The 574,158-nt window shown below is 36.6% G+C and overlaps 46 protein-coding genes, 1 long non-coding RNA gene and 1 pseudogene across 87 annotated transcripts in view; 29 read left to right on the forward strand and 19 right to left on the reverse strand.

The window, feature by feature from the left end:
- The first annotated feature begins 54,703 nt into the window (after positions 1 to 54,703).
- LOC117565530 (pyruvate dehydrogenase E1 component subunit alpha, mitochondrial-like) lies at positions 54,704 to 56,153 on the forward strand. The gene has a single exon (XM_034244674.2). The coding sequence runs from the start codon at positions 54,803 to 54,805 to the stop codon at positions 56,108 to 56,110; it is 1,308 nt and encodes a 435-aa protein (XP_034100565.1). The 5' UTR covers positions 54,704 to 54,802; the 3' UTR covers positions 56,111 to 56,153.
- Positions 56,154 to 57,511: 1,358 nt separating this feature from the next.
- On the reverse strand, positions 57,512 to 58,279 carry LOC117565356 (40S ribosomal protein S26). Its single transcript, XM_034244416.2, has 2 exons — positions 58,120 to 58,279; positions 57,512 to 58,047 (listed from the first exon to the last, which is right to left on the reverse strand). The coding sequence occupies exon 2, from the start codon at positions 58,037 to 58,039 to the stop codon at positions 57,695 to 57,697; it is 345 nt and encodes a 114-aa protein (XP_034100307.1). The 5' UTR covers positions 58,040 to 58,047; positions 58,120 to 58,279; the 3' UTR covers positions 57,512 to 57,694.
- Positions 58,280 to 58,415: 136 nt separating this feature from the next.
- LOC117565337 (uncharacterized) lies at positions 58,416 to 60,762 on the forward strand. Its single transcript, XM_034244387.2, has one exon. The coding sequence runs from the start codon at positions 58,468 to 58,470 to the stop codon at positions 60,670 to 60,672; it is 2,205 nt and encodes a 734-aa protein (XP_034100278.1). The 5' UTR covers positions 58,416 to 58,467; the 3' UTR covers positions 60,673 to 60,762.
- A 350-nt stretch (positions 60,763 to 61,112) lies between these two features.
- Positions 61,113 to 65,599, reverse strand: LOC117565998 (pre-mRNA-splicing factor CWC22 homolog). Its single transcript, XM_034245416.2, has 3 exons — positions 64,986 to 65,599; positions 63,650 to 64,931; positions 61,113 to 63,482 (listed from the first exon to the last, which is right to left on the reverse strand). The coding sequence occupies exons 1-3, from the start codon at positions 65,475 to 65,477 to the stop codon at positions 61,225 to 61,227; spliced, it is 4,032 nt and encodes a 1,343-aa protein (XP_034101307.1). The 5' UTR covers positions 65,478 to 65,599; the 3' UTR covers positions 61,113 to 61,224.
- A 213-nt stretch (positions 65,600 to 65,812) lies between these two features.
- LOC117565999 (microtubule-associated protein RP/EB family member 1-like) lies at positions 65,813 to 66,767 on the forward strand. Its single transcript, XM_034245417.2, has 2 exons — positions 65,813 to 65,990; positions 66,059 to 66,767. The coding sequence occupies exon 2, from the start codon at positions 66,061 to 66,063 to the stop codon at positions 66,637 to 66,639; it is 579 nt and encodes a 192-aa protein (XP_034101308.1). The 5' UTR covers positions 65,813 to 65,990; positions 66,059 to 66,060; the 3' UTR covers positions 66,640 to 66,767.
- LOC117565997 (leucine-rich PPR motif-containing protein, mitochondrial) lies at positions 66,305 to 72,037 on the reverse strand. The gene is made up of 5 exons (XM_034245415.2): positions 71,802 to 72,037; positions 70,716 to 71,244; positions 69,342 to 70,659; positions 67,531 to 69,204; positions 66,305 to 67,471 (listed from the first exon to the last, which is right to left on the reverse strand). The coding sequence occupies exons 1-5, from the start codon at positions 71,939 to 71,941 to the stop codon at positions 66,930 to 66,932; spliced, it is 4,203 nt and encodes a 1,400-aa protein (XP_034101306.1). The 5' UTR covers positions 71,942 to 72,037; the 3' UTR covers positions 66,305 to 66,929.
- Positions 72,038 to 73,253: 1,216 nt separating this feature from the next.
- LOC127565100 (uncharacterized) lies at positions 73,254 to 93,286 on the forward strand. 5 transcript variants are annotated; one of them, XR_007954501.1, is made up of 3 exons: positions 73,254 to 74,552; positions 75,901 to 76,300; positions 92,717 to 93,286. XR_007954501.1 is itself a non-coding variant. In XM_052002215.1 (3 exons), the coding sequence occupies exons 1-3, from the start codon at positions 76,234 to 76,236 to the stop codon at positions 92,960 to 92,962; spliced, it is 240 nt and encodes a 79-aa protein (XP_051858175.1). In that variant the 5' UTR covers positions 75,471 to 76,233; the 3' UTR covers positions 92,963 to 93,286. The 5 variants fall into 5 exon arrangements, 2 of the variants coding, with proteins under 2 accessions (XP_051858175.1, XP_051858174.1); XR_007954502.1 differs by having other exon boundaries at positions 73,254 to 74,525; XM_052002215.1 differs by lacking the exon at positions 73,254 to 74,552 and having other exon boundaries at positions 75,471 to 76,300; positions 92,736 to 92,806; positions 92,861 to 93,286.
- Positions 93,287 to 95,291: 2,005 nt separating this feature from the next.
- Positions 95,292 to 113,393, reverse strand: LOC117564550 (uncharacterized). Of its 4 annotated transcripts, none has more exons than XM_034243375.2 (10): positions 112,560 to 113,392; positions 100,446 to 100,508; positions 100,238 to 100,376; positions 100,044 to 100,158; positions 98,580 to 98,849; positions 97,863 to 98,069; positions 96,592 to 96,711; positions 96,004 to 96,530; positions 95,827 to 95,938; positions 95,293 to 95,762 (listed from the first exon to the last, which is right to left on the reverse strand). In XM_034243375.2, exons 1-10 carry the CDS (start codon positions 112,633 to 112,635, stop codon positions 95,598 to 95,600), a joined length of 1,794 nt encoding a protein of 597 aa, XP_034099266.1. In that variant the 5' UTR covers positions 112,636 to 113,392; the 3' UTR covers positions 95,293 to 95,597. The 4 variants fall into 4 exon arrangements, with proteins under 4 accessions (XP_034099264.1, XP_034099266.1, XP_051858172.1 ...); XM_052002212.1 differs by having other exon boundaries at positions 98,439 to 98,849; XM_034243373.2 differs by having other exon boundaries at positions 95,292 to 95,762; positions 97,863 to 98,849; positions 112,560 to 113,393.
- Positions 113,394 to 114,787: 1,394 nt separating this feature from the next.
- Positions 114,788 to 117,286, forward strand: LOC117564030 (protein grindelwald). Its single transcript, XM_034242633.2, has 3 exons — positions 114,788 to 115,546; positions 116,554 to 116,847; positions 116,922 to 117,286. Exons 1-3 carry the CDS (start codon positions 115,291 to 115,293, stop codon positions 117,101 to 117,103), a joined length of 732 nt encoding a protein of 243 aa, XP_034098524.1. The 5' UTR covers positions 114,788 to 115,290; the 3' UTR covers positions 117,104 to 117,286.
- A 352-nt stretch (positions 117,287 to 117,638) lies between these two features.
- LOC117564029 (chondroitin sulfate proteoglycan 4) lies at positions 117,639 to 137,799 on the reverse strand. Of its 3 annotated transcripts, XM_034242632.2 has the most exons (12): positions 137,570 to 137,799; positions 134,190 to 134,904; positions 128,272 to 128,468; positions 127,951 to 128,181; positions 127,657 to 127,838; positions 126,219 to 126,807; positions 125,131 to 126,159; positions 122,595 to 124,003; positions 122,382 to 122,535; positions 121,292 to 121,955; positions 120,327 to 121,230; positions 117,639 to 119,735 (listed from the first exon to the last, which is right to left on the reverse strand). In XM_034242632.2, exons 2-12 carry the CDS (start codon positions 134,269 to 134,271, stop codon positions 117,995 to 117,997), a joined length of 7,182 nt encoding a protein of 2,393 aa, XP_034098523.2. In that variant the 5' UTR covers positions 134,272 to 134,904; positions 137,570 to 137,799; the 3' UTR covers positions 117,639 to 117,994. The 3 variants fall into 3 exon arrangements, with proteins under 3 accessions (XP_034098523.2, XP_051858170.1, XP_051858171.1); XM_052002210.1 differs by lacking the exon at positions 134,190 to 134,904 and having other exon boundaries at positions 137,570 to 137,664; XM_052002211.1 differs by lacking the exons at positions 125,131 to 126,159; positions 126,219 to 126,807; positions 127,657 to 127,838; ... (2 more) ...; positions 134,190 to 134,904; positions 137,570 to 137,799 and adding an exon at positions 124,126 to 124,140.
- Positions 137,800 to 145,486: 7,687 nt separating this feature from the next.
- On the forward strand, positions 145,487 to 149,232 carry LOC117565196 (UDP-glucosyltransferase 2). The gene is made up of 3 exons (XM_034244200.2): positions 145,487 to 145,683; positions 147,485 to 147,737; positions 147,806 to 149,232. Exons 2-3 carry the CDS (start codon positions 147,485 to 147,487, stop codon positions 149,140 to 149,142), a joined length of 1,590 nt encoding a protein of 529 aa, XP_034100091.1. The 5' UTR covers positions 145,487 to 145,683; the 3' UTR covers positions 149,143 to 149,232.
- A 6,026-nt stretch (positions 149,233 to 155,258) lies between these two features.
- LOC117564571 (peroxidasin homolog pxn-2) lies at positions 155,259 to 172,759 on the forward strand. The gene is made up of 9 exons (XM_034243406.2): positions 155,259 to 156,094; positions 167,332 to 167,903; positions 168,463 to 169,198; positions 169,259 to 169,534; positions 169,593 to 169,810; positions 169,874 to 171,415; positions 171,478 to 171,886; positions 171,955 to 172,108; positions 172,172 to 172,759. Exons 1-9 carry the CDS (start codon positions 156,057 to 156,059, stop codon positions 172,409 to 172,411), a joined length of 4,185 nt encoding a protein of 1,394 aa, XP_034099297.1. The 5' UTR covers positions 155,259 to 156,056; the 3' UTR covers positions 172,412 to 172,759.
- A 1,121-nt stretch (positions 172,760 to 173,880) lies between these two features.
- LOC117565525 (dual 3',5'-cyclic-AMP and -GMP phosphodiesterase 11) lies at positions 173,881 to 324,683 on the reverse strand. Of its 7 annotated transcripts, XM_052002684.1 has the most exons (18): positions 229,291 to 229,633; positions 228,488 to 228,528; positions 217,652 to 217,740; positions 186,769 to 187,300; positions 184,551 to 184,697; positions 184,056 to 184,479; positions 183,465 to 183,604; positions 182,309 to 182,459; positions 180,435 to 180,590; positions 179,594 to 180,115; positions 178,714 to 178,890; positions 177,166 to 177,252; positions 176,929 to 177,096; positions 176,754 to 176,863; positions 176,500 to 176,688; positions 176,217 to 176,433; positions 176,073 to 176,156; positions 173,881 to 176,014 (listed from the first exon to the last, which is right to left on the reverse strand). In XM_052002684.1, the coding sequence occupies exons 3-18, from the start codon at positions 217,710 to 217,712 to the stop codon at positions 174,902 to 174,904; spliced, it is 4,278 nt and encodes a 1,425-aa protein (XP_051858644.1). In that variant the 5' UTR covers positions 217,713 to 217,740; positions 228,488 to 228,528; positions 229,291 to 229,633; the 3' UTR covers positions 173,881 to 174,901. The 7 variants fall into 7 exon arrangements, with proteins under 7 accessions (XP_051858644.1, XP_051858646.1, XP_051858645.1 ...); XM_052002686.1 differs by lacking the exons at positions 228,488 to 228,528; positions 229,291 to 229,633 and adding an exon at positions 324,679 to 324,683 and having other exon boundaries at positions 217,652 to 217,738; XM_052002685.1 differs by lacking the exons at positions 228,488 to 228,528; positions 229,291 to 229,633 and adding an exon at positions 237,646 to 237,650 and having other exon boundaries at positions 217,652 to 217,738.
- On the forward strand, positions 259,498 to 262,978 carry LOC117565526 (trithorax group protein osa). The gene is made up of 8 exons (XM_034244671.2): positions 259,498 to 260,042; positions 260,108 to 260,234; positions 260,300 to 260,756; positions 260,817 to 260,981; positions 261,051 to 261,866; positions 261,928 to 262,084; positions 262,147 to 262,254; positions 262,337 to 262,978. The coding sequence occupies exons 1-8, from the start codon at positions 259,880 to 259,882 to the stop codon at positions 262,927 to 262,929; spliced, it is 2,586 nt and encodes an 861-aa protein (XP_034100562.1). The 5' UTR covers positions 259,498 to 259,879; the 3' UTR covers positions 262,930 to 262,978.
- On the reverse strand, positions 265,274 to 266,097 carry LOC117564979 (basic helix-loop-helix transcription factor amos). Its single transcript, XM_034243925.2, has 3 exons — positions 265,727 to 266,097; positions 265,580 to 265,640; positions 265,274 to 265,497 (listed from the first exon to the last, which is right to left on the reverse strand). Exons 1-3 carry the CDS (start codon positions 266,095 to 266,097, stop codon positions 265,288 to 265,290), a joined length of 642 nt encoding a protein of 213 aa, XP_034099816.1. The 3' UTR covers positions 265,274 to 265,287.
- On the reverse strand, positions 269,782 to 274,826 carry LOC117563232 (solute carrier family 12 member 9). The gene is made up of 8 exons (XM_034241435.2): positions 274,233 to 274,826; positions 274,025 to 274,159; positions 273,620 to 273,966; positions 271,861 to 272,745; positions 271,418 to 271,800; positions 271,172 to 271,363; positions 270,929 to 271,108; positions 269,782 to 270,870 (listed from the first exon to the last, which is right to left on the reverse strand). Exons 1-8 carry the CDS (start codon positions 274,489 to 274,491, stop codon positions 270,429 to 270,431), a joined length of 2,823 nt encoding a protein of 940 aa, XP_034097326.1. The 5' UTR covers positions 274,492 to 274,826; the 3' UTR covers positions 269,782 to 270,428.
- LOC117563233 (probable ATP-dependent RNA helicase DDX23) lies at positions 275,156 to 278,355 on the forward strand. Its single transcript, XM_034241436.2, has 2 exons — positions 275,156 to 275,480; positions 275,533 to 278,355. Exons 1-2 carry the CDS (start codon positions 275,266 to 275,268, stop codon positions 277,832 to 277,834), a joined length of 2,517 nt encoding a protein of 838 aa, XP_034097327.1. The 5' UTR covers positions 275,156 to 275,265; the 3' UTR covers positions 277,835 to 278,355.
- LOC117563234 (cysteine-rich protein 2-binding protein) lies at positions 277,886 to 280,659 on the reverse strand. Its single transcript, XM_034241437.2, has 5 exons — positions 280,211 to 280,659; positions 279,994 to 280,145; positions 279,720 to 279,906; positions 278,394 to 279,658; positions 277,886 to 278,323 (listed from the first exon to the last, which is right to left on the reverse strand). The coding sequence occupies exons 1-5, from the start codon at positions 280,576 to 280,578 to the stop codon at positions 277,968 to 277,970; spliced, it is 2,328 nt and encodes a 775-aa protein (XP_034097328.1). The 5' UTR covers positions 280,579 to 280,659; the 3' UTR covers positions 277,886 to 277,967.
- LOC117564770 (uncharacterized) lies at positions 311,883 to 314,099 on the reverse strand. Its single transcript, XM_034243670.2, has 2 exons — positions 313,678 to 314,099; positions 311,883 to 313,085 (listed from the first exon to the last, which is right to left on the reverse strand). The coding sequence occupies exons 1-2, from the start codon at positions 313,849 to 313,851 to the stop codon at positions 312,042 to 312,044; spliced, it is 1,218 nt and encodes a 405-aa protein (XP_034099561.1). The 5' UTR covers positions 313,852 to 314,099; the 3' UTR covers positions 311,883 to 312,041.
- LOC117563475 (uncharacterized) lies at positions 315,538 to 368,315 on the forward strand. Its single transcript, XM_034241832.2, has 4 exons — positions 315,538 to 316,259; positions 333,955 to 334,010; positions 351,684 to 351,724; positions 367,088 to 368,315. Exons 3-4 carry the CDS (start codon positions 351,722 to 351,724, stop codon positions 367,925 to 367,927), a joined length of 843 nt encoding a protein of 280 aa, XP_034097723.1. The 5' UTR covers positions 315,538 to 316,259; positions 333,955 to 334,010; positions 351,684 to 351,721; the 3' UTR covers positions 367,928 to 368,315.
- On the reverse strand, positions 353,239 to 356,069 carry LOC117563474 (probable cytochrome P450 310a1). Its single transcript, XM_034241830.2, has 6 exons — positions 355,299 to 356,069; positions 354,589 to 354,711; positions 354,204 to 354,385; positions 353,910 to 354,146; positions 353,581 to 353,838; positions 353,239 to 353,490 (listed from the first exon to the last, which is right to left on the reverse strand). Exons 1-6 carry the CDS (start codon positions 355,781 to 355,783, stop codon positions 353,285 to 353,287), a joined length of 1,491 nt encoding a protein of 496 aa, XP_034097721.1. The 5' UTR covers positions 355,784 to 356,069; the 3' UTR covers positions 353,239 to 353,284.
- An 8,298-nt stretch (positions 368,316 to 376,613) lies between the features above and the next one.
- LOC117565050 (coiled-coil domain-containing protein 170) lies at positions 376,614 to 381,957 on the reverse strand. 2 transcript variants are annotated; one of them, XM_034243994.1, is made up of 5 exons: positions 381,221 to 381,957; positions 379,978 to 380,103; positions 379,088 to 379,912; positions 377,240 to 378,112; positions 376,614 to 377,180 (listed from the first exon to the last, which is right to left on the reverse strand). In XM_034243994.1, exons 1-5 carry the CDS (start codon positions 381,452 to 381,454, stop codon positions 376,614 to 376,616), a joined length of 2,625 nt encoding a protein of 874 aa, XP_034099885.1. In that variant the 5' UTR covers positions 381,455 to 381,957. The 2 variants fall into 2 exon arrangements, with proteins under 2 accessions (XP_034099885.1, XP_051857932.1); XM_052001972.1 differs by lacking the exon at positions 381,221 to 381,957 and adding an exon at positions 381,107 to 381,132.
- A 2,389-nt stretch (positions 381,958 to 384,346) lies between these two features.
- On the reverse strand, positions 384,347 to 386,879 carry LOC117565052 (uncharacterized). The gene is made up of 3 exons (XM_034243995.2): positions 386,047 to 386,879; positions 384,592 to 385,168; positions 384,347 to 384,527 (listed from the first exon to the last, which is right to left on the reverse strand). The coding sequence occupies exons 1-3, from the start codon at positions 386,778 to 386,780 to the stop codon at positions 384,489 to 384,491; spliced, it is 1,350 nt and encodes a 449-aa protein (XP_034099886.1). The 5' UTR covers positions 386,781 to 386,879; the 3' UTR covers positions 384,347 to 384,488.
- A 36-nt stretch (positions 386,880 to 386,915) lies between these two features.
- On the forward strand, positions 386,916 to 387,900 carry LOC117565053 (uncharacterized). The gene is made up of 4 exons (XM_034243996.2): positions 386,916 to 387,042; positions 387,095 to 387,268; positions 387,319 to 387,455; positions 387,515 to 387,900. Exons 1-4 carry the CDS (start codon positions 386,992 to 386,994, stop codon positions 387,846 to 387,848), a joined length of 696 nt encoding a protein of 231 aa, XP_034099887.1. The 5' UTR covers positions 386,916 to 386,991; the 3' UTR covers positions 387,849 to 387,900.
- An 81-nt stretch (positions 387,901 to 387,981) lies between these two features.
- On the forward strand, positions 387,982 to 393,649 carry LOC117565049 (prominin-like protein). Of its 2 annotated transcripts, XM_034243993.2 has the most exons (11): positions 387,982 to 388,392; positions 388,448 to 388,598; positions 389,418 to 389,540; positions 389,601 to 389,788; positions 389,979 to 390,143; positions 390,206 to 390,330; positions 390,398 to 390,733; positions 391,793 to 391,872; positions 391,933 to 392,824; positions 393,228 to 393,361; positions 393,445 to 393,646. In XM_034243993.2, exons 1-11 carry the CDS (start codon positions 388,098 to 388,100, stop codon positions 393,563 to 393,565), a joined length of 2,610 nt encoding a protein of 869 aa, XP_034099884.1. In that variant the 5' UTR covers positions 387,982 to 388,097; the 3' UTR covers positions 393,566 to 393,646. The 2 variants fall into 2 exon arrangements, with proteins under 2 accessions (XP_034099884.1, XP_051857931.1); XM_052001971.1 differs by lacking the exons at positions 387,982 to 388,392; positions 388,448 to 388,598 and having other exon boundaries at positions 389,478 to 389,540; positions 389,618 to 389,788; positions 393,445 to 393,649.
- A 5,881-nt stretch (positions 393,650 to 399,530) lies between these two features.
- LOC117564027 (protein FAM107B) lies at positions 399,531 to 419,625 on the forward strand. Of its 2 annotated transcripts, XM_034242629.2 has the most exons (4): positions 399,531 to 399,922; positions 399,983 to 400,408; positions 417,794 to 417,998; positions 419,193 to 419,625. In XM_034242629.2, exons 3-4 carry the CDS (start codon positions 417,847 to 417,849, stop codon positions 419,470 to 419,472), a joined length of 432 nt encoding a protein of 143 aa, XP_034098520.1. In that variant the 5' UTR covers positions 399,531 to 399,922; positions 399,983 to 400,408; positions 417,794 to 417,846; the 3' UTR covers positions 419,473 to 419,625. The 2 variants fall into 2 exon arrangements, with proteins under 2 accessions (XP_034098520.1, XP_034098519.1); XM_034242628.2 differs by lacking the exons at positions 399,531 to 399,922; positions 399,983 to 400,408 and adding an exon at positions 413,124 to 413,455.
- A 314-nt stretch (positions 419,626 to 419,939) lies between these two features.
- LOC117564980 (uncharacterized) lies at positions 419,940 to 424,425 on the reverse strand. The gene is made up of 5 exons (XM_034243926.2): positions 423,499 to 424,425; positions 423,286 to 423,446; positions 423,133 to 423,221; positions 420,450 to 420,755; positions 419,940 to 420,385 (listed from the first exon to the last, which is right to left on the reverse strand). The coding sequence occupies exons 1-5, from the start codon at positions 424,248 to 424,250 to the stop codon at positions 420,320 to 420,322; spliced, it is 1,374 nt and encodes a 457-aa protein (XP_034099817.2). The 5' UTR covers positions 424,251 to 424,425; the 3' UTR covers positions 419,940 to 420,319.
- A 637-nt stretch (positions 424,426 to 425,062) lies between these two features.
- Positions 425,063 to 426,778, reverse strand: LOC117565228 (uncharacterized). Its single transcript, XM_034244234.2, has 5 exons — positions 425,970 to 426,778; positions 425,754 to 425,914; positions 425,608 to 425,696; positions 425,250 to 425,555; positions 425,063 to 425,193 (listed from the first exon to the last, which is right to left on the reverse strand). The coding sequence occupies exons 1-5, from the start codon at positions 426,680 to 426,682 to the stop codon at positions 425,131 to 425,133; spliced, it is 1,332 nt and encodes a 443-aa protein (XP_034100125.1). The 5' UTR covers positions 426,683 to 426,778; the 3' UTR covers positions 425,063 to 425,130.
- Positions 426,779 to 427,009: 231 nt separating this feature from the next.
- LOC117564981 (uncharacterized) lies at positions 427,010 to 427,958 on the forward strand. Of its 2 annotated transcripts, none has more exons than XM_034243927.2 (3): positions 427,010 to 427,209; positions 427,266 to 427,568; positions 427,631 to 427,958. In XM_034243927.2, the coding sequence occupies exons 1-3, from the start codon at positions 427,060 to 427,062 to the stop codon at positions 427,877 to 427,879; spliced, it is 702 nt and encodes a 233-aa protein (XP_034099818.1). In that variant the 5' UTR covers positions 427,010 to 427,059; the 3' UTR covers positions 427,880 to 427,958. The 2 variants fall into 2 exon arrangements, with proteins under 2 accessions (XP_034099818.1, XP_051857943.1); XM_052001983.1 differs by having other exon boundaries at positions 427,014 to 427,209; positions 427,625 to 427,958.
- Positions 427,959 to 431,179: 3,221 nt separating this feature from the next.
- On the forward strand, positions 431,180 to 434,717 carry LOC117564900 (glyoxylate reductase/hydroxypyruvate reductase-like). 3 transcript variants are annotated; one of them, XM_034243853.2, is made up of 5 exons: positions 431,180 to 431,335; positions 432,098 to 432,508; positions 432,571 to 432,908; positions 432,967 to 433,092; positions 434,475 to 434,717. In XM_034243853.2, exons 2-5 carry the CDS (start codon positions 432,114 to 432,116, stop codon positions 434,591 to 434,593), a joined length of 978 nt encoding a protein of 325 aa, XP_034099744.1. In that variant the 5' UTR covers positions 431,180 to 431,335; positions 432,098 to 432,113; the 3' UTR covers positions 434,594 to 434,717. The 3 variants fall into 3 exon arrangements, with proteins under 3 accessions (XP_034099744.1, XP_051857939.1, XP_034099743.1); XM_052001979.1 differs by lacking the exon at positions 431,180 to 431,335 and adding an exon at positions 431,882 to 431,969; XM_034243852.2 differs by lacking the exon at positions 431,180 to 431,335 and having other exon boundaries at positions 431,995 to 432,508.
- On the reverse strand, positions 434,701 to 435,393 carry LOC127565032 (uncharacterized). Its single transcript, XM_052001987.1, has 4 exons — positions 435,180 to 435,393; positions 435,001 to 435,110; positions 434,864 to 434,945; positions 434,701 to 434,806 (listed from the first exon to the last, which is right to left on the reverse strand). The coding sequence occupies exons 1-4, from the start codon at positions 435,289 to 435,291 to the stop codon at positions 434,751 to 434,753; spliced, it is 360 nt and encodes a 119-aa protein (XP_051857947.1). The 5' UTR covers positions 435,292 to 435,393; the 3' UTR covers positions 434,701 to 434,750.
- An 857-nt stretch (positions 435,394 to 436,250) lies between these two features.
- LOC117565438 (glyoxylate reductase/hydroxypyruvate reductase) lies at positions 436,251 to 438,142 on the forward strand. The gene is made up of 4 exons (XM_034244528.2): positions 436,251 to 436,786; positions 436,892 to 437,223; positions 437,679 to 437,804; positions 437,866 to 438,142. The coding sequence occupies exons 1-4, from the start codon at positions 436,314 to 436,316 to the stop codon at positions 437,982 to 437,984; spliced, it is 1,050 nt and encodes a 349-aa protein (XP_034100419.1). The 5' UTR covers positions 436,251 to 436,313; the 3' UTR covers positions 437,985 to 438,142.
- On the reverse strand, positions 436,975 to 437,541 carry LOC127565034 (uncharacterized). 2 transcript variants are annotated; one of them, XR_007954427.1, is made up of 2 exons: positions 437,435 to 437,541; positions 436,975 to 437,234 (listed from the first exon to the last, which is right to left on the reverse strand). It is a non-coding gene; the product is annotated as an uncharacterized LOC127565034 (long non-coding RNA). The 2 variants fall into 2 exon arrangements; XR_007954428.1 differs by having other exon boundaries at positions 436,975 to 437,249.
- A 139-nt stretch (positions 438,143 to 438,281) lies between the features above and the next one.
- LOC117565741 (intraflagellar transport protein 80 homolog) lies at positions 438,282 to 442,844 on the reverse strand. Its single transcript, XM_034244987.2, has 6 exons — positions 442,689 to 442,844; positions 442,163 to 442,619; positions 440,507 to 440,734; positions 440,067 to 440,446; positions 439,467 to 440,006; positions 438,282 to 438,928 (listed from the first exon to the last, which is right to left on the reverse strand). The coding sequence occupies exons 1-6, from the start codon at positions 442,823 to 442,825 to the stop codon at positions 438,331 to 438,333; spliced, it is 2,340 nt and encodes a 779-aa protein (XP_034100878.1). The 5' UTR covers positions 442,826 to 442,844; the 3' UTR covers positions 438,282 to 438,330.
- A 4,465-nt stretch (positions 442,845 to 447,309) lies between these two features.
- Positions 447,310 to 459,898, forward strand: LOC117565165 (uncharacterized). Its single transcript, XM_034244150.2, has 3 exons — positions 447,310 to 447,656; positions 453,796 to 453,981; positions 459,347 to 459,898. The coding sequence occupies exons 1-3, from the start codon at positions 447,590 to 447,592 to the stop codon at positions 459,562 to 459,564; spliced, it is 471 nt and encodes a 156-aa protein (XP_034100041.1). The 5' UTR covers positions 447,310 to 447,589; the 3' UTR covers positions 459,565 to 459,898.
- A 3,997-nt stretch (positions 459,899 to 463,895) lies between these two features.
- LOC117565549 (uncharacterized) lies at positions 463,896 to 469,223 on the forward strand. The gene is made up of 3 exons (XM_034244713.2): positions 463,896 to 464,233; positions 468,248 to 468,448; positions 468,515 to 469,223. Exons 1-3 carry the CDS (start codon positions 464,167 to 464,169, stop codon positions 468,715 to 468,717), a joined length of 471 nt encoding a protein of 156 aa, XP_034100604.1. The 5' UTR covers positions 463,896 to 464,166; the 3' UTR covers positions 468,718 to 469,223.
- Positions 469,224 to 470,665: 1,442 nt separating this feature from the next.
- On the forward strand, positions 470,666 to 472,391 carry LOC117565442 (uncharacterized). Its single transcript, XM_034244533.2, has 3 exons — positions 470,666 to 470,859; positions 470,967 to 471,143; positions 471,922 to 472,391. The coding sequence occupies exons 1-3, from the start codon at positions 470,799 to 470,801 to the stop codon at positions 472,128 to 472,130; spliced, it is 447 nt and encodes a 148-aa protein (XP_034100424.1). The 5' UTR covers positions 470,666 to 470,798; the 3' UTR covers positions 472,131 to 472,391.
- Positions 472,392 to 474,821: 2,430 nt separating this feature from the next.
- LOC117565172 (uncharacterized) lies at positions 474,822 to 476,495 on the forward strand. Its single transcript, XM_034244163.2, has 3 exons — positions 474,822 to 474,938; positions 475,000 to 475,158; positions 476,117 to 476,495. The coding sequence occupies exons 1-3, from the start codon at positions 474,878 to 474,880 to the stop codon at positions 476,329 to 476,331; spliced, it is 435 nt and encodes a 144-aa protein (XP_034100054.1). The 5' UTR covers positions 474,822 to 474,877; the 3' UTR covers positions 476,332 to 476,495.
- A 717-nt stretch (positions 476,496 to 477,212) lies between these two features.
- Positions 477,213 to 478,298, forward strand: LOC127565033 (uncharacterized). The gene is made up of 2 exons (XM_052001989.1): positions 477,213 to 477,373; positions 477,957 to 478,298. Exons 1-2 carry the CDS (start codon positions 477,238 to 477,240, stop codon positions 478,172 to 478,174), a joined length of 354 nt encoding a protein of 117 aa, XP_051857949.1. The 5' UTR covers positions 477,213 to 477,237; the 3' UTR covers positions 478,175 to 478,298.
- A 1,699-nt stretch (positions 478,299 to 479,997) lies between these two features.
- LOC117564982 (uncharacterized) lies at positions 479,998 to 480,982 on the forward strand. The gene is made up of 3 exons (XM_034243928.2): positions 479,998 to 480,089; positions 480,151 to 480,333; positions 480,741 to 480,982. The coding sequence occupies exons 1-3, from the start codon at positions 480,029 to 480,031 to the stop codon at positions 480,980 to 480,982; spliced, it is 486 nt and encodes a 161-aa protein (XP_034099819.1). The 5' UTR covers positions 479,998 to 480,028.
- An 804-nt stretch (positions 480,983 to 481,786) lies between these two features.
- Positions 481,787 to 483,297, forward strand: LOC117565085 (uncharacterized). The gene is made up of 3 exons (XM_034244035.2): positions 481,787 to 481,869; positions 481,931 to 482,089; positions 483,047 to 483,297. Exons 1-3 carry the CDS (start codon positions 481,812 to 481,814, stop codon positions 483,295 to 483,297), a joined length of 468 nt encoding a protein of 155 aa, XP_034099926.1. The 5' UTR covers positions 481,787 to 481,811.
- A 467-nt stretch (positions 483,298 to 483,764) lies between these two features.
- LOC117565088 (uncharacterized) lies at positions 483,765 to 484,865 on the forward strand. 3 transcript variants are annotated; one of them, XR_007954426.1, is made up of 4 exons: positions 483,765 to 483,795; positions 483,859 to 483,902; positions 483,964 to 484,140; positions 484,552 to 484,865. XR_007954426.1 is itself a non-coding variant. In XM_052001984.1 (3 exons), exons 1-3 carry the CDS (start codon positions 483,842 to 483,844, stop codon positions 484,559 to 484,561), a joined length of 258 nt encoding a protein of 85 aa, XP_051857944.1. In that variant the 5' UTR covers positions 483,773 to 483,841; the 3' UTR covers positions 484,562 to 484,865. The 3 variants fall into 3 exon arrangements, 2 of the variants coding, with proteins under 2 accessions (XP_051857944.1, XP_034099930.1); XM_052001984.1 differs by having other exon boundaries at positions 483,773 to 483,902; positions 484,542 to 484,865; XM_034244039.2 differs by having other exon boundaries at positions 483,776 to 483,902.
- A 762-nt stretch (positions 484,866 to 485,627) lies between these two features.
- LOC117564983 (uncharacterized) lies at positions 485,628 to 489,387 on the forward strand (annotated as a pseudogene).
- A 1,201-nt stretch (positions 489,388 to 490,588) lies between these two features.
- On the forward strand, positions 490,589 to 491,406 carry LOC127565213 (uncharacterized). Its single transcript, XM_052002740.1, has 3 exons — positions 490,589 to 490,649; positions 490,711 to 490,842; positions 491,210 to 491,406. The coding sequence occupies exons 1-3, from the start codon at positions 490,589 to 490,591 to the stop codon at positions 491,404 to 491,406; spliced, it is 390 nt and encodes a 129-aa protein (XP_051858700.1).
- A 12,084-nt stretch (positions 491,407 to 503,490) lies between these two features.
- LOC117565086 (uncharacterized) lies at positions 503,491 to 519,001 on the forward strand. 3 transcript variants are annotated; one of them, XM_034244037.2, is made up of 3 exons: positions 503,491 to 503,628; positions 517,275 to 517,451; positions 518,625 to 519,001. In XM_034244037.2, the coding sequence occupies exons 1-3, from the start codon at positions 503,568 to 503,570 to the stop codon at positions 518,828 to 518,830; spliced, it is 444 nt and encodes a 147-aa protein (XP_034099928.1). In that variant the 5' UTR covers positions 503,491 to 503,567; the 3' UTR covers positions 518,831 to 519,001. The 3 variants fall into 3 exon arrangements, with proteins under 3 accessions (XP_034099928.1, XP_034099927.1, XP_034099929.1); XM_034244036.2 differs by lacking the exon at positions 503,491 to 503,628 and adding an exon at positions 517,066 to 517,213; XM_034244038.2 differs by lacking the exon at positions 503,491 to 503,628 and adding an exon at positions 517,066 to 517,213 and having other exon boundaries at positions 517,275 to 517,448.
- Positions 519,002 to 519,677: 676 nt separating this feature from the next.
- LOC117565161 (uncharacterized) lies at positions 519,678 to 525,077 on the forward strand. Its single transcript, XM_034244145.2, has 3 exons — positions 519,678 to 520,775; positions 520,906 to 521,079; positions 524,253 to 525,077. Exons 1-3 carry the CDS (start codon positions 520,727 to 520,729, stop codon positions 524,483 to 524,485), a joined length of 456 nt encoding a protein of 151 aa, XP_034100036.1. The 5' UTR covers positions 519,678 to 520,726; the 3' UTR covers positions 524,486 to 525,077.
- A 56-nt stretch (positions 525,078 to 525,133) lies between these two features.
- Positions 525,134 to 526,203, forward strand: LOC117565162 (uncharacterized). Of its 2 annotated transcripts, none has more exons than XM_034244146.2 (3): positions 525,134 to 525,265; positions 525,335 to 525,511; positions 525,580 to 526,203. In XM_034244146.2, the coding sequence occupies exons 1-3, from the start codon at positions 525,208 to 525,210 to the stop codon at positions 525,783 to 525,785; spliced, it is 441 nt and encodes a 146-aa protein (XP_034100037.1). In that variant the 5' UTR covers positions 525,134 to 525,207; the 3' UTR covers positions 525,786 to 526,203. The 2 variants fall into 2 exon arrangements, with proteins under 2 accessions (XP_034100037.1, XP_051857946.1); XM_052001986.1 differs by having other exon boundaries at positions 525,187 to 525,265; positions 525,319 to 525,511.
- A 1,875-nt stretch (positions 526,204 to 528,078) lies between these two features.
- The window catches only part of LOC117565911 (GTPase-activating protein skywalker), a 55,681-nt gene continuing 9,601 nt past the window's right edge, over positions 528,079 to 574,158 (reverse strand). For 2 of the 14 annotated variants that reach the window (XM_034245267.2, XM_034245266.2), the window contains 11 exons: positions 561,106 to 561,632; positions 541,613 to 541,815; positions 541,348 to 541,552; positions 533,471 to 533,595; positions 533,081 to 533,409; positions 532,846 to 533,017; positions 532,293 to 532,322; positions 531,217 to 531,303; positions 529,417 to 529,575; positions 529,118 to 529,338; positions 528,079 to 528,904 (listed from right to left, as the gene is read on the reverse strand). In XM_034245267.2, the coding sequence (XP_034101158.1) occupies positions 528,763 to 528,904; positions 529,118 to 529,338; positions 529,417 to 529,575; positions 531,217 to 531,303; positions 532,293 to 532,322; positions 532,846 to 533,017; positions 533,081 to 533,409; positions 533,471 to 533,595; positions 541,348 to 541,552; positions 541,613 to 541,815; positions 561,106 to 561,253 (1,821 nt within the window). In that variant the 5' untranslated portion in view covers positions 561,254 to 561,632 and the 3' untranslated portion in view covers positions 528,079 to 528,762. Of the gene's footprint in view, positions 528,905 to 529,117; positions 529,339 to 529,416; positions 529,576 to 530,515; positions 530,573 to 531,216; positions 531,304 to 532,292; positions 532,323 to 532,845; positions 533,018 to 533,080; positions 533,410 to 533,470; positions 533,596 to 541,347; positions 541,553 to 541,612; positions 541,816 to 545,636; positions 546,439 to 552,969; positions 552,986 to 561,105; positions 561,633 to 574,158 lie in introns of those variants that run through there. The other 12 variants (XM_052001973.1, XM_034245270.2, XM_034245265.2 and 9 more) reach the window with 12 other exon arrangements.

The raw sequence follows: 574,158 nt of genomic DNA on the forward strand, positions 1-574,158 counted from the left end.
AAAAGTAAAGTATAATGTCTTAATTTAATGTCTGCTTGACACTCTTGAACTCGAGACAAAGCATTCACTTAATGAGTGCAAGAAAGAAGCTCAGACACTCACGCCACAACAACAGTCAAGAACCGACCGAGCTTCAGTTGCTCGCGGGCGTATACTTAATTTCAATTATATACCTTGTAAAGATGCCTACCTACAACATGACAATGAAACCCATGAACATTCATAGCAGTTACAGTTAAGGAGAGGATAAAGAGGGAAGCTGTGGAAGAGCATTTTATTTGTTTAATTAAAACTACAAATTTGATAGGACAACAATAGCTGCAGGTAGTAGAACGACAACAGCAACACAAACTACGAGAACTACAATATTATTTGAATTAGGCAATGCCAAATGCCAAATCTGGGTAAAAGTAAATTAAAATGGAAATCGAGTTTACCGCACAAACATGACAGGCTGGAGTGTCTGCACTAGTCACGTAATTGAATAAAACCACTTTTGAAATTTGAATTTGAATTCGAGCTTGAATTCGAGTTTGAATGGCATCGTCTTGTCGGGTTTCTGTGTCGAGTACATACTGTACATACAAACATACGTAGGAGTTAAAGGCAACGGCAAAGGCAAAGGCAGACGAAATGCAAATCCCCATGACAATGGCAATTACACAAAACTGTAGCATACTTATGAGCGTCGCACTCGTATGCTCCTAAGTTGCCGCCCCATTATTCATGGCCACAATCTCGTGATTTTTTTTAATGCCATGTTGGCTCCTCTGCTCAAAGGAAACATAAACTTTTGCCGTTGACTTGCCTCCCCCCTAAAAAAAAACGTAGAGCTCAACTGTGGATCTGCATCTGTATCAGTATCTGGAGCTGGCTGCTGGCTGATGGCTGCCGACTGTGAATTTGGCTGCCGTCGTGTCAGTCATGCGCTGGGCGCACTCAACTTTTTCTGACATTTCAATTTATAAAGCTCAAAATCTGCGCATTACCCCAAAGCATCGCGCGCGCTTTACATTAGACCAAAAAAACAAGAGAAACCAAAAAACATTCTTTAACCATCTCCTTTTTTTTTTGTTTTTGCTAGCCAACTGTGTCTGCTGCGACAGCGTAAAAGCAAAGTACACTCATTGCATTTTCATGCCGACGGCTATACATTGAATTTGACTTGCAGAAAATACAATGCGAATACTTCTGCAATGTACGACAGGTTTTTCAGGTGGTGTCTGTGGACGAGCACACGCCAATGTTTTGGGTTGACATTGCAACCTGAACTGAAAATGGATTGAGAGTGCCTGTTCTGCAATTACTCAGCAACAAGGTATAAATCAGAAAGTCTGTTCTTACTGTAGTATTAATACTATAATATTAAATAAAAGTATCTTTTAATTAATCGTAGAATTGTATTTCATTTAACATTACGCATTGAAGATAAGATAAATATTTAAAATAATTGGTAACTTTCAATTAAATCTGTTGATTTCTAAAGCGAGTCCAGATATTTTGCAAATATACTAAGCTCTTTTAAGTCATTTTTAAATTGTATATAGAGCAGTTCAATTGAAAAGACTGCAAGCTGTGAGGAGCTCGAATAGTTTGCCATAACTGCCTGCTAAGCCTTCGTAAGAAATGTGCGACAAGTTTTTGCAATTGCTTTGCTGGCAAGTTACCCATGGGAAATGCTGAGGAAAACACCTGGCCAACAAAACAGAAGAACACAACAGAGAGAGAGAGAGAGAGAGAGAGAGAGAGAGAGAGAGAGCAGAGCAGCAGCAACAAATGATGGACTGAAACTATAGTCGAAGCAAAAGCAGAAAAACTTTCTTTCTTGTTTTAGTACTTTGTTTATTTCTCACTCTTTTGACTCTGTCTCTACGTTTGCTGCTGCTACTGTAGTTTACCTTCAGTTGTTTCAGTTTACATGACTCTTGATTTTTGATTTTTGTTTGATTGTATTTGAGTTTTGCCGTTCAGCTGGTCCCCATCTGCAGTCCCTTTGCTGTCTTTCGGCTGTTTGTTTAATGAATCTTGTACTTCTTATGCCATAGTTTTTGTCTCTTCACTGTTGTTGTTGTTGTTGTTTTTTGTTATGCCAGTGACAAATGTATGTAGATTTGATGTAAGTGCAATTTGGCAAAGTAAACAAAGCAAAGTTTCCTTCATCCACTCAACAACGCACACACACATACAATTATTCAATCACCCAATCATTCACAGTTACATAGTTAGTTGGAGTACGTTAAAGTTACCTCTGCTTGGGTCACATAATTGAATCAATGAGCCCAGCTACATGTTGTTTATTAATTGGAAATTCGGATGAATATCATGTGAAATGAAATGCATACGCAACCTGCAAACTAATTGGAATGTAATTAATGTCGCATGCATTCTGCGCTGATTACGCAAACCACAAAGGCCATTCTGTAAAGACAAGTGATATCCGAAACGCGTCTTAGAAGTATTTCAATTTAATGTACAAAACTTTAAGTAAGTACGCAGAGACAACAAAAATCGTGATTCACGCTTGTTTCAACCTAAAAATCTTATTTCATGATTTTTATTATTTATTTGAAGATTGAAAAAATATTGATTTAAGATTTTTTAATCTTAAAAAGAACAATCATGATTTTTAGTTTCAAACAAGCGTAAATCACAATTTTTTGCTAAATGTGAATTTCAAGATTAAAATCCTGATTCATAGTGATATAACATATTCTCAGATTCCTTAAATATTATCATTCATTTTATAAATAGATCTAATTTTCATAAATTTTATAATTTCATTTATGTCTCTATGATATGAGTATGAGATTTGGCCTGAATGAGTTTTTCCTAAAAAGTTTTGTTGGGGTACTTTTTCGTTGTCTTGAAATAATTTCATTACTTGCTGATTGATATATTTCAACAACGATATTAATCGCTTTAAAGTTAATAAATTTAATCAATTTACTTTTTGCATTATTTTACAAAAATGATTTTTCAAATACCTCAAAATTTTCATCAAAAACCATATCAAAACATAATTCTGGAAGTCATATACTGTGTGTGTAAAAGTTCTCAATGCATATTCTTTGGCGAATTGATGAATGAAATTGAGAAGAGCTTCGAGCTACCTTTGATGAATTAAATTTGTATGCATATTTTTCTCCTCATAACCTATGACAATATTGAAAAGCTTTCGCTTTTTACAGCCCACCAGGTTCAATTGATTGGATGTTGTAGATTTTTGAGTTTAGCTTTGCTCTATCATCTCCTTTCTTCGACCTCCACAAATATTTGCATCATCAGTCAATAGAGGAATTCGATAAGCGCGCCTTGAAATTGTTTAAAAGCAACAAACGAAAAGCTCAGGACGAACAGCTGTTCCCCAGTAAACATCCACAATGTCTCTCGCTCTCTGCTGAATACAAAAGCACACATTGAGCTTAAGAGAGAACGCTCTTGTGGAACGTAAGCTCAACATGGATATTCTCTTAGCAAAGCTCTCTTAAATTGACGAGCTTTTAAGAGCACGCTTTCGTCTAACATAGACAAATGGCTTTTGTTTAGACATTGCATTTTAGCTGGCGGGTAAATGCTGGCATTATTTTTTGAAACTATTTCATCTGACCACCAACAGCGCCAGACTGACTAATTGATAAGCTCTTAAATAAGTGTAGGTGCATTTTTTAAGAGCAAGTGCTATTAAGACATTCTCAGCACAGCATATCACTGAGATTGAAATAGAACTTAGGCTGAGACACAATGGTAATTCATAAAGGAACTGTGCCACTTGAGCAGTCAACAAGCTTTTGCTTGTGTCCTTCATAATATGTGCTCTCTGTGCCTGCGTGTGTGTGTGTGTGTGACGTTTGTGTATGTGTGCCACTTATACGCTAGCATTTGAAGTAGCAACAGGTCTGAACACAAAATCTATTCCAAGAACTCTATATACACTCTTAACTCGGCAGATGTTATGTAAGCAATGATATATTTTATTCCGTGTTTTTCCACGATTCGTAACTCAAATTGAACTTGTTTTTCGTCGGCCTCATCAGCTGTAAAAAGAATGTTCGACTGGACCAGGTTGCAATTACGCTTGATTGCCACGAAAATGCGTAAATTAAAACTTGAAATGAAATACCAAAAATAAAGAAAACAACTCAGGAAAGGCACCAAAAATTCAGAAAAAAACGAAGTATCCGAAAACTTTACGCGCTGAGGGAGTTGCCTGGCTGAGCATCAGGAGCAGCAGCAGAGTAAAAGGCAACAGTGCGCATACTTAATTATATTTCCGTTGTTTATATTTCTCATCGCTGTTGTAGTTGCTGTTACTGTCGGTCTTGCTATTGGTGTTGGTGTTGCCACTTTTGCAGCCATATCCCACGCAAATTTCTTTTATAAAATTTGTGGTTTTAATAAGCGCCCGAGCATGGCAGAATATGCCAAAGCCAAAAGCATAAAAGGGACACAATTAATTACTCTTGAATTAAGAAGAAAAAAACATAACGAGAAACCAAAAGGAACAGCAAACTCTGAGCAACAAGTTCGACTTTTGTTTAACGGTTTGCCACGTGAAAATTGATATGTAAATAAAAAACGAATAAAAATTTTCAAGAAGTTTTCAATGGCACGTGGATTGTGTGTTGTAAGGGTTAAGACGCTCCCACGAACAAAGTTAAATAAGGGAGTTTTTTTCTATATTTTTCAGTATTTTAAATCTTTAACTTAATATTGCAATGAGTGTAAATATATAAATTTAAAGTAAGCGCACTCTAATGACCGAATTTTTAGGCTTCGCGATCTGTATTTTTGACCGACCAAAAAGTGTTGCCTACTTTTGAGCGCGGCCCAAAAACACATATTTTACGCTGCATTAAATATTCAGCCGAAAATGATGCCAACCATTTTTAGCGGTATTCTAGTTATTTTCGGACTTTTTCTATGAGGACAACTTTGTAAATTACATGTCAGAAAACGTGAAAATGTGTGTATATTTTATGTAAATATATTTAAAATAAGTGGAGAGCATGGAATTCAAGTGCACACACTATTGCTTTCAACGCCACGCGCTGGCCCATTATGAGAGCACAGATATTTATAATGAAGTACAGCTGCTCGTGTTGCAGCAGGTGCAGCTGCATGTTGCAAGTTTATGAACTGTCCCCATGCAGAACTAAATGTTTTACTAAAAATAATATGCGACCCACAAAACCACAAATCTAGCACAGTGCATTTAATGTCGAGAGGCCAAGTAGCAGCAAAAGCAACAGCAAAAGCAAAAGGCTGTTCTCCGAGTTGTGGTCCCGAATACTATATGTTATGTTGAGAGGCCGAGAGGGGATGGGGGGGGGGACAATTTCACTTTTCAAACAGTGACATTCAATTTTCAACTGAAATGCGTTGTGGCTGTGATGCGGAAATTGAAAATGTCGCAACAGCAAACAATTGAAATTTGCGGCGGGGCATTTTGTGAAATGAACTTTTCCAAATGCAATCATGATTTCAATGCATTTAATGTGATTATAATTAGAATCAAATTGTTGTCCGCATTCTATTTGTCCTTGAATTACGGCTCGGCATCTCAAGCGCGGCATGCCAAATGCAATTGTTGCGCTGCCATCGCATGAAAAGTGAAATGTTGCACAGTTTAACACCAAACAAGAAACAGGAGAAGAACAATAGTATCAGCATCAGCAGCAGCGGAATCGCTAACAAGTTGTTGCCTCTCCAACTGAATGACTGACTTGCCGCGTGCCTAGCTGAATGCCTCGCTGGCTGCCTCGCTCGATGCCTGGCTGCTGGCTGACTGCTTCTTCTTCTCGCGCACGCTGCTGTCAGCTGTCCTCGTCAGGACGTCAGTGTAGCATTTCAAGCAAAGTATTTAATTTCCAGAGCATACACACACTGTAGCCCCAGCAAACAATGAGCCACATGAAATGTGTGCCAAGGCGAAGGCTGTGAGCCTGCAGGGAAAAGTGAAAGGTAAACAAGACACGCACAAAACTATTTTCCCCCATTTTTTGTGTGCCGCTCATTTTGTTGAGTATCTACAGTCCAATAGTGTAACGACTACACAAACTTTACAAGTAATGTTTTTTAAAACAGGAATTTACAAAAAAAAGTAGGAATTTATACTAATAAATCCAAGTGCCTAATATAGAAAATATTTACTAGAAAAAGATCATTTAAGATTTGTATGTGAAAGTTTTTCATATACCTATCTTATTTTAAAATTCACAAGATTTTTAAAGATGTTGTAAATGTAATATTTTGTAATAATTGTAAATAAATAAATATATAATTATAAAAACATATTTTGTAATAATTGTAAATATAAAAATATGAGAATATTAAGAAATTTATTAACCTTTAAGTAAATTTCGGAGCTTAAGCTTTGCCATTGCATACTCAACTTTAACTTCATTACCTTTCCTTATTGCATTAATTTTGTCATACGTCGCACAAAACGAATAGAAGAAGCCAGAAAGAAAGAGGGAGAGAAAGAAAGAAATTCCGAAATAAACAAAAAGGTAGCCAAAGCGAAAAATATATTTGGGGCTGAAGCACTTTCACATAAATAAAAGTAAAAGCACAATAAAAGGAAATAAATAGCAAAATTTGACATTTGAGGCATAAAAGTGTTGTGGCGAATGAGCGAAAGTTTTGTGTTTTAGTTTTATGGCTTAAATCAATTTGCAGGCAAGGCCAAAAGTTAAAGCTGATTATATACTCGTAGAATATGGAATATTGTTGCGGTTCTTTGGCCAGGCTTTGACTGTGACTGTGACTGTGACTCTGGCTTTGACTGTGGCATTGTGGTTTCGGTTATAGTATGAATGCCGGAAGTTGAGGTTGACCCGCTGCCAAGTCAATAAATTCTCATTGCCTAAGCCATAAATCAGCATCATGGTGCGCTAAGTGTCATTTTTTGTGACGTCGAGATGGCTTTTTACCTGCCCACCAAAAAGCAACATAAACAACGAATGTTTCGATGGCTGAGGGTGGCTGGATGGCTGCATGTGGCAAGTGGCAGCTTCACAATGCGCGTTATAATTTACACCGTGCTGAGCGTCAGAAAACTACAACTGTCATTTGACCTTAGTCAGGCAGGATAAACCAGTTGGGGTGGGGGAGGTCACAGCCTGTCTGAGTATGAATAGAGATGGGGATAGTGTTGATGGCAGGAGTTGGAAGCTATGGAGAAACGTTATATATTTTACTGAAAATGGCAATTGCTTGATTTGAAAATTGGCTGTGATGGCTTTTCATTTTGAGTGACTGATGCGAAAGGGCAAGCGAAGAATGACAAAGAAAGGGGAAAGAGATGGGTTTAAGGTCGCCAAGGTATAATATAACAATGCAGTCATGTGATTGATGCTCAACTCTTGCCGTAGATTGCATTATAGTAAGTCAGCCAAGTGCAGAAGAATGAATTACGAACGGAAATGCAGTAAGAGAATAATCCAAGCTGCTTTTACTGGTTTAATTTCAGCTGCTTAATGATGAAACCCATCAATTGGACGACTAAGCGCAACAGGCTCTATCGTCACTATCTTTCACTCTCTGTTCTGTTGCTGTTGCGAGCCCAGCTGCTGTGATTGCCATAACAACTTTTGAAATTAAGTCGCTGCAAGTCGGCAAGCGAGCCATGGGCCAAGGGAAATGCAGAAGCAGAAGAGTGAGGAAGTGCGAGAGTATACAATTGATGCAATTGCAACGATACTTTGATTTTATTCCATTTGCAGGCGACGACGAATGCTGCCCCAACCAAGGACCACGCCACACATCAAGGATATCGGGGAGAGCGCGCGGGTGTCAGGCTGAAAGACTGGCAGTCGACGAAACAGTTGCCAATAAAAATTGCATTGAAAACGCTTAACCAGGCAGCGTGCATCAAATTGATTCCATTCGCAATTCACCATGCGCTGTTGCCTTCAATTCCTCTGCCCCAAAAAGTGTGCTACGCTTTTTTTTTGAGACCCACAAAAATATTGTCTTGCAATACAGAATTCCTCCTCGCATCGCCCCCCTGCGAAAACAAAGAGATGTAACGATAAAAACGGCACCGAAATGTAATTTTTGTATCGCAAAACGAAAAAATAATAAGTACAAATCATAACGCTAACAATGGCTCGACTTGCAGATACCCGAAACCAAAAGAAACAATTAAAATCATCAAACATTTTATACGCAACTTAAATTGGATATTGTTAGTTTCAGCTATTTCTGTATGGACCATTTTACTATACATTTATTTTATTATAAATGCATTTATTCGACTGCAATCAAAAACACACAATATCAGTTAAGCTAGACAATTTAAAATAATAAATTTTTGTAAGCCTCTTCAAAAAATTGCTAACACCATTCGTAAACGATTTATTATTTTGATGAATATTCAAATTTCGACAAAATTCACGTTTTTTACATTTTTAAAATGATTTTCAAATGTTTATTGAATTGAATAACATGTTTCTGCTAATGCCCAAAAATACTTACATGTATTTTCATAAATTAATCAGCAGCAGGAGCATGAAATACCCATGCATGAACAATGAGTGCGGGTAAATCCAGCAAATGGCAAAACGAAAAGCAAAAGTGACATGCGTGAAAATACGTGAAAATTGCTGTTATTGTGTGGGTGCATATGTGTGTCTGTGTGTGAGTGTTGTTGTAGTCTACGTGCTTGCGCTTGTTGTTGTGTTCGATTTCTGTGCTCAATCCCTCAATCAACACCAACAGCAACTGGAACTGGAACCAACGCGATTTTCACATGCCTTTAAACTTGTTATTTCGAGTATATCCGCGGCACAATTCGCAATTCGCACTCTTGCCAAAGTTCGATTCGGATGAAGGACATATTGATGGGTGGCTGGGGGAAAAACAGTCGCGGCTTTGGCAACAATTTCACTTGTTGTTGCCAGATTTCTTTATCTCTTATAAGCAGAGAAAACAAAGCCAAAAAAAACGCAAATCGAAAAGAAAAGCCACAGTCTCACTCACTCACAGAGCGTTGTGTGGTGTATGGACAAACTCTGGCGATAGATCTATTCAATTTGCAAAAGTTCTCAAGGGCTTGGCATGTTTAGCAGCAGCTCACTGAACAAAAACGAACAGCAACAGCAAACGCAGCAGTCTTAATTAAATGCATCCGTTAAGTTAATATCTTTTAATTAATTATGCACTTACCGAACGTGGACTTAACACTTAACAGTCGACTGCCATTGGGCCATAAAATTTCATGAATATGGCAAACACTTTGGCGCACAATGAGAAGAAAAGCTGCTTGAGACGCATTCCAAGTGCAATAAATGCCTCTCCATTAGGAGAGAAGAGCGAAATCGCATAAGTGGTAGAAGTGAGAAATGCGAGACAGGAATAAATCAGTAAAGTCATAAAATAAAAGTGTCACGAAGCAACAGCTTTATTTTGATGTAGGTATTACAAAATTGTTCACTATATTATTAAATTTAATTACTATAACGTAACTTGTATTGGCATCAAAAACAAGCTAATTCCTATGTATCGATTACAGGGCGTGGTCTCCTTTTTATGTCAGCTCTGCATTGTGACAGGTGGGCTGGGACAAACGCTTAATAACCCAGTCGAAGCGAGACATCAATCAAAAAGCCACAATCAGCCACACATAAGCCGTAACCCATCCGTAGCCTCTACTAAACCACTTGCTTTCACACTCGCTGCTGGTGGCATAACCTTCAAAAATGTGGCAGCCACAAATTGCCGCTGGAAATCGATGGCTAATAGGCGAGTTCATTTTTGTCTGTATTGGTATTCTATGTGTAGTCTGCGTCACTGTCAGTTGTTAGTTGATGTTGCAAAAGGCAGCGCAGCAATGCACGAAACATAACCCAATGCACAATGTTCGTAGAGGAGCGTAAAAAACATAGGTAGCATTGAATAAACTATGCAAACTGGAATAGTTAAAACATTGCTGTTGGCTAGCGATGTGTGTTGTTGATAGTTTATTATTGAAATGCTTTTTCTGTTTCGAGTTTTTTCGTAAACACATTTGAAGTAGTTAAATACAACATTATAAAATCAATATTTATAAATACAACTTGGATTTATTTTTTAGCACATTTTGATCCTTGATACTATCGCTATGAATATCGCATGCGATTCTTGGCTCGCTGGCTAGTGAAAACTGACAGCAGAAGTGTAGTTTTGTGGTGCCTCGAAATTTGATTTAAGGCCAAGCTGCCGTGCTATGCCTTGGCTTAGGTTGCCTGCAGTCAGCGAGACATTGGAAAAACGCGACAAGCGTGAAAAAATGAAACCCAACACACACTCTCACACTCTCTCGCTCACATGTACGGTGCCGTCAATGGCAGTGAAAGCAAAGGCAAAACCGTTAGTCAAGTTGAAAGATTGATTAGTTTTTAACAACTTGTGACTCGAACAGCGGCAATGGGGCAAAGGCTAAAAAAAGGTGTGAGGTAGGGAAATTCGAGGAAAGTTTTCAACACGTGCTGGGAATTAACAGTGAAACGAGAGGATGATGACGATACTCTTGAATGGCAGCAATTAGCAAAAGGCGGCAGCAACAAAAGCAACAGCAAACGCAGCAGCCACAGCAAAGTTGTCAAGCCATGCTGCTGCTTTTGCTGTTGCTGTTGCTGATGCCAACCCTGCCACAGGTTGTAGCTGCTGCACCTGATAAATTGTGTTGCAAGTTGCAAGTTTATGGTACAAGGCGAGCAGGCAGGCAGGCAAAACTTAAACTCACTTCTCGTAAAACAGTTTGACCCACCCAGCCAGAGGTAGCAATAACATAGCCAGGCAGCTAACCAAGCTAACGCCTAGCCATGCATGCTTTATGTGTGGTCGCCCCTGCTGAAAGAGCGACAGAGAGAATAAGAGGGGAGCGAGAGCGATAGAGAGAACTGGCATACAACTGCATAGAAAATCACATTTCATATTTGCATACGAAATGTATTTGCGCTCTGCGAAGCACAACAATAAACATTGTGAATATTTTTTATGTTCATGTTATTTCTTCTCTTCTTTTTCAGTCACACTCTCTCCCATGCAGTAGTCCTCTTTTTCTTACTCGTTGCGTTTGCTTTGCCCTCTTTTATTTCTGATGTTAGGTTTTATTACTATACAATATATTATTCAATTGCATTTTGTGTTCACATGCACCACTTTTACCTCCCCCTCTTCCACGCTTACCTGTGCGTTTCTTTTGTATGACCGTCAAATATTTGAAGTATTTAAATTGGATTTGGGCGCGAAGTGTAAAAAACATCCATGCAAATAATAAACATCGACTATCATAATCTCTGCAGAGCTTAACATTTTATACATATTAAATATTAAAGTCTTTAAAAATTGTAATCCATTTTTTAAATACGTACGTGCTGTCCACTTCTGTTTTTATCTGGTAGAAAATTTAAAATTATCGTCTATTGCAGCATGACATGCTTTAATCTTTTTTATTCTGCTTTATTGCATCCTAAAAGTATGCAATTAAACAATTTACGCAGCTTTAAGCCTAAATATACTTACATCCTAAAAGTATGCAATCAGAAACACGGCAGAGTCATAACATACCTAAGCATAGGTTCAATACTCTTCAAACTGTAATATTACAAATATTAAATAAACCATCCTAAAAGTATGCAAATAAATTTCCAATTATGAAACTCCACAGCAATTAAATTAATTTCCATATTAAAAGTAGGCAACGCATTTTGTCTTGCGCCTAGTTCATTTGCATATTTTGCTACCTAAAAGTATGCACTACTATTAAAAAAATAGTTGCATTACAGCAATGTATATGAATTAAAAAAAGGACATTACTCTCGAATATCCTAACGGATTTCGACGCAACTAAGCGCACTAAAGTCCTATGACAAAGGATTATCGATCCGCATTAAAAAATATGGGGTTATATAAGAGTTCTACACTTACAATTTTTTGGTCCGCGACTCAATAGAAAATGGTAAAAATTGCAAATTGCAGGATAACTCGAGAACCACAAGGACGATTTGAATGCCCTTTGGCAGGATGATAGGGCTCATCAAAATATTGTGTTTGACACAGGACTCGCAAGGATCAGGCAGGATGTGACCGAGATATACGCTTGTTTTTGTATTAAGAAATATCCTTGTAACTGGGCTGTTTGCAGGACATTCGTCCTTTGTAGTATGCCAATCATGTTATAGTGATGAGAGCTATCCTTGTGCCAAAGGACATCACGATCGTCCTTCAAATGGCTGAGATACAGAGGAATTTCTGACATTTTGCCATTTTTTATACTCTACCCCCTTGCAAAAATTTGAGGTTTCCTTTTTTTTAAGATCTTTAAAATCCTTGAGTCTTAACCGATAGTCCTACTCGTCCTGATTACAAAAAGGTGGATGCTGACGAGATCCCTAACAATTTGGCAAAAATATTGAAAAAAAAAATGAACTGAATAAAACCAAACAATTTTAAATTTTAACTGAATTTTTAAACTGATGCCGAAAAATTCAATTTTATGTAGCATACTTTAAGGATGCGACAAAGATAGCTTTTTGAAAATATGCTATATCTTGGGCATATTCTGTCGAATTTTCAAAGGATGCATATTGCTAGGATCGCGAGGACCAACTCTATTAATTGACATCAAAAAAATATGGGGTCATCTAAGGATCCAAGACTTGTCATATTTTCGTCCGAGGCTCAAGAGGAAAAGGTGAAATGTGTAGTATCTCGCGATTTAAATGTCTTTTAACAGGATCATAAGTCCCAACAAGAGATTTCCTTTGACACATGCCCCGTAGGGATCAGACAGGATACGGCCGAGATAGACGCTATTTTCTGTATTTGAAAAAGTCCTTGTAATTTAACTGTTTGCAGGACACTCGTCCTTTTTAGTATGTCAATCAGTTGGTATTGGTAAGATATATCCTTGTACCAAAGGACATCACGATCGTCTTTCAAACGGCCGAGATACAGCGGACTCTCTAATTTTTTGCCATTTTTTATGCCTACCCCTTAAAAAAATGTGTAAAATTTCAACGAATTTTTTGAGAATGTCGTGATGTCCTTGAATTCTAATCGATAGTAATATTTATCCTGATAACAAAAAAGTATGTCCTTGCCAGACTCTCAAGAATTTCGTAGGTATGTATGTCAAAAAAACAAATGTCCTTTCGCCTAAATTGAAAGCATTTACTTACTTTACTTACCTCCTTCAAAGAAAATTAGTTGATTTTAAGTGAGCAACTAAAACAATGTTTTCTTTCTAATTCGTTTATTGTATTACATTTGTTTTAATTATATACATTTTAAGCTTAATTAAATTGTACTTTAAAATTTGAAATGACAACTGAAAACTTATTATTATCTAATTATGGAGCAACAATAAATGCACCAGTAATTTCTGATTTACTGACTGATTAATAATCTAAAATATTAATTTACAAATACATATTTATAAATAAGTGTCACATGTGTAGAGAATTGTCGACTGTATCCATTCGAGTTGAAAGACATTAATTTATTACTCTTACAACGATGGCTTCTTTGTGTTTATCTACGACTGCGCTTGACCTTGACGAACATACATCCAATCGCTAATTAAATAATAAAAGGTTCAATTTCTTTTCGTCTTAATCGACCTATACTGATCAAGTTCTTAATATATAAGATAAATTGTAAAACTCTATCTTTATTCTTACAAATACATTTCAAGTGTTGGCAAATCGAAAGACCTTAAAAATGAAAGTCTAACCTTTTAGCAGAGGCTTAAAAGCAAGAGTTGATTTAACTAATTCGCTTTGCGAGACTGACATTTTAAGAAGCCCAACAACAGAAGCAGGAACAACAACAAAAACAATAGCAACAACAGTGACCCAGTGCTTCACGTGTTGCACTAGAGAATGTCGTCGGATAATTGGAAAAAGCCAGAGTGGGGAGGGAAGTGAGAGTGAGAGAGAAATAGATCCTGGCCAACAGATAGCCGACGATTCTAATTAAATTCATGCTCACACTTTCGTTTAAGCAAATTTACAGCAAAGGCGTCGCTTGCCAAAGGGCGTGGCAGCGGCAGCGGCAGGACAGGACAGGAACTGTTACAGTTCGCCGGCTAAGGGACAAAAGTTGAAGGCAACATTAATTGCAAATCCGCAGCGCCAACCCAGAGAGAAAGCGAGCGAGAGATAAAGAGGAGACAACAGTGAGTGGAGAGTGTGGATGCTGAAACAGGAGCCTCAGCCATGTCAGCCTGCAGTTGCTCGCTGTCCTCGTTGTGGCGCATATCCTTGACCCGTTTTGTTGCCCAACCGAGCCGCGCCGCGCCGCATCGCCGCAAAATTAAAACGGCTTTTTCTTAGTTCATTTCATTGCATTTCATGAACAATTTAAGCCAATTGCGAGCCTCGCTCGGCACTGTCCTTACGCCCAGAGCTTTATAAATTAATTTTAAATAACAGTTTACACTGCGGAGCAACAACAAGCAGCTGCAGATGCAAGTAGTAAACTAGTAGATACTCCAAATAAAAGTTTGCATTTTGCAAGCGAATAAAACGAAAAATTCATTTAAATAAACAAGAGCAAATCTCGCAGTCTCTAATTTACTGAAAGTGAAAATTTAATCATAATTCAAGAAACCTAATCAAAGCAAACTGAAGCACCCCATTGCTGTCTTAACCAATGGACGGAGTATTAAATAGCAACTTCTACTGTACTTAACTTCATCTTGCACTTTAGCTTGCAATATTTTTCCACTTAATTAAATTGTTTTGAGATATAAAAAATGTAAAAGTTTTTTGTAGTTCATAAATGGAAGTTGATTTGAAAACTTGACTCTCACTGCATTTGTTTGTCAAGTGCTTATTATATTAGTCAGTAAAAAAAAATGAAAACAGTGGATGTTAAACTTTAAAAAGGGCTGAGTTCGACTTGGCTGAAATATTAAAGGCATTTTTAATTAAAATCCTGCAGCTGCTCGCAAAAACTAACCTCAAAATCTTATTTGCACGCCTAACCACAATTTAATGTAGCATACATTTGGGCTTCCCCTGCGACAGACCTTTACGTCGCGTATACGACGCGTATAGCGGCAGTCAGAAAGCATTCAGAAGGCTCGCCCTTTTTATTTATGACTTCAATAACGCGACGTACGCCTTAGCTCAAGTGGGTGTGGCATGCCTCACAAAAGTTATTAAAATGCGCCAGCCTTCAGCGTTATTCTCAGTTATTTACTGACGACGCGTCGCAACCAAATCGCGACAGGTGGTTGCCACATGTGCGAGCGTATAAGTGTGTGTGTGTGTGTGTGTGTGCAAAGGCGTTTGTGTCTACGTGTGAAGTAATCTCATTAATAGGCAGGGGTGCGGCGTAGATTTGCCTTATTGAATCGTTAGAAGATGTGGCAAAGTCTTTAAGGAAAATAAATAATTATACAATTAAGAAGTCATCTTAGAAATGTATTTAAGTCTACAAAACATATAACAAGCTATGAATTTTAAATAAAAAAAAGCTTTTTCAAACTTGTTTTTTATTTAAATACTATAAAAACTAGCAAGAGCTTACCAATCTGCTTCAATTCCATCCTGTTTCATAGAAACAACAACACAATTAATAACAACTTAAAAGCTTTATTTAGCAGTTCATTCTATATTACCTTTAAGCTATACTTTCACAATGAAAAATCAACAGCAGCATGAATTAATTCAACAAAAATACCCCAAGTACAACTAAGCTCCATTTAAATGAGCTGAAATATGTCATGTGCAGTGACTGTGCAACCCCACCTAGCACAATGGCTGCCAAACTGTGGGCAAGGTAATTTCTGGAGTATTTCGTTTTCCGCTCGAATTGCGTTTGGGGCAATTTGAACAAACATTTTGCTGCTGGCCACACCGAGTGCATTTTGCGCACACATTTAAAAGTAATTTTTAATAGACTTGCAACACTTGGATAGCATAATACAAGTCAACTTTTTGGCCCAACAAAATATTATGCAACTTGAAAGTTGTATTTTGCCAGACTTGGGCAAAAGTTTTCATATTGCCTTTGCTGCACGGACCAGCACCAGCACACACTGTGCGTATACGTAACATTTACTTATTCGTATACGTATCGCATGTCCCATATTCGAAGCAGCCGCAGCAGGCCCTGAAGACTTCTGGCGCTCGGCCTTAACTTGTGCCAAATAAACAAATTTTCATTGAAAAAGATTTTTGTAGCACTCGGAAAATGCAGCTGAAGTTGCTGCCAAAATGCAAAAATGTTTATAAATATTCAAATTCTTTTCTTTTTTTGGCCACTGCCGTTTGCATTTGCCTTCTCGCTATATAAACTACTCGTATTTCAACTATTTTCTACAGGATTTCTGATGTTTGTTAATTCTCGCCTGCAACTCAAGAGTAAAAAATGAAAAAAAAAAAACATATCTAAGCCAAAAAAAGAACTTTAAGTCAACAAAAGAGAAACTTTAGGCAAAAGTTTTCTTGGCAATTGAAAGCAAAAATCTCATATGTGTGCTGTGTATGACTGCATATGTATGCAGGCTATTCTTCAGTTGAATTGGCATTTTTCTTTGTGTATAAATTATGCTGGTCAGCTTTGTTTGGAGGTCAAGATTGGCAAGGTGAGAAGCTCCATTTGAAATGCAAATAAATAGTTTGGTTCATATAGAAATAATAGAATTATTATATCTTATATAGTTGGGAAATATTTTAAAGTTTTTACGATGCACAAAACTGTGAGCAGCTATTTGAGTTTATACCCAAAACTGTCAACACAGCCATGAGCTTTGATTTTAGATAGTTTGTCTACAGCTCCAAAAGCAATCTATTAAATTTGTCTACAAATTGCATAGAAAAGTGTTTTGTTTTGGCTCTGTCGCCGTAAACACACAATAAAAAACAGTTTGTGCAACTTTACAATCCACTAAAAAAAACTATAAAAAGTAGATTGCGATGGAATAAAACTAATCCAGCAGGAAATAGAGCGTATGCGTGGCGGTACTTTCAATTAAATGCAACGCTTCGACTAAGCTGCAAAATAGTCGCCTGTCCCATCGGCAGACAAACAAAAACAAACAAGCAAACAGCAAGAGCAGAGAGGAGAGCCCAACAACCGAACAAACAGGCAAGCAAACAGCCCAACAAAGCAGCGCGTCAAAAAGCAACAAATGCGTTTAATCAAACATGCAACATAGGGAGACGAGTACGATGAGGCAAAGGCAGGACATGTGCCACATCACGAGAGGGGGCGTAGGGGGACATCAAAGGCTAACGGGAGTAGGAGGCGTGGCAACCTAGTTGTGCTAAGAGCTGGGCACAAAATGCAAAAAATTAAAACGAGAGAGCAGCAGCAAAATAAAACGAAAAAAAAAAATGGAAAGCAAGCGCAAATATTTGTCAACTGTAATGAACATTTCATATTTTCTTCTCAGGATTGTTGTTGTCGCCCGTACTGATTGTTGTTGTTGTTGTTGTAATGCTTTTCAGAGCCCATTTTCTTTTCACATGCAGCAAAGAGTCCAGGTCTCAATGAGAGTAGAAGCAGTTGCAGCACCAGATGAAGAGCTTCCATCATAAATAGAAATGTAACACACAACACATGTTGCTGCCCTGCAGTCAAATTCCGCAACTCCTCTTCCTCCTCGTGCTCCTGCTCCCCTTCTTGCTCGTATCCTGCGTGTGCTGTCAGCCATGTATATACACAAACACACACAAGTACGTGAATGTCTGTGCGTGTTGTGTGTTATCACTTAACAGCACAAATCGGTGCGAAATACGTAACCAGATTCTAATTTATTTTCAATTTAAAAAGGTAAATGCGTCAGCCCACAAGGGAGCGCTGAATAGAAATTGTATGCGTGTATGTGGGCGTGGCAGACAAGCAATTGCCCCGCAGCAAACTATTTGACAACAGCAACAGCAAAACGTATTTTTTACGATTTTAGAACAGCCTGCAAAAATGACACAAAGCAAATGTTTTGTTGTGCTAAAGCTAAGGCCTACAGCAATATCGAAAGCCTCAGGTGTAATATGGGCGGTGAGGCAATGCTTGGCAAATTGTAACTATGTAAAACACACACACAAAAAATTAAAATTCCTGCACAATTTAAATGCCAACTCGCAAAAGGGGAATTTCCATTGAAAAATGCCTAAAGTGCAGATTGCAGCTAACAAAATGCCTTTTCGTTAGAGACAAAACTATTTGGCAAAGCAAACAAAGCTGCATTCTAAGCACTTGAGGATTATATGTGAGAACGAATGTGCTATAAGTAAATAAAAGAAGCAAAGCAACTTGAAGCTATACAATACAAAAACGTCTACTTACTACGGGTCTTAGTTGCTTTGGCTGACAATCTAGTATATTTTGTACTTTATGTACAATTTTAAATGTAGTACTATATCAGTATACCAAATATGACAATTGGTATATTATAGTATTTTTGAAATATATGAATTGCGAATAATTTAAAAATGATATAGTGCAATATAAATATTTGGTATATTAATTTGGTATATTTAATATCATTTTTTAAATATACCAAATTAATAATAGTGAGGTATCATTCTTAAAATATACCAAATTAATATATGTATTTATTAAGAATGACACCGCAGTATATCATTCTTAAAATATACCAATTTATAAATATACCAATATTTGGTATAAATATTGAAATAGTATTTAATTTAAATTATACCATACATAGAGTACAAAATATACTAGACTGTCGGATTTGACTTTTATTCAAAAATCATTCTTAAAATATACCAAGTTATAAATATACCAATATTTGGTATAAATATTGATATAGTACTAAATTTTAAATTATACCATAAAGTACAAAATATACTAGATTGTCGGATTTTACTTTTATTCAAAATGCATAGAGGGTATCTAACAGTCGAGTACTCTCGACTGTAGCTTTCTTATTTTTTATCTCTGCTTCTGACGCAACTCAACTCAAGTTAAAATATGCGCTTGACTCTAATTACAATAACTTTCATAAAAATGTGCATTGCATTTGATACACTCATCAGCAATTAAGCAAAGTCTTGAAGTCTATAAATCGCAGACAGCGAACTCAGCTATCTGGTAGTCTAGTAGTCTGGTAGCCTGTCAGTGTCAGCTACATTTTTAATGTAATCGTCTTAAAGATACTTTCGCCTATTAGTCAGATTGCATACATTATAGCATAAACATGCCTGGCTGTTGTTTTACGCTCACCTGACGCAAAATGCTTTTACAAAAATTTAAAGCGAAAACAAAAGAGAGTGAGAGAAAGCAGTGAAATTTTAAGCACTGCGCTGACAGGCAGGAAAGAGACAGAAAGAAACTGACGAGCGGACAGCCGACAACAGCAGCAACAGGAATGTGGCGACCTAAACACGCGGTTCGCTTATCAGAGCAACAACAGCTGCAACACACACACACACAGTCCTAGAAGCTGTGTGAAAATTTCTATTGCATAAGCCAAGGCGCGCGACTCAAAAATTCCCGCAGCCATTTTATTATTATGTGCAAAGTTGTTTTTTACACACAGAGCGCAAGAAAAAATACGCGAAAAATAATAAAAACAAATTCAGCGAAAAGTGAAAAATGCTCGAAACGAAAAGAAGAGCGAAAGATGAGGAATAAAGGTAACTGAGGAGTTCAGGTGGAACAGCAGCAGTAGCTGCACATTTATAAGAGGAAGCGGAATGACAACGACACTTGATGCATGATGGCAGCAGGGTAATAATGACAACGACCAGAATGACTGCAATGAGGCACACAGACAGACAGACAGACAGACAGACGGACCGACTGGCAGACACAACAGAAGAAGCAGCAGCAGAACAAACAGCAGCTCAAAGAGTGGAGTCACGAGTCAAGTCGTGTCCTGCCACAGAGCCAGCAGCAAGTCGAGCTGCTGCTGCTGCTTCTTCTGTTGTCTCATTTGCAGCATTTCGCATGCAAATGCTTGCAACGTGCGATAAAATGGTGCAAGAATGCAATAAGCTGCAGGTAGCCAGCCACACACACACAAAGAAGAGCAGCAGCTTTCGTTTCGAGACGATTACGATGGTGATGATGATGAGTTAGCTGCAAACACCTGCAAACTATATTCATAAAACAGCAGTGTGTGTCTCTGCTATGCGTGCACGGGGAAAGTGATCCCAAAATTGGACAACAAAGTTGACGCGGATTCTATATAGCATTGAACTATTTAGCTTTCAAACGAACGCTTTTAGCCAAATACTGTTTGACATACTCGTACCTAGCGTTGAAAGGGATCTAAAAGTTGGCCTACAAAAATGTCGCGGATTCTCTATAGTATTGAAGTTAAACCATTTAGCTATCAAATTAAGGCGCCTAGCTAACATTTTTTTGATATATCCTACACGTTGAAATCGAAATTGTTGCGGATTTTGCATTGATGGATGCAAAACCATTTAGCTATCCAATGAGCGCGAAATGCCAAAAACTATTTGACATATCCTGCTTTTAGGGCCACGAAGTTGCAGTGCCTGTAAATAGAAGTAGAAGTTTCCACAACGTTGCCAGCACAAATTTAGATTGATCTCCACTGAAAGCTGCCTTATTAATTTGCGTCCTGTCACGACAGTTCAGAGAGAGATACCGAACAAGCGGCAGACGAGCAGCTGCCTGGCAAAAGTTTAACAACGACCATGAACAAGTTTTTGGGTAGCTAAAACGTTTAGCACCTTTGCCAGCAATACACACACACACACACACACACACACACTCAGCCATAACGACGTTCGCACTTCAATCACTTTAATTGAAACACGAAGTCTACTCATTTATCTACATCAGCTGCAAATATTGCTTTTACCCCTCTGCAACTTCCATCCTTCTAACCTCGCCTTCTTGGCCTTGCTCAGGTATGTGTGCCAAAGCTGATAATGATGAAAGCTGTCTCTCAGCTGCTTTTTGTGACTTAGTACGTGTGTGTTTGTGTGTGTGTATGTGTGTGTTGAGTGTCGTTTCTGTTGCTGAAGTTGCGTGAAAATACTTCAATTAGGCGAATTGTGAACAGCACCAGCAAAAAGGTCTAAAAACTCGGAATTCTTTGCTACGTAATCCATACATAATGTAGGGTAACCACAGTAGAGGCTGTTAAAATAATCAAAATAAAAGAAATACTTAATTCGATTCAATGTTAACTATTTACAAATATCTTATCTCAATTATCTTTTTGAAACTCTTTAAAAATATTGCATTGAATCATTTATGTATTTTAAGTAAACTAATCGTAATAAATTAAATTATTTCCCAGAAATTGAGTCTGAACACTATCACAGAGTATGTTGTAGTCAATGTTGTAACAATTTCCAAACATTTACACTCTCCAGGGGCATAAAGGAAATTGGCAAAATCTCTATCGGACGACAGACTCACAAAGTGAAGCTTTGGGTGCCAATAAAAAAGCAGGTTCAACAAGTATCAAACCTTTAGGCCTATCCGAAAAAATGCGATTGTTTAAATGAAAGAGAAACGAGAGCAGAGGCACATATTTCATTATATTGTGCCAAAGAGCAACAGGCAAAAGCGCAAACAAAAAAAAGGTTCAGACAACTGTTTAAATTTACAAAGTATTAGAAATTATATAAATATCAATTTAACATAAGTTAATTATGCAATTTCGCATAATAATCTAAATGGACAAAAACTAATATGTAATTGCATATTTTGTAATGGAAAACAAAGTAAAGTTATTATAGGAAAAAAAAAGTAAAATGTAAATGTAAATTTAATTAAATGCAATGCATCAACAGAGAACAACAAAGCATTAGCGAACTTAGTTCGAACAACAATAATAACGAATTTAGTCTGCTATTGAAATATGTAAAAATAATTTAATTAAATTCAATTAAATAAACACGCGTATTGTAAACAAGCTAATATATTAATTCCAAATACTCACATCTATTTATTTACTCAGCAAACACAACAATTAATGTTATTTTAACTAACTAATCGAGAGGAAGTGAGAAGAGATGTAAGCTAATTGGAAATTAATATGGATAATTCATAGAAAAAATTAAAATTCTTTGTTAGCTTAAACGATTACCCTATAAAAATACTCAAACTAATAGTTTGATATGTCATAATACTAAGAGCTTATCAACGTTGACTTTACGAGCTTGGTTGCAGTTATTTTAACAGTCGAACAACAGTTTCGGCTAAAGTTTATTCCTAAAGATCTACTGAATTAACAATGCTAAATCCTTCATTTCAGCTATCATTTCCTCATAACAAACCATTGTCATTTATGGCCGCCAAACGACTGAAGTCATAATTTAATGTGTTCTTTCCTTTGTAAGCTCCGCTCCGCGCTGCTTCATCATAATTTAATGTGTTTTGTGGGCGAAGAAGAAGAGCATTGTCCTTGGCCAATGGCCATGATAACCTGGCCAGTTGACGCCAATGACTTTGGCTTAATGTATGGAGTATACGTTGCCATAAATTGCCGTTATTAAAGACAGGACATTTTGCCGACATCAAGTGGTTGACCGAAACGCTGAAGAGAGGATTCTATAGCTAGCTAGGGAGGGTGTCAACTAATGGCCAATCAAATTAAATATCTTCCCAAACTCTGATTTAAAATGCCAATAATTTTTCAATGGCAAGACGATGGGCCAACGATCTGCAGCCCTGCAGCCCATTAGGCGGGTCACAAAACAACAAACAGCACAGATGCTGACTCATCAGACAGCTGCTGGCTCATTTGTTCCAGCTTCAGCCAATGTTGGGGACTATTTTTATCACTAATAGATGCCACTTTGTTGCTTGGCCCAAAGGCCAGAGAAAGAATCACAAGTTGCGCTGCCCCCAAAATTGTTGACAAATTTCAAGGCGCACCTGGAAGACAAATTATCGAAGCGAGAACGCACAGGCGGGGATGCGAACTTTCTGCAAGGTAATGAAATGATGACAAAGCGACCAAAGAGCGCTGATAGCCAACAGTGGCGACGGCAGCATCAAGGACACAGGACGACCTCGCTAGTCGTCTAGTCGTGGCCAAAACTTTTGTTTGTTTTCCTCACTTTGGTGGATGGCGATGTAAATTTCTTTGCTCTGCTTTCTTTTTCTGTGTTTTTGTGTTTTTTTTTTGCCACCGTCATTAATTACATGCTCAGAGTGTGAGAGCGGAAAACGATCAGGACGTGCAGAGGAAAAGCAGGACGACTATCACGAGACTTACGGCCGAGAAAAGCCAAGCTAGGCAAAGGCAAACGCAGACAACACACGGGGAAGGTTAAGTGAGGTTATGTACACACAGCCCAGCTAACAGCTATCTCGTATTTGTATTTGGTTAGATGTCGGCGATTTCAAACATCTCGAGAGCTTGTTTCTCTCCCTCTTCCTCCCCCCTATTCGCGCTGTCGTAAAAGCCAAGCCGAATGCTGGCCATTTAGTTGATTGCAAACACAATTAGCTACGGTTTATTTGATTTTCAAATCGCCGAGCCAGACGATGGTTTTGATTAGATTGAATTTAGGCGAGTTTGCTTCTAAAAGCTGCGAATTTATAATTCGCTTTGAACTAAATGCATCTAATGATAGAGAATATTATGGCGAAAATATTGTAGGAGTTGATGTCGTAAAATAAAGACACTAAAGTTCAGCTCTTAAACTATCTATAGCATAAAAACGATTCATTTCCTATATAAAATTATTTTATCCCTCTAAAAAAAATAAAAATAATAAACATTTAGTTGAGAATAAATGATTTTTATGATAGAGAATTTTATTTCTGAAATTTATATCCCAATATAAAAGTCGTACAATCCGGATCTCTGAATAAATATAACACAGGAATTCAATTTACAATCCAATTAATTTTTTTAAATCCTTTCTCAACAAATAAGAAAGCTACAGTTGAGTGTGCTCGACTGCGAGATACTCTCTACCCATTTTCAAGGAATGCAAAATAGTGAGGTTTTAAAATAACGTAATATACCGGAAAAATACTAAAATTATACAGAAGAATATATAGCACGACGTCCAAACTATATCACAAATACTCTCTGTATCAAAATTTGAGACTCTTGATTCAAAATTACGCTTCTTATTTAATTTTTATCAGACAGATAGAATACTTCTATGAAAAAACAATACCCAAATAATATTGTTCAAGCTGAACAAGGCAAAATAAAATAAAAAAGATTATAAGTTTACCTCTAAAAATCCTTTTAATTTAATTTAATAAATATCTTTGCAAGAAAATTTGAAGGTAATTGACTGGTAATCATGATGCGGACATATTTCGAAATTTATAAATATAGAATTATTATACTCATGTATCATAAATTGATACAATGACACAGTATCATATTTGGGGAATATTAAATCGTGTCCCTTACAGCTTTCAATGATTGAAAGCTTGATTTGCTTTATTGTGGCCTTGACAATCATTGTTAAGGCGCAGTCGAAGCAGCAAAACATTCTGTTGTTATGCTTTTCTTCAGCAATTTTCTTTTAGTCGCTCTCGCATAAATCAATCAAATGCCTGGCAATGCAATTGCCAATCAATAAACGAACGAAAAAGTGCCAAAAAGAAGAAGATGATACTGGCTTCGACGACTTGCGGCAAGTGCAATTTATCACTGCAAATAGGCAAATAGGCAAAAAAGGCGTTGGCAGCAGTTTCCTTTCCTTTGCCTTGCTTTTCAGCAGCATATCAATTTCAGGCGTCTGTTAGCTCATTTTTAATGCGCGACGACATCGCGCGCGCCTGCATAATTATCCATGATCCCCCCACTTCCCCACACTTCCAATCGAAAGTTGGCCAACGGCGGCATTTAAGCCACCAATCAGCGTCGGAGCCAGAGACCAGAGCGGAGGGAGTTAGCTAATGCCAACACGATGGCGCCTGTTTTGAATTTTGAAAAAGTACGCGAGGCGAAGCTAAGCGATGTCCCCCACCCCCGCCCCTCGCACTCCCCTCAATTGAGGCAGTGCAACACGGTAGCTGCCGTATTCCATATAGTCAGGCATAACTGCACCAAAGTATGGCAATCATTTTTGCTTTAAGCCAAGGCGTCGCGTTTGGTTGCGTTGCGTTGTGTCGCGACTGCTTGGCCCGGCTCGGAATGACCAACATTTTCAATTACAACAAAGGAATGCCGGTCATTATTTATTATGCCGACCGCATGGCCTCGAGTCATAGCTGTCGCCCCGCCACACCTCATCATCTCCTTCTCCCTGCTGCGATCTCGTCAGCGAACTCATTTCAAGCATTGAGCAGCACAACTTAAGCCTTCCACAGGACGATTGTCCGTTGGCTTTCTCTTGGCTTGGCTTCGCATTCATTCATCTAATATTCATGAAGAAAATGTTGTGCTGTACATATACATTTTGCACTCACTGTGTCTGTGTGTCTGTTCGCTCCGCCTTCATTTTTCACAAACAGGCTTCGCTCTGCTTCCTTCGCTCTCCTTCTCTTTACTCCTCCTCAGCTTGTTCCGCTGTCCATTCGTCTGGTTTTTCATAATTTTACGCTCGACTACAAGACGTGCAAGCTGCACTATTTTATCGTTTGGCCTCCCCAAACACTGGCGACTCCGTTCAGCTTCAGCGACTGTCAGTTTTATGTGTTTTATGAAATTTTTCACAGCATATTTTGTGTATATTGTATTACGCTTTTGCTTAATTTTGTGCGCCGCTTGTTGTAAAATGTTCTGGCGAAAAATGCTCTCATAAATCAAACACAGGCATTACCCATCCCCCACCCCCTCTTCCTCTCTTCTTCGTTCATTCAGTTTGCCTGCTTAACATAACCAAGCTCTCTGTGTGTGTGTTTGTGTGCCAAGTGGCGACGGGGCAAGTTCATTGGCTTGAGGTTTTCGGGTAGGCAAAATTTTAATTGCATTCTGGGAAAACTAAGTTGTAGTTTTCTATGCCAACTCGCTTCTCTCGCTCAATTCTACAAAAGGCCTTGTCTGCCTTCGCTGTCTTCGTTATCCTTTTTGGCCGTCGACGCCTCTTCCTTCTTTAAGGACAAAAGGTCAAACATATTTTAATATTCATGAGAGCTCGATTCCGACCAAAATGGCACGCGGCAAAACCTCAGCCAAAAACTCCGTCTGAGTTTAATAAAATTGACTAAAAACCAATAAATACGATTTAATTTCATTAAATGCACGCATTTTCATAAGCCAAATAGCATAGTTAAGCCACAATTATGGCACTTGAATTGGATTAGTTTTGTATTACACCAAAAACTTCATTGTTTACATTGAAATATTTATGTTAAACCCAAATTAATATCAAAATAAATTTACAATCGTTTAGCAGAGAATTTGTTTGAAATATGAAATTAAAGTAGTTTTGCTGCTGCAATTAAAAATGACTTACTTCCCTTCAATTTGTTCAATGCAATTTACAAAGCGAGAACTCACTTCGTGTGGCATTTAATTGCAACGCTGGCAAATGGGTCAATTAAAGCTCAATGTAGCAAATTATGATTGACAATCGGACTCAAGCACAACAAAGGCACAAGTACAACATTATTAGCATGACCCGGTTTTTTTTTGTTTTTTGTTTTCCGTTTTTTCATAATGAAGTTGCCAAAGAGACCTGAACAGAGGCTGGCCAAAAGGCAAATGAAAGCAACAATACGATGATGAGAATGATGACAAGCAAGAAAGAAAGAACGAACGAGAAAGAGAGAAAAAACAAGCAGGGAAGAATACAAGAAAATGCTACTAATTTGCTACTCTCGTATTCATAATGCCTCAACTGTGGTTGTTGTTGGCCAATGCCTAATTGTTGGCCAGCCCTGACACAGTGCCACAGAAAGCCAAACAATGGCAAACAAAAGTAAAGGCAAACCCTTTTTTTTGTGTGCACATAAAGCCGAAACAACAAATGAGTTCAGTCAAATGGGCAAATGCGGCGTATGCGTAATATTATTTGTGTTGTGCGGTCTCAGTGGCTTTCGATTTGATTATGTAACAAATAAGCCACACAAGTGGCTCACCAAACAGCAGCAACAGCAACAGAAGCAACAAATAAGTTGTACGTATTGCAAACAATAGAAATATATATAAATTTTTGATTTATTTGAGCGTATAAAGGACACACAGGAAATCCAAGAAGGAAAAACAGAAGCGCCACAAAGTTTTCGTAACAATTGTAGGCCAGGCCATCTGCCCCCCTGCCCTCCCTCTCTCCTGTTCCCGCTGCCATGGTGGCACAACGAAACACCTACAATAATCCTGTTAAAATTTTGTTTGTTTCCAGCGCACACACACAAAAAGAAAGTTCTGTTGTTGGTTGTTTTCGGGTTTTTATGGCTGCAACTTTGGCAGGTTAACCAAACTCAAATCGATTTAGGAGCAGCCAGCAGGAAATTGATTTCGTATGCCGTCTGCAAAGCGCAGTCCTTTCCTTTCGTCTCCTATTCGTCCTTCGTCCTGGCTCCTTCCTTACGTTCGTTCCTTCGTTCCTTCGTTCGTTCGCATGGCCCAAATGACCCAATAAAACACAAAGCTCGCTGCGGGAAAATGTTTCTTTGATTTGCCAGCGCAACGCTCAAATTAGCTGCTCCATAGTTTTCCCTTCTCTTTCCCAATTTCGTTTCATTTTGTATTTGTTCTGTTCTCTCTCTTTTTTTTATATCTGACTATAAAATGTTTTCACGCGAATTTTAATTTTGCTGCGTTTCCCTCTAACTTTCTCCCACTTCTCCACTTCTTCACTTTTCCCTTTCTGTTGCGTTGTAATTCACCCTAGAGCACATCGTTCAGTGTTTGCTTTTGTATTTGCTTGTAATTCATTTTAGCGTGAAACTTCATTTGCCAGTTTCCCCACCCCTCCCCCCAACAAGTGCTACCCATTTTACCTATTGTTTTTCTCCCCATTACCTGCCCCATCTCCCTAGCTCCTCCCTTTGGCTACAAATCGCCCCTAGTCAATTTGCAATCTGGTTGCTTCAAAATGCAATCGATGTGTTTCAATTTGTTTCGACATTATATTAGATTTATTAATTAATTTCACGTGCAATATCGGTTTGTAACCGACACAAAAAAACACAGAAACATAAAACTTTGACTATGCATAACTAAATACCAATTAAAATCCCACGAAATATGAAATTATATTTATTTTTACTAATCACAATTTAATATCAATCTATATATAAAGGAAGCATTAATAATTATTGTATATATCCAGCACGCAGATGAAGAAATTATGCATAGAGCAAAGAAAAAAGAAAACACATACAAAAATATTTAATAAATTGATTAAGAATAACATTGAAAATATCTTTATGAATAGCATTCATAAGAACATTTAATAAATTGATTCAAAGTAACATTCAAAAATTGCGTAAATTGAAGCAATCAACAAACTATTAATTATTATTATTCTAGGATTGTCGTAGACTTTGATTCAAAGCATATTTGAGAAGATGAATGAAATACAGTGAACTCAATTAGAATCTATTTGGCAAATATGTAATTATTCTGTGCCAAAATTGAGATAGAACATTTACTCAGTAGTTTGTAATTATTCTGGTAACTATTTTACAAGTGTAAGTGGGACCAACTTCATTTAAAAAAAAAAGTTGAAGAAATATTTGAAAAGGCAAGAAAAAAATAAATTTATTAAAAAAAATATTAAATAAATTGATTAAGAATAACTATATAACTTTCTTTTTAAACGGCTTAAATTAAATCAATCATTAATTCAAGGTATTTTTAATAGCATTATTCTCGGATTATCTTAGCCTTTGATTCAAAGCATATTTGAGAAGATGAAATACAGTAAACTCAATTAGAATCTATTTGACAAATATGTAATTATTGAGTGCCAAAATTGAAATAGAACATTTACACAGTAGTTTTGTAATTATTATGTTCATCATTTTACAACTGTAAATGTGACCAAATTCATTTCAAAACAAGAAGTTGAAGAACTATTTGAAAAATCAAAGATGAAAGCAAATTAATACAAAAATATGAAATAAATTGATAAGGAATAACATTATAACTTTCTTTTGAAATGGCTTAAATTAAATCAATCATTAATTCAAGGTAATTTTAATAGCATTATTATTGGATTATTTTAGACTTTGATTCAAAGTATATTTGAGTAGATAAATGAACTACAGTAAACTCCATTAGAATCTATTTGGCAAACATGTAATTATTGAGTGCCAAAATTAAAATAGAACATTTACCCAGTAGTTTGTAATTATTCTGTTCATCATTTTACAACTGTAATTATTGTGTGCCAAAATTGAAATAGAACATTTACTCAGTAGTTTGTAATTATTCTGTTCATCATTTTACAACTGTAAATATAACCAACGTGATTGCAAAGAGAAGTTCATTGAACTGAACTACAAACTGTTGCTACAGTTATATTATATTACGAAACACTCGACTAGGATTCTAATAGTTCACAAGTGAGTCTGAAACTATTTAACATCAAGTATTTAACTGTAGTTGTTTTAGTTATTTTGTGTGTGTGTGTTGTGATGTGTTTATGGCTGCTTGAAGTTGAAGTAACTTGCAACAAGTTAATAACTTTGGCACAAATGTGGCAGAAGTGTCTCAATTGTTGCCTGATGTTTATTAAATATTCCCCAACATCTATAATGAGGCAACTGGCAACTATTGCAACACATTTAACGGACAACCAAGAAGCAACAATTGCGTTGCTGCTACATGTGGCACTCGGCACACTAAACGACACGGCGTGGGAAAACTCCCTCGAGGGAAAACTCTCTCTTAGTAATTATGTAACGAGTGATGAAGCGTTTCTTCTTGCACTGTTAACAACTATTTGCGCTTATTAAAATGAAATTATACAGCTTAATATTGTGCATATTTCTTCTTCTGTCTACTGTTTCCTCAACTTCGTCTTCTTCTTGCTGCACACTGACACAAATTTATGTAAACGATAAGCAACAAATTATTTGCTGCTTACACGAAAATAACATGACAGATCATTGAAATTTATACAGACAAACTACGGATACTCTTTGAAGGGTTTACATTAAATAATCTATATTCAAGATCTATAATTTTAATTTTATTTAAGCTTATTATAGTTGAACAAGTCTTATTTAAATATTCATACTTTATTTTCTATAAAAACACACTCAACTAAACTTGAATAAATAATGAGTAAAATATGAAAAGAAATTACAATTAAGAAGCCCATTATATACATTTTAAGATTAATATTCGGAAGCACGTATTGTCTAACACTAAACATCACTGAATGTAAAAATTAATTAATCACAATTAATGAGAAATACACAAATTTCACAATGCAGTTGAAGCACCTCTTGTTAAGGGTATTGAAGCTTAAACCAAATTACTCGACATTGTAAAAGCTTCGCTCAACCATCAAGCGGAAGCGCATAAATTTGCCAAAAGTTCGTTTTGGGCATAGCATAGAGAGAGAGACAGAGAGTGAGAGAGAGAGGACGATAGAAAGAAAGAGGGAGAGTCGAAAAAAAGAGAGAAAGAGAAACTAATCAATCTTAATGTCACAACGAGCAACAAATTTTTGCTGTTGTTATGCCAAGTTGTTGTTACTCTTGCTGTTGCTGTTGCTGTTGCTGTTGCTGTTTTTGATGTCATTAGAAAATGTTGCAGGTGAATGGAATGCGAACGATCCATTTTCAGTTGAAGAGAAAAACTTTTGTCAGTTGCTCTTTGGGGAGAAGATGTGAAAAACAACAACAACAACAACAACGATGAAAAAATCATGAAAAGAACGAAAGAAAAATCGAAACGTTTAAACTTTAACGCTGCGATTTCTTTAGCATTTGGAGGCGTGGTTGGATTACTGTACGAGTATAAAAGTCTTCTATACTATACTCTAACAGCGTATAGGAAGTCGTGTCCTCTACTTGTGTGTGTGTGTGTGTGTGTGTGTGTGTGTGTGCACCCTGTATTCAACGAATTTGACAGTGCGTTGGACGCATGACAAACGTGCCGTCTGGTGATTGATGTCTCATCATTCAGCTGAAAGCACAGAATTCTTTTTTTAAAGCCGTTTTACAAATGTTTACAATGTTGCGTGATTTGCAATTGAATAAGAGAGTGCAACAGCAGTAACAGCAACAGTGCTTAGCCGAGGACAAGTCATGACATGAACAGAACTTGGACAGAGGAAGAAGAGAAAGCCATGGGTTAACTGAAAAGTTTTCATGATGACTGATAAGAGCTTAGCCATTAGGTCAGCCAAGGGACAGAAGTATCACATAAAGAGAATAATGAGACATTTTGCTTAGGAAACAAATGACAGCAGGCAAGAAGTCTGCAATTTTTGGAAAAAGAATGCAAATTAAAGTAAGCATAGAGAACGTCCAAGTTTTAAGTTTGGACATTGCTAGGCAATGGATTGAAAACACAATTGAAACTTAGAATACTGGCAAATAAAATAGTTTCCAACTTAAATTCAAGTTAATTATACGTAAAGGTATATGATGGGGAAATCCTGGATGAAAGTTTTAGGTGTTGTTTTAAACTAAATAAAAATAAAAACTTAAAAAAGAAGTAAGAAAAGAAAGAATAACATAACAAATGGAAAAATCTGAGAGGGTGTTAAAAGGATGAGAGTTGAAGTGAATAAAAAGTCAGCTTAAACATGAAATAGAAAAAAGATGCTGTCAGAAAAATAATCAAGAAAGCTAATATATGAATATTAGCTTACTGTTATTCAAAAATATTTCCCATAAAAATATTTTCTGCAATTTTTAATAGATAAATTCAACGAGCTCTCAACCTTGAAAACTCAACTTAATGCATTGATTTTAAAATGAACAACAGGCTTTTAATGGAAACACGAAACTTTTAACCGACTAAGACACAAGCAAGGCTGCTATTGAATTGAAAGTGAAGAAGCATTAAAAACTTATTAGTTGCTTAACTAGGAAAACTTCTTAGTCTGCCCAAGAAGTAGTCGATGCTCTGAATTTGGCAACCTTAAAACCCAAACACATTACCTGACACAGCAACAACAACAACAAGTTCTCGAGGATTACGTGCGATTGGAGAAACAAAGTTTACAGCGAAATTGCCAAAAAAAAAAAAAAAAAAAAAAAAAAAAAAGCTGAAAACGAAAGAACATTTAACCTTGAAAGGTGTAGAAAAATGATTCGCGTTTAAACTGGACTCGCAACTCGGTTGCACAGTGTTTCCATTTCCATTTCCATGTAAATTTACAGTTGCCCAACGGAAAACCCAAAAACTTCGCACACAAATCGCATAAATAGAAGCCGTAGACGCCGACGCCAAAATAAATTATCTGAATCGATGTTCAACCTCCATACGCACCATATCTCTACCCCCGTCCCCGCCCCGCTCTCCTCTTTCATTGTTTCTATTGGCATGCTGCAGCTGGCAACAACATCCACAAATACTGCAACAAAAATTGGCATGCAACATCCGGTGGCGGCTGCGCTTAGAATGGCAACAAACGCCAAAAGGCTAGAAAACAAATGTCGAATTGAATGTCAGAATATTATTTGAAGCCTGCAGCCATGCCGAAATAGTAGCAAGCTATATGCATACATAGCTATAGAAATGGTTGACTGCAGCACAACCAGAGGCGGAGGAGGAGGAGAAGAGAGGGAAGGAGGAGGCGAAGCGTACGCAGCTTTTGTGTGTAAGCCAAAATGCATGTCAATGAAAATATCTGGAGTGAGAGATATGCAAACATGTATTTTGTATGGGAAAACAGCCACAACAACTCGCAAAGAACGAGACAGCATGAAAAGTACACAGTGAGAAAGAGAGAGAGAACAGCACAGATAGAGAATATCGTAGTGTGGACTTTTGTTTATATGCCAAATATTATTACTATACTTTTGAAAGGTGCATATTGTGTCACATGCTGTTCAAAGCTTCACGTTCGCTGTTTGTTCATGTCTTTCACACAACCGAGTGGAACATTGAGATTAATAATAGAAGAGCAAATTAATAATTCCGAAAGTAAGTTGAAATCGAATTGAACAACATACAAATATTATATTACAATTCATTTGTATAAAGTTAAAGTATAAAGTTCTTAAAAATATTAGAAATATGAATACCAAAAAAGGGAAATAAAGTTTATTGATTATAAACTGACAATTTCTTCAAGATAATTAAAACTGCGCAGTTGATGTGCAATATATAAAATAAGTATGATAATTGACTAAACCTACTTGAAAAACAAGAAAGAAAAGTGCAGAGGAGCGCTATTATGGTATTCTTAATATACCGCAAAAATACTAAAATATACGAAATGCTATATGTGGCATATTTATAGTACATATATATCAATATACCACATATAGCATTTACATAGCATATCAATATACCACATATACAATTTGGTATATTTTAGTATCTTTGCGGTATGTTATGAATTATAGCGCTCATTTAAAACATACCTTAAAGCTCAAAATATACCAGATTGTCAGCCAAACTAAGGACACGATTTCTTTAATAACTTCAAAACTTTTTATCTGATCGCAACCAATTTTTAGGAATTCCAAATACTGCAGCTAATAATTAAAAGTAAAGTAACATTCAAAAAATAAAGAAAAATATATTTGACAAAGCAGAAAATATCGAACAAATACAAAATAATAACAGCGTAAAACTTATTGAAATGTAAATTACATTAAGTAATATAAAACAAACTAAATACTAGTTGTATGCTACATAATGTTGTTTCAAATCCAGTATAAACCAGACAAAAAATGCTTAATTGCGAATTCCGTTTGATTGGCAATACGTTGCGTTTGAATTTCGCTGGGCAACTCGTAACTTACGATCTTCGAGTGTCATGCAATTGTCCACACAAAATAGAATTCCGAAATGCGGACACAAGTAAAATCAGTGACATTGCTTAGAGCGAACATTCGATTGTGGCGAAGGAAGGAACGTAAGCTTTGAGTTTTATATGCTGACGCTTGATTATCGACACGCTTTTCTGCGCTTTTTGATCTCAGCTCTCAGTAAAAAGTGCAGCAATGTGACAGCAGCAGCAAAACCACAACAACAACAACAATGGCGACTCAACAAAAGCAAAGCACAGCAAAGCGAGTTTCTGCCACATAAAAAAACAGCCCGAAGATGCCAAACATTTTGTGCAGCTAAAATATATGTGTAATGTGAGTCGAAGACGTAGTCGAAGGCAGAATCTAAGGCTAAGGCTGAGGCTGTGGAAAGTGGAAAGTGGAGGCAAGCAGTGTAGACCAGGCTGTGGCCGCCTCTTTGCCGTTTGACAGTCATTTTCCAATAACTTCATTTTTCCGTTGTTGAGCAGAGATTGTGTTGCAGATTGCAGATTGGATGCAACAACAACAGCAGCAGCAGAGGCAGCAGCAGCAACGACGGCAGCTGGCAGCAGATAAGCACAGAGACCAAAAGCAGACCTCGTGCTGTGGCTGACTCAACAGCAACAACACCAACAACAACAACAGCAGAAGAAAATGCATTGCATTGATAAGTAAAATCAGGTCAGTGCGGTGCGGGGGCGTATACGTAATATAAAAAGTATACTCGTTTGTTTGTTGAGAACATTTTCATTCTTTTGTCTGATTTTATCTCTCTCGCTCTCTCTCTCTCTCTCTCTCATTCTTTATACATATTTCCTGAACTGCCAAAAATCGACTCCTTTTCAATTCAATTGCAATTCTATGTGCGAACAATCCTTTTGAAAGTTTTACATTATTTCTGTGCTAAATGCGCAAATGTTTTATTAAGTTATTTTGAATATTTTATGCACTTCCCCTTAAATCGATGACCATGATAATTTGCATGGCATTTGGGCACTCATCTTAATGCTGGTCAAGTTTAATAATGTTTAATTGATTTTAAACAAGATAAATATAAAGCATGGACAACAATATAAAGTAAATTAATGAATAATGAATAACATATTGAACAACGAGCGAGCAATTAACACACAATTTTCATTATTATCACAATGGGAGTATTATTTGTTTCGCTGCGATTCGAGGATTCCTCCATTTTTTTGTATTTACTTAAATACATATAAAATATGCATATATAGCTGTTAAGCATTTGAATAATTTGTATGTAGTTTTCAAAATGGCTCGGTCCATTAATAAGCAATTAATTGTGCTCTGTTCTGTTCTGTTTTTCTGTTTTTTTTTCCCCCAGCTTGTTATCTGTTTTCATTTCAATTTGTCACACTCGATATGAATGCCTTTTGTATTATGGATTGTGAGAGATCGTTGGACTAATTGAATCGTAAACATTTCAATGGCTTTCGATGCTTGCATTGCGTTTCGTCTGGCTGTGCAAATTGTTAATAAACAATACACGCGCGCGTGCCGCGCACAAAACGCATTAAATAATTATGCAACAAAAACGTTATGCCTTCCACCTGCCACCCAGCCACCCACTGCCACAGACTGCTGCTAAATTGCATTACATGCGTTAATCAAATGTCAACCAGCCAATATACCCAGAGGGGGTGAGGGTGAAGGGTAATGCAGCGAGATTGCTCGCTGGGATTGTGTGTGTTTAAAACTCCATCAATATTCAGATATTTAAATTAATAATGCGCACATTATCAGCGACAGTCGACAGAGAAAAAAAATCGGTTAAAACCTATACAATTAAAGCGTTACCTGCCACACGGCAGCAACAACCATTTTATTTTTTTGCCGCGACGCTGATTACACTTCCGCTTTGGGAATCGCGTCGTGTATCGCACACGGCGTTAGCACGCTGCATTAATGAATTAATTGTTCCACCGGATATTTCAAACATTTTAGATTTGTGGTTTTTAATTTCCTGCAACATAATCGCAAAACGATTTCAGCACTTTCAGAATGCAATATTAATTATAGGGTATGTTGCTTCTATCAATTCGTTTGCTGCACTCAATTTCATGTAGATTTTACAGTAGCATATTCCAAATTCGACTTGCAGACTGCTTTCGATTACTTCATCTTTTTGTCAACTAAAATTATATTTATATGTTAAACATTTTGTGGTTTTAGCTCTTTGGCAGCCTGACTTTAAATGCCAACAACAACGGCAGACAAACAAAAAAAGGAACGAAGGAAAAAAAAACTAACAGCAACTCAAACATTATGACAATGGCCCAGCTGCCAAATGACTGACATGTCACCTACTTTACTATGTACATACGAGTATGCATGTGAATTGTTTTAGTGGTTAAATTAGCCTAAGTGCATTTAATGTCAACGAAGTATGTTAGCTGCACATTTTTTGCAAATGGTATCGATAAATTCATAAAAACAAGTAAGAACGCTAAATAGCTGAAAGCTAAAAACTGAATAAAAGAAAAATATTGCTAAATTTTTTCAAATAATACTAAAAATTATATACCACAAAATACCAAAAATATACTAAATTGTATATTTGGTATATTGGTATGGTACTACACTCAATATGCACTACAAAGTGTAAAATATACCAGTTTGTCAGCCAAAGCAACAAAGACCCCTAGTAAATAGTCGTTTTTGCCCATACAAAAGTATTTATTTAAAAACTTCGACAATAATTATCTGATCGCAACCAAATTTTCAGGAATCACGAAGACTATAGTCATTATTGTATATAGTCAATTTGCGAGGGCGGAAGTGGGCGTGGGAAAATGTAAAACAAACATAACAAATGCTGTCGATAAAAAATCTCTTATATCTCAGAGATCTAGGTATTCATATGGACACACAGACACACAGACGAGCAGACGGACATGGCTAGATCGTCTCGGCTGTTGATGCTGATCAAAAATATATATACTTTATGGGGTCAGAGATGCCTCCTTCTACCTGTTACATACATTTCCTGCCGGCACAAAGTTATAATACCCTTCAACCCTATGCGTAGCGGGTATAAAAATAAAAAATAATGAGAGATTTAGAAAAAAAAAATTTGAAATAAATAGTTAAACGTGATATTTAAAAGTACAAATTGAAAATAGTATGTTATTTATTTATTTATTATATTAAATCTAGTATTTAATACTACATTTAAATAGAAAAGAGAGTACTGGCTGCTGGGGCCTTCGACTCGAAAAAATAGTATGTTAATATTATTATATTATATTAAAAAAAAAAATTGAAATTAAAAAATTTTGAATAACGAATGATTGAAAATCCATAAAAACATGAATAGTAAATATGTAAATATGCATATGTTATAGTACAATTTATACAAAGGCAAATATTCAAGAAATGCAATTTATTTCTGTAGTCAAAGAGATATCGAAAATTAATAACGCAAATTAAATTTAAATGTGTTAATACGTAAATAAAATTTGAAAATTTGTATACAATTCATGTTCTACAAATAATTACCTCTCAAAGCACAACTTAAAAACAAATTTATTGTATTTTGAGCAGAACAAAAGTCAAAAGTAAAAGAGGTATTTTAAATTTGAGTATTATAACAACATATAAAATAATTTGATAAAAAGTTTATAAAATTTGCAAAATTGTATTACTTCAGCTCAACTTAAAACCAAATTTATTTTACTTTAAGTTGCATCAATTTACAAATTGAAAGAGATATTTTGCAATGAAATATTACAAATTCAAATTAATGACTATAAAAGTGTTAATAAAATTAGCAAATAATTATACAATTCATGCTCTAAAATTAAAATCTTTCTGCAATGCAGAGCTAAATTCACATACTCTAAGCAATGAGTAAACTATTAAAAATTATCTTTTGCAGCAGTTGCAATTCATTGGGCTTATCTGACAGCTCATTTTCAATTGGTTTGCCAGCGAAATGAAGTCTTCCTTCTATGGCTATGTTTGGACAGTTTGTGTTGCTGCTGCTGGAGCTGTCATTGGCTCATGTGGACTATTTAAGGAGATAGTTACTTTAAGATCCTTAGCAGTCACTTGGCAACCACATGCTCAATGCTACATGCAACTAAACTAACGAATCTGCCCCTTGGCAACCTGCTTAAGTCTCTCCATCTCAGTTGTTTTTGTTGTTACTGTTGTTGGTGTTGTCTGTGCAGTGAGGCCACAAAACATATTTCCGTTTCATTTACTGGCCAAAAAAAAAAAGGAAAAAAGGAAAAGGTAAAGTGAAATAAGTGAAAAACGCAGGCGAAAACAACAACAAACTGATGATGGCCAAAAAAATACACACACACATACACACACACAGAAACACAAGCAACTCCATAAACAGGCGACCCAAGTAAAAATTGCTTGTAACCTATTTGGCAGCAATTTCATCGAAGCCCAGAAATTTGCTGGACCACAAAAATTTCGCCATCGCTGGAACTTTCCTTCTTTTTGGTGTTTTCTTCTTCTTCTTCTACTGTCAGGACTTTTGCATGTTGTCTCCACTTGGCTCTGCTTTGCTAGTTGGCCAAAAAATAGTAAAAAAAAAAACAAAAAAAAAAACAAAAAAGAAAATGTTAGCTAGCTTAAAATGCAAGCCGTGGCTACTTCATTTTCTGCTTTATATTTTGTAGTTTTCAGGCCTGGCAGCCGATGCAGAACGTAACCCACAAAGCAGCATAGTTTTTGGCACTGTCCAGACCATATCTCTGCCTCCCCTTACGTCTCAGCCCCCTCTTCGTTCGACAAGATAAACAGCATTTTAGGCAAAGGTCTCGCTGAGCTTTCTCTCTCTCTCTATCCCTCTCTCTCTCTCTCTCTCTCTCTATCCCTCTCTTTTTCTCGCTCAACACTGTGTTTGTGTGTTTGCAGACGACTCTACGACTATCCAAAAATTCCACACATACGCCAACTTCAATACCAAATTTGTTGTTGTTTCCCTACACTTGCTTTTATCGCGACTACTCTCAATCTCTTCTGCTTCTTCTTCTTCGCTGTTGTCATTCCCATTTCGCATATCGCTGCGGCCTCTTCCGTATAACGACTATATGTTCATTGACCGCAGTTCTAGAGTCCCATGCAAGCAAAATTTTCATTCGTTTTCATTCGCAATTTTTTTCGTGTTTTTATACCCTATAGGTAGCATAGGGTAGACGGTTTTATAACTTTGTGCTTACAAGAAATGTAACAAGCAGATGGAGTCATCTTCGACCCCATAAGGTATATATATTCCTGATCAGCCGAGACAATATAGCCACGTCCGTTTATTTGTCTGTTCGTCCGTATGGACACCCAAGTCTCAGGAACTATAAGAGATAAAGATATATTTGTTTGTTTAATGCCCCCACAACTCAAAAACAAAACGAATAGGAAGTGTATTTTTGAAGAAACAGTCACGATTTTTGGTATTTCTAATTCCTGAAAATATCTATCTATAACAATTGTAGAAGTCTTTTTAAAAAATACTTTTGTTTGGCAAGAAATGCCAATTGCAATTGGGTCTTAGTTGCTTTGGCAGAAAATTTGGTAAATTTTGTACTCTATGGTGTATTATTAATCAATATACCAATATACCACATGTCTATTTTAGTATTTTTCGATAATAATTTGGTATATCTGGTCAATTTTATACTCTATGATATATTATTAATCAATATACCAATATACCACATGTATCCCAGGTATATTTTAGTATTTTTCGATAATAATTTGATATATTTGATAAATAATACCGCACTGATTTGCTGTTATTCCAAAAAAAAGTATAGGGTATCTCACAGTCGAGCACACTCGACTGTAGCTTTCTTACTTGTTTTTTTTTTGTTGATTTTATCTCTTGCTAGTTGGTGAAGCATAAAAATGCATTGAAAGTATGGTTAGTATTATATGGATTATAGCTCGCGTTTAGTTCAATGAGTTTGTGGAACAACCGGATAGTTGCCAGCTATAGATATAGAAATGCTTTAATCGAATTTTGGCTTTCAATAGCATTATAATTGAGATATGCTGATTGTGTAAAATGCATTTAACAACGGTTGTTGGGATTTTTTAATGCAATCCGCAATATTTATTTACACATATTTCTGTAACAAAAATAACCATTTATTTTATGTAAATTTATTTTTTTAAATCAAAGTAATTCAATACAACAAATTGAACTACTCAATAATGAACACAGAATAATAATATTATTTACTATAATACGCTTTGCGCTTTAGCTGAGTTAAAAATCCGTTTGTTTTTGCTGTAAAAATGTAAATTTAATCAAAGTTTGAAATATGCTTTCACTTCAGAAAGCATTTTAATAATGCATTTAATAAAATTTGATTACAATGGCAACAAACAAAATATTTAAATGACTTGGCATTTTTAGACATTATTAATAGCTAAAAACTATCATAAGCAAACCACTTTAATGGCACCCTTTTAATTATATCGTATTATTTTGCTCACATTCTGCAAATTGTGAATAAATGTAATAGATTTACTCAATCTAATGGTCATTCCTGTTGAGGTTTTACGGCGCATTAATGAACTGCCAAAATGGGAAAACAGTGAAGGAAAGGGAAAGGGAACAACAACAAGTATACGACATGCTTGCCAAGCTGCTACAAAAGGCAATGCCACAAGTCGACTCGAAATCGTTTATCTTGCAAACGGAGCAGTAATAAATAACTTTGAAATGACCGCAACAGTTCATATATATTTTAGAGAGCAGAGCGTTTTCATAGATTTTTGCCTGGCGATCCATTTTTCTGGTCGCCGATTTTCCATGGAAGTCAGTTGAGTTGAGTTGCGTTGAGTTGAGCAAAATGAAAGATGGAAAATGAAAGAGAGAAGTCGCTTGAGTGCTGGAGGGGATTGCCCAAGTGTTAATAGCTCATAAATATTTGAAAATGTTTAGCATTTTCGAGAGAAGCTGTCTTCAAATCCCAGGCAAAAGCCTTTCCTTCGTGGTAGTTGTGTGTGTGTGTGTGCGGTCATAAATGGCGAGGACATCCCTTAAGTGTGACATAATATCTGAAATATTTTGTGCAAAGTTATACACAAAAGGCGGAAAAGCAAAGACTACACTAAGAGGGAGAGCAGAGCGTAGGAGCCACAGGAGCAGCCACATGTGCTTGCCTTGCATGCCATTTAATTTTGCAAAATGTTTGTTTGATGTCCTTAATAGGCTTAGAGACGCTCTCACGCTCCCTTGCTGTTTCCATCTCCCTCTCTCTCTCCTTACACTATCTGGCTCGCTTGCACTGCTGCGTTACCTTCATGGTTTGACAAAAATATTCTGAAATATTCAAAAGTTGGGCGTTTGGCCAAGTTTTCTGCCAGATTCTCAAGTCCTGGCTCTCAAGTCTCAGCATGGCTGGCTAAGAAAGCTGCAAGTCAAACACAAGTTTCACAATTTTTACATATTTCACTTGATAATGCCACCAGTCGCAGTAGCAGTCGCAATCGCAGTCGTACTCTCCAAGTTCTGTGTCCTTGCACAGTTCTCAGTTGCAAACACACATCCTTGATTTCTTTTTTTTTGCAGTTTTTGTGGGTGGGCTTCAATTGCATTTACCTTTGCCACAGCGCGCTGCTTAAAAATGTCATCGCTCTTGCTCTTTCAGCTCTGGTTATGCTTCGGAAACTTTGCACATTGAGGTTGTCGAAAGTTTGTCTATTCATTAACCTAAATACCAGCACATGCCAGGCAGGCAGGCACTGACGGGGTTAGGCTCAACGTCCACGTCCACGATTAAGTTTTAGAAGCTAATTTGCATATTTGAGTGACATAGACACTTAAATAGATGGAGAGAGAGAAAGAGAGGTAAAAAACATATGCTTGCACATCTTTTATGCCAATGACTTTCGCTTTTGTTTTCTCCTCTCGGCCAGGCCAAGTTATCATTGTCAGCTTTTAGTTTTGGCTCAATCTTCTTCAGCGCTTAGCAATTTGAGAGATGACAAGAATTAGAAACGGAACAACCAACTTAATGCTAATGCCTTTAGTTTAAGCTCTCGCCTGCTTCTCTCCTGCTTCATCCACAAAAGCAGCTCCAAAGTATTCTAAAACACGTCTTTGCAGTTTTAACAAACAAGCCCACTTGACTCCCAAAAGCATGCCAAACAAATTTCATACACAATCCCCTAAAGATCTCATCGTTTAGTGAGCGTATGCTCGGTGTGTTCTGCTTAAGTCCTGGCAGCTGCCCCTCACTTTAAATATTGCATTATTTGGGCAATGAAAGAAGAAACTCCCCAACCCCCAACTAAATACAAAGAAGCCGACAAACTGACAACATCATTGCAATGAGCTGTCTTAACAAGCCCCAAACAAAAAGTAGGTTGAGTACTTGTTTAAGTGGCAACACTATAATTTATTATTCAGCGTAATTTGTTGCTATGCTCAGTAGTCAAACTGATAGCTAAATATTCCCAGCTGATATTATTTGTGGGCTAAATTCAGCTCATGCTAAATTTAAGATTTAAGAAATTTAATAGCCAGAGTTAGAGAGCAACAATTTAATATTTATTTATTTATTTATTAAAGGCATAGACTATAAATTAATTTATAACCTAGCGTAAATTTACTAGAGCTGGCTGCTTTGGCCTTTGGCTAACAATTTAAAATAATTTTAAAATTATTTATGGAAAAGTATCAATGTCAAGCTGGTCTACATTAAAAGTGCTTTGCTCTTCCCTTTTGACTCTCTCATTCCTAATGTTTTATCGGCTTTGAATTTATAAGGTAAGTAAATATAAAACAACGATTTAATAGCTTAAAACAAACACACGAGAGCAATTATCAGCATTATTCCCTATACTATTTAAGAATCAAATCAATCAATCAACAAATGCATGACTAGACAACGATTTAACGTGGAAGTGACCACCTCAGTTTTTAAATAAATAATTTCGTTATAATCAACATTACTTTGTTAATTTAAAAATAGTAATGCAAATCGTTAATACTGGTTTAATAAATTATTTAACAAGTCACACAAAAATATTTAATAAAGCAAAATTTCAAAGTCATGAATGAATGAATATACATTTTTATTATAATAAAGCTAGACTTCAAAGTATTCTCTTCAATCAATATCAATATCAATTTAAGTTATTGTTAAACCAAATTTAAAGTCTTCCGCCTAGACATATTTATACACACATGTAGAAGGTAACATACATGAGTGTGTGTACGTGTGTGGAGTTTCCATTAGTAATCGTGGCATTATCTAATCAACTGTTATCGCCACATCATGCATGACTGTTGCCATTTGATGGCAGACAGCACCGCAAATCAAATACGCCCAATTAAACAGCGCTCATTTTAAAGGCAGTCAACATCGGGTTTTCTATGTATTCACGTTTTTCTCTATTCTTTTTATTTTCTAATTATTTTTACAGGCAGAAAGTGAAATGGAAAAATTGAAAGCACCCGGAAAATTCCCAAATAGATTGTGTGAAATCAGCGCTAACCAATTTCAAATCAATCACAAAATCGGCCCCAATACAAAAGCTTCTCTCTCGCTCTCGCTCTCACTTTCGTTTTCTCTGCGGTTTTTCTCTTGCCTGCCCTTTCATTCACTCGGCAAAGAAATCGAGCGTTTAATCGAGCGTAATGATTGCGTTTATCTGTGGTCCAAGTTTTGGTATTACATTTTCTTTTATATGTTTTATTTTTTCACTTGATTTTTTTTGTTTGTGTTACAACGTGTGCCTGAAAAATGTGTTAAATTAAGCGCTCATTATTTTAAGTGTGTGTATGAGTATGGGAAATAAAGCAATTGTATCTAATAGATGTGTCAACGTCAGTTCAAAAGTTGAGAAAAAAAAGCAGGACAAGAGTTAAAGCCAAATGACCAAAGAAACTTAAGTTTTTTGGCCAGAGTTTTTGGCCCATGGGCAAGGGACATTAATGAACACATGTTCACAAAACATTAAAATTAAATGTGGTGCTCATTAAAAATTAAAACATGTGCAAAGCACACAGGCCACAAAAACACGCTACAAAGCAAATGTTGCATGCCACATAGAGGGGGCACCCTTTCACTTCCCTCCCCTACAGGAAAAACAAAAAACAACATCATTCATTCGAGTATCCCAAGTTGCTGTCTGGGTTTGCGTCATACAACAATAATAATGAAGCATTTACGTTAAATGTCAAAAAGGGTTTTCATCAACGTTTTTCTGTGACCCATCGGGTCGATCTGTTTGGCCAACGGCTGCTGATAAAGCCAAAGTGTTTGGTCACTCAGTCAGTCAGTCGGTGAAGAGGAACAGGAAAAGGGACAGTTGAGGTATCTGTAAAACAAAAGCCGCCCATTGACTAAATAACTGACTGACAGACAGAGTGACAGAGCGGCTGACTAACGGCTGACATGAACATGGGCACAAGTTCAATTCAATTTTTGGGCCATGTTTTTGGCATTTCCATATATGCAAATGAATACCGTAAAATCAGACAGACAGACAGACAGACACATGGAGAGACAGAGAGTTTGGGTAAACACAAATACAGGAGGCCGAAATATGCCTCGATTGCGCAGCATGTTATAAACAGAAGAAACTTAAAAGTGATTAGGTGAAAATGATGAAAATTTGAACATTAATGAAACCTAGGGTTAAGCTAAAATTGATTTAAATATTTCACATCAATTGCAAAAGGTGAAAAATCGAAATGTATTTGGAATTAAATATTTGTAGCATACTTTTGCGGGCAGCTACCCGATGAATGCCGGATATGCGAAATAATCGAATAGTCATAGATTGATGGGCGTTGAATTTTAGGCAAACATTATCGCAGCTAAATGATATGCAGCTGATGAAAAGCTAAACAGGCTGCAACAGAGCTGTAGAGATAGAAAGAGTGCGATGGATAGATAGACAGATAGATCGAGAGAGAGAGGGAGTTAAAAGCAGCGGTCGGTAATACAAATGAGCATACGCAATGCGGCAAACAAAAGTCAACACACAGGATACACAGCCGCACACATAGAGGAGAGGAGAGGAGAGGAGTAGGAAGAGAAGGGAAGGACAAGGCACGCATAGAGTAGAAGGACATCCGGTCTTGCCACTAGCGACGACAAATGTCATCAAGCAGTCCAAATAATAATAAAATATACACTTAAGCCTCGTTTTGTGTGTGCTTTCGTCCGCTCGTCCGCTCCACTCACATGTGCGCTGTATCCGTCTGCGTGTGTCCGCCCCCCTCCCTTCCTTCCCTGCTCCTTCGTCTGTTGTCCCTATGCGTATGTGTGGATTTAAATAAAACGGAAATTTATTTCGACAAATGGCATTTACTTGCAACGGATGTGCCACCATTACACTGACACGGAAAGGCTACACTTGCCACTTGCCTCTATTTCAACTCAGTTTTAAGACTCAACGTCAACCGTGCGCAAATTTAAAATGAATATAGGTGAGGAGCTGAAGGCGTTTGTCATCAGCCAACATCAACGAATCAAGTGTTACTCTTACATAACCAAGTAATCGGTTTTCTAAACATAGTCTTTTCAATTGCAAATCAGTTATATTAAGCTAAACTAATTTTAACTGCTTACTGTTATTTAAATGCATTAAATATTTGTAGCAATTTATCAATAATCAACTGCGATTTAAATTTTCTAAGCCAATATTACTTTCAATTACAATCTACAATCTATATTTTAAATTAGTAATCTTTACTATTTGACAGCAATTACGAATATGAGGAATTTTGTATATAAATGTGACTTAAATGCAATCTACATTTTAATTAATTAAATTTATATTTTCTATACTATACCAAGATTTCTTTAATTTTTACTAGATCTACAAAATTCTAAATTAGAAATCAATGCTTTTAGCAATTACAAAGTTGAGTAATTTTTATACCCGCTTCCCATACACAAAACGAAACGTCTGAAAACGTCTGATGTCAAAATTGAACGAAGAAGGTTTATTGTTAAAACAAGATCGATATTCTGCAATAAATATCTAAATTGCCCAATCCTGAAATTCAAGATAATAATCCTGCTTTTTCAATTTATTACTAACAAAATAAATTACAGTTCAAGTGTAGTTTATTATTTTGTGAAATTGATTGTAATATTTGTAGTTAATTAGTAAGCTTCGATATCAATTTGTAGAAAGAATTTAAAAGTTTTCTTCTATACAACTTTAACTACAATTCTATTAAGTGTCATAAAGTTCACAACTTGTTTACTTTTGTTGCTTTAAGTTTGATCAATTTTCAACAACGAACCATTTTACATTGATTCCCATCAAAAGCTATTTAAATTGTTTAAGTACGAACAAAAAACAAGTGCGATTCAAATGAATGCAACATTTCTATTTATGGTATTTTCTATACTTTCAAGCTCTACACCTTTTTTTATATTGAAAAATTTATATCAATACTTTACATTTAATATTTTAAAACTGTTAAGTTTTCTAATCACGTGTTAAATATGTCGTTATTATATAAGTATAACCTCAATGTGTTTTCTCTAAAATATGTTGATATGGTACTATATTGCTGTACTGGTTCAACTATTTAATAAATTAAAATCTTGAACAAAATAGTAATGTGCTAGAAACAAATTTCAATTCAATATTAACAAACATCAACTGCACCTTCAATTCAATCGAAATTTTCATTCTTTTGTATATTCATTTTAGATCTTTCACCAAGATAACTTCAAGATAACTCACAAGCTCTACAGAATTCAGCATACTTTTATTAGTTAGAGAATGTTACATTGCTGATGCTGATGCTGATGGGACGCAGTAGCAATCCCAGCATGACGACTACTGGCTCGACTTACTGACTGTCTCACTGTCTGAGTGAATGCCTTCATCGTGAATAAGTGGGATAATGGGTCAGGCTAAGCCACAAGCATCCAAGTAGCTGTGATGTCCTCCCCCTGCCCCTCTCTCACATATACACCCTCCTGTCACTACTCTCTCCCTACGGAAACGGAAACCCTCACGCAGCGCACACACACACACGCAGACTCACACACACACACACAAAGGCTCGCGCGACAGTTGTGTTGTATGATAAATTGTATAAGATATTGCTGTAGATTTTTACATACGACTGCGAGTACGATTGTGAGTGCGATTGCCAGAGTGAGTGCGAGTGTGAGTATATTCAGAAAGGCACCGAATGGGGCCTTATTATGGCCGGGGCATTTAGCATTCATGAGATAATAAAAACGAACCCAAAAAGCCACTGGACAACAACAAATGATTTGGGCCAACGGCTGTCTCTCTTCTCTTTTGCACACTAAATGTGTTTCAGCGTGTGTTTTTAAAGCGCGCCACATTGCGTATACCCAATATTGTTGGGCAAGTGAAAGTCAGTGCATCGCCTCAAGCTGTTGATAATTTTGGGTTCCACATAAACACACACACATACACAGTCACTCACACACAGGCAGACATACGCACATGTTTATTATGATTTTTCGTAGGAATTTTCACTTTGATCCATTTGCCGAGCGTGCAGATTGTTTGTTCGCCTTTGGTTTTCTGATTTTTATTTTATTTTTATTAAAAACAAAATGTTTTATACGCATTCTCTCTGTCTCTCTCTCCCCCTTTTTATACTGACTTTAATGCGAGAACTCAGAAAAAAAGGGTTAGCTGCGATGTGTGTCCATGGTTTCTATTTCCTTGGCATGAAAAAAAACAACATAGATTGCTATCTAGAGAGAATTCCCCTTGCGAAAAGTCAATTGAGATACCCACAAAAAAAATTACAAATTTGGCAGGTAACAAAAGGCAACTGGTCTGCAGGTAATTATGATCCCCAATTAGGCACTAAATGCGGCATTTTCATTTAAAGTGAATTTAATATCTTTAATTTTCTTTTTGGTAAATATGCGGAAAAGTTAAACCAGTTCTATACTTAAGAGTGGGTAGGGAAAATTACAATGATTTTAAGAACATTTTTATTTAGAAATTAAATTTAGCTAGCACAGTAAAATAGCGAGTATTATTCGCTACCCATTTCGATTATGAGCAAAACAGTGCGGTATTATTTCTAAAATAAATTAATACACTACAAAAATACTAAAATATGCCGAAGACTGTATTCGATATACTTTTATATTTGTTCTCCTTAAAATATACCAAAACTATATACCACAAAAATAATGAAATATACCGAGTGTTGTATTTGGTATACTTTTATATTTATTCTTCTTAAAATATAGCGAATTAATATACCAAAAATACTGAAATATACCGAAGGCTGTATTTGGTATACTTTTATATTTATTCTTCTTAAAATATAGCGAATTAATATACCAACAATACTAAAATATAATTTGTAGATTAAGCGAAATCAATTTTTAATAAATAATTCATTTTTTATTAACTCACATATAAATGTTATATTTATTAACATACATGAATTTTTAGCAAACAATTAATTAACTATAAACTTACATTTAAATACTACTATACTATTATTAAGAAGCTTTACAATAATGTCGATATTTTCTATCACTTTTCATATTAAGTATACGACACCATTATTCAAATTGCTCCATAATTTCTCCCCGCACTTTAAAACTGCGACTCATTTGTGGAACAACGTCAGTGATAATTCAATTATGAAACATCATTATCAGCGGACCGTCTGTGTAGACCATAAACGCATTACCGAGGTGCTAATGAAGAGTTATGCAGATGGTTTCAGCCAAGACAGACTCTAGACTTCAATAATAAAAGTGGCGCCTATAAAAGTGATGTTGTTGTTGCTGCTGCTGCTGCTGCTGCTGCTTCTACTGGGCCATTAGCATAACCAAAGCGGACTTCAAACAAGCCGCGACTCCTTTTGCAGTCCATTAAAAAGTGCAGGGAGAACTCACATAGATGTGTGTGTGTGTGTGTGTTTATAGAGGAAACTGGTTTGAGTTGAATGTGGTCAAGGTAAAGAAGGCATTGAGGGACTTTGGAGTAACTGCAGCAACTTCTGCAATGAGTCGACTGAATTATTAATTAACCTCAAACAATTAAAAGTGAAATGCTTAAAAATTTTCGCATAATTACATGCGAGTTAAGAGAGAGCGAGACTTTGCACGCTGTGAGAAATGGGTAACTGGAACTGTTAACTGGGGACCGGTGAAATATTTAAAAGTGCTATTAAAGAGCATGAAATTAATTCGCTGGCCAAGGGATAAGGCTTGGCGAACATGGGCCCGCAGGATGGGCCGATAAACAATGTAGATTGTAATTAACTTGACCATTTTGCGCAGGTGGAAGGAGTTGGAATTGGAGTTGGAGTTGGAGTCGAAGTACGAGCTGAAGTTCTGGCTTAATTGCATGCACAAAATGCGCAAGCACAGGACATGGGCTATCCAGTAAAATGTACGAGCGAATGAACGAAAGAGTGCATGACTGAATGAATGAATGAATGACATTCATTTTCGTGCTCTCCACTGGGCTGTGCCTTTGCTTTTTGTTGCACTTCCGTTTGCCACAGCGGAAGAAGGTGCCCGATAAGAGCAGCAATGATGTGAGGAGGGGGAGGAGTGAGGAGTGGGGGCTAGGACAACACAGTTAACAACGAGAACGCAATTGGGGCGCACTCGAATTTCATAAAGCATTCGCAATGAAAATAATTAAAATGCGTCGAACGTTCAAAATCAAGCAGCATGGAAATTTAATTGTATTGATGGGGTGCAGAATCCTCTCCCCTTCTTCCTCCCCCTTCTTATCCATCAGCACAGCAAAGTAGTTGATAACGAATGGTTTACAATTGCATTGGGGCGATAAATGAGTTTTCTACCAGGTGACAAGCACTGAATGCAAACAAAATGCCTTAAATCGAATGCAATATGCAAACGTTGAATAATTGCAATGCAACACACAAGGCAAAAGACAGAAGACACAAGGGATCGATGAAAACAATTTCATCTTAAGAGGGTCACACTCACACATACCCAGGCCAAGTCTTTGAAGCACTACTAACCCAGTTAACAGTTGAGCGAACAGGTTAATGGAACACCTTCATTAATGTTAATCTATAGAAAAAACATCCAAGAAATTTCTTGGCATTTCAACAAAGAAATTCGCTTAGCGAATCAGCTGACATTCTATTTAAATATTCATTTAAGCAGAAGATATTTTTTTATTCTTTTTTTCGAAGTACAGAAAGCAAAGCAGCTTAGTATTTCCTCTTACAAATGTATTATATAAAACCTTAAAAAATGGTAAGTTATTTTATAATATTAATATATTTCAAAGGAAAAAGAAATGTAAATAAATCATTGATATGATATGTTGTGATGAAATGAATTTATTGATTAACCTTCTAGTTTTGTGTAAATTAATTATCTGAATTCGTCATTTTAATATATTTATCTATTATTTTAGAAAGAATATTAATTTGAAAACATGTTAACATGTTAAACTTAATTAATATTAGTCTTTAGGAAAATCTATAGAAAAATATCAGAGAAATTTCTTGGCATTTAAACAAAGAAAGTCACTGAGTTAATCAATTGGCATTTTATTTTTTAGCGTCATTTTAAATAAATGTTATTGTTTTATTTATATATGTTTTTTTATGAATGAATGGAATATATAGTATTAAGATTATTGGAACGAGTTTTATATCTTCTCTAAATTAATCTGAATATTTTCCTTGAATATATTTTTGTACAATTTTAAAAGTTAAATTTCTTTAAGATGGGAGTATTACTGGCACTTGGCACTTGACACTTAAGTTTTAATATCAATTTAAATACAATTTCTTAATATCTGCATTACATGAATTTTTGTATAATTTGAGAAAACGATTTATTTAAATTTTAATTTAGAAACTTGCAAAACACTTACAAGCATTCGACTCTTTAATATCAATCTTTGAGAAATATAGCAATGTAAAAAATAATATTAAATGTGCGAATCCTTGAGATTTTTTTCTCATTGAAGATATTGGCTTCAGGGATTTATGAGTGCAAGAGCTTCACTTAAAATCGCTTAGACTATTGTTAATATATAGTAAAAAAAAATATCACAGAAATTTGAAGAAAAAAATTTGCAATGAAAATTGGCAGGTATTTAATATAAATATAGTATACATTAAATATCGTGAACTTTTTTACACTTTAAAAAGTAATTTAACAGCTCGCGGCACTTTTAAGCGGCTGAGTATGACTTAAAATGAGTTGGAAAATTGTTGAATACATTTTTAATGTATTTTTCTTACTATTTCTTTCAGCTGATCTACTTGATTTCTTTTTTTTGCATATGTAAAATTTCCATAGTCAATGGGCGAGCATATAACCCAAGGCCACAGCAATTCCACTACAGTAAACACACACACACACGCAAACATACACACAAACATACACACACACACACACATATACACATTTAAGTACACCCACATATAAACACACACAGAGAGAGTGGAAACCCGCAGCTGTCATTGCCAATACAAAATAAGTATAAAAAGAAAAATACTGTAAAAAAAAAGTGAAATAAATAAGAATAATAATAATAAGAGGCGTGCACCTTTAACAAGACGACATGAGGCAACAACGCTGCGTTGTGGCAGCGACAATCAAACATTTATTTTTTATCAATCACAAAATAAACATTCAACTCGACTTTATGTGGCAGGTGTGAGGATGTGTGTGTGTGTGGGAGATGAGGTGGCATGTGGCATGTGGCAGCCACTGGGCGTGCCACAATGCTGGCATATTTTACACTTCTGCTTTCAATGCAAACAATTTTTTTATTACAATATTATTGCTGTAGGCATTACATATGTCTGAACCTACCCCTCCCCCTCCCCCTCCCCCTCCCCCTCCCCCTCCCCCTCGCTCCTCCTCTTCACTCACTTCTTTGTCAAAGGAAAATGTATAAAGTGGAAATGTTTGTACGCGAAAGAAAGAGAGAGCATGAAATGTATTCGTATTTTAATCTGCACCGCATTCAACGTAATTGAAATGAAAGCAACGCCATTTCACGTTTTGCTGTCTATAAAAATAAATAAATACAACATAGATTCTATTTTTATGATTTGTTTGACAAGCGCCATAAGAACAAGACCCAACAAGAATTTCCCCTCCACTTCCAGCTTTCTTCGTTCTTCGTTTTTCGTTCACCGCAACCGGAGTCCAAACAAATTTTTTCCCATCTTTTGCCATTTTTCACGACGCAAAATGGCGTTGACAAAAAGCACACAAAAGAAAATAAAAATGTAAGTAAATATATTGCTGGCAACATAAGCACAATAAATGAGCACAAAAATCAATTGACAATTTATTGTTTGAGGCATAAAAAATGAGCACAAGACTCGGGCAATGGAATGTCTGGCTGGCACCGGCCAAAAATCTATATTAAATTACGAGCAAGCTTACAAAATGGTCAAATAATAATCATAAAATACAAGCAACAATTTTCAAATTGGTCATCACAGACTAGCAGATGCTCTTAAGAAGAAGTTAATATTATTACCAATTAATATTAAACCAATTATATTGCTAATTTGAAAGTTTCAAATCGAATCCCCATAAATTCAAGTTGCATTCAAAAAATGTTGCATACTTTTGGGGGTCGAATTTATGCAAAATTTATTGCTTCCAAATACAAATAATTGGCTTCATTTGACACGACATAATTTACAATTTTTTGAGCAATTATTTGTTGTTATTAATTATGCTAATATTTGCACAATTGTTATGTCTTCTGCCTGCAGCAAATATTAATTGCATCGCTTTTAATGGCTGTAGAGTATAATGCAAAAGGAAATAACGCAATCTATGATATATAAGCAAACACATAAGTAGCATGTCCTTATATTTATATGTATATACACTGAAGAAAAGAGCAGTTTCTAAAATGAAGAACATTCGTTGATTCAAAACAAATTCTTAAAAGTAAGAACTTTTTTCTGAAAAATGTGAAACTTTCAAAATAAGATCAACATATTAGATTTACATAAGTTTAAATTTTCTGAAATCCATCGAATTTCTTATTTCTAGCCTTGAGCTAGTTGAGTTAGTCTTAGTTAAGTTGGTCGAACTGTCGCGAACCATTCCTAGGTGCAAAAGCATTGAAAATCAATGATACTAAAGAGTGATTATTTATTATAAATTACTATATTAAAAAGAAAAATGAAAATATATTGTAACTTTCTTTATCTAATATTAAGATTTTTGGTCCTAAAACTATACGATTTTTTTCAATTTATTAATGCGGACTTATATCGAAATGTTCTTAAAATCAAGTTGTGTTTTCCATCTTTAAAATATTCATGTTTTTGACGCACTTTTTAGATGAAAATTAATTATACTAAGTTCAAATTCTTGACTATTGACTATTTTCAGTGTACATATATGCAGTGATAAAAATATAGATGTTTCAGTATCGCTTTTGGCTTTTTTTGTGACCATTGTTGATGGTTGTTGTTGTTGTTGTGCTCAATTGCCTTTAAATTGTCCCGAGTGTTAAGTGGCGCACGTTAAAAAAACATTTAACGTTTTTATTTACGCTTAAAATGGGCAAAAAGCCTTCATCGAATACATCGAACGAGGGGCGAATCGACTGGCAAACGAAAGTGCTTTGTCCCGACCATGGCATAGATACAATACGAATAGCAACAACAACAAAAAAGTATAAAAAGCATATAAAAAAAAAAAGATATACGAATGCGTATCAGAAGCATAGGAAAGAACGGAAATTAAAGTAAAATATGACATACGAATTCGAAGTTTGATTGGGCAAAAGAATCAAAGAAAGCGAACGTGAGCGGAATAGAGGAAAAGAGGAAAAGCATAAAGCAAAATGAAAACACTAAAGGAAAAACTAGAATAATGAAACCTTAACATTTGAGCATTGAAACTTTCTGATGTAATATTCTTAAAAAAAATATTTTCGTAAGAAATGAAAACGCACAAAGTTGTTTTAAAATGAGAGCTAACAAAAATGATGCTTGAGGTATTTTGCCAGTTGTTATATGAAATCGAAAAAAGAGGCAAAATTCATGTTTTGAAGAAGAGCGAAATGTCAAGAAAGGTTTAAATATTGAAAATTTAGTTAAATAATACTAATTTATTCATTTTAAAATGGACAAATAATAAGCTTGTATGACTTTATTAAACAAATTAGGAATTTAGTTTATAGAGCCTAAGGCCTACAATTTATGAGGAATATTTTAATCATTCTAAAATACCTTTAATAAATTTAGAATAACATTTCTGGATCATTAACAAAACAAATGTCTCCAATATTAGTATGAAAAGAAATAATCTAAAAAGAAAACCATTTACTAATTAATCGATGTGTGGTACTAAACTAAATACTTTGATAATTTATTTCTACATTTTTGTTTAACAATTTAAAAAAAGTCATTCATTTTACTTTTAAATTATATAAACATATTTCTATTGAAAATCATAGAAAATTTTCTTCTTCACTAAAATGAATGTGAAACTTTCCTAAATCTTTGTGTTTTATAATTTTGCCTTCACTAAAATTAAAGTTTAACTTTCTCAAAAATTTCGTTTTCATAACTTTACCTTTTCTTTATAATTTATAATATTTTTACTATAAATGATAAATTTCTATTTAAATGTTTAATACAATAAAATGAAATTGTAACTTTCTTGAAAAATAGATTTTAATAACTTTACCTTTTCTTTATAATTTCTAGTCGATGGCCTTAGTAGCTAGCACTCTCTTCATTTAGTTATTATATTATTTTGTACAATAATTGAGCACGTAAATAAATAATAAATAAATATAATTTCTTATATGCTAAATTTCTATTTAAATTTCAAATGCAATTTTGTTCACTAAAATTAAAGTGTAACTTTCATAAAAAAGAGTTTTTTAATAACACCTTTTTTTGTATAATTTCTAATGACTGCCAAATGTCTTTTGTTAATTACTTACCAAGAGTGCGTTGTAGTTTGCATCAGTAATATGTTGAAATGCTGTCAGTCTGAATAAACTTGCATCTTTCGAATAGCCTCGTAACAAATTCAAATCAAAGTGAAAAGAAGAAAAGGAGAAGAACATGCTCAGCAGCATGCAACGTGGATTAATCTCAGGGATCTGTGATCTGATGCAGCAGACGACGATGCATCGTGCCGCGCACTCTACAACCGCCCAGCAGACACGCCCCCAATCCCAATCACAATCCCAGCCACAACCCAAAAAAGAGATACTGCCCGAAGATTCGTGTTTGGTGCATTTGCCAATCGACTTCAAGCTGCATCGCTTGGAACACGGACCCGACACGCTCGTCTCGCTCAAGCGGAAGGAGGCATCGCTCTACCTCCGTCAGCTGATGGCGCTGCGACGTCTGGAAGCGGCGGCAGCGCAGCTCTACAAGGAGCAGCTGGTGCGTGGCTTCTGTCATCTGTATACGGGACAGGAGGCGTGTGCGGTGGGCGTGTGTGCAGCGCTGCGGCCACAGGATAATCTAATTGCCGGCTATCGCATCCATGGCTGGGCCTACTTGCATGGCGGCCTCTCCGCTCAAGCTGTGCTCGCCGAGCTGACGGGCCGGGCGAGCGGTTGTGCTCGGGGCAAGGGCGGATCGATGCACATGTATGCTCGGCATTTCTATGGCGGCCATGGCATTGTGGGTGCCCAGATACCGCTTGGCGCTGGCATTGCGCTGGCCAGCAAATACCAACAGCTGGATGCCGTGTGTGTGGCGCTGTATGGCGACGGGGCTGCCAATCAGGGGCAGCTATTCGAGTCCTTCAACATGGCTCAGTTGTGGAAATTGCCCGTGGTGTTTGTCTGCGAGAACAACAACTATGGCATGGCCACCAGCAGTTGGCGTGCGTCCAGCAATACCAACAATTATACGCGTGGCGATTACCTGCCCGGCATTTGGGCTGATGGCCAGGATGTGCTCGCTGTGCGCAGCGCCATCGAGTTTGCCATCGACTATGCCCTGCAACGGGGTCCATTAATTGTCGAGCTCTGCACGTATCGTTATGCGGGCCACTCCATGTCCGACTGCGACTCGGTCTATCGCAGTCGCGACGAGGTGCAGGAGGTGCGACGTCGCCACGATGCCGTCGAACGTTTCCAGCGACTGTGCGTCGACCAGCAGCTGCTCAGTGCGGAGCACCTTCAGGAGATTGCTTTGGAGGTGCGTCGAGAAATGGAACTTGCCGTCAAGGCTGCGAAAAGCGATGAAGAGTTGCCCTTGACACATCTCTGGAGCGATGTCTATGCGGACAATGCGTTGCAGGGAAAGATTCGAGGTGTGCTTGGCCAGCAGTTGGAGCACTTGCGAACGACTCCGGGAAGAGAAAAGCCAACAAAATGTGTACTTCAAAAAGCGTCTCTTAACACATCAACTTGACAAAATTACGTGATTATTTTACAATGTGGACTAAAGTGATGAAGTATAGCAATAAAATACAATTGTAGAAGTCAACCTAATTAGTTGATTCTTTTAACAAGTGATTAAAGTGAAAGTGCCAAATATTGAAATACTCAAGTTTTTAAAACAACTTCAAAGACTTTTACACATACAAATAAAATAGTTGCGAAATGTATCTGTATATTTTATTAAGCGATTTAAGTAAAGCAAAAAGTATAAATACATTTTGACAGAATTGAATAAATTTAAGACTCAGTTTAAGCAGAAAACATTTCCATAAACTTCTTTAACGTATGAAACATATAAATGCATTAATTAGAATGAATTACACGTTTTTAAAGTAATCCATGGCAATGTACAACTGCAGTAAAGTGAGCAAAATAATAATACTTCTTGGAGTTGGAGGAGGTCACTAGTCATAACCTCCATTAGGATTCGCTTGCTGTGGCTCTGTTTTATTTATGCTAAATGATCAGCGGCAGCTGCTTATGTCTACGTTTTATTTGCCAAGCAAAACGAAAACAATAATTTAGCTTGGGGAAGTCGGAGTGGGGAGCTAAAGCACAAACTGCTGTGCAAGCACAAAAATATCATCAAGTGGGCGCAGAAAGCAACAGAAAAAAAAGGGGTAAACAGGAAACGGAAGTACGCACACACACACGCGCAGACATGGGGCCACTCACACACAGCCCCACACAAGCAAGTCTAGAAGAAGCCAAACCTCATTTGCCTTTGCGCTCACGTTTTCTGCAAATTTATGCCAAAAACCAGCATGCAATACATTTTTTTGTTTGTTTGGCAGACGCCGCCTGCAAGTATGCTACAGTCTTTTGGTTGCTACAGTTGCTCAACAAGCTACCGGCCGCTGGGTGGCGCTTTTTAAACAAAGATTACAAATCACAAGCAGCTCTCGTTCTCGTTCTGCCTGCCGCCTTTCTACTTGGCTTTAAGAGTGAGAGTGTGTAGATTGCAAAACACACATATTTGTTTTCTCTTGACATTTATGGGGCTTTTCCCATTTCTATTGATATTCAGCCATTTGGGTCAATCAAGCGAACGTACTTTTTTTTTTTGGTCCAAGAACTTACCTAACCTCAAAAATAAAATGTACGCCGGGCAAAAGCATGTTAAACACTGCAATTCCTTATGCACTCATGTGTGTGAGTGTGAGGTGTGTAAAAAACGGAATGAGAGTGTCCCGCTTAAGCCGGAAATAAGATATCACACACGACTAAATGCATAACGCATCCGGCTTCCAGTCTCACACCTGTCGTTGTTCCATGGAAAAGTAGAATGGCAATTTCCGTTTAACTGAAATCAATCCCAGCAACAATAATTTTGATGCTTGCCCATATAAATGATAAGGTGGCAAGTAGGCAGTTTGTTTGTTTTAAAAAACAGAATGCTTATATTTGCTAGGCCAGCGATCCATAGAAAATCGTACTTATTATGGGTAACAATAGTGTGTGTGGATTGTTGTTGTTGTTGTTGATGCTCTTATGAGTGAGGGTTATCATCATCATGATATAAGCAAGCCGCCTTTCATATTTTTTTTAAACGCATTTACTTCCTATTCTGGTTGTTGCGTGCCATGTCCTTGGGGAAGGAACGCACTGGCGGCGTACGGATGCGACGTGCCTCGCGTGAACGATTGCGCACCACCTTGGAGTGAATTGCGCACGAGACGCAGTAGTGGAGCTTCGCGTACAGTTTAGGCAGCACATAGGTGTCCCAAATGCTGGCCTCGCTGATGTCACGGACGGCGGCAGCCTCAACGATGTTGCGGATGACAAACTTCTTGATTGCCTTATCCTTAGGCACACAGCGGGCGCAGTTGGTGCAACGCACGGGCTTCACATGGCCACGGTTGTGCTTGTTACGTCCTCCATTACGGCGCTTCTTCGTCATTTTGGCAGCTGCATAATGTTGAATGATCAATTGTTAGCCATTGTGGCACTAGCTAGCAATTCGATGGCATTTATATTTACCTTATTTAATTATTAAAAATCCACGAAGCAAAATCCGCGTGTTCACGCCAGGCGAAACTTATGCGAAAAGGGTGTTACCAGCAGCAACTTTTTTACAGCTGCAACACTGTGTTGAGTCAGCGGCATTGCCAACGTATGCGAAACAAATTCAGAGTTGCTTTCTGCGCTGCGTTCGGCGTGCGCAACTGTTACAGAGCGGTGGCAAACACTTTTAATAAAATCCATTTAATAAATCAAATGCTAATTGTACCTTTGAAGTGCGATAACAATAAATTAAATAAAAATTTCTAGCATGCAGCAGTATCCTTTTTGTGGGCACTTTCATACATTTTTTATAAATGCAGTTGAATGTGGGAATGTTGGTCAAACATATGTTTATTGTTGTCGTGCGGCATGTGCTCCGATTTGTTGATATTGCCGTTAAACTTGCTAGATAATAGCGAATTGGAGCCACAACGATGTGTTGTACCTGCTCAATATGGACGGGAATTTCATAGCAGCTGGTGCAAGTGTTTGCTGCACGATGGCAGCTATGCCGTTTGCCGAGTGACTGCAAGGGATGCTCAAGAAACCTGTTGCTTCCTGGACGATGTAGTCACATCAAAGAATTTCACTGTGAATAATCAACGCCTCCGCAGCTTTGCGCCTTTAAAGCAGTTTACGGAAGTGTCAGAAGTCGGCTGCGTTGTTACAATCAACGAGCAGCTGCTAGAACGTCCAAACATTTCATTGGAGGAACTGCGCGACGATGTTCGCATCTTTCTGCGGCACCTTAAACTCATCTCAGGCTGTCATGTGCAACATCCACGCCTCCTGCAACTCGGCATCGTCAGCATTGAAGTCTGTTATGCCACTGGATTAGAAGACAATAGTTGCTTTGAACTACAACGCGAGACGCCTCTAAAGATTGTGGATGTGCGCTTGGCTACACCTGCCGCCTTGCCACGGCCTCCACACTATCACACCCAAGGCTTTGAGAATCCACTGGAGGCATTGGGTCAGCTGCTCATCAACGCTGCCAGGCAACAGCTGCATGGCCTGCCACTAAATGCGCTGCTCGTTGGTCCAGTGGGTTGTGGGAAGAGCACGTTGCTAGCTGAGTTGCTGCATGCCCACAACTGTAATGTCTTATACGTGACGGCGTCGCGGGTGCTACGCTCTTATCCCGGCGAGACGGAGCAGCAACTGCGTCGCATCTTCCACGCGGCGCACACTTTCAAACAGCGGCTGCAGCCTAAGCAACGAATTGTGCTAGTGCTCGAGGATCTGGAGCTGTTCTGTCCCGCGGAATCACAAGATCCTGCTGCGCTGCGCATTGCAGCACAGCTCTACAGGCTCATCGATGAGCTGCCGCAACGCAACAGTGGCATCTTGTGTCTGGCCACCAGCAGTGCTCCAGATGCCATCAATAACCAAGCACGACGCGCCGGTCGCTTTGGTCATGAGATTAGCATAGAGCTGCCCACGGTGCAAGAGCGTCGTTTGCTTTTTGCTGCACTCTGGCAGCGGCAATCAGATAAAGCGGAGCTGCTTACCGAAGCTGCGCAGGATTATGTGGCGCAACACACGCAAGGCTTTGCTATCGCCGATCTCGAGCTGCTCAAACGGCAGCTGCAACAAAAACTTATCAACCACTGTCCAACTGCGGCAGAGTTTGAACTCCTGTTGCAGCAGACGTTGCTGCAATGCAAGCCCAGCGCTTCACGTGCCAGCGATGTGCGAGTCCAGCACTTGACCCAGGGATTCGAAGTGATTGGCGGCATGGCGGCGTTGAAGCGCACGCTACAGGTGTCCATTTTGTCTGCACTCCAGCAGAGCGCCGCCCATGCACGCTTTGGCCTCAGCTTGCCACGTGGTGTGCTGCTCTACGGTCCGCCAGGCTGTGCCAAGACAAGCATAGCCAAATGCCTGGCCAAGGAGGCGCACATGAGCTTTATAGCCACCTCGGCGGCTGAGGTCTACTCCCCCTATGTGGGCTGTGCCGAGCGCTTTGTTGCCCAATTGTTTAACACGGCACGCAAGCATGCGCCTTGCCTCATCTTTCTGGACGAGATTGATGCCCTCGTCGGACGCCGGACGGTAGCCAATGGCACGGGAGGAGGTAGTGTACAGCTGCGCATTTTGTCCACGCTCCTCACCGAGATGGATGGCATTGTTAGTGTCGCTGGCCAGCAGCACATTCTTGTGGTGGCCGCCACAAATCGTCCAGATATGCTCGATGATGCGCTGCTGCGTCCGGGTCGCTTTGACAAGCTCATCCACGTTCCAGCACCGGATTTGGAGTCACGTCTAGCGCTGCTCCAGTTGCACAGCAAACGAATGCCCTTTGATAAACGTCTGCAGCTAGAGGAGATCGCGGCACGTACCGATCGCTTCTCGGGTGCGGATCTGTGCAATCTATGCAATGAAGCGGCGATTGAGGCATTCCAGCGGGACTTTGACTGTAGCAGCATTGAGCTGCAGGACTTTGAAACTGTGCTGAGCCGACTGAAATCTTCGCTAAGCCAAAGCCAGATCGAAAGTTACTACCAATTCCAGTCCAGCAGATTGTAATGGATTGGAAGGCAAATAAATCTGGGACTAAAATTATTATTGTAAATAAACAAATTGTAAAAATGAGAACTTGTTTTTTCGATTTAAAAAAAAAAATGTGGAAAATAATTATTTAATTTGTAAGTGATATTTAATTTTGATTAAAAAATTACTTATTTAATAAAAATCATGACTGACGCAATTATAATTTATATATAAATGGAAAGTTAACTTCTTTTTTAAATCAGAACCAACTTTTTTTACATCAAAACTAAGTTAATTTTTCATGTTTGTTAAGTTAAATATATATGGGAGATACAAATTTTTACTATCTTCAGGAAACTCGCTCCAAAAAAACTCAAGTCTAGAATTTCTCCATACTTCTGGCATTTCTTTGCCAAATATTCCTATGAGAGCCCTAGTCTCTTAATTGTAATCCCTTTAATAAGCTATAGAACACATTTGTGGTAGTTTTTATATATTTCGTTTCGTTTTGTTGTTTGTACATTTTTGTAATTGTTGCTGCAGGGCGAGAAATGCAAATGGAAGATTGCAGGAGGCGACACAGTTGCTTCAACCGCGCTCCTTGGATACGCTGCGTCGATGCTGACGTCGCGGTGAATCGCGTCGTTCGCGTTCACGACGCGAGTTGTGTTCCCGATTGTGCTCGCGATCTCTATCACGCTCCCGGTCTCTGTTCCGTTCCCTTTCTCTGTCTTTGCCCCGTTCTCTTTCCCGCTCCCGTTCCCTTTCTCTGTCGCGTTCTCGGTCTCGTCCTTTGTCACGTTCATTCTCCCGCTCCGTTTCTCGGCCACGTTTCCCACGTCCATCCTCATTGTCATCACGTCGGACTCGACGATCCTGCTCCCGTTCCCTATCTCTGTCCTGTTCCCGTTCTCGATCCTTTTTTCGTTCTCGTTCTCTTTCTCCATCCCTCCCCCTGTTCCGCTCGCGCTCTCGCTCCAGTTGTCTTTTATCTGGGGATGATGCTTCTCGTTTTCCATGACCATTATGCTGTTGTCGCGATGCTGATGGCGATCCGACAGGTCCATCCAGATTAAACTCATCGCTCTCTCTGATTTTGGTCGCTTTGTGGTTACCGTTGTCCTTCCGTTGAATCTTTGCTTGGGGTTCGTCACTGTCGCTGCTGTTGCTTGAGGATGTGTCGGAGGAGCTGCTGTCGCTGTCCTCAGCACTGCTGCCACTGCTGCTGGAGCTGCTGCTCTGCTCCCGTTCGCGCTTGCGATTTGTTTTTGATTTCTTCTCAGCAGACCTTCTCCTCTCCCTTTCTTTCTCCTCCTTCTCCTGCTGCTTTTTCTTTTCCTTTTCCCTTTCTATTTCCCTTTGCCTCTCCTTTTCTTTTTCTCTCTGTTTTTCCTCCTCTCTTCTCTTTTCACGCTCTTTTTCTTTCTCTCTCTCCCTCTCCTGTTCTTTCCTTCTTTCTTTATCCTTTTCCCTTTGTCTCTCCTTCTCCTTTTCTCTTTCTCTCTCCTTTTCCTTCTCCTTTTCTCTTTCCCTCTCCTTTTCCTTTTCCCTTAATTTCTCCTTTTCTCTCTCCCTTTCTTTCTCCTTCTCTTTCTCCCTTTCTTTCTCCTTCTCTCTTCGTCTATCCTTTTCCGAGCGCTTTTCCTTTTTATCCTTTTCTTTATCGGAGCGTTTCTCCTTTTTATCCTTCGACTTTTCTTTCTCTTTATCGGACCGCTTCTTCTCCTTCTTGGACTTTTTGGCCTTACTCTTCTTTTTGGACTTCTCCTTCTTTCGCTTGCTGTGTTTCTCCTTGTGCTTTCGCTTTCTCGACGCTTTTGAATCGGACTCAGACTCCGACTCGGAACTGGAACTGGACTCGCTATCGCTGTCCTCATCGCTACTCTCCTCCTCGCTGCTGGAACTGCTGCTTTCGCTACTTGAGGAGGACGATGACGAATTTTCTTCAGCCTCTGCAGCAGCCGAAGGATCCTTGAAGGGATTTCCACTGGCGAGAATCTCGGCATTAATCGCCGGCACCGACTTGGGTGCATTCTTGAGGAAACGTCGCAAATCATCCGTCAAACCACCCAAACCAATCGAGGTGAAAAAGTTAATGGAAAAGCGCGTATTCCGTGGATTATCTTTGGGAAACAGGCCGGCTAAGCTTTCTAGTAGTACCTCCTCCTTAAGCTTATTATTGAGCTTGCCCAATCCCATGTATTCGGCCAGTTCCTGGAACAAGATCTTGATAAAAATACGACTCGACGACGTCGTATCATCCTCGTTCAACTGAATGCACTCCAGCACATCCCAACTGATGGCATCCGTGAACAACAAGTGTGCAAAGAACTTGCTGACATTACGCAATCGATTCGTGTCGAGGCGATGGGTTGTCTGATACGTGTCCTTGAATATCTCCTCAAAAGGCGGTACATAAATCTTGTTGATGCTACAGAAACGCTGAGCCAACAGCCCATAGAACTTTTCGTAGGTTCGCTGCTCGGCACAACAGTCGAGAAACATGTGACACAGCTCCACCTCCTGGCCGGGCTTCAGTTGCATCTTCATCAGCTTGTGTGCGCACTCCTCATAGTCCAAACTCGAATTGATCGTCAAATAAATCGTACGGCGTAATGCAATTAAATTGGTTTCTGTGTTGTCAATAATATCGCCAGCCGTTGCTGCCTTCTCCCCATCTCCCTCTCCGCCTGAACCGGATTCGGCATCTGAATCGCTGTCGGAATCGGAGCCAGAACCAGAAGAGCCGCTGCCTGAGCCACTGGCATCGCTGCCCAATATTTCACTGCTCAGCGCCTTGTATTTTTCCTCGTTCTCTGCAAACTCCTCGTCGAATTTGAATACATCTGCGGAGGAAAAAATATAATGGATATTTAACTTAGTAAAATGATGAAATTGGTGTCATTGGATTATAATTTTAGTCGAAAACTGTAATAAAGAATCTCTGAAGTAGTCTTCTTTTCTAATCTAATCTTAAAATATGACTTGATTTAACTCTTTGTTTTGTACTCACTTAGTATGTCTTCAGTTTCGGTGGCCTCGTCCAACATCATGAGATGCGTGAACTGATCGTCCTCCTCTACGAGCTCTAGATCATCGACAATAGCCGGATGATCCTTGAAGCCATCCTTGCGCACCTGGAACAGCACCTCAATCATGTACTGCACTCGCTTATCCAGCTTGCCCTCGTGTAGAATGTTGCGCAGCATCTCAAAGATGGCGCCAATGCCCTTCGACGAGACCTCCGTCAATTTCATGCCGCATTCCTTTAAAAACGAAATGGCCACTTCTACCGAATCATCGGTGGGCGTCTCCACGAGCAGCGTCAACATCTCCAGTGCCAGGATCTCATGTGCCACACGTTGATTGACCAGATGGCCAATGAATCGCGTTGCTGACATGCAAACTAGTTTGTCATTGCGTCGAAAGGCGCGTCGAAATTGAATGACCAAACGCTTTAGCAGCAACTCCCCGATATTGGGGAACTTGGAATTGATAATTGCCACCAAAGCAGCATAGACATGTGTAAAAGTGGGCGACGCTGCCTGGGCTTGGATGATGCTACGACACAGCAATCCACGACCACGCACAATATTCTCGCGCAGCAACTCGCGTGTAATAATCGCAATATTCGTCACGTTCACTTTGTTGATGTAGCCGTGTATTGACTTCTTAAGCGCCTCCCATGCGATACGTTGATACGCTGCCGATGCCTTATCGGTGATCTCGGCCTGCATCATTCGCAGCTTCGCCGGTGGAATATAAGCGCCACCGGTGCGCGATGTTAACAAATCCACAGTGCGGCGCTGGCGTTCGCTAATCTTGGCCGTCGGTTCACTGACAGTCGCATTGTCCGCGTTCTCTGTGGGTTCTGACGGCTCTTTGCGACGTTGCTGGTGATGATTATGTCGCTTCTCACGCTCACGCGCTCGCTCCTCATCGCGCTTCGCCCGCTCCTCGTGGCGTTTCTCGCGCTCGGCGCGTCTACGCTCCAACGAACTGGAACGTCGACGCACCGGACTCAGGCTGCGACTACGTGGACTTCGTGTGCGACGTCGATTGCGGTTGCGATTGCGTGGTGAGCGACTGCGGCTCCGACTGCGAGTACGACGACGACGTTGTCGCTCCTCTGCATCGCGACTGGGGCTTCGTCTGCGCACCTCGCTGGCAATTTGCGGAGGCCTGCTGACGTTGGTCTGTTTTTCCTCCTCTTCCGACGCAGGCTTCAGCTCTGGTTGCTTGTCTGCAGCTTCGTCTCCTCCTCCTGTTGCTTCCTCAGCTGCCTCATCCTCTTTCTGCAACATAAAATCATTGAAAACCCCATTCATAAAGCTGCCTTTTATACTTACATCGGTTATTTCACCCTCCTCCACATTGCTGGGCGATTTGGCGACAGCTGCCTTGCCATTTGCGGTCACCGGCTCTGACTCCAGCTGTTGATTTTTCTCCTCTGTCGCTGTCACCGTTTCATTCTCTTTTTCTGCCGGTTTTTCAACAACTTTTGCTGCTTCGTCAGCAACGCTTGTTGCCACTTTGCTGTTGTTGTCAACAGTTTGCAGCTGTTCTTGTTCTTGTTGTTGTTCGTGTTCCACATCATTTGGCTTCGTTTCGGGTTCTTTCCCAGCTGTCATTTTATCAGTTGATTTGCTCTTCTTGCCTTCTCCTCGCTCTTCTCTCGACTCACCACGCTCCACAGCTGCTTCTTCTTTCTGTTGGCTGCCAGCATCACTGGCGGCGCTATTGGAGCTGCTTGTTGAGGCGCCGCTGCCGCTACTTTTGCTGCTATTACTGCTGCCAGCAGAGCTGTTGCTCGAGTCGCTATCGGCGTCACTGTCCGGCATCCTGGATGCACAATTAAACGCGCGAAATTATTGAAAACCAAACGTAAAAGTTGCTGGTGAAAATTTTTAAGAGCTAAACGTTGGCAAACGCGGCCGCTTGTTCAGCGGTTGTGGCTTTACAAAAAGCGGCAACCCTAATCGCACTTAATGTTGCATTTGGTAAATTGTTATCGAAATTTTCAAAAAACACTGTGGCGGCTTGCCGATAAAAACATCAGTAACGCGCTTAATATTCAAAATTTAGATTTTAATATTTTCATTTATGCAAAACAGGTCTGGCTCTGATTTATTGTAGAACAATTTTTCAATTTGTCTACATTCATTCTACACTTTAAGCTCATACAGTGCACATTAAAATAGGGCATTATTTTTTTTTTTGACAAGAAAAAAAAACAAACTCATTTTTTAAATATTTTTGAAATTTGGTTATTGTAAATTTGCAGAAAATATATTTACATACAAATTCTATACTTGTGCTAATACTAACAAACTTGAAAATTATTAACGCAGTTGGTAAGTTTCAAAAAATGAATAATACTTTTATAATTCCCAACTTAATATATAATATTTTGTCGATTTAGACATGTCGAATTCCAAGAAAGCAGTTAACGTTATATCGACCCATAAAAGTCGAAGACTTTGGTCACGTCAGTCCATGTTGGTATGGATCAATCAATGCTTAAAGAGCAACCTTTCAAAGATCGATCATCTGGGCACCGGCGCTGCCTATTGTTCCCTTATGGATATATTATTTCCCGATTCTGTCAATATGCGACGAGTAAAGTTTGCGAGTTTGCTCGAGAACGATTTCAAAAACAATTTTGCAATATTGCAACAAGCCTTCAATAAGCACGGCGTAGACAAGATAATACCGGTTAATGAACTGGTCAAGGGTAAATTCCAAGACAACTATGATTTTGTAATCTGGTTTCGTCTGTTCTATAATGCGAACTTTAAAAAAGTTGCCGAAGGCTATGATGTGGAGAAGCGCCGTAATGGCCAGTCCTTCATAATGGGAGCAGTACCCAAATGGCATCTTCGTAGCCGCACCACGTTGACGCTGATTAATGAAGATTCTAAGCCCAAAGGGGCCGGCGATTTTGTGTCTCCCAGGCAACTAGTCCGTAACGCATGTAACAGAGGTGTAACTTCCCAAGAATAAATTGTAATACAATTGGCAAAGCTCCAAGAACTAAATTGAAATGAAAGTAACCTGAATACCTAATTCATCGCAGGAGCTTAAAAGGCTCATATTATAAGATAATAATAAAAGTATAAATTTAAAGCATCCGTCTAATCATTTCAATTCAAAACAGCTTGCAATAAAAACAACTAATTATATTTTAGTTTAGTTGACAACAGCAAAGTAAATACTAAAGTAAGAAGTAGCATAATTACAGTAGATTAAACTAAAGAAAAACTTGTCCCCAACCGTTTTTGTTGAGCGCATTTTTAAGCATTTTCGGGTTTCTGTTTCACTGTCTCTGGCTTCTTTGGACTGACATCATCGTCGCTGCTGCTGCTGCCGCTCGAGGAGGAGCTGGAATCGCCCGCCTTGGTGCGTTTCTCTGGCACAGTGTATGGGAACTTTTGTGACTTCGCCTCAACAGCTTGTTTTAGACGCAACAACGCTGTGCGATTGATGTGCTCCAGGGAAACATCCTTGACGGCGTTTGCCAGGACATCCAATGCCTTGTCTGTGTTGCCCTTGGTCGTCTGTATGTCCAGCAGACAGGAGTAAGCATTGCCAATGGCACCCTCGGAGATTTTGCTGCTCCTCAGCTGGGAAATCACGGTGGAGGCGAGTTTCTCGTCCTGTTGCTCGCGAGCCGTTTGCAGCACACGCTGGAACATCAGGCGTGGTGCACTGGACAGATGCTTGTCCCAGATCTGTTTGGAGGCCACTTCCTGGCCGTTGGATATCAAATGCATCCACAGCACATTCATGGGACCCAGCTGATTGAGTGCTGCATATTTTTCCGCTAGAGCTTCATCTAAGATAAGGGAAATCTTTAAAACTGAAGCATAACAAATTTAAGATTGATTCACTTACATTGTGCCACCAGTTCGGGATGCTTGTCCAGGATGCCAACAGCGCCACCTCGTGGAAACTTCTCTGCCAACTTGGCGGCTTCCTCAGGTGTCTTGGCCGCCTCAATATTTGTGGTCAGCTGCTTGAGGAACTCTTCCACTTTACCGGCCACAATGTAGGCATGACAATAGCGATTGTCAAACGAAATCAAACGCTTCTGTTCATCGTTCAGCTGCTGGCCAATGCGTTCCAAGGTGGCCAAGTCACCGGCTGCAGCGACTTTGTTCAAGTAATACTTGAAGATCTTTGGCTGTGGATGCTGCTTATCAGCGAGCAGTTCGTCCACGTACTTGGTAGCTTCTGCGAGGCGATCGGAACGCACGAGCAACTCAATCAGACGCGAGATGTCCAGCACACCAATCTTCTCGCCGCTGATGATGCGATCGCGACACGCAATGGCGGCATCCACATCGTTGGCCTGAATTGCACGACGGAAGCTTGCCGAATTCGATGGCGCCTTGGGCGCCTGTACAACTTTTACCTCCGTCTTGGTCTCCACCTTAGTCTCCACCTTAGCCGCAGCTGCAGGTTTGCTGCGTTTAGTTTTGGGCGCCGCTGACTCGGGCACCACAAAAGGCACCTCGATGTTCTTGCGCTCCAGCAACTCGGCTAGGCGCAGCAGAAAAGCGTCGGTGGGTGCAACAGCCTCCTCTTGCATCTTGGTCCATAATCCCAGCGCCTTTTCGGCCTCATCCGCCTTGTCATAGCTCAGCAGCAGCGTGTAATAGATCTTGTTGCGATCAATGTGTCCCAGATCCTTGGTGGCTTCAATCAAACCCTCCAGAGGCTGCAACATGCCCTCGTTCTTATAACGATCGCAAGCGGAGTTGATGCGCTGAGGACGCGTGCGCAGTCCAGGTGTCTCCAAGATCTTGCGTGCCTGACGCACACGTCCGCATTCCACAAAGGAGAAGACCAGATCGTACAGACTGTTCACCTCACCGTGAATACTTGTGCTCAGGTCGGTCAGACGCTGCAAGTTGGCGGCGTCTTCCTTTTGTATCAGGCGACAGGCGAGCTCATTCTTCCAGGGCGTTGCCTTGTACTGCTGACAGATTTGTTCGAAGGCATTGATGGCACTCGCCAGATCATCCTTGACCATGTGCACCTTGATCAGCGGACCGAGCAGCACATTTGTGGGTACCACATAGTTGCTCTCCACCAACGCATCGAAGACACGCTTCAATTTGTCTGCATTGCCCGACTCTGCGATCAAATTGAGAATGCGCCACACGGTGCTCACATAGTTAAAGCTACCACCATCCGACTCGTTGTGCACCGACTCCTTGGCATTGCTTTTGAGCAGCTCCAGGGTCTCCTCGACGCGTTCCTCCTGCAGCAGCAGCTCCGCCAATCGCACCGTCTTCAGGTTGTCCAGTTTGAAGTTGGCATCCGCCTGACGCAATTTACTGCACTGAGCCAGCGCATCGGAGCTCCGTTTGTGATGTGTGTAGAGATCGACCAGTTGGGCATAGACGCCAATGGGTATCTGGAATTTCTCCTGATCTAGGCGCTCAATCACTTCGAGTGTCTTTTCGAGGTTGTGCGAACGGAAGCAGGCAGAAATCAGCTGTCGCTTGATGTTGTTAGCATTCTCGCCCTTGGCCTCCACATTTTTGATGAAGCGCTCGAGCTCTGAAAGAGGAGAGAGAGTTCGAAATGTAGTAAACTATTCAACAGTGGAAGGAATTGAATAACTAAGGAACTCTTCAAAAGGCGAGTGTCAAGTGGATAGATAATTAGATGGGTTAGCTTTTTAGACCTGAACTCACCATCAATGCTGAGCGTATCCAATGGCCGTTTGCCTTGGCTGGGCAATGGGACGGGTTCCAGTTCGCCAGAGCTAAGCTTGCCCAGCAACTCGGAGATCTTGGGCGTCATTTCGGCGCCAAGCAACTCAGATAGCGCCGTCGCCTTGTTGCTGCTAATGGATAGACCTTGATTGACGAGTCCCTTTAGTGTCTTTTCGAGCATGGCAACTCTTTCACGACGGAAGTAAATGGCCGCCTCGTGGACAATGCCACCCACGACATCGGGTACCGCACGTTCAGTGGCAGGCGCATCGACATCGCTATTGGCCTGTTCCGGTTCCTCAGTTGCTTCGCGACCAGCACGCAACTGCAAACCCTCATGGATCTGACGAATGCATCGTACAAAGGCGGCATAATCATTCGTGTTGCTCAGCGCCAGTATCAAGGGTTGACGGAACAGAATGGGCACATAGTAGGCACGGTTCTTCTCCATGATCTTGGCAGCATCGGCAATCTGATGTGTGGTCAATGCCGCATAGACAGCAGAGGTGACAGCCGTGGAGTTGGGAACGCCAGCATCACGCAGCACAGTCACCACACGCTCCCAGTTCTTCTCTTTCAGATTCGGTATGACATAATCGCGAATGGTTTCCGAGTTGGGATTTACGGCGAACTCTTGCTGCATGCGCCGCACAATGTCGAGCACCTGATTCGAGTTGACCGAACAGAAGAGTGGCCAGAAGTAATGCTGACGTATGGGCAAACCCAGATTCTTCATCTCCTGCAGCAGTGGCAACGCATTGTTCATGGCTCCGTGCGTCAAACCCGCCTCGGTGGCAATGGTCAGTGCCTTGGGATTCAAACCCTCCGCCTGGAGTGTGCGGCAAATGTTCAAAATGCTCTCAACGGGTCGATTGGCCTTGACCAGCTGTCGAATGTAGAAGGCGCCCACATCGACAGGTTCGCCATTAACTCGCACACCGCGTGGCATCAAACGCAACAGCTTCAGCGCCACATCCTCGTGACCCTTGTTCACAAGTCGCAATATAATATTGACAGCATCCTGATTAAAGCCGGGTGAAATGCGCAGCTTGGCCAACAAACCATCGACATGCTGGCCATGGCCATTGATGGTCAAGGTGTAGACAATGTCCAGCAGATCCTTGTCCAGCAAAATGATCTCCTTCGGCTCGCATTCAGCCAGCGTGCTGTTCAAGGCATCGATGTCGCCGTGACGCGCAAAGGCGCACAACAGCGTCGTATAGGTGTCAGCACTGGGCTCCAAGCCGGCCTGCTTCATTACGGCCAGAATGCCCTTGGCTGATTCGAGATCGTTGGCCTAGAATTAATAGATTCATCAGCAACGAAATTGGGTCATAAGGTAATTAACTTTACCTGCGAGTGTCCCAGAATCAGCGAGTTGAAAACATTCTCATTTACGGGCAAACTCTTGCCACGCATAAACTCCAGGATTCTGGTGGCGCCATCGATGTCGCCCTGCTGGCAATAGCGCGCTATAAGTCGCTGATAAGTCACCCGATTGGGTTCGATGCCTTTCGCCTCGATTTCAGCCAGGAAATCGGTGGGTGTAAATTGATGTTCGTTCTCCAAATAGACACGCAATAGTGCATTATAGTGTGATATGTCCATGGGCACATTGAGCGCATTCAGTGTCTTCCAGATCTCCTGGACCAGAGCTGTACGCACCTCGGGCAACTCCTCGGGCACCAGATTGCCACAGCAACGTATCACGAGCAGCGACTGCGAACTGGTTGCCGTTCGGTGTGTGCGAATCTCGTCGAGCACTTCCTCCAGATCACGACGCGAGATGCGTCCCATGCGTCGGGCATCCTGATCAAGTCGCTTGATCTGCCTGTCGAGACTTAGCTCAGCCTTGGTGGCTGCTGCGTTGCTAGCAAAGCCACTGGAAAAAAAAAAACAAATCAAATTACATTAATCACTCATATTTTAAAGCAGGGTAAATTAATTTCATGAGAATATAAATAAAAAAAATTAATAAATATACTCAATGTAATTTAATGAATTTCCATTTGTCAGGTGGTCTTTGTTTTAAAAAAGTTTTATAAAATAAAGTGATGTTTTAAATTTCGGTTTTTGGTTGTGTTTTTCAATACTTTAAAATTTGGAAAGTTGTGCATTTATATAATTCAAAATCGTTCTAGACCAATTGATATGATCACACGAACTGTTTAGGAATCCCAAGAAATCCCGACGAGTATTTAACCGTCGATTACACTCAACAGTCATTTTCTTGTTTTGGGGTTGAGGTTATGTAAAGTCAGTTGAACTTTTTCACAACTTTCTTAATGAAATCATCAGGCAATTAAAAGCTGATGACAGGGTCCACTAACATCTTGCCATTTTACAGAAATTACTATTGTTTAGCACACACATGGAGCTGAGACAAGCACATGCATTGCGTAATGCCGGGCGAGGTAGAAACTTCAAAATGAAACTTACTTCTGGAATTGTCCGCACATGCAGGGAGCGGATTGGAGGAGATTGTTGCTCTCGCAGTCGCGGACCGAATTGACGACGACATTGCGTGTGAAGCCGGCAAAGTAACGCAACAGTTTTCCCGTGCGTAGTATGGATGCCATTGTGCACTATTTACGTTATTCAAAAAAACAATATTACAAATTTAACACCAGCTAAATGCAGGGCCAGCGCACACCGCAGGGTGACCTAAAGTTGAATTCCGAATAATACCAAAAGGCTGAGATAAATATATAAAACATTGCTTGTATGGTCACACTACGAAATTACAAAACTGTACGGTTTTAAGACTACTCGCCAGGGCTGCAACAGCGTATACCAAGGCATAAATGTTCTAGATATCGTAGATACTTTTCATAGGCACAGAATAACGTTCTTTTTACGGTCGTTTAGAAATGTACAGGTAACAATTGTTCGGTACTTTTTATAGGCCTTCATAATTTCATAGTTCATAATTTTGAATAAGCTCACACTGTTGCACATGTATTAAATTAAAAAATTGTTTTTAGAAATTCTATTGAAACGAATTCTTAGATAATAAAATAATTTAACAAAACCAATTCAATAAAAATTAATTTTATTTTCGTTTATAAGTTCATTAAAGTACCTATGGATATGTATGTTTGTGTGCAAAAAATCTATATTTAAATTATTGTTCAAAAATATGAAGATGGTAAATTATAAATTATGGTAAAGTAATTGACCTCTTAATACAAAAAAACTTACATATATTTGAAATGGTAAATGGTTGCATATAAACAAGGAATCATTAGATTTCTTTAGATTTGAATATACTACGAGTATGTACGGTTTTATTCATTCAGCCAATTTTATAGAAAAGATTATTTGACAAATCTATTCATATATAGGTTTTCTGAATCAATACTAGTTAAATAAATTTGTATCTAAACCTTGCTGTAACTGAGAACGCACCGTTAGTTTGCTTGCACATTGAATGTGGTTTGCAAATGAATCCCATTTTGTGGATTTGAAAAGGGGCAATGCCAATGCAACCGCACACACACCCACACACACACACATGCAATGACACTCTTCGAAGAGAAACTGATTGTTTGCTCTCTTGCCATTTACAGCGACTTCAACAAAGAGCAGGTTGCTCGTTATTTTTTGCATGACGCGTCATTCCGTCACTGCAGCGCACACTGGTGCAAGAGGTAATTGAACTAAAACAAACTTAAGTGCAAACTAAATAAAATATGCTCGTATTTTGAACATTTAATATATAATATTATTAATAAAAAGCTGAGAGCAGTGAACACTGAACATAGGGTTGCTAAAATAACCCAATAAAATGAATATTCCCAATTGATGGCCATTTTGGCTGGTTTCTTGCCACTGTGCGGAGCTTTCTTTTGTTGCCAGCAGCGCTGGTTGCATTCATTTGCAAAAGAATCGTTGCACATCGCGGTCGCTTACGCTGTTGACAGCTCTGCTTGTTCTTCTTCGCATCGCATTTTTTGTCGTCGCATTTTACTTGTTCCTGTACTTGCGATTTGCATTGACACACGCATCCATACGAATGTATTTGTGTACTTGTGCTTGTATTTATTTCGTCTGTTAAAGTGTGCGCGAATAATTTCTTGTTTCACGGTTTTTGCGGTTTTCGCGTCGTCATTGCGCCTCCCCGCATCGCGTCGTCGTCCTCCGTTACATTGCCGTTGGGCCATTGTCCATTGTTGCCGTTTTGTTGTTGTTGTTGCCGTTGGCTTTGTTTTGGGGCTCGTTTTACGCTCTTCTTCAGTTCATCAATTTGCATTGCAGGTGCGTTGTACTTTTGCGATCAGTCCGCATGTGGGCGGCGTATTTTCCAGCACTGGTAAGCATCCCAAATGGCTCCTCTTGCCAACACAGTTCACTACCAGCAGATGATTAAATTCATTGCCTTCGATTACAACACTCACACACAAGCACACATACACACAAACACACACACACATTGAAACATGCAAAGGCACGCAGCAAAAGTTGACGGCAAGTGCGCGGCTGTATTTACAACAATTGCAATAGGTGACTGGGCGGGTGAGAGTGAGACGCCATGAGAGCCCAGGGAGAGCAGCGCACAAGTAAGGCGTGCAAGGCATGAGTGTGAGCAAACAGATGAGAATTGCAATACACACACACACACACATACACGCGCAAAGGCGGCCGGCACTTCCCCTATACGTAAACTTATTTTGCCGCTGCACTCGTCGTCGCAGCGCTGCGCTGCATATGCGTTTATGTATGTGTGTGTGTGTAAGAGAGAATGTAATTGTCTGATTGTTCCCTATGTAAGTGCATTTGTATATATATGTACGTATATGTACGTGTGTGGATCCCACTTGGAGCGGCGGCGATTTCATTTGCTTTTATTACCATTTTTGGTGGCTGTGCTGCCTGCGTTGGCGTCTCCTCCTCGTTTTGGGGTCTCCATTGTAGTGTAGTTTCTGCTTTTGCAAATACACGACGAGCCCGAACAACGAACGACGCCAAACGAAGCGTTGACTTTGATCGGCATCGGCTTTTTGTGCAGCCGAAGCGTTGACTTTGATCGGCTTTTTTTGTGCAGCGGCAAAAAAATAAAAAAAAAATATGGCAACGTTTGGAGAAAAAGTTCTCTACCCTTTTGTCAGTGTGGAGCGCGACTTTGAAATGTACGGCAATGTAAGCGGGAGCAACGGTAACACTGTAATACGGCAATTCAATGAGTCAATAGTAAATTAAAAAAAATATTATAAATACATATGAAATTATAAAGTAAAAACTTCAAGTGAAATACAAAAATTTAATGGAAAAAAAAACAAAACGAAAAGAACTAATTCTTCAATTGCAAACATTTAATGACAAAAAGCGTGACACATGAAATGTGTGTAAAAGGCATTAACAAAATGCAAAAATTGAAAAAACAACCCAAGACAAAACTCTCATGGCAGTAAAACGCATTTTTTTCCGCATTGACGATGACCTACGACAAAGGAAATGAAGTCATACCAATACACAGAAAGACGGCAAGCAGCGCAGCGCAACTCACTCACTCACACACACGCACAGGCACAGGCACACATTCAAGTGTAGCTAGGCAAAGCGAAAAAAAAATATGCGCTGCTTTCCTCGACCCTACCAACAAGATAGCGTCAGCAATGGAAAAGCAACGAGAACAACAACAAATGCAGTTGGCAGTCGGCGTCGACGTCAGCGTCGAAGTCTGTGTCGGCTTCAACATCGACGTTCACATCGTGTGCTTTCTTGCAGTGCGCATGCACATGCACACGCATACGGTTGCAATAGGCTCTCTCTCACACACACACGCAGCTAGTGCAGTATGCCTATTGCATTGGTGTTGGTGCGCTTTGTTCGTTTCGTCGGTGCAAAAAATAAATTAAATAGCGAAAAAATAAAATAAAAGGGGGAAAAACTTGGGAAATAATTCTAAAAATATGCTAAATAAATACGATCAGTTTAGATGTGCAAAATGAATAAGAATGCATATATAATATATATTTTATTAATATTCGCAAGCGTGTGTGTGTGTGTGTGTGTAAAAAAAATGGACAGACAGCGAGTGCTTTTGCATTTAATAATATAATTCAAATGTATATATAAAAATATGTATATGAAAAATCAGCGTATTTATATATATATATAACATTAATTTTTTGTATATACTTTTCAAAATGCGCGTCATGCTCAAACGACAGTTGAATGCACTCAAAGCTTTTGCTTCTGCTGATAATGAAAGAAAGTTAAATTATAAATTGTGTGCACATATTGTATAAAAAGATTAATCTACTGTTTAATAATGTTTTCCGCCTTTTCAATGCTGTAATTTATGCATTTATTTCTTCTGATAAAAAGCCCACAAGAACTCCATTGGGCATTTAGTTCCTTGAATTATGAGTCACTTTTAAATAACAAATTCCTGGCTTGCAAATGACCTTGAATTGCACTAATAGACAACAACTAACACACACACACACGCACGTATGAACAGTGGGAAATTGAACACGGGATACACATCAATTTAATAGCTTCCAATTACTCATCATCGCTTTTTGCTATAAAGTTATCAAATCCAACAACTGCCACACACACACTCACACACACATGAACAACAAATTACATAAACAATAAAACTAAAAAAAAAAATAAATAAGCAACAACGAAAAACTAGCTCGGAAATTTGAAACTGCGCACGCGTTGCAATTTTCAAGACCAAAAACCTCGCAGCAACAACAACATCAACAACCAAGTACAATAACAACAACAACAATTGCATAGTAAAAGCACAACAATAACAACGAAAAAATAAAGTCAAAGTGAACTGAAAGGCAGAAAGGGATAGCAGCTGTTTTGACTGCCGGCATCGTCTAAGGACAACGGTTCAAGTGCAAGGAGGATGCAGGACACCGACACCGACCGAAAGCTGCGGAGTGCAACAACTCCCGACGATGAAACAACGTGTGGTGAGTATGCCAAAGAGCCACAGTGAACACTCGCTAGCAGCGATAGCTCAGCTTGAAGATTGTTTTCGGATATTCTACTTTATTTGCGTCTAAGTTAAAACACTTAAAAAGTAGAAAATGTTTATGGAAGGAAAAAAAAAGATATTTTTGTATGAAACTGTTAGGAATTGAAGACTTTTAATTCTATTCTTATTCTATTTTAATTCTATTCTTATCATATTCGTATTTTATTCTTATTCTATTCTTATTTTCTTCATATTCTATTATTATTTTATTCTTATTCTATTCTATTCTTATTATATTCGTATTTTATTCTTATTATTTTCATATTCTATTATTGTTTTATTCTTATTATAGTCTTCTTCTATTCTTATTATTCTTATCTTTCTTTTTTTCTAATTCTTTTTCTTCCCATTCTATGAACATGTTCTTCTATATTCTTTTATTTTATTTTTTTTGGTAACCATGCATTGGAATGTTGTTCTTTCTTAATTTAAACTAAATATAAAGTATTTTATTTTTATTCTATTCTTATTTTATTCATATTCTATTATTATTTAATTCTTGATCTATTTTTATTATGTTTTCTATATTTATTATTCTACTCTTATTATATTCTTATTATTCTTATCCTTTTTTCTTTTTCTTCTTATTCTTCTCAATCTACAAACACGTTCTCCTGTATTCTTATATTTTTTAATTTTATTTTTTTTTTAATGTTGTTCCTTCTTAACTTAAACTAAATATAAAGTATTGTTTAATCTTTACTAGAAGCAGTTTTAATGCGCTTTCGCTCTCTTACTTATTCTCTCTGTCTCTCTCTCTCTCTCTCTCTTGCTATGGAACCCACACTGCATTGCGTATACGTCGTGTGGTGAATAAAACTCTTACGACTTTAAGCGTCACTTGAATCGGACTGCAACTATTTTTAGTCTACAGTTCGCCCTTGAACCAACGCATTTGGCTGTGTGGTGCAACAACCCACACTTGTGGCAAATATTATCCAGAGTCCGCTCTACGATTCCCAGACACCGTCGGAGACAGAGACATGGACACAGAGTAATCTCACAGCTGGAAACCAGTTGTTGTTGTTGTTGGTCGCTTGCTTGCTTGCTTAGTTGGTTGGTTCGCTTGGTTAGCTGCATATGTCAAAGCAGTCAAGCATTGATGCCTCACTCACGTCTCTCTCTTTCTCTCTCTCTGTCTCTTTCTCGCTGACATGTGTCCGAATGTCCTTGCTTAGTGAACTCTGCAGCTACATTGACATTGATTTTTATCAACCAGCCACTCTGATGGAGCGTGGGTGTCGTTTGTTATGTGGTTTCCAATTGCAGCTTTGCCTCAGCTGTCAGCTGCATTCACTCTTATGTCATGCAATTCGTCATTCTCTCTCTCTCTCTCACCAACAAGGGAAGCCGCCAACTTAATTGTTTACAATAATCTTGTATAAATAAACTGCAATATGATTATGAACTCACTTGAAAACTAGTTAAATTGAAAACGCTTTTCTCTGTCTCAAGTTTCTTTTCGACTTTAAAAGTTTTAACAAACGATTATTGCAAGCTATTATCATTTGTTGTAATTGAAACTACAATTAGGATTTCCAATTATTTTTGATTGTAAATTAAATGATATTAGCACAGTTAACTTTAAATGTATTTCGAATTTGCCGTCGGTAAAAATGCAAAGCGAGTAGAAAAGGTTTTTATGGTAGATATGTATGAATAAATCAACTATATCAAAGGAAGTGTTTAATACAATTTCATTTTGAAGTTCTAGACATGATCAAATATTCAAATCGAATTAAATCAAATTGGTTTTATATATTTCAACAGTTTAAAACTGCAATTAGTTCGGACAATTTTTGTGTGAATCATTTATTTTCTGCTACATTTCAAATTGAATAGAATACATTTTGATATGATCTCAATAGCAGTTAATAAAATGTGTGAATAATGCTGACATTGCAATAGATGTATGAGAAAATGAGTATAGAAAATAATTGTGAAATAATTAAAGATCTTTAAAATAGATTTCGTGAAGCGAAGTTCTAGGAAATCTTTCAAAATGCAAATGCAAATTATCGAATCGTAAATTGAGGCTCAACTGTTGTCACAACTGATGCGTAATAATAGCAAATTAATTGAAAAATTGCAAAGAAAGGTAACAATAGCTGTAATAATAATAACAGCAGCAACAATTGATAGTGAAGCAAACAAAAGACAACGCGAAATTGAATTGCAAGCGAGCGATGAGAGATGCGAGAAATGCGAATGCACAGCAGAGCAGAGCGAAGCAGAGACTGCAACTAAACAGATACAAAAATACAGATGCAGATACAGATACAGATACATCTACAGCTATATAGAGTTCTCTATCTGTATCTTGACTGTCTCTGTATTCGCATTTTTCTGTTTCATTCTATACCACATCCATTCGTCTGTCTAGTTGTGTTCTCTGTGTGTATCTATCGAATGCATTTTACGCTTTAAAAGGAATTTTGTAGTTTATGGATGCAGCGAGAGAGAGAGGCGATAAAAAGTGCCTCTACCTCTCTGTGTAGTTGTTCTCTGTAGAGTCGCTGTCTCGTTGTCTCTATGACTGTACTCGGAGAGAACATCATCAGTTGCTGGTTGCTGTTTGCTGTTGCTGTCGACATGGCAACGACGTCATCGTAGCCATTTGCTCAAGAATATCGTGAGCCAAAGGCAGAAGAAGACGATGGCGAAAAACTACAAAGAAAAAAGGCAGCAAAAGAAAACTTGCGGCAGCGACACAAACAATGCAGCCGCACAGAAGAGACGTTGCACGTAGCTAGATAGTGAGTCAAGTCGGTGACTTGGGCGCTTTGTTGTGTATCCCACAGATACGTTTTTTTTGCCTCCTCTTTTCTCTATTCTTTTCCTCATTCTCTGTGCTTTTAAATCTGGCTTCGCTTAAGCGTCTTATCGCACAATTCAAGCGATGATGGACAACAGGCAACATATTTCAATTAAAACTTGATTTTGCAACACACACACAGAAATTGCGTATACGCCACGTTATTAGCGATTAAATGCTATTGACATGAATGGTTTTATTTATATTTTCGAAATATGCCAGGCTCTATTCTCTCTCTTCTCTTCAATTAGTTGACCATAAATTGCGAGCACTTTGCAAATTGCGTATACGCCGTGTGTGTCTGTGTGTGTGCACTTTTCACATTTCCGGCTTGTCATCAATAAACCAGGCACACACATCATGCCCATCTACTGACCACTCAATGCCCATTAGCTGCACTTTGCACTCACTCGATGTCATCTGCTCTGGTCGGATATCTTTGTTCGCCTTTTTTTGGCCCCTACGACTTATGGCTCAGTGGTCACGTGGTCGCTTGACTGACTTCTGGACATGTGGATTTGGCAAAACTCGCTATTATCTCTGAGGCACCTGAGGCACAGATAACTGTAACTGTTCTTACTGGAGTACTGAAGAGGGAGAATTATGCAAAAAGAGGGCGAGGGAAACGCAGCGTTTTCAGAGCGTAACCGAAACGGGACGTTGTCTTAATGTTTGACTTTGTTGGGTCATGACTAAGCTTAGATATGCAAGCAAGCACACAGAAAAGAGAGGGCAGACAGAGAGAAAGAGAGAGAGAGTGCAGTTTTGCCCATAAATTTGCCGACTGCAAATGCATTGTAATGAATGTCATCCGTTCATTTAAATTATGTCATAGCGACATGCTGACTATATTCTGACACACATTCGCACACACACACACACACACATACACACACATTCTCAGCTAGACAGTCAGACATTTAGCTAAGCCAAGCAACAACTGCGCCTCATTAGTAATGGCAAACTGACCCCTTTGCATCATTCCCCTCTCTCTGTCTCTCTCTTTAACAAATCGCTCGCTTTGTTTCCGTTCTATTCAAATGCAACACCCTACAATAGCCGCACCCCTTTCCCTATTCCCCTTCACCCCCATCTACTTTGCCACCCGCACAAAGCCCAACTCTTGGCTGACCAATAAAAACCGAGAGATGTTTTGCTTGACAACTGTTTATAGCTATTTCTCGTTTTACTGCCAAGCCTTGTTGGTTATGGGCCTTGCTTATGATTTATGCCAAAGTCGGTGCCAAAGGCTAATGTTGGTTTAATTTATATTCTATTTAATCATGTGTAATTTATATTATTCACATTTATTTAAGACTGTTGTATTTTAATACAAACTCTCCATTCTAATTTCTCTGCTGTTTCACTTCATGTATTCATTATTATAGTTTTTTTTTATAATTTTATATTTTTGAAAATTAAATTTTAATTTTTTTTTTAAATTTACATTATGTATATATTTTTATTTTTTTGTTGTTTTTATTTTTATTTCTAAAATGGTAATTCTTTTTGAAATGTTAATTCTAATTGTTCCATCATTTAATTTTTATGTTTTGTAATTATAAAATATATTATTATTTTGTTGAAATCGTTTCTTTTCATTCTATTTTCTCTACATTTTCACTTTATGACTTTAGTTTTGTAATTTTGTACTTTAAAAATTAATTTTTTTCTCAAATTTTGGAATTTTCCGCTTTTTTACTTTATGTATTTATTTATATATATTTTGATTTTTTATTTTGTATTTATAAAAATTGTATTCTTATTTAAATGATCTTCTTAAATGACTTTGTTTAAAAGTATTCTACAAAAATAAAAAATAATCTTTTTATTTTTAATAACATTATTTATAAAAATTATAAAGTTTTTTTTTTATAAAAATTATGTTATTTTAGTATAGAATTCTTTTATAAAATAACATTTAAAAAAGAACTGAACTTTTTATTTTTGCATAAAAATAAAATGATGCATTATTATTTTTTATTTAAAAAAAATATATTCTTTCGGTATTCAATTCATTTCTGTATTTTCTATTTTCTTTATCGTAATGTTTTGCATTTATTATTTTTTTTTTCAAAGTTCAATTCTTTTCTCTACATAATTAATTTCTCTACACATTTATTTAAGTTTAATGTCAAGTTTTATTCTTTTAATTAAAGTTTATTAAAAATAACATTTAATAAAGAATAAAACTATTTATTTTTGAATTTTTTTTATTTAAAAGAATTATATTCTTTCGGTATTTTTCTTTATCGTAATTTGTTGCATTTATTATTATTTTTTTCAAAGTTCCATTCTTTTCTGTACATAATTACTTTCCCTACACATTTATTTAAGTTTAATGTCAAGTTTTATTATTTATTTTGCTATTCAATAATGGTTCGCACTTCCTTATTAATTTCACTATTTAATGACCCATTCAATACCTTTTAGCGAACTTCCACTGTACGTAATGTAGTTAATGTTAATGAAATAATTGAATTGGTTCTAGGAATTTGAGCGAATGAGAAAGTTGAAGTATCGCCAGATGTGGCAACCACATAAACAAGTTGTTCGCTTCGATCTCTTTCTATTGGTTGCTCTCTTCCTACCTCGTTCTCTCTCCCTCTCTCTTCGACATTGACGCTCTCTTCTTACTATTCTATTTCTTTCTTCTTATGCAAAATGGCCGTCGAATATTCGCCTCGCTCTGTGACACATAGTTAAATATTTGTTTCTACATTCTGTTGCTAAGGCAACGCAGCAGCTTTTTGTATTTTGCATTTGTGGTTGTTGTTGTTGTTGCTTTTATTGTTTTTCTCATTAATTTCAATTTGCTATTTAAATAGTTTGCCGCATATTGTGCGCCATTTTATTGTCTTCCCGTTTGTCAATTCTCGCCATTTGCCAGTTTGTCAATATACACATCTTTTTTGTTCTCTCTTATTACACTTGAAAAGTGTTGCCAGCTTTTTTCTATAATTGAAATTGTATCGCTGTGCTCATTAGATAGTCACCATTTTATAATTTATAGTTCCTAATTGCTGCAAAAAATAATAAAAAAAAATTGCAACAAGCTCGCAATTAAAATGCGGCATATAATAAAGACAATTTAGTGCTGCATATGGTTTGAGCTTTAAAGAGTTGTTTTTCATTTAATAATTGATGTCTGCAGCTAGTTTTATTATTCTGCCGGCCGGAAGTGAATGCTGTAAAAAATGTGCATTTTATAGAGGAACTCCTGCAGCTTTGAAAAAGTTGTAAATGGATTCTGAGCTTCACAAAAATAATCTTTGTTAAGTTTTTGCAGATGCTACTTTCTTCTTTTCGATTTAACTACATTATTACGATGGTAATCTATATTTGCTGCAATTAAAATTAAGACGGGAATTTACTATTTCTTGTACGAAAAAGGTGTAAAAACATTTGGTGGGTTAATTAAAATTAAAATTATACTCAAATTATATATTCTTGATCAGCGATCCATTTGCGAACCCTGGGTCTCAGAGACTATAAAAGATGGAGCAGCGATTTTTGAAACATAAAATAATAACTGCAGTATTTATGATTCCTTTGTTGCGATCAGCTAAATATTTTAGAACTTATTTAAGGAATACTTTTATATTGCAAATAATGCCTACTCAAATCGGGTCTTAATGGCTTCAGCTAACAATTTGGTATATTTTGACCTCTTTGGTATATTTTTAATGTGGTACAATATCGATATACCAAATATGGCATTCGGTAGTCGAGCTTACTCGACTTTAGCTTCCCTGTTTGTGTTGATTTGATTGAAATAATATAAAATATGAAAAACCTTATAATATATAATTTATGATTCCATTATTTATGTTGATCATTTGTGAATAATTAAAGCCCCCAACTGTAATTCTATACAGCATTAAAAGTACTCAATACTTTGGGGCTTATCTTAAGCTCGATATCCTTACCACCACAATAATGATTCAATTGGAATTTTGAGTTCTTTGGGGAAAGTATGCAATCCATATAATTATGTGCTATCAATTGCCAGAATTTCATTGCAAATTCGCAGCACGCATTCCGGATAAGTTGTCTTATAATAATCGTGCAACATAAGCCGCAATCATGCCACCACCATGCCACATCGGCAAATGCCATAAAAATCAACAGATTTTTGTCTTTAAATTGCACACAAATTATATGCCTTAAGGTTGCTGAAGCTTTTTGCTCCCTTCTTCTTTTGCCCTCTGCTGTTAGCTGCATAACGGTAAAGCTAATTTATGCCACGGGCAAACTAAGAGAGAGGTGAGGGAGACTTTTTCTCTATAGCACAAGGCGGAAGTTGCTGCTGTCCAAAAGAAGCCAATTGAATGCACCAACAACAACAATAAGAAGAAAAAGAAGAAGAAGAAGCGGGAGAGAGCATTGAACAAGTGGCAGGTTGCAAGTTGCAGTTTACAGGTTGCAACTTGCAAGTTGCAAGTTTTGTGTGGATTCCTCACGGTGAAAGGGGCAAGTAGCAAGTGGCTGGATGGCTGCCTGACTGACGAGGTTAACCGTTGGCTTTGTCCAATTTTCGGACTGCACTTGTTGGTCAGCATTTAAGCGCTTAAACAGCGCAACATGGCTAAAAAGGCCAGCTGCAGTTGGCAGCCTCGATGCCTGCGGCGAGTTGTGAATTGCTCTGCTCACTGTCGATGGGATAACCGGTTTCAGTTATTGCTTTCTTCTTGCTGTGTTCTTCTTTTATTTCGGGGTAACACGCGGCGTATGCGTAATTAGATTTGCATTTGCTTTCCATGCTCACTAATTGGACTAAGGCTGCAGCTCATTGCACTCGCGACAGGGCGAAGCTAAAATACTAGAGTTAGAGCTTAAGTTCTAGCAGAAGTGTTATCACTTAAAAATACCCTGTAAGCGAATGGAATGTGGAGAATGAAAGCCATAAAACAAATTTTGAACGAAACTAGATAATTGTGCAAGGTAGAAGGTTCATATTTTAATTATATTTTTCGAAATATTTCTTATACACTTGTTACTGAACATATAATACTAATTCTTCCAGATATATTATAATTATTATTTGGTGACATTTTTTTTTTAATGGCAATTAAAGGAAAGAAAGAATTAATCATCGACCTTAAATTTGATTTATTTACTTTTCTATGTCGTTCAAAGTTTTGATATACTATCGATAGTAAAAATACTTTTTCTGCATCGCTACCATTTTAAATTTTAATTAGCAGTGTATTGCACTAACAATATTAATAGAAATATTGATAATTTATTTTCCAGAGATATGCTCAGTTATCGCTTTAATAAGTCTAAAACAATACTTCAGATTGTTGCAATACTGTCGATAGTAAAATCGATAATTCTCCCTTCTTACCTCTCAAGTACCTTTCTTCTTTGAAACCACTATTTACGCAATGTGACTACAAAATTGTGTATTATTTTTCAAAAAAACATGATTGAAGAATATTCTGTTTCTTACGTCTAAGGAAATATTTAAATGAACTGCACTATCGATAGTAAAATAGTCGCTTTTCTATCTATTACTTTTATCCGTTTTTTTTACCTCTATTAATAATAAAGTGAGTTTCAAGTTAAGGCAAAACAGATTTTTTTGTCTATGAACAGGAATAGCGAATGACTTCGATGAAAGTACTTAAAAGAATTGCACTATCGATAGTAAAATCATTGCTTTTATATCGACACCTGTCTATTGCTTTCATTCGATATTTACAGGGTATAATTAGAAACCATAGAGTGAATTTCTTGTTGAGGCAACATAGAATTATTTGTCTATTAGCAGAAATCGTGAGGCACTTCAATGAAAGTACTTCGAAGAACTGCACTATCGATAGTAAAATCGTTGATTTTCTATCGATGACTTTCTATTTGTTTCATTTGTTTTAACCACTATTTACAGGGTATAATGAGAATGGACGGGAATTCCGTAGTACTGAAAAGAATTGTGCTATCGATAAATATAATTTATATAAAACCCTTGCTTTTCTATCGTTGCCTTTAATCCGTTTAAACCACTATTTACAGGGTATAATGAGCAATGATAAATTGTGTTTCGTGTTGAGGCAACACAGAATTATTTGTCTATGGACAGGAATCGCGAGACGCTTCGATAATGATGGAATTCTGGTTTAACAACAGCAGCGTTCAGTGATCCTCAAATGACATTGTCTGTCCGTCGGTTGCGTCTGCCGCATTTCGTGTTCGTGTTCGTGTTGCACTGCCCTGCAGGGGTGCCACAGAGAGTTCTTTTTTCTTGTTGTACTTCTGCTGCACGATGACGTTGCAGTTTTGTTACTGTTGCTGTTGATGTGTTTTTTTGCAACGTCAATAAACGAGTTTTGCGGCCTGTGCTTACGCCTTAAGCCTCAAGCCATGCGAACTGCCCAAGCCACGCTCTATTGGAGTCGCGAATGTGCAACTGAGGGGGTGTGTCAAGGGGGGAAAGGGGGTGTGTGTGTGTGTGTGTGTGCATCAAGTTTGAGTTTGGGTTCGACTTTGGTTCGTTCGTCTACCTTGTGTTTTGTTGTGTTTCGTCTCTTGCTTTCCTTTATTTAGCGTTGCCATGTTGCATAGGATTTTGAACCCGTTTTGTCGTCATGTCACCCCCTCCGCTTTCCCCCCTCTCACTCTCTCGTTAACGGTTGCACTCCATGTGGCGCGTCCATAACCTAACCTAACTTTTTTTTGTAGCCTCAAAGCCGGAGATGAAAATAGCGTGCGGCAAACGCTTTGTTAGTCGCTTTTTTGTTGTTCTTTCTGTTGCTGTTTCCCCTTTTTCTTGTTGGTGTTGCTGTTGCTGTGTTTTTTCTACTCCCTCTTTATTTTCTGGGATTTGTGTTCTTTTGTACTGCATATTAAACGTTTAATACTCTAACCCGTTTTAACGTTTCGTTCATTTCAGTTTGTTTATTTTATCCCTGACCTTTTTTGTAGCTATGAAAAGATAACACAAATCGCTGTTGTTGTTTTTTCAAGCTTTATTGTATTCACAATTAAGTGAGTGTTAATTGTTTAATTGGCCGGTATTTGCAATGAAAAAATCAACAATTTATCGCGCTTGTCATACAGAAGAAATTCTGTAATTTGATTTGCGTCATTTTAATTGCATTTGCTGTTAATTGAATTTCAAAAAAAAAATTAAAAATCGAACATAACTTTTTCTGCATTGAAATAAATGCATCAAGTGGTGAATCTACAATAATAATTTAAATAAATAAATAGAGGGAATTTCAATACGCGAAAATAACTTTTATTTATTTTAAAATTGTAAATAAATACATACAATATATTTATTTAATTATATTTTAGAATGTAAATAAGTTAACATTCATTTAGAATTTCAATCATGAAGCCTTGACTAATAAGAAAGAGATGACGATTTAGCGATGATGATTTACTAGCCACCATATTGTGTGAAAGCGAGACAACTATACTCCTATGCAGTTATAAATTAGCTGTTAAAATAGTCTGTTTTAATATCTACAAAACATTTTCATATATTTTAGAATTTCTATTAGAGGTAAAGCTTAAATTAGTCTGACAGAGATAACTATATATAAAGCATACTGTATCAGAGCGAGTCAGCTATACTCCTTGAGCAGTCATAAATTAGCTAGATAATAAGCGTCGAAAGTATTAAGAAATTGTTCGACTATGTCTTAAAGTTTGTTGGCAACAAACTCGTGCTTTTTATTAGCCAACTTTTCCCACAGTTGACGACAGTTCTCGCTGTCTTTTGAGTGAGGTATTCTCTCTCCTAATGGAAATAATTGCATATTTTTACATAATTTATGACTACGCACACACACACATGTGGAACACCCACACGCAGTCATAATTCACAGGGACAAGACGAGCCTCAAGAGCCTTGCAAGATGTACTTGCCTCTTGCGAGTTTGGCATGCCAAGTAATTTGTGGCACATGTGGGTGTCAGTCTCAGTATTTGAGCGAAGCCAGCGTAAAATGCAATCAACAACAATGAAAAATTACACACCGCAGCGGCTAAAAAGAGAGCTTGCGTATTTCCTGTGTGTGAATGAAAAGCAGCAACAACAACAACCAGCAACCAAAAACAAACGAGTGCAAAATTCAATTTGCAAATATTCTGCAGAATGCAAATGCAAAACACAAAGTGCAAAGAGACGACACTCGCACACTGTGCAGCTTGCCGAAGAGAGCGCAAGCTTAACGACCGCACAGGGGAAAGCTTTTTGGCGTTCTTTCGCTCGCTCTCTCTGTCGATTTGCGGTTGGCGCTCTTGATGCGACTCTCTTTGCGATGTCTGCTGCTAACGTCGCGTCGTCGCTGCACGTTGCGTGTCATTGACCTTTGAAATTGCATTGCATGTGGCTTCGCCGCTTATGTGTTGCTGTCGCTGCTTCTGTAGCCGTTGCCGTCGCCGTCGCTGCCATTTGTTCTGCTTTGCTTTTGCTACGTCATTCTACGTTATTTCGCATTGACTCCCCGCCCAGCCCCATACGCTGTCTGCGTCTGTGTCTGCCTTCCTTTTTGCTGTGACTTCGTCATCAAGCTCTTCTCCACTCCACTCTACACACACACACGCACTCGTGTGTTTGTTTGTGTGTGTGTGTGCTCGGCATAACATGAAATTATATTAAGGCAGCTAAAGTACAAAAACCAGCGCTGCTTATCTGCCGCCCTCCACCTCCCACTCCCCTTTCGATTGCTGCTGTGGCTGCTTCTCCATTGTGTCTTGCAAGTTATTTTAATATCTTCGTTGCTGCGCTTTCAATATCTTGCGATTTTTTTCACTGGTGCTTGTTGCTGCTATTGCTTTTGTTGTTCTTGTTGTTTGTTTGGCTGGCCCTTTCGATTAAATGAATCGACGTCGCCACTAATCGGCCGATAGAGGGCGCCGCCATAATACGGCAAGGCAATTGCATTGGACGGGCGGACGGATGGGCGACAACTCTGCTGGGCCTGAGATTCACAAAGTCGCATTGTCTGCAGAGCGCAACAGAAAACAGCAACGGCAACGGCAAAAAGCAAAAGCAATGCTGAAAGAAGTTCATTGAACGTCGCCCCGCAGACAGACATAAAGCAAACTCAATAAACGAACGCACAGCGCAAATAAACAGCAGCCAATAAGAAAACGAATGAGCAGATACAAATCGCAATCGGGCAAAAGATGCAAAGACAGAAACGCAACGCAAGTCGCAGCAGAAACAGAAACAGAAAGACAGACAACAGCAACAGACAGAAACAAAAGGCAGCAAAAAAGAAAAAAAAAACAAGAAGTAATTCTAGTAGTCTTAGTGTACTCACACACACACGCACACAAGCTTATATGATATTCCGATTGATAATCAGAGTTGTCGATGTGCCATTAAACCGATTCAATAAAACAGGTGTGCATAATAATTAAAAATGCATGTAAAACAAATCGATCAAACTATCGATATTGTGTATCGATCAAAATTGCGAACAATATGCATGCAGCTCGTTAGGATTTCAAAAGTACAATATTAACAACATAAAATACTTACACACAATGAAGTATAAAGAGATATTTTTGTGAGTTGGCTGTGCATTGTGATTTAATTGCATAAAAGGCCGGGGCGACAATATTGTGCAATTTGCGAGCAACAAAAGAGCAGTCACAACAAGGCAAGTGGACTGGTCACACTCGGACACAGACAACAGGCACGTAGAAGGGAGTGGGGGGTGCATAAAAAGGAGCAGTCGAATACGTTTGTGTGCTGAACAAAAGAACGAACGAGCGAAGAGAGTGGGGAAGCGAGCAAGCAGGCAAGCAAGCGTAGCCATGACGCGGCAACAACCATGACCCACACCAACAAGCAGGAAGCGAAACGACAAACGACAAAATAAACGCCAAAACAACTTTGCCAAAAAAACAGCACAAGCAGCAGCAGCAGCAACTGTAATAAAAATACATACATCGCAGCGCTGTCGCCGTCGCTGAGGTGGAGAGAGAGAGAGAGAGAGCAAGTTTGGTTGTGAGAGGGGACATGTGTGCGTGTGTGTGAGAGTGAGGTAGAGTGTAGCGTTTACTCGCTTCAACGCCAAATTTCAATTACAATTACCAACACTGTTGCGACGTCGACGACGACGATAAGAGTGCCGAAAGAGGCGAATGGACAGATTATAAAGCGGGGGTTGTGGAGGCGTGGCAATGCAGCTTAGCGTGAATGAAGCACAAACTACTTCGCACACTCCACACTACAAGCAGCAGAAGAAGTAGCCGAAAAAATGCGACACACACACACGTTAAGAGAGAATCATAAACATTTACATACATACATGTGAAAATACAAACATACACACACACATAGGTACATACATACACACATACTCATGACTATTAAAAATGGCTGCTAACATGGCTGCGAACATGAAGGCAGTGCAACAGACAGAGACGCAACACACACACACACACACACAGACACACATACACTTGCATATAGCTCCAGCATTTAAATCGGAGCAGCAACAGCAGCAGAAGTCGAAGCAGCGACAGAAGCAGCAGCAGCAGCAGCAGCTCCACGAATGAAGTTGCAAAGCAGAACGCGCAAAGGTTAATCAACTCTGCATTTGGCTTTGCCAACAAACTTCCCAACTTCGCCACTCGATTTTTCAAATGGCAGAAGAGTCGCCTCCGTCATCATCGTTGTCGTTGACGTCGTCGTCGTCGTGGTCTCTTCGTCGCACCGCTCAGCAGAGGCAGAGGCAGCAACAACAGCACCATGTTGTTGTCTGTGGCTCCACTAGCAAGAAAGGAGTTGGCAGCACACACACACACACACACAAACGAAAATCAAGAGCAACAGCAACCACAATAACAACAACTACGGCCAATGCCATCTAATTGAATTGCTTGCATGTGACGCTTATCTCACTGCATCTATGTATGTCTGTCTCTGTATGTGTGTGTGTGTTAGTGTGCAGCTCCCATGACAATGGCATTGAAAGAGCAGAGCGCAAGCAAATTGCAAAAACTTTACCAACAGAGTGCAGAATGCGAGTCGCAAGAGAGAGAACGAAAGAGAGCGAGAGCACCGACTGCAGACTGCAATTGGCTTAAGAGAGCGCAATTGCAAATGGCGTATTGCATAATTTTGTGCAGCAGAGCCTCGTGTAGGTGCCAGAGTCTGGCTATGTGAGTTTGAGAGTGTATGTGTGTTTGTGTGCTTGTGTTTGTGGCATTGGCTTTTTATGCGGAGGCGCTTTTGGCCTTGGCTCTTTTTTTTTTTGTTTTTTGGTGTTGAAGAACCAGAATATTTCTCGAGGGATTTAATACGTTGACACCTGAAAGCCAGAGGCAAGGCTACAAGCTCTGATATTTCATTGTTAAAGCTACGTTATAATTTAAATGAAATATTATAAACCTTTTTAAAACATTCTGAAACAGAAATATCTAATATGAATTAATTTAGTTGTTTATTTTGAAAGCAAAAAATATATATTTTTTATTATTAATTGAGTTGAACCTAAACTTTTTTCAAATTTGTTAGGGTTGAAATTTATTTTGTATTGTTTAAATTTTTTTTTTATAAATTAAACACATGTTTATGAAATTACAATCGTTTTACGATTACATATTTTAATTTTATTTCTATAAAAGTTGTCTAACTCTTTGGTTGTAGAAGAATATTATCAAATGAAATCCTCATGTTCGCCTTGAAAACATTTTGAGATTATAAATCTATAAAGATATATCAAAATTGCAATGCTTCCTGCTTTGTTATTTGCATTTAACATTTAATTGTCTGTTGTCGGCTTTAAAATTGAATGGCCTCAATCATGCAACACACAAAAAGCAGCTGTAAATACACGAATTAAGCAAACAACTTACATATTTAAATGGCCAACAGACAAGCACACCGACACAAAGAGACCAACACACACACACACACAGAGATGTGGTAAATATGAAAATTAATAGCCAAGAGTTTATTATGCATGCAAACATTTCCACATCATTGCGCACCCGCTGTCGAATGAAAATAATGGTTGATTAATGTGCAGTTAAATGAATTTCGATATTATTTGTGCACAACGCTGCGGATAAGTAATATTGCAAATCCCCCAAAAACGTAGAAAACAAAATTATAATTACACAGACAGACTGGAATATGCAAATGATACGCTGCTGCTCAGGCAAAAGACAAGAGATTGCTGCACCTGAGTGGAAAAGCCGGCTTACATGGCGTATGCTTAATGTGTAGTTTACATTTGCTTATTTTGTGTTTTGTTTTGTTTGGTTGTGGGTGGCCAGGAAAAGTCTTATCAAATGCTGGCCACAAATGAATACATTGTGAGAACTATGAGCAAAAGCACTCGACCAAAATCCGAAAATAATTGCAGCTTACCGAATGCAAAAGTTTTTAAGCTGCTGGCTCCGAAAATAAAACAAAAAGAAGTTCAATGCGGGCCACCAGCAAGAGCAAAACACAAACAAAAAGTAAACAAATGCAGGCGAAGAGCGCGAGCACGCAAAAGAGAGAGCGCACAATCGAAGTGAAGAGAGCGGCACTTAAAGAGAGCTTTGACTGCGGCTGCAGGGGAAATGGCAAAGCAAAGCTCTCGCTGTCGCTGCTGCAGTCGCAGTCGACGTCGGCTGAGCTGTTACCGGTTTTTTTTGCGCGACGTCAGCATAAGTAGGAAGGAAACCAGAAAGCACACACATGTGTTTGTGTGTGTGTGTGTGTGTGTGACGTCGCTGCCCGTTTTGTTGTCTGTGTGAAAATGTTGAGGCAGGTCCTGGCCAAAATAGGTACAGCCAACGAACTGCGCTCAGACAGACGTCGCGTGAGTGTGTGTGTGTTTGTGTGTGTGAGTGTGAGTGGTGCTACCACCAAAGAAACATGTGGCAGTGGCAGGCCAATGGGTGAAGACGCAGCCAGAGCATTTTGGCAGCGTCTCTCTGCCACTACAAATATGAGCAACATATAGCCAAAACATACGATAGATACACACACACACACACACACACACACACTAACATGCACTCAGCTGCAGCTGCAGCGACTGCGACTGCGACGCTGGCAGCGCGTCTGCGAGCAGCGACTGCGCTGCCGAGGGGCCGCTCAGTGGCATTTGAGTTTCAGTTTTGTTGTTTCGAGCATTTGCCGTTCAGGAAGCGCAACGCCAAGTTGCCCAAAGAAGCAAAACTAAAGCTAAAGGCTAAAGCTACCAATACATATACGTATATATAGGTACACACACACACACACACACTCTTATATAGTGACTATAACTATGTCTATAACCGTTAGTTTTTGCCATTTTTGTCGTGTCTGAAACGACGAGCAGATTTTCCATGTTTTCCTTTTTGTGTTGTTGTTCTTGTTGTTGTTTATGTTGGCTATGAATATGTAATGCACTTTTTTTTCGCTGCGTCTTTGTTGCAAATTGAATTGGAACTTGCAACAGCAGCAGCTTTTGTTTGCAAGCAGACAAATCTATTGAGGATTAAGGTGAAGGTAAACTAAATTCCCATAGATTTCGAGCACAGCTTCAAGCAATTCTAATTACCAAAAAACAAACTTAATTAAAAACAGTTTTCTATTTTCATTGCAGGTCGCAATTCACAATTCCATCTGACAGAGGAACATGCAATGGAAACTCAACAAAAGGATTGGATTTTATTTGCAAATTAAACTCGATAAATATCAGCACTAACATCATGCTTTTTCTATTCTCAGGAAACTCAAGGAATTTCACAACAATGCATAATCAAAAAACGAAAAGAAAAGGGGAAGGAAATGCTGCAAAGGACAAGGATACAAATCAATATGCAATTGTAATCCAATTAAAGAAATGGTGCATACTCACATATGGACCATTAACAGAAACCCGTAAATCCGAACTTGTGCTGTTTTATATCTGTTACAAGACCGGCATTATGGGAGTCTGTCAATGCAAACAACTGGTTTTTGGCAACAACACAAAGAGTTCTTAACTAAACAAATGCGACACAAGCTCAGACAAACTGAAGCTCAATGCAGTAACAATAATAAATATAAATGTGATAAACGAGAATTTAAATTCATCAGGAAACTCGGAAATAAAATAAAAATAATTAAACATTCATCTTCACAAAACATAAATAAAATTATACGCAAAAATAAAACACTACAACATTTAAAAGCAATTTTAAATGCATCGAAAATATAACATAATGACAAAATAATCTATAAATTCTATTAAAAAAGGAAATAAAGTCAATTACAAATAACCCGTATAAAAATATAAAATAATTGTTACAAACTATATAGAAAGTCATAATAAAACATTAAAATAAAAATCAAATAATACATTAAAGAAGATATACAATAACATATATAAGATAATAAAAAAGATTTAAGCCCACAAAAGTAAAGTATATGTTAAATAATATTCTAAAAGCTTTAAGATTTGTTAAAATAATCATCAACATGCCATACAAATGATGTTCAATAATAAAATGCTAATAATCATAAACATATTATATATTATGCATGCGTAATATAACGTAACGTAATATAACTAATATAACTGTTCAAAATTTATAAATATTACACAAAAAATGTTCAAAAATAAATCAAATAAATATAAACACAAAATAATATAATTTTCATATTAAATACAAATTAAGTTTCGTGAAATTTAAGTTCTATTTTATTTGATAACCAGTCTCTTGAAATATTTTTGTTGATAAACAAATAACATAATAATATATCAATTGCTTTTTTGTATCCAATCGAAAAATTGCTTCATAAAAATATAAACGTATTTCTTTTTTTTGTTGCTTTCAATGCTTTCTCATACTTTTATTTGCCCATCCCGAAAATCAAAACCAAACCCCACATAAGCATAAACCAAAACAGAAACCAAACAAAAGACAACCAGTTAAGCAAAAAGGACTACACCAAGGACCTTTTTCTCTCTGGCAAATTGAGGTAGTAGGTTGTATAGTAGTAACTATAGATCATACTATACAGCATGCTAGCTTTCTTTGCTTGACTATAAGCCACAAAGACAACCAAATTTCCCCCTCCAACAAAACAAAATACACACACACATACACACAATAGTTTCCATACAAGTTTCCCAGCCATACAATGTGTGTGTGTGTGTGTGTGAGAAAGTGCTTAAAAGAAAATATATGACTTGTTTACAAAATATATTAGATCTTTGTTTGATCTATGGATATTTGCTCCACATATATTGGTATTAGTGACATGTGCAAATGTTTGTATGGCTGATTCCCTGAGACCCTAACTTGTGACTTTTAATACCAGTTTCACAAGTTTTGATCTCCGGTATTGGACGCAGACTTGCTGATGTTAGCAAAAAAAAAAAACAAAACAAAAAACGAAGAACTCGGGATTAAAGATTGGATGAATACCAACAATGAAAGAGGAAAAGTTGGAAATTGGTAAAGTTTAAATGTTTTTAATAAATACTTTCCCTGAAAGAATGAATTGATTCAATTCCTGCGCGGAATTCTGAATAATGTCCGTATTGTAAGTATGTAATTAGTATAGAGAAATTAACAACTTTCTCTAAAAATATTTAAAAATGTTTTTTACTTATTTGCAGAGTGAAATGATGAGTTCGTTATTTACTGCATTTGGAAATTTCGCATTCCTTTAAGCGCACATCAAAACACTTCTTCACAATTTGAGAGAACTCATTTGTTTTTATGGATAAGCTTCTAAATTTAATACACATTTCCCTTATTAAACGATTATAAATAATATAATCACAAAAATTCACAAATACAAACAGAATTAACAACTTTTTCTGAAGTGTAAAAACTATAAATATATATATATAATATAATAAAATGAAACATTATCTTGCGATGCTATAAATATTAAGCTTTATTGGAATTTACAAAAAAGTTGTAAACATTTGTTTAAAATATTTCCATTTGTAATTTATGTAATAACTCAAAATAAATGTAAATGACAAACAAAACAATTTATAAACTGTTTTATTTTATGGATATCTATGACAAGAAAACTATGTCAAGGTGAAGAAAACTCTGTAAATTTCAAATGTAAACATTTTATAGGTCTATTTGATTGTTTGTTCATTCAATTGATCAATTTTTCATTGAATTGAATTGAATGTTCCAGTTAATTAATAAATAAAAGCAGGCACATTTGACTTATTGACAAAATATTTATTGTAAACCCAAAGCTGAGCTGTCTGTGGATCCGAGCAAACACAACATTAATATTATTACAATACAAATATAGCTAAAAAGTCTAAGCTACCATAACTAAGTACTACAAATTGGAGATGGTAAAGAGATGAGCAACAATTTCATTGTCATTTTGATGCAAGTTTAGATTAAATGTTGAGAGCGCATATCAACAAAATGTATTGAATATAAAATGTGGTTAAGTGATATACATAAGTAATAGTTGAGTAGTTGATATCTAGTATAATCTATGATAGATAATGATGTGCTGCTGCTTCTGCTGATGTTGATGTTGATGATTTATTGATGCGTGCACTTGTTGTCCTTGGATTTCTTTTTACGATCTTCACTTGAATTCGATCGGCGTGTACCCTGAATTGGCATGTAAGGCGGCGTGGGGCTGGCGCTTTGATCTATAAACACATGATAGAATTAATAACTAGAGTTACACTCTGCAGTTTTGCATCGTTTAAATACATATATACCAAAGTTGCCGCCAGACTTGGAGTACTTCATATGGGGCGAGACATCGTGACCGCTGGACAAAGTGCTGTCATGTGAGCCCGCCTCCGAGCCAAAGTGTTCCGAACTGGAATAGAACAAAAGAGAAATTGATGTTCTATTCAAAAATAGATGAGTTAATAATAAATTTACCGCGTCATCGAATTGTGCTGATGTTGTTGTTGTTGTTGCTGTTGCACTGTTTCCGCAGCCATGTGCAGTGAGATGGGTCGCTGGCCTTGGATGCCTAGACGACAGCTGTCCACAGGCAACGTGTAGATGTCATCATCGCCACGATTGAGACTATGTGCTGCAGCAGCTGCTTGTCGCTGTTGACGCTGCATCGAGCCTTGACTCGAGCTGCTGTCACGTGTCAAACTCCCATTGGTAAGCAGTCCATTTGGTTGGCGCTGTTGCTCCTGCGCTTGGCGACTGCTGTTGAGCACATCGATGGGATTCGAATAGGCCTCCACATCAATGTCGTGCTGCGCTTGTGACGTCGACGACGGCGCCGACATACAGTCCTGGGGCAGCGACAACAGTGGACCACAATGCGAGGCAAGTCCATTGGTGCCACACAGCAAGCTGCTGCTGCTGCTGTTGCCACCGTTGGCTGCTTCCTTCTGTTGTGACTTGCGCAGACGCGCCTTCTCCTTGGCCCGCTTCACTTTGGCTTTCTCCTAGATAAACAAATTCTTTATTAGTATTCGAGCTTTATATGTTATTTAATTTTGAACCTACGCGCTCTTGCAGCATCTTGGCCAGCTCTTTGTCCTGCGCCTCGATGGCCAGCATGCGATCTCGCTGCTCCTGTCGCATATTGTCCTTGCTCTCTATAGCTTGTAGACGACGAGCCAGTATCTAAAAAGTTAGATGATGAAATTAATAATGATTATGATAATGGTTAAACAAATGAGTTTGTCTTAGCTATATTTTTTAGTATTTAAAGATTAGTTCCTAAGCTTGTACATAATTTTCTGTATATACAACTAGCTCGTTATTGTTATTATCATTATATTCGTTAACTAAAATTGATAAGAAATAAATAAATTGGTTTACTTTTGCAAATTAGTTTAGTATTTAAGTACATAAACCTGTCTCAAATCTCATTTTATAAGTGCTTTTCATGTATACTTTTCCATTATTATTATGTTTCTTTAAATGAATTTCTTTGACATAGAATTCGAATATTATTATTTGATATTATTCTTATAAATTCAATTTTTGCATTTAATAAACAGTTTTTAAGTCAAAATTGATGCATTTTTTATATAAAGTTGTACAAAAAGTACAGTTTTTATGATTCCGGAAAACTTTGATGCGAACCGATAAAAATTGTTATTGTTATGTTTAGATCGCAATGGTATATTTTGAATGGAATTATTATTATTCTTGAAATATACCGAATTTATATACCGTAAAAAATATAAAAATATACCGATGCCTATATTTAGTATATTGATAAGTACTCAATTTCCATATTGATAAGTACTCAATATACCAAATATAGGCATTGGTATATTTTTTACGGTATATAAATTCGGTATATTTCAAGAATAATTCCTTATTGTTCTTTCATACGTGTTTTTGTCTTCTCAATATTATGTTAATTTAAATTAGTTTCTTAACATAAAAGTATGAGATTGTTATTGCTATAAATAATTGAGCAGATCGTCTAGTAGATTTTGTTTTATACAAATTTGTTTGAATAGATGATTCTTAGTAAATTATTTTAGTATTTAAGAATTGATTTCAAGCTCTTAATTTAATTGTTTTTTTTAGGTATTTTTTCTTTTCAATATTATGTTACTTTGAATTAATTTTTTAGCTTATATAAGATTGTAATTGTTACACATAAATGAGCAATAAATTTAGTAGAATTAGTTTTTACATATGTACATTTACATTTTAAATACATTTCATATTAAATCTTAACCAGACTTATAAGATAATTACATCAATTATGCAAAAGTATTATATGAATAAATAAATAATTGACTTTGCAAACCAACCTCATCCTTTTGCTCCTGCTTGAGCTTCTTGCTCATCTCCAGCGCCTCCTCGGCGGGCACTCCAATGTCCCTCAGGCTGCCGTACTCGCAGAGATCAACGTAGAGCTCAATGTCGTCGGCATGTTGTTGCATGTGCCGCTCAACAGCTTTGGCATTTGGGAGGGCAAAGTTGCCCACCATTTGATCGTACTTTTCCGGCGAGAGTTTCTGAAATTTGTGTTCGGTTCGAAGTAAGTTCTCATTGGAAGCGGAACGTTCGATGATTGCTGCATCTGCTGCTGCCGCCGATGTTGCTGACATGTTGCGTATGCTGTCAGCAACATCGGCATAATCCACCAGCTCATCGATGGAGTCGATGTCGGGTGAATGCGAAAGCGAATGCGATTGCGACTGATTGATAGCATTAGGTGTGTTGTTGTGCTGGGATGTAGTTGTGTTGTTATTGCTGCTGTTGCTGTTGATGCGACGTGCGGATTGATGTGACTGTGGTGCATGAGCGTGATGGAAGCGTGACTGTTGTTGTAGCTGTTGTTGTTGCTGCTGATGTGGCGCGTGCTCGACAGCAGCATCACTCACCAACAGCTGATTATTGTGTTGTTGTGTCTGTAACTGTGCGTGTGCTTGTTGTTGTGCTTGTCTACTTGGTGTTGTTGCTGCTGCTGCTGCTGCGGCTGCTGTTGGCATTTCTAGTATATTTGGTATGAGCGATAGTCCTACATAGTTGTCTGTTTGTGAAAAGTGTTGCTGCTGCAGCTGCAATGGTTGCTGCTGCTGCTGCTGTTGTTGCTGACTGAGATATCTAGCCTGCTGTGAGGTGCTGGGCTCAAGGCTGCCATTGGTCAATAGCTGATGTTGTTGTTGTTGCTGCTGCTGCTGCAACTGTTGCTGTTGCTGTTGATGTATACTTGCTTTGGCTGGCCGTGGCGGTGGACGACTTTTATCGCGTGTTGCTGGCGGCGGCACGGGCGGCAGATTCACATAGATCTCCTGCAGATAACAAACAGTTGTTGATTGCAATTAATTGAACGAATGATTACTTTAATGAATACTTCAGCGCAACCAATTAAACTGATTTTGTGCCGCTTTAATTCGTATAGATAATGAGTAGACTTTCAGTTCGCATTTGCCATTTGATTTACATATTATTTTTGTTTTGCTACTGTTACGAGTATTATCAATATTCACTTGATTTCTAAATAATTACATGCCTAATAATTTTAAAGTATAGTATGTAGTTTGAAAATTTAATAGAAATTATTGTATTTAAATAAATTAATCATTAGCTTAGGAAAAATGTAAATTACTCCAAAACTTTCTATGCAAAACTTTGAAATATTAAAGTGAAAATCCATGATAATATTTTCTTTTTCTCACTACTGTTGTTTAGACTTCTGTTTCTATTCCTAAATGAAATTTTTTGGTTGTTTAGTAAAGTTTGAAGTGTTGTTCTAATAACATAGTGTTAAGGGTATGTACAAATTATGAATTTGTTAACATAATGTTAAAGTTTTACAAAACAACACAAAAGTTAACACAATGAAAATATCTGAAAATATTCTGTTAACAGTTCGTTTACATTATGGCAATGTTATGTGAACTTTTGTTAAGCCAATGTTAAATTTATGTTAACTAAATGTTAGAGTTATGAAAAATAAAACGTAAGTTAATACAATGGCAAATAATTTTAAGGAATTTGAATATATTTTGTTAACAGCACATTTACATTTTGTTAATGTTATGATTGTTTGTTAAATTTATGTTATTAAACTTCTTTATATTCTGTTTACATTAAGATAATGTTATGTTAACTTTTGTACAACTAATGTTAAAATTATGAAAAAAAAAAATGTACACAGTGACAATTTATTTTAAGCAATCTGAATATATTCTGTTAACACTCCGATTACATTACGTTAGTGTTATGTTAACTCTTGTTAAATGAATGTTAAATTTATGTGACTGTTAACTTAACAGAATATTAAGTTACTATCATGCTTCAGTTATGTAATTGGTTAGATATTTCACATGGTCTTGTGATCAGTATCAACTACTAAGGTAATAAGAAAATTAGAGATCAAATAATCTGTTTTTAGTTTCTCATTACTACAAAATATGAAAATTTGATTTAAAAGCAATCACATCGATTGCCATCGCAATATGCGATAATAATTTGTTATTCACCTGCATTTTCTGTGCTATAAGTTCGCTCTGCTGCAGCTCCTTCTGCTGCTGTTCCTGAAGATCACGCTCCAGCTTGTCAGCGATTTCTTTGGCAACGCGTTTATCGTGCTCCTCCCTGATGTGAAGAGATAGAGATATGACAAGAGAGTTATGAGTTGAGCAAATTGAAGTAAAGTCATAAAATGTAGATTTACTGTTCAGTGAGGCGTCTTCGATAGGCTTCCACCTGGCGCTGGGCCTGCTCCGTTTCCTTAATTTGTTCATGCAGAGCCGTGGGGAAATCTTCCCGCACTACGGCATTCCGATAGCGATTGCCCTTATAAAAGTCGTTAACTACAACGAGAATAATCAGAGGGAAAAATGTGTATAAAGAAAAAATGCAATCGCTTGTTGGAAACATACTCTCCTGGGACTGCAACTTGTAGGCCAGAGCGCCGTCCTCACGCACGAGCCATTCCTTGCAAACTGCAATGAGAAAAGCGTAGAGAAATGAGATGAAGAATTGACTCAGAGAGAGAGGGAGAGTGAGAGGGGGGAGATGTGCTTAAGTTATTAAGGTTGCCTCTAATCACCTTTTGATGGGCAATAAACTGTCAGCTCTGGCCGAACTTGATTACATTTCATAAAGATACTTAACAGCCACAACACGCAGCCTATCAAATTACAAGCCGAATCTAATGAAGCCCCACACACACACTTAAGGATTGGAAACTCGATGAGTCACGTTCCAGTCTCCGACTCCGTCTCAGTTCCAGTCTCCCTGTTTGCTCTCAAATATTGGGGGCACTTCGAACAAAGAAATTCCACAGAAGATGCACATGTTTCGTTGTGTTTCACGGAAATGCATTTGATGTGGCAATAAAACAAAAGTGAAGAAGTGGAGCAGGGGAAGAGAACTGAGGGCGGACAGCGGATGTCAGCATTTTGATCGATTTGCCGGGCAGCGAGATCTTTGTTTGTTGATAAGGCGAAAGCGTGGTATAAAAATGTACTTTTAATTGTGTGACCGCGAGTTGTGTGTGTGTAAAGAAGAATTTTCATTTTGCTGTTGATTGTCAGCTTATAAAGAGGGGCGCAACTTCAAAACTTGGAGCTCTCTGTTTATGCCTCGCTGTCATTTATCATTAGTCGGAGAGCAGTTGGTAATTGGTTGCCTGCCTTAGGGGGGCAGCAACTAAAGACTTGCTCACAAAAATGGAAAGTGCCAGACGAAAGACGAAAGTGGCCGCAAAACATCTCAAGTGCGACTTCCACATCTGTTGGAAGGCAATCAAAGTGATTCTCACTTATTAAGCTGTTTATTGAGCCACGAACTTCTTCTCAAGAAGCCAGCAGCGAAATTTACTTTTCATTCTTTTGTTTGTATTTATTACAATCATTTCCAGTGCTTCCTCTAATTGCTTTTTTTTACGATTTGATATGTGATATGTGTGCAGAAAAAGTTAAGTGAAGTATTCCCTCTTCTATAATAAAGTTGAACATTAAGAGTTATCAACTTTCGCATTAAATTACAACTGAGAATATTTGCGAATACGATAAGCAGCAAAATTATTTCCGCATTTCTCTTTTTCAATAGTTTTTATATTTTTATTTATTTGAGAAAGTGCTAAAGTTTTTTCTTCTATTGTAATTCAATATTATTTTTGCTAACTGCAAAATATGCTATATAAGACATATTTTTTCTCAAGCAAAACCTGTTAAGTCAATCTTAAATCTCTTTAAGTTTCAGGTTTGTGCAAGCATTCTTAGTCATCAGCTGTCCTATATATGTTAATATAGGTAGACATTGGCTCTTTTAACTTTTCCAATTATCACATAATAATCATCACATTTGTTCTGTACACATGTATCTCTAAGATAGCAAATTTCTACTTAAAAACGAATTCATAAAACACATAAAGTTTTCATCAATAAAAAGATTTTAAACGCAAACTGATTTTTATAGATCTTTCTTGTCGTTTATGGCGCAATCAACAATTTTCTTTATTTCTACACTTAACTTTTAGTTCACTTTAAATATACATTTCTAAGATCGAAATCATTGACCTTTATTTTTTTCATATTCTCGTTAAAAATCATTCAATGGTTTTCCACTTAAGGATCGCCTTCGATTTTACAGTTTTTGTGGTGATAAATTCTTTAAGGCAATTGAAGTGAATAAAGTCTAAGATTATTTTTATGATAAGTTACTTTTTCAATATTTATAGTTTACCTTAGGCTTAATTTAATGTTGATTTATAATTCACTGTGCTACTTTAAAAGTAATATTAATTTTTTAAGGTTATCCATTTGAGAATTTTTTCATTATAAAACCACACGTCCTTTGTTAGTCGATAATATAATTTTTTTTTATCATTGTGCTACTTTAAAAGTAATGTTCATTTGAGGATATTTTTCATTATAAAACCACACGTCCTTTGTTAGTCGATAATATAATTTATTTTTAACATAAATGATGAATTTTAAGAACCTTAATTTAATGTTGATCTAGAAATCATTGTGCTACCTTAAAAGTAATATTCATTCTTTTTAGGTTATCCATTTGAGGATCTCTTTTATTATTAAACCACACGTCCCTCGTTGGTCGATAATATAATTGATTGTTACAGTATTCATTGAGTGTATTCACACTCGTAAGTTACTGCACTCATTAGCTGAACAGTTTTCAAAGAGAGAGAGAGAGAGAGAAAGAGGGAGACGTAGTCAATCATAAGTGCGTTATCTATGCGACACTTGAAGACAATCGCTTTAATTTAAAGGTTCTTTGACTTGGCAACTTTGAGTGCAGCAATTAGCTGAACTCTGACCGTAGTTGTGGGAAAACTGGTTTCCCTATTCGATGCATGTTGCAATTAGAGCAACTTTTGCCTCTAGTTGAATTATGTGGCATGACCCCTTCTTGCTCTTCTCCCCCGTTCTAATCTTCGACTGTTGCTTAATTAACTGCAATTTGCGGAACTGAAAGTGCAACTCGTTGCTTGTTGCTCGAGGGGGACACGAGAGAGAGAGCGAGGAAAGAAAGCAAGACTTGCAAACATAATCAATTTAGCTGTTTGCTTTTCCATTTGATTTCTGACTGACCAAAGCAACAACCTAAGTAGATTAAGTACACAAAGTATCTGAATGTCTGTCTCTCTGTCCGTCTGTCTGTCTGTGTGTATTTTGTGCCCCTGCATATGATTCCAACCAATTTTGTAGCTGCTGCTCTGCATAAACAACAGCCAATGTATCGTTTTTTTATTCTCTCGTTTCTGCTTCTTTTTTTTCGTGCTTTATTTGTGCCCGTTCGACGTGATTGCTCCGGTTGAACCTCTCGTCTTACACATCACTGCATTTTTTTTGCGCTGACTTCGACAACTCGCATATGTACTCTACGTATGTACATATTACCAGCTATATATGCTGCCTTCCCCTCCTTCCTCCGATCTTCTACCGTTGTGGCATATGTTTATTGTGCTTTCAGCATACATATTACTTACTAAGTCTTTTCTGTCTTCTGTTGTTCTTTCGTCTGCGCGCTTGGCTTTTGCTTTTTTGCTTAATAGTGCTACGCATACCCTGTAAGCCGTTGATTACAAAGGGTATGCTCATTTCGAGGGGCGGAAATCCGCTAAACTTAAGCGTAACAAAAGGCAGCATTCATTTTGATAATTGAAGTATATTTTAAAGGAAGTTTTCATGGATAACGATAATGGCAAATCTAGTTTTTTGATTAATAAGTTAAGAAAAACATCTACAGTATCAAAATCCTAAGGTTATTCTAATGAAAATATTTAATGGCAATGCTACAGAAAATGACAATGATATGTCAAGCGTAATGATAGTATTTTATTGAGTCCCATTTGTTCCAGCTTTTTTTTTTTGATAATGTTATACACATTCTAATAATAATGCCAATGTATATTTTAGGTGTAACAACAATAAGGATAATTACACGCAGAATGACATTCTTTTTTATTGGCTTTAAAGAGAAATTTCTGAGTTTAGATGAGTAGAAGGATTCCTATTATTAATCTAAAATGTAAAAGTTATGCTAATAACAATTTTAACAAGTAAGAAAGCTACAGTCGAGTGTACTCGACTGTGAGATACCCGCTACCCATTTTGAATAAAATAAATATAATTTGCGGTATTTTCTCAAAATATACCGAATATACTGCAAAAATACTAAAAATATACCAAATGGTATATTTGGTATATCGACATAGTACCGCATTCAAAATATACCATAGACGGCACAATATACCAGATTGTCAGCCAAAGCAACTAAGACCCCTAGTAAGTAGGCGTTTTTGCCCATACAAAAATATTTCTTTTATAACTTCGACAATTTTTATCTGATCGCAACCAAATTTTCAGAAATCATAACTACTATAGTAGTTATTATATATACCAAAATTCGGAACTCTAGCTTTAAAATTACGCTTGTTATTCGATTTTTTTGTTTTGCGGGGGCGGAAGTGGGCGTGGCAAAAATTTGAAACAAACTTGATCTGCGTGCAAACATAACAAATGTTGTCGAAAAAAAATTATAGCTCTATCTCTTATAGTCTCTGAGATCTAGGTGTTCATACGGACGGACGGACAGACACACAGACGGACAGACGGACAGACGGACAGACGGACATGGCTATATCGTCTCGGCTGTTGACGCTGATCAAGAATATATATACTTTATAGGGTCAGAGATGCCTCCTTCTACCTGTTACATACATTTCCTGCCGGCACAAAGTTATAATACCCTTCTACCCTATGGGTAGCGGGTATAATAATAATGAAAATGATAATGCCAAGCTTAACGGTAAGCCTTTTATTGATATGATTGATAATAAAGATTGATAATAATAATACTACTCATGATTATAATTAGCTAAATTAACTACTAATTAAATTCCTAGACATCAAGAACATATTAAACAACATATAAATTAACTGTCGAGTCGAAGGCCTTAGTAGCTAGCACTACCTTTTTTTTGTTATTATATTATTTTGTATTATAATTAACATGTAAATAATCATAATTAGCGTCATTTTTTATTTATTTTCCATTTTCATTATATTAAATTTAGTTAAATATTGTATTAAATACTAAGTCGAGTAAATAATAGTAAAATTAGTATTAAAAATACGTTTGTTTTAATGATGAATAAACAGAGAATTATTATTTAATTGCGCAAATAAGTCTAGAGCATTTTGCTAGTCTGTCATACCCAAGAGAAACCCTTCGAACTCGTTATTATGCACAACGTATGGCGAATAAAAATGGTAAAAATGAGTTAAACTTTGTCTCGCGAGCGGTCAGCAAATGTTGACGTTAACTTACTGTACATTTTACACCAGGCCGTTAAATAATTTCTCATTATTTATTGTTACTTTATTTGCTTTTCGTTATATGCATTACTATCATATTGTATTTAAAAGTCGCAGGAAATGGGCAAGGCCGTAAAAGTGTTGCAAATATGTCGATGCAGCTGCAAAATGACGAAAATGACGAAAATGCACTTGTCACACACGAAATTTGAAATTCTTTTGATTTCCTGTTGAACACACATACTTTGAGATACTAAGATACGCGGACTCATTGATAAGCCAAGCAAGTAACTCACGTAAAAAGAATGACAGCTGATTTATGAGTCGAAGTCGCAGTGGAGTTCTGTTTTTTTATTTCAGGGAAATTGTTTTTTTTTTTGTTAAATATGCGTATTTATCTTGCCCTGAAACGGGTTTCTTTTTGCGCCAAATAACAGTTGACCTCCTCTCTTTGGAAAGACAACAAAACAATTGACACACACACTGTGTGTGGTGCAATGTGGGTCGCCAGCAGTTTATTGACTTGACCAAAAAGAGAACCCCAACGGGTTGGGTTAGTAAGTCAGCAACGCAGTGGAGTCCGAATGCGTCATGCAGCGAGTTCAAAGGAATTCCAAAAGCTCGCTCAGCTGATCGCCAAAAAGTTGTTGGTTTACATTTTGATGGTGTTAATTGTTCGAATTCCGCAGAACAAAGATTTTTATACTTTTCAAAACGGGTTTCGAATTTATTAGATTCTTTATTATATGTAATTATTATGGATTATATATTTTAAACGTGTTTTGGATTTATGAATTTACATGTAATTATTATAAACTAATTATTTTAGTATAAATGTGATGTTTCATTCAACAAAAAAAAGTGCTGATGAAATGCATTGAACTGATTACTAACCGGTTCAAAAGCCAATTCATTGTTTGCATAATGATATAACTAAGACTGTGGCCAACAGGTTTAGCTCTTGTTCTGTTCTTTATTAAACCAGTTTATTGAAAAGAACAATGTTAATTTCATTCAGTAGCTGGTGGGAAGTGTGAGAAACATTTTAGATACATTTCGAAATGTTGCTAAATTAATTTTAAGGCACATTTAAAATAATTTCTTATTTAATACACAGAAATTTCATAAAGATGCTTTTATAAAATATGAAAAATTATTTATTTATAATATTTACTATAATTAATTCTTCCGATAGATGTGAAAGATCATTAAATTATTATAAAATAAATATTCTTTGAATATAAAATTTTGTATTCAATCTGAATTTCTTTGCAATTTTCAGAAATTTCCCTTTCTTTCTCTTTATTTTAATAGTAAATATTTTAAGCTTCTTACGAGAAATGTGAAAGAAAATTTAATTGTTATATAAAACATATTCTTTGAATATAAAGTTTTGAATTAAATTTCTTTGCAATTTACAGAAATTTCTCGTTCCAGAATATTCTATTCATTTGACAAAAACTTTTCTCAAAAATGTAACCTATTAATCCAAATAACATTACTTTTTAAAACCATTTTTTTTAAGGAAAATTTATCTGAAATTCTTTAAATGCAACTATGCGTGGAAAACGCTTTTATTTAACCCACATTCAAGAGCTGGCTTTTCTCCTGCTGAGTGTAAATTGAAGGCCACTAACTGAAGTGATTTTCCACAGCAATTTTCTCACTTTTGTTGGTCACATTCAAGAGAGAGAGAGAGAGAGAGCTGTGAGCAGAGACCTCAATTAACCTTCAGAGTGCATTCAATTTCAATTACAGTTCACAGCATTTTGCAACCGCCAACACTTTGGTGGCACTTGCAAAAACCTTTCTAGGGCTTCCATCAATGATTTTTCCCTTCTCCTCCGTTTTCCCACCTGTGCTTTTTCCATCTCTTCCATTCTCTCGACACCCACAGCAAGTTCAAATTGTGGTTTAAGCCTGAATGGTTCGAAGGGGAAGTTGAAGACAAAAAAAAAAGGCGATCGCGTGAAGAGTTACACAAGCCGCAAAAGAAATTGGAATATGTAAAAAAAGAGCATTTGATGCATATGATAAAGAGGAAAAGCAAAGCAATTATAAAGCAGAGCGGAAAACCAAATTGGAAAGTCGTTTTTGTTGACGACTGCTCAACGTGAAAATTTATGAGAGCCTACCAAAAAAAAAAAAAAAAAAAACCGAAGGAAAAAAAATAAAACAACACAAGCAGGAAAAATGGTTGTCGACTGCATTTCATTGCGATGCATTGCAATGCATTGATTAGCTGGCTGAAAGTGGAAAAACCTGACTCAAGGTTGTTGAACATGCCACCAAAGAGAGCCAAGAGACGACGACGACGAGGAGACCCAAACAAATATGTGGCTGCAACAGCGACGCCGACGCGACGGCGACTGCTGCAACGTGTGGCAGGCAAGGCGAGAGTTGACTATTTGAATGTGGCAGCTGATGGATACACACACAACACAACACAACAAATGCAGCCCTCGCAACACACACACACACACACAAGCAAGCATTGACCTTAGCCATGGCCATGATGATAATATAAATAATCATGCTGAAGAAGCTGCTGGGAAAATATCCAAGTTTTGTGGGTTTCAAATGCTGATTAGCCAACTGATCGATCGATCGATTGACTGACTAACTGATTGATTTGCTGTGTATGTATGTGTGTTATGGCCCAGAGCAATAAGAGAATGGGCCATAATTATGCATTCGGCAGTTTTCAGTTTTCAATGCTTGACTTTTGCCCATTTCAAATTAGCGTAATTTCAGTTTTGTTCAGCTCCGAAGCGTTTACAAAACTCATTACGCGCCAGCTTTCTCCCTCTCAACTATGAATATGAATATGAGTGTGAGTATTCGTATAAGTATGAGTATGAGTACTTGGTGTACTCTTTTGCAAAACAGCAATTGTGTGTTGCAGGTTAATCAACGCTACTAACAACTGCAACTAGTTTAATTTCGAGAAAATATCTCGAAAAACACATTTTTCGCTCTCATTTGTTGTGCAAGACAGCTTGACAAAGACCTGCTTTATTTATTTTCCCATCATTTCTAATAAAAATCTAGATTTAAACACAGTTTAAGTAGTTCATAAAACTTGAAAAGAAATTGCACAGATCAAAGTGATTCTTAAACCGTTTTACAATCTTGCCAACCAGTTTGTTAATTTCTAACGTTAACTACAGTTTAGTCAGCAATATTTTTGAGCTATAATTACTGCAATAATTTGCAGTCTAAGATGCAAATCATACTCTAATTAAGTAAACAGGTTGCAAAGAGTACGGTAAGATCAAGTTTAGCTGATAAAACATAGCGCGTCTTTTTGCAGTAAGTCAATCAATTGAATGCCATTCAGATAGAGTAGAAGGACACAAATTTAGTTGAATGCAAGTAAGAAAACTAGTTCGGGCACACTATTATTCTTTAAATATACCAGATTAATATACTAAAAAATACTAAAATATACTGAACTCTATTTTTGCTATATCGATATACTATATACTATACTACTGTATGTAGTATATCGATATACCAAAAATAGCATTTAGTAATAATAGCAGTTAACACTCCAAAGCACTATAAAGCACAAAATATACCAGATTGTAGGCATTTTTTGTCATATAAAATGATTCCTTATACATTTTTGATCATCTCGCAACCAAATTTTCAGATATCGTTGATGTGGATCAAGAATTTATATACTTTGCAGAGTTATAAGTTCTAATCTATGGATAACGGGTATAAAAATAGTTTCAAAAGTATGTGAAATCATTTGGCATTAAATCTTTTCTTTATCATTAAATAAAATGCATTTTATCTTGCATTAAGTCATGGTTATTCTTAAATCAAGCTGTCTTCTTATCTTTAGCTGAAACCTGTTTAAAATGTACTATATAATCAGCTTAGTTAAACTGCGTATTATATTGTGAATATTCACTGAATTAAATAGATTGCACTTCCGTCATCTTACTATCACAGCTAAACTGCTCTATAATAAATTTAAATGAATATATACTATTTAGGTAATTGAACTAAATTGAAACATTTGAATAAAGTTTGGAATTCATTAATAAAATCATAAAATTTGATTTTTTATTTTCTTGAATAGGTTTAAATTTAAGAAATTTAAACATAAACGTTTGCTTTGTGAAATATTAAGAATTTTATCAATTAACACTTCAAAAATTAGTAAAAATAACATGAGAAATTATTAATTTCTTATTCAACTATTTTTGGAATTAGTTCTAAGAAGTGCTGAATAAATATTTTAAAAATAACGTTCAATAGGAATATAATAATTATTGCAATTTTTATAATATTTCGCTGTTTAGTTTGTTGGAAATGCCATTAAAATTGATGAGAAATTGTTTAGTCATTTTTATGTTAACGAAAACTACGCTCAAATATCTTAGAATTTTTTTCATTTACAATTTTATAAAAATACCTAATACTATATACTAAATATATATACTAAATAAATATACTACTAATATATATACTAAACAAAAATAATATTCTTTAGGCATTTTATACTTATTGCACATCTGTTAATATATCGGTTTTATTCTGTCGTTAAAATTTATGAGAAATCATATAATATATTAAGATTTATGCTAATACTAAGCTAAAATATTTTGCAATTACTCATAAAAAGAATTTTATATGTTTATAAAATTTGCACAACTTGAAAGAGTTTTGCAGACGGCATTTTTCATAACTACTGCGCTAAATTCAAGACAATTGCGACTTTAAGTTCATTTTTGAAAAGAAACTTTTAAAATCTTTTGTATGCGAAAACAATTATGTAGGTAGTTGCTTTGCTGGCTTGGCTTTTAGGTGGCATCTCTAAGCTGCAACCAAGTGGAGACCTCTTTGTGGCACTTGCACATCCTGTCGCCGACAAGTGAATCATGCGAGGCATGCAACGAGGCAGGCAAAGGGAGGCGGAGGAATGCCACAGAAACTGCATTCAGAGTGAGGCAGTTCAGTTGAGGCATCTCGTCATGCAACTGTCGACTGTTTCATTCCATTTCCTTGGTCTGCCTCCTCTCTCCCTCTCTCCTTGGCAACATTCCCCCACTCTCTCACTCACTCAGTTAGTCAGTCAGGCAGTTTGTCAGTCAGAAAAAAAAGAGGCCAGCGGTTGAGTGCCGCAGCCTGGATGGATAGCTTCGACTGGGGACTATGTGGAGAAGTCTTTTGTCTTTAGTTCTGCGTGCTTGGGCGCAAATGAAGCGGCTGCCCGAAGGAGTCAGCTGTTGGCTATGCACGCGCATGTGTGTATCTTTAAGATACAAGATACTCGCACAATGAGTGGCAAGCTCTTTGCGCTTCTTACTTGATTTTTTCTGTTTTATTTTGTTGCTTTTTCTTTTGCATGTCTACTCACATCAAATGGAAAGTGCTCGCAGCACATTTTTGCACCTCATTTTCCCTTTCAAACTCTCGAACTAAAAACTGTTTGCATTTAGTTTTTGTTTATTATATTTTTTGTTTTTTGATGTTGTGTGTTTAATTTTGTCCGTCACTGACCCGCTGCTGACTGGCAGGTCATTGTTTTTGTTTATCGTTTCATGAAAAAAACTTTCAAAAAAACAAGTCCCAACTACAAATTGCCAGCAACCCCTTTTGCGACAGGTCGAGAAAGTTTCTCTCCGCATCTTTCGTTTGATTAGCATAACAAATATGATGACTAAAATTTGTTTTTATTTTTTTTTTCGCTTTGGTCTCTCGAAAAAACAGTTTTTTGTTTGTCTTGTCGCAGACTCTCGTAACGTGAACTTTTTTAATTGATCCCCAAGACTTGAGCTTCGATGCAGTCACAGTTTCAATTTCCCCCACGGCCACATTTCATTATTGAGCTTCCCCCTCTTAATTATAAATATGCTTGTGTGAAATGAAGTAACAAATTTCATGCCATTGTTTGTTGTTATGACTTCTATGGCTTGCCTCATCAAATATTTATGTAAATATTTATTATTTGTTATATAAGTTTTTCGTCTAATCAACGAGAAACGTGTCGAAGTCTAAGACCTCCAAAATGATTCATTTCTAGATATTTTTCGCTACAATTGGTAGCTTTCATATTTTATATATATTCTAGATATGGTTTCAATGCTCTTGGGGGATTTGTTTATGGGAAATCAACAATAACTGAAGTGGTAATAACATTATTAGAGATGTTTATTTATCTTAACTGATTTAACTATTTCATTAATTACAATAAATATGTTTTGAACAGTTGGCAAACAAAAAACTGAAGTTTAGTGAACAATGAACGTTCTTTCATTAAGTTATTTCACTGTGAAAATAATCTCCAGGGGTACTTTCATTATCATATTATATTTTTTATATTTATAAGAATCAAATAAGCGATAAAACACTGTTTTTTTTAAGATCTTCAATTGTTTTGAACTGAATGCTCTTTAAATTGTTGTTAATTCTATTAAAGTATTTCTTTTCAGAATAATATATATTTTTAATAAATCAATTTTTAGGAATTTCAATATTAAATATTAGCTATCTTGACTGCATTCCAATAAATATTATTCTATATTTCGTATAACAAAAAAAATGACATATACATAAATCACAAAATATTTGGTACTTTTCAAAAATTTCTTAAACATTCTGAACTATTACAAATATTTCAAGTTTTTTTTAATTCTCATAAACAGAAAAGTCATCAGGGAATTCTTAACTTTAAATGATGATCGAAAAGGAATGTAGCTTGAAGAATGCGAAAGGTATTCAGACCTATAAAAGTATTTAAAATTGCCGCTGAAATATTTTATTACAATCATTGACTATTTTTGATTTATGTTCTAGTTTAACTGTGTTTAAATTCTTTTAACTTTATTTAAAATTCTATTTCTTTATTTATCCACTTAATACGCTCTCTTCTAACTTCAACACATAAATTCTATCTACTAAGAAGTGGCAGCAATTAGAACTCGAATGTGCCACTTCCTGCACACTGTAATTAATGATTCTACTAAAAACAAAATTTGAAACAAAAACAACTACAAAGAGCGTAACATTTTGAAATTCACCCCAACAACTAATTGACAAGTCTCTTCCCCTCTCCACTCTTCCATTCTTCCATCACTTTCCATGCTCATCATACGCAACCAATTTGAAGTGATACGAAAATAATTTGTTCGCTGAGGCAAAAGAATCCAACGAGTCTTTGTTGTTATTGTTGTAGTTGTTGTTGCTTACCCTCATTAACATGTCCTGATCGTGGCAGTGATTCCTTTTTGGGCACAGCGGCCGTTGTTGTTGTGAAATTATTCATTATGGTGCGAGTGAGATGGACAGATGTACGAAATGCTCTCTTCTGTCTCTTCTCTTTCTCCTGTCGCCGTTGTTTCGCTTGAACAGGTGTTTAAATTACGAGCTCAAGGACGCTATATTGTTGTTGTTGTTGCTGTTTTATGCTAAGCAGCGTTTCAGTTTCAGTTTTGAGTTTGATGCTGCCGCGCCTTTCTTCCAGTTGAACGAATCGCGGCTGTCCAACTTGTTGTTGTTGTTGCTGCTGCTGCTGTTGAATGAGCGACACGGCGTCGCTTTCAATAGATAAACAATAGCAGAACTCGTAGCGAGAGTGAGATAGAGAGAGATAGGTAGATAAAGCAAAAACCTGACTTGATTTTTTAGAAATTTTTTCACTTAATTGCGTCGCTTTAGTTGCGCTCGTTTATTATACGCGATGCTCTTGAGACTGCTGCTGCTATGCAATGCGGCATCCACACGCACTTAGTTATGTTGCTTGCAAGTTGCAACGCATTTCACTTTCACGCCACGGGATTTATTTATAAATATTCACACCAACAACACGAACTCAAAAACATAACACAAAACACAAACACAAACAACGCGCGCGTCGATGGCAGCTGCAATTTTGTATCTGCCCCAAAGCCCAAGCAGCAAAAGTCAGAACTCGCTTCGTCCGTAACTAGCAATTGCTGCTTCTCAATTCGCAGTTGCCGTTGTCGTCGATGTTGCGTTGACGCGCTCGCAGCCCTGCAACAAGCGAAAGCCGCTCAAACGAATGCGGGCAAGAGGTTGGTTCGCTTGCAAAGTGACCGCAAGTAGTATTTTAAAATGCTCTAAACCAGAGCACAAAATATACCAAATATACCGATATCAATTGCAGCCAGCGATACATCGCCAGATTTCAAATGAAAATATATTTGTTAGTTTAATTAAATTAAATTATATAAATAGTTTCGTATTTTCATTGTTTTAACAATTAAAAATAAAATATAAATCAAATTACTTGTATTATAAATTGTTTAGATGCTATTGAGTAATGCGCGGCGAGAGATTTGAATTTACAAGTGCTGCCAATTTCATTCACAAAACGGTCACTTTGTTTTGACAGTGCAGTTTTGTAGATCAACGAATTAAACAAATTTACAATTAAAAAAGTTTTGTCTTGAATAAATTGTTGCACATTCTAGTTTTGTTTTTCTGATCTTTATATGAAATGCAATGCAACTTGTTTGCAATTTGTCTTGGTTTGTTTTGTAATAAATCCAGTCAGGTCTTAGCAGGGTTTCACACCATGCTTCAAACTGTACACAGTTGTCATCAAACTTTTTTAGCTGCACTCGGCAACAAGATACAAATAGCAAATAAAACGCGCTATGAGATTCTATAAGGTTATTGTTTATATTGTTGACACATAATATTAAGTGTTTGCACATTTTAAGTATATAACTATGAATAAGAAATGCGGAACACAAAGTCAGAAATAAGTTAACAAACAGATTGATAATTTTTACACTAATTAAAAGAAATGGCAAATAATCAAATTCAGATTTATATAATTTCGAATAAATTAACAGCAAGTTGACGTCAAAATCGCATATTGTTTATAATTAAATCTACGCCAGCCGCAGTTTTATTCATAAAAATGAACGAATCTCTCGTCTGCTCTGCGTGAGTCAACCAACATTTCAATTGCCTCTTGGCTTTATCAGGTGCTTTTTTTAGCAAAGTAAAAAAAAGTTGTAAATTTTTTGTTTTTATCACTTGATGCTGAATTCGAAGAAATTGAATTAAAATACCGGGTACAAAGTCAGCACTCAAAATATCGAAACAAAATAGAAATGAAATCTCAGTTACGAACTCACACACACACACATACACAGAGACAGCGATGCCTGACTACCTGTCTCATCTATAGCTGCAGATACACGTACTCACAGATACCAGATACTTTCGAGTAAACAAAAATAAACAAAAGTCAAGTCAACTCGTTGAGCACATTTTGCTAATGTTTCTCTGTGTATTGGTGAGTAACTTCGCTAGTGTATGTGTGTGTGTGAGTGTATCTATGTGTGTGTGAGTATCTGTGTGTGTGTGTGTGTGTGTGTGTGTGTGTGTGTGTGTGTATCGAGCTGTTGTTGGTAACACTTCGATGCGAGATCGTCGCTGTTGCCAGTTGTGACTTGAGTGTGGCTCAAAGCGAGTCGCCAGCGGCTGGCGTAGAAAATAAATTGCGTGTAAATTTCTAAAACAAATAAGCAATAAAAAAAAGTGCACAAATTATTCCAAAGCATTAATAAAATAATAGAAAGCAAAGTGCAGTTGCTGAAAAAACAAATAAACATTGTGCGATCGCCAAAAGCGTTAAAGTGCACGGAATTTGGCCAAGTTAAAAACAAGTTTTAAAGGCGGCACACACACACACACACACGCAGAGAGAAGAAGCGAAGCCGAAGCGAAGCCAGCAATTAAAGAAAGAAGTTCGTTGAGGGGCATAAAGTGAGGGGCGGGGCTGAGTTATGAATCATAGCCAAGTGGCTACAAAAGAAACAACAAAAAGTGCCAAAGAGCCACAAAAATATTTTGTTGGGGCTTGTTAACTGTATGTAAACAAGCGACATAAACAACGCTTAATTCGACACCAAAATCGTGGCAACTTCTTCTTCGTCTTCGCCTGATGCCTGCCAGGGAAATGCGTCCACTCAATCTCTCCATTGGAGCCTCGCTCCTGCCCAGCTTCTCGCTGGTCACTGCGGCAGCGGGCCAAGGAAACATTCGTGCCGCCGAAGCTAGCCGAGATTGCTTTGGCAAAGTCTGCCATGTGGTGGACGAATATTGCTCGCATTTTGCGGAGAGCTGCATGCCGTGTGCTGGGATTTGCAATGTGACTTCACACAATTATCAAGCGGATATGTGTGTCCAGGAATGCTCAGGTAAGTGCTGCAATTACATTGCATTCCCCATCGATTACATCACAATTGGTTTTCCAAGCACTTAATTGTGCTGTATTTTAACAATCGATTAGCTCATTGTTTGGGCTGAGTATGCAAATATCGCAAAGTCTGCTGAGGGAGTCGAGAGGTTGATAACTAGCTATTTTTGCGGTTTATAAGCTTCCATTGAAAAATAAATACAAGCGCTAAGTTTGTAGATTTTGTTGTTTATTTTAATAAAAAGCTGCCGAGTCAAAGATAAGTCGTGTAAGCACTTGCCGATAACACTGCAATTTCAGAGGTGCTGCATCATAGAGTAATAATTGCATTTATAATTAGTCTATTAAGCATCAGCGAACAGCTAATATTACAAACTGCTTTAAAGTATGAATTTCAAAAGTGCAGTTGATTGGCAGCACTGCAGCTTAGTCAGGCTAGTTACAATCTATGGGCAGCACTTAATACGCAAGCTAGGCTAGCTTCTTGCTCGACTTCAGATAGATTCCTTATGCGCTATCTCGCTCTCACAGCCGTCAGGCGCCATCTACTAATTATGGGCAGCACTTAATACGCAAGCTAGCTTCTTGCTATGCTTTCCTTCAGATAGACTCCTTATGCGCTATCTCGCTCTCACATTCGTCGGGCGCCATCTACTAATTATGGGCAGCACTTAATAGGCAAGCTGGTTTCTTGCTATGCTTGCCTTCAGATAGACTCCTTAATTATGGGCAGCACTTAATATGCAAGTTTGTTTCTTGCTATGCTTTCCTTCAGATAGACTCCTTAATTATGGGCAGCACTTAATACACAAGCTTGTTTCTTGCTATACTTTATTTTAACTAGACTCCTCAAGTTTAATATCGCTCTGGCTGCCGTTAAATTCGAAATTCACTTATTATTCAACGACATCACTCTAAAAATGTTTAAAGTAAAATCAATATTATAATTGCATTAAATATAAACCAACAACTTAATATTAATCGACTGCCCTTTGCAATCATTCACAGCCTTTAACAAGTATGAGCTGCTCAATTCCGAGTTGCACAGCATCAAGAGCACACAGAATTTGATTTTGCTGCTGCTGAGCATACTCCTCATAATGATTGCCATACGCTATCTCCTTAAGTGCCTGAGCTGGCTGCGCCACAAGCGTTGCATTCAAAAGTTACTTTCCCGTCTGCTCTCGAAGCCATATCAGAGCAATGCCAATGGCAAGGATCTCAATGCCACAACCATACAGAATTTCAATGCCATAAACCGTGACATTGAACGGGCGCCGTCTCAGATCTACAGTGTGGCAGGTAAGTGGCTAATTTATGACCATCTTCTACCTGAACATTCATTCTAATACAATTTCCCATTTTACAACCGACAGACGCTGAAGGATCTGTGGTGACCATGGCGACGCCAGTGAGCACGCGCTATCCGGCCGAGAATAGCACAACACCAACAACGGTAGTCACTGAAGTCGGCTATAACTATGGGTACGACAATCAGGCAATGGTTGTAACGCCAGTCGCTGAGAAACCTGGCACAAATGCACCACCAGCTTTCTAAATTTACTTGTATCATCATCATTTCACACAGCAGCTGCTAAAGCAAATGAAACAGTGTGCATCACATTGAAACTAGTGATATTTTATATTTGTATGACCATAAGCAATTGAAATCAGTTTGTAAAAATACACAATCTAAGTTACTTTAAGATTACCAGAGAAATAAACTTTTGAATTAAACGTTTCCGATAACCCACGACGATCGAGCCGCAGTTTCGATAAATGGTGGCGGCAAGTCGATGCTTATTCCATCATAGTGAGACCGTAGCGTGGCTTGGTATATTTCTGGCAGTCAAAATATATCATTGGAAATGTTGCCTGTGGTCACACCAGTACAAGAAAAAAGCTTAACGAAAAAACATGGCGCGCGCGTTAACGTTTACAAAAATATTGTTATTTAAATAATTTAAATGGTGTTACAGTTAAATAGAGTTACAGTGTTAAAAAATCATTGCATCGCCACCCGTATGCAGTGCCTATCTGCTCAGTTTAAAGCTATAAGCAGCCGCATCAAATAACACAAACAGCATCGTAGGTATGCTTAAAAAATATTGTCATTTATTTAAATATTTCGCAATCGTTGACTTAACTTGGCTAATATTGAAAGTTGGCAAATGTTATGGGCTAAAACGAGTGAATCTCCTACATATAAATATGTTTATATAGATATGGCTGCTGAATTAAATGGCGCAATTATTTTTCACGAAAATGCTCAATAAAAACTAACAAAGTCCATTTTGCTTACCAACTAGAGTGTGTGTGTTTGTGTATGTTTGTGTGTGTGCGAATCTCATAAATCAGCCTTAAATGTAAAAATACAACTAAGCCTAAATAAATATGTATTTGTATGTAAGCTAAAGACTAAAAACTGCCGTAATCTCGAATTTCTCCTTCAGACCCAATACTGATTTCGACGCAACAACGGATTCGTGGGCGGCGCCGAAGGTGGCGAACTCACTGAACCGGAAATGGAAATGCTCTGGGGCACCGAAGCATAGCCAGCAAAGTCGTTGGCCATGTCACAGGATGAGCTCCAGGCATCGTGATCCACGTGATAGGGATTATAGCGTTGCGGCAACATCATTTGCTGCGGATCACACTGATCGTCCGTCTCATCCTCATCAGGATCGTAGTCGGGATATTCGTGTTTATATGATTCCACGGGGATAATCTTGCAGTGCGGTATATTACTGAAACCCGGCAGCGGCGTCGAGTTGCCCGTCGCAGGCACTGAATCCGCTTCGGAACTGGCATAGTTATGGTGATGATGATGATGCAGATGCTGTGGACTGACCGACGTCAAGTCGGGCGGACAGGGCAAGGCAGGTGGCTGATCCTTCGAGATGTCTGCTTTGCGCTTGCGTAGGCCTCGCATCTTGAGCAGCAGCAGCACAATCAGCAGACAAATAAGCAGAATGAAGAGTGCACAACCAACGGCCAGATAATTGATGGATATCTGAGCATTGCCCAGATGCACCGTCTCCGTTTCCTGCACCTGCGAACGATACTCAATGTGCACAGTGCCCTGTGCTGGCTGCACCGTCTTGATGATGAGTTGATAATCAAAACTGTCGCTTTCCGCTGGCGTCTCATCCACGGACTCATTCGGCACAAAGTAGACGACGCCACTGCGCAGCTCCTTGTACGAGAAGATGTTGGTGGAGCGCTCATTCTGTGCATCACCGCCAGCAGCACTTGCCAACGTGTTGCTGCTGCTGCGTATTATCTTGCGCAGCTGTCCCGTCGCGGGCATGCGAGTGATGACAAATTTGGGATTGAATTTGTTCAGCTTCAGTGAGAGCGGATTGTCGTTGACCAGCGAGCTGCTTAGCTTCATCTTGCTGCCCGCTGCAGTCGAAGTGGATTCCACCTCACGCATGGCAATGTCATTGATCTTTATCACCGGCTCCACCACAACAAGCACATCCACTTGGGCCACATAATTGGTGCCTGGCACATAGGCGCTAATCTGAAACGTATCATTGGATCGGAGCGGTTCCGTCAGCATATACGTAATCTGTGCGGTCTCCAACATCTGTTGATTGAATCGCAGTGTGGGCTGATTCTTGTACAAGAGTATGCCATAAAGAGGTGAATTGGAAATATTGTAAGCCAATCGATCCAGCTTCACGTTTGTGTCGACTCCAATGTGCTCCAACCTCATAGCAGACCTGTCTGTGCCCTGTTGCAGCATCACTGGCGTCTGTGTGCTGGCTGGCAGCAGACTGATGGGCGCCACCTTGATGGTGAAGATCTCATAGGCCGGATTGAATTGACCATCGGTCACGGTGAAACAAAACGTTGTCGATTGTGGCTGGCCAAAGTGGACATAAATTATGCGATCATTGTTAATGTCCGCCTGCGTAAATTGATTGGAAAACACCAACAGATCCTCCGGCTGGCCATTGCTGTTGAGTTTCTTGAGCACACCGAGTGTGGGACCACTCATCACATCGTAGATAATCTCCTCGGGCGGCGTGTCCTTGTCCTCGGTGAGCAGTGCGTCGCGAGTGATGGTGCGATTCTCGCCTTCAACGACAGTCATTTGGGGTAAGTGCGTTTTCAATTGAAAAGGTTGATCGTTGATGGGGTTTATAGAGACGGGGATGGTCAGGTTGCAAAGGAATATGTTGCTGCAAGTGCAAAGAAAAAACAAGATTAATGTATGCTTAAAGTTGGCTCTAAATAATGCTGCTAATTTAGTTATTTTCATTTATTTATTTAATCTTATTTATGGCTCAACTTTTGATAGGCTTTATGAACTTTACATGATAAACAATGGAATTTTCATGGTATTTTGTATGTTGCAACTTTGATAAATTTTCTGTTCTGATTTTAGAATATTTTCCAGCTTATGCTGTTCGATAAAAAATTGAAAAATATTTTAAATGCTTTTCTTCTTTTGCTGAATTTTCTTTTATGTGTTTACAAGCTTTTTAAGTTTTCTCGCCTTTAAAAATTTTGCAGACTTTAAAAATATTTCATCGTAAAAAATTTGTATGTTCCCTTCTATTTGTATATTTTTAGATTTTTCTTCCTTAGAAAATATTTTGACATTCTTAAGAAGAAATCGTAAAAAAGTATATTCTTTCATTCTGTATTTTCTATCTTTTGAAATATTTTACTACTTTTTTATTGGTTGTACAATATATTTGGCTATTTTTTCCTTCACTTCTCACTAAATGCAGCTATATCTTATTGCTTAGGTATGTAATTTAACTCACCCCTGTGTTAGATAGACGCCCATCAGAATGGTGTCCTCCAGTGTGTCCGTGTGATCGTGAATGTAGTAAACTTTCTTGGTAAAGAAATCGCTGGGATGATATCGCTGCATTGTCTTGAACTCGTGTCCCAATCCAATGCTTCCATGCGTGGGCTTCTGCACCGCCTCAATGAACAGCTCGGGGTTGTTAATGCCCGCTCGGGTTTTCAAGTACTCTAAGATCTTGGAAAAGTCTAGCTTAATGGGCACTGAGCCGCCCTCATCCACATTTAATTTAGAAACTGGCAAAAATCGCAGTAATCCTCCCGATGATACAGAGATTTCAATATTGAACTTTTGATCCAACAAGCGATCGCTGCGCTCAGCGACCACATCGAAGAAGAAGGAATCGTTAATACGAAATTCCATGATGACAGCGGTGTGCTCATAGAAGATGTGTCCATTGTCCACATCGTTCTGTGTGAATTCGCTGATCTCTTTGGCATAACCATTGCCCAGATACTCGTTGACAATGCGTCCCAAGTTGGGTGGAACTGTGATGTTGTAGCGTATCTCACGCTCCTCATCCGAGCACTTGAAGTGCAGATGATCGCGGAGTATCTGCTTTTTGGTCAATGGGAAGACGTGTAAGTTCTCATTGTGGTCAGCTAGAATCTCGATGGGTTTAATCTCGATGTTAAGCAGCTGACTGCTGGTATTGAATAGTCCATCAGTGACCAAAAAAGAAAGTTCGTTTCTCTTTGAATTCGCATTGTGAATAAAGAGTATTTTCTCCGTGTTGATATCGGCTTGACTGAAGTGATCGATCTTGTGCAGAACCGAGGACTTTTCAGCCAAGTATCCGCCATAGATATAGTGCACAATGTAGGTGAGATTTTCCGGTGGCGTATCGTAATCCTGGGCGACTAAAGAGGAAGGAAATTGTCAGTGATTTAATAGGAAACATAGTGAGCGAATTATTCTTACGTAGATCTGTATTCTTGATGATATAGCGACCGCCGTTCCACACTTGCAGACCTGTGTTGGTCACCATCATGGGCTCCTCATCATTGACCGGCACAACGGAAATCTCCAGCTCGAATGGCACACTCTCCTTGTTCCTGGCCATGGCCACCATGGTCAGCGTATCTGTTGAATTCTCGCTGTCATTGTGCACATATTGAATGCTGCCTTGCTCGAGTTGTTTTTGTGTAAATCGCTTGACCTTCGAACTGCCGGCGAGTATGTGACCCGAACTGGGTGTGACGGTGACAATGTACTCCAAGATCTTGCCACGATAGTACTCCGAATAGGGTTGTATATCGCTGGCAGTTAGTTGCACCATCTTGCCCTCCACCACCGAAATGGTGTTTGTGTGCATGTAAAGCTTCTCGGGAATGATGACGATCTTGAGCATCAGCTGTCGCAGCCATGTGATCCCATTGGTCACATCGAAGACAAAGTAGTCAGAGGATTGATTAACACCCGCTTGTATGTAGAACATTTTCTCAGTGTTGACGGAAGACTGATCGAAGACCTTGCAGTTGTACTCGTCGTCAAACGACATGGACTGCATCTCCAGATAGCCGTGCATGGGCGAGGACGTGACCAAGAAGGTGATGTCGCCCGGCGAGATGTTGGGGTGCACAACCTGAGGCAGAATAAAAATCGAATTAGGACAACAACGCAAAAAGTTCCTATTCCTATTGTTTCAATTATGTCTTAAGAATAATTATTATCCAATCGTAAAGAAATTTGTAGGAACCATTTAAAATATGTTTATGAGCCAAGTTCTAGATTAAAATTATATTACAGTTTTAGATCGTGACAAAACTATGAATTAAATGTGAGGTGTATTGAAAGTACATGTAGTATAAGATTGGTAGTTCTATCACCCATCGCTTTGGAGATATAGCGTTTAATGTGTGCGGACAGAAAAACTGATGTATAAAGTGAAGCAAGGATAGCCCAATTATTTGTTTGGCCTGTGTTCAGCTTCAACTATTTTCTATTTTCTATTTTCTTTTCTTCCATATTTCTGACGCGTTTTGAGCAGTTAATGAAACCTTTGGCTTACCTCTAATATGTCTCTGGCGATGAGCACACTCGTGGACTCCTCCACGTATAGTGTGTGATTCTGCTTGACCTGCAAGGGTTCCCAATAAGCTGAGGGATAAATGCGAAAGATTACCTCGCCCTCAGCGGTAATGTTCTTGATGTGCACGCGATATCTGCGGAAGAAAGATTACTATTAGTGTCTTCAATGAGAAGTATTTCGTTGCACACTTACCTCACTTTATCCATCGAAGCAATCTCCGTGTTCCAATAGACCAAACGCTCCCGCTCAATGTCCAAGTGCGTAAAGTTGCCCAACGACGTAAAATTGGTGGCCTTGTGCATGATGCTGTTGTTGTCCCGCTCCTGGGCTCCTGGTTGTCCGCTGAGATACATGAGAATGCCATACGAAGGCGGCTTAATGACCTCGTAGTAGATCTCATCGAGCTTCATGTCCAAATTCGTTTCCAGCACAAAATCCTTGTTCTTGAGTATGACAAACTTGCCCTCCTGAACAATCGAGGCATTCGCCGGCAGCATGGAAACAAACGGATCCGAAGCACGTATCTCCAGCTGACCATTCACCTCGTGCTCGCGATCCGTTACAATGAAGGAAGCGGTGCCCACATCAGGTCCACTGTGCTGAAACAGAATGCGACGATTGGCAATGTCATCCTGGCTGAAGGTGTCGATAAAGTGTCCCGACTTGTAGAAGGCGCCAATGGTGCTCGACACATGGGTATAATGGATATCCGTGTGATTGGTGTTCACATCCGCATCCAGATACTGCAGCACGGTGGGATTAAGAGTGCGTATGCCATTGCGCACCACATGGAAGACACGCTCTACCGCACTGCGATAAGGTTCATTGTCGTTAACCAGCTTGATGTGCACTTCGATGTTCGACACAAACTGCAGATCAGTCTCATCGCCCGAGAGTATCAGCAGCTCGAAGCCATCGAGAGTGGACTCCGTATCATCGTGACAGTAATAGATGTCATTGCGAAACAGTTGCTCTAGCGTAAACAGCTCCACTGGCGTGGTCAGACCCGTTTGTTCATCGTATTTGCAGACCAGGCCATGAGCTGGCGGCACCGCAACATGGAACTGCAGACTCTCGTAGATGTTGAAGCGTATCTCAAAGTGATTCTTGGTAATCAAAGCGCGTTCTCCTTCTTGCACCTTGAGCACTTCGTACTTCTGAAAGTGCAACTTGTGGATGAGCTCTTCTTGTGGATTGAAAATGATCTGCAGCTTGCCCTGCACATCATCACATTCGGCCACCGAGACCACAAACTCCAGATGATCCGTGAAACTCGAGTAACAGTTGTGATGTGTCTTGTAGTAAATGCGTCGCTTATCGATGTCCTGTTGGGTAAAGGAATCCATTTGTTTGGCCGCCTTACGCGATCCTTCCACATAGATGCCGCCATATTTGGTTGGTTTAGTGATCTTGTAGATCACATTGCGGGGAAAGCTGCCAATGGGCACCGTCTCGTAGTTGAGGAGTTTGTTGGTCAGCAGAAATTCACGAGAGCCATTAATGGCTATCACACTGGGTGAAGTGCTCGCAATGCGCAGCCGGGTGAATGTGATACGAAAATCAAATGTTTGGGTCGTCACAAAGCCAAAGGAGGCAATAAACTGCGAGAGATGTGAGCGAAATGCCATTAGTCTAATGTTGGATGTGAGGTGGGAATATTCAAAGTGTCTGAAGTACGAGTGTGACTGAAGCAAAAGCTGTCTAATAAATTATTTGGAATTACCTTTAATGTTCTATTTACTTTACGATTTCTCTAGATATTTATGTAGCTTTTTATCGGGGTAATATTTTTATACTTTTCTGGCAAGTTACTCTTTTTATTTAAAGATGAATTTTCAAGTGTCAAATGTTTTCAATACTATGCACATTGTTGTTGCCTAGTTATTGTATTTCTCAATTACCTGCAACCTATTTAAACTGTTGTAATCATCGGAAAACACAGAACTATTTTAGTAATTGATGGCAATTTCATAAAGATATTACTGAGAGATATTTGGTCCAATAATTATTATTAATTAAGTCATTAGCACTATTTCCATTTTATTTATCTCTTTATATGGGAAGCACAATTTGTAGTTTGCGATTAACTGTTATTGTGCCTTTAGGCGGTATAAAGCTCATTGTCTAATAAATTAAATATTTCCATTTTCCTGGGATTTTTTTGACTAATTTTCACTATTTAATAAAAACAAACAAGTTGCTTCCGCTTTATGAGAATTTTGCAAAATCTTACATATTTCCATATTTGTTGAGTAATTAATTTCTTTTGTTTGATCTTATCGAAATTATTTTGTATATTGGTCGCTTCTGCTTAGTTCATAACTACATTGTTTGCATAATTTTCTTTGATAAAGGAACTAATGATTAATCATAGGAAAATCTATTTTATAGAATGTTTGCCTGTTGTAAAACACTGAAAATAAGTCACAAAGTTGCTTCTGCTTAGACTTTGCAAATATTTACATATTTTCCGCATTTGATGAATAATTTTCTTTGGATTTGTTTAAGCAACTTTAGCTTAAGCTGAATGAAGTGATGCTAATTCTTGACTATGTTAAAATATGTGATTTCCGTCGATCAGCTACTTTACGGAATTGTCTTGCGCAGTAATATAAACCATTATTCAGTGTTACTTTTGTGGACCTAAAGAGAGTGTTACACATGCTTAGGTAATTCCCAAGTGTTTTGGCTGCATGCCCGAATGTATTTAGTCATTGGAAATACGCACCTTGAATTCGTCTTGCCAAGGGAAATCGCTGTTGTGCAGATACCGAATGTGGCCCAGCAGCAGTTGGCTATCGGTGAACCATTCCACGTTCACCCAGGTGCCATCGATTTGTCGCAGACGCTGCACGATGCCGTGTTGCGGTGGCTTCACAATGTCGTAGCGTATGTCGATGTGCTCGTCCACAGCATTTGTGCCAATGGAAAGATTCGCAGGCGTCAAGAGCATCGAATTCTTGTGGATCATGATGAGACCCGTGTTGTTGACCACTCGCAGCTCCAGCGGATGCACCGATACCGGCAAGTAGACGGTATCGCTGGTCTCAATGCCATCGGAGACGTGCAGCAGCAGCTGATAGCTAAAGGATTCGGTTGTCGTCGAGTTATACAAATACGAGACTTTGCCATCATTGACATCGCCCTGCGAGAAGGTTTGCGTATGAATGCCGCCCACCAGAAAGCGACCAAAGGCCTCTTGGGACACCGTTGATGGCATTATGGTGTAGATCAAGTCACTGGGATCGCTGTCGGGATCCGCAATGTTGAACAGATCCACATCAAGTATACGCTCGATGCCCTCGATGACACGCAGTATCTTGTGGGAATGCAGTTGCAGCTGCGGAGGATCGTTGACAGCTGTGATATTCGCATGGAGCAGGAAACGATGCTTGCCGAGAATGTTTTCGGGTATCTTGTGGGCATCGCCAAAGATCTGCAGGTCCAGCGTGGCATGATCATTAAAGTTCTCCTGCCCGTTGTGCACATACTTTAACTTATCTGTGGCCAGATCAATCAGGTTGAAGGAGCGACAGGGCACAAAGTTCGACTTCTCAGCGGAGTACTGCAGTAGTTGTCCATATTTGGGCTGTTGTACCACATTAAACGCTATAGAGTGCTCATTGAGACTGGGATAGCGACGCGAGTCGAGGAGCACGTCAATGATGTGCGGCGAGAGAAAAGCGGTGCCGCCTTCTAGCAGCTGCAGAGGCGAAACATAGAGCAGCTCCAGCTCGGGACTCGTTTCCGTAAAGATCTGTAAAGTAAGAGATTTATGGAGAACACTTTCTCTTCGTGATTTCGTTAGCTATTTACCTTGAAAGGCCCCTGAAAATCCGCTTTGATGCAGTAGCTCTGATCGCAGTAGCAAATGAACTCATCCACGCCATGCTGACTGCAGATGCCGCTCTTCAAGCACGGACTATACTCCACACATGGATACTTCCACACACAGCCCAGCGCCAAGTGGCGCGAGATGGTCATCTCTCCAAAGCCCAGCGGCAGATTATTTACCAGAATGTTGCGAATGCAGCCTTTGAAGCTGAGCTCATTGATGCGCAGTCCCTTGTTGATGAGACGGCGACGCATTTCCTCCTGCACGCCACCAAAGAAGACGCTCTTCTCCAGACTGATGCTCGTCTTGGTTTCATTGGCATGCTGGCCATGATATGGCATGTGGACATCGTCCAGTAACAGTTGAGCCATCAGTGCATTGTAACGCAGCTGTACACTATGCCATTTGCCATCGGAGATGGATTCGTTTGTCCAGAACTGCACCAGGCTGCCCTCCTTGTTGAATGTCAGCTTTAGCTTCTGATCCTCAATTTCCAGCAGCATAAAATCGTAGCCACCATTGAAGAAGAGCGTGCCCGTCTCAGTCATGGTGCGAAATTGAAACGAGAGGCTGTAAGGGCAAAAATGATTTCATTTTAATTTGTTGAAACATTAATCTTTGAGATTCTACAGCTCAAGACATCGAAAGTAGGGTAAGCAAAGGTGTTAAAAAAGGTTAAGGTGGCACCATATCTTCTTATAATATGAGAGATTTTAATAGTATTCGACTCATTTATCTAATACTAAAAGATTCTTAGACATTTCTACATTTTTATTGGACAGATAGTATTCTACTCATTGGTACATTTATGAGTATAAGAATAGTAATACTTCTTCTTCTTACTATAATGTATAAATAGTATAATTCATCAATGTAGATGTAGAGTTTCTATAAAATAAATAATTTTAAATAAATTTTAATACTGAAACTATTCTACTTTTCATCTATTTAGATTCAACACAATTATACACTTTTCAGTATTAAAATTTATTTATTTTTTATTAAACTATATTCCATAGCTAACTGATGACAAAAGTGTAATCAGATAATATTCTTTTCTTTTCAATGTTGCTTAAATATTCTTATATTTTTCATATTCCTATAGGCCAGATAGTTTTCTACTCTTTAGTACATATTTTTATAATATTTAGATGTGGAGCATAGATTCGTATTCTTCTCTTTTCTACAATATAATTTTATGTAGTGTGGGTTTAACTCTTATGATGAACGCTTTTGTATTCCTTAAGTTTTATTAATTTTAAAATTAATGCTGTTACTAAAGGTCACTCCACATTTCGAATTATTTCGCCTAAGTATTCATTTTAAAGCATGAGAAATGACTTTGAAATAATTTAAAAGCTTTAAACCATAAACGATAAGACTTAACTAAGGAACTTTCACTTTCCGATTTAAACTTACATTTCGCCCTCGGCATGCGACTCCTTGAGCATGAGAGCAAAGGAATCGTTGCTCAGGAAACTGATGCTGTCCTGAGCTCCGCCATCGAACTCATTGCTGCAAGTCCAGGTGACGCCAGTGCTGATCGTGTGCCCTGTGCGATCTTTGGCACGCTTAATGATGTTGATGTTGTTGTAAAAGACCTGCGAAATGGTAAATTACAATAAATTACTTTACGCTCATCAATTTGCGGGCTTGTTAAGCCTTCAGCTGCTGCTGCTGCTGCCGCTGATGACGATGATGATGGCGACTCACATCGGAGATGCAGCCTCGAAAGCCAATGACATCGTCAAGGAATGCTGCCGTAAAATCTCCAACGCCGCCAAGGAAGGTGCCAAAATGTACATTGAGGGCGGCCAAATCGTCGGGCAGCTGTTTGCGCATTATGTGACCATCCACCTGCAGGGTAACATTATTCTCGAAACGTTGCACGGCCACATCGTGCCACTCCAAGTCGTTAAGCTTTTGCTTCTTGGGCGAACGCAGCTGCAACAACAACCGGAATGGTGGAGAATGGTTCAAGTTGAAAAATATGCAACAGGTTGAATGGGAATGGGAATGGGAATGAATGCTCACCTGGACCACATCCCGTTCAATTTTATAGCTGAAACTGATGAGGCCATTCTCGAGACGCAGCAGGCAGTAATCGGTGCGACCGGCGGCCAGAAAGAGGAATGCATCCTCCTGCTTTGTGCGAAACTTGACGCGTATGTTCGTTGACATTTTGGCCTCCTGCAGCGGCATCGACACGTAGCCATCGCCAAACAGCGAAACTGTAACAATGTAACATACGATATGATATTGAAATTGAAATGGACATCGCATCAGATACGACAGAATAACATATGAACAAGTATATTTTGAGTAATCGCACTACACCCATCTGGTATGTGGCATGCGGCATACGGCATGTTGCAACCGAGTTGATTGTTGATTGGCAATCGAGCTGCCCATTAGACGCACTCCGCACTACGTGAGTAACTCAGACACACACAAAATTTGTCCAGCTCTTTTGGCCAGCTGCCTGTCAGCTTGTCAGTCAATGTCTGTGCACTCTGTCAGTCAGTTTGTCTGTCTGTCTGTCCGTCTGTCCGACAGTCAATCTACGCGTATCTCTTATTTATCTATCTGCAGATCCATCTTGTACTTGATTTGCTTAATTACGAGTTTGCTGGGCGTCTTGTTTGCTTTGCTCTGCGCTGTTTTGCTCTGAAATATTTCATCTTGCCCTCATTCTGAGAGTGATCTACGCTTGTTAGAGTGTTCTCCTTGGAGTATAGCTATTTTATTGAGTGGTTTGTCAATAAGACAATGCAAAGCCATGCAAAGCGTGAATTTTTCAATTTTATATTATACATTTCATTATTTATTTATTATATCCGCTACCCATAGGGCAGAAAGATATTATATTGTATATTGTTGAAGTAGATATATTTAAGAAAATCTTTTATAACACAAATTACGCATACTGCAATGGGGTCCTAACTGATTTGACCAATAATCTGGTAAATTTTGATCTGTGTCGGTTGGTATATTTTACTGTTTGCAGTATATTTTATAAATAATCGGCACTGTGTTGCATTTTCTCAAAATGTGTAGCGGTTATTTCACTGTCGAGCACACTCGACTATAGCTTTCTTACTTGTCTTTCTTTATTCTTGGGTTAAACACTTTTGCTAAGGAGCCTTTCTTTCACAGTTGTATATATTTTGCCATGTGGAATAATATCTTTGTATATTTATTTGTTAACGTTCATTCTTAATCTTGCGAATTATGCATTCTTTATGTTTCGTTGAACTTTCTTTTAAAGCAAAGTGTATAAATTCTTCGTCTAATTTTTTGACTGCATTTACTTGGCTAATGATACTCTCGTTTCACGTCTGTTTTTCAAGGCAACAATATGATTTATGTGCTGTATTGTCTATAATATGCGACGCTTGTGCAATAAATTATATAGAAAATAAATTTGTCACATTTTGGGAGGGCTGCATTAAAAGTCTGAGCTATTTTTGTAATTTGTTTTTAACAACAGATTTCATATATGAATGGCAGTCCATGAGCTGCCGTCTGGTCTCAACTTTGACAGCAATTTGTTGGACAAACATTGGATGCCCAATCTCTATTATTGACCTAACCCACATAAAAGTATTTTAAATGTATTTTCGTGTGCCTGCTTAAACAAATAGAAGAAGAAGAAACAGTTGCACACAAATGTTGCAGCTAGCCAACAACTTGCAGACTGACAACCGTCAACAAGATAAACAAAGCAAAATGAGAAACAAATAATTTCTTTTATTGTTGTTGTTGTCTTTGTTGTTGCTGCTGTGGTCGGCGTCATCGAAGGCGTCGGCGTTGTCTGCGTTGGCAGAGTCATTTTGACGCCAATTAGCAGCAATCAGGCGTCAACCAAACAAAAAAAAAAAAAACAAAAAAAAGGAATGAATGAAAGAAAAAACTGGCGGAAAACCTAAAAAACACTTTCCCAAACGCATTGTGTTGACCCAGATTAGGCTATCGTTACGGTTTGTTATTGAATCAAAAATCAAATTGAATATAAAAAAAAAGATGCGCAGGCGTTGAATAAACAAAACTGCAACAACGGCAACAAAGGCAATTTGCATTCAGCAGTCAGCAATCAGCAGTCAACGGTCGAGAGTCGACAGTCGGCGGCAGCAACAAATGAGACATCATCAGGCAACACCAACGCACTGCCAGCTCATAACTTGTGTGTTGCAAAGAATTATGGCAACAGATGCGTTGCAGCTTGACATGGACCACACTCTCCGCACTCTCCACACTCGTTTGCTCCCTCGGTATCTACCAAATGTCAAATTTATGTTCATCTCTGCGAGCTTGCAACGTGCAACATGCAGCCGCATGCAACTTGGCTGCATGGATAAGGTAGCCACAGCAGCAGCAAGCGCATATTTATGTTATGGCCAATGTTTATTTTATTTGAGTTATATGTCGCGTTTAGTGTTTCCAGTTTTTGAGTTTTAGGTTCTCCTTTGATGGCCACACAGCAGCATTTCCACTTCCATTTCCACATTTCCCATTTTTCTTTCTTTTCGGGGAGCTTTTAATTGATGTTTCTTTTGGTGGCCTGCTGCAGCTATTCGTATTTCGATTGTATTTCATGTTTCATGGCATTCACTACACCATTTCTGCTGGCATTGACAATTTATAATTTGCCTCGCATTTCCCTTTAGCTAATTTCCCTAATAATGTCGCTGTTTATGTGATTTGTGAGCCAACTTCGTGCTTTTCAGCGAATGGCGCAACAAATTTATGAAGTTTCTTTCCACTTTTATGAACTCGAATTAATTGATAGTTTAGTTTCGACTAAAATGCATTTCTGAAAACATTTTATGGCCAGTTTTGAGTAGAAATATTTCTTTAAATAAAAGTTTGTTCCAATTTAGCATATTTTTATATCCAAGATTATTCTTTATCTTCTGGATTATTTTTCAGTTTCAACTTGGAATGCGACTGTTGCCAAAGTCAGCTTAATAACTTAGTTAATTATCATAGTTAGCACATGTTATTGCCACTATAATTTTTATTGCTTACTCTTACTTTCAATCATCGTTCATATCCAACTTGATCTTTACGGCAAGAGAGTTAAAGCACTTTCTCAGACAATATCATTGCTTTCCCCTCGGGGGAGAGCATTATGCCATAGATTTTATGGCTTCATTGTACGGCTTTAGAGATCAATTTAAATGAAATAAAACCGCCATGACCATACAGCAAGCACATTTGAGAACCCATTTGTGCCTTAGCATTGCATTTTATGAGCATACCAAGGCGCAGCAGATAAACATGCAACATGCATGTGTGGAATGCTGCATGGAGAGTCGCATCGCACCCTAATTAGACCCCGGGGCCATATAAAATTCAATTATGAGTATGCCTTTGACTTTTCTTCCTCCCATTTGCTATATTAGTTTGCCTATATCAATGACAATCGACAACTCATAAAGACACAATTCTCACATGACTCAATTCCGGTTGGCGTTGACAGTCCATGCAATGAGGTTGACAATGGACAACGGATGTCGCCAAAATAAATTTTGAGTGCTGTCAATGTAAAGTCTGCATGAGTTTTGCGAGCAGTTAGCTGACATGTGGTGTTATTTATTATCGGAAGCAAATGAAAGTGAAAGCTGAAAGTGACAAATACCCTTTAATATTTAAGAGGAAATCTTCTTCTAATTATTATTGAAACAATATGATTATCATTCTTGGTTATTGTCTTCGTAAATACGGAAGATATATCCTCGTGTTTTAAATACTAATACTATGTATATCTTTTCTAACCAAAAGTAAATGTAAACTATGCCAACGATGTTAGAAGATTTATTCAGAAATGCATACAATTATTTCTTTTAATCTTGCAAAATACTTTTTATGTATTTTCGATCATTATAAAGATAAAGCAAAGTTACTTCGTTACTTATATCTGAATTCTCTGTGCAAAAAGGACAAGAATTAAATTCTATAGACAAAAGCTGTTCTATGTCGAAATTGATAATTTTAAATACAACATGTCATTCAAAATTTATGATATTTTCATATTTAACATAGTTGGATTGAGTTGTTCACAATAACAAGTAAGAAAACTGCTTAAAAAATACTAAGAAAATCCAAAGGTAGTATATCGATATATTATTAAGTTGAATATATACCATAGAACACAAAAATGACTATCACTCAAACTTTGTCAATAAGTCAGCAACGTTTTCAAATTTAAATTAACTTTCAATCAGTGTGAATCTAAATACTCCTTGCTTGTGATTTTTCACCCAAAGGGTATTAAAATAATGAATAATCAAGAGAACAGGAGCATATGGCGCACCAGATACTCACACTCGATCAGCTACAGATACAGATACATTTGCATCTGCGCTTGTGTGTGTTTTAACAGTGTTAAAATTGGCACAATGCGTTGCGCGTGTAAATGATTTACATTTTATGCTGTATAAATAAAAGTTCTGTGAAAATTCAAATGAACCACAAAAAGCAAATAAAAAAAAAACGAGAAAATGAGGAGAACGTGAAAATTCGCAGCGAATGCGGCGAGAATTGGGATCGCGAATGAATCATGCGACGTTGTGTGTCTTCCAAAGTGACGTCACGTGCCAACTAAAAATATCATTAAAAATACATTTGCGCCCCAAGACCAAACAACCAAAAATACTCTTCATATATTCTACAATTTTAATATATGTATATATACATATAACATGTAGATATATAGTGCTGAGAATTAAGAGCATGGCAGGCAGCTTTCTTAGTGTGCATTTGTGTATTTGTGGCTTGCAACGTTTTTGTGGTGTGCCGCAGCGGCGGCAAGATGGCAACGAAGTGGAGACATCGACAACAACAATAACAACAACAACAAAAGTACGCCTCAAGTCAAATGTCAAGCGTGAAAAATGCGTTAAGTGCAGTGCGACGCCGCATTGTAGTTAAGTAGTTGGATTTTATGGCCAGACTGTGGATGCGACTGTGGTTACACTATGGATTGCTTGTGCTTGAGCTTGAGAAAGTTGCGCCCTAACTAACAAAATGCTACAAACTGGCACAAGACCAACCACAGCTGCAACAGTTGCACAATTTGGACACGGGCTTGGCCAGGAAATTGCCTAAAACTGAGCGGAAAATTGACCGAAAAATCCGCTCTATAACGAATTTTCAAACTATATTTTGAGGCAAGCAAATGATGAATAATATTAGCTATTATTTAAAAGCAGCAAACAATTTTAATTGAGTAGATAACAGAGAGCTTATATACGGAAATTAATCACAATTTCTATAGGCAAAATGTTTGTATTTAAATTTTGCCCAAAAATTAAGTGAGAACGCAGAATGATTTGTTTTAATAAAATTTGTTTAGTTTACTTAAATCCTCACATAAATTTATATATTTAAACTGTCGAATTAGTAAACTTTTCTAATAAAAGTTAATACAACTCGATTCTAAATACTCCTTTCCAGCCAAGTTGTTTTGGTATTAGAGAGCTTTCAAAAGCTGTCCTCTGAAAGGACCATTCAGCTTTGCGACAGCTTAACTGTGAGTCGTGTCCGTGTGAAAGCTTTGCTGGTAGTTGATTTTGCTACACTTGATGCACACTGTGCCAAGTATTTGGCATGTTGCTACCCACTGTGACTACACCATTTGCAACTCTTTATTTTGACTTTTATTTATTTGTTGGCAGCTAAGTAAATGCGATTTGGACATTGCCCACGTTGCTGGCAAACTCGGCAGCTTCTGCAGCTTCTGCTCGATTTGCTTTTGGGGTATATTGTGGCCAATTCGTGGCTGGCCATATTTGTAATGAGCATAAATCGTGCGTTGATCGTTTGCCATGATAAATCGCATGTTGTATGCCGGGTGCTCTCAGGTACTCGTATTAAGTTCTGTGTGTGTCGCACAGCTACTGTGACTGTGATTTCAAGAGCGTAACATTTAATTAACTGTCGCGACTTACCTTTCATAGACGTTGCCGTTTGGAGCAACTGCAGCATGGCCAGCAGCAGAAATCCATATCCAAATTTGCAGAGGCGCGACATTGCGCTGCAGCTGCTTTGAAGTTTTTGTTTTGTTTTCTTGTTTCTAGCGAAGATCACTTGGCTGCCCCAAACGAAAGAGTTGCACTAGCAGTCGATTCGTTTTTCGTCGTTGTTTCTTTTTTTTGGTTTTCGTCGTTTTTAATAATTCTGCGTGTTAATTGATTTTTCATGGGGCCACGCATCCGTCGTCGTCGTATACACAGTGTGAGTCTTTAAGTGTGCGTGTGTGTGTGTGCTCATAAAAATAGCAACAACTGAGACGCAGCAGCACGTCCTGGTCTACGGCAACATAGACAGATGCTGCATGTCATTTCGTTGACAGAACTCATGCGTTTGCACTAGGGGGCCACAGAAGCCGTAGACAGAGCGAAAGACAAGACAGACAGACCGAGAGACATCCAGACGGACAGACAAATCCAGTCAGCCGCACTTATTGAGGGACTCTACTCTGCCTTTGAAGCTCCTGGTGTCTATTGAGGCACTGCTTTCAATATCGCAATCTTTTGCTTGATTACGTTTCAATTTGCCTTTGCCGCATCTTTCACACTTTGAACACTTTATTTTTCTTTTCTGTATTTTTCGTAGTTTTCGTTTTGCTTTTCCAATTTTGTGTTGTTTATCTTTCTCTGGGCACTGTTGAAGAAAATCAACATATTTCTTTATTATTTAAAATGTTTATTTTATTTTGATTTATTCGGAATTTTATGACACTCGTGAGGCTCATTTAGTTTTCTTTTGGAAGCCACTTAATTCGTTTTTTATTATCATTTTTAAATGCACAATTAAATTATTTAATAACCACAACATTTAGCTCAGCTCAATTGTATGTTATTTTATTGGTTTTAGATTTTATAAACTTTAAAATGTTTAAAGTATTTTAGAAGATTCCAATTGAGCTGCGCTTGCATTTTTGTTGATTTATTATGCATTTTATGTTATATTTTTGACTGCAATCTGATTTATATTTTATGCCAAAGCATTTTGCTTGGCACATCCCAAAGCACAAACAGTTTGTTAAAAGACATACTCGAAGAGACACATACAATATATATCATTGATTAGCGTATCTGGATATTTTATGGACACTTAATTGAGTTGCTGCCACCGCCTGCCGCCTGCCGCTTGCCTCTTCTGCCTCATTTCTTTGCCGAACTGAGCTGCAACCACTTCAGTTGAAACTGCGCAGCGGCAGCGACGATGGCGCTGAGTAAAATTTATTATATTTTGGGCCAAGTGAGAGAGACGCCCATAAAAAAGTGGCCGCTTAAGTGGCATGCCACGCAGCTTAGCATTGTACAAAGTGTGGTAGATACATTTTTGATCAGTCAAATTGCCAGAGTGGAATTTCTAGTTCATGATTTATTTTTCGCAATGCAGTCAAAGTTCAATGCAGCCGCTGCCAGGCAATTTATAAATAAAAACTAAAAAAAAAACAACAGCAAAACAAAACATGATGAAAATATCAAAAGGCCAAATAGGGCGCAAAAACACTTTCAAGTTTAGATGCAAATCAACAGCAGCAGCCGAAGCGAACGCGCAAATCCCTTGGGTGAATATCCGAAAAGAAATACCCTTGGGAATGGAGATGAGATCCACGAAACGAAGAGGAAACATTTCCCCATTTCCCTATTGCTGCGACTTGGCGTCATTTTGCTGCCTCTTTCGGCGATGGCGACGGCGACGAACTTCAACAACTGTGACTGGAAAATGAATTATTTACGCTCTCGGGCAGCTAAAAATACAAACGGGACGACGGCATTATTATGAGTACTATTCCCTATATGGCGGATAGGGCGATAAAATGAAAGAGAGAGAGTGAGAGAGAGGGAAGTATACGAATGCAACGCCAGGTTCGACATCCTGATGAGGGGGGGTCAATTGCAGTCTAGGTTTTCCATTTCCATTTCCATTTTTATTTCAAGTCTTGGGCTTGTTAATTTTTACATGTGCCGCACACGGCACAAGTTGTTTGTCATTAGTTTTATAGTCCCGTTTGGGGGCAGTCAAAATACAATTTGAAAGATGCTTGGCCAACGAAATGTGACAATCGCTGGCGGAATTTTATGACGGGCGCGTGTTCTCAACATGCTGCGAGCATTTCCATAAAAATTCATAAACATAAATGTATCTGTCAGATGCAGCGCCGCCGTTGCCAGAGATCACCTAAGGCTAAAACATGTGCAGCTGCATTTTTGAGAAAGTTCTACAAATTCTCAGATATTTTAGCCAGATACGCATACAATATTTTATGGTAATTAAAATTAGTGGCAGGCCAGACAAAACGCCATCTCATTTGGTAGTCCAATATCTCCATATTCCAATTTGATAAGTCAAAACTGTTTTAAACCTTTTTGTTTGGTAGGCGTTAGATAGTCCCCTGCCCACAACGATTTTCGACACTTTCCTAAATGCTTCTCTTTTCAATTCAAGAGCTTAGTGCTGTATCGTTTTTTGATTTATGATTGAATAATGCAAGATGAATATATTTCGATTTTATGAGTGTTGCTCATTTATGTGGGGGATATATATCCGGAAATTTAAACTCTGTAGAAAATCCATAGTGTTATGCAAATGAAGTCGCTTTACAATGTTTATATTGAAAATGTTGATCATTTATTTAGCATAATATGCTTAATTTGATCATAATACTGGACATTTCAAACATTCGATATTATTATATTATATTCATTATTGTTTCACTTTTCTCATTCATAATTTCTTGACATTTTAAATTTTGCTTAATATCTTCCATTTTTTAAACACATTATAAATACATTTTCTTTGTTTATTTTTATTTCACATTTCCACACAATTTTCTTTAGTCGCTTTTTTCTGAAACACTTTCTTCACAATTTATTTCCGTTCTCTGGCGTTTTACAAAATATTTTGTTTCGCATCTCACATGTGGGGCCGACAGCCAGATCTATATCTAACATGTATCTACCACAAGCCCCCTTAGAACAACAAACAGCATCCAAATTCATGGTCAATTTGCACTGAGCAGAGGGACTTTGTATGTGTGTTGGAGTATCTTATGCACATTGTTACACATACTCATGCATGTGTATTTCTCTTGAGACAACAACAAACGCTGTCATTCAGCATTTCCTTTATATCCAGAATTCTCGATAAAAAGAAGCGGCTAAAAAAGGCCGCCACACTGAAGCAAAATAAATAACTTAAAAATAAATTAAATTTTTTAACTGTGCGGTGGATGGCTCAGCGCGCTTTTCCACTTACTGCACACACACACACTTCACATAAACTCTCGTATATGTATTTTTGTGGATACACTCACATTGAGGGTGCGCAGAGTTTTCCGCGACGTTCGCCGCCACCCGCACCCGCAATAAACCGAATGTGTTCGATAAGTCAAAAGGCCGCAAAGGCACAACTCTCTAGCGAAGTGAAGTGAACAACCAACCGAACCGAAGAACCGCAGCAAACTGAACGCGAAACGCCGAAAAAATACAAAATGAAGACAACCAAACAGCCCGACGTTTTCTCACAGACTGACGGCACCGAAAAACCGAAACGAACTCGAAAAAGAAAATTCCGCACGCAGTGCTCCGCGCAATGCGCAGTGAGACTGAGACTGTGACTGAGACTGAGACACACAGAGGCAGGCAGAGACCCCGGCTGGTCGGATGGTTGGTTGCTTGCTTGCCTCTATGGATGGATGGTTGGTCGGTCGGTCGGTCGCCGGGCCAAAGGCGCACCCGCGAGTCACTTTTACGCGGTTCACTCCGCTCCACTCGCACTCACAAGTCGCAGTCGCAAACTCGGTGCGCTCAATCCAATAAGTATGAATGTATCTAGATAGATGCTTGCGCACTGCCAGTGATGAGCTCTGTGTTCCCTTAGCTGGCATTTCCTTGAACTATATTATGTTTTTGCAATTGCAATTATCGATGATTCACAATGCATATACTTTTTGCTTAATATTGAGCTGAGTGGTATGTCATTAGTATGGCATGTTTAACTTGTTCTATATATTTTAATAAACCCTTAAAAGTCTTCGATTTGTGCCGATAAACAGAGGCAATGAACTCAAGGTTGTACATAAATTTCTTTTGGAGAAACTCGGAAATTATACGAATAATAAATATTCTACAGGATAACCTCTAAAATTGTATGTTTTTTAAAAGTTTATAAATTTGTAAGCACTTATTGGGAAATTTATCAGTAAATCCTTCAAATTTTGTGAACAAACATTAATCTCTAATTTATTAAGATTATCTTTATTCCTATCCTGATTAACTACGATATTTTATGTATTCGAATGTTTTTTAGACTTTTTAAAAATTTAAAAAATTCCACGTAATATAGAAATGCTATTCCCTCCAGGTTGTGAACAAAATTTCTTTCGTAGGGATCTCTTAAATTGTTTCCTAATCAAAAACGAAGTATTCTCAAGGATAAACTTTCAGATTTTATACTCTTACAGTTTATATGAGCATTTGTATAATGTTCTTAATAATGCTTTAAACACTTATTGGGAAGATCATTAGTAGCTTCTTGATTTTTTTAGAACTACAATTTATCTGTAAGTGATTAAGATTTTGTTTCCGTTTATGCGGTTTATTAATTATGATCTTTTATATACGAGTATAGAAATTCCTTTTAGACTTTTTGCTAATTTACCCAATGTTCTATAGTGTTCAAACCCATGAAACGAACAATACAAAATCATTCTCTAATTATTTCAATTCCTACAGAATGATTAATATTTCTAATTAAATAAATGAGTATCTATTGGAATATTCACCCCGTTCTGTTGAGCTTCTTGCGCATCTCTAGCAGCAATGAGGGCTGATTTTCGTTGAGCCTCTGTACTTTAGCTGTGTGTGCAACATTGTCGTCATCAGCAACTTCATTATGATCGTCAACTGTTGTTGTTGTTGTTGTCGTTACTGTTGCTGTTGGTGCTGCCCATCCCTTCCTTCCTTCCCTTTTGAGCGGAGAGCGCACGCGAAAATGCGGCGATTGAGCAATTGCGAGCGCCAAGAGGCTGAGGACTTGAAATTTTTCAATTTGTTTAGCGGTGTCTGCCTCAGTTGTTGCCCCTGCTGCTGACACCGCCGACTGTCGTCGTTGCAGTCGTTGCTGTTGTTGTTGTCGTTGTTGCCCCGTTTGCTGCATCTGTTGATGATAATGATGATGCTCAGCATTGTGGGGCGAGTGCGACGCGTCGCACACACATGTGGATACAATTTGGCTGGGCCATTGCCACATGTTGTTTGCCTTTGCAACGTCGCAGTCGTCAACTCCTTTGCCAGAGAAAGAGAGAGACGCGATGTGTGTGTGTGTGTTTTGGTGGTGTGGGCATGTTTAGTGATAAAAATCTAGTGGCTATTTCTTTTTTTTTTCTGCTGTTGTGGCAGCCTATTAAGTTACATAAGTCACACGGAGACGCGCATCGTGTGAATATCCTTTTGGCGTGCTAATGAACCCTTTGACACTAAGAAAGAAGACAGCCTTACCCACTGCTGTCTGTCGCTGCCTCTGCCTCTGCCGCTGCTCACGACATGCATCACAGACACAAATGCCACTGACAGCACATGCCCCATAAATCAGTGGCCAAAAAGGCATTCGCGCTCAGCTCATTAATAAATTAAATGCAGCAAAATCTGAAATACACCTAGAAAAGGCAGTCGAAGAAGCTTCAACTCTCTCCCCTTAACTGTTTGTCTGTTTGTTGTCATTGGTGTCGGTTACACGCCCCCACACACATTTCGAAGGCTCAGCTGTGCAACCCTTAGAGGTTACGGGTGTGATAACGTGGCAGCAACGACTTTCCGACACGCACAATTTGAGTTGCAGTTCGTCAGAAGGAGAGGCCCGAGCTGCCCCCAGAGGGCGACCACTTGAATACTATGCATATAGCATATCCAAATACCATATTCATATGTATATAGGTTAGGCCACACAGCTGTGTGCCTCTTGCCTCTTGCCTCTTGCCGCTTGCCTGTGGCACACATAACATACTCAAACTCAAACTCAAAACTCGTATGCAGCATATAAAATAAACACATAAAACTGCACTTTTCCTAATTGCTTGCTCGAGGGAGACAACGTTGCCTCCTTTTACTTCGCCTGCTGCTGCTGCTGTTGCTGTTGCTGCATGCAACACGCAGTATTCGATAACAAATCGGCGATAAAGCCACAAGCATATAGTATAATTTAAAGTCAGGGGAAAACTAAACAAGCGAATGCACACGTGCGATACGAATTGAAGTTGCCTGCAGAGTTGTCGAGCTCTGCCTCGCCGTGTGCTGTTATCTATGCCATGACATTGAAATATGTCCATAAATTTGTCTGTTTATAATGCAACAAATGCATATTCGATGAGAGCTGACAACCCTAGCAAGACTCTCTCATATCTCGAAAGGAAATGATAAGTACTTGCACTTACCTTCAAACTATTCCATTCAATATTCTGGGGTGCATCCTTTTACGCATCAACAGTTTTCCGTTGTTGTCTTGGGATGGGGGCGTTTTCTCCTGCGTGTTCGACAAGAATCACAATTTTAGGGCGTGTATTGCGTGTAATTTACGAGGAATTCGAATTAGAAATTTATGCGCAAATACCATGTAATTTGCTCATTAACAAATTGTTATAGGCTTAACTGCAACTGCATAGAAGTCGAGGTCATTGTCATGCTTAATATGTTGTGTAGCAGCAGTATCTTATCCGCCACAATTTGTGGCATCCTATTCACATCCTTGCAGCACCACTTGAGTTTTTTTTTCCCATCCTGCTTTACAACTTTATTTGTGCGGTACGCGTCTCATGTGTCCCATTAGAACTCGTATTTTAAATTGCCTGCCGAGCATCATTTTATTTTTGACATATTAAATTAATATTGACACATTGACAGCCTGCCTGGCTGCTCGTCATATTTGCTGACACGGCTGCCAAAACAAACCCCCCGCTTCCCGCCCCGTTTGCAACTCTAATAACCCATTACAGAACTATCAACAGTCATGTTGCAAGTCTCGTTCAGCCTCTCTCTCATATTCTGTCTAGCAGCGTCGACCACCCGCTGACTCAATGCTCAGTGCTCCGATCCGCCAATGCGGGCGTCGATCGACATTCCTGCTGCAGTAGTTAATGTTGGTCGACGGGCAAATACCCTCTGATAGGTTTGAAGTGTCTGTTTATTGGAGAAATACTTCAACTTTATGATTACATTTTATTAGATAAATGTAATATAATAAATACAATTGCAAAACTAATTTTTTTCAATCTGTCATCTTCCCTCATATTATATTAGAAAGACATTGGCGTCTGTTGATCTACAAAAAAACATAAGAATTTCAATATAGTACTGAAGATTTATTAACTTTTCGTATGTTAAATACATTATATTAACTAGAGATTATCCTAGAATTTTTTGATAGAGATCTTTGTACGAATTACAAAGACATTGGAGTCTGTTGATATGCAATAAAACAAGAGTATTTCAATAGAGTACTGAAGATTTATTAAGTTTTCATACACTGAATTTATCCATTAAGTTAAATACATTATATTAACTAGAGATTATCCTAGAGCTTTATGATACTGATCTTATTTTTTTTTTATTTTTTCTGCTTTTACTATTAAATTCTTACGAATACGAATTACAAAGACATATCTGAATTTATGCATTCATGTACTGAATTTATCCATTAAGTATATAATGTATTTAACTAGAGAACTTATTGATAGTGATCTGCTTTTTCTTTTTTTCTGATTTTACTATTAAATTCTTATGAATGTCTATCTGCAATAAAACAAGAGTATTTTAATGACTGAGTACTGAAGATTTATTAAGTTTTCATATACTGAATTATTCATTAATGTACCTTTGTCAATTTCTACAGGGTATTTCTTGAAAAAATTCGCTTTTCAAATTCGTGCACTAATCATGCGCAACCGTTCGATTTTGGTGAAATTTTTAATTGCCGCTTGAAACGCCATGGAACAAATAGATTCCGTTGAATTCAGCAGTGTCATCATTTGGACTTGGGCTTGTGTTCTCTTAGGGTGGGTGCATGTGTGTGTATGCTTCTACGTTTATGTGTGTGTGTGTGCTAGTGCGTGGTGTTCTCCCCGCTTTATCTAAAACGCGCCTGGGAAAACGCGAGCTGCTTTAATTGATAGATAGAAGCGAACAAATAAGTGCAGCTATACAAATGGCATACGGTCGACACAGAGTATCTCAGACAAAGGTTTTCCCAGTTCTAATAGATCGCCCAACGCACAAACGTTTTCGTTTTAGGTATCTGTATTTGATTTGCCCAAATTGGTCGATGGGCTTGAAGTGCAAAGTAAACATTAAATTGGCGCAAACTAACAAATTGTTTGCTTTTGTTCGGGTGGCCATCATTTGGCTTTAGATTTGGGTTGGGCTCAACGGGATGTCAAGCCAAATGATGATCACAGTGCGTGGGCACAAATCAAGCATCAATTGATGTCATCTGCTTTTGGGCAATTTATAGTTTGCACCTCGTAAAAGATTGAACATTCTGTTCATGGATTGCTTTAAAATGTTTTCAATGATATTATTAATATTTGATGAGTGTGTCGGCAATTTTGAGAGGAAGTTATTGACAAATTTACTGCGTAAAAATCGAACTAAATGGATGACATTAGAATTATTGCATTGCATTTTATAATATTTCTTTATAATTTGTGTTCTTAAAAGGAAGAAATTGTTAAAGGAAATTACTGACAAATTTAACTCTGAGGCGATTGAAATTATGGCTTCGAAATGTTGCCAATAAATTTGTCACTTTGTTGAGCTCTGAAACGGAACTAAGCTTTGAAATGTGGCATTTAGGTCAATATAAGCATTGACATTTCTTTTTTAAGTATCTAAACGAACTTGTGTTTCTCAAAGGAATAAATTGTTAAAGGAAGTTACTGACAAATTCCTTGAGATGATAATAATTTGAAGCACGAAATGACAGCACATTTCTCGAAGAGATTTTCTGAATCCAGTTTCACTTACTGATCAACTGCTGGCATAGATAACGTCTCCTTTTTTTCTTTGGAAACTTAATTTATTTGCTGATTAAATCTTTTAGAATTTGTTGCGAGCTGGACTTGATGCTCGCTGGCATCTGTAGGCTAATTTATCTTGGCTACAAAGTATCTTTATGCCACCGTTTGACGCGTTGCCTCTGCGTGCGGCAGTCATACTCGAACTCTCTTTCCCTCTCTGTCTTTGCGACTCGTTCGACACATTTCGCTACACGCAATTCAATTTCATTGCACCGTAGCCACATTTTGTGCCTTTGCTGCTTGTGAATGAACTCGCCGCATGCATCAAAAGTGCCGTTTCTTGGCCAGCCAAAGACGAAGCTACTCTGGTCGGGAGTGAGTGAGTGAGTGACTGACTTGCTTGGCCTGGGTTGGGCAGTTCATCATCGCCCACGCCCTGCCGCCACTCCGACGTCTCCCTGAGTTGCTGCTGATGTTTCCTTGTGGCTCGCTTCAGTGAAGCGTGCCAATTGTCATTGAAATGTTTCGGTTTCTTTTCGGGTTTTGTCTGACATTTCCTTTACATTTTTATTAATTTGTGGCACATTTAATCATATTTTTCGGGCAGTCGTCGTCTGTGTTTGCTCGCAATTAAATTCACAACATTTTGATTATGTCTAAGTCTTTTGTCTTGGTGCCATTAGCCTCAGTTGATAAGCTCATAAGCTTTGAAGACTTTCTTTCTTATCAGCAGACTGCAGACGTAGTTAAAATTGCGCATTAAAACTGATAAAAAAAAAGTATACGAAATTATTCGGATTCTATTAAAAGAATATATATATAATTTAATTGACGTTCATTGCTGGTGCACGATTTTCTCAACGAACGTTAGATTTATTCAATTGTTTGAATCAAACGGATTTATTATCGATTTCTCGTGAAAAGGAAATGCTTGAGGGTTTTCTATTAGGAAATCCCAAGTCCGATAAATTTAAATGCGTCTCTATTATTCGGACACTAATTGCCGTCTTACATAAAAGTATTGTTTTTAAATTTATTTATAAGCAAAGCCTTGTCATTGATTTAATCCCTAATTCGTCATTTTGGTTGCTTTTTTTTAAGAAAGAAAGATTTGATTTATTTACAGACCGGTTTTATTAGCAAGGTTTTTATTTTGAATTCATAAAGATTTGGTAATAATAGCCTTAAGAGTTTAGAACACTCTATAAATGCTTAACAAAAATTAATATAGAATAATGATGACAAATTTACAAATATAAACAAATAATTTATTGAACAAAGAGTATATTCTAAGCCGATGCACGCGACTTAAGCAAAGTATTCCAGAAATTCGCCAATTTGCCAAATAAATTAAGGAGCGGATCAAGTTGATTCGGGTTTGTTGATAGGTTCAATGACATGAGAACGACAACACAAACTGGTTGGCAAAACAAAATTAATTATTTATGCATCTTTGTCAAAATGATTGCTTTTACTTTTTAATGCAGTTAACGGATCTGTGAATTGGTTGTTGAACTTGTTGATCGACACTAGAATCTAGATCTAATTGCCATCTATCACGTGCATCAGTCACATGTGAGACACGTATGAATCGAATCGATTCAATTCAAATCGTATTGATCAATTGAGATCTGTTCTACTGCAATTATTTTGGCAACATCTCCCCAATGATTTCTCGGGTGTGTGGCAATCAAGTGAACACACAAAACAAAAACACACTTCTGAATCGCACATATAATTACGAATCCGACAAGCAGTCGATAGCCACAGCAATAATACAAAAAAATGGTTGATAATTGAAAGTGCTGAACTGAAAGATACCCTACAATAAAGATTAAAAGAAATTCAGACTACATATACAAAGGATATTATTAGAAATGTTGAATAGCTGCTCTATTTTGAAAGGTTGTCTGGTTTTATAGGGTATCTTGCATAACATTCTAATATATTCGCGACAATTTTGCATTGTTTTTGCACGTCTCAATGCCAGGGCTGAATTGAAATTCTTGCCGGTTGACGAAAACACAAACAAAAGCAAATATATATGCTCACGTCTGTATGTAGTTAATCATTCTATTTGTATTTGCTTTTGACTTTGCGCCTAAATTGTCTTTGATTGTAGCTTACTCAAATCGTTGCAGTCGCCGTCGCCGTCGCAGTCGCAGTTGACTTCGTTGCCAATGCAGCTGCTGGCGTCTCAGTCTCAATCTCAGTCGGTCTGTGATTAAGCAAGAAAGTTAAGGTGTTCGCGTTGTGTTTGGATCACTCAGTGATAACTGAAACTCGTTGCACAGCGGACGTGTTTCGCAAAGTGAATAACTTGTGCATTTGTGCACAAAAAAAAAAAACAACTCAATTATATCTACATAATCAACACGCAACACAGTTTAAATTACCAGCAAAATCTGAAAGGAAACAAAGTAAATGCAAAAAAATAAGGAAGTGTTGGAAATGGAATATAAATCGTTGCTGCAAATATATAGAAAATATATTTGATCAAATAAGTTAAGCAGACGCAAATAGAATTTTAAATCAACAAAGTAGAAATACTCTTAAAACCCAATTTAATTGTTGAGAAACTTTAACCGAAATTGAATAGATTCTTAAAAATAATTGCTATAATAAATATAGAAAAAAAATATAAATATAAAATGAAGTGCACTTTACAATATATAAAAATTTTTATTTGTATACTTGGCAAGAATAAATTCGCACATAAAAGTAAACAAATTCCCATAAATTTAAATGTGGCTTTGTTCACCTCAACCACTAAACATTTGTTAAAGTCCGTCCACAAGCAAATCATCACTAATTTGCCAATTAGACGCAAAAATATTATATTACAGGCAATTATGTTTATAGTTGCAGTCTCGTTAGAATCGTTAGATGAGAACCTTGGCACTTAGAACTCAGTATAGAGCAGGTGCATTGAAGCAACTCCACAATCAACTCAAACTAAAATGCAGCTATTTAATATAACAGTAAAACGGGAAGGAAAATAAACACGAAATTTAATAGGAAAAGTGTACTGCAATCGAAATAAATATATATAATCGCACACATATTACTTATGTACTATATGTGACATTCAATGCCGAATAGCGTTCATTTAATTTGCGCTTTTTTTTTTTTGTTATATAGAACGACAGCTAAATAAACAGTGAATTGTAAATTAAATAATTATACGTGTGTGACAATACGGTGATAAAAGTCAAAGTTGCAGCTTTAAAGAATTTGAAAATTGTGTAGACAATCCAAATGACATATATTACTTGCTGCGAGTTGTTGCAGAATCAAATTAGTTAAACAATTCTCTCTATGTATTAATTAGGTGAAACACACGCCCAATTAAAGGCGAACCATATAAGTGGTTAAAAGAATGCAGTCCAATCTACTTTTTATGCGCAATTCATAAATGAAGTGAATAATTTATTAATTTATTAATGATGAAATTTTATTTACCTGTTGCATTTCAATCAAACATTCAGATCAAGAAATGCAGATCAAAGTATTCAAATCTATAATTTGTATGTTGGACTTTAAATACCCTTTCAATTGTTATTTTCATCGATTGTTTATTATCAAATATTTATTAGCTATTTATTGTTGACATTCAATCGATTATTTCGGTGACAGATTAATGATATTTTCATGCGAATTTATGTTAAGTTTGACCCAGACTATGTGTTGATAACACATTTATAATATACATTGAATTGTCGTATCGTCTTTGTTGGCAAAATAAATAATTGTGCTGATAACAATTGTAGAAACGAGACCAACGAAGCTTTTGACACCTTGTTTGCATTGAGTTTTCTAAAGACTCATCAATCGACTTGACTATAGACAACCTTATTTTTAAATGCTAGACAGATAATTATTTAACTAGTCGTCCTCATCGAGATCTATCCATCAATGCGTTAAGTGCTTCCTGATATTGTTTTACTGCCCACAGCAAAGCTGTAAACAAAATCAGTGTAACTCGTAAAGTTAATCCCAAGACATGCAATCCGTAAAAAGACAACGAATAATAAGGAAGTATATTCTATCGTGTTGATAATTCTACGTCTGCTTAAAGATCAAACAGCTTTAATTCCATTTGGCAATTTAACTCGTTTATGCAAATAAAGATAACGATGTTAAAGCTATTGCGAATCTGTCTAAACTGTATGATAATCTGACAAAGTAATGTTGACTGACATATTAAAATGCTAATTGTAGATGCAGCTGCAGTTGAGATCTTTAATAGGGATCTGTTTGCTGACGATGTGTGGACTCAGCTGCAATGCGGCTCGCATACTGTTTATGGGTCCATTTCCAGCTCCAAGTCACTGGATGTGGCTGGAGCACTTTCAGCGCGATCTGCTAAAGCGTGGACATCATGTGACCAGTGTCAACAATCATCCTACTAAAACGCCACACGAGAATCTAACTGAAATCATAATTAGTCCGTCATTTGATATACCCAAGCACTGTGAGTAAATGCTTTAAACAAAATCATTTTTGTTGCTTAAACTAATCTATCGATGGATGCTCCTTTAGTTCCCAAGAAGAACATCTTCAACATGCAGTTTGCCAGCGACTTTCAGAATTTGCAAATGTGGTGGCAAATTGGGCTGATGACGACAGAACATGCGCTGCAGGATGCGCAGCTGAAACGTCTCATCGACAGCAAGGACGAGCAATTTGATCTGGTTATTTTGGAGCAGTTCTTCCATGAGGCGTTCCTCATGTTTGGCAAGAAATTTTCGTGTCCTGTGGCGACCATTGGCACCATGGGCTATGCGGATAACATGGATCATGCCATGGGCTTGGTGACACCTTGGTCATTCATACCTCACTTGTTGCTGTCACACACGGATAAGATGACATTCTCGCAGCGTGTTTACAACACATATCTATCGCTATACGATGCCATCATGAGGCGTTGGTATTATCTACCCAAGATGCAGCAGCTGGCCGAGAAATATTTTGGAGAAGTCATGAACGGAGTGTTGCCGCATGTGCATGACTTGGAGCGCAACATTTCGCTGATGCTGATCAACAGTCATCGCAGCGTGGACTTGCCGCGTCCCAGCATGCCAGGTCTTATCAATGTGGGCGGAGCGCATATTCAGCCAGCCAAAAAGTTGCCAACGGACATGCAAAACTTTCTGGATAATGCCACACATGGCGTGGTATACTTCAGCTTGGGTTCGTACATGAAAAGCACGGATATGCCGCCCGAGAAGACGGCTCAGATACTGCAGGCTTTTGGCAAACTGAAGCAGAAGGTATTGTGGAAATACGAAAATGCTTCGATTGGTCAATTGCCCTCGAATGTTATGATAAGCAAGTGGATGCCACAGAATGACATCCTGGCACATCCGAATGTCAAACTCTTCATTACGCACGGCGGCATCTTTGGCACACAGGAAGGCATCTACTGGGGTGTGCCAATGTTGTGTATTCCGCTGTACGGAGATCAGCATAGGAATACCATTAAGTCAGTGCGTGAGGGTTACGCTCGTTCCTTGGTCTTCTCCAAGTTTACTGTGGACGAAATGGTGCAGAACATCGAGACTCTCATCTATGAGCCGCAATACAAACGCAGCGCTCTGGAGGTTTCTCAGCGTTTCCGTGACAATGCGATACATCCGTTGGATGAGGCCAGTTTCTGGATCGAATATATCATCAGACATCGCGGAGCGAAACATCTGAAATCACAGGGAGCCTTTATGCCACTTTATCAGTATTTGCTACTCGACGTCTTGGGCTGCGCATTGTTGGTCTTGCTTTTGACGGTTTATCTGCCCTGGCGCATGTTGCGGAAGGTTCATAAAATGTGGACAGCAAATGCAGCCACTGCCCAGGCCCAAAGAGCTAAGAAGCAATTGTAAATAGTCTTCCAAATTATAATGTTGTCTTAGTTATTAGTATGTTGTATTCGCAACAAATATAAGGTGATATAATTTTAGAAAAGTAAGAAATGCGTTTTAATGTGGGATGGTAATATTTTTAAGATATGGTACTAAATTTAAATCTAGTAAATTTTACATTTGAAATGTTATTTTAAGGTTCAAGGTAATCCGTGCTTCTCTATGCATATTTTCATCTCCATGCTTTATTTTATAACTTACATTATCAGACAATTTAGATCAAATTTAGCACAGCTGCCGTCTAACACAATATTCATTGCCTACTTTTGGGCTGCATTCAAAATTGTTTGATAATGCAATGGAAAATAAATAAGAATGTATTGCATATTTTAGGGTGATTTAATTTAATACTTTCATGCCTTAGACCATCAATAAAATTTCACTTAACGGTCACGTTATATTGAATTTTAAAGTTCACATAAGTTCTACTGTTTAAAATTCACATGAACTGCATTTCTTATTATTCCCAGTTATACTATAAACTAAAAAACTATTGCTTGCCAATAACGATGAACTTATAACATTAGAATTACAGAATAGTTCCTCTGTCGATAGAGTGTCTTCTCTATTTTAAAGCATTTGTAGCTACCTCAACACGTGAAGGCGGCTGCCATTTGGCTGTTGTTGCCCAGTTTTATCTAGTATATATTTATTTTCCATGAATAATTTATGTCCCAATTAATTAAATCGAAATAGGCAAATAGAAAAACTTGAAAAGTGAAAAAATACAAATAAATATTAAAATCACATGGCATATTTTGTGCTGAGTGTTTTGCCTGTTGGCTGTTGGCTGGCAACAATCACGAACTGGCAGACACAATTCAAAGATCATAAAACGCCCACACAATGCACGTTCTTTTGTTGGCCAAAGTCTGTGTAGCGAATTGTCGCTTAGCATATTGAAAATCTATAGACACTACGTATGCTGTCTATCAATGGCAGAACAAAAGTGGCCGACAATCGAGAGGCGTGTTAGCCAACTGGCTAAAGGGCTGATTGTCGATGCAGATATTTAAAAACTACTGTTGAAAATTGGGAATAGAAAGTCACGGTGAGCCTAATATTATATTATTTAAGTTGTCCTCAATACCGCAACAAATTTTGTTTGGTTTTCACTTGAAGTTACTTCAAAATTTGCTCTGAATTGTGTCCTTGAAAGTGCATGAAGTGGAAAGTTTTTTTTGGGGTTAATTGTCATATTGTCTTTAAAGATCTTGCAAGCTCACTCTCTGACCGTTGTGTATCAGTCTTTCGATTGGTACGAGACTTTCTCTGCTTCATCCGAGCTCCATTCGACAATCTATCAATCATTTCAATAGCTATTTGTATTCAGATTATTCGCCATGCTCTCAGACATATTATAATTTATTGTTTAGACATAGTACTGATCTAGTCATGTGATATAACTGATTCTACAAGTTTCGCTTCCGTCTGCCAACATCATCTCTGTTTTTCTCTAAATGTCTTGAGCTGCTGCTCTGCCATTTATTCCTCATTTGGACCATTCACAAAATTCGCATTGTCGCCTGGTTTATGTCACATGCATCGCATACTTTCACTGTGCGGTCACCTTGTGAAGGTTCAAGTGCGTCTCCATTGTTAATAACCAACGCTGTTGCTGTTGCTGCTGCGGTGGCTGTGGTTGCTGTTGTTGTTGTTGTTGTTGTTGTTGTTGTTGCTGTTGGCTGCTGTTACGATCAGTCAGTCAGTCATATGTCTGATGCCCTGTACCCGTTCGTACCGGTTGAGCCAAGTGGTGAAGAAAAAAAAAGAGACTGTACGCATATTTGGCGCATCTTTTGTTATTGTTATTGTTTTAATTTGATGCCTCTTATGTTGTTCGATAATAAATTGAAATTTTAATGATACATATATTAATTGACCTCTATGATGTCTCTTGGCTGCCGCCGCCAATGCAAATAGATGTAAAGTGGTAAGCCCTACATACAACAAAATGAACAACACTTGACTGACTTTTCGGAGGCAACTTTGTATGTGTTTTTTCCTCTTCTTCTTCTTTTTGTTATTTGCATTTTTTTGAATTTTTGTGTTAGGTTAACGGTACTTAATCACCTGTTATTTTATAAGGTAAATGTCGTGCATTTTTGCGTTAAATATCATTAAAATAAGATTTGAATTTCTTTACGTAATTAAGAAACCGAAACCGGACCTATACCTAAGCACACATATCAGTGCGATCGAGTACTACGAACTTGGGGCCCCCTTTAAAGAAGACGGACACCACTCATCATCACACTCGGAATGTGAGATGAGTGATGGAATTAGTGCCTGGCACGCGAAATCGAAATAGAATACTTTATGGGCCACTTCACAGTTACGAAGAATTGGACACAAAATCCAAAATCCAAAAAAATATCATCAAATAAACGAAAAATAAAAAAGAACCGCCATCAAGTTCAAATTATATAATCAGAGGCGCCATGCCAACTATAAGTGGAAACCGGCTTTATGATTCTAGCCAAAAATTTACATAAAAGCTATGACGAAGCTGTTGTTAGCCGCGGCTGATGCCAATGTGGATATGACAAACTATTTTAGCACTCACCGTAAAAGCGAATGCAATAAAAGATGTTTGAAGGATTTTTTGGAGTGCGAAAGATCAGACAAATTGACATCTGTAAAAGCTGACGCGACGTTGCTGCTGCTGCTGACCGAGAGGTGAGAGACGCCTTCACACATCCGTATTGAAAATTAGCAAGTACGCCAAAAATATTAACTTATGGCATTTCGTATTGCAGTCGAATTATTTACGTCGATGAATTTGAAATTAAAACAAGTCACATGAGTACAATAAAATCGAAAATCGAAAAGACAACAACAAAAAAACAAAATACCGCAAAGCCAATAACAAAAAACAAATGACAAACCAAACCAACAACTTTTGTGTATTTCTTCTTAAGACTGTCGCTTTTTTTCTACTACCAAATCTGTGCTTGGGTTCCTGCTGCCGCTAATGTCGCGAGTTGGCCAAAAAACAGAGAAAAAAGACCGTCAAAAGTCAAATGAAGACGACGATCGTTGAGAGCACGTGATGCGATGCCACAGCTCATGGTTGATATTTATTTCAGTCTTTTTTTCCTACTCATTTTGTTAAATATTTCGTGTTTTTTTTTTTTAATATTTTAATAAATGTTTATGCATTTCGTTGTTGGTACGTGGTTGTAACTATGTACGTCTTTGTAATTAAGCGAGTGGCAGAAATGCTCATTTAAATGTAATTTGAAATCTTTTTTTTTCCTCGCTATTTTTTTTTTGTAGTTTGTTTTGTTTTTTGGTCAGCTGAGGTGACAAATTAAAGCCCCGGCAAGGTCATGTGAGGGGCGTCCATTAGCCATGAAGCTAAAGCCAAGCCGAGTCGAGCCGAGCCAAGTCAAGAGGCAGGCGCCTGACTCTTCGACTCTTTATTGTACAACTTGTGGCATTTTGTGTGTCGTTTTAAACAGTTTGTTTATTTGCCTGCGCTTCGATTGGAAAGTTAAGGCTTTTGTGTTGTGCATTTGTTGTTGCAGATTTCTGATTTCGACTACGGTTGTGTTTGTGTTTGTGTGTGGATTGTGGATTACCGATTTCCACTATTGCAAATGATGCAAAACATAATGTGAACATAATGCGCTGCCATTATGCAAATCAAACAACGCATCGTAAATACGTTGACCTGCATTAACACAAAATACTTAATTTTTGTTATCAAAATGTATGCGATTGTATATCAATAACAACTTTATTGGGCTTGCAGAAATATCGCCAAAATAGCATTCAGTTCATATTAGGTTGTATATGAAATGTAATAACAAATATGTGTAGATATATTCGTGTTTGTTATATATATACAATTATTACTATCAATAGAGATGACCTCAATCCGAGTTTTGACATATATTTATCCTGACGATAAAACTATTATTATTATTATTTTGTTGAAATAACGAATACATCATCCAGATGAGCCAGAGCCATTAATATCTTCAGACTTGAAGCTAAAATACTTGTGAATTGATAAATTATCTATTTCTATCTCTAATACAATACAACTAATTCGTTGGTTGCTCTCAAAAGACCTAAAAGAATATGTTTCTAAATAACTCTGTCAATTTAAGTAATTTTCATCATACTAAGCAGATTCACACCCTCGCATTTAATGGTATTAAGCAAAATGAAAAATACTAATTGATTTGAAAGGTGTGCATTGTTGCACCTCTTTTCGTTGTTAGAAAATGGAATTGAAGAAACATTTTAATGAGATTTCAACAGCGCACATAAAATTCTTTTAATTTCAACGTTTTAAATGGTACTTTTCGTCGGCTAAACAATTATTCATTTTCTGCTTAAATTTCCTTATTTAAAATCAAACTATGTCAATGCTATTTTTGCAACTTTTTTATTATGCATAACATTTATTTTGTTTTCTATATTTATAAGACATTCTCTGTGCTTATCTAAGCTTATTTAAATATGCAATTTGAATTAATTGAGTGGCTTCCAAGTTGATTTCTAAGTGCGAATTCATACTTGTTTGTTGATTCAATTAGATGAGCTGATTCTTTATGATAATTTTGATGGCAAAAGTAAACGAAGCAGGTGTGAAGGGCTTCCAGACTCAGATCAGATTTGATGCTGTAATCGATGAAGTGACGTCCGGTGTCTGTAACGCACATTTTGTAAACCACAAAAACACGTCAACACAACTCTAAATGATTTTGGCTGATTTTAATTAGCAGCAACATAAGCAACCACATCATTTTGGGGTTTTATGGCGTTTCTAAGTTGACAATTGCGATGGCATCTCTGCAATTGATGAGACACCTGCCGCCCCTTATTGGCCCAACGAATTAGCGTTCGCATACTAAGCGAAATGTTTGAGATGCATATTAACAATGACTATGGGCGTACTTTCAACAACTCTTCACTTTACCACACATCACACAAGCTCAACTCTCTAGCTTTCCCATTGTCCCCACTGTCGGTCCGGCTTGTCTGCACCTTGGGGATGCCCATCAAAAAGATTTAGATGTTATTCACAATCTGAATTCAAATTCATGCTACGCCCACCAGCAAGCCCCGCAGACGCTATTAACTGAACTGAACCGAAAAAAAAAGTAGGAAAAAAAAAAAATAACGAAGCATAGTAGATTGAAGTATGCATTGCCCAACAGCGGCGAGACCTTTGCTAGAGCTTACATCACACAGCAGGAGTCGTTGGCAGACCCAAGACCCAGTCCAATTCAGTTGTTGTTATTTTTGTTGCTTTTTTTTGTTTTTGGAGAGGAGAGACTTCAGCTCCCAGCTTCAGTCGAATAACTTGTTTGCAGCGATGCCTCGCGTCGCGTCTCGACGTTGCTTCGACAGCAATAAATATTTGCCTCTTCACTCAGGTTATTTTTTTTTTCTTCAGCTTTTCGGCGTTGTGTTTTTTTTTTCTTGTGCAAATTACAAAAATAATAATAAGCGACACAAAGCGCGTGACTCCTTTCACAAGGCACAAAAGCCGAGCTGCACACAAAAGGTGTTAAAAATATATATTGTAGAGACGTGTATCAGATTATATGCAATATATACGCATATGGTAGATATCGGATGGAAAATGTGCCAACAATGCGGCTTAAATGACTTCAAATTGGCCGAAATTGTCTGACCGCAAAAGTGAGTCTGCTGCCATGTGAATATCTGTGAATTGGCCTGATTTTGCTTTCGTTTGGCCCGCATGCTGTGTTGTCGAGTGTACGGCAACGGCAGCTCATCATTTTTACTTTCTCCCACAGCGCACACACACACATACAAGTGTTGGGTGCACTTTTGAGTGTGTGCGTGAGAGTTGGCGCTGAGCCGGCAAAAAGCTTTTTTTTGTTGTTGTTGTTTTTCTTGTGGTTTTTGTTTTTGTTGCTCGCTCAATCGTCGTCGATCGTCGTCGTCATAGCGTCGTCGATCGTCATAGCCATCGTCGTCGTCGTCTACCGGTTTATGTGTTTTGTGTGTTTGAAGCTTACAGCGGATCCGTTTTGGTGCTGTGCTTTGCCTTTTAAGCCCGACCACCAGCGCTCCCAGCTTTCAGATACGTTTTTGCTGCGCCAGCGTGCAATTGTTCGCTCGTCGTTGGCTCCGTTGTTGGCTCCCGGCTCTGACAACGTTTCTTTGTGTGGTATAAACACCAAAACAACCAGCTCTGACTTCAATCGACTTTAAAGAAAATAAAAGTTGTGCATACGGTAAACGGTTTTTTCTGCGGTATCGGTTAACAGTTCACTCGGCGCGTTCGCAAAGAGCTTAACGAGTGGTGAAGGAGATTGCCAACTGTTCAACTCAACTCAACATAACTCAGTCGATTCGTTTGTGGCCAAAATAGGCTCGTTATCGTCTTGGTTCTCAATTCAATGTTGTGCTTTTTATCGCCTGCGTTATGCTAATTACCGAAAGGATTCAAATCGTTGCGTACATTATCGGTTACAATCTCTTTGGCAAGACGACATCTAACGTTCTTTGATTTCCAATCCAATCAAATCAAATCGTAATACAAAATCCAAATTATCCTCAGCGCAAAAAGTGTTATAATCAACAACAACAACAAATAAAAAAATCATTCACACGAAACGCACACAACAAAAAATAGAAATATTTATTTTATCAATTTGTAAACGTGCCAAATATAATTTAATAACCCTAATCTATTTATTCTGATTAACAACGAGCTAATAAGTTTTAACTATAAATTATTAAGTCGTAATTTTAAATACAAACAACACACTCAAAAGCCAACGCGTCGTCGCGTATATATCTAACTAGAAATAATAATCAACACACACAAAAAGAGAGATAGAGAGAGAGACACACAAGGAGAGACGCCTAGAGTTTGCTTCAAAATGAACAAGCAACGACTTCTACTTAGTTTAATATTATGGTGAGTCTAAATTGAATATTTTATTTGTGTGCAGAGTGCAAGTGATACAACCTTTGATCCGAAGTCAACAACATAACAACTTCCTCAGCAAGTTCTGACTTCAACCAAGTTATTTCCTAATCTCGTTTATCATAGTAATTGAATACTTTGTGACTGCAGCTCAACACCAATGTTGAATTCATTGTTTGCTATAATCGCATACTTCAAGTGAAGATCAAGTGGAACATTTGTCTTTTGCAATCGCTGTCGCTGTTTGAAATTCGAGCCCAACATTGGCATTCCATTTGGTAGCAGCCTCAGTTATCTTCAATGGAAACTGCACTGTGGACTGATTTACCTTGTGTGGCATTCCATGGCTTTAACAATTCAGTAAGCAGTGAGCGAGTGCGAGTGCAAGCCCACAAAATGCTAAACACTGGAGCAAATCTTGTTCTGGCCTTGTTTCCAGTTGCGTCGTCAAGTTCGTTGCCTAAGTCTTTCGTTTTGCTCCTACGCAAATGCTCCAATTATGCTAGCCAGACGATTTTGCGTATAATTTCGCATGCCAAACTATTTAACGCACATCTGTGCACCGGCTGAGCCTTGACAAAGTCAATAAACAAATGTCAAACGTTGGTTGCTTTGTTGTTGCTTTTTCGGCTGTAAAAACACTCGATGAAACTTTTAGCAAGAATTCTACGGCATCACGCCGAAGTAAGTGACTTAAGTGTGTCAACTAGACAATGTCAGTGGCGTCGCAGTCGCCGTCGCTGTCGACGTCGCAGTTGGCAGCACTACTTGTGCTTAATTTGCCAGCGCATTAAAGTTGCTTGGCTGCATTCTGAGAGCGATTGGATGACTAAGCCAAAGAAGTTACAGCCACAAAACTACAGCTGGCCTGGCCTGACTTGGCACGGTCGGCCAAGGCTGCCAACCCCTCCCCTCTCCCCTCTTGGCAGCAGTGTTGCCTATTTATTTACCCACTTGGTGGATATCTATTTATCAGTGAGGTGTATCGCTTGCATAATAACCATAAGCATGCAAATTGATCATCGATTTGCATAGATATAACTCTGATTAACGGCCAGTTGCGAAAAAGAAAACTTTCCAAAACTCTGACATCGGACTGTAAATTGGAGTTCACATCCTCAACTGTATATGGGGATCGATATAAAAACGGGGGAGCTGTTAATTAAATGTAGGCCGAAGATCTATAAATTAGCTGTAATCTGTGCGCGAAATTATGTAAAGCAAGGCAGCGAAATTATGTCAATGTGGTTTTTTGTCCGTTAACATTAACACAAAAAAAAAATGAAGAGAAAAAGGCACCAACAACACCAACAACAACCACAACAAAAACAGAAAGAAAACAAAAGTGAAATAAAAAATCAAGTCATGATTAGGTAATCGTTCCAAAAACCACCTGGCACGACACACAAACATCAATAAGCTCAAGCACAAGTACAACAACTACAACTACAACAATATCCACATCAACATAAACCTCAAAAACTAAAAGAAAAAAAGGTCTTTCGTTGTTAACAACTTTTTCTCTTTCGTCTCTCTCGATACTCGCAACTCGCCACGCGATTCGAGGGCCATCTTCATGTGAATGCGTGAAGCGAGAAACGAAACGAAAGTGAAACTATTTTCTTTCTTCGCATTTTGAAGATGCTCGAAATTGATTTTAGAGCTGCAAACAAATTTGATAGCTGCAAAATTAACATAGCCATTAACACTCGCTTGCAGCACAGAAGCCAAGCGCATTAATATGAATACATTTTGAGATTGGCTTTGTCATAATGCAAATTCTAATGCTTAGCATAATTATGCAGTCTGTCAAGGACCATGCCGCAAAGGGGAAGTTGCTGAGTTTGAGTGTCTGATAAGCGTTTGATCTGATGTTAAGTCTACGGAACTACGCTTCCGTAGGCACGTCTACAACATCAGCGAGAAATGTGGAAAAAAAAAATATGATTAATGATGATCTTTGCTATGACTATTTCAAATTCCATATGAAAATGCCGAGACATCAGCAGCAGCAGCAGATGAAACGCACTTGAAACTGAGACTGAGATTGAGATTGAGCCTGACAAATGTGCGTGTAAGGTCAATTATAAATGCGATGAGGAATTCAAGCTATAAAAACCAATTATATCACAATGATATTTTAATTTGAACACACACACAGCCGAAAGAAGGCCTAAATTAAATGAGCAGCTTGAACAATTTTTAATTAGTTTCTCAAATGACACAGATCTGATGATGAAATGTTCGTATGAAATATGTTTATGAATCCAGTTTTAAGTATTTTCGTATGCAAGCACACACAACAGAACTGCATAACAAACAAACAAACAAAATAAAAAAAAGCCAGTCAGATTAATCGTGGCGAGTAGTAGAAGAATTCCATTGGATTTATGAGATTTTTGAGATTATATCATTTGCTTGTCGACAGCATTAAGCAGCGCTTGTTGCAATTTATAATCTATCTTTGGCATGTCTTCCTGAGTCTTCAGCTGTCATTTCGCTATATCTTAGATAATACTGAATTGAATTCCAAATGTATTCATTCATTAGCAAAAACAAAAACAATCATCGAATGCCAATGGACGATAGGCATTCGCCTCTATAACAAATAAAACCCGAAATAACCGATTAAATTAAAGCAAGAACTGCTTAAAAATCAATTTGCCATACGAATAAATAAGTAATTAACCGAATGAAGCGGGCGAGTTCAAGGTTAAATACCTAAACCTTATTTCTAGAAAAGAAGTTGCGGGGTTTGCGTTATCTTTTGAAAGTGACTCGAAAAAGATATAAAACTGGAGGAGCAGGGCAGCTTTGTAGCTCAGTCTTTATTTATGTTGTTGTTTCTTTTGTTGTTGTTGTTGTTTGATAATTATACTTGGTAATTTAATTTGCAGCTTTGCTCGTTTTTCGATCGTCATCCATTTATCATTTTTGTGACTCGTTTTTGTTATGTGCTTTCTGATAGATGCGGTTTGTATTTCTACTCTAATGTCTGTGGTAATTAATCTTCGTTTCGTTTCGTTTTCTTGTTGCCATTTGAGAATTTGCGAGCCTTTTGTTTGACTGCTTTGTTGAAAGGTTGAATGCACTTTGCATAGGCGATCAGAGTGAAATAAAAAAAAAACTGGAAAACTTGCAAGTAAATGGGAAAACTTTTTGGCATCCCAAATGCGTTTCCTGGTGCAAAGTGAAAGGCAATACACATATGTTGATATGTACATAAATACATACACATATGTGCAGTAGCTGACCCTGAGCAGAGATCTTTAGAGTAGCATATATGGGTAAATAAATCAAGAAGCCAACGCGTTCGTTGCCTAAGTCTTTCGTTTAAAAAGTTCGCAACCAGTTTGCCAAGTCAATCGTACGCAGAATATATGTTATTATCGTTCGATTCAATGCAAAAAAAAAAAAGAAACAGAAATAAATAAAAACAAACACATTGATAAATGTGCATATAGATCTACCTCTTGTCTGACCAGTATTCAGTCAACGAGTTAACCCAAATAGCACAATATATGCAGCCCAACAACAACAGCAACAACAACAAGAGTAACAGTAACTGTAACTGAAACAGAAACAGGCCGCAGTGTGTTGACGCCCCAAAACATTGTCTTGCACCGTGTTGTGTTGCGCTGTGTTCAACGGTGTTCGATGCTGATCTCTCGCTACATGCAGTTTAGAGTGTTTGCATGGCACTTGGACTGGGTCTCTGACACAATCAGCCACCCGACAAAATACTACGAACAACTCAGAAACGAAAAAAAAAACAGAAATAAACCACCGAAATTTTATCGAGACACAAAAATCTTGTTTCGCCCAACTGGCAACTGGTTTATTTGGGTTAAAAAGAAATTTAACAGCCAGCCGCGAAACAACTGATGCGACTTTGCCGCGAGAGGGAAACAGCGAACGCTGCGAGCGAGTGAGATGGGAGTAAAGATAACGGTACCAGGCATCTGTAAAGACGAAAGTGAAATTTTTTCGCTGTTTAGTAAAACAAAACAGAAACAACAAACGAAATAAACACAAAATATGGCAGCAACAGCATCGGCATCGGCATCAACAGCAGCGACAAAGACGTAATCAACTTCAGGATGAAGTGGCCCCCCCAACAGGCTTGACTGGGCATTTTTTTTTGGTTATTTTTTCCCCTCTTCTGGTGTGCGGTTGTTAAACAACAGGCAACGGCAAATGGTGGCAAAGGTTTGCCTAGCTCTTCATGCGGCGAGTTGACTTTTTTTCTGCGCCTCATTTTTTTTATTTCTATTTTTATTAATTTCTGTATTTCTTTGCGTCGATTTTGTAGTGGTGCTTTGTGGGTTTTGGCAGCCGATGTAGAGAGGCTTCCGTCATTTCCACGCCAAGCAAAGCAAAATCAACCAACCACCTTGGACTGTCGTTTATTTTTCATTTTACAAAACTGTCGACTGAAGATGCCAGGCTGCGGGAAGTGCAATCGCTTTGACTTGCGGTCTTAAGTGGAATTTTGTCATATTTACTTAGTGTTTTTTGCTTTTTGCGCGTAAATTAAGAGTTTTCGAATGGTTGAGCAAAGGTGACAAAATTTAATAAGAAATTGAGCAGAGTGCAACAAAACAACAAACAACAAAAAAAGCAGCTAATGAAGCTCGGCTTAATTCTTTAATCTTGTTGTTCACCGAGTTCATAGAACTTTATGCTGTTTATTGTTTTTAAATGAGATTCTCAAGGCAGTCAAGCCGCTAGCTAAATTTCTTTAAAATTAATTATTGATTTCTACTTAAAAATCAATTGCACACATCGCAATTCCATTCTTTAGAATTGTTGAATATTTTTTGTGCTTCTGTCTACAAAACAAGTATTCAAATTCTTCTAATTGTTGATTATTTAATTAACAGCAATATTAATAGCTGGATTAGTCTGCACACAAAAAAATTTATTTATGACCGCAATTAATAATAAAAGTGTCAAAGTGATTATAATTTATATATAGCATATATAATATGTTTCTTTGTAGAAAGCTGAGCTTAATTATTATAATCTAGCATCAGTCGATTTGTTGTTAGCAGCTCTCTTTTCACTTTTTTTGCGCTGAAATTTACTTAAATTGCTGCCGGCTGAGGCTTAAGTTTTCACAAAAGGTGCGTCAACAATTTTTTAGAGACCATTTATCTGTTTGCTGTTGAGCGATTATTAAGTATTTAACGTTGTCACTTGAAATATGCCAAACTTTTTTTTTTTGGGGCAGCATTTTGAATGGTGCTGCTGCTGCGCCTGCCACTCGAGTGGTGCCAAAGATGGAGCCCAAACGGCAATTGCACAATCAAATTGCTGAAGAGGCACACAACGACACGACAACGACCTTGATGCCACAAATAATATTCAACATCCATGTTAAATGAGAAACGAACGAAACGTTTGGCATATTAAGCATACTCATATCTATCGAATCATATAAGAAATATGCGTGGCATTAGCATGCAGCTGAGTGCTTGCTTGGGCCAGAAAAATAACAGAAACAGGCCAACAAAGTGGACACACCAAGTTGAGAAGAGCGAACGAGCGAGCGAGCGATCGTTGGCTACCAATATCAAGTTGTATGCACTTTCGCAATGAAAACGAAAGTTACGCCCCGCATACGAGTTTCATACATACGAGTTTCTTGTCGATATAGCATTGCGCGTGACTCTGCCAACATTTACACTTTCTGGCCATATATTATATACAAACATACAAACATATATCGCACAGAGAATTATGATCTTCACGCCTGTTTGGTTTGCTTTGCATACGTTCACCAATAACAACTGGCAAACTGGCAACATTGCAATGTCTTGGCAATGTAACAAATATTTTGAAGCCACTCAAATTGCATCATTTGCTTTCGATAATAATAATGATGTTAACCCGCATGCAGGCCACTGTCATCGCAACTGCACTTGAAACTCTGCTTTAATTGTGGCTGTTTTGGCCAAGTTGCTGCGTTTCCTTAGAAGCCAAGTCACAAGACCATAAACAGTGTCAGTTGCATCTGCACCCATTGTTGTTGTTGTTGTTGCTGCTGCTGTTGTTGTTGCGTAAGAAACTCACTTGTAACACAAAACAATAAAGTAATAACAGCAAGAGTCATGAAAAGAGTCTTGTGACTCGCTTTAACTGTTTCTCTGTTTCTTTTATGCTTTTGAAGAAAACATGTTTGTCATGTGGTTGTTGTTTGTTGGCCGCAATGTGCATCTGTATGTGTGTGTGAGTGTATGTGAGAGTGTGTTGGTGGTAGGAAATCATGTGCAAAGTCATATGACGTTGAGGCTACGTGCTTTTGAGTAATTGCAGCGAGTCAACGATGCCAATGAGAGAGTGTATGCCATGGGTGTGCACAACAAGTTGCTGTTGCTGTTGCCGTTGCTGTGGCTGTCGCTGTGGCTGATGCAAGCGCATGCCTGCATATTTGGCCAGACAGCATTTGTTGTTGATAATGAAAAAAGCAAAAAACACAAAGCAACTAAATGACGACGCCTGATAGTTAGCTAGCTAGCTAGTTTGTTAGCCTGGCTGCATGCTATGCATGCTCCTCCATCATCAACAACTGCAACTGCTGCAACTGCGACTCACAAACAATTCGCATGACTAATGCACATACCGAGCAAACACACAACTCACTCACAGACCCAGACAGTCAGAGTGGGTGCTGCTTCCGCCAACACCAAATTGCCGCATATTTTACGAATTTCCCTAAATACCAAAAGGGTTTCCCCATAGACGGAAGTAGAGCTGCAGAGATGAGTCATCATCAGGATGATGTGCTTCTGAATTGGTTGCAAATTTTATCAGTGATTTTTGTAATTGGAATCGTAAATATATTATATTTGTTGTTGACAAGTAAAGCACCAATTTCTGATAACGTCCTTATGATATGAGTATAAGGTTTGGCTTGAATAAGTTTTCCCTAAAATCTATTGTTATAGTACTTGTACTTTCTACTACTTTATAAATTTGAAATCTTATGACTAATTTCTAATTAAACTTGTGTGTCAAAATTCTTCAATGAGTATCTTTAATGCTTCCTCATGGAGAAATTCCTCTCGTGTCCACAAAAACTATCTGCACACTTAACTTACAATCTCAACACTTGATTGTTTATGTTTTTTTTACTGTATTACATTGCTGCATTTATGACTGTTTCTGTTGTTGCCACTGTAACCCATTTTTACGCATTTGAAAAAGTTTAGGTCACGCCCCTAAAATGGTTTGTAAGGGTTTTTGTGTGTGTGTGGAATTTTTGCGTAGTTTTACGCCTAGTTGATTGTTGTTAAAAAGTATCGTTGCCATTTGTTATTTGTTAGTGTTATTGTTATTGTTGCTCTGTTGCTGTTGCATGATTTGCCAACTGGCGCCAAGTTTGTTGCCTAAGTCTTTTGTGTATGTATGGATGGGAATTGCGCAAAAGGTTCGGCAAGCATGCGCTTAACCGTGCAGGGGAAACGAATGGAGAACTGTTAGCTGTTGAATGGGCTTGCAGACAGCGGCGACGATATGGAAGTTCCGTTGTTCCTTATGCAATTGCTCATAAATTGTAGTCAGTCGACAATTGGCAACAAAATCGTGAGTGCTTCGTTGTGGATGGAAGTGGATGGAAATGATTGAAGTGGCAGCAGCAGCTACTGAACTATCAACACTTGCAAATGAAGCATAAAAATAAGCATGTGATGTGCTTGTTTTTATTATTATCATTTAATTAATGATTTATGCAAATTGCTAACATAATTGGCCACACAATCGCGAGATTGCACAACATTTTTATTAATAATGCAATTAGTCGTGCTATATTATTAACTCAATCTAAACAAATGATGATGCTACTAACTCTCCATCTCCATCTCTATTTGTCTTTGTTTATGTAATTGACTCGCATTGTTCAGGTAGCCGAGTGCAATTAATATCACTTTGGTTTGAGCACTCACAAAGAGTGAGCTGCTCATAGCAGCCCGGCACGCGTTCAATCTGAGCAAACTATTATATATATACTATGTATATAGTGAATTCACACAAATATGAGCTCAAGTATTTGGCGGTGTAATCTTCTCTGAAGGTGGCAGAAGCTGAATCAGTTGACTTGTTTAACTCGTTACATGTGCCATTTGGTATTTAAGACTCTCTCACGTGTTTTATAATTGCCAAGCAACTGAGCGACTGACTGACTGACTAACTGAGGCAATGAGAGGCTGAACTTTGCAAAATGCAAAAAATAAATAAAAAATAAGATATGCAAATGCCGACTGACTGGAATTGAAATATAAATATTATTGCAAGATAAAAACCATTATACATACATGCTTATTATCTATATTAATTTAAGAACTGTGCAATAAGTCAGTGTTTTTATAACATTTGTCACATCATTAAATCCACCCGAAAAAAAAACATTGAACTGAGTTCACTTGTCTCCACCACGTGATGCCACCCATCACTTATCTGAAGTCGTATCACAATTCTCTGCAAAAACACATTTCAATTAAAATGTTTAAATATATACACATGAATCCGGTTACATGATTTAGCGATCAATTCGAATATTTTAAATTTTTATGGTGCATAAAAAGTGAATATATAATGCACATTAAAAGTCGATTGTAGTTCAAAATAAGTTCAGCCGCTTGCTCCGGCTACGCGTGTCGGCGATGTTGAAATTCTAATCCGCTCCCCATAAAACTTAATTATTGCTCGCTTACTTATTACTAATATTGATAACTTTGCTGTTGATTGCAAAACGAAATGAATACAACAAATCAAAAATGAAAAAATCAAAACTTTCGTTTTCTGTTAGCATTTATTTTATGGCTGGCGCTTGATTTATTTAATTATCAAACAAATTGTGCTCACAATTTATACAACAAGTCGATCGATGTCATAAGCTCCTCGATCAAGCGAATTGTGTTAAATAACGCATACGCCGCGTGTGATGCGCATTTCTATTTGTGGCATTAACACAGCTGTTTTTCTTTATTTGTTGTTCGTTGTTTTTGCTGTCGTTATCGTCGTAGTTGTCGTTGTCGTTGCTGCAGTTGATTGGTGCCATCAAAGTCAGGTGTGACACAGTTTTTGGCATTCGCCTTACGATGAATGCCGCGTGCGACACACTTTAATTCCCGATTCCCCCGCTTCTCTTAAGAAAAAAAAACAAAAAAAAAACTATAAACAAACAAATGTAAATTGGCCAACTGCTGTTCACTCACATGACTCTCTGTCTGTTTGATTGTCTCTCTGGGTAGCTTTCGCTTTCAGGTAAATGCGACGTGACTGCCGCAACGTTGTTATCCATTTTGCCTGTTCATGTTCTGCGCGAATGCGGCAAGAAAACATATATGTATACATATGTTAAAGTAAATAAAGAAATAAATAAATAAAATGTATTTCGTGCGCGCCGCAACATTTTGTGGCATTTGCCGACTGGCCAATTGCATGGTTGTGGAATTGCCTCAACCTGACGTACAAATTGCCCCAAAGCAAAATATACTAGTATACGTAGCAAATTGTTCAATACTCACATTTCTTTCGGCAAGAATTGTTTAGTGAATACCTGCAACACAAGCAACAACAAGCAACAACAACAAAACCTGTTGAAATGCCAATTGCAATTAGCGATAGTTACGCGAGCGAGCGAGGAGGCGCATCAATAATCTTAGAAATGCTAGTTGATTCATACTGAACGATAACAAGCACAACCAGTTCATCACGAAAATTCCCAGAAATATTCAAATTTCTGAAATGTTTAGAACGTAGATAAACCGTATATTATTTAAATAATCAAGTGTTATTGTTTTTAGCAATTTAAGCATTTAAAAAAATGAAATACGATTATTTGGCGTAATTATTTCGAGTGCTGCAAAACAAAAGACTTAGGAAACAAACTGGCTCGACTGTATAAACACTTCATAATCAACAAGGCGCTTAGCTCAAAGAAACCAACCTTGAATAAATACCACAAAAAACAAATAAAATATACAGAAGACGAAAAAAAAAGCAGAAATATAAATCTAATTAAAGTGCACGAAATTGTGTTGTGAGGAAAAACCAGAAAAGCAAGCACAAATCGCATACAATAATTATAACAAAAAGACTACTAATTATATAGAGGCGCATATTGAAGTGGTAAACGTCATAATCCATGCGCTCTCATGATCCACTCATGACTACAATTCGCTTTATTCAAATTCGATTGCGAGTCGAGGAAGTGCGTCATTTAACCATAGCTGAGCATATTAATGGGTCTCATTAGGCGTATCGATTGACAGCTATCTCTATCTCTGTAGATCTCTTTCTCTCTTTCGGATTGTTGTACACCCACAATAAGTTGCAATTGTTGCACAATTTAACGCATAAATGCTTGCTCAAGCGTGTCAAATGGCCAAATTGAAGTTTGTCATAACAAAAGATACCACACGAAAAAAAAGAAGAAATAACAACAAGAGCTTTAAGACTTATTAATGTCAAAGACAACAAAAGAAACCTCATCACGTGAGCTAGCCAAGCTCCATTCAGAAGAACATAATGATACATACGACAGCAACAATAACAATAACAATAACAACAACAACAACCGCAATAACAACAACAGCCGTAATAATAAGCCACTCTGTCAGCCAGTCAATCGACAAGCCTTTTGGGGGCAGTCGAACACTCGAATACAGTCTGAAATTGAACCTCGTCATTGTTCATAATTTGAAATTGATTAGTTTGGAGACGCCAGTTTTATATCCGGTTGGTTTAAGATACTTAAAGCTCAACTTATTCACTTCATGCATGCTGCGCGTCTCTAATTAGCTATGTGAAAATCGCAGCACAATTAAAAGCTGGAAAATGCCCGCCTAGCGACATGAATGCATCACAAAATGAAAGTAGGCGGAAATTATAAGAACGTGTGCTGAGATTGGGGAAAACAAAAACAAGGTGGATGACATTTAGATAAAAGTGGGGAAAATACCAAAAATATAATTCATACTGAAATTTTTGTAAAAACGTTGGTTCTAATCACAAATTACAATGAATGATCTAACTTAGGAGTACCTAAACTTAAAATGCTGATCAAAAAAATCTATATAAGATTGGATATTTCATTAAGTAGTTTACATTTTTAATGGACGTCGGAATAAGTTTTATAATAGATTTCTTTATAAATATATAAACTACTCTACAACTATTCCGAAATGTAACTAATTTTTATAATTTTTCTTTATCTCTTTTAGGTGCCTTTGCGCTCCCAATTTCTCGCTACGCATACCTGAGGACCTCGAGAACAGCGCCATCAATGCGCTGCGCTCGGAACGCGCTCGCTCTGTGACGCCCTGCGGCCAGGGTGAGGCCAGCGCTGTGGATGACTACGATGTGTGCCCGCCGAGCAAATACCGTCAGCCGACTGCCGAGTGCAACAATGTGTCGCATCGCAAGTGGGGTGCCCGCGGTGATGTCTTCCAGCGTCTGCTGCAGGCCGACTATGCCGATGGCGTTAGTCAGCCACGCACCTCGAGCGGCACCCACGCTCTGCCCGATGCGGAGCTGGTGATTGAGCAGCTGCAGCGTCATCTGGAGAGCGAATTGCGTCACGATCACATCACTGCCATGTTGCCCGCCTGGGGACAGTTGTTGGCCAACGATCTGTACGAGGTTGGACAGCTCCCCATCAGCGGCAAGTGCTGCCAGCGTGAGGCGAATGTCAAGGATCCCAGCGAGTTGCAGCAATGCTTTGTGCGTGCTGGCCCCGATTGCAAGGAGTACAAGCGCTCCGCTCCAGGCTACGACAACGATGTTTGCCAGAAACGTAAGTGAGATTTACTTGACTAATAAATAATAATATTTTAACGGCAATTTACTATTATGGATACTAAGTAGAACTTAAAACTCAATATGAATAAAAAAGCTAGAAATTCAATTTTATTCATTTACGGCACATACATTAAATATGAGTTACTTATTTGATTAGTGCATTCAGTTTTTCTGATTAGCATTAAATAGAATCCATTCATTTGTTTGATGGTTGTGTTACAGCTTTTGAATATCGCTGAGCAACGAAATATACCACGACAAAACAGCTGCTCTCTTATCGAATAATGTATCGATATGCTGGGCAGTAGCGCTGCGCTTTGTATCGATATCTTAACCAATTTGCATGCGATGAAATTAGTGTTGATCAACGATCAATTGCAATTTTCCTATTGAGCAAATTTGCATATCGCATTAGTTGAATTTCTGCAATGAACATAGAAAAGTACCTTAGTCATTTTAAGCTTAATAGCGAGACAAGCTTTAAAATGTAATAATAGTGCAATTTGTTAATATAACTTATGTCCTTGTGCTAATCCACTCCATATTTTTCTCAGATGTGCGCGAACAGATGAACGTGGGCTCTGCCTACATTGATGGCTCCGGTTTGTATGGCGGCACACGCCATGAGTTCGATCAGCTTCGTACATATTTGAGTGGCGGTGTGAAGGTTGAGTCCTGCCGTTATTGTCAGGTGGCTGGTGCCACGGGTGCACTGCATCGTGCCCTGCTGCAGCAGCACAACAATATTGGTGAGCAGTTGGCACACATTAACCCCGAGTGGTCCGAGGAGGATGTCTTTTTGGAGGCTAGACGCATCATTACTGCCACTATTCAGCACATCACCTACAACGAATTCTTGCCATTGGTGCTGGGTCAGGAGACGACAGCCAAGGAGGGCCTAAGACTAACCGCCGAGAAGCATTCGACCAACTATTCCAGCTCCATTCGCGCTGGCATCTACAACGAGTTCGCTACCAGCGCCATGCCCGCCTTCTGGACAATGTATCCACCGGAGATGCTCGCCCAAAAGAGCTCTGCTCACGAACTGCTCTCAATTGCCGCACTGCAGAAGTCTCTGGTGCCTAGCCAGAAGAATGCCGAGGGCTGGTCCGAGCTGGCGTTGGCCGTTCATCGAGGCCGTGATCATGGTATTGCCTCCTATGTGCATGCCTTGGACATTTGCGAGCGTCGGTTTGGCCAAAGTGGCGCAACTAATGTGACCTTTGATAATCTCGCCCAACTGACAAAAATTCCCGAAGAGCATGTGACCAATTTGCGTGACATCTACCAGTAAGTTAGCCACTGAATTGCCAAGTGGAATTCTTGAGCTAATCTTTCGTTATCTTCTAGGAACGCTGAGGACATTGATTTACTGGTCGGCGCTTTAATGGAGGATCCTGTTGTGGGTGCTGTGTTTGGCCCCACCATCAGCTGCCTGTTGACCCAGCAGTTTGAGCTGCTCAAGCAAACTGACCGCTTCTGGTATGAGAACGAGATTCCACCCTCCTCCTTCAGTCTCGACCAACTGAAGAGCATTCGCCAGACGACGCTTTCCGGACTGCTCTGCGGCTCCAACCAAGTGGAGACTGCTCAGTCCAAGGCCTTTATACGCGAGGACAACTATCTGTAAGTTGTCTATAATAATCTTTTCGCTGTCATCTTACTAACTGCTTGCCTCATTTAGGAACTCCGTTTTGGACTGCGCTCAGCTGCCTAAGTTTGATCTGCGCCCCTGGCAAATCAATAGCGAGGAGGAGATTCACTTGGAACACGTCGAAGTCGAGCCCGATACCAAGGAGGCTATCAAGGAACTGAGCCCCGAGTTGATTGAAGCTGCCGTTGAGCGTGCAAAGCAGGAACTCGAGGAGCGCAAACGTTTTGAATACGAGGTGTGGCGTGCACGTAAGTATAAATTCACCAATTCTCTCTAGCACTTCCTCTAAATACGTCTGTATTCTTTTGCAGAGGGTGGTATTAGCGCACGCTCTCCTGATGGCACCGCCGCCTCCTTCAGCAAGGCCAACGTTGCCGCCTTGAGTCTGGCTAATTCCTCGTTGATCTTCGAGCTGGCTTCCAATGAGATTGTCAAGTCTCTGAACAGCATCACACGTCGCAAGCGTCAGATCTTTAATCCCAATCAGAACGCCTTCAATCGCAACGAATTGACAGATACGCTGCAAACCGTGGACATTAGCTCTTTGATTGGTGGCACTCAGCAACCATTGGAAACATGCCCAGAACCCTCTCAGCAGTGTGATACCAATACGCCTTTCCGTACACTTTCCGGCCGTTGCAACAATCTGCGCAATCCCAATTGGGGCAAATCTCTGACCACTTTCTCTCGCCTGCTGCCAGCACAGTACGAAGATGGCATCTCTGCTCCTCGTGTGACTGGTGTCACTGGAACTCCACTGCCAAATCCACGTACCATCTCCACAACCATTCATCCGGATATTTCTAATTTGCACACACGCTACTCTCTCATGGTCATGCAGTTCGCCCAGTTTGTGGATCACGATCTGACACTAACGCCCATTCACAAAGGTTTCCACGAGTCCATCCCCAGCTGTCGTCGTTGCAACTCTCGCCAGACTGTGCACCCTGAATGCAATCCCTTCCCCGTGCCCACAGGCGATTTCTTTTACCCCGAAGTGAATGTTACCAGTGGTGAACGGCTGTGCTTCCCATCGATGAGATCGCTGCCTGGTCAACAGACATTGGGTCCCCGTGATCAGGTGAATCAGAACACTCATTTCCTGGATGCCTCTATGATCTACGGTGAGGACGTTTGCCTGGGTAATAAGCTGCGTGGTTTCTCTGGCCGCTTGAACAGCACTGTGCATCCCATTCGCGGCAAGGAACTGCTGCCTCAGACTGCCACTCATCCCGAGTGCAAATCCCGCAACGGACTCTGCTTCTATGCTGGCGATGATCGTGCTTCTGAGCAGCCAGGTCTTACTGCCATCCACACCAACTTCTTGCGTGAACACAATCGTCTGGTCGAGGGTCTGCGTGGCGTTAATCCCCACTGGAATGGCGAGCAATTGTACCATCATGCACGTCGTATTGTCAGCGCCCAGGTGCAACACACTGTCTTCAATGAGTTCCTGCCCCGTATTCTCAGCTGGAATGCCGTCAATCTGTATGGCTTGAAGCTATTGCCTCAGGGCTACTACAAGGACTACAATCCATCCTGCAGTCCCATTGTGTTCAATGAGTTTGCTGCTGCCGCTTTCCGTATTGGTCACTCGCTTCTCCGTCCACACATTCCTCGCCTCAGCGTTCAACACCAGCCTGTGGATCCTCCACTGCTGCTCCGTGATGGCTTCTTCCGCATGGATGCTCTGTTGCAGCCCGGCATTGTCGATGAAATTCTGCGTGGTCTAGTTGCCACTCCCATGGAGACTTTGGATCAGTTCATTACTGGAGAAGTGACAAACCATTTGTTTGAGGATCGCAAGATTCCCTTCTCTGGCATCGATTTGATTGCTCTCAACATTCAGCGTGGTAAGTTGACTAATATTATTTTCATCAAGAATACCTTTTTAATCGAACTCTTTTGTTTTCAGCTCGTGATCATGGCATTCCTTCATACAACAACTATCGTGCTCTCTGCAACCTAAAGCGTGCAACCACATGGAGCGATCTGAGCCGCGAAATTCCCACAGAAGTCATCAACCGTTTCCAGAAGGTTTACGCTAGCGTGGATGACATTGATCTATTCCCTGGTGCCATGACAGAACGTCCACTGCAAGGTGGTCTTGTTGGTCCCACTCTCGCTTGCATCATTGGAATTCAGTTCCGTCAGCTGCGTAAGTGCGATCGCTTCTGGTATGAGAACCAGAATCCCGAAGTCAAGTTTACCGAGGCTCAGCTGGCTGAGATTCGCAAGGTCACACTGGCGAAGATTGTGTGCGAGAATCTAGAACAACCCGGCGACATGCAGCGTGCCGCCTTCGACTTGCCCAGCAACTTCCTGTAAGTCTAAGATGATAGTTTTAAATCTCTTCTGATTTAACTAATCGCATTTTTTATTTGCTTGATAGGAATCCACGTGTGCCCTGCCAGTCCATGCCTCAGATCGACTTGAATGCCTGGCGCGAGAATGTTCAGGGATGCCAGATCGGTAGCCGCAATGTGCGCGTTGGCGAATCTGCTTTCCCCTCACCATGCACCAGCTGTGTCTGCTCCGCCGAAGGCGTAAGTACTCCGAAGATTATATATCAGCTTATATCAACTAATTCGATTCCTTCATCTTAACAGGCCCAATGTGCTTCGCTGCGTATCACCGACTGCGGTCAACTGATCCGCCAGTGGCCCAAGGAGGCTATTCTCCGTGATGAGGTTTGCAACTCACAGTGCGGCATCTATTTGACTGGCCAGCAGGCTACAGGATTCAGTCCCCAGCAACGACAGGGTCATGCCCAGTCACGTGTCACCCGGTCCCGCAATCAGAACCTGTTCAAGTTCCCCGACTTGACACCGTTCATTGCATCCTTGTAAACCGCAAAAGAGATGAAAGAGAAAGCAGGCTTTCGTATCGTAAACACAATGTTGTAAATAACTTGTACGTTCTTTACATTAGTTTTCTACTTATTTTGTTCGCTTACCTGAAGACTAATTCAATGCATCTAAAACTGTTCGAAACAAACACAACCCCGAATCAAATTGTCCTCGTTCTTGTTTGGACTTTACTCAAAATTATGATGTAATGCGATCGTTAGTTAAGCGACAACTTATTACTTAATTAGCATTTTTATCGATATTTGTATTGTATGTAATGTATTTTTTTACTTAAACCATATAAATGTACAATAAATACATGTCAATTATATGTACCTAATAAATAAATAATTATACAGAAAATCAAAATGCATTATTTTTTATAATTTTGTTTTTAGCTACTAAAGTTCTCAAGGATTTTGCTAGGACGCATTTGCAATCAGGGGATGCAGTACAATCATTTGGCACTCAGAGATTTAAAAAATGTTCTCAAAAATATGGCCGCAAAATTTTGTAAGGGGGTAGCATAGAAAATTTGTCAAAAATCCAAAAATTCGCCGTATCTCGGCCATTTGCAGGACGATTAGGATGTCCTTTGGCACATAGATAGTGCTTATAAATTGAAACTGATTTATGCGACAAAAAGGACGAATATCCTTCAGATAGCCAAGTTACAAGGACTTTTTTGTAAACAGAAAATAGCGCATATCTCAGCCGTATCCTGTCTGATCCTTGCGATCCTTATGTCAATCAAAAGATTTTGATGAGACCTATCATCCTAGCAAAAATCATTCAAATCGTCCTTGCGGTTCTCGAGTTATCCTGGAATTTGTGATTTTGGTCTGTTTTCCTTGGCCCTCAGACTGAAAATTTACAAGTGTTGGATTCTTAGATGACCCCATATTTTTTTGATGCCGATCGATAGAATTAGAGTATATTATACGATTACATATAGTCCCGATGAAATCTGCCAGGATTTACGGAAGTTATGTCCTTTTTTCATTTCAAATATGTTGCTTTATTGCAACTTGTTAAAATTTCAGTGCATACTTTTAGGCGCAAGTATTAAAGCGCAGATGAGCCAAATGTATTTAAGAATTTCCTGAACTTTTAAGATAATTTTAGAAAAAAAAAACAAGTTTAAAGTTTAAATATCTGTTTGCTTTATTTAGTTTTGCTCTTTGAACGTTGTTCCATTACAGCAAATAATTTGTGTGATTTAGATAAGATCTCTATAATGCTGACAATAAATAACAAAACTCACAAAGTACGATTAGATCTAAAGAAGGTTTGCTTTACTGTCCATACACACATATTAATATATATATATATTTGATATATGTATGTACATATGTGTATAGATTAAATAAATACACGTGCATTAAATACAGACCGTTAGACGTGCTTGTCGTTTAACGCATGTGCTTTAATGTGATATTAACAAAAACTTGAAGATATTACAATTAAACTTTTGAATTTACTTTGTTGTCTTCAACATGTATTTTTTGTTTCTTTGTTTTTTTTTTTCTTTTTTGAATCTCTCAACTGAGCTGGGCATTTGCATAGGGCCAAGCCCAACGACAGAGCAGACGAGAGATTGAATAGATACATATGTTACATACATATATTTTTGTGGTATATATTGTATATATAGTTATTATCGCATATGTTTTATAATAGTTTATAATAATTATAATTATTTAAATTCGAATAGAGCGCAGCAGACAAAAATACATACAAAGCGCTTAGTATAGTGTATTTTATATAGTATGCATAGAGTTAATTGTTATTTAAGCTGTTGTGCTACCCACAGATAATTCAACTAAACTGCCGCAGTGCATATTACAAATACTACTCGTACTATCGTATTGTACACTATATGTTCGAGTAGTATTATCAAGTGTAGCAGGAATACAATACTTTTTATGTGTTCTTCTTGTTTTGTTTTTTTGTATCTCAATTTTGGTACATTTTGTGCTTAATTTGCTAAAGAATTTGACTTTGCTTTCGTTTGTTTTTTTAATTTTGGGTTTGGGGTTTGCAATGAATTTATATATACTCGTATAGATTATCATTATATAGCGTAGAAGATATTTGGAACTAAACTAAAATTGAAGTTACACACACAGCATATTGTGTCATTATATAATTACAAATAGGTTTGCACACTGATAAATATACACGTGTGTAGTATATATACTATATAGGAATCTTTCTATTTAGTTTGTAATCAAATTGCAGTGTCACAATTTGTTTATGGTATGTTTTATATACGATTATCAAATTTATGATTTAATTATTTAGTTTTACTGCACTGCGCGATACGGCGACCTCTCGATACTGATACAAAATTATATACAAAATGTGTGCGTGAGAAATATATGTACAATAATATCTACTATACTATATATTATTATTATATATATATAGTATTTCTTGAATGACAGTCCAAGGGAGGTTGACTTAAGCTATCAACTGGCTGCCGTCGCCTCACTTATCAGCCGCCAATCCATTGCTGTTGTTCGTCTCCGAGTGGCGACGTGCCAGCAAATGATGATGATGTTGCTGCAGTTGCTGCTGTGGATAGTTGAATGGCAGACCGTGGCCATTGGTAAAGGTCAGACCATCGAGGTTTCCCAGTTTACCCACAATTTTTGGTATTTTATCACTTTCCGCGCCGAGGCCAATGAGGCCGCTGCCGCCAATGCTGGCGCTGCCAATGCCGCCACCAATGATGTGGTTCTGATTGTGTTGCGAATGCGTATGCGAGTGGTGATGATGATGATGATGATTATTGTGATGATTATGATGGTTGTGGTTGTGGTTGTGATTATGCTGATGGTTTATGGCTGGAGTGCTTTTGCAGAGCGCAACATCTTTTTTATGATTGCCAGCACAGCCATTTAACTCTTGGGTCCCCTTTAAGGAACTCGTCTTGCGCACCTGCATGCGTGTCTGATCGCAGTTCTTGCAACGAGGCTTTGCCACAACTGTCGCTTTGCCCTGCGACAATGCATTGAGATTAGCGGCTACCAATTTGGCCTGCAGAGTCTTTGAGGGAGAAACGGGTGTGCTGTCGTCTTCGCCAGTTGGCGGTGGCGTTGAGAGGCGACTGGAAACGGTGGACGAACTGCTTGAGGACATGCAGCTGCTATTGCTGCTGTTGCTGGCATGTCCATTCTCCAGCTGGGCCACCATATGAGTGTCGACATCGACAACTTCACCATCATCATCATCATCTACATCATTAACATCATCATCATCATCACTGGTTGGCTGGTTGCTGCTGGGACGAGAAGCGATGGCAATGTTGTTAGTAGTTGCGTTGCTTTTGTCAACACTCAAGCCATTTACGCATGCATCAGCTTCTGCTGCAGCCTCGGACTCAGCTCCATCAGCCGCATCAACCACATTGTCCACCATACTATCATCACTTGTCGCCTGTTTGCTGTCACCATTCGCTATCACAATTTGCTGCGCCTTGGGCTGCTGATCCTGACTAGTTTTGGTTTTTACATCGTCGGCCATATCAATCCAATGACCACGATTATCCCGCACGCCATCCACGAGCGGTTCCAGTTTATCCGAGAGCACGGCGAATGCCTAGAAAGAGAAAAAGGTATTAATAACAGTTTCACTTAGAGAAGACAATCGGACGCACCTCATAGATGGGCAGGCAAATGGAATCTATGAAATTGACCTGCATCATGGGCAGCTCATCCTCCTTCTCACGATTCATTATATCCTGTAGAGAACAAATATTTACTTTAATATAAATTCTTCGTATTTCATTTACTATACTTACAATTGGAGTTATGTTTAGCTCCTGTTTCTCCATGTCGCCCTGCTCAAAGAACTCGGAGCTAACCAAATCGGCCACGCGCTTCTCAATCTCCCACGGCTTTGTTATGGCCGACAAATCACAGACAGTCATGCTCATCGCACGCAACAAGGCGCGCGGCTCCTCGGTCGCCCAATAGTTCAGCGGCTCCTGCACGCTCTCCAAGAACGGACCACGTTTTCTAGTAGTCGTAAATAAATGAACTTAGTTAGGTACAACAAATAATTGAAGTTCAAGCGATACTCACTTAAAGTAAACAGCGAGATCCGTGGATAGTATGGCATCCTCAAGCACGCGTATGACGCGACAATAGTCATCTGAGGACAGATTGGCCAATATTTGATTGCCGGGACTATTGAGGATCATCAAGCACTGATCAAAGTGATGATGCTCCATGGTGGATGTGGAATACAGTTGCGCCAACGGCGAGGATGCTCTAAATAGCAAACACAATTAAATTAGCAAATGATTTCAACAAAAATCCCTTTCAATGCTACTCACTTAATCTGGAAGGAGTTGTTGGTCCCCCGATGATCGAGATCGTGGCACAAACATCCAATGATTAGAGCCAAGCATTCAATTTCACCAAAGATCTTCCACCATTGTGTGGTCTAAAGGAATAACGAAATAAAGGAGTATTAAGAGGTGATTTATAATAATTTCAAATCGCACTTACAGTTAGTATGGCGAACATCATTTGGGCCACATTGAAGGCATGACGCCAGTTGTGATAGGTAACATTGCGATAGTTTTTCTTGACGCTCAGCAGCCAACGGCAAAGCACCTCGTAATCAATATGAAAACGTTCCACGAAATCGAGATCCAAGAACATGCGCAAACAAGCCTGCAAAGGTGAAGAGGAAATACTTAGCATATTGTTTGAGAAGTATATATTACCAGCTGACGAACTTACCTTCAGCGTATCATCATCTTCAAAGTGGATGTCATCGAACTTAAAGTCGTGCAGGTGAAAATGTACAGCTGAGGGAACTCGTAAACGCTGTAAAGTAAACAAATTAAATCCAATTAATAAACAAAAATGTTTATTTCATTATTCGAAGATGCTCCAAAAGATGAATTCGATATTCCCAAATAATAAAATTTTGAATTCCGTTACAAACTTTTAGTACATGCCAACTAATTTTGTTTTTATCTAATAAATTTCACTCCAAGAAGTGCATTTAAGTGCAAACACTATAAAAAGGTGTTAGACCCTGTACTAAGTGTCAGTCGCATAAACTTCCAGGCAGTTAGTACTCTAGTTGATCATTTTTTATGGCTACTCCTTTGGATGCTATCAATCGCTTTATTTCTCTATTATTTATTAGCTGCGTTTGCTCAACTTTATTATGCTGACTTTCATTAAGAGAGCGCGCGCACGAGCCGCACATCCCAGTGGATGCTCAAATGGATATAAATAACGTAGAGCATCATCCTGACTACAGCAGGAGAGCAGCACCAAACAGCAGCTGTCAGGGAATGCAAATTGATGCCCATGAGCCGCAGAGCGAACAGCTCATCAGCATGATGTACTCTCTCTCTCTCTCTACTATCCCCCTTTTCCCCACTTCTCTCGCTACTCCCATGGCTACTACTAGAATTTCTACTCCGGCTCTAGTCTTCCTTAGTCAAATAGCCTGACAGTTCAGTTCAGTTTACTGTTGCACAGTGAGAACTTGCAAAAAGGGTTTTATATTCTTTGCGTGTTTGTTTTTATATCTTCTTGTTTTTTTTTGTTGTGCCTCGCTTGATGGCATAATCGCTGTGGCTCTAGTAAGAGAAAGGCAGAAAGACGGGTGAGCATAGAATGGCATAATTTTAATTAAAATTAATAACCCAGTAACGTGGACAGCTGACAGGGGACAAGAGGCGGTCGGTCATAATTTTAGCCAGCATAATTACGAAAAGTGTCGGACGCCAGGAGCCAAGAGAACCAAACAGACAGCGCACAAAAGACAAACAGAGAGACAGATGTGAAAAACTTGAAGCAGACTAGGGCCAAAGACAGGCAGGCAGGCAGAGGAGGGGGCAGTGAGTAGCCCCAACAACACTTCTTAACCAGTGTGCGAAAGTTTCTTTTTGTCATACTTGTGCGAACAAACTAATTACAACTGTCAACACGTTGGGCCCGGCCCGAGACGAGGATTGAGAGCTGTGGAAGGCATTGCTACTGTCACGCAAAAATAATAAAAACATGCTAGCTAAAACAGAGCACTTTATGGAGTGGCATCAACACAAATGAGACACGAGTCCAAGTCCAAGTCCAAGTACGAGTCCGAGTCCGTGTTGAAGTCCAGTCTGTCATTTGGCGACCTTTTCACATACAAATTAAGCATTTAAATGCAGTACAGTTGATGCTCTCTCTCTCTCTCTCTCGATATTCTCTGTCATTTGTATTATAAGCTACGACACCCATGGGTGCCATTTGGCATTTAGCATTTGGCATTTAGCTGAAACTTACGCGCAACCGATGAGCCTCATCCATGGTGGCGGATGCATGATAGCTGAGCACCTCCAGGGTGACGCTCTGCTTGGCCATCGCCACAATTGCCTTCTCGTACATGTGCGTGTTGTGGATTCCCATGCCGCAAAAGATGGCGAATGCCTCCACAAAGTTCTCATCGTTTTTGGTAAAGTCCTGCAAAAGAAATTGCACATCAAATTGATTTACAAATTTAGCTTAATATGGAATATAGAGTGGAAGTATTATACAATTTATAAGTAAAAGAAGTAGCCAAAATATAATAAGAGATTACATAATTTCAAACAAATTAAATTGGTTTACTCTTTGTAAGAAAAATCATCTTTGTAGTGTTTCAAATAAACAAAAATATATTGGAATAAAGCTCAAAAGTTACTGCAAAAGACTTATCAACTTATTGTTAGCAATAGTTGAGAGGCTTGGCTTTATATGCGATTCTTTAGACAACTGAGAAGTGAATGTTAAGAATTTAATTGGAATTATATAGTATATTCGCTAAATGCAATGAATGTTAATTCAATTTAAATTCTGGCATAATTGAAAGGCGACTTTTAAACAAAATGTTTTGAATAAGATTCTAATTCTAATGACGAGACAAAACTTGATAGAAAATTCTGAAGTTTTGTCTCACAAATATATCTTAGTTATTAAATAATAAAAATGGAAATGTGTTCCAATAATAATAATAAAAAAACAACAAATTGGCATTTATAGTAAATAGCCTTGTATTTAAAGATTTCATTCGTTCCTTGAATGTTGGCTTTTCTCACTCAATCTTAAAGTCTAAATACTTGCTAAATCTCTTATCTGGTCTCCATTCTTCTCACTTAATCATAAAATCTAAATATAGTACACTTACCAGTTCGTTGAACTTGTTAATCAGCTGTATAACACCAATGATCTGACCCAGCGAATTCTTGATGGCCATGCAGAGAATGGAGCGATGCTTGAAGCTGGAGTTATCATCGACACTCGCATCGAAGCGATCGTCTTCGTAGGCATTGGGCACGTTCACCGTCTCTCCGGTGGTGGCCACATGTCCGGTGATGCCAATGTTGATGGGGAAACGCGACTCATATGGGCTGGTGCGGGAATTGGCCTCATCCTCGCTGAGATCGTTGGCCTCGAAGTCGAAGACACGCGAAAAGCTGCCCTTGTCCGCCTCGTGGACGAGCAGGATCTGGACACGCTGACACTGGATGAGACTCTGCATGTGGGTGAGAATGCGGAAGACCATGTGCTCGATGGTGCTCTGCTCCTCGAATATCATGCGAGCCAGGTCGAGCAGCACCTGATTGCGTTTAATCTCCAGCTGGGATTTCTCAAACAGCTGTGCGTTGCGTAATCCGATGCCGCAGAACTGCAGATACGAGGCAAATACCTAAGAAAGAAGCGGCGGCAACGGATTATTATTATGGCAGTTGTCAAGCGGATTATGCGGAAATGCATAAAGAAAAAGCATTTCCATTTGCTGCATCCACGATGGTGTAATCCCCAATGTTCTGCCGACTACGATGACGATGACGACAACGAGTCTGTTAAGCTTTTCGCCTTTGTTAAATAATGAATGCAATTTGCATGTGTGTGTGCGAGGCACTTAACTCTTGGCTGTGGCAAACAAAGGATGCTGCTGCAACTGGCAATTGGCACATGCCACACAGACAGAGATGCAAGATTAAGATCGAGAGCAGAGCACTTACCTTCTCATCGATTTCCGAGAAGCATTCGCCATTCATTTTATTGATGACCTGCGCCACGCCAATCACATCCCCGCCCGAATCCTTGATGGGCATGCAGAGCAGCGCTTTGGTTCGATATCCGGTCAACGAATCAATTTCACAATTGAACCGCTCATCCTGCAAGAGATAGAATGAAAAACAAAAGAACTCTTTGTTATTTATCGACCCTAAAGAAAGCAAATTTGTTAGGCAGACTTAGCTAGCTCGCAATTTTATTTATTATGGCATTAGATTATTGATTACTTATTACAGTACTCTTTTTATGTTTAGGGAATTTATCTTATTGACTTGAATTTCTTCAAGAAAATTTCATTTAAATGTTACAGATCAAAGTGCTACTCCAACTATGATTTTTTCATTGATCAACCTTAAGTGAACTCAATATTTTTTCTCTCAGTTTACAAGTCGCAAACATAAATTGCCTTTTCACTTCTCAAATATTTGAAAGATGATTAAAATATGAGTGTATATTGATTTTTGATTCCTTGTTAATATGCCACATGGTTAATACTCAGCAGCTAATATATTGTTGCAATCTATCTAGCTGCAAATCAATTTAATTCTATGTTATAATTCCACAAAGTTACTCTCTATATGTACTTCACACCTAAAGAGTTACGAGTTTTCACACCCTTCGATTGTTCCGCAAATCGATGCTAGTTATATGTCGAGCAATATGTAGAGAAAACATGTCGCAGTTTTTATAGACATATCGTAGGCTAAATATAGTTTTGTTTTTTTTTTTGTGGTTTTAAGCTCAAAGAGTCTAGACAGTTGGTCTATTGTCTAGCTGAAGCCAAATACTTGTATTCATGCTTGTAGACACACTTATGCCTTTTCTTCTTCTTCTTCCACTTCGTCTCATGGTTTCTTTTTACACCAATTTGGAGCTGTTAATTCCGCTATTTGTGTAGGTCATCATGTTTTGGCCATGTTGGCTCTACGAAGTTGCCTGACTTGCAATAATTCTTATTTTTTTTTTCCTCTCTTGGCTGTTGGACAGGCGCGTTGTTTTTTTGTTGTTGTTTTTGTGTCTTGCGTCGTATAATTTGTGTCAGCCAAAGTCCAAATAAATAAATAACTCGTGCTAACCGTTCCTTAAGTCAGTTACCAAGAGTGGAAGAGAGATGAAGATAGAAGACTCGCACCTCATCACAATCACATTCACAGCCAAAAATTGTTTAGAGTTATCTGTCTGGACTTCAGTTAATTGTGCTAAAATGTTGTGATAAAAGAGCCAACACCCAGTTGGCCAAACGCAAAAAAAAGGGAAGCAAAATGCGTCACATTTGCTGCATTTGTATGTGTAAACAACAATTGTTGGCCATGTCTTAAGTTGGCTTAGACAACAAGATAAAAGACACGCGCCAAATGGCCCATAGACTTTAAGACCTTTAAGAGGCGCTCAGTTGAGCAAAAAGAGCTAACATAACATGGCCTAAACACATAACTGGCGTAACTTTTTTTTCTTTCTTCGTTCTTGTTGTCTTTCTTTTTGGCCACAAGATTAATTACGGCCCAATTGGCTGGCTGAGCAAGCTTTGAATTCACTGAGCAATATTTGAAACTTGAAAAGCAATTTCGAGCATTTTCCAGCTTCCACTTTAGAGCGCTGAGTGTGTGTCAATGTGAATGTGAATGTGAGTATCAAAGTGAATAGCAATGCTATCTGTCTGTCTGCTTGCATCATAAATCTTAGCGCGTCTCGAATTTGCCACTGTCGAAAGTTTGCCCCGTTTTAGGGTCATTTGATTTATGGTCATCCATAGGAAATCGCATTCAAATTTGTCAATTGATTTGCTGCTGCTGCAGCTGCTGTAAAACTTTCCACTGACCTGGTAAGCGTCCGGTATGTTGACGGGCTCGCCGCTCTCTGCCACATGTCCGGCAATCCCGGTGCCCCATGCAACGCGCACTTCCTCCTGCTGTTCCATTTCCTCGACGGTGCTGCGTGGGCAAACATCGAACAGCTTCGACACGAGGCATCTGCAAAATGTTGAAGCAAGTTAAAGCAAATGTTTAAGCATTATCTTCAATGGATTTATACAGTAAATATATTCAAGCATTCCACAATTAGTTTTTCCCCTTTTTCGCTTTGCAAAATCGTCCCCTGAGGGCACACATTCTTACTCTCTCTCGCTCGACTCGCTGCCAAAAAGTGCATTTGAGAAATCATAAAATGCCAAAAATAAATGCCATCAGCAAAAAAAATGTTGCACGGACAAAGTTAAAGCCACTGTGTTGCAACTGTGCTGCGCAAAAAGTTTCGCAACCAAATGGCTTTGGGCCAATGAAGTCATCGCCGCTTTGGCAACATACTCTCTCCGACTCTCCGAGAGCACCGAAAGCACTTGCCTGATTACAAAATTCAATTTTGCACAGTTATTAGTGTTAAATTCTGGTTGCCTCCTCTTCTATGGAATGCAATAAGCAAGAGATTGCCTCAAGCCACCAAGAAGAAGGTAGCACAAAACTTTTTATAGCTTCATCTTTCGAAAGTGCTTCAGTTCTCTTATGCATATTTGCAAATGCTTATGATAGCAAATTGGCTGGCTAAAGGTAGCAAAAAGTGCCACAAAACTGACAATCTGACAATAACACTTCAAAGATATTTTCGGCAAGCAGCAAAGTGCTTTTAATTATTGTGATAAGCTACCAAAATGTCGAGTTATTTTTGTCCTATCTATTTATTTATAAACAAGCTGCGAGTTGATGAATGGAATGTATTGAAGAGCATCGCATTTGAGTTGAAAGCAAGTGTTTGGCTGTGCACAACAACTCGACAATCTCTAAACAGTCGTTATGCAAATTGACTCTATCAATTGATAAGAGATTCCAAGAAGTGACAAAGCAAATAGACACTCGCATTCTTTAGCTAATCAGCGAGAGATATCGCAGCAAGAATCTGTCAAATGTGATAAAAATTGATTTACTATAATTCTGTAGTTTACAATCTACTTAGTTTTATTTTCAATAAATCTTCGTACTTACTTTTTAAGTCCATCGGCGCCATTGCAGCGTCCTTGCACCAAAAACAATGAACCGCGATCCGCATTCAACAGTATCGAGACATTCTGCAAGATCTTGTGACACAATGTGCGCACCTCCAGCTCATTACAAATGTCCTTTACCTGGAAAGAGATGAAAAACCCCAAATGATAAGAGTGTGCCGTAAAAAGTCACAGTTACAGTTCGGAAAATAAATAGAGCAATTCGACATGCACTTAGTTACTAATGTGGGCTGAATTTCTAGTTAAGCAAACAAGGCAATCAGCTAAAAATAATAGTGACAAACAAACGAAACGTCTGAGTGACGTCTGTGACAATGTTGTTTGCAGTTCGCTATGCTGGCCAGGCCTCTTAGCTGTTTGCTGATAACAACGTCAGTAGGCTAAAGTGGGCAAATATGCCGTTTGTTATTGAATGTGTGTGTGTAAAATCAATTTAGAAATCAAATTGACAAGCGGCAAGAATTCTGTGGAAAATGCAAGCCATAAAGCAAATTTCCAGCAAAATGTAATTGAAGAATTCAAAACGGAAATGTGAATCAGAATGAATGAAATGTTATACATATAGTATTACCAGCTCAAAGATCAGCTCCTTTTCGTCGAGTTGCTTCAGCTCGTTGCGGGACAAACGCTGTGGCCGCTGATGACAGTGATAGGGATACGTATACGACATGTGTGCCGCATTGTTGTGCGTTGCATTGTGTGCGTTGTTCGCATTGCTGCTGTTCGAGCCACTCGCAGTGCTGCTGCCAACAGCGCCGCCAGCCTGATAGTGACTGTGCTGATAATGCGGATGATTGTGATGATAGTGATGATGATGCTGCGGCTGATACTGATATTGGCCAGCAACGACGCCGCCAACATTCTGCAGATTGCTGCAACTGCCACTCGAATTGTCCAGCTGCGGACCAATACTCAAGAATGTTGGTGTGCCATCGATCGTGTTCACAATGGGCTTCAAGAGGCCGCCACGCTCGAATTCATGTGCTGAGATTTTGCTGTTTAAGAGAGAGATTGAAACTCATTAAGTTGTCAGTTGATTAAAGAAGCAATCACAATCACAACTTACCGCACTGGAGTTGTGGCACCGGAGCCGCCACGTGAGCTGCATGTCTGGCCATTGGGATGTGTGGGCGAATTGCTGCTGATGACATCGTTGCCAGCGGTTGTGGCATGCGACACCAGCCAAGCATCCACAGTTTGACGCGTTGCCTTTCTACAAAAAAAAAACACACGCACATGAGATTGAGTTTCAGTTCAAACACATATTAAAATACTATTAAAAATTAAGCGTGTTTGGACAGAGGACGCGACTTTTGCATGCATGCGCCAGCGCCACCAAATGAAATTGTCTAATAAAATGTCAGCTCATAAATATTCAGCAAGCGAATAATTTTGCGTCATGCTGCATGCCACCATCAACCAGCCATCAGCCATTTGGCCTGTCTGCCCCACATGTGTCCTTATGGCCACACGCGCGCGAGGCATAAAAATTCAGCAATCACAGCGAGCAACTCTTTTGAAGAGAGAGTGAGAGAGAGCAAGTGTGGCAAGCTGACTGTCAGCTAGTCACAGAATCCGGGGCGACCCAATGTCCAACAGAGTGCGAGACTCAGCCTCAGTCTGATGCTGATGCTGTTGTGGCCATGCGCCTGACATATTCTTATGCAAAGTACACAAAATGAAGCCTTTTTTCTGGCTCGTTTAATGTGCCCAACACGCCCAGCGGCAAACCGAAACAGAGCAGCAACAAACAACCACTAGAACAACTACAACTACAACTACAACAACAACACAAAAGGGGAAAAGAGCAACAACAAACTATTTGAGCCAAAGGGCCGACATCGTCTGTTGGCCATGAAAATAAAGCCCAATTTATGTTTTTAGTTGTTAGTGATTTTTATTATGTGTCATAGCCAAAGGCCAACGCAAAGCGAATGTCCCAAGCAGACACACATATACATACATAACTATCCCTATCCCTGTCTGTATATATGTATGTATCCGTGTGCTGGGAAGCCAATTTCCGGCTTACGGCGGAAACGGGCAAGCAGCCACATGGCTGCCCATAAATATGCTAGAAACTATGGCGAATGGCATCAAAAGCCTTTGGCGCATGCCATTGCAATTTAAACAGGCTTCATAACTTCACATATTCTATTACTTGGCCACCAGCTTTATAATTTATCGATTAAAATGGCACATTAACTACTAAATATTACGCTACAATAAACGGCAGCTTAGCACTTGGCTTTTAAGTATTCAATTTCCTTGAATCGTTAGCAACTTCTGTATATGATTTACAATTATTAAATGCCAGTTATGTTACTATGTTATCCATGAAAAGCTTTACATTAACAACTTTATAGACATTTTTCTACGTTAATTATTAACAACTTGTACTTAAATTGAGAGTAGTAAAAAACCTTTATAGCTATGTTTCAGGTATCTTAAATCATTCGCATTAACAAGTTTTATTCAAATTGCAAACTTTTAAGAAACTGTTGGAGCAATTAAACATAATTGCAAATTATAAACAACTTCAAATTAAATTGATGATCATAAACAAACTTTACTTTTTGTAATTAATTAAAAACTATTTAACTATTTTTGAAGAGATGTCTATGAAGTAGCAGCTTCCACAAATATCAAATTCCACAATAATCAAAAATACTTTGCATAAAACTCTTTATAAAAACATTATAAATATATGTTTTTATTGCTAAAAAGTTTTGAATGGATAACAATCGAAGATATAATTGATATGATTTTAATCAAATTGTAAATAAAACTGACAACTGTAAAAACTTTTAGGACCAAGTATTGATCATTAACAATAATTGGAAACTTAAAAAACATTTTCAAGTGAATTGTAGAGAAATTCTGTATCAAAAATGAAAATTTTCAAAAAATTTCTATAGTTATGTTTCTTAGGATTTTGTTTAAACACTCGAGTGCTGTGTTTCAGAGTGATAACAACCTCTATTTAAATGTCAATTTGGCTAAAACTCGATCGTTATCTTTCTCTATAAATCGATTAAAACTTGTATTCAGATTGTTAACTATTAGAAACTCTACTGATATGTTTCTTGGTTGGTGACAACTTCTATGTAAAATGTCATTTCACAAAAAGTCAATTGATATTATTCTTCGTAAATTGATAACAACTTGTATTTAAATGAGTAACTATTAAAATATCTTCATTGCTATGTTTCTTAATGAATTGCTAGCAACTTCTGAGCAACATTTACCAATTTTTAAATGAATTTTCAGCACTGTTAACTTACCTTATGAAATAGTCCTGTACAAACTCCTGATTCTCATCCATCCACGCTTCCATGCGCGCATGCTCTGGATCATAGGGTCGACTGTGTTGTGGCGATGCTGCCTGATGATATTGATGGGAATAACCCTGATATTGATGTTGCAGATGCTGCTGCTGTTGCTGCTGCAACTGATGGTGGTACAACAAATGCGGCGACTGTTGCTGCTGCTGCTGTTGTTGTTGTTGCTGTGAATGTTGCTGATAGGCAGCAGCTGTGGTGGCAACATAACCACCTCCAGTTGTTGCTGTGTGATTGCTGCCACCGTTAATGTTGTTGCTGCTGTTGCCATTGATGTTGCTGCTGCTGTTGTTGTACTGATAGTGGGCGGGTGATTGCTGTTGCTGGGATAGCGGCAGGGGGACACTGGTGCGTGTGGCAATCAGCAAGCTATGCTCGCTCATACCGTACCCTGTGCCCCCCTGCTCCGCAGGCATTCTAGCCGCTAGCTGCAGCGGCGTTGACGCTGGCTCCTCGATGCTACGCAAATGCAGGCCTGCAATAAAAACCAGAGAGAGTGGAAAATCAAGCATAAATATTTGGTGTTCAAATTGAAATTATTTCGCTGCTTGGTTTTTTCGCACTTCAACAGCGCGACAGCTGCTGACAGCAGTTTTTACTTTTTATGTTATGTTGTGTGTGCTCCCAATTCGATTGCACGACTCGAAGAAACGCGACGCGACGCGAACAACATTTGCATTGCAAATGGCCAACATATCCTTTAAGCGTGCTGCAAAGTCACGCGCCACCTCTGCTCCCCTACCCCCTCTTATGGACATATGCAAATTGCTGTATAATCATAAAATATATAAGGAGAAATAAATGGCACACTCTCTTTAAATTTTTAATTTTAGCACAGAAAAACCATTTCACATACTTATACATATCTATATATTATATTTATTTGCAACTGTGTCGTACAATAAATTCAACTAAATTGCTTTTCCAGCTCATCAATTTGGGGAGCCACACACAACCACACACACAAACACATCTGTGCGACAATTAAGACCATTTAAAGCGCGTTGAGCATTGTCTCGCCTCACACGTAATGTCATAAATAAGTTGCCACCTCTGTTTGCAAACTCTTCGAGACGCTGTGTTGTGCCAGCGTCAACATAACATTAACCGGAAATATTGGCAATTTCCGTGAAATATTGAAACGCCAAACCTCCTTCAATTCCACCCCCTTCGACCCTCTCCCCCTTTTTTGGCTTGTCTGGCTTCTCTAATGGCGCCCATTGAGCAACTGATTAAGTGCTAAAAATAGAAAGAAATACTCGTGTATCCCGGGCAATGGGTGATGGTGATGGATATCTAAGGATATCAGCGCAGGAGTTTGTCATTCAACTCTAAATCACCAGTCTGTGTGTGTGCGTGTATAAATTTGATTTATGATCAACTTTTTGATGTACAAAATAAGCCAAAGAACTCGCAAATTCACCCCAAACATACACCCACAAACACAGAACTTGCTGTGCTCCTGTCAACTGACAATTTGACTTTCCTGGGATAAGCTGAAGCATTCACAAATTGATGGCGCCTGTTGTGTAAACTTGACAAAATTTATGAGCTTGGTTCGTACAACTTTGGTAAGCAAATGAATGCAGCAAAATGTTTATTCGCCAAAATATGCATTGCAAGTTAGTTATTTCGGTAGATAAAATAGTCTAAGGAAATAAATGCATCGAAATATTGAAGCTTTGAAAATACTTATTATAGTTTAACAAATATTACTCGACTGTGACTTTCTTACTTGTTTTAACAATGTTTTTCAATGCAATATTTAAGTTGAAAATTGCACAAAATAAAAAAGGAAAAGAATTTTCGATGCGTAAAAACATAGCTTTTTATTTCAGTAATTGAATTTGTCTAATGTTCAAACAAAGTCTATACAAATATTAAAGCTTTATTATAGTTTTGCAATAATTGAATTTTTAATATTCGAAAAATGTTTTCAATGTTGTTTATGTTAATAAATTGCTCTAAAGGAATCATAAATCATAAATCACAAATGCATTTTAGATTGAAATTAACACAACATTTTTGCAACTCTCAAAATTCAACTGAATCACATTTTCAATCAAAATATTTTGTTACTTATTATTGTTTTGTTTTCCCCCCCAATAACAAAGCCGAATGCTGTTGACTTTCAGCTAGACAACAAAACAAAGTTATGCCAAATATTTGACTCTGGTGAAATAAATTATTTGTCAATTGCCTCTTTGTTTATGAAATTGGCTGCAATTTATGATTTTCGTATTTGTATTTTTCTCGCTCTTTGTGTGCAGTGTCAACAAATCTAAATGTGGAATGCGAAACATAAATTTTGAGTTGATTACAGAGACTCGAATTTTTGGTTTGACATTTCGCAAGAGGATTTTGCACTGCATTTTATATACTACCATATTTATAAATACTCATATGTATTGCGATCATTTGTTGGCATTATATTTGTTGGGCATGTGGACATTTTGGTTTGGGTTTGCTTTCTTTTTGGCTTTTGGTCGTCTTAGCGCTTAAGCTACCAATAGCAGCTTAAAGTCGGCTACTTAATGTTGAGAAATTTATGAGCAAACTCGAGGGAGACGGCAGTGAGAGGAAGGAAATTGACTGGAAGAGTGACACGAGCTGCACTTACATGCCTTTCTCCCACTCTCTCTCTCTTCCTCTCTCTCGTGTGGCACACTTAATCTTTTAAGCTGCATTTGCCTTGCACGGGCAACATGCAACATGCTTAAGCTGCTGCAACACATTCGGCAGCACTTTCCTCCATTCCCCCTGTGGCACATATATATTCTACATCCTCCCCCTTCACACACCTCTCTACGCTCTCTACACGTACGACGTTGTACCTCTTTTTGCCCACTCGAAAGTCAAATGACAGAGCGTCATGGCTGAGTGGGCGCAACCACGCCCCCTTTCCACCAATGGCATTGGCACTCGGCTGCTGCCTTCGCTGCTGTGTGGTTTGATGATGCGTCAGCTTTATATAAGACATCCAGCCCCCAGGCCGACAGCCTTACACACAGCATTGCAATGGTATTTTACTTTTAGTAACAGCAGAAAAGATGAGAAAAAAAAAATAAATAAATAAACTGTGAGACAGGCGATTCATACTTTATGAAGAAGTTCAACGACTAGCAGATATGCTAGGAAGCTGAGAAAGTGCATTAATTAGTCCATCAATCAATCATTGCCCCAATAACTTGGGCTCATTAATTAAATTACGCCAATTGGATGACATTGATGGGCTATTCTCTAAAATGAAGCATCTAAAATATTGCTATATTTTATTTATATGTTATTATATGTCACAAGCTTGAGCTTTTGTTTTCCATAATAAACTGTTTTAGTTAAATGTGGTCAACCATTGTGTGATTATTTTAATTAAAATTCATGCGTTCCAAATATTCTTGTATAGTTTTAATGTATGCAAAACATTAAATTTGATTAAATTTGCCTAGTTAAATGTTGTTTGAATTATAGATGTAATTTTGAGAAGATAGCATTTTAATGCTTGAATCTCAAAAACTATTTTATATAAAAGTTGTAATTTATTCAACAATTTGAATTTAATGTTAAATGTATCTGCAAGCTACAAGACTGCTTTGATACCCTAAATATCTTCTTTATTTTGAGTAGTTGTGGCTTTAGGGTATGTAAAATGCACACATGCAAATATGCACATAATGTTTTATGTTGTTTGTTGGTTTTGTTGGTGGATGCCAAATGCAAATTGAATGTTGGCAAATGTGCAAAAGGAGAGAACAATGTTTTACCATTAGACTCTCTTGATATTGGATCGATGTGAAAGTGTTTACATATATTTATCTATATATATATATATATACTAGTTGCTGTTGTTGTTGTTGCACGTGTGACAAAATATTTGTGCAATTTGTTGAACTTGCAACTTGCTTCCAATTCTCTGGTATCTTTCGTGTGTTTTCTCACCTGTTGTTGCTGTTGTCTCCGTTGCCTGCAAACTATGCGTTGGTGTTTGTTGCTGTTGTTGTTGTTGCTGTTGTTGCTGCTGCTGATGTTTGCTGTTCTTGTTCTTGTTTTTGTAGCGACAACCACGAAATCGACACATACTTGCCGCTTGGCCCATGGGGCCCGCCAGCAATGCGAATGTTAAACCCTCCGTTTTAATGAATTTAATTTTGTCAACTTTAAGCAGCGCTGCCGCGTAACGAATACTATATTTATTGCTGTTATTATTTGTTGCTGTTGCGGCAATCGTTGTTCTAGTTGAGGACGCAATTTTGTTGACTTTGCCGCCGCCAAATGGCCGCAAATGTTCGCAAACTTTTTATTAATATTTTGTTCACTTTGGTTGAGTTTCTTTTGTTGTTGTTGTTTTGTATGTTGCTTTGGCCTTGCAGCACTTTGTTGCAGTTGCATAATCGCAAATTTATTATTGTTGTTTGTTTATATAACTTGTATGCTTTGTTATTTCAATTATGTTTACCGAGTTTTTCTTTTCTTCTCTGAGCTACTCACGTGGCACTCTCACTTCACCATTGAAAACCTGTTGAGATTATTTTGATTGTTTTGTTTTATGAGCATCACTTTTCGTTATGAAAATGTTTGTCGACAGGTACAACAACATCAACAACAAGAAAAAGAAAAACTCTTTTTGCATATCCATTTTTATCATCGTTTGTTTATTTGGTGTAGTAACTTTAAGCTCGGCGGCTTTGACGTTGGTAATTCAATTAACACTTAAGCCGCAGCCCAAATGCAATTGCAGACAGACGCCAATTGATGTGCAAACAAAACCCGAAAAGGTCCTTTACACAGAGAGTGAGGTAAGGGGAGGGGAGGAGCTTGTGGCAAGTGTGGTGTGGGCGTAGCACACGACGACAAGCAAAGCAGAGCAGAGCAGAGCAGACAATGCAGCACACGTAGGCAGCGGGCACTGAAATGTCAGTTAAATAAAATCAACATGGCCAACAAGCTGCTCCGGACCATTGGGCCAACCAAACACAGCTTGAAAGCTAAAAGCAAACACAGCACGGCAACGGGACTAAAAGCAAGAATACCCTTCAATTTGAGTGTAAAAAGGGTATGTGTAAAGGTAAGGGTAAATTTGATGCAAGTAAAAAGTAACTTTGAAAAGATAACTTAAAAGCTCAATTCATTTTATTCCATAAATTAGTTTAAAGCAGAAATAAATTCTTATGATGAAATGATGGAAATAGTGCTTCAAAAGCTTAAGAATTTATATCCCAGAAATAAGTTTTAGAACCACATAATTTCTTCGAAATTATTGAATTACTGCTTCAAAAGCTAAAGAATTTATATCCCATTAAAAGTGTCAGAAATGAGTTGTAAAAGAGATAGAACTTCCATTGAAAATGGTATGGAAATCTGGCTCAAAAGCTTTTTGATTTGTATTCTACAAATGTGCTTAAAACCCGAGAGAATTTCTGTTGAAACAGTGATGGAAAACTTCTTCAAGATTTAAATCCTAGAATAAGTAAATGCTTTATGAAAAGGTGATTGAAAAACGGATTTAAAGACCTATTCATTTATTTCCTAGAAATGTGTTTTAAAGCCAAAGAATTTCGTATAAAGAAATGATTGAAGACGTTGCTCAAAACTTTAATATATTATATCATAGAAAGAAATTTTAAGCAAAAAGAATTTCTTATGAAAATGTGATTGAAATCTAAATGTAAATACTACAAAATAAGTTTGAAATCTGAAAAATTTCATATGAAAAAACTTTTTAAAATTTAAGCTGAATTATTTATCTGTCAGAAATATTTAAAACTTAAAATATAATTCTTTCAGATTTGTCATTTTACAGCCACTCGAAAGCGGAAATGTTTTGCTGTTGTGAATTATTTAAATATTTATACTCGTTACCATTTGTTATTTGGAAAACAAATTAACTCTTTAGGTAAGCAAAAGTATCCATAAGATATACTTAAGTGCAATTCGGTTTGGTTGGGTTTGCATTGGATTGGTTTGGTTCGGTTTGTCAACGCTTCAACACAGTTCTGTTTGCAGTTGACATGCAAAAAAACAAAAAAAAAAAAAACAAAAAATGGAAACCAGATAAAAGGAAAACAGACAGACGGAAACCACAGCAGCTACTCTTGGCCTTAGTGGCACTTGTGCAGTGAGTTTTGTGTGAGTGAGTGAGTCAATACTCGTGGTCATATTGACAATTGGGTATAGAATTAACGTCGTCCATTGGCTAGCACTTGAAGTAGTGAGAGGAGACGGGAAGAAGAGCAGAGAAGCATAAGAGAGAGATCTTCAGTGATTTAATTTGAGTTTGCCAGCTGTTGCATCACTTCTTGGCAGCGACTCTTGACAGCGGAAATGATTTAATTTCCGTTCTGCAACAGTCGTGAGTCGAACAATAGAAATCATCATCGTGAGCGTGGCAAATGGCGTGTGGCAAGTAGCATGCGACGGCATGTGGCAGTCAACAGGATTTGCAACTGCAGTTTCGCCCATTGTTAAAGCCCAAATGTGTTGATGCGTTTGCCTGCTGTCTTCTGGCTGCTGCTGTTGCCATTTGTAATCGAGTTGATTGCCAAAGCGTTTTGTGAATCCGTGAATTGGAAATGTTTGCGCAAATTTTCTGACAGCAGCAGGAGGAGGACGAAGCTTGGAGTGCGAAATGCACTTAATGAAACTTGGCTTAAATGAACAGCTGTTTGGCATTTGCCTAACAGCTAAAAGCAATCAAGGAACAAGATATAAAAAAAACAACATAACGAGTAGTCAAATAGTGGAAACGAATTCAACAAGAAAGAGAGAGATCAACTTCAAATGGGAATAGTAAAGTGACCTTATATAAAATTAAATAAATATTTAATTTCATTTTGAAAACAAGCTCGTTAAAGTAACGAGTGTTCAACGAGTGAGACAATAAAAATTGTAAACTTAAATCCAACATTACGAATTCAGCCATTAAAGGACTTTCGTTGCGCAGCTAAAGTCATAACACTTTGGAAAATTTGCAAAATTGATTATATACACGCTGTTAAACAGACTGAAAACACGCTTCGAAAGTCAAGAAACTTTTGCAAATAACTTTTCATGTCTCAATAACTATAAAAAACGAAAAACGAGAAAACGCAAACTCTTTTTTGCTTCGCCTCTGGTCAAAAGGGGTGCGAATGCGTTTAAAATGGGGAAGTTTTATTTTGCTGCTTCAGTTTCAATTAGTGAATTCCCGCATCGCTCGAGAATGTTGCCAGTTAAATGTGCATAGCTCATACGCACTGTTGCCGCAACTATTGAAAACGAAACGAGACGATTTGCAAGCTATTTTTGCTATCTGTTCTTGGTACTCGCATTCACATTCACACACTTGTTTCTACCCCTAGCAACCGGTGGCTAACCACATCACCACCAACAACAAAGCCAACAAAAACGATCAAAATAAAAAAAAAAGAAAAAATACAAAAAGAAACACAGCCACAAAAACTATTTTTATGCCAATGGCGACAACCGCAAACACCGCACAGACATAGAAATACATAAAGTTACTCACACACACACACACACACACACACACACACACTTGGACATACTTAGACTGTGGCAGTTGATGGTTAGCGGTCGCTTACATTATGTCAATAGCATAGGTAAAAGTAATAGAACGGTTTAAGGTTTGAGGGGGAAGCCAAGTGGAGAAGGGAAGAGAGAGAGAGAGAGAGAGAGAGAGTATATTGTTCGCCCGGCCATGTCTGGCCAAGCAAACGATGTTCATTAATGGCGCACGCCAGAGTTTTGCGAGCGGCAAGTTAAGATAACAGATAACAAATGCTGCACTGCGAGAATTCTTCATGGAAATTGAAATTAGGGTCAATTTAAATGATACTTTTGTAAGGTACCATAAATTAAGAATAAGAGTTTATTTTAAATGTATAAACGCCCAACAACTGATATCATAACATAGCATAGGCAACAGCAAATTAATGTATAGTAAACATACATACATTGTACATATAATATTTTTAATGATTTAAATGTTTTATAAAGGAACCCACAAGAAATAAAAGACTTTAATTAAAATGTTTAAGTATAATTCTTTGGTTAAAGTCGTATATTCAGTATTTTCAATTGAGTAGGTTACATTTTTATGCAATTATCCTTAAGTGAGAAGAACAATAAAATGTCCTCTATAGGAAATACAAATGGAAACAAGTTTGTTAAGAAGAAATATATGCGCTGCCCGTTTGAATAAAAGCAAAACAATGCGGTATTATTCGTAAAGTATACTAAATACATATTAAATTATACCAAGGACCATATTTGGTATATCGATATAGTATCATAATACATTCCAAATATACTACATAGGTCAAAATTTATCAGATTGTCACCCAAAGCAGTTAAGACCAGATTGAAGTAGGCGTGTTTCGCCATGCCGAAGTATTTCACAATCACAATCAAATTCATTTCAATGCAAATGAAGACTAATTGAGTCCAGCTTGTTATTATAAATTTGGTAGTTCTTCTATCATAGGGAAGACATGTTTTTCCACTTTTAGTAGAATGCTTAGTTTATGAAATAGTTCTTTAATTAAGTAGTAAAATGATCATACTATATATTAAGAAAATCAACAGTTTCAATTTCTCTCAGTGGATTATAGTAACTAGAATTTGTGCATGCTATTCAATGGGTCGACCTTTTCATTTTCTTTATTCATTCTATCGTGTATTTTTTTCTTCTTTTCGTGGCAATGCAAACAGACAACAATGTCTACACACACACACACACACAAAGTGAGAGGAGCGGGATAAGAGGGAAATAAAAATTGGTGTGAGTGGGCGTAACTGGCATTAGGCGGCGGCGACGGCGTCGACGGCGGCAAACGCGTCACGAACTTGAGCATCGATTAGTGAAGGACGACGGACAGCAAGCAGCAGGCGGCAAGCAAATGGGGAATATGGCAACTAGAAATTGGGAGCGGGCAACGAAGAAGACATCAAAGCAGCAGCAGCAAAAGCATTTCCATTCAAATGTTTCAAGTACTTTTCTTTTTTTGTGGATCAATAACCTGTTGCTGTGACTTTGTACAGTTTTATTTGTGGCAAAAACTACGCGAACAAGTTTTCGTTTTTCGTTGTTACTGCCTGTGTGCGGGCAGGCAACGCGGCGTATGCGTGATATGGAACGCATTCAATTCGTTGATTTTAGCGCCAACTTGTGAATTATCATTATGAACAGACAATAAAATGAAAAGAGTTGCCAATCGAAAAAGAAGAAAAGAAAAAGACGATGGCGAATTGGTAAAACGAACGAATCCAACGATGCACGCGTGGCCGGCGCTTTGTGCTCATGTAACACATTCCAGATTCCACATTCGAAATGAAATGAAATCAAATGTCGAAAGCGACAGACAGCGAGGCATGCTTAAGCTAAGAAGCCAGCCAGCCAGCCAGGCGAACAGATTTGAGCCGAATTGAGCTGGCTTTAATAATTGAGTAAATAAACAATAAATCTCATTATCACATGCCAGCTCGTGCATTCAATTATTATCACAAACAAGACGCGAGCGAACGCGTCGCAAAACAGATTCACAATCATGCACAAAAAAGCTGTCTGCCTGCCTGGCCTGTGACGAAGTATTGATATTAATATAAATATACATTAATAAAATACTATTACTAAGCGGCTCCATAAAATTGCGGCTCTTATCAAAGTTACTGGGTTTTTTTGTATTTTTTTGCTCTGTTTCGATTGCAACTTTTATTATTACGACTAGACTGTAGGTGTAATTTTTTGCACTTCCATAACGCGCCTTAAGCGTATTCGTATTCGTATTCGAATTCAGTTAACAGCAGCATTTGGTTGGCTTTAAATGTGCAATTTAATGAGCTGCACACACTTCAAATGGCGCTCGGGAAATGGAAGTGGGCAACTACAGCTTTATGGTAGCCATAAAACGAGATACCGACGGACCTACAACAGATAGACAGAGCGAGCGAAAGAGAGAGAGAGAGAGAGGGAAGAGTGCGCGTGTCTGACGTCGTTGACTGTAAATGGAGCTAATGCCGGCAGCTTTGACATTTAACTATCAAAACTTAAATAAGTTTATACACACACATATTTATATACTACAAGTATTTAAGTAGTTTATATTTCTTTTTTTTTATTGTTATACCGTTGGCAATTCAAATATATTTTATATGCAAACAAGTGAAGGTCACCAAAAAATTGTTAAAGCCAAATGGCAACTCATAAACGTTTTGTAATTTGCCTGGCCATTAAGAAACGTGCAAAAGAATTCAACATATGATGCGAATAATAAACAAGGAAAAACTGACACTTAATTATTAAAATGAATATGCATAAAGTCATTAGAAACTAAATGAATTTTCATAAACTACCAGGAATAATAAAATAAAATAAAAACCCAGAGCAATTAGCAGCCAATTCTAGAAAATTGTTTGGCACTTAAAATTTTGCAAAATGTATTCGCACATCTTTTAACAGGCTGGCATTAAAATAATCTCTAAAACGAAAAATTACCAAGAAAATGCCAAGAAAAGAGATTTCGCATTAAGTTGAGCTTAGCATAAAATAAAATTATATTCCATATAGCTTCCCGCATTGCTCATTTCACGTCAGCAGACACACACACACACACACACACATACATCGACTGCCTTTTCAGTGCCCGCATGTGCCGCATAAACACACGCTGCGTATGAGTAATATCGCATACGGCAAAGACGCACACAAAAAACAGCAAAACACATCAAAAAAAGCAAAATCTAATTGCTGTTTTCATGCGAACGACTTTAATTATAGCTAATTTTAATGACTTGTATGGCAAATGTTTATGGGAGACCCCCACAACGGGGCGTTAAATTCGTGCGGACCACGCGCCGTATGTGCAATATTTCTTTATATTTCATTTAACGCGAGAAATTGGTCGATTGAACAAACAAAACAACTTTCTTTCAGCCGCACAACGCTGTTAAAGTTTCTTTCCCGTTCGCTTCTAGTTCGCATTTCCAATTTAATCTTGGCGCGCTGTCAGGCTACTCGACTAAGATTTTCAATTTATACCCGCGTTGCTGTTGTTGTTGCTTCAGCTTCTTACCAGATGAAGAAATATTGAAATTGTATGCCAAGCGTCGCCAGCTAGTAGTTTCTTATCATAAATCTTATTGTCGCAAACTTATTTCCCGCCTCAGCTACAGTTACTCTCAGTTCTCTCTCTCTCTCTCTTCAGCTGCCTCGCTTCGTTGCGCAAAAAAAGAATAAAGCAGCAAACAGAAGAAAGAAAAAAAAGGTAAAGCCTGAAAATATATTTAATAAATAAGCATGTACTTCAAAAGATTCTTTTTCCAGAGAACTTTCCACTCGGTTCTCTTTAAAGCAGCATGTACATGCAAATGTTTGGTTGCCTCCAGATTTAATAACTGCAGCACATTTATCATTGCGTATATTCTCTAGCCTAGTACAACATCATTTTGCTTGGCTAAGCCAAAAAGCTGAGACCTCCAGTCACATGTCCTGACTGCTTCTACTTTGGCTGCTGATGTTGCTGTTGCTGCTGTGTTTGAGTTATCATTATGACATGCTCAAAATTACCAATGACAGACGTGCTTTGACTTTCAAACACACACACACACACACACACGCACACACAACTTGGTATATTCAGCGAGTTGAGGTCAACATTCAAGTGTGGGCGTGGCATGCCGCACTGATTGCGCCCTCAACAACTCGACGTTTTGGCCAAGTTTGTTGGCCAACAACGCTTCATTTTGCCTCTGTCCGACTCCCCGCTTAGCTAAACATGTCTGCCAGCTAGCAAAATTAGTTTGTTTGTCTAACGCTGCTCTCTCCTCTCTCTCTCTCTCTCTCTCTCTCTCGCTCTTTGTGTTGCTCTCTATTGAACTCGAGTCCATGGGCGTGGCACAGGAAGCTTTCCGTCTCTTGCTAAGAATTTAAATGGCACATTTAAGATTTTGATTAAATAATTTTATGTGGCAACACCACAGGCCACAACAGCTTGCGGGAATGCATGGAAAACACTCTCGCATTAAGCATACGCCATGTGGACAGCCGAGAGCAGACAGCGCACATTAGCCAAACGAACTTACATTCAATACCTTGCCAATATATGACAATTATTGCCAGCTGCTGGCCACTTTAGCATGCTTATTATTAAATCCCTTTCGGAGTAGGTCAAGTTGCGTTGTGTGCTTTAAGAACGATTCAAGAAGAAGCGTAGAAGGATCTTTTGTTGTACTAAGGATAAAGCAAACATCATTGAATATTGTAAAGTTGATATTAACATGAAAGAAAACTACAAACGAGTGCGCTCGACTGTGAGATACCCAAGCAAAATAGCGCGGTATTATTATAACTAAAATATACCAAATTAATATACCACAAAAAATACTAAAATGTACTGAAAACCATATTTGGTATATTGATATAAAAGCAAAATATCACGGTATTAATATTCCTAAAATATACCAAATATACCAAATATATCGCAAAAAATACTAAAATGTACTGAATACCATATTTGGTATATTGACATAAAAGCAAAATATCACGGTATTATTATTAATAAAAATATACCAAATTAATATATCGCAAAAAATACTAAAATGTACTGAAGACCATTTTTGGTATATTGATATAAAAGCAAAATAGCGCGGTATTATTATTCCTTAAATATACCAAATTAAAATACCCCAAAAATACTAAAATGTACTGAAGACCATATTTGGTATATTGATATAAATGCAAAATAGCACGATATTATTATTCTTGAAATATACTAAATTAAAATACCGCAAAATACTAAAAACATTTGGTATATTCATATAAGAACATATGTTATTTTTTTAAAATATACAAAAATAATATACCGCTTAAATACTAAAATATACCAAAAACTATATTTGGTATATTGTTAATAATACATTCAATATATACCATCGAGTTAGTAAAAACAGCTAAGATAAGCTATTCTCAAGAATACAAAATACTTTACGGGGTCAAAGATGAATCCTTCTGAACAGGCACAAAGTTTTAATACCCTACTATCGTATGCCTATGGGGTATAAAAACAAGTAATAAATCCAATGAAATGCTGTTAATGCTTCAACAGTTTCAAACATAAGTTTTATTGTCTAAAAGTAGTCTTCACTTCATTTTAATTATGTTAAGCATATTGTTCGTATCTACATTCAACCTTAACGCTCATGAAAAGCCTTAAAGCCAATAAAATATGGAAATCAATTCAGTTACAATCTGTTGCGCACTAAAAACACATTTTAGCTACAGTTTGACAATGTTTTATTGCTGTTGCTGTGCCATAAAAATTGTGTTTATGATTTGCCCACTGTAAAGTTCAATACACAAATCATTAATTAAATTATGTGACAATAAAAAATTGACTGCGCGAAACGTGCGCCGCCGGCCGTCGTAAACATTTGATAAATCAGCCCACGCACCTTGCAAAATATAATAATAACAATCATAATAATTATTATTAATTAATTAGCGCCGTGGCGTTTAATGATTGCCAAAGGAATCCCCTTGAAAGAGGCTCAAGTCGCGGCAGTATTTTTAAGCCACCTTAATGGAGAGCTGCACAACGTGGAGATTATATAAAGACGTATATATATTTGTCCGAGGATTATATGCCATTTAAATGGAAAGGTTTTATTTTTAGTGCGTGGCATTCTAAGAAGTCGCAAGCGGTCGCAATTATTTGACAAAGGAAGAATTATTTTTGTCTTCTGTTTCTGTGCGCTCTTTTTGTGAACACTTTTTGTATACGAATGTTTTGTATTTTTATGTTTTTTGTTGCGTGCTAAAATTAGCAAGGAAGAAGGAAAAAGCCAAGTGACCGCAAATGACTTGCACTTGGCCGTGACGTCAAAGCGCCAGCTCCGCAAAACTAATGAAGACAAAGTACTTATTTATTTAACGGCAAAACTAACCCCGAACCCAAAAGGGATAAACAACATGTGTGTGTGTGTGTGTTGTCGGTGGCATTCAAGGTTGCTGTTGCAAGCACTTGTAGCTGGGCTTTTAGCCATAGCCAGGCCATAGCACACACAAGTGGCAGGCACTTTGGTGCAGGCTCAAGCAAATACGTTGCATACTTTGTGGCACACAGAGCAATAGCAATAGCTAGAAGAGCCACTTGCACCTGCCTCCAGGTGGCTGCTGGCACTTGAGAGCTGCAGCTTAAAGCCGACAGCATAGTTGAGCAATTAAAAGCGAGAAATGTTTCACAGTATTCACACTGGCCACACTCACATTCACACTCGCATTCACAGTCAGACATGAAAATCAACAACAGTCAATGAACCCTCGATCAACAACAAAACAGAAAAATGAAATGAAATGAAACTAAACGTAGCAATGAAAAAAAAAGAAAAGACAAGACAAGTAAAAGAGTCCACAACTTGTTGTTGTTGTTTGATTATCGTGTCATTGCTTTTACGTATTCATTCATTCATTTGTTCATTCATTCAGTTGATAAGTCAGTCAGTCATTCAGTCAGTCTAAGACCAAGACAATAACAAGAAAATGATACGAGTTTCAGCTGGTGTCGTTGTGGCACTTGCAACGTCGTCTCCAACATATAATTGTCCAGCTAAGTACAGCAACAACAACAACAACTAAAAGAGAAGTGACGCCGCTTTGCTGGCGTCGAGTGCAGCAATTTCTGTGAATGGCTCGACTGCTCTCCTTCACCTTCACCATCACCTCCTTGCCTTCCCCGTAGCGCAATAACGCCCACCCGAGTCCGACATCAAGGAGCCAACGCGGCAACTTCGAAATACCCTGCCATACCCTGGGCACAATCAAAAGTGTTTGCAGCGAGTAGAAAGAGAATATATTATATATATTATATATATATATATGGAATATAATTAATATTTACTACAAATTGCGGACAAAAAGTATTTGACATATTTAGATTTGTATGAAACATTGTATAATAAAATAATGAATATAACAGAGAGAGAAAGACAGACAATTGTTAGAACAACGTTCCAAATATTGTATTTTAAATATGATTTTAAGTTTACGAACATTTAATTATTCAAAAAATATATAACATAATAACAAAAAAATTACAAAAACGTAGCTTTTGTTTTTAGATTGCTGAATAAATTATTAGATTTAGGCAATATAATTTAAAAACACGCAATGTATATATTTGATTTTAGTGACGTCTATTCAAGAACATAAAAAGAACTAATTAATATGTTTCCTCACAATTTCATAAAGACAAGCCCACATATTCTTGCTACTCATACATCTTGCTACAAATACATATCATATGTATTTCCATATTAGTAAAAAGTTGTATATTTAAAATGAAAATTTTATATGTTTCCAGTAATTTGCTTTAACCGTGTAAACAACACTTAGATGTCAAATAAATTTTATGAACATACTTTAAATCAAATACAGAAATAAATGTTAAGCATAAACTATAAAATGCAAACTCTAAAATATATTTTAAAATATAATTACTAAACCAACTTTCAATTTAAAAAATACCCAACTTTAATATGACAAATCATTTTCGATTTTCTACAGCATATCTTTGTAGTTGTCACTTATCATCTTCGCAGCTGGTGAGTGGCCAGCAAATGAATGAGTAGCGACTAGTGAGTAGCGAGTAGCGAGTGGTGAGTAGAGTGAATAGTGAGGTCAAGGCTGAGCAAAATCGCTTGCGAGAGCGTTCGCTGGGTGCAGTTCAATTAACCGGCTGATTGCGTACACACTCCCTGACCAATCTGCTTGGGGACATCTTCCCACACCCACAACAACAACAACAACTGCCGTCTCTTGCCATATTGAAGCGAATGTGTGACTCACTGACGGTTTAAGATTTTAATTAATATGTCATGTTAATTGCAAACGTTTGCAATATGAATGCGAACACACGCAATTTTAATCCGAATAAACCAATTAACAAACAAATGCCATAAATAATAAGGTGACGTTTAATGAAATATGCAAAAAATGCATTTCAAATGATGCGCCAATTAAATGGCATTAACATACAATAAAAAAGTGTAATACGTGTCGTATGCACAATATGCTAATTGCTGTAAAATGGAGGATTTAAATATGAATATGAAAAGGGGAGAGCTTGCAACATTAAGTTGCACTCGAAAGGATTACCTTCACTCTGTGTGTGCGACCTTTTCAATGTGAATTCGTTTTAGAAAATGTTTCCTTGAAATGTTGAACCGTGACCAACAATTTCATGACATTTCCCCATGTCCTTTTTCGACTTTAAAGCGTGCAATCAACTCAAGCATAGCCAAATCGAAGCAAAAAACAACAAAAAGAAAAACTGTCAATAAAAATCTGTCACACATTGGTCAGTTCAAAGGAAACTGAAACTGTTTGCAACATATACGAAAATTGCGAAAACACAAAAAAAAGAAAAATCCCATTCCACTAGCATATTACTCATACGACACCGACACAGAGACCGACAGCGAACGAAGTGTGGAAATTTCTGCCACTTGACAAATGAGAAATTCAAATTGTGAACGAGAATTTCTATTACACTTTTTTTTGTTTTTTGGTTTTTCAAATTCCACAGCAATGAATGAATGAAACGAAATGAACTTAGCGGGTGGGGAAATTCCATCGGTGATTAGTTCAAGGCAACACTTTTGCATACTGTGTGTTTTTTTTATCATCAATAAGAATTTCCGCCCTGAGCAATTCGAACCTAAGCCAACATTTTGCCATTTTTCTCAGCTCACTTGGAAGTGACGTCAAGTTCAGAGAGAGAGAGAGAGAGAGAGAACTTGAACAAATTTAATAATTAGCGCTACGTAAAAATGCTCGCAACACTTTTTTTGCGATGTGTGAAAATCTAATCAACAATCTCACACACATCATCAACAACAACAAGAAACATTTATCATGCCAAAAAAAAAGAAGAGAAGAGAAGAAAAACAATAATAATAAAGTCGCAATAAATGCAGCAAATCTAAATTGAAAAACTTTGCTGCAAAAATGTTTTTGCCCGACGCTTTTTATCTGCAAAGTAATTAAAAATTTGTTGAAATGAAAATTTTTGGCATTTATTTATTTAGGCGCATTTAGGAAAACATTTGAACACTTGCCAGCTGGCTGGCTGGCTAGATGGACTAAAGATTATTGCGTGGGTAAGGTAAGTGCTATGGACTTTGCCATCTACTATTATAATCAATAAAAAAAAGGAAAGGAAAGATTACAAAACAGCTGACAGATTGCCTTCAGAAAAATGTTCATTACAATCTAAAGTTAAGCAGCCAACTCTCGCTGTGGAATTCTTCAAGTTTTATCGAGAATAAAATTGAATCACTTCGCTTATTTGCTGAGATGGTCACGTCTCGGTTTATGCGAATTTTTCCATTGTGATTAAATGGCAAATTGTTGTTTGCTTCACACTCATGATAAAAGTAAACCACTTGAATGAGATATGTGTGTGTGGAATTGAGGGGCGATAAAGATGAAATAGTTTTGTTTGCGGCATGTGATGTCCTTTTGATTGCCCATCAAAGATACATTTTGTATCTATTCAAGTGTGGAAATACGAAATAGTTTTCGTTGAGGATACTTTGGCAGATAAGTTGCTCCACTTTATAATCGATTTAATCAGCACTCTCTCTATCATAACGTGATTAATCATTGTCTTGTTTGCCCAGTTATCGCTAGAAGCATATTTATCACATCATAACTTATCAGTTCTTAGAAAAATGTAAGTTAGTTTTTATCATCACCATCATATCTACTTATTTGTCGAACCCTTACCTATCCCTCTGAGCAACTCAATTAGCCGACTTAAAAGCCGCTAACAAGTCGAATGCGTGGCCAACTGATCGACTGATTCAATCGATCAACAACTGCTTACCACGAGCTTCTATTTTCGCTTTGTTTCCAACTTGGGAGGCAACAAAAAAAAAAACAGCAAAATTTGTATTTTGTATTTCATTAGTTAATCTCACGAGTCTCGTGTTAATCAAGTGTTAATTAGCTGTTGATGAGTTGAACTCACGGAGACGTTACGTAGCGTCTACGACAATATTATTTGTTTTGTTTACGTCGTCTCGGCCTCGACGTATTTGACAAAAAATGATCTCAAATTTCCATGTGAAGTGTCTAAGATGTGACAGACCTACGTGATATATATATAAAAATAAATAAATATCAACAAAATATAAATATAAACATAAACAAGAATAAATATATCAATCCAAAAAGTGCCGCACGGAAACTTTTTTACATGGGAATTTCGTTTTGCGAATCGCAAATGTCATTGAAGATAATCAAGAGAATTATCTATATAAATAAATAACAAGAAATTCGAATTTGAATTTGAAATCATCCATTATATGAGCGCATTACCATGGCAAAATGAAAGAAAACAAAATCAAGTGCGCAAATAACACCGCAAATACACCTCCAGCAATAATAATCATAATAATATTGTATATATATCGTATCTATCTTAGCGTATTATTTTTTGTTTACTTATGCATACACTTATAGTATTTGGATATGTTGACTATGCAAACCCCCTTCAGTGTGTGTGTTTATGGAGAATTTTGAGATTGGAAAAATTTGTACTTTTCACTTGGCACTTGTAATTGCTTTGTTTGTTTATTCGTTGGCAGTGCTGTGAACTCATAAGCCAAAATACTCGGGGAGACCATAAGGAAATGGGTCAGCTAACTTTAACGAATGCGGGTTCTTGAACTGTGGTCAATCTATAGTGGAAAAGTGGCACGTGAGAATAGAGGAAAATTTAGAGATCATTAAATAGATGGAAACAAGAAGTAGGGTGTGTACGACTATGAGATATCCGCTACCCATTTTTAATGTAATCCAAAAAGTGCGACATTCATTTTTAATATACTAACAAAATACTAAAAATATACTAAATATTATATTTGGTATCATTTTTAATGAAATCCAAGAAGTGCGACATTCATTTTTAAATATACTAACAAAATACTAAAAATATACTAAATATTATATTTGGTATCATTTTTAATGAAATCCAAAAAATGTGACATTCATTTTAAAATATACTAACAATATACTAAAAATATACTAAATATTATATTTGGTATAATTTTTAATGAAATTCAAAAAGATGCGACATTCATTTTTAAATATACTAACAATATACTAAAAATATACTAAATATTATATTTGATATAATTTTTAATGAATTCCAAAAGGTGCGACATTCATTTTTAAATATACCAAATATTTTCATTCAATAGTAAAAAATTGTCTATTGCCAAGCATCCTAATAAAATTTAGTGAATTAATGCGTATGTATATTTATTTTATTTGCTTTGAATAATCAAATTAAACATTTAACATTTGTACAGAAACCAAATATAATTATTCATTTAAAGGCCAAATAAAATAAAACTTGTTTATATTGTTCAACATCTCAATGAAATTTTGCAGAATTAATGCAGATATTTACTTGGATTGCTATGCATAATAATCTACTTAAACATTTAACACTTCTATAGGAAAACAAATACATTATAATAAAGCATTATGAAGCGAAATAAATTCCCCTAACAAATTTCCACTTCACAGCCAAGTTCAATCTGCATATGTTCAATGTAAAAAGGTTCCAGCGAAATGTATATTTAATTTAATTTCACAGAACAAAAAAAAAAAAAAGATGTTTCCCTTTCTTTTGTTCGGCTTATGGCTTATGGCATGCGTCGTCTTTTTCGACTGAATAAACATGAGGACCAAATGTTTATTTTGTATATTAATTCCATTTTTTTCATTCCAAAGGCAAAACAGAACCGAATACACACACACACACACACACACATATATGTGGTTCTGAGTCTGATTCTGGGTTTGGTATTTGGTGTCGAGCCCAGCATAAATTGTAAGACGATGCCTCGAGGGCGGTCTCCAGAATGTTTACAATAATCAAAATATTGCACAACGTTGCACATTAATAAGCACAAATTAAAAAAAGGCTTCGAGCAACGTTGAAATGAACGTTGCGTTTTCTGCGAAATTGAAATTTGAAACGCGTTTTCGGGTTCGCAGCAACTGTAAAAAAAAGAACACAATGTAAACAAGGCCAAGAGCCCAAGTTTACATTGGCATCGACTCTTTTTTGACGAAATGTAAGTAAAGAGAATTTCGTATTTTTTTAAACAAGTTTTTTTACAGCACAAATATTAATTTCAAATGAAAAAAGATAAAGAAAAAAACACACGACTTTATCGGAACTTTTATTTTTTACTGTGAAGAAACATTTAACAAACTGTGGGTATTAGCGATAAAGTATATTTCACTGAAATAAAGGGATATTCCCAAGATTTGCATATGAAGCAAGTTTAGAACCAATTAACTAATTAAAAAAATAGACAAGTTTCCGCATTGTTAAGAATTTGTTATTATTTTATGACTTTCAACTTGTTGCATTTTGAAATTTAAGGGTCACTGTAATTGCGAACAGCATTTCCCAGTATTTCCCCCTATTCTCGAGCTCACGTTTTAAGCATGGGGCCACAGGGCAATTAGCTAATACAATAAAAACTGCACTTTGTCTAGAACAAACTGAATACAAAAACAAAAACAACAACAACAACAACAATGCAGGCGCCACAGCGCAGCTTCGAGAGAGTGATGTGGTGAGAGGGGGGAAGGAGGGAGGGAGGGAGCCAAGTCGTTGGGATTTAAGCATCAATTTTAATTCTATATTCTTTTGTATTAAGCACTGGAAAATTTTCCACCAGCTGTGCACGCAAGCGAGAACGAAATCGAAACAGCGACAGCAACAGAATCCGAAAGCAAAGCGGAAAGAGAAACAGAACCGGAGACGCAGTGTAATAGGAATAGAGGGAAGCAAGGAAAGGCGCAATGGCACAGCCTCAAAGAAAGTGCATAACAAAAGGCAAAGGGAAAAACATAAATAAACAGAGGCTACTCAAATAAACGAGTAAGAGTGAGAGAGATAGAGAGAGGGAGAGCACATTGTCACATTGCTGATAATGAATGTGTGGGGGCTTAGTCTATGTATGTGTGTGTGTGTATGTTTATACCAACACATTCATCACTCGCAGTCTATAGCAAATAAGTGTAGCCAGTTGTAATTAATGAAATTTGTTTGCATGGCTGCCAAAAAAATGTTTAGATATATTGCAACAAGTATGTTTCATTAATGCAGATTTATTAATGTGAACTTTGCTTTTGGCACGGTGCGAGCAGTGCAGCATGCGACCATATGTGTGTGCATGTGTGTGTGTGAGTGAGCGCGCGACTGCCGAGGGCAACCCACGCTGCCTGATAAGCAGCAACAGCAACAACTAACTGCGCGCGTCACTTGCGGCGAATTCAAAGTTGCGGCGAGAGAGCCGAGCACAATTGAGCGAACGCAGCTATGACGACAGCAGCAGCAGCAGCGACTGACGCAGAGGCAGAGCGACTGCGACAGCGGCCCCAAAAAAAAAGCAGCGTGCGGGCGTCAGCGTCAACGTTAACGTCGCGTTGCTTACCGTCGCTTTGGTTTGTCGCGTGGGCAGCGCCATTTCCTTCATTCATTGCATGCACAGAGGCACAGAGGCGATCCGCTCTGTTTAATACCCTGTAACCAATTAACACAGAGTTTATGTGCGCAAGGCAGTTCAATTTTATACAAACTGAATTAATTTTTAAAACACCAGTACAAGCAAATTATACAAATAAAAAAAAATAAAAATTATTAAGATAAATATTAGTAATTTGTAGATGAATATTATACAAATCAAATAAAAACAAATTATTAAGATAAATATTAATAATTTGTAGAATATCAGTGGAAGAATATTATACAAATCAAAAAAAAAAATATTAAGATGTAGAAATAATAATTTGTAGAAGAATATAATCCAAATAATAAAACAAATTATTCAGAGAAATATTAAATATTAATTATTTTTTAGAATATCGGTGAAAGAATAAAAAAAAAAAAAAAGTATAATCGCACACAGAATTTTATTCTAATAAATGAATAGAATTCATTTTAAATATTCGACTTTACAGGGCATGTCGCTATTCAGCTTTTGTGAGCACACAAAAATTATACTGATTACTCTTGTTGTTGTATTTTATATTTCATTTGGCACACATTTTGTTGTAGTTCGATTTATGACGCAAGTTTCACTCTGCCTCCAACAAGAAATGCCTTTCAACTGATTCACATTCGGAGCACCCCGCACAAAACCGATTTCAGTCGTTCTACAATTTAAAATTAACAATAAATTGCAAACGAAAAATAATAGATTGGTTGGTAGGGGTCAAAAATATAGAGACAAATGGCAGAGGTAAAGAAATAAATACAGAAATAAATATATATTAAAATTCTACATATGTTTACATATGTTTTTATGGTAGTTGTTTATTTTACTGGGCAACCTTGGGCCATCGAACTGTCTATCCACATGCATATTCATATTGTATGGATGTATATATGTATGTGAATACATTCCGATTATAGTATATTTGTGTATATATGCTGGTAAGACGAAAAGTCGGGCAATATTTTATTCATTTTATGGCAGTTCCCCATAATTGTGTAAGAGAGAGAAACAAATGCTATGCGTTGAATCTTTGCCAGAAACAAGGGGAGTCCGTTCAATAATCATAAGGATTGTATCATCAGAATGTTTCTTTTATAGTCGTTTTACTTATAAATTAGTATTTCTCAGATTTACTCGATTATCGCTAATTTGTTAGCAATATTCATTTGCTGACGTCTGAACGGCATAAATCTTGATAACCAAAATTTCATAACTCGTCTTTCAGGAGTTCAGAAGTTTTATCGTTTGCTAATTTGTGACCTCGATCTATATACAAAATTTAAGAACCTGTCTTGACATCGATCTTAATAGTTAACGAGTTCCAGGATCGTTAAATTACGTTTTGAACATTTGTTTTACCTCAAAAATTGTTTTTCTACGAAGGATTATTTAATATTTTTAATATTGAAAATTTCGCAAATGCAGTTTAGATGTTTAATGTTGTGATTATTATCGTTATTAGTCTTTGTTGGAAGCACATGACTTGGGAACGAGTTTGGGCACTGAGAATGTTGAAATTCATCTCTCGTTTACCCAACTCTGGCTGTTTGATCAGTTCTTCAACATCAACGAGATGCAAATTAATAGCGTTCACAATCGTTAAGCGAATACAACTAAATAAATGACACGTGCCGGACAAAATAAAAAACCGATAACAACAGCTGTTTAAAGTAAAGTATTACGAAAACGGAGATCAAAGAAAAAAGAACAAAAAACAAAACAAAACAACAAAAAAAGGTGTTAAGCAATAAAAACAAAAGTAATAAAGTTAAGTAAAGTTCAGAGATTTGTGAGTGAACTTATTTGCATAGATCATAGCTACGCATTTAAATACTAAACTCATTAATAATAATAATAAGAGTAATAAATAAAACAATGTTCAGTTATCTCATGATGAGACCCCCCCGCAAAACCGCTTCTTAGCATTTTGCATAATCATGAACAAAAAAAGTGCTGAAATTCCGCAACGTTTGACGTCAAAGAAATTAAGCATAAATTAAACAAGAGCTTTGCAAAATGGCAACAAATATATTAGAAGAAAGATAGAGAATTGGAGAGAAGCGAATTGAACTTTTCTTTATTTTTATTTGTTATCTTTTTTTCGTTTGTTTGGAATGTGTCCAAGAACTGTTAACCCACATAAACGGGCTAAACAAGTTGGCTAAGTCGCAATAGCCACACTCTCAAAATGCGCATCGAAACAGGAAGAAAACATCCAAAGTCCACTCTCTAGTGCAAAACAACTGTAATTACCATATAAGTAAGTTGTCAGGCAATATTCCATATATCTTTCCATTTCCCACACATTTAAGGTGTGATCCGAAATGGTCCGAACGCGTCAGGTCGAGTTGGAGCATGTTTGGCCCCATTGTTGGCCATGAAGTTGAAATTGAGGCCAACGATCAGAGAGGTTAACAGAACCAAAGATTATACGAGGGAAAGATGCACACAAAGAGCACGATCTACTCGGAACCTTGGAATGGCACGGGATTTAATGGGGTTTTCTTTCAGAAGCCTTGACACTTAAGCGAATTGGCACAGTTCTCAAGAAATTCAAAAGAAGTGGAAAAATACTGTGCGCTGCAATTTACAAAAAAAAATCAGAGAAGTCCATTAAAAAACCATAAACAAACGGAAAATTTCTCAAAGCGAAAAAATGAAAAAAAAAAACATTTATTACCCCTTAAAACATGTACTGAGATCTCAAAAGATAAGCAACTGAAAGCTTTTATAAATCTTTTGAGAAACTTTCCCAAATCCTTAGTAGTTCTAGTTCAATAAACTTCAGAGAAATCTTCATAAGAACTTTTATTACTTCCTAAAAACACCTGGCTGATTGTTCTTTCCCCCATTGATAGAGGGAAATCCATAATCTTGAATCAAATCAGCGAGTGGTCAATGGTTATTTTGGCCATCTGACGGCATTAAAAATTTTGCTGACTGATATGATTGGTGCGTGTCATATGCCAAAATTGAAAAGAAATGCGAAATGCGGTTATAGAGTAGAATATTTATTATTCTTATTTATTATATGTATGTATAGTATAATATATGCTGATAAGTAGCGTCCATAGCGTGAGTAATGACTAGATTTAGCTGGATAACAATGGTAATTCCTCGCGATAATGACAATCATAAACAGCCGAGTCGTGTGCACGCTCACCGCAGAGATAAAGCGAAAGAGGGAGATGGCAAGAGTGAGTGGGTGAGAGATAGAGATGAAGTGCGGGAGATTCGAGCTTATCATTATATGTATGGGGACTACTTGAAGGTGCGTCCGGGTTGATTGAGGTTCATAAGTCTATGTGTATGTTTGTGTGGGTGTCAAAAGTGTCGACTAACCTGATAATTATTTATTATAATTGTTTACATAAGGTAAATACGTAATATTTCTTGTTAAAACAAGACGCTATAAAAGAAGTTATTGCCATAACAATTATCCGATTTTAAAGAGAAGCCTTTTAACTGAATACTCAAAAAATAACACAAGTGCGAGCGAGAGAGTGAGGTAGAAAGAAGTTAAAGAGCAAACAAAATGCGACAAAATCATTTCCGCTACAATAGCAACAACAACAATGTCTCATGTAAAAACACTTAATGACTAAACTTGCTCTCACACGCACACAGCCACTACAACAGTGTGTTAGTGCGTATGTCTGCTGCTCTTTTATCTAGAGAGCGACGCGACGCGACAAAGCCAAAGTGAACAACACACCGAGCGACCGCACACCTGTCTGCAAGCTTTTGTGCAAAGAGAGTGGGAGAGAGTGTAAGAGGAACAGGGAGGGCAGCTGTGCGTTGGCTGCTGCTCAGGCAGCTTATCGGTTGGCACATTGCGCACTCTCTCCCACCCTCTCAAGCTTCCGTTGGCACAACGGCGATTCTCTCTCAATCTCGCTCTTCTACTCTCTCGCAATTGTCAACGTTGCTGCGCTCTCCCTCAGTCGTATGCACACAAAAGTGGAAAAAGACCTAATAACAAAAGCATAATAACAAACGACGCACTTCATACAAAAATTATGATATGCTCTGCACAATAAATAATCATAAATAACAACAATTATTGTCACACCAGCACAATTGTATTGTTGTACTTTTTTTGCAAGCCAGCCGCATACATAAAACACACACTCACACCGATAATAATAACAAATACAAATGGGGGGAGATAAGTCAGAAAGTCACCAACGCAGTCGCTGCAGAAGAAAATAGCAACAAGCTGGCAACACTGTGCAACCCAACGTGGATGCCAAAGAGGAGAGGGAGCAAGGGGAAACAATGGCTAAACAACTTGGCAGCTGCTGATCAGCTGTGTAAAAGAAAAAGAACGTAGAGTTGAGCTTTTTTCTTCATCTTCCAAAGCTCTCGCTCTATGTTGCACTCCAACTTTAACTCACAAATGCAGTTTTATTTGCTGGACACTCGTTTTCATCATTTATTTCACTTGCTCACTTTTTCTTGTTGTTGTACGTTGAATTTGTTGCTGTGCTATTTACATTTATTTTTAGCGGTTTGCCGAAATTATTTCATTTGATTTCTTCTTTTTTTTTGAGGCGTTGTGCATAATTTTGCGCCTATTATTTGATTAAAATTTTTTGTATTTCTCTTGCTAGCATTTGCTAGATTTTAACACCTCTTTGCACACACAAACACACACACTCACATTCACAGCAAGATCAAGCTGAAGAAGAAGCAGCACACGCGACTGTTGATCGCGTTACGTTTACGTTACGTATTTTTTTTTTGTAGTTATTTTTTTTTAATTCGCAGACCAAAATGAAAACGACGCGCGCATCTTGCAGTTGTGTTCTTTCTCTGTTGTTGTTGTTGTTCTTTCTTTTTAATGCATTCCTCCGTCGCACACACACGTAGATACATCTATAAATCGACACACACACTCGCGCGCACTTACAAAACTCTGCCCGAAAAAAAAATTATATTTATTTTAGTTGCGTTTTCAAGTGTTGATTTTTCTTTTTTTATTTTTTATGTCAAACAATTTTTTTCTTTCTCGGGCCGCTTTTGCCGTCGCGACAACCATACACGTCGAATATCTGAGGGATACTAAAAACGAGTTGCGCTCAAAAATTGCCTGGCCAGCAAAAGCGACACAGCAACGACGACGACAACGACAACGGCGACAGCGACGCCGACAACTCGCGGCGAATTCGCCTAAAATAAACAAAGCAAAAACACTCAAATATGTGCGAGCAACGTGAGCGCAAAAGAACATTGAGCTTTTGTTTTCGTTGCTTTTCATTTTTTTTTTTTGCTTTTTGCTTTGCTTTGCGTATTATTTACATTTTGTCGAGCGGCGATTAATGAACTTCAGCTGGCGCTCGCTCACAGCTCAACGTTCGTCCCACTCGCACTCACTAGCTCTCTGGCGGACTTGTCTCTCTCTCTCATTGTGTTAATCGCTTGTCTTATTTGTTTGTGTAGTAGATATGTGTAGTTTGTTGGCTTTTCTAGTTTTGTTATTCTTGTTGTTCTTCTTTCAATTGCATTTGCACTCCTTCGCTCTCGCTCTCTCCCTCTCTCTCTCTCTGGCACTAACAACACACTAACATTATCATGCGATTGTTGATAGCGTGTAAGTTTTTGCTTTGGTGTTGCCAGATTTCTTATCAGTCGCAAAAAAACAATGTTTCAGATTGTTGTTGCCTTTGCTGTTTGCTGCTAATGTGACCATGGCCGCAATTGATTGCCCGTTCTCTCTCTATCTGAGCTACTTAAAAAAAAGTCTGGCCACCTTTGTGGATTTGCATGCTGCAAAAGCTTAAGAGAATAAACTGGAGAATGCGCAACAAGTTGCAGTCAGAATTTATCTTTTAAAAGTGATTAAAAAAGATTGCAAAAGAGACACAATAAATCTTCCAAAACGAATGCGGAAATTAACAGAATTCTAATTTGTGTTTGCTTTTATTTAATGCCTACAATATGCCAATATAATTTATTATTTTTTAGGCTAATACTTCATTAGTGAAATAGTATTTTAATTTGAGTCAATGCCTACGCGATAGGCTTAGCATAAGGCACTAAATAATCCATAAATCGTTATCACTTCAGCAGCCATATAAAGCAACAGACAACAGCTGAGCAGCTGTCTTATTGTCTTGCTGTTTCTTTTCTTTGCCTTTCTGACTCAAAGCAAACAAAGCGAACGAATGCAACGCCAACACAACTGCAACTTGAGGCGCTTTTGTTTTTGGCAAATGCAAAAGCAAACAACAAGAAGAAGAAGAAAGAGAACCGGCTTTGAGTGCGAGTCGGAATCCGAAAACATAAGCAGACCAAAGAATGCGTTCAGCAGCTGATGCGAGCTTTTCGATAAAGCTTTTATGGCTTTGAGTTTGCGTTTGCAAACGCAATAAAACGAAAAGAGCTTTGCAAGCTTACGATATACGAAAGCGAGTGGAGTGCAAAATGTGTTTTACGCTCAATGCCAACTTACCGGCAAAGCACAAGGTGTCTGTGTGTGTGTGTGTGTTTGTGTGAGCGTGTCGAGTCGGAAACGGAAATGACAACAGAGCCACAGCCACAGCTACAACGACGACTTGAAGCATGACAGCGTCGCTGACTTCCTGCGACTTCCGGCGACAAGTGTCTTTGTATCTTTCTCTATGTGTGTGTGTGTATTTGAGTGTGTCTGTGTCTGCTTTCCTTCGTCTGTCTTAGAGGCGCTTCACTGTGCCGCCGACACGCGACATTGCCCGACCATAAATCCAGCCAAGTTCCCTTCCTAATTTCCCCTTTGCTCTCCCTTTTTGGCTTGGCTTCGCTTGTTTTGTTTGTTAGCCTTGTTTGAAATTAATTAAAACTTTATGTGATTGTTTTTCGCACTGTACAAGTTTTTGAGTAGCATCCCCTTTGCCTCCCCATCTCTTACAACAATGAATATATATATATATATATATTTGCACATAGTTTGAGCCAATAAATCATTCAACTTGTTTACCGACGCAGTTTGTGGGCCGCTTAATTATTTTCCAGCCATCGTGATTTGTTATCGATTGGATAAACAATTTTCCACTTTTCCACTTTTTATTTGTGTTAGCCTCTTGCCAACAATTTCCATTGCCGCTAATCCGCCAAAAACAACAGCAAAAAAAAAAGAGTTGGCCAATTGCATTTGGCGAGGGAAATTGAAATCAGTCAAGCGTCTTAAGTAGGCAAAGAGTTAAGTGTTGCCACAAATTGTGGCAGGCCAAGCAACTTTGTTGCAACTTATTTGCTTAGCTGCTGCTAATTGTAAAGCGGTTTTGTTTCTTTTTGGGGTTTTTTCATTTTTCTGCTAATTTTTCTGCTTCTAAAGCTACAGCTTCTTCATGTTGAGAGGTCATCAACCATTTATGAGATTTGGCTTGAAGAGCCACAGAAACAGAATTTTAAACTGAGCATAAAGTTAAAGTGTTTGTGCAAGTCTGAGAATGTTTTCTATTAATTAAGCTAAGTACATTAAAGAAGCTCTCTTTGGGTATCTTTAAGTATTTCAATCTATCTCTATATTTTTCGATTTAGGTAATCAAACAAATTTCTTAAGAAATTTCCACAATGAAATATAAATTGTTGCCCATATTTATCGACTCACTTTTCTACAATTGAAATTTAATAATGAGCATTTCATTTTATTAACATTTCAACTTACACATTAAAGATCAACAAAGTCTTCTCCATTAACCAGTTACAACTTTGTGAACATTTTACAAATTGGTTTAGTAAAAGCAAAAAAATGTGCTATAAAATGGTCATAAACTTTGTTCAAGTGAAATGCCAAATGACTAAGCTTTTATTTATATCCCTCTAGCAGGTGTTAATTATGGCAAAAAGTCAACAAAGGGTTGACAACTTTATCTGCACTTAACGCTCCTTTAGGACGCCTTTGTTGTGACCAAAGAAACCTTGACTAACAACTCCTCTCTCTCTCTCTCTCTCTCTCTCTCATCTCTCTCTCTTCTTGGCCATGTCTCTTTGTGTGACATTAATATTTTATCTGCCAACGTTAATGACAACTACAGCAAAAACTTTAACATTCGCAATAAAAGCAAAAAGGAGCAACAGGCGCCAATGCAAAAATCAACAAAAAAAAAAAGTGAAAAGAAAGAAAAGGAAGAACAACCAAAAGTCATTCATTTGTGAGAGAAAAAGAGAGAGTTAGGGAAGAGAACTGAGAACTGAGAACAATGCCAGGATAATGAACGCTTAAACATGCTGTGAATCAAAGCAAAAACTGCGGGGCATGCCACTGAACTTTGACAGCAACAGTGAAGTGAAAGAGAGAGGGAAAGAGTGAGAGTAAGAGAGAAGAAAGCAGAGCAAGAGTTTTTGCTTTGAAGTGACCATCAAATGGCTCATGAAAATGCCAAGTGCATTTTGAAAAGGGTATAAATCAAAAGTTTATACACCTCAAGATACTCCAAAAGGAATAGTTGACTTTTTTATGGTTGAATCTTTAAGAATTATAAATGATTTTTATGATTTTTATTAGGCCAGCAAAAGGAATTCGACTGAAAAGCAAAATGTCTCCATTAAATGTTTATAAACAGTCAAAGAACTCTTTCTTGATCGGCTCATAGCCAATTAATTTTTTGAGTTCATGCAAAATCGTTTAAAACAAAATAAATGCAAAGATTTTGCACATTTATGGCCTAATACAAATTTCGAACAGCTTCAAGATTCTTTAAGAATTATTAAAAAAAAAAAAACAAGAATAACTTTGATTTGTATTTGCCCAGTCTGATTTGCAATAAATCTTTTTAAAATGAAGAAATATATAATCCATTAAATGTTTTTAAACAGTCAATGAACTTTTTCATTCAATTTTTTTAGGATTCATAAAAAATCGTTTAAAATAAAGTAAATGCAAAATGCAAAGCAGATGCATTAATTGCTTGCCTAATTTAAATTTCTACCAGTTACCCAATTTATAAACATTATTTCAAAATTTATAATATAACAGTCATTAAAATTTGACGATCTCTAAAAAAAACATTAAAAATATACAATTTGAATATTGATTTCCCATTTGCTGACAATTTTTAATGTATTAAAAGTATTAACTAACTTTTTAAGTATTCTAATAATATAATTCTCATAAAAGTTTTAGATCCCTAAAAATAACATTAAAAATATACAATTTGTATATTGATTTAAATGCTTTAATCTTCCCATTTGCTGGCAATTTTTAATGCATTAAAATTATTAAATAAATTTAAAAGTATTCTAATATTTATTCCATTCAAAAACTTACCAATTTTACGGCGAGCACGCCACAAAACCGGAGGTGCGGCTTGATTGGGCGAGGAGGCCATTTTAATATGTTTTCTTAATTCCAGATTTCTGTAATTGAAGAGAAAAAACAACAACAACAAAAAATGATTAGATACATATTGTTGCTTTCAGTGATCTCATAATTCGGTGAAAAAAAGTTGTTTAATAAATTAAATTTCGCTGATTGATTGAGTTTCCAGAGAAGCAAAAGTCTTATGCAAGAAATCTTTGGCGATAATATTGAGCCAAACTTTTGTGAGCTGAGCATATCCGCAAAATGGCAAAAATGAAATTAAAAAAAAAAAACAAATTTAACAAAAAAACACATCCGCCATCTATCAGAAAAGAGCGCAGAAACAAAAAAAAACCAAAACCCAAAAACAAAATCATGAATGACAGCGCTGATTAATGGACTCGACAGCAAAATAAATACAGGCAAAACATCATTAGGCCATGCGGAGTTCATCTACTACAATACATGGCAACGACTTCTCCACGAAGAAGAAGAAGGCAACAAATATCGAGGAGGAGTTTGTTTGCCTTAAATACGATTAAGCGAATTTGAGTTCAAGACTAATTATAGTACTGAAACTTTCAAGTGTTTCGAAGAACTTGCGAAAAGAACTTTATTTATTGAGAATTTTATGAGAATGATAAAGATTAGCAATAGAAATCACTGGAAAAATATGTCTTCATTTCTGTCATACAATATTTAAATTACAGAAGATGTTTAAGAACAATTTTTAAAATGCAAATTACGTTTACTGCAATTGAATCTTAGCTGCTTTGGTTGGCAATCTGGTATATTTTGTTCTCTATGGTATATTTCGAATGCAGTACTTAATCGATATACCAAACATGTCCTTCGGTATATTTTAGTATTTTTTGCTTTATTATTCGGTATATTTTAAGAAAGAGTGGTATTATTATTAAAATATACCAAATAATAAAGAAAAAATACTAAAATATACCAAAGGACATATTTGGTATATATAACCTTCGGTATATTAATTTATTTTTGTGGTATATTTTAAGAAAAAAATTAATTAATATACCGAAGGTCATATTTGGTATTTCCATGAAGTAATATATTCGAAATATACCACAAAGGTCAATATATACCATATTGTCTGCCAAAACAGCATAGATTCAATTGCAGTATTTCTCAAATAATTTCGAAAAAACGGTATAATTAGAGTAGAAAACAAAATACTTCGAAATAATAATAAAAAAAAAAGAAATTCTAGCATAGAAAATAATTTAATTTGCAATAAATTGAATAACTCTCTCTCTTAATTTAGATCTTCATTTTCATTTCAGCTGGTTATTAGTTTGTATTAACGTTGTGATTCACCCACATATCTAATCATTTTATAAACTCAAGAAAAACCCATCCTTAATCGTGTAAAAGACAACAATTTTTCGTAATCTTTCTGCGTGCGTAGATAATACAAAATAATCTTGAGAAAATGCTGCCGAAGTTTATAGAAAGTGATGGAAAAATACTTAGGATTAATTTGGTAAACTTCTATTCCAACAGTGATTCACTTCGATATCTATTTAATTTATCAGTCCGAGAAAACCCGGAATTGTGTTCTTTAATCTTTAATGAATCATATGCTCGACAACTAAATAAATAAATAAAATACTTAAGTCGAAATATCTTCAATAGATGGGAACTTTCGTCGTCGAATGCGTCACGAAAGAAGCGCAATAAATTCTTGTTAATAATATATCGTTTGAGACGCCTTCTAATGAATGAATGAATGAGTGAATGAATGAATGAATGAATGAATGAATGTACTCGTATTCGTCTGGGTGAATGCGAATATCCAATAAATTTGCCATTGAGTACTTTTATGATGGAAACCAAAGTGCGACTCGCTTCTGCGCGAATAAATTGCGAGTGTGTTCTGAGTACTGAGTTCTGAGTGCGTATGAGTGTGTTGTGAGTGTACTCGTAACTGTAATTGCGACTTTCAGCTTTTAGCTGCTGTTATCAACGCTGCTTCCTCTTCTGTGCCACGTTATCAGCCTGCCAGCGCCAACGACCTTGACTTTTTATCTGACAATTGTTGCGCGCATTTCAATCGATGCTTCACTCCCGTGCCACAAGCCAAACGTTGCCCCCTGCTTCCGCTTCTCTCTGTCTCTTTCTGTGTCTCTCTCTCTCTCTCCCTGGGTACTCAACTTTGCGCGACAGATGTCAATGAACTGCGGCTGTATTTCAGTTTTAGGTTGCCCACTTTATAGCGACATTGGCGCGTTTTGATTGTGCTTTGATTCTATTCTGTTCTGTTCTGCTCTGCTCTTTGCTGCCGGCGGCGGCGCTTTGTAAAATTGTTGAAAAAAAAGCTAAAACGTAGGAGTCGAGGCCGAATATGACGAGTAGTTACTCTGCACCTCCAATAAAATAGGTTTAAATAACTGTAAATAGCAGTGAAAAATAAACAATCTAACTTCCTATCCATACAACTCTTGCATTCCTCCATCGATAGCTATGAAATTTTCAGAATCTTGAGCTGACATATTTATAAAACTATATACGTAAGCATAAGCTTCTAACATAACGTCTACGTTCATAATGAACTTGCTTAACAATCTATTTAAAGTAAGCAGCAAAAGTAGCTCAGTTAAATTTAATGAAACTTTATTAAAAGAAAATTATTACTACTTTTTAATTACTACACTTTAATGAATATAGACTTCTCTCAAAGCAAAGCTGAATATGCAGTGCATATTCAAAGCTACACAACTCTTACAAATCTCCATCGATTGCTATGAAATTTTCAGAATCTTGAGATGACACATTTATAAAACACTACAAAAAAACTCAAACATCTAACATTACGTATACGTTCATAATGAACTTGCTTAGCAAACTATTTGCAGTGTATTTCAATTAGGCAACATTTACAGCAAAAGGCGCTCAGCCAAATTCAATTAAACTTAATTAAACGAAAATAATTAGAAGCAAATAAAAACAACACAAAGTAAAGTAAAACAAAATAAAAAAATAAAAAGCGAAACTAAAAAACGTTGCAACTGTAAATTGCCCTTTTGGCTGCACGTTTTGATTGCAATTTCTTGATAAGGAACAATGCAAAAAGCAAACAACAACACAAGCAATAAAAACAATAATAAGAGTTAATAGAAAAGCAAATAGCAGCGGCGACATGCGTCGCATTTGGACAGCAATTAATATTGTTATTGCCTCCTCCTTGCTGCCCCTTGCCCCTGCCCCTTCCTCTTGCCTCGTCGTTGTTTGATTCTTTCATTTTGATTAGCTCAGAGTATTCATTTATTATGGCGCCCAATTGTCGATGTGTCGATCAAATTTGTCGGCGAGATTATCATAGGCATGCGGTTAGCCATTGGGCTGGTTAAGTATACGCTCCGTTGTACGGCGTGTTCTGTTAGTGGGACCTCTGATCATTATTATCATTGCAACTGCGCACATTATTTGCGCCAAACAAATTGCAATAGCCAGATGAGAGCAACAACAACAACAAACAAACAAATAAACGAAATCGTATTAGGTAAGAAAGCAAATTGGAGAAGGGGATAAAAGAGGGAAGAGAAAACCACAGCAAATCGCATATATATACTATATAATAGATAATTGCAAACAGCTAAGTGAATAACAACACTTTTGCAACTGTGAAAAATGGTTAACTAACTTTGCAGTTTTTTGTTTAACTTAACTGAAGCGAAACGTAGTTCAATTTCATTTTCCTACTTTAATATACAACAATCCATTTCACACTATATTTTATTTGCCAATATTAATTATAAAATATGTGTATATCGTCTGCCCTTCAATTCATTTGCGGGCCACAAAAAGTTTGCCAACAAAATTTTTCAGGGGAGGGAGCCAATTAAAAATGTCGTAACCTGATGAAATGTCGTAACAAATTCGAAATACCCATATCTCATTATAGACGTTTCAATTTCACAACAATAACAACAGCGTGGAAGGGAGTGAGGAGTGAAGTACAACAAATTAATAATTTATAGCTCAGTCAATGCGTATCAGGTCGCGTTGACCATGTTTTTTTTGGTCATGCTAAAATGCCGAAAAAACCTCCATAAAAATGCGTAATCATCGGCATAATAATAATCATCATAATGATCGTAACAATAACAATAATATGAACCAAAGAAAAATAGCCAAACACGCAGTACGCAGTGTGAAGACCACGAGACCGTCAGACAAAAATATTATTTGCTGCAATGCGGAGCAATTGAACAGCAGCTGACAATGGGTAAACATTGAGGTGTATTCGCACACACACACACCACACACACACACTTACAGACAAATCGACAGCACTCTAAAATCAGGCAAACAAATATGCCACGCCAAACAATCAAAAACACACCACAACAAAACCCAAAAAAAAATCTAGGTGAGACTTAAAGTCGTGGGTGTTAAAGATGTCGATGAAGATGAAGACGATGCGGGAAGCAAAGAGAGTGAAGCTTCTTGGTGAAGGCGGCAACATCGCAACGACAACAACAACAACGACAACGAAGCGACATTCTGACTGGCAACAAATCAATCAGCCAAAATATGCGAATCCCATGACCGGCATTTTAATATCTTATGCTTATATATGTATATGTATGCATACTCTATAGAATACCGAAAGTCGTTGGGAATCGACTGTCAAGCTTGTCACTATGGGGAGGGGAAATAAATGAGTGGAGATTAAAGAGCAAGAAGTGAATACTAAAGTGAATTCATTAAGCGTCAGACTACTTAATTATTGCCCAGTTAATAGAGACCAAAAGAAGCTTGAAATATTGAATAATACTTTACTTAAAATGTATTAATAATATAGTAAACCAATTTTATTTAAGCTACAATTGTTTTTTTTTTTAATTTATAGCAGAATAATGACCAAATTGATTAAATTTATTATAAAAGTGTTTAATAGAGCAGTAATCTAATTATTAAAACTTTATGAAACACTTTCCTTTTCAATATATGCTATTCAATTGACTATAAAGTGATATTTTCGCTACCACTAAAAACTTAATTATATCTTGGTTTCAAATTTAGAAATTGCTTTTAGAGCTAATAGAAGTGGCTTCATTTCAATCCAATTAAGAAACCAACAATCAAATTATTAGGCAATTAAAAATCTGCAAATTATAAAATGAAATGTTGACATTAAAAAATATTATATATTTATTATTTTTACAGTTCACTAGATCTTTTTAAAGGGCTATATCATTATGCATGGCAATAAATTCTTGTACAATTAAGTAAGATTCAGCGTTATTTCAGAGTAATAATTATAGTAAAGATAATATAATATATAATTGTTGACCTAATAAAATTATATCTGAATAAATATAATAAAGATAATTGTTGACCTAATAGATATACTTATAATACTTTTTTTAAATGTTGAATTATTAAATTTACAAGTTAAAATATTGGAAAGTATAATCACAGACATAATAACTACGGTTACCGTTAACTTAATTGATGGCATTGCAAAATTTAATGTCGTTATAGAGAACTTTATTGAGCAAATAAATTTATTTCGACAATATCCATAAATCACTTTATGGAGACATTGAAAAATCGATCCTAAAATTTATAGTATGCCAATTAGAAAGTTAAGTGTTTAAGATTGGATCAAAGAGGTGTTATTTCCAACACATAGATTTGATCAGATTTTGTTTAATATTTTATTTTTCTGTTATTTTTCCCACTTTACAGAGCATTTCCCCATCAAGCCTCAAACTTTTTCAATCTGTTCATATTCGGTTGAATTTTTTTTTTGGCACATTAAACTTAAAGTAAAGTGTGTAGCATTGTGCGAGTATAAGTATGTATAATTTTATGGGGCGTTGAGTTAAAGTCTCCTTCGAGTGAAGAGACAAACGCGATGTACGCTGCATGCCAAGTGAAATGTTTCATTTACTTTATTTTTGGGTGGGAACTCGAAGGCGACATTGAATGCGAATGTGAGACAAACTCGAAGAGTCAGTTTTTTTTTGTTTGGTTGTCTTGTGTTTAAATAGTGACATGCATGTCACGGTAGATAAGATATATGACTGGCCAGAGAGTATACTATATATGTTTGTACATTATATAGCATAGTATTATTATGGTATACTCTACTCTCTCCCCCACTACGCTGTATATAAGCTTGGTACATATTTGTTATTTGCGCAGATTTGCTGGCACTGATAAACGTGTGTGTGTGTGTGTTTACTCTCCTCTGCCTCGATAGGGGGTGGATTGTGTGTAGGTGTGGGGTGTGGGGGGGTGGAGAGTGGTGATAATGGAAGCAAAGCGTTGTGGATCGCAAGTATTTTAAAAGCCACGCGTATTGCGAATTAACATCAGCGTGTTGATTGAGTGTGTCAATTTTTGTTGGCCACCTTTCCGAAATAAATTCGCATCAATCTTCGAGTGGTTTCCCCAGACTGTAACCCAAGACAGGTTGTGTCAACTGGAGCTGTGAAGTTGCAGCAGCTGTTGCCATGATAATAATCATGACGATAATGATGATGATGATTCATGACCATGCGTTGGACTCACTTAGCGACGACATCGCTCGCTGGTCCAATTCAATCGGAAACACACTTGATTAACAGTGCCATGCAAATGTTAATGTACTCTCTTCTCACATGCTTCGATGACGTCTAAGCCATATGTTAAATGACGTCTGAGTCCGTCGTCTCGTGTATTTAACTCATTTCTGGTAATTTCCGCTAAAAACTGGACAAAAAAGATGTCATTCCCCGCTTCCCGCTTCTCGCTCTCCTTCGATTCGATTTGTCATCAATTCAGAGCAGGAAGTGAAAACTTCTGATAAGAAATACTTTTGCCACTCACACCTGTCTTGGGCTTTTGAATCATTTGTGCTGTAAGCGGAACTGATTGATTCGTAACTCTCAAGTTTCCCCTCGCCTCTAATCAAATCTTGAAATTATCAGTTAAAACTGTCCAGTCATTGTTCTAATCACAACTAATACTGTGCTAATTGTTCCATGCCATGAACTAGTTAAATGAATTCATTTTTGGGCTAAATGAATTTCACATGATTTGACAAGAATTTGAGTGACAAACTAGGCTTTTGAATTACGGAGAAGTTTTAATTTAATAATGAACTAGCTTACAATGTAAATGTTTATATTAATTACGAACTAGTTCAGAATAGAGACAGTTTTTAAGGACGAACTAGTTCACAATAAATTTAAATTCAAAATGAAAATTTTTAGAGAAAAACTAGTTTGCAATATAAGTGCAATTTATAATTTAAAGAGGAACTAGCTTACAATAAAGACTCGGTTTTAAATGGTGAACTAGCTCACAATAAAGACTCTATTTTAAATAATGAACCAGCTCAGAATTCAAACTGCGTTTTTATTGACGCATTAGTTTACAAAGAACACTGGTAAGTTAGAAAACTGTTCCCAATACTAGCTTAGTTCTAAAGCTTCGTTTAATATTACGAACTAGTTCAAAATATAAATTGTATTTTAAAGACGAACTAGATGGAATTTGAAACCTCTTCAATCGTGCTTTGTTTTTTATTACGAACTAGTTCAAAATTTTGAAAGACGAACTAGTTCACAATAGAGACTGTTTTAAATTACGAACTAGTTCACAATAAAGACAAATTCAAATTGAAAATTGCATTTTTAAAGACGAACTAGTTTACAATTATAATTTAAAAACAAACAGCTCGCAATAAAGACTATGTTTTAAATGATAAACTAGCTCACAATAGAGACTCTATTTTAAAAAATGAACCAGCTTATAATCCAAACTGCCTTTTTATAGACGCACTAGTTCACAAAGACTGTTAAATTAGAAACCTGTTCACAATGTTAGCTTGGTTCTAAAGCTTCGTTTTATATTACGAACTAGTTCAAAATATAAATTGTATTGTAAAGACGAACTAGTTGGAATTAGAAACCTTTTTAGTCGTGCTTCGTTTTTTATTACGAACTAGTTCAAAATATGAATTGCATTTTTAAAGACGAACTAGTTGGAATTTGAAACCTGTTCAATGGAGCTTCATTTTGTATTAAGAACTAGTTCAAAATTTAAATTACATTAAAGAGGAACTAGTTCACAATAGAGACTGTTTTAAATTACGAACTAGTTCACAATGTAAGATTCTTTCTAAGGCTGATCCGCAACTTCTAAAAAAAAAGTTCAACGAACGATTATTTATTGTTCTTTTAAAAAGCGATTGCTTTCTAGTTATAAATTATTTGACAAATTAGCATTCTATTCACAAAAGATTTGTAGAAAATGAAATCAGTTCTCAATCTCTTTATTTTGAAAAGACGTCAAATTTAGTGTTTATCGGTGCAAGTTAAAAACCAGTTCTTTACATTTTGACTTCTTTTGTTAATAATAAATAAGTTAATCCAGCGATTATTCAAATGCTGTGGTTATGAACAATAGTTTGTTATGATGAATAAACCATCAAATAAGCAATTTACGCTACCGCACAATAATTTTTCTATTAATTCTATAAGATGATTAAGAACTACTTTAAGTTGTGGTTCTATAACTAATATAAATTTCAATAAATTACATCATTTATTACCATCATAAAGAACTTTTTGTAACTTTGATTTAATACCTCTAATAATATAAATTTATTTATTTATAAATTACATCATTTAATACCTTTATAAAGAACTTGTGTAAATTTGATTTAATGCCTCTAATAATATAAATTCATTTATTTATTATTACTTGCAACTTGCAATTAAATTCAAGGCTAAACAGTAATATTTCTTTTTTATTACTCTGCAAATTATATTGCATTCATATTAAATAAATTTAATTACTATAATTTCATTATGTAATATTCTTTAATCTCATTGTATTTCTCTTACTAAATTTTCTTGAAAATCCCCTAATTCCTTTGTTTAAAATTCTTTAAGCTCACTCTTTAAAATTGCATGCACAAAGTGGCAAAAATGTTGCTATCTTTTTTTGCTACCACAACTCAATCAAAAAAAAAATGCGAAAAACAAAGAGAAAGAGCGCTTGCTTATCTCTTGTTTTGTTGCCAAAATGAAATTATCTAAATGCCACCTGGCAAAAAAACAGAAACCAAAAACAAAAAACAACACCGTCAACATCAACCGTCAGACAGCTTGGTAGTTAAGATGTTGTTTTTTCACACTCCGTCTATAAAGAAAACACCCCCTAAGTCGGAGATAATTAGATGAAACTCTTTCACATTGCGACAATCATAGCAATAATAATAAAAATAATACTATATTCTATGCCAAAAGACCACTGAATTTAATGATAATAATAATAATAATAATAAGATTGCTGCTGCCGCAGCAAACGATGATGATGATGATAACGAAGAAAAAACAAAACAAATTCGAACAATCAGAAGGCGAGTCACGTTTACAGCTTGCACCTGAAATTGATCGAGTGCTGAAAAGTAAATGTCAACTGAAAACCTTTACTTGATTGATATCGAGCAGGAAGTGCGTCGAGTTCTACTTTATATATATGTGTATATAGTATACAAATAGTTGGATTAAATGGGCATGGTTTATAGGGAAGTCATTGCACGATTTATTTGCTGTCTCCAGTTCAACATTTGGGTGCAAGTTTTATGGCAGCTACATTTTGTGCATATTCATTTACAAGTTTATTGCAGTTGTTGTTGTTGTTGCCAAGGCAATGCCGTTAATTAACTAACTGTAATCTTAGCTGATGCGCCAACCACATGTCATTCAAAAAAAATGTTAAGAAAAAAAAACTCAAACAAATTTACAGCAAAAAAAAAGCGGGCCATAAAAGTTGATTTTACAATTTAACTGAGACACGTAGCGAGTGCTGTGTTGGGGGCGGTGATGAGTGCTAAAGGGAGGGCGGGGGGTAATGTATAGAGGGGGGCCTAGCCATAAACTTCCAAGTGCTGCCTGAAGTGTCTTATCTCATGACCATATAACATGTAGCCCATATTCAACTGCTCAGCGAGTGTAGACTCGATTTGCCTCAACCTCAGTCTCTGCCTCAGTCTGAGTTTCTGCCTCAGTCTCAATTTCTACCTGCATGCCCCGTTATAGGACGGCTAACGAGCTTTGCATGCTTGCTTGCTAAAAAAAAAAGAAAAATCACAAAATTTCGATAATCACAAAAACGAGGTAACAAAAAAAAAAAGAATGAAATAAACTTTTGACAGTCTCAAGCAGTCTCGACCACTCGAAATACACAAAATGCTTCACAATGAAATTGGAGCAGAGCAAAGCGCTCAAATGTAAACAAAATCCAAAAGGAAAGAAAGACAGAATTTCACTTGAAAGACCTGAATCAAACGTATAAAAAACATATATATAAAATCAAAGCCAAGACGAACCACAAAACAGATGTGAAAAAAGAATTATGACAATATTAATTAAGAAAGAGATATACAAAATAAAAGAAGATCTATATGTATTATATTCGACTTTAAAAGAATCGTCGAAACATAAATTTAAACAAAATGACAGATTAACATGAGCATATATTATAAATTTCAGCAGAAACAAAATAAAAGATATATTGAAATATCATATAATCCGATTAGCATACAAAAGATGACGACGAAATTAACAATAATTAATAGAACTAATTATTAAAAACAATATGTAGAAATCTATTATATTTGCCAAAAACTCAACAAACTTCTTTACCAATTTTTTATATGCATAATGTATGAATAATGTTGGCATAGTAACAGCCAAAATGATTCAGTTGATAATTCCCAGGAAATACCAAAAGATCTTGATAGAACAACAACAAGAAATTTCAAATACTTACGAATTGTATATTATAAAAATGTTGAAGAATTCTTGACAAAACTGCACAATCAAAAAATGAATCGATAACACATGAAAACGAATTAATTATAATATTAGGGCTTTAATTTCAATTATGATTTTCTACTCTTATCGAAATCACATTTAAGCACTCAGATATATAATATATATAAGAAGACGAATAACGAGTACCCAAGTGACTCGGATTAATACGAATGTTTCTCCTTCTTTATATATATTTTTTTTTGCCGTCGCGACTTTCGTTTCGTTTTGTTTTGTGCGTTGCCTTCTTATTACTTTTTTGTTGTATATTTCGTATACTTTTTTTTTGGGTATAAAAAACTGTCGCTGTATAATAAATTATAGCGTGCTTGAAACAACCGAGAGATGGCAACAACAATTTCTTTTTTATTTTGCGTATTGTTGCTCTTAGAAAATTATTAATATTAATCACGCCAAGAGTTTGCTGCTTCTCTTTCTCTCTCTCTCTCTTGTATTTTTATTTTGGCTCTGCTTTTTTAGGCACAATTTATATTAGTGGAAATTTTGAAAGCATTCATCACAAACTGAAGCTTCTTCTTTTAAACTTGTACAACATTTATAGCGGAAATATTTAAGTTAAAACACGAGCCACTAAACACACACACACACAGACACAGATATATTACACACACGCACACACGCAAGCAATAAACAGCTAAAGCTTTGCAATTGGTAAATTCTGTAGCCGCGTTGTTGCTGCTGCTGCTGCTTCTTCTTCTTCTTTGCACTTTGCTCTTTTACTTTTTGTTTCTTTGGGATTACCTTTTGCTCGGTTTTACCCCCAGCACAAAAAGTTTGTTTCACAATTTGAATTTCTTTTTGTGGTTGTTGGTTTATTTTTCTTTTTTTTACGTTTTGTTTCGTTGTGTTTTGTTGCTTTTTGCTTTTGCCTTTGCTGACTTTGCCGCAGTTAACACGAGACACGATCAGCCGCCGGATCAGATCATCGTCGTCGACGTCATTATCAGCATCATTATCGTGTTCCAGCTCGTTGGCGACGTTTGCTTTCGTTGTACTTTCGGCAAAGACGAGCGAGCGAAGTGCAGCGCACCGGACTAAACGAACTATACGCGACGAGCTCTGAGCGTAAACTGATCAGCCAAATGTACGCTATGTATAATAGCTCCAAACGATCATCGGCTGGCTCGCGCTTCTCCCACTGCCGCCGTTAACGTCAGCAGCGGCAGCGGCGTCGCTGCTCAGTACCCAGAGTGAGAGTCCAAGTCAGACAGGCCAAGCAAGTGCAGGAGAGAGAGAGAGAGCCAAAGTTTGAGAGAGCACTTCTTTGTGTATATGTGTGTGTGTGTGTGTGTGCTTCCAGCTTTGCTCAAATCTTGTAATGCTGTTGTTGTTTTGTTGTTGTTTGTGTATGTTCTTTCTTCACCTCACTTCGCTTGTTGGTGGATTTGTGTGCCGTCTTTTTGGCACCCAACGAGTTCAAAGTCCACATTTAGGGAAGCGTAATTCCAACATTGGCCAATTTTCAATCGCTTGTAAACATGCTGCATCTTGCAGCTGTAGTTGTAGTTGTAATTGTTGTTGTAGTTGGGCCTGTTTGCCTTCACACTTGGCCCAGTCGCAATCTAGGTGCTAACTAAGACTAATTCTCGCCTTCGTGCCCTTGCCTCCCGCCCTCTCCCTACTTACAGCAGCTGCTAGCATCAATTACATACGTACAATATTACAGCTTATCTGCTGGCAAGTTCGCTTCCACAACTGGAATCCAATGCCATTGGAAGAGCAACAACTGCGGAATGAAAACAAACGAATGCTGCGTCTGCAGTTTTATTCCAATTTATCGTGGGCTAGGAATTTCGCTTAAGTTTTTCTCATTCTCAACCAAACGAAATATAGTTCACACAACATTAATTTCTTCGCTATTAAATATTTAATTGACACGTGTGCCATAAAGTCCTCAAATACTCTTTGTTATATTAAAGTATTCAGTAGGAATTTGAAATACCAAAAATAAACATATAAATAGTAACTAAAAAATGTACATTCTATTCTAAATGAGTACTTAAATTTTAATAATGGGAATAACATATTTTGTGCAGTATTTTTCGAATTATTTCCGTAAAAATTCACATTCAAAGAAATGTAATAAAAGTTGCGATTTTAGTCATGCAAACAATAAAACCAAAAATAAAACTGAGTATTTCCAGAAATTACACACATGTAAAATGCAATATCAAAAATTACAACGAAATATAATAGAATTTCTTAGACAAACGGCAATTAAAATTACACGAATTGATCAAAATATTTCAGTTTTCAGTATTTCCTGGAATAAAGCTTTTGATCATTGCAACACATTTTGTGGAATGTGTGAGTGTATTCGGTTATCGTTGCGGTTTTTCTTTTTGTTTTGAACTTTTTTTGGTTGTAATTTTTCATTTGCTTTGCTTGCAAAACAGTTTTTGGGCCATAAAACGAAAAGATTGCAAATGAAAATTGCAGTGGGCAAATGTCGAAAGATCTGTTCCGACCGACAAAAGTAAAACTTTGCGGTTGTAAAATGCCATGAACCATCGGAAAAATCGGAAAATAAACAATCGCGGCTCGTGTTGCACGTTGTCTGTTTGGCAATGGGGCAATATTTTGTGAGGGCATTCATGGCATCTATTCAAGCAGATACATACATATATGTTATGTGTACTATATAGTTCTTGACTCTAGTATCTGCTTGTGGTCACCTCGACATCGGCAACCCGATTGATTCAAACAATTAACAGCTTCACAGCATCGACTATCGAGTATTAGTCACACTCAATTGCCAATTGGCTGCCAACAATGGCCCAAGTCCAACACTCTAAGGCTGACACATAATAACAACCGAAACTTTCGTTTTATTTGTACTCTTTAAATTGCCAAAAAAATAAACAAATAACACACAAAATATATCTAGTTAAGAGCCGAAAACCATAACGAAACTTTGACGCCCTGCAGAGCTGTTGTTTATCACAGTCAATATTTTAAAGTTTTCAATGAAATTTGTTTACATTATACTGATGAGTTTATAATGAAACGGTTTAATTCATTATAAAAACAGTTGAGGATAGGAGAAGGTGGTAAATATGTTTTTAACGAAATAACAAATGTTTAAGAGAGGCGAACTCAATAATATTCTATCCTATAAATATAATAAAATAATAGTCTTTAATTGTTGTACATTTTATCATTCCATTATTCTCACAAATTCCTTTTTTAAATTTCATTTCAAATTTTTCGAATTTTTAAATTAAGTTCATATTCAAATTCTATATTTTTTTATGAATAATGGTAATTTTAGTGAAAAACATATATACAACAGCTGTTCTTATAGATTTAAAATTTTGTAACCCTTTTTTGTCAAGCTGGTAAAGTGGGTGAGAAAAACTACAAAAGTTAAAATATTAAAGAGAAACGTTTAAAATGAAATAAATTTGTTATTAACAGCTATTACATATCAAATAACATTAGGATAGGCTGTTATTAACAGTAAGTTTACAGTTTAGTTAGAGAATCCATTAAAATAACATAATTTTATTATTAACAGCTGTTAATGAAATAACATTTCGTTAAGCGGTTAACAGCAAGCTAACATTTAACAGCATTCATCAACTAAACTACAATTTGAATATTGTGATATATTTCGAACATTTATAACATTCTAAGGAATTATTTCAACAAATTTCTATTTTGAAATACATTTTAAAGTGAATAAAATATCTTTAATAAGTTTTCAGTTAAAATGAGGCTATTAAAAGTTAATAAAATATATCATAAATCTGGTTTTATAGATTTAAAAATATTTAACAGTTTTTCAAGTTGATAAATTGGATGAGAAAAACTAGAGTGATTAAGAATAATAAAGAGAAACATTTAAAATAACTTAAATTGGTTATTAACAGCTGTTACTGTTTAACAGCTGTTACTGTAAATATCGAAAATGATAACAGCATGTTAACAGTTTAGCTAGCATTTACCAACTGAACTACAATTGCAATATTGTTATATATTACGAACATTTATTAACAGCTGTTACTGTACATATCGAACTCATTAACATTTTGTCACGCTGTTATTAACAGCAAGTTAACATTTCAGCTTGGATTTACCAACTGAACTACAATTTGAATATAGCCGCTGTTGAGGTGAGCAGACAGTTCAGACAACAAGCGAATTACGGTTGCCAGGTTGCTAGGTTGCTGGGTTGTTGCTAGTGGGGCATGGTTGAGGCAACACATGTGCGGCAGCAGCAGCAGCGACAACAAAAAATTATAGACTCATAGAGACTATTGACCGTTCTACATACTACATAGTGACAGACGACAGACGACTGACGACATTCGACGAGTTTAAGTACATACAAACTGTATTTGTGTCTGATTTAGTATCAGCAGACACGAAGCCAGACAAAACAAAAGAACAGATCTTCTCATTCTTGAGGCAACTAGACAATGGCATAAAAACCCAATTGTGTTAAGTATGGGAAAGTTTGTTTTTTTGTTCTTTAACTTCTCGAATGTTTCCATGAAACTAAGTTAAACAAATAAACAAGGCGACAATTAATAATGATATTTGCTCAGTATTAAATAATTTCTATTTTTACTTGTTACTATTTTTATATACGAGTAGTTGGTTCTTTTCAATATATTTCTCGTTATACGAAATTGCATTACAAATTGTTTTGCAATTGCAGCAACAGCAACAGCAGCTGATGCTGCCGTCATGTTAACATTTCCCCCATTTCAAAGCCAGCTTCTCGTTCTTCGTTCCCATCCATTCACATCATCGACATCGACGTCGACATCATTGTGACTCTGGTCCATTAAAATGAAAGCACACATTGAAAGGCAACGTGAGCCAATTTTTAGCTGCAACTGTGTGTGTGTGTGTGTGTGTGTGTGGGAAAATCTTTTGCTCTTGATTGGCGCTCATATTTGATTCAATTAGGTTTTTGGTAGCAAATTGTTTGCCGGCGCTCTTTAGCATTTGAATGCACTGAGAATAAGAATGTGCATGAGCAAATGTGAAAAGGGGCATGGCGGGGAATCCCCCCTCAAACAAATTCAATTGATTTTGCTCAATGAACTTTTATATGCAGCAGTTGTCACAGGGTTCACTATAATTTCAGCTAATGCTAAGAATAGTTAGCGAGCAAGAATTTAATAATTTAGTACATTACAAAGAGATTCTAATATTTATTAGAATATAGAAAGTTTAATTTCTTTGGAAAGTCTGTTATTTTTTTAACTATTTGAAATTTCTTTTTATAAATTTTACTTGATATTAACAAAACTATGCAATTCCTTAACAACTTGCTTTAATATTTATTCACTTTTATATTTATATACTTGATGTATATGTGCTTCAGAGATATATAATATTATACATTATCTATTTAATAAATAAATAAATATTCCAATTAAATAATAACTAAATAATATTAAAATATGAAGTATTCAACTATCTTTTATACACTATGAATTAAACAAATAAATAAATATGAATATAAAATAATAAATAACTAATATTACAGTTAAGTAAAATAAAATCGAGATGCTTGAGTTAATTTTAAGTCATCAATAATTTTCAACATTTATTTCTCATACGACTTTTTTAATTCCTCAATCATTTTAAATTTTCTTTTTTATTTATTGACTTCTTAATGCGTAGTGTAAAATATTTCGATTTGAATATGTGAAAATGTCGATAACATATCGTTATACTATTGACGATAGATCGATAGCGTATGGGATATCGATGACGTGAAAAGGGAGAAAACAATTGAATTTAAAACAAGATAGAAAGCTACTGTTGAGTGTGCTCGACTGTGAGATACTCGCTACCCATTTTAAATAAGAGCAAAATATTGCGGTATTATTTTCAAATTATACCGAATATACTACAAAAGTATTAAAAATATACCGAATGGTATATTTGGTATGTCGATATAGTATCACATTCAAAATATACCATAGTCGGCACAATATACCAGATTTTCAGCCAAAGCAACTGAGATAATTTTTAAGTAGGCGATAAAAAGTATTTCTTTAATAACTTCCACAATTTTTATCTGATTGCAACCAAATTTTCAGGAATCACAATTGCTGTAGTTATTATTGTATATACGAAAATACGACTCTAGCTTTAAAATTAGTATAAAAATTAAACAAAATATAATGACACTCGAAATATAATCTGGCAAACATTCAACAGCATGCAAAATATCTGAAATTCCAATTTTAATTTGGACAAATTTATTTTTTAAGCATTGTTTTGAAAACGCAATGTAAACAAAGCTGACTTAATAAGTGCACTGCATTTGCATTTGCATTTGCAACAAAAAAGGGATTTCTATGTATTTACCGCAAAATGAACAAAAAAGCAAAAAGAATAGAAATAACAAAAAAAGAAAAGGGAAGACAAATCACAGCTAACAACGGTCACGTTTTTTAGCGATCCGTACAAATGCATTGTAATAGCGCCTGGTATCTAAGTGTTATATCAACAGTGCCGACAATTGCCCAAGTCACAATGACAACACAAACTGAGCAGCAAACTGAAACTGAAACAGAAACAGAAACAGACAAAAAAATACAAACAAAAAACACACACTAAAAACACAAAAAACAATCGCACAAATTAATGCCAAGATAATCAACGCACAACAACAACAACAACAACAATGGAAACAAAAGCAACGGCAACGGGACATTTGTAATGCAAAACTCTCTGTAGAATGCGACGCAAATCATCAGCTGGATGGGAGAAGCGGCAACAACAACAAGAACAGCAAAAACAACAACAACAAAAACAACAAATACAACTACGGTAGCAAAAAGCAACTGAAACGAGGTGTTAATCGAATGCACACCGGGCGAGACACGACAAAAACACGAGAAACAAAGTGGACAACCTGCAGATGAAGTGAGGGGAAGAGAGGGGTAAAGAGGGGAGAGGAGAATGGCTTGAAGGAGGCTGCGAGAGGAGAGCGAAAGAAACACTAAAGCACAATTTAAACGACTACAAAATAAATACTTAAAATTAATGAAAGCACGACTCGAAAATATCGGGTGAAAAGCTCTGCTCGACTATAAATGAAAATCATTCAATTTTGAAGACTATAAATGAAAATCATTTAATTTTTAAGCTACCCAGTCCCAGAATAATATAATTATAATGAGATTTTCTGTAAGTCAATTCTGCATTAAAATAGAAAAATCGAAATAATTACTTTATTATTATATCGAAAATATCGGACGAAAAGCTCTGCTTGACCATAAATGAAAATTATTACAATTTTAAGTCTAAACATTATAATTCTAATGACATTTTCTGTAAATTAACTCCTCATTATTTCATAATAATTACCTTATTAATTATTATTATCGAAAATAAAGATTTTCTGTAAGTCAATTCTACAATCGAAATGGAAATATAAAACTATAAACACCTTATTATATTATACAAAAATATCAGCATCGAATATAATTTTACTATTTAGGTTGCAAATGAAGCTTGATAAATGTTCCGATAAAAAGTAAAATTAAAATTAAAATTCTACTTCATATGAAAATCATTATTATTATAATTATTTTCAATCGAAAATAATTTTACTATTTAGCAAATGAAACTTAATATTCCATGAAATATTAAAATCACTTAAATATTTCGCCTATTTAAGTTGCCTCTTAATATTTTTAAAAAAAATATTTTTATAAAATAATAATAACCTTATTATATAGTACAACTCTAATCTAGTATATATTTCAAAGAAAAACGTTATTAACTGTTAAACAAACTACAGATCAAAATAAATTAAATTTGATCTCAATTAAAATGCATCGAGAAATTTAAAATTTTTATTTTTGAAAAAGATTTTTGGTGATGGTAAAACAATGAAGAATTATAGCTGTAAAACACTTTTCTTCTTTTTATCCCGCATAAGAATAAGAGACTGCTTTACTCTCAATTAGAAAAATAACCATTTTTAACTACTAAAGAATTGAATTGTTAAAAAGAACATTATTATGTTACTCTACTACTTAACTTAATTTGTGTTAGCTTTCAAAACGACTTGAGATAAATTCACGATCAGAATTACGTGAGTAAGTAAGTAGACAACTTTACAGTATATTGTTTAAAGTAATACAAGTATTATAGTATATACCCACTCGTAGACCACAAGTGCAAGTATAGAGAAATAAGCAACGACAACAACAACAACGGGAACAACAGCGACAACTTGACGTCAGGGTCGCGAGTCGCGAATCGCACTCGAGAACCGCATAAAACATAAAGAGTGCTGCGTTACAAGTGCGACTCTCAACTACTACTAGATATCTATACTATATAGCCAATATATGTATTGGCTGCGAATGACCGACCGATTGTCGCTGACTAACTTAAACAGATTGAACCCCGGCTTCTTGACAGATGCAAATTGGAAATGCAAACTGCAAAAATCGAAGCTGCAATTTAATTGAGCAATAAATGACGGAAATTTGATGTCAAAGCACGACTCGATTCGTATTTGCCGTAAAAGGTTAACAAAAATGTTGACAACTAAATAAAATTGTTCATTAAAATAACTTGGCGACAAATTGTTCAACGTCGTTCTGTTCTGTATGCCAAAAGGAGGCTTGTCAACTGGCAATCGAGGAATTGAGCAAGAATTCTTACAGTTATTAGTTGAATAAATTATGCGAGTCTCTCTAATATATGCAGCAATAGAATGTCGCTTGTTGGTAAATATTTATATAAGAAGAAGGGGAAAAGCGCTTTGAATATATTACGAGTATAAAAGTCACAAGAGAATATATTTCTTTATATTAAATACAAGTCACATTTTACTAGTTTTTTTTTCTTATGTGGAGGCTTGTCATGTGCTTAGAAATAGTTACGTATAAATGAAATAGGAATGAGAGAAACGTGTGCTTACTTATTGGTTAAACAAAGTCTCGCGAAAATGAATAATAATTATAATAAATATTAGTAACTAATGAGGAGGCTTGGCAAGAGCAAAATAGGTTTTTTTTTCAAATGAAATAAACTAAACTGTTTTATGCATTTTTTTATTCAAATGATTTATTTTCCAAGAAATTTTCTTTTTCTTACAAACTCTGTAAATTGAATTGTTTTCGTAATATTTTTCCCTGAATAATTCTTCAATTTGACCGCGTTAATTACACTATCAAGATCAAAGTCACAAATGTATCATTTATAATATTAACATATGACAACGTGCGCTTAGAATTCGTTGGGATTTTTATCGTTTAGTCAACAGATTTATCTATAATCGTAAATTGTAATTTACTCTGCTTACATTCCGCCAAAATTACTCATACGCAACGTGGGCAGCGAATTCACTCAACCTAGCTAACGTTACGATATTTACGTAAAGTAAAAGCTTTTTCGCTTAGCCAAGACACGAACCACAACACAACGAATCACGTAAAATGACAAAAGCTTTGGCAAAATCGTAAGTGAAGAAAGCTCTTAAATGATTTTAATGCACAAAAACATAACAAATTCATTGTTAAATTTCTTGCCGCGGGTGTTTCTTTAATAAATTCTAAGCTTAGCACACATGAAATTTATGATCTATTTTAATGCCGCAACTCGTATGCAAAACTCATCGAAAAATCGTTGTGTCCAGAGAGAAGCTTTGGCCACTCAACGTGTCATTCAACTCTCAGTCGTGGGCTGTGTGTACCGAGTACGTGACCATAAATTGACCTCTTCAGGCAGCCGAGGCGAAACGTGCTACATAAACCACCTGTGGGCACCCACACACCAACACACACACACACACACACACAGATGATGGCCATAAAAGTGGCAACAAAAATGCTTAAAAGAGAGAATGCACATAAAATTTAAACACCTTTTAGACAGCGAGGCAGCGAGACAGCGTTCTGGATGTTTAAAATTCAATTTGAAAAGCCAGCTTGTTATTGTTGCTGTAAACTGCGCAATTGCCAATTATTTTGCACCTTAAACGAGACACTTGAGTATTTTGATTTGGAGCATATGGCCACAAAACAGCGTTCAGGGGCGGACAAAAAACACAGAATTCATCGTAGACAAGAGCACAAACAATAAAAAGGACACACAGCTACAAAAAACAAAAAGGTATCCTTTTACGGTGGCAATGAACTGGCTTGCTACTTGTTGCAAGGTCTCTTTCTCTTTCTTGCTCTCTCTCTCTCTCTGTTTTCTGTTCTTTCTGTTCCAGTCAATTAATTAATATGCATCTTAAAAGTGAAAAAGAAACACTTTCGCCATTTGCAATTAACATAATTAATTCTGTGGCCACTTTACTTAATGCACTTGCTAGGAAAATTTGTTGTCGGCATCGTTTTTGCAAGTTCGGAACTTAAACTCCCTTTTTTATTTTGCGTGCTGGCGAAAGTTTTCACTTTTTCTATTTTACATTGTTCTTTCTCCACTTCATGTTTTAGTTGTCATTAAAAGTTGGAGCAGCGGCTGGAAAAGGTTTTGGTCGAGCAGCTGCCTCCAATGTTCAGTTGCCCAAATGCACATAAATTAAACTGAATGCGAAACTTTTGTGCATACTCCCAACACCTGACTGCAAACGAGGAATAATCGACTAGCTTAGCGGTACTAATTATGTGTCTTTATTAAAAGAGTTGCAGCGTGTTTGCTATCAATACTGAATTACAAGTTTATAAAGTGACTTAAACATAATTAATTTGGTATTAATCTGCAACAGTATTTTTTGTGAAATATATAAAACAGCCTTAATACTTTATACTTGGATTGGATTTACTTTTATATTTCCAACAATTTTTGTTTTATTTTAAAATATTACTCTTTTGGTACTACACTATGATATCTGAAAGTTTGGTTGCGATTTGTTAAAATTTGCAAAAGTTATTTAAGAAATTCTTTTGTTGTGGTCTTAGAATATACCATAATTCTGAATGTAGTGACATATCAATATACCAAAAATAGGATTGGGTATATTTTAGTATTTTTTTTAAATTTTGATTCAGTATATTTTATAGTTAAAAATTTCGAAAGTTATTTAAGAAATTATGTTGTATTGGTCTTAGTTGCATTCGCTGACAAACTAGTATATTTTGTACATTGGTATATGTATACAATATTACATTTAGAATATACCATAATTTTAAATGTAGTGATATATCAATATATCAAATATAGGATTGGGTATAATTTAGTATTTTTTAGCTTTGATTCAGTATATTTTGTAGTTAAATATTTTGGAAGTTATTAAGAAATTCTTTTGTATGGGTCTCGATGGCTTTGTCTGACAATCTGGTATATTTTGTACTCTATAATATATTTTGAATATATATTATATTGTATACAGTATTTTTTCGGTATATTTATTTGATATATTGGGAATTGGTATGGGAAGAAATACATACTACGTCATCTATCTATTTGCTTTGACTGGCAGTCTGATATATTGTTCTCTACTCTATCTACTCTTTGGTATATTTTGAATGTAGTATTGTATTAAAATACCAAATATAGACTTTGGTATAATTTTGTATATTAGTTTGGTATATTTTAAAAATAATAAGGCAGTGCTTTGTTTTAATGCAATTAAGTAAACTCGATTGTAGCTTTCCTACTTGTTTTCAATAGCCTTTAGTTTAATAAGTTTGCTGTACTCTGAATGCTCTTTGTAGGGTGTGTGCTTAGTTGTTCTTTTCAGCGAGTTAAGCTCTTTGGCAATTCATTTAGCCAGTCCGTGGAAGTAGCAGAAGTAGAAAGAAAAGCAATAGTTGCTGTTGTAACAGCCGTAAGAGCAACAATGGTAACTAACTAAAATGCTTTAAGCTGCTTTTTGTTTTAGGCACTGAAACTTTTTTACGCCTTATCACAATTCACACGCACATGCCTACACACACACAGCTACACACACACACACATGGTCATATTGATAGCGTATAATACAAAAAGCGCTGGCTAGGCACACAACATAGTCAAGGCAACAGCTGCAGCACTCTTTTTGTCTCTCTCTCTCTCTCTCGCTCTGTCTCTGGCAGTAAATTCAATAAAGCCGTTGACCGCCGCACATGAATATTCCAAGTGAATGGTTAGCAGTTAGAGAGGGAGAGAAAAGCTGAAGCAAAGCACGCAGAAGAGTGATGAAGAGAAGAGAGAGAGAGAATGGGAGATGATGGAGAGCTCGGGCTCAAGGGAGTGCGGAAGGAGAACTCTAAACGGGCGTGTCTGTGCATGTGGCGCAATATTAATGCTATCAGCAAGTTGCCAACACGCACACACACACACACACATACAGACACACGCACGAAAGCACACACATAATTTCAATTAGGGCAAGTTGAAGCTCTGGAAGCAAGTCTCGCATCGACGTGTGGCTAATTAAGCGCCTGAAATCTTTCCCCCCCAAAAACTTCATTATGCTTCGGCACGAGAGCAAGTGATAATTGCCCAAGGAAGTCGTTGTTGTTGCTGTTGTTGTTGCTCTCGTTTCGATTGGCAGACAATTAAATTATGCTTAGCCCGCATAAGTATGCTATACAAATTTGAGTTGGCATGCGAAACAATCAGTTTACAACAACCAGCAACTGCTTGGTTAATTGAACTCAATGTGAGCTAAATGTTTAGTTAATTGTATTAAATAAATACACAAAAAACATTAAAGCAACTCTCTGCTCCACATATGTGACCTTCACAATGCGTTCCTTTCAGCCATAAAAGCATATTGGATAAGACCCTTCGCCCTTTCCCTCTCTCTCTCTCTCTCTTGCTCGCTTTCACTCACTCGCTCGCTATCTGCACACGCTTAATGTGCTATTAGCCAACTTTATTTCGTTGTGCATAGTTTGCCATCGTTGCTGTTGTTGTTGCTGTTGTTGTGGTCCTCTCGGGTTCTCCCCTATTGTGGTTATTTGTTATGCTGCAAATTAGCCTGGCCAATTAGTGTAAAGCTAATTCAATTCAATGCCTTTGGCTGACTTTGCCACCTAACGAAAGCATAAAGCCACACAACAACAACAACAACAACAATTTGACCACATAACGCTTGCCTTTTAATTCAATTTTAAATGCCACTGCTGAAATATGGTCAACACTAAAAGCCACTAATGGACTTTTTATATAACGAATAATTGGATTTACAAAAAATTGTGAAAAATCTGCGCAGCGCTCCGCAAATTAAAAATATCACAACAGCAAAAAAAAAAAAATATCAGCACAGGTCAAAAAGGCAAACGGATTTATGCTTTCATAATGGAAAAATCTGATATCCCAATGTAATTGATTCTGCAAAGTTTGTGGCAAGAGATTTTAAATGTAATTTTTTTACATGTTTTTTTCAAACGTGACATTTAATTGCGTTTTCACTCATTTTAAAATGAATGCAAAAGGAACTCAAAGCAAGCTCATTTTTTACACACTACAATTTTGATTGTACGAAGAAACAAAATTGTAATACTTTATGGAATAAAATGATTAAAAATAACTTTATAATGTATATTTTTTTTACAAAAAGAAAATAAACAAAATTCTTAAATTTCAAATCTTTTTGATCTTAAAAGTAGATTTTTTAATATCCAAATCTTGTTTAAACATTTTAGCAGCCAAAAAATCGTGTTTGAAGATTTATGTTCAAAGATTAAGAAGTTTTTAAATTAAGAGTTGCAATCTTCTTTTCAATCTAAAATAAAACTTTCTTGAAACAAGATTTTAATCCTACATTAAGAAGTTTTTCATCTTAAAATGCATATTTAGCATAAAAATCTAGATTTCAAATTTACTATATTCTTAAAAATCCTAATTCAAGATATTCTTTTTAAAACCTAAAAATCTGTAAACAGCTTTTCATCTAAATTGTGTTACCTCTGTGCAGAAAATAAAAATTTACAAAATGTAATCTACTTAATCCAGATTATATTATATTATATACAAATAAATAATAATCTACTTTAACAAACTATTATTGAATATATATTTCATTTCCATTTCTGCCACTTTCGACCTTTTGCAAGCAAATTAACCTTTACTCAGTGGCAAATCAAAAGCAACAACGAATTACGATAAATTCGCTAATTTGATTCAGATAATTTCCATGGCAATATGGAGTACGTAAAGCAAATTACAGAAGCTTATTATTTAAATGAGAGAGCAGCACAAAAACCACTAAAAGTACATCGATAATTCATAAAAACAAGTTGATAAAATAAAAAGCATAAATTCTCATTAAAAGTTTATTGCATTTGTTTTGGCAGTTGGCAGCCTGACAACAGGCAAGGACATCACAAAACTTTTACATCCAGCCGGACTACGGACAATGGCGAGGTTGGATGGATGTTGATGTTGATGTTGATGGCTAAAGCTCCAATTCGGACGCGGATGTGGACCCTCGACTTGGTCATGCTTGAGTTCAGAGAATGGAGACAACGACAAATGATAGCCGGGCATTTGATAGCCCTTCCAAAAAGCAATCCACAATCATAAATCACAAAGTCACAGACTGCGTGGAGAAGGAGGAGGAGAAGAGGAGTCAACGAGAGGAGTGTTGCATGCAACATTAATGGGGCAACAGATGGCAGAGATGGAGATGAAGATGGAGATCGCAGGCCAATGTCCTGTTGTTGAGTTGGCAATTTAAATAAATGTGCGATTAGTCAAAGTATCGATGGATATCTAATGAGACCCAATTGTTGCAAGGAATTTCAACAAACAACAAGTTGACAGCGACCATAATAAACTCATCGAGTTCATTGACCGTTAAATGGAAAATCAAATCAATGACTCATCAAAATTGTTTTGCCAACTTGTTTGCCAACTTTAGATCATTATGATGACACTGCGACTTGGCGTTTTTTTTTAAGTGCTTTATAAAGTTTTTAGTGCGTGACCCAATTGTCTTTAACAAGATGTTCGACTTGTTATCCGCTTCTTGTTTGTTGACCAAAAAGTTATGCCTAATTAATGTCGCTCTCTTTATTGTTGCTCTGATTATGAAATTACTTCACTGATTCAGCTTTTAGAGCTGCAAATATAAATTGTGTTAAATCTGCACGGATTACATTTTTAATGCAGAGAAAGCGAAGCAATGAAAGGGAGAAATAATGATTATCATACAACTTTTTGCTGTATTTGAGATCGAAACTAAAGTTCAATTATCACTGAAAACTATTGTTATTTAGTTTCATAGATTTTTAATTACTTTGCTTAGCGAATAATCTTGTTTTTACTCGCTTTTTTGATACTTTAGCTCAAGTTATCTTTTCGTTAAACGAATTTCATTAATGCTAAAAAAAATGAAACATAAAAAGTAACAGGAAACTTACTTCCAAATATAATACTTAAGGTTAACTACAAACTAAAAAAGTTGATTATGTTTAATGTTGGGAAAATCATAAACAAAAAACTTATTAATTGATGTAACTTTAATTTTATTTTACTTAAGTTAACTACAAGCTTAAAATAAAATTGAATTATATGTTTAATGTTAGAAAAAACATAACATTAAGTAACAAGGAACGCATTTATTCAACAATACTTATGTTCAACTACAAACTATAAATAAAATTAATGTATCTGATCAACATATTGTTGGAAAATACATAAAATATAACAAGAAACAAGAAACAATTTATGTAACTTAAACATTACTAAAACACACCTCAAACTAACACTTAAGTTTAACTACTAAAAATAGAATATATTTATCACTTTAGTGTTAAAAAACACAAACCTAAAAAGTAACAAGAAACTTTTTTATTTATGTAACAAAAACTATACTATTTAACACTCAAACTAATACTTAAGTTAAATTCCAAAAAAAAAATAAAATTGATTTATTAGGTGTTAGGAAAAATGAATGAAATGTAAATGAATTTATGTAACAAAAACTGTAAAATAAATAGTCGAGTTATTAGTTAAGTCTCGAACTAAATAATATATTGTTTTTTAATTGGTTAAAAATATATTATAATAAAGCAACTGAATAGAAGTATTTACACTTTAACTTAAACTAAACTGATTAGTTTAAAATGTATATATTAATATAAATAATGAATGTAAGAATGTAGAATGTAAGCTTAAATTGCAAAGTTGTGTATAAATAAGTTAAGCAAAGTGTTGTCTAATAAATTTATACTGCCAATTAAATGATATTGCTTGACTACAAAAAGTAATTGCTTAACAATGCCTATCAATTATTAAGACTTCAGTTATCTGAAATGCAAAGTGATGTCATCTTCTGACAATTTCAATTACAATAATTGCCCATTTCCACTTTCATAAATTGAAAGCACGAAACTTTTGCGATGCATGCAAATGACAAGAGAAACACAACAGCAACAGCGTTGAGATGAGGAGAAAGAGGAGAAAGCACCTTCACTCTCACCCAAGCAAACTTGGGCAAATAAAACATTTGTGCCCGTGACCACAGCCTGGCTGCCCTTTGACCCACTGCCCCAGTAGCAGCTGGATAACCTTTTCTTCTCTCTCTCACTCTCACTCTCTCTCTTGCTGTCTTCTTCGTTTTTTGCCTAACAAAAGCGCTTAAATTAATTGATCGGTGAAGCGAGTCGGGACAGGACGAGAAAAAGTCCAATAAAAACAAAATGTCGACTCCCCCAAAAAAAAGAGACCCAAAGCTGAAGGCTATCATAAATTTGTCCTTGGGGACTTGTCCCAAGTGTTGTTGCATTCGCTCTTTGCACTCAATTTATTTTGGCCACTTGACGCGCTTTTTATTTTGCGGTCGAGCCAAAGTGAAAAATTTTCATGTTTGCAATTGAATTACTTGCTGCTCGTGGTTTATCGATTGCGTTTCAATAAAAAGGTTATCGGGTTAAGACAGCGTCCAATTATCGGAGAACACTACCTAATTACAGTCCCTGTTTTTTTAGAATCTCCCATTTTTGTTGTTGTTGCTGGTGACATGGAAAATCACTTAGAGGTCGCTATTACACCTGCTGAAGTTTATTGACAACGCTTGAGAGGGTCATAAATACGAGCCCAAAATGTTAACGAGCCTGTCACGCTGCCCCATAAATTAAAGCCAGCTTCTCGAGAGACGACGACGACGACGCAACAAATCATCATCATCTCCACCATCATCATCAGCAGCAGCAGCCAGCGTCATCAACAAACATCATCATCGGGCTTCTTTTTTTTCTGGTTTGCCACACTTTCGGGGTATATCATGGCCGCATTATTTTGGCATCATTGGGCCATGAAAATGCCTATTTTTCTCCATGTCCAAGCGCCTTAATCGCAAACATATTGACTGTGCACCCAGCACCCAAATGAGTGCGAGACAGAGAACGAGAGAGCGTGTGAGAGAGGAAGATAGACACGTGGCTCTCTCTTATCAATAAATTACCAGTCACAGGCCTCGACAACAGCAGAAGCATAGAATAAACATTGTTATGTAAATGCAACGCTGATAAAGTCATGACTCTCTGCATAAATCACAGAGGGGCAAGGGAATAGACACACACACAAATATACAGAGTACCATGTATATAACATAGTCATCGAGCAGCGTTTTGATAACCTGAAGAGGACCAAGAGAATAGCATTCAACATATGTTAAACGAGTATAACGTTGCCAATAAACTGAATTCAACTTGCAAATAAAGCAGATAAAGATCTTAAAATTAACAAGAATTCATTCCGATAAATTCTTGAAGACTTCTTCACTATAAATTCCAGGCGAACATAATAAAGTAGCAGGTGGATTAACTCTACACACATGAGAAGAACATCTGAGAATACAAGTTTTCTTCCATAGTGTATTGTGTGATCTTTCTAATCAGCATATTTCGCTCTACACATTTTTTGACTTAATTTTTTGTAAACAAGAAAGTCTTTGTTACTTGAATGTGTGCAGGATATTCGTCCTTTACAGATTAGAACTATCCTTGGAAAACTCGACAAAGTAGTAGAGGATCCTTTGTAAATAATTTTGGATATTTTTCCGTGGGAAAAAAGTGCGCATTTGCGCCTTTTGCTTTTCAGGGAAACTGGAGAGTGAAACTCATTCTAACATATCACTCATGGAATTTGACCACAATCTATACAATGTCCCTTGGAGCAACTGAAATACCAGGCGAACATAGTAGAGCAGCAGGTAGATTAATCTAGAAATAAATATGGCTTACTATTTGTCTATTTCTCAAAACGTGTGCTCTTGCATGTGGATCTTAAGAGCGGGAGTCCGACAGTTTGGATTTCATGGGGCGAAATTAAAACTTTTGGCGCAAGTGACTTTGTCTACAGCCAGTCTAATAGTCACTATCTGTTGGCTTGGTAAAATATTAAACAAGTAAGAAAGCTACAGTCGAGTGTGCTCGACTGTGAGATACCCGCTACCCAGTTTTATTATAGGCAAAATATTGCGGTATCATTTTCAAAATATACCGAATATACTGCAAAAATACTAAAAATATACCAAGTGGTATATTTGGAATATCGATATAGTACACCATTCAAAATATACCATAGACGGCACAAAGTGCCAGATTGTCGGCCAAAGCAACTCAGACCCCTAGTAAGTAGGCGTTTTTGCCCATACAAAAGTATTTCCTTAATAACTTCCACTTATCTGATCGCAACCAAATTTTCAGGAATCATAAATACTATAGTAATTATAGTATGTTCCGTAACTCTAGCTTAAAAATTACGCTTGTTATTCGATTTTTTTTTATTTGCGGGGGCGGAAGTGGGCGTGGCAAAAATTTGAAACAAACTTGATCTGCAAACATAACAAATGCTGTCGAAAAAAAATTATAGCTCTATCTCTTTTAGCCTCTGAGATCCAGTGTTTCATACGGACAGACGGACAGACACACAGACGGACAGACGGACATGGCTAGATCGTCTCGGCTGTTGTCGCTGATCAAGAATATATATATTTTATAGGGTCGGAGATGCCTCCTTCTACCTGTTACATACATTTCCTGCCGGCACAAAGTTATAATACCCTTCTACCCTATGGGTAGCGGGTATAAAAATACAGTTATTCATGGGGAGCAGGTAGTATAATAAATTAGTAGTAAAAGCAAGAATAGCGCAACAATCGCGAGAGACTCGCGGATTAATCGCTTGACAATCACGGAACAATCGTAGTAAGTAAAAATCACGCGAAAATCGTAAAAATTTCATCAACTCGTAACTCCACGAAAAAATCTTTTAATCATTGCAATTCTTTCCTGCAGAACCCCGCAACAACATTTGCTATAATCGAGTAGTTTTTATACCCGCTTCCAATAGATAAATGGGTTTTATAACTTAGTAACATGCAGAAGAAGGCATCTCCGATGCCGTCAAGTATATATATTCTTGACCAGCGTCTACAGTTGAGACGATATAGCCATTCAGTATATTTTAGTATTTTTGCGGTATATGTATTTGATATATTTTATACCGTAATACAATATTTTGTTTTTATTCAAAATGTGTAGCGAGTATCTTACAGTCGAGCACACTCAACCATAGCTTTCTCACTTGTTCTAACTTGTGGACGCTTTTCTTTATTTGGCACCCGGAAATACTTTTGGCCATAAAAACGTTTTGCAAGAACACAATTCATTTTCTCTCATTTCAAATGGTTTAATTTTTTTCTGCGTCGTGTTTTTTTTTGGTGCCATGCAAATGGCCAAACGAGGCAGCAATTTAAAAGTGCCAAAAACAACGCCCCAAAAAGAGCCAACGAAGTGAATTAATTGACGCAAGAAATACCTTGTAAAAATATATAAAAGTGATGAGTAAATTAAATAAAATGATAGTATTAAACTCTTCGATTTTATTAAGTTCTACAGAAAAAGAAAATAATAATAATATTGCTAAAAAGTAACAAACTTTAGTTCAAATTGGGAAGGGAATAGAAATGAAAATGACTGTTTAACAATAACAATACAGTTTTTAAAAAAGGAAAGCAGATTTAAAAGTATAGTCTACTGTAATTTAGTTAAATACAGAGTAAGAAAAGATCATAAACAACTGTTTCGCTTTTGACCGCATCGTAAATAAAGTAAGCAGCCGCCTCTTTTTGTTTATTTGGCTTACATAACTCAACTGTTATTATACCCAACCCGCCCATTGCCCATTGTTTTACAGGGTATAGAGAAATTACCCAAAAAGCAGTGGACGTTAATTTTTAGCACTTCAAAGGCAAAAGGCGGTGGCAAATTTCGCACGTCATTTTAAGCTGGGCAAAAATTTGAAATGCAAAGTTTGCTCAGAACGCGTTAAAATACGACAATTGACTGAGGGGCCGAACCAAATAAATATAACTGTTAGCAGGCTAGAGCGGGAGGGGGAGAGGGGGAGAGAAGAGACAAGAAAATAGGCAGAATAGAGGGGAAGAACAACTTGAAGATGGCGACGTAGAAAGCAAAACGTTTGCTACAAGTAAATGTCAGCCACAAAATGAAATTCAAATAAATACACACACACAGTGGCATGAATACATGAGTGTGTATGTGTGTGTGCGTGTGCTTGTGTGTACATTTGGCAAAAGGCAAAACAATTTCATTATGTGCCACAGGCAAAGGACCGAGCAGGCAAACTTAGAGACAACATTGTGGCAGGATATCCCCCAAACCCTGCACACACACATGCACAGAGACAACTTACTCATACAGAAACATTCACACACACACACACGATTGCAAGGACACACGCATCAATGAAATTGAAAACTGCTACTGGCGAGGAATATTCGAAAGATACAAACTGATAGCTGATAAATTAAGGGTACTTAGAAGCTTGGATACTCTTGCGCTTACACCGCAAAAAAAAGATTTTAAAATCAGGATTTCGGTTTAAGTGCTAAGAATTTTGGTCTAAAAAGTGTGTCAAGAAAATAAAATTCTTAATGTTAGAAAATACGTCAAGATTTCACGTCCTTATTAATAAGAAATACAAATCTTATAGTTTTAGGACTGAAAATCTTATTATAAGACCAAAAAATATTATATCAAATCTGATTGTTTAGATCATTTAGAGTGATTCTCGAATATATTTTAATTATTTCCTCTTATTTTATATGCATTTTTTTTATGATTTTTTGTGTGATTTAGTAGTTGAATAGTCCAATAAACACATGGTTTCCAAAGCAATGCAATTCAATAATAAAAATTAAAGAAAGGCTTATTTTGGTTTGCTGCAAAAAAGCAAATTTATTTATCTAAAAGGTTAGTTCTAATTAAAATTAATACTGGTAAAGCAATGGCAGCGAAGGCCTTCAGCTTTAAAAAAGCAAATATTAATTGCAAACTAATGAAAATTCATTTCGTTTCATATATCGTCCAATTCCATTCAATTATTTTTATATTTATTTGTTTAGATGAATTTGTTACTTATTAGATTCTTTTCCCAAAATAAGAATGTGTACGACTTAAATTATTAAAAATTTGCTTTAACCTAAGACTACCTCTTTATTCTTTATTATTTATGCAACCTTTTTCCGAAAGTAAATTAAAATTAAAATACATTCTTCGAACGAAAGTTTTATATTTCAATTTACACAAATCACATTTTTTAATGAACTCATTCTTATTTCATTCAGATTATTCATATTAAAAGTCAATGTAGAATTTGTAACTACAATTTTTAGTAACTGTTGCAGAGTTGTGTGAGAATTCAAGTTACCCCTAAAGCATTATAACGTGATGTAAACTGAGTCAGATTTTGTGTGTTTGACTTTTTTTTTTGCGACAGTCAGGTCAGGTCGCTAGCTGCCATATGGATGTGTAGAATGTGTTGTGTGTGAGTGTGTGATGTGGGTGTGTTCATGTGTGTTGTGTTGTGCTGTGAATATCGCATGCAAATCTCGTGAATGACATTTGTGGATTAAAGGGTTCGCTCTCGTCGTGTTTGGGTTTCCAATCCCGTCCCGAAATTCACGACAAATGCAAAAGCAATTGTCTCAAGCATTTTTCTTGTCGATTTCAGATGCCACTTGCTGGTTTCCTTCTGTCTCTGTCTCTATCTCTTTTCCCCACTCCCCCTTGCTGTCTCTCTTTGTTGCCTGGCCCGCGGCGCGTGTGCGCAATTTTGATTTTAACACAAAATTATTCACAATAAAAGTGACAGCTTAAAAGGATTGCTCGCCAAAATTTACAAGTAATCTCAAAGGAGTTTTCTTGCGTTTTCCCAACAGCCATACACATACACATACACATACACATAAATTTTTTTTGCTTTGCGTGCTCGTGCGTGTAATGATCTTGGTTAGGCACTTGGCTTCAATGTTGGCACCACAAAACTTTCACTCGTGTGGCATTAAAAGCCAATTAGCATTAAGTATTTTCAAAGCTGACGCTGTGGCTAATTACATTTCGCATTTCGCAGCACAAAACTTTGCTTGTTTCGCAATGCCAAAAGCCGCAAGGATAACGCCGCCCAAAAAGTTGTCTAATGACACAAACATAAAAGCAAAGCCAACATGCCGCAGGCTTGCAACATTTCTAATTGCATTTTGACTGCTTTTCAATTCAATGACAACACTTTCTTTACAGGGCATATACACAATTAAAATGTCCAGCAATTTGTTTTGAAAATTTCTGCTCATAAAGTTGCACGCTCTGTTGGCCATGTGGCAAGATAAATGATTCACACGTTTGAGCATGTCACTAATATACGACTTCAACAACGAGAGAGAGAGAAGGCTATGCTACAGTGCCTCCTAAATGTATGCAACACATTTTGCAATAAAGTTAAATTATGCGTCAAAATGAAGAGCAGCAAAATTCTTGAGCTCATCAACTGCTGTTTTTGTTGTCTACGCTCAGTTTTGCTGTTGTTGCTATGTCTCCTGCAATGATTAATTATAACACAGTCGACACCTTTGGACCCACTCTTTAAAGACACACAAAATAGGAATGGAGGAGATAACACCCCAACACACACACACCCACGTTTAAAGAGCTCAACACTCCCACGCATGCACCCACACACTAACTTTACCCTACACCCATTAAAAAACAGCACTGAAAGAGTTTAGTTACTATGTGAAAAAGTATGCAACACACGCAAAAATTGTTATTGAAATATTAATTACATGATATTCAAATTATACAGATAAATATACAATCGAAAATTAGCTTTTAAACATATTTTTAACATTGAAAAACTACATAATGCTACAAAAAAAATTAATCCTTTACTGACAATTTCTAATTTTGTATAGAACCGTGCATTACTTTTTGCCTATCACTGTAAAGCGAAACAAAATATGAAGTAACTTTAGCTTTTGGCAACATAACTATGTAATTTTTTCCAATATTGCTTAAAGTCGAAATCTTCAAAATTTTAACTCGATTGGTTCATAAATGTAGAAGTTATAAATTAATATCAATTATACGCAGAGTTGACTATATAAGAAGCAATCAATATAAATATATAATATAATATATATTTATATATCCATATATATATATTTATATCCATATATATTTATATATTCAGATATTTATACAGTTATTTAAGCCAACAAGAAATTCTAGATCAATATGAAGCAATCAAATATGATTTCTAGCGCCATCTAGTGTTCATGGTGAGTTGATATTTTCACAGCATTTCTATAGAAGTCACTTAAGCTAAAAAGAATATGAAGTATACGCAAAGTTAATAAGAAATTTACGCGCCATTTAGCACTCTACTCTGTAGAGTAGATTTTTTTTCAAATTTTATATAGAGTAAAAATCAAGTCGAGGAAGACTCGATTAAAGCGCTTTTCCGTGTTTTATGGAGCGTTTATCGTCGGAGCCACGCAAATAAACGCGCGATAAAAAAGCGAAAATCGAAAATAGATTAGCGAATCTAATTGGTTGAAGTGATTTAGGCGAGAACTGAGCAACTGCCAAATAAATGTAGCACAAGGTTGAGTCCACAAACAAATAAACGAGACAAACTCAGAGAGGCAGAGAGTGAAAGAGAAAGTGAAAGTGAGAGAGTGAAAGGGGTGCAATAGAAAGCGTTGGATAAGTGAGCTGTTCAAGATGAAGTCAGCAACAAAAAAGAAGAAAATGTCGCCTGAAATTGCAGCTGCAGCTGTAGCAAATTGCAATTGATACGAATAAAAGGATCAGGTTCGATGTCCAGTCGTCCTTGCGCAATGTCCTTGCCTTGCCTTGCCCAAGCCATTCATTCTCGGCAACTGCTGAGCTGCTGTGGTCAATTGCCAGCACCTTGATGCCGCAGTATTGAGCATTATTGTTGACCCCGAGACATGGCATTCTGTCAAGTGTTTGGAATTTTGATAATGTGAGTTCCGTTCAAATATGAAATATGAAGAGTGGTGGAGAAGGAAGAGGAAGAGGACGAGGAAGAGGAAGGAGCTGAGCATGATTAATGCAGCAGCTGAAAACACATATCAGGAAGGGAGAAACTGTCATGCCAACACAGCAGTAAAATATGCTAAGCATTTTCTCTTTTTTTGTTTTTTTGTTACATTGCAAATTGCATTCCCAGAGTGTGTGACAGGATGCGCAGGATGTGCTCCAACACTAATCCTGTCGACTGTCGACTGCAGTTGCTTGTTGATTTCTTTTGCATTTGCATACAAATCAAAACAGTTTACGCATTTTTCACTTCGCATTTTTCAACAAAATATATAAATGGTTGAACATTTTTGTGCTGCTCGCAAAATATTGTGATATTTATTTATACAGAAAATTGTACAATTTGTAAATTTCTGCATATTACGCTTCAGTTAACGACAGCAATTTGCATAGAGGAAAACTCTTGTTCGTTGTTCGTTGCTCGCTGGCAACATTTTTATATTCACCCTGTTCGACGGCAAGTGAATTCAAAACTAACTTGGCCAGCAAATACCTAATGTAATGTACGCATCGAGATGACGAAGCTTCCCAACCTTCTTCTGCCCTCGCAAACTAAGTGAGCTGGAGACACATTGTGAGTAGAATGGAAGTCGCATTCTAAGCTGGAGACAAGTCCTTACAGCAGCGAGCGGCAAAAGGAAATGCGCCACAAAAGTGCCATTAAAATAAAACGTGCTCAAAGTGCTGACGTGTGTCCTCTGAATGGGAATATCGCGAAAGGGGGGAAAAAGTAGTGAAGAGTGTGGGAGGCGTAAGGATGTAGAGAAGCCAAGTCTACGCACTCGAAAGTCAACAAATATACAAAAAGCAATTGTTAAAGGCTAAACAATAGTCACTGCAAAATACCCTGCACTTTAGCTGATTTTCATTTCGTATGAAATGAACTCAAATTAAATCCTAAATATTCATATTGGAATTAACTTCCAAAGAAAATTAAATAAATTAATATTGGTATCAAGAAAAGGTGTTTTAATATTATATGCAGCTAATTGATTCTCATTCAATTATTAAAGAATTTATGATCAAAACAAAAGCTATCCGAAGACAAATTGATTCTCATTCAATTTATGATCAGAACAAAAGCTATCCAAAGAAAATATTATGTTACAAATAATTTATACGTAGTTTCAAAATAACTACAATAAAAGAGAAGATTATCTTAAATATAAAAATAATTTATATGTAGCTTTAAAATATCTAAAACATATGCATATTTATGAAAAATCAGAGGAAAAAAACTTTTGTATTAAAAACACTGAACAAATTAAGAGAAAAAAACACATTTGACTTAAACTTTTGAAATAATATTGAAAAAATTCCTAATTCAATAGAGAAATTAAAAAAAAATGAATTTAATGTTTACTTATAGTCGCATAATAATTAAAATAGAGAAACTTTACATATAATTTTGAAATTATCAATAATAGGAATTAATGCAAGTCAAGAACTTTATTTCTTTTAGCTGCCAAAATAACCAACAAGTGAATCAAGCCCAGCACTTAAAAAGATACACAAAAACTCGCAACAACAATGGGTAAACGATGGAATAAGCAACAGCAGAAGCAGCAGCAGAGGCAGCAGCAAAGGCCAAAGCAAACAACAACGTTGATGACAACGAAAACAACGAAGACGCCGCTGAAGACAGACAAAAACAACTAAAACAAGAAACGAGTGTGTTGGTGAAAAATAAGTGAGCATTAAAACGGAGAATATTTGACGCCCGTGAGAACGTGTGGCGAGAGTGTCAACTGAAAATCACGTAGCAGACATTTGGCTGCAAGTTGCGTATACGCAGCATGAGACGCAGCAACGCAAAACGTTTATTAGCTACCAAGAGAGAGAGAGAGAGAGAGAGAGAGAGAGAATGTTGAAAGCCTTTTCTTGAGAATGAGAACTAGGAGTAACTGCAAATAAGTGTCGAGTATGATGAGTTGATTCATCAGGACTTTCGTTTTTGCTAATGCCTTTTTAAGCAGCTTGCGTCAATCAAACATTTCAATTGTTGCCACAGACACAAGTGCAGACACAGACTGTGTGGACATCATTAGAGCGTGGAGCGCTCAATTAGCAAATTATGCAAGCCAAGCAGTTGGCGGCGGCTATAAACAACAATGACTTGGCCTAATGAATGCTGGGAAGCAGCGTCAGCTTTATGGAATTAATAACTCGCAGCACTTTGCAGTGACAAGCGAGAATATATATGATTGTAGTATAATATATAGTGTAGTACATTTCACATAAAGAAAGGCGACGCCATGTTGACTTATTAAGTGCCAGTGCCACACGCATTCATTGTCACTGTGTGTGTGTGCGTGTGTGTGTGTGTGTGTGTGTCTCGCAGCCTTTTGTCTTTTTGCTTCTCATATGCAAATGGAAAAGCGTCGCTGGGTGGCCAACGAGGCAAGGATCTTAATTCTCGATTTCTGTCGCTATGAACTTGCTCCTGGCAGCAGCTGCATTCAATTTGTCATTAGAGAGAGAGAGCGAAGGATAGAAAGAGCCTGCGGGTGGACAAGAGTGCAAAAAACAGCAGCAGCAGAGAAATAGAGGAACATTTGACATGCAACGGCAACGACAACAGCAAAAACTAATCGGATGCTGACATCAACTGAACTTGTTTACCTCTTTATACACGTGGGGTTCATGACGTCCATTCGCAACTTTTCTGCTCTGCGCTGCATGTGATTAGCATATTTTGCGAGAGAGAGAGAGAGAGAGAGCGAGAGAGAGAGAGAGAGAGAGAGCGAGAGAGAGCTGCGACTTAATGCAGCTGTCGATAGTGATTGTGTAAGCATGGATTGGAAATATTGTTGATTATTAAGCTGAACTTGTTGCAGCATTTCTTAGCAACATTCAATACTAAACAAGCAGACAGTTACAATAAATATACTACAAACCAATTTTTATACACCAAGATGACATCAATAAAGTTTTTATAAAAGAAGAATCTCATCATTTGCAATGCGCCATGATTTTAAGTTCATAAATGTTGAGCAAATAATGTTTTGTTATCCTTAAATAATTTGAATATATATTTTTGTTGATATAATATATTTTTCCCAATTGTTATTTCAAATTTTTGAAGATATTTGGTGCATTTTATATTAACTATAGTCTATGATTTCTGAAAATTTAGTTGCGATTAAATAAAAATTGCAAAAGTTATTCAAAAAATACTTTAGTAGGGAAAAAAACTCCTAGTTACTTGAAATCTTATTGGCTTGGCCTGTCAATCTGGTATATTTTGAATGTAGTACAATACCAAATGTAGACTTTGGTATATTTTCGACTTTGGTATATTTAAGAATTTTTGTGGCATGTTTGGTATATTTTAAAAGTTTTCATTCACTGTTTTAATTTTATTAAAAATGGGTAGCAGGTATCTCACAGCTGAGCATAGTCGACTGTTGTTTGATTATATTCATAGAATCGTTGAAATTGTATTTTTATACTCCAACATTCATTATTGAGTTGTTGGAGTTCTTAGAGAACAAATTTCTCCTTTTAGCCAGTCCTCAACAACTGAAACAATAAGTATAAAATCAATGTTGACAACCATTTAATTGTCATTTCTATTGGTATTTTCAATAAACTGCCACTTGACAGTCTAAAACAAGCAAGTAATTGAAAACTCAACTTGAATACGAAGCAATTAATAAGTTTTTCATTGTTTTGGCAAATTGTTTTCGATTGTCACAAAAATATTTGTTGGTCATTTTCAGCTGCGCAATTTGTTTACCAAAACACACAAAACAAAACAACCAAATGCAATCGTATTGACACAATAATTCCCACGAAATAACTGGCAATATGAAAGAGAGAGACAGAGAGAGAGAGAGAGTAATAGAAAGATAGAGATAGAGAATACGACGTCGTAGTTTATTTTGTAATGACGATGTTGACATGAAATTCGCATGCAAATAATGCATGACTGAACGCTGAAAACTGTGCTACATATTTTTTTGGGTTTTATTGGCCATGCAATAAATCAAAACGTAATTTACCAATTGAAGCGGCAAATATTGAATGGCGGCCAAAAAGAACAAATAAAAAAACGAACAAAACTTTTTTGTTTTTACAAATTAAGGGGTGTAAATTTACATGGCGAGGAAAAAAAAACAAACGAACGCTGAAAATGATGTGGAAATTTGATTTTCAGGGAATCTTAAATACAATTTCCAGGAAACCCAATTCCCAAGGGTTCCATGAATTTGCGTCGCACTCAAATAAGTGTCCTATTTAGAGCAGGGACATGACTGCTTGGAGAGCGCCATAGAAAGAGAGCAAAGTGTCACGCCAAATGGACAGCTAATTGACAAATGTGCGTGGATGAGCAGCAAAAGTAGCAACAACAACAGCAGGACACGAAGAGCCAAAGGGCAGCTTTGAAATCAGGTTACAAAGCGAGGGAAGGAGGACGTGAAGCACCTCTCTCTCACCATACATACAAAGTTTTCTAACCTGACGTGGCTGCTGCACATCAACGGAGATGTCTGAATTACATCTTAATTAGACTTTATTATATTTAGTTTTCTCCTTTTTTTTTGTTGTGTCAAAGGTGTGGGCGAAAAGGATATGCAGGCGAAACAGGCGATAAAACAAGGCTGAAAAGTTGTGTGTGGGATCAGTTGAAGCTATCGCCATAACTTCCGTAATCTGAGCAACGCCACAACGTTCACAATTGACGTCATTGCCAATGAAATTTTATTGTGAGTCAGAGTCGCATTTTTTTAAAGTACACGAATTTTTGTTTTTAACGTCAATCTCTAAAATCTCAAAGCGAAAATGTTTAGAAATACATTGGAGAATTATCATAATTATTTTAAAATGTATTAATACTATTTTTTTTTTTTTCAAAACATTTATTACAAATTTTTAATGACTGTAATATGAAGGTTCACTGTCTTTTATCATTTTAATCATTTAAAAAAAAATTGCAATTTAATTTAGAATTGAAGATCTTAAGATCAAAATTTCATACAAAAGAAACTGTTTACTTTGTATTGGCAGATGTCTCAAATTTCATTATAATTAGTAATTTGATACTAAAAATCGCTAACATATATTTCACCAAGCAAATATTTATTTATAAAATTTACTCCAACTTTTAATTCATAATAAAATTTTAAATGTAATATTTCAGCTTATGAATTCTTGGAAATTTTATAAAAACTTTATTAAATTATAATCTCCGTCTAAAAAAAGCTAATTTGATATTCAAAGTGTATACTTTTCACCTATAAAAAGTATTTAATATTCATTTTAAAGCCGCCATCTTTAATTGGCTGTCAATTAAAATTATAATAAATGAGTTTATGTCGATCACTCACCTGTTTAAAGAGCTTTTGTTGATTTAAATCAAACGTTAAATGCGTTTTCGCGCCTTTCAACAAATCACTTTTCCCGTCGTCGTCGTCGTCGTTTTATTTTCTAATGTTCAGGTCAATCAAGCGAAATCCTAAAGGGAAAACACGGCAAATTGAAGCGTAATTATTTTTGCTAGAGCTGCGGCGCATTTCCCGTGTGACGTCGCGACGTCCACAACTCTCCTCTCCCTCCGACGACCCCCCTGTTGCCTATCAAATGACACTGGGTCAGTGGCGCAGCATGGGAGTTATTTTTGTTGCTTCACATTGTTGTCGTTATTGTTGCTTTTGGTCTGTGCCAAGTAATCAGAATAATTACAAGCTCCTAATGGGTCGAAGGACGCGACGCGACGCGCCAAATGCAAAACAATTGTAGAAAGAGTGACCGAGAGAGGAAGACAGTGAGAGAAGTGCGTTGGAAGGAGAAGTACGAGTAAAAGCAAAACTTGTAATGCGCATTTGAGAAGCAACTTAAGCATAATTATATGCCATATAATTATGTTTTCAATTCGAACAGTTCCCGCACTAATCTCTCCAAAAAAAAAAGAGATATATATTTTCAGCCTGCGGCTCACTAAAGGTCCAAAGCAATCAAAGGGCAGCCTGAACAACAACAACAGCAACAATAAGACCAACAAAACAGCCAAACAGACGCCATATGCCGGCAAAGAAGAAGAAGAACTAACAGCACTCACACAAGCGTGAGAAAACGAACAATCAGAGAGAAAGGAGATTGAACAACAGTATAACACCCACGCTCTCGTTATCAATGCGTTACGCGTTATCACTTCCCGGCTTTATAACACCAACGAGAATATTAAGAATTTACGCGCGATAATTTCGAGAACACAACGCGAACCGTGTGTGGTGCAGCTGTTATTGAAATGGTAACTGACGCCAAGGCGGCGCCACCTGCTGCAATGCAACGAGCTCCAACCAGAATTGTCCAAAAAAATGCCAAACGCGGCAGTATTAAATACCACTATTATATCCTGCTGCAGCGCTGCCAGTCTAACTGGTGAGCGGGCTATTTAAACGGCCTGAAAAATTTCAAAACAACCAAATGGTATAAAATATCAATGACTACTGCAATCTTTTACAGTAAACAAAATATTTTACAATTATTATTAGATTTTAATTGATTACCTAAAATTATTTTTCTTAAATTAAACTCTCTTTCTAAAATTGCTAAATTTTAAAAGTGACCATACAAATGCGCGACATATCATCAACAAAAAATTGGGTCACCCTGCTGCTGCTCGATAAGTGCTCGTCTCGATACGTCGCTATCGATAACAACCCATCTACTTCTACTGGTGCCCAGCTAAAACAACACACTTCTTGCAAAGAAAAACAACAAATTTTGCAAAAACCGCGTGCAAATTCGTGCAATAAACATAGACAAAACAAACAACTAACATCGTCGCAAGCATTAAACAATATGCAAGTGGCTAAAGTGCGCGACTTGGCTGCTTAAAAACGGGCGGAAAAAAGTGCGCGTGTGAAACAGAGTGAAGGAAGTGAAGAAGAAGTGGAAAAAAACGTCGCCGCCGCTGGGCGCAAAAAAAAAAAAACGCACTGAGCTAAATAAATTTGCTTGCTCTCTGTGGCAAATAAAGCAGACGCCAATGTGCTGAAGAGCGACAGGCAAGCAACAACAGAACCATGTCCAAAACAACCGAAACCTTTGATGAGGAGCTGTTCGAGACGCGTCTTGAGGCGCTCAAGGACACGCAGCAGGAAATACAGCAGATGTCCAGCTGGTGCCTGCAGCATCGTCTGAACCACAAAAAGATCATACAATGCTGGCTAAATGTTTTTAAGCGAGGTGCGTAGAAAGAGTTGTAAAAAAAGCCTAGCTAAGAACGCGTTCTTTAATACTTTCTTTTGCAGTCCGCGTTGATCATCGCTTGGTTTTGTTTTATTTAGCCAACGATGTCATTCAATATAGCAAACGTAAGCGCTACGAATTCGTTGAGTGCTGGGCTACCGCTTTGCAAAGAGCCACCACAATGGTGCGGTAAGTAAAAACGTCAAGAAGACTTCTAAAATGGGTCTTTAATAATCTCTCTCTGTCTTATTTAGTGATGATCGCGTTAAGGGCAAAATCCTGCGGATCTTTCAAATCTGGGAACAGCGTGAAATCTACAATGAAGAGTTTCTTAGTGACCTCAGCGGTCTACTCAACATTGCGCCGCCTAAAAAATCCGCCGCTCACTCGGATCCTGGCAATGAATATCAGAACACAACGCTTATAGCACAAGTGCGGGAATGCGTCGAGTTGGCTGAGGCCACAGACAAGAGCATGAAGAAGCTACCAAAGCCGCCAACATTTGAAATCGAAGCCATCAAGCAGCAACTCAAAGATAAAAGTCATTCGGGTGACATTGAAAAGGAACTAGAACGTTGTGTTGCCTTCATCAATGCGTACAACAAGAATTTGCAGAATGAGATTAAGTGTCGCAAGGCGGTGATGGAAACCATTGAGGCGGCCAAAAAGTTCTACGAACATCAGGGCCGTGAAGTCAAAGTGGTAGCGAGTGTAAGTTACTTCTATATGAAGGTATAACTTGCAATTAACTCGATTTTATTCTTACTATAGGCCTATAAAAGTTTCGGCACCCGTATCAAGATTGTGAAAAGGAAGTTGGATGAGGTGATACCGACGCTAAACAGTCCGATACCTTCGCCGGACATTAATGCGCCGTCGCCAGAACGCGATGCGGATTTGCAGCTGCCCGATGAAAACAATTCGCCGCTGGGCTTGGTAAAAATACACATTTTTAGCCTTTGACTAAGACAGCATCGTTAACACATCTTTCTGTTACTATTGCAGAACATGTTTGGCGGCGGTCTGAACGGCTTTGCCAGTTATTTAGATGGCGGCCAGCTGCCGTTTGACATTAATGATTTTAAGCGTGACTCTGGAGGAGGCAAAGATCGCGGAAGCGCTATTGAAGTAATTGGCTCACGCTCGGATGATGAAAGTTACACACCCGGCGCCAATTATTACAAACCCGACCCAAGCAGCTATGGCAACAGCAATGCCAACGGAAATAGCTCCAGTGGCATACCAGGTTTGGGTGGCGGAAATGGAGCGAGCGATGAGTACAATCCCTTGCAGGCTCAGTCGAGCTATGTGCCGCCGCCAGTGCCGCCCATTTTTGGCGATACTTCACAGGAATATGCACCACCGCCGCCGCCACATTTGGGCTACGGTCAGCCAGAGAATCAATATACTCCCGCAACATTGAACAGCAGTGCGATGGCGCCGCCGCCACCAATGCCTCCTTCGCTGACGGGCAGCGGTGTCGATGATTTTAATAGCACATGGGACATGAGCATGACATGGACGCCGCTCGATAACAGTTTAAATAGCAGCGGTGCCAGCTCAAGTTATACGCCACAATCGACACCGCATTCGCCGCCACATTTCGAACGCAAAGGCAGCGGCGCACCCATCGAATATAGCGAGCATCATAATGCGGCAGCGTTGGGCGCTCAGGATGTGGATCATCGTACGGTGCAGTTGCCGCCGGCATTCAATTTTCGACCGAAGAGCGCGCTGAGCGAGGAGAAAACACGTCAGTTGGTAGACATTGATCATAGGAATTTAATATCTCTAACTGGATCGCCGGGTGGAGCAGAGAAGGCAAGAATCTAATTACCTAATTAATTCATTCTCTAGTTAATTCAATATTGTTGCTCTACAGGACTTTGTTGGTGGCGATGTGGACTATCGCACCGCGCCGTCGGGTAAGGGAGAGGAAGGCGGCAGCGCCATACGCAGCTTGGGCAACAGTCCGCCCATGATGGCACCGCCGGGCAGCTATGTAAAGAAGACCAGTTCGCCACACAAATCGAATGCCAGTAAGTTGTCCGTTTTATTAAATGCAAAATTATCTCAACAACTAAAGCTCATTATTTTGCAGGCTCCTCTTCTGAATCAGATCGTGTAGATGGTTCAACGCGTTATGATCCCGCTGACATGGTTATTGACATGGATATGTCCGACGAGGATCTGGACGAATCGCAGCGAGGTAGTCTATAATATTCAATTATATTCTCAATCTATTAGCTTTAGTTGGCATATTGTATTATATTGTAATAACTTTAATGCAGATGTCAATGCGGAGCAAGGCGATGGTGAACTCGATGCCAATGGTGCGTTGACACCTTCACGTCCGGCGCTGCTGGAAACACCGCCAGAATTTCAATGGGATACAAACAGCACATTTTTAGCGCCACCAAGCGCAGGCAACAACATGCAGGACATGCAGGCCGAGACACAACAGCAGCAGCCGCCTTTACCGCCACAACAGCAACAACAGGCGTGGAATCAAATGCAACCGCCCATGCCCTGGAATGGCAATGAGGGCAACAATGGACCCGCTGGTGTGCCGCCACCACCACCACGTCCGCCATTCGCCGGAGGCGGCGGTGGACCTTTTCCATTTCAGCCTTTTGGCAATAGTCCGGATAACATGGGACGCGGCGGCAGGGGACGTGGTGGTGGTCGCGGTGGTGGTGGTGGCAATGGCTGGTCGGGACCTAATTATAGACCCAATTACCAACGCATGCCTGGCCCATTTGAGGGCGGACCGGGTCCTGGGCCAGGATCTGGGCCCGGGCCACGTCCGTTCTTTCAGCGCGGCGGCGGACCGATGCGCGCTGGCGGCGGACGTGGACGCATGCGTGGTAAACCTTGGATGTAATTACGTATTTTAGATGCTATATAAATAACAAACACCCAAAAAAAAAACACTCACACAACAAACAAAAACAACAACCTATACAATGTCGTATACAAGTGCAAAGTTTTTAGCAATTAGTTGACTTATCTCATTTGGATTTAACTCACTCACACACACAACAACTACACACACGCAGAGATCTATAAACGTTTAGTTTAAATCGAGATCCTGGGGAGCGACGGATCGTTGATAAATTTCATATACATATATATAAACCAGCATCTAATTTTAAGCTTAAAGTTCTGCAATTCCCTGATAAACATAATAATACATATATATAAAGAAATATATTTATATAGACAGCCTTTTTAGTCTGGTCGTTCTTCTACCCACAATTATTGTCTCGATATTTTCAAACAATTTAATACGCGGGGCAGATGAAATCAATTTAATAAAATTTAACTACGAGTTCTGTTCTGAGTAAATTTATTCTAAATGCTATTACATGTTTGGAAGTTATACGAATTCCCCATGAGAAATGATCGTATAACTTATAGTGCCAAAGATGCGGGGTTTCAATCAATATATTATTTTATTGTTTGTTTATTATATTATTTGTGGCGTATTCAACGATCCCAAGCTTCGATTCAACAATTTCAAAGACTTTTGTTTAGCAACAAAATTTCATTTTTAAGATGCCTTAGCTTAATCACACAATTCTAATTCCTAGTTTAGATATATATTTAAGAGAAATATTAATTGTAATTGTAATAGAAGCAAAATCGCGCAATAATTCACTAATTATCTACCCATCCAGCGATTAATTAATTATCTACTTATTACAATCCTTTGTTCGGTAGCAAGAGAAACGTTTAAGAGAAATCTCTTCAAAGAAATTTAAAAGTTAAATAAAGAATCTTATTTCTTTTTAATATTCACTCGAACAGATCATCAACTAAAATCAACTGACTTACTGCTTTTTGGCGAATCTCTAGCGAAATTGTGACTCGGGGAAAGTACAATAAAATTAATTTCGAATATCTTTTCAAGTTTCTCATACAAAGACTGACTGTGGCCATGAATGACTCGACTTAAATCATATAGTATATTATTTATCTGCCATGGGGGAAACACTTCCATTTCCATTCCAAACTCAAGCTTTAACTCATATCATCTCTTAGTACAAATGATGCCATTAAGAAATTCAATTGGCATACTAACACATCCACACTCATCAAGTAAATATTATAAAGTAGTATTTAAAGTAGTCTATAATTATTCTATGTAGTTCTTTTGTATAAGCTGAAATGTATAACAGAAATAAATGTAGAATTCAGTATTGTAATTGTACATAAATATAAAAATTAATGTGATATTTAAAGTTGAAAACGCTGTTTCAATACGTAACATTTATAAATGACTATGCTTAAATCAATTTTCAAGGATCTAAGATACTATGTTAAGTAGTGCCTCGTGTTGTTTACCTGTTGACGATGTCTGCTGGCAGTTAATCACCTCCGTTTAGAGTTGGTTCCCTTCGCTCTTTCGCTTCGGAAGTCGGAACTCATCAATCGTGTCGGCAAACTCTTGTTTTGACTTCTTTTTTACTCGGTAGGCGTTACTTTCCTACTATTTAATAACATGTAGTTAGTACTTAAAAAGTAGAATTCTCAAGGATAACCTTTTTTCTAGGATGTAAACAGAACTGATTGATGTGCAAAATCGTAAATTAATGTGTTTCATGCTCGTCATGAAACTGAAAGGAAATGCTAATAAAGTGTGTTTAGAAAAAAGTAGACCTCAAATACTACACAAATTTTCTAAAATTGTTGCTTATTGGAATTCATTTTGTATTATATAATAGGAGTTTTATTATAGTCAAGATATAGTATATATAATTTTTATTAAAGTTGCCTTATAATTTGGTTTGAAATTTGGACTATCCAAGAAATCGATTTTCATAAACAATTTCTCAGAGTCTGGTAGAATTTAAAAAAGTATAAAGTAGTAGTAAAGGTTGCCGCTACAAAAAATCATCGCATTGCAGAAAGCGTGTCACAAAACTTACAAAAGGAAAGTCACTTTAAGGTGCGACTTTCTCATTTAAGTGCTAGAATTTTTGTGGAAATAATATTAATATTTTTTGTTGCCTGTAAATTGAAAAGAATTTTTCCCAACCCAATCAAAAGTACATCGATTTGTTTGTTCAATCGTTAATAACTTTTATTTTCTATTTGATATAGCACTAAATAATAACTTACAAAATAATTGTTAGTATAATACGCTTAAGCTAACAGCCTTTAAAAGTTTACACTAGGTTCGAGTGTTGCTACAACAGCAGGAAGAGTTCTTCGTCCTTCGTCAATTTGTCTAATTCCGCTAATAATCTCTGGCGAGCAATGTGAGCAGATCGCCAATGTAAGCCTGAGCCATTTGCAATGTCTCATACTTGGAGAGTCGTCGATCGTTGCCCAAAGAGGGAACCACATCCCTCAGCTTGTCGAAGGCATCATTCAAGCTGTTCATGCGACGACGCTCTCGAGCATTGGCTGCCAAGCGTCGCTTACGCACAACTTCTGGGCCGCATGGCTGCTCTTGATCCTGTGGTTGTTGCTGATGTTGTTGTTGCAGTTGTTGATGCTGCTGCTGTAGAAGTTGATGCTGTACAAGCGGAAGCTGCAGTTGTGGCTGCTGCTGATGCTGCTGTTGAAGATGTTGCTGCTGTTGATAATGTTGTTGCTGCTGCAGTTGATGTTGTTGCAGATGTTGCTGGTTCAGCTGTGTAGTTTGCTGTGGTGGCTGCTGGAGATGTGTGGGTTTCTCGTAGGGTTTGCTTCGTGCTGACGATGTTTTTGTCCAGTATTTGGCTGCCTTGCCTTGATATTTTGCGGGAGCAGCTGGCGCAATGGGTTGCTGTTGTGTCTGTGCGCTCAGCATTTGTTCTAGCTCCAACATGGCTGGCGTATCGTAATAGAGTTCGGGTGAGCAACTGTTGGTGCCATCGGATAAACTATCCGCACTGCCAGCGAAATCCTGATCCTGTTGATAGATCAATTGTTCCAGCGTCTGATACGCTTCGCCGCTGCTAAAGATGGGCTCTGTATCGGCTTCCACAGAGGAGGAGGATGTTGCCTCATGGCTCTCGGCACCGAAGTAGAATTGCTCGAGGAGTTCGTTGTTGGTCAACATGATGTTGCGTGTGCAAAGTGCAAAGGATAACTGATGCTACAGAGAAAGAGAGATGCCCTTAAATACCAGTTAGCAGGTCAACGTTGATTGGCCAAAATCCGAAAATCCCTTTTGCTCTTACCTGATTCGCTAAGCCAACGTTGCCGCTGTTGATCCTGTTTTTCTGTTTGCTGCGCTACCTTCTCCGTCCTCGTCTTCGTCATCTTCCATCCTCTTCTTGTTTATTGTCTACCTGAAGAGCGTGCCCCGTTTTTGGCTTGCGGTCAAAACGTTTAATTGCCTCGGTTGTTGTTGCCTACTTTGTTTGACCTGCCAGCGTAATCACATATCATTTTGCTGAACAAACTTCTTTTGTTGTCCCGAAGTTCGGCTTCTGAAGTTGGCTTTTTACACATTTATGCATATTTAAATTCAGGTGGCAAACACACAATTGTTGCCAAGGTCAATCTTTGTACTTACAAAAGGATCTTCTTTGCTGCCTTTTTGTGGGAATTACCATAACGCTTACAACTATAGTACTTACAACAGGTAAACCGCATTGTGGGCCAACAACGCTTTTGGCCAGTAGCCAAATTGTTGCTTCTTCTTCTTGATGTTGCATGTCTTAAGTTGTCTTGTGGTCTAGCGTTGATCCGGCTTGTAACAAACGGTAAGTGCTCTGACCAAAATTTCTCCAACTTCACTTCACATTGAAAGCATCCCTTTTTCTTCTGTGGTTTTGTACTTTCGATTTTAGCCATTGTTCGAGTGTTTGTAATTCACTTTATTGGGTCACAAACAAACTTTTGTCGATCGCTTTTCTGCTTTCTTTGAGAAAGCTGCAGTTGCTTCTGCAAATCATTTAATGACAATTGAGAATCTTCACACGCTTAGTTGAATTGCAAATAGCAGCATGAAAAGTATTAACGTCGATTCTTAATAATCATGAAGTAGCTATTAAATACACAAATTCTCTAAATCTAGCTTAAGAACAATTGTCTCTTTTATTAACCACATAGTTTATATCTTATTTACTAGCTTGCTAATGATTATATTGTTTATTTTTAATGTAATATCATTTAAAATGTAACTAAGTTGTTCCTACAGGAAATATTCTAAGAGCCAAAAAAAGAAAAATTGCTGTGAAAGCTATATCAAACGCAATACAAAGTTGTCATATCAGGAAAATATCATGATAATAGAGTATTTTTATGTGTATGATATATAATATATTAAAAACAAAGTGGAATCATAGATACGACAAATATTTATTTTTCTATTTAGTATTTTAAATTATTTCTTTTATACTTTATCTTCTTTACTTATGCCATTATTTATAAAACATCGCTCATACAAATATTTGCATATAATATAATTCCTTAATTTATTTACAACAACAATTTAAATGTGAAAACAATGTGGAAAATTCGCTACAGTTATGTCGTAATATATTGATGAATAATTAAAGAATTGCAGAGTTAATAAAAGGAAATTGTTTTCAAAAATTATATGACTTATCTGTTTTGCTAAGCAATTACAGCAGCTTTCAGTTTTATTTGCGTTCTTTACTATTATTAACACAAGTGATACTATGTATAGAATTGGTGACAAATATAAATAATCGGTTTTTTTTTTAATTGTGTAATAATAAACTTGTACTGAAATTTGTTCAAAATGAAAACAGAATGATACCTCAATTGATTTTACATAGTTATATTCGATTTCTGTCTTTGATTCTAAATTAAAATACTTCAAAATATATTTATTTGCCAGCACAGTTTGTGATTCCATTCATAAAAGGTGACTTGGCTTTATTTAATATATAATGAATGAAAAAAGGTTGTAATAGTAGCAAAATAGAAACTATATCTTATATCTTTATAAAATCTTGATCTAAAAAAGTACTTGTCATGCAGTGGGTGCAATTTTGCATTGGCTGCTTGATGGATGTGATGCAACCACAAGCCACATTCCATTATGCACATTCGAAATTCGAGATGAGTTTGCTCGGCTTTTCACGGGCATCAAGTAGGACTACCGCCCACCTTTTAAGATGCCGCAACGAAAGGTTAATTAACTCGACAGAATACAATAAGAAATGCACTACTATGTATAATACAGAAGAAGAAAATCAATTCGAACAGTTCGCTGCATTTCTAAAGAAAACGAGCAAAACAATTCCAAAACAAGGGGCAAGGCGAGCGCCGGCCATGGCTAAAATGTACAAATGATGTGGACGCTGATATTTCACACAAATTGACAAGAACAAAGATCGAGATCATGATCGGTCAGTGGCAGATCCTTTGCCGACAAAAGAGTGACGTTTGATCTTGACGCTCATGATGATGCCACTGATCGATGTGCCACGCGACCGCAGAATGCAACATTCGACATTATGCTGCCATTTCGAGCGAAAGGACTCAGCTAAAGATCGGCAACGCCTTTTCTCCTCTCTTGCCCCTCGCTCGATATTTAAAAGGGAAATTTCCAATTAGCATGTGGATTACCTGATCCAACATTTGGCCAAGTTCATCACTCCACCGCTAACTCCAAAGCAAACTCCGTGTGCTTGTCAAAATAGCAACAATAGAAATTGTAGGCGGTTCTGGTTGAAATGCTGAATCCTCTAGCCATGAGCAAACAATAGACCAACTGATGATAATCCCTCTGCGTGTTCTCTTTCTAGATTAGATTAATCGTTTTGGTTGTGCGGATTATACGTTGGCGCTAAATTGCGAAAATGCGATTAGAAGAGTCAGCTCGAGAATTGCGTGAGATTGTTTTTCTCTTCTTTTGTCACTCTCGGGGAATCTCGAGGATCAACTATTGTCTCTGGGAAAAGAACGGAGAACAAAAGACGAAGTGGGCAAGTGCAAAGTTCATTGTTTGTTCTGCATTGTTCTATTGTCAAAGTGGAAATCACTTGAAGTGGCCCTTTGAGCCAAATTACCATGTAATATTCGAGTATTACGAGTTATTATATAGTGCAGTAATATTTACTTCTGTGAAATTTATATTTTGGTTTGGCCAGCTGTGCATATAAACAGCCAGACAGTGTGTCGCTGCCAGGATTAGCTTGGACAACAAATGCTCAATAACTTTAAGTCCTCCATTTGCATTTTAGCTACGGAAAAAAAGGATTCTTGGAAAAACCCATGACATAACTTAGGACACACGTCAAGACGCGAGTATTACGCCATTTGTGCCCCGCCCTAAAAGCATATCAGCATATCCTGTTAGGCTCAAGAGATACGGGCCCAGAAAATGTGTCAGGCAATTGCGAACGGAATTTATTGACACTCGACAGTGATTTTGGAAAAACAAACACAGGTAACCCCAACAAAAATGTGACGCTCGACGGTCCTGCAACAGGACCTTTTGGGTAATCAGGCAGGCAGACGACACAAGTAGAGCAGGTAATTGTAGCATCAGTAGTAGTCGTTGTCCTTGATGAGTATCATAAATTGTCATCACATAAATAGCGGCATGAGCCGAACAACCGAAATATCCTGTGACATTTATGACTCTATTGCGACTGCCGTTCGATAAGCGGTGTCCCTTTTAACACACTCGGCAGTCAAGCCGAAGAAAATGAATCCCTATCTTAATAAGCATTTAATGGTAGCGGTAAAGACGGCTCAACAAAAAGTGTTAAGTGGACTGGGAGATTAACAAAACGAGAGACAAAGACAAACGCAATTGAGCTACATTTAGACAATACAATCTCTAAGTGTGTTTATTATTGTTATTATTGGAAAGAGTTGCTTACACTCGATACAGCTTGTGTTATAAGTTATACATAATAAAATAGTGTAATGTCTATTCACAGTTGCATCAATATGCAATAGGCTTTTACAACTGTGAATTGTACGTTGTTTAAGAACTAAATGAATGCTACTAAAATCAACTGATTTCTCTAATACTTTCTTTTCTGTTTTTTTTTTTTTTCATTTCACAAATCACACAAATCGTTGAATTTTTGCTGCGAGCACCAAAGCAAATATATAGTATATAAATAGAATTTGTTGTTTTTGCATGGTCCGCATGGTGTTAAATTGTATTAAATAAGTTGCGATATTGCTGATATGATAATTAGTACAAATCATTTAATGATATTAGAGATAGAGGGGTTAGAGAGTCGTGCAGTTGTCGAAGTGTTAAAAAATACATAATGAGTTTAAACGCAATGATTAAAATAAGTATTTATGTATACAGTAAGGGAGGGTAAATAAAGAGTGGGAGAGACAACTAGTTTAATTTGGTTTTATGCGGTCCGTAAATCGTTAACCTCCATTTGAATGTATATGTTTCTGTTTCTGTTTGTGTTTCTTTTTGCTATCACTGTGCCACGCTTACAGCGTTGTCGAGGTCACTGTACTAACGCCGTGCACCAGAATCGTTGGCGGCAGCTCAGCCGTCAGTTCGGTAAGCAGCTCCACATAACTGGCGCTGCGATCATTGAAATCCGGCAAAGTTGGATTTGGCGGCGCAGCCAAATAAATAAATGATAAGGCCGTTTGATCGGAGCGATCCCGTATTATCTGATTAACCCGCTGCATATACAACAGCGAGCGATTGAACTTGTCCTCGGCAATCTCATCGCCATCGTCCAGCAATGCCTCATCAGCCTGGCCCGTAAACTGCTTAAGCACCCGACTATGTTGCGTGAATTCCGTATCGCGACACCATTCCTGTATCTCCACAATGTCCGCATTGATACGCAGCTCTTTCAACGATTGCTCCAGCTTCAGCTTGGGAGACACATCCATGTGATGAGCATTCGTTTCAAAAGTGCTGAAACAAATTAATATAATTAAATAAGAATTGTAATCAAATGAAAGACAATACTTACCCCATACTGCGTTCTTCGCTTGCCTCGCAGAGAAAGATGCGCACACGCAAGTGCTTCCATTTGGCCAGCATGATGACAGCCAATTGCATCATGAAAAGCGAGACCATGTCAAAAGGATCGCCAGTTGTGGGATTGAATACATTAATGGGCCACACATCGATGTATTTTACGTGTTTGCTTCTGTAATGTTGCAAATGTTGTGTTTAGAATTTAATTTTTCAGTTTTCTCTATAGTTTACATACATGGTTATAAAGTTTTTGTCCAGCCGCTGGAAATTGCGACACAAGCACAGGTTCTTCTTCATGCGTAGGGTATCACAAAGGATTTCCACATATTCCTGCACCTCAAAATGCTTTGGCTGACCATCGCGACGTATGGGAAAGTTTTGTATATCACCCTCGTTGAAGTCATCAGTTTTATAGGGAGATGAGCCACTAAAACAGAATTAATGAAATTACAAGACTTCAGTGTGCTTTTAGTGAACTCACTTCTGGAAGAAATCCTTGGGTGCTTCATTGTCATAGAAGCCCAGTATAATGGTGTTTGGTTTCATGGCGCCAATGCCAGATAAGCGTATCAAATGCTGCACGCCTTCGCGTATGCTGCGACTGATGGTGACCTCGGTGAAGGCTTTTACGCGCATGTGATCTAGGAATTGCCACCACTGCTGATTCTCTACGGCATCCTCGACGCCCTTAAAATCGCCCAGCTTGACGTGGCCAATAATGTAAAGGCCACTCTTCTTGAGATCATTGACAAAGTCCACGAGGGGACAGCAGGAACGTGGTGATGACACCAATAGAAGAATTTGTGGACGCCAGAACTTTACGTGATCCTTGCGTGGATCCAACATGAGCAAATACTTGCGCACCTATAAAGAGAATTCGTATTAAGAGTAATTAAATTGAATTGTAAATGCCAATTTACTCACTTGATGGAACATTAGCGCCTGGGAAATAGAGCCCCATTGGGCTGCCTGTGTGGCTGGTGAAAACAGATGCAGCGCTATGACCAAGATCAGACAGAGAATGATGCACAACGAAGCATAAATGGGATTGATGACAAACATCATGATCACTGTGCCCAGCAGACCGATCAAACACGTGTGCCATGTAAAGTATTTGAAGAGTGGACGGAAATTGGGAGCACCCGTTAACTCAATGCCCAAGCAAGCGAGATTCGTGGCCAAATAGGAGAGCATAAACAGCACCGAATTGATCTGAGCAATGATGTTGAATGAGCCAATCAATAGTACACATTCAACGAGCATCCAACTAACTAAGACAGCACAAATGGGATTGCCCTTCCAGGTGCCGCGCAGCACGAAATTGAGCAGCGATCCAAAGACCTGATCCTTGCTAAGTGCTTCCAGAATGCGACTGGAGCCAATGAGATTGCTGAGACCCGTGGAAAAGGTGGCCGTCATAATGCCAATGGCGGTGAATGGTGGCCACAGATTGATGGGCATCAGGAACAGATAATTATTCTGCATCGTCTCAGCGGGTGTGGTGCAGCTCATGAGGAACGAGAGAATGATGTACGAGACGAATGTGAAGCAAACAGCAGACAAAGTGCCCCATGGAATGCTCCTCGAGGGATTCTTCAATTCGCCCGACATATTCGCGCCAGCCATAATGCCCGTAACACCCGAGAAGAGTACACCGAATGTTGTTGAGAAGTCCACGGGCTTGTTGTTTGAAGTGTAATCCTGTGTATAATTCGATCCCAGATTATTTTTCAATGTCGTTGCACTGAGTCCAGTGTAGGGTAGAAATTTCGTTCCATTTAGCAACGTGTTTGTTGAGGGCACGGAAATCTGTTAAATAGGGTAAAATACATGCAATTTGTTGATAATTTTAATGCGCTGCCGATTATTACACTTAGTTGATAAGTATTGCGATATAAATGTGAAAATGTAGGGGTTTGTTTGAGACTCTTATCAGCGAACCAAGAGACTAAATGATTCACATGCTAACTAACCAAAAAAAAACCTACTTAGAAAAGCTCTAAGAATACAGGAGAAATGTTGTTTTAGAAACAAAAAGTTAAAACTTCATATCTTCAAATAAGAGTATATGTAAACATGGCTGACTCAAGGTCTGCCCCATTAATTTGCTTATCGGTCGATACTTGCTAATCGGGATCCCCAAGCAAACCGGCGATTTATGTGGGCAGCTGCTAAATACCAGATTCATCCTCAAATACTGCCAAAAACTAGAATCAGAAGGATTAATTCTTTAAAGAAATAACAAACCCTCATTATTTTCATCTCTTTAAATATTTATGATTTGAAATTCTTATTCAAATTCTTGAATTTATAGTAATAAATATACTTTAATATGAAGTAAAATAATTAGAATTCTCTATATAATATTAACTACAAAATTGAAATAGTTTTGTAGGAGCCTTATTGCAAAACATAAAACAAAAATGACCAATCGCATAAATTGTTATCTAACTAAGCTTAAGATATTAGCAATATCTGGTTCATGCTCGCAGATAAAAGTTCTGCAACATTCTCTAGACAACCACGCATAATTATTAGCCCTAAATTTTTGAAGCCTTAGTAACTCGTTACTAAACAACTATTGACCAAGCGTCGCACTAGTGAATAAGTTAAGGACTAGTCTCCCTTTCGATGATAAACTTGACAAGGGATTACTTTTGATGATTGATTAGGTTATGCTTACCGTGTCATCGGTGGGGCCAACCGAAAGAAAGCTGATATAAGTAGCAAACAGGCAAATGGTCACGACTCCCAAAATAAGCACTGACGTCTTGGCAAAGAGTGCGGCGCCCACCAGACAGACGAGCAACATGCATGTGTTGATTATACTGCTATAGAGAAAGCGATACCAATCGCTATCCGGCAGATATGAATCAGAATGTAAGACGAACTGTCCGCCTTTGCCAAAGTTGTCTATTAGGCCCTCAGTGCAACCTGCAATGGCCATGGCACAGCCCACAACATTGGCAAAAAAGAATAGAGTGCCAATGGAGCCGCCAAACTCTAAGCCCAATGTGCGACTGATCATGACTAAAAAAGAGAAAAATGTATTAACAGTTTTGTTTTCATAATTACTTTTAATACTTACAGTAGACACCTCCGCCTTCGATGGCGCCATTGGTGGAAATGGCACAAACGGATGCAACCGTAAACAGCAGTATAGCATAGGCGATGAGGAACTGTAGTAGCGTTACATACAAGCCCGCATTGCCCACAACGTAACCTAATTGGAAAATGAAAAAAGTTGGATAAACACAGCAACAACAAGTGGCAAGTGACGTCATTGCACAACTCACCGACACGTATGAAGACTAAGGCGCTAAACATGGACAAGGCGACGGGACTAAAGACACCAGCAAAAGTCCCCAAGGTGCGTCCATTGCGCTCTGGATCCTGCATGCCAAACTCCACATAGCCATCACTGGACTGCGGCGTCATTGGTCTGGTGCTTTCGCTTCCGCCAAAGAGGGAGCCAAAGCTGCGCAACACATTTGCTGCGCCGCCATTGCGAGGCGCTGCAATGGGTGCCGTCTCCTGGTCGGTGCTGATGCTCATCGCAGCAGCTGTTCCGTTACTCTGCTGCTAATAATAATAAGTCACACACACACACACACACACACACACAATCACAAATAATAACGCCCTCAAATAGTTGCAAATCACAGGAATTGCTTTTGTCACTCTTTTTATTCTTTTGTTTGCGTTTGATGCTTTTTCTTGATGTGCTTATTATTTATCTCTGCTTGAGCGCGTCACTTGTCGCTAGCGCTAGCGCTGTTGGCTGCGTCGCAGTTCTCTTCTGTTGTTGCAGAGAAATCGCTTTGAACTGATGATGAGAGTGCCCCACAGTCCCCCGAAGGGCTAGTGGCTCCAACAACAACATGCACAGCTGACAAACAGATACTAAAAAAGCACAAATGCTATAGCTACGGCTAGTATTTTTTGGTCACACTCAATGTTGCTGGACATTTTTGTATACCAAATGCTAGTATATCGCAACGGTCACACAGTGCCTAGAAATTGAATAAGTGCTGTTGGCTGCAGTAACGATATTTAATCGCGAATAACATAAAATGACAAATAAAACATTTGATATTTGTTAAAATGCTTTTATTAAACTTATTTAACACACTTTATTTGATGCTTTTTATATTCAATTAACTTTGCGAGTAAATTTTAGTTGCCGCTCAGCAGTATCACAGGAGTCAGTCACTGGATTTATTCATGCCGCTGTTTGCTCATCACTGATTTCATTGCAGCTGTTTTGTTTTCGCTACCAAAACGTTTAGCTGTGCAAAGAAAATTGGAGTTTATAGTGGAAAATAAGAAATGGTAAATGATAAAAAGAGACGTTCGCGATCACGCGAACGTTATCGGGATGAGCGCAACGTTGTTCCCAACGATAGGGACCGCGAGCGTGAACGAGAGCGAGAGCGGGAACGCAACCGGGACAGAGATAGGCAAAGGGAACGGGAACGGGAGCAGCGCGACAGACAATTTGACAATCGCGAGAAGGACCGACGCCAACGACGCTCGCGCTCAAGGTAAGCTAACATATTGAAAGAGAGTTCTGTTATTAACAACTTTTATTTCTAGGGAGGACCGCACTAGACGAGTTGGCCGCTCGCCGGAGCGTCAGCGTCCAGTACGTGAACGCTCGCGAGAGCGTGCAGCACGCAATGGAGAATCGGACAAGAAGACTAAGTTAGAGACGACCACAAAGAGCGAGTCGACAGCAAGCGTAATTAAACCAGAAGATGAGCAACTCGATGAGAGCGATGCGAAGATCAAGAAGGAACCGCTTTCGCTGGAGGAACTGCTGGACAAGAAGAAACGTGAGGAACAAGCGCGAAGCAAACCTGTGTTCCTCACCAAGGAACAGCGTGCTGCGGAGGCCTTGAAACGCCGTCAGGAAGAAGTCGAACGAATGCGTGCCGCTCAAGATGCGGCCCGCGAACAGATGCAGGCAGCCAACAGTGGCAGCAGCAAGACAATTGGCGCCATTGCCACCGCATCGGCACCGCCGCCAGCTGCCATGCCGCCGCCCCAGACCACAAAGTCGGAGCGTCGTGAACGCGGTGGTGATCGAGGAGAACGTGGAGGCGGTGGGGAGCGTGAACGTGATCGCGACAGCAAACGCAACGAGGATTTGACGCACAAGGACAAGGAGAAGGAGCTGGAAGCAATACGTGAACGTTATTTGGGCATTGTCAAGAAGAAGCGTCGCGTTCGTCGCCTCAATGATCGCAAATTCGTCTTTGACTGGGATGCGGGCGAGGACACCTCCATTGATTACAACAATCTGTACAAGGAGCGTCATCATGTGCAGTTCTTTGGCCGTGGGAATGTGGCCGGCATTGATATCAAGGAACAGAAGCGCACACAGAGTAAATTCTACGGCGATTTGCTGGAGAAGCGACGCACTGAGGCAGAAAAGGAGCAGGAGAAGGTGCGTCTCAAGAAGATGAAGCGCAAAGAAGACAAACAAAAGTGGGACGATCGTCACTGGTCCGAAAAGGACAACGACGAGATGACCGAACGCGATTGGCGTATCTTCCGCGAGGATTACAACATTACCATTAAGGGTGGCAAAATTCCCAATCCCATACGCAGCTGGAATGAGTCTGGCTTCCCCGCCGAGATTATCGATATCATCGACACCGTGGGCTACAAGGAACCGACGCCCATTCAGCGTCAGGCCATTCCCATTGGTCTCCAGAATCGTGACATTATTGGCGTCGCCGAAACGGGTTCTGGTAAAACGCTCGCTTTTCTTATACCGCTGCTGTCATGGATTCAGTCGCTCCCCAAAATCGAACGTCTCGAAGATGTGGATCAAGGCCCCTATGCCATCATCATGGCACCCACACGCGAGTTGGCGCAACAGATTGAGGAGGAAACAACAAAATTCGGTCAACCTCTGGGCATACGCACCGTGGTCGTTGTGGGAGGCTTGTCCAGGGAGGAACAGGGATTCCGATTGCGACTGGGTTGCGAGATTGTCATCGCGACTCCTGGTCGTCTCATCGATGTGCTGGAGAATCGCTATCTGGTGTTGAATCAGTGCACCTACATTGTGCTTGACGAGGCAGATCGTATGATTGACATGGGTTTCGAGCCGGATGTGCAAAAGATTCTTGAATATATGCCAGTGTCCAATCTAAAACCGGATACAGAGGAGGCAGAGGATGAGAAGAAGCTGATGGAGAACTTTTACTCCAAGAAGAAGTACAGACAAACCGTGATGTTCACGGCAACGATGCCGCCAGCTGTGGAGCGTTTGGCACGCTCCTATTTGCGTCGTCCGGCTACGGTATACATCGGATCTGTGGGCAAGCCAACGGAGCGCACCAACCAGATCGTATACATGATGGGCGAGAACGACAAACGCAAGAAGCTTATGCAGATTCTGTCGGCTGGCATCGAACCGCCCGTTATCATCTTTGTCAATCAAAAGAAGGGCGCCGATGTGCTGGCCAAGGGTCTGGAGAAGCTTGGCTACAATTCCTGCACATTGCACGGTGGCAAAGGCCAGGAGCAGCGTGAATATGCGCTGGCAGCCCTCAAATCGGGTGCCAAGGATATATTGGTGGCCACTGATGTGGCTGGACGTGGTATTGACATCAAGGATGTCTCGCTGGTCATCAATTACGACATGGCTAAATCCATTGAAGATTATACGCATCGTATTGGCCGTACAGGACGTGCGGGCAAAACGGGTGTGGCCATTTCCTTTGTGACCAAGGACGACAGCAGTTTGTTCTACGATCTGAAGCAGTGCGTCACTGCAAGTCCTGTGTCCGTTTGCCCGCCCGAGCTCATGAATCATCCGGAGGCGCAGCATAAGCCCGGCACGGTGGTCACCAAAAAGCGACGAGAGGAAAAAATATTTGCTTAAGTGACAGAAATAATTGCATGCAAATTCTCTCAATAAAACCCAACACAAAATAAATTACAAAAAATATTACATTTATAGAATTAGGAAACTACACACTAATAGTTAGAAACTCATCTAGGCTGTGCTACTAAATTCAACGCATCAGGCGTAAAAAGAAGGCATTGCGACTTTGCTTGGAGTCGTTGGACAAGTATTTGTCATAAAAGTCCAGTATAACCTCTTCGATTTTGAAGCCAAACTTCTGGTACAGCATGACAGCCGAATTACTGGCGGACACATGGAGAGTTATATCCTTGGACATGCATGTCTGTATAAGATGGTAAAGCATCAAGCTAGCAATGCCGCTGCGTTGCCAATTGTGACGAACCGCCATGAAGGAGATGTAGGCTTCGTTGTAGCCCACATCGGGCACAAGGAAGCCGCAGCCAATTACCAGCTTCTTGTAGAGCGCCACCACGCTGTAATCCGGATAGCTAAGGCATTCACTCACTAGAAAATAAAGTATGTTTATTAGAAAATTATATTGTATAATGAGAAGACTAACGCATATTATACTTACCATCGATGCCCGGCCAGAAGACGTTCTGGAGAAGCGCATTGACTGCTGGAATATGCTGCGGCCGCACATAGCAGAGGTCGATAGTGGCTCTGCTGGGGTGGGTTTTGTTGACGCGATGCTGCAGCTCGCACATCAGGCGCAGCCAGGGTGGAGCAATTTTCTGGCTGCGATAGATGAACGGATGCAGCACACGCTTTGTGTACGGCGACTCGAAGAGTTCGTACTCCGAGTTGCCCACAATGCGAGCATAGAAGGAGCTTCGGATGTCGGGATTACCTTGCTCCAGCAGCTGATAGCGATCTAGTATCTGTGCCTGTTGTTTGCCCAGTTGTAAGCGAGCACGCGCAACAGGATCAATGTGTTCGTCCAGATTGAAGATGGTTCGATTGTGTTCCCGCTTCCATTTGCGCACACAAAGCTTGCGATAGAAGCGACGTACATAGGCGGGTATCTCAATGTGACAGTGCTGCTCTAACGCAAAGATTTTATGCAGCTGCTGATGCAGTTGTTGCTCCTCATAGACGCTGATCAATGTAAGTTGTTGTGACAACTCCAACGGCCCATCGCGATCCGTTTCAGTCTCTTGCAGCCAGGGCCAATTGCGACGTGTCTGTCTAATGAATCCGCTGGGTTTGCAGTGCTCTAAGCTGTTAGTCTCCTGTGGTTCTAGTTCCTTGTCATCCGGCTCCTCAATAGCCTCCTCTTGCTCCTGCTTGATTTGCGGTGCTTGCTGTTGCTGTTGTTGGGCCTGGTAATTGGTAACTTGAACAATACGTGGCTGATAGCTGTCGTTCTCCTCGGTTTGTGGCTCAGGTTCCATGACTTCCTCTTCGCTTTCATCGCTGCTCGTTCGTGACTTCGGCTCGTCGGGCTGCTCCACCTTTAGTTGTGGCGGCAGCGGTGGTGGCATTGTCATGGCTTCATCTTTCACTTGAGCCACTTCGTTTTCTACAGGCGGCAAAGTAAAGTTAGGCTCTAAATCGAACAAACTCGAAGTGTGGCTCGGAGCCTCAAGTAGCGCTTCGTTCATAAAGAAATCTCCTTTGCCACTGGACCCAATTAATGGTGGCTGCATGAACAAACTCATATCATCCCCACCCAAACTTTCGGCCAGGAAATCCATGAGACTCGCTTGCACGCTGCTAAGTTGTTGATTTGGTGACAATTCCTCTGCAATATCTTGCGGCGTCTGTTGCATCGGTGTCTCCACTTTCACTTCAGGTGCTGCTGTGGTCTGAAACTTGGGCAGACGACCCATGTAGGGACTGCAGTTGATAGAGAATTAGTTGATTTCATACCAATAGAATTAATAAATTTTACGCTCACATGGCTCGCGCACAACCCTCGCTGGGAGGCTGCAATCGCTCAGCCGATGACTCAGGCGTCAGGCTTGTTGTTTGGCCATCGCTATGATGATCCGTCACAGACAAATCGCTGCCACAACTGTTTTCATCCATCGGCGGCAGGCGGCGATCTGTGCGCAACTGTTGACGCTCCCTCGTTCGCTGCTCAACTAAAAAGATTGAACGTTGATAAGAGTTAAATATCGCTTTCAAAAAATACAATGCAAACTATGGTTATGGCTTTTGCTACTACTTACACTCAGCTCGAGCTCTGCGTGGCGTTAGATTGGGGGTGGCAAGTTTCCACCAGCCGTGCTCCATGCAAACATTTATACCCGATAGAAAGTATTGTGGACTGTTGTGCGAAAGTGCTCCAGAGACGGAGCCAGTCCATTGTTTGCGACGGCGACTGTAACGATAAGATGCTTTATCATAATAATCAATTTCAAGCATTTGTTTATTGTCCGCACTCACACACGTGGCTCAAAGATGTAGTTCCAGTTTTTGTCCACAAAACTAATAATGTGCGTTCGCCAATGAAAGAACCCGTGATGGCTCAAACCTTTTGACTTGATGGACAAATTGTAGAGAGTTAGCGTCAATACCAGCACCCAAGGGATGCGTTGACGCACAAAGCGTTCCTTGGGCGCTTCTTTGCCACCTGTGTATTCCATGCGCACGCATTGGATGCACGTGAAATCGAAGAAGACATCACCAAGCAAATCACCTGGTGTACTCGCATGTGGCAAGCATTTAATGTGCACAGGTTGCTCGCATTTCTTGCACTCCAGATAGTTGTCATCCTCAATGGCATTCTGGCAGTAACTACACGTGGCATCCATTTCTCCATAAACAACGCGATTTTTTGCATTCGACGCTCAAAACATGTAAACAAACTTGTTGATAGCTAATAGCTAAAAGGTGGGCAAAACGATGATAGACAGCACAATCCGGTTATCGATACATCGATGATTTCGCTGCTTTTTAAATTATCGATAAGAACTTTTGGTATTTACAGCACAATTATACCAAGCAACCACCGTGCTATTCAATATTCTAGCCAATTTTATTTTCAGCTGGTTACACTACAGAAAACATATTGGCAATTTCTTAATATACCGCTGCAAGTACTGTAGATCAAACTACGCGGTGTTAGTTGAATTCACTGAGGTAACCAATAAAAATAACCGCAATCTCCTTTTCAATCAACGGTTCCGTAGACGGAAATAACACTTTTATTTGACGTTGCAGTTTTTATGATATATATTTATTAATTAAATACTTCAGGATGTCTGCAGAGGAATTAAACGACTATTGTTGGTTGACAATAATCAAGTACCTAAAACTCAGCGATCAAATATCATTATATGAGGCCACTAAAGGCATTTCAAAGCGTTTAAACAAATGTGTTATCGCAAACTGGAAGCTTGAGCAATGTTTTCATATAGATAAAACGAGCACAGTACAATTTTTAGAGATCCACGAAATGTTCAAAATTTTTCTAAGCATCGCTAGTGAAAACATTCGGGTATTGAAACTGGACCGTGTCACAGAGGTGTTTCTCAAGCGCTGCGTGGATTTCACATTTCCCAACGTGAGAGCACTGGAGTACAAATTGTATATCTCCTATCTTAAGGATCATACTGATGCGGCCGACGAATGCCTAAGGCTAATGATAAAGCTCTTTCCTGGGGTGCGCTCTTTGAAAACCCACAGTGGTTTATTTTTTCCTTTGCTGAAGGACTTTAAGCAGTTGCGCAAACTCGAAATTAGTCCATATCGGCTGGCGCGTGAAGGCCCCTATTAGTTCAAATATATTTACAAGTGTGAGTCGTTGGAAGAGTTGACCTTGCATTGTGATTTTCCTTGGCTTCACATTTATGATGCAATCAGGAAATTGCCCAAACTGCACAAAATTTTCTTTCAACTTTGTAACCAACATACTTTGATTGATCTACTACAATATCTGGTGGACGAGCGTATCAAGGACATACACATGATTCGTTTTAATGATTGCATTAGTCAATATGACTCAACTTCACTGCAAAAACTGATGAAGTTGCAAGTCCTGACTAATAAGCAAGATGGTTTCTCCAGTGATGATGAAATGAGCGAGCTACTACCAGAACTGAAGCAACTGCTGCAATTGGGTCTCATCGACTTAAATATCATATCTAAAACAGAATTGTTGGAAGCTGAGAACAGGTGTCCATCATCAGAATATTTATATTATATATCGACCATGCGATTGGACGAGGATTTCCTTAAATTTTGTAATCAACACGTCGTGGAAAATGCACTGAATAATCACTCTCAGCCCTTCACATTTATTTGCCATAAGAAGGATGACGATGTGATGGTGATTGGATTTGAAGTGCGGGTATCATCTATATATATAGAATTACATTGTCCTGATACTAAGAGATGCTGAGAGATACTATAAAAAGATATGTTTAAAATGTGACATAAAATATATTATAAAAGCTGAAAATTACAAGCCTTTCGTTTTATTATATGACAGTCCTTCAATTGATGTCAGTAAAGCTAATGTTATTAGCTAACTTATAAATCAAGAGCTTTGCTTAAGACTGTCCCCAAAAAAAGTTTCCTTTGATTATGATTGCTCATACAATATATGTACTTGTGCCACATGTTTATTTTATTTCCTTACTAGAAAAATTCATTTTTATATTATAATTATTTACAATTATGAATCAATCAATATGAGTCTTTCTCTACAGCTAAATAAAGCTTGTTTCTCAGCATTTTATTATTTCTTATCGCTTGACAGAAAAGTTTGTGAGGGTTTCAAATTTAAGTATTTAAACAGTTGACTACTAAACGTTGAATTTTGTTCGAATTGAACGGAAGAGAGAGCAATAAGCAATATTTTAATTATATTATCGTTTATCTAACATACTTCTACTTGGATTTCTATCTATTATCCAGTTTCATAAGTGATAATAACAATTTAATCAGGCATTGCAAGGATCTGCAATCTGTAAGATGTTTAAGTCAAAGGTGTCTAAGTCTAAGATGTCGTTCGATGTACTCAACGACGATTGTTGGTTGGCGATAATAAACATCCTAGAAATTAGAGACCAAATATCACTGTATGAAGCTACCAAAGGCATTTCAAATCGTTTAAACACATGTGTGATTCAAAACTGGAGGTTTCAGCAATGCTTTTATATTGATGAAGCGAGCACTGAGACATTTTTATCGATGCCCGAAGTGCTAAACATTTTTCTGAGCAGCGTTAGTAGAAACATGCGGCAATTGAAACTGGACCATGTCAAAATGGAGTTTCTCAAGCGCTTCGTGGATTTCACATTTCCCAATATGAAAACGTTGGACTACAAATTGTGTATCTCCCATCTTGAGGATCAATCTGCTGCTGCTGATGAATGCCTGAGACTTATTATAGAACTCTTTCCTGGGCTGCACTCCTTGAAGGCTCATAGTGGCTTAAATTTCAAACTGCTGCGAAATTTTACGCAGTTGCGCAAACTTGAGTTGACCCCAAGTTTGCTAGAATGTGATGGCCCCTATGAGTCCGATATTGAGAAGAATCAGCTGCTGGAAGAGGTGATAGTGCATTATAATTGGAATTGGCTAAGCGTCGAAAATAGTATTCAAATCTTGCCCAAGCTGCATACAGTTTTCTTTCACATTGACAATGTAACTGAGTGGTATGATCTGTTCTGGGGTCTTAAATATCCGATTAATATATGTTTTAACAATGGCATCAGGCAATATGGATTCGATTCAATGATGATTATATATGGAATACGATCATGGGTTGATCCATATTGTCATTTCAATAAAAAAAGAATGCGCAAAGAGCTTATAGCTTTAAGGCAGATGCTGCAATTGGGTCTCATGGACTTAAAGAAAATATCCAAAACAGAATTGAAGAAAGCTGAAAGGCTCAATCAATTCAAGCTTCAGTATCTATCGGACATACAATTGGAAAAGGATTTCTTTAAGGTATGCAACCGGCATATCACGGAGGAGGCGCCTCCTCCGTTTACATTGTTTTACCACGAGAAATGGGGAAATGAGCTAGTGATAGGAGTTAAGGCGCAAATCTCATCTGTAACTATAAGGATACCTGACCGGATTAACTGATTCGCTACCAAAAATGCTGGAAAACTTGTTACTCAACATAAATGTTATTCTTAATTTTACTATTTTTGCTATTTATTATATCTAGTGGATGAGCGTATCATGATTCGTTTTAATAATTGTCCTGAGAGATACTATAAAAATATATGTTTGAATTGTGACATAAAAAAATATTCTTGTTGTTGCCAAATAAATTATAAAAGCTAAAAATGACAATCCTTTCGTTAAAGTATCTGGCATTCTTTGCCTAGATGTATGTAAAGGTAATGTTTCCTTTGATTATGATTACTAATTATATTTATATATATATATATATATATATATATTTACTTAATAGAAAAAATTATTTTGTTATTATTGTAATTATTATTTATAATTATGAATCAATCAAAATGAGTCTTTCTCTACAGCTAAATAAAGCTTGTTCATCAGCATTTTATTCTTATACCCGCTACCCATAGGGTAGAAGGGTATTCTAACTTTGTGCCGGAAGGAAATATATGTAACAGGAAGAAGGAGGCATCTCCGACCCTATAAAGTATATATATTCTTGATCAGCGTCAACAGCCGAGACGATCTAGCTATGTCCGTCCGTCCGTATGAAACACTGGATCTCAGAGACTATAAGAGATAGAGCTATAATTTTGTTTGACAGCATTTGTTATGTTTGCATTCAAATCAAGTTTGTTTCAAATTTTTCCCACGCCCACTTCCGCTCCCGCAAATAAAAACAAGTAAGAAAGCTACACTCGATACGAAATGATACATTTGGCATTTGGTATATTTTTAGTATTTTTGTAGTGTATTCGGCATATTTTTGAGAAAAATACCGCAAAATATATTTCTTTTATTCAAAATGGGTAGCGGGTATCTCACAGTCGAGTACACTCGACTGTAGCTTTCTTACTTGTTTCTTATCGCTTTGTAGCAAAGTTTGTGAGGGTTTCAAAATGAAGTATTTAAGCAGTTGTATACTTAAAGTTGGATTCTGTTCGAATTAATCGGAAGAGAGAACAATAAGTAATATTTTAATTATACTATCGTTCTAACATACTTGTACTTGGATTTCTATCTATTATCCAGTTTCATAAGTGACAATAACAATTTAATCAGACATTGCAAGGATAAACAATCTGTAATTAAATAGTCCAAGATGTCGTTCGATGTACTCAACGACCATTGTTGGTTGGCGATAATAAAGAACCTAGAAGTTAGAGACCAAATATCGCTATATGAAGCTACCAAAGGCATTTCGAGTCATTTAAATTCATGTGTAATTAAAAACTGGAAGCTTGAGAAATGCTTTTATATTGATGAAACGTGCATTGAGAAATTCTTAGCGATGCCCGAAATGCAAAACATATTTCTGAGCATCGTTAGTAGAAACATGCGGCAATTGAAACTGGACCATGTCAAAATGGAGTTTCTCAAGCGCTGCGTGGATTTCAAATTTCCCAATATGAAAACGTTGGACTACAAATTGTGTGTCCCTCATCTTGAGGATAAATTTTCTGCTGCCGATGAATGCCTAAGTCTAATTATAGAACTCTTTCCTGGGCTGCACTTTTTGAAGGCTCATAGTGGCTTAGATTTCAAACTGCTGCGAAATTTTACGCAGTTGCGCAAACTTGAGTTGACCAAAGGTTGGCTGGAGACTTATGGCCCCGAAGCGCACAATATTGAAAAGTGCCAGCTGCTGGAAGAAGTGATAGTGCATTATAATTGGTATTCGCGTCTCATTAAAGATTGTATAAGAACCTTCCCTAAGCAACATACAGTTTTCATTCACCTTACCATAACTAAGTGGTATGATCTGCTTTTGAGTTATGATCCGAATATTGAGATATGTTTTAACAATGGCTTCAGACAATTTGGACGCGATTCAATGATGATTATGAAAGAAATACAATCATGGATTGATCCCTATTGCCATTTCAATAAAGAAAGAATTGGCATAATGTTTAGAGCTTTAAAGCAGATGCAGCAATCGGGTCTCATGGGCTTTAAGGAAATGTCCAAAACAGAATTAAGGGAAGCTGAGAAGCTCGAACTATTCCAGCTTCATTATCTATCGAACATATATTTGGAAGAGGATTTTTTTAAGGTAGGCAGTCGGCCTGCCATGGAGGAGGAGCCGTTTACATTGTATTACCACAACGATTGCGAAAATAAGGTAGTGATGGGAATTAAGGCACAAATCTCACCTGTAACTGTAAGGATACAAAATAATCACGAAACCAAAAAGGCTGAATTTCTTGTTACTCAGTATAAATATAATTTTTAATCTATGTATTTTTAACTTAACCTATAAATATTTTTATTCTTAACAGAATAATGTTCATACTGAGTTATCTTTCTTACTTACTTGTACTTGGATTGCTATTATCTGCTGACGATAATAATTTAATTAAACATTGCCAAGATACTAGGCATTTGCATTAAATTTACAAATAATGTTTGTGGGTTGGTGATTATGAAATACTTAAAACTTAGTGACCAATTATTACAGTATAAAGCCACCAAATCGCTTAAACAGCTGAGTGATTCAAAATTTGAAACGAGAGCAATACTTTCATATAATATTAAAGGACTTCAGTTAAATTCTTTGCGATGCCTGATATGTTAAATTTTTTTTTAAACAGCACAACTTGAGAATGCATCTTAAAAATATAAAACCACAAAAATATAGTATGAATTTGTTTTAAATATATGAAATTGTATCCCAGATATTTTTATGTGAGTAATGCCAATGTTTTTAAACAATTAAATAATAAAACTTTGGTTAATTTGGTCACTCGTATATATACATACATACATATGTATATGTATATCATAACTTGAATACATTTGTGATTCATAATTAGAAGCTTCAGCAATGCTTATAACAAAATTGATAAAACGAGCTTTGCGAAATTTTTGGGGTTGACCGAAATATTCGAATAAAATTGTATAAATATGTATATGTTTATATATGGCATGTATGTATATGAATGTAATATTATATATAGTATATATGGGCAATATTTGTACGCATTCAAACCGAAAAAAAACATGTGTCAAAACATAATTTTAATTTAATAAAATTTTGGAACTTATAGCTCTTGGTTGACATTATAATTGGTATTAAGAATAATTTTGAGCAATTGTTCGTTTTCAAGAAAATTATAAAAATGTAACGCTTTCGCACGCGACACAAACAGAAGTTTGGTTTTCAAAAACCAGTTGAAGCACTGATTTCAGCAAAACGTGATGAAAGATTTTAATGCAATTAATTTTAATGTATTATGCATACATTTATCTAAATGAATTTGGGTTAACTTAAAATCAATATTATTTTTTTTTTTTTTATTAAATTTCAATCAATTACTTTTTTAATAATTTAGAAGAGCAAATGAGGAATTCTTTAATATATTCAATATATATTAATATTTTCAACAGAAATTTTATATTAAAAAATAACTTCAACAAAATTAAACAAAAAGTAATATATTCATATTATGTACATGAGAAACTTAATTACCTAACTTAAATGACATTATTAATGCCAAAAATAATTTTTTTTATAAATATGGTGTTCTAGTAGATTTCGTTTGTTGGCCATTGCAGCCAAACCAATGCATCTGGCTTATACTAGGTATACTGTGCACATTCTATAATTTTTCATCTAACTTATAACATAATATTACATAATATAATGCCAAAGTCTCAATTAGCACGATGACATTAAATTTAAGTTGTTTTCTGCACATAAAAAGAGAATGCATCATCTACATTCAAAAAAAATAATTTAACGAAAAACATAAAAAAAAATATTTTTCACCATGTCGAACGCAACAAACTTTCAAAAATTTGTAAAAATGAAGTTGTGCTTATATTCAACCAAATTGTATTTTATTATATTTGGTAGCAAAATATGTGATTGGGAAAAATTTTGCATGCTCAATTTACCGTCATAATTATGAATTAATCAAAATGACTCTCCTGCAGATAAATAAAGCTTGTTCATCAGCATTTTATTTTTTTCTTATCGCTTGACAACAAAGTTTGTGAGGGTTTCAAAATTTAGTATTTAAGCAGTTGTATACTGAAAGTTGAATATTGTACGAATTGAACGGAAGAGAGAGCAATAAGTAATACTTAAATTATACTATCGTTCTAAAATACTTGTACTTGGATTCCCATCTATTATCCAGTTTCATAAGTGACAATAACAATTTAATCAGACATTGCGAGGATAAACAATCTGTAATTAAATAGTCCAATATGTCGTTCTACGTACTCAACGATGATTGTTGGTTAGCGATTATAAAGAACCTAGAAGTTAGAGACCAAATTTCACTATATGAAGCTACCAAAGGCATTTCGAGACGTTTAAATTCATGCGTGATTCAAAACTGGAAGTTTGAGCAATGCTTCTATATTGATGAAGCAAGCACTGAGAAATTCTTAGCGATGCCCGAAATGCTAAACATATTTCTGAGCAGCGTTAATAGAAACATGGTTGAATTGAAACTGGATCATGTCAAAATGGAGTTTCTCAAGCGCTTCGTGGATTTCAAATTTCCTAATATGAAAACGTTGGACTACAAATTGTGTGTCCCCCATCTTGAGGATCTATCTGCTGCTGCCGATGAATGCCTAAGACTAATTATAGAACTCTTTCCTGTGCTGCGCTCTTTGAAGGCTCATAGTGGCTTAAATTTCAAACTGCTGCGAAATTTTACGCAGTTGCGCAAACTTGAGTTGACCCCAAGTTTGCTAGAATGTTATGGCCCTGAAGAGAACAATATTGGAAAGTGTTACCTGCTTGAAGAGTTGATAGTGCATTATAATTGGAGTTGGCTTAGCATCTTAAATAGTATCAGCATCTTGCCCAAGCTGCACACACTTTTCTTTCAGTTTGACGATATATTTGAATGGTATAATATGTTGCTGTTTCTTGACTTTCCGCATATTAAGATATGTTTTAACAATGGCATTAGGCAATATGGACTCGATTCAATGATGATTATGTATGAAATACGATCATGGGTGGATCCCTATTGTCATTTCAATAAAGAAAGAATGTGCAAACAGCTTACAGCTTTAAGGCAGATGTTGCAATCGGGTCTCATGGACTTAAAGAAAATGTCCAAAACAGAATTGAAGAAAGCTGAGGAGCTCAATCAATTGAAGCTTCAGTATATATCGGACACATATTTGGAAAAGGATTTCTTAAAATTAGGCAACCGGCATATCAGGGAGGAGGCGCCATTTATATTATTTTACCACAAGAAATGGGGAAATAAGCTAGTGATGGGAGTTAAGGCAAAAATCTCATCTGTATCTATAAGGATACCTGACCGGATGAACTGATTCTCTGAACTATGAAAGCATAGCCCAAACACTGAGCATTCTTACTTTTGTAAACAGAGCTGCATGAATCTCAACAGTCGTCTGCATTTTCTGGCAAAATACCAAGAGGCTGAATATCTTATTACTCAGCATAATATGTTATTTTTAATCTATGCATTTTTGCTAATAAATGAGAAATATTTTTAATACGACCTATAATTATTGAATTCTTAACAGAATAATGTTCATTCTGATTTATCTTGGATTGGTGATTATGAAATACTTAAAACTTAGTGACCAATTATTATAGTATAAAGCCACCAAATCGTTTAAACAACTGTGTGATTCAAAATTGTAATCATATTAATAAAACGACCTTAGTGAATGCAATGCCTGAAATGTTAAACAATTTTCTAAACAGCACAACATGAGAATGCTGAAGTAAACATTGTACATCTCCCATCTTAAAAATATAAAACCCCAAAAATATAGTATGATTTTATTTCGAATATATGAAATAGTATGACAAATGTTTTTATGTGGGTAATGCCAATGTTTTTAAACAAATAACTAATTAAACATTGCTTAATTTGGTCACTCGTATATATCCATATATATCATCGCTTGAATACATTTGTGATTCATAATTGGAAGATTGAGCAATGCTTCTAATAAAATTGATAAAACGAGCTGTCCGAAATGTACGATAAAAATTGTATAATTATGTATTATATGGCATGTATATGAATGTAATAATATATTATATATACACATTATTGCTTTCGCTATAATTTAGTAGATATTCGGTATTCGGTAGCTTTCTTGATTGTTTTTATGCTCGCTACCCATAGGGTAGAAGGGTATTATAACTTTGTGCCGGCAGGAAATGTATGTATCAGGTAGATGGAGGCATCTCCGACCCTATAAAGTATATACATTTTTGATCAGCGTCAACAGCCGTCTGTGTGTCTGTCTGTCTGTCCGTCCGTCCGTATGAACACCTTGATTTCAGAGACTATAAGGAGATAGAGCTATAATTTTTTTCGACAGCAAGTGCTATGTTTGCACGCAGATTAAGTTTGTTTTTAAATTTTTGCCATGCGCACTTCTGCCCCCGCAAATCAATAATAACAAGAGTAATATTAAAGCTACAGTTGCGAATTTTGATATATACAATAATAATAATGGTATTTGTGATTCCTGAAACACGATCAGGTTACGATCAGATACAAATTGTTTAAGTTATTAAAAAAATAGATTTGTATGGGCAAAAACGCCTTCTATGTATGTATTGTATGTATGCGTATACGTATGTTCGCATGTTCGCCTCTCTATTTGTATCTGTATGCATAGAGGCGATAGATCTATTGGTAGAGTGCAAGCCGAGCATGTTGTGGTGCTTGGACTACAAACTTTTTTTTTTTTAACCACCCGGTCGGTGGTGCTCGAGTTCAAATCCCGATCGAGAATACATGCATATTTTTTTTTAATATTTTGAGATTATTACCGCAATATTTTACGTTTATTCAAAATAGGTAGCGGGTATCTCACAGTTGAGCAGCTTTCTTACTTGTTTATTTATTATTATAATTATTATTTATAATTATGAATTAATCAAAATGAGTCTTCCTGTGCAGATCAATAAAACTTGTTTATCAGCATTTTATTATTACCTTATTTTGCGTTCTAGAATTTTACTTGGAATAAAGCTTATGCGGGCGCTTATCGGTTGACAGTAAAGTTTATGAGGTTTTAAAAATTAAGTATTGAAGCAGTTGTAATCTGTTGTTTGAATTGAGCGGAATCATAGAGAACAACTATGTAAGCAATAAGTTTTTTTTTTAACACGAAATATAATTATTGAACTCTAAACAGAACAAAATTCATCTATATACCGAGTTATCGTTTTAATATACTTGTAGTACGTGTATTTCTATCTATTATCCAGTTTCAAAGGTGACAATAACAATTTAATCAGGAATTGCAAGGACATTAACCATGGACATTCTCCTTAAATTCATATATTGAATAGTCCAAGATGTCGTTCAACGTACTCAACGACGATTGTTGGTTGGCAATAATAAAGTACCTAGAAGTTAGAGACCAAATATCACTATATGAAGCCACCAAAGGCATTTCAAATCGTTTAAATACATGTGTGATTCAAAACTGGAAGTTTGAGCAATGCTTCTATATTGATGAAACGAGCATTGAGAAATTCTTAGCGATGCCCGAAATGCTAAACATATTTCTGAGCATCGTTAGTAGAAACATGCGGCAATTGAAACTGGACCATGTCAGATTGAAGTTTCTCAAGCGCTGCTTGGATTTCAAATTTCCCAATATGAAAACGTTGGACTACAAATTGTGTGTCCCCCATCTTAAGGATCAATCTGCTGCTGCCGTTGAATGCCTAAGAATGATGATAAAACTCTTTCCTGGGGTGCGCTCTTTGAAGGCTCATAAAGGCTTACATTTCAATCAGCTGCAACATTTTACGCAGTTGCGCAAACTTGAGTTGACCCCAAGTTCGCTGAAGTGTTTCGGCCCTCAAATGAAGACTATTGGCAAGAGTCAGCTGCTGGAAGAGGTGACAGTGCATTATCATTGGAATTGGGTGTGCGTCCATTCTTGTATAGAAAGCTTGCCCAAACTGCACTCACTTTTCTTTCACATTTCCCATGTTTGGGACATTTTTGATCTGTGCCGCCATGTGTATTATTTGCGTGTTAAGATAGGTTTTAACAATGGCATCAGGCAATATGACTCTAATTCAATAGCTAATTTGATGGAAATGGAACCATTGGTTGATTTGTTTTCTTTACACAGTGAAACACTACGAAAAGTATTGCCACCTTTGAAACGGATGTTGCAATTGGATCTCATGGACTTGAAGATCGTGTCTAAAGCGGAAATGCGGGCCATTCAGAATATCGATCCATCACTAATACTACATCACGTATCGGACATCCATTTGGAAAAAGAATTCTTTAAAGTTGGTAATAAGCGATTCATGGAAAAGGCGCCTTTCACATTGATTTATCATAAGAAAAGCAATAATGAACTGGCGATTGGACTTGAAGTACAAGTCTCATCTATGTCTATAAGGATACCTGAGCGAATTAACTGATTCTCTGAACTATCAAAGCATAGCCCAAACACTGAGAATTTCCACTCTTCTAAACAGAGCTGTATCGATCTAAACAGTCGTCTGAATTTTATGGCAGATCTATCAAGTAGCTTTACAACAACTTTATCAAAATAATCAAAGAACCAAAAAAAGACGAATATTTTGTTACTCAGAATAAATGTTAGTTTAAATCTATGTATTTGTTCAACGAAGAAGGGTAAGCAATAAGAAATATTTTTAAAAATTAGTAATTATGAAATACTTAACATTTTGTGACCAATTATTACAGTATAAAGCCACACAAACGATTGATTCAAAATTGTAATCAAGAGCAATAAATTCATATTAATGAAACGACCTCAGTGAAATTTTTTGGCTGAAATGTTAAAAAGTTTTTCAAACAGTACAACATGAGAATGCTGGAGTATAAATTGCACATCTCCCATCTTAAAAATATAAAATTACAAAAATACAGTGTGATTTTTATACCCGCTACCCATAGGGTAGAAGGGTACTATAACTTTGTGCCGGCAGGAAATGTATGTAACAGGTAGAACGAGGCATCTCCGACCCTATAAAGTATATATATTCTTGATCAGCGTCAACAGCCGAGACGATATAGCCATGTCCGTCTGTGTGTCTGTCCGTCTGTGTGTCTGTCCGTCTGTGTGTCTGTCCGTCTGTCCGTATGAACACCTAGATCTCAGAGACTATAAGAGATAGAGCTATAATTTTTTTTCGACAGCATTTGTTATGTTTGCACGCAGATCAAGTTTGTTTCAAATTTTTGCCATGACCACTTCCGCCCCCGCAAATAAAAAAAAAATCGAGTAACAAGCGTAATTTTAAAGCTAGAGTTGCGAATTTTGGTACATACTATAATTACTATAGTAGTTATGATTCCTGAAATTTGGTTGCGATCAGATAAAAATTGTGGAAGTTAAAAAAGTCAAAAAAATACTTTTGTATGGGCAAAAACGCCTACTTACTAGGGGTCTGAGTTGCTTTGGCCGACAATCTGGTACATTGTGCCGTCTATGGTATATTTTGAATGGTTTGCTGTATCGATATACCAAACATACCCTTTGGTATATTTTAGTATTTTTTAGTATTTTCGGTATATTTTGAAAATAATACCGCAATATTTTGCCCTTATTAAAAATGGGTAGCGGGTATCTCACAGTCGAGCACACTCGACTGTAACTTTCTTACTTGTTTTATTTTGAACATATGAAATAGTTTGACAGATGTTTTTATGTGAGTAATGCCAATGTTTTTAAGCTTGAGCAATGCTTTCATATAGATAAAACGAGCACGGTGAAATTTTTAGAGATGCACGAAATGTACAAAATTTTTCTGAGCAGCGCTAGTGAAAACATCCGGGTATTGAAACTGGATCGTATCACAGAGGTGTTTCTCAAGCGCTGCGTGGATTTCACATTTCCCAACGTGAGAGCACTGGAGTACAAATTGTATGTCTCCTATCTTAAGGATCATTCTGATGCGGCCGACGAATGCCTAAGGCTAATGATAAAGCTCTTTCCTGAGGTGCGCTCTTTGAAAACCCACAGTGGTTTATTTTTTCCTTTGCTGAAGGACTTTAAGCAGTTGCGCAATCTCGAGATGAGTCCATATTGGCAGGCGCGTGAAGGCCCCGATTACTTCAAATATATTTACAAGTGTGAGTCGCTGGAAGAGTTGACCTTGCATTGTGATTTTCCTTGGCTTTACATTTATGATGCAATCAGGAGATTGCCCAAACTGCACAAAATTTTCTTTCAACTTTGTAACCAACATACTTTGATTGATCTACTACAATATCTGGTGGACGAGCGTATCAAGGACATACACATGATTCGTTTTAATGATTGCATTAGTCAATATGACTCAACTTCACTGCAAAAACTGATGAAGTTGCAAGTCCTGAGTTATAAGCAAGATGGTTTCTCCAGTGATGAACTGCGCGAGCTACTACCAGAACTGAAGCAACTGCTGCAATTGGGTCTCATCGACTTAAATATCATATCTAAAACAGAATTGTTGGAAGCTGAGAACAGGTGTCCATCATCAGAATATTTATATTATATATCGACCATGCGATTGGACGAGGATTTCCTTAAATTTTGTAATCAACACGTCGTGGAAAATGCACTGAATAATCACTCTCAGCCCTTCACATTTATTTGCCATAAGAAGGATGACGATGTGATGGTGATTGGATTTGAAGTGCGAGTATCATCTATATATATAGATTTACATTGTCCTGATACTAATAGATGCTGAGAGATACTATAAAAAGATATGTTCAAATTGTGACATAAAATATATTATAAGAGCTGAAAATTACAAGCCTTTCGTTTAAATATATGACAGTTCTTGGATTGATAGCTTTACTTCAAAAGTTATTAGCTAACTTATGAATCAAGAGCTTTGCTTAAGACGGTCCCCAATAAATGTTTCCTTTGATTATGATTGCTCATACAATATATGTATATATTTTTATAGATGTTTATTTTATTTCCTGACTAGAAAAATTCATTTTTATATTATAACTATTTACAATTATGAATCAATCAATATGAGTCTTTCTCTACAGCTAAATAAAGCTTGTTTCTCAGCATTTTATTATTTCTTATCGCTTGACAGTAAAGTTTGTGAGGGTTTCAAATTTAAGTATTTAAACAGTTGACTACTAAATGTTGGATTTTGTTCGAATTGAACGGAAGAAAGAGCAATAAGAAATATTTTAATTATATTATCGTTCTAACATATTTGTACTTGGATTTCTATCTATTATCCAGTTTCATAAGTGACAATAACAATTTAATCAGACATTTCAAGGATCTGCAATCTGTAAGATGTTTAAGTCAAAGGTGTCTAAGTCTAAGATGTCGTTCGATGTACTCAACGACGATTGTTGCTTAGCGATAATAAAGTACCTGGAAGTTAGAGACCAAATATCGCTATATGAAGCCACTAAAGGCATATCGAGTCGTTTAAATACATGTGTGATTCAAAACTGGAAGTTTGAGCAATGCTTCTATATTGATGAAACGAGCACTGAGAAATTCTTAGCGATGCCCGAAATGCTAAACATTTTTCTGAGCAGCGTTAGTAGAAACATACGGAAATTGAAACTGGACCATGTCAAAATGGAGTTTCTCAAGCGCTGCGTGGATTTCACATTTCCCAATATGAAAACGTTGGACTACAAATTGTGTATCCCCCATCTTAAGCTTCGATCTGCTTCTGCCGATGAATGCCTAAGACTAATTATAGAACTCTTTCCTGGGCTGCACTCTTTGAAGGCTCATTGTGGCTTAAATTTCAACCTGCTGCAAAATTTTACGCAGTTGCGCAAACTTGAGTTGACCCCAAGTTTGCTGGGGTGTGACGGCCCTAAAGGGAATAATATTGACAATTGTCAGCTGCTGGAAGAGGTGATAGTGCATTCTAATTGGCGTTGGCTTGACGTTAAACATAATTTAAAAATCTTGCCAAAGCTGCACACAGTTTTCTTCCACATTGACGATGTAACTGAGTGGTATGAGCTGCTCTTGGGTTTTTATTATCCGAATATTGAGATATGTTTTAACAATGGCATAAGGCAATATGGATTCGATTCAATGATGATTATGTATGAAATACGATCATGGGTTGATCCCCATTGCTATTTTAATAAAGACAGAATTGTCGAAATGCTTCCAGCTTTAAGGCAGATACTGCAAATGGGTCTCATGGATTTAAAGAAAATATCCAAAACAGAATTGAAGAAAGCTGAGAAGCTCAATGAATTAAAGCTTCTATATCTATCGGACATACAACTGGAAAAGGATTTCTTTAAAGTAGACAACCAGCATGTCATGGAAGAGGCGCCGTTTATATTGTTTTACCACGAGAAACGCGGAAATAAGCTAGTGATGGGAGTTAAGGCGCAAATCTCATGTGTATCTATAAGGATACTTGACCGGATGAATTGAACTATGAAAGCATAGCCCAAACACAGAATAATGTTCATACTGATTTATATTTCTTACATACTTGTACTTTGATTGCTATTATCTGCTGACGATAATAATTTAATTAAACATTGCCAAGATACTAGGAATTTGCATTAAATTTATAAATAATGTTTGTGGGTTGGTGATTATGAAATACTTAAAACTTAGTGACCAATTATTAAAGTATAAAGCCACCAAATCGTTTAAATAGCTGTATGATTCAAAATTGTAAACGAGAGCAATACATTTATATTAATAAAACGACCTCAGTGAAATTTTTTGCAACATGAGAATGCTGGAGTATAAATTGAACATCTCCCATCTTAAAAATATAAAATCACAAAAATACAGTATGATTTTATTTTGAATATATGAAATAGTATGCCAGATGTTTTTATGTGAGTAATGCCAATGCACATTGGGCCGGATTGCCGATTAGGTGGCATAAAGTACAAAATTTTATGAAAGAAAATCTTAATTTTTATTTTACATGTTTAAACTAGATACCCTAGATAGAAAGTATCAATAAATATTTTTGTCAAAAATGCAACCTTGCAATTTTTACAGATGTTCAAAGTCAGGTGATTGAACAGCTGATTTTTGTGACAAAATTGGCGGAATACTTTTGGTGACTTTGTGCGCTTGGCAAATCCAAACGAAAGAAAACTTTTATATTTTGTAAAATGGATATTGAAGTTTGAGGTATGTAAATTAAGAATAATAAACACAGTTTGTGTGGTAATTTGCTATTCGTTATATATGTGTACTGTTTTGTGTTGTCCAAAGAAAACAAAGAAAAAAGGCGTTCTGCGTATTTGTGCGGTGTGTAATGTATATTAATCAATAGTAGACACTTTATATAAAATTGTAATAATAGTATGGTTTGCGGCTTTTTGCGGCTTTTCTGATGCTTTAATTATTTGTGCTTGAGTTCTGTCATGCCACGTTCCGCGCTGGCTAAATTTATATAAATATGTTAGATGAATGTAGACTGAGCGACGAAAAAAGGAGTGCAATAAATAAAAAATAAAAAGTTTCGAATTTCGAATATCACGTATTCGTCATGATGTCTATATGGGCAGTTGAAGTAGGCGTGGTCAAACTTACTTAGAAGTTTTGCTTAAATATTTAGAGTGGTCTATTATTGAAGTATGCCAAGTTTCAGCTCGATAAATGCAATATTTGATTTAATGTCACCAAATCGGGAATCCGCCCCACTGTGCAATATTTTTAAACAAATAACTAATAAAACATTGCTTAATTTGTTCATTCGTATATACACATATATGGGCAAATCCCACGTGTCGCACGCTACATTCGCACGATTTTATCTAATGAAAATCAATTTTTTGGGGGTTTTTTTTTAAAGATTTACCGTAAACTTTTGTTATGTGTTTAGAGAGAATTGAGAGTACTTTCGGAGGGTATAAGATTCAATTTCACTGGAGTCACTGTTTTGAAAATAATTAATAAAATTGTGACGTGTCGCACGCTACACAAAGTGGAAGTTAGTTTCAAAATTTTCATTTCAAACGCAATTTTCAGCGAATTCTGCAAAATAAACCCTATGAAAGTTAATATCATAAAGAAAGTTAAGAATAATAGAAGACAAAAACTGCTCGTTTGGTCTTAATAATGATTATAGATTTTTAGCAAAGCCGTAAACCCATTGTGTCTCACGCTACGTGTCGCACGCTACACTTTTTCCGCTGGCATTAACATAAGACAAAAATATTTTTGTTTAAACTAAACATTATTTATTATATTCATAAATGTGCTTAACAATTATTTCAACGTGATTTACTTTTGATTTGTTTGTGAGCCCAAGCAGAGGCAACAAATTGTGAAGAATACAAAAGGGATTTGAAGGTGTGCGCAGAGCACGAATGTAAGTAAAATTTTGAAAATTATAATGAAAATTGGGATTGATAAAAATTTTTGCATTTATAATGATCGAAATTTCTTTTTTTGCTTTAAATTCTTAAAATTCGATATCTACTTTAATGTTCCCTATAAAAAAACATTACAAAATGTGAAATTTAAAATTTGGTCGCTGGTGGACTGTTTCTGGGATTTGCCCATATATCATCGCTTGAATACATTTGTGATTCATAATTGGATGCTTGGGCAATGCTTATAATAAAATTGATAAAACGAGCTGTCCAAAATATCCAATAAAAATTGTATATTTATGTCTATGTTTATATATGGCATGTATTTGAATGTAATAATATATTATATACATATATACATTAAAGCTTTCGCTATAATTTAGTAGATATTCGGTATTCGGTAGCTTTCTTGTTTTTTTTTTTTATTTTATAAATTGTGACATAGAAATATATTCTTGTTGTTGCCAAATAAATGATGTAAGATGTAAGTAAAGCTAATGTTTCCATTGATTATGATTACTATATATATGTATATATATATATAAAATATAGATTATATTTATATATATATATATATATATATAATATAATATAATATATATATATATATATATAATCTATATTTTATAGATAATAATTTTTCTTTATTATTATAATTATTATTTATAATTATGAATTAATCAAAATGAATCTTCATGTGCCGAAAAATAAAGCTTGTTTATCAGCATTTTATTCTTCTTTTATTTTGCGTACTAGAATTTTATTTAGAATAAATGTTATGCGGGCGCTTATCGCAGTAATGTTTGTGAGGTTTTCAAAATTAAGTATGTCAGCAGTTGTATTCCGTTGTTTGAATTGAGCGGAATCATAGAGAACACCTATGGTAAGCAGAATTTTTTTTTTTTTGAACACGAAATATAATTATTGAACTCTTAAAAGAATAAAATTCATCTGTATACTGAGTTATCGTTCTAACATACTTGTATTTGGATTTTTATCTATTATTCAGTTTCATAAGTGACAATAACAAATTAATCAGACATTGAAAGGACATTAACAATCTGTTCGCCTTAAATTCATATATTAAATAGTCCAAGATGTCGTTCGACGTACTCAACGATGATTGTTGGTTGGCGATAATAAAGCACCTAGAAATTAAAGACCAAATATCGCTATATGAAGCCACCAAAGGCATTTCGAGACGTTTAAATTCATGCGTGATTCAAAACTGGAAGTTTGAGCAATGCTTCTATATTGATGAAACGAGCACTGAGAAATTCTTAGAGATGCCCGAAATGCTAAACATATTTCTGAGCATCGTTAGTAGAAACATGGTTGAATTGAAACTGGACCATGTCAAAATGGAGTTTCTCAAGCGCTTCGTGGATTTCACATTTCCCAATATGAAAACGTTGGACTACAAATTGTGTGTCCCCCATCTTGAGGATCAATCTGCTGCTGCTGATGAATGCCTAAAACTAATGATAGAACTATTTCCTGGGCTGCGCTCTTTGAAGGCTCATAAAGGCTTAAATTTCAATATGCTGCAACATTTTACGCAGTTGCGCAAACTTGAGTTGACCCCAAGTTCGCTGAAGTGTTGCGGCCCTGATGAGACGACTATAGGCAAGAGTCAGCTGCTGGAAGAGGTGACAGTGCATTATGTTTGGGATGGGGTATGCGTCTTTACTAGTATAGAAAGCTTGCCCAAACTGCACTCAGTTTTCTTTCACGTTTACCATGTTTCGGACATTTTTAGTCTGTGCTGCCATGTGTATTATTTGCGTGTTAAGATAGGTTTTAACAATGGCATCAGGCAATATGACTCTAATTCAATAATTAATTTGATGGAAATAGAACCATGGTTGATTTTTTTTCTTTAGACAGTGAAACACTACGACGAATGTTGCCAGCTTTGAAACGGATGTTGCAATTGGATCTCATGGACTTGAAGATCTTGTCTAAAGCGGAAATGCGGGCAATTGAGAATATCGATCCATCACTAACACTTCATCACGTATCGCACATCCGTTTGGAAAAAGAATTTTTTAAAGCTGGTAATAAGCGATTCATGAAAGAAGCGCCCTTCACATTGTTTTACCATAAGAAAAGAAAAAATGAGCTGGCGATTGGACTTAAAGTACAAGTCGCATCTATGTCTATAAGGATACCTGAGCGGATTAACTGATTCTCTGAACTATCAAAGTATAGCCCAAGCACTGAGAATTCCCACTCTTCTAAACAGAGCTGTATCGATCTAAACAGTCGTCTGCATTTTCTGGCAGATCTCTCATGTAGCTTTACAACAACTTTATCAAAATAATCAAAGAACCAAAAAAGCCGAATATTTTGTTACTCAGCATAAATGTTAGTTTAAATCTATGTATTTGTTCAAAGAAGAAGGGTAAGCAATAATAAATATTTTTAACATGACTTATAATTAGTGAATTCTTAATTGAATAATGTTCTTTCTTAGTTCCTTGTACTTGGATTGCTATTATCTGGTGACAAAAATAATTTATTTAGACATTGCGGAGATATTGTACTAGGCATTTACATTAAATTTAAAAATTAGTGATTATTAAATACTTAACATTTTGTGACCATCTCCTATCTTAAAAATATAAAATCACAAAAATGCAGTGTGATTTTATTTTGAACATATGAAATACGAGTAGTATGCCAGATGTTTTTATGTGAGTAATGCCAATGTTTTTAAGCTTGAGCAATGTTTCATATAGATAAAACGAGCACGGTGAAATTTTTAGAGATGCACGAAATGTACAAAATTTTTCTAAGCAGCGCTAGTGAAAACATCCAGGTATTGAAACTGGACAGTGTCAAAATGAAGTTTCTCACGCGCTGCGTGGATTTCACATTTCCCAACGTGAGAGCACTGGAGTACAAATTGTATGTCTCCTATCTTAAGGATCATACTGATGCGGCCGACGAATGCCTAAGGCTAATGATAAAGCTCTTTCCTGAGGTGCGCTCTTTGAAAACCCACAGTGGTTTATTTTTTCCTTTGCTGAAGGACTTTAAGCAGTTGCGCAAACTTGAGATAAGTCCATATTGGCTGGCGCGTGAAGGCCCACATTACTTCAAATATATTTACAAGTGTGAGTCGCTGGAAGAGTTGACCTTGCATTGTGATTTTCCTTGGCTTTACATTTATGATGCAATCAGGAGATTGCCCAAACTGCACAAAATTTTCTTTCAACTTTGTAACCAACATACTTTGTTTGAAATACTAAAATATCTCGTGGACGAGCGTATCAAGGACATACACATGATTCGTTTTAATGATTGCATTAGTCAATATGACCCAACTTCACTGCAAAAACTGATGAAGTTGCAAATCCTGACTAATAAGCAAAATGGTTTCTCCAGTGATGAACTGAGCGAGCTACTACCAGAATTGAAGCAACTGCTGCAATTGGGTCTCATCGACTTAAATATCATATCTAAAACAGAATTGTTGGAAGCTGAGAACAGGTATCCATCATCAGAATATTTACATTATATATCGACCATGCGATTGGACGAGGATTTCTTAAAATTTTGCAATCAACACACAGCCCTTCACATTTATTTGCCATAAGAAGGATGACGACGCGATGGTGATTGAATTTGAAGTGCGGGTATCATCTATAAATATAGAATTACATTGTCCTGATACTAAGAGATGCTGAGAGATACTATAAAAAGATATGTTTAAATTGTGACATAAAATATATTATAAAAGGTGAAAATTACAAGCTTTTCGTTTAAATATATGACAGTCCTTGGATTCATGTAAGTAAAGCTAATGTTATTAGCTAACTTATAAATCAAGAGCTATATTGCTCATACAATATATGTATATATTTTTACGACATATTTATGGTTTTTCCTTCCTAGAAAAATTCATTTTTATTTTATAATTTATAATTATGAATCAATCAAAATGAGTCTTTCTCTACAGCTAAATAAAGCTTGTTTCTCAGCATTTTATTATTTCTTATCGCTTGACAGCAAAGTTTGTGAGGGTTTCAAATTTAAGTATTTAAACAGTTGACTACTAAACGTTGGATTTTGTTCGAATTGAACGGAAGAGAGAGCAAGAAGCAATATTTTAATTATATTATCGCTCTAACATACTTGTATTTGGATTTTTATCTATTATTCAGTTTCATAAGTGACAATAACAAATTAATCAGACATTGAAAGGACATTAACAATCTGTTCGCCTTAAATTCATATATTAAATAGTCCAAGATGTCGTTCGACGTACTCAACGATGATTGTTGGTTGGCGATAATAAAGCACCTAGAAATTAAAGACCAAATATCGCTATATGAAGCCACCAAAGGCATTTCGAGACGTTTAAATTCATGCGTGATTCAAAACTGGAAGTTTGAGCAATACTTCTATATTGATGAAACGAGCACTGAGAAATTCTTAGCGATGCCCGAAATGTTAAACATATTTCTAAGCAGCGTTAGTAAAAACATGATTGAATTGAAACTGGATCATGTCAAAGTGGAGTTTCTCAAGCGCTTCGTGAATTTCACATTTCCCAATATGAACACGTTGGATTACAAATTGTATATCCCCCATCTTAAGCTTCGATCTGCTTCTGCCGATGAATGCCAAATACTGATGATGAAACTCTTTCCTGGCCTGCGCTCTTTGAAGGCTCATTGTGGCTTAAATTTAGATCTGCTGCAACATTTTAGGCAGTTGCGCAAACTTGAGTTGACCCCAAGTTTGCTGGGGTGTGGATGCCCTGAAGTGCCAAATTGTAAGCTGCTGGAAGAGGTGATAGTGCATTCTAATTGGAATTCGCATATCGTTAAAATTAGTCTAAGAATCTTGCCAAAGCTGCACACAGTTTTCTTCCACATTGACGATGTAACTAAGTTTTATAATCTGCTCTTGGGTTTTTATTATCCGAGTATTGAGATATGTTTTAACAATGGCTTCAGGCAATATGGATTCGATTCAATGATGATTATGTATGAAATACGATCATGGGTTGATCCCCATTGCTATTTTAATAAAGAAAGAATTGGCGAAATGCTTCCAGCTTTAAGGCAGATGCTGCAATCGGGTCTCATGGACTTAAAAAAAATATCCAAAACAGAATTAAAGAAAGCTGAAAGACTTAATCAATTCAAGTTTCAGTATCTATCGGACATACATTTGGAAAAGGATTTCTTTAAGGTAGGCAACCGGCATATCAGGGAGGACGCGCTTCCTCCGTTTACATTGTTTTACCACGAGAAATGGGGAAATGAGCTAGTGATGGGAGTTAAGGCACAAATCTCATGTGTATCTATAAGGATACCTGACCGGATTAACTAATTCGCAACCAAAAATGCTGGAAAACTTGTTACTCAGCATAAATGTTATTCTTAATCCTACTTTTTTTGCTATTTATTAATTAAAGATTAATCTTTATAAAGTTTAAATTAAATTAAACGACTACAATATCTGGTGGATGAGCGTATCATGATTCGTTTTAATGATTGTTTAAGAGATGGTGAGAGATACTTTTAAAAAATATGTTTGAATTGTGACATAAAAATATATTCTTGTTGTTGCCAAATAAATTATAAAAGCTAAAAATGACAATCCTTTCGTTAAAGTATGTGGCATTCTTTGTCTAGATGTAAATAAAGCTACTGTTTCCGTAGATTATGATTACTATATATGTACATATATATATACTATAAATAAATATATTATCTATATTTAATATATTTCCTTACTAGAAAAAATAATTATTTTATTATTGTAATTATTATTTATAATTATGAATTAATCAAAATGAGTCTGCTATGCAGATAAATAAAGCTTGTTTATCAGCATTTTATTATACTTTTATTTTGCGTTTTAGAATAAAACTTATGCGGGCGCTTATCGCTTGACAGTAACGTTTGTGATATTTTCAAAAATAAGTATGTCAGCAGTTGTATTCCGTTGTTTGAATTGAGCGGAATCATAGAGAACACCTGGGGTAAGCACTAAGTTTTTTTTTTTAAGACGAAATATAATTATTGAACTCTAAACAGAATAAAATTCATCTCTATACTGAGTTATCATTTTAATATACTTGTACGTGTATTTCTATCTATTATCCAGTTTCAAAGGTGACAATAACAATTTAATCAGGCATTGCAAGGACATTAACAATGTCGTTCGACGTACTCAGCGATGATTGTTGCTTGGCGATAATAAAGTACCTAGAAGTTAGAGACCAAATATCACTATATGAAGCCACCAAAGGCATTTCGAGACGTTTAAATTCATGCGTGATTCAAAACTGGAAGTTTGAGCAATGCTTCTACATTGATGAAACGAGCACTGAGAAATTCTTAGCGATGCCCGAAATGTTAAACATATTTCTGAGCATCGTTAGTACAAACATGCGGCAATTGAAATTGGATCATGTCAAAATGGAGTTTCTCAAGCGCTTCGTGGATTTCACATTTCCCAATATGAAAACGTTGGACTACAAATTGTGTGTCCCCCATATTGAGGATCTATCTGCTGCTGCTGATGAATGCCTAAGACTAATTGTAGAACTCTTTCCTGGGCTGCACTCTTTGAAGGCTCATAGTGGCTTAAATTTCAAACTGCTGCGAAATTTTAAGCAATTGCGCAAACTTGAGTTGACCCCAAGTTTGCTAAAATGTAGTGGCCCTTTTGAGTTCAATGTTGAAGAGTGTCAGCTGCTTGAAGAGGTGATAGTGCATTATAATTGGAATTGGCTTAGCGTCGCGAATAGTATCAGCATCTTGCCCAAGCTACACACAGTTTTCTTCCACATAGACGATGTAACTGACTTGTATGATATGTTCTGGCTTCTTAAATATCCGATTAAGATTTGTTTTAACAATGGCATCAGGCAATATGGATTCGATTCAATGATGATTATGTATGAAATACGATCATGGGTTGAACCATTTCGCCGTTCCAATGAAGAAGGAATGCGCAAACAGCTTCCAGCTTTAAAGCAGATGCTACAATCGGGTCTCATGGACTTAAAGAAAATGTCCAAAACAGAATTGTGGGAAGCTGAGAATCTTAATCTTAATGACTTGAGGCTTCATTATCTATCGGACATAAATTTGGAAAAGGATTTCTTTAAGGTAGGCAACCGGCATATCAGAGAGGAGGCGCCATTTACATTGTTTTACCACAAGAAGTGGGGAAACAAGCTAGTTATGGGAGTTAAGTCACAGCTTTCATCTATATCTATAAGGATACCTGACCGGATTAACTGATTCTCTACCAAAAATGCTGGAAATCTTGTTACTCAGCATAAATTTTATTCTTAATTTTACTATTTTTGCTATTTATTAATTAAAGATTAATCTTTATTAAGTTTTAATTAAATTAAACGACTACAATATCTGGTGGATGAGCGATTGTCCTGAGAGATCCTGAGAAATACAATAAAAAGATATGTTTGAATTGTGACATAAAAAACAAGAAAGCTACAGTGGAGTGTGCTCGACTGTGAGATACCCGCTACCCATTTTGAATAAGATCATAATATTGCGGTATTATTTTCAAAATATACCGAAAATGCTGCAAAAATACTAAAAATATACCAAATGGTATATTTGGTATAACGATATAGTACCAAATTCAAGATATACCATAGACGGCACAATAAACCAGATTGTCGGCCAAAGCAACTCAGACCCCTATTAAGGACAATTCGACAATTTTTATCCAAATTCTCAGGAGTCATAACTACTATAGTTATTATTGTATTTACCAAAAACTCTAGCTCTTAAATTACGCTTGTTATTCGATTTTTTTGATTTGCGGGGGCGGAAGTGGGCGTGGCAAAAATTTGAAACTAACTTGATCTGCGTGCAAACATGACAAATGCTGTCGAAAAAAATTATAGCTCTATCTCTTATAGTCTCTGAGATCCAGTGTTTCATACGGACGGACGGACAGACACACAGACGGACAGACGGACATGGCTAGATCGTCTCGGCTGTTGACGCTGATCAAGAATATATATACTTTATATGGTCGGAGATGCCTCCTTCTACCTGTTACATACATTTCCTGCCGGCACAAAGTTATAATACCCTTCTACCCTATGGGTAGCGGGTATAATTAGATATTGCTAAGATACTAGGCATTTACATTAAATTTAGAAATTAATGATTATGAAATACTTAAAATTTTAAGACCAATTATTAAAGTATAAAGCCACCAAATCGTTTAAATAGCTGAGTGATTAAAAAATTGTAATCAAGCAATACATTCATATTATTAAAACGACCTCAGTGAAATTTTTTGCAATGCCTGAAATATTAAACATTTTTCTAAACAGCATATCATGAGAATGCTAAAGTACACATTGCACATCTCCCATGTTAAAAATATAAAACCCTAAAAATATAGTATGATTTTATTTTAAATATAAGAAATAGTATGACAGATGTTTTTATGTGAGTAATGCCAATGTTTTTAAACAAATAACTAATTAAACATTGCTTAATTTGGTCACTCGTATATATCCATATATATCATCGTTTGAATACATTTGTGATTCATAATTGGAAGATTGAGCAATGCTTATAATAAAATTAATAAAACGAGCCGTCCGATACAAATTGTATATTTATGTATTATATGGCATGTATCTTATATGAATGTAATAATATATTATATCATATATACACATTATTGCTTTTGTTATAATTTAGTAGATATTCGGTATTCGGTAGCTTTCTTGGTTGTTTTTATGCCCGCTACCCATAGGGTAGAAGGGTATTATTATTTGTGCCGGCAGGAAATGTATGTAACAGGAAAGGAGGCATCTCCGATCCTATAAAGTATTCTTGGTCAGCGTCAACTGCCGAGACGATCTAGCCATGTCCGTCTGTCCGTCTGTCCGTATGAACACCTAGATTTCAGAGACTATGAGAGATAGAGCTTTAATTTTTTTCGACGTTTGCACACAGATTAAGTTTGTTTTTAAAGTTTTGCTACGCCCACTTCTGCCCATGCAAATCAATAATAACAAGAGTAATAGTAAAGCTTGACGTGCAAATTTTGGTATATACAATAATAACAATGGTATATGTGAAAATTTGGTTACGATCAGATAAAAATTGTTTATGTTATTAAAGAAATAGTTTTGTATGGGCAAAAACGCCTTCTATGTATGTATTGTATGTATGCGTATACGTATATGCATGCTCTCCTATACTAGTATCTGTATGCATAGAGGGTTTATAAGCAATGCAATAGCTCTGGTGATAGAGTGCAAGCCGAGCATATTGTGGTGCTCGGGGTACAAACTTGTTTTTTTTTAATCACCCAGTCGGTGGTGCTCATTGTTATTTTTGCACGCAGATCAAGGTTGTTTCAAATTTTTGTCACGCCCACTTCCGCCCCCGCAAATCAACAGTTATGATTCCTGAAAATTTGGTTGCGATCAGATAATTGTGGAAGTTATTAAAGAAATACTTTTGTATGAGTAAAAACGCCTACTTACTAGGGGTCTGAGTTGCTTTGGCCGACAATCTGGCACTTTGTGCCGTCTATGGTATATTTTGAATGGTGTACTATATCAATATATAATTTGGTATATTTTTAATATTTTCGGTATATTTTTAAAATAATATCCGCAATATTTTGCCTTTAATAAAAATGGGTAGGGGTATCTCACAGTCGAGCACACTCGATTGTAGCTTTCTTACTTGTTTTTTTATTATTATAATTATTATTTATAATTATGAATTAATCAAAATGAGTATTCCTGTGCAGATAAATACAACTTGTTTATCAGCATTCTCTTTTATTTTTCGTACTAGAATTTCACTTAGAATAAAGCTTATACGGGCGTTTATCGGTTGACAGTAACGTTTGTGAGGTCTTCAAAATTAAGTATTGAAGCAGTTGTATTCCGTTGTTTGAATTGAGCGGAATCATAGAGAACACCTGGGGTAAGCACTAAGTTTTTTTTTTAACACGAAATATAATTATTGAACTCTAAGCAGAATAAAATTCATCTGTATACTGAGTTATCGTTTTAATATACTTGTACGTGTATTTCTATCTATTATCCAGTTTCAAAGGTGACAATAACAATTTAATCCGGCATTGCAAGGACATTAACAATCTGTTCGCCTTAAATTCATATATTAAATAGTCCAAAATGTCGTTCGACGTACTCAACGACGATTGTTGGTTGGCGATAATAAAGTACCTTGAAGTTAGAGACCAAATATCACTATATGAAGCCACCAAAGGCATTTCGAGTCGTTTAAATACATGTGTGATTCAAAACTGGAAGTTTGAGCAATGCTTCTATATTGATGAAACGAGCATTGAGAAATTCTTAGCGATGCCCGAAATGTTAAACATTTTTCTGAGCAGCGTTAGTAGAAACATACGGCAATTGAAACTGGACTATGTCAGAGTGGAGTTTCTCAAGCGCTTCGTGGATTTCACATTTCCCAATATGAAAACGTTGGATTACAAATTGTGTGTCCGCTATTTTGAGGATCTATCTGCTGCTGCTGATGAATGCCTAAGACTAATTGTAGAACTCTTTCCTGGGCTGCACTCTTTGAAGGCTCATAGTGGCTTAAATTTCAACCTGCTGCGAAATTTCACGCAGTTGCGCAAACTTGAGTTGACTCCAAGTTCGCTGAAGCGTTTAGGCCCTTAAATGGAGACTATTGGCAAGAGTCAGCTGCTGAAAGAGGTGGCAATGCATTGTTATTGGGATTGGTTTCACGTCGTTACTAGTATAAAAAGCTTGCCCAAACTGCACTCAGTTTTCTTTCCCATTTACCGTGTTTTTGAAATTTTTTATCTGATCGAACATATGTATTATTTGAATATTAAGATAGGTTTTAACAATGGCATCAGGCAATATGACTTTGATTCAATTGTTAATTTGATAGAAATACAATCATTGCTTGGGTGGCATGAGGATTTAAAGAGTGAAACACTACGAAGAATGTTGCCAGCTTTGAAACGGATGTTGCAATTGGATCTCATGGACTTGGAGATCATGTCTAAAACGAAAATGCGGGGAATTAAGATTATCGATCCATCACTAACACTACATCACGTATCGGACATCCATTTGGATGAAGAATTCCTTAAAGCTGGTGATAAGCGATTCATGGAAAAGGCGCCTTTCACATTGGCTTATCATCAGAAAAGCAATAATGAACTGGCGATTGGACTTAAAGTACAAGTCTCATCTATGTCTATAAGGATACCTGAGCGGATTAACTGATTCTCTGAACTATCAAAGCATAGCCCAAACACTTAGAATTTCCACTCTTCTAAACAGAGATGTATCGATCTAAACAGTCGTCTGCATTTTCTGGCAGATCTATCATGGAGCTTTACAACAGCTTTATCAAAGAACCAAAAAAGATGAATATCTTGTTACTCAGCATAAATGTTAGTTTTAATATAATATATGTATGTATTTGTTCAAAGAAGAAGGGATATATTTTTAACATGAAGTAAAATTATTGAATTCTTAACAGAATAATGTTCATACTGATTTATCTTTCTTACATAATTGTACTTGGATTGCTATTATCTGGTGACAATAATAATTTAATTAGACATTGCCAAGATACTAGGCATTTACATTAAATTTAAAAATTAATGATTATGAAATACTTAAAATTTGGAGACCAATTATTAAAGTATAAAGCCACCAAATCGTTTAAATAGCTGTATGATTCAAAATTGTAAACGAGAGCAATATATTCATATTAATAAAACGACCTCAGTGAAATTTTTTGCATTGCCTGAAATATTAAACATTTTTCTAAATAGCATAACATGAGAATGCTGAAGTACACATTGCACATCTCCCATCTTAAAAATATAAAACCCCAAAAATATAGTATGATTTTATTTTAAATATATAAAATAGTATGACAGATGTTTTTATGTGAGTAATGCCAATGTTTTTAAACAAATAACTAATTAAACATTGCTTAATTTGGTCACTCGTATATATCCATATATAATATTATATATCATCGCTTGAATACATTTGTGATTCATAATTGGAAGATTGAGCAATGCTTATAATAAAATTAATAAAACGAGCTGTCCGATAAAAATTGTATATTTATGTATATTTTTATATATGGCATGTATATGAATGTAATAATATATTATATATACACATTATAGTTTTCGCTATAATTTAGTAGATATTCGGTAGCTTTCTTAGTTGTTTTTTTTGATATATTTTATAAAATATTTCCCATATTTTTCCATATATCCTTTTATTAATTAAAAAATCAATTAAAAGTAATTCTTAATAATTACTATTTTCGTAGCTGAATATTATTTAAGTACTGCAAAATTGGTCTTTAATTGCGGGAAGGAGTTAATCTTGCAGAAAATGCCACTAATGGCCTTCGCACGGTTGTTAATGACTCTCGCTGGCAACGTCAATCACATGTAACTTGCAACTGCACACAGAGCAGAAGGCTGTGCAAAATTTACGGCGCATAATGCATTTTGCATATGATGGCGGCGGGCTTTGATTGACAGTTGGCCAGACAGTCGCCCACAGGAGGCTGGCCGAGAGAGTCAGTGGTGTCTGCAGCAGGCGTAGGCGCATCGAAAATGGCATTAATGGGTCTTAACCGGTTTACGCATAATTAAGGTCGTCAACTGCAAGTGCAGCAACAGCAGCAGCGACGACAGACAGACATCGATGTTGATGTCGCTGGCTTTGGTCAGGTCAATGTTGTCTTAAGCGGCTCTAATTAGGCATTTGTTGTTGCTGGCGGTTTGGTCAAGTGCATGATTGGTTTAACTACTATGGTCTGAGATTCTCCCACTCTGTTTTCTTGCTCTTGCTCTTGCCGTACAGATATTCTACTTAATATACGTGCGTGCTTTTGGTTTGCCCCAATAAGTATGCTATGGGAATTGTGCTGGCGGCTTTTGTTTCTTTCGTTTTTTCGCTTTTATGCGAGACACTTTTTCTGCTGGTGATGCGGCGACAATTGCAGTTGCTTGTTGTTCTTATTTGCCACTCTGTTGCATTTCAGTCAACTTTTCAGCAGAGTTTTTCATTTCATTTTCAATGCAACATCCGTGCCTTGGCGTCCAAATGCACTGCATTGTTGCCTTTTGGCACTTGAGTGCGGCACTGGAACAACAAAAATGCTAGTGAAACAGCCGTTTTCTCAAATGAACGACTGAAATATATCCTGTTAGCAAAATTTAGGTGGCTAATTGAAATTACAGCCTGAAAGCAGTGCACTGAAAGCAGTGCAAGCAGTATTGGGAACTGCTTGCTGCTTACAAATGCAGCCTAAAAGTATGCTGCACTTTGTGTACTATGCAAGCTGTTACAAATATACCCCATTCGGGAAACGGTTGCGATGCATAAAAAATGGTGAACCAAATTTCATTTTTGTCGCTGGAAGCTGCTGATGCGGCATGGCAGACAAAGCGGACAACGGCGGCAATTTCGCAAGTTGTCGCCAGCGTAGTAGCATTCACAGCGCCTTCAAAATGAATTCGCACTACAGAAAGCAGCAGACCAACAGACACCAGATGCACCCCCTACCCCCCTACTCACCGTTCGCCAAACTGAAGCTTCCCTCTTGTTCACCCGCAAAACGAATCAAACGTGCAAGTTATGGAGACTAACGGTTTTGCAAGCGATTTAATGGCCAGCCAAAGGGGCATCCCGACACAAAGGCAAACAAACGGCGTCTGGCTGTCACTTAATCGAAGCCATTAGCGTTATTAGTGCAGTCACCTCACCCAACTCTCTCTCTCTCTCCCCTCTCTGTCTATTCCCAGGCCTGACTCGCGGCCAGGTAGAGGGCAAACAGCGTCTGAACGTTGTGTATGTAATCCGATTGCGTCTCCAGCGGCCCCTCGACGCCAAAGCGTTCACAAAGCACGCGCACATAATCGCCCAGTGAGATTTGCTGCTGCAGACAGGAGTGATACGCCTGGTCGAGAGCATCCTTGGTCGCTGGCTCGGCATACGAGTGTGGCCAGTGCTCAAGCAACGCATCGATATCCTTACGCGGCTGTGCATCGTACATGGATTGCGTCATGTGCACCTGTTCCACTTCACCAATCCAGCGCTCAATATCCTTGGCAGATCGGGCTGTGGGCACCATCGTTGCCGAATACGCGCCACCATGACGCGGCTTTGTGCCACGACTGCCGCTCAGCACGGAGCGTAACTTCATGTTGAGCAAACTGGGCTCGCTTTGTGTGCCCGACGGCTCATCAAGCAGCATTAGACCCAATCGCTGCAACTGCTCATCCAGCTCACGCTGACGTTGCGGTTGCAATAGAGCTGGTGCCTGTACCTTCAGCATGGCATCCACATCGCCCACGGCGGGCACAAACTCCGGGATGAAGGGCTGCAGATGATAGGGCGTCTCAATCGTTTGTGGCGTATACTTGAGTATGTAGGGAAAGATCTCTTTGAGTTCCGGCTGCAGTGGCAGCTGCTCCCACTTGTCGGGCGTCAAATTGAACGTGTTCATCTCCTGTGCCTGCCCAGCACTACGTCGCTGCTGCGCTGGTAACGGTAGCTTCTGATGTGCCAACTTCATGCCAGTCGCATGCTCTCCGCCAGCTGCCTCGTCCGAGCTGCCAAAGCTCAGCTGGTCATCGGCGATCTGCGGCTGCTTTGCATTGCGTGTGCTGCCCGGACGTGTCTGTGGACGTGGTGCAGTTGCCGCTATGCCCAGTCCACTGCCAGCCATTTGCAGCTCGCTGTCATCGTCATCGTCGTCGCTGTCATCGGCCTCGTCATCGTGATCAATAATATCCTGAAGGAGGCCATCGTCATCCGCCGAGTTGCCCTGCAGCTGCTGCAGGAGAAGGGAAATTTTTAATTAAAGTGGGTCTTGGAATGGTCATGAAAGAGTAGGGAAAGAATATGGCAGAAGGAAGGCATAAGGCTGTATATTCAGTATATAGGAGGAAAATTTAGTGAAGTGGAATATGGAAAATATACAGAAAATGTTCAGAAATTATGAACTCAACTTATATAGGAAATTCTTATATTTAGAATAAAGAAATGGTATACAAAAAGAACCTATGAGAGGGAAGAATGGAAAATGAAAAAATAGAATGGGGAGTCAAAGGAAATGTTAGATAGAGATAAGAAGAACAGTGCTCTGAGATGGAAAGAGACAACGTTGAAGATTAGACACATGAAATAAAAATTGAATGAGAATGTGAAAACTGGCAAAAAAGGATCATTGAAAGAGATAGGAAGAAAACCCCGAACAGAGAGAAAACGATGGGGTTATATGGTGTGTATTAAAAGAAAATAAAGAAAACAGAATGAAAGTATAGTTGTTAAAGTACAGTATTTGCATGCCAGCTCTATCCACATCATGCAAATTTTCTCCTTCAGGCCATCTCCACCCCATCACCCTCTTTATCCTTCTCACTTACCAAATTGCGTTGCCTGGCCGCCCGTTGTCCGCCTGTAGATTGTGCTGCTGCTGCAGTTGCTCCAGTCTGGCCTCTGGCTGCCGCATCAGACCTCGATGACCTGTCCATTTGCACACTGCTCAGATGCTTGCTGTCCGGGCCACTGATTGTGATCTCCTCATCGTAGTAATTCATGGTGTCTTTCAAGTGCTGATGTGCTGTGTCCTGTTCCCTCCCTTTGGTTGTTGTTGTTGTGTTGCGCTGCGTTGTTATTGGGCGTGGTTGGGTGCCCTTTGTTTAATGATTTTTCAGTGAATTCCTGTTTTTGCGCACTTCCGCGCGCTGGTTTCCGTTGAATCCCAGATTCCACTTGCTGTTCGCTGTGGCTCCGTGAACAATTTCCCGACTCCTTACAGGTGCTCTCGTCCTCGTCCTTGCTGGTGTCCTTTTTCTTTCGTTCTGTTCGCGGCCTGTCTTTGAGCTGCTTTTCCATTTACTGCTGTGAGTGCGCGTTTTCCTTTTTTTGTTTTGGTACCTGAAACTGTCAATTGCTTGGGCCGGTGTTACCTTGACAACGCTGCGTGGTTGTCAATGTTGTTGTGGTTGTTGCTGTTGTTTTTCTTGTTGTTGTTGCCTTACTTATATATTTCAGGTGAAACTCAACGGCTGTTTCATCGGGCGACTCGATGGTTCCATTGCACCTACACTTCTTGCGCTGTTTGGTTTTAATTACATGAAAATTAAATGTAATCTGATTTCCAATACCCTTCCAATATTTCACATTCCTATCTTGCCTATGCAACGGTCCCGAGTCCCGATTCCCGGCATTGTCTCGCCGCTTCCTCTTTGTTGTTGTTCTCTGTTGTTGCTGTTGTGAAATGTGTCTCATTTAAATGAATGCCCAGCTACCACATCAGCCACCAGCCCATGGGCCAGTTTGTGGACTTGGGTTTTATGGCGTGTTTCATTAATGAAAATTATTTTCAGTTCTTAAATGGGTTTATGGATTGGCCAATTTGTGTGTGAGTGATTTGTGTTATCAGCAAAGGGATTCCTATTATATTATATTGCCACTGGCGCCAGTTGTAGATCAGAATAAGTTGAAATGGGTGATTAAAGAGAAACTACTTTCAGTACCTTAATTATATAATTATTTTGTGGAACTGAAAATAAATAAATTAATTAACTTGTCTGTAAAATATTTTGCAAAAATTAAAGACAAAAAATAAAAGACAAACTTCTCGAGTCAGTAAATCAATAAGTATATATTGTAATTCAATTTTATGTTATTAGTAGTTTTTGTATTTAAGTACATATTTAAATATTCAATTTCAAATAGTAATAAATATTGAAATAAATTTATATTGATTTGTGATTGCTTTTAAAAATTGCATTTATATAGTTGCTTGCTGCTTACTGTTGACATAACGTGTGTTACCAAATACTTGGCTCAAGTTGTTGGCCAAGAATGTAAACAAAGCAGAAGTTTGACTCAAAACAAGGCAGAGTTTGTTGTGAGTGAGAAGTTGACTTTGTAAACTGTGATTACTTGGATATTACAGCTCTAGTTATACTTATTTACTGACATTTAAAATATTTAATAATTTAGATACTTAAGACAATTTTTTTTTATTTTATTTCATTAATAAATACGAAAATAAATTAATTAAATGAATCGATCGCCTATTAACCCCTTTTCGGACAACCATGCATGCAACTTGCGCTCAAACGCGGCATGTTCGATGCTTTGGTTTGATTTGCAACATTTTAGTTCGATTCCAGCAACAAGCAGCGCAACTGCTGGCACATCGAACTTGTCGTCGAGCAGCAGTGACGAAGTAAACGAATTTGAAAATACGTTTTGCGCTTCATTCTGTTTTGGAATCTTGCGTTGTGCGTTTCGTTGCGGCTGCTCTCGCACTCAACAGATATCGTTATCGTTTGAAGTTGTTCGATCAAAATTTCGACGTTGTTTTTCTGCACTCAACTCCACCGCCCGGTGTTTTTTGGTCTAACGCGCTTTCGGTGTTTGTGCGAATACCACCAAAACGAAAACAAAAAAAAAACATATAAAAACATAAAAGCACAACAGCAGTGACTAATTAAATGGCAAAGTGTGTTTGTGTTGTGTAAATTGAATTAGTGTGACTTTTGATTGAATCCAAATTACAGCAACAATAATAACAAACGGCCAATAAAAAAATATATACACATATATAAAAAGTTATATAGATAAATAACAAGTTGTAATTGTCGGTAATTAAGCCGGTCGATTGCTTTAATTACGCGGTATATTTTTGCATTAAATCTTGCGCAACGTTTTTGTATTTTTATTTCCATTCGCTCTGTCTCTGGAGATAATTAAAAATCTCCTATCCAACTCCTCCTCGACTAGACATCATTAATAGCCATAAGGCAGCGTGTGTTTATGCTTGTGTGTGTGTGTGTGCACATGTGTATGTGTTTGTGAGCTGTCGTGTAACTGGCAGGATTTTCATTATCAGACACTAAAAGGATTACGAACCCGTTCATCTTCATCATCAGCAGCAGGAGCAACAGCAACAGCAGCCTCAACGCCAAATATTTGCGCACATCCGCAAACGGTAAGTTGAAACCCGCCAACGCCCCCTCTCTTTACCCCTCGCCATGCAACTGCACATCCTCTGGCTGTTTTATGTGTTGGCTTTCACGCCTACCTTATGGACAAACCAACATCCCCCTCCCCCCCCCCCCCCCCCCCCCCTCCCCTCCCCTCCCCCACCCAACTGACCCGCCTACAACAAAATGTTTTATATACGCGAACTGTTAAAAAGGGTTATTCCCCCAATTCCTTCCTTCCTCCTGCGCCCCATCCAATCCCAGAGGTTCGTGGTCCAATCCCGGGTCAAATTGTTGCCTTCGCATTGTGTAAGGTTAAACTGTGCTTTCCCGAATCCTTTTCCAACTTCAGCAATAAAATGAAATTGTTTTGAATTATTGAGATCCCGGAACTTGGCAACCCTATCCCTCCTATCCCTCCATTTTCTCCCCCTTTCTTTTTTTTTAATATAATTTATATTTGGCGCATTTATGGTCGCCGGGGCCGAGTTCATTGTCAGTATCTGGCCCCAGCTACTGCCTCAACTGCCACATATGGAGAGTGTTCTGCAAAAAAAGGCACAAATAGGTGTCTGGGGCATTAACAGTTAACATGTTGCGGTTTTTGATTGCTCCAAAAGTCTTTTTATCAGCCCATAAAAAAAGGCCAAGTGGTTCGTTCCACACTCGCTCTAGAAGAGGGGAGAGAAGACGAGGTCAGCAATTCCTCCTCAGCAAATTCAAATGCTGGTCTCCATGCTTTGAGCTTATCAATTGAGTGTATAGAATAGTTTTCGGCTTAGTCTCACTTTGATAACAGTTTTTATGACCTGGGTTTGGCTTGCACTTAAATGCAAATGAAACTGACTTTTGGGTTCACTGCACTAAGAAATAAAGAACTCACATCTCTCACAGGCAGTAAAGAGGATTGTGCTTAGAGTTGTAACATAGTTTCTTTTTATTCTGGCAATTGGTAACAGGTTTTAAAAGATTTGCGAGCACATAAAGTGAGCAAAGGCTGCCCGAAAGATTGCTTTGGCAAGATTGAAAACTAGAAAATTGCAAAACCTTTTTAGATTTGGCTTCGTATGAACTACTATAATTGATATAATACATAATTTTCAATTATCTAATCATCTCGAAACTGGTTTGCTAAATTTTAAAGCTTAAAGTTAACAAATTTGAATGCCCAATTTTGTATTTGGCAATTTGTAATTAATCATTTCTTAAGAATTTATAGAAACAAAAGAAGCTAACACATTTTTGACAAATTTAACACCCTATTAACTATAATTAAGAAATGTAGAAAAATAGAGTAGCTGTTGAAATTCCAGTTTTATTTTCATATTTTCTCAAGTCCTCTCATTCGCTAAAATACGCTTTCTTTTTTGAACTGAAATTCAGAAATTAAATTAAAATAATATTTATTAATGAATCTCAATGTTGCACAGCTTATCGAGTGTGTGAGATATAAATTAAAATTGTTTCCGCTATTGCGGTCGTTTAAAGTTGATTGAATGACCTTTCTTCCATTTTGGTGGAGTAATTGAATGGGCCGCAATCAATGGAGCTCACACAGTTGGCCTGCCAATCTATTTACCTTAAATATTGACAGGCTTTTGTTATCAGATTCATTACAGAGAACAGTTCGCATTGCTCGCTTACATTTGGAATTTATTTGCTTCGCAGCCGCAGCTAATTAATTTCCATTCAACTTAGATACAAATGAGCGAACGAAATTGAATATGCTCGAAGCTACACAAGAGAAACAGCTGGTAAAAATGTAGCAAACCAGAGATGGCCAGAATGGCCAATATAAATTCCAGACTGGACTTTTTATTTGTATTTCTGCGGTCGCTCTGTCTGTTTTTATTGTAATCTTTTATAGCAGCAGCAAATGTTTTGCTCCAATTCTTTAGCGTTTCGTTGTGGCCATGGTCATAACTAAAAGCGTCGACCTATTTTCTTAAGAGTAAAATTCACGGACACAGCGCCTAAAAGCAGGCAACACTTGTCTGTCTTCCGCCCTCCATCCTCCCTCCGACTTTCGGTTTTCATTGTTTTGGCCTGCTTATCGCAAAACTCGCATCGCAGTTTTTCTCTAAGCATTTTTATGTCTGTTGTGCTTTGTTTTTTCTTCTTTGTTGCTGTTGTTTTCCCAGCAAAACTGCAAACTGTTGGCTCTACTGTTCATAGGCTTAAGGATGCTCTCAGCTCTCGAAGGATAATCATCAGCATGCGCGGCCATGTTCTCAAGTTCCTTTCCGTTCTTTCGTTCTTTCGTTTTGTCGTTTCAAGTTCAAGCGAAAGTGAAACGTGTCGGGTTCTTGGTTAACGTCTCTGCGTCTTAAAGGCAACTTTTTGGGGGGGCGGACCATAAAAATAAAAATTGTTGTGTGTGCCGAGTGGAAAGTTCGTTTGGCAATTTGATTTGAGTTGCACTCACAGTCACAGCCACAGTCACGCTATAAGAACACAACACACAGCACAGACAACGGCAAACGACAAAGTTTTCCAGACCCGTCACAACACATAAAGCGATAAGATGCCAAGCCGTAGACTCGAATTATGTTTGACATTTTCAGCCAGATTGGTTTTTATTTAAATTAGTTTCAAATACAAGCCTAGTCTTTGCTCCCCCCCTCCCCACCGTTCAATGCTCGCTGAAGTGTTAAAACAACTGGCGAACCCAAGAGAGCAAAAGCCTAAAAAATTGATTTTCATATTCTGAATTTGCCTTTCCGCTGAGATTTGCAAAAAGAATACGAAAAGTTTATGCCGCTGAAAGGGGTCAAAAGGGTATATTAAGTAGGTGTCAGTATATGAAAAATAACTTTAGATATCTCCGAGTATTAGAGATATAGATTTGATTATGCTGAATGCCGGATATATTTATGAAATAAATTATTATTTTAAGCATTTGGCTGAAGAGCATTCGCTTGTCGAGCAATTTCTGTTTACAGCATTCAGATTATTATTATTCTTTATGATTTGGGGGCTCTCTGCTGGCTCAGCTGTTGTTCAATGATTTCGATGAGGTTCCTTCTCAAAAAGTTTTGCGAGTCATGTGATATGGCAAAGCTGCTGCTGCAAATAAGCAAAATCATCTCAAAGTGCCGACTGAGCTGAGTATCAAATTTCGGCGACGCTTCACTTCGAGCTCCCTTTGTATCGATGACAAATTGGAATAATAATCGCAAAAATTGAATATGAAAATATTATTTGTATTTTTCTATATATATATATGTATATTCTCAATGTTATTTCACAGCTGTTATTGAGGTACTGCGACTCGGCTTGAGCTAAGCAGAAAAGCAAATAATTGCTAGGCAAGTGTATAAATAAATTAAATGAAATTTATTGTTTGCGCAAGTGTCACAAGTTTTGTCAACACCCTTTTCAAAAACGAAACACGAAATGAAAAATACAAAACCAAAATGAAAATGAAAACTGAAAAATGAAAATGGAAATGAAAATGAAAAAGGCAAAAGCAAAACAAACGCAACACAATGACAGCCGCTTATTAAATGGGTCTCAGCCCAAAGTTAAACATCTGCAAGTTTTGTCAAACAAAAGTCGGCTGAGTAAACTTTGAACCTTACATGGGCCACTGTCCGATTAGGTTTAGACTTTTGATTACGATGGTGAATAACAACTTTCCCATCTTCATCTCCGACAGCAACAGAGATGCAACGTGATGATGTCTGTAAGCCAAGCTTAAGCTTGTTCAACACCAGAAACACTCATCCGTCGTTTTGGGCGTGGATCATTTATCAAAATTTACATAGCCCAGGGAAAGGCCGGAAAAACTCTGAAAGTGAAATGTTATGCATATGACAAGAGCAGGCGACGAAGCTATCACAACGACGCACTTCGATTGGGTGGCTTGTCAATGAGATTGATTGTTCGCCAAACTCAACAAATATCTTTGGCCAAGTGGCGCCAGCAACAGACTCAGGTGTTGGCCAAACAAATGTCCATTAATGACGGCACATGAACAGAGATATCTCCAAGATGATGATGATGATGCTGCTGTTGCTGTCTAGGCCATAAAAATTGAGATATCTAAACTTCATTTATATTGACTCTAGTTAATGGTTTGGAAATTGAAGTTGTTATAACCTACAGCTTGGCATTTTTAAGTAGAAATAAATAAGAAATGCAAATAGCGAGAGATAGAAAGAGAGAGAGAGAGAGAGAGAGAGAGAGAGAGAAAGAGAGAGAGAGAGACATCAACTAAACAATGCTTTTTGCCACTTTTGGACAACTGCAAATTGCAGCAACATTTTTCGACAGCTGCAGCTTCGGGGCAGTTTAGTGTGCTAAATCAAAAGTATCCTTGGCAAACAAACACACACAGACACACACACTTGCCTGACTCCTCAACTTGTGCTCATAATTAGCAAAAGTGGCTTGAAAAACGGGCCAAAATGACGACGAGAGAAAGGCGCATTCTAACTTTTAATGAGCCAAAACACAGCGAAAGGCCCGAGGCGCAACTTAAATTAAAATATGAAACTAACTGCTTGCAAAATGGCCTCGCATAATGTCATAAATAAGCCATATAATATATATACTATATACCATATAACTTATGCAGTATATTTGAGTACATTACTGCACGCTCGGCTGACCCAATTCTTGCAGATGCATAACAATGCATAGGATAGAACCGCGCCCCAAATTCCAATTTCACGACCTCCCACCTCCCCTTGTTTTCTTACTGCTCTATGCTCCACTGCGCTCTCTCTGTCTCTCTCTCCCTCTCCCTCTCTGTCGCACAGTATAACATATCGGTGTCTCTGGCATTATTTGGACAGTATTTTTTGTTGTTGTTGTTGGTGTGTTCTTTGCATGTGGGATTGTCAGCGTGTTTCAAGGGTGTTTCTCTCGCTTGCCTTAATAAATTGGGTCAACGGTGCGTATGAGAATTTGGCATTTTTATACAAGTTGTCTACGGCTCACAAAATTGATTAAAATGCGCCAGATAAAAAGGAAGTACAGAAAAAACATGTTGAAAATATGTAAGCTGAATATTTAGATGCGCTTATTAAAGCATTAAGTACTAAGCGTTATTTATTCAGGAAATGAATACGCGAACAAATTAATTAAAAATATATGCCACAAATTTTTGTTAAATGTATAAATGAAAAAAAGTTATAGGCATAATAATCTTGATTTTTAATTAATATTTACTAATTTATGTTTTATGCACTAGGCAAAAATAATTCTAATTAACTACTAAGAGAAAAAAAGAATATTTTAAATGCAAATTAGAGAATTTTATGTTTTATGAAATACACAAACTGAATTCTAATTAATAGTCAGATGAAAATATTGTGTTATTTATTTGATACTGTATTTAGAAAAGAGTATTTTAAATTGAAATTTACAAATTTATGTTTTAAGCCATGTACAAACATATATCCAATTAATAATCAGGTAAAAATATATTGTGCTATTTATTTCCTAGTAAAAGTAAAAAGAATAAAAAGAATGAATGCAAGCTTCTTAGCAAAGTCCTTAAACTCTGAAATAGAGCAAAGACTTGCGCGGAGTTGTTGAGCGCGAAATAACAGCAAATACATGACAGTAACAACATCGAGAACAGCGAACAGCGAACAAAAACAACAACACCACCAAGCAGAAACGCAATGGAAACGTGTTTGACTTGCACGTGCGTTATATATTCATCATACGCCATGGTGACGCACCCTGACAATTCCCCCCTGCAAATGTTTTGCTGCGTGCTGCGTTGTGGGACACAACCTGACGCCCTCCTGTTGGATTATTGTGTTGTGTTGTGTGTGTGCAGTTTGCAGGTTGCCTTTCGAGGGTTGACGCACGATGGCCAATTATGAATTTGTCTCTATTTGTTTATGTTAATGCGGCCGAGCAACATGCAAACAACAAGCCACAGCCACATCGACACACCGAAACAATCGCAACAACAGAAACAGAAACCAATAATATATATATTCAGGTATATTTGCATGCGCATAAAACTTCCACTTTTGTATCTACCGAATGTATCTGGAAGTATTTTGTATCTTGCAGATACGCTGTACTTGTTTTGCCTTGCAGCAAAAAACTTTGAGCAGCAAAATGTTATTGTATTGTTGGTGCAAAAGTTGAGCAACTCTTAAGAGATAGATACACAAACAATTTGGCACGTGTTGACACTCAGTCACCTCGCCTCGGTTGCCAGGCACTCACACAAAAAAACAAATAACAACAAAAAACAAAAAACAAAAAACAACAACACTAAAAAGTTGTGCTTAAACAATTTCTGAAAGGATTTTAAACGATTTTTAATTAAATTTATGTAGACAGCTGCCGTTAGAAGAAGTTGTTACCTCTCTCTCTCTGCCCAACATAACCATTTATTCATGTAAACAAAATTCTGGCAAAAAAAAGATCAGAAACCCGTAAGAATCTTTCATTTACCGCTGCATGAAGAAACTCGGGCAGAGGGCCAACCAAAAATGACTATGACAAAGACGCGAAAAGACAAAGAAAAAAAATACAAAATAAATAAACTGACTCATAATAAACCCCAATTCCAGAACCTGAACCCTCACACCGATTGCCTCAGCAGACGTGTCGAATAAAAAAATAAAAGATTGCTTATGAATACGATATAAATAAATGTGCATAAATGAGTTGAGCATTAAAATACCTGTCGCTATCATTAGTGAGCTCATCATTTGACTGACCAGAAATAAATATAAACTCAATAATTCAATCATCTATTGGCGTTATACTACGGTTTATCTGACATTTTAGCTTATCTGCAAGTATTGGTATTTAAGGTATTGGTCTAGATTGGGGCCACGACATCAAGCTGAATTCTTGATAGCGTATCTAAGACAAACACACAACACAAACAGCAATAGCAACAGAACTTGGTTCCATTCATATTGATACGATAGAGTTGTATAGTAGTATTTTGTGTGTTAACTGTTTCGCCTGTGCTGATAAAGCATTTTCTTCTTCTTCTTCTGTGGTGCTTATTGCGGTGGTTCGTAAATGATATGAAACACAACTTTGGCAGCATATAGCTCGTTGTAGTAACCGTTTATGAGGTCAGTAATTTGGTAATTGACAATTGTGTGCTTCGAAAATTGGGTCAGCAAACTTACGATGGCTTACACAACGGTAGTTGGAGTCTTAGAGTCTAGACTTTTGAGCAAATATGAGAGTTTAAACAGACGTTTTTTTTTGCTAGTTCTGCTCTTTGGCATTATGTTTATGAAAGTTGTTTCCATTCCGTAAAAGCCAAACAAACATTGCATAATCACATTTCTCATTATTTATGGCAAGCAAATTTAGTATGTTGCCTTTTTCGTGCACACCAGAAAAACGAATTCTCCATTTATGCTTTTTTATTTTTGAATATGTGCTTTGGCAGTCAGTTAACACTCTTGACAGCTTCCAGCTACAGTTCCCTGGTCTATATATGGACTTGAGAGTCAGACAAATTTGCTGGCTGGCTGTCTGTTGGCCTGTCGATTGGCTTACATAATCCCCCCACATATTATTTCTGTACCAGTTGCTGCCCCATTGTTTCTGTCATTATTAATCCAATTAACAGCAAAAGAACAGGCACACGTCCAGGCCATGCACACACACATATACACACACATATAGCAGTAGTCCAAGGCAAACTCATATGGATACAAATACACTCACTCAGCGAAAAACGTGCTGCAAGCAAATTGGGTCAGTCAATGTGCACGAGACCGCGATGCCAACTGAGAATCTCTCTCTTGGGGCTATGGTCCCTCAAATAGTCTCTGTCTCTGTCTCTGTCTCTGTCTCTCTTTCTCTGTGTCTTTGTCGCTGTGTCCGTGGTAAGCGGCTTAGTTGCAGCTACTTAGCGACAGACATTGGGGCGGTGGCAATGCCAATGTATCAACATAATGACGAATGATGATGGCTTAAAGCAGCAGCAACAGCAACAGCAGCTACTGTAAAAATCCACTGCTAACCACTTTAGACCACCACTGTGGTGCTTTTGGCTAAGTGCATTCCATGTGGCCATGCCTACAACGATGAGAAAAAAGGTCAAGTTCAGAGTGAAACACAAATAACTTGACTCAGCACTTCAACTCAAACTCACTTCACCTCACCAAGTGGCTTCCCTTGGCAGCGGAGCACTTTATACTTTATACTCCGTAATTGTTTATAAGCCACACTTTAAGCACTTGCTTTGCTCGCTTCTAACCAGACTGAAAGTGGCGATTAAGTTGCTAAAAAACTTTATGCTGCAAATTGAAAACAATGCAACAAGAGAGATTATGTTCTCAAAAATAAATATTGTAAGCACTGAAAATTGATTAAATACAATGTTTGCTTTACACACTCTCATTGAATCTTAATCTCAATTGTCAAATCAACGTCTTCAATCAATTATAGACTGGAATTATTATTTCAGACCGCAAATTGAATTGTTTATCAGCGTTAAGTCGAAACGAGTGCACTTTGAGTGCTGTTTGCTTATACATCTCTGTTATTCACCTATAAGATGGTTTATATTCACCGTATTTGAACAAGTGGTTCTCAATGTGCTCGTTTTAGTTGGCAATTGTGAGAGACTTTAATGGGTTAATGCGCACATTGCCACCAGCAGAATAATGTGTTGTTCAAGTTGCTCGTTTATCAGCGTATTTCTTTCTTTCCTCTCTTTAATTAAATGTTGAAAACTTCAGCTGCGATAATAAGTTGTTTACGTTTTCAAAATAAAATTATAAACTCTGGCAACAAGTTTTGATAAATGTGCTGTATCGCAATGTGTAAAAAAAGAATTCTTGAAATAAGAAAATATGCAGAAATATTCCCGAAATATTAAGCAGTCATTTTTTAAGAAATAAACTGCGCATGTATTTTAATCTTTCTTAAAACGGAAAATATTTCAATTTTATCTGCAAGCTGAGAAATAAATGCTGCACATTTACTGTGAAATATATTTTTAATCTTTCACAACATTTCCGTAGCATATTTTCAAAATATTAATCAGTCAATTTTTAAGAAATAAACTGGGCATATTTTAAACTTTGACAAATATGTTATTCTCAACAAGCTGAAAAACAAATGCTGCATATTTACTTTGAAATATATTTTTTATCTTTCATATTTCCGTAGCATATTCCCAAAATATTGATCAGTCAAGTTTTAAGAAATAAACTGCGTATATTTGCAGTGACTTTTACAATCTTTGACAAAACGAAAAATATTTCAATTTTATCTGCAAATATTCTCAACAAGTTGAGAAATAAAGGCTGAAATATATTTTTAATCATTCACAACATTTTCAGTAGCATTCACATATTAAATATTGTATGCACATGTATTTGAAATGCTGTTTCAACATATTCTCCATTTACTGCAGTCTCAAATATAATCTTTTTTTTCGCCTGAAGAAAAATAAATAAAGTGAAAACGCAGACTTGCAACAGTAGCTGCAACGTTGCCATTTGCCACACGTACCTGCTGTCAATGTGTCAATATAACTGCTCTCCATCAAACCAATTCCATGTGACAATTGATAATAATGGTCATTCTGTATTTGTTGGCTTTTCCAGTTTTCCAGACAGAGTTTAACCTTTACACTTTTGCCTGTTGCTAAGCAGCTTATAGGGGCAGTGACAACCATGTTGAGTGACTGACAATTTCAAGAGCAGCGACCACAACAACAACAACAACAACTATTTATGACTAATGGCTAGAAAATGCAGTGGACATAGAGTTCAAACATACACACTCACTCACATTTACATTTATCATCAAGAGAACAACAAGTACAACAACAAGAGATATGAGATTACACACATTCGTATGAACTGCAAGATTCAAGATAGCACGAAAAAAAAAACGAAAAAGAAAAAGAAAAAAATATATAAATACAATTGTGGTTTATAATGAAAAATATGATGAAAGAGGAATAAAGAACCTAACTTGAATTCCTGCACATCGCAAACGCATGAGTGTATGTGTGTGTGTGTGGAGTGTGTCAATGTGTGTGTGAATGGGGCTTTAAGCCCGGGACTGATTGAAGACGCATACTCAGCTACCCATACATTTGCATAAGTTGTTGAACTTTAGATAAACGCTTCAGTCGACGAGTCTTCAAGTGTCGATGATTGTCGAGGCAAACTATCAGATGAACTAAAAGAGAAAGAGCGTGTGAGAGAGAGAGAGAGAAGGGGGTAGGGAAGGGAGAGCATGAGCTGCCTCTAGGCGAAATTATGATTCAGTAAATTGGTGAAAGAGCTACGCATTTTACTATGGTTGCTTTTTGTCAATTTTAATTTACTACGCCTCAAGCCTGATGGCTTAATTCAAGTGCCATTCAAGTGGTAGGTACCATTGGGTGCCATTGGCTTCCATCGAGTTTCATTGGGTGCCAGACCAGACCAAGTCAAAGCTTCAGGTTGAGAGGTTGAGTTATGGGTTTGAGTTTGAGTTTTTGCGGCATTGATTTGCATAAATTGCCAATGGGCGTCAACTCTCCTTTTGCCACGAACGAAAACTTGTTGAAAAACTCCAAATTGCAGCTACCTGTTGGAGGCGTGGCCTCCTGATAGGATTTTGCCATTGTCTCCCCCTCTTCCTAACACAAAATATACAATTTTATATATATTTGCCTTTGCCTTTGCATAGCGCGTGTCTTACGTGACATTCCCTTGGCTTGACTCGGCAAAAATATTGCGACAAAAACTCCAAAAACCATTTTTATACAAATGTGTTGTAAATTTGCATTTTGGTTGCTAACCAAAGTCCGACTGATTGAGTTTTGGTTCAAAGGGTTATTACGTGTAAGCTTGGTAATCAGCACGAAGCTGATTAAGCTGAGGTCGAGAGAGCATTTGAACGATTCTAATATTTGCTCGGTTTCAATATTTCATTTCTAGGAAATAATCACAATGAGGTTACCTCCAGATTTGTGTATTTTGTTTATATGAGTAGTGCCTAACAAGTATTTATTTGCAATCCTCTTCAAAAATATTATCAATGGAAAATAAAATTGCCACAATTCAAAAAAGATATTAAAGATACTTAAAAAACACACGAGTAAGCTTCCAATTTTAAAATTACTGAAATGTTGAAAATAAAATGTAAATATAACTTCTACAAAATTTGTATATATTAATAATGGGTAATAAAAATAATACAGACTGAATAACAAAGCCATAATTTCTTGATGTCAAAGACTAATTTTAGAAGAATTAAAAATATGAAAGATATCTTTTAAAAAAGCTTTACAAATTCTTAAGTAATAAGCAATACGAATCATTTAATAATTTGCCTTAAGTAAAATCATATTGAAGTCGAGCTGGAATATCAAATGAAACTTATCTATAATTTAAGAAGTATCTTTCCATTTTTTACTTAAAAAATTCTGAAATAATTAGTAATATGAATAATTTAAAAATTAATTAAATAGAATGAAAATTGAATATTAAATGGAAATAATCTATAATCTAAGAGCGTATTTTTAGTTTTTCCCCCTAAAGTACAGAGCACAAAGCAATTCGGTGTCGTTTGACTAAAGCCATTCAAGTTGCTCATATTTTGTCAACAATTTGGAGGCTGCTCTGTGCTGTTCACTCGACTCGACTGGGCTGCTGATAAGCTCCAGCAAAAGCGACAAAAACGAAGCGAAAATGTAAACAGAAACGGCATTATCATAATTGCTTATGCTTCATTACATATTTGCCCGGGCAGCAGGCAACGGGCAGGCGAAGCATGAGTTTTTGTGAGTCGCGACTGAAAATCGGAAGAACGAATTGAAGGCAAACTGAACCAATGTGGTTGCTGGCTGAGGCATTTGAGGAGTCAGCATGAGGAAGGCGTAGATCAGTTGGGCATAATCATTGAATAAACAAAAGCTGATAAAACAAAAGCCACATAAATAAGCGCAAATATTTGTGAATATATATACATGCATAAGCCAAGTGCACAGATAAAGATAAAGATCACGAATTGACGCGACGCGACGCAAAACGACGACGACGAGAAAAAACCACAAAACCAAAAAGCCAAAGGGGCAGTTAGCTGGTTTTTTTTTTCTTTATTTTTGGTTTGACTTAGGAGTGGGGACTGTGAGCTAGAGAGTCGGTCAGGCTAACGGTATTGTGTGCGGTTCATTGTGTGCCACAAAGCCACAGAGCGAGCACAGATGGGGCACAGTTAGAGCACGCCCGAAAAAGGGCATGTCTTCCATGTGGCCACTAAACAGACAAAGGCATCCATCGACAGACATCGCCATCGCCATCGCCATCGCTATCGCCATGTGTGTCCGCTCGCATTTTGCTTTTGCTTTTGCTTTTTTTCATACATACTTCTTACTTCTATTTTTTTTTTTTGCCCGCGTCCGCCCGTGACTTGGCGATTTTATTTTCGCTCCATTTGTGGCCATAAATATTCAGTCAAGTGTCATCTCGTCGTGGCATGTGTAGTGGAGTTTGAAATGAAATAGATGCGGTTGCTGCGCCTGGTTGAGGAGAAGAGAAGAGGAGGAGGGGAACAACAAGCTACTCACAAGTCGCAGATGAGAAGGCTTAAAGCGAGTTAAGTCACTTCTGTGGTTGCGACCAAGTGGCCTACCCCACAAGCTGAACTCCTCAAACAACTCCAAAAACCAAAAGCCGGACTCCCCATGGCAGACTCTTTTTTCTGGTGTTGTATCTGCAAAGTAAAGAAAAAAAAAAGAGATGAATTTCAGTTTTATGGTTAGCGCATTAAAATGGAGACAGAGCTGAGTAGAGTTATGGCGTGGGCCAGACTATTCCCGAGTGCCATGTAATGGCCAAGACCAATGAGCATGTAAACGACTCTCGACTTGACTCGATTCGTGTGGGAAGCTATAGAAGTTTCTCGCTCTCTCTCTATCTTTCTTTGTTCGCAGATCTGTCAGCATTATGATAAATTATCAAAGTTTCGCAGTTGATTAGATCATTATTAAATAACAGTAGATCAACAAAACATTTGATTGCTCTCAGCAAGCGAGCGAGCTGTTCATTAGGTCATTAGATTGTGCCTCAAGTTGTGCAAGATTTCACAGATACAGATCATTAGTTTGCAGTGCCAAAAAACGGGTTTCGACTGGCCAGCAAAACAATTGGCTCAATTCGAGTAATGAAAGAGTGCGTCTAAATCAATCAGCTGGTTTGTAGAAAGAGTTTTGCATTTCTATTGATGTTTAATGGCGTGCAATGAGTAATAATCAAGTGTGAATGAAAAATGGAAATTATGAGTCAGATCAGTGGTGAACACTTCGAGTTTTATGCGGTTTTTTTTATAAGGTTTTTATTTAAAAGATATTGTAATACAATGTGGCTTTTAATTCTGGAATTGTTTGCATTTTCTTTTCTAACGAAGGAACATAAACGACTTAACTAAATACAGCTCTTTTTAATGATGCCTTACACTTTCTACTTAAATTGTATATTTCAATAAAATGTATGCATTTCGTATTAAACAAATTGCTAAACAAATTAATCCCTTTACATACTTAAATACAGTTAAACATTCTCAATACTTACTTGCATTTTTCATACATCAACATCTTATTGACAACTTTTGCAGCCTCCCTCGCTTACAGTAGCACTTGGAGTACGTTCACACGGAAGTGCAATGCATATAAAAGAGTCATGAAAGTGATACAGTAGAGCCTAGTCTAGCGAGCAAAATGTTGCCTGTCAATGTCCTTCAAGTCCTGACAACGGAAGTGACAGGATTAGCGGGCCACTTGAACACGATTAATGTGCGACGTCGATTCAAATCGACTTCGAGTTCAAGTGCCGAGTATGTGTCTCTTGTGGACAATCTTGCAAATGAATCGGTTACATATTGTCGCACTTCCGCATTTGATGTGCCTGCTTAATCAGTTGATTGCCGTCTCTCTTATGTTACTAATCGTCTATCGTTATCGGTGCGTGCAGATAACAAAATGATGCAGCAACTGGAGCATCGGCTATCGGCTTATTCATCTACTATCTGTCTTGTTGGTCGGCCGCTTAGTTCAATCATTCGCACGTGCTTGGTTTAACGTTGAACGTTCAACGTTCAATTTGCCTAAATGCAATTTGCATACATTTAAGTGCTGAGCGATTTCCCTTCGACTTCCCTCGACTCCCGCAATGTCTAAAATATTGCCTAGCTTCATTTATATTTGTTTATTTCTTGGGGCTTTTTTTCGGGAGGAAGGTACACGTTGGGTCACGTTTTTGATATTTCATTGAATCAAAACAAATTGCTGCCAGCCTGGCATGGCTTTAAATAAATAAATAAAAAAGCAGGCTCCATCGGCCAAAATCTTTGCAACGAGTTTCCAGTTGTTAGCTCGTTAGGCAAATGGCGCTCGGCAACCCAACTTGGCTATAAAAACAAAATAGCAAACGAAAAAAAAATGTAGCCAACCCATAAAAAATTAGATTAAACATCATAAAAATGTAAGTCAGACTCAATTAGATGGTCAAGATGGCAACCGTGCAAATGCCCGAGAATAATAATAAACAGTAGTTAAAACTCTCTTTTCAATAGCCAACACCAAATTGGCAATGCTTTTGCCATTCTTTTTAGCCATTTCTTATGCTTATGCTTCTGTCCGTCTGTCCGTTTGTTGGTCTTTGTGCTGTTTCCTTGTTTTTCTTTCGCTTAGCACAGCTTTAGATTTTGTCTTGCCTCAGCACTTTGCTAATTGACAATTTCAAGCAGTTTTTCTGCACCATAAAAACGAACTTTTCTAATAACCCAAAGTCAGTCATTTCGTCTAAGCCATTAAAAAATTAATTGCCCGCTTCCCTCGAGGGACATCTTCGACATCGACGACGACGACTTTCGTCCACGCCCCACACATCGCACATCGCTTCTAATACCGCTTTTAGCCAGGCTAAAACGACCCGTCATCATCTCCGTTTGCGTCTCTGACCTCGTCACTCTGTTGTCGTGGTCGTGGTCGACGTTTTTAAACCATTTGTTTCCCATCATACCAGTGGAAAAAAAAGGGCTTGCCGCTGTCCAAGTTGCCAAAAGCAAAACAAAGAGCCAAGAAAACCACCAGAGTTAAAGAAACAGTCGACATAACAAGCTGCTAGGCTAGTAAATACCCTGTAGGTGTTAAAACTATAATTTATTGAGTATTTTAATTGAGTATTTTCTATATATATTCTTTTTACGTATAAGTGTTCACATGACGTATACGTTATTAGTGCATTCAAGTTTTATCGAATGAAATTACTTCTAATAAATCATTTGGAAATTTGATTGCCAGTTGTCAAATGTAATAAAATAAATCAGCTCAATATAATCTATGTATATTGCCCTTATTTAATCATTATCACGTTGTCAATAAAATATACTTTATTCGCTGATTTTATATAGGGCATAGAAACGTTTAATTTTGCCACAAGCTTCTAAATTTGTATCGCTTCGTTTTGTTATTAGTCGTATTTTCTGTTTTCTGGTTTCTTTATTTTTCCATTGTCTCAAGTGCTTTGGCCAATTGTGCGCGGCTGACCTTTTGTAAGCACTTCTCTAATTGTGACAAGCTACAAGTGAACGATAGCGAAAGAGCTAGATATAGCAATGAGTGAGAGGGAGAGAGGTAATTCGTAGACGCTAGCAACCTGACGCCCAATTTATTTGTTGTTGCCGTTCTTTATTGTTCAATTTTTGCCGTATTTATTTATTTTTTTGATTTTGTTTTTGGCTTTTTTATTCGCGTGGGTCGCCGCTGACTGCTGACTTTGACTGACGCAAGCTTCCAATTATATGTATTACTTTCCAATTTTATTTGCTGACACTAGAACATATGTACTATATTGTCTGATAACTCAGATGACGTCAGCGATGGCTACGATTAGATTATATGTATGAATGTGTGTGTGTTTGTTTGTGTTTGTGTATTGAACATGCAAGGTTTGTTTTCACAATTAAACTATTTACTTCCGGTCGCGGCTTTTCGCACACTTCCGTTCCCCACGAGACGTGTGTGTGTGTGAGTGAGAAATACAAGTGAATCATTTATTAAGATAAGTCAAAGGTTTTTATTGAACACGCTTGATACATGAATGCACGAGCGATTGAGCCAAAACGAGCATATTGCACTTTATTACGAGTAAGTTGTCAGCTCACAGACAGCACTCAAACAATTTCCCATAAAAATGTCATACACTGCCGTGGGATCGTTTGGTTTCGTTGAGGAATATGTATAAGAAAGTGAACATAAGTTTGTAATTGGAGTTGAATTTGAAAGCGTAAAAAGTATTTGCTAAGAACTTTGAGAATAAGTTAGATAAAACTTAGTATATATATAAAATATAATTGATAATTATCTGTTTATCTTTTATTATATTTTATGAATGTAAATAATAAGGTAGCCATTTTTAGTAACAAATTTACTATTATACACTTAAAACAGAATTATAATACAAGTATATGATAATTTAAAGCTGAGCTCCCTTAACTTTATTTTCTTATATGCAAACTTTCTTCGTTGTTGTGAAAGTAAACATAAATCATATAGTTTGATATTGGTGTTCAATTTTGAAGCGTAAAAAATGTTTGCTAAGAACTCAGAATAATAACATTATAATAATAAATATATTATTCATATTCTTATCTCCTTATTAGCGGAAATAACAATGAAACAGAGTGCAAATATTTGACACTTTAACTTTGCACACTTAACATTACTTTCATAGAAACAAACTCCTCTCATACTTAATCCTCAGCATATAAAGTAAGGGTATTTAAGCTTTAGTTTCTCGTTAAGCATATTCTCTACTTTTTTATGGGCTTCATTTATGAATGACAAGCCGGCTCATCTTTTTCCCTTTTGCCAGTCCAAAAGCGCAAATGCAAACACTCTGCAAAAAGTTGTGACTGTTGTTGGAAAAAAGAGAATGCGGGAGAGATTGAAAGACCCCCCTTCCCCCTACCCCCCAAAAAGAGAGTGCTCAGTATATATGGCTACAGTGAACACTATAGCTTATAGTCGGCTCTGCGAGTTTTCGCACACAGTGCGCAAAATTTTAATGAGTTGGAAATTTAATATCAGCCAGCAGCAGATTGCAAAGGGGCAACATGAGTGGAGTGGAGTGGAGTAGAGTGAAATGGAGTGGAGTGTGAGAGGCAAAGCGAAGTGAAGTATAGGGAGAGGGAGAGGCAGGGGGGGAATACCACGTTAACTGCGGTAGGTCGCTTGCCGAGGCGAACACAATTCAATTTGCAATGTGTTCTTAAAAAATTTTAAATTTGCATTTAATTGAAAAATTAATGAAAAGCCGCAGAGACTAACTAACTAAGTGAAGTGACGTACTTGGTTGACTGCTTGACTGCTTGACTGCCTCACTCTCAGCTAGCTGGCTAGACTTAAATGTATATTAATGGATATACGTAATTTATTTTTTTATTTCGCTCACCTTGAACTTGAGTTCCGCCTCAAACGCCGCGGGGCTACAAAGAGAGCTTACTTAAGTAGCGTCGGCGGCGAACATCGTTTGTCTAATTCCCAACTTAATATATTGTATAATGCCTGTATATATACATATATATATATATTAATTTTGTCTGGTTCCATATCTGTGTTGTAGCATTTCCGTTGCGCACAATGCGCAATTTCTCCCAGATAAATCTCAGCTTTCAAATATATTTTTAGCAAATTGTCGTAGATTATTTATTTAATGTATGCAAAATGTTCTTTCCTCTTTTCAGTTCTAACGACTTTGCGACGACTTTTTCGATTGTGTCGGGAACTCTTGTGCGGAAATGTAAGTTATTCCCCTCTTTCTATCAGATAAGAAACTGTTCTTTACTTTAACCCAATTCCATTTGCACTATGAAATTGAGTTTAGTAAAGTTTTCCGTTTTACGTGACGCGTAATTTCGTAATTTTATATGACGACCCGTTTATCATTAATTTATCCTCTCATCATATCACATGATCCGAAACTTAAACTTCACTTAACTGTCGTCGTCGTCTTTGGCTCGTAATAATAATTAGTCTTCATAGTAAACGTCGTGAAAAGTCGTTAAAATCTTGAAATGTGTGCTTTTGTTGTTGTTTCTTCTTCCTTCGTGTTACGCTCTGTGTGTCTTCTAATTGTAGTTTAACTTTCTGACATAATTTATTGTGCTTTTCTAACTTTTTTGCTGCTCTCTATTTCTCCCTTTTTTTTGCGTCTACCTGCAAAAGTTCCTCAAAATTCTGAGAATCTTTAAATTGCATTCTGAATAGCAAATTTGCTAAAAAGAGAGAGAGAGAAGCAAGCGCTTAGCTTGTTGATTTATTATTATTGAATAGCTTAGACATTTTTTTTGTTGAGATGTTATTTATGTGTCCTTCAATTAGGAAATATTTTGAGATTGCAAAGAACTTGATAGTAAGAAAAAAGAAAGGAAGGAGTAAAAATAAAATAAACAATGCATATTCTAATTAATTGAGATGTTGCTTAAACATATTTCTGATAAGTAACAAAGAGAATCAACCTGACTGACTATATTAGAATTCAGTTTAATTGCATAAATAATCTTTGTGTTCGTCGACCTATATTTATTATACAAAGTTCAAAAACACAGTTCAAGCGCCTCTAAGCTGATTGCACATGCAACTCTCATAACACCTATTACAAACATAAAGGCGAAAAAAGCAAATATTGCCAATGAGATGTCATTCTAGGGTTTATACTACCTGCCTGCCTTATGTAAGAGATTAAAGATACGGCTTGTTTAGCTGAGTTACACAACATGCGACAAACATGTGGAATATGCATTTAACACATATAAAATGCTATATAGACACTCTATAATCATTTGCAAATAACCGTAAATACAGCTTTTCGTCGTCACGTTGAATATGAAATTGAATTGTTGGAAGTCGTTGACGTCGTCATCGTCATCGTCTGTGAGATTCTTGGGAACTTGACGATCGCACAGAGACGACAGACAGTGAACATGTGACCTCCAGAAGTTCTGCAGTCGTCGGGCTTGTTTATAAATATAGTATTGTGAGAACGAAAATTCGTATTGATATCAGCATTAAAAATAATTATAATGACTATAATCATAGTGAATTTGTATTGTGTGTATTTTGATGTCTGTATATGCGGCTGCATCAACAACTTTTATTATTGTTTTGGAGTTATGTATTTTTAACTATATTCGCACACTCTTAACTGACATCATCATCGGCGTCAATGTGTAAAGTGCATTGCCATGTTCATCGTTTATAATATTTTCACGCTTTCTGCTTCGAGCCTTTAATTTAAGCGTCATTCCATTTATATTATTTTTGTATACCCTGTACACAGCAAAACAAAGGCTTAAAGTAACTAATTAGATGTTTAAAATTTTTGAAAATTATATTTAGATATTATGTGTTTACCTAAGTTAAAACTCACTTTTTTTTTAAGCTTCAATATTATTATTAATGATCATAGCATTCTTCAGTCGAGTATTCTCATTTCACATGTTGCTTGTACGATTAATTAAATATTTTGTTATTTTGATTTATTGAGCAACATTTTTGGTTGGTCAAAAGATGCCTCTAGGGTTTGTTGTGTTTGCTTTGGTTTTAGTTTTGTTTACCAAATTTGAAATCCACCGAGATTATGCAAAATAATAATAGTAATAAAATTTAAAGCAAACAATTTTTTGTTCTATGTTTGTATATGCAAATTATGCTGAAAACCCATTAATTTATAAGCAAATAAGATACAACAAATTATTCATTTGTTTAAGCTGGCGCATTTTTGCTAGTTTTTGTGGTTCAACTAAATTGCAATAATTACACTTTGTGTGAGTGTGAGAAGAGCACAATTATTATTTAAATTTGTAATTACAAGTGTTGCAAGTGATTTAGCAAAACGGTCATTTAATGACTTTTGTTATAAAAATAATTTCATTTAATTTAATTAAATACGTGTGTGTTGGGAAAATGATGGAAAAATGTAAAGTGAATTGCAGTTAAGTAATGTGGTAACAGCTTACAGCTTACAGCTTGCAGTTGTCAAATATTTATCTCATTTCCCACATGCAAATATTTATCCAGTTACGATCTCAATTTGAAGGCTTGCCCAAGTTTACATTCCTTTCCCCGTGTTTTTATTTTTTTGTCGAAGCTGTTGGCTACCCACGGACAGGTGGAATTGTAAATTGCAAATTGCAATTCCAATGATATTAGCATTGCTTTAGTAAACCGCACAAAAAAATGCGTCGATGCATTGACAACAGTTGTTTTTTTGTTGTATTTTTTTTTGCCAAGAGTTGCGTAGCCCACGAACCAAAAGATATCAAAATTGGGTTAAGCAACTTGTAGTTGTTGAAGTTGTTTGCTTGGTATCTCACTTTTTTGTTTTTGTTCATTTGTTCAATGAAAATGAAAGCAGGTCTCGCAAATCAGAATACAAGTCGCAGTTGCTCCATGTGGGCCCCAGATTTTCGCCTGCTTGTGAAAGTGAAAACTGAGATGAAAAACGAAACGAAGTGAAGTGAAGAAAAACCTGCAATCTGCTGGACATAAACAAAATGCCTAGCGTACACTTGCCTCATTACAGCAAATTTGTTTATTTTGCTTTGCTTTCATTATCTGCTGTATCTAATGGTCATGTTGTGGTTCTCCACCTCTAACTTCTCTTCTCTTTGGTTGTGCCACAATCACAGAAGATCTCTGTGCGTTCGAGGTGCGAATGGACGTGGGAGTGAGAGTCAAATTTGTCTAGACCGAGAAAGTTTTTGGTCGAAACAGTTCAAACAGGTGTAACCCAAGAAAAAAGACAGACAGAAAAAAACAGAAGACATTTGGACATTTGTGCCAATGTTGTTAGACGTCTTTGGCACAACATGTAAAGGATTAGGCAGTCTTGACTCATTTGCATGACAAGCTGTCGGAAGTCATCGATTCACGCAATATGCCCCAAAACATGGCACGATCGTAGATACGAGATCTATGTTTGTTTATTGACTCTATTGCACATTAACTGTTAACCTGTTTTGGCTCTTGGATTTGGTTTTTGGTTTTGGGTTGTGGCCATCACATCGCATCACAACTGATCTGGGCAGCTTCCGAGTCTTTCTCTCTCTCTCTCTCTCTGCTTTCTACCCTAACCAGTTTATTTCTTTACAGATTTATTGCCAATATTCACTTTTTTTTTGTACAATTTTTTCTTCTTTTTTATATTTTACACAAATTGCTGGAACAATTTCTGTGGTTTGGTTTCTCAGGCGAAAGTCGTTGGCTTAATTTGGGTGCCTTTGTTGTTGTTGTTGTTAAGGCGTTGTCCCAACTCTAATTCGAGCAATGTAACTTTAAGAGCAAAACTTTAATTAAAGCGATTGCAGCGCGGCACGATTTCGATTTCCAGCTAAAAGCCGCAACTCGAGCAACATTGTTGAGCGTGCCTATCATTAGGCCATGTTGCATTATACAAGTACTTTGTGGCAATCATATCACAACAACATGAATTTGGGTTGGAATTATGATTAAATAAGCTAGATTGTCATGGAAATGATAATATTAAAGGGGAAATTTATTAACCAGAAAACTTTAAATTATTTCATATTTAATAGTGGCAAATATTTGTCTACGATTTACGCATTAAAGTAAAGAATTTAATGTAGAATTTTAATTAAAATGCAACGCAGCCAAATGTAATTGGCTTCTCTAATTACTATATTTTCTCGCATATTTCTCTCTACTTTCCCATAATGCATAGAAATGTTTTACACAATTTATTACACATTTATTAAACAAAAGTAACCATGGCAAAAAAAAGTAATATGCAAATAAAACAAAAGCCAGCTGCGAGTTCATTGTTTAAGGGCTGTCAATATGAAATACGCATAAATCTTAAATAGGCCGAGGACAGGTTTTTGGGGGAAATTGAACTTATGGGCGGATTGCCTGCCGAATATAGATGTGGGCCACTTATTTGCATAGATTGGCATTTTTTTTCGTTTATGTGCCAAAATAAATTTCTAGCCATGCGTTTGTGTTTTTTTTTTTTTTGGTTTGCGTCCCATTCAATATGTCACGTGACGCTGAAAGTCAACTCAATATTTTTGTCCCAATTTGGTTTCATGTGCAGTTGACACGATATGGTCTATATACATACATATATACTATATATAGTATTGATGTTGTGTGAATTTGTTTTGTATGCTTTCGGCGCTTGTCATCAATATCATGGCAACACATCAATAAAATTCAGGCTTGGCTCTGCCAGCTAAATTTGTGTGTGCACGCTTGCCTGCTGCTAGAAATACTCGACTAAGAGATATGCTGTAAATTTGAATTCCTTTCGGAATTCTAGTGAAATATTTTGGAATTGTAAAGTTTTTGTTCTATGAAATATTTGCATTAACTTTACTCAAATAATTCTTTCTTTACTTAAAACTATATCATTCCTGTTTTCAAACATAAACAGAGTATTTCAATTGGTAACTCATCGCATTGGAATGCAGTTTGTTGAGTTTTTCAAGCGTTAGCATATGAAACAAAACTTTTTAATTAGTTTTCGATGGGATGGATTTGTGTGTGTGTGTGTGTGTGTGTGTGTATTGTCGGGAAGCTGTAAAATTTGACGATGAAATGCCTTTGAGTTATGCGATACGACGACGAAAAACTGGTTGCATATGAACCACAGGAAACATGCGATTTGAATCCGGTTTTTTTGGACTTTTGCAGGCAGGTGACTTTTTTGATTTTGGCATCAGAACTTGTTCTCCCTCTCCCTTTCTCTCCTCTCTTTCTTTCCCTCTTGCTGTCTTTCACACGCACTCTCTTCTCTCTCACTTTGTGTGTGTGTGAAAATTAACGCAAATTTGCTAAACGAAAACCAAACTGTGGGAATGCGAAATAACAAAAAAAAAATTGTATTTTTTAATTTATTTTACTTTTAACAAAAGCGCGTTAATTCCGCCCAAGCGTCAATAAGGCGACCTTAGCAAGTCATCAAAAAAAAAAAATACAAAAATAGCGGTTTGCAATTTGAAAATCGCTCACGTTTGCAAGGCCCTTGAATAGAGGAGAAACAAACAAGCACGAAGACCGATATGTATCTATAGTGTACATACGTGTATAAGCCGCTTTATAATCCCCTTGGATATACATACAACACATACTCGTAGTGCGGACATGACATCAAAGTCACTGTTTTGGTCGACAATTGTCAATTGTTCATTGAATTGCATGCTAATTAGCAATTGACTGATTGACTGATTGATATATGATTGATGTGGTCGGACAGCTTAAAGGTCTTACAATTTGCTGCCGTTACATTTAAATTCACACCCACAACACAAACACTTACTTTTCGGTTGCCAAGCTGCCGCCAAAAAAAAAAAAAATAAAGTAAAAACTCATGCGGGTCTTTGGCAATTGCAAAGTTTTCGCTTTCAACATTTGAAGGTCTTGTCCAAGAAAAGAAAAAAAATATGCTGAAAAAAAGTAAAAACTGGCCTTTTATATCTCAGTGTGTCGTGTGCATTGTATTTTTTTTATATAGATATTTTTGAACAACTTTTTTTTTTGTATGATTTTGCTGGCCTTTGCAGTGACAATAAAGGCCACACAATGTGCGTTTCTTAAAGTTTTGGGCGCCAGAAAGAAAGTTGCAATACCCTGTAAGACAAGTATGAAGAGGACGTTGTATAGTTGATAAAATGAAAAGCAGATTATGTTAATATTATGAAAAGTTGATGAAGCAGTTTTTTAAGAGTTAAAGCGAGAAGAAATTTGAGATTTTTAAGAGTTTGTTAAGTATTTGAGTTAAATTTTTAGTTCTTATACCCACTACGCGTAAGGTGGAAGGGTATTATAGCTTTGTGCCAACTCCGACTTGAGGCAACTCCGATACTATAAATTATATATATTTTTGATCAGCGTCAACAGCCGAGAAGATAAAGCCAAGTCCGTCTGTCTTAATGGTATATTTTAAACTCTATAGTAAATTTTGAATGTAGCTCTATATAAATACACCAAATATGGCTTTTGGTATATTTTGGTTGCTTACTGTATTTAAAATCGGTATGTTTTAACCATAATTCCTCACCGGGTATCTCACAGTCGAGCACACTCCACCGTAGCTTTCTTACTTGTTATAAATTGCTATATATGTAAATAAATACATGTTATGTATTTATTATTTCTTGCTTAGAATTCAATTCAATATATATGTATATACATATAAATGAATGCAGCTTTTATATGTAGTGGGTATTCTTTTAATAAATTAAGTTTTGCTACATTGAAAACATTTTTGTTGTTTATCTGGACTGAAGCACTGTAAATAGACATGTATCAAAGTCAGTTGAGTGATAGGTGTGGTCAATTTGTGGCCAGGCACCTTATATGTAGAAAAGCCACACTGAGTCTTGTCAGTAATTAGACATGCATAGCAAATAGTGAGCTACAGACACACACACACACACATGCACACACACTCTTACTGACTTTGAGGTGTTTGGGTTGTGTGAGGTTTTCGATCTACCGCAGATGTCGCTGGTATTTTTATGGCTCTCGCCTGACCATAAAATAAAAACTCAACATAATGGACTTTCACTCTTAATTTTTATTTTATTTATACACATTTTTTTGCCTCACACAGCGAACGAACATTGATCTCGTAGAGCATTTGGCGTGTCCAGAGGCGGTTTGATGGATGCTGCCACAAAACTCAGAAGCCAAGCCGCAAGCCGCAAGAGATTCCAGCTTCAAGTCGAAGACCAAGTCGATTGAATTTCACTTTTCAAAATGTTGACTGTTGATTTGATTTCGGGCCTCTGATTAGCATAAATTTGATGTTCATTTGATGGCATTAATTGCTCGTCCGTATCGAATAATTTTTGCGAGTTCATCAATCAGCCAATCAATAAATCAATCTCTGTCATGATTGTCATTCGGATACACACACATGCAATGAATGTTTTGCACGTCACTTTTTTTTTTGCTTTTTATGAGTTTTTTGACGCTGATATGCCGCAATTAGTGGAAAATTTGCAACCGGTTCACAAATCGATCTCTTGCCTGTGGCATGCAACATGCATAGAGGCCATGATTTGCATGACTCCCAAACCGAGCAGCCACTCTGCAACAGCAACAACAACTCTTCCGTTGCAGCTTCTTCGTTGGTTCATCGTTAGTTTTGTTGGCGGAATTCTGTGCAAGTTTTATTTGGGAACTTCTGGAAATGCTGCAGCATCTGCCAAGTTAATTTTACATATTGCCACATTCGATGTTGGTCTGCGTTGTTGCCTCCAGCTCATTACAATGACTGCGCAAATGCAGCGCAATTCTCGCTGCTCCCCTCCGCTCTCCTCTCCGTTCCCTTCTTGGTCGCCCTTCTGCCCAACCCATTCCATTGTTAACGCGCAACTTTGCTGCTTACTTTGTTGCTGCTTCTATCGTTGTTGTTGTTGTTTGCTGCTGCTGTTGTTGCATTCATCGTGTTGACAACAAATGGCACTAAATTTTTGGCGTTGCATAATAAACTCGACGTCTACGACGACGACGTTGTCGCTGATGATGCGCTCAAAATAGCAGTCAACAGCAACAGCAACACCAACAGCAAATGCAATTCACTGGGTGGCCAGAGGCATGCACCATGTGGCAAACGGGGCTTCTCGGTGCGAGGCTGAAATCAAGGGACCCAGCTGCAGATGCAGTTCAGCGACGAAGACAATAACTTTTTCCTATGATGACATTATTCACGTGAAAAGTTAAACCGCCTTCACTATGAAAAATCATTGAAGGAAGAAAGAGAGGGGGGAAAGGGGAAAGGCAAAAGTCTGTGTGGAGAAATGTGTGTGGGATAGGTTAAGGCATTGATTTTGGCATATATTAAAGACACAGCTGGGCTGTCTGGTTTGGCAAGTTATTTTTATATAGAAAGAAAACTAAAGGTTACGGGTTAAAGAATACAAAGATAGTAAAATTGAAAGAAAGAAAGCGAATTCTTTAATCAAATATTAAATTATTGTTAAATTCCAAAGTAGCTTAATACTTTTTCGGTTGTAATGCTTTCTTTTTGAATACTGTAATTATTTGTAATTTGTTATCCGAAAATCTAAATCATACAAATTTGTTTCAATTCTATGAATGTTTTAATATTTTGCGTATGTTCCAAATTTTTCAAACATTCAACACACTATTCGTTTTCTATTTTTCTGTTATCATTTCAGAAATTTATAAAACAAATGTTCTCTACATTTTTCTCAGCATTTCTCATTCATACCTCTATTTCATATTTTTTAATTAAAATTTCTAAAATACTCAGAAACCTATATCAATTTCAATTTCATTGTGAATCCAACAGCAAGCTGTGTAGGAATCATTCACCTGCTGCAGCTTGTTTATTTTTGCCCCAAAGCCAAACTATTTTATGGTTTGCACACATGATTCTAAGACGCTTCGTCTCAGTTGGTGTCAAAATAATAATACGATATTGCATTTGATATCATTTCATTTATGGAATTCACAAGTTCGTGCAGTCTGCATGTAAAATGAGTATTTGTTGTCTCATCTGTGTGTTTGCTGCTGTTCGCTTTGAGCACATTTATCTGGCTGGCCTCATAACTCAATTCCTGACTGAGTCCAGGAAGAAGCAACCCTTTTGTGAAATGAACTTTCTGAGTGAAGTTGCTCGTTGTACTTGCACAACATTGACAACATTTCACACAGGGCTGTGCTCTGCTGTTGCATATTGCAAATGGCAAGCTTAAGAGCTGCTGAGTGTTGAAGTTGAAGTTGCAGTTGCAGTTGCAGCTGCAGCAAGCAAAACTGCAGCTGTAGCTGCAGAGTTGTCTTTTTCGAGTGCCAACTGTCAAGCATGGGGTTTTGCAATCAGTGAAAAGCAGCCGGAATATGCTTGGCTCTGAGTAACATTCATGACTTTTGCCATATCCATGGCGCGCATCTCTCAGCACATGCGAATAAAGTACAGAGAAAGAGGCAGAGAGAGAGAGAGGGGAGAAAGAGCAGCTTCATAGGGTCTTTTATTTTTTGGGTTTCCATGTCACACGACAAGACGACAACTCTATCTGTCTATCGCAATTTTCCCTCAGACTGCATCTCTCACCCAATCTGTTTTTTCTTCTGCCTCTGTCTCTACCTACTCGCCGTCTGGCAAATGATGCGCAATTTGGCGTGGGATTTGTGTAGTGTATGCGACCCAAAGACAAGTGAAACTAATTTACCTCGGCCCAGAAAACTGGCAAACAAAGTCAACTCTTAAATTGTGTCAAATGCCGTTCAATTAAGTCGCGCTTGCACAATGATAAGCGAGACCTGGGATCGCTCATAACAATAGACAGCAGCCGCAGGGTCTCCACTCCACTTCACTTCACTCTACTCAATCATGTTGCCCACCCACCTAGAGAGACCCCTAAGGTGTGAACTGGGCGTGGTGCCAGCTGTATTGATGCCGCCATTCAACATACACACACACAGAGACTAACAAAAGGCCCTCCCGGGCTAGAGTCATCTGAAACCCGCGTTGGCTTGCTTCTAATCAAGCACGTAAATAAAGTTAAAGTTGATACATCTAGCCCAGAACTACATGGGACAGGTTCAGGCTCAGGCTCAGCACTCGGTGCTCGCTGCTCGGGCTTTGCAAAATAGCTCCAGCTAGCCCCACAGCTCAATTGCCTTCAGGGCAACTGACATCAAATCAATGGGCAAACTCACCTACTACATACGTTACGTTGCGAGCCCTCGTCCAGGCTGGCTGGAGGGGCTTCGACAAAAACGGCCAAATGACAACATCAACAGCGACAACATATGTGTCCCTTCCACATGCACTGAGAGAAATGGGGGTTTAAAAAAATAATATGAAGTTGACAAACAGCACAGCAACAGCAACTTTTAGAAAGGTAGTTGAAGGTAGTTTAAACATAAATTGGAATAGTAAGAAGATAAAAAATATATAACACATAGATTAACAGATTCTTCAATTAAATAAAGAGTATTAAACTTACTGTATACAATATCTAGATGAAGATTTTCAAAGATTCTGCTTAAAGAGCTTAAAATTAAGAGACTTAAAGAAAAAATATATTTGTCCCTTTCACATGCACTGAGAGAAATGGCGGTTCAAATAATGCATGTGAAGTTGACGAACAGCACAGCAACAGCAACTTTTAGGAAGATAGTTTAAGGTAACTTAAAAATAAATGAAAATAGTAAGGAGAAAATAAAATATAAAGAGTATTAAACTTTCTATATTTAATATATCGATGAAGATTTTTCAAGATTATGGATTATATTTCAGAGACTTACAGAAAAAATATATTTGTACTAAAATAATGTTATAATTGAAAAAGAAACTAAACGAATTTTTAGCAAAATTCTGAACTTCACATAAAGATTAAAGCAGTTATCATTCCTTAAAATAAACAATGAAACAATTCTCTTCTTTTACTCAACCAAACTCATCTATCGCTTTCTTTACCTAACCTTTTTCGAACTTTAAACAAGGAGTAACATTAAAGAGGGAGTAACTTAAAAGAAATTCTTTTACAAGGAATCTATGCACTTCATTATCATATCTTTCGCCTACTCCCAACTTATCTCAGTGTATAGTTAAACTTCAATTATATAAAGAGTATTAAACTTACTATATACAATATCTCGATGAAGATTTTCAAAGATTCTGGATACATAAAAAGTAATTCAAATGCAGTAGTAAAAAAACTCATAATTGAAAAGGATAATAAACGAATTATACCATAAGTAAATATTGAATTTCACATAAAGAAACAATTCTCTCCTTTTACTCTACCAAACTCATCTACCGCTTTCTTTGCCTAACCTTTTTCGAACTTTAAACAAGGAGTAACATTAAAGCGGGAGAGAACTTTAAAGAAATTCTTCCACAAGGAATCAATGCACTTCACTATCATATCTATCGCCTACCCCCAATTTATCTCAGTGTATAGTTAAACATGTATGAGCATGTGTATTGTCTACTTGAAGAATAAATATAGTCGTAGCTTTACCCTGCGGCAACTACAATAAAAAATTGTTGGTCGTATGCAACATTTGATTAGCTTTGTGAAAGGGGGAGGAGTTCTTCTTCTTCTCCCTTCCATGTTGCTTCTTCTGCTGCCAAACTGCGGCAACAATGGTAAAATAGTGAAATGGATATAGTACTCGTATGGAGGAGTAGCATATTGCCACTGAGTGCACTTCGGGGGCGACTAGCAATTAGAGGTTGAAGTTAACTTGGCTATGAGATTACTTCGAGTCGTACTTGCATAACCAAAGAGAGAGACGCACTTGCTACCACGGACCCCGGACTGTCGACGTTGTGTATCGTTAGTTCAGTTAATGTACGACAATGTTTTGCTACTGCAGTAAGCAGAGCAACAACAACAACAACAACAACAACTTGTACTACTAAAATAACAACAACAAGAACGACTATGCAATGTTAAGTTTGGTGGAGCTAAAACTTCAAGTTTGAGTGCGCCTCAAGTGCAACGATGTGTGGCGTTCAACATGGAACTAAAGCTGGAGCTGGAAGAGCTGCGAAAATCTTCAAAATGTTGTTATTGTTATTGTTACTTGTTTTGTGTTATTTGCGGTTGGTCAGAGGTGAAAACTTGAGTTTATTTCGAAAATTGTTACATACACACACAATTGTTGCTTCAACTTTTCGGAAGCTACAAATATATATGTCGTAAAGTTGAGTAACAAAGTCAATATAAAGTTGGCTTTATAAGCGGCTTAAAGCAGTATTTATTTTAGAGCAATTAGTTAATAAATTGAACGAGATAATGACTTTAAAGAGGAAACCTTTACTGTGCTGCTCTTTAAGCAATATTTACTGACAACAAATTGTCCACAAAGTTTTGCACAACATTTTTGAGAAAGAATGTGGGCCACAAATGCCAGCAATTTATTTTCCCTTTAAAGACTTAAAGCCCTTCAAAATTATTGCCAATTGGCACAAGCTTCACATGCAGTCAATTCCCATCGTTTAGGCCAAGAAACCTAGATAACTTAATTAAAGTCAAAATCAATCTGCATATGCTGATGAGAGGCAAACAACGTGCTGCCAACAAAAATCTCTGTATCAGTCCCAAATAAAGCAACAACGACAACGACAAAGGCAAAAGCAACAAAGACAACAAATGTATAACATACACACACATCCGCTTATCGCGATAAATCAAAGCCACGAGTGCTGTTAATTTTCCAAGAAAAATCTCAATGCCAGAAGGGGACATGGAGCTCAGGGGTCCCCACAAATGGAAGTTCTAACCAAAAACGAGTGCGTGAGAGTGTGTAATTGTGTATGTGCGTGAGTGTGTGTGAGTGTGTTGTGTGTGCTTGTGTATGAGTGCACATAAAAACAAGTTGAATTTATGTTTTCACGGCAAAAATTATCTTAAGCAAGCGACGATGTTACTCTCAGTATCTCTCACTCCCAGCGGTCGCTCTCTCCGTGCCTCTGTCTCTGTTTCTGTTGAATGTTTCTCGTGTTGTAGCAAGTTTGCTAATTCTAATTAAAAGCAACAGCAAGTGAAGTTGTACGACTTCAACAAAAAAGAGCGAAGCGAGTGCCCAAGTCAAGCGGAAAATTATCAACACAAAACTGTGGGCAGCTCTCTCTCCCTGTCTCTCAAATAAAAACATCTGAGAATCCACAAAGCCAAAAGAACTTCTGCTTCGTCTGCGTCTAAGAAAGAAGCTGCCAAACGCCTTAATTTGCACGAAAAAAATGAGCTTAAACGCCAAGCAATGATAAGCTATAAAATGCGCTTTAATTGAGAAGAGTTTAAGCAAGGTTTTAAAAGAAAATGAATCAAAATTCATTATTGGCTATCACTTATTAAATAAAACTGTTGCAAAATTTGAAAAAAAATCTTTTATTTCTAAAAGTGTTATTTATATATTATTTATCCAACATGGCAACTTAACAAGTTATGTAGGAACAAAAAAAAAAAGAAATAGTAATTGGTCTCAAGTATTAGATATTTACAGGTGTATTCAAATTTAATATTGAATTAAGAAATCTCGTTATAAGAGCTATTTATATTTAAAAATTATATTTTTCCACATTTCTATCATACCCTCTGTATGTTGACATCATTTTGCAGGGTGTGAAAAATAGAATGAATGAAGAAAGAAATTAAATTGTGCACATTTCCGTGTGACGGAAATTGCCCAAGTTTGTCACATGAAAGGCCATACACGAATAAAACCATAACCACAACAATAACATCAGCTGAGCTACAGCAACAACAACAACAACAACAACAACAATGGCGAAAGCCATTTAGGGGCTTTATATTTTTGGCGCAAAAAGTTTTGTGCTCACATCCCCCGCAAAATTGTTGGCCTCTGGGCGGGAACGTGAAAATCTGCTTAAAATTTAGCATCATATTTTGCACGTCTCTCTTTCACCGTGCCACGCCCACCCTCCCACACACACACACCTTCGCTGGCTGGCAGGTGAAAATTATGTATATTAATTTATGCGTTTTGATTCAGCAAAATAATCATAATAATAACAACAACAACACAACATTATTCGCATTTGGCATTTTAATTGAATTCGCTGTAAATTAGCTTGAATTATGTAAATTCTGAAATTCCCATGTAATTTGCTCTCTGCTAATTTCATTAATTTAAATGCAATATTAATACACCACAGCTGGACACAACTGCATGCTCTGCGTATCGCATAATTCAAATCAAAGTTCCGAATTTAGTGGCTTCGATGTACAATTTGGCAACAATTTCTTAATTTATGGCGCACAATAAATCACAATTTATAACTGTTATGCTAATGTTTTGAGTTTATAATTGTGCATTAGTGCAAAGCAATAAGATTCTGAAAAATAAGACCAAAATTAGAGAGGCAATTACGTATTTATTTGGAGTAGTAAAAGAGAAAATAAACAAAAGATAAATTAGGAATTAGTTCCGACAGTTGTTATACCAAATTTATATATTGTGTATAACATTAATTTTTATACCGGTTCCCATAGGGTAAAAGAATATTACTTGAGGAAATATATAAACAGGCAGAAGGAGGAACCTCCAATGCTATAAAGTATATATATTCTTGATCAGGGTCAACAGATGCTAGTTGCATTGGCTGACAATCTGGTATATTTTAGACTCTATAGTATATTTTGAATGTAGAAGTAATTTTTAGAATTTGTTCAGTATGTATATTAGAATTCAGAATTAGATTTTTTCGGTATATTTTGATTGTACAACTATGTATATCGATATACCAAATATTTAGTATAGTATTTTAGTATATTTTAGCATTGACATGTATTAATTCTGGTATTTTGTATATTAATTTAGTATATTTTAGTATTGGTGTGTACACAAGTTCGGTATATTTTTAGAATATGGTTTTATTGAATATGGGTAATGGGTATATGTCGAGCACACTTGACTGTAACTTTCTTACTTGCTGTATATACAAATAAATCTGTGATGTGATTTCACCCAACTATAAAGCTATATTAAATTCGAAATCAGATAACTGGCTTAAAATAATATAATTAAAATAAATTTGATGTATTTTTTTAATTTTTCGAAACAATTCATCACTTTTGTTGGTAAGAAAAAAATTTGAAAATTTATGAATAATGTACTCCAAAAATATATTTAATTTGTTTATTTTGCTGTTTATTGAGTGCATGCAAAATATTCATATATGCAAATTAGAGCAAACCCAATTTTAGAAACAATAATAAACCACATTATTTAAATTTAAAAAGAATAGCCTGCGGCCAAAGACTTTATTACCATTGAAGTCATAAAGCAGCTGGTTATTTTAGCAAGTCAGCAACATTTTTGGGTTTATCTTGAACTCAAAATGCAACTTGAATTTGCCACATGTCGGTTAATGCCGCACTTGAAAGCTGAAAGCAAAACGCTGGCTGACCTCAAAGGGTCAGAGTAATAAAAATAAATAAGCGTCACCCATTCTTGACTCGAACACAAAATGTGTATTTATGTATCTACTTTATTATTTGTCCAACAATTAAGTGACAGCTGCATGTGAGTATGTGTGTGTGTGTGTGTGTGTGTGTGTGAATGTCTCTCTTTGCATCTTGCTTTTTTAAACATTATTATCGTGATGAGCATGATGAGTAACTGCTAAGCTGACAAACGGAATGACAAATTGTAAAGGGACAATTGTTGTTACTGTTTTGCGCTTGGCACTGCATATGAGTGTATCCATGCTAACGTAGCGGGTACTCATACACTCACAAACACTCACACACACACGCTCACGTCATGCTTTGGCTTTGGCTTTGGTTGGTTAACTTGTCTCTGGTTAGTTGAATTGCTTGTGCTTACTTTTTCAATTTGTGTGTGTGTGTGTGCGACGCTTGCATTGCCATAATTGCCACACTGCCATACAGATATACGAGTCTGTGTGTGCCACACCACGTGCAACTGCCACTGCAACTGCAACTGCTGCAAGATGACTCGGCTGCTTCTTTTGATGCCGTCGCTTTGGAGTTGTGCGTGCAGCTGTTTGTTGATTTCTTTCAATCTTTTTCTGTTTGTTTACTTGTTTGTTTGTTGCCCTTCTTTAACGTGTTGTTGCTGCTGCTGCTGTTGCTGTTGTCATTGTTGCCGCCGTTGCTACTTCTGTTGCTGTGTTGCTGTGTTGCTGTCTGCACACAGTTGCTTTAATTATTGTCAGCCAAACTGTCGCTGCAACGGTCGCCTGCATGTGCTATATTTGTGTATGATTGCGTGTGTCTGTCTGTGTGTTTACTTACTTACTTTATTTATATTTATATCTGTTTCCGACTTTTAATTAATTTATGCGCCTTGCCTTCCCCCAAGCGCTTAAACAGTGCGTTAAATTCAGCCCGCTGGCAACGCTACACTGCAATTCAATTATCTTTCACATATGCATACACTCAACAAAGAAACGTTGTTAATCTGCGAGACTTTTGCCGCTTTAATTGAAATAATAATTACAAAGCATCAGTTGCTTTAGCTATTTTATTATAGTTCTATATAAAAATTAGGAAAATTATGAACAAACAAATTTGAGAAGAAAAACTTTAAATAAAAACTCTTTTAAATTTAGAAAGGGAATAAAATAAATCAATAAATTAAAGCATGTGAATATTTTAAATTTGATATTTGAAAATATACAAAAAATAACAACATTAATTAATGAATTAAACCATTTGATAAATTAAAATTTGATATTTGAATCCGTACAATAAATTACAAAATCAATTACTAAAATAATTCATTTGAAAATATTAAATTTGATATTCAAACACATACAATAAATTAAGAAATTAATATATGTATTTTTGCCAGCAGTTATTAAGTCAATCTTTTTAAAGTGCACATTTATTTCTATAGTATAAATATTATTATTATATTATATAAATCTTTCAAAATTGTACATTTATGTCTATAGTGTAAATATTATTATTATATTCTATATATTTTACAGTAAAAATATCTTTTATTTTATTTTGTTTCTAGTACTTTAGTAACATATTTCTGTTCTACAGTAAACACAATTTGTTTTTGTATTTTGATTCTAGTATTTTAGTTTATTAAAAAATGTCATTCATCCATAAAAAGCCACAAATTATTTGTGAATGAATTGAAGAACTTGACATCACACAATTCACCACATAATATTATAATTATTTTAACTAATCATGCCTTCAAGCACTTTTCATTAATAATAAATGGAAATTTGTCACCTTTCTCATTCAACAATTCAACATATTTTGTTGTGGTGACAGTGAGTCATTTTCCTTATTATTAAATTGCAAATAACTTTTACCAGCTTATGACATAATGACTAAATAGTTAACTGGTTACATAAAACACACATTTTAATAAATGTTTTCATGCATATTTAAATAAATAATCTCCTTTTATGTAATGTTCGCTTTTGCTGCTCATTGTGTTACATAGTTTTAAAGTTGACTTCCAATGGCTTTATTGAGTTGCTATTGGTTAGTGTTGTTGTTGTTTTTTCTTTAACAGATTGATCAAACAATGCCAATAAAAACAATAAAGGCATAACACAACAACAAACAACCAGACTAAAGTCATATGTCAATTGGTTAATTAAAAGAGTTGACGACGATAACCTTTAATGTCAGTTTCATGCATTTTTCTCATGCTATATTTTTCGTATCTTTCTCTTTTGTCGCTCGATTGTGTTTTTGTATGTTTTTGTTTTACAAATTTGCTTTATTTTTATTTCAAATACATTTTCAAGTTGATACATATATATTATTAATGAGACTTCTACATGTTCTGCCTATAACTGTGATTGTTTGCCAATGACAGGCGAGTACGTAATTAGCCTGTCCTTACAAATACAAATAAAATTGTATAAATAATGAAAACAAAACTCACTTTTTCATGCAAATTATACAATAATAATAAATGTGAAATTTCGCTCTCTTTTTCATTGCAGCTAAATAAATTTCGTTGGTGAAGAGGAAATCTTAAATTATGGTAAGTAAATAGGGAGCTAATTGGGGTCTCTTTTGCAACATTTCACATGGCAATTACATGCTAAAAAGAAGTAAAAAACAAGAAGGAAAAAGTGGAGAAAATTAACATAAAAAATTAGCAAACACTTAAGTCATTTCTCCATGTCAAATGTCCCCAAGAGAGAAATATTTCTTAATTTATGCTGCTTGGCTCTCATGTAAATGAAAATTTTATGCTTTCGCATATTTCACGCAACGTCGGCAACTTTTGAAGCTTTCCAGCTCTCCAGCTTAAGTCGAGTGGGGTTTGGGGTTGGGGTTGGGGAAGCGAGGCATTTTGACCACTTAATATGCAATGAGTAATGTTTAAATGTAACCAGGACAATGCCAGAGTAAACGGCGCAAACACGATGCTATTGTTGGACCCCAGCTGCCCAAAAACTGAGCTTCGGCACTTTTGGGCTTGGGGAAATCTACGAGGAAATCTTCAATGCAATTTATATGCGGCAGCTCAACTGGGTCAGTTGCATGTTAAACATCAGTTGGCTTCTTCTTCTGTTGCTGGGTCACGTGTGTGCACTTTAAAATGTGTACAAAACTTTAGCTCAACTTTAAGAATTGTCTCTCTCCTTTATTTGTGGCCGAGTGTCAACGGGGGCGTATACGTATTTTGCGTAATTAATAATTTCGTGGCCGCACACAAAGCACAAATGACTGTGTTGCTGTGGTTGAAAGCACAATTTCCGGCTCATTAGAGTGTCTGAAGTAAAAGGAGCCACCCACCGAGCTCAATTAATTGTGACAGGCCGACCGCAAGTTTTGGATTGTAATGTTAGTTGTGAATTTGTGCAAAATACTTGGCAATCCCCTACCTCTTCTTCTTCATCGTCCCCATTCCCAGTCCCAGTCCTGGGTTGATAAATGTGTTCATAATGCGGCCTAATTGTGGCATCGTTAGTGGCTACTAAGCTTGATTGCCGCCGTCGAAGTCAAGTCTATGTCTCTCTAAATTATTAGTGATCTCTTATCTCTCTGGCTCTGGCTCTGGCTGCTTAGCATTACCATGACTGCTTGTGACTTTTGCATATTTAGCAATAAGATTCCAATGCCAATCAGACATTGTCCTGTGTGTAAGTGCGTGTGTGTGTGCGTGTGTGAGTATATTGGCAACAAAGCAAATCAAATTTAATGATAAGCTCATGTGCTTGAACATGTCTTTTCCGCCCTGATGAGTTTGCCGCAGCACGACAACAACAGGCTCCGCTCGCTCCCATAGATTCTCTAATTTAACGGCGTATACGTTGCGTATACGCAATGTCTGTGTGTGTGAGCGCGCGTTTCAAGGACTAAGGACCTTTGACATTTTCCAAACGTAGCTAACGAAGCAAAATGAACAGACAACGTGAACAGCAACAGCAACGCGAGTTAGCTGCCATTATATATGGATTTTATTTATGGCATATTTTTAGGAGCGCAACGCTAAAAACACTCAAATAAAGTGTTGGTCAGAGAGCGAAAAAAAAACACGTGTTTGCATAAATTAAATTTTCATTCATTTTCAACTTTTGAAAATATAAAGCGCTTAAATCGAATTCTTGCGATAGTGGCTATGTGCTAAAATCTCTCGTGCTTTCAGTTTAAGTCTAAGTCCATCGGGTGATGTTATTAATGGTGCGGGCAGATGCGATACTTCCACAACGGCGGCGGCATTCTCATCCCACTCGATATCGTAGTGCTGCAGCAGTTTAATCAACGCCACTTTAATTACCATTTTGGCAAAGTTTTGTGCTGCGCATAGAGGATTGTTCGAAATTATAGTCAAGAATTTATATGCGGTTTGGTTTTGTTTTGTTCTGTGTATACACACACTAAACTTACCCACGCATTGAGCACCGCCAATGCCAAAGCCCACAAAGGCGCTGGGGCATTGTGTGGATTGCTTGAGCTTGTCGTGCAGAAAGCGCAAAGGTTTATATTTCAGCGGTTCACTGAAATACTTCTCATCGCGTTGTATGGCCAGAAGTGGTATCATCAGTGTCTTGCCTTCGCCAACGGTGAATTTGGTGGCAGGCAACGTGTAGCTCTTGCGGCAAGTGCGTTCAATCAGCGGCACTGGCGGATATTTGCGAAGCGTTTCTATTGAATTGAAATTTAATATAGTCTCGAAGGGGAAAGTCAGCAGCGGTTACTCAATTCATTTGCCTCACCTTTCACACACATCTCCATGTACTTCATGCCCTCCAGTTGCTCCAGCAGCTGAAGCTGGCCATCGCCATCGGACTGCAGCTCTTTAATCTCCGCCTGCAGCTTCTCCACAATTAGCGGCTGCTGTGCGATCTCATAGAGCGTCAGTGTAATTGTTGACGCCAAGCTATCCAAAGCGGACTGCAGCAAATCCTCAGCTACTTGAGCCAGACGCTTAATCGACATCAGTTTGTCTTCCTCTGAAGAGATAAACACAAATGTAGTTAAGTGGAAGTTGATTGGTTCAGTTAACTTACCTATGGCATGCTCCACTTGCCATTTGTCGCTACCCAAGTCGTTGCCATTGCGAAACTTCACCAGCAGCTGCAACATGTCCTTGCGTATTATGCCACGTTCTTCGCGTTGCTCCACATTGCGTTGAATGATGTCCAGCAGGCGATACGTGAGCGTTGACTTCTGCGGCACGCCGCGTAGAGTGCTGAAGAAGTTGAGATATATAATCGATATTGTGGTAAAAGCATATCTCGCTTAGTGGCCACCAAAATAGGCCGCTAAACGAGATTGGTTTTTATAGTGAAAAGTTTAACTATCAAAATAGATCGCCAAATGAACTTTTACTACACGTTTCAGTGTGGCCCCTAAGCGAGGTGGTCGCTATGTGAGATTTCAGTGTGTACTTACAAGCATTGCAGATTACTGTGCTGCGCTGTATTCTCCGCAAAGCTGTTGAGTATGTGATCCTGTTGCTCAAAGTTGTTCACATCCAGTCCATAGACCAAGTTGCCCATAATGTTCACAGCATAGCTATCAAGAAGAGTACAAAAGTTATTATTAATAATATTCAATTAATTATTACACAATTAGAAATCATTTTTAAATTTCCTGAACTACTTCTGCTTATTGTTATTCTGGAAAAAACTTCAAATTTAGAAAATAATTACCTTTTTACTTATTTTTAAAATATAAACCTAAATTAAAGTCATAATTCAAATTGCTTTACAACCTTTGCTAGTAATTACAAATATGTTTGCTTAAATGAAAGTTGCTTTCTACTTTTGCTTACATTCTGATTTAAAATTAAAAAGCTGATAACATTTTTAAAACCAAATTCTAAATTAAACTAAATTCGTGACTAAATTTGCTTAACAAAATTTATTTGATATGTTTGAATTTTAAAATTGTTAACTTAACTTAAAGTCATGCTTAATTATTGCTTTCCAACTTATGCTTATATTCTGAGTAAACTTTCTAATTTAAAAATTAAAAATACTTCTAAAAACTTCATATTTTATTACTTACTAATTATATAAATGGATTAAAAACTTTTACTAGTTATGTTAGTTTTTAGTTTAACTTAAAGTCATGCTTAATTATTGCTTTTGCTTACTTACATTCTGAGCAGCTGTTGCACATCCAATTCGACTACACCTTGCAGCTCACGTTGTTGCAAGTGATGAATCATTTGATTGGCCACATCTTGTGTGTTCAGAAGCATAGGCTGCAGACGCTTTGTGCCAAACATTGGCGCCAATTTCTCGAGCAAATTAAATCGTCTGTAGCCCTTGACATAGTCCCACTTAGTTTCCATAAAATGGCCATTCGCCTGCTGCAGCACATGCCGAGCGAGCTCCACATTTCGGACCAGCAGCACGGGTCGAAAGAAGCAATAGATGCCATGGAGGCGATCACGACCCTCGTGATACGCTTCACAGATGGCCTCCACGTGCCGGAACTCACGACGATAGGCCTGGCAGAGGAAGTCCCAGGAGAGCGTGGCGGGTTCGCTGGGAATGCCCTTGCGTCGCCAATGGCTGTAGATGTGTCGCACGTAGAGAAAGACGATCGAGTAGAGCAGTATGGGCAGGAGCAGCCACATGTTGTTGATGTTGCGGCTGAGACGAACGTTGATGAACTGACTGGCAGAAGATCCAGATTCAGATAATTATGCCAGCTCTTCGACAGCGTGTCTGTGTCTGAGTCTGTGTCTGTGGCTGTGTCTGCTTCTACTTCTCCTGTGTTTTAGTTGCCTGTGGCACAACGAAATTCACAATCCAATGAAATCGAAAGTCACGTCGCAGCGTCTCTCTCACGCAGCAAGTAAATGTTGTCTGACCAACGCACAAAAAACCCAAACTACGAGCCGGCAAACTGCACTGCTATCGCCCTTTTTTGTTCACTTGGTTATCTCTTCGCGCTCTCTCTCTCTCTCTCTCTCTCTCTCTCTCTGTCTGTCTGCGTCTCTCCCTTTTTGTTTCAGCCGCGGTTGCTGATAATGAGTCCGGAGCTTGTCTCATGCCCTGCGTCGACTCTGCAGCGTCCTGATAATAATTTATACAGCAGCAGCTGTACCAGACGCTACTTAATATTATCAGTTGCTATACGACTCGATTTGTTTACACTCTCTCTCTCACTCTCACACTCTCTCCTTTGCTCTTTCACTGCATCTTGCCGCGTCATCATTTTCAGCTGATAACAAATATTCTCTGCTGTCTATTCTAACTCGCAGCAAATCCTGTTTTGCTTCCAAAGTTGTTTCGTCTCGTCTCGATTCGCTTCGTTTTATATTTTTGGCCAGGGCTAACTTGAAACTGACCTTGCAACGGCCAAAATCGATCGATCGCAGCGATCAATAGCAACTACTAATTGGCTGTCTCTCTCTGGACGTATTAAATTATAGTAAATATTGTGTACTTGTTGTTATAAATAAATAACTAGATAATATGGCATTGAGTGTGGCGTCTCGAGTGCATCGATTAATGATAATGAAACTAAGCTGATGATGTAAATTCAAGTGCAATAAAACACTCTTAGATAGTGAACTGCATATAAGTATATAAAATAAACAAGCGACTATCTGGCTGTTAAGCCTATATACTACCTGAGTTAAGGCCAAGGTCGTAGATTTATAAGGTACCTCAAGGTCTGTTGCCTTATCTGTAGAATTTCCTAGCAAAACCCAAAGTGTGGGTAAGTACGTTCTTAGCCAGGTAAATTCCTATATTTCAGTTTGACTAAACGCTGTGCAACTTCAAACCGAACTAAAAACGTTTTACAGCTTCCCAAACCGAAAGTATGTACTCATAATCTAGTATAGTGTCTTAAAAATACCCTATATATGGCATTATAGATTACAAGAAATATAATTCAAAAGGTCGATTACAATATAATCACATTGCCATGACTCATCATAATTACAAACCTCAACTGATTGTTACAAGAAAAATAAAAGAAACACAAATTATCAGTGTAATATTTCAATTCATTATTACTTGCACAAATGCGTGTTATACCCTACTTTATTTATAGAACATACATGAAAGCTTTTAACCCAAGAGTTCAGCTTCATTGCATCCGATTTCCATTTCATTTGCCGGGCTGAACTTGAAATTAACCCAAGACGAACAAAGCCAACTCTGATTTATTTACGTATATTAAGAATCGTAATATGCGATTCCATTTCAACTGCTGCTTAAATATTCCATTGATGCGATATTCTCAATTCTATACACACACAGTTCAAACACTTTAACACAGCCTCGAGCTATTTTCTGAGCGACTCTCGTATTCCGTTTGTTGATTTAACTGGATTTGTTGTATTTGAATTGCTGTTGAATTGCAGCCGCAGGCATTAAAAGAGTTAATAAACTTTTCTACGTTTTAAATTGATATTGAACAATCACTTAAATTTGAAACTATTAAATCGAAAAACTGCAAAGTAATGTTTTAATTATGGCGCTTGATTTGGCTATGAAATAAATACTAAAGCACATTTAATTTCCCATTTGATATGCTACTTGTTATTCTCATGTCATTAAGCAATAACAAAGGAATGAACATCCATTCACGTCAATTAATTATCAACAATTTCTGCTCCACATTCGTGTATGTAATCTGCATTGTAACCGTATTAACAGCCAATTAAACAGCAACTATGGCAACACAAATAACGACTATCAAGTGTCAACTTCAATTTGAATGCTTGACGAACTCTCCGCTCTTCACAAGGAATTCCTGCTGCCAAAAGGGAGGAAGTTATTAATCACGCCCATTGCATGTGAAGTTCAAAATGTAAATTGCGAATGTGTGTTAATATAGGATAAAAAAAGAAAAAAAAAACAAGTGAGAAAGCAACAATCGAGTGTGTCCGACTGTGAGATACCCGTTATCCATTTTGAATTAAAGTAAAACAGCGCGGTATTAATTTACAAATATATCAAATTAATATACCGCAAAAGTACTACAAATATACCGAAGGTTGTTTGGGTATATAGAAACAACACAGTATTGATTTTAAAATAAAACAGATGAATATAATATATACATATATGAAAATATACCAAATTAATATACCGCAAAAATACTACAAATATACCGAAGGCTGTTTGGGTATATTGAAACAACACAGTATTGATTTTAAAATACACCAGATGAATATAATTTAAATATGAAAATATACCAAATTAATATACCGAAAAATATACCGAAGGTTGTTTGGGTATATTGAAACAACACAGTATTGATTTTAAAATACACCAGATGAATATAATATATATATGAAAATATACCAAATGAATATACCGCAAAATACTATAAATATACCGAAGGCTGTTTAGGTATATTGAAACAACACAGTATTGATTTTAAAAAACACCAGATGAATATACCTCAAATTACCAAAAATATACCAAAGGCTATTTTAGGAGTATTGGTACAGTATTACATTCAAAATATACCATCGAGTGCAAAATATACCATATTTGCCCATACACCAGATGAATATATCTCCAATTATCAAAAATATACCAAAGCCTATTTTAATTGTATTGCTACAGTACTACATTCAAAATATACCATAGAGTGCAAAATATACCATATTGCCCATACAATAACTTAACTATTTTTATACTTTTTGGGGTCGAAGATGCCTCCTTCTGCCTGTTACATACATTTCATGTAGACACAAAGTGATAATGCCCTTCCATCGTATGGATAGCGGGTATAAAAACATGCTAAAAATGCATTGAAATTTATATTTTAAAGTTGTTGCTGCTGATGCCAAACACGCCATCAGCAACCGGAGGCAATTTTCCACAGCACTGAATTATTTAGCATGTTAAGGGAAGAGCTGGCTCTGGCTCTGGCTGAGGCTCAGGTAACCTTTTGAATGCCACTTGTTGCTCGCTTTGGGTGCCACATAATTGCAACTGGCAGTGGGAATTTGATTTAAATATAGAGCAGGTTACATGGCCAGCATTAAAAGTTATGTGATACAATTTCTCACAATTAATTGCCAATGCTGTTGCAGCTGTTGCAACAATACAGCAATGTGGAGCATGCCACAGGGCCCAGACAATGCCAGCAAAGTGGGTTGAGAAGTCACCTCTTAAGCTCGGCTCTGAATTGGCCACGTTTAGAGCGAAGAGTTATTGAGCGAGTGCCAAAACGATTTGCCAGCATCAATTCAATTTACTTGACCATCTTTATTTTGCGGCCATTTGGCAGCATTTTGCAAACTTTTTGTCGATTCATGTCCCTCATGGCTTCAGCTGCAACAGCTGGTTGCAATGGTCGCAGGTTGCGGCCAATCGAGCATCGTCAGACACAGAGACATAGCAACCATGCTCCTTAGTCCTTTGCTGGCAGCTTTCCACTCACGGCATTCAGTCATGTAATCGCCATGACTTGCCAGATGTGTCAAACAATTACACAAAACTCCAAAAGCCCTTACCTCAAACAAAAAAGCCATGAAAACCTCAATGCTTTTGTCTGCAAAATTTAAACATTTTTTGTTCAGCAGACGGCGCTTTAAATTGTGGTTGTTAACTTTGTTAGCAAATGGATAATGTTAAATAAAATACGGAAAAGAATAAAATGGAAAATTGAATTACTCATTTTGCAAAAAATATATTAAGACAAGTAAGAAAGCTAAAGTCGAGTATGCTCGACAGCTCGAAAGCAAAAAAATGCGGTAGTATTCTAAAAATATACTGAATAATATACGACAAAAATAGTAAAATATACCAAAGGCCAAATTTGGTATATCGTTAAAGTGCGAAATACACTAGAAGTTATAATATACCAGATTATCAGCTACCCTAAATGTTGTTAGGTAAATTAATTTTTGTTTAAATATAAATGTAACTCGTTAGTCACTAAAAATTATATTAATTTCGATAACTTTCAATTACACTTCTAATAATTTAAATACCCCATAAATTAAATCTCTTCCTTAGTTCAAAATAAACTATAAAAGCTTATCTTTCTTTGTTCTATAATTACGTCGCATTTTGCATAAAGTTAAAATTATGACGAACTTCGAATTGCAAATAATATAAAAAGAAAATAATTGTGATAATTGTTTGCTGCTAAAAATAGACTTAAACTATTTAGGAATAATCACTGCTCGAGAGAATAATGCCTAATTAAAGTATAACTTCGAGTTTTGCACTTCAAATAGAATTAATTAAAGACTCAAGTGTGATTCACAGACAGCCGACAAAAGCAAAACAATCAAAATCATCTTGCATTATTCAGAGCACGTGTCATTTACATTTCATATTCAAATTGCCTGCCACGTTCTGTTCGATTTCGCACAGTTATACAAAATTAATAATAATTGTGATTATAATTGTACAAGTGCACGACCAAAATGGAAAATTTTCCCCCTTACAGCATGTGCATGTTTTCTTAGAATTACATTACGTAAACTTCAAATTTGTGTGTTGCTCAATTTTAGCCATAAATCAGCAGCAACATGAACGAATGCAATTTGAGCGTCAAATGTGAATGAATATATGAGTATGAGTATGAGTATATTTTTGTATACGAGAGTTCCACTCGGTTTGCTTTTTCATGCGCTGACAGCAATTTGCAAGTTAACAAAAATATTAGTCAGCTACTTGACAGTCTCGTCTCCAGCTTCAACTCACACTTGAACAATCTCTCTTCACCGTCGCCTCCAGCGCTTGCCGCCCACTCAGAACCTCGGCTTCGTCAACAATGAGCTGCTTTGTGTACAATTTTTTGTATGCCAACAGAACGTCGTCAAGTTCATGAACAAAAACTAAACGCCAAAGGGGAAGAGGAAAGAAAAAATGAAAACAAAACATGAATAAGCAAAATATCGTTGACCCGCAAGCTGAGGCGTAGATACTCTAAAGAATAATCAGCTCTAGAACGTATATGAATTTCAGCTGCGAACACAATAGCTAGAAATGGAATTTATCGTTAACATTCGAAATAGGAATTAAACGGAATTCCATTTTCAAATCTTTCACACTCTTCACAACCCACACAATATCTAACTTGTTGAGCTGAGAACAAAACACTCATTGTATTATTTGCTTACTCAAGCTGAAAATACAATTAAAATCCAAACTAAAATTGTAATAAAAGTAGAATAATGTAGAACTCAAGAAATGATTTCAATGTTTTCAGATCTTAATCACAAATTTTAGTTTTTAATTTAAACCTTATTAACCTTGAAAACCTTCGGTTTGTTACAAGAATAGAATCATAATCTTTATGCTAAATCTAAAATCAATGTAAAACCATGAACAAAAACTCATTAGCCTAAAGTCAAGTCATACAATAGACTTACCTTGAACATGAGAATTAGAATCAGTATTTTGAGTTCATATACATTTTTTGTCTAAAGAATTTTAGTAGTGTATGAAAATTTAGACTTACGGTTGCGACATAGTCAATAGACCTCCCAAAAGGCAAACAAAGAGCATGGCAAATGGCAAAAGTATTTACATGCAAATTACTCATTGGGACAAGTGCATTGCAGTGCGTAGTCTGTGCAGAGGAAGAATGAGAGGGGGGAGCTGGAACAACCAAAAATACAATGGTGCGAAATTTGCATGTTTATGCGAAATAACATTGCGTTTTTGTTATGAAAATTTTGCTCGGTTTAGCGTATACGCGACGTACAGCATGTCGTATGCGCAACGTGGCAAAATTTTTGTGTAGTTTTGGAAACTTGAGCGCTTGTCAGTGGAATTTTTGCGGTGGCAGAGCTGCGCGCGATTTGTGTGATGCCAGCTCAGCGCATTTCTCTCTCTCTCTCTCTCTCTCTCTCTCTTTCTTCTCCATCGACTTGGGAGTTAATGTGTAATTTTTGTTGGATATGGATATGTCAAATAAAGTTTGAGGCGGGATTTTCAGATGCAGCTTCAGTTTTGCATGCAAATTTGCTTTATGGGCAAACGAAATTGGTTTAATAACAAATTCAATTTAAGTTTAAGCATTTTTGATACACATACGTGAGCACACAATAATTTTCTTGTTGTGCAACAAAGGGGCAACAGGGGCAGCCAGCGGCAGGGGGCAAGTTGTGCACTCGGCGAGACGATGGCTTTGTGCATTTTAATTGAATTTTCCCCTTTGGCAGTTGCCGCAGCCAACGTCACAAAAATTAAATCACAGCACGTATTTTTCTTTTTTTTTTTGTTGTTGCTGTTGCACTTGAACAATTTTTCATAATGCCAACGTTGATCTATGCAAACCAGGCAGAAATTAACATAAAAGGCCTCAACTGCCAAACTGACCCCGCAGGCCTCAAACTCGTATTCGTATTCGTACTCGTATTCCATCAGCTTGTATGACACGCCCCACACTTTTAACATTTGCCGGATCCAGCCCTTTGGAATGATTTCAAATTGGGAAGCTCGAATTTGTATGTGCTATAGTATTTGTTGCATGCCCCACGCAACTGTACTACAATATGAACAATGCTCTACAATTTCTGTTTGATTTCTGTTTGTTTTTTTCCTCCTACTCCCCGCCCGCTCTCTCACTCTCTTTTCTGCCTCTGTTGCTGACAACATTTCACTGACCTGCCCCATGCACATGACGGGCGGCCCCACAATTTGTTGTTGGGGTTTCTCTTTCACTTTGGCTTTTCACAAAATGCGAATTGTGTTTCCTTTCCTCATTCGCATTTCGCTTGGCACTTTTGTTATTCTCATTTTATTTTTAGTTCTTTTGTTAACGCTTCTTTGGGCTGTCAATTTCAAGCGTTTTGACAAATCAAATAAAATATCGAAATTTTGACAGATCTTCGAAACGTTGGCAAATGATTGAAGCCAAGTTTCTACTCTACTCTACAACTATGTGGGAGTTCCACTTTGTGCTGAAAAATAATACATAAAATGTGGCTTTTGAATAAATTTTAAATTTTATTCAATTTTCAATTAGTCATGCATTTTTTTAGCTGATTGAATCTCACAAAAAAAAACTTGATTTTTTTTGTATTTTTGCCAAGCTTTCTATATTCATTTATCATTTTTGTTCATGTTTTTTTACACATTTGCATAATTGAATTTCGTGCAACAATTAATTAAGATAATACACGTTTAAAAACTCATATTTTTTTATTAATGGGAAATATCAATTGGACTTTTTGCCACAACGAATGAATTTTTGAGAATTCCAATTTGTTAATTGCCTTTTTAATTTGTATTAAAGTATAACCATATATGTATAAAGTATTTGTATTACTTAAATGTGCACTAAATTAATAAGCAGACTAAATTTCACTGTTGCTTTTCTTTGTTTATTCCCAAAGCATCGACAGCAACTTAATTCAAATTAGAACTAATTACTTGAAGGCGATATTGATTAACTGTTCAAGTAGCTAATCAAGAGTTACGTATATGATCGTAAATAACAATTTCAGAAGTTCGGTACAATTTCGATTATTGGCTATAAATAAATTACGACGCAAGCGAACGAAACGAAACAAAATAGAAAAAATGTTGCGCATACGCCGGGTTGCACGGGTTGACATTGAACTTGCGTTGTGTGTTGTTTTATCGATACCATGAAGGCCACATGGTTGAGTCTCCACTTTCGCTTTAGGAGCCGTGTGGCATTAGGCATTAAATATTCATTTGCTCGACGGCTGCCACAACAATAAAAACGTCAACCTCGTTCTGGCCAGCGTAGAACTTGTTTAATTGTTCGACCAAATGTTGTACACACAAAGCCAGGCGATGGACAAAAAGGACACTCAGTGGCAGAGGCTCGTAATGAAGCAACATAAATCTCGGCACTAAATATATTTGCCAGCCATGAGCCGAGCCAAAGCAGAGCAATTAATCTTTGCTCGCAAGATATTTTCTTTTTCTTTTTCTGTGTATTTTATTTTTCTTTTTTTTGCTTTTGCTTTTGCTTTTTGGATTGGGGTGACACGTAGAAAAGGACTCGGGGGAGCGGCCCAAAAAAAGATTGGGGGAGTAATGGCAACAATAAATGTGCATCCAGCTTGTTGGAGCTGAGCTAAGAAATCACCGCCAGGAGTCGAGGGGAAAGGGCATGTGCGTGTAAATTATAGATAACCGCGTTAATGTTGCAACAACTCCTCGGGTAAAGTTTACTCCGCAAGTTTTTGTGTCGCCAAAGAAGAAAAACTTGGCCGAAAAGTGTGCCACAGGCTCACAAGTGCTTGTCTCTCTCTCTCTCTCCCTCTCTGTCTCTCTTTCGCTTGTCGTCTCTCAACGGATGTGAGATACATTTTGTATATTTTGTTGTCGCCACTCAACTTCCGGCTCCGGCTCTGGCTCTGGCTGTGGTTTGTGGCAACTTCGCCTTGCCTTGCCTCGCGCCCATTACGAGTCCCAGGTCGGTTGCCATTCGCTTCGCTTCGCTTCGCTTCGCTCTGAAAATGTGTCGAAATGTCGTTGTATTATTATTTATGCTTTTTGCCAACGCTGCGTGCGACTTTAAAGCGCTTTTGATTTTAAAGTTTGCGTGTTTTAATTTTTTTATTTACTTTTTGCTTTGGCACTTTCCATTTTAGCGCTACTACAAAATTGTTATTTGCCACTTTCAGTTTGAAATTAGCAATTTAAATAATTTAATTACATCGTGACCAGCAATTTGTGGCGTTAATTAAAACGTGCCAATGTCCACGTGCCACGTTCTGCTGCTGCTGCTGTTGCTGAAGCATTTTGGGGTTGCACGCGGTTTTTGGTAATTCGAGCAGAGCTCAACTGAACTCAACCGAATTGAACTGAACTCAGCTGTGCCACCAAAGCAGAGCACCACAATTTGCAACATTCTCATTCATTAGCGATGCGATGCGGTGCTCAGCAGGTAATTTCAGTTGCATTTAATTGGCTTCAGCTTCTTTTGCTACTCCGTGTTTGCATATTTGTTCTTCGAAATTGATTAAGTTTTGGAGCAATCAAGAGAACGAAAGTATTGATTGGGAATGTCTGTGCTTGTTAATTAAATATTATGATAACCGGAATATCCGTAACAGAATCTTTATGTAACGGTCAATAACTAAATGAATTACGTGTTACAATTAGTGTTAGCTTATTAACAGATGATGATTTAAAGTGTATTAATTACACTTTGACGAAAGTTAGATTATTACGATGGATTTAAATTACGTGTAATAATGTTTTGCATATTTGTATTTGAAAGGGAGGAAAAGCATTTAGAAATTTACCAATATTGTTGTCATTGTGTTTCATTTCTATGACACTTTCTGTCAGTCAGTTAACTACTTTACAAAGGTGGTTCTTGAACAAATTTTGATGAAGACAAAACCAAGATTTGCATTAATGATATAACAAAGGAGGTTTGGTTTTGGATTACATGAATGCCCACGTCTATAGTTAATCTAGAATGTTATATTAAAACCACGGTTTTGCCTAGTATACAGCAGCATTCATGGCAGCATTCAAAGCAATGTTACGCAGTGATTTTTTTAAGAAGAAATCTCTGTGTGCAACCATCTTATTGGTCTGCTTAGTCTACTAATTGATTCTGTGGACAGTCTGAATAGCGCAACTTCAGAAACTTTAAGACAGTAAGAGAAAGAGGTAGATGAGAGGAAGGGTAAGAGAGTGGTGAGGGATGTGATAAGCGGCACCTTATGATCTTGAATTTGCATGGTGGGACTTCACAATACCTTAACATCAGAATGTGTAATGTAAGAGAAAAGGGGCTTAAGGATACTGAGCTAAGCATGCTCACTATCCATTGACTGCATTGATCAAGCCAAAGCTGCAACTAAGACTAATATGGCACCTTCCCTATAAAGGTCTAATGACACATTTTCTGGAATGCTGCGATTATTATCAAATTGAATTATCAAAAGTTCACCTATAATTATTATAGGCGACACCCAAAGGTTAGATGAATATTAATATTATGATTTTGAATTGAATAAGAATGCATTTGGTAATATAATCAGCTTATCAGCTTATTTTATATATTCATATATATATTCAGAATTTTATACTTCCCAGATTTCTGATACCATTAGAATTATTTACTATACGTAAAATTTGCTGGAAAAACTAATGTATATAAGTCAAACGTAGCTAAAAACTGTCTAGGGATTCGGCACGCCCACTTCCGCCCCTATAAATTGCTTTATATTTGCCAAACTTTTATCGAATTATAAGGGCTTGATTTATATTTTGTAAAATTAACTTTAATCGCCAAATAAAATTGAAATTTCTTCGAAATATTTCTTAGCTTTTAAACGAGTCTCTAGAGGGCATAAAATTATTACGAAAAGTAAACTTGCGATAACTCAATTTATTGTTACGAATAATTTCAAATTACTCATACGCAAAGTGAGCGGAGTCAATAAAGTGCTGATTTGATTGCACAACATGTCGCATGAGTAATCAACACCTATTTTTCTAAGCATTGCCAAATGAAATGTAAATTGTGCACTTGAAAATTGTATTAAGTAATAAAGGTTTAATGAAATAAATCAATGCTAGAATTGGCTTAAATAGATTGTGCAAATATAAGTTCAGCTGATTTGCGAACTGTGATGATGTTGTTTACAATACTTTTTCGAGCGGAAATTGATTGTGTACGAGTATAATTTCCAGTTGAGCTCACCAGATGAGCGACCACAAATAAAAAAGCAATAGCAAACAATAGCACAAAGCTGCAGAGCTAAAGTGCAGAAAGTGCAGCCAAAAGGCAAAGCGCGTGCTGGGAATTTGCTGTTTTTACTACTGCCAACTTTGTGAGCACAACATTCAACAACAAGCGAAAACAAAATTCGCTGGGATTCGGTTTGGCTGTTTTTGTAATGTGCCAGACTCTTTTTCGCACCGCAAAAACCTCGCATTGAAAAAGCTTTTACACTGTTGCCACAAATCTAATTTGGAAAATTTCTTCTCTTTCCGACTCTTTGCAGATGTCACATCAGATGCAGCAAACACGTCGTCGCTTGGGCTCCGTCAGTGACTCGGCCCCGCCCTCGGAGTCCAGCGAGGGCACCGCCTCCTCGGAGCAGCGGGATGAGCTCATACTCCATCCAGATTGGTCGGCACACTCGCAATCGTCGGCCCAACGCAGCAGCGCACATGGCACCACATCGCTGTACAATGCATCGGACATCGATGCGGACACCATCAGCACCGACACCACAAGCAACACAAATCTCTCGGACTACGAACGCGGTCAAGTGGAGAGCTTCTTTGCCGGCCTCGGCACCGAGATCTTTGTGAGTGGCGCTCTGGCCAATCTCTATGAGGGCACTGGCAACGATGGCGACTGGCGTCTCGTCTTCACCGGCATCCCGGTGATCCTTCATGACAAGGGCAATGCTCGGGCACGTTCGATGCCCCGTGTCACACTCGTGTTGGCCGAACGGGGTTCGTGCTTTGCCCTGTGGTCGGATCGGGTCGATAATCTATCGAATTATCGCATTGCGGGCCCCTCGTTTCACACCATGTGCCTGTCGAGCAATCATCAGCAAATGATTGGCTTCAGCTTCGATTCCACAGACGCTGCCCGTGAACTCTGGCAGCATGTCGAGCGTCTCGTCAGCGATCCCGAGAACATTGCTCTCTCGGTGCCCGGACGCAAGCAGAAGAAACAGAAGCGCGTGAAGCCGGCTCCGTTGCCACCGAAGTCGCAGATTTCGCATCCGTGTCAGTTCCATCATGTGACCAGCGTGGTCAAGGAGGACAATGAACGCTACTACAGCATGCAGGCATTTGGACCGATCAATTCGCAGCAGCAGCAACGTTGATCAGCGTCGGGCGCGTGGATCTGGAACACGAGCGCCCTCTGGTGGCAGAATTAGCACATGTCACCGCTAAACAAATATGATAATATAAATCCCCCCAAAAAGTCTCCAGTAACCAATCACATCACCCTCTCCCCCGAGTTATCGTAAGGCAAATAGTTATGTAATCAAATTTGTTATAGTTATATGACAATGTGTTTGTCGTCGTCATCGTCGTCGTCGTCGAGCACATTTATCTGTGATACCATCTAGGCGTCTGTATATTCCTAGACATTAGCTATACATGCGCAATAAAAGTAAATTCAAATTAATAAACTACAACTACAATACGAAAGAAAAAAAAAAACTAACAAAATCAATCAAAAATTATGTAGTTTTAGTTTTAACATAATAATCGTAATAAATACAAAATTAAGCTAGTTCGAACGATTGTCAATAGGCGAGCGAGTTTTATAACGTTTTCTAAATATCGTCAACATAAAGATAATGCTAATGATAATGATACAGACACATGTATGTCGTTTGTACTATCCATAAAGTGTATGTAATGTTCATTCATTGACATTTTTTATGCATAAGTCCATAATATTGTAACTTTGCTTGTTTTCTTATCAAATTTTATCTAACTGTTTTTAGCTCTATGTACCATATGCATACAAACATACAATATACATAAATACATATACATAAATATATATATATACATTATACATATATTATCTATATATGTTATATAAACCGATCGTGTGTAGCTCTAAGCATTACGAATACATTCTAAAGCTAACAAACTATTGTATTTCTTAATCATCCAAAATTACATACGCCAATGTCAAAATCAAATAAAGCTGAAAAACATTACAAAAAAAAGTAGACTGTGTTTTTTTTATATTTTTGGTTTCAATATTGTATTTGTTTATTTCACTATAATCAATCAAGATACAATCAAATCAGAGTAAGTTAATAAATAAAATTTAAAACTCTTTAATTCATTTTCAGACAACAATAATTTTAGTATTTGGTCTTCTGAGGTACTCCTTGTTTGCGATTGGATAGAAATTGTAGAATTTATTTAAGACATTTTTTTGTCTGTCAAATTACGTCCACTACAATCGGCTCTTTACTGATTTGGCTGACAATCAAATATCTTTTTACCATTGTGACTTATTTGGAATGTTGTCCTACATCGAAATACCAAATATGACCTTGGCAGTATATTAAATTGGTATATTTTAAGAAAAATACCGCACTGTTTTGCTTGTATTCAAAATGGGTAGCGAGTATTTCTCAGTCAAGCACACTCGACTTGTTATTTTCATCGTTTATTAGTTTTCAAATAAATTTAAATAAATATATTTATATATTATTAACTTTATATTAAGTTCTTTACATTGTTTTCTTTTAGTTTTATAACATTTAAGAAGAAATAGGGAATTTTGCTGACGTTCCTTATTTTATATCATATATTCACTTCACAAATCTGTTTCTAATCAAACAATTCAATTAAGATTCACTGTGTTGTTGACTTCTTCGATCAAAATAACAACCACCAATTGTATATGAATTTTTAGTTTAGCTTCAACTTTGCTAAGTTTGCTAACTTTTATCGACAGCTTCTCCTTCAAGCTCTTCTTCTTCAACATTTATTTTTTTGACTTCTTCTTCAGCATTAATTTCTTAATCATCTCCTTTGGCAACATCTATTTCTTGTACTTCATTTTCTTGAGAGTTAACTTCTTCTATCTCTTCTTCTTTATCTACTTCTTTGATTTCTTTCGATTTTTGGTTATTGGACAAATATTTGCTTGCATTTCTTTAGTCATTTCCTTATTATTTTCACCTCATTTCATTTTACTTTTATTAACCAATTGTCAACTTAAAGTAGGCATATTTCATTTAACAAATTGAAGCTGTTTTGCTATTCACTTGAAACTCCATTTGAAGTTGGCAAGAACTGCAATTAGTTTACCCCTTTGCCCTCATAGACCCAATAATTTGTCTTTAATTGTGCCACCAATTACAACACCACTACAATTACAATTCCAGCAACAACAAAAGTTACTGTAACAGTTACAGTTACAGTTACAGTTTGGAAAGTAATTGTAGGCTGGGTCCAAAGTGAAGTCTACCCGCATAATTAATCAAGGGTCTCTGGAAGCTGTTCAAGTTCGAGTTGAAGTTGAAGTTGGAGTTGCTGTTGCTGCTGCTGTTGCTGTTGCTGCCACTGATTGACTGCCACAAGTGCAATAAAAGTGTTTAAATCATGTGACACAGACAAAAGACAAATGCTCTCTCTGTGTGTATGTGTGTGTGTGTTGTGGTTGTGGTTGTTGCAGTGTCAAATTGTTGTTATATAAGTGCCCAGGCAGCCATAATACCCATTTATGCTAATTAAGATACATCGAGTGAAGAGCCCAAAGGGAGGGAGGGGAGTGCCAGAAGGTGGGCAACCAACATTATAAATGTGCTTGCATTTTATGGTCTTTTTATTGTTTTATGTGTGTATTGCCATTATTAATGCCATCATTGCGCACATTTATAACAAATACGAAATACAAGTAATTCGTGTGGCGACAATTTTAAAAACATTTTCAACACATTTCAACGCGTTTCTCGCCAGACTTCACAATTCGACCGCAAAGTGAATGAACTGACGATGTTTCAACAAATTGAACAGCATTTCCATTGATATATCTTTAAATAAACGAGAACATTTAAAAGAATGACTAAACAGAATATGGCAAGAGTTGAATAAAAAGTTAAATAAAAACAAATGCGATTTTAAATTTTAAAACGTATTTCCAAGAAGAACTTTACAACTTTTTATAAACGATTTCGACTGTATAAAGAATATCATTACTATAAGCCAATACGTTTAGCACAGCAATTTTATCAATTATTTTCAAAATGTATTCAAATATTAATTTAAACTTTTAATTGAAATTTGTTAGCCGTTTGTACAATGCCAAATAGCGTTTTAATACCCTGTGTTGATTTGCATAAAACACTGAAGTGGGATATGTGACATTGTGGAAATAAATTCCTATGAAATTGTGTTGCAATATTACATAAAATTAAAAAAAAATTTCTTAAAGAAAATACAAATTTAAATCGAGTTTAATTTAACAATTTTTTCAATCCAAACATGTGCTCGAAATTCTTAAATTTATTTTATTTTGTTTGCAACATTTTGCTCACAGAGTTTCGTCTATTTCAGCACACACCTCTATGTGACTTTATTTAAAAACAGGGAACTCAATTCAATTTAAATTTTGTAGCACACATTATATAAAATTATAAAAAACAACATTAAGAAAATGTCTTCAAGAAAATACAAATTTAAATCAAGTTTAGTTCAAACACTTTTTCAATTCACATATGATGAAAGTTCTTAAATTTATTTTAGTTTATAGCCAACTCTTTGCTCACAGAGTATCTTCGATTTGAGCATACCCCTTCGCACTTGTTATGTGAAACGCATTGTTGCGAATGAATTGAAATATTTTGTATATTGTAAATCAAAAAACCTAGAGCGATAAGAATAACTTTCAATTAATTTTTAAATACTTTAAGTTCATATTTTTTCACATGACAACTACTGCCAAAGAATTGCCCATAATGAAAATCCAAGTTTAAATCATGTTCAATTCTTCTTTTAATCACAATTCTATAGTTTATTTTAGTTTATGGTCAACTACATTCCTACACAGTATCTTCGATTTGAGCATACCCCTTCACACTTGTTATGTGCCACGCATTGTTGCGAATGAATTGAAATATTTTGTCTGACCGCAGGCTAATGGTCGAGTAATCCCCAATATTTTCAGCATCAAATGCAAATACTTAATTGCTCGCTGTGTCGCACCCTGTAAACTCACACTAGATGCTTCTCTCTATGCATAACTATAGTTTAATTTGCTGTAGTTAAAATGCCACAGCTACCCACACACACACACACACACACACACACAGATAATATCCAGGTGGGTTCGAAATTTGGCACTCGTTTTGTGGGTGCGTTGTACCAACAGAAAAGCCGCAGAAAAAAAAAACAACTCTAGTATGAAGTTGACTGCTGCAAACTGCGGCTTAATTGTTGCCACCAACAATAAGCGGAAGTTTGTGGTTTGGCTCTCGATAAGGTGTGTGTGTGTGGCATCTGCTTCGAATCTCTGCAAAAATGTGAAATCTGAAACTTGAAAGCGAAATGCCGGAGCTGTCCGCCACAATATCAACATCATTATGATCATCATTATTGTAGACATCAACATCGCCATCGACATCGACAACATCATCTTGGCAGCCTGCGAATCAAAATGCAAGTCAGGCGCCCTCACATTGGGGTTTCCTTTTGTGCCTTTTGAAAAACCATTAAATCCGCTAGAAAATGCTAAGCAGAATAAAGCAAAGAAAACGCCAGAGCAAAAGCTAAAGCAAAAGCAAAAGTAAAGCAATCTCGGCGTTTCAACAAGATGTCCAAGGTTTGCCAAGGTAAGGCGCCTGCAAGTATGCTATGCTTTTTATGACAGTTTTTCAACACGTGTTTTGTATTGTAAACAATTTGATGTGACACGAAACACGCACACACATCTTCAAGTGTATGGGTGACGACATGAGTGTGCGTGTGTGTGTGTGCGTGTGACCTTATGCGCAGTCACATATTTGCACTGGCCTAGGGCAAAGCTCAGATACCCTGTTGACTTGCATCTAAGCATAGTCAATGAAAAGTCTATTTACAAAGTACTTCTGCTTAAGAATGTATAAGAGCATTAGATAACTATTTATAAAATTAACAATTACTTTAATAGTTTATAATTATTATAAATATTAAATACAATAATCTTTTGATATACCTGAATTTATTAAATTTATTTATAAAACGTCTATCTAAGAAAGAGGAACTGCCAAAGGTGATTAAGGTGATTAATTTCATTAAATTTAAAAATCTATTTATAAACAATTTTATCTTTATAATTCCCGATGTTCTCAATACTCTTAATATATTATTTTTTCTTTTTTTAACTGTATTATTTCTTGTTATTTATAGGTTATGTATAAGATATTCAAACACATTAAACTATAAAACAATAATACAACTAAAGGAATGTAGACATTAATTTACTTTATTTCTTTGAAATAAAAGTCAAAATAATAAAGAGAGAAAAAAATCTAGAGTAAAAATCGGGATTTAAGATGTTTTCGATCTTAGAAATCAAAATCTTGAAATAAGATTTATGGGTTAAAAAACTCTTAAATCAATATTTTTATGTTGAATTTGTAATTTAAAATTAAAAGCATTTTATTTGAAGTTTAAAATCTTGCTACAAGAATTTTGTATTCTAGATTGAAAAGAAGATTGCAAAACTTGATTTAAGAACTTTTCAATCTAAAAAATAATTGTGAAAATGCACAAATTTCTCAATGCGATGCCTAACTATTTAAGTATTTATTAATTTGTTCATTTATTAAAATGTTGTTAATTAAAAAACAAAATAAGGTTATGAAAACATTTTATATTCTACATTTTTATATTCCATTTTTTGATTACAATTTTTGTTAAACGAAGTTTATTTTTAATTTTAATATGTAATCTCTTCTCTTTCCTTAAAAATGAATCGCAAATAATGTAACAATCTCCAAGCCCACTTTACAGGGTATCAGAGCCTTAAAGACTTTTGCAGTCAAGGAACTGAAAGCCTGTCCGAGACTTTTGTATGGGCATTTGTGTACACACGCCCATCTAGTTGGAAATTCTTGGGCATTTCCATTTCTATGCGATTTCCATTTGACGCCGCCGTTGGCCTAGTTCCTGACCATCTCCCATCCTCGACTGACAGTTTTGGCACGTTTGAAAGTGATTCAATGGCAACAGCGATGGCGATGACAACCAAAAGCTGGACATACACACGGTGAGGCCACATTCCGAAGCTAGGACAATTGGATGGACTGTTGGACATTGCATTGCATTTGAATTTTATCACATGCATGTTGAAATATTCAAAATGTCAACGTTTGAGCTTTGGAATTAGTCGAGCTTCAACGGAACGTGTCCATGTCGTGCTCTCATATTTGTCTATGGATTGATTATATTGTGTATTGTGTATTCAACATGGTTGACATCGACTCGAATACGAAATGCCAATTAAACAATATTTGACATGCCAATTTCAAATTGCGCTCTATCAACAACACAGCACGTTTGTATTAATATATCGATGCAATTTATTTTATTGTTTTCAATTCCTTTAAAATGGCAATTTTAAATTTGTTGCATTTTATTAATTAGTTGTGCAATTTAAGTGCCCAAAAAACAAAAATTCAGTTTTCTATGATTGATTTCACATTGCGTTTAAATAAATAGAAGAAGCATTTAACTATTACTAATTGCAATCAATTTTACAGTTTAATATTTGCACAATTTTTAGTCGTTTATAAAAGTGATTATATTTTACATTTTTATATAAAATAATACCATTATTTTAATTCTTTACAAGTAATTAATGTACCGCAAAAATACTTATTTATACCAAATTCTATTCGTAAACATTTCCATGTAAATATCTTCTGTCATTTTCTGTCATTCTCTTCTTCGTAATAGAATTTACTTATTATCTTTAGATAGATAGATTGTAAATAAATAAAGAATAATAAAAATACCAAATTCTATATTTGGTATGTTGACAATACTATGTTAATTCAACAAAAATAGTGTATTTTAGTGTTTGCAGTTTGCAGTATATTATTTTTGGTATATTTAAAATTTGCCGTAGTGCACAAAATATATTAGATTACCATCCAAAGCAACTATAGACAAAGTTATAATACCCTTTTCCCTATGGGGAGCGAAAAAAATACATATGGGTAATTCTCTGACGGAATTTGTCTCGTTCCTTAAATTAATCTGAGCTCTAATTAAAGTGCTAATCAATAGCTATAAAATAAAGAAATATTTTGGTATATTTTTTCTCACTTTACTCATACATCAAGTTCAATATAAACACTTTTTTTCAGAAGTTTGTAAAACTTGTTGTTAATTTATTTGTAGCTATGAAACGTATTGAAACTAACAATTTTTGAGAAAAGCAAGCAAACGCCATAAAATATTAAGGAAGCAATATTATAGGGAAAACAAATTTTAAAATTATTCCACAATAATTATAACCATAAAACAATGCATTTTAAAGGCAATATAGTCTTTGCCTAGCAGTATATGTTTATGAGGCCAAGTCAACCCAGGTGGATTTATATGCCTAAGAGTTGCGCCGCACCTGAGTGAGTTTAGCTTTAATAGGCGAATCTCCTCAAGCTGTGGCATCCACAAACCACACAAAACCGACTTATCCCAGTCAAGCAAATGAGTGTGTGTGTGTGAGATCATAAGTCGCATTTGCGGCTGACTGTGGCAAAAGGAGAGTTAGATCAAAGAGCAAACCTGTTGGACATGCTGCTTGGGGGCTTGGGTGGGGCGCAGCGAAAAACAACATCAAAAAAAAGAAGAGAATTTTAGTGTTCTGAACTCGTATGTGGCAAGATCACTAACCGAGGCGACGCATATGTGGCTGCCACACGAGACTCGTGGGGCAGGCATCGCGATGCCTGTCTTTTTTTCCCCCTCGCAAAGCATGTTTTGGTTATGCCAACAGTCAAACAACAGCAAAGAGCAAACAGCATACAGCATTCTTCTTCTTTGGCCCAGGCTAGCGAGTCCTCGCGGCCTCTCTTCTCTACCTCCCCTCCTCTCCCTCTTGCCAGCCCCTTCTTGCCCTTTGGCTGTCTGCCAGCAGCCAGTCAAGCGGGTCGATCTTTTGCCAGTCAGTCAAGTTCATTGCCCCACCGACGACGCTGTCTGGTGCCACGTCTGTGCTTCACGTGCGCCTGCCCCGTTGTGCAATTTTGCCATTTGCTGTCGCTTAAACATGCAAAAATTATGCATCTTGATTGGCGGCAGCAACAACCACATATAAAAACGAAAATTATTGTACTGCGATTTTTGATTAATTGCACATATGCTAGCGCCACCGACAACTGTCAGCTTCGATAAACTGAAAACCGGCAGCGTTGCGTATTTGATTTATATGCCATTCGAAAAAATCGCAGAAGCAATTAGTTTGAGTCTTCCTCCAGCAGCAGCATTTTGAATTTAACGCATGAGTTATATAGCAGTCAGCTTTGCAGCATGCACAGCTTTGCTATGGCAAGCAAGCAAGCCAATGTCCACGTTTAGCAGAGACACACACCACATGATGGTGGCGCCATCTAGGTACTGTTTGGTGAAGTTGTCCATAATAAAAAGGAGATAAATCGAAAATGTCAAGTATACGCACGACAAAGAAAATAAATTTGGTCCAATTTATTTAATTTTAAACATATGTAAATTTAAAATAAAAATTAAAATTAAATATATATTTAATTCAAGAAATTAAAAAATTAACTATTAATTTTTAATTTTAACTATTAATTTGCATTTAAAAGGAACAACTAATTGAAGAATCTTATTTTGGTTTAATTTGCAAATGCATTCAACTTAAATATCAATTGATTCAATATTCAACATTCAAATTTACATAACGGAAATAAGTTTTGTTAACTCCCCAATACCGTAAAGAGAAAAAGTTTTAATCGACGAGTTTATTTCGAAAATGCTTACAAAAAATGGTTAATGCACTGAACTACTATACAGAAAATCTAATGCTCAGCAGTATTTGCTCTTAAAGTCATAGTCCTCATCGCAACTTCCCCCAGAATTGTTGGCCAACAGTTGATCCTTGCAGCCATGATGCAAACGATGCACATCCGAATCGAAGCACTCGTCATGCAAACGCTTATCACGACTCTTGCTGCGCTGTCGCTGATGATGACGGCCATGCATCGAATGGGAATGAGAAATGGCATGACCATGCGAATGTGAATGCGACAAAGTGTGTGAAGAGTGATTGTGACTAGCAGAGGTGTGATGATGCGCAGCCGGCGGACTCAGGTCACGTGGGGGACGACAGTGACTCGAGGGCGGCACAGGATCATCGTAACGCGGACACGGATGATCACCGACAGGCGAGGCAGTCTCATAGCGTTTCGAGAGCAGCGTGAACTCCTGATGGGCAGAGCAGAGTGCCTGCAGGCGATGCAAAAGATCCGTTTCGGGTAAGTCGCGTAAATGCAAAGTGCGAGCGACGGAAGTGCGGAAGGATTGCAAATGCGATAGTCGCTGATTGGCATCGGACAGCTGAGCGCTCAATCGACTGACATCATCACGCAGAGACTATTGAGAATGGAAATCATTAATTGATTGAATTTATTTCAATATTTGACTAGACTTACATTGATTAAGGCCTCATCGCGACAGCGACGATTCTGATTGGATTCGCAGGACGATTTCATGCGCTCCTTCATGGCATTCAGCTGCGATAGCATGCGTGTCTTCTCATCCTCGAGATCACAGATCTGTGTGGTCAGCTCATCGATCTTGCGTGCACGCTCCAGCGATGTTATCTTATATTCCACCGCCTCGGCCAGCTGCGCTTTCACCTCAGCTATCTGGCCACGGGCATCCGCCAGTTGTGTGGTCAGTTTGTCCACCTGTTTGGCCGCCTTTTTGGCACGACACACGGCCTCATCGCGTTCACCCTGCAACATGCACTTGCCACGCGCCCCATCCTCAATGATGGCCAGCTTGCGGCGCAGCAACTCCAAGTGAAGATCACGTCGTTGGACCTGTTCGCGCAACACGCGAACACGACGCTGCAAATTGTAAACGCTGCTGCTCTCCTTCAGCGGTATATCGTGGCAAGAGCGTTCGCGTCGCAGCTTGCCCTGTCCATGGTGATGATGATGATGATCGCAGCAGCTCTTCTCTCCACCCGCATGATGATGCGACACCTCGTGCTCGCAGTGCGCTGCCAGACGCTCGGCCCGTTCCAGCAAATTGTCGGCCATCAGATTGGTGTCGGCGCCAAGAGCTGGCGGCGCTGAGCATTCACTCCAGCTGAGTGCGGCGGCCAGACGCTGCAGATACTCGGAGAGACCCATGTGCTCTTTGCGCAGCGTATGAATCTCGGCGTGGCACTTCTCCAGGCGATCGGATAGCTCGCATTTCTGTGCCTCCCCCGTGCGCAGGCGACATTCGGCGGACTCTTGTGTCTCCTTGAACTTCTCGTGCTCATTGCTCAGCTGATCGCGCAGCGAGTGCATTTGCTGCAGCAGAAAATAATGAAGAGTTAGGAGTGAAATGGTTCATTCAACTGATTCATTCGCATTAAAACTTAGACTATACGAAGTAGGTGGGTACAAAGAAATAATATATATATCAAATTAAATTCCCATATATGTGATCTAACTTATGTCTGATTTATTTCCTAGTTATTAAGCAATGAACTCAACAACAGGTTAGAAGAAAGAAAGCGGCAGTCGAGTGTGCTCGACTGTGAGTTACACGCTACACTTTTTCAATAAGAATTTTAAGAATATGCCAACTTAATATACTTCAAATAAAGCTGAAGGCCTTCACTGTCATTGCTTTACCTATAGTGTTAGTATTAATTTTAATTACAACTAACCTTTAAATAATAATAACAATACTTCAAATACGTTTAACAAAAACTACAATTGGTATATTGATATGATACTGCAATACTTGATATACCATAGAGTACAAGATATACCTAACTAGCTAAAACAACTAAAAACTAACTTAAATAACTTCTACTATTTGTATCTGGTCTCAACTTTCAGGAATCATAAATGCTGTAGTTATTTTTGTATAAGAATCGTTACAAAAAAAATCAAATTAATTAGAAAAAATTCAGTTCAAAAAGCACAAATTATAGAGTAAATATTAATAAGGGTTTTTTCACTTTATTTTAAAAATGAAAATGCCACAAGTCAGCTTGGATTTTTACTATAGAATAAAACTTTTAAAAAAAAAATTTTTTAAATAATGCAAGAAACATAAAAAATAGATTTGTTAGGAACACATAATAGAAAAAATTAGAAAATATAAATATACTTTCAAGCTTATTTTTATGCGCAAATCGTTTTTATCATTTTTACAATTTTAAGTTTTCCTTCATTGGGAAAAATGTACTTTAACGAATGTTTTTTAACATCTCAAAAAACATTTTTCTGAATAAAGTTTTCGCTATCATTAAACCGCTTTCTCTATCATCTTACCGCATGCATGGCCTGATTTTCGGCGAGAAGTTCGCGCAGCTTGTCCTTGATCAGCGTCTCGCAGGGTTCGGGGACATTGAGCAGATTGCTGAGGCCACGCAGGAACTGCAAGCGATCCGCTTGAATGCGATCCAAGTTGTTCTGCAAGCGATGGCAACGTGACTCGAAGCCACGCAGCTCCTCCTTCATTTTCTCGCCATTGATCTCGGACTCGGTGAGGCGATCGCGTTGCAATTGAAGATCTCGTTCATACTGTCGACACCGTCCCTCGAGCTCATGATTATGATTGCCAGCGCCATCGAGCTGAGCGCTCAAACGTTGCTTCTCAATGTTGGCCAGCGACTTGAGATTCAAGAGTTCATTCTCACACGAGCTGAGCGTGTCACAAGTGGAGCTGACCTTTGCCTTGGCACGCTGCAACTCAATCATCACCTCCTCGGCCCGCGAGACAACACACTCGGGTGTGGCATGACTGTTTGCATTGTTCTCGCACACATCCATGCCAAGGCAAACGCTGAGGCGACGCAAAAGATCGTGTAGTTGCGCCTTCGCCTGTTCCTTATGCGATTCCTCACTCGCCGCGGCTCCCTCCAGATGCTGTATGCGGCAGAGGAGTTCCTTGTTGCGTTCATCCGAGGCGCGTTTCTCTCGCTGCACCGTCTGTATGGTGGCATCACAACGTGCTTGCACCGCCTGCTCCCGACTCTCCGATGCCTGCAGACGTCCTTGCAGCGATCCAATTAACGCAGTTTGTCGCGCCGCCTGAGCACGCAAATTCTCCACATCGGACTCCTTGCTGCACAGCGCGCTGCGTGTCTCCGAAAGCTGCAAAGGGGCATCGAATATTAAGTAGAGTGGAGTCGAGATTTAAATATATGCTTAAGATTTACCTCACTGGTCAGTCGCTCCTTTTTGTAGGACAACGCAGCCAATTCGCTTCGGAGTGTCGTTGTCATATCAATGCCATGATGATGCTCTGTCACTGTGATGCCAGCATTGCCACAAGAATTATCCAACTATAGAAAGAAGGAGAGTTAGAAAGGGCTAAGCAACTAAATCACAAAACAAACATATATACTTCTATTTATGAAATTCAGCATTTTTGTATAAAACAAATAGAAAAACCCTAAAAAGTAAATACAAAATTAAGTTGACATAATCTATAAAATATAATATGTTTAAAATCTTAAAAGCATGCAAAACAAATAATATGTAGTATTGATATTTAAACAACAGTAACATTGGCATTAACAGAAATAGGAAAAAAAATAAAAAAAAAAACACAAAAAACATAATTGAACATCTAAAAAAAACTAAAATTATTGGTAGATAAAAACTTGAGAAGCACTGAAAACCATGATATATTTAAATATTATGTTTTTAATCATGTAAAATAAATAAAATGTATTATTATAATTTAAGCAAACATTCACAATAATATTAATCAAAATAGTAAAAGCAGTAAAATAATCACAAATGAAATCATAGAAAAATAAATAAAGAATAATTTGCTATTAAATGGAAAAAAATAATAAATGCAATTCAAATATAAATAATCAAAAATAACCTTAGAGTAATTATTATAATTTAAATTGCATTTTAAAGTAGCCTAATTAAAAACACAAAAAATATTATCTGCAAACAACAACATAAAAACAATCAAATGAATAATTAAATTAGATTAATTTTATAGCTTAAACAGCATTATTCAAACATAGACTTTAAATTTATTCTGTTATCAAAAATGTATACAATTTAATTCACAACTTACACAAATTTAAATAATAAGTTCTATGCAAAAGCATCAATATGGAAAATAATAAAAATACTACCTGAAATAAGAACTTAAAAACAATAAAATAAAATTTAAATTCAATTAGTATTGTGCAAGCTTTAAAAAATTATTCAATTAATTTCACAATTTACTTAAATTTTAAAGGGAAGTTGTATTGAAAATGAATGCTAGCTTCTAAAATTCATTCAACTATAAAAAAAAATACAATTAATTTCACAATTTACCCAAATTTTTAAAGGAAGTTGTATTGAAAATCACAAAACAGAAAACAATAAAAACTACTCTTCAACTTATTATACAATTTTGGGTTGTAACAAATCCAAACTGAAGTTTCTAACCAAGTGATGATGATGTGGCGACAATCCACCACTGAGACCCAAATGATGGTGATGCAAATGATTATCGCTTGGCATAATTGAGCCGCAGTAAATCCCAAAATCCCGAAAAGAATGAAGCACTGAACTATTCCAGCGAAGCGCTGCACAGCAACTGAATTGAACTGTAGCCTGCCACCTGCCACATGCCACTTGCAACTTGCCACCAGGCAACAGCCTAAACAACTTGCCCCGCATTCGAATAAGCTCGAAGCTCGGTAACCAGGCATGCCAAAAGGGAATTTACTTCAACATAACATCACACAAGCCATGATTATAACAATGACTACGAACACACAACTACGAACTCTATGTAAATTATGCTCACAAAGGAAACGAGCTCAATGGCAATGGGCAGGACAAGGAAAGGAAAACAGTTTTTAGCTCCCTGCTAAACCGATTTACATTTGCACTTTGGCAACTTTTATCAGTAGAGTTCTAGAGTTCTTTTCTCCGGTTTGTTTGCCGTTATTTGGGTCATTCACATGGCACCAAACACCGAACTCAACGAGGGTCTCAACTGCAATTCATGCGAACGCACGCACATCACAACCTGTCGAGGGGAGTGTGTGTGTGTGTGTGTGTGTAGAGAACTTTCTCTATGAGCTAGCTCAGTCTAAAAGCTGCACATGCACAGTGAGTAATGAACATGCAGAACAACAACTACAAATTGGTTATAATTGCAAACGCATTATAGATTCGGGGGGGAGAAGGAAGGGTCTGAGAAAATGGAATTTGAAAACAGTTCAGCATACATTTCTAATCGATATTGAAAGAAATAATCTATTAAATGAAATTAATATTAAATATAATCTATTTCATCTTCAATATAGTTAATTAAACGAATTAGATATATTAAGAACAAGACTTGAGACAAATTAGGATAACACTTCAGCCAACAATATGTTATAGATAATAACATGCTTCATCAAATTTAAAAACAAGTAAGAAATCTACAATTGTGTTGCTAAAATATACCAAATTATTATACTAATATTATTATTAATATACATATGATACAAAACATACCATAGAGTGCAAAAATATACTAAATTGTAAACCTAAATAATCTTTATACATAAAATATACAAAATTAATATACTAATATTGTTATAATTATACCGCCAAAATATTGAAACATGCCAAAGGCTATGTTTTTGGTATATTGACATCATACGATTCAAAATATACCATAGAGTGCAAAATATACCAAATTGTCAGCCAAAGTAGCCTTTACAGATATATGTATTTATATTATAATATATTTCAAATTAATTCCTTATTACCAAATATGTAATACATTTTATATTTTCTTATAATGAAATTAATAAAAATCGATTAGTATTATTTCTGTTTAAATATATCAATACATAAAATGTATGCTATCAATTCATCCTTAAAGTATCACAATGCGCAATTTCCAACCACTGTGCACTTGTTCTACGTATAAATCCTATAAAAACTATCACAACTTGCCCAGGCCCAAAACAATAACAACAATAATAACAAAGCATTTAAGTCCCTAACAACCGCATAAATTTCACACTAAAAAAAGAAACAAAGGTGATACTCGGTTTGTTGATAAGCAGCCTAGTGAATAATTCTATATTTATGTGCAAAGTACCATGCTCAATATTACTCGAACTATGAAAAGGATAATTCTTTTGCTGTTGCCGAAAATTTGATGTCCTATCCTTTAATATGTTGCTTTGAAATAAAATAGGTTACATGGAAATAGTAATGTATTTAAAAGTGTACTACTTTTATTTTTAATAAAAAAAAACAAAAAACTCTCTTTACACTATAATTATAGAATTTAATTAAATTCTGTAAGTCATACTAGATTTTACAACATAAAATAGAAAACAATAATAATAAAATATGTATAAATATGAAGATATGAAAACAAAAAACAAAAACAAGCTAATAAACATTCAAAATTTAAAACAAAATCGCATAGAACATAAAGAATTCTTTTGAATATTTTTTGTTTTTAAATAAATATTTGAAATATTTGGCAAATTAGTAAATTGGCTTAAAATTAAAAAGACAGCAAAACTTTTCAATTGCGAACTAGTTAACAAAATTAAAAAAAAAAATGGAATGCTTTCTATTCACAAGTTTTTAGTAAACAACTTGGCAATGACTGCTTCAAGTTCATAGCCAACTGAGTATAACCAAAATATATGGCAAGATACTGTACACACACACATGCATAAATCTTTGGTTTGATGGTCTATTATAACAGCCATTATGCTGCCTGGTATATGGCAATTTGTCACACGATTTGCCAGCAAGTCGTAACACTAATTTTAGACAATCAGCGAGCAGCATTAACATTAATATGACAGTCGAAGATATCGCCGCAACTTACCGCCTTCGAAAGAGGAGCATAACAGGCGGATGTGGAGGTGAAGTTGGAGATGGAGTTGGAGGCGATGGGCGGTGCTGTTGACATTGGCAATGGCAATGGCGATGTCGAATTGCTGCATAAGAGCTCAAAGACATGCCAATCCTCTGAGGTATTGCCATTGGTGGCGGGTCGCAGATTCGCTGGCATTGCAACAACAGCAACTGAATATTATGTGAGGTACTTTTAAAGCAACTACTATAAAACTCGGTATCTCTCGCACTCGATTGCAGCTCCGTTGATGTGGCAAGTCATACTATTTTGTTGTTGGCAACACGAAGCGGTCTAAACGCGCAGCGCTTGCCTGTTGCCAAGAACATCACAATCACGTTAAACAGAATGCATCGAACCCAAAAAATCTAAACACATGAACACGTGAAGGCGTTACCACGGCAAAAACTGAAAGCAAACATAAATGAATGTTCAGGGTACCCATCTACAATGTGTACACTGTACAGGGTATCGACAGGATAACGGCTGCAGGCTTCCGCCAGGCAATCAGGCAAATCGGTTTTCAGCATAATTTCATTGTCGCTGTCTGGCGGCATTTTCTTTTTCCCCCATTTTCAAAATTTGTGCGGAATGTAAATGTTTGATCAAAGTTCGGAGAGTTCGAGTTCGAGTTTTAGTTGTTTGGCTTAGCAATGACTTTTGGCAAATCAACGAATCCTTTCGTTGTATTTTAAGTTCCATTATTGGTTTATTGGTTTGTTTCGGTTGCCAACACAGTTCTGACTGACAGCACACTCATCAGAACTGTGTTGCCAACCTCTGTGTGTTGGTATACTTAATACTGACAATTTATAAGTTGTAAATGCGATGCTACTTCCTCTTCTTCGATTTCCTGTTCTTTGGCGGAGACTGTGTACCCAAGAGTTCAATTAAAAAGAAAAATCAAAATATTAGATTAGGAAAATGAACTCACAGCCAGCTTAACGGAGTAACCTTTTCGCAATCCATTCCTTTCTTCCTCCTCCTCCATCTCTTCGAGCAGCAACACCTCGGCCACTCTTTGCTTAAACATTTCCACACGTTCCCTATAGAACTTTAGATCATCCTTGGCCTTTCCCAATAGATTTCGTGTTATGTTACCCTTCAACTCCAATTGTTCCATACCAATCTCAAGTTTCTCCTCCCAAGTAGCAATCGCAACGCGATACTTCTCAATCTCGAGCTGATAAACAAACTCTCGTGAATCACAAGCTGTGCCATTCTCCCTGATCAACAGCTTCAGTTTATCGAGTTCATCTTGCAGCGCCTTCTCTTTGCCCTCTATGCGCATCAAATGCTGATCTCCAGCGCTCCGTAGCCAATTGAGGCGATATCGTCTCTCGATGGGCAATAAAGCTTCGGATAGATCGTCAGGGGCGAAGCGCAGGCTGACATGTGTCTGCGAATCACTGCGAGGCCGAACTATCGAGTCTCTTTCATATCGTTCCTTCTCCCCGCGAAGCATCTCCAGCTCTTTTATCCACGTGGCATGCACTTCAAAGTTCATGTCCCTAAAAATCATTGAAATTAAATTACATCTTTAAAAGAAATACAAATAATTGTAATCCTAAATTTGGTAAATTAATAATAATTAATAATTAACAAGTAAGAAAGCTACAGTCGAGTGTACTCGACTGTGAGATACCCTCTACCCATTTTGAATAAAAGCAATATATTGTGCGGTATTATTCTCAAAATATACCAAATATACTACAAAAATACTAAACATATACCAAATGGTATATTTGGTATATATTGATATAGTATATATTCAAAATATACCATAGACGGCACAATATACCAGATTGTCGGCCAAAGCAACTAACACTCCTAGTAAGTAGGCGTTTTTGCCCATACAAAAGTATTTCTTTAATAACTTCGATCATTTTTATCTGATCGCAACCAAATTTTCAGGAATCATAACTACTATTGTTATTATTGTATACTTCTGGCTTTAAAATTTTTGATTTGCGGGGGCGGAAGGGGGCGTGGCAAAAATTTGAAACAAACTTGATCTGCGTGCAAGCATAACAAATGCTGTCGAAAAAAAATTATAGTTCTATCTCTTATAGATTCTGAGATCTAGGTGTTCATACCGACAGACGGACAGACGGACATGGCTAGATCGTCTCGGCTGTTGACGCTGATCAAGAATATATATACTTTATAGGGTCGAAGATGCCTTCTTCTGCCTGTTACATACATTTCCTGCCGGCAAAAAGTTATAATACCCTTCAATGTACGCTATGGGTAGCGGGTATAAAAACAATCAATTTCAAGGAGCTCTTTAAAAGAAATACAAATAATTGTAATCCTAAATTTGATAAATTAAATAAATCTTGAATTTAGTCACGATTATGTTTGTTAATTATTAAAAACAATAGCTTACTCCATCAATTTCAAGGAGCTCTTGCAGTAATCTCGATCTTCGCGCACATCCTCCCTGATCACATCCAGTATGCCGATGATCTCATTCACATCAGTGGCAAACTTACTGCAATTGAGTTCGGTGCTACCCTTCTCCATGGTTAACACATCCAAATACAGATGATTAACCGTGGTGCGGTGCAAAAAGAAACTTTCCGACCACCTAAAGAGATTGTAGGGTATTTCGGTTGTGTCAGCTGTCCAAACATTCGCGATTATCTCCAAGCGTTTCTTCAAACGAACCGACAAATACTCAACGGCAGCACGTTGAAATCGCAACAGAATAAACTTATAGATGACCCTTCTCTCTTGGCTGCTCATCATTTTTCTCGTCTCGAGTCTTTTGTCGCTCTTGACACTCTCATCGTCTGATGTTGCAATAGGAGCTGCAGCCCTTAGGCGCATTAGAGCAAATGCCTCCATGTTGCCACCTCGGCCAATTGTGGAACGCGATCGATATGACATCGATCGTTTGCTTTGCCTTGTGAGACTCTTTGAATATCTCTCATCTAAAGGACAATTGACGAAAAGCCGTTGGAGAAACTCATCGCGACATATCGATTCATCGGTATGCGGTGGCAATGGAAATGTAATGCCATAATCTTCATAATTGATATCTTTATTCGTCAGCGATAGATCTGATTCTGTCTCCGTCTCAAGCATAAGATCTTCCTCCTCCTGCTCTACCTCCTCCATTTTGTGTGTTATTTTTTTTAGTATTTTTCTTAATGTGTTAATTGCGTTCTTTTTTTGAAAATTTATTTATTGAATTGAAGTTTAGTTCCATGAATTTAAGAGATTTATTTCACATGACATTTAATTGCCAAAATATTACACAAAGAAAACTATACAAAAAAATAAATACAACTACAGCAATTTGTTTTGCATTTACTTTTAGCGTTCAAAAATGCCACAGCAAAAGGGTTTTAATTATCTCAGAACAAGTGTGATTTTAATTGTAAGTGAATGCAACATAGAGAATTATATTTATTTCAATCACTTTTTTGTAGTTTATAATGCTGGACAAATCGGAGGGATCGCCAATACGAATAATACCCAAAACAGAAGTTGTTCCTAGGCACAAATGGTTTCTAAATCAGCAGAATTTGAGAAATAACTATCTGACCACAATGGAAAGAAAACTCAAGAATGACGAGCGTTTTAAATTGAAATCTACATTACAGGTATCTCTTTTAAATAATATGAATACATGAACTTTATGTTTAATATATAGCCGAGCGTGTTCGAGAAAAAGGATTTGCGTAAATTCGATAATGATCATTTAACCCCGGGAATAACTCCACCCAGTGATGGGCTAATTAGGAGGCTTGGTTTTCAGCTTCCAGCAAAAGATACTAACTACTATCCAAAGTATGTATGGAACACTGTCTATATTATATGTATATGTTACATTAATAACTATTTGATAGCACTGGCAAATTGTCCACGGTGTGTTTCGGTAAATCGACCATTTACAATCAGCCAAGGGTCTTGAGATGGCTTAAAACACAAGTGATAAGTAATTTTAGATCTTATTATATCGAACAACAAGGGCGTAAGTATTTTTGGGAGCTTCGCAAAATTCTCTACATTCAAGGCAGATCAGAAGAATGTCACACCAGAAAGATGAACTCGAGTCGCAAGTATCTTGAATGCGCATTGAAGCGTCATCAACGCATGGAATACATGATTCCTCAGTATCCGCTACACCAAATTTATTTTCACAAATATACAACAATACTTCTTGATAACATCTATCATTGATTGAAACCCAACAATAAAAATGCAAACAAGCTTGGATCGCGAATTTTCATAATTTCATATATATATTTGATGCAATTTGATGCAAGTTTTATGGGTTCATCAAGGGAGCTTCTGACTTAACTGTTACTTTTTAGTACACGCAACAAACGAAAACCAAAGCAATACAATAAACATCAAAAATAAATAAAAACAAAAATATAAACAAATAGGTATGCAAAGAAAGTCAATAAATGTGCTGGCGAGTGAACAATGAAAAGACAAACGATGATCAGCTTTGCCATTATTCTAATCACATTGAATGCTTTATCCAATGTTGTGGGTGAATCCACGACTGAAGACGATTTTGAGTATGGGGACTATCACCCGGTTGACGATCTGTTGGGTCAAGCTCATTTTCCTGAGATCAAATATGAGGAGTACGTGTCACGAGTTCGCTTCATCGAAGCACGACCCTTTCGCTCATTGGGAATGGCATCAGTTTACAACTTAACCCATGAACTCTTCAATTTTCTGCATCCCGATAATGCATCATACATGCTGCCAGGTATGTTGAATGATAATACAGTCGATTCACCTGCCATTCAAAATGTTCAATATAGACTATGTTGTGCATACAAATAAATCCGCTTTTAACCTGGGCAGAAAATTTGAGGAAAATGATTGGCTCAAACTGCTGCAAGAGAACAACTTGTTAATTCTACTTTGGCTGCTTCCTCTGTGTTTACTTGCAATCATTATGCCATTTGTTGCGTAAGTAATATGATGAAAATATATCTTAAACCTATGAAATCTGATGTGTAATGTTGAAAAATGCAAAAAACAATGAAATTATCTGCACAAAACAATTAAATTAAGATTACATTTTTATATTTATTTAAATAAGAAAGATTCATTCAATTGATAACTTAATATTCTTATCTCTACGATTTTACAAAGTTATTACTTGTATGTTATTTTTATACCCGGTACCCATAGAAGTATATTATAACTTTCTGCGTCCAGGAATTGTATGTAACAGGCATAAGGATAAAGTCTATAAATTCGATCTAGCCATGTCCGTCTGTCTGTCCGTCTGTCCGTATAAAGATCTTGATCTCATAGACTTAAAGAGATAGAGCTATAATTTTCAAAAGCATTTGTTATGTTTGATCGCAGATCAAGTTTGTTTAACAATTTTTGCCATCGTCTACGAAAATCGATAAAAATCGAAAGCAAACGTATTTTTAAAGCTAGAGTCGATTTTTGGTATATACAGTAATAACTTTAGTAATATAGTATAGTATATAATATAGTCTTTGATTCCTGAAAATTTGGTTGCCAGCAGATAAAAATTGTAAAAGTTATTAATGAAATACTTTAGTATGGCCAAAAACATTGCACTCTATGGTATATTTTGAATGCAGTACTATAGCAATATACCAAATATAATCATTGGTATATTAATTAGGTATATGTATTTTAATGTTTTTCTATGACTCCAAAATGGGCGAGTACACTGGACTATTGCTTTCTTACTTTTTAATTTCAAAATATTAAGATAAGCCAAAATTATTATTATTAATTCGATAGAATGGTTTACTTCTGCTTCTGCTGCTGTCGATGCAAAAAAACCTGTGCGCCTTGCGATAAAACCCTCAAGTGGCGACGATCATTGTGCAGTATTTTACTATTTTTGCTTATCCTCGGACTAGTGTAAGTCAGGTATTAATGCATGAAGAGTCATGTGATTTAATTGTACTGACTTATTCGTAGGCTGGCATTTATTCTAGCGCTGCTCAGCCTTAAGCAGATGTCTCGAAATATTGGATATAGCTACCAGAGAATGCGTGAGGGCTCCAGGGATACTTGCATCTATTTAGCGGACGTCTCACAACATCTGCGATTTTTGATGCTTCACAATTTTGAGAGATTGGCAAAGCATATTAGTGAAGAGATAGATAGTATGAAATGTCCATAAGTATACTTTAAAATATACCATATATTTAAGATCGCTTATATCTCATATTTATTTATTATTTATTTTTGTATATAGTCTTTTTAATTGTTTGCTTTGTTTGCTTTATAATTATATAATACTTTCTAATTTTTCCATTTATTGATTCTTACTCTTCCAAAATTTCCGACTTCAAGATGCTCATAAGCATGTGCTCCTGGAATTAGCCGATACAAGTGGTGCAAATGCTCTCGTCGAATTGGAGAGAATATTAAAGAATATGGAAGCGGTGCTTCGTCTACTGAAGACACTTGAAAATTACGAGAAATACTTGCGTTTCATTGGATCATTACATCGAGATAGTAAATGATTTAAAACTTACATTCCAAATATATCTAAATATGTAATTCCTTATCACAAATAGGCTGGCGTGGAGTGAAGCGAGATCTCATTTTTAGTATGCTTACTCTCTGCAAAGTGGATAAGTGTGCCAAATATCTGCAGGCATTCATGAGATTGGATACCTCGCATTGTCTGCATGTGGATGACGTAAGCATTTGATGATTTATCAAAAACAAAAACATTTCAAATGACATGCAAATTTACTTATCACTAGATGCCAAACACGACAGTTTTTATTGGTCCCGTAGAAGCTGCCATCGATAAGAATTTAGCTGAAATTGCTGAAGACGGCCTTCGCCGATTAAGTGAGATTGAAATCACAATCAAAGAGGCGATTGCTCCTATTCGGCCACCCATCATGGCCATAATTGAAAATGCGGAATCCAAGATGAAGGACGAATATGTATATTTAAATGATCTCATCGAAGCTGTAATTAGTGATATTGATTACAGAGACCGAAATGCAGCAGACACATTTGAAGATATTCACGAGAAAATGGGAGTTGATTACCTAGTATATGGTAGCATTGCTTGCCTTATGTTATTTTTGGTAAGTCCTTTGAAATTACACAGAAAAGATGTCTTGAAAGAACAAAAATGACTACATATTGAAATACGTTACATGCTTTTAAATGACTTTAAGAATACTCATTGCTCAATTTTCGGAAGCACAAACGAAGTGATCTGGTATTTTTATACTGGATGGTATTAGTATAGCATTATACTAAAATAAACATTTCGCTATTTTTCGGTATCGTTTGTCCTGTATGGTATATTTTGAAAGAAATATTATAGCAATATACCAAATATGAGTTCGGTATTTTTCGGTATCCTTTGTCCTGTATGGTATATTTTGAAGGAAATAGTATAGCATTATACTAAAATATACTCTTCGATATTTTTCGGTATCGTTTGTCATGTATGGTATATTTTTAATGAAATATTATAGCAATATACCAAATATGAATTCGGTATTTTTCGGTATCATATAGTATAGCATTATACCAAATATACACTTCGATATATTTCGGTATCATTTGTCCTGTATGGTATATTTTTAATGAAATATTATAGCAATATACCACATATGAATTCGGTATTTTTCGGTATCATTTGTCCTGTATGGTATATTTTAAATGAAATAGTATAGCATTATACCAAATAAACATTTCGATATCTTTTGTCATGTATGGTATATTTTGAATGAAATAGTATATCAATATACCAAATAAACATTTCGATATCTTTTGTCCTGTATGGTATATTTTGAATGAAATAGTATATCAATATACCAAATATTCACTTCGATATTTTTCGGTATCGTTTGTCATGTATGGTATATTTTGAAAGAAACATTATAGCAATATACCACATATGAATTCGGTATTTTTCGGTATCATTTGTCCTGTATGGTATATTTTGAATGAAATAGTATAGCATTACACCAAATAAACATTTCGATATCTTTTGTCATTTATGGTATATTTTCAATGAAATAGTATATCAATATACCAAATATACATTTCGGTATATTAATTTGGTTTTGATATTACCGCCTAATTTTGCCATTATTCGACTTTCTCACTAGTTTGTTTGCAACATTTTACAGATAATAACCGCATTGATATTCGGTTTGCTCTTTGGTTTGTGCGTTCGCCGAAACAACGCTGGATCTTATTGCCTGATACTGTGAGTAAAGCGTGATCTTTTTGATCGAACTTAATGTAGAACTTTTTTTTACCTTTTCAGGGCCATTATAATGATATTTTGCGTGTTCACATTTATAACGGTGATGGGATTGTACTATTATATCCTCGGCATGGTGACATATCAAGCAGTCTGTCGTCGCCTCGATAGTTTGGGTGATTACGAAAGAAGATCGTTGCGAACGGTGGATAAGATAAGTGCATGTCGACCTGATCAGCATATATATGATTTGCTGTACGAATACAAGTTATATGATATTGAACGTATATTGACCAATGACACACACGAACCCATCGATGTTGACGATGTGAAATGGGAAAAATGGGATGGTGATCTCTCCGACATTGTGATCGTAACTATGCACGAGATAATATTGCTTAATCATACGCTATTTGATTTATATCCCTATATTGGAAAATCATATACGAAAACACTATGCAAAGATTTGCGAATTCCACCAATTGATTATAAAGTTTCCTACAACGTTCGGAATTGGGTAGAAGCCCAAATAAATAAATTCGTAATTTGCCCCAACGACAGTCGACTTCATATATGCGCCACACCCTGGAAGGCGATGGCCGATGCGTTAGTTATTGAAAACGAGGAGCCAAACATTATACGTTGCATCGATGGCATTCGGGAAGCAACGACTAAGATCGATGCACTCATTCTGAACATGGAAGCCACTTTTGGTGAGACACTTCTCAAACTATATGATCAGATTAAACGCTGCGAGAACTTTATCAGATATCGTGGCCTTCATATTATCAACACACTTGGCCTAAATCTAACCGAATCGCTAAAGGATCGTATTCGCGAATATCGCCAACATACTCAATGGAATATCCAACATAAGGTTGGTCCCTGCGGTCCATTGATTTATCATCTTGATCGTGGGACTAACTTCGCTTGTCGTAATTTGATCGATCCCATTGTGAGTATTCGATTAAGTACTGTACATATTTATTGATTGATCATTCTTGATATTGCTGTTAGAATATGTATGTATGTATGTTGAAGTTGATCACAGCAAAATCTGAAATCAAATTTATTATAAAGATTTTTCTTTATATTTTCTTTAGTGTTCTTATTAAAATGTTGATAAATAGATAAACTTTTATCAAAATAATAAGTTTGCTAATCCTAAATCGTGGATTGAAGCCAAAAACTATTGTTTTATAAAACTTAAAGTTATGCAAATCTTATGAAATAAAATTCAATTTAAGAAATTTTTATTCATATGTCGTTGATTGCAGCTCTTCTTGCAAGAAAGATTGAAAAGTTGTCTTAACTTAAGATTTAATTTAAGAATATTTGATAACCATATTATTTCACAGAATGGTTTCTGGATTGGATTGTTGCTAAGCTCAATACTATTTCTTCCCCTGCTACTTGTGGCACATTGTCTCATCTGTCCATATCGTCATCATATCGTCAAGACGCCCGTCGTTATCCTTCTTCGCCATGATGGGTTAGTCAATGTGTGCTTTTCAACTCATCATTTTTTAACCCACAAACTCTCTCTCTCTCTCTCTCTCTCTCTCTCTCTTTCAGCTGTCCCACTTGCAGTGGAGTTCCATATGTGCCACCTCCAGTTGTCCTTAGTGGAGGCCAGGACAGAGATTTTGAAGTCATAGATATTCCAACTGTCGACAGCAAGACGAAGCAAGATTAATATCGGGGAGAAACTAATATTCATTTCTTCTATGGAATATTTTTAGTTGTAAGTGCAGATATTAGAGAATATGTGAATTCCGAATATGCAAATCAGAGTTGTGTTTGCAACCCAAATAAATAACAACCAATAATAATACTTCAATTTGGTAAACTTAACCCTTGCTCCAAACAATTTGATTTATCGAGGCTCCCTTCGGTAGCTGGTTGTGAATTTTATGTTGGGAATGAGGAGCAGGAAAATGCAGCCAGACGTCGAAAATGAAATTACGTGGAAAAGCGAATTGCCTCATTACCTAGCGGATGCCTGAAGTTGCTGACAATTTTATATTTTGTTTGCTTTTGTCGTAGGAGTAGACAAGGATTTTCGTAAATCATAAAAAAATAAAACGATGTAGAGAAAATATATGTTTTCAAAGTGTCTTTTATTAATTTCAGCTTGTGTATTAATAATATAAAATATTTCTATTTTAATTGGGCATTTAATTTATCTACAGTTTTAGATCAATTTATTTTTGCATTTGTATAAAACAAAAAATATATATTTCAAAAATATTTTCTTACTTTGTTATGTAGAAAAATTTACGACATTTAATGAAATAAATAACTATTAAAAATTAACAAAAAAAAATAATTTGTAATATGAGTAAATTGTGGACATAAAAAAAACTATTTTTCGATAGTGTTAATCTGAGTCCTTAAAAAAAACAACTAATTCTTAGCATTCCCAATTTAAACTAATTTTTGCATAATTTGTTGTTAGTTAAAGCCATATTTTCCATTATTATCAACTTGTTTTTGAAAAACAGTTTCTTTAAATTTACATATTAAGGTATACATATCCTTTAGATACCCTTTAGAATATATTTCAATCTCTAGAATTTGTTGTATTGTAATTCATAAAAAAAAACGTATTCATTTACACATTTTGTAATATTACGTTCTATAATAAAAATCCGTAAGTTATAGTTACATTTCGAAAGAAATGTACTTCAATTAGTAGAAGTAAATTTATTGATTGCCGAATGAACTCTCAATATTCGAAGGGAAATTACGATTATTAAATTATGTGAAAATCAACAGGATTTCTGAGTGCAGAGCATTTAACTTTCAGGTTCTGCAAGCGATGACAGGTTGATGGCAACCTGCTCCTGTCTTGCCACATACTGTTGTCGCTGTCCACTTATCGCATTCTTCATTGCCACATCCCATTTGGTCAGGGCTATAAATAAAAAAAGAAACAAAAAACAGAACAACAAAAAATTCTTGCCGCCGTTTCGCAAGAGCAAAAGGGCTTGCGACCCGGTTTTCCAATGGGATGTGGTTGCGGTCGTTGTTGTTGTTGTTGCTGTTGTTGTTTTTGTAGTGGTTGTGGCTCTGTTGTAGTTCTGACTCTGGGGCTGAGTGCTTGCTGCATTTTGCTGCTTGCCTGTTGCAGTTTCTAATCGAATCGAAACCTTCTACCCTAATGATGGCCGCAGGCAGCATAGCGCATGTTGCATGTTCGACTGTGGCAGCGCCCTTTTGTTAGCTGAAATATCGCTTAGGTTCGAAATTATTATCACTTGTTTTGTGCATGTGTATGTGTATGTGTGTGCGTGTTTTGTTGCCACATGCAACACACAACTTGCAACATGGCGATTGTGCAACTGGCTGAAAATGCTGTTCGCCCATGGCAAATTGTTCCGTTAAAATCTGTGCGCTGCCGCAAAATGTTGCACAGCAGCAACAGCAGCTGCAACACATAAAGGGCCAATGCCAATCCATCTGTTGTCTCGCTCGCACACAGCCAAAGGGCTCAACACTCGCACGCCGACCGAGATGAGGTCTGATAATACAGCACTGCACTGCTCATTCACTCACTCAGTCAGTCGCATTCGCACTCGCTTTCGCGCATTCTCCTTTACTCCATGCGACGCTTGCTCTCCTTGTCTGGCTGCTTAGAAGTGCAGACAGAAGACTGGGGTAATGGCAATTGTGAGGAGAGAGCAGGTTCGTGGTGGTTATGCTGCTGCTGCTGCGCCTATGCTGCCTGCCTGCGATACGCTCTCACTCACACTCACTCTCTCTCTCCTTGTGTGCACACACCTCTCGCCACGTCTCTGTCACTCGCAAGTATGCACACAGCATAGTTTGTGTATGAGTGTGTGTGTGTCTCTGTTCTGTTCTGTTGCCTGGTTCTGTTTGCCATGTCGCTGGCTTTGCACGCTGTTCGCCTGTTCGAGCACACCATCGAAATTTCACATGTAATTCCCACGGCCTGAATTTTCCCACACAAAACGAAGAAGAGGAAGCAGAATTCAACAACAATGCGACAAACGGACAGTTTGGGACAGACAACAGACGAAGAAGCAAACAGCACACAGCCACACACACAAACACACACACACACATACAAGAGATTTACTTTTTGTTGTTGTTGCATTGAATTTGCTGTCAGGGTCGGTTGCTGGCCATCAACGCGTCTCCTGCTTCACACACACACACACACACACATGCGCGTATGAAGCCCTGTATACACATACTCACACATGCATGCTTGCACATTATGTATGCTTCGTATGTATTGATGAGCCAAATTCTTGTTTCTGGCTGCTTGACAGGGATGCAAGCGCATTAATAGTAAAATTTAACTTCATATCTGAAGGATTAATAAATAAAATCATATTTTATCTCCACTGATAGTATTTTCGGATTTTTGCGATTTTTTTTTTTTTAATTTTTGGAGTTAAAATAACAAACATGTTTAGGCTTTATCAATATCCATTTATTTTTATAAATTAATTTATTTAAATAAACTTAAATAAAAAATTCATATATTTCTCGCATTTTTGACAGGATTTAGAAAATGGAATTATGTTCTGTATATCTAAATCTCTATTTTTTATTTATTTAATGAATTTAGCAACCAATTTTACAGGTAATTAAATTCTAGAAGTCAAAAAAAAATTAAAAATAAAATTTCAGTTAAACTGTAATATATTTGAATGAACTCCTGCAATTTATTGCCGACAAAAGTCTCGTCGGTTACAGATTCCTTTTGCATTTTCTAAGCAATGACCTTCTTTTGTAGCAGATATGCACAGTGGAACGATAGTTAAAAGATAACGCCAAAAAAACGTATACTTAACACAAAGTTAAATATGTATTATTCAAATATTATACTCCCATAAATTGTTATTATTTTATTTACATTTTCAATTATATAGTTTATTGATTTTATTCATAATACATTAAGAATATATATTTTAAAAATATTGAATTTTTAATTCAGACATTAATAAAATACAATATTATTTATGTCAATTTATTATTAATATGTTTGAAAAACGCTTATCCCACTATGCGTATGAATAACTTTTGCGTCCTTGAATCTTTTTGGGGTGCATTCAACCAGCAAAGTTTGCAAAATGTCAGTCAACTTTTGTGGTCATGGTTGCCTCTGCAAAATTGCCAGAGAAGAATTCTTGCCCACTTGACTGGCCTTGACTGCACTTCTAATGGCCGACAAGAGCACTCGTTTGACTTGGCTCAGATCAGAGACCCCAAGCGGAATTGTGTGAAGAGTGAGAGAGGATGGATGGCATGGCTGTAGCAGTTATTCCAGTTATTGTTGAAGCCAATTGACTGCAATGCCCAGCTTCGGCTACTGCACTCCTGGTTCATCAATTCGTTCAAGGATTTTTTCATGCTTCCAGGCATGCCAATGCTTCATACGTGTATGCCTGTGTGCATGTGTGTGTGAGTGTACTTGACAGCTAGAAAGGTCATAAGCACACTCGTTTAACATTCAGTGTGCGAGGTGGGAGCGTTTGGTACTCGTATTATTTTTTGTTTTTCGGCAATTTTGTTGATCGCTTTCTAAGCTTTGCTGTTATCCTGTCGTCTCAACTCGACAGAAGTAACAAAAAATGCGCTAAATACGGGGTCAAACCGTCAGACTCACCTCATCACTCCCCAATACTACTTCAACTCAATGCAACAAAAGAAAATAAAAAGCACTTACAAATTAAAGCTCAAGTTTCATATCACTCATCGAACAACAAAAAAATAATAAAAGGCGAACAAGAAACGAACGAAAAAAGAATACTTCAACTCATTGTTAAGTCAAGTGGATTTGTTTGCTGCTCACATGGCGGCAACAACTGTTCCACACTCTCCCCTCCATGCTTTTAGCTCTATTCCCCTCTATAACAAAGCTTTTTTGCCCACACTTACACTGTCGCTCACTCACTCACACGCGCACTCACGCACACATGCACACACGTACTCGCAATTCACACTCAGTTAAACGCAACGAAATGAAACGGCGAACACTGGCCGAGTGAATGTCACGGCGAGTAATCTCTCAAAACAGCGCGCTCTCTCCGCTGTTCGCCTGTTCATTAGAGTCCATGAATTGAAATTGTGTGCAACGATGACGGCGACCGCATGTCCAAAATGGCGGCTTGGGGAACTGGGTGATGTTACTGGCTGCTCTCTTTTTCTCTCACTCTCCATCTGTCACTCTGCCCGGTTCAAGAGTTCAATTGCGTGCTGCGTCCGTCTCTTGCTGTTTGCGAGTGTGTTTGTTAGGGGACCTAATGGCGCTTGAAATCCATATGCGACTCAACATTTTGAGTGTGCTGCGGTTTCGTCGTCATATCGCGCGTAATTTTTGTTTGTATAAAAAGGGAGAAAAAAAAACTAGAGCAACGAACGAGCAGCATCATTTAGATTTAGACCGGAATAGTAGCAGGCGCACAGCAAAGCTGCACAAGCTCGCTGCGAGCACGTTATTTGTTTGTTCCAAGTAATCGTTGTTGTTCTCGCCTCGTTCCATGGCTGGCAGCACAGTAGTTGTCTCGCTCGCACGCATTGCGCTTACGCTACGAGCTTTTGCTTTGTTTCGTTGGTGTCCAAAACGTTCCCCGAAACTTGGCGCGCGTTTTTAAAAATTGCTTGGTGTGAGCTTTTCGGTTTGTCCCCCATTCAAGTCAATGGCCAACGACATGATTTAGTTCATTTGCGTTGATTATGTGCTCGTGCTACATGATCTAATAAATACAATTGACTAAGGGCACCCTACACACAAAATAAATATGTATTTAAATTCAAGTGCATAGTTCAAGCTGGGGCTGCTTTATCACAATAATTATTGTATTAAGCCTTGACAGTGAGTGGGGGTCTCTGTTAGTAGGAAATCTCTATAAATATTTGTATTTTTCAATTCCGAGCTGCGATTTGGGGGCGCATATTGAACAAAGCTTTGTTGGCGATATCATGAATGGGTTCTGCGTAGTTGGAAATTTTTTTGATAACCGCGTAAACTTGAAAACTATTTAAATGCGGGCATCGAGACTGCTTATCAAGTGTATTGCCATAAATCTTTAAAACATTTTATGTGGGTTGCTCTGAGATATATGTACATACGTATGTTTGCATAGAGTTAACTGCCAAAAAGTCATTACTTGGCAATGTGCCAAGAATATTGCGTCAAATAAATTTCTTATGCTCAGAGAAGTAATTTGAACGATTTTTATATGCAATGAACTATTCGTTAAATTTAATAAATCAAAATCCATATGCCCAAAATATGCAGATTTCACTGTAATGTAAATACATATTTACATACGATTCTTTTATTTACCTTACATCCAATGTTCCATTCTGCTGTTTCGCTGTCTCTCCGCACTCCAGCAAAACATTCAAAAAATGAAGTATTTTAAGTGAAATGTGCCAGAGTGAGATAGAGCGAGAGCGCGCTCAACTGTCTACCCTGCAACTACACTTTGCCGGCCACTGCGACTAACAGCGCACACTATCTACGTTACTTCTATTAATGCAATTCTGTTACCCTTTTACATTATGCTAAAATTCAAAGATGTATTGCATGCGTTGCGTCAATTGTCAAAATACCTAATTTATTTTATGTTAGTATTAATTGACGGCATTTGAGCATACAGGGTATTACGAAGCCGACTCTCATTGCCAGCAGCATTTCAGCTTGTGTGTTTTTGGCTTTGGCTCTCTCAGTGTTTTGTTTCTGCTTTTTGCTTTGCTTTGCTTTGCTTTGCTTACTGCTCGGCTCTCAGTTCGTTTTCAACGCGCATTCAAGGCGGACGTCTAATTTTTTCGTGTCGTGAAGCGTTCATTTTTTGTCGCCAACGCGTCGCCGTCGCTCGGAGTCGGAGCCTCAAAACATTCGCATTTTGCTACAGATTTAAATGAGTTTCAAGTGCCAAAAGCATTAAATATTATTTGCTTAGTTAATTGCAAACTGCAGTGAGTAAACAAAAGCAAAAAATCTGGACGAAGTCGGCAAAAAAAGAAAAGGAAACAAAACGGACACAGCTTCCTTTTACGAGCGTGTGAGTGAGTGAGTGTATGTGTGTTTTTGTTTGTTGTTATTGTGTTTGTAGCTGTTGTTTCGTATTAGGCAAGCAGCAAAACGTGAAATGCAAATTACAGCAATAATAATAACAACGACAACAGTAACAACAGCAACAAAATCATCGACAACAAAACACTTTCGCGTGTGAGACAAAACGAAAATTGCGCGCCAAAAAATCAGCAGCGAAACAAAAGGATTTAAAAATCACGCACACACACAACAACAGAAAAAAGAAGATAAATACCAATACAAACAACAAGGCACGCACAAGCAGCTGAGAGAGCAGAAGCAGTCGATAAAGCAACAACAAAAATAACTGCGCTAGCAGCATCAACAACAACAATCAAAACAGACAACGAAAACGAAAACCAAAAAGAAATTCCAGTTTTATCTTGCGCCGCCAAATTCACCACAGCAAAGGACGCTGAGAGAAGGCGACGACACTTGAAGCATTTTGTCGTCTGAGTCGTGGTGAGTTTCAATTTTTACTGCAGTCTTTTTGTTATTTTCTTTTGACGAAAGTGCAAAAGTCAAGGCTCCTATTTGCTAGCTAGATATGGATTGTGTATATGTGTGTGTGTGACCTTTGCAGGCATATCGAGTGTGCAAGGAGAGTCCTTGACAAGCCTGTATGTGCCTTGCACAGTGGTTGCATGTCGATAATTGTGTGAGCAACTCCCTTTAATCACTGTCGGCTTACAGTGAGGCAAGATGCCGGTAACAATAGACACAATGCTGATTAATGCACTGTGACGAAACGTATGAGATTACGAACGAACCATCATCGAGTGTGTCTTACAAAATAAAAAAAGATTCCCAGACCTACTGCCAGAGTTATTCAAGTCGAAAGAAATTGATCAGATAACAGATTATTTCCTTGTCCGAAGCCTTTGTTTCCTTAGCTGGTTTTCCATGACAACGACAACAACGACAAAAAATAAATATGAGGTCTTTTATGATGAAGATTCTGCTAATCTGTAGAGTGAGCTTGGCCTTCTCGTTTTCCATTTCAGGAAATATAGTAGACCGAGTTAATCTGCTTATCTAAATTGTAGCTTGAGTAACCAGAAACTGCTAATGAGTTCGGGGTAATGGAAGAATTAGTTGAGGCTCAAATTACAGAGCATTAGTACGACGATAAGTCAAATCACTGTTGTTATTTCAGATGATCTGTAAAAAAGGAGAATGACAAATTGCTTCTTCACTTTGTGTTTTGCTTCAGAGAACAGAGAACAACCAGCAACTATGAATATATAGCGAATTCTTAAGATAAAAAACATTTTTTAAAAAACATTTTGAGCTAATCGAATTTTTTTGTGGAATTATTAATGCTATTGACAGTGTTTTTTTAAGATTTCGCAGAAAATAAATGTAGTCTTTTTATTTGCTTTTTACGAAGTCAATATAATACTTATTCGTCACAGTCATAAAATTGCTTATTAACATATTTAGTATAAAATAGTTTCCTACAAATACTTTTTAAAAGTTTGCGTGAGTTTATCTTATATATGTTTCATGTTACTAGTAGATTTATCATTAGCCAAATATGTACATATGCTATCTACAAATTTATATCGTCCCATAGAACATGTGTACCTAGTATTATTATTGCATTTCATTTAATGAAACTAGCCGGATTCAAAGACTCTTGTTCTTCATTTCAAAAATATATATAAAAAAAAATTTATTTCTTCCCCTAAGTTTCAATAAATATTCTCTTTTAATGTGTTAGTTTCAATAAGAATCACTAATAGAATTATCATTAGGTAAATATGTGCTCAGAAAATGTCATCTATAAATTTCTATCCCACTCCAGAAGAATGCGCACGTATGTGTGCATGTGAAAGTAATAACCGATAAGAGAGTAAATACACGTTTATTGCACATACATAGTTACCATGTATAAGCTTGCACACCCTAATAAGCCGTAAGACCAATAAAAATACACTAACAATTATCATTGGAGGTGATCTAACGACAGTTGAGTTGAGTTCACTGTGCCTCGGCCTGAGGGCAAAGTCAAGCTCTTCTGCTTCTTCTTCGTCTTCGTCATCAAGAGCATGTCCTGTGTCTGAGTGTGTTTGTGTGTCGGGTAATGAAATGTCTAGACAGTTGGGGAGATGACTTTGATGCAGCTTCCTTCAGCGCACTCAAACTCCATCACAGCAGAAAAACATTGCTAAACACATACATACGCATATAATCCCTTTTTATTGCACTCTCTCGTTGGAGGCGACCACAGAACATCAGCGAGAGAGAACGGGACAGAACGAGTGTGTCGTCCTCAAACTCGTTTTGCTACTGAGTGTGAATAATGGGCGTGAGAATCCGACTTCACTCCAACTCCACTCCACATTGCACTGGCACTCGCTCAATCGTGATGATTAGATGTGTGTGTGTGTGTGGGGCAAAATGCGCTCGTAAATTACAAAACCATGCTTTTATTTGTCAAAATTTGAAACTTATTTGAACAGGCGCCAAGCAAAGGGCAGCAAGACGTCGGAGCAATTCCAGTTCCCCAGTTGTCAGGCGAGTTTGTTGTTGTTTAATTTTTGTGTGTTGCTCCATTGTGGTTCTTGTTGGTTTTGCTCTTTTCGCTTACGTGATTAGCATGCTTGTGTGTGAGTGAGTTAGAGAGGGAACGAGAGAGAGAGAGAGCCCTTTGGAAAAGCACTCGGAAGGCAATCGCACTCACATGACTTTGACGCTCATTTCGTAGGGATTTTGAGATATGATTTTTGTCAATGAATTTCTAATTGGGTTTTTGCTTTTGCTTGCATTTATTGAGTGTTGTATAATGCCGTAATGATTGATGGTGTTTGTCGATCTGCGCAATTTAATTGATTTGGTAGCCAAGCGTTAAATTTTCTGGCAATTCATTTATCAACTATTACCTCATACAATAAAGCATAATCCACTCGTTTACTTTGCACACATTTCGGTTCGCATTTTTGCCATTCTTTGCACAGTTGTTTTTATTTCACCTAAAGCACAACAACAAATTTGCTCTTAATGACACAGCTTGGCTGAAGCTCGTCGCCTGCTCACTATTGTTGTCTCGCTCACACTTAGAAGCCGCAGTTTGCAATTTACCGCAATGCCAAAATTAGCAATGTGAAGCAAAGTGTAAACAAAAGGAGCAAAAATACAAAGGCATTCCCACTTCCAATTATGGTGCTCTCAATACACACATAAACACACACATACACACCCCAACGGGAATTGGATTTGAATTTGGATAGCGCGCCAAGGCAAAGGCAAGGCCGCGACGGTCACTCGAAAACAACAGCAACAAAAAACATTAGAATAGAAACAATAGCAAAATGAAGAATGGGAATGAGAATGAGCGTAAGCTAACGGCATGAATGAATGCCATGCTGGGTTACGTTGAATATGCATATGTATGTGTGAGTGTGATTACATATCATTTGTTATTGTTGTTTTTTGTTTTTGGTGTTGTCTCGATTAGCCGCAAATAGACATTTTGTGTTTTGTTTTTACTTTATATGGTCATGTTTGTGTGCTTTTGATAAGCCAGCTTTGCAGTTTAAGCTTTGCACTCTCGTTTGCTCGATCTCTTTCACTCTCTCATTCGCTTGCCATAAGCAGCTGGCAGATGCGGATTGCTGCGATTGTGATTGCGATTCCGGCTTATGCAATTCATCATTATGGCCACAATTTGCCACAGCAACAGCAACAACAACAATAACAGGCAAATGCAATTGAATCGCCGCCATTTGGTAATGAATGCTGCACAGGCCTCCTCCCTCTCCTTTGCGCTCCCCACCTCGCCATCAAAAAGCCGTTGTCGAAGCAACCTGAGGAACTCGGCTCAAAACGAAATAATAAAAGTGAAAACTTGTTTTTGCTTTCTGCTGCTGTTGTGTGTACATAGTTTATTGTTGTTGCTATTATTATTATTTCTGTTATTGTTTGTGCCGTTGTTTTATGTCTTGCATTTGACTTTGACTTTTCAACCGCTTGTCGTCATCGTCATCATCCACAAAAGCCAGACACAGTGGTTCACAGTTGTAAACAACGCACACATAACGTACACAAATACATGCATGCAAGTGAGCATAATTCAATTGTCTTCGTGTTGAGTTTTTTTTTTTTGTATTTTGCATGCACACATACACATTCGTAATCAGTGCGGACGATCTATGCAGCCTGGCGACCACTGTGCAATGTCCAAAGACAACAACCACCAAGCAGCGCTGACGTTGCCGCTGACGTCGCACGATGGCGCTTTCGATTTTCTTGCCTTGCCTTGCCTTTACAACCCCACACGCAGCAGTAGCAATAGCAATAGCAACACAACTCCCCATGTGTGGAAGGGGGCAAGTGAGCAAATAAGCAATCCAGTTGTCTCGCGCTCTCTCACTCACTTACCCGCTTGGTCGCTCTCACTGCTGAGTTGTGCCCCTTTGGCACCCAAAAGCACAAAAGAGAGCCAAAGCAAGCAACAACAATAAAGCGAGCACGAGCAAAGGCTAAAGAGTGCGTGTGTATAGGAGTGTGTGTGTGAGTGTGCGAGTCAAAAAGTCTTATTGGATATACTGAACGACTTGCGCTTGCACATTTTGATGATTTCCTGTGAACATTTGGATATTTCAATGTAAAGAAACTTGTTGCATGCGATACATGTGTACGAGGGACAGAGAAAGACAGAGAGAGAGTGTGAGGTGCGCATACACACACTGTTAATGTTCTGTTGTTATCATGTTAATGAACTCGTTATATTTACTAATGACAACATAAAGCAATCAAGCGAGAAAGTTTCAAAAGTCAACTTTTAACTGCACAAAATGAAGTATGTAAATGTTTCCTATTCAGATTCTTTGTATTATTCGCAAACATACACTTGGTGATAATTTCATTTAATGCATTTCTTTTTGGCTAAAGTGAAAGGCCAAATGCGATGCTTGTTTATGTTTTTAGCCGTAACTGGTGTTTAATTGTTTAGCTTGAAATGTGACCATCTATGTTTTATTTGTTAATTGTTGCAATTTTTACGCGTCTCGCCGCATTACATAAAACCCGTGTTGCATCTCTTTCGCACACACTCACACTCACACAAAACCTGCCGCCACATTTTCTTGTTAAAAGCTAAGCGTTAACTTTATGCTTTTGATTGGCTAATTGTGAAATTGTTGTTGCTGTTGCTGTGGCTTGTCGGCGGTTTTAAGCCGCCTCATGAAGGCCATTTGTTGTAATGCTCACTTACTCGCATTAGGATTTAAGATATTTCTTTCAAAGACGCCGCTATGTGAAATATTTCAACGCTAACTTGTTGGGCTGCTGAGTTCGCTTGGTGTCTTATGACTTATGCAATGCATATAAGGAAATCGTTAGGTCATATGCATAAATATTTTACGGCCCCTCTAATGAGATCAGCCAAAGCTATAATCAATTGATACTTAAACAGAATTATTACTATTATATTATTAGGGAAGTTCCTCCCTATAAAAAGCTCATTTCTTATTGCTATTAATAATTGTATGATTGCATTGTCGGAAAACGCGCAAAATTTCCAAATCTCAAATCAATAAAACAAAAAATAATTTCATAATTTACACACACACACACACACAATCTCAAGTATGTGGCACAGACAAGCTTCGCTATAATGAACACTTGAGTGATATTTTAAATTTATGCATTTTCTTTTACATTTTGTTCAGCACGCCATATGGCGATTACTTAATATTATCTATTCTCTATTAAAAGCTTCTTATCTGCCATTACGTCGACATTTTTATGATTTAATTTATTTTTGACCAAACAGATAAAAGAATGCGGTGTATGGGATTATCGCAGTGGGAGATAAATGTTGAAATTCGGTTCTGATAAAGTAATTTAGAATGGGGTATTTTGACTAGTAAACTAAAATTTAAAAAATATGAAATTTTTATATCCCTTTTTCAAAAGATTCGGAAAGACGAATTATTATTTTATGTTTTATGTTTGATCAGATTTGAAAGAGATTCGTAAAGAAAATTTCAATTAAATTTGATTGAAGCACAAATTAAAAATAAATATACAACGATTTTCAATGGCCTGCTAAAGCTTGAATTAACTTTAGTTATTAATCATTAATCACTAGAAAATACATTTTAAAATTTATTAAAAAATTTTAAGACGTAACATTGATACATAGTTTTTAATTCGATTTTTTATAATCTGCACATTCTGCAAATTTTATAATAATTATGCAAGGGTATTCTACCTTATACATATGTATATAGGTTACTATACATAGTCTCCAACCCTATAAAATATATATAATTTGCTTTCCTTTGGTAAAGAAAACTCGAATCTCATTCAAATCTGATTAAACATTATAACAAATAAAATAATAATTCGAAATTTCTTTCCGAATCTTTTGAAAAAGAGATATAAAAATATCACATTTTTTAAATTTTAGTTTACTCGCCAAAATACCCCAGTCTAAATTACTTTATAAAGATTTAAAAGCTATCATAAATTTCGAAATTTAATAGTTTTTATATTCGAAAAAGAGTTTTACTAAATCCAATTTGTTTTTACCTAGTTTTTAATGCCTGCCCTTATTTTGCTTATTTATGTTCTGTTCAATACGTAAACATTCATTAAAATTCATTTGTGAGTTTCCGTGTGGATGTTGATAAGGTGAATTTGTGTTAAGTGTGTGTTTGTTCGTGTGTTTTTCCAGACGCGAATATCGCTTGATTAGCTCTTTAGTTGTATTTCGTTTTTTTGTTTTGTTTCGGCATTACGAAATTTTCTTGAAATGAACTCCGAAATAAAAAAAAAATGCTAACGACTCGGTGACTAAAACGCGCGCTGTATACCCTGTAAAAACTTGAGTTATGTATGGGGTATATTTGAGGAAATTTTCAGCAACTTTTATTTAAATTCAATAGAGTAAAGAACTCAATTTGATGCCAAATTTTTAAAGCATTTCTATTAGTCTATCATTTATGCATTTTAATGTTGTTTGTTGTTGTTGTTTTTTCACTTTAAACGTGCTGCCAGCCTCAATTTGTTTATCGTAAATGTTTATGCGCTCCGCATTTTAGTTGTCTGTGTGTCTGTGTGTGTTTTGTTTATGGGGAATACCAAACGAGAACGCCACATGGGAAGCGAGTGGCATCTGCGTCTCCTCTCCTCCCCTTCCCTACCCTTCCCTCTCCATCCCACTCTTCTCGCATCCTCGCATTTTCTCATTCGTTTCATAAACAAGCCATAGAATTTTGTAGAGTTGTGTAGTTTCAGTTCGTGGAATGAATCGACGTGTTGGAAAATACTGAACTGGAAAAAAAGTAGTTGGAACAATTTGTTAGACAAACAAAAATTCGCAGAAGAGGTCAGTTTACTATATGTAACTACAAGTGTGTCTCGTCTGTGCATTGCGCAATTAAAATGTGTCCGGTTTTTTAATACTCTGTAATTTGTTTCTTTTTTTCGTTATGGAGGCACTTGACAAGTGGCTAGCCAAAAAATTAAAAAAAAAAAAATAAAAACTGGCTGAAAATTCGAAAATTGTTTATAAAAAGCGCAAACAAGACGACAAACGATGTCGACGCGGAAAATGTTGAAGCGAATTGCATGAATGAATGATGGAATGAGTGAATGAGTAGCTGACTGGCTGACTAACTGACTCTGAGTGAATAGCGCTGAGAGAGTGAAAGCCACAAGTAAGCCACTTTACAGCTGTCTTATATTATTATTGTGAATTGTGAAGGCATTTCTTTCGAATGTGCACACTTCCTGTGGTGCCACAACTTTGTGCATCTCCCACTGAGTGCTGCAACATGCAACAAAAACAGTTGCTACCCACAAGTGGCTGAGGAAATGTTGAGGCAGTGGGAGTGAGATGGCGATTGCGATTGCGATTGGGATGCCAGCTAATTTCTCATTCATGAGTTAGCTGAGCGTATAAATGGCCTTTGAGCCTCCGCTCCCCCATCGAAACTCCTGTTAATGGGCCACAAAACGAGCGCGCCAATAAATTCTGACACGCCACTAAAGCTGAAAAGTCAAACAAAATGCTACAAGTGAGAGCGTGTTCAACTTGATGATACTCTATAAAAACATTGAAATGAAAGGTACACAAAATAACGAAAACCATTAAGAAAGTAAAAGAAAATATACCACAAAAATACTTAAATATACCAAAGGCTATATTTGGTATATTAATACTGCGGTATTATTCTTAAAATATACCGCAACAATACTTAAATATACCAAAGGCTGTATTAGGTATATTGATAGTGCGGTTTTATTCTTAAAATATACCGCAAAAATACTTAAATATGTCAAAGGCATATTGATTTAATACTACATTCAAAATATACCATAGCATGCGAAAAATATACTAGATTGTCAGACAAAGCTACTAAGATCCAAAGTAAGGAGTCATTTTTTCCCATACAAAAGAATTTTTGAAATTACTTCTACAATTTTTATTTAATTGCAATGAAATTATATATACTTTATAAATACAAAATAGTGTGGTATTATTCTTAAAATATATCGCAAAAATACTTAAATATACCAAAGGCTATATTTGGTATATTGATATAATACTACATTCAAAATACACAATATGCATACGAAAAATATACTAGATTGTCAGCCAAAGCTATTAGGAGAATTTTATAAATTACTTCTACAATTGTTATTTAATTGTAACCAAATTATATATACTTTATAGGGTCGCAGATGCTCCCTTCTACCTCTTACATACATAGGTTGTAATACCCTTCTATCCTACGGATAGCGGGTATAAAAAGTTGCATAATTATTATAAAATTTGAAGAATGTGCGGATTATAAAAAATCGAATTAAAAACTATGTATCAAAGTTGAGTCTTAAACATTTTAGTTAATTTTAAGATGTATTTTTTAGTGATTAATGATTAATAAATTGAGTTAATTGAAGCTTTAGCAGGTCATTGAAAAATCTTTGTATATTTATTATTGAATAATCTTATTTAAACTTTGAGAATTCGAGGTGTAATTTTTAAAAGATAAACTTATTAAATTTCATAGATGCATGCTAAATTGCGAAGTCTTTTAAACATCAAATAAATGTGTAAAGTATTTACTACACTCCATTTTTCGCACAATTCTCAGGGTATTAAGAAAACTCGCATGCCATCGCGACAAACCATATAAGGAATTTTGGTGTCTGGGTTGGGTGTGAGTTCGTTTGGTTTTAGCCTTGGTGCGGTTGAGTGTCTCTCTGGGGGGAAGTTGGGAGGTTGGGAGGTTGAGGCTTTACTATTTTGAAGGCGCATCATCATCGCGGGTGTCGCGTGGTCGGCTCGTTTAATGTCAAGGCAGACAAACAAGCCAATAACAATAACAATAACAAGAACAACAAATACCAATAGTAAATAGTAAACACAAATCGCAATGACTAACACGCGCCAGCAATGACATTGATACGTAAAGGGAGGATACAGTAAATTTAGGATCCGACTGGAAAATACTGAGAATAGACCTTGATCTAGAAAAAAACTACTACTAAACTTTTAACGTGACAAAAGTGCGATAAAATCGCATGTAAATTGTGCTTTAGATTGCCTTGAACACAGTTTTCATTGTAATTAGCTCGTTAAAAACAAAGGATAAATTCTTTTAGTGGTTCGTTCTAGATTTAACTAATAAAGATTGCGGATCTAAAGTGAAAATTAAGCGCTTGATTTAATTTCTGACAAGTTAAATGATTAAGAATCAAAGTGCTTATTGAAAATTGGGCTTTAAGTATTATTCGATAATAATATTAATAAAGCTGCAATAAAACAAACTTTATTTTAAACTATTATTGCCTTAATGAATTGTTTACAATTAATGAAAACTAGGATAAAATGCAAACATTTTCTATACATATTTTTTATTATGCAAATGAACGCTGTCAGCGAAAAATGTTCATTGTTCGCTATTCATTTAATTATCGACATCCCCACAGAATTTGCATATCTATTCACGCTTTTGCAAATTGTTTATAAATATTTAAGCAATTGTGCGAAAAATTCAAATTCCAAATCAACAAAACATGTTTGTTTATTGATCGCCAGTTGCAAACAAATTCCAAACAATTGAGCTCACGTTGTCTGGCAAGGGGAATCTATGCACCCTTTAGCATGCCACTCTCTCTCTCTCTTTCTTGGTCTCAGCTGTTGCAACCCCCTTCGAATTGGGGGAGTTGGAAGTCATCCCCAACATTACCGCAAAGGAACAAAACAAAGCTCTCCAGGGTGAATTTCAATGAAATGTTTTGTTGCCATCGTCGTCGTCGTCGTTTGGTGTGTTCCTGCTATCCTGTTGAAAAATCAGGGAAATCTATTTATTGATGTTTTTCGCCAAGTGCAAATGGCAGAGACCAATCCCCAATTCCAGCCTCCTCTCTCTCCTCACCCATTGTGACGTCAGAGCATTGACCTGTTGTAGGGGTCGAGTTGCTGAATACAAACTAAAGAACAACAACGAGCTTTCAACTGTTATTTGAGCTTTTCGCTACAACAAAAGCTCTCCTGCTCCTGTTGACGTCATTGCTCCTGTTCCTGTTGCTGCTGACGACGTCGACTCCTGTTGCTCCTGTTGCTGGTCAGTTGCTTGCTGGCATTTGCTGAACGCCTGCTGTTTTGAGGCGGAGTATTTGAGTTAGAGTTGTTGAATGGCGCGCTTCACTCGCCAGCCACACCCCCCGTCCGCCCCCTTGTGGCAGAAGCAACTCAAACTCCGCAACTCTCGCTGGCTGGAGAAGTGCTGAGCATGGAGTCGAGTGCGTCTTTTTGCCCCAAGAAGTTGCACCGACAATGTCTTAGACGTTGCTGCATCTTGTTGCTCAGCTTTGATTTCACACGTGTTCGTGTGTGTGTGTTGCGTGTGTGTGTGCATTTTCCCTGTGCCTGTGAAGCGGCCATTTTCTCCATGGAGCCAATTAGCACCAGGCGAACAGCAAGCGAGCAGACAACGTCCATTGATTTTGGGCGGAGGCGCTTTTCCTGCCCAGGATTGCTCAACTGCCTGACTGGCTGCGTTGCTCCTACATGCTTGCCCCTGAAATGTGCCACAAACAAATACACACACACAGATACACACACACACATGCGCATACACCTACGCAGTTGGGTGGGAGGGAGGCTTAAGCCAGCCAATGATTGTACGCAGCTTCTACAGAGCTTTGGCCTTGTGTGGCACGAACACACGTGTGTGCAGCTGCCCCAACAAACAACAAAACGCGCCACAAAATGTCTGCAGGTCAAGGCAATGCAGCGCATCAATTTGCGGAGGCTGCAAAAAGCCAGATGCACTCAACAAAAACTGCAGATACAAAGATACTGCAGTTGAGATACTTTTGTCGAACTTGAAAGCTTATACAAATTATTTGGCAAGCGCTAGATTCTTATTTGTGATTCTTTTGATTTTGGAATTATGTAAATTCTTTATCTGCTAAATTAGTTGTATACATCATAAGAATATCATTTTATTATGCATTTCTTTTTAAACACATTTTTAGAATTATGTAAATTCTGTATGTGCTAAATTAGTTCTTCTTATGCATTTTTTTTAAACGCATTTTGCATATTTACTCAACTTGTTCTTTGAGATGTGTTAATTCAGACTTTTAACAACGTTTCTTAGAATTATAACAATTCAATTAATGCGAATATATATTACTGTTATAAAAACAGTTAGAAATTTGAATATTTTTAAATTTCTTTTCGCTTTAATTAGTTCAAAATCTTTGAAATGTTTTATAAATTCTCTTTACTATATACTCTTTTATATTCTTTAAAGTTGTTGTCTGTTGTCAATACGTTTTTGTTTTTTAATATTTTCGCATATTTTTTTTTACCTTTTTTACATTTACTTTGAAGTATTTTGTAGTTTTCTTACGAATATCGTTTTATTCCATTAATTTATTTATAATTGTTTGTATGTTAATTTATGGAATGAATTTCATTTACATTAACTATACATTGCGTATACGACTCGTCACACATTAATTGCGTATCCGTAACTTCTCACAGATGTCTGAATATTTATATTATATTATATTATATTTTACTTTGAATATTTTGTAGTTTTCTTACAAATATATTTTTACCATACTTAATTTTAAAAGGTTTTCATTCCATTAATTTATTTATAATTGTATGTATGTTAATTCATGGAATGAGTTTCATTTAGACTAACTACACATTGCGTATACGACTCGTCACCCATTAATTGCGTATCCGCAACTTCTCACAGATGTCTGAAGTCTTCTCGGCTCGCTATCTATAAAAAAGAATACTTAAGAAACAGACATTCGTTGTTAAATATTGCGAAATATTTTGTAATGCGCCAAATATAGCTAATATAAAGGAAGGAAATGCTTTTGCATGTGGCAATATGTTGAGTGTAGCAATCAGCTTTTGTCCGTCAGCAATGTGTACACAGCTGGAGTAGCCTTGAGGTAATCGAACTCGAGGCTTTTGTTTCGATTTAGAATTGCGAAATAATGCAAACTGAGTGATGCAATGTGTTGCATAAAAAGACAAAGACGTGCTAAAAGCCAAGTAAATAATTGTATTGTGTTATTTTTATTGATAAATGTGCAAATAAAAATATTTCCTAAAATAGTTTGCATATTTTTTCTGCAAGTGTAGACGCTGCAACCTGCTCATGTGTGACGTGGGGTAAATTTGATTTAAGAATTAAGCGTGAGCGTTGAGGGAGGGGGGTTGGGGGTGTTGGTGAGTGAACAAAAGCTTTCACTTTCATGCTTGCAGCGTCGTGGCAAGGATGAACACAATGCGTCGATTTTTGCATGTTCGTTCGTGCAACCAACACACAAAACTCACAGCTGAAAAATTTGGGTCACTTGTCGCCGTAGTTGCGTCGTTGTCGTTGTCGTGTTGCATAAGCAGCAGCAGCAACAGCAGCATAAAGCGACAAAACCACCACCCATTTTTGGGTGGCAAGTTGCTGTTGCTGCTGCTGCAAATGAGGAAGCCTAAAATAGCAAAAAGCCACAATCGTACACACTCGAATCGATTTGCAGACGTTGCAACGTTGCAAGTCGGGTTCGGGTTTTGGCTAGGCTCATTTTGCTGCTTTTGCCTTGCCACAACCGCCGGGCAGTTTGAAGCCATAAGTTGCATTGATAAGAACACAACGCGCAGTGTGTGCAGAAAACGAAAACGAAAGTGAAAAGTGTACAGTGAAAACACAAAAGGGAAATATGCTAATGAAAATGCAAGTGCAAGTGGAAAACGAAATGGAAATGAAAATGCGAAACCATGTGGCAATGTGGTGAATGCACTCGGTGTGTAATTAGAACAACAAGCGGACAATTGATTGATTGATTGATCGGCATTTGCGATTTGCCATTAGCCAAGTAAACATACAACGCGCGGCAGTAACAAATTTCTTGTTGCAACAAGCACAACAGCAGTGACTGTGGCAGCAACAGCAACCATGCAACGTCCCGGGCCGCACATCTCGACGAGCATCATGAACCGCATGTCGATCTTTGAGAGTGAGTTCGTCCCCCCCTCTTCTTCAGACGGTGAAATCGCGATCTTAACTTGGTCATAAATATTCGGGTATAAAAAGTGTCTTGCAAATGCAAAACTCGATGCGTGTTTTAGATGTTAACAAAACTTCTTTGCCCATAGATCTTTTCTTTTATTGTATGTTGTTGTTGTATGTGAACAAGCGACGAAGAAAAACATGCTCCAAGCGTGGTATTCAAAGATTCGTGCTCGAGATTGGAATGAATCAAATGAATGCAAGCAACAATAACAAAGACATTTGTATTCAATTTCACACTCAAACAAGCACATTTGTAAGAAAAACTGTTAACATGATTGAAATGCAGATCTTAACTTTACGCGTTTCGACGAAAGTACCGAGTTCACTTCCAGCCAGTGTTGTGTTAGTGTTGTAAAAGGCTGCGAATTTGCATGTAGCTTTGTGTCTGGTTCATGTTGATCAGTTGTTTGATATAATCAAAGACATTTCGAAAGTAATTTTGGTTTCTCGGGGAAATAATTGTTAAAAAGACTTGGAGAAAACATATATCAAATGTTGTTGTTTTTACTGCTTAATGTTGAACAATGTGCACATTATAATTGAATCATTTATTTGTGTGTTTTATATCCGTAAAATTACTTTGATTTTAAATGATACCTAAAATTAACAAGTAAAACAAGCTACAGACGAGTATACTCGACTGTGAAAAATCCATTGTGAATAAAAAACCGATTCGGTATTATTATTAAAATATACCAAATTAATACAGCTAAGTATATACTACTACATTCCAAATATACCATAAACTAAAAAATGTACCCATTTAAAAAAAAGAGAGGGCGGTATTATTCTAAAAATATACCTGATTAATACAACGATATACTATTTTTATGATATTCTCTAAACTACAAAATATACCAGATTGTCAACCAAAGACCAAAGCTACTAAGGCCACTAAATGTACCATAAACGACAAAATGTACCCATTTTGAAAAAAAAACGTGGCCGGTATTCTTTAAATTATACCAAAATAATACAGCTATATACTACTACTTTCCAAATATACCATAAAAAGAGCGATATTCTTAAAATATACCAAATTAATACTGCTATGTACCCATTTTCAAAAAAAAAAAATATACCTGATTAATACAAAGATATACTATTTTTATGATATACCCTAAACTACAAAATATACCAGATTGTGAACCAAAGCTACTAAGACCATATATGTCTATAAAAATTTGTACAAAAATTATTACAATTATACAATTTTCTCTTAAAGTGCTTTGATAAGAAAAATTCATATTATTTGTAGGTTTAAAATTCAGCTGCCTGTCTTATTCTTAAAATATACGAAATTAAATACTACTGTATTCAAAATATACCAGATTGTGAATCAAAGTAACTAAGACAGTTTATGTAAAAATTCGTATAAAAATGATTTTGTTATACATTTTACTCGGAAAACACATATTATTTGTTAGTTTAAAATTAAGCTGCCTCTTAAATGTCATTAACATGCATTTATTTTAGATGGCACTAATTAATTAAAAATGAAGACACTTCAAACATCAATATGAATAATACTCGCAACTGCAGCTTAGCCTGTAAATATATGCAAAATAATGCAGTTGAATGCCTCGTCGAGTGTTGTGAAGTGCTGCCCTGGCTCTTGAGGTCATTCAACTGTACTCCATTGCATACCAATTAATAGAGTTTTGTATGTTTGAGGAGCAGCAAAACAGCAACAGCAAAGTGACATTAAAAGGGCCAATTGAGCGGAGCTCAAAGTTCGAGTTGACATAGTTTTTCCCATCGATCAATCAAATGGGTTTCATAAGACTCGAACAATTCCGACAAATTATCACTAATTCCACAACATCAATTCCAATTGATTGTTTGTTGATTTGGCTGCTTTTTGTGCTGGCCATGACAGCGACGAACTATTAACCTCTTGGGCTCGATCAATTATGAAATACGTGGCCAACTCGAAAGACTTAAAAAGCGAGCGTGTGTGTGTCAATCGGAAATCGTATGCAAATCTTTATTGATTAATTTGGATAAGCATTTTTTGCATTTACATTTGCATTGGCATTTGATGGCTGCCACATTCTGAGGCATGCACAATGGTCTTCTATAGTTGGCGTCGATTACGATGGCGATTACACGATGACGATTGCAGACCAAGTGAAGTTTTTCATTTGCGCAATTGAATGCGTCGTCGCCTTATTAGAAAACCCGCACAAACCAAAAGAAACTAATGAGCAGGCGAGGCTTGTGGTTGGTGTGAAATGAAGTCGAGTCTTTATAAGGGGGTCTTCCCCCATACAACTAATTATATGCAATTTGTTTTCACCGAGTGACCATTCCATATACTACTATATACATATATGTTTTACACTCCCTAGTCGCGTCTGCGACCCACAATGAACCAGACAATGCGACTCCTATGCAACTTGCACATAAATCAAGACTACTTTATTCCGTCTGTCTGTGTTTAATTTATCATTTGAAAACTTGTAATATTATCATGTGTGTTTGAATGAAAGTTTTTTGTTTGTCTTTTCGTTTACGCTTTGATACGACCCGCAATGCCATGAAAGTTGACTTGGAACAAGAACCCAGCGAGTTTCCAGTTAAACTAGGCATGACATTCAAGTACTGTTAACCCCGCACATTACGCGTATTGTTCATTCATTTAAATGAAACTTGTCTTATGTAGAAAGCAGTTGTTATTTCATATTTTATACAGGGTATCTACTGTTGAGATACGCCCCAAAACAAAAACTTGCTGCTAATCGCATTTCACGCATTTTGCTTAATTGCTTTGGAGCATTCAAAAAGACTTCCGCATTGAACGCTCTCACAAGTCATTAAACTAAGTTCTCTAAATGAACTTTTGTGTGGCTGCTTTACAGGGTATTTACATAGGCCTAAAAGCATGAAAAACCGCTGCAAAACTTATTTCACGCTCTTGTTTTTTTTATTACTTTTTCACCATTCATTAACTTCGACCAGAGGTATTTTGTTTGTTCGTTCTCTTTATTGTCTGTGATTCACTCACCCACATTTTAGAGGGTATTCTTAGAGTGATGTGCGCAAAATATTTATTATTTCGCGAAAAAATGTAAAGCACTTTTTATTTGTTTCTATTATTAAATTTGAGTTGTGTCTTCCCTTTTTTTATTTTGTTACGTACGTTTTCATTTTTATAGCTTTCCACATTAAAAACTTACATGGCAATAATATATATTTTTTCTCATTATTTCTACTTTTCTTTAGTCACAGATTTTATCAGTCTGTTGCAACTAATTTAATAATGTTATACTGCACAATCTTGACCATTTAAATTGAGCTGCTTATCAGTAACTTTCTATATGAAGTACATCATCAACTGAGCTGCTTTATTTTCAGAATATTTTGATAGTGCATGCAATGTTTATTAGCCTCTTAAGATTGCTAAAATTATTCCTTTATCGAATTCTAATTTATGTGCAGCTATTTTCATAGTTTTTTATAGGGTATTTCAAATAACTATTCGTTGCCGAATTCCGTAGTTTTTGAGAAGAGAAAGAGAAAAAAGGGAGTGAGAAAGAGAATCACATAAAAATTGTTGATTGCTTTCACAATGTGATTTGTCTCATCAGCAAATTTCAACGGCATTTTCAGCATTATGCGATGCTTTTTGGCCCTTATCTGCTACCTATTAATCTAGTTTAGGTTCTGGCTTTAAGTTTTATTTCTGTGTGATTGCCATTGTTGATGTTGTTGTTGTTAGTGTTGTTCGACAAATGTGGGTTATGATGACGAGCGAACGGCACAAAAGAACAACAACAACGACAACAACAGCGGCGAAAGAAGTTGGTGCCAAAGAAAAAGAATCTTTAACATTGACTGTCTCTTGGCTTGACTTGACTTGACTTGGCTTGGTTCGTTGCTTGTTTGGTTCTGCCAAGTTGGCGTCGCATTGCTGCTAGCTTCGTTTCTTTTTTTATGTCGGGTTTTTGTTTTTTGTTTGTGTAACAACAAATTGACAATGACATGAATGCCAAGAAATATTTAACCTTAATAAACGAGAGGCAAGCCAAGCACTAGACGAAGACATCGACCAACACATTTGCCGCTCGTCTTTTGTCTGGCTCACATTTTTTTGTTGTCTACCTCTTGATGTTGTTCTGGTTGCATTGTGTTTGATTTATGGAACGAAGGCCAAGTGCCAATTAAGCTTTTGCAACAGCAGGAGAGCGACAGATTTACGGCACACACACACACTTTGTAGAAAGTTCAAGAATTTGCATTAATCGATTATCTCGTTCTATCTATCTCTTTTATCATGCAGATACAACGCCGCGCGCACAGAGCTTGACTGAGATCGACACAGCTGGCACCACAATGATGTCCATGTCGAGTTCACCGCCAGCCACGCCCACCGGTGTGCAGACCGATTCCGATGGTCTCATATTGCCAAAGAAACTGATCAATCCCTGCATGGAGAGCACCGATCGCAAAGAACTTCATCGCGAGCTCAAGTTCAATGCGAGAATGTAAGTAGAGATTCAATCAACACTCTACAGAGAGCTAAAAAACAATCTAGATCTCTTAAACACATCGATTTGTATCAATAAAGAACTGCATCAATTTAATTATTAGCTGAATTGAACTCCATATTCATTTTCTTGAGTGCTATTTTATTCATTAAAAACTTAACTTATAAACTTATTGTTGAAATGTATCTATAACTAAATAAGCTTGCCAAACGTCTCTTTAATACACCGATATACTAAAACATTCCAAATATACCATAAATAAGAATTGTTAGCAATTGCATAAATTTAATTAGTATCTAAAATGAACTCCATATTCATGTTCTTGAGTGCTATTTCATTCTTTAATGAGAAACTTATAGTTGAAATGTATCTATAAGTAAATCAGTTTGCCAAACGTATCTTTCTATGAATATGTTTATTTTTTCTAAATTATTACATTACATTTGGAGAAAAGATTTCAATTGGAATATTCATATTCAAACAATCAAAAATACCATTTCATATATGGATATTTTTAACTAACAGTTTCTTTTTCCTTTTGGTTCTTGATCTCTAATGCGAATGTGGTTTGATGTTGCGATTAATAATTAATTATATATTGAAAACAATTAAATATTCATACAAGTGAAATACATTTCTTATTTGGCAACACACAACTCAACAGAAATATGTATTAAATTATACTTTGATACACTTGTGTGATATTTTTTGTCATACTAGAGATAATCTTTGGTTTAAAGTTGTTAGTTTCATATTCGATGGGTCATTTTTGTTCATATTTTCTTTACTTGTTTTATTCTACTTTCTTCATTAATGTATGTAGTTTGAACATTTCAAATTTATATTAAAAATGCTAAGACAACATTTCAACATTATAAGCAACACAATTACTTTTACAAATTTGTTGGCTTAAAATACTAAATCAATTAAATTAAAGCAATCAATTGATTTGTAGAATTCAAATATTAATTAGTTTAATCGAGAATAGAAATTTCATATTCATTGATAATTATTGTAATTTATAGAAATTAACTTTGAAATTAAACTTAAAGATTTCCAAATTAGCTAAACTTGCACAAAGTGAACCTAAATTAATAACACAATTGTCTGGATTCGATTGTTTTTGAGCTCTAATCTTATTTCCACTCTGCGAATCAAATTACTAATAATCATTAATCCGATACTTTGCAGTGGCAAGAGCGTGTTGAACCAAAAGACGGAGCTGCAGCGAGCGTATGAGAAGCAAAAGGAGCGACATGCGGCGGCCGAGCAGCATTCACCGGAAGCGGAACTGGTTGGCGGGATACCCGGACTGAAGGGGGAGCTGGGACGTGTGATCATGGAGCGGGCCCAGAAGCACGAGGCGGCAGCCCAGCGACAGGATGCCGAGGAGGCTGAGGAGCGTCAGTATGTGAATCCCGAGTATCTGAATGTGCGTGCCAAGCTGCGTACGGCGCATGCGCCCAATTAAACTAAGATAAATCAAGAAAACAAAACAAGAAAAAACAAAACAAAATCGAAACATTATTAATCGTAATTTTAGTTGTGAACTAACCAAAATTCTGTTTAATTAACTATTATATATATGTTTTTTTTTATATGTAATGTACGTGTTATATTTGTATATCGGACTAACGTTCAAATTGTTCAAATCATTGTCGCTTACGAATTAACTTTGATTGATATTACGATTGCGATTAGTTCTAGACTATTTAAGTTTAAGCCATTATCATTTAACATTTCTGTGTGCGACAAAAACGTTTAATATATTACTATAACGATTACCATTTACGATAACGATAACGATTATGATTATTATAACGAGAATATGTCTGTGTGTAAAAATTGTATAAAGTTTTAGTTGTTTTTTAAAGCATTACAAAACATTTCTTCTTCCGGCAAAAAAAAAGGAAAACAAAACTCAAACCGAATTGGCTGAATGAGATATTGATATATTAGCATGTGCATATATAGACGGATAAAATATATATATGCATATGTTTAGGCTATAGTCAGAATAGAATGTGAATGTGAGACGAGAGCTGAACAGGGCAGTTGTAGCTTTTAGTGTTTAAGCTGACCGAATATATAGTATATATACACTGAGTACTTTTCGATTAAGCCCAGATTGATAATACCTAATATATAGCGAACGATTGAAAGAGTTGCAAAATGAATAACAAATTACACTATATATATACACATAAAATACATATATCTATATACAAATTTAGTTTCTGGTATTAATAAATTTTATTGTAGCTAAACGTTAAGCTAAATGTGTGTATGAATTTCATTGTGTAAAATTGTCATCAATGTTACTTCTTAGCCTTCATTAGCAATTTAGCCCCAGATGACTTGCGACTCGACTTTCTTGAAGCGCGCTATTTTAAATTGATTGGATTGATTAGTTTTTGATGATGATGATTGAATAATGTTCTATTTTACCGAGGATTTTCTATTTTCTAGCTCTTGAAGTGCCAAAATCTCCTGCACTTCGGCAATTTTCCTATGGAACATGGGAATTTGTTCCTTGTAGTACTTGAGATCGTCTTTGGCTTTGTTCAAACGTAGACGTGTCATCTGTATCTGACTTTCAGCTAATTCCAGGTTCTCCTCGTACTGTAATTCCCTATCCATAATGGAATTCTTTAAGGAATATATCTGAGCGTTGTATGCCACACTGCTGATTTTCCATAGGCTTCTCACTTCCTCAATCTGCTGCTTGATGCCGTTAAGCTCGTCACTTAAACGCTGTGGAAGAATGGCCAGGAGAAACAAGTAAGAAAGTTACAGTCGAGTGTGCTCGACTGTGACATACCCATACCATTTTGCGGTATCTTTCTCAAAATATACCGAATATACTGCAAAAATACTAAAAATGTACCAAACGGTATATTTGTTATATCGATATAGTACCGCATTCAAAATATACTATAGATGACACACAAAGATTGTCACCCAAAGCAACTCAGACCCCTAGTAAGTGGGCGTATTTGTCCATACAAAACTATTTATTTAATAACTTAAACAATTTTTATCTGATCGCAAACAAAATCAAATCAAAAAATCAGGAATCATTACTATAGTAATTATTGTATATACCAAAATTCATAACTCTAGCTTTAAAATTACGCTTGCTATTCGATTTTTTTTTATTTGCGGGGGCGGAAGTGGGCGTGGCAAAATTTTGAAACAAACTTGATCTGCGTGCAAAGATAACCAATGCTGTCGAAAAAAAATTATAGCTCTATCTCTTATAGTCTTTGAGTTCCAGTGTTTCATACGGACAGACGCACAGACAGACAGACGGACAGACACACAGACGGGCATGGCTAGACCGTCTCGGATGTTGACGCTGATCAAGAATATACAGCTGTGACCATTGAAATAGCAGTGCAGACGACCTACACATTTAAAGTTGAAAAATATTATTATAAACACAACTTCGAGACAAAATTTTTTTATAACAGCTTAATATATTTAATTTGCGATAATTAAACATATTTTTCATTTTGGATAATTCAATATTTTTCCGAATGTGGATATTAACATATGAAAATGTCCGTATTATGAAGATCATTGAAATAGCAGTGAAAAAACAAAAATGTAATAAATTTCAAAAAATCTTATAAATAACTTAATCCTTCTAAATTTCGAGTTGAATACGACCTTATAATTTGTTGTGTAGCCTTTATTGGCTATTAGAGCCTCACAGCTACGTGGCATGGAGTCCACCACGTCCTCGCAACGCTTGCAGGGATTCTGGCCCTATACCTCCTGTACAACTTGTCAAAGGTGTGGCTTAGATGTCGGGGATTTCTTGGCAACATAATGCTTGAAGTCCTCCATCAGTTCCCAATCGGATTTAAATCCGGGAACTCTGCTGACATGGCATTACATCAGTTTTTTCATGACCAAACCACTCCGTGACCAGTTGGCCGGTGTGTTTAGGTTTCGTGGCTCTGCTGAAAAGTCCATATTGAAGGGGCATTTCATCCTGAGAATACTTCAGCATGATGTTTCTTAATATATTTTCAAAGATTTCTTGGTCTATGATCTCATCGATCATATTTATAGGTCCCACACCACTGTATGAGAAACATGCCCAGATCATGATTTGAAGACCACCATGGTTAGCGGTCTTAAGGGTATGGTTTAGGTCATTTTCGGTGATTGGTGGTCAACGGACATATTGTATTGAACTTTTCTAACAATTAACACCAGTTTAGACTCATTTGTCCAAAGAATATTACGCCATTTGGAAAGTGGCCAGTTCAAGTGGCGCTTGGCAAACTCCCACCTCGCTTTGAGATGTCTATAACCAAGTAATTGCACCTGTTCTGGACTTCGGGTATTCAAATTTGTATCCACCAGTCTTCGGCCAATAGCCACTTCACTGATTCCCCAACTCAGCCCTGCTTTAGTTTAGCTGAAGAGCACTATGCATCGGTCCTCTAAAATTGTGGTTTTTTGTATCACACTACGGTTTTCAGGCTTTGATTTACAATTTATGTCATTGAAAACCATTTTGGTAAAACATTTTAGGCGACACAGAACTTTTTTATACAATTTTGCTCCTTCCTAAGCTCAAGAAAGGACCTCCTCTCTACATTGGACCAGTTAGGTCCTTTACACACTAAAATTAATTTTTTTTTTTATAGTTATAGTGTATTGTCCTATAAACTACAATAATAAACCAGATTAAACTCACTTTTCATAAAATTAAAAACAATTTCGGCTTTTTTAGTGGAAGAAAAGAAAAAACTGCTATTCTAATGGTCAGCCCAAAAGTGGTGCACTTGGGTAAAAATATCAAAATTTCAGAAAAACTGATCAAAACTAACGGGGTTTTTGCTGTTTTCTTATCTTTATGCTTCATTTTACAAAAACAATGTGCTAGCGATCAACTAACAAAAAGGAATAACCAAAAAAAACGGTTACATAGTCTTTTCTCTGTCGCACTGCTATTTCAATGGTCACAGCTGTATATACTTTATACTATAAAGTTTATAGGGTCGGAGATGCCTCGTTCTACCTGTTACATACATTTCCTGCCGGCACAATGTTATAAAACCCTTCTACCCTATGGGTAGCGGGTATAAAAATAGGAAAACATTTAATCATTTACCTTTTCTTCAAAATCAACTTTAAGAATGGACTGCTCCATGGTGGTTTGGGTCCAGTTAATGCGATAACGTGCCTCGATGGGATAAACAACTAAATAAAAGTGAATAATTATGAATACAAATTGATGACTGAAGAACGTGCTCTATACACTCACAATCGAAGTGATTAATTTTCGAATAAATTGCCTTGGCGCGTCTTCCAAATGGATCCGCTGAACGTGGCATATTAGCTGCAGCTTTAGCGACTTTTGCATGTTCCTCAGTAGCTTCTTTTTGTGAGTTGGTCAAGAGCACCTCGATATCCATCTCAGCATCTCTATCGAATAAAGTTTGAATACGAAAACCAATAAGTTCGTTTTAAAACTCACTTTATCAACACCATTGAACCATTGCAAATATTGCGTTTACTGCGAACATCTTCGATGACACAGTCGATTAGGCGATTGATTTCTTTCAAGTCCATGCGGAATTTGAAGCACTCGATTTGTTTGCCCAACAATCGCTCGGCAGTGTCCAAATACAGAAGATTGGGTTGAGAGAAGCGATTTAAGTAATCTTTGATGGACCAACCAAATAAACGCAGTTCTTTGTCGATCGAGAGATCCATTCGCCAACGTTCTTTAAACATGTTCATACGATGCTTGAGCGTCTGCAACTGAAAAATGACAGCAAAATAGCCAATGGCCGAGGCAATGTTGCCATAACGTTCCTTCATCAGTTTATTCAAATCCGGGCCATACGGCAATGAATCCGTTGCTACGGAGTCCTTTGCCGATATGGAACTTCTTTTGAGTTTATCGCCGAATAACACTCGAATATTCAATAGCTTCTCTTCGGCATTGAAATAATTTCCCCCCAATTCGGTAATCTCTCCGAATTGCACTTTGTTCAAGATACTATCCTCAGTATCGATGGTTTTGCTGTACGATTCCGATTCGTAGGGTTTCAGCAGCTCCTCAAGGAACGCATCGCGACACATCTCTGGTGGAGCCGGAGGCAATGGATAAGCTTGCTCGAGGATTCGCTTCCATTTCTTGTGTTCATGGATTCGGATTGTGCGATGATGAGAGGCGGCTACATTTGCTTGAGACAATGTGGTTAATCGCGAAAGACTGGTCATCTTCTAATTGGGTAATCTTGTTATCAGTGTCTGTGTTTTTTAGTGTATTGTTTTGTATTGTATTGTATTGGTGTGTTCTGCTTGTTTGTGTATTTGTGATTAGTGTGATTTTATTTTGAGTAGTTGAAGTGTGTTGAAGAAGTGTATTTCTCTGTATTATCATATTTTTTTTTTCATTTTTATACTCGCTGCATAGGAAATGACTTGTGCTTCTAGGAAATCTATGTAACAGGCAGAAAGAGTCGTCTTCATCCCCATAATGTGTATATATTCTTGATCATCGTCAACAGATGAGGCAATATAGCCAATATAGATTGTCTTTCTAGTTTTGATCATATAAAAATTGTAAGTTATTTAGGAAATTCTATTATATGGCAAAAAAAGACGTCTGCAATCGGGTCTTAGCTGCTTTGGCTAAAAATCTGGTATATTTTGTAGTCTATAGTATAGTTGAAAGAAATATACCATACCAATAACAATATACTAAATCTAGTCTTTGGTGTATTGCAATATTTTAGCGTGATTTTTGATATATTTGTGGAATATGGTTTTATTAAGAATCCGTTATTAAGTATCTCACAGTCGAGCACACTTGACTGTAGCTTTCCTACTAGTTTCTTATTGACACAAAATCGCAGAGAGCTGTGCAAATATTTTAGTTCTCTTTGTTAGGCAAGAAAATATATTGGTATATATGAGGATTTCATTATAATTAAATTGCCAAAAAAATAGGAACACCTAATCATAATTTTTGCATTTACTTGGCAAATCAATGATTTTAAAATATATATGTATACTCTTTAATATACAACATTATTAGAAAATTTATTCAAATTTATTTCCAATTAATTACAAATGTATTTTGTTTTCTGCCTAGATTTCAGTATTTTTTCTTCGGCACTTTGGCCTTTGAAGAGTGTCGAATTGACTTGCTTACCATTTGCTGTAATTAATCGATTAATTTTCATCCAATTACTAACCTCAAATTCGATTACTTACTGATGCCCTTATAGCGTCTTCCTCTTGTCGTGCCTTAGTAATTCGTACCTCGGCAATTTTCCTATGGAACATTGGAATTTGTTCCTGATAATACTTGAGATCATTCTTGGCATTAGTCAAGCGTTGTCGCGTCATTTCAATATTATTATCCACTTCTTCCATGGCCGCTTCGTACTCCATTTCTTTTTTCATAATGGAATTCTTCAATTCGAGTATCTGCATATGATAAGCTATGCTGCTAATATCCCAAAGACGTCCAGCTTCTTCGATCTGAGCATTTAGTCCGTCTACCTCAGCTTGTAGCCGCTGAACATTTAATCGTTTATAAAGATGAATATAAAAGAACCCGATGCCTTACCTTCTCATTAAACTCAACCTTGGCTGTGGACTGTTCCAAGCTTGTTTGCGCCCAATTAATTCGATAACGCGCCTCGATGGGATAAACAACTAAATAAATATTCAATTAATAATATAAATTATAAAGAATATAATATATAAACTCACAATCGTTGTGGTTGATTTTCTTGTAAATTGCCTTTGATCGACTTCCAAATGGATCCGCTGAACGTGGCATATTAATGGCTGCTTTGGCGGCTTTTGCGTGTTCCTCAGTCGCTTGCTTTTGAGAGTTGGTCAACAGTTCCTCGATGTCCACCTCAGCATCCCTTAGATAATATTTCAATAATATAATATATCAATACTCTTCGTATCAATACTCACTTTATCAACTCCATTGAACCATTGCAAATATTTCGTTTAGTGCGAACATCATCGATGACACAGTCGATCAGGCGATTGATTTCTTTCAAGTCCATGCGGAATTTGAAGCACTCGATTTGTTTGCCCAACAATCGCTCGGCAGTGTCCAAATACACAAGATTGGGCTGAGAGAAGCGTTCCAAGTAATCTTTGATGGACCAACCAAATAAACGCAGTTCTTTATCGATCGAGACATTCATTTGCCACAGCTCTTGAAAGATGACCATGCGATACTTGAGTTGCTGCAGCTCAGAAATAGTGGCCATAAATCCAATGGCTGTGGCAATGTTGCCATAACGTTCCTTCATCAGCTTATTCAAATCGGGGGCATATAATGACGATTCGGTCACTACCGAATCCCTCTTATAGGTTTGTCGTCTGTCGGTCCTTATCATTTGATTCAATAGTTTCGCCTCGACATTCGTAAATTCAATGGAATTCCCAAATTTCACTCTGTTCGACATGATGCTGTCATCAGAGCTCAGGGACGGAGTTGGTGTGGACCCTCCGTAGGGTTTCAGCAACTCAGCGAGGAATGCATCACGACACATCTCTGGTGGTGCTTCAGGCAATGGATACGCTTGATGAAGGATTCGCTTCCATATTGTTTGTCGACGGATTCTTATTGTAGGCTTAGAGGTAGTATCGCTTGAAAATGAGGATGTTTGAGACATATTGGAATTGGGTTTCTAAGTTGTTTTGAGTGTTCTTATTTTATAGTGTGTTTTTATGTTGCAACTTCGATTGTTTGATTCTGTTTGCCTTTTTGTTGTTCTTGCTAAGTTTAAATTTAATAATTTAAATTTCAAGGTTGCTATGTTTTTCAGAAATTTCTTGAATTTGAAAGCTGAGAGAATCTTTTTAAATTGTATTATTAATATTCCATAAATACTTTTGTATTACGTGTATGAGGTGTTATATATGTTCATCAATCACATATTTTATATTTTGATATTTAGTTTGACATCGAAGCAAGCTGGGGTAAAATTTCATATTTCAATAAGAACTGAAAGCCTTTAGTTCATTCATTAGTTATTGAAATATTTGCAAAATGCATGGATCGAGCTTAAAATCTCAAGTTATAGAAAATTCAAATCCCTCAATGTTGTACAGTAAAGAAATTGGTAGTGCTAAGACTTCGGATCCGGATCCGGAACCAATTGGCGATTGGTCGATAAACGCAGAAGACGACGACGCCCAGGTAATTTGATCTACTTAAATCTGTCCGTGGATGATATAATCCTTTTGGTTTGTTAGACACGCTTAGCCCCGCGGCCTCTAAAGCCAATTGTGATTGTTGAGCCACGTCTACGTCGAGCTGCAGAAACGACAAATCTGACGAGCTCGAATACCGATTGGTTTATGCTGCCAACAACGGTTGATTTCACTAATGATATGATGCGTTTGGTTAGCAGTCTCTCGTCAGTGGTACAAATCCTGACCCGCATGACAAATGCAGCAGCCCAAGAGCTGCGACTGCATCCCGAACGTGAGGAAGGTTTCCAGGGACTGCGTACGCTGCTTAACTACGCGGATCAGATGTACACCACATTGCTGCAGGTGAGTTTGGAGAGTCAACGACTATTTAGACACCACCTAACTCAATCTTATATCAGCCACAGACTTTTAGCATGTCGCGACCAGAATCGCAGAGAAACCAACCTGCCGCTCAGTCGCATAGTCTATTTCATCATTTATTCGAACCCATTCGCAATGCTGGCAGCAGAGAAGAAGCGCCGTCGCCGTCGCCGTTGGCAGAGAGATCACGTTCCTCGCGACGCAGACGTCCGTATAGAGTTGTTGCTGTCACAGCCAGCGAAGCATCTTTAGATTTTGACGCAGATGCCGATCCGAATGGGAATGGTCTCTAATATGTACTTTCGATGATTGAATGTCACTCAATTTGTAAATTGTTCTTAAATCGTAAATTGTATTGTACTGTAAATTGTATTCGACTGTGTTCTCTGCTAAACTATGCTCTGTTAAACGAAAGAGAGCGTTAACAGTGACCTGTTAATTCCACGACTCGTGCCTGACGTCACTCAAATGTTAACATCATTAGGTACAAACACAAGCAAGTGTGTAATTTAAGCACTCGCAAAGACACGAAACAAAACGTTTGCATGTCTCACACTTACACTCACACGCACACAATACTCCCACGCCATCTTGCTCTCTCATCGGCGCTCTCTCACACTTCGCTCTCAGCCACACTCTCACATTTGCTGTGCTGCTGTGACGTAGGCGCCCGCATTTGTTGGGTCCGACGTCTCTCGCTCACACACACACACGCTCACTTGAAGCTTTTACTATGTGTGTATGTGTCGTTTGCCGGCTAAGCAGCTGCTTCTACTCTTGCTGCTGTCGTCGAACCGAATCACTTGCTGTCGCCTCTTGAGCGCCTGTTCATTCGTATCGCGTAGAGGGACCTGCCTCAATGCTGCGCGTTCATTTTTTAGGGAGCCGCCACATAAAAATTAACAGCAGCTGTTATTTCTTTTTTTCTCTTTTCTTGTTGTTGCTTTCGGAGTTTTGGCGACTGTGGCCCATTTGAGACTGCCGCTGTAGGCGCCGCTTCGTCTTTTGGCACATGCGCAGTGACTGCGCTGACGCCCCCGCTGGCAGAGCTGCAGTTGGTGTTGCTGTTGCTGTTGGCTTTGCAGCTTTGTAGCTTGCAGCTTGGCCACCATTTTTGATTTTAATGGCGCTGTAGTTGGTTATGAAGCAAACAGAATGTGCGGCAGCATCTCTGCCCTTGACATTTAACCGTTAGCAGCGAGATCAAACGACACTGCAATGGAATGGGGACAGAGCAAACTTATCAGCAGTAGCCAAGCGCAGCAACAGCAGCAGAGTTGAGAGCAGCGAGAGCTTTCAGCATTGTTACATACTTCTTCCAATTGGATTTTATGACAGGCGTCACGCTATCTTGCGTGTCTGTTTCTTTCTCTCTATCTACATACATATGTATGTGTGTGTGTGTATGTATTGTCTCATCTTATTTTGCTGCTGTCAAATGCTGTGCACTTGTTCGGTTAACCGCAGCGAGCGCTGTCATCGCCGCCATCGGCAGCGGGCGCTAATGTTTAACGAACGACGGCCACGACGCGTCGTCGCATCTGATAGACAGCTGTCTCCTGGTTACGTCAGTCAAAATGACGCATCGTGTTTTGGTAACAGGAAAGCATAAAACCCGAGACACCAAAAGCCCCCACACACACACACACTTACACAAGCACAAACGAGGTCGAGTACTGGAGCGAGAGGCAGACACCACAAAAGAAAATCACCACAAAACAAAAGAACAAAGCGCAAGCAGCAATAGCAACAGCAACATCAGCGTCGCAGTCACCAAAAGAGCGCGCGACACGTTCTGTTCTGTTCTGTTTTTTTTTTTGGCGCCCACATTGAGCCACCCTCGCACACAGCATGGAGAGCATCGAGAGAGGGGCAACTTCAGCGCTCGGTTCACAGTCTGCAGTCTGCCATAGACATCGCAGGGCCAATAACCTTTTCCTGCAATTAGGCAAAATTGCAGCAGCGTCGTCTACGAAAGCACAAAAAGCTTCTCAGGCTCAGAGTTCTAATTCAAATTGCAGCCATGTCAAATGTATGCATTAGTCGACTGACGGATACCCTATGACAATGCACTTTTTTTATATATCTTGCATTGTTTTTGTGTTTTGCAGTATGTAGTAAGAATTCATAACAATTATATAAAAACAAAATATTTTGTGTGATTATTTATAAATGTTAAAACAAATGTACTTTGAAATGCACAACTGAAAATGAATCAGAGTTTATTTTCCAAAAAAAAATGTGGCTAATTTTATCATTTATTTATTCACCAGCCTAAAAGTATGTCACTTAATAAAACCATTTACCATGTAAAGTTGGGAAATCTATTTTGGATAAAAAAGGCTCGTGCTTATTAAATAAATTGTTAAAGTGCTCCACTTTCTCAAATTATTGTTTGAATATCAACAGTAAATGTATTATATAAATTTATTTATTAATTGATGTATTTTTTTATTATGTTAACAATTATTGTTCGTGTTCCTCATTCATAAGTACATAATGTTTGCAATTATTTAGATATGTAACTTGAATATTCTATGTCAAGTTAACAAATTTATTTAATTTTTCCATATTTTTTTAAATCGAGTTGTAAACTTTAATTAAATAAAATCAAAGTCTAGCATAGTTTCAAAGTACTATCTTTAATTTATGACCTGTTTAAAAATACAAATACCGACTCTAAGCTTTTACACCCATTTAGTAAACTCCCTACTGAAGGTCTTCAACATTTGCAGGGTATAATTGCGTGCTTCTGGGATAGCCCTGCAAGTCAGCCCCATTACCCCGCCGGATCCATGCAAACACAGACAAATACACGCATACTTACACACATTGAGTGCAAACGACAGCGTCGCCGTCGCAGTCGACGTTTCTTTTACTGTCGTCTGTCGTTGTTGTTGTCGCTGTGGCTGCTTTCATAGAGACAGACACATGCGTTATATTATGAGAGCGAGAGAACAAAGCAGTTGTGAACTCTGGGCGCCTGCTGCTTTGCGGACAAAATTTGAGCAGATCCGCTCACAAAAAAAGCCGCAGCAGCTGTGGGACGCGACACAAACACACAGAGACAGAGACAGAGACAAGCAGAGTGTTTGTTTAGTAGCTGCTGGTGGGGTATTTCTACTCCGTAAGTAGGTTCCACAACGTTCCAACAGCTCCACTTTGGTGAGTTAGACGTCTAGTGTTTGGTTCAACTGTCCCATTCCAATTGGAAATCGGTCGCATGCAAACGCCCAGAAATGACATGGGAAAAATCCCCAACTGGTATTTTCAACAGGCGCACAGTTTGCAGCAGCAGCAGCGGATGAAACAGCAAACAAAAAAAAAAGAGTTTACAATCCGAAATCAGAACTGGAGACGGAGACAGCGACAACTGGCCATTTGTGAGATAAGAAATAAAAACGAGATAAGCAAAGAGCGACAAAATGTGCATTCTCAGCGAGATAAATGAAACAACACAGCTCACCCCCATGAGTGTGAGCAGTGCAGCTGTAAAAAGGCTGATCGTATGTCGGGATAAGAACATTTTCAATTGCTTGAAATTCGATCGAATTCCACATACAACACAACGAATTTTTAATCATATTCCTTTTTATAGGTTGCGTCAAAAGCTTTTAATGGCACCTGCAACTGATTGTTAGTAACGCTATAAAAAGCAAACCTTTGATTAACTTTCATTCAGTCGCGCGGCAATCGTCGTCCAGCAGTCAACTTTTGTCCCCCCATACAGTGCCAGAAAGAGAGCGAGAGTAAGTATGAGTAAAGAGTGCGAATGGGAGAACAAACAATTTAAGAGCTTTTTCGAGTGCTTTGACTTTTAGTTCTAATTGTGCTCTGTTTCATATTGGTCAAAGGATTTTATTTTGTTTTCAAAATTTTGTATATGAAAACATAGTATTTGTGCTCTCAGTGATCTCCTAATTAGTGTGTGTGAGAGTAATTTTTTCGATCATTGACTTTGTGAATGATATTTGAGTAATTTTCCACTACACGAAATTATGTCGTGCGTCGGTGATTAGATCGAATCTTTATAGTGTTGTGCTTTTAAATTTAATTGTAATTAAATTGTTGTCATTTCTGGAATGTTCTGTTCATCACGGGGGGTTTTAATTTCGCAACTAGATCGCTCTTTAAATAAATAACAAATATTGCCTAAGCTACGACTTAAATATAATGCCAAATTTCCGCAAATACTGCTGATAAGAAATCTGACACACTGAGCATTCTCTTAATACCCTTTTCTCTTTATTCGTTCTCTTTTGTTGTTCTTAACTTGAAACCGGTTTCAGCTTAGCTAAAGAGCAACAAATCTTTAAGAATGCTAAACAGGTTCAGAAGTTTATCGTCTATCGTTCAGACGTCGCGTCTATATGAGAACTTTGGGTGTGTATTCGGCTCAGTTGTAGGCCAAGCTTCGCTTAGAGCAGAATGGCTTTTGAATCTTTAATTGTTCTCGGTCTTGTGGCCACTTGTTGTTTGATTGCACCTAACGATGCTTCCCTTGTGTTTAGAGCCAGGAATCGCAGCATGTCCGCCAAACCGTTCAAAGTTCTGATCACCCACCCGGAGGTGCCACAGTCGGGCATTGATCTGCTCAAGGAGCACTGTGAACTGACCCAGGTGCTGAGTCTGCCCCCAAGTCGCGCCGAATTGCTGGAGAAGATCAAGGGCGTGGATGCCGTTCTCTGGGGCGGACACTCGCCCCTCAATGCCGAGGCTTTGGATGCAGCGGGACCACAGTTGAAATGCATTTCCACCATGTCGGCGGGCATTGATTATGTCGATGTGGCGGAGATGAAGCGTCGCAAAATCCCATTGGGACACTCGCCCACAGTGCTGGACGCTGCTGTGGCTGATCTCGCTGTGGGTCTCCTCATTGCTGCCGGACGTCGTTTCCATGAGGCTCGCAGGAAGATCGATAGGTGAGTGGTATATTGAATATGACTGCCGAAGTGATTTCCTAATTGAATGTTCTTGTGTCTAGCGACAACTGGGAGAGCTATCATCTGAACTGGCTGCTGGGTCAGGATGTGCGTGATTCCGTTGTGGGTTTCTTTGGCTTTGGCGGCATCGGTCAGGCCATCGCCAAGCGTCTCTCTGGCTTCGATATCGATCAGGTGCTGTACACAACACGTCGTCGCATCGATCAGGAAACCGAGAAGGAGCTCAATGCAAAGAAGGTCGACTTCGATGAGCTGCTGGCCAAGAGTGACTTTGTTGTTATCGCCTCACCTCTGACCCCTGCCACACAGGGCATCTTCAATGCCACCGCCTTCAACAAAATGAAGCGCACCGCCGTCCTCGTGAACATTGCACGCGGCAGTAAGTTGTGCTTTACTTTTATAATAACAATTGTCTCATAATCATTTCTAAATTTCAGAAATCGTAAATCAGAATGATCTGTATGATGCCCTAAAGAGCAACCGCATCTTTGCTGCTGGCATCGATGTCATGGATCCCGAGCCTCTGCCACCCACTGACAAGCTGCTTACCCTCGACAATGTTGGTGAGTGTCGCACGGTGTCATAAACCAAGCATACTTTGCTTAGTTTTCGAGTACAGGGTCTAAATAGTGAATTCTAGCGATAATTACTCGCATTTGTTCCTCGTTCTCTCTTCTGACTTCCTTATCGCTATTACGACTTGCGTCTTATCATTAGCAAATGTTTTGTTTTTATTTCGTTTTCTTTAAGTAGTACAGATTTTTGTAGTACGATTAGTTTTTTTGTTTTGGGCATTGACAATTTATGGCCAAGGTTGCTTGTAGGTTATCGAATAATGTTTGAAGAGCAATGCTGCCAAATGTATTAAGGTATTTTAATGCGAAATGATTTAGGAAGACAAAAGTCAAATCGATTTTGGAATGACGTATTGTGTGCGATTGGCAGCTGTCAGTGCAGCTTTTCCGGTTAGGTATACAAAATTGATATGAGCAACAGAATTCCGATGTAAAGAAAATGCGAAATGGAAACACAAATCAAATGAGTGAAGGGCAATAAAGGTTTTTTATTTACTTATGACTTTTCCTTAGGGGTTCTTGCAGCGTAGAAATAAATTCTATAACCAGAGGAACTAAAGTCTCTATGCTAATTTAAGATTAGGTAGTTATTTTGATAAGGTATTTTATTTTTGTTTTTTGACTGAATAACCAGAAAGTTTTTACTTAACAGAACATTAACAAACACTGAGTAAAAATGACAGACTTAGGATTGCAATTGAGAAATAGAGTAAAACAACTAAAAACAGGCGTTAAAATTAATATGACAATATAGAGTAAAGAGGCTTTAAAATGAATATTTTTCAAAGAACCTTGAATACAAAGAATTGCCAAATTCACTACAATTCTGTTTAACTAAAAGCTTAAGTTGTCAACAGTTTCTTAAGAGGGAACACTTCAGGTATTTTTGTAGGTCATAAAGTCAAAAAACCAGATTTAGGATTGAGAATTGAGAAATTGACAATATAGAGTAAACTAACTAAAAAGAGGCGTTAAAATGAATATGAAAATGTAGAGTAAAATAACTAAAATGAGGAGTTAAAATGATTATTTTCCAAAGAACCTTGAGTATAAAGAATTGTCAAATTCACAATTCTGTTTAACTAAAAGCTTAAGTTGTCAACAGTTTCTTAAGAGGGAACTTGAGGTATTTTTGTAGGTTATAAAGTTAAGTCACTTAGTTTATCTTATCAAAGACATTTGGGACAAGCCCCTCTTCTGGCATGCCATTCGATATACAGATGATCACGATAGCAAAGTCGACCCTTTGGTCACCTTGACGTCAGAGAAATATATAAGACTTGATAATCCCCCCACAGACCACTTGTACTGGACTGTACGACCTTCAGCGGGTAATTGCACGCCTCATGCTAACTACAATCTCGTTTCAGTTGTTCTGCCCCACATTGGATCTGCGACCACGCGCACACGCTCCGACATGTCCACGATAGCTGCTCACAATGTGCTGCGTGGCTTGGCCGGCGAACCAATGCTCTCACCTGCCTACTAGGGAACTACTTAACCAGCTGACGACCTTGGCTTTAACTAGTTGTGAAAACAATCGCAAACAATTGTGTGAATAATTATAAATGCAGTAAGAATAAATGAGAATTAAACGAAAATTATTATTATTAGTTATATTCATCATTCATCATTCATCATCATTATTAATCAAGTTCTTTACAATACCTTAGCACAACTATGGTGAACAGAATTTGTACAACTGCAAAAAGAGAAGCAAAGCATTAGATCAAATATAACGTGGTTATGTTTTAGTTACCTGGCAGATAAATCGTAAAGAAATGACAATATGGATATATGGAGCTTAAAATGACCCCAATTGTCAATATCATAGCTCTTTCCTAAAAAGATAGTAAAACTATAGATATTATAGAATTTGATACAACGTTTGCTTACCTTATATATGCCAATAAATAAAAGTATTGTTCCTGCCACATGACAAAGAACCATTACTACAATGAATGTAACACACACAATGTAAAAGGTATCATCTATATCAATTACAGCTAGAAACAAATGCAATGAATTGAGTTTCAAATGGTTTTCTTAAATATCTGAGTTGTAGAATTACTTACGCCAGCATCCTGCAATCAAATGTATTGCATGGGCCAAAGTCCACGCGGCTAGAAATATGCTTTTCTCTCGCGGGGAGCAGCATAAGTTATCGAAGCAGTCCCAATTACACATCGTCAATTTCGGTATTATAATCCAATGTAAAACTTGTAAAAATTACTTTAAAAAAATGAGTTGAATGATATTGGATATTTGATTTATAGGGGATACTAAAATCAAATAGTTTTCTCTGTCTACTGAGTTTTCCTAAACGACAGATCAAAAGGATTCTATTGTCAATAATTCTAAATCTTTGTATGCTGCTTTTAAATCAAGAAATTTGCTAAACAAATGAAGCAAGAATATAAATATTCTTTTCGAAGAATTAAAATAACACTTGTTGTAAATATTATTTAAAATACATAAAAATAGATAAAAAAAAAAATTACATAAAATGAATTAAGTTTTGAATCTTGAACCACAAATGCATGAATATTAATTTATTCATTATTAAAAAAAAATATAAGAGTGAAATAAATGAAAAACAAAAATAAAATTGATTTAAAAACATAAAAATAAATAACGGATGATTTTGAACTTCCGTAAATAATTGAATAAATATATATAAAATTCAAATAAATGAATAAATTAATAAATATAATTGAGTGAAGAAAATATAAAGGGTAAAATAAAACTTAATAAAGAAATACGTATTTAAAAATAATTAAAATTGATAAAAGAATATAATGATGGCTCAATTATGAATTAATTATTTAATATTCTTAAATAAAATTTATAACAGATTAGAGTAATGGCTTAATTATCAATGAAATTTTTAATATTCTTAAACAAAATTTATAAAAAAATATATAATGATGGCTCAATTATGAATGAGTTATTCAATATTCTTAAATAAAATGTATAAAAGAATAAAATGATTTCTCAATTATCAATAAATTATTTAATATTCTTAAATAAAATTTATAACACAATAGAATGATGTCTCAATTATCAATGAAATAATATTCTAATTTAATATACTTTAATTTAGAGCAATGCCCCCAATTGGCAAAGCTTAAGAGAATAACGCGACCAAAGAGAGCGACCGTGAGAGGGAAAGCCACAAAAAAAGCTCAAGCATTGTGCTTTAATAGAAAATGCTCAACATTGTGTTAGTCAAGTGGCGTCTCTCGCACACACAACAGTTACACTTGCAGTGGAAATTCACGATGAGCGTTTCAAGGGCATTCAAAGTGCTCGTCTCGCATCCGACGGTCCCGACACCGGCGTTGGAATTGTTGCGTTCTCGCGGTGCCGAAACGATTATTTGTCAGAGTGTGCCGCCATCGAGGGAGGAGATCCTGGAGAAGGTTCCCGGTGTGGATGCCATTTACTGGGCACATTATCAGCCACTGAATGCGGGTATTTTGGATGCAGCTGGCAGCCAACTGCGAGCAGTCAGCACCATGTCATCGGGCATTGATTTCGTGGATGTTCCCGAGTTTCAGCGGAGAAAGATTCCATTGGGACATACGCCGGGTGTGGTGAAGAATTCGGTGGCAGATCTGGCAATTGGTTTAATGCTTGCGGCAGGTCGCAATTTTCATGCCGGTCGACGCGACATTGAGAAGTAAGCAAACAGCTGTTTGAGCTTTTTAGCCGAAAGCTCTTCGTTTTATTTTGAATGCTGCCAACTCGTTTTAATTTCGATCTAACACTTTGATTTGCTTTGCAGTTCGCAGTGGTTAACGGAGCGCATTGATTGGCGAATGGGACACGAGATACGTGACTCGACTGTGGGCTTCTTCGGCTTTGGCGGCATTAGTCAGGCGATTGCCAAGCGTCTCCAGAGCTGGGATGTGGCCAAGATCATCTACACGACCCGCACACGCAAGGAGAACGATGTGGACTTCAAGGCGGAGCATGTGCCCTTTGAGCGGCTGCTGCAGGAGAGCGACTTTTTGGTTGTGGCAGCGCCTCTCACCGATCAGACGCGTGGCAAGTTCAATGCCGAGGCCTTTAAGCTGATGAAACCAAGTGCAATCTTCGTGAATGTGGCCAGAGGCGGTGAGTAGAAGCTAAAGTTAAGATTGCTTGGGAATTAGTAATAAATAAATATTTTATTTTATTTATCTTTACGGGAAATCTTTCACCATTCAAATTTTAAACATTTGAATGGTGAAAGATTCCCCAAACATTATTCTAAATTTTGTGTATTTTAAATTTGTAAAAGTATTCGCGTATTTGTTAGCATAGATATCTTTTTTAACAAACTTACATTTTATCTTGACAACAAATGCATTTTAAATTGTACTTTCTCAACATTAATAAGTAAAAATATTAGTTCGTTTCATATAAAGAATATCTTATTTATCCAACTTAGATTTTTTCTTGACAACAAATGCCTTTTCATTATTTGTATTCTTTCTTTTTAATATTCTGAGTGTGATTGCATTATTTTTAATTAAGTTTTTGTATAAATTTGTTTATTTTATTTCAATCTAATTCATTTTAAATTTCAGGTCTTGTACAGCAAAATGATTTGCATGAAGCCTTGACTACTGGTCAAATATTTGCCGCTGGTTTGGACGTCACCACGCCGGAACCTTTGCCAGCTGACGATCCACTGCTAAAGCTGCCCAATTGTGGTAACTATTTAAATAGTTAACTGATTTTGCTTGACGCTAATGCTGTTTAAAATGCTTGTAGTTATTTTGCCGCATTTGGGCACGCAGACGTGGAAAACAACCATTGAGATGAGCCTCTTGGCAGCCAACAATATCATCAACGCCATGGAGGGAAAGCCCATGATTAGACCAGCTTATTGAATTGAAGTATAAGCTTGATTTACTTTTGTATTTCTCCTGATAAAAGCACAATTCCCCTAGACAATAACGTTCGATGTTTTTATGGTAAATAATGTAAAATTGTTGACAGATTTTAATTCAAAATGTATAGGTATAAATATACAAAATTGGATTGGATGAAAAGAAATCTCAAAATTTCTAAAATATCGTTTGTTTATTTCTAAATTACAGATATGTACAATATTTTAATTCTCTTCAAATGTACTATTGCTAGTAGAAGATTTTAAATTAATATTTTAAGTTGTTTTGCTTTTGGATTCTTACTATAAGTATTTGTTTAAGTACCTTTAGCTTTGACAGCACAATTTTAATCACTTAAATTCTCATCCTTAGTTGCATAAGTCATATAAAGAGCGTCCCATTCGTCACGTTGTAAAGCTTTAAGGTAGCGTTGTCGCTCCTGCAGAACACGCTGCAACAGCTCGACATCCGGCTGATCCGCCTGATGCTTCTGTGCAATCTCCAGCGCCCGCTTCCAGTTGTGCATACGCAGAACCAAGGCGACAGCCTGATCGTACTTGCGATTGTGCAACAAGATGGTCTCCGCCTCAAGCATCCGACCCAACATCAGCGAGTTCTCAGCCATTTGCTCAGCACTCGATGGCGACAGCGTCTTCAGGTGCTGCAAGTAGCTGACCTTGTCGATTTGCAACGCTGCCGAATAAGCCTCTTCGCTAAGCTGCAGCTGATGCTTGCGTGTTGCCACCGCAGCCAAGGTGGCCCAGAGACTCGTGTGCTGAGCCAGGCGACAGATGCGCAACGCCTGCTGCCATTGTCCCTCTTGGAGGGAGCGATGCAGCACCTCGCAGTAGATGTTAACATTGATGGGAAGAAGGGCGCCAGCACAGCGAAACGTAATCACAGCGTCCTCAAAGCTCTCGATGGCCACATGCTTGCCAAATTCACTGCAAAGAGAGAGAAGTATAAAATTAATGTAAAGAAAAACTTGAAATTGAGAACAAAAATTATTGAATTGCCATTCTTGAAACTTGCTTTCAGATTGCAAACTAACACAATTCAATTGAATAACTCTTGATTTGAGAAACAAGAGGTTGAAAAATGGAACTGAGATCATTCTTGAATTCAAGATTGATTTAAGCTTAATAAGCTAGACTATTTTTTAAGCCTTACAGAATGGAATAAAATGACAATGCCTTACAAAATTGTTGATACTATAGGATAATAAATATACTAATACTTTACGGCAACAGTTGATTAAACTAAGAAAAACTAAGAAGAAAAAGAGAATACAATTGAAATTAAGAAATACAAAAGTTTCTAAATCGAATAGGAATTCACAACTAAACTTGAAACGAAATTATTTTTACTTCAAATTGAAATGGAAAACGGGCTTAAAGAAACTACAATATAAAAAATTAAACTGACATCACAACAACTGAAATTTCTAGAATTAAAAGCCAACACAACACAACTGAAACTCACGCAGTATCCAGTGTAATTGTGGTGAGGGCAATAATCGTAGGATCGGCGGCTCCTTCGCCAGGACAATACCAAATGCTGTAGCAGGAATCGTGAACACCAACCAAAATGTTCGTCTCGCTGGCCCATTTGATGGCCGTCAGTTGAGTGCCAATCTTATAGATCTCAGCGCTGCCATTCGATGAGTTGCTGGCACTTTGATTCTTCGTCTCGCTGATGTACAACTCACGATTACTATCGATGAATGCAATGAACTGATCATCTGCATTGCCAGCCCGACAGGCAGCAATCTCTGCCAGCTGTTGCTTGGCTCTCAGCGATTGTGGCTCATATTGTCTTGAGGCACCCGGAATCAAGTCGAACAAATGAAGCAAAGTTGTCTCTGAATTGTCGCGAATGGCGAGAACATCGAGACCCAAAGAAATCGAGCGCCAATTTAGCAGCGGCAGCTGAGCCTGTGATCCTGGATAGCGTGGATTCAAATGCAGGCGACCTGTGTAGGTGTAAACCCAAATGGAGCTGGCATCCAACACCATAAAATATCTAGAAAGAGAAGTAAAGTTTAGCAAAGAAGAGTAAAGTAAAGTTGCATTCCCCACCCACTTTTTGCCCACTTCAATAACGCGCACATCATTCCGGCCATCAATTATAATCGGTGTGTTGACGTATTTCTCATTGTAGATGTGCAGCTGATGTGTGGTCGCCACAACCAGATGACCATAACCCAAAGCAAAATTGATGACACGCTGCGGAAAGTCGAGGACGTCGTTGGTGCCATTGGCAATGTCCTGCAGCGCAATCGATTTGCGGCTGCTGCTCGTCGCCTTCAAATTGCGCGAGATGAGTTGCTGCTCCACCGCATAGCCCACAATCAACTGACCCGTCGACGTGCCACATGCCACCTGTGTGCCATCCGCTGACCAGGCCAAGGTGTAGAACGAACCGACGCTTGGCGACGTAAAGCGAGCACTGCTATAAGACCACTGCAAAGAGGTGTAATTTATTAAATTCACATTTAATTGAAAGATGCACTTCCAACTTACGCCCGTGCTGTGACAGAGTTTGAGCATGTTGAAGGTGCCCACCAGTAGATAGTCTTTCTCTGGATTGAAGGCCACACTCGTTATCGCATATTCCTCGGCTGCGCTACTAAAGAGATTGGCGCCCTGCGCATCCCAGATCTTGAAGCGAAAGTCCTCTCCACCAGAGGCAATGATATTCGACTGAGCCGACCAGCTGAGCGAGAGCACGAGGCCATCGTGAGCGCGCCACTGAAATGGATGAAGGTTTTAAAGGATTGTAGATGCCCCAAAACTAGATATTTAATAAAGTAAGCGGTTTGCTAGTAAGTATTATAAAATTTCCACTACCTAGTTCTAATTTAAGAAATGAAAAGTTTTTGAATTGATAGTTTAAGATAGTTTTAGTTCAAATTGAAACGAAAATCTTGCTTAAAGAAAGCAAAATTTAAACTAAATTGAGTACAGAAAGAAGACAGGTGAATTCTCTAAACTTAAAGGATTGTAGATGCCCAAAACTAGATATTCAACTAAGTAAGCGATTTGCTAATAAGTATTTTGAAATTTCCATTACATAGTTCTAATTGAAGAATTAGAAGAAAAGTTTTTGAATTGATAGTTTAAGATAGTTTTAGTTCAAATTGAAATGAAAACCTTGCTTAAAAAAAAACAAATTTAAACAAAATTTAATACAGAAAGACGACAGCTGAATTCTCTAACAAGAGTAGTTTGTGAAATCGAAAAGTTTAAGCTGAACAGTTTATGGACAAATAAGGTATTCAATCAAAATATACAAGTAAATTTAAGTCAATAATACTGAATAACTTAGAAAAGATACTTTCCAGTTCGGCAAACAGAGTGCGACATTAAAAAATGAATTATTTCAAATAATAATAATGAATTATTCAAAAAATATATCTTCATAGAGTCGATGGCCTTAGTAGCTAGCACTCCCTTCTTTTAGTTATTATATTATTTTTGTATAATAATTAATTAAATAATAAGAATAATAATCTCCTCATAGTTGATGAACAGAATGATAATATTTTAAATTAAATTGTAGTGAATGCAATATAATTGGATATATTTAAAAGAACACATACAAAATTGTATCATTATACTAATCCTTACACCAAATAAATAAATTGAAAGTACAAAAGCTCTCAAGAGTATGGACAATAACTCAAATCTGTTGTTGCACTTGTTATACGAATACAACTATTCTTCGTAGTATGACAAAATAATACTTAGAATTTCCTTTCATAACTATCATAGCAAAGACTTGCTTTAACTGAAAACTATAGTTAGTTAGCAATACAATTAGATGTATTTAAAAGAACACATAAAGAATTGTATCATTTTACTAATCTTTACACCAAATAAATGAATTGAAAGTCCAAAAGTGCTCAAGAGTGAGGAAAACAACTCAAATCTGTTGTTGCAGTAGTTATACCACTTCAACTATTCTTCGTAGTATGACAAATATCTATGTCGCTCTAGCTCTATTCTTTATTTAAATAACATATTAGGTTTAGGTTAGGTATTAGGTATAACATATTAATATTAATAATTTCCTTTCATAAATTCATACAAAAACTATCATACAAAAGACTTGCTTTAACTGAAAACTATAGTTAGTTAGCACTGTAATAGCAACCCCCTTTTGAAAAGGCAACTCACCCTTATGAGCTTGCTGTTGGCTGCCAGCGGTTTGATGGAAATGTGACCACCCTGACTGAAGGCAATTGCCGTTGAACTAGGCGCCCAGCGAGCACAACGTATGGCTTCATCGCTCTGAATGACCGTGGAACGGAGCATGCCTGAACGTGACCAGATCTTGACGACCCCATCCTCGGCAGCGGTCAAGAGGCCAGCGCCATCTGGACTCCAGCGAGCGGAACTAATTGCCGCCGTGTGGGCGGAAATGCTGCGTTCAACGCGTGCGCTTTTATTGAGAATGATGAAGCGTCCATCGTTGCTGGCAATGAGCAAAGTATCGCTGCCCTTGCCCCCGCCACTGCTGCGACCACCGAGCAGCAGCCAGTCCAAGTCTGTGGGTATAAAGTCATCCGGCAGCTTGGCCACCTCAACGGAATCGCGACTCACATCGCTCCATTTGTAGATCTGATGATCGTCGCTGTTGAAAATTTAGTTTAATTGTAGTAAAAGAAAAGAACTTCAATTCTGTTTTCTTTGCTTTGCTTACCTTACAAAATAGATTTCCTCATTGCTACTCCAGTCCACACAACTTAAAGGATAACTTGAGGGTTCTGTGTTGCGTTCTTGTGCAGTTTCTGCACTTTTTAGCGAACTTCTTTTGCAAATGCGTGTCTTTAGTTTCATTTCTAGTTTACTGCATTAACTTTTATTTTCAACAGTTTGTTTAGACGCTTGATTACCATGGCAACTATTTTTGGCTAGAAGGCGTCAGGGTTGCATTTGACCAAGTGGTTGCGACATTGGCTAATTGGGTTCTCAACTTGACTTTCGGTTTCGTTATCGTTTTCGTTTTCGATGCTAATGACATCCTCATTAAATCTTTTGATCTTCATTGTGTTTGCTTTGAAATTTCTTTATTATTTTAATTGCACAACGTTAACTAGCTCCATTTCCGTTGATGTAAGCAAAATTACTGCAGATAACTTAGCTGAAATTTTTCAGCTAAACTTCCCAAATGACAAAACTATAATTAAGCGAGGCCTTATTATTAAACCATGCAAGCGAAACTGTTTTCAAACGCAATTTGAAATAATTGCTGGTATTGTCAAGGGAAGTAATTGACACAGCTGGGAATCAATGGAGTTTAAATACAAAATTCGTTTATTATCTTGATTGGATAACTAATTGGATCAATGAATGCTGATTGATTAAAGAGATAGCTATTTCAATCGATTTGGAATTTGAAAATTAATTAAAATTATATACACATAATATTGAACTTTTATTTTTCATGAAGATTAAAAGAAACTATTGATTTTTATTTATTTTCATACATACTAATTAATTTTCTATAAAAACATGTGTATTTAGACCTAATTCATTTCACTTTTATTAGTATTGAAAGTCAATATTTACTTTATACAATCTCTGTTATATTTCCTTCAACATATTTTTTATTCAAGTTTCATTTTATTGAGTTTCCTTTGTTTTTCCTAATTTAAGGCAAATCAAAATTTATTTCTGAAAGCTTTTTGTCAGTGCACTTGCTTTGTCATTAGAGTTGCTAATTAACAATGTATGCGACATTTAATTAGTTTCACCTTACGAACCATCAAGCAACATAAAATCAAACGAGGCCCTAGAATATTGTGCTAATCGAGTTCTAAGAACTCCGCATAGAAGATAAATACTACGAGGCGAACTACAATTATTTTCTAATTTGTATGCAGCTATCAAATAGAAGTCTTTTGGAATAGTAAATCAACAAAATGGCTTCGCTTCAGCCGCAATGACGTCGTTGTTCTCTTAAGCACATTACGCATACGCCCCCCAGCACACTATTAATATGTCAAACTTCATTTATCAGCCTACAACCATCTTCTACGTTGTCTTCGTCTTTGTTCATTGCCAGTCATCGAAGTCGCAGTTTATTGGAAATACGTCGATTGGTTTGGGTTCCCGTTGACACATTTTCTGTCCAATGAACCTCGAGTGTTCAATTTAGAGGTAAAAGTAATTTCAAATTGTGGTTGTTAGTTTTCTTCCAGACTGTAGTATTTACCCAAGTTATTGACTACTTAACCATTATTTTATTGGACAACGAACTGCACGAGACTAGACTTCAATAAAGCAAAGCATATTATTATATATGTACGAGGGTTGCTATTTATATTTCTGGCCTAATAATGAAAATGCGAATATTTATAAAAAAAAATGGATTTATTGTTTGTCACAGTATTCTCCAGCAAGATTTATATACTTTTGAATGCCCTCAAATCAATTGTCGAAGCACTTTTTCCACTCTGATTGAGGCACCTCCAAAACATGGTTTTTGAACGCTTTAACAGCATCTTCTGACATCGAAAATCGATGACCACGCCTTTTTTCGATGATGTGCGGATATAAAAAGAAGTCATTGGGTGTCAAGTCAGGGCTGTACGGTGGATGACCCATGAATTTCACGTTTTGACCGCAAAAAAAGGCGCGGATTTGAGCTGGTGTGTGAGAGTTCGCGTTGTCATGGTGCGGAATGTTCCACCTTTTCTTGTTCGTTTTTCGAATTTCTACAAGGACTTCAGGCTTACAAATTATGGTGTACCACTCAGAATTGACCGTCCTACATTGCTCAAGCGAAACAGTCGCCACATGACCAGTTTTACCGAAGAAACAGGCGACCATTTGCTGAATAGTGCTTCCTCCACGAACAAGGTTCGTTGGATTTGGCTCGTCTTCAAAGACCCACACGGTCGATTGCTGTTTTGTTTTGGGCTCATAACCATATATCCATGATTCGTCACCTGAGACGATCTTATAAATGTCTTTTGAAGCACAGGGAATGTATTTTTTCAAAATTTCTTTGAACCAATCCACACAAGCCTTTTTTTGAGCAATTGTCAAATTGTGCGGGATCCAACGAGAACAATCCTTTTTTACGACCAGGTGTTTATGCAATATCGAATGTATTCTGGTGGAAGAAATGTCAAAGGATGCCTCTATCTCACGATATGTCACATGATGATCTAGCATTATCAGTTCACGCACGGCATCAATGTTTTCTGGCACAACGTCTGTTTTTGGACGACCTTCACAACCTTCGTCTTCCAGCGAGCATCGGTCACGATAGAATCCATTAAACCAGTATTTCACAGGGCTATAGGATGGCACTTCTTCGCCTTATAAAGATTTAAGTTCATCGGTGCACTCTTGTCGTAATAATCCAAGTCGAAAGTTGTGAAAAATTATTGCTCGAAAGTGTTCACGAGTTAATTCGATTTTTCTGCCGAGGTAAGTTTTTGATTAATCATTTATCGATATCAAACGTGGTCGCACATGAAAAAGTTGTATGGAGCTTTTATCGATAAAAGTCCAAACTTTTTTTGGGAAATAGCCAATTGGTCCTAATATGGCTAAAAGTGACCTAGGCCAGAAACTTAAATAGCAACCCTCGTATCTTGAATTTGGTCGCTTGCTAGATTATAAATATCAAAGAAGTTGACAAAAATAGTGTACTTCAAAATTGAAACAATTTTTCACATCTCTTATATATTTCTTGATAGTATTTTCATTTTAATTATAGCTATAAAAAGAGCTGAAGCTCTTTTAATGCACTTAATATCGCCCAAAAGTTATTAAGCGCTGAGCCACACATACAATAACTTATAAGTCAATGTACTCCAGTTAGAGCTGATTAAACGATTCCCTAAAAGCAAACAGACTCGTTAAAAGCAAAATAATAAAAGACAAATCACGATGCCATAGAAAACGCATAAAATATCTGCTAGAAATTTAGCCACGACTTTACCGGATTCACGCGCAGAGTTTGAAGCTGAGTTGAGTTTGCTGTCCATGTTGCAAAAGTGTCAACATTGCATTTCCTTATCAGCATACTGCGCTTGATTAGATGGCGACGAAGTCGAACGCCAACATTGACGACAAAGTCGCTCTTAACATTCAATTGCAACTGTCGACGAACTGACTGAATGACAGTCGGACGGACCGACAAGCGGATAGATGGACTGAGTTGCCATTAAACGGCAATGGTGCAAGAAATAGCAACGGTTTACCGCACAGTGTGACAAAGGTGTTAAAAGGTATACAGAAAATTAAATGGTATAACAAGAACGATAAGATGATAATAAAATACGCTCAACTTCGATGTGATGCACTGCACATTTAATCAGCAAAGTAAATTACTAAAGTAATTGCAATTTTAAATTGTTTATACTTTTAATCTTTTTTTTTATTTTCAGATTTTAGATTGAGTGTTCTTTCAGTTAGAATTAAGTTGAATATAAAATGTGCAATATGTACATATATTTGAAATGAAGTAACTATATCGATATACCAAATATAGATTTCGGTATATTTCTAGTATATTTCTGGCGTATTTTTGGTATATTTATAGAATATAGTTTTATTGAAAGCACATTCGATGGTAGCTTTCTTACTTGTTTTTGAATTTTTACATGCTTTCATTGAATTTCTATTTAAATTTAATATAATTTGCATAGTTACTTTTCCAAACAAATTTCTATAAAGTTTAATATACTTAAATACTTAATATATTTATATTTAAAGTTAAACACAATGTTTGTGTTTCATTTTTATAAAGTTGAATGCACTTAAATATTTAATATATTTATAATTAAAGTTAAACACAATGTTTATAAGAAAGTTTTCGTATTTTCAAGTTGTTCAATTTTAGTTTCTATGCATTTGCTTCACTGTGCAGTAGTTGAAACTGCAAGTGTTTGTGGCTCGCCTGAGATGTGCGGGCCAGCGTCGAGTGCTGAAGCGTTAGCTCCTAACCCAGTCCCATATAAATAACTAATTTCAATATAAAATCCAGCGACACTCGAACGAAGTTCTCAATGCGTATCATTGTCTTCCGCCAACCCTCTCTCTCTCTCTCTCTCTCTCTCTCGCTCTCTTGCGCTCTTTGTCTCGTGCTTTCATATGTTGCTTTCAATTTGTGTTTCAATCAAGTGCATTGAAAGGGGGCTGATTGAACGATCTCGCTCTTTCAACTAGTCTTTGTCTCGCTCTCTCTCTCTCTCACTCTCTCAGGCCAAGTCTCGTTGTGTCGCTTGGATTCGTTCGGTTTGTTATTGGTTCGTTTTGTCGCTGCGATTTCTCGACTTGTGGCGCATTTTCGTGTTCAGTTTTGATTCAGTTCGCTTTCAGTTTGTCAACGCGTCGCATGCTTGCTCCTCAGTTCCAAAAACAGCAAACATAAAGCGTTTCGTGTGTTTTCGAATTTGTTACTGAATACTACGCAAAATTTGCATATGAAATCAGTGTAAAGTGGCTGTGTGAAAGCATAAACGAAGTAAATCGAAAGGAGAAACAACAGCAGAAAGCAAAACTAAGCAAAAGCAGTGGAATCAAGTTGCATCGCTTTGCCCTCGTCTAAGCAGATAAACAACAAGTTGTTAACCCCTTTTGGCCATGTCGCCCACTGCCAACTGTGTCCTATTGCTGGGGTTGTTCGTCCTGGCCATTAATTTGAATGCAGGTGGGTTTTTTTTTATATTTGTTGCCGAGATGCTGTGCGTGCATTTGCATGAAAGTGCTCGCTAATTAAGTGTGTGCGTGTGTGTGTGTGTGTGTGAAGCAGCCACTCAATGAATGTGCCCCCAAGTTAAAATGAGTTCACTGAACCACAGCAGCCAGCTAAAAGGAATTTAAGAGAGAATGAATTGTAGGTTTAGCAGCCGCAAAAGTTTAAAGCAGCATTAAATCACACAAATAGAAAATCAATTATAAATATTGATAATCAGCAATTCCTCGTTGACCTCAATTGATAAGCCGCAGCTGGCATTCATTGTCTCGCATTAGGAGTGCACAAAACAGCCTCCAACGAGGCGTATACTTAACATTGTCAGAAGTGCCTGCAACACAGATTATTGCATCGTTTATTATTATGATGTTTCTTTTGTTATTATTTATGCACCCGTCCGCTCCTGTATTTATTTATATAACAGCACACTGACACCCTCCGCGTGTCTGTGTGAAAATATTTTCATGACCTTAAAAAATTCGAGAAATTTGCATGTACATAAATAGCACATTACTTACATATATAGATGATACATGTGTGCAGTGCACACAGAAATGTTGTGTGCCATATTGTGCTGACAAGCTGAAGATACAAGCAACAGACAACAAGCAGCCTGAACTACAATAGAAAAGTGTTGCTAGTTTTTAAATTGATGGGAACTACATTTAATTGAATTGAAACTGTTAACAGGCTGGCAAATAAAATGAGACTGTCCAGCCAAGTTGTCAGCAGCATTTGAATGAACGGGGGAATCTACAACAGACTGGATATCTTTCTCTATTTCTTCGTGGGCAGCTAAGGAAGTGCACTGAGAAAAATGAACAACAAACTGGGTTAGCATAAATGCATGTCTCAAGGTAGTATGTTACTTGAAACTTTGTTTTGTGCTCAGAATTTGTGTTGTGAAAGAAATAGAAATAAATGTAGGTTAAAAGTATTTTGGGAATTATCAAAATGAATAAAAAACATATTTTTGTATTCCTTTATTCGCAACTTATATAAATGGAAAAAAAACATATTTTTGTATTTCTTTATTCGTAACTTTTATAATTTAAAAGTATATAAAAAAAAGTATTTTCTTAATTCCATTCGAATGTCAGAGATAAGTTCTTGTGCACAAAAAATATAGCCAAAGCAACTGAAAGGCTAATAAACAAACATAATTTTCTTTAAGGTATGTGAAGTTTTTTTCTATTTCATAGTCAGTGAGTCTTATCCGCTGTCATCTCACTTTTTTTTGGTGTAACTTCTCCTCGACAGTCCCATGAAGACAGTTGATGTCGTCATATCTTTTTACTGACAGTTCATGTTGGTTTCAGACTTTTTTTCTGGGAGTGTGCAATTGCCCCTGCCACTGCCTTTTGCCCCCACCCCGGAGCGGAATGTCAGCCGAATTTTTTTCTGTGGCTTGTGTCCACTGACAAGTTGGCACACGCACCTCAATGAAATGCTGCTGAAACACTGTCAGCAAAAAACAGTTTGACATACATTTCATGTGAAGTTTTCGTGCTTGCAACTAACATAATTGTTTTTACTATGTCGCACCCACTTCCGAAATAAAGTTAAAACAAATGAGATATAGTTTTTTTTTTTGCTCGAGATTATTTATCTTTATAGAGGGCATAACACTTAAAGCGCTGATGATCTCAAGCTGTAATCTGACATTACAGTGTTTACATAAACAAAAATTCATAATTAATTAGAGGGCAAGGCTGTAATTCAGTTTTACTAATTGCTATTTCATATAGTCATGCATGTCTGACAAGTTTCTAGTGCAATTTACTTGAGATACAATCGAAGCAATCATTGTAATGCTCTAGGCAACCTTTTGATCATCATTCTCCCCTTTACACACCCAAAATGCCCAAAAGCATGACAAACTGTCATCATATTACGACAACTCAACTGTGTCTGTGTCATTAAATAATTTTGCAGCAATTCAATGGAATTTTCTATTTTCCTTGTTTTGTGGGTGCGAAACTCGTTTCAATGATGATAAACGATGCCAAAGCAGCTTCTCCATTTGCCATTTGCTATATAATGTGGCTCTAATTATATGCAAGTATTTAGGCCAGATATGAGTCGCGTTTAAGCCAAGTTGAACGAACTCTGCAATGCAACTAGACTTTCCAGTCTTTCCCTCCACGTTTAGGGCCAAGCACAAACACGCATTCACACTCGTAAGTTGTCGATTTTATGGCTAAGATATGGTGCGGCAAGTCGTCGTCGTCGACTTTGGGGAGTTGCCAACGCTGCTCTGATAATCAACACATTTTTTACAGCTTTTAAGCGCCACCGCCAACTTCAAACTGCAATCGCAACTTTGACTGCAAGTAAATCCCAACTGAGCTAATGCTGAAATTGCATGTGAACTTTGCCACATGTGTGTGTTCAAATTGTATCAACATATGTGTGTGTGTGTGTGTGTGGGAAACTCAGACCCAAGTTTGCGGCTTATTGTTGGGGACTCTTTCATTGGCAGTCATATCAAGTCATAGGGCTGATTTCAACGGCCATTCAACCTGTGTAATAACATGGGCGTACTACAGCAAAAAAATGAAAAGAAAAGTCAGGGGAAATTGCTTGAAAGTCACCATAATTTTGTGGCTGTATCTTAATTTGAGTTGCTTGTCGCTTTGCCATGTTATCGACAGTGCAAATTGTATCTAAATGGTTTCGAGTGTATGCAAATTGGTTTCCTAGAAATTTCAAGTAAAGTCAAGTATTTCTGTGTTGATTGTTTTGTTATAATTGAAATACATTCCTAAGTGATTAAGTTAAAAGCTGCTAAGGAAAATGAGAAATAGCTTATAGAACATTTGGACTTGTTTTGTAATGATTATTACAGTTGAAATAGTTCAAATTTGGGTAAAATAAACAGTAAAGAATGAGTATGCCCGACTGTGAGACACTTTCTACACATTTTGAATAGAAGCAAAACAGTGTGGTATTAAAATAATATACTGCAATAATACAAAAATATATATATTTGGTATATTGATATAGCACTACATTCAAAATATACCATAGAGTGCAAAATATACCAGATTGTTAGGCAAAGCAGCTAAGGAAAATGAAGAATAGCTTATAGAACGTTTGTACTTGTATTGTAATGATTATTATAGTCGAAATATGTAACTTAAATTATATAACTTTGACTTCTTATATAACTAATATTCATCTACAAATTATCCGATAGCAACCACATCTTCAACCATCGGAAAGACTAAAGTAATTTATAATGTAATACCTATACAAATTGTTTATTTGTAGTTATTTCATCTCAATCCAATTATATGATTCTTTATGGCATTAAAAAAATTAAAAAAGGGTTTGTGACTCTTTGAGTATTATTTCATTTATTAATTTTATTATTTGTAACAGCTTATTATTTATAACATTGGCATTATTTAAGCAAATTGATTGTTTCTTATGAATAAGTTTGATTTCGTTCCTTTTAAACTAATAAGGTTGAAATTCACTTTTCCCATTTATGTAAATAATTCATAATTAATGTCTAGTATATTATTCAATCATTGTTGTCCAAATGCAATATACAGCTGCGAATATCTATTGATATTCACTCAATTGCTCAAAGTACTTAGTTACGCACAAAGCTCTGCGTTTTTTTGTGTTTGTAACCATTTTTGGGTCGCTGTGTTTTTGGAGCTGCCAAAACATTTGGCATAAACGCGCGCACAATATCAATTTTCATGTTGCATACAATTACAGTCATTACCATTAGTAAACTGCCACTGCCACTGCGCAGTGCGTACACTCCACAAAAATACTACATAAACAATTTTGGCCAAGCATCTGACAATTCCGACTGTCAATTAATTTCAATATATTGTAAATGATAATAATTTCTAAAGTCGAACGGACGAATGAACGGCAAAAGTATCCATTGCATTGCCAATTTCATTGCAATATTCAAATGCTACAGCAAATTGTAATGTTTATGTTTGTTGTTTATGGCCAAATTCGGCTAAGAGCTGAAGACAACAAAATCAAAAAGAAAAACACGTTTCTTAGTTGGATTGTGAGGTTGGCACAGTTCGGTTTCAGTTTCAGAGGCCAGGCCTCTATTCCCCTTTAGCTGAGCTTATCTGAGCTTTCATTTAAACGCACCTCAAAAGTGTTGGTTAAGTGCATTTAACCTGAACGTTAGCGTTTGACGTTTAAATTGGTCACCAACTAAACGAGTTTTTTACTTCTCGACATCCGCTGTCTAAGCAAGAAAAAAAAGAGCGAAAAAAAACCCAATGCCAAGAACCTGTAGCTAAAGTCAAAGAGTATTTTGTTTGGCTTCCCCCCAAAAACAAATAAAATGTTTAATAATTATTTACACGCTCTTTGGTTAATCGTGCGCATAAACAACGCTCAAGCCGAAAGTTTTGACACTTTTATAAGGCCGTTTTCCCATCGACTGTCCCATAAATAACTCAGCGCAAAAGGCTCCCGTGTCTAATTAATTTCAACTGCATTCATTTTTCAAAAGCCACCGCCAGCGGGCAACAAATCTAACGGCCAACATCAACGCAGCAGGCATCTATTTGGCTTATGGCCCATTATTTATTTTCAACTGGCCACAAAATCATCGCTTGATTGCATTTGGCGAGCGAAAACTACTTACTTAGTTTATGATAAATCCAAACTGGGATACAATTTCAATGCAATTATATGATATATCATCACGGGGCCTCTCACAATTGGCATTTCAATTAGCATTTTGCTTTCGATTTGATTTGAATAAATGTTTCATCATCAACACTATTTACTTATAATTATATTCGTGTCACAGGCACGTGCTTTGAATAGTTTTTCAGTGGCTCACTTTGCAGTTAGTGCAAGTACAAGTATGCTAGGAATTTCTATTGGGTGCAGTTGTTAACTTGACTTAAAGAATCAGTTGAGTAAGGTATTTGTGTATTTGCATAAGAGCACAGCGTGAGGAAAGATTGTCGATTATTGTAACATGATAAATATGAAAGTATTTTAAAATGTTAATCAAAATGTACAATGAGTAAAGCGAGAAAATTATGTGTGTTAATAATGTTGTTGTACACAATTGTACAACACAACAGAAACAAGTAAGAATGATACAGTCGAGTGTGAGATACCCGCTAACCATCTTCTACAAAAATACTAAAAATATAGCACAAAAATAAGGGAATTTTAGCGACATTTTACATTGAGAATAGAGTACTAAACATTCCAGATTCTTAACCAAAGCTACTAAGACCCCATTTTCAGGAATAATAAATACCATTCATAGCGACTCAAGCCTCAATATAACCCTTGTTATTCAAAAGTTATTATACCATTTTACGCTATAGGTAACGAATATAAAAAATATAGACTATAATATTGAGAACATTTTCGAAGCACAATAAAGTGTTTTTTGTGCATATGTAAAATATATATATCGAAAATTTCAATATCGAAAATATTAAAATATTCATTTGTTAGTTGGGTAAGCGCTTCAACTGTTATTTACACAAATGTGAGTAAAGCGAGTGAATCGCTTAAAATTAATAGTTTAATACTTTACAGAATTCTTATAATTTATAATTCATTTCACATAAATTTAAAAAAAAAGAAAACTAAAATATTTTAATATAAAAATGCTTCGATGCAAACTGAAAATTTTAAGGAATTTAAATTATGTTGTAGTTTAATTTAAGCTTATTTAGTATAGCACTGGAAGTTAAAATAAATACAGTCATATGTAAAATATGTATCTATGGGCAAAAAGTAAGGTGAATTTGTTTGTAAAATGAAAAAATTTTATTTATTCTTCTAAATTAATTTCATCCTCTTCAAAGTAACTGATGAAAACTGTGAATATGTGTAAATAATAATAATTAATAAAAATTATGTAGGTATTCATCATATCTGTATAATGTATTATGCACAGATTATAACAATAATCAGTTCATTGTGTAGACATAATTAATGATGATGAATTGTCTGAATTGAACTGTCGATTATTAATAGTAAGCCATTGCAATTAGGAATTGTATTCGTTATTCGTTAAATAAAAAATAGTAATAAGAATATTAATAACATATATCTCTTTGTCTGCTTGCAGCTTCTGCCGTGCTACGTTGTTGGCGCTGCTCGACGGACGTGTCGAACGGCGAGTTCTGCAACGATCCCTTCCAGCCAGACACGATCTCGGAGCAGCAGCGCTACTGGAGCTATGTGAACTGCACTTATTCGGTGGGTGCCAAGTCGATGAATACGCGACCCGTGTGCAAGAAACTCGTGCAGGAAGGTGAGTGGCATGCCACAAGGTGGCAAACGATCTAACGGGGGCAGACAGCAGACACAATCAAAAACAATTATTTAGCTATAGACTCATTGGACTGTCATTGGCTATTGTTGTGCGACATGTGTGTTTAGTGTGTGTGTTTGGTGTGTGGTGTGTGTGTGGTGTGTTTGTGTTGTGCGAGACCCACCGGTGGTGGCTCACACCCGATGCTTGGTGGCGTGTTGTTGCCTGCCACAAAGCGTCAAACAAGATTGAGATTTATTGGCCTGACAATGTCGTCGGCAACAACAAGTGCGGCATACAAATCCATAGGGGCAATGGCAAAACAACAGCAACAACAACGACACAATTGCTCGCCACAGTCCGCGATCGCGTTGCAGCTGCTGGGCGTTGACTGGGGGCGTGGCAAGAAACTGCACACAAGTGGCGACACTTGGCCCAAGACAAGACTTGAAGCCAAAGTCGAAGCCAGTTGCATGTGCCGCTAATTTACGGCAAATTTATGTGGCGAGCACACACAAAATAAAATAAAACGAAACGAAACGAAATAAAATCAAATTGAGAGAGAGAAAACGCCAACACACATACACGGCGTATGAGTGATATTCGTGTTGCAGTCGTCGATCTTTCCTTCTCTTTTTTTTTGGTTTGTTTGGGTTTCTTTGCTTTTTATTGTTCAGCCTGCGGCTGTGGCAAATTGTACCGCTTGTTGGCATTTGCATTTGACAAGCAACAACAACAACAACAAACACAAAAGTTCACATCAGAATGCACAAGCTAAATGAAATTGAAAATTTTGCATGCTGACCAATTTGCCAAACGTTGCGTATCGCTGTATTTTGATCTGGATTGCAGTTGTAAATAGTCACTTTGCAGTCTCGCAACTTTTATTGTTGTGCAGAAGAGTTCTTTGTTGAAATTTATTTATTCATTTCAATAACAATATTTTACGACTGCGTGAGCTTATTCTGTGCCACAAATAGCACATAAAATAGGATTATTAAGTTGCTTTTGTAGCTGACAGAAAAACAATACAAAATGCATAAAAATGTCTGTTGAATTATCAGAAAATTTTAATTAAAATGTAAATTTATTTAATGCAGTTTTTATTTAATTTGTTGACAGTATTAATTACATTTAAAATCAGTTTTGTGATAATTTAAAATGTATAAATTGAACTTAATTATTTAAACTCTTTAACTTAAATTCAATTCAGAATATTTTATTAACATTATTTCACGACTTCTTGCGCTTATTTGTATGTAAAAAAAAGAACATAAGATAGTATTATTAAGTAGCTTTTGTGGCTGACAGAAATACAACACAAAATGCATAAAAACGTCTGTTTAATAATAATAAAAATATAAATTTATTTAAAGCAGTTTATATTAAATTTGTTGACATTATTATCCTTGTTTCTGCTTTATTCCTTATTTGAAAAGTGTCAGTTGAATCATCAGAAAATATTAACAAATATTTCAGTTAAATGAATATAAATTAAAATAGAGATATATAACTTAAAATATACAAAATTGAATTTAAATTGTAATAGTATAACATAGTTTGAATTCAAACATTTTAAATTATTTTATTGACAGCATTATTGTTAAACCTAACTTAAATATTAATCCTTACTAATGGAAAAAAATATAAATTACTTTATTAGCATTTATGTTTGTTTTTCATTATGAATCCTTGTTTGTGCTAAATTTATAGTTATGAATATTCAAATTTATTCTCTGATATTGTTTCTCTGTATTTCCTACTGCGTTCCAAATTTATTTCATTTATTCCGAAATAAACTGTAATTTACACATAATCTTATCAAATGACATGAATTCAAGTGCCGGCTTTTGCTTGTTGTTGTTATCGTTGTTGTTGTTGTTCTCTATTTCGATAGCATTTAGCTAATTTCTTATGGCCAATTAATGAACACCATTAAATTTTTGCAATCAAGCGTCTACAAATTGGCGCTGCGAATATTTGCAAAGATTTGCGGCTGGCAATTAAAATTGCAATTGCAACTGCAAATCTCAAACTCGAACTGAGACTCAGACTGAGACTGAGAGTGAGACTGAGAGTGAGTCTCCAAATGAGCAGCTAGATGCGAACAGAAATAATGCGCCGAATAAATGCAGCCTAGAGAAACAAAACTAACAACAACAACAAAAATATAAATTAATTAAGTTGTTGCACAGCGTGAAGCGCTCAATTACGACAGAGATGAGGAGGGGGCAAGATGGAGGTAGAGATAGAGGCAAATGTCTGAGAAAAAATGCAACTAGGCGATGCTGCAGTTGTTGTTGTTGCTGCTCAATTTATATGCCGTTAAATTAATTGCTTATGAAGTTTGGGCCGACGACTGGCTGAGTTTTTGGCAAATGTCAAATTAAAAATGTATTCCATAATTCCATAAAACCAACAGTCAAGCCAAGCAATTAGCTATCAGTGTGTGCATGTGAGTCTCTCTCTCTCTCTCTCTCTGTCTGTGCGTTAAATTTTAGTTGTCACTGTGCGTCACTGTGCAAATATTTTGCAACTTGTTGCTGAATTTTGGCCAACCGAAAAGTTGCCGTCGATTTTTTGCCTATTTTTGGCCAATTGCGTTGACTTTTTTTCTCTGTGCGTGCTGCGTTGTTGCTGCTGTTGTTTTTGTTGTTGTGATTATTGCTGTTGTTTGGCGTTTTTAGTCGTAGACTTTTTTTCTTCGCCTGTCGTTGTTGCTCTTTCGATTTTGTTACTGTGAAAAATGTTGCCAAACACATTGCGATCAATAAATAATTAAATTAATTAAAATTTAAATTTATGACACAATGCTGCATTTCCAACTTGGTTTTGTTGCTACGCCGCACGGCGCACGCGGCGTATGCGCAATTTTCTTGTCGTTTCTCGTTGTTTGCAATTTCCTTTTGGCTGCGAACTGCATTCTGTGTGCCTTGTTTGATGCCGCGGCCGTGATAAGGCGACAATTGTCAACAATTTTATTAGCGAGCTTCGTCTCTCCTCCTCTCTCTCTCTCGCTTCATCTCGCTTGCACTTGGAGGCAACCGCAGCTTCTTGGAGCCAAGCACAAAAATGGTCAACGCGCACCTTTTTTGAGCAGCTTTTAAAGTTTTATTTCATTTTATTTCTGTTTATTGCGATTTATTTTTGCTTGATTTCTGTTTTATTTCGTCTCTTGATTTTTTATATGTTGTTTTGTTCTGCACACACACACACACACACACATACACACATACTATCTTAGTTACACACGCAATGAGAAAACGCAATTTGTTGTGGATTTTTTCTGGTTTTCATTTGCCGTTTGCCTGATTGCAAATTGTCTCGTTTTACTGATTCTTGCGTTCGGTTTTGGCAGTGTTTGTTGCCCCAGCCAGCTCTCGACATAGTCTCAAGCCTCATTTTCTGTTGCGTTTTTGTTCAACGGGTTGGCCAGTCCACTCCAAGCCGGGCCTAGCCTGACCAGGCAAACGATCGCTCAGGTTGCAAATTGCAATCGTTGTGGCGCAGAGCGAGCCTTGAACCCATTTCTGCTTACACAAATCTATATTAAACTATTTGATTTTCTGTTTGCTTAATCAGGCAGCAGTTTGTAGACAATTTAAGGGACAACAATAAACCATAATTTATAGGCATTAGCTTGTAGTGCTTAAGTACAAAGAATTAAAAAATATTGTTGGGCTATAGAGTTTTTCCCATAGTTATTAGAAGCAAATGAGACTCCACGAATTTCACTTGAAATACATATGATTTATATTGTTCAAAAGTATAATATTGCTGTTAATGGCAACTTAAGTTCTAAATGCTAGTTACGACTTTACTATGTCTTCACATTTACGTTGTCTGAATGCTGAACGAAACAAATTCATTTTCATAATATTGAGAATAATTTCCAAACATTGAAATGATTTCATTCAAAAGTTATGTTATTTTACTAGCATTAAGATATTACTCTTTGAATGTAGTGACGCTTTGAAAGAGTAAACTTAAAAGTAGATTTGTTCTTTACTTAGAGTAGTTTATCTTTATATGGTACTTGATTATACTCTTCTTAAGATGAATCAATTATTATAAAAATAAGGTACCTGAACGAAACGTAACATGTAACATGCAGAAGGAGTCATCTCCGATATATATATAGTATTCTTGATCAGCGTCAACAATCGAGATGTTATAGCCATGTCCGTATGAACACCTTTCTGTATGGCAAAAAACTCCTAATTCAATCGGGTCTTCTTTGCTTTGGCTGACAATCTGGTATATTTTGTACTCTATGTATATGGTATATTTTGTACTCTATGGTATATTTTGAATGTATTATAAGATCCAGATATCACATATATACATATATAGCCTTCGGCACTTTTTAGTATTTTTGTGGTATGTTTTAGTATTATTGTAGCTTGTTTTAGTATTTTATGGCATATGTTTAGTATATTTTCAGAATATCGCTTTATTGAAAATGTGTATCTCAAGCGAGTATCTCACAGGCGAGCACAGTGTAGTATATTTTGGTATATTTTTACTCTATGGTATATTTTGAATATAGTACAAAATGGAGATATCACATACATATAAACTTCGGCACTCTTTAGTATTTTTGGGGTATGTTTTAGTATTATTGTAGGATGTTTTAGTATTCTGTGGCATATTTTTAGTATATTTTTAGAATATCGTTTTTTTGAAATGAGACCTTGACTGTAGTTTTCTTACTTGTTTATTGTTATTCGTATATAACCGATGCTTGAAGACGAAACAACTTTAATATAGAAGTTATTATATTTTTCTGGTTATCAATTAAATACATTATGCTGGAAATTTCTTAGTAGTCAGAAGTAAGATTAATTTGTAACTTTTGGAACAGACAAATCAAATAAAATGCAGAAACACAAAATGATCTAAGACAGTCATTATCATTATTTATTTGTGGTTTAGCTTATTATTTTCCATCCATCAACTGCATAGTTTTCCTGTTGCACCTTGCCATCAAGTTAATGTTATTTTTAGGCTGTTTGAATTGCATCAGCTGTAGTTAGCTCACGACACGACTATTTGGCTATTTGGCTGCTGGCCATTAGCCAGCATGTGATCGACGATTTGGACGACATTTGAAATGACATTTTTGAGATAGACACGCCGCAAAAGCGCCTCGAAAACTAAAACCAGCACAAACCAGAAGAAACAACAACACAAAATACATATGTACATATGTATTTAGAAAAATGCCCACGCAGACAAACAGACTTGACCACATAAATTACATTTAATGTGCAGCAATTTTTGCCCTCTCTTAATTAAAATCGTTTCGAGCAAAAATATATTTCAACTTTATTTTGGCATTAATTCCACTTTTATTTTGTTGCAGTCTATGGCAAGCGGGTGATTGCACGTTCCTGCTTCTACGAGGACATGGATGATCCGGCCGACAAGTGCGCCATGGACACGACCTCATCCTACACGAAGACCGTTTATTGCCGCACGTGCACCACGGATGGTTGCAACTCGTCTGGCGGTTTAACGGCAATGTTGGGATTGCTGTTGTTGCCGCTGCTCGCCGCACTGAGGCAGCTCTTATGCAAATGAGCAGCTGAGCGGGGATGGAGGAGGAGACTGCACTTAATTGCATGAATGCAAAATGAACTTCAAGTCCTTCGAGCTAAAATCAAAACAAAAACAAAACAAAACACACAACAATTAAATCAATTGCAATATTTTCTAATTTCATCTAGTTAAGTCTTGTTCTTCTAACTTATTTCTATTGAAATTTTTGCAAATTGATAGTCAAAACTAAGCACAAAGCCACTCACAATTCGTAAGATATCACAAATCCAGAGAATGGAATGTTATGTATCTGTAGCGCATCAAAGGTTTCCATTCTGCCGGCAAACAGATTTAAATACATATGCACACACACACAGACGCACAAATTGGTTATCATATTTCGTAATTGCATAATGAACACACAGTCACACATACACTTACATTCAGATGTATATGGATATTCGCATATACTTTGTAATATTGTAATACTTATTGTAACTCTAATTAAAAAACAAAAAAAAAAAAACACTTTTTTATGGTGTCTTACAAATAAATTGATTAGAATGTACGAAAATGCCTCGACTGTATTTATTTACTAATTGGGAATATATTTAAATCTATTTTTATACCCGTTACCAATAGGGGAGAAGGGTAGCATAACTTTGTGCCTTCAGGATATGTATGTAATAGGCAGAAGGAGAACTTGATCAAATATGAAAAACTGAGTGAAAACGGCGCATTAGGTTCTATTAATTCAATTCATTTTATTTTATAGTCTTTATGTTTTTTTTTTCGTATTATATGTTATGTACTATTATCCTTTCATTGTAATCATTTACATCACATATATTGTGATATAAATCTGATGATGGATAAGAAAGTCAACTTAACTATAAAAGAAACCAGTAATTATTTTTCAATTAAATAACATAAAATAATAAAAATAAATGTTATTTTATAATAAATAAAACTTTATTTATTGTATATATTATAAATTTAATGAATTTTGAGTTATTCACTATCTTTGCAACGTACAATTTTTTTTATACCAAAAAATGTCAAAAATCCATTAATTTCTTCTTCACATTGCCGGTTTGGTAATTTTTCCGGTATAGTGAAAGAACTCTGTGGCCCGTGCGAATTCACAGCATCTGAGAATAAACATTTAGTAATTCAGTAGATTAATCGAATGTTATAATAATAATAATAATAGGTTAATACTTACTGTAGCAAAACACAGCCAAAAGGCAGGTGAAGATCAGGAACACAACTGTGGATGTTTTCATTGCTCGTTCGTTTTAAAAAAATATTTTGATTATGAAATGCTCTTGAGAGCTTATAAGCTCAAATTTTCAAGTAGCTGCAATGTGGTTTCATTTATTTGTATTTTGTTTATATGTATATTCCTGATCAATGTCAACAGTCCAGACGATATATCCATATGAAACACTGGTTCACTGAAACTATAAAAGAGATTTTAGATTTTATCGACAGCACTTCTTCTTGTGGTTTGTTTGTTTGTCTGCTGCTTTAGATGACAATCTGGCTTATTTTGTACGCGATTTTAAATATAATAGTATATTGATATACGAAAAAACATATATGTAAATTAGGTATATTTTTTTAGAATAATACAGCACTGTTTTTCTTTTATTGAAAATGGGTAGCAAGTATCTCATAGTTGAGCACTCTCGACTGTAGTTTTCGTAATTGTTAGTTATTGAAAAAAGTACGCACTGTCTTAGTACTTTTTGCTATAGAATTTAGAATTATATTCTACATAGGTATTAAATTCCTTTGCAAAAATCTCTACCTCCCACTTATTCTCTTCTTCACTTCAGCAATCTTTTTATGTAGATAATTAGTTTGTCTGTGTTTTGCAACTGATTTCGTCTTTTGATATTCACCGTTCAAGTCCAAGTTCCTTGCCTTAATTTGTTTAATTTCAAAAGCAAATCAACAGTAATTGTCTCACATCATTGCGCTTGACATTGCGATTGTAAAAAACTGCGCACCACAAAAAAAAAAAAAACAGAATGAAATAAAAGATAGAAGATCAGTAAAAGCGAGTGGAATTGAATGCAATGTCGACTCATCATCCATGTGAATTCAGAACGGAAATGAGTTTTGCTCTCAGAGTTGGTAAATTAATTGCCGACCACGCAAAAGATTTCAATGTCAGCATTGACATTTGACCCGAGTCAATTATGTTTGCATATCTTTAATGCAGTCGAGCAGTGGGAGTTTTGGGTAACGCCCTATGGCGTGATTATGCGATTATGTTACATTAAAAACGCATAAAAATAAAAACAACCATAAATAAAGATTGTCACAAGCACGACAGCTGAATGCAAAAAAACGAAAAATCTATATTTAAATGCACATACATAATAAATGGTTGACTAACGTTTACGCTAAACGAAAAGATTGAGTTAATAAGTATAGCTTTTAAATTGAAACAACTTGTGTATACCCTATTAAACAGTGTAATGATTACAGGGTAGCCAAAATGGGTGGCAACTGTGCAACGAAAACGTTTTGGCCATTTAAACTTGTCGCACGGCTCGCGTTTGATTTGTTTTCTAAAAACTACACGCACTCAATGTATTTTGTTTTATTTTATCTTATGTTTTTTTGTTGTTGTTGTTGTATTTTATGACGTGCCTAGCGAAAATGTCGTACAGTTTATGCAATAAAACTGGCCATTTATCATGGAGGGAGCATTTGAAAATATTGTTAATCGACATTGTTCAGCTGCGTTGGCTTTGGCTTTAGCTTCGGCTTCGGCTGTGGCTGCAAATGTTACGCATACGCCCCGATGGCCCCAGGCTGGCTGTCAATAGTCTAAGTCGCTAGACCGCCGCCACATTCAAGTTTATGATGTGATTTGACTTTTTATTGAGCTTGCGCTTACGCTTTGACTTCAACTTAACCCCATAATCTGTTTGCCGTTGCCGTTGTCGTTGCCGTTGCCGTGTGCATTACGATTTGGCTGCAAGTCGACTCGACTCGACTCAGACCCGGTTCGCCAATCAACTCCAAGTTGCGTCGATGGCGTCGCTCTCGATCGCTGTGCGATCGCTGTGTTTGGCGTTTGGTGTGTGTGCGTGCCACAGCAACTCGCATTTTTCACGCTTTGTCAAGAGTTTTTTTTTTTTTTTGATTTTTTGTTTTTTTTGGTAGCAGGAGGAGTCAACAGCAAGCTGCAGCTACTGCCATCTAATGCTTCAGCTTAATGTCAAGATTTGCATATGAAATCATATATCTGTTTGCTCGTGTCAGCGCCTCGACTGCCAATTGCGGTCAGAGAGTTGCCAAATTTGGCTAAATACACCGCACAGCTCGCAGCCAATCCGTTGGCCAAATTATGTGCGTGTCGCCTATTCATGAATCATTAACTGATGAGTTGATTCAGTTGATTCATTTGCTTTAACCAAATATTGCCTTTGGTTCATTTGCAAAAGTTACAAACGTACTGACAACAGCGCCATCTCTTGTGCGCTTTTGTAAGCTGCTAAATAAAGCGCGGCAAGCTTTCCCCTTTTGTAACTTGACTCGCTTTGCGCTGCAGATAGTTTTGCAGAGTACAGAATACATTTGTATCTTGCAATTGCTTTAGTATCTTATAGATACATTTGTATCTTTTTATTATTGTTGAATGACTTTTTAAGTTTTTACATATACTTTAATGAACTTTGAACTGCTTTTCTTTTTAATTTATTGAATCAATCTACATTTTTGGCACACTACGTTAAAAAATAACCGAAATTTTTAATTTAAAAGATGAAATTATTATTTTTGTTTTACATCAAAGGTCGTTCATAATTGTAAGTAAATATGCAAGCACTTTTGCACTTCAAGAATTAACTGATTCACTTAACGCAAGCCGAGAGCTTTGCATAAAAGCTTCAGCAATTGCCTTAGCAAAGTTTTACACCACACTTAGGGTGACCATCCTGAGCAATAGAGAGGCTATTTAAAAGATAAATAATATTTATGTTGCTTCTCAAAACGTTTTTACTTTTTTAAAATTTGTTAAATCATACAATTGCTTATACTGCAATTGTACCAATTCATAATTTAAGCTATACTTTATTTCAATTGAAATGTTTTTGTTCGTTATCAAACAGATAATTCACATTAGCCATGGCGACGTCATCAGTCGAACAGCAGCAGAACCATATAGTATAGTAGTAGTAGAATTCTACAATCGAGTAAATCAGTGTTTCAATTGAGAGTCGCCAGCAGTAGCAGCATGGGGCATCCCCAGGAAACGTCATCAGCACTCAGAGACGACGCTGCTGCTGTCGCCGTCTCCGTCGCAGTCGCTGTCAGCGTCGACGCTCGACTGAGCTGTGGCTGTGTGGCAGCAGAGCCTGCGGCTGGCTGGGCAGCACAGTCGTTACTCGGACGAGCAACCGTTTGCATCGCGCGCACTCTTAAGCACACACACACATATTAAACAATCAAGGAGTTCCCCCAACTGACAGATTGAGAGCACCCTACAAAAGGATACACAAGGAATTCAACAAGCCCGATTTTTTTGTTTGACTTGTTTACCGGAAAACCGGCGCCATTGTGTCGCCCCTGTAGAGCATCCAACCGAAGCATTCCCTAGAATTCCCTAGAAATCCCGAACTAATTATGACAGCATCCATGAAGTACATCATCGCTGGCTTCTGCCTCTTATCAACCGTACGCAATATACGAGGTGAGTTCACAATCTCCGCAGATCTTGCACGTGTCATTCGAAATGCATTCGTAAACAGACAAAAACTAAAAATTATTTTGGTTCATATTTGTAAATGAAGTGCCATTTGGGACTGTAACTACATCTGCCCCGGCAAGGTCGACACAATTTGGCCATTTGTGTGTTGTTCTTAAATCAAAAACGAATAAGTGCGAGAGTGAAAAACTCAGGTGCGATCATGAAATGTGTTTATATATTTCACTATTTTCTTTTAGGTGAAATTTTTACGATTTTGTTTGCGGTGTTTATAAAAATTTGTAGCATTCTTAAAAATAGCACCATAACATTGTAAAAAGCTAAACAATTGATTTCCATAACTCAACTGGACGAAATCAACTCAGATGATTTCACGTCTAAGTATGGAAATATATCTTGCTGACTTTTTGCCATTTATTTCCAGCCATTTAACGACTCTCTGAATGTCATAAACAAAGTGAAATTGAATGATTGATACAAGAATATCAATCATTTTCCATCTACTCGTTGCGTTTAATCAACCTTTCCTCTAAAAATTGTTTGGAATTTTGCCGAGATTTCCTAGAATTTAATAGCATTTTGTTGAGTAGAAAATTGATTTCAGCACACCGATTTTAAGGGCTTGGCCAGGTTCGGTTTTCTGACTTTTCTGGCTATCGCTCACGCAAGCAATTTATAGGTCAATGCTCAGAAAATTCGCGCAGTTTTTCGCCCATAAAAATGTATGTGTCAAATTGTTTTGGCAGCTTAGGCAATTTGCAGGTTGTTCGATGATTGGCAACGCAAACACATACTCTCGTATATATTTCACATTTCTCTGTGTATTTTGGAATATCTTTCTTCGCTTTTATTTATTTTAAAAATATTCGAAGCCTGTTGGCGTTATTACACACACAAACGAATGAGAAATATTCGAAAACGATTCACTGTAAAACACATTTCAATGCATCTATAAAAATCAACCTTCGACTTAATTAGCATCGACGTTAATTGCCATCGAATTATGTTGTTAATTGTAATGGATTTTAATTGAGTTAGTTTCGCTGAATAGAGAATTGAATAAACCTGTGTGTCCTGTTGCACAGCCTTTTGTGTGGACTCCTCCACAATTATCTAATTGGCTTGCATTCAATCAGAGGCATGTCGAGGACCCCGCTGCGCAGTCAGCAGTCTGGACCTGTGCGCATGTCAAACTGGCGCCACAACGTCGTCTGCTCCAGTTTCCAGCAGCGACCGAGCATCTATCTCAGTATCTCAACTGTACACGATTCCCAACCCCTCTGTGTAAACTGTGTCAGAGACCTCGATAAAGATACAAGGACCAAAAACTGGGATGCGAGGGCTCGAATTCCTTGGCATGAATTGCGTAATTCGTCGACGCTACTGATAATGAGCAGGCGTTGTTTATCTCCTTGTCTTCGACTGCGACTTGCGACTGGGAATGAGCTATCAAAACAGGATGCGCAGATTGAACACGCTTCACAGGATGCCACAAACACTTGCCTCCCCGCTTGCTACCCTCACACTTTTGCTACCCTCCGCTTTTGTCACACATTGTTACTTAATTGCGGGCGACAACACATTTCCGATGCGTATCAAATTATGTCTTGTTGTTGTTATTCATTATGCCTGACAGTTTCGGTTTCTAATTTTTTCTTTAGTGGTGGTGTGAGGCGTGAGTGTGGAAGCCTTTTTCGGTATAGTGTTGCAATTTTAAACTTTAATTTTAAGGGTTGAAAAGCAAGCTACCAAATTTGCATACAGATACAGATAAAAAAAGAATTTCCTGTGCACTTAAATTTCAAAGGCAATTATGCAGAAAAAAATTAAAGTATAAGCATATTCGATTACTATATAAAAAATATGTAGTGTTCTTTATACTTTCTATATACTTTTTGTTATTCTTATACTCTTTGCATTCAGTGCATTTTAAGTAGCAATTATTTGCACCAACTATGCCACCCAATACTGAGCCTTATTGCCTGTGCGTGAGTGTGACGATAACAAAACAGTTGAGACGCCGCGACCTTGACTTCTCCGCAAAATTGTGGTATATACAATCAATTACTCACACTCACCTCTATAAAGAAGCAGCTAGTGTAGAAGAGTGAGAGAGAGAGTGAGACTCTTTAACTCCTTGCCGTGGCTTCTGGCAAATTACCTGCAATTTCACGTCAGTCTACAGGAAGCTTGAAAACTAGAACGGACAAGGCTGAAATTCAAAAGAAGAAGAAGGCGTGGGCGCTGAACAGGGCTAAATCGCAATAACAAGAACAGACAGGCACAACAACTACACAAGTAGTATATAGTGAGAACAACCACTGAACTAGAAAGCAAAAATACAACCAGCCATCGCCTCGTCTTCAGGGTTGACAGGCGAAGGACAAACTCTCGACACAACAGAAAATTGCAGCAAGCAGCTCGAATTCTAATTCATAATAGCGTAATTTAATATGAACGTACTTGCCGTTTTGCTGAAATATGAAATGCAAATGTTGTCAGCGTCAATATTTGGCACCTCAAACCTCTAAAGATACCTCGAGGGATTGTTTTGCCTGGTCAGCACCCGAAACGCGTGTTCAAGGTCTAATTCCCTATTCCCTCTCCTTTTTGTTGTCCAACTGGCATGTTTACTTTAGATTTATGGTAAGTTGGCTGTTGAATATGTAAGCAAATGTTTTCCCCCTTACTTGATCCCTTTGGCAACCTTTACATCATGTTGTTTTTTGTTGTGGACATGCGAAATACTTTCAAGGCCTTGCGGAAAAACCATCTTGATCTTGACATTCTGCAGTGTTTGAGTCTTCTCCCCTCAAGCTAATCACGCATACTCGCAATAGTGCTTATCTGAGTTTGGTCAAAACACACACGCAAACTAAATGTTTGTGTGCTATTTCGTTATGACCCAGCAGGTGGTTCCTGGGGACGAGTCGAGCAGCCAACTAATGCCTGATCTCCTCCCCTCAAAAGAATAATACTAAGTAGCTGCATTAAATATTCATTTTATGCGAATCAGTTCTATAAATACGTGATTCTTTTTCGTCAGACTCTCTCGGTCAATGTCTGACGCGGCGTCAATGTTTACCAAATTCAATAAGAATCGAAGAAAAAACAAATTATAAAGAAAGCATAAATAAACAAAACAGCTGGATAAAAAATTTACCACTATGAGAAATCTAAATCAATCTGTGAGCAATTTGTTGAGTGATTAGCTGGCAAATCAATTTTTGTGCATTTTTGGCACTTTCAATGTATACTTTCACAATAAATACTTTATAATTGTAAAACAACATTGATTGATGATCCATACGTCAATGTTTACTGTGGAATTATATATTTATAATTTTATTGCTGCCTTTCACACATGTGGTCCATTCTAATATTTGCAATAAAATTTAGAAAATGCCGTGAGCAATGTTTGGAATTTAAAAACCATTTTTAAAGAATATCCGCAAACATGCTTCAAATGTTTAATGTTGTTAATGATCAACTTTAATAGAATATTTATGCAAAAAAGAATTTTTATGGTTATTTCACGAGCTTGCCACAAGAAAGAATAATTTATTTGCAAGTCATTAGCGCTTAACTATGCCATTCAATAGTTGACTGAATTACGACACGCGTTCACTACAATTTCAATTACAATACTATAACGTTGCGTATACGTAATAAAAAATACTCAATGACGGCGCCGCTTGGACTGGCTACGCATAATTCAGCGTCTTCCGCTCAGACTGTGTCTCTGTCTGGAGCAGCTGCTGCTCTCAATGAAACCGGGGGTTGAACTCTCTATATTTTGGGGGTGTCCTTTAGTTGTTTTTGGCAAGTGAACGATGATGTCAACAGCGAAAACTTTGTGAAATTCTGTCGCCATTTTTAGCTTGTAGTATGCTGACAAACTTGGCTTGTGAATGAGCAAAATGTATCGAGCGTAATCTCAATAGAGGTCAGAGCGTACCATAAAGGTCACAAGCAAACTAATCGAATTGTCTTCCATAGGAGAGGAAAGGAAGCCTTTGCAGTGCTGGCACTGCAGCTCGGAGACCGCTGGAGCCGAGGACTTCTGTGATGTAACCTTCCAGGAGGACAATATACCCCAAGAGCTGATCAAGGAGCGCAACATCAATTTGCTGCGCACTTGCAACAGCAGCATCAACTCCGATCACGAGCGTCCTGTTTGCCGCAAAACAGTCGAGGAAAGTAAGTAGTAAAATGGAAAACCGGTTAATTGCAAAACCATTAACATTGAAATTCGATCTATTGCAGGTAATGGCAAGGTGATCACCAAGCGATACTGTTACTACACCAACAAAGCGGATCCCTTGTATCTCTGCAACATGACCAGCCCCGACAAGAATGTGCGCCGAATATTCTGCGAAGATTGCCTCGAAGATAGTTGCAATGGAGCTGGCTCCTTGGTCAGCTTTCTCAGTGCTCTTCTGTTGCCGCTCTTGGCTGTGGCCAACTAAGTGAGAGTCGCAGGGAGACAATTCTATCTCAATTTCGGTTCGAACGTGATATTTTATTTAGCCTCCCCCTCAAGTGCTTAGCCCGCTGCGGATATAACAGATGTATTTTAAATAGTTTAGTTGTAGTTTGTACTTATTCGTATTATATATTTATGTTAGGCTCTTGGTTAATGTTCTATAATTATCATATAGTTGAATTTTACACGAATTACATGATTTGCTTAACACGGCTTACGGCGGCATTTTAACTAATCATTTTAACTTAGTAAATGAATAGATGAGAATTACATAAACCACATAAATAAATTACAATTAATCGAATGCTTTACGAAGCAAAACTATATATTATTAACTACCATAAACAAACGAAGCACCGCTCTAATAATTCAATATATGAAATTGTCAAAGAAACTACAAGAGAAATATTTTTAATGTTTAAGCCAGACACCAATGTAATTAACACAGTTGCATTCAACACACAAACACACACCGAATAAAGTTCACAATACAAATGACAACTGGAGTTACTTATGGGTGAATAAGAACTAACATCAGTATGGGTGATTTATTGAATACTAACTATCAGCTGTTGACATGATTTGGCTGCCATTGGAGTCCCCTATAGCGACAGCAAACTAATCCAGCAGTAATCCAATTAGGCGACCTACTTTATTTGCCACTGACCCATTCAAATATCCTGCACCTGTCACCGCGTTTGTCCTGCCAATCTCTGTGCCCAATCTGTGACAGCGTGACAGTTGACACAGTCATCCAATAAATCTTTGTTGACACTATCTAATTAAATCTATGCAAATGGCGAGTGCAGTTCATCCCATTCTTAACTGTTAGGCCCCCTGTGTGGAATCAGCTGTCGCCTCATTTGATTTAAAACTAGATACTCGTCTATACTCTTTAATCGACACTTCTTTAAATCATTTCGCTTCGTGTTAAAGAAACTGTTTTAAGGCTTCCCAAATTCGAAACCTTAAGCAATTGAAATGCATAATTTTGTGACGTCTTGTCCATGTCCGAAGCCATGTTTTTGGTTATTCCACTAATTCACTAACACCTAATCCAATTTAGCGACAAGTGAATAATCTATGGGTTTTCCGTTGACCTAATTCCATATTTGTCCTGCACGTTTGGGTTTTTCACCCCCTCTAACTCAAACAAAAAAGCAATTGTCGCCCAGTGTGGCATTAATTTAATCAGAGTGAAACTTTAAGCCTGATTTGTGTCAACCCATTCAATGGCACATCCCCTAAAGTTCGATCATAGAAACTGCCTGCGTACAAATATCGCATGCGAGAAAAAAATAACTCCAAAATATGTTGCCTACTTTTAGGAGGCGGTATAAAATTTAATTTTGTTTCAACTCTATGTTGTTCTTATGAATTTGCAGTACTCAAGCAACTAAAGCATTTTGCACATTAAAGACGAATTGTCTGTAAATAAAATTAACACTTTTTGACAATTGCAAGTTAATGAGTTTGTTGCTCAGATTATCGAGCTTAATGATTGGACTAAAGTCATTTGGCAGCTTAATAAAAACTTAATCACATTTAAAGACTCTTAAGTCTCATTTATTATATTTTATTCGGAATGTACTATGTAACTTTAGTGTGATCAACAGCAGTTTTCTCGCAGTGATTGGAAAACTCGCTTTAAAACTACATTTGAAAACACACAGCGAATTGAAAAGCAAAACAAAGCAGCAAAGAAACCGGTTTGGAAATTGCTCAACATAGCGTCTTATTTATGTTTTGCCTATGTAATGATTATATATATAAGTCTTCCACTCAAAACAAATAAATTGTTTGGAGCAGGCAGCGCTGCGGCAGCGCAGTCAACGCAGCAGCGCTCATGGAACTGAGTGATACGAGAAACAGGGGATGGTGTATGGTGAATTGTGGAAACGCCAGACGTCTGAACCGTTCAACCAAATTGTGAACTTTTCAGACGTGCAGCAGACATCGCCAACGGAGGTTGAGATTCGTGCATATTTCGAGTACTCGAAAAACTAAAGAAAACTTTGATAAATCACACACACATACAACACTTATTTTTGTTGTACATTGAAAATGGTGTCCGCCGTGAAATGCAGTTTGGCCGTGGCCGTTATGCTAAGCTTGGCCTGTTCGGGTGTGTAAACTAGTCGATTCACTTCACTTTACATGCAGCAGATGCAGTGATTGTTTTGCAATGTGAAACGTGTTTTTCTTTGTGTAATCATATTTTGTAATTTTTAGCCTATGCACTTAGGTGCTACCAATGCGAGTCGCTGACTTCACCCAAGTGCGGCTTGAAATTTGAGGCTGATGATAGCATGCTAGTTGATTGCTCGAGAATTGGACCTCCGCGTTATCTGCAGAATTTCTTCCCCGCACGTAACGCCACCGGCTGCATGAAGAAGACTCTGGAGAGTGGTAAGTAATAGCGAAATCAGCGAAACAATTAACAGCATCAAAGCGCCCATTAAATGCGGATTTAATGTGCGTGCAAACGCGTATCGCTTTATGCTTCGCTCCTCTATCTCTCTCTCTGTCTCTCTCTATGGTTGTGATGTCATTTTATGTACATGTAACACACATACATATATTCTTTTGCGCAGTTGCTGGATTATATTTAGGTATTTTTTTTTGTTGTCGGTGATATTTGTCATATTTTTTTTGTATTCTGCTGAGTTCGTGTAATTTCGTATATTTTGGAGATTAGAAATAATAGTGACGTGATTGTATTTCAGTTTTGTATACAAAAAATTTTAATTTGCATTTATAAGTTTTTTTTAATGATTCAAATTAGCTTGGGAACGAGTTGCGAATGAACACTTTGAATACACACAAATAGATTTGTAATCTGTCATAACAAAACTGCGACTTATCTAAGGTCATAAAGGCATAGAGTTAATCATTTCAGGCACAATAAATACTCTCCAGTTGCCAGTTCGCTTGACTTCATCAGCTAAATGGCAATTACAAAAACCTGTTGACTTAAGAATTTTTAGCACGCCTCACAGATTGTAACGAATTGTTCATAGTAAACAATGACGCAGATAAAATTGCACAAACAGTTCGCATTGTTAACACTACCAGATGACAAATAATGAACACATTTGTTTTGCAGTCAAAAACTATGAAAAACAAAGTGAAAGTTTTCCTATTGATAACATAATTCAAATTTGGTCACTTGCATTTCCATTTCCAGTTGTGGGTCATCCGCAGATCGTGCGCACCTGTTACTTTGGCGATATCTACAATAATCAGGGCAGCTGCCAGTCGGATCCATCGCTGCCCTTCGTTAAGCAACTGGGATGCGAAGTCTGCACCGGTAATGAGTGCAATGGATCCTCATCTCTGGCACCTCTGGCTGGTGCCATTCTGCTGTTCTTTGGCGTGGCCCGCATCTTGGCCTAGAGATCTCTTCAGTCTATGTATTGTAATTGGTCGTAGTTCTTATTCTTTTCGGTTGTACTATATTTATGCATTTCTTCCCGCATTTCTTAAGTGCATTTGATTTGATCTGCCTCTCATAGTTATGAAACATTTTCGTTTAAATTTGTGCCTACTTCAAATGCAATTGAATCAAATTATAAGTATTTAAAAATCGCTCATTCTTCATTTACATCGCTATCTTCTTAAATCAAATAAATGAAAAATATATAAAATGATATCAAAGTGGTTTTATTTTTGTGAAAAACAAACATAATTTGTGCTCAACAGTTACTTGTTTTATTTGCCACAAGAATTTATGTATTAAGTCTTACTATTACAAACAAATATAAATTTTATTTTTATAGTATTTCTTAGATTTCTTTTTACATTTGTGCTTCAGTTCTTTATAAATATTATTCATATATTTAGCCCTTCAATATCACAGTTTATGAGTAAATTAGCGTAGCGTTTATGAAGTGTATCAATTATATAGTAAATAATGAATGATGACTGTAATCATTAAACAGACCACACTCACATTTTACTGCCAGCTTGAGATTTCTATAGTATATTGAAACACATGTGAAATGATTAAATACTTAGGTGTGTTCGTAGTTGACAAGTACTTAAAGTTTATATACAAAACTTAGCTCATAAGCTATGTGACTCATTTGTCGATTGCTGCTCTAGACTGAAAGTAATACCTGAGAAATTTAAATTAGCATGAATAACAAATTTTTGAGACTGGGAAAGGTCAAGCTCAATCCGATGACCCTTCTCAAAAAAAAAAGGGGCACTCGCCCTCATGCTTACAATATGTGCGTGGGTTGAGACGATTCTTGAATGTGCGCCTGCATTGTTAATTATGTTTAATTGAGTTAAATTTCAAACCAAGTCGAATCTGAATTTACAAAGTGTTAAACACATACATGTATTTCACTGCACACATTGATAAGGTCAAGAAACTGCAGCAATCAGGGAGGTGCGGGGAAGTTTCGTCCAGTTTCCGTAGTTGCAACGGCTGTTCAATTAACCCACACTCATTTGGCATAATTTGAGAAATTAACCAATTGAAGAACATAGTAAATTATGAAAGAAAAGCATTCGATGCGATCGCTTGGGAAAAGCCACTTAAAGGCCCTAAGTGAACTTACAAATTTGGTTAATGAATAATTAAAATTATAAGCTGTTTCAAAAGCATAAATACTAATAATACTAATTTAATAACTATTGATTATAAATTCAATAACTTCTCTATTGTGCTTCAGTATTAGATAGATCACTTGACACCTGTTTGATACAATTCTTCCTATACATGCAATTCCTGAGTAAATATTTACCTCTAGTAATAGTAAATTGTAAAAAATACAAAAACAAACAAGTAAGAAAGCTACAGTCGAGTGTACAAAAACAAACAAGTGAGAAAGCTACAGTCGAGTGTACTCCACTGTGAGATACCCGCTACCCATTTTGAATAAACGAAATATACTTTGCGGTATTTTTCTCAAAATATACCGAATATACTACAAAAATACTAAAAATATACCAAATGGTATATTTGGTATATCGATATAGTACCGCATTCAAAATATACCATAGACGGCACAATATAACAGATTGTCAGCCAAAGCAAGTAAGACCCCTAGTAAGAAGGCGTTTTTGCTCATACAAAAGTATTTCTTTAATAACTTTTTATCTGATCGCAACCAAATTTTCAGGAATCATAACTACTCTAGGTTTTATTGTATATACCAAAATTCGTAACTCTAGCTTTAAAATTACGCTTGTTATTCGATTTTTTTTGATTTGCGGGGGCGGAAGTGGGCGTGGTAAAAATTTGAAACAAACTTGTTCTGCGTGCAAACATAACAAATGCTGTCGAAAAAAAATTATAGCTCTATCTCTTATAGTCTCTGAGATCTAGGTGTTCATACGGACAGACGGACAGACAGACGGACATGGCTATATCGTCTCGGCTGTTGATGCTGATCAAGAATATATATACTTTATTGGGTCGGAGATGCCTCCTTCTACCTGTTACATACATTTCCTGCCGGCACAAAGTTATAATACCCTTCTACCCTATGGGTAGCGGGTATAAAAAGATTGTAAGTCATAATGTTGTATTAAAATATAATACATCATAATATGTAGAATTCAATTACCCAAAAATAATAACTTATTGCATACTTTCCGACGCTGTTGGATTATTGGATCAGAGTTTTCACTCATTGCATATGTTTAGTCAGTGATAAGTGCAAGACACCTACAAATATATTGCATACTTTTACGTGTTAATAAATTCGTTTCAATGCCATTACATACATGTCACTTAACCTCTATAGGGAGACTAAGGTTGGCCATAGGAAAAACTGCGAGCTCATCTTGTCTACACCATTTATGAATGACCCCTCATAATGCCTTTATTAAGTACATTCACATGACAAAATATTCAGATTATACATATAGTATATCCCATACATGCATCAAAACTTGATTTTATTTTATTTTTTTTTTTATTAAAAATATCACAATGTGGTTTTGACAAAATCACATATGGGCTTAAGTGTGCGTAACACACGATTCTAAATTAAGGAAAGAGTGTGTAATACCGATTAACAACCGAGCTAATAAAAACTCTGAAGCCATCCAGATCGCTAGTAGTCGCTTGTTTGTAACGATCGACAACGTTTCGTGAAGTCGCAACATTCCCGTTTTGAGTATTCGAAATGGTGTCCTTTGCAAGGAATCTTTTGTGTGTAACCATTCTGGCAGTCTTGGCTAGCACGGGTAAGAAAGATTTCGGAAAGTGCTTTCAACATTTTGCTGAATATCAAACATTTGCTTATAGGCTATGCCATCCAATGCTATCAATGCAACACATTTGGCATCCCCAAAGCCTGCAAGAGAAATGCGAGTAATTTGATAGACTGCAGTACCGTTAAACCTCCTGTTCACCTTAGCAAAGTTGGCGCTGCCACAGGCTGTATAAAGCGTATTCAAAGAAACCGTAAGTTTTAGGAACTCATCTTAAGTGCACAATCCGTTATCTAAATTATTATTATTAAAATAACCATAGCTGGGCTTATCAATAATATATACTCTGCTAAGGACTCACCTCTAATTATAATAGCTAAAAAATTAAACAATTAACCATTTCAATTAACAAAGATCGGTATGGTAATGACAGCCTCCTTAGACATTACACAACCACTTCAAAACTCCTTCGTGGGCATTTAAACGTTTCCTGAGCATAATAAACACATACCTCTCTTACCGTCCAACCTAACAAACCACCGACATAATCTTAAAAAAAAACACTTTCCTAATATCAAAGCAAGTCTACCCAACAATACATTCATATACGCAGACGGATGCAAAACTCTTCACTCAACTTCTTTCTACTACAGAAGACCTAATAATAATAAATTAATTAATTAATTTAAAACTACTCCTCAATTTTCTCCACCGAATTCATTGCTCTCTATGAAGCTAATCAAATCTTTAAGCTTAAACAATACACCAATAACTATAGAAATATTAGACTGTACATTTTTACTTTTCTTACGTGCTAAATTCTTTCGAAATCAATTCCCACTCTCTTTTCTGTCTCACACATCCTAGTCCAACATTTCGAACATCCTTGTTTTCCTGAAAGCTAATATTATATACATATAATTATCATGGTAACTCAAACTTGTACATTTAAATAACCCCTATATATTATATTAAGAAATCTTTTGTAAAAAATTTAAGCACATAAATATATATATAATATAGGTTGACCCAATTATTTAAACTAATTGACATTCATTCACCCATATCAATTTTATTTGAGATATTTAATGTGATTAACTTAATTAAATTAATATAAAGTAATATACAACTGCTTAATACTAACGTACTTTATGTGCGAACAGCTTTACGTTCTGAACAGTATTCACATAAATTTCGTATTTTCTATTAAGCGAGCATGCCACGTCCGGAAACTCTATATAGCTGCCACTTTGGCGATGTAATCAACAAACAGGGCTGCCAGTTCTCCGAAGAGATGAAGTTACAGCAATATACCGCATTGTCCTGCGATGTTTGCACCGAAGACAAGTGCAATGGATCGGCCTCTTTAGCTCCCATTGCTGTAGCAATAATCCTCTTCTTAGGTGTGGCCCATTTGTTGACTTAAAAGTGCAATTGAAGTTTCTTCTTCTTCTTGTCTGTAATAATAATTAACACAGACACACACGCACAAAGCCTTTGTGCCGGTGTCTGCATCTTCTTCCAAGCATATGTGTGAATTGTAAATTCTATCCAGAATATATGTTAGTTCTATTCAATTATTTTATTAATAAAACAATGTTTTGAAATATTAAAAAAAAAATTATTTAAATTATCTGAATTAATTAAATAATTTACACTATTATTATTGTGTGTTATCCAAAAATCTATTTGCTTAATAGCCACGTATATCACGTACATATATCATATCATCGGAGCAAATATGCTATCATTGAAGATACTATATTATATATTAAAACAACAAAAAACAAAATAAAAGAGGATTTTTTTTATAAAATTTTAAAGTAATTTAACTTGAATACCAATAAGAATTAGTGATACACGTCAATGTTCAATATTATTTTTGGCGTTTGTATAAAAAAATGGCAATAATCATGTGTTTGATTTATTACTTTATTGGTTTTATTTCTTTGGATCGATCTCATCGGATGATAACGCAAGAATATAGGCAACGTAGTTTTGACAAAATCACACTGATCACAGGCTAGATTCTAAGCTCAGGAAAGCAAGTGCGATGCGTGTGGATGAACAAGCGAGCTAATTAAAACTATTAATCATATCGCTGGCAGTCGCTCGTTCGTGTAGATCGACAATGTTCCGTGAATTTTTTTTTCAGTCGCAACATTTGTATATTTGAAAATGATGTCCAATGTTAGGAATCTGTTGTGTGTAACCATTCTGACAGTCTTGGCTAGCAGGGGTATGAAAGATCTCCGAAAGTGCATTCAACATTTTACTGAATATGTTGTTTTTGTTTTTAGGCTATGCAATCCATTGCTATCAATGCAACTCGATGTTGCTCAACAATTGCGGCCAGGCTGAGGAGAGTGATTTGATTGACTGCAGTAACGTTTCACCTCCTCGCCAACTTAGGCAACATTTCAAAGTTGGCAGTGCCACAGGCTGCATGCAACAGACTGCGGAAATCCGTAAGTTTTAGAACCCATTTTAGGTGCACAATCCGTGGTCTAATATAAATTATTATTTTTAAACCGACAATTATTTTATCCGCTTAGAAACTTGAGTCATATTTTTTGAGATTTGTGTTTCGATTAAAGAGACAATTGTGCTGTGTTCAAGTATTTATTTATATACAATTTTCTAGTTGACATCAATTAAATATGTTGATGATTGTGTTGTTCATGCAAGTTTCGACTTGCTGTGATACTTGCCTTTTAATTTAGAATTTTAAAGCAGATAACTGATACAATACAATTGTTATATGGAATTATTCATATGTATAATCAAAATAATTATAAAACCATATATAATTTTCTGCCATTTAATTTGATTTAATTAATGAAATAAAATGAAATAGTATACAACTTCGTAATACTAACGCACTTTATGTGCGCATAGTTTAACTTACTGAACAGAACATAAATTTTAATTTGCAAAATATATATGACGTACATAATATATGTTATATATAGATAATGTAAAATGGGGTTTTGTTAAGTCATTTCGATATCAACACTTTCGATGTAAGTTAAAGCTGTTAGCTTTCTTTAGATTTCGTTTCAGAGCCCAGTTTTCAGGTAACTGAGCGATCCTGTTATTTTGGCAATGTGAGCAACAAGGAAGGATGCCAGTTGTTTACAACCCTGGACGAGGCCAAGATATTGACTTGCGATATCTGTACCAAGGATGGCTGCAATGGCTCCGCCTCAGTGGTTCCCTTTGCTGGTGTAATAATCGTGTTTTTAGGTGTGGCTCGTTGGTTAGTTTAAGAATTGCATTGAATTAAAGAAATCTTTCTACATTGTTGTGGCTCAATTTAAAATCTTGATTTATACTATTTAAATGGAAACACTCATTAAAGTAGCTAAAGTGCCAAATTGATAAGCAATTTCTAAATTTTAAAATTAATTTTTCAAAGCAGACACACACCCAAACATATGCATGTTTATCGAGTTCGTTGTGCTCTCTTTGGCCAATTTGCTGTTGTTATTCCAAGTGGACAAGTGCTGGCATCTGCCATCTCCTTTCATATGTGTATTAAGGTAATATCTGAACTCATATTTATATGTTGTCCTTTCCTTCCTTTTATAAAGAAAACAATGGCACGATTACTTATTTAAATTAAAATAATGAATTAAATTAATTACACATAAAAATTCCATTTTGTTTTATTCTTTTGCATAAAAAAGTGTAAAAATTGTAAGTTTAAAGACCCCATCTTAATTGCACAATTCGTGGATTCATATAAATTATTATAATTGAACCATCCAATATTTAAATTACTTGTTGACTTGCGACGCCGCTTATCAACTATTTTTATTTTTAGAAATGTGTGTTTTGATTAAAGATCCAACTGTATGTGTAAATATATTTATTTATTATTTGTTGTGGTAGAGTGAAGAATTTCATTTAAAAATAATTTTGTTGTGCTGCTATTCCGCAACATTTAATTAAGTAAATTATATTAAAATAATATATGACAGCATAATATTAATTTTGCATTTTGCAAATACATTGCATAGATTCGCATTCGATGTAAGTTAATTATAGCTTTATTTAATTTACTTTACAGATCCTGATCATTTAGAAATTTTACGTACTTGTTACTTTGGCGATGTCAGAAACAAGCAGGGATGCCCATTAAACCCCAATCAGTACGGAAAAGGATTCCACTGCGATGTCTGCACTAAAGATGGCTGCAATGGATCAGCCTCCCAGGCTCCCATTGCTGGTGCAATAATCCTAGTCTTCGGTGTTCTTTCTTTGAAGTTTCTTATGTTTTCCATTTAAAAGAAAATACTAATAAAATCAGCTAAAGTGCCAAATTGAAAAGTAATTTCTAAATTTTAAAATTACATTTTTAAAATATTCTCAAGACTTTTTCGCTTTTTTTAGTAGTTTTATAATTATTGAAAACCCAAACATATTCATGTTTATCGAGTTAGTTATGCTCTATAGCAAGTTTGTTGCTGTTATTCAAAGTGGATAAGTCTCCATCTCCTTCCATAACATATGTGTGTTTAGGTAAAATCTAAACTCCTATTTATACGTTGTTTTTTAAATTTTTAGAAATAAAGTTCCAAGACCAATTATCTAAATTAAATTAATGAATTAAATTAATTACACTGCTATTATAGTGTGTTATTCAAAAGTTTATTTATCTTATAGTATAGTATAGTTAAAAAGAAACTACATATATCAACGGATCAAATATGATCTCTTTGAAGATACGACATACTCGTATAATATCAATGCCCCACATAAAAACATAAAATAAAATAAAACAGATTTTGAAATACATTTTAAAAATGAATACCAATGAAATTTTATTTTATTCTTTTGAATAAAAAAACAAAAACAAAAATCGTGTCTTTGACATATTATGTTTTTGCTTTTATTTCTTGCGATCGGTCTCATCAAATGAAGTGATAACGTAAGTAAATAGGTTTTGACAAAATCACATATATTAACTTTGTGTGCGTAGCATTAGATTATAAACTTAGGAAAGCGATTGGGATGCGTGTGGATGAACAAGCGAGCTCATTAAAACTCATAAACCATCAGATCGCTAGCGGTCGCTTGTTCGTATAGATCGACGACGTTTCCGCTTTGTGTATTCGAAAATGGTGTCCTTTGTAAGGAATCTGTTGTGTCTAACCATTCTGGCAGTCTTCTCTAGCACGGGTAAGAAAGATCTCGGAAAGTGCATTCAACATTTCACTAAATATCAAAATTCTGCTTATAGGCTATGCCATCCATTGCTATATCTGCGACTCGGTATCCAATCCCAAGTGTGGCGAGAATTTTAAGGTGAAAGAATTTGAAAGTAATTTGATTGACTGCAATCGCGTTGCACCTGCTCGTTACCTCAGCTATTTTTCCCAAAGGCCCAAAGCCACAGCCTGCAAGAAGCAAACTGTGAAATTTTGTAAGTTTTGTATATCATATAAAATATTATTATTGAACCAACCAATATTTAAATTTCTCTCTCTCTCTTAACTCGGGTCGCTGCTTATAAACTTGAGTCGTATTTTGAGATTTTAGTTTTGATTAAAGATCCAATTGTTCTGTGTGTGAATATATTTTTAATAATTGATAGTTGTGATGTTCATGCTACTTACCATATCAAATTTGTTGTGGTAGAGTGAATAATTTCTTATAAAACTTAATTTTATTTGCTGCCATTTAGTAAGATTTAAAAAAGTAAATTAAATGAAAATAATGTAAAACTGCAAAATATTAATGTACTTAATGAACAGCAATCACATAAATTTCCATTTTGCAAATACATTACAAAGATAGTTAATTAACATCTGTATTTTGTTCACTTTGCAGTTTCCGGTGATCAGAAAATTATACGTGGTTGTTACTTTGGCGATGTCAGTAACAAGCAGGGCTGCCAATTGGACCCCAATCTGAACGGGGTCGAAGGATTCGACTGCGATGTCTGCACTAAGGATGGCTGCAATGGATCGGAATCCCTGACTCCCATTGGGGGTGCAATAATCCTGTTCTTCGGTGTGGTCCGATTGTTGGCGACACGGTTATTAGAAGTCTCATTGACGGTTTTCCCCTAATCTTCTTTGTAATAAACTTTCACATTCCTCAAATATTCATAGGTCAAATAAATACTTTCTAAATTACTATTTACAAGGAAATACTCATAAAAGCAGCTAAAGTGCCAAAATGAAAAAGATTTATAAATAGAAAAATAAACTTACAACAATTTAAGTCTCTTGCAACTGAGCTACGAATGTTTTCAAATTATTTTCAAGACTATTTTTGAGTTTTAAAGCGCTAAATGTTTAACATAAGCTTTATAATCATTGAAAGCAAAAGTTGTCTGTGCCTGTGAGGTCATAATTAAAGCTCCAGCTCATGCTACCAACAAAAACAACACAACAATAACACACACACACACACATGCATGTTTATAAAAGTAAACATAGAGTGTCAAAGCTTTGTGCCGGCGTCTGTCATATTCTTTTTCCATATGTGTGTTATAAATTCTATCTAGAATATAAGATCTAAATCTAAATCTAAACTCATATTTATTTGTTGGTTTTCAAATTTACGATAATTAATATCAATGTTCTATATAAAGACATCGGTATCATCGTAAGAAATGAAAGCGGGCGTGAATAAGACCAAAAGTATTTGTACCATAATAATGTTCAAAGTGGTTTTGATAAGGCAAATATTTATGTATTCATGTGCGTTTCCGTGCCAAGCGCCAGATTCTAATATTAGGCAAGCGAATATGTGATATGTACCATATGAATGAATGAACAAGCGAGCTGATGAAAACTCTTAAGTCTTCAGATCGCTGACAGTCGCTCGTTCGTGTAGATCGACAACGTTCCGTGAATATTTTTCTCAGTCACTAAATTTGTATATTCGAAAATAATGTCCAGTGTTAGGAATCTGTTGTGTGTAACCATTCTGGCAGTCTTGGCTAGCACGGGTAAGAAAGATCTCGGAAAGTGCTTTCAACATTTTGCTGAATATCAATCTTTTGCTTATAGGCTATGCCATCCAATGCTATCAATGCAACACATTTGGCATTCCCGAAGCCTGCAAGAGTAATGTGAGTACTTTGATAGACTGCAGTACCGTTACACCTCCTGCTCACCTTAGCAAAGTTGGCGCTGCCACAGGCTGTTTGAAGCGTATTCAAAAAAACCGTAAGTTTTAAGAACTCATCTTAAGTGCACAATCCGTTATCTAAATTATTATTATTAAAATAACCAAAGCTGGGCTTATCAATAATATATACTCTGCTAAGGACTCACCTCTAATTATAATAGCTAAAAAATTAAACAATAAACCATTTAAATTAACAAAGATCGGTATGGTAATAATAGCCTCCTTAGACATTACACAACCACTTCAAAACTCCTTCGTGGGCATTTAAACACTTCCTGAGCATAATAAACACAGACCTCTCTTACCGTCCAACCCAACAAACCACCGACATAATCTTAAAAAAAACACTATCCTAATATCAAAGCAAGTCTACCCAACAATACATTCATATACGCAGACGGATTCAAAACTCTTCACTCAACTTCTTTCTACTACAGAAGACCTAATAATAATAAATTAATTAATTAATTTAAAACTACTCCTCTATTTTCTCCACCGAATTCTCTATGAAGCTAATCAAATCTTTAAGCTTAAACAATACACCAATAACTATAGAAACATGTACTATTAGACTGTACATTTTTACTTTTCTTACGTGCTAAATTCTTTCGAAATCAATTCCCACTCTCTTTTCTGTCCCACACATCCTAGTCCAACATTTCGAACATCCTTGATTTCCTGAAAGCAAATTTTATATACATATAATTATCATGGTAACTCAAACTTGTACATTTAAATAACCCCTAAATATTATATTAAGAAATCTTTTGTAAAAAATTTAAGCACATAAATATATATATAATATAGGTTGACCCAATTATTTAAACTAATTGACATTCATTCACCCATATCAATTTTATTTGAGATATTTAATGTGATTAACTTAATTAAATTAATATAAAGTAATATACAACTGCTTAATACTAACGTACTTTATGTGCTAACAGCTTTACGTTCTGAACAGTATTCACATAAATTTCGTATTTTCTATTAAGCGAGCATGCCACGTCCGGAAACTCTATATAGCTGCCACTTTGGCGATGTAAACAACAAACAGGGCTGCCAGTTGCCTGAAGAGTTGAAGCCACTGCGATATTCCGTATTGTCCTGCCATGTTTGCACCGAGGACAAGTGCAATGGATCGGCCTCTTTGTCTCCCATTGGGGGTGCAATAATCCTGTTCTTCGGTGTGGTCCGATTGTTGGCGACACGGTTATTAGAAGTCTCATTGACGGTTTTCCCCTAATCTTCTTTGTAATAAACTTTCACATTCCTCAAATATTCATAGGTCAAATAAATACTTTCTAAATTACTATTTACAAGGAAATACTCATAAAAGCGGCTTAAGTGCCAAATTGAAAAAGTTTTATAAATTGAAAAATAAACTTACAAGATTTTAAGTCTCTTGCAACTGAGCTGCAAATGTTTTCAAAATATTTTTAAGACTATTTTTGATTTTTAAACCGTTAAATGTTTAACATAAGCTTTATAATCATTGAAAGCAAAAGCTGTTTTTGCTTGTGAGGTCATAAGTAAAGCTCCCGCTCTACTAACAACAAACAACACGACAATAACACACACACGCACAGTCATAGTTAGTTGCCTAGTTAGTTGTTCTCTTTAGTAAGTTTTTTGTCAGTTTCTAAGCTTAGGAAAGGAGTGTCGATGAGCAAGCGAGCTGATTAAAACTCTTAAGTCATCAGTCCGCCAATAGTCGCTCGTTCGTTTAGATCGACAACGTTCTGTAAATATTTTTTTGGTCGAATTATTCCAGTTTTGTGTACTCGAAAATGTTATTTTTTGTCAGGAATCTGTTGTGTCTAAACATTCTGGTTGTGTTGGTCAGTACAGGTAAGAAAGATTTCGGAAAGTGCATTCAACATTTCACTAAATATCTACATTTTACTTATAGGCTATGCCATCCATTGCTATCAATGCGACTCGACGTTCAATAAAGATTGCGGCCAGAATTTTGATGCTGATGGGATTGATTTGATTGACTGTAGTCGCGTTACACCTGCTCATCAAGTCGGCGAATATTTTCATTGGCAATATGCCACAGGCTGCATGAAGAAGACTCTGAAAATCAGTAAGTTTTAAGGCCCCATCTTCATTTCACCATCTGTGATTCATATTAATTATTATTACTAAACCAACAAATATTATGAAAACATTTTGAATATGTGTAGCCGGTTTGCCATTTGTGTCAGATTTTTGAGAATTGTGTTTTAATAAAAGAACCAATTATTCTATTTGCAAATATTTATAGAGACGACCATTTTGGCCATTAAATGTGTTGATAATTGTGAAAGTTTCAACTTGCTTCTTGTCTTATTGTTTTGTATTTAAAAGCAATTATAGCATTTGTTTAGTTAGAATGAATAATTTAAATGATGAATCGTTTAGTATTGAAAACAAACATCGATATTTGAAGTCAGTTAGAAATCATATGAAAAATAACTACATTTTGTATTCTCAATTAATCAACAGCCTTATTTAGTTTACTTTGAAGACACTGGTCATCACCACTTTATTCGCTCCTGTTACTTTGGCAATGTGAACAACAAGCAAGGATGCCAAGCGGATAAAACTTCGTTCGCATTTGAGGAGTTGGCTTGCGACGTTTGCACCGAGGATGGCTGCAATGGTTCCGCCTCCTTGACTCCCATTGCCAGTGGAATAATCGTTTTCCTCGGCGTTGCCCGTTTGTTGGCTTAAAAACATTTTTGGCGGTATTTGCATCTTTTTTATTGTCATAAAAAAAACCTACGCACTCCTCCAAATATTCTTCAATTCAAGGAATCATTTCTAAATTATTGCATCTTTAAATCATAATGAATAATAAATACTATTTACCAAATTCAAAATGCGTTTGAAAATTAGTAACTATTTGACAAATTTGTAGTCTATTCCAATCTTGACTATAAATATTTTATATGTACAAATACAAATACAAAATATTCTATAGATTTATTTTAAAGCATTTAATGTTAAACCTTTAACATAAGCTCTATAGCCATTGAAAGCAAAAGCTGACTTAGCCTGTGAGGTCATAATTAAAGCTTCCGCTCATGCTAACAACAAAAAACCACTCATCAATACCACACACACGCACACACATTCAAACTCATGCATGTTTATAAAAGTAAGCATAGAGTGTCAAAGCTTTGTGCCGGCGTCTGTCATATTCTTCCACATGTGTGTGCTATAAATTCAATCTAGAATATAAGATAAAATCTAAACTCATAATTATTTGTTGGTTTTCAAATTTATATAAATTTTATAAAAACATCGGTATCATCATAAGAAATGAAAGCGTAAGTGAATAAGACCAAAAGAATTTGTACCAAAATAATGTTCAAAGTGGTTTTGATAAGTCAAATATTTATGTATTCATGTGCGTTTCCGTGCCAAGCGCCAGATTCTAATATTAGGCAAGCGAATATGTGATATGTACCATATGAATGAACAAGCGAGCTGATGAAAACTCTTAAGTCTTCAGATCGCTGGCAGTCGCTTGTTTGTGTAGATCGACAACGTTCCGTGAATATTTTTTTCATTTTTGTGTTCTCGAATATGGTGTCCAGTGTCAGGAATCTGTTGTGTCTAACCATTTTGGCAGTCTTGGTCAGCACGGGTATGAGAGGTATCGAAAAGTGCATTTAACATTTCACTAAATATTAAAATTCTGCTTATAGGCTATGCCATCCGTTGCTATAACTGCGACAGTCTAACCAATCCCCAGTGCGTCCAGTATTTTAAGGCTGATGAGAGGTAATTAATTGACTGCAGTAGCGTTGAACCTCCTCCTTACCTTAGCCAATATTTCAAAGTTGGCGAAGCTACAGGCTGCATGACGCAGACTGTGGAATTCGAAATCCGTAAGTTTTTAGACCCCATCTTAATTGTAAAATCCGTGATAAGTGATGACTTATTATTTTTAAACCAACAATTATTTTAATCTATCCGCTTAGAAACTTGAGTCATATTTTTTGAGATTTGTGTTTCGATTAAAGAGACAATTGTGCTATGTTCAAGTATTTATTTATATACAATTTTCTAGTTGACATGCAAGTTTCAACTTGCTATGGTACTTGCCTTTTAATTTAGAATTTTAAAGCAGATAACTGATACAATACAATTGTAGTATGGAATTATTCATAAGTATAATCAAAATAATTTTAAGACCATATTTAATTTTCTGCCATTTAATTTGATTTAATTAATGAAATGAAATGAAATAGTGTACAACTTCGTAATATTAACGCACTTTATGTGCGCATAGTTTAACTTACTGAACACCACATAAATTTTAATTTGCAAATACATATATGGTAGACATACATAATATATGTTATATATAGATAATGTAAAATGGGGTTTTGTTAAGTCATTTCGATGTCAACACTTTCGATGTAAGTTAATTAACAGCTTACTTTAGAATTATTTCCAGGGCTCAGTTTTCAGGTAACTGAGCGTTCCTGTTACTTTGGCAATGTGAGCAACAAGGAAGGTTGCCAATTGTCTACAATCATTTTCAAGGCAAAGAGATTTACGTGCGATATCTGCACTAAGGATGGCTGCAATGGCTCCGCCTCAGTGGTTCCCTTTGCTGGTGTAATAATCCTGCTCTTAGGTGTGGCTCGTTGGTTGGCTTAAGAGTTGCATTGAAGTTTCGCACGTCTTCTTCTCTGTAATAAACGTACTCATTCCTTAAATATTCATAAATTTAATGAATCCTTTTTATATTATTGCGTCTTAATTTAAAATCTTAATTTATACTATTTAAAAGAAAACACTAAGTAAAGCAGACACACACCCAAACATATGCCTGTTTATCGAGTTTGTTGTGATCTCCTTATCAAGTTTGTTGATGTTATTGAAAGTGCTGGAGAAGTGCTGGCGACAGCCTCCTCCTTCCATATATGTGTATTATAAATTCTATTTGCAATTAGTTAAAATTTAAACTAAAATTTTAATGTAGTTTTTTTTAAAACAATGCTTTAAATAGTTCCAGGAATAATTAATTGGTTTATCGCAATAAATTAAAATATGTAAATACATTGTTATTATCGGGTGTTATCCAAAAGTTTATTCGCACAATCGTTTTGTTTCATATTAAAAAATAACCTATCAAATAATATACAAAATGTAATATCAATGTTCCACAAAAAAAAAAATAAATAAATACATAAAACAGGTTTTTATTATACATTTTAAAAGTTATATAACTGGAATATCAATGACCATTTCCATCAAATCACACACATCATATTCAATATTATGTTTTCTCTTGTATAAAAAATAAAAAAATCATGTGCGTCAAATTTTAGATTGGGTTTTTTTGAGTGTCGGTCTCATTAGCTGAAATGATAACGTATGTAAATGTGACAAAGTAGATTTAAATAAACACATTTACGCTTTTGTGTGCGTAACACAAGATTCTAAACTCAGGAAGGCGATTGCTGATGCGTGTAGATGAACACGTCAGCTGATTAAAACTCTTAAGCCTTCAGATCGCTGGCAGTCAATGTTAATCCTTTAACATAAGTTTTATAACCATTAAAAGCAAAAGCTGTCGTAGCATTTGAGGTCATAATTAAAGCTTCCGCTCATGCTACCAACAAAAACAACACAACAATAACACACACACACACACACACATGCATGTTTATAAAAGTAAGCATAGAGTGTCAAAGCTTTGTGCCGGCGTCTGTCATATTCTTCCACATATGTGTGCTATAAATTCTATCTCGAATATAAGATGAAATCTAAACTCATATTTATTTGTTGGTCTTCAAAGTTGTATTACAGAAACAACTGATCAACTGATTAAATATGCTTTCATGAAGATACGATAATTAATATCGATGTCCCATATAGTTAAAAATATCGGTATCATTGTAAGAAGTGAAAGCGTAAGTGAATACGCAAAGTGTTTTTTCCCAAAATAATGTTCAAAGTGGTTTTGAACAATAATGACGAGCACTTGAGTATGCCTTTGATTGCGATTTGTTTATTTTGTGTGGATGCAAAAGCGAGCTAATTAAAGCTTCTAATCATATCACTGGTAGACGCTCGTTCGTGTAGATCGACAACGTTCCGTGAATATTTTTTTCAGTCAGTTTATTTGTATATTTGAAAATGATGTCCAGTGTTAGGAATCTGATGTGTCTAACCATTCTGGCAGTCTTGGCCAGCACGGGTATGAGAGATATCGGAAAGTGCATTCAACATTTCACTAAATATCAAAATTCTGCTTATAGGCTATGCCATCCGTTGCTATATGGGTGTCACGGCATTAAGTTCAAGGGGCGTCCAGAATCTTAAGGAAAGTGTTTTCCCCTAGTCAAGACTCCCTAGCTCTCAATGCCATAGGCTGTATGAAGCTAAGTATGGAAATTTGTAAGTTTGAAGAACTCACTCAATTGAATGATCGATGATCTCAAATTAATTAATATTATTAAATAAACAAATATTTGAATATAGCAAGTTGAGTCGGATTTTTGGTGTTTTGATTAAAGATCCATTTGGTCTATTTGCAAATATATATATATGTTTATATATATATATTCTTATTATGTATAATCTTTAATCAAAACACCAAATATACTTATATATGGGTAATTCTCTGACGGATGTCGCGTGCGATCATCTTTTCAGTGGAAAAAAAAGCATAACCTCAAACAATTTTAAAAATAAATAATAAGAATGGTTTTAGAATTTTCTTTCTGTTTTGTTTTCTGTTCTGATAATTCTAAAAATTAACAAATTCGTACGCAAAACCAAAAAATGAACGAATTTATATATTTTTTCGTAAAACAGAACAAGTTCCTAAAATCAATCTTAGCTCTAAAACTATCCTAAAACATCCACTAAATATGCTCATAATTGAGTTGTTCATGAATGTTTCAACTTGCTACTTGCCGTATCATATTTGTTTTTGTAGAATGAATATTTTCATATAAGACTTAATTTTATTTGCTGACATTCCGTAAGATTTAATAGTGTAAATAAAACGGCATAATATTAATGTACTTTATGAACAGCAATTAAATAAATTTCCATTTTGCAAATACATTGCATAGATTCGCATTCGATGTAAGTTAATTAACAGCTTTATTTCGCAGCGCCCGGTTATCAGCTAATTTTTCGTGATTGTTACTTTGGTGATATCAGCAACAAGCAGGGATGCCAGTTGTACCTAAGTCAGAACGGGGTCGAGGCATTAGACTGCGATGTCTGCACTAAGGATGGCTGCAATGGCTCCGCCTCAGTGGCTCCCATTTCTGGTGCAATGATCCTGTTTTTCGGTGTGGCTCGTTTGTTGGCTTAGATAATAATAGTGAAAATATATTTTTCTCATTTCTTATATAATTTGTATCTATTAAAAACATAAATATTCTAGTACTCACTAAAATGTTTTGTTGTATTTTACTCCAGCTTATTAATAATTGAGTTGACCACTGTATGACTATTCTGTCCGTATGAACATCTAGATCTAACAGACTACAAAAGATACAGCTATAATTTTGCCATACCTTTTGACAAATTTTTGTAGCATTTTGGTGGTATATTATTTTTGTAAATTTTGAGAATAATAACACAATATTTTGCTTTTGATCGAAATGAGTAGCGGAATACGCGAAATACGCCACTTAAGGCCAAGCGCCCTTAAACCTTACGCAAAAGTGATAAAATATAAAAACCCAACATAAAATATGGATGCGGCAAAAGGTGTCAGACACACACACACAAAATTTGTGTGTGTGTATCTCTAACACACTTAATAAGGTATCTCTATATGTATCTTCTACTTTCGCTTCATATTTGTAATAAATGTACACATTTCCCAAATATTCATAGGTCAAATAAATACTTTCTATATTATTGCGTCTTATTTTAAAATTGATGTATACTATTTACAAGTAAATACGCATAAAAGCAGCTAAGGTGCCAAATTGAAAACATTTATAAATTCAAAAATAAATCTACAAGATCTTAAGTCTCTGAACTACAAATATTTTTAAATAATTCTCAAGACACTTTTTGTTTTTTAAAGCGTTAAATGTTAGTCCTTTAGCATAATATTGATAACAAAGGCATATTTATTTGTTTAGTTAGAGTATATAAGTTCAAGTAATTTCTAGTAATAATAAATTGTAAATAGTAACATTGCAAATAAAAACGAAATGTAAGGTTGTAAATCATCATAATCATAATTAGACTACAGATGACTGAATATTCGGATTATATATATAATATCACATACATACATGCATCAATAATTAATTTCAATTTTTTAGTTATTAAAAATATCGCAATGTGGTTTCGACAAAATCACATGTGGGCCTTAGTGTGCGTAACGCAAGATCTATAAATTCTGGAATGCGTGTGCAATATATATAGATTAACAAGCGGGGTGATAAAAGCTCGGAAGCCATCAAGATCGCTAGCAGTCGCTTGTTCGTATAGATCGACAACGTTTCGTGAATTTTTTTTTTGAGTCGAAGCATTCCCGTTTTGTTTATTCGAAAATGGTGTGCTTTGTAAGGAATCTGTTGGGTCTGACCATTCTGGCAGTCTTGACTAGCACGGGTATGAGAGGTATCGGAAAGTGCATTCAACATTTCACTGAATATTTGAATTTCGTTTATAGGCTATGCCATCCATTGCTATAACTTTATTACGTCCTACAATAGCAGTTTCGATAAGATGGTTTTTCCAAACAAGCCTACCGAAAATTGCACCTTCATGGCCACAGGATGCAAAAAGCAGACTATAGGAACCAGTAAGTTTTAAAACCAACCATTATTAGAATTACCTTTGAACTTTAAACCACCGCCTATCAACTTAAGTCCAATTTTTGGAGATTTGTGTTTTGATTAAAGATCCAATTGTTCTATGTTCAATTCGATCTTAGGGATAATTTGACCCATTCATTTTGATTAATTGACATCCACTAAATATGTTGAAAATTTGCGTTTTTTTTCATATATTTTATTTGCTAACATTTAATGTGATTTAATTAGTTAAATTAAATTAAAGTAATATAAAACTGAATAATACTAACGTACTTTATCTGTATTCGGTTTTCTCAAATAAGCTATTCACTATCGATGTAAATTAATGAATAATTTTTTTATCCTCTATTAAAGAGAATCATGGAATAATAGTGCGTAGCTGTTACTATGGCAAGGTGAACAAAAAAAAGGGCTGCGAGGAGCCCCCAACGGCAGAAAACCAGTTGGCCTGCGATGTGTGCACCAAGGATGGCTGCAATGGATCCGGCTCCTTGGCTCCCATTGCTGGTGCAATAATCCTTTACTTCGGCGTAGTGCATTTGTTTATTTAAAAGTTTGTCTCCGTAAAATGTACACATTCATCAAATATAAATGAGTTGAAAGAATCCTTAGAATCATGATTTATTCTGTTTGTTCTTATTAAAACTTAAGTAACGAATTGAAAAGCAATTTCTAAATATGAATAATAAATTTACAAAGTTCAAGTTTCGTTTAAACTGAACTACAAATATTTGGAACATATTCTCAAGAATTCTTTGCTTTTTAGCTTTAAATGTTACACCATAATTAAAGCTCCCGCTCATGCTACCAACAAAAAACAAGACAACAATAGCACACACGCACACACACATTCAAACTCATGCACGTTTATAAAAGTAAGCATAGAGTGTCAAATTCTGTGTGTTATAAATTCTATGTGTGTGCTATAAACTCTATCTAGAATATAAGATAAAATCTAAACTCATATTTAATTGCTGGACTTCAAATTTGTATTACAGAAAAATCTGATCAACTGATCAAATATGATTTCATTAAGATACGATAATTAATATCAATTCCCATATGAAAACATCGGTATCATCGTATGAAATGAATGCGAAAGTGAATACGGCAAAAAGTGTTCGTACCAAAATAATGTTCAAAGTGGTTTTGATAAGTCAAATATTATATTTATGTATTCATGTGCGTTTCTGTGCCAAACGCCAGATTTTAATCTCAGCTAAGAGAATCGAAAACAAAAACAAAACAACAAGCATAACGCACTCAACAAGGATGAAGAATAATGTCGAGCTTTTGAGTTTGCCTTTGAGTGCGAGTTTGAGTATGAGTGTGAGTGTAAATGTGAGTGTGATATGTATGAATGAACAAGCAAGCTGATGAAAACTCTTATTTCTTCAGATCGCTGACAGGCGCTTGTTCGTGTAGATCGACAACGTTCCGTGAATATTTTTTTCATTTTTGTGTTCTCGAATATGGTGTCCAGTATCAGGAATCTGTTGTGTCTAACCATTTTGGCAGTCTTGGTCAGCTCGGGTATGAGAGATATCGGAAAGTGCATTTAACATTTCACTGAATATCAAAATTTTGCTTATAGGCTATGCCATCCGTTGCTATAACTGCCACAAGATATTAAGTTCCAAGGGCGGCCAGAATCTTAAGGAAAGTGAATTGATTGACTGCAGTAACGTTGTACCTAATCTTCGCTCCAGTCAAGACTTCCAAGTTCCCAATGCCACAGGCTGTATGAAGCTAAGTCTGGAAACTCGTAAGTGAGAAGAACCTATTTCAATTAAATCATCCTTGATCTCAAATAAATTATTATTATTAAATGAACAAATATTTGAATATAGCCGCTTAACAACTGGAGTTGGATTTGTGCTTTAATTATAGAGTCAATTATCTATTTGTTGTATTAGAGTAAATAATTTCAAATGACTGATTCGTTATAATTGTTACATAGAATTATCCAGTAACTATAAAACAATATTTTTTTGTGTGATTTAATTAATGAAATTAAAATAAATTAATATGCGACTCCGCAATTCTATCGTTACACTTAATGTTAATTTTATTCATACATAGTAGCCCATTTATGATGTAGAACAGAGTTTAGTCTGGAAAGCAAACATCGCGGGCTGTTTAAAAATAACAGGTGCTGAAAAGCATCTGTTAGCATCTGTTCGAAATTGTATAAAAATTTGCAAAGAAATGACCACACTCTGTTTTAGGTTTTTTTGAAGCGCCCATGCATCAGGTAATTGTACGTAGCTGTTACTTTGGCCATGTGACTAACAAGAAGGACTGCACGGCGGACTTAAATCTTCTAGAGGCCAAGGTGTTGGCCTGCGAAGTCTGCACCGAAGATGGCTGCAATGGTTCCGGCTAGTTGGATCCCATTGCTGGTTCTATAATCCTGTTCTTCGGTGAGACCCGTTTGTTGGGTTAAGAGTTTAAATAAAGTTTTTCTCGTCTTCTTCTCTCCTCATTATTCATATATTAAAAAAATCATCTCTATATACATACATGAATATGTTTTAATTTAAAATCTTTATTTATACTATTTAAAAGGAAATACTCTTTTCTACACTTTTGTCTTTATACCCGCTACCCATTGGGTAGAAGGGTATTATAGCTAAGTGCCCGTTGGAAATGTATGTAAGAGGAGGCATCTTGACCCTATGAAGTTTATATATTCTTGATCAGCGTCAACAGCCGAGACGATCTAGCCAAATAACGATTTGTTCATGGGGCTACAAATATCTGTATGTATCAAATCAAGCACATCCTCTGCTCGATTTTATGAACACTTCGGAAACTGTTTGCACAGGTAATACAGGCATGATCTTTTATTTTCCATAAACTGGTCTTCAATCCGTGTTCCATATTGATCCTTATTATTTTCTGCAGACTATTTAAGATCAGGTATCCAAACCTTTGTGCCAATTTATCAGGTATAAGTTGTTAGCATTAGCAGCATAGCACTTTTCTATATTTGTTTCTAGCATGAACAAATTCTGCTGCTTCTTTCCAATACAAAATTACATTGCAGTTCTTTAACATAACATACAAAACATTAAGCAGATCGACTTGGCCAAATTTCGTGAACAAACGTACTTTTCCACGACCATTTGCTTCAATTTAGTTGTCAGTTGCAAAACAGATGTGCTCTTTACATTCTGATAAATCAATAAACTGACTTTTTTCGCTACATATGTATGTACACATGTAAATGTGCCCTAGCTCCGCTATTCAAGCTCATGTTTCATCTTCACACAGAAGACAGAAACTTCTCTCTTTTTCTCTTCGGTTCTAGTTGTTCTTTTCTGTATTCATTTGTGATCTACAATTTACTGCGAAGTGGCCTTGACAATCGCATCATGTCCAGCAGCCCAACTTCTTCCCGCTTTGCTTGTTTGCTCGATCACACTTTATTGATTCTTTTTGCGCGTTAGAATTTGTCTAATTCTTTCACGCATGCTTTCCGAAGACTTTGTGTTCTCCTTCTTCTGAACAGTTCTCTGCTTTACGCCTCTCTGCTTCTTCGAAAAGTTGAACTTTTAATGCCCTAAACGTTGGCAGATTGTCAAGATTCAGATTCAGTTATACTGATTAGACAAAAACTATATTTATATATTGGGAGCTGCAAGCTTTCGCATTTTTCGGATATCAAATTACAACTAAAGTACAAAATCGGACTTACATATGCTGCAAGCCAGCTAAATTGGGATAAAGGCTCTTAACGTTTATACAAACGGATGATGAAATCAAAGATTGAAGTGTAAAATGTGTAAAAAGTTTTCATGTTTACAATTGCTTTTTAATATGTCATCATTCGCTCTTGAGTTCACTTTAAGACTTAAGACTTGCGCATTGTGATATAGGCTTTAAATAAATTAATTAATAATAATTAATGAATTGGAAATATAGTCAAGCGAGTAATCGAAATTGTTTATATTTCTAATAAGATTGGTTCGGTGAGCTGGGTGCTAACTTGCATAAAAACTCATCGGATAATGTAACCCTGATCTCATTTACTTTTCGACTACATCAAAAAGTTTCCAAGATGCTCGATCTTGCTATCTCTTTTTTAATTTTTGTCGCAAATAATCTCTCGCAACATATTCCAAACTGCCTCTGATGTTTGACAATGCTTCACATTGTTGATCTTCGTATCATTATCATTTTCTCTATCTAAACTCATATTTATTTGTTGGGTTTAAAATTTGTATTACAGAAATAATACTTTGAATAATTCCATCACTAATAAATTAAATAATCTCAACTGATCAAATGTGCTTTCATTGAAGATATGATATTTAATATCAATGTCCCATATAAAAACATCGGTATCATTGTAAGAAATGAAAATTTAAATAAAACAAAAAGTTTTTAACACCACCCAAAAGAATGTTCAAAGTGGTTTTGATAAGTCTAATATTTATGTATTCATGTGCGTTTCAGTGCCAAATGCCAGATTCTAATCTCAGGCAAGCGAATTCCAAACAATAGCAAAACAACAAGCAGAACACACTCAACAAGGATGAACAATAATGTCGAGCTTTTGAGTATGCCTTTGAGTACGAGTTTGAGTATGAGTGTGAGTGTGAATACGAGTGCGATATGTATGAATGAACAAGCAAGCTGATTGAAACTCTTAAGCCATCAGATCGCCGGCAGTCGCTCGTTCGTGTAGATCGACAACTTTCCGTGAATATTTTTTTCAGTCGCAACATTTGTATATTTGAAAATGATGTCCAATGTTAGGAATCTGTTGTGTGTAACCATTCTGGCAGTCTTGGTCAGCACGGGTATGAAAGATATCGGAAAGTGCATTCAAAATTTCACTGAATATCTGAATATATTTCATTTATAGGCTATGCTATCCATTGCTATAACTGTGCCTCGGTATTAGATCCTAAGTGCGGCTGAAGTTCGAAGCTGAAGCGAGCAATTTGTTTGACTATTTATTAATATTTAACAGTTTGCAATGCCACAGGCTGCATGACGAAGGTTCTGGAATATTGTAAGCTTTAAATACCCGTTTTAATAGCACTATCCGTGATCTCATAAATTAGCTAAATTTAATTTCATAGCAGTCGTAAATGTGCGAGGGAGTTGGTAATTAACCAACAAATATTTTAATTATATTTTAACTATGTCTAGCCGCTTAGCAACTTGAGTTGGGTTATCAGACATTTTTGTTACGATTTAAGAGATAATTGTTTTATGCGCAAATATATATTTACTATAAAGTTAAAATAACGACACTTTGTCTTATCTCAAATTAGCGATTCGCGAACGATGAAATTTAATTAACAGCTTTATTTTGTTTCACTTCGCAGCACCCGGTCATCAACAAATTCTACGTAGCTGTTACTTTGGCGATGTGAACAACAATGAAGGATGCCAACCGGATAAAGATCTGCCCCCTCTCAAGGAGTTGGCTTGCGATATCTGCACCAAGGATAACTGCAATGGTTCCGGCTAGTTGGATCCCATTGATGGTTCAATAATCCTGTTCTTTGGTATGACCCATTTATTGGGTTAAGCGTTTCTTTAAAGTTTCTCACATATTCTTCTCTTCTCAAATATTCATAAATTAAAGAAATCTTTTCTATATATATTATTGCGTCTTAATTTGAAATGTGTAACAGGCATAAGGAGGCAACTCTGACCCTATAAAGTATATATATTCTTGATCAGCGTCAACAGCCGAGACGATCTAGCCATGTCCGTCTGTCCTTATGAACACCTAGATCTAAGAGACTACAAAAGATACAGCTATAATTTGGCCATACCATTTGACAAATTTTTGTGGCATTTCTGTGGTATATTATTTTGGTACATTTTGAGAATAATAACACAATATTTTGCTTTTGATCAAAATGAGTAGCGGGTATCTCACAGTCGAGCACAATCGACTGTTTCTTATTTACTTTGATAAAATTTGTTTAGTTTTTTTTTTTTAAATTTGTATTGAAATGCGATAACACAAAATCTATAATCCTTTGGGATTTCCAAACAAATTTAATTCGATAAGCAATAAATTTTTAAATGAACTTGTTATTTATTTACATGAGAAATACGCCACTTAAGGCCAAGCGCCCTTAAACCTTACGCAAAAGTGATTAAATATAAAAACCCAACATAAAATATGGATGCGGCAAAAGGTGTCAGACACACACACACAAAATTTGTGTCTCTAACACACTTAATAAGGTATCTCTATATGTATGATATCTTCTACTTTCACTTCATATTTGTAATAAATGTACACATTCCCCAAATATTCGTAGGTCAAATAAATACTTTCTATATTATTGTGTCTTATTTTAAAATTGATGTATACTATTTACAAGTAAATACGCATAAAAGCAGCTAAGGTGCCAAATTGAAAAAATTTATAAATTCAAAAATAAATCTACAAGATCTTAAGTCTCTGAACTACAAATATTTTTAAATAATTCTCAAGACACTTTTTGTTTTTTAAAGCGTTAAATGTTAGTCTTTTAGCATAATATTGATAACAAAGGCATATTTATTTGTTTAGTTAGAGTATATAAGTTCAAGTAATTTCTAGTAATAATAAATTGTAAATAGTAACATTGCAAATAAAAACGAAATGTAAGGTTGTAAATCATCATAATCATAATTAGACTACAGATGAGTGAATATTCGGATTATATATATAATATCACATACATACATGCATCAATAATTAATTTCAATTTTTTAGTTATTAAAAATATCACAATGTGGTTTTGACAAAATCACATATGGGCCTTAGTGTGCGTAACGCAAGATCTATAAATTCTGGAATGCGTGTGCAATATATATAGATTAACAAGCGGGGTGATAAAAGCTCGGAAGCCATCAAGATCGCTAGCAGTCGCTTGTTCGTATAGATCGACAACGTTTCGTGAATTTTTTTTTTTGAGTCGAAGCATTCCCGTTTTGTTTATTCGAAAATGGTGTCCTTTGTAAGGAATCTGTTGGGTCTGACCATTCTGGCAGTCTTGGCTTGCACGGGTAAGAAAGATCTCGGAAAGTGCATTCAACATTTCACTGAATATTTGAATTTCGTTTATAGGCTATGCCATCCGTTGCTATAACTTTAATACGTTCTACAATAGCAATTTCGATAAGATCGTTTTTACAAACAAGCCTACCGAATTAATAGATTGCAGTAGAATTGAGCCTCCCGGTTTTTTCAAATCTGGCATTGCCACAGGATGCATAAAGCAGACTATACGAACCAGTAAGTTTTAAAACCAACCATTATTAGAATTACCTTTGAACTTTAAACCACCGCCTATCAACTTAAGTCCAATTTTTGGAGATTTGTGTTTTGATTAAAGATCCAATTGTTCTATGTTCAATTTGATCTTAGGGATATGTTGACCCATTCATTTTGATTAATTGACATCCACTAAATATGTTCAAAATTATGATATTCATGATAGTTTCAACATGCTATTTGCCTTTTTATACCCGCTACCCATAGGGTAGAAGGGTAATGTAACTTTGTGCCGACAGGAAATGTATGTAACAGGTAAAAGGAGGCATCTCCGACCCTATAAAGTATAAATATTCTTGATCAGCGTCAACAGCCGAGACGATATAGCCATGTCCGTCTGTGTGTCTGTGTGTCTGTCCGTATGAAACACTGGATCTCAAAGACTATAAGAGATAGAGCAATAATTTTTTTTGGACAACATTTGTTATGTTTGCAAGTTTGCAAATCAAGTTTGTTTCAAATTTTTGCCACGCCCACTTCCGCCCCCGCAAATCAAAAAAATCGAATAACAAACGTAATTTTAAAGCTAGAGTTGCGAATTTTGGTATATAGTATATAATACTAACTACATAACTATAGTTGTTATGATTCCTGAAAATTTGGTTGCGATCAGATAAAAATTGTCGAAGTTATAAAAGAAATACATACTTTTGTATGGGCAAAAACGCCTACTTATAAGGGTCTTAGTTACTTTGGCTGACAATCTGGTATATTGAGCTGTCTATGGTATATTTTGAATGCGGTACTTTATCGATATACCACATATACCATTCGGTATATTTTTAGTATTTTTGCAGTATATTTGGTATATTTTGAGAATAATACCGCAAAATATATTGCTTTTATTCAAAATGGGTAGCGGGTATCTCACAGTCGAGTACACTCGACTGTAGCTTTCTTACTTGTTTTTCATTTATTTTATTTGCTAACATTTAATGTGATTTAATAAGTTAAATTAAATTAAAGTAATATAAAACTACATAATACTAACGTACTTTATCTGTATTCGGTTTTCTCAAATAAGCGATTCACCATCGATGTAAATTAATGAATAATTTTTTTAGCCCTTATTAAAGAGCCTCATCAAGTAATAGTGCGTAGCTGTTACTTTGGCAATGTGAACAACAAAAAGGGCTGCGAGGTGTCCCCATTGTCAGTCGAACTGTTGGCCTGTGATGTGTGCACCGAGGATGGCTGCAATGGATCGGGCTCCTTGGCTCCCATTGCTGGTGCAATAATCCTTTTCTTCGGTGTATTGCATTTATGTATTTAAAAGTTTGTCTCAGTAAAATGTACACTTTCATCAAATATAAATGAGTTGAAAGAATCCTTAAAATCATGATTTATTCTTTTTGTACTTATTAAAACAGCTAAAGTACCAAATTTAAAAGTAACTTCTAAATTTGAATAATAAATTTACAAAGTTCATGTTTCGTTTAAACTGAACTACAAATATTTGGAACATATTCTCAAGACTTCTTTTTGTTTTAGCTTTAAATGTTACACCTTAAGCATAAGCTTTATAATCATTGGAGGTCCCACTCATGCTACCAACAAAAAACAACACATCAATACCACACACACGCACACACACATTCAAACTCATGCACGTTTATAAAAGTAAGCATAAAGTGTGAAAGCTTTGTGCCGGCGTCTGTCATATTCTTCCACATGTGCTATAGATTCTATCTAGAATATAAGATAAAATCGAAACTCATATTTATTTGTTGGACTCCAAATTTGAATTACAGAAACATCTGATCAACTGATCAAATATACTTTCATTAAGATACGATAATTAATATCAATTCCCATATGAAAACATCGGTATCATCGTAAGAAATGAATGCGAAAGTGAATACGGCAAAAAGTGTTCGTACCAAAATAATGTTCAAAGTGGTTTTGATAAGTCAAATATTATATTTATGTATTCATGTGCGTTTTTGTGCCAAACGCCAGATTCTAATCTCAGCTAAGAGAATCGAAAACAAAAACAAAACAACAAGCATAACGCACTCAACAAGGATGAAGAATAATGTCGAGCTTTTGAGTTTGCCTTTGAGTGCGAGTTTGAGTATGAGTGTGAATACGAGTGCGATATGTATGAATGAACAAGCAAGCTGATTGAAACTCTTAAGCCATCAGATCGCTGGCAGTCGCTCGTTCGTGTAGATCGACAACGTTCCGTGAATATTTTTTTCATTTTTGTGTTCTCGAATATGTTGTCCAGTATCAGAAAGCTGTTGTGTCTAACCATTTTGGCAGTCTTGGTCAGATCGGGTATGAGAGATATCGGAAAGTGCATTTAACATTTCACTGAATATTTGAATTTCGTTTATAGGCTATGCCATCCGTTGCTATAACTGCCACAAGATATTAAGTTCCAAGGGCGGCCAGAATCTTAAGGAAAGTGAATTGATTGACTGCAGTAGCGTTGTACCTAATCTTCGCTCCAGTCAAGACTTCCAAGTTCCCAATGCCACAGGCTGTATGAAGCTAAGTCTGGAAACTCGTAAGTGAGAAGAACCTATCTCAATTAAATCATCCTTGATCTCAAATAAATTATTATTATTAAATGAACAAATATTTGAATTGGAGTTGGATTTTTTGAGATTCGTGCTTTGATTATAGAGTCAATTATCTATTTGTTGTATTAGAGTAAATGATTTCAAATGACTGATTCGTTATAATTGTTACATAGAATTATCCAGTAACTATAAAACAATATTTTTTTGTGTGATTTAATTAATGAAATTAAAATAAATTAATATGCAACTCCGCAATTCTATTGTTCTACTTAATGTTAATTTTATCCATACATAGTAGCCCATTTATGATGTAGAACAGAGTTTAGTCTGGAAAGCAAACATCGCGGGCTGTTTAAAAATAACAGGTGCTGAAAAGCATATGTTAGCATCTGTTCGAAATTGTATAAAAATTTGCAAAGAAATGACCACACTCTGTTTTAGGTTTTTTTGAAGCGCCCATGCATCAGGTAATTGTACGTAGCTGTTACTTTGGCCATGTGACTAACAAGAAGGACTGCACGGCGGACTTAAATCTTCTAGAGGCCAAGGTGTTGGCCTGCGAAGTCTGCACCGAAGATGGCTGCAATGGTTCCGGCTAGTTGGATCCCATTGCTGGTTCTATAATCCTGTTCTTCGGTGAGACCCGTTTGTTGGGTTAAGAGTTTAAATAAAGTTTTTCTCGTCTTCTTCTCTCCTCATTATTCATATATTAAAGAAATCATTTCTATATACATACATGAATATGTTTTAATTTAAAATCTTTATTTATACTATTTAAAAGGAAATACTCTTTTCTACACTTTTGTCTTTATACCCGCTACCCATTGGGTAGAAGGGTATTATAGCTAAGTGCCCGTTGGAAATGTATGTAAGAGGAGGCATCTTGACCCTATGAAGTTTATATATTCTTGATCAGCGTCAACAGCCGAGACGATCTAGCCAAATAACGATTTGTTCATGGGGCTACAAATATCTGTATGTATCAAATCAAGCACATCCTCTGCTCGATTTTATGAACACTTCGGAAACTGTTTGCACAGGTAATACAGGCATGATCTTTTATTTTCCATAAACTGGTCTTCAATCCGTGTTCCATATTGATCCTTATTATTTTCTGCAGACTATTTAAGATCAGGTATCCAAACCTTTGTGCCAATTTATCAGGTATAAGTTGTTAGCATTAGCAGCATAGCACTTTTCTATATTTGTTTCTAGCATGAACAAATTCTGCTGCTTCTTTCCAATACAAAATTACATTGCAGTTCTTTAACATAACATACAAAACATTAAGCAGATCGACTTGGCCAAATTTCGTGAACAAACGTACTTTTCCACGACCATTTGCTTCAATTTAGTTGTCAGTTGCAAAACAGATGTGCTCTTTACATTCTGATAAATCAATAAACTGACTTTTTTCGCTACATATGTATGTACACATGTAAATGTGCCCTAGCTCCGCTATTCAAGCTCATGTTTCATCTTCACACAGAAGACAGAAACTTCTCTCTTTTTCTCTTCGGTTCTAGTTGTTCTTTTCTGTATTCATTTGTGATCTACAATTTACTGCGAAGTGGCCTTGACAATCGCATCATGTCCAGCAGCCCAACTTCTTCCCGCTTTGCTTGTTTGCTCGATCACACTTTATTGATTCTTTTTGCGCGTTAGAATTTGTCTAATTCTTTCACGCATGCTTTCCGAAGACTTTGTGTTCTCCTTCTTCTGAACAGTTCTCTGCTTTACGCCTCTCTGCTTCTTCGAAAAGTTGAACTTTTAATGCCCTAAACGTTGGCAGATTGTCAAGATTCAGATTCAGTTATACTGATTAGACAAAAACTATATTTATATATTGGGAGCTGCAAGCTTTCGCATTTTTCGGATATCAAATTACAACTAAAGTACAAAATCGGACTTACATATGCTGCAAGCCAGCTAAATTGGGATAAAGGCTCTTAACGTTTATACAAACGGATGATGAAATCAAAGATTGAAGTGTAAAATGTGTAAAAAGTTTTCATGTTTACAATTGCTTTTTAATATGTCATCATTCGCTCTTGAGTTCACATTAAGACTTAAGACTTGCGCATTGTGATATAGGCTTTAAATAAATTAATTAATAATAATTAATGAATTGGAAATATAGTCAAGCGAGTAATCAAAATTGTTTATATTTCTAATAAGATTGGTTCGGTGAGCTGGGTGCTAACTTGCATAAAAACTCATCGGGTAATGTAACCTTGATCTCATTTAGTTTTTCGACTACATCAAAAAGTTTCCAAGATGCTCGATCATGCTATCTCCGTCTTTCGTTTTTGTCGCTAATAATCTTTCGCAATATATTCCAAACTGCCTCTGATGTTTGACAATGCTTCACATTGTTGATCTTCGTATCATTATCATTTTCTCTATCTAAACTCATATTTATTTGTTGGGTTTAAAATTTGTATTACAGAAACAAGACTTTGAATAATTCCTTCACTAATAAATTAAATAATCTCAACTGATCAAATGTGCTTTCATTGAAGATATGATATTTAATATCAATCACCCAAAAGAATGTTCAAAGTGGTTTTGATAAGTCAAATATTTATGTATTCATGTGCGTTTCAGTGCCAAGCGCCAGATTCTAATCTCAGGCAAGCGAATTCCAAACAATAGCAAAACAACAAGCAGAACACACTCAACAAGGATGAACAATAATGTCGAGCTTTTGAGTATGCCTTTGAGTGCGAGTTTGAGTATGAGTGTGAATACGAGTGCGATATGTATGAATGAACAAGCAAGCTGATTGAAACTCTTAAGCCATCAGATCGCCGGCAGTCGCTCGTTCGTGTAGATCGACAACGTTCCGTGAATATTTTTCTCAGTCACTAAATTTGCATATTCGAAAATGGTGTTCGGTGTAAGGAATCTGTTGTGTGTAACCATTCTAGCAGTCTTGGCCAGCACGGGTATGAAAGATCTCGAAAAGTGCATTCAACATTTCACTGAATATCTGAATATATTTCATTTATAGGCTATGCTATCCATTGCTATAACTGTGCCTCGGTATTAGATCCTAAGTGCGGCTGAAGTTCGAAGCTGAAGCGAGCAATTTGTTTGACTATTTATTAATATTTAACAGTTTGCAATGCCACAGGCTGCATGACGAAGGTTCTGGAATATTGTAAGCTTTAAATACCCGTTTTAATAGCACTATCCGTGATCTCATAAATTAGCTAAATTTAATTTCATAGCAGTCGTAAATGTGCGAGGGAGTTGGTAATTAACCAACAAATATTTTAATTATATTTTAACTATGTCTAGCCGCTTAGCAACTTGAGTTGGGTTATCAGACATTTTTGTTACGATTTAAGAGATAATTGTTTTATGCGCAAATATATATTTACTATAAAGTTAAAATGACGAGACTTTGTCTTATCTCAAATTAGCGATTCGCGAACGATGAAATATAATTAACAGCTTTATTTTGTTTCACTTCGCAGCACCCGGTCATCAACAAATTCTACGTAGCTGTTACTTTGGCGATGTGAACAACAATGAAGGATGCCAACCGGATAAAGATCTGCCCCCTCTCAAGGAGTTGGCTTGCGATATCTGCACCAAGGATAACTGCAATGGTTCCGGCTAGTTGGATCCCATTGATGGTTCAATAATCCTGTTCTTTGGTATGACCCATTTATTGGGTTAAGCGTTTCTTTAAAGTTTCTCACATATTCTTCTCTTCTCAAATATTCATAAATTAAAGAAATCTTTTCTATATATATTATTGCGTCTTAATTTGAAATGTGTAACAGGCATAAGGAGGCAACTCTGACCCTATAAAGTATATATATTCTTAATCAGCGTCAACAGCCGAGACGATCTAGCCATGTCCGTCTGTCCTTATGAACACCTAGATCTAAGAGACTACAAAAGATACAGCTATAATTTGGCCATACCATTTGACAAATTTTTGTGGCATTTCTGTGGTATATTATTTTGGTACATTTTGAGAATAATAACACAATATTTTGCTTTTGATCAAAATGAGTAGCGGGTATCTCACAGTCGAGCACAATCGACTGTTTCTTATTTACTTTGATAAAATTTGTTTAGTTTTTTTTTTTAAATTTGTATTGAAATGCGATAACACAAAATCTATAATCCTTTGGGATTTCCAAACAAATTTAATTCGATAAGCAATAAATTTTTAAATGAACTTGTTATTTATTTACATGAGAAATACGCCACTTAAGGCCAAGCGCCCTTAAACCTTACGCAAAAGTGATAAAATATAAAAACCCAACATAAAATATGGATGCGGCAAAAGGTGTCAGACACACACACACAAAATTTGTGTCTCTAGCACACTTAATAAGGTATCTCTATATGTATGTGAAGTATGGCACTACTGCACTATAGGAAATTTGACCACTTTCTCTGGCCAAAATTAATATCTCAAGAACGGAGCAAGATAATTCAAATCGGTTTTTTGCATTAGGTTAAGACAACCATTATCTATTAAAATAATAAAAAAATGGGTGTGGCACCGCCCCCTTTTTTTTAATTTAAGCAATTTTGCGAAAATGTTTAAAATATTATTTTAATATACAAGAAATGTTTCTATAATAATTATTTTATATATTTTGTAACATTAGTGGGCGTGGCACGCCGTAATTTAATAAAAATTACAAAAAAAAAAAATTTCATGCAATTTGTTGTTTGATATTTTTCATTGTTTTTTGTGGTAAAATCGCTTTTTTCCTACTTATATCACATACTACATATAAAAGTTAACAAAAAAAATCAATTTTGTTTTTTTTTCTCGACATTAATTTTCATTTAACCTAAAACTCTAAATTTTTGCAGTTAGATTACCTTCTAAAAATTAAAATTTAAGGGGTTTGTGGTTATTTGTGATCTTTTTAATTACTCTCATTTGAACAAGAATGAAATACTCTACAACATAGAAAACATTTCATCGAATCCCTCGGGTGCCCTCACTTTACACAGCTTTCGAAAAATGAAACTCCATCAAAAATATCCATTTTTTAGGTTACTAACAATTTTAATCTATTCAGGGGACAACACGAATTTTTTACTCATTTGACAAGCACAAACACATAATACAAACTACTGTGGATAGAACTCATTTCAAAAATTTTAGCAATGTGCTTTAATTTTTCGCTATTAACAATTGGAAAATTGCAAGAAAAATGCAATATGCAAAAACACGTAAACTGCCATTCACACAGCTGTTTTTATCAGCTGATATTTCTTGAGTGGCGCCATCTATCGAAAATTCTGGTATGCAACATTGATGAAGGATCTATTGTGAACACATTGCACCTAAAATTAGTTCAATCTGCCAACTTTCAAAAAATAACTTTTGGCCAGAGAAAGTGGTCAAATTTCCTATAGTGTACTGGTTGCTGGCAACGAGTGGCAACGCGAGCTTAGTGAAAGGATACGGCAGCACTGATCATGAAAGCGAGATCGACGAGAAGTTAGTTGGTGTGTCTGCGTTGATAGGAACAGTTGTCCTCAAATCGTGTTGAACATTATTCTGTTTAATTTATCATTACTTCATTACTTTTATATTTTCTATCAATAAATTACTCTACTTTGTTACATTTGGGGGCTCAACCGTCTGAAGTTCGGTATTGTAAAACAGAATTAATTGTGTTGAAACGGCGTTGAAAACCAAATCGAGTGTACATAACATATTGTCGAGTCGCGATGAATGTGTGTGTACATGTGTGTGCATGTGAACAATGAAAAAAACAGCTGCAATAGAAAAGGCTAAAGTTGAAAGAGGACAGAAATATACGCTGCGAAGCAGAGAGACAGTGAAGACAGAAGTGAAAATCAAATCGGTAGAACTTACGAGAAATAGCGCAACAAACAGAGTGAAGAAAGAAGAAGAAAAAAAAGAATTATTGGAAGTTGCAAGCAATAGCTCAAAGGAAAAAAGTGAAATTGAACTGGCAAAAATGGAGAAGATAATTGAACAAAATCAAGTGAATTTGCAACAAATAATTCAATTATTAAACTTAAAAATTCAAGCCGATGAGATAGACCGGCAAGAGCCAAAAGTGTCGGTAGAAGGGTTTTCTAAAGTTGTGCCAGATTTTGATGGAGAGTCAGTGCCAGTGGAATATTGGTTTAATAATTTCGAGCTAAACGCAGACGCATACGGGTTAAACGAGAAGCAAAAATACGTAAATGCGCGATCGAAAATGACAAAAACGGCTCAGTTGTTTCTTGAATCTGAATTTGTATGTAATTACGGTGAACTAAAAAGCAAGCTGTTAAAGGAGTTCAAAAGAGAATATGAAAGTGCAGAAATACATACAAAACTCAATGAGAGAAAGAAACAAGATGTTGAAAGTTTCCAGGAATATGTGCTGCAGATGAGAAAAATTGCTGCATTGGGTAACGTTGAAACAAAGTCAATTATTCGCTACATAGTAAATGGCTTAAATATTGGAAAAGAGTTTAAATATAGTATGTACGGCTGCAAAACTTTTGAGGAACTAAAAGAAAAATACTGCGACTATGAGTGTGTAAAAGATGTTGAAAACCAAAAAGACGATAATAGAGAAAGAAAGCGTAACCAGAACAGCGACAACTCTAAAAACCAATCTCGTTGCTTTAATTGTGGTTCAGTCGATCATATGCGTAAAGACTGTGTAGCTAAAACGAAGTGCTTCAAGTGTCAAGAAGATGGACATATTTCGTTAAATTGTCCTAACGCTATAAAAGCCGTTCACGTTGTTAAAGCAGATAAGCGACTAAAAATTATAAAACTAAACAACGTTGAGGTATCATGCCTGGTTGATACAGGAGCCGATGTGTCCGTTATGAAGTACTCAGTGTATAAACGCTTGCCTGCAGTGGAGCTCAATAAATGTACATCTGTTCTGCGTGGTATGGGAAAAGTCAGTACAATTCCATGGGGCGAATTCGAAGGAGTCGTAACAGTGGACGATGTTCAGTCGCTTCAAAAGTTCATTGTGGTACCAGACAACAAGATTGAATTTGATGCACTGGTTGGATATGATTTTGTGTCAAAGTTTCATTTTGCCCTGAATGAAAATGGATTCAACTTTTCGTCGTCGTCAGCTCAGGAGGATCACGCTGACCTTAATCAGATGAGTATTTATAATATCGTTGAAACAAAAGTTGATAAAAATGCTCCCCCGCAGTACAAACCGAGCATTGAGTCGCTGAAGCAGCGGAGCAGCGTACGTAGCGATGCGAGCAGCAAGGAACGCTTGCAGCTGGAGCGTGAGCTGCAGGAGGCGCGTCAACAGCTTCAAACGAGTATTGCGACCATGAGCGAAGCACAAAGGCGTGAGCAAAAGTTGCAGAAAGACCTAGCCAAGTTGCAACTGGAACAGCAGCAACAGAGCAGCGACAACAAGGTGGCCATGAAGGAGCTGCAAGAGCGACTAGAGATCACAAACACCGAGCTGCAGCTCAAGGAGCAGTTGGCACGAGAAGATGAACAAAAGATCGCCGACTTGAAGACGCTAGTCGAGACCATTCGGGTGGCCAATGCCAATTTATCGGCCAAAAATGCGGAGCTTTCGACAGTGCTGGAAGTGTTGCAGGCAGAGAAGAACGAAATGATGCAAAGCTTTGAGTTGTTCGAGATGGAGGCGGACATGAATGCCGGAAGACTTGTTGAGAAGCTGCACGGCATGAAGCAGGAGCTGGAGCAATCGCACAGCGCACTTAAGTTGCAGAAGAGCAGCAACAAGCAGTTGCAGGAGCAACTGCAGGAGGTGCAACAAACCGATCAGAATTTGCAAGGCACCGCTGTCGAGGTAGCTGAGCAACTGCGTCAGCTGAATCAGTCGATTGGTGAATTGCAGAAAACTGTGCATCAAATGCAGTACGACGAAAAGCGAAAACAGGTGTATGACTATAAAGAAGGTGACTTAGTTGCTGTGAAGCGAACACAATTCCTTGCTGGGAGGAAATTGCACAATAATTACCTTGGTCCATATGAGGTAATAGAAGTGAAACGCAATGGGTGTTTTGAAGTCAGAAAAGCTGCACAGATCGAGGGGCCCAATATTACTATCACAAGTTCTGACAATATGAAGCTGTGGCAGTACGTCGGGTACAACGATGATTGTTTGTCGTCTGGGACAGACGATGCTTATCAGGATGGCCGAATGTGAAGTATGGCACTACTGGTTGCTGGCAACGAGTGGCAACGCGAGCTTAGTGAAAGGATACGGCAGCACTGATCATGAAAGCGAGATCGACGAGAAGTTAGTTGGTGTGTCTGCGTTGATAGGAACAGTTGTCCTCAAATCGTGTTGAACATTATTCTGTTTAATTTATCATTACTTCATTACTTTTATATTTTCTATCAATAAATTACTCTACTTTGTTACATGTATGATATCTTCTACTTTCACTTCATATTTGTAATAAATGTACACATTCCCCAAATATTCGTAGGTCAAATAAATACTTTCTATATTATTGTGTCTTATTTTAAAATTGATGTATACTATTTACAAGTAAATACGCATAAAAGCAGCTAAGGTGCCAAATTGAAAAAATTTATAAATTCAAAAATAAATCTACAAGATCTTAAGTCTCTGAACTACAAATATTTTTAAATAATTCTCAAGACACTTTTTGTTTTTTAAAGCGTTAAATGTTAGTCTTTTAGCATAATATTGATAACAAAGGCATATTTATTTGTTTAGTTAGAGTATATAAGTTCAAGTAATTTCTAGTAATAGTAAATTGTAAATAGTAACATTGCAAATAAAAACGAAATGTAAGGTTGTAAATCATCATAATCATAATTAGACTACGGATGACTGAATATTCGGATTATATATATAATATCACATACATACATGCATCAATAATTAATTTCAATTTTTTAGTTATTAAAAATATCACAATGTGGTTTTGACAAAATCACATATGGGCCTTAGTGTGCGTAACGCAAGATCTATAAATTCTGGAATGCGTGTGCAATATATATAGATTAACAAGCGGGGTGATAAAAGCTCGGAAGCCATCAAGATCGCTAGCAGTCGCTTGTTCGTATAGATCGACAACGTTTCGTGAATTTTTGTTTGAGTCGAAGCATTCCCGTTTTTTTTATTCGAAAATGGTGTCCTTTGTAAGGAATCTTTTGGGTCTGACCATTCTGGCAGTCTTGACTAGCACGGGTATGAGAGGTATCGGAAAGTGCATTCAACATTTCACTGAATATTTGAATTTCGTTTATAGGCTATGCCATCCATTGCTATAACTTTATTACGTACTACAATAGCAATATCGATAAGATCGTTTTTACAAACAAGCCTACCGAATTAATAGATTGCAGTAGCATTGCCACAGGATGCATAAAGCAGACTATAGGAACCAGTAAGTTTTAAAACCAACCATTATTAGAATTACCTTCGAACTTTAAACCACCGCCTATCAACTTAAGTCGAATTTTTTGAGATTTGTGTTTTGATTAAAGATCCAATTGTTCTATGTTCAATTTGATCTTAAGGATAATTTGACCCATTCATTTTGATTAATTGACATCCACTAAATATGTTGAAAATTGTGATATTTATAATAGTTTCAACATGCTATTTGCCTTTTTTTTCATTTATTTTATTTGCTAACATTTAAAGTGATTTAATTAGTTAAATTAAATTAAAGTAATATAAAACTACATAATACTAACGTACTTTATCTGTATTCGGTTTTCTCAAATAAGCTATTCACTATCGATGTAAATTAATGAATAATATTTTTATCCTCTATTAAAGAGACTCATCAAATAATAGTGCGTAGCTGTTACTTTGGCAAGGTGAACAAGAAAAAGGGCTGCGAGGGGCCCCCTACGTCAGCCGACCAGTTGGCCTGCGAAGTCTGCACCGAAGATGGCTGCAATGGTTCCGGTTAGTTGGATCCCATTGATGGTTCAATAATCCTGTTCTTTGGGTTAAGAGTTTCAATAAAGTTTCTCACATCTTCTTCTCTTCTCAAATATTCATAAATTAAAGAAATCTTTTCTATATATTTATTTTATTTCGTCTTAATTTAAAATGTGTAACAGGCATAAGGAGGCATCTCTGACCCTATAAAGTATATATATTCTTGATCAGCGTCAACAGACGAGACGATCTAGCCATGTCCGTCTGTCTTTCTATCCGTCTGTCCGTATGAACAACTATTCGAATAACAAGCGTAATTTTAAAGCTAGAAAAGCTAGAAATTTTTGGTATATACAATAATAACTAAAGTAGTTGTAATTCCTGAAAATTTCGGTGCGATCAGATAAAAATTGTCGATGGTATTAAAGAAATACTTTTGTATGGGCAAAAACGCATACTGACTAGGAGTCTTAGTTGCTTTGGCTGACAATCTGGTAGATTGAGCAGTCTATGGTATATTTTAAATGTGGTACCATATCAATATACCCAACATACGATTTTCATATTTTTTAGTTTTTCGTGGTATATTATTTCGGTACATTTTGAGAATAATAACGCAATAGCTTTGATTCAAAATGGGTAGCGGATATCTCACAGTCGAGCACACTCGACTGTTGCTTTCTTACTTGTTTTGAATAAAATTTGTTTTTTTTTCTATTGAAATGCGATAACACTAAATATAGAATCCTTTGGGATTCCCACACAAATTTAATTTGATTAGCAATAAATTTATGAACTTGTTATTTATTTGTATGAGGAATACGCCACACACAAAATGTGTGTGTGTGGGCGTGTGTGTATCTCTAACCCACTTAAAAAGGTATGTATCTTTTACTTTCGCTTCATTTTTGTAATAAATGTGCACATTCCCCAAATATTCATAGGCCAAAAAAATACTTTCTTGATTTAGAAATTAAATAATAAACTTACAAAATTGTAGTCTCTTTCAAACTGAACTACTAATATTTTCAAAATATTTGCAAGAATTTTTTTGTTTTTTAAAGCGTTTAATGTTTGTATTTAATCATTGATAATATAGCAAAAGCTGTCTTTGTCTGTGAAGTCATAATTAAAGCTTCCGCTTTTCTAAATCCAAACAACACGACATTAAGACGCACACACAATTTGTTAGGCTGCTTGTTGAAGCAAAACCAAAAAATTATTACAGCCGTAAAGTATGCAATTTTTGTCAACTGCATACTTTATTTCATTTTATTGAATGATTTGTAAATATACATATGTAGTTGTCATATTTAATTTACACTATTTAGCTATGCGAGATTCAGAAAATTGTACTACATATTTTATCGGGCTTGCTATAAGTGGGAGGTATCTTTGTCCGTGGTTGGTTTGCGAAAGCTTGAAAAAGCGCCATCTATTGGTCAAACACGGTACTGGCAAATTAAAAAGCTTGGATTGCACTGTAAAAGCTGATCGCTTTAAGACAGGCATAAAATGAATAAGCGATTACCTCTTTGAGTAGGAATAAATGTCACAAAGATTTCCGGAAATGTTTTTTTTTTTTTTTGCTTTCAATTGGGATGTTGGCAGGTTATGTGGTTAACCTTTAGTAAAGTTATATGTGATAAAAAAAAGGATAAAGAAAGTTAAAAACTCAGTGAACGGGTTACTCACTGATAGTTTGGATGCAAAGATAGACCAACATTATCTCCATTATGCCCATTTGTTAAAGTGCACCTAGCCTTGTCCACTAAAGCTGTCTGTTCACCACAGGAGAACCACATTGATTTTGTAAAGTGCCGTTTTCTATCTTAAGGTAAATATTTGTTATAAGTATTTTTAGTTATTTATTTTGTCAACAGATTATGAACCTCGTTAAGAATCTAGCAAAATGCCTAATAAATTATCTAATTAATTGCATAGTAAATACCTAGGAAAAGATTTACTATAATGCACTATTTAGTTCAATGCAATAATTAGTTCAAGTACACGTTGTAAATTATTAAACGTACAAACGTATTAAACGTATAAACGTTATTCAAATGTTAAAAGTCCCCACATTAAAATACCTATATAACGGCCAACAACAAAAGCTCGTTGTCACAGCTTTGTCTTCACTTGCAGGCCATAGCAATCAGCTTTTACGCATGCGCATACGCTTTATTAATTTTATTCCCCACAGCTGAACCACATCGACAGTCGCTAACACAAGGAAAAATATAAGATAGGTATAAGATACGTATGTAAGTATATTTCTTTCTTACTAATGTATATTATATGAGCTTCAAGAGCTTCACTCTTGCTTGTGGTCCTTCTGACCATAGATACAAGCGCAGAGAAGCGACATTGAAAATCTGTTAGAAATCATATGAAAAAAAACAACGTTTTGGATTATCAATGTATTTATACTGATGTAAAAGGAAATACTCATTAAAGCAGCTAAAATGACAAATTCAACAAGTAAGAAAGTTACAGTAGAGTGTGCTCGACTGTGAGATACCCGCAACCTATTTTTAATAAAGCAAAATATTGCGGTATTATTTTCAAAGTATACCGAAAATACTAAAAAAATACTAAAAATATACCAAATGGTATGTTTATATCGATATAGTACACCATTCAAAATATACCATAGACGGCACAATGGACCAGATTGTCGGCCAAAGCAACTAAGACCCCTAGTAAGTAGGCGTTTTGCCCATACAAAAGTATTTCTTTAATAACTTCTACAATTTTTATCTGATAGCAACCAACTTTTCAGGAATCATAACTACTATAGTAATTATTGAATATACCAGCAGCTCTAGCTTTAAAATTACGCTTGTTATTCGATTTGTTTGATTTTCGGGGGCAGAAGTGGGCGTGGCAAAAATTTGAAACAAACTTGATCTGCGTGCAAACATACCAAATGCTGTCGAAAAAAAAATTTAGCTCTATCTCTTATAGTTTCTGAGATCCAGTGTTTCATAAAGACAGACGGACAGACACACAGACGGACAGACGGACATGGCTAGATCGTCTCGGCTGTTGACACTGATCAAGAATATATATACTTTATAGGGTCGGAGATGCCTTCTTCTACCTGTTAAATATGTACATTTCCTGCCGGCACAAAGTTATAATACCCTTCTACCCTATGGGTGGCGGGTATAAAAAGCACAGGATTGACATACCAAAAAGGACGAATGTCCTGTAAGCAATAAAGTTACAAGGACTTTTTTGTTCAGAGAAAATAGCTTATATCTCGGCCATATCCTGTCCGATCCTTCCCGGACTAATGCCAATCGAAGTTTCTTGGCAAGGACTATTATCCTGCCAAATTGCATTCCAATCGTCCTTGCGGTTCTCTAGATATCCTGGAATTTGTGATTTCGGCCGGTTTTCTTCGGCCCCAGACTGAAAAATTACAAGTGTTGGATCCTTAGATGACCCATACTTTTTTGATGCCGATCGATAGAGTTCGTCCTTGTGATCCTGGCAATACACGTCCATTGAAAATGTGCAAGGATATGACCGAGATATAGCTTGTTTTCGAAAAAGGACATTCATTTTTTAGCCATAGCTCTGCCAAATCCTTAAGGATCTAGCAAGGATGCACACTTTTGTAATCACAACAAACAGGACTATCGATTGGCATTCAAAGATTTTAAGGATAATACCAAAAAATGCACTTGAAATTTTTTCAAGGGGTAGGTGTAGAAAAATTGGCAAAATTTCAGAAAATCCGCCGTATCTCGGCCATTTGAAGGACGATCCGGATGTCCTTTGGCTGAAGGATAGCTCTTTTAAATACAAACCGATTGACATACCAAAAAGGACGAATGTCCTGTAAGCAACAAAGTTACAAGGACTTTTTTGTTCAGAGAAAATAGCTTATATCTCGGCCATATCCGGTCCGATCCTTCCCGGACTAATGTCAATCGAAGTTTCTTGGCAAGGACTATCATCCTGCCAAATTGCATCCAAATCGTCCTTGCGGTTCTCTAGATATCCTGGAATTTGTGATTTCGGCCGGTTTTCTTCGGCTCCAGACTGAAAAATTACAAGTGTTGGATCCTTAGATGACCCCATACTTTTTTGATGCCGATCGATAGAGTTCGTCCTTGCGATCCTGGCATTACACGTCCATTGAAAATGTGCAAGGATATGACCGAGATATAGCTTGTTTTCGAAGGATATGACCGAGATATAGCTTGTTTTCGAAAAAAGCCATTCGTTTTTTAGCCATAGCTCTGCCAAATCCTTAAGGATCTAGCAAGGATGCACTTTTTTGTAATCACAACAAACAGGACTATCGATTGGCATTCAAGGATTTGAAGGATAATACCAAAAAATGCACTTAAAATTTTTTCAAGGGGTAGAAAAATTGGCAAAATTTCAGAAAATCCGCCGTATCTCGGCCATTTGAAGGACGATCCGGATGTCCTTTGGCTGAAGGATAGCTCTTTTAAATACAAACCGATTGACATACCAAAAAGGACGAATGTCCTGTAAGCAACAAAGTTACAAGGACTTTTTTGTTCAGAGAAAATAGCTTATATCTCGGCCATATCCGGTCCGATCCTTCCCGGACTAATGTCAATCGACTATCAAGGACTATCATCCTGCCAAATTGCATCCAAATCGTCCTTGCGGTTCTCTAGATATCCTGGAATTTGTGATTTCGGCCGGTTTTCTTCGGCTCCAGACTGAAAAATTACAAGTGTTGGATCCTTAGATGACCCCATACTTTTTTGATGCCGATCGATAGAGTTCGTCCTTGCGATCCTGGCATTACACGTCCATTGAAAATGTGCAAGGATATGACCGAGATATAGCTTGTTTTCGAAGGATATGACCGAGATATAGCTTGTTTTCGAAAAAAGCCATTCGTTTTTTAGCCATAGCTCTGCCAAATCCTTAAGGATCTAGCAAGGATGCACTTTTTTGTAATCACAACAAACAGGACTATCGATTGGCATTCAAGGATTTGAAGGATAATACCAAAAAATGCACTTGAAATTTTTTCAAGGGGTAGGTGTAGAAAAATTGGCAAAATTTCAGAAAATCCACCGTATCTCGGCCATTTGAAGGACGATCCGGATGTCCTTTGGCAGAAGGATAGCTCTTTTAAATACAAATCGATTGACATACCAAAAAGGACGAATGTCCTGTAAGCAACAAAGTTACACGGACTTTTTTGTTCAGAGAAAATAGCTTATATCTCGGCCATATCCTGTCCGATCCTTCCCGGACTAATGCCAATCGAAGTTTCTTGGCATGGACTATTATCCTGCCAAATTGCATCCGAATCGTCCAATCGATTGGCATTCAAGGATTTGAAGGATAATACCAAACAAGTAAGAAAGATACAGTCGAGCGCTACCCATAGTATCGGGTATAAAAATGATTATTATATTTTAATAATAAACTTTCAATTTGTACTACAAATATTTTCAAATTAACATTTTTTTTGTTTTTTTTTTTAAAGCCTTAAACATAAGCTTTATAATCATTGAAAGAAAAATTTGTGAGCTCCCGCTCACTCTACTACCAACACGCAACATGACAATAACACACATACCCAAACACTGCATGTTTATCGAGTTTGTTGTGTTCTTTACTAACTTTGTCGCTATTATTAAAAGTTGTTAGCTGCCGGCGTGTGCAATCTGCACCCATATGTATGTGTTTTAAATTCTATATAGAATACAAGTCAAAATCTAAACTCATATTTATATGTTTTATATATATTTTTTTAATTTTTATAAATAAAACAATGCTTTAAATATTTTCAAGATTAATTAATTAAATTATTATCTCAATTACCTAAATTATTTATCATACATTGTTATTATTGTGTGTTATCCAAAAGTCTATTTACTTAACCGCATCGCCTCGTATAAAATAACTATATCAACTGATGAAATATGCTTTCATCAAAGATACGATATTGAATATCATTGTCCCATAAAAAAGCACAAAAACAAACTAAAACTAGTTTTTATTATACATTTTTAAAGTGATTTAACTCGAATACCAATGAGAGTTTACATCATATGACATACATCAATGTGCAATATTAACGTTTTCTTTTGTATACAAGAAACAATAATCAACTGTGTAAGGTATTACGTTTTTGCTTTTATAATTTTGGATCGGTTTCATCGGAAGAAATGAAAACGTAAGTGAGTAAAGCAAAAAGTATCTGACATCACCCAATATAATGTTCAAAGTGGTTTTGATAAATCACATATTTATGTATTCATGGGTGCTTGTGTGTCAAACAGAAGATTCTAAACTCAGGAAAGCGAATTTAAAACAAAAACAAAACACCAAGCGGGTCACACTCAAAACCTGAAGAACAATAATGACGAGCCCATGAATATGCCTTTGAGTGACGTTTTGAGTGATAATGTGAGTGTAAATATGAGTGTGAATACGAGTGCGATACGTGTCGATGAACAAGCAAGCTGATTGAAACTCTTAAGCCATCAGATCGCTGGCAGTCGCTCGTTCGTGTAGATCGACAACGTTCCGTGAATATTTTTCTCAGTCACTAAATTTGTATATTCGAAAATGGTGTTCAGTGTAAGGAATCTGTTGGGTCTAACCATTCTGGCAGTATTGGCCAGCACGGGTATGAAAGATCTCGGAAAGTGCATTCAACATTTCACTGAATATCTAAATTTCGTTTATAGGCTACGCTATCCATTGCTATAACTGTGACTCGCTATTCAACTCTAAGTGTGGACAGAAGTTCGAAGCTGAAGCGGGCAATTTGTTTGACTGCAGTCGCGTTACTCCTCCTCGTCATCTCTCCCAATATTTCCAAGTTCGCAATGCCACAGGCTGCATGAAGAAGGTTCTGGAAGGTTGTAAGTTTTAAATACACATCTTAATTGCACGATCCGTGATCTCATAAATTAGCTTAATTCAATTTCATAGCAGTCGTAAATGTGCGTGGGAGTTGGTAATTAACCAACAAATATTTTAATTATATTTTAACAAAGTCTAGCTGCTTAGCAACTTGAGTTGGATTTTTAGATATTTTTGGTTGCGATTTAAGAGACAATTGTTTTATGCGCAAATATGTATTTACTATATATAGTTAAACCCATTCATTTTGTCAAGTTGACATCAACGGAATACGATTATGTTAATAATTGTTCATGCAAGTTTCAACTTGCCACTTGCCTTTTTATTTTGCATTTTAAGGCAATTATCTCATTTGTGTTGTTAGAATGAATTATTTCAAATGACTGATGCGAGACAATTGTTAAATGGATTTATTCATATGTATATATGAAATCGCTATAAAACTTAATTTTACTTTCCCGTATTTAATGGGTTTTATTTCTGATTGTGACAGGAACTCACAGAATTTTGTATTTATGTTTGAAACGAACGTGACTGAAATTATGTTTTTATTTTGAACTTCGCAGTAGTTCACATAGTTCGTAGCACTCATAATTTTCACACAATTTTTAATTAGTGTCATTCAATACATGTTTAATTTATGAGTGTAACGACCGCTCCCATCCATTTTAAGCACCCAGTAATTGTGTCTAATTGGGTTAACAATTGAAAATAATATGCTTTAGAGTTGTAAGATGAGTTAGGCGGGGGATGACTCAGTATCAATTAAGCAGCTGTCAGTTTGTAATCCACAAATAAGTCACGGCTATTTTTATTGTTATTACTTTTTACTTTATGGCTGGGGTATTGCTAACCTACGTGGGACTAAGCCGTAATTAAAATAATATAAAACTGCGCAGTACTAAATCTTATGTGGGAACTGTTCTACTGAGTTCATTTACATATTATACCTACATATACGTATGTATATACATATTGTATATGATGTAAAACGAGGGTTAACCTTGAAAACAAACATCACTCACTGTTTAAAAATAACAGGCGCTGAGGTAGCATCTGTTAGCATCTGTTAGAAAATGCGCTAAGGAATGACGACACTTTGTCTTATCTCAAATTAGCGATTCGCGAACGATGAAAGTTAATTAACAGCATTATTTTGTTTCACTTTACAGTGCCCGGTCATCAACAAATTATACGTAGTTGTTACTATGGCGATGTGAACAACAAGCAAGGATGCCAACCGGATACAAATCTGCCTTTGGTCAAGGAGTTGGCTTGTGATATCTGCACCAAGGATAATTGTAATGGTTCCGGCTCCTTGGCTCCCATTGCCGGTGCAATAATCCTGTTCTTCGGTGTGGCCCGTTTGTTGGCTTAATAGTGAGATTTTCGCTTCTTCTTCTTCTTTGTAATAAAACCACGTAGACACTCCTCAAGTATTCTTCGATTGAAGAAATTATTTTTAAAATATTGGATCTTAAAATCATAATGTATACTATTTAAAGAGAACTACTCATTAAAGCAGCTGAAGTACCAAATTGAAAAAGAATTAATTTTAAAGTGGGAACGCAAAAAAAAACAAGTAAAAAAAACTACGGTAGAGCGTGATCGACTGTGAGATACCCGCTACTCAATTTGGAAAAAAAACAAAACATTATTCTTAAAATATATCAAAATGATATACCGCAAAAATATTAAAAATATACCAAATTATATACGTGGCATATCGATCAAGTACTACATTGTCAGCCCCTAATAAGTAGGCGGTTTCTGTCATACAAAAGTAAATTCGCAACCAGGAATCTCAGGAATCATAAATACTGTTGTTATTAATGTCAGTACGAAAAACCGCAAGTCTCGCCTCAACATTACGTTTGTTATTCGAAGAAGAATTCATATGCTGAATAATATATGTATGTATATACTTTATAGGGCTGGAGATGCCTCATTAACGGCAGGCACAAAGTTTGCAAACTTGTAGTCTCTTCGAAACTGTACTATAAATATTTTCAAAATATTCTCCAGACCGTTTTATTTTTAATTTAAAGCGTTTAATGTTAGTTTAGTCCTTTAACATAAGCTTTATAATCATGGAAATGTTAGCGTTCCGAGCAAAAGCTGTCTTTGCCTGTGAGGCCATAATTAAAGCTCCCGCTCACTCTACTAACAAGAAAACAACACAACAATAACACACACACACACATACACCAGCATGTATGTTTTTCGAGTTAGTTGTGCTCTTTAGAAACTTTGTTAGCTCTCTTTGCTGTTATTAAAAGTGGGCAAAGAGTGCCAAAGCCTTTGTGCCGGCGTCTGCTATCTCCTTCCATATGTGTGAGCTATAAATTCTATCTAGAATATAAGTTGATGTGATTTTACTGTGGTGTGCGTGACGAGCGCCAGAGGAAAATTCATTAAAATAAGACGATTTCGATAGGTGTCTGCGAGAGTTGGCCAGAAAAACACACACAGAATACAATATCGTAGAAGACTGCAGGAACTACGAGTACTAAAAAGAGAAAGAGAGACTCGTCAATGTGGAATTTGGAAACGTTGCGGCATTTTTCAGTATAATTTCGAACGTGGCCGTCGTCTGACAGACGTAGCTGAGGCGTGTACTTTTCTTTTCACTTTTGTTGTTGTATTTTGTAAACAGAAATACACTCGTACTCACCGGAAAATATCATCGACAACAACAACAACAACAACATACATAGTACTGCAACACGAGCAACACAAATATCTTTAGCGGGGAAAATAAACTACTATAGAAAAATAATGTCATAGGACAGTTGTGTGTTAACAGTTCCGTAACGTGTCACGTTAGAGATAACAATATATAGAAAAATAGAAATTTAAATATTATATGAAAATATGTCAAAGTACGAGTAATTTATAGAAACATATACACAACTGATTCTACATGCCCAGGAAACATATGCAAAAGCACTTTTGATTCCGTCGAGTGCTGAGTGAACAAGTTAAAAATACAAAGAACGCATTGCTAAGCAAAATCCATGTGAGAATTTTCCATAAACCAACCAAAAGACCAATGCGTCAATTAAATTGAAAACAAAAAGAAACAAAAAACGAGAAAAACGCGTATATTTCCATTAAATTCTATTTATGTATAAATAGTGTGGCAAGTGGTTTGGTTTGCTGTGCTGTGCTGTGCTGTTTTGATTTTATTGCTGTTTGTTGCTTGGTGTTCAGTATTCGATTTGAATTGCTTTGATTTCTCCGCAATACACAACTAAAGAAAACATCAACTGAAATGCAGTATTTACTTTGGTTTGGCGCGCTCGTCACTCTGCTGGCCACAGGTTCGTTGCCATTTTTTGTCCCCTTACTGCCAACCCCAAGCCCACATCTATGTGGAGACCTTAAGCCATAAATCTCACGAATATACCTACATATATATATATATATATATATATATTTCAATGCCAATAGCTTACGCCATCAGATGCTATTCATGCGAGTCCGTCTACGAGGCGAGTTGCGGTGAGAATTTTCGTATTGAGAATCATTTCAAATACGATTGCGCCTTCATAGCCCCGCCCCGTTTTCTGGAGAACGAGCTGTCCAACAAGAATGCGACGGCATGCCTCAAGCGTGTTTTCCGCGGTAAGTTTGCCACCGTTTACCAATATTTATTCAACGATTGTAACGAGTGCTTTTCGCGATGACCTCATTAAGTATACGCCAAAGGTGCCCTGCCCCACATAGGTATTTATGTCGGGAATTAAATTGTGTTAAATTTATAGTTAATAAAAGATTCAGTGTATTTTGTAATTCAAGAGATGGAAGATGTTGTCCGAGTTGTGCGACAAATTTAGACATGCGTCTGCGATGAGCACTTTGCATTTAAAATAAACATTTATGGATTTTCAAATAGTAGAAGAATCTTTTCAGAATATTTATGTGGGCTACGAGACACAAATTTGTATATTTCAGCTAGAATTTATATTTCATTGTAGTCTTCTTTCTCATATATTGCATTCACTTTTTCTATATAAACGTAATCTTTAATAGTTCATATATTCTTGACTCTTTGGCATTGAATAATCAATGGGAACAGTTCATTACCATACTAACTCAAATAATGCGCAAATAGTTGAGAATATTTACTTAAGTGAATCCCTACTTTATTTTAATGTATAGCATCAACTGCTTATCTATAAATGCAACTAAAATAGTTATAATATTCTAGGCTCTTTTACATTAAATATTCAAAGAAAAGGTTGTTTGTTATATCATCCCAAATGCAGCTGAAATAGTTAGAGATACTTTTCCAAGTCATGTTAAAAAGTTAAGAGTTTTATTAGCTCATCTACTTAGGAATATTTTCCTAAAGCAAAACTCCATCTTTTTGTTTATGTAGTGCATCAACTGTTTATCTTTAAGTGTAACTAAAATAGTTCTGATATTCTAGATACAGTGGCGAGCAAAATTGAGTGTATGTTCAGAACTCAGACTTTCGTCACCCACAAAATCATAACCACACAAGATAATCCAAAAAATTTTTTTGTTTTATTTTGATTATTTAATTCTTAATAAATTTTAAGCAAAAACAATCATAAAAGAGATAAATTCGAGGAGAATTACAGTAAAAACGAAAAAAACCCGCATAAACTCAATTTTGCACGTAGGCACTTTTTCGCCTATTTTCGCTTTCTTACTCTTCTTATCAGCACAAATCGGAAAGATTCACCGTTATTTTTGATTTTCTATTATTCTTGATGTTCGTAGCACAGATTAAATGTGCCTCAGACTAGCTTGCAATTATAAATAAATTGTTGAAAATTTGCTAGCATAAAAATGCGAAAATTATCTGAAGATATCGAAAATAATGTAGTTAGCCTGACCGAGAATGGTTGTACATCGCGTGTAATTTCGAAGAGGCTCGGTATAAGCCAATCGGCGGTAATCGCTGTTCAAAAGAGGCGGAATGTGACTCCCAAAGCGCAAGTCGCAGGTCGCAAAAAATTATTGAAGGAGTCAGATGCTCGACTGATGATGTCGGAAATGAGGAAGAACAAGCTTCTAACACCAAAGGGTGCTTCCTTGGCTATCAACAAGAGTGTTAGCGAATGGACAGCTAGAAGAGCGCTGCGAGACATTGGGTATATTGCAAGTGTGAAAAAAAACAAACCTGCATTATCCGTTAAAAATGTTAAAGCGCGATTGAAATTTGCAAGGGCACACAAAAATTGGACTGTAGATGATTGGAAACGTGTTATCTGGTCTGACGAGTCCAAATTTAACCGTTTTCAGTCCGACGGAAAGCAATATTGCTGGCGTAGACCCGGAGATCGTATCCAAAGACACCATGTAAAACAAACTGTAAAACATGGTGGTGGAAGTATTATGGTTTGGGGATGCTTCACGTGGTGGCATGTTGGCCCTCTACAGTTAATAGAAGGTATTATGCGGAAGGAGGACTACCTACAAGTCTTACAGACCAATCTTCCCAATTTTATTGAGAAATGTGCTTATCCCGAAAGGGAAATTGTTTTTCAACAAGATGGGGATCCGAAGCACACGGCCAAAATTGTTAAGGGATGGATTGAAAAGCAACCTTTTAAATTAATGGAATGGCCAGCACAAAGTCCCGACCTCAATCCGATTGAAAATCTTTGGTCAATCGTGAAAAGACGGCTCGGGCAATACGAAGCAGCTCCATCAAATATGGGCAACCTCTGGGAGCGTGTTGAAGCTGAATGGAGACGTATTCCCAAAGATATTATTGAAAATTTGGTAGAGAGCATGCCTGACCGTGTACAGGAAGTTATCACAAATAAAGGTCTTTGGACAAAATATTAATATTATATTAATAATTAAAACTTCTAGAAACGTGCAAAATTGAGTTTATGCGGGTTTTTTTCGTTTTTACTGTAAATCTCCTCGAATTTATCTCTTTCATGATTGTTTTTGCTTAAAATTTATTAAGAATTAAATAATCAAAATAAAACAAAAAAAATTTTTGGATTATCTTGTGTGGTTATGATTTTGTGGGTGACGAAAGTCTGAGTTCTGAACATGCACTCAATTTTGCTCGCCACTGTATATTCTTTTGCATTGAATATTCATAGGAGAAGTTAAATGTTAAACCATCTCAAATACAGCTCAAATAATTAGGAATAATTACTTTCGTCAATCCCTACTTTTTTTTAATGTATAGTATCAATTATTTGTCTTTAAATGCAACTAAAATAGTTCTGATATTTTGGGGTCCTTTGCATTGAATATTCAAAGGAGAAGTTAAATGTTAAACCATCTCAAATGCAGCTCAAATAGTTAGGAATAATGACTTACTTCAATCACAACTTTGTATCAACTTTGCCTCAATTGTTTACCTTTAAATGCAACTAAAATAGATCTAATATTCTAGACTCTTTTGCATTTAATATTCAAAGAAAAGTTAAATGTTAAACCATCTCAAATGCAGCTCAAATAGTTGGGAATATTTACTTATGACAATCCCAACTTTTAATGATGGATTGCATCAACTGTTTATCTTTAAAAGTAACTAAAAGAGTTCTAATATTCTAGGCTCTGCTACACTGAATATTCAAAGAAAAGTTTGTTTAATATACCGACTCAAGTTCCGCTCAAATAGTTAGGAATATTTACGCAATTCAATCCCCAGTTCATCGTTTAGTTTACTCTCAATTGTACCATAAACATGCCGCCAAGTCACTAAGGCTTTTAGCATTTATCGATCCAGCCCAAAAGTATGCTCTAACATTGTCTTATTTGTTTGTTGTTTGTTTGGCAACCACACAACACACTCACAGAAAATGGCGTCAGCAAATTTGTGCGCGGCTGTTATTTTGGCGAGGTCAACGAGACGGATATTGGCTGCAAACTGGATCCCACACTGACCGCAGTCCAAAACGCCAGTTGTCACGTGTGCAACAATGAAAACTTTTGCAATGCTGCAATTCGAATGGCGACGATGGAGACATGGAAGCTGCCTGCACTTGGAGTCCTCATTGCGGCAGCGCTGCAGTTGGTGTATGCACGCTGATGTACAACTAGACGTATGATTAACGTGTTTAGTATTAGGCATTAGTTGTAGCTGGTGTTTGTAATGAAAATGGCCATGGGCAAACACACAAATTGATGTCAGCTAATAAAAACTATACCATATTAATGTAGCACGAAATTTGTTTATTTACTTATCCGCAAACACTGGACGCAGGCGCGATGACAGAGGAATGAACAAGGGCGCGACGATGATGACGACGACGACGACGCCTCCGCACACACAATGGACTGTGATTTTTCACCCATTTCATGTTTCATGTCAACGGACATTTATTTTCGGCTATCAAAATGCCGCTCATTCCATTTCAATTTCGTACACTCTCGTATGTGGACGCGCTCAGCCAAATGAAAACCAAATGTGTTATATGGAAAACAACAGACAACACGAACAACGAAACAACGAACTACATACAAGCAACGAAAAACAAAAAAAAAAAAAAAAAAACAAATTCATTTCATTGAGTATGCGAAATTTGCTTGGCTCAGTCTCGCGTGTGCAGCTCGTCCGGCAGGTTCGGCTGTCCATGTGACTGAACGATCAACAGGCCAAAAGCAAATAACAAAAGCCAAAAGCCAAAAAAAATATAAGCGAATGCTCTCTTCCATCCATCCATTCATCATCTGTTTGCCATACACGTAACGTACCTGGCCACCACGATCTCTCGATCTCTCAGCACAGTCGAACAAACGGTGGCATTCAACATGATGCGAGGCACGGTGTTGGCTTTGGGCCTGTTGCTCGTCCAATTTGCTGCCACAGGTGAGTTGAGTTCTCGTCGACAACGCACATTGTTGACACACATATTTATGCAGATGTCGTCATTGGCAGGTTTGGCCGTTAAATGCTATGAATGCGATTCCGAAAACGATTTGAATTGCGGCAGTGAATTTCAAGCTGAAGATATTGCCAAAACCGATTGCGATGCCGTTGAATTGCCTCAGGAAATACGCGAAATCTATATACAAAAGCCGGACACCGCTTGTCTGATCAAATACTATCGGGATCGTAAGTTACAAATGCGTTTACACATCCACAAAGGTGTAACTTACACATTTTTCGACTGTTGTTTACAGTGCCCGATAATCCGCTTTTCGTGCGTCGTTCCTGCACATTTGGAGATTTCTCCGTCTGTGACGAACAACCGGATCCAGTGATGCCGCATCTGAGTTTTCTGGGCTGTCAATTCTGCCACACAGATCTGTGCAACAATGCCGCAATTATAAAGCGATCCATTGTCAGCGTAATGCTGTTGTTGCTACTCGGCAATTTACTCAATTAACGATACAATTTGATGAATACTTAATAGTTTTTTTTTTCAACATTTTTCAGTTTATTTGATTTAGTTGTTTTTTGTTTTTATACATCCACTAAAATGATTTAACATACATATATTATTATATATATTTATAATATAGAATTGGGGCATATTCAATTATATTCTTCTTGTTTCTGTATGTGTGTGTGTGAGTGTATGTGTCATTAAATAAAATACAAATAATAATAATAATCATAAAAGTAAACAACACGTTCTTTAATTCAAATAGCAAACATCGCATCGCATCGCATAGTTCATAAATATGTATGTACGTATGTATATAGTATATTTATTTTTTGTATATATCAGTATTAATAATAGTATTTATATATATTGTTGTTATCATCAATGATGCATCACTAGATGTACCATATAATGGTTGGTTATTGTACGAAAATCGAAACCTAACAACAACTACACATAGAAGAACAAACAGTGTAAACAATTGTATATACAAAAGATAATGAATTAGTTGATTGTTTTTTTTCTCTCTCTTTCTTTTCTCTTTTATGTGCTTGCTTGCTTGCTTGTTTGTTTGTTTGTCTGCCAAATACTGATCAAATGAGCAAGTCTCATCATCTACATATATCTTTTTCTTCTTCTTCGCTCACAAACACAAAGATTATCAACAATATGAATATAGTCAACCAAGTAAAGTAAAACTTTTATCAACAGCGCAGAAACAAGTAACAAATATAGTATATATATATATTTATAAATCTTTCATATCGTTTTGTCATATTTTTGTGTTGATCAAACTTTTCAACTAGGCTATTATATCGTCTATTATAGCGATTAATATTTTGTTTTTTTGTTTTGTTTTTAATGCTGCTTACATACACATTTGATTAACAACACAGAGAGTTTAATATACAAAAAAATAACTAAAATTATGTATTAATATAAATATTTTCTTGTTTATATATGATGCTGCCACATATCTTAAACTGTGCCTTCAACATTACAACTGCAACATGCCTCGGAAAAGTGTTATAAATGTGAGTGTGTGTGTGTGTGTAGGGAAATCCTTTTGCATGTGGAGTACCAGCTCCAAAATGTGTGTTTAGAAAGCAATTGCTATGCGCTTCATGTGAACTAAAATTGAGTAGCGCATAGAATTTTCGTTTTTGAGTCTCTTGAGGCAGATGCAGCCACAAATTGCATTCAGTTTAAGATACACTCTTCTCTTTTTCCTTTTTTTGTTTTTTTTTTGGCATAATTTATAATTCTATGTTGTAATTGTAATTTCTATATAGTAAATATTTATTCTGTATTCGTTGTGTTAAACTATCAGATTGTAACAATTCGCTTGAGTAGTGCAAAGAGCAGTCGCTAAATGGGCGTGCCAAAGACTCCTTTTTTTTTCTTTAACATTGTGCACGACATGTTGAATTTTCGTTTTTCTTGACTAGAAAAATTAAAAAGAATTTTTGTTTTTGGGAAAAAACACACAAAATGAGAAGGGATTGAAAATTGTTCATTGAATTGAGTACAAAAATTGAGCGTTGAGCAATGCGTTAATGGAATGAATCTTAAATAATCATTTGAATTTGTTGCAGCTATTTAAGCTTAAGCTTTAGCTTTGGATATGGAGCATAAATGAGATCAATATGACATGTGTGTGCACAACATTCCCCACCGACCCCCATTATATCTGCCTTATCTGAACTGAATTGCAGTTTTTTTGTTTTTCGATTTGCATTTTTTGCACGCCCAAATAGCTTCAATGTGTTTGGTTTATAATAGTTGATTTGATTGCGATTGGGATTTTGTTTATATGGATGTACGTAACTATTACACTGCACTGCACGTTTGGGGTAGCTAACAATCAATCAAGTTCTTTTTAGCATTTAAATCAAGTTGCGGCATAGTTTTTGCATGTGTATGTGTGTGTTTTGTGTGTGTGTGTGTGTGGTTACTAAACCTAACAAGAAAATAAAGATTTCCGTTGCAATTTACAAAATAAAAGTTTTATACACATATGTAATAATAATATTAATAACATTTATAACAAATTCAGTCAAGTCAGTAAATTTGGTTTACAGAAGCAGAAAAAATAAAATAAAAATACAAATACAAATACACAAGTAAACATAAACATATTAATAGTAATAATAACCATTATCATAATAATCAAAATGTACAGACAAAGTTGCAAATTTACAAACTTAATTTTCGCGTTAAATTATGTTTCTCTTGTTTCGTTTCGTTTTTAAGGAATAGATTTTGTTTTGTTTTCATTTTTTCTCTTTTGTTTTGTTTGTCTGTTGCCTGCCTTTTCAACTCGTAAAGTAGAAATAGTTTCACGATTTACATTTAGATTTACACAGATGTATATAGATGTATATATATATAGAGTGTGTATACATTTATGTAAATAGAGTTATAATATATAGGTTTTTTGTTTTCATAATATATATACGTCGTTAGCATAACAACTATTGTTTGTATAATTTCAAAGCTTTGTTGTGTTTTGAAACATGAACTCACAGAGTATTTCCATATAATATATATATATATAATTTGTTTTTTGCTTGGTTTAAAGTTTAAACATTTAACATTAACACGACAATGACATTGACAACAACAAAGACAACGGCTGCCTTTGTGCTTGTAGTTTTTAGATACATATTTATAAATTAATTCTTTTCTTTTTTTCTTCATTGTAAATGTTTACATCATTTTTATTCCATTTTCTGCCATAATCTGTCAACATTTCATCTTTTATCTTCTGTTTCTGCTTCTGCTACTACTGTTTCCGTTATGGCCGGAAATACACGCGTTCCGCATTCTGGTTAAATGTGTGTGTATTTAGTTTAAGGTGTGTGTGGATGTGGGTGCGGGGAGGATTGTGAGAGAAGAGCAGGTTTGCTGAGCACTTTTGAACATCGGCGGGCAATTTGGTTTCAATTTGAGTTGTTTGTGTTGGGCTCGCACGAACTTAGATGCCCACAAAGCCGTAAACCTCCAGTACGCGTATCTCAAAGTCACCCGACGGACACAGCGGCGGATTGTTGAATGTTTTGCAGCTGTCCGTCTTGCCGAAGCGAATGTTCTCGTCCATCCAAATAGCTTGGCCCTCACTGCAAAGGCAATACACATTGATTACTGGTTGTTTCACATCATTATGTATATTGTGTTTTTTTAATATTTTTCATATTTTAAATTATAGGTTGCACTATCGATGGCACTATCGATGGGTCAAAATTGACTATCGTTTAATATCGAATGCGCCCACTATCGATAGTTCTCTACCTTGAATTCAAATATATATTTTTTTCTAAACTTTCACTTACCCGCCGCCAATTGTTATCATTTTGGAGTCAGCTGCCATAAAGAGTTCGGAGCTGTGTCCCAGATCGCGATCGCCCTCAATACCCACCCAGGGGTATTTGGCACGCTCGGGATAGAGGGAGAATAAAAAGGTTTCGCCGGTGCCAAAGTAGGCCTGTCTCTGGCCCTTGTCATCCTTGACATTGCGCTCGAACCAACGTGAAGAGCAATAGGCGCCAAATACCTGATACGAAAGAATGCCATTCATTAGGAATGCAAAATATGTAACATATTTGGTTAAATGCAATATCGAAATACTCACTTCATTATTGCACGTTTTGATCATGAGCAGTGTGGGTTCGTGCTGCTCGACGCGCACGTAGAAGGTCGTCAGGGAGCAGCCGTGCTCCTCGGTGGTGTAGAGCAGCACCGGCTGGTACATGGTGATACGAACGGGGAGCCATGACCACAGCGTGAATAGCTGTGAGTAGTAGAGGAGTAGTGGGGGGAACACAAAAATTGGAATTGTTGTAAATTAGTAAAGCTCTCTTTCGACAACCACAGAAAAATTAGGCAAAAAATTAACTACGAGTAACTATTACGGAAAAAAACGTATAAGGTAGCGTTAGCCAATATATAAAACGGGTAAAAAAAATATATATATATTACTATATTTATGTAAATGATATAAACACACATGGAAAACATAATAAAGTGTTGTGGGCGGGGGAAGGGAGGTTGTTACAGAGCATTAAATAGATTATGTGTGAGATAGAAAGGTGGAACGGGGATTAGAGCATAAACTAAAAGGCCAAGCAAACTAAAATGCCAGGTTAATACAAGAATTAATCAAAACAATTAGATCATAATTTCATTTAAATAACGCTCAAGTCGAAAACTACTTCAAGTACAAAAAATACAAAACAAATATAATTCGCTATTATTATTTTTGATTTCAATTTTTCTATTGCTTTTTGCTTATTATTTTTGGCCAGCAGCAGCAGAGGCGCATGAATTGAAGCTACGCAGTTCATGTGAAACTGTATGAATTGACTATCAAACTGTTTGGGCTGCCAAACTGTAAAATGGCATGAATCATACTTATGAATGGTGATTACTATTCGTCTATTTGAAGTTTACTTTACCAATACATGGGACGCACACACACACGCACAAACAGACATTTACATAGTGTGAGAGAGTGAGGTAGAATAAATTTGGATGGAGGGAGAAAGAGAGAGTGGTATATAGAGCGCTATGGATGGGGGAGAACTGTTAAGAGTAAGTTTTCTAATAGAACGGCACAAAATGTAACTGCTTTTACTTTATGGATGGGGGGGAAGAGTATTTTTTTTTTTTTTGTTCTTGGATGGTTCATTCAAAGAGAGATTTGAAGTGTGGCTCGTAATAGATATGCTTACAAATTGTCTATCCGTCCAGGTTTTAATGAAATTCGTTGTGCCCGGTAAACCAAAATGCTATGAAAAGAGATGATATATAGCAATGTCAAAATTAGATGCGATTCGATTTGAATGATCCAATGGAATTGTATTTTGTTTGACATAGATGGATAGATAGATAAAAGAGATTTGGTTAAGGATAATTGGGAGTTTTCTTTTGGAAGGGGGCAACTGCTGCTTAAACTGCAACTGCAACTCTAAACTTGTACGATTAAAAATAAATGATAATTATTTCAAAACAGTAAATAAATAAAATTGGAACTGAACTAGCGAAAATCATAGAGTATAAAATGCTAGAATAAAATGCCAACAATATTTGTTTATTGCACACACGAGCATGCAAAAAGTGGGTCGAGGTTCAAATTGTAACTCGATAAGAGCTGTGTTCTTTTCTTTAATAAAGGCAAATCTATAATATAGAGACAGAGAGTGAGAGAGAGAGAGGGGTTGTGTGGGTGAGAGACAAAGAGACATTGAGTGGGTGGTATTGAGTGGGTGGTGCAATTTAAAAGCATTATATTCCACGGCTTGACCATGAAAATTCTATACTTTAGCGATATTACAAAAGAAAATCGAAACTATTTGTAGCAAAACATTTTTATTTTTTATCAAATCAAATTGGCGGTTTCTGAGTTGCGGCTGCTTTCGCTCTCTGCACTTACATCTTCGTTCTTACAGACTTGACTTTTGAGATTGTGTATGGGATAGACGCCCATGGCGATTGCTCTATGACCGGGCGACTTTTCGCCCTACACATTATATATATAGCAGATATATAGTATGTACAATAGGTAGTTCAGATTGTATGCGTATGATAATGTCAGTTGAAAACGTTTCAGAATATGATATTTCATGTTGATAAAGCGCACGCATTTTTTCGTTTTTTGTCATTTATGTTATTTATGTTTTGTTAGGGATTTTTCATTATATTTTTTATATTTTGTTTCATTTTTTTTTTGTTTTTTTCATTCATAGTTTGCCAAGGCAGCGCAAAATACAAGAAAAATAGAAATAACAGTTTTTATATAGATATTTTGATATGGTTAATATTTATAAATATGGAAAAATATTTGCGTTAAGTTGGGTTTAAGATTTTTGGTTGTGGCTGTATTTTTGTTTATTGTTGATTATGTTTTCGGTTTTGTTTAGTTTTGTGGCCTTGGAGTGCAAAAAATAAAATATGTAAAATCAAAATGTAGATAACGAAAAATCAAAACTCAAATGCAAAAATTTGCGTATTTAACAACGGAAATGGTTAAGCAGCGTTTTCAAGTGTTGTTGTTGTTGTTGTTATTGTTATTATTGTTGTTTGTGTTGTAGTTGTAGTTGTTGTATGCAGCAGATAAACGAAACAAGAAACTCAACAACAAATTCATCTAGTTAGTTTGTATTTTCTAAACATTCTTGAAAAAAGAACTTTGGCAATTAAAAACACAAATTAGTTGAAGCACAACACAAAATGCTTCAGAAGTTGAAGCTTAAAGAGGAAAATGAGTCGAATTGTAAACAGAAAAACAACATAAGCATATTAGTTTTATGTCCCTTGAATAGGATCTGATAGAAAGTTTGACTCTTGAGCCGAGTTTTTTTTTTCTATGTTTTGGTAATTAATTATGAAAAACAAAACAAGCAGAGTTCGAACATCAGTCAGCATTATCAATCATATCATAAAGAATACATATATATTGTATATATATAATGTATATACGTAATATGCAATAATTTTATAGCCCCATACCAAATTGCGACAGCTCTCGGAGTGCAGCTTCTAGTTTTGTTTTTCAATTTTTTGATTCATAAAAGTTGTTGATTTGTGGTTGTTGTAGTTGTGGTTGTTGTTGTTGTTGATGTAGTTGTAGTTGTTGTGCAAGTTGTTGAAAGAACACAAAAACAATAAATCAATAGAAGTGTTTTCAAGAGTTTGAATTAGTTAAGTAAGAGACAAAGAGAGATACTATTAAATGAGTAAGAGTTATTAAGTTGCTTAGTGTGCTGTGCTGTGTTGGATAAAAAATAACCATATTCATGTTTTGTACTTCAAACCTAAACTAAAGACGGAAAAACAAACTGTGTACGGCGCAGTTCCAAAGACCCTTAAAGACTGTTAGATATGTATGTAGTTGTATGTATTTAGTTTGTTGTTGTGTGTAAAGATGACAATTTTTGCCTAGCTTTGTTTGTGTGGTTTTCCTTCCCTTAGTACTTTTTGTTTTCTTTTTTGTTTTGTTGGGTGGATTGGGAGGACATATGTGGATCTATATATAGGGGAGAGCTCAACGTTATACACCTACCTCACGTATGGTCAATGTGTGTGACATCATTTGGATGTTGACCTGCGACTGACTAGTGGGCAGATTATCACTTGAACGCGATTTGATTAATTGCTTCGAACCGCTATTAAGCACGGATCGGCTTTTTAATAGCATTTCAGTCTTGATAAATATTCTAGAAATATACTGGGTACTGCAAAAGTGCAAATGCAAATGAGTATCTATAGATGTATAAAGTATAAATATGGTAAATTACCTCAGTCCCCTAATACTAAAAGCGGCATGGAGCAGCTTCGCCGGCGATACTGGTATCTTTTTGCAGAACTTGATGAGCGCATTGCCAATGTCGTTTTTAATATTATCCGGACTCCATTCGTTGTTCGACTGGCATTCCTTGTGGAAGAGATTGAGTATGACCAGCGCGACACGATATAGCACCTTGATGCCCTCGTGAAAATAGCAATCCATGATTCGCACCAAATGCTGAAATGGCAACCCAGCCAATATCCACCAGCACCAATCCATGAAAACGCGCTCCAGTTTCTGTCCCGGACAGATGCGTTGGAAATACGCAACGGCGCTTTTCTGCAAGTTAATAATAGTAATTACTTATTTTACAATTCATTTACTCATGCTTCGAACTTACTGCATGTTTTTTGGCTATTTGCATCACTGTCTTCCAGGTGACCTCATGCTGCAGTTTGGTTTGATTGATGAATGTCTTCTCCTTGCTGCCCACGAGTCCGGCCAGACACAGATAAGCTTCCTCCTCTGCAATCAACAGAATAAATAAAAAACAATTGTAGAAGTATTTCATTTTTCAATTAAACTTGCAATTATTTATAAAGAAAATTATATACAGTAGTGACAGCTTCTCTCCATAAATATTATTTAATGTGTAGCTTTCTGCAGCGTAAATAAATTTTATTTTCTGTGCGCTATTCGACGATTGTTATCGAACATGTATGATATATTCTTTCAAATAATATTCAAAATTAATTAGAATTTTGGCTCTATTGGCAGACGGCTATTGAAAAACTTTATTCATTTTGCAAATATTCAACACACTGATCTATAATATATAGTAAGTATATTTAGTATATAATATATACTATATATGGCATATGGCACACATAAATGTAGTATACTTCGAACTCTTGTCATCTAGGTTATTGATATATGAAATATAATATATTTAGTATATTCATACTACATACATTGTATGTATAGAATAAAATGAAAGAATGTATTCATACGTAAAATACTCAGATCTAAGAAAAACAGTATATAATATATACTATATACAGTATATTATGAAATAAAATATGGAAAAGCTTTATTCATTCGTTGAACATTAAGCGCATAGATCTATGAAATATAGTATATTTAGTATATAATATATATTAAATGCAGAATATAATGAAATATAATATTAAATTTACTAGAATCCGATTTATTTTCTTTTAGGGTATTGATCTATGAAAGTATATAATACTTTAAGTATATAATGTAATAAAATATAGTATTAAATGTAGTATAATCGGAACTCTTGTCGTTTAGGTTATTGATATATTTAATATAGTATATTTAGTATATAGTTATATATACAATAAAATAAAAGAATGTATTCATACGTAAAAAAACTCATAGATCAATGAAATACAGTATATTTAGTATATAATATATACTATATAAAGTATATTATAAAATAAAACATGGCAAATTTTTATTTATTCGTAGAATATTAGGCTCATAGATCTATGAAATATAGTATATAATATATACCATATGTAGTATATAATGATATTATATATTATTGTACTAAATGCAGTATAATCCGAACTTTTGTCGTCTAGGTAATTGATATATGAAATATAATATATTTAGTATATGCATGCTACATACATATACATATATACATATACAATAAAATAAAGAAATGTATTCATACGTAAAATACTCAGATCTATGAAATACAGTATATTTAGTATATAATATATACTACATACAGTATATTATGAAATAAAACATGGAATGAATAAAGCTTTCATTCGTAGAACATTAAGCGCGTAGATCTATAAAATATAGTATAATATCTTTAGTATATAATGTATACTATATGCAGATTATACTGAAATATAGTATTAAATTTACTATTATCCGATTTCTTTTCTTCTAGGGTATTGATCTATGAAATATAGTATATGGTATATATTACCATATGTAGTAAATAATGAAATATAATATAGTATTAATTGTAGTATAATCCAATAACTTGGCTTTTAGGGTATCTGTCTGTTAGCCATTTCTTGTTTACTTTCTGGCTGGTTTTCAGTCAACTCACGTAATATTGGGGCATTTAATATGACAGTTGTTGGCAGCGTGCTCAGAACACGCTTGCAGCTCACAGTTTACAGCTCACAGCATAGAACGCTATCGAATTGCATTTGGCACGGCAATTAAGTATCTAGAGCTTAATAACAGAGCTGGCTAACCTTAGCGTCGCACTCATCCATCCCACACACAGCAACGAGCTCAGCTCAAGCCCAAGCTTTTGATCGCCCCTTTCTCCTCCCTTGTGTGACTAATTTAATTACACAATTTCACAATTTCAAATGGCAATTTGCACTGCAGTTTGGTTACACTGAGGTCGCTCTCGGCTGCCGTTGCGGTTGCGGTTGATGAACGTTGTGTGTTCAGTTCGAGGCGATTTTCGGTTTGGAGAGCCAACCACAGCAGTTGTTTTTCGCCGAGGAGGGGGCGTTACCACCGCAATGACGCTGCAGAAATTGCATTCGCAAAGTCAAGTATGTAAAACAAAAACACAGTTGAAGGCAGGTGGTTGACCTTGAGTATACCCTGCTGTAAATCAAGTAAGCTAGACTACTACTCCATAGAATGCATATACCCCATCAACAGTATTTACAGAGTATTTACGGCAATGCAGTGCTTGACTTTTCAAAGATCTCAGCTTTTGGACTTCTGCAATTGACATTTAATTCACTGTCATAATTAGCTGGCATGCACACTCAATTTGTTTATGAAATTAGTCATTGTTCGGTGCACACACACACACACACGCTTACTTGTTGTACTCGTATTTGATTTATAAATTAGCTCAATTTATGCTAAAAATAATGCGATAGACTCGGACGCTTTTTTGCGTGTCGAAGCTCCACAAAAAATTTCGTGTGTGTCTCGTTAGCAGCGTTAACTGTTTACAAAACTGATTAACAATTATAACAATAGAAGCGACTACAGCAACAGAAATAGCAACAACAATGATAATAATATTAAAATTATTTATATACATTTTGTAAAGTATTTAAAGTGCATTTGCCACAGTTTTGTTTTATCAGGCAATTAACAATTACAAGTATTTATCGCTGGCTTTAAATGCAATTTAGCAAACTAGTTGCGACTATCATTACACTGACTTATAGCAGTAGTCTTACTACTACTGATAACCCAACAAATAATATTGTTTCCTAGATTTGTTGCAGCAGCCCACTTGGCTGTGTTTGTTATCAGCCGAAGACAACTGCGACTGCGTCTTATCAGTTTATTTGTTTTTTTAGTCCACTTCGTTGCAGTTTGATTTGGTGTGGAGCGGTTAGGTTTAGTTTTTACGATTGCCCTTAATAATTATTTATTTTATTGTCCCAATTGTCACACACACACGCACACACACATTCGTAGACTTCATCACAATCTGCTTATCTGACTAAATGTATCTGTCTCCCTTGACTGTATCTGTATCTACGATGTTTAAGTTGCTCGAGCTTATCACTTGCGGAACACACACGGTTAGCTTTAATTGTGATAAGCGACTCTCTTTGCCCAATTATATTTGTTTTTATCATTAAATATTTGTATTGAGGTCTATTTCAAGTGACTGACGCAAAGTGCACAACTTTTATATGTACATATCTTTTATCTTGTCGCAGTTGAATTCTCTTCGAGTTGCAGTGCATCAATTACAATTAAATCGTGCATTAATTGCATTGATTAACAACTGCAAAATGCCACTTGCTTTGGCTTCAGCAAAGGGGTTTGTTCATTTTACGACACCAATTGAACCGATAAGCAACAACTATAAATAAAGTTTTGTATATAAAACTGGTTCAACAAATATAAAAAAAAAAACAAATCATAGCTAGTTTCACGTTTCCAATTTGACGTCAATAAAAATGTGAACACGTGTCCCCAGAGCAAGGAAAAATTCTCATACATTGTTTATACACAACTTTGATAGAGAACATGCTAAAGAAGCTCGACAAAAAACAGCAACCGGCGAATATTTTCGTTTACTCAACTACAAAAAGCATAAAAAGCAGCAATAGAAAAACATAAACAATGTTTTAAAAAGACAAAAATAGACACGCGGGGCGAGTATAAACAAAAATTTGAAATAATATGCAATAAATCTTTGCTCCAGTGGCGATAATTGGGTTGAGGCTGCGCCATGTGAAGATCCCAAATGCCCTTTTTTTATGGCAATCAATCCATCAATAAGTACAGCCAAGTGAACTTGAAATGCGTGAAATAACAAGAAGAGTTCGTGAAAACAACAACTAAAATGATTATCCAAAACGGTCAAGAACAGCGAATCAATTTAAGATTTCATTTTACAAAGAATTCGAAATATAACTAAATAGATATTAGACTACAATTGGAGAAGTTTTTGTTAGAGGTTTAACAATCAAAACATTGGAAATATATCTATATAGTTAGAGATGTAATAGATCATCAGTAAGAAACGGTCAAGTACACAAATCTATTAAAGAAGTTTTTGCTATAATAATCAAACTCTTTTATTTTATAGGAAATAAAATGAAATTGTCTTTTTATAATGCTAAAGTTGATGTTAAAAATCAAAAGATTCGAAATATAACTAAATAGATATTATTATAAAGCTGCAAATCGATTACAAAAGTTTATGTTATACCAATTTAACTTTTTATTTAATAGAAAATAAAATTAAGATAGCTATTTATGTTATAGTGCTGAAATTTGAGTTAAACTGCAAATTGATTTAAAAAAACATGTGTTATAGCAATCAAACTCTTTAACTGAATAGAAAACAAAATAAAGATGACTTTTCATACTGCTAAAGTTGATGTTAAAAAACAAAACATAAATAAACTGATGTTGAAGTTCACATCGATTGAAAAAGTTTTTCTTATAGCAATCATTTTTATTTAATAGAAAATAAAACGAAGTTTGCTAGTGCTAAGAATCAACTTCAAAGTCATTTCTAATGCAATAATAATAAAAATCAACCACAAAAGTTTTTGAACTATGCAAAATAAATGCAAATTTTCTTAGACCCAGCAAATGTTTACCTTTCTGCTAATCCATTTCAATGTCGAGCTGAAAGCACAACACAAGCCATGCACCTCAAAACTTTCAGACACACACACACACACACACACAGAAGAGTGTCGCGTGATGATATTAGTGAGCTTTTTCAGCTTGAATGAGCTCTGGCTGCCTGCATGAATATGCAAATGTAAAGCACAATGAATGTTTCACCCCTGTGTTATTATTTTTGTACGAATAATATACGAGAGTACGAGAGTTTGAGTCGCAAGTATTTGATATCACAGAGCACGTAATGCTCAAAGGTATTTGAAGAGCGAAGAGTGAAGAGTGGCTGGTTAGCTGAGTTTCGGGCCATTTAAAAGCCGTGCAAAAACAAATATGCATAGCTCGACAATGTTTGGGTAGGGCATAAACAGAACAACAGAATAACAAACAGTCATAAAACAAAAGCAAACGCAAAGATGATATAAAAAGTACGCATTTGTTTGGCTTCGTTGGGTTTCGGGATTCGCAATGGGAATCTGAATACGACAATGCGAATACGAATACGAATGCGAATACGAATGCGAATACGAATACGAGTGTGAATGGGAATGCGAATGTGAATGCGAATACTAACGATTTTGGGTTGCCCAAAAATGTTTTTATGTGAATTTTATGCTCACGTGCTGGCGTCATTAGCAACAATTGCAAATAAACATCAACTAACACGTCAAAAAAATGGTGCTCGAAGTGAACGAAGTTCGGATACCCTTTAGTCACGTGTGAAGAGCTGTAGCTAAAGGGTATCCGAACTTCATTCATTTCATATCCCAACTCACTTCGAGCACAATTTTTTGGCGTGTTCGTTGTTCTTTAATATGGAAATATATGAATAACATTTCATGTATGTCTATTTAATCATATATTTATTTAATTCCTTCACACTTTAAGAACACTTTCTTTTAAAACTTAGTCGATGGCCTTAGCAGCTAGCACTCCCTTCATTTAGTTATTATATTATTTGGTATAATAATTAACATGTAAATAAATAAATAAATATTATAAAACTTTATACCCTTTCTATTTCGTTTAATTCTTGATCACTTTAACGACACTTTGCTATAAAACTTTGTCAAAATCATGCCGAATACCCCTAACGAGTGCATATACCCCACTTAGCTTTGCTTTACTGAGTGTACGATACAAAAATAGCTCACGATTATTGTTATCTATTCCAGAATTGTTGGGAAAATGTGTGTCACATGCCAAACGAGTATCAAATACTGCAGGCAAAATAAAAAAATAATAATTCTGTCGTTTTGCAAGAAGCAGAAGCAGAAGCAGGCAAAAAAAAAAAAAAAAAAAAAAAAAAACAAAATTTGCATAAAATTGAACGACAACGATAACGAGTCAATGACGTCAACAAGATGTCGGGTCGCAATGCAAACTGCCAATATAGACATCGGACAAACAGACAGACAAACACACACACACACACACTCACGCACACACACTCATGAGTATTCGCACTGTCGCGTTTATATAGACGGACGGCATGTACAATCTTTTTTATACAATGTTTATGTGAGACTCTTGAACTTGAAATGCACAAAGTGCTGTTGAAATGCTGATTGAAAATGCAATTCAAATTTTATTGCATTTCTTTCTTTTTTTTGTTTTTTGCTGTTGATTTTATTTCGGACATTTAGATGGAGCAGCTGCCTGCTTTCATTTTATTTGGTTATTTTATGTGACCATCATTGAAACCACAAAAAAGTTTACACGTTCGGTTTGTAAACAATGAACCTTTGTACTCCCCCCTCCCACTTACAACTATTTATAGCAATAACTAGAACGTTTTAAAAAACTTTTTCGCGCCATGTAAACAAACCTCCAAAATACTACGCGAGACAGACATTGAGACTGAGACTGAGACTCTCAGCTTGAGACAAAGAAGCATTAAAATGTAGTCAACTTCAAAAGTCGACCTCCTTCCGAGTATACCGCCTCCTTCTCCTCCTCCTCCTCCTCGAGGCTTATCTGGACAGCAGCTGTATCAGTTGCAGGTCTGTCATGTGCTTCACTCTCTCGCAAGTAAGGCGCAGAAAGCACAGAGTGCATATAAGTATGTTTGTAATAGGCATAGGTACGACTACTTGCGTTTATTATTATTATTTTTTTATTCAAGAGATAATCGCATATTCTAAATTAAGTGCGCGACACTCTTGAACCCAGATTGAAGTCGATTGTTTGTCTTCTCTCTCTCTCACTCTCTGCAAATGGGGGTGTTCAGAGTTCAGCTGAAGCTGAGATTACACTGCGTATACGCGATGCAAGTGATGATAAGCAAATATTATTTTCCTCTTTTTTTGTTAGGGTTACAGAACCGGGTCATGCGCCTGTCATTTGTAATCGCAGGCAGGTGCTTGCAACATGTGAGAACTACGGAAATTGCTAAAAGGTTGACAATGAAACTAAAATGAAAACCTTTTTCGGGTTGCACATATTTCCGCAACTGAAAGCAGCTTCATATTGTTTACATAAATATTTTGGCAAAGCGTTGAACAATTGAATAAAGTTGTTGATTTACGAACACGAATTTGATCGATTTAAAGAGTGTGCTAAAACAATTAAAAGTTGTCATTTAAAAATTTAAGAATATGAATAATCTGTCCAGCAATTAAGGAATCCCTAACGAATTTGATGAATATGAATAGCTGTTGAATTAATTCACTGTTCGATTGATCGGCTGGAATTAAGCGGCTCGTTCAATCTCTGCCCACATGCGACCAGATTAATCCAATTTGAAACAGCTTAAAAATAAATGAATCGATTGAATCGACGCAAACGAAGTCTGCTCTTAACAAATGCGGAACTATTTACTGCAAGTACATAGTACAAAACAAATATTCAGTTGTGTACAACCAAGGGCTGTGTCTATTGATTTTGTTATTGACCAAAACAATTAGCCAGAAAAATCACGATACATCAATTTGCGCAGAGACGCGACTTGCTGAAGAAGCAGAAGCAGCAGCAAAGCAGTAAATTACAATTTGTAGCAATTATTTGTGTAGTCGACACAACTAATAAGAAAAACAAATATATAACGAGAAAATCAAAATGAAACTCTCGAGTTAAAAGGGCAACGTAACTCACGTGAGTTGATTTATTTAATTTGATTTGTGTTTGTTTTTGTGTAGTATTTGAGAGACTTACCCGACATGAAATGCAAAAGTAATGATGTAATTGGATACAATACTGGACTGTAGGTAATGTCGGGGCAATCGTAGCCCAGCACATTCACAATGCGATCGGCAACCGAGCGTCCCGTGCCCGTCAAATGGTACGGCAAACAATGTGTGGCATCCACAAATGCGGGCAACATGATCGGCTTCTCCGACAGCTCCGTGGTGCCAAAGACCTAAGTAACGAAATAAATTAGTATTTATTTGAAATATTCAATTTCAAATTAGAATCTCACCTGATGCACCATCTCCCAGTAGAAGCCATCGAGCACATTGCTTTTGGTCAAGTGTTGGGCGCAGAGCTGTGGCCACAATTGTGAGCGAATCGGTGAATTAATTGGCCACGAATTCTCTCTGAGTATGTTCTTAACAATGTGTTTTTTGCCCTGCTGCAGCAGCTGTTGGATTTCAGTGAATGAGCGCAGCGCTGGCTCTTTGCCTGGAACGAAACAGAAACATTCATCATCAGTTTAGTCAAGTGTTTCTCGCTTGGGCTAGGTCACGAACTTTAATGTCTAACAATAAATAAAGAAACTGCGAAACTGAATTCAACTCAACTCAACTGACGTGCTGCACGACACACATTGTAAATCATGCAACACTAAGCTTTATATATATATATATAACTGATGTATATCAGGTATTATATTGTTTGTTTGTTGGTCAGTTGCAGTTCAAGTGGCAAACTGATAACTCTGCTACCAGAGACCACTTAAAGTCTCATATGACATTGCTGTTGTTGTTGTTGCGGTTGCAGTTGCGGTGGTTGTAATGATAAGCAGACTAAGCCTTCGCTTAGAGCCATTTAAGGCTCATACCAAAACCCTTGTTGCGGCAAAAACCAATTGAACTTGCCTCTCAGCAATAACTCACACAAATTACGTATACGTCACGAGTGGCAAATAAAATACTTGAGTTTGCAATTAAATTTGTGTGTGTGTGTGTTCTTGTTTTATTGCACTGCATTGATAAGCTTTTGTTGATAGATGCTTGTTCTACATACTCGTTAAGGATTTTTAAATGGTCTCTGTAATTAAAATGAAATTCAACTGTTTCATTGACAGTTATCGCTTGAATGTCTTACGTTTAATTATACACGCTTTATCAATGCTTATAAATTTGCAAGATAATGATAATAATTAAACTTGAATGGTGTGCAAACAAAATTCAGCAATAAATAGATTGAATTTTAAGTACCCGCAAAGCAAGCATTAATTATCAATTTGATTTGTCTTACATTGAATTCGAAATTTAAATGGAATTGATAAGCAAACGTTTATCTACAAGTGTGAGTAATTTTTGAGTAATATATTGTATTAAATGCTAATGCAAATTGAATCGACTTCAATCGATAGTGCGAGTTCACAAAGGGGAAATCTAATTGAAGTGAGAATATGAAGGGAGCGGACTAATTGAGAGGAAACATTCGATTGATGTGTAAACTAGAGATGGAAGTCAAATGACGATTGTTTTGAATGTAATTGAGGCGAGAAATATCTTCTCTTAGAGATGGGAGTTACATAACGAATAGAGATGGCAATTGTTTCGATTGTAATGCATTGAAGTACCGAACCCATAGAGTTGAGAATTATGTATCGGAATCAATTAAATAACGATGGCAATTGTTTAGGTTGAGTTGCCACGAAAACTTATACTTGACTCATTAATTGATATGTAAATAGAGGGAGTCACATATCGAAACACAAAGATGTTAAGATTCCGTTGTATTCATAGAGATGGAAATAATATATCGAAACTAATGAAACAAAGAAATGGCATTTACTTAGATGAAGCTACTACAAAAACCCATAGTTGACTCATTAATTGATATGTAAACTAGAGATGTAAGTCATAGATCGAAACACCTTAAATACGGATGGGTTTTCTTAAGATTATTTTGCATTTCATAAGAAGACATTTCATAACAGAAGGCGTTAATTAAATATATCGACAGCTGCTTAGATTGAATTGTCACTAAAACCCATACCACAATCATTAGAGCTGGGAGTCACACATGGAAACACATTAAATAGAGATGGGACTTGTAAAGATGCTGTTGCTTTCCATAGAGATGGAAGTAATACATCGGTACTAATTAAAATGAGATGACAATTGCTAAGATTGGGTTGTATTGAAGTGACAAGAAAACCCGAAACTTGACTCATTGATTCAAATCTGTTGCAACAACAAAATGGAATTTAAAGACAGGCATATGAAATTGCTAAATAGATGCTGTTTAATAGAGATTAAAATAAACACAGATGACAATTGGTTATACTGATTTGCTCATACTTGACTTATTAATTGCTGGATATAACTAGAGATGAGAGTAAGTAATGTATCAAAACACATTAGAGATTCAGATTCTGTTGTCTTTTATACAGATGGAAGCTCTGTATCGAAACGAATTAAATAGAGATAGCAAGAATACCCGAAACTTGACTCATTGATTCAAATCTGTTTGGAATTTAAAAAAATCAAACATATGACACTGCTAGATCGATGTTGTTCAATGTTAGGTTTAAGTGCGAATACCTCAAGTATTTTTTGTTTTGCGATTAGCTGCGAAATGCAGCAAAGCACTTATCAGCCGGCTAGCTAGCTAGGTGGTCAGCTGCTTTAGGAGGCCAAGATGTAGGTCGGGGGAGGGGACAATCACGTTGTCGTTTGTGCAGTCGATTGGCGGAGTTATCGAAGTGCTGCTGCCATATTGATTAGTTATCGAATAAGTGCGGATAATTGATTGTGCATTGCGTACATTACGCCAACGCGACAGCTGATCGATTTTTGCATGCCAGTCATAGTTGTTGTAGTTGTAGTTGTTGAGCTGTTGCTCGTCCCCGGTTCTTATCACTTATCACAAAACACTCACAATACACAGACACAGACAGAGACACACTTTGGGTTTATTTGTTGTTCGTTGTTTTGTTATTGTTGTCATTAAATGGCCCCGGAGCAGCAAACCTGATAAGATGTCAAGCCCAGCGCCAGTCATCAAACAAATTGTTAATTTCAACGAATCAGAATTATATATATACATATATTCATATATGTATATGCAATGTCCATATATAGTTGAATTTTTTACTACGCCTTGAAAAATATCATTAATATCATTTAACCAAAATTGACTCGGTTATGAGCATGTGAAAGCTCTGCTGTTAAATATCAAATGACGCCAGAATGATATAGTAGTGATATAGTGAGGGGGGACGTGGGTGGTTGTTGTGCAGTGTTGTAAATGCAATAACAATAATAAAAAATATAATTGACTGAGGCTCGTTTGAATTTCCAGCGCTTCTATCTACGATTGTAATTAATCCTCGCCACAGTTCATTTGCATTTGTCAGAGAGTCTTTGCAATGAAAATGTTTAGCGAGAAACGCAACAAGTTACAAACAAACACATACAACGTTGTTATAATAGCATTAAATAAACGTAGATGCGGTAATTTTCCTCTCGACACCAACAATTTCATTCAATAATTGTTAGCGAATGCAATTTCTTATTAAAATAATTGCAAATTTACGCTTGTAATCGTTTTTAATGTGCCTTGCATCATAAATAAAATATTTCAAATACTCGTAGTTGAGAATTTACAACTATTTTACATACATTTTATAATAACAAATTAATTAAAATGTTAATCATTTGCAAAACATTTTGACTCAAAACTTTTAATCAATTTATAGACATTTTCACAACATTATTTTATTGACGTATGCTTCGACTTTGTTGACTTTAAAACCTATTAACTTATTTATGATAATTTACCAAAAATATTTTTATACTTCTTGCACGATTTTGCACAACAATTTCGTGACGTCAAACAAAACGCTGCCCTTTGGCATCTTTTATCTTTTTATCCTAATTAAGCTAATTTTAGTCATGCGTATTTAACTAATTATCTCTCGACTACCTTCGGTCTATAAACTTGGGCTCGACATATCTTATGTTTATATTGCTATTTTTAAAAGAGAGTTGGATGTGTTTTTATCTCAGCTGCTTTGTTGATCCCTAGCAAACTCTATAAAACACACAATCGACTGTGATTGATGTCAAGTTTGTTTCACATTTGGTTAAAGTAAAACAAAAATCGATAAAAGCTAAAGATAACTATGCGGCGTTTAAATGAAAAGTTGAACATTTTATGGAGTTTACTTTCGAAATTAGCCAACACATTATTTTTTATTTTATTATTATTTGTTGTTGTTGTTGCTGATGCTGCTGCTGTTGAATGTTTATGATGGAGTTTATTACCTGGACTAAACTGCCAGCACTGGCATTTGGTTGTTATATCATTCGAGCTGGCCGCTATAAACAAGGGCAGCTCAAAGAACTTTTCGCACTCGGGATCGACGTAGACGCTGCTTCGTCGACTGCTGAATTGCTCCAAGTCGCGTATGCCCAAAACTTTGCCAACCATTTTTGAGTCGCTTCTTTCGTCGTTTGCGTTGTTGTTTTTGGTTTACTTTGCTTATATTTGGCACCGAGTATTTTTTTGTCAACTTCTGCTTCTGTTGTTGTTGTTTTACTTTACTTTATAGTATGTGACACAGCCACAACAACAAATACATTTATGTAGATTTTTTGTTTTCGGTTGTCTGTTATTTATATTTTGTTTTTGTTGTTTTTATTGTTTTAATTTATTGCGCTCTGCAATTTGGTTGCCTCGTTTATTCGTCGTGCGAGCGGCGCAGCGCAGCACTTGAATTTAATTTGCAGTACATTCAAATTTATCAATTCACATTTTATATTTTTTTATTGTTATTTTTTATTTCATACGCGCTGCTTCTCTTTCCTTTTGTTTTTTGTTAATTTGTTGTGTAAAGAATTTCAAAAATGTTGAATTAAAATTGAAACTGAACTGTTGCTTGATTTTGGTTTTGTTTGCTTTTTGCTTGCGTGCGTGTGTGTGAGTTGAAAAACATCATTAAAACAGAAAAAAGGGTTTCTGCTGACTGTCAATCGAAATCAATTCAGTGCGAAATCGATTCGATTCCGACTAATTCATAATTCCCGTAAACGGCCCACATACGTCCGACTCACGTCCGACTCGTTTGAATGCGTTCAATGTTCTGATCAGCCGTTCAGTTTCTTGCGGCAACGAAACCGAAAGCCAACACCAAATGGGGTGGCTAGCCAGCCAGCCAGCACGGAAGAGCGACAGAGACAGCGAGAGAGGAAGAGTCAGAGAACGCCTAGAGTCAGGGAGTCAGAGAGCGGGAGAGCCTGAGAGCGCGTGTGACCCAAAGAGAGCGCAGTGCAGTGGCGTGTGCCTTGATGGCGCGCGGCAGAGCGACGTGTGATCACAAGTTGGCGCGTGCAAGCTTTGCGCCTAAAGCTTTTTTTCGGTTCATGCTGTTCTCTCTCGCTGTGGGTGTATTTGTTTTTTTTTGTTGGCTTGCGTGCTGTGATGCGCTCACTACTCGCGTTGTTGCTGTTCACATAGTATTTCGTTTTGTTGCTTATCGCTAGCGCCGTCGTCAACAGCTGTTTTCTGTTTTCGTTCTTTGCCTGCCTGTTGCTCGCTATTCGCTGTTCGCTGCCCGTTGACAGCTTCAACAACACGACAATGTTTACGTGTGTTTATGTGTCTGTGTGTGTGAGTAGGAGAGCGAGGATGACAACGTGAGAGAACACGACCCAAATCTATGTGTAAATTCTTTTAAAAATAGCCCCGACGGCTGTAAAGTGAGGGAAATTTCGTAAGCTCACGATTTGGCAATGCAGCGAAATGAATGCTTGGAAAAGCCACCAAAAGAATAAAAATTCCTGCATACGTTACGTATACGTAACGAGCTCAGGTTGGGAAATGCCGCAATCAAAATTGTTTATACGGCCAAGTTTCTATTTTAGACAGCAAATTAGATTTATGAGCCTCTTTTTTTTTTGGGGCCGCCTTTGCGGACCTAATAACCAACAACAAACAATGTGGCAAGTGGAAAATCGTTGAAATATTTGTGGAAAATTTCTGTGTTAACGGATGCTTAATATACACAGAGACGATACACATGCAAACCGACTTATTTATGGCTGATGAGAAACGTCGGCATGATAATGTTTGGCAATGATAGATGAGATATGTGGAATATGGAAGGGAAATGGAAACGTTTTCCGATGTCAAACTCAAATTGCCATATTAGGAAATGGTCGGAATGGCATTCAGATTTTTTCGCAAATAAAAATACTATCTTTGATTCATAAATGGTTAACTTGTTAAGAATGTTCCCTTTTTCTATATTTCAGCTTAATTCCCCACAAATAATTCTTGACCTTTCATCAGCAACACTTTGCTTTTAACAAGCTGTTCAGTTTTTCATTCACAAATTTTCCACATCTCTGTATATATATAAATGGCAATGCTCCATTCACCTATATTAAGCAGCTGTAATGTTTCGTTTCATCTCACGTGATAGTTTCTATTTCCTTTTGCTGCGAACCGCATTTCAACAAAGCAACCGCAACGAAAAAAAAAAAATAAAAAAAACATTTAATTTGCCGCTTCCCATTTTGTGTTTACCTTTCTTTTTACGCTTTTTAGCATTAGTTGAACGATTCTCGTATACACAAATTGATTTTTCACATGTTTCGTCAGTCAAGGTACGTGAAATCTTTTTCGCCATTTGTTTACCCACCAATTATACATACATACATACATACTATATATATCACTTGAGTATGTAGCCCCACATATATGTATGAATATTGAAAATAAACAACGCGTGGCCATTGTGAAAATGTTGTGTTTTGGGTCCAAATGATTAATTAGTCGACCCGTTTTGCAGCAAAAACCAAATGAAAATGTGTATGTGGGAAAAACATGAAAAACCGACAAAAATTATTGGCAATTTTCTTTTTGAAATGCCCATCTCAGTATTTTCTATAGCTAGCCATTAAAACGACTTTTCTCAGATGAGTCAAATGCCAAGAAAGTTCTTGCTCAACACCTCTCGTCTAAATTTAACAGATCATATTTGATATACGTACTTTAGATAGGAAGGGATAAACCCGCGATGTCTTGCTAACACTAATTTCACTAATTTCCGTCACGTTTCAGCGACACCTAAATTGGCCAACAACAAAATATAATGCATATCTAGATGACGCATGCCAAGTTTATAGTTTTATTATTAAGATAAAAAGTATAAACTATTTACGTAGAACTTTCTTATAGTTCTTGATCTAATATGCAATTCTTTGGAACTTTCTTGTAGTTATTTTTAAAGCGATTATTCATGTAATTAACCGCTATTATAAATAAAAATACATATTCCTAGTAAAAGTTGGAGAAATCAGTCAGATCACGTCAAGAGCTGTGCTAAATATAATTGCTTCTTATCGCTAAACTGCTGTAATAAAGATATTTTTTCTGTTAATAGGGGAACTTTTCAGTTTTTCCCAATTATAATCGAGTTCTTATGGCGTTTTGTTTGAGCTAAACAAATAAGTTAACTATTTTGCCCCTTTATCTGCCCTATTAAATACGCATTAATCGCTGCAAGCGATAATCAAATTATTGTAAAAAAAAAAAAACAAAACACATTTTAAAGCCATTATAAACTGCAACCAATTCTGAGATTAATCGCCATCATAAAGTTAATTCGCAATTAATAGAGTGCCCCATTATAGATTACTATTTATAATATCAGATATCTTTATGGGCAGCCAAACCTTTCAACACAATCGGAGATATGGATTTTTTTTTTGAAGATTGAAAGTCCATCCAATTGATGTGCACTAATTCTAATTGACGTAGTTTATTAACCAATTCGTGAACAGATTCTAACACAGCGCTCACGATCTATTCACAATTATTCGCAAGGTTTGTTAATTGACGATGGACACATCATGTGCGCCGCACAATTTATACGTGATAAATATGCACAAATATAGTGAGAATGAATACGAATATTCTCTGTTTGTGTGAGTGTGTGTGGCAATGATGATTTAAGTGAGTCATAAATTAACTACGATTTGAAAGGCTGAATCACATCGTAAAGTTCTACATTTGAAGAGAACTGCAAAAAATAAACAGTTATAATACAACTAAGAAACCTACAGTCGAGTGTGGATACAAGCAAAACACTGTGGTATTATTCTTAAAAATACCAAAATAATATACCACAAAAATACTAAAATATACCAAATTCTATATATAGTGTATTGATATTAAACTACATTTAAAATATACAAAATATACCAGATTTAAAGTATAATATACTTAAAATATGTAGCATTAATATACCACAAAAATACTGAAATATTCCAAAGATCAAATTAGACAATTTTAATCGATATTTTAGTAGATTTTAACGATATTATTATTAAAAATACCAAAATAATATACCACAAAAAATACTAAAATATACCAAATTCTATATAGTGTATTGATATTGTACTACATTTAAAATACACAAAATATACCAGATTTTAAGTATAATACACTTAAAATATGCATATATGTATATATACCACAAAAATACTGAAATATTCCGAAGGTCAAATTTGACAATTTTTAATCGATATTGTAGTAGATTTTAACGATATTATTGTTAAAAATACCAAAAGAATATACCATAAAAATACTAAAATATACCTAACACTATATATAGTATATTGATATTGTACTACATTTATAATATACAATAAATACCCGATTACAAGTATAATATACTTAAAATATGTATATTTAATATACCACAAAAATACTGAAATATTCCGAAAATCAAATTTGACAATTATTTATCGATATTGTAGTAGATATTAACGATATTATTCTAAAAATATATTAAAATAATATACTGTCAAAGTATTTAAATATACCGAAAGCTATTATTGGTATATAGATAGCCATACAAAAGTATTTCCTAAATAACCTTTACAATTCTTATCTGATTGCATAAATAATGTAGTTAATATTGAATGTACTATGGATAGGCACTGTTGATAAGCAACATAAATTTTAAATTGATACCGAATTTATTGAATTCTACAAAAAAAAAAAGCTTGTGCCATAATTTGATTGAAGAAATTCCAAGAAATTCGATTGCATTTTAAGCATAATGCCAATGCAAACATTGAGATTAACCCGAAAAGTACTTATCAAAGTTGCACTGCATTTCCCGGTAATTTGTTCATTTCGCTTATATTGACATTTAGCATGTCGAGAGAGAGAATAAACGAGGGTCGAGAAAACTTTTTCAATTGAAATCAACAGGCAAAGCGAAGCAAAAGAAAAAAGAAGAGAACAACAAACAAATAAAATTATTGTGACATGATCTAATGTGCAATTTTTAGAGCAAAATAGCCAAAAAGAAAAGCGGAAAACAATACACACACGAATCGAAGAGGAAAGAAGAAAACGCAAGGAAAATTAACAAAAGGGAAACCTTATTCCTCAATTGCAATGCAAAGCTGCTGATGGGAGGTTAGACAACAAATTCTAAATGCAATTTATTAGACCTTTTTGTTTTTGTTGCTATTGGGTTTGACGACATTGTCGCAGCTGTGTTTCAGCATTGGTTGCCAACTAAAGCAAAAACAAAAACAAAAACAACAACAACAATTACCGCCGGCCGCAGCTAAATTTAAGATTACAACAAACCTAAAGCAACCGCAAGCAAAAAAACAATAACATTTGTAATCTTATGTTATTTCTCTTAGCTCTTTCCTTAACGTTCCCTATTTGTTTTTATTTCATTTTATTTTTGGCAAGATTAACAGCAAAATTCGTGTTGCGGTTGTTGTCTCTTGTTTTGTTCGTCTCCAAAGTGACAAAATTTTGCTAATTGAAGCAATGTGTCAACAAAAATAGATTTTAAGCACGAGCTTTAAATTGATTCCAAGTAAGGTTCCTAAATTTAGGCTCAATTTACGCATTAGATTGTCGATGCTGTATAAGCTGTGATAATTTTGGATTTTTTCCCTTTTTGTGCCAAAAACTGTGCTATAAATAAAACTGTCAAATTGAGTGGAAAGTTGTTAATTTGTTGTAAGAGAAAAATGCAACAAAACAATTAGCCCAGTGAACCATATTTAAGCCACAATTGAACCGGTTCACTAAAGTCAAGAAAAAGAGAGAGAGAATTATTATTCCCTCAAATATTCTCTATCACGCTATTGGACAATTGCACGATTGTGATCTGTTAATCAATTAAATTATTTACGGCCCTCAACGAGCATTCGTCCCGTTGCATATTTAGCATATTCTAAAAATAGATACGCACAACAACAAAAGCAAGCGACACAATCCACCGCACATGAAACTCAATTAACTCTGATCGAGCGCCGCACATGTTGAGTAGCAACAATTAACACGTCGTTTGTTGTTGTTGCTGATGTTGTTGTTGCGTTTTGACCATAAAACCAAAACAAAGAGGCACATGACACAAGTTCACAAAATTAAAGCAGGCCTGATATATTTTTATGCCGAGATTCTCATCATATTTCTCTCCTCTGGGTAGTTTTCCATGTGAGCGAAATTATATTTGATCTGATCTGCTCGTAAAATATTCTACACATCGAGCTGAAAAGTTGAGTCTGATCCGATTCATTTGCAAATGCATATTAATTAAATTTTTGCCTTTTAAGTGGGAGTGAGCAGCTGTCGTGCTGAACAGATAGACACGAGCTGCAGCCGTGTCGAATGTGTTTAGTGGGATTTTTGGGATATAAAAGTGATATACGAAATTTATATGATGATCGTAAAAATATGAAATGCTCAAATTAAACAATTGATTAGTTTATTGGCGGCTTTTTGAGCCTGGCACAAAGCCATAAAAATTTAATTTTCGTTTTTTTTTGTTTTTGGATCAAAGATCAACTCGTGCCAAAAGTGTGGATCAATTCGTCAACCGGTTTTATTCGCACGATTTATGTGAGAGAGAAAAAAACACATTCCCAATTTATAGTGAGCAAATTCTTTATACGTTTATGTTTGTTTTTGTATTTTTGTTCGTTTTATTTTGATACTAAATAATGTCAAGAAATCGTGCAGATGATTTGCATATTATGCAAACGTAGAACTAAAGTAAAGTAAAGTAAAGTACTAGAGTACAAACGTAGTACTAAAGTATATTTAAGCAACTTTTAGTCCTCTAATTTAATTTCCCTTGATTGTCAATCATTACTCAATTGAGAGTCTCGCTTCCCCTAAGGGCAGCTTAACTTGTTCTGTGTAAGATTTATGACTCCATTGTTCAATTATTTGTGTTCTATACGATATCTGGATCTCGATAAATCAATAGTCAAGCCACAGGTGCTCGTCATATGCGGCGTATGCGTAATATTTGCAATTCGCTTTGATTGACTGACTGACTGACTGAAATTAAGCTTTTTACGCACGTACGCAACGAAAGAGAGACAGAGAGAGAGAGAGAGGGAGCGTGAGAGTGAGAGGGAGATCAAGAGTTGAGTTATGGCGAGGTGCGATAATTAACAAGTTGTCATTTTAAAACCGATTTGGCTTTAATGTGCATTTCGATTGCACTTTTGGAGGCTACAACAAACACACACGAACACACGCAAGCTGCAGCTATTTACATAACACACACGCACACACACTTGTTGTGCGTAAGCAATAGAAACATACTTAAAGTAATTTAATATAGCAATCGACAGACACGCGACTCGTTTCGTTAAATGTTCGCTGTTGCTGTTGTTGCAGTTGTTGTTGTTGCAAGTTGACAGTTGGACGGTTGACAACTTTTGGGCAAAAGGCGCGCGTGGCGAGCTGCTAACGAAACCGCAACGCCCGAGGGTTGAACTGAAACTGAGCATGCGACGATCTCACGATCGAAGCAAGAGTTACGAGCGAATTACCCAAAGAGAGCAGCGCACAAGGGCAACACCGAAAGAGAGTGCAAAAGAGAGGAAGAGAGAGAGAGAGAGCGGGCAAGTTACGCTCCCGAGCAGGTGCATCAAATTGTTTACACAAACATTCGCTATCATATCGAAAAGCTCACACAAAAGCTCTTTTCCCAATTAGAAAAGCAGCAGCAGCGTTTTTTTCGGGCAATTTCCAACTGAAGTTTACGAGTTCGTTCAACTTCAGTTTGTTGCCTATTGTTTTAAAACGGGGGGCGCGACAGTTATGCGCCATAAATGCCGGAACAACTCATTTGTTGTTGAGCAATTATTCTTAAACAATTAACATTGTGGAGCTTCAATCGAGCTGCTATCGACAATTCATTGAGCCATAAATGCGATCGCTGCACCTTTCACAAGTTATTGCAATTGTAATTTATTTAATTTTTGTTTTACAATTGTTATTCTTTATAATGGGTAGTGAAATGAGCAAAAGCGACGGCACAAATCAACTGTGCATGTTTATTAGCCGTGGTTAAAAGCAACTTTGTTGTCATCATCATCATCATCATGTGATCTCAGCCGTACTCGTTATGGTTGTTGTTATTGTTGTTGTTGCTGTTGTGCAAGGCGCAGAGAAGTGTGAATCAAAGCAAGCGGCCGCATGTGACCATTTTGTGTGCAAGCCAGTGGATAAAGGTAATGAATTAAGCCAAAACGATTGTGAAGTGGAAAAAGACATTCAAGCGGAAGCGGACACTTAATTAAAAGTAGTTTATAGTACTTTAAGTAAGCAAAGTTAAAATATTTTACAATTTTCAATTTAGAAAAAAAAAAAATAAATGTAGTTTATAGTAAGCACAGTTCAAGTCTTTTAAAATATTCAATTCACAAAAAAAGAAAATAATAAATGAAATGCTCAAATTTGTAATTAACATTCACTGCTTTGTTTAATATTCAGTTCTACAGTAGCGTCCATAATTAGCTTGCTTGTTTTGCAAAATTCTACAGCATACTTTCCGGCAACTGTTCGAAATTCAAGTGGCTGCACACAAAAAAAAACGTTGCATACTTTTGTGCTGTGTGAAAGACAAACACAAACAAATCCCTTTCAATTCTTACTTTGCTGACAGCTGCTGCGTTTCGCATAAGCAAACACTGCAGCAAAATAAATGCAAATTGAAATTTAATTAAGATAAGAAAAAAAGAGCATGCAAAACGCACTCAATGTAAAGAAAATAAACATGTGTTAATAGCATTGCATATATGCAAAAAAGAAAAATATAGAAAAGTGGCTGCTGCATTAGAACAATCTGCGTTGCTTCCCTCTCGCCTATCTTTGACCCGCTTCTCCGATGACTGTCTGTTATCTTCACCAAATGCAAACAATATTATCTATTCACTACATAAGAGAGTCGCCAAATGAAAGAGCCAAAGAGAGACAGAGAGAGAGACAAAAAAATAACACAGCTAGTGTAATCTCTTGCCGGCTATAACTTAATTAAAATATGCAGCTGCCATTGTTATTGTTGTTGTTTTTATTTTCTATCTTTGCTCACTTTTTATCAACGAGCATTTGACAATCAAAGAGCATGTAAATAAAGCAATACGAGAGAGAGAGAGAGAGAGCGTCAGACTCTGAGTGGACGTGCCGACACTCAACGCTTGACCTCACCTTAGGCACACACACACTCACCTATACACACTCTCTCACACTCATGCACTCGGATGTGTAATTAGTAGCGCTGCTGTTGACAGTGGTGCCAACAAAAAAGACACAAGATAAAAGAAAAGCTTTTGGAAAATGTTTTCAACACTTTTTTCAGTGCAGCAACATTTATCGATTTTGTGTGATGGATTAGCTACGTTTTAATGGGGGTCGGCTGCCTCTTTCAGTGGCAAACGAAATTAAATTTGCAACTTTTACGGCAAATTGAAAGAGGGAAAGGAAGGAGCAAGTGGCAGGGGGTGGTAGAATCCATCGCCTCATTTGCTATCAATCAATGGGGGCAGCTGGCAAATTTCAACAGCTGTTCCCGTCAAGCACTACAAATATTTATGACTTTCAATTAGACGTGTATGTGATTTTTACGCTTGCGAATTGCTCAAGCGTAGCCCACAATAAAAATCAAATATAATATATAAATGTTTTGCGATAGCTATTCAATTTGTCGATGGGTTTTTCATGGGGCTTTCACGTACGTCCATTTATTGACGTGATTTTTCCACACACAGCTCAATTTGCATTTGCAGACTTAGAGTCGGAAAAAGAGTTTGAAGAACATTTCATGGACTGCACAATTTGTGATTTATTTATGTGTATTATTAGGCTTGACGTTTAGATTGCCAAAGATCACATGCTAGCATATTTAGAGATATTAAAAGTCTGTCGAAAAGTAAGGCAAAGTTTTTTGTTTTTTTTTTTGAAAAAGAGCACTGAGAAATACTTTGAGAACAACTCGTGAGATTGTCGCACGCAAGCTGTCGTGACTTGGCACACGAATACAGCACACACACACACACACACATACAGTCGCCTTTGGCAGTCATTATTAATAAATCTACTGGCGAGCGTCACTTTGCGTCCCCCCCTTGAGTCTAGAAGCTCACTAGATGTTGATTGCTTTATGTGGATGCGGATCAAAGAAACAAAAGCACATAAAGAAACGGCGCGTAAAGTGAATACACACAGAAGAGACAAAGAAGTGGAAGAGGAGACAACAGGAAAACAAGTGGGCGTGTCGTATCATTTTAACGGATTTGATCTCTGAACTTTGCCAAAAATAAAGTGTCGCAATTGTTGGCGATCTTTAAATAAAATATGGTGTTGTTGTTATGCATATATAGGGGATTGCTTTAATCATTTTAATTGGACTAATCTAATCATCTAAAGAAAAACAAGCAGCGCAAGAGAGCGAGACATCGAGAGACAGAGAGAGAGAACGCAATAATAAAGCATATCCCAGAATAGAAGTGACCACGTAACCATCTATAGAAGCACTACGAATACACTGCATTTAATTTTAATCTTTAATTCCATTCGAAAGTTATAAAAATGTTGTTCAAGTGGTTTTATACCGATTTCATTTCGATTCCATTTCGATGTGATTTTTGCCAGCGGTCAAAGCGGTCAAATTTTGAAAAGAAAAACAAATTTATTGAAAAGAATTTTTAAACAACAAATTAGCAAAAGCCAAAAGAAATGGAAACTAAACAAAAAGTTTGCCATAAAATAAATGACATTAATAATAATCGAAAAAGTTACAAATTGCAATCGCCCCCGCAATCGCAGCACCGAAATAGATGAAATCAATGAATGGCATAGCTCAAGGAATACGCTTTTAAAAACGCATAACAACTAAAAATAAAAACCAAAACCAAAACAAACCGAAATTGGCAAACTCACAAAAGAAACTGGTTTCGGCCAGTTACAGCAAAAGCATCTTCTTCAATGGATGCCTCTGCAAAAAGCATTCGCACACTTTTCGCATATTTTTAGAGGGGGCACGTGCTCCACTGACGTAGCTGCTTCCTCAGAGAGAAGAGAGAAAGAGAGAGAGAGAAAGAGAGAGGGAGAGAGAGAGACGTGGCATTGTTTCAGTTTCATTCCCATCATCTTTGCATTCATTTCTCTTCATCAAATTTATCGATTGACCAAACAGCGCGTGTGGCACTTATGATATACGTGTTCATTATTATACTAAATATATATAACATATATATATAGTATATATGACATGATCTGATTTGAAGAAGAATTCGAACAAAAATATTTGCAAAACGCAGAAAATATATTAAGAATAACAAACACTTATAAAATATACTTCTTAATCAAAATTTTTGAAGAGGTTCACCCGCAGTGAACATACGAAAAATTCCTAGTTTATTGGTGTTTTTTTTTTGTTCGCCTGTTGTTCAGAATGGAAAAGACAACAACAAATACTAGAATGTTGTTTCATCGGCCATATACCATATACATAATACAACAACAAATCTTTGGTTCTTTCGCGTCACAGGAGCAAAAACATTTTTGCTCTGTTTTGCGTAAGCAAAAATTTTACTTGGCAAAAACAAATAAATATCAAATGTTAAGCTCATAAAGATGATGTTGAACACATAAGTATATATCCTAGAGTACACATACTTATACATACATATAGATAGATATATGCATGAATGTTTATATATAATTGTTGTTATAGAAATGGCACGCGGCCATTGACAAGATATTTAACATATTTTTAGGTCATCCAAGCAGATTAGTTATTGGAATGAAGTGCCTTTGGATTAAATCTAATGGGAACAGCTAAACATTGAACAGAAATTCTAATATACGAGCACTATAAAGAATCAATTCTGCATTATAATAAAATGTGTTTAAAGCAAAACAGAAATTCAAAATAAAATATAAAAAATAAATATAAATATCTCAGTCTGAAAAATTGTAGTAAATAGTTGTTGAATTTCAGTTTTTATTCGCATCTTATGATTACTAACTTATGGATAGTAACTCATCTAAGCATCTTTCATCGTACTCTGCGTATGATTAATCAGCAATATTTGAGCAAAGATCATTTGAATGTTATGCGTCCCAGAGCGTTAACTTAAGATATATGGCCGGCAGATATTATAAATAATATTAATCATATGTGATGATTAAATGCAGCAGCACGCAAAAAGCTTTTAAATATCTATCAACAAAAAAAAAAAAACTCGAGAGATACAAAAAATTCCAAACATAAAAAATCTACAAATATGCTGACTAATTGGTTTTCTCTACAATATACACTTTGCCTATGATAGATTTTAGAGTTCTATAAATAGAAGGACACGGGTTAAACCACTTTGGCAAGCCAAAGAAAGTTGAGTTGATAATTTTCCCCATTTTATGTGAAATTTTATCAGAACGCAAAAAGAAATTATATTAAGTTCAGTAAAAACGAACGAAAGATGAGAAAAAAAACAACGAAAAGAAAAAGAAAATAAGGAGGAGAATGGCAGGAAAATTGCATTTATTTTTAAACAAATTAATTGGCCGTTCGCCAGCTGCCATAAAAACGTGAATCGTTATTGTTTGTGCTCAAGCAAACAATCAAGACAACAACAACTACAAACAACAACAATTATAATGAAAAATTCTTTTGCATTATGTCAAAGCTGTTGTTGTATTCCATATACACATTATAGGAAAATTGCAATCGGATTTTCCCAAAAAGAATTTAGCGTGTGTCGCACACAGAAGAAAGAAAGAAAAATAAAAATGATAATTGTGCCAATAGGAATTTCTCGAATGAAGCCAAAAAAAAAGAGAGAAAAAGAAAAAATACTCGATGGCAGGTAACATCCGTAAGTGCAAGGCCTGTTTACAACATATACAGATACAGATACAGATACATATATGTATATATAGTATAGCGAATGAGAGAAACTAAATTCAAAATCAAAATCAAGGCCAATGCCGTCAGCGACTACGAGGAGCCTTCGCTAATGGATTGAATTGGCCAATCGGCTGGCACAATTGCATTTCGAACCGAATTGCAATTGGCATTAATGCACATTGGCATTTTGACAAAGTATGAGTGGGAGATATATGAAATCTATATGCAGATACCCATATCGACAGCTGACTAACCGAACAGAAGTCATACGTAGAACGTTCGATTGAGCTGTGCAAATGTAAAATTTAATTGCCTTTGATGTGCCATGAAAATGAATTTGATTTTTCGCGTTTTTCCCTTTCATCAAATCTAAATTGATATCCTCAGATAATTTCCCATTTTTCATATTTACGTTCTGTTTTTTGATGTTTGTTTGTTTCGAATATTTGGGTCAAATTGGGATTGTTGTATAATAACCTTCACTATCACTCACATATTTCTCTATTGATAAGCTTTGATTGCTGATTGCGTGACAAAGCCAACTTCAAAGCGCTTAAATCCCTAATTGACGAACCTTTCCACAAATATAAATGATAAATATACAATATGTATTGACTCAGCAAAGTGCAAATTGCATAAATATATATATTATACATATATTGAGTGTGTGTAAATGTAAATTGCAATTTGCATTTTGCAATACAAACACACGCAGAAGAAATCAACAAAATTTCATGGCTCAACGAAAATAAAAACGAATTGTATAAACAAAAGATCAACTGAGCGTAGCGCACAAAATAAAAACAAAAATTGCTAAAACGAAAACAATATTAAAAGGGTCAAATTATGTAATCAACAAAAATATATAAAAACCAAAAGAGAGCCAAGTTAATAATCGCAAAAAGAGTTAAGAACCAGATACCTAAAGATTTGATGAGCACTCGTGACTGTTTCAACAAAACATATAATTCAATTTTGATATCATTAATTCTATTGGAATGCTGCCAATTCTTAAAGAGTTGAGTGAATTTCAATATTCTACAGGGCATCACAGAGTCTATTTCAATTGATTTTGTGTATTTTCGATTACGAATTCGATTGAATAATGTTTTAATGTTTATGTTTACACAGGCTTGTTAGCATAATTTGACATGAAGCCTTCGAGCTATTTATTCATTTTTTGCTGTATTTATACCCTGGCAATGAAGTGAACGGGTAGAATGATCTATATCGAAGCAATAGAACTGTCTATACTGACAAAAAAGACCAGTTTGTAAAATGAAGAACATTAGTCTTGTAGATTGTGTTCTTAAAATGATAACGGTAAGAAGAAATTCTTAAAGCTGAGAACAGTAATCTGAATAGACTCAAAATAAAACCAAAAATACTAGATTTAGGTTTAAAAAATTCTGTAATCCATTGAAATTCCTAACAAAATTTTAACTAGTTCTCTGTGTTTTCGTTAAGAGCTCAGCGAACCAGTCTAAGAAAGGTGGAAATCGTGGGTTTAAATACTGCACGAATCGATGACAAATATTTCATAATTAAAATGATTAACATATATAACAGATTAATAATAATAACATAATAAATAAATTGTATGAAAACAATATTTTATTTTGTATCCTTTAATAAGATTTTCGGTATTAAAATTATAAGATTTTTCTCTTTTATTGAAAAGAATGTGGTTCCTAGATCAAATGTTGTTTACGCACTTTTTTGTTCAAATTTCTCAGAGTTTACAGAGTATCTTTTCGTGCTCAACACCTTGCAATACTTGCGAGTTATAATAGCCCGAAAAAAGAAACACACATATAAATTAAACAGTTTGATATGAGAAGCGAAAACAAAAATCAAGTGTACACCGAATCCAGTCGGACCGTTGCCTGAGTTTGGATTCGGTTTGGGGCCAGGCCAAATTGGCCGGTTCGGTAAGATTTTGTCGGTGTCTGAGTCGATGGCAATGTGGAAGCAGTTGGCCCAGCTCTCTGGCCATATTAGCCGTAATTATTACAAATGCCTATATTTAATTTATTTTTGCTATACGAAATTGTTTTGTGCGTTTTTCTTGCTGCTGCTTTCTGTTCACTTTTCTCTTCAGCTGTTTATTGATTAATGTATTTTTGTCGGCAACACAAACAAACAAATAATCATTCAAGCAATGCATAATTTAATATTTTACTCAAAATATTTATGGAACACGTGTTCCTACCCCGTTTTCTATACAAAAAAAGTTCTGTTTATGCCCCCCAGTTCTTAATTTCTTGTGCAGAGTAGTTAAAGGTCGTATTATTATTTTGATTGCAAATGGAGCTCATTAGAATTTCGTACTCTTATTTATTTAACCAGAATTTATGCGCCTGCTGTTCCACGTTTTAAATTGTATTCATATATCATTTTTGTTTGTTCGCTTATTTACCAGCATCAATCTTCAAGAACTTTTGTTTATGCTAAACCAAGAAAATAGCATCGAACTTGCAAGCAAGAATTGTGTGTTTGATTTGACACTTAAAGCTCAAAAATTAATTGTGCAATAAACTCACCAGTTTGCTTTGGCAGATTGTAGAAATCGAGTGTCTTGATCTCCGATGTTTCCACATGCGGAGCAAATCCCTCATACAGATCGCTCTCCTCCACAATGCCGCTCAATTTATCGGCCTGAGCCGATGTGTCCGCCCGATGATACGGCATCTTCTTCGCCAGTTTTACTCTCTGCTTAAAATCCGTGGTCTCCGCTTAATGTCTGTTGGAGCAATATCTCTGCTCCGTTTAATCCTGAATGTAGTTTTTTCTTCTTTAGCTTTGCTATGCAAGACTTGGCAAATTTGATTGATTTGTGCGCAATTGATTAACAGGTATTTATTTTATTATATATTTAGTTATATATTTTGAGTGACTAGATCAACTTGATTGTGGTTTGTGGCTTGCTAATTTGTGATTTCTTCTCGCTTTGTTATTGTGGCCTATGGAGACAGAAACACTCCAATACGATGATGCCGCGCGGAATTCATTATAATGAACGATTTAGAACAAATACTGCGATAGCATAGTGCTGAACTTAATGAAGAGTCTGCAAAGAAAGAAAAGTGAATTGTTAAATTTGGTTAATAACAAGTAGGAAAGCTTTAGTCGAGTGTGCTCGACTGTGAGATACCCGCTATCCATTTTGAATGGAATCAAATCAGTACGGTATTTATTTTAAAATATACCGAATCAATAAACCGACAAAAAATACTAAAAATACAAAACAGTGCAGTATTTATTTTAAATTATGTCAAATCAATATACCGCAAAAATACTATAAAAATATACCACGATCATATTTTGTATTTGTAAACAATACAGTATTTATTTTTTTAAATGTCAAATTAATATACCGCAAAAATACTAAAAATGCAATACACATCAGTATTCATTTTAAAATATACCGAAATACTACAAAAAATATACCAAATATCATATTTTGTATTTATAAACAATGCGGTATTTATTTTTTTAAATGTCAAATTAATATACCGCAAAAATACTAAAAATACAATACAAGGCAGTATTGATTTTAAAATATACAAAATTAATACACCACAAAAATACTAAAAATATACCTGCGACTACATATGGTATATTGGTAAAGTACAAACTTTTAAAATATGCCATAGAATAAAAAATAGGCAGTTTTTTCGTACAAAAGTATTTCTTAATACTGTTGATCAGCTGTTGAACCAGATAATATTGACTTTACAGCTTCGGAAATGCCACCTTCTGTCTGTTACATACATTCCCTGGCAGCACAAAATTATACTACCCTTCTTCCCTATGGGTAGCGGGTATAAAAATTGCAGTGCTTTAAACAAGGCAAAAGGCAACATTGTGTAGCTCAATCAATTGCCATCGGCTGTCAAGCAAACTGATGTGATGTTGGTAAATAAACACTCAATATACTCGACTTTATGGCTGCGCATGTTATTCGAGATGTATCTTAAAGTCCTTGTCAGTCAGAGGCGCATCAAGATCTGAATTCACCCACAAAATTGGTTCAATGACACGGGGCACTGTGAATGCTGAACATTTCAATTCATTTGGGCCAACAACAACAAGAAGAACAACAACAACAACGACAAGAAAAATAACAACAACAGTTTGTAGACAAGGCGCCTTTCAACCATAAAATACACGACGACAACGCCGGCAATAAAAACTCAACTCAATCGGACAGAGAGTTAAATGTGCTTTATATAAATACGAGAAGCACACAAAACAAAAACAAAAAAAAACAAAAAACATAAAATACTTAAAAGGCTCCCAAATGTCGCCCTCATATTTTCTCAATTCTCACGAGGGTAAAACAACAATCGACAGTAGCAGGTTTTGAGACTCGAGACTGAGATTCTACTGAGATGCTAAATTCTCAATCGGATTCGTTGAATTTGATTGCAATTACAATGTCGATGTCTAATTAATATGTGGCAAATCCCAAAGCGACGCAATAAAAATACATAAAATATATGGATGCAAAAACAAATCATTATCACGCATATAAAAAAAGAAATATGTGCGAATGTATTTGAAATTTATAAAAGCAGCAAAAAATGTAGAAATATTTTTAGCATGACAAAATAAGTCTCAAAACTTAAGTATGAAAATGTCTATTAAAGAATACAAATCAAACGAAATTGAAGAAATATGTTTGACATCATTAAATAATAATATATTATTATATTTTGTTTTTATTATTTATTTATTTATTAAACAAGAATGTTCAAAATTCGAACCAAATTGAAGAAATATGATTGGCTAACGTTACGTATACTTAATTTTACTATTTATAGAATTGTGTTTTAATTATATATTTATTTATTAAATAGTGATATTAAAAAATGGGGCAAAATGAACATTTTGATTTATTTAAAATAATAATATGTAATCTCAAATTATAGTCAAACGAAAATAATTAAATATGAATGGCCAATAATAATATTATTTATTAAAAAATCAAAAAAAAATTGTATAATTTTGATTGACTAATGGTGCGAATCGTTAAGTAAACATTATAAATTTATTTAATATTTTGTGTGCATTAAAAAATATTTATTAAATTTTGAAATTTATTTTAATAATTATTTATTAAACAGTATTACGCATATCATTATCAATAAATAATACTATTTATAAAATTTGGTATTAATTGAAAAATTCAATAATCAAACGAAATAAAGTAGAACATTAAACAATCATATTTATTAAACCAAATAAATATGATTGCATATCGGCTAATCAGCTTAATATCAGGTTTAATGAGGTCGACCATAAAATAAATTTCCATTAAATGAAACAACATTTAAATACAAGTAGCTGTGGCTGGCTACTGCAATATCTCAATTGAAAAACGCAAAAACTCACACACACACACATGGGGCGTATACTTAATATGCAACTGACTGAGACTAAATGACAACTATAATGCGCACACGCCTGGCTAAAACCCAAACCTCATATAGCAGTTAAATATTTAGCGTATCTCGATTCTGCATTCTTCCCTCCATTGCGCATAATTTGTGTTCGCTACTTTTTGCCCGTCGAGTGCTTTCGTTTCATCGCCAGAGCCGCAATTCGAATGTTAAATAGGCAACCCTTGGCTGCCTCCCCCATTCAGCAGCAGCAAACTGTTGTCAGCTACTGTGAGTGAGTAAAAACAAAAGCAAAATGCGAAAATTGAATTGCAAATTTCAATTGATATTCTGCGCACGTATCAAAAAAACCAAAACGTACTAAAGCAACAGCAACAACAACACTTTGAGATCAGCTACAACAACAACTTCTTTCAATTTCATTTGACACTTTTAATGATTTCGCTTGTCAGCAACAACATTTTCAGTTGAAAAGAAGTAGAGTCGAGGAGGGGCGACGATCACATTGACGGAGACTAGACAGACTTCTCTGATAGATAGATAGATAGATCGTTGCGTTTGACTGACTTGACAGTGGTGTTAAATGCTTAGAATGTGAGAGACAGCTGCCTGAAAAGCGACGTGCAACTTATCAATTGAAATGGAAACTATATCACAATCGAAAAGCGTGAAGTAAATTGCACTGTGAAAGGAATATGTGATAAGAATTTTACGGATTCTCCACTTCACAAATATTTGTATATTTCTTAAAAGTATTCTCTACTGAAAGCTATTTACAGGGAAATAACATAAACTGAAACAATTTAATATATATAAAATATATTCTTAAAGCTCTGGATTAGATTGTTTTTAAGAACTTTTTCTGTTTAACGATAAAATAAATAAATTTGGTTGGCGATTATTTTTGTCTTTTCGTTTGCAGAATAATAATTCTTAAATCATTCTTAGCTCTGATTAAAGTGGAAATCAAGAGCTACAAGATTCATCTTTACTTAACATATAAAAATGTTTTGGTATTCGTTTTTTTACTGCAGATAGAGAATCAAAGATATAGATAGATATATTTTCTACAACTTATTTATATAACACAAACTTAAGCATCATATAAGTTCTTTACTTAATCTTAAGGCACATTTTGTGGGGTGAAGCACATGAATTAATTTCTTGCTGATGATATCATAAGGGGAAATACAGCTATATGGTTATTCCCTCAGATACTCAGATATTATTGCTTTGCCAGATAAATCAACTTGTTGTGGCTGCTGTAATATTTAGCAAAAAAAAAAAAAGGAAAGTAAAGTATCTTTTTGAAATGCCGCTAAATAGACAAATGACATAATCATTGCATTGTAAATTACACTTTGGGGTTCTCAGTTTGTTGTTCTTAGTCCGACTTTGTTTGCACCTGACGGAAGTTGGGTCGTGGCCTCAATATCAATACTGATAAATAGACTCAACAGACAACAAACCGCATTCAAGTTTAATTGTTATACTGCACAGTAGGCTCATTAGTGTGGCTTTTTTTTTTTGATTATTATTATGTTGTTATTGTGTCATCGTCATAGGCGCATTTTGCATTTAAGTATCTCGTTTATTTCGTTCAATTCATGTGCAAATTTCCAATGTATGTCAATATTATGCTAGATTCGCATTTCAAGGTGCCTCAATCAACAAGTTCGAGAGAATATTTACAATGAGTAAGTATTAGATGTATAAAGTTATTAAACATTACATTTTGTTGACTTTTGAGCAGGCAAAACAAACATATTCATATCGTTATCTGTACGTTGCAGCTAATTTAAGCTAATTAAATCAAATCAAATGAAATCAGTGCGCAAGCAAGCGCAAGTCAATTGAATTCAATTGGACAACAACGAAACGAAAAAAAACAAACTAAATAAAAGCAGCAAAATTGTTGTTTTTACATCATTTGATTAGCCGCCCTCAAGAGAACACACACACACACAGTCGAACACACACACACACACACACACGAACACACAAACACACACAACATGACACGGCTAATTAAAACGTTTATGCAAATCAGCTGACACGGGATGTCATGTCATGCATTGGAGGTCAGTCAGATCAGATCTCTCTCCACCTCCCTCTCTATGTCTCTCTCTCTCACTCTGTCTCTGTCTGACATTTGCGCAGATTAAACATGGCGGCTGCCGTTGGCAAGTGTCAGTGTTTAAGCTCATAACTAACTAACCACAATATCGACAACTCAATTCTCAATTGCAAATATGCTACACATATAATAAAAGGGGTATTTTCTTATTTATTTTAGTTCATTCTTTTTTACTTCAATTATGTTGAAAGTGTAGAATTTACTTATTATCTTTAGATAGATAGATTGTAAATAAAATAAGAAAGAGAAATAATTAAAATAAGAAATAAAAAAAAGTATGTTAAAAACTAAAGTTAGAATTGTAAAATTGCAACTTTTGAAATTCTTAATTATACGTTCATGAAATATTTCAGATATTAAACTTAAATTATCGCAACATAAAAAAAGAGTTCATAGAAATAAGTCGATAGATTCTTGGGTGTCACCAAATGATATAAAATACAAATAATTTGCATATTGTTGTATAATGTTATTATACGACAATTTATATTATTTTATTTGGTTTATATTATTTTATTTTTTTCTATTTTATTTTATTTTATTTTATTTTATTTTATTTTATTTTATTCTGTTTTATTCTATTTTATTCTTTTTTATTTTAATTATATTATTTTATTTTTTTCTATTTTATTTTCTTAATATTATTTTATTTTATTCTACTTTATTTACATATGTTGAAAACTGAAACCAGGATTGTTTAATTCTTCTAATTCTTAATACGCTTTTTTGTATATATGTTTTTAGATATTAAAGGTTAATAATCGGAACACCAATACCACATGAACAGACTTCAAAAACACAAGAAGTCAATAGATTCCTAAGTGTGATCAAATGATATAAAAATAAAACAATTTCATAGGGTTTGAATGTTTGAGTAGGCGTATTCGAACAATTTAAATTACTTTATTTCATCTTATTTTATTTATTGTACTTTACTTATGTTCACAGTAAAACCAGAATGGCATAATTAAAGCTCTTGAAATTCCATAGTAAATATAATATACGTTTTTTTAGCGTTTCTAAAAGTTTTAATAGTAAATGCATATTTAAATTTCATAGTAAATATAATATATGTTTTTAGTGTTTTAATGATTTGTTATTTTCGTATATTTCAATAGAGGTATTCCAATAATTTATTTTGTTTATTAATTTTTATTATTTTTTTTTTTTTCATTTATTTACTTATTTTTTATTTACTTTAATAATCTTTCTAACTTATTGCATTAATCACAGCAATATTCAAAAGCTTTATATTAACTTTGATTTAATTTAATTCTATTCGTACTTCATTGATTCAAATTAGAAATAATTGCATTTTTCATACACTCATTTATTTATTTATTACACTAGAGCGTAACTTGCAGTCACCCTTTGTTTCAGTTCACAGACAGCTGTCAAATATTTGCGCTAATCCGCAGCTCATTTGATGCAATCAATTGGCAAATTTGAAGCGCACACTTAACACATACACATACATACGTACATATTAACACACGGCACGCTGACACAAGCTGAGTGCTATGTGAGTTGTGAGTTTGTTTGCACCCACGCGAGTGACGTAAGTGCAACATGGGCATGGAAATGGAAATTTTACTCTCGACTTGCAGTTGTCTAAACAATTTTTGCGTTACTTTGTGAAATGCAAAAAATAAAGAAAAATTGAAACAAAAAAACTTTCCATTGTTTTTCATCAAATGTGATTAGACTGACGTTGCGTGGCAACAGCGAAAGCGAAGCGTCGGCTTCATTTAATATCTGAGTGCATCGACTGTTTGCACAGGACACACCCAATCTAATCTGAATCTAAACGGACAGCGTGAACTGAAGGCAAAAAGAATAGACAACAGATATGGTGCATATATATCGAATCTATTGACAACTTTTCTTGAAAAGAATAAAAACAAATTTACTAGTTACAAATAATAATAAAAAGTGTAAACATTATAAACAATATATAATAACCATAAAACTCTAGGGTTTCTGTATAATCGATATTTTATCTAAAGCTTGAGGTTTCTTCACTTACATACCAATTCATTAAAAGAATAACAAATAATAATTAAATGCGCAGAATAGGAAAAGAAACACTTATACAAAAATTAGTTCATTGTGGAGCATAAAGTTTTGTTTATAAACAAGATCTATAACAAGATCTATAATATTAATATATGACATTTCTCTTAAAAACTTCCCTTCAGTTAATTAACAAGTTCTATTTAAATACATTTAGTATACACACTTTGAGATTGCGTTGATAACTACCTCAAAAACATTCCTCAATTTTCAACTAATTACATTTCGTGTTTTTTCCCGCAAAAAAACTTGTCATCGCTAAGCACCTTTCACCCCCAATTTTAATTATAGCCGAGTTGCCAACTAGGTCAGTCAACTGAACCGTCTATACGTTTTATGACTTTTAGACACACTTGAGCTAAATTTGCATACATTATATATACTAACCTAACCATGTGGCATAAGCAATGATGATGTTTGGGTAGGCTCTAGAGCCTAGAGAGTGTGCTAGAGGATTGTGTTGCTAAGAACCGAGAACTGAGAACCGAGAACTGAGAACTGGGCCAAGTACCTGGCAGCTGTCACTTTTCACAACCTTCTTCGAACTCACAGTGCAGTGACTTGGGCCGATGGCCCCCAAAAGCACACCCACGACGTCTAGTTTACCGCCCCCCGCTTCAGGGACATTATAAAACAAGTAAAATGGAGAAATTGTGTCAATTTTTGCTTAGCAGTAAAAACGACAAGAAAAGCAAAAGGCAAAGCGAACACAACAAAAAAACAAAAAAAAAGGAATAGAAATTATGCCATCATATGCTTTAGTAAGCCCTTTAAGTACACACACATACATATATACAAATCTATATGTATGTGTGTGTGTATATATATGTGTGTGTCGGTTACTCAATGTGGGCCAACAGCAAGCATATTGAGAGTGTCGCGGTCTTTGACGAGGGAGGTTTCTGAGTGAGAGAGAGAGAGAGAGTGAGGAGTGTAGAGTGTGGAGTGTGGGAGTGTGGGAGCGACAGCTGGAAAGGACACTTTACGTCAGCAACAGAGCAAATAGAATTACGTAGAGAGCGACGAGCTAGAGAGAGGGCAGCGAATTAGAGGGAGGCAGGCAGCGAGAGTGAGAGCGAGAGCGAGGTGGAGAACTGAAGCAGTTGTGGAGAGTGTGGAGAGTGTGTGTGGTGAGGTTGGGTAAATCAATGAATGAACTCACGCACACACTCACACTCACACACACACCCAGACAGCGACGCTTGTGCGAGCGAGATGGCTGACAAGTTACTGAATCAATTTATGCTAACATCTGTGCCGTGGTGAGAGGCAAAAGGGCAATCAAAGGACACGCACATGAGCGGCGCCAACGCCAAGGAAATCAACTTGTCAACTCGACAAGGACAGCGACACACCACCGCCGACAATTTTTTGCGTCAAGACAATTAAAATAAAATCACTAAATCATCAAAAAAAAAAAAAGTAAAGAAATGAAAATAAAAAAGCCACTAAAAACCAGACACAGACCAGAGGCCACAAATCGAAGCGTCTGGCTTGACCTGATTTACAGAGCTACATAACTTCGCTCCCCCTCCTGTGCCTGCTCCCCCTCCCTTCCCCCATGCCATGCCCCTGGGATGTGGCGCCCCCTTGTCGCCAACTTGGCACACTTTTGTGGCAGACGCTGCGACGCTGCTAAAATGCCAAGGCACGCAAGGCTCTTTAGCTTTTTGCTGTTTAGTTTTTTGTTTTCTTTCATTTTTTTCTTTTGTTATTTTTGGCAACACAAAAGAAAAACCTGTATGCTGCACTTGCCACAACAAAATGCAGCGGTCAATGAACTGCAAAAACTGCAACTGCAGCAGCAGCAGCAACAATGTTTTTTTTTCTTCTTCTGCTGCATTTCTGTATTTCATAATAATTGCATATAAGCGCATGCTAAGCTAAGCGCTCGCTGGCTAGAAAAATTGAGGAAAAAAACTTAAATCACGTGCATTAGCCCAGGCACAGTTATTTTTACGGGCCTCGAAGCTTCTTCTAGCTGCCACAAAAAAAAAAACGAGAAAAATTCACATAGCTTGGAAAAGCGATTGCCAGAAAAAAAAGAGAGAAAAAATGTTGCATGTGGGAAAATGAAGAAATGAAGCGGCCAGTTTGCCAAACAAAGGCAGCGGCAACAACAGTGGCAACATTGAAGCGAGTTCGCTTCAGTTTGGTTTTGGTTGTGCCTCTGCCTCTGTCTCTGCCTCGGTCTCTGCTTTTGCATTGTGTGTGGTTTGTTATGTAAGTTGCAGCCACACACTCACATATTTTCTCGGCATTTTCTTTCTTTTTTGCTACTATTTTCTTTACGTATTTTTCTGCTTGGCTTGGCAAAAAGTTTCATTTCGATTGTGGGCACAAAAATGCAGCGACAGCGTATGCAGAGAATAATTCTTTTTCCCTTTCTCTTTCCCTCTCTCTCTCGGAAGGGCGAAAGCACATGAATCATCGCAATTGTTAAGTGTCAGCCAGAAATGTGTATGCTCTTGTTTTTTTTTTCCTCTCCAGCTACTTCACGTTTTCTCCTATTTTCTTTTTTTTTAATTATTTGCGGTCAACATGGCGTATGAAGGAACCGCATAACAATTATCGTTACGCATACGTCATGTTGACACAGCGTTTTGTGCAACAATGCGATGAGTAGTTAACGATGCATGCTGAACCTTTTTTAAGCTTGCCTAATCGACAAAACAAAAAGTTAATCAACTCGATTTGTAATTAGAAACTTTAATAAAAATAAATTATGACCTAAATTTAGAGTGCTTCTAGGGGTTATTTTTAATAAATATATATGTAAGTTCTATTAAAAGTTTTAAAGTAGTCATCGATGATTTCGATTTTCGTAGCTTTTTCCAGATTTATGTGCGTTTAAAATAAGTGTAAATTATATTAAAAGTTGTCGATGATTTAAAGTGTGAAGTCTATATTGTTTCATAGAGATGTAAATTGAATTCAATGTTTTACAATAATCATTGAGTTTTCATGTATTAAATGTAAAGATAAATCTCATAAGATTTAAAAGTTTTGTTCTGGAAATCACCAATTATTAAAATATAATACAACTAATACAATAGTAATCGTTGACTACATAATATTATTTTTATAGTAGTTACATAAATTGAAAGCATTTCTATTATTGACTACTCTAGGTGCCATATGTTAATAATTCAATTAGCTACGGGCGTCTAATTGCATGCTACTGGAATGAAGTTCTCGTCACTTGTCAATCAAATAAAAATGTACGTTAAGTGCACTCATTTTAAGGTCGTTTGGGTAGGAATGGCCAAATGAAATGTTTATGTCGAGACTTTAGTGGCTATTGAGCTGCACTCAAATTACATCTAATTACAAACATTTACGGCATTTAATAGTCGCACATATGAGAGGCCCCATATGTCGCCACGCTGAGGAAACAAATGGTCCCGAAAATTATGATGATGATGGCCAACACACACAAAAACGGCAAATAAATGTGAATGTGCCCAGACAGCAGTCGGAAAGTGAGAGAGAGGAAGAGAACTCAATGAGTGCTCTGAGTACAATATGATGTAAAGTGTAGCAGGCTGGCTGCTTGGGGTCTTGTGTGTTCGTCTGGGGATCTCATCAAGGCCAGAGGCAAACAGCAGGGCGGCCTGTTGCAACTGTTTACACTTCGACATTGCAACACCGACAGAGAGACAGAGAGACCCAGACAGCTACAACAACCACAACAACCACAACAACATGACCAAACGTTCCGTTTCGTTTCGTTTGTTTAAATAAATGAACAGTCAGACAGGCAGACAGAGATCCATAAATGTCGATGTGGCGCAAAAACTTATAATTTACTCGCAAATGCACATTGAAATACATTTTGCAACTGCACACACACAGAGAGAGCGAGAGAGAACGCTGTCTATGCTACCTGTATGTGGCTATATATTTTTTAGTGTGCCATTGAAATTTATGACTGCGATGGGGATAATGAAATTGAAATGAAATAAAGTAATTCTAAAAAGAATACAATAGAATTCACAATAGAATAAGAGCCGAGTAATTCATTTTGTAACTGGCTAAGATATTGCACACACATAACTCTTATCCGCAGCATTGGATATGATTGGGATAGTATACGATATTAATTTGAAGCATTTGCCTGCAATATAGAATGCAGTTAAGTGTTATCCGATTGCCGAAATCGTCGCGGATAATACCGGATAATTATATAAAGCCTTGTTTATTCTGTCATTTAATATACAAAGTATAACTACTTTATATTAGAAATAAAAGCAGTATGATAATACAGCAAATTCTTAATTAAGGCATTATAAACCCTGATTAATACATTGCTATTATGTTACATGCACATAGCCCTTATCCGCAGAGTGAAATTCGATTCGGATAAAATACAATGAAGAATTTAAAAATCCATCTAAAATATTGTATGCATTTATGTCTTATCCCATGACCGTAAGCAACCCGGATAACAGCGGATAATAATATACAGCCTCTCTCTAGCTTTTATTTAAGATAAAACTACTTTATTACAAACAAAAGCATTTTGTTAAGCTTTTGTTTATAATGGCAATTCTAGCCGAAGTCGTTAGACCGTATAATAATGACACTCAATAACTTTAAACGATGTCGGATAACGCGTTCTCTCGCACTAAACACAACACCAAACATTTGTGATAATCTTAACAGCTTATCAGGCTTTCCCCCCGCTGATATCGTTGTTTATATATTATATAAACGACAAGCATTTGTAGTATAAACGAAAATGAAGAATTGCTGCCCAGACTTGAAAATGTTGCTGAAAAACGCGCGTCCGAGGTCAACAAATATGCAGAAAAGACGCGAGTATAGATTGATAAGATAGACTCGCTGCTAGTTGTATGTACTACTAACTTATGTTCAAGTTGTCGTACTACAAGCGAGTGAGTTTGTAGCATGTAGTTGAGGTAGTTGTTAAAAGTCGACGCCGTTGGTTTGCACCCAAAAATACCAAATACCGAATACAAACTACAAAATGAGAAATACGCTGATAAGCAACACTTAGAGACTGGGTCTGTGGGTCTCATTTTGTTTTTGGCCACATTGATAAGCGATGTTAAATAACACCGGGAATGACTCTGTCACGAGTCAACGTCGTCGTCGTTGTCGATGTCGCGTATCAAACGCATAAACCAGCTGAGCGTTTGACTATTTTTAGTCTCCCAAAGTGGCTGACATTGATTGTAAATCTTGGCAATGGCAGCACTCAATGTAAATGTAAAAAACAAAAAGGGGGCGGGCCACTGACTGCGGAGACACCGCTGAGTCTGGGAGCAGACAAATGCAGGGCCATTACTTTGACGACGACAAGTCCACAAAGTTCATCATCAATCAGCAACAGTTGTCGATAGCTATTTTGCAATATTGTATTTTATATTTTTATACGCATTTTACTTTTCAATCGATTGAGAGAATTTTCGAGATTTAGTTAGAGAGAGAGAAAACCGGTCCGATGTCATCATGATTTCATTTCGTATGTACTTAAGTCTGCCATATTTATATAAATATATTACGATTACGGCCAAATGGTGTGTGCGAATGTTGCCAAAATGTGTAAAAATTTGTGTTGTAGCAAGCAAAGGTAAGAGCAAATGTCTTGTTTTGAGATGACAAAATGAAGATGACAGCAAAGATATTTGATTTGTAACTAGGATAGATCTAAAACCTAGTAAAAAACAACGCCCATTAATCCAAGATTTGTATATATTAAACCTCGCCTAAGTTAGTTTTCTTTAAACGATATCGCTGGGTCGTGTCACGCGCCCATCTCTAGGCCTGACTCAGCTGATACAAGTCTTACTTGTACAATTGTTCTACACTTGTTTTGGCATTCCAGCGAACTTCAATGATATTCGAGAGCACATCGAGAGCTCAGCTGAGCGCAAACTGAAACTCGCTGCACCATCACGTGCTTTTCAAGTATACCATATATATATATGTATATATATATGCTACGGGTAGCCGAC

The sequence above is a fragment of the Drosophila albomicans genome, chromosome 2L, assembly GCF_009650485.2.
Source record: "Drosophila albomicans strain 15112-1751.03 chromosome 2L, ASM965048v2, whole genome shotgun sequence".
Classification (NCBI taxonomy): Eukaryota; Metazoa; Arthropoda; class Insecta; order Diptera; family Drosophilidae; genus Drosophila; species Drosophila albomicans.

What these genes read in the sequence shown, in the direction of transcription:
- LOC117565530 (XM_034244674.2), top strand. Translation starts at nt 54,803, where the DNA reads ATGCTCAGCAGCATGCAACGTGGATTAATCTCAGGGATCTGTGATCTG.
- LOC117565356 (XM_034244416.2), bottom strand. Translation starts at nt 58,039, where the DNA reads ATGACGAAGAAGCGCCGTAATGGAGGACGTAACAAGCACAACCGTGGC.
- LOC117565337 (XM_034244387.2), top strand. Translation starts at nt 58,468, where the DNA reads ATGTGGGAATGTTGGTCAAACATATGTTTATTGTTGTCGTGCGGCATG.
- LOC117565998 (XM_034245416.2), bottom strand. Translation starts at nt 65,477, where the DNA reads ATGCCGGACAGTGACGCCGATAGCGACTCGAGCAACAGCTCTGCTGGC. An exon ending in AGGAGGGTGAAATAACCGAT is followed by an intron (nt 64,932 to 64,985) that starts GTAAGTATAAAA and finishes TTTATGTTGCAG; the next exon opens with AAAGAGGATGAGGCAGCTGA. An exon ending in CGAAACTGAAGACATACTAA is followed by an intron (nt 63,483 to 63,649) that starts GTGAGTACAAAA and finishes TTTCCTCCGCAG; the next exon opens with ATGTATTCAAATTCGACGAG.
- LOC117565999 (XM_034245417.2), top strand. Translation starts at nt 66,061, where the DNA reads ATGTCGAATTCCAAGAAAGCAGTTAACGTTATATCGACCCATAAAAGT.
- LOC117565997 (XM_034245415.2), bottom strand. Translation starts at nt 71,941, where the DNA reads ATGGCATCCATACTACGCACGGGAAAACTGTTGCGTTACTTTGCCGGC. An exon ending in TGATTCTGGGACACTCGCAG is followed by an intron (nt 70,660 to 70,715) that starts GTAAAGTTAATT and finishes TATTAATTCTAG; the next exon opens with GCCAACGATCTCGAATCAGC. An exon ending in TCCCGAACTGGTGGCACAAT is followed by an intron (nt 67,472 to 67,530) that starts GTAAGTGAATCA and finishes CCCTTATCTTAG; the next exon opens with ATGAAGCTCTAGCGGAAAAA.
- LOC127565100 (XM_052002214.1), top strand. Translation starts at nt 76,234, where the DNA reads ATGCAGGACACCGACACCGACCGAAAGCTGCGGAGTGCAACAACTCCC. An exon ending in CGACGATGAAACAACGTGTG is followed by an intron (nt 76,301 to 92,860) that starts GTGAGTATGCCA and finishes TTCTATTCTCAG; the next exon opens with GAAACTCAAGGAATTTCACA.
- LOC117564550 (XM_034243373.2), bottom strand. Translation starts at nt 112,635, where the DNA reads ATGAATAATTTCACAACAACAACGGCCGCTGTGCCCAAAAAGGAATCA. An exon ending in CGAAGACGCCTCACTGAACA is followed by an intron (nt 100,159 to 100,237) that starts GTAAATCTACAT and finishes TCTTCACATCAG; the next exon opens with GGAGGAGCACGATAAACGCG. An exon ending in CAGCACAATTCGATGACGCG is followed by an intron (nt 95,939 to 96,003) that starts GTAAATTTATTA and finishes GTTCTATTCCAG; the next exon opens with TTCGGAACACTTTGGCTCGG.
- LOC117564030 (XM_034242633.2), top strand. Translation starts at nt 115,291, where the DNA reads ATGCCTGCCAGGGAAATGCGTCCACTCAATCTCTCCATTGGAGCCTCG. An exon ending in GTGTGTCCAGGAATGCTCAG is followed by an intron (nt 115,547 to 116,553) that starts GTAAGTGCTGCA and finishes AATCATTCACAG; the next exon opens with CCTTTAACAAGTATGAGCTG. An exon ending in TCAGATCTACAGTGTGGCAG is followed by an intron (nt 116,848 to 116,921) that starts GTAAGTGGCTAA and finishes TACAACCGACAG; the next exon opens with ACGCTGAAGGATCTGTGGTG.
- LOC117564029 (XM_034242632.2), bottom strand. Translation starts at nt 134,271, where the DNA reads ATGTCGCGCCTCTGCAAATTTGGATATGGATTTCTGCTGCTGGCCATG. An exon ending in GCTTCGATGGATAAAGTGAG is followed by an intron (nt 122,536 to 122,594) that starts GTAAGTGTGCAA and finishes TTTCTTCCGCAG; the next exon opens with ATATCGCGTGCACATCAAGA. An exon ending in GGCGTCTATCTAACACAGGG is followed by an intron (nt 119,736 to 120,326) that starts GTGAGTTAAATT and finishes TTGCACTTGCAG; the next exon opens with CAACATATTCCTTTGCAACC.
- LOC117565196 (XM_034244200.2), top strand. Translation starts at nt 147,485, where the DNA reads ATGCAGCTGCAGTTGAGATCTTTAATAGGGATCTGTTTGCTGACGATG. An exon ending in ATTTGATATACCCAAGCACT is followed by an intron (nt 147,738 to 147,805) that starts GTGAGTAAATGC and finishes ATGCTCCTTTAG; the next exon opens with TTCCCAAGAAGAACATCTTC.
- LOC117564571 (XM_034243406.2), top strand. Translation starts at nt 156,057, where the DNA reads ATGAACAAGCAACGACTTCTACTTAGTTTAATATTATG. An exon ending in CTACTTAGTTTAATATTATG is followed by an intron (nt 156,095 to 167,331) that starts GTGAGTCTAAAT and finishes TATCTCTTTTAG; the next exon opens with GTGCCTTTGCGCTCCCAATT. An exon ending in GTGTCTGCTCCGCCGAAGGC is followed by an intron (nt 172,109 to 172,171) that starts GTAAGTACTCCG and finishes TCATCTTAACAG; the next exon opens with GCCCAATGTGCTTCGCTGCG.
- LOC117565525 (XM_034244665.2), bottom strand. Translation starts at nt 190,918, where the DNA reads ATGGGCCAAGCGGCAAGTATGTGTCGATTTCGTGGTTGTCGCTACAAA. An exon ending in TTAACAAGTTCAACGAACTG is followed by an intron (nt 178,891 to 179,593) that starts GTAAGTGTACTA and finishes TTTCTTTTGCAG; the next exon opens with GACTTTACCAAAAACGATGA. An exon ending in AAGATGATGATACGCTGAAG is followed by an intron (nt 177,097 to 177,165) that starts GTAAGTTCGTCA and finishes TCACCTTTGCAG; the next exon opens with GCTTGTTTGCGCATGTTCTT.
- LOC117565526 (XM_034244671.2), top strand. Translation starts at nt 259,880, where the DNA reads ATGTCCAAAACAACCGAAACCTTTGATGAGGAGCTGTTCGAGACGCGT. An exon ending in AAGTCAAAGTGGTAGCGAGT is followed by an intron (nt 260,757 to 260,816) that starts GTAAGTTACTTC and finishes TTCTTACTATAG; the next exon opens with GCCTATAAAAGTTTCGGCAC. An exon ending in GCCACACAAATCGAATGCCA is followed by an intron (nt 262,085 to 262,146) that starts GTAAGTTGTCCG and finishes ATTATTTTGCAG; the next exon opens with GCTCCTCTTCTGAATCAGAT.
- LOC117564979 (XM_034243925.2), bottom strand. Translation starts at nt 266,097, where the DNA reads ATGTTGACCAACAACGAACTCCTCGAGCAATTCTACTTCGGTGCCGAG. An exon ending in CGAAGCAAACCCTACGAGAA is followed by an intron (nt 265,641 to 265,726) that starts ACCCACACATCT and finishes AGCAGCAACAAC; the next exon opens with ATTATCAACAGCAGCAACAT. An exon ending in CAGCCACAACTGCAGCTTCC is followed by an intron (nt 265,498 to 265,579) that starts GCTTGTACAGCA and finishes GATCAAGAGCAG; the next exon opens with CCATGCGGCCCAGAAGTTGT.
- LOC117563232 (XM_034241435.2), bottom strand. Translation starts at nt 274,491, where the DNA reads ATGAGCATCAGCACCGACCAGGAGACGGCACCCATTGCAGCGCCTCGC. An exon ending in CTTAGTCTTCATACGTGTCG is followed by an intron (nt 274,160 to 274,232) that starts GTGAGTTGTGCA and finishes TTTTCCAATTAG; the next exon opens with GTTACGTTGTGGGCAATGCG. An exon ending in GACAAAAACTTTATAACCAT is followed by an intron (nt 271,109 to 271,171) that starts GTATGTAAACTA and finishes GCAACATTACAG; the next exon opens with AAGCAAACACGTAAAATACA.
- LOC117563233 (XM_034241436.2), top strand. Translation starts at nt 275,266, where the DNA reads ATGGTAAATGATAAAAAGAGACGTTCGCGATCACGCGAACGTTATCGG. An exon ending in CAACGACGCTCGCGCTCAAG is followed by an intron (nt 275,481 to 275,532) that starts GTAAGCTAACAT and finishes TTTTATTTCTAG; the next exon opens with GGAGGACCGCACTAGACGAG.
- LOC117563234 (XM_034241437.2), bottom strand. Translation starts at nt 280,578, where the DNA reads ATGGATGCCACGTGTAGTTACTGCCAGAATGCCATTGAGGATGACAAC. An exon ending in GAGGGTTGTGCGCGAGCCAT is followed by an intron (nt 279,659 to 279,719) that starts GTGAGCGTAAAA and finishes TATCAACTGCAG; the next exon opens with TCCCTACATGGGTCGTCTGC. An exon ending in CTTCTGGCCGGGCATCGATG is followed by an intron (nt 278,324 to 278,393) that starts GTAAGTATAATA and finishes TTTATTTTCTAG; the next exon opens with TGAGTGAATGCCTTAGCTAT.
- LOC117564770 (XM_034243670.2), bottom strand. Translation starts at nt 313,851, where the DNA reads ATGAATTACTACGATGAGGAGATCACAATCAGTGGCCCGGACAGCAAG. An exon ending in CGGCCAGGCAACGCAATTTG is followed by an intron (nt 313,086 to 313,677) that starts GTAAGTGAGAAG and finishes CTTCTCCTGCAG; the next exon opens with CAGCTGCAGGGCAACTCGGC.
- LOC117563474 (XM_034241830.2), bottom strand. Translation starts at nt 355,783, where the DNA reads ATGTGGCTGCTCCTGCCCATACTGCTCTACTCGATCGTCTTTCTCTAC. An exon ending in CACAGTAATCTGCAATGCTT is followed by an intron (nt 354,386 to 354,588) that starts GTAAGTACACAC and finishes CAACTTCTTCAG; the next exon opens with CACTCTACGCGGCGTGCCGC. An exon ending in TGGCGGTGCTCAATGCGTGG is followed by an intron (nt 353,491 to 353,580) that starts GTAAGTTTAGTG and finishes CTCTATGCGCAG; the next exon opens with CACAAAACTTTGCCAAAATG.
- LOC117565050 (XM_034243994.1), bottom strand. Translation starts at nt 381,454, where the DNA reads ATGCGGGGCAAGTTGTTTAGGCTGTTGCCTGGTGGCAAGTTGCAAGTG. An exon ending in CGCCACATCATCATCACTTG is followed by an intron (nt 380,104 to 381,220) that starts GTTAGAAACTTC and finishes TTCTTTCTATAG; the next exon opens with TTGGATAATTCTTGTGGCAA. An exon ending in GCGATGAGGCCTTAATCAAT is followed by an intron (nt 377,181 to 377,239) that starts GTAAGTCTAGTC and finishes CATTCTCAATAG; the next exon opens with TCTCTGCGTGATGATGTCAG.
- LOC117565052 (XM_034243995.2), bottom strand. Translation starts at nt 386,780, where the DNA reads ATGGAGGAGGTAGAGCAGGAGGAGGAAGATCTTATGCTTGAGACGGAG. An exon ending in AGCTCCTTGAAATTGATGGA is followed by an intron (nt 385,169 to 386,046) that starts GTAAGCTATTGT and finishes AATGATTTTTAG; the next exon opens with GGACATGAACTTTGAAGTGC. An exon ending in GTTACTCCGTTAAGCTGGCT is followed by an intron (nt 384,528 to 384,591) that starts GTGAGTTCATTT and finishes TTGGGTACACAG; the next exon opens with TCTCCGCCAAAGAACAGGAA.
- LOC117565053 (XM_034243996.2), top strand. Translation starts at nt 386,992, where the DNA reads ATGCCACAGCAAAAGGGTTTTAATTATCTCAGAACAAGTGTGATTTTA. An exon ending in GAACAAGTGTGATTTTAATT is followed by an intron (nt 387,043 to 387,094) that starts GTAAGTGAATGC and finishes ACTTTTTTGTAG; the next exon opens with TTTATAATGCTGGACAAATC. An exon ending in GATACTAACTACTATCCAAA is followed by an intron (nt 387,456 to 387,514) that starts GTATGTATGGAA and finishes ACTATTTGATAG; the next exon opens with CACTGGCAAATTGTCCACGG.
- LOC117565049 (XM_034243993.2), top strand. Translation starts at nt 388,098, where the DNA reads ATGAAAAGACAAACGATGATCAGCTTTGCCATTATTCTAATCACATTG. An exon ending in TATTAGTGAAGAGATAGATA is followed by an intron (nt 389,789 to 389,978) that starts GTATGAAATGTC and finishes TCCGACTTCAAG; the next exon opens with ATGCTCATAAGCATGTGCTC. An exon ending in GTAATTTGATCGATCCCATT is followed by an intron (nt 392,825 to 393,227) that starts GTGAGTATTCGA and finishes ATTATTTCACAG; the next exon opens with AATGGTTTCTGGATTGGATT.
- LOC117564027 (XM_034242628.2), top strand. Translation starts at nt 413,395, where the DNA reads ATGCAACGTCCCGGGCCGCACATCTCGACGAGCATCATGAACCGCATG. An exon ending in CCGCATGTCGATCTTTGAGA is followed by an intron (nt 413,456 to 417,793) that starts GTGAGTTCGTCC and finishes TTTATCATGCAG; the next exon opens with ATACAACGCCGCGCGCACAG. An exon ending in CTCAAGTTCAATGCGAGAAT is followed by an intron (nt 417,999 to 419,192) that starts GTAAGTAGAGAT and finishes GATACTTTGCAG; the next exon opens with TGGCAAGAGCGTGTTGAACC.
- LOC117564980 (XM_034243926.2), bottom strand. Translation starts at nt 424,250, where the DNA reads ATGACCAGTCTTTCGCGATTAACCACATTGTCTCAAGCAAATGTAGCC. An exon ending in GGTTCAATGGTGTTGATAAA is followed by an intron (nt 423,447 to 423,498) that starts GTGAGTTTTAAA and finishes TTTATTCGATAG; the next exon opens with AGATGCTGAGATGGATATCG. An exon ending in AAGTTGATTTTGAAGAAAAG is followed by an intron (nt 420,756 to 423,132) that starts GTAAATGATTAA and finishes ATTCTTCCACAG; the next exon opens with CGTTTAAGTGACGAGCTTAA.
- LOC117565228 (XM_034244234.2), bottom strand. Translation starts at nt 426,682, where the DNA reads ATGTCTCAAACATCCTCATTTTCAAGCGATACTACCTCTAAGCCTACA. An exon ending in GAAAATCAACCACAACGATT is followed by an intron (nt 425,697 to 425,753) that starts GTGAGTTTATAT and finishes ATATTTATTTAG; the next exon opens with TTGTTTATCCCATCGAGGCG. An exon ending in AAGACGCTATAAGGGCATCA is followed by an intron (nt 425,194 to 425,249) that starts GTAAGTAATCGA and finishes GATTAATTACAG; the next exon opens with CAAATGGTAAGCAAGTCAAT.
- LOC117564981 (XM_052001983.1), top strand. Translation starts at nt 427,060, where the DNA reads ATGCATGGATCGAGCTTAAAATCTCAAGTTATAGAAAATTCAAATCCC. An exon ending in CAGAAGACGACGACGCCCAG is followed by an intron (nt 427,210 to 427,265) that starts GTAATTTGATCT and finishes TTGGTTTGTTAG; the next exon opens with ACACGCTTAGCCCCGCGGCC. An exon ending in TGTACACCACATTGCTGCAG is followed by an intron (nt 427,569 to 427,624) that starts GTGAGTTTGGAG and finishes ATCTTATATCAG; the next exon opens with CCACAGACTTTTAGCATGTC.
- LOC117564900 (XM_034243852.2), top strand. Translation starts at nt 432,015, where the DNA reads ATGGCTTTTGAATCTTTAATTGTTCTCGGTCTTGTGGCCACTTGTTGT. An exon ending in GCTCGCAGGAAGATCGATAG is followed by an intron (nt 432,509 to 432,570) that starts GTGAGTGGTATA and finishes TCTTGTGTCTAG; the next exon opens with CGACAACTGGGAGAGCTATC. An exon ending in CGTGAACATTGCACGCGGCA is followed by an intron (nt 432,909 to 432,966) that starts GTAAGTTGTGCT and finishes TCTAAATTTCAG; the next exon opens with AAATCGTAAATCAGAATGAT.
- LOC127565032 (XM_052001987.1), bottom strand. Translation starts at nt 435,291, where the DNA reads ATGTGTAATTGGGACTGCTTCGATAACTTATGCTGCTCCCCGCGAGAG. An exon ending in TATTTATTGGCATATATAAG is followed by an intron (nt 434,946 to 435,000) that starts GTAAGCAAACGT and finishes CTATCTTTTTAG; the next exon opens with GAAAGAGCTATGATATTGAC. An exon ending in CTTTACGATTTATCTGCCAG is followed by an intron (nt 434,807 to 434,863) that starts GTAACTAAAACA and finishes CTCTTTTTGCAG; the next exon opens with TTGTACAAATTCTGTTCACC.
- LOC117565438 (XM_034244528.2), top strand. Translation starts at nt 436,314, where the DNA reads ATGCTCAACATTGTGTTAGTCAAGTGGCGTCTCTCGCACACACAACAG. An exon ending in CGTGAATGTGGCCAGAGGCG is followed by an intron (nt 437,224 to 437,678) that starts GTGAGTAGAAGC and finishes TTTAAATTTCAG; the next exon opens with GTCTTGTACAGCAAAATGAT. An exon ending in GCTAAAGCTGCCCAATTGTG is followed by an intron (nt 437,805 to 437,865) that starts GTAACTATTTAA and finishes AAATGCTTGTAG; the next exon opens with TTATTTTGCCGCATTTGGGC.
- LOC117565741 (XM_034244987.2), bottom strand. Translation starts at nt 442,825, where the DNA reads ATGAAACTAAAGACACGCATTTGCAAAAGAAGTTCGCTAAAAAGTGCA. An exon ending in GAGGAAATCTATTTTGTAAG is followed by an intron (nt 442,620 to 442,688) that starts GTAAGCAAAGCA and finishes AATTTTCAACAG; the next exon opens with CGACGATCATCAGATCTACA. An exon ending in AACTCTGTCACAGCACGGGC is followed by an intron (nt 440,447 to 440,506) that starts GTAAGTTGGAAG and finishes ACCTCTTTGCAG; the next exon opens with TGGTCTTATAGCAGTGCTCG.
- LOC117565165 (XM_034244150.2), top strand. Translation starts at nt 447,590, where the DNA reads ATGTCGCCCACTGCCAACTGTGTCCTATTGCTGGGGTTGTTCGTCCTG. An exon ending in GGCCATTAATTTGAATGCAG is followed by an intron (nt 447,657 to 453,795) that starts GTGGGTTTTTTT and finishes GTCTGCTTGCAG; the next exon opens with CTTCTGCCGTGCTACGTTGT. An exon ending in CAAGAAACTCGTGCAGGAAG is followed by an intron (nt 453,982 to 459,346) that starts GTGAGTGGCATG and finishes ATTTTGTTGCAG; the next exon opens with TCTATGGCAAGCGGGTGATT.
- LOC117565549 (XM_034244713.2), top strand. Translation starts at nt 464,167, where the DNA reads ATGACAGCATCCATGAAGTACATCATCGCTGGCTTCTGCCTCTTATCA. An exon ending in AACCGTACGCAATATACGAG is followed by an intron (nt 464,234 to 468,247) that starts GTGAGTTCACAA and finishes TGTCTTCCATAG; the next exon opens with GAGAGGAAAGGAAGCCTTTG. An exon ending in CCGCAAAACAGTCGAGGAAA is followed by an intron (nt 468,449 to 468,514) that starts GTAAGTAGTAAA and finishes GATCTATTGCAG; the next exon opens with GTAATGGCAAGGTGATCACC.
- LOC117565442 (XM_034244533.2), top strand. Translation starts at nt 470,799, where the DNA reads ATGGTGTCCGCCGTGAAATGCAGTTTGGCCGTGGCCGTTATGCTAAGC. An exon ending in GCTAAGCTTGGCCTGTTCGG is followed by an intron (nt 470,860 to 470,966) that starts GTGTGTAAACTA and finishes TGTAATTTTTAG; the next exon opens with CCTATGCACTTAGGTGCTAC. An exon ending in GAAGAAGACTCTGGAGAGTG is followed by an intron (nt 471,144 to 471,921) that starts GTAAGTAATAGC and finishes TTCCATTTCCAG; the next exon opens with TTGTGGGTCATCCGCAGATC.
- LOC117565172 (XM_034244163.2), top strand. Translation starts at nt 474,878, where the DNA reads ATGGTGTCCTTTGCAAGGAATCTTTTGTGTGTAACCATTCTGGCAGTC. An exon ending in GGCAGTCTTGGCTAGCACGG is followed by an intron (nt 474,939 to 474,999) that starts GTAAGAAAGATT and finishes ATTTGCTTATAG; the next exon opens with GCTATGCCATCCAATGCTAT. An exon ending in AAAGCGTATTCAAAGAAACC is followed by an intron (nt 475,159 to 476,116) that starts GTAAGTTTTAGG and finishes TTTTCTATTAAG; the next exon opens with CGAGCATGCCACGTCCGGAA.
- LOC127565033 (XM_052001989.1), top strand. Translation starts at nt 477,238, where the DNA reads ATGTTGCTCAACAATTGCGGCCAGGCTGAGGAGAGTGATTTGATTGAC. An exon ending in GCAACAGACTGCGGAAATCC is followed by an intron (nt 477,374 to 477,956) that starts GTAAGTTTTAGA and finishes AGCTTTCTTTAG; the next exon opens with ATTTCGTTTCAGAGCCCAGT.
- LOC117564982 (XM_034243928.2), top strand. Translation starts at nt 480,029, where the DNA reads ATGGTGTCCTTTGTAAGGAATCTGTTGTGTCTAACCATTCTGGCAGTC. An exon ending in GGCAGTCTTCTCTAGCACGG is followed by an intron (nt 480,090 to 480,150) that starts GTAAGAAAGATC and finishes TTCTGCTTATAG; the next exon opens with GCTATGCCATCCATTGCTAT. An exon ending in GAAGCAAACTGTGAAATTTT is followed by an intron (nt 480,334 to 480,740) that starts GTAAGTTTTGTA and finishes TTCACTTTGCAG; the next exon opens with TTTCCGGTGATCAGAAAATT.
- LOC117565085 (XM_034244035.2), top strand. Translation starts at nt 481,812, where the DNA reads ATGTCCAGTGTTAGGAATCTGTTGTGTGTAACCATTCTGGCAGTCTTG. An exon ending in GGCAGTCTTGGCTAGCACGG is followed by an intron (nt 481,870 to 481,930) that starts GTAAGAAAGATC and finishes TTTTGCTTATAG; the next exon opens with GCTATGCCATCCAATGCTAT. An exon ending in GAAGCGTATTCAAAAAAACC is followed by an intron (nt 482,090 to 483,046) that starts GTAAGTTTTAAG and finishes TTTTCTATTAAG; the next exon opens with CGAGCATGCCACGTCCGGAA.
- LOC117565088 (XM_034244039.2), top strand. Translation starts at nt 483,842, where the DNA reads ATGTTATTTTTTGTCAGGAATCTGTTGTGTCTAAACATTCTGGTTGTG. An exon ending in GGTTGTGTTGGTCAGTACAG is followed by an intron (nt 483,903 to 483,963) that starts GTAAGAAAGATT and finishes TTTTACTTATAG; the next exon opens with GCTATGCCATCCATTGCTAT. An exon ending in GAAGAAGACTCTGAAAATCA is followed by an intron (nt 484,141 to 484,551) that starts GTAAGTTTTAAG and finishes AGCCTTATTTAG; the next exon opens with TTTACTTTGAAGACACTGGT.
- LOC127565213 (XM_052002740.1), top strand. Translation starts at nt 490,589, where the DNA reads ATGGTGTGCTTTGTAAGGAATCTGTTGGGTCTGACCATTCTGGCAGTC. An exon ending in GGCAGTCTTGACTAGCACGG is followed by an intron (nt 490,650 to 490,710) that starts GTATGAGAGGTA and finishes TTTCGTTTATAG; the next exon opens with GCTATGCCATCCATTGCTAT. An exon ending in AAAGCAGACTATAGGAACCA is followed by an intron (nt 490,843 to 491,209) that starts GTAAGTTTTAAA and finishes CCTCTATTAAAG; the next exon opens with AGAATCATGGAATAATAGTG.
- LOC117565086 (XM_034244037.2), top strand. Translation starts at nt 503,568, where the DNA reads ATGGTGTTCGGTGTAAGGAATCTGTTGTGTGTAACCATTCTAGCAGTC. An exon ending in AGCAGTCTTGGCCAGCACGG is followed by an intron (nt 503,629 to 517,274) that starts GTATGAAAGATC and finishes TTTCGTTTATAG; the next exon opens with GCTACGCTATCCATTGCTAT. An exon ending in GAAGAAGGTTCTGGAAGGTT is followed by an intron (nt 517,452 to 518,624) that starts GTAAGTTTTAAA and finishes TTCACTTTACAG; the next exon opens with TGCCCGGTCATCAACAAATT.
- LOC117565161 (XM_034244145.2), top strand. Translation starts at nt 520,727, where the DNA reads ATGCAGTATTTACTTTGGTTTGGCGCGCTCGTCACTCTGCTGGCCACA. An exon ending in CGTCACTCTGCTGGCCACAG is followed by an intron (nt 520,776 to 520,905) that starts GTTCGTTGCCAT and finishes CAATGCCAATAG; the next exon opens with CTTACGCCATCAGATGCTAT. An exon ending in CCTCAAGCGTGTTTTCCGCG is followed by an intron (nt 521,080 to 524,252) that starts GTAAGTTTGCCA and finishes ACACACTCACAG; the next exon opens with AAAATGGCGTCAGCAAATTT.
- LOC117565162 (XM_034244146.2), top strand. Translation starts at nt 525,208, where the DNA reads ATGATGCGAGGCACGGTGTTGGCTTTGGGCCTGTTGCTCGTCCAATTT. An exon ending in CGTCCAATTTGCTGCCACAG is followed by an intron (nt 525,266 to 525,334) that starts GTGAGTTGAGTT and finishes CGTCATTGGCAG; the next exon opens with GTTTGGCCGTTAAATGCTAT. An exon ending in GATCAAATACTATCGGGATC is followed by an intron (nt 525,512 to 525,579) that starts GTAAGTTACAAA and finishes TGTTGTTTACAG; the next exon opens with TGCCCGATAATCCGCTTTTC.